A 544,576-nucleotide genomic window follows, 5' to 3' on the forward strand; every position below is an offset into this window, starting at 1 on the left:
GCCCTGTCTGCAGGCTTAGTGCAGTCAAAAGGACACAGCACGAAAGGAAAAAAGGATGTGGAAGGGAGAAAAGCAAATCCAGGGCCCAACTTAAATTCTTTTTGCCGGTGATATTCTGGCGTTTGCTTTAGTCTGCAATCCTGTGCCCACCTACCCAAGAGTAAGTCCCAATCATTTGAAGTACCGTATTTTTCGCTCTATAAGACGCACCAGACCACAAGACACACCTAGTTTTTGGAGGAGGAAAACAAGAAAAAAAATATTCTGAATCTCAGAAGCCAGAACAGCAAGAGGGATCACTGCGCAGTGAAAGCAGCAATCCCTCTTGCTGTTCTGGCTGCTGTGATAGCTGCACAGCCTGCATTCGCTCCATAAGACGCACACACATTTCCCCTTACTTTTTAGGAGGGAAAAAGTGAGTCTTATAGAGCAAAAAATACGGTAATTTGTGAGTAGACGTGTAGAAGCGTATCTTTATTTTATTATTTATTTATTTATTACATTTCTATAGTGCCCTTCATCCGAAGATCACAGGGCGGTTTACAATATAAAAACACAAAAATACATACTGTAACAACAAATGAAAACAATAACGCCTCCTATATAATTACTATTTATTACATTTTTCTTGTTTATGATTCCATCCTTTAATGAATTCTTTAAAGAAATGCATAACAGCAGAAACTACTATTAAAAGTACTCCAGTAGATCAATGTCTGCCCTGTTATTTTTATGACAGCCATTCTATAGGATTCCCTATGTAAGTCTCACTGCAGTTACAAGGGAACAATTTGGTCACTTGTGTCAATAGTACCGCCTGGTACAGCAATGCCATGCATGTATTGCTGTGTGCGAGAGCTCAGTTCCTGGTGGATTGCACTCTGCCCCCGCCCAAGTGTTCTGTGATTTTTAATGGCACTACAGTTGCTAGAAGTGGGAGGAATTGCCTTCTATGGGTGGATAAAAGGTAGTCTATCTTTATCTTACAGTGTAAAATGCTCTGATGGGGTAGTATCATGTCAAACTGGAGTCTGAGCTGAACTGCTCATTGCATGTGTTGGACAAGTAATATTTCTTGGGAGAAGATGAGGAAAAATTGAGAGAGGAAAATAGCAAACATTTTGGCTTCCAGGATTTATTTGTTTTATTTTTAACAACCTAGATGGCTGGGCTGTCTGACAGGCTGCTCAGTAGAGAGGAAAAATCGAGAGGTAGATGAATTGCATGGCAAAGGTTCGTAAGGCGGCAAATGTGCTTGATAAATCAATTTATAGTACAGATTTGTAGTTTGTCAAATATGTTTGCTATGGCAGTGGTGCATCAGTGTGTGCTTATTTGCCGTGTGCATTCATTGTACACTTAGGCCATCTCGTAACAGTCCACTTTTATGGCAAGATCGCTAGAGAGCATCACTTTGTATCTCTGCCTTTTAAAAGAAAATAGATGTGCCTGTACCAATGCAAAAGGGAAATTCCATATTTAACCATGCCGGATTGGACCTACAGGATGGGGGCGGGGGGCATGCATTTAAACAGCTTTTGCTTCTACTAAAGCCTGTGAGATCAATATCTTGTTCCTTACTTTTGTGCTCCAGGCCTTTAAAACTGCTGCTTTTAACTGTTCTTATGGTTCTATTTTCTTTTATACTGTCCAATAAGAAACAAACATTTGTGTTGTCATCTGCTTGAAATATAATGTATTGTGGTGTTGTATGGGGTGTTAGAGGAGGGGTGGTACCTCTGGTGGGGGACATACTGTGCTCCTGGGGTAGTTTGTCCACCTTTGTCCACCCTCCACTCAGCTCTCACCTGTGGCTCCTAGAAGCTGTACACGTGCGACAGTGGCCACACCCCAGGAAACAGCTTTGACTTGCCAGCTAAACCAGGTGAGGGTAGCCAATGAATCTTCAAACCCTTGATGACTTAGGGGCTTCCATACAGCAGAAATCTCATTTTTCCAATAATTAACCCAAGGCAGACTCATTGTTTAACTCATTGTTAAAATGCCCCCTTTCCCATTTGTGACGGAAATATATTTTGTTTGGATTGTGAATACATTGTGGAATGTAGTTGCACAAGTATCAGGTCACTGGTTGGCTAATGCCTGCTCTGTCACTAGTGATGAACTATGCAACTCTTCCTGTCTCCGTCTAATGGCATTTTGTGAGTTATATAGTCTATTTCCTATGTTTTCCTGTTAAATTTTAGAGGATGACTGCTGTACCATTGCCTAAACCAGAGAAGCCACCCTTCAGTACACCATGATTTCCCCGTGCTTAGTTTTATAGGCCTTTTCCTCCTCCCCTTTTCTAGCATTTCAACACACTCTGCTTCTTGCTCCCTACATTGCACCTCACCCTGTAATATAGGATTGCTGGACTGTCCATAAAGGCCATAAAGATGCCACAGAAGTATGTTTTAAATGAGTCATCTGGTTAAGCCCTAATAATTTAAAACAAAAATAAATGGAGATGAACCAAAATGGCAGCCTTCTGACTGAGTAACAATACTAATTTAACTATTTTGTTGTTTGAAGTTCACAGAAACCTTGGGCTTCTGTCTTCCATACAGGTGTGCTTCACCGCCTGCACGTAATTAGACCCAGTGACTTAAGAGGGATTGTTCACATAAATTAATTGTATGCAAATAATGAGACAGAAGGACAAAACCTGTCCTGTTCCCACTTCTTGTAAAAGTACTCCCATTAAGCTTCAGATGTGTGGCAGCTTGAACATATATGAAAGCTGCATTGGACTGTCTAGTCCAGTATTATATGTGTGCTTTGAGACAGGTGTTTTCCCCAGCCCTGGTACTCCAACCAGAGTTGCCGGGGATTGAAACGGAAACCGTCTGCATGTGCAGCATGTGCTTCCCTACTGAAGAGTGACTAGTGGGGTGCCACAGGGTTCTGTCTTGGGCCCGGTCTTATTCAACATCTTTATCAACGACTTGGATGATGGACTCAAGGGCATCCTGATCAAATTTGCAGATGACACCAAACTGGGAGGGGTGGCTAACACCCCAGAGGACAGGATCACAGTTCAAAACGACCTTGACAGATTAGAGAACTGGGCCAAAACAAACAAGATGAACTTTAACAGGGAGAAATGTAAAGTATTGCACTTGGGCAAAAAAAAAATGAGAGGCACAAATACAAGATGGGGGACACCTGGCTTGAGAGCAGTACACGTGAAAAGGATCTAGGAGTCTTGGTTGACCACAAACTTGACATGAGCCAACAGTGTGACGCGGCAGCTAAAAAAGCCAATGCAATTCTGGGCTGCATCAATAGGAGTATAGCATCTAGATCAAGGGAAGTAATAGTCCCACTGTATTCTGCTCTGGTCAGACCTCACCTGGAGTACTGTGTCCAGTTCTGGGCACCACAGTTCAAGAAGGACACTGACAAACTGGAACGTGTCCAGAGGAGGGCAACCAAAATGGTCAAAGGCCTGGAAACGATGCCTTATGAGGAACGGCTAAGGGAGCTGGGCATGTTTAGCCTGGAGAAGAGGAGGTTAAGGGGTGATATGATAGCCATGTTCAAATATATAAAAGGATGTCACATAGAGGAGGGAGAAAGGTTGTTTTCTGCTGCTCCAGAGAAGCGGACACGGAGCAATGGATCCAAACTACAAGAAAGAAGATTCCACCTAAACATTAGGAAGAACTTCCTGACAGTAAGAGCTGTTCGACAGTGGAATTTGCTGCCAAGGAGTGTGGTGGAGTCTCCGTCTTTGGAGGTCTTTAAGCAGAGGCTTGACAACCATATGTCAGGAGTGCTCTGATGGTGTTTCCTGCTTGGCAGGGGGTTGGACTCGATGGCCCTTGTGGTCTCTTCCAACTCTATGATTCTATGATTCTATGAGCTGTGGATGATTGGAAGCCTGTCTCCGATCCCCAATTTCCCCATGAGCCACACTGTACAGGACTACAGTCTCAAAGAGGCTTACAAGAAAAAAATACAGGGCATAGAAAATTTGCAACATACGGTAGCTCAAAATATCAGGAAATAAAAATATTAAACCATTCATAGTGCCAAAGCCTCCTGAAATAAAATTGTTTTAACCACGCACGAAAAACCGTAGTGCCTGCCTGATTTCTAATGGGAGACAGTCCCATAGAGTTGGACCCACTATAATGAAGGCATGATTCCTCATTGACATGAGTTGTGCTTCTGGTCCGTGGGAGAACCACTAATAGGGAGTCCCTATATATGATCTCAGTAATCAGTCTGGGACTTACGGGGTCTTTGTGAATGAAACTTGCCAAGTCCCACCAAACAACGCTGTGGCAAGAAGAAGAAGAAAGAAGAGCTGTTCCCATGGCACAAGACTTTTTACGCACGAGACTTCAACATTTACGCACGAGACTTCAACATTTTTTTGCCTAAATCAGTTTGTAATCTGAATGTAAAACATACATGGAAAAGAATGCACATGTAAGTTATAAATGTCTCTTCTGCTCTTCATTCCATGTTAACATAAAAGCTGCACATAAGTAGTGAAAGAGAGGCCCCAAAGTGGCCATTAAAGTCTTACGGGCAAAAATGCTTCTAATTCTGCTTTACCCTCTCTTCAGTGGAAGGCTCTACCCATCTGTTCTGAGTTATCTAATACAGTACAGGGATGGAGATAAACCTTATTTTTCAGCAGGCAATAAACCTGAAGATGCGAAAAGTGCAAAATAATGTATTCTGTTCCTTCCTGCTACATTTTTAATTGGATCCATTTCTTTACATGCCATCTACTTTTTATCACATTGGCTTTAACAGGAATGGGATCAGGAGATGTATGGAGTAAATAATAGAAAAGAAGGCCTATTTCATGCCTTTATATATGCTAGTTTTCTCCCAGGCAAATCTTATTGGCTGTATGCTTATGTTCCTGGCCTGGTTCCAGATAATTCCCAAAGCTACTAAAATGTCCTTTCAAGAAATATGGCCTCTCATTGAAATCTTCTCATTACTTAGCTTTGAACCTTCCTCTGCCAAATGCCTCCCACGTATATTCTGGTTACTTGGCCCTAATTACTTCACTTTACAGCGGCATGCAGGTTGTGTACTACTAGATAAAAGATGTGACACCTTATATTTAACATTTAATTGTAGCTGTGTTTGTCTTTAGTGTATGTGTCCCTTGCCAGTCTCTCCTGTGTAATTTTAGTCCCTAAATAGCCTGCCTCATGATATATTCTTAGTTAAATTCCCTAGTGGTGCTTTTCTTTTCCTCCTTGTAGCAATTTCCGTCACAAACTCTTGCTATAAAACTTTTGATACCCAGTTCTTCAAATGCAAAATCCTCATTTGCTGCCTTTTCACTTTAACAGCTAGCTCCCTGCTCCACTTCAAATGCACCAATAAACAGTTTCCATGCTAAAAACAACTAGTGCAATATGCCAAATAAAAGCGAGCTTTGAGAAGGAAAGTGAATAGTGATTAGGATGAGATGCAAATCTCTGAAAAACGGTGAGGTTCATACCTTTGGTCTCATGCTTTGGCAGTAACCCAAAAGTTTATGGTCAGATGTTTGGTTGTGGTTAAGAACATAAGAGCCCTGCTTTTTCTGAGTATCACAGTATTGCTCTTGAGGTCTTGTGATATCATCTCTTTGAAGCTGGAGAATTACTAAGAATTCCAAATAGAAGCATATTTCACCAGAGGCATTTGAACATTGTTGTCATCATTTATATATATATATAATAATGGTTTGTCATGTGGTTGACAACAAACACTTTTTAAAAACTGTTATTACCCTCCAGTACCAATAATAATTATTCTTCCCACGGACTGTGAATGCAATCAACAACCTCAGTGTGTAGCTCCTTTTTTCTTTGTATGTTTAATTGTCATTTCATTTCATTTCAAAAATGTTATTTTTAAAAATACCGGTATTTATTTTCTTTATTCCCTTTTAATTTTGAAAGAAAAGCATGTGCATATGATAAATATATAGAGAGTGACCCAAACAATTGTCATAATAAATACTTCCAATACATCTGATAACAACAGGGGTATCCACTGAGCTAACAGGCAAGGATAAGAAGGACGGGCAAAAGGGGCCAGATAAACTCATACTTTGATGGAATGAAAATCCAAAATGGTTGTTTGTTCATGTGTGGAAACACCAAATTGTTCCAAAATCCTCTGGGGGTGCCTGGCCTCTGAGAGTCTTTAAATGATGGGTTAGCGTTTCCAAAATGGCAATAACCATGCCTTTGAATACCCTGTATTCAAAGTAACTTATGAGGAATCTTTCCAGCTCTGTGAAATGACCAATTGAGCTGCAACAGTTAAATTACTAGCTCTTTCTTCACAATATACATTCTTCCTCTCAAACACCAACAACAAACATTACTTGGGGACCAATATCAAGTTTCCCCCGATTTCTTTCACCACCTGTTTCCCAAAGGGTCTAGACAAGTCCATCAGAGTTGCCAATAAGTCCCCGTCTCATTTAAGCTCTGCCAACGCACAGCATTGCTTGACCCCTTCAAGCAACAACAGAGTATTGTTACCTGCTACCCCCAGTCTCCAAGTGGTTTGAGATTCCAGGGAGTTCATAGTGCGCCTTACCAACCAGGGTCTGCTTCCTTTGGAAAATGAGGCACAGCGAAGACTGTGGTGCCTTTATGATATATGGTTTATTCACACATAAGCAACCTGAGCCTATAATGATGGGGTCCACAGCATTCATACCCCAAGAGGTTCTGCTTTCTCCCATAACCACAGCAGCCTTGAACCTAAACAGACCCCACCCACTGCCCTCAAACATTAATCTCGCCTCCTGCAAGTGAGACAGACTCACAAGTAAGACAGACCACTTTGTGCATTATGAAATTCGAAGTGCACTTGTCAGACACTTAAAATGATGGATAAAAAGGGAGAGAGATGACAGGAGAAAGAAAGGATGTTATAGTTTCTTGTGCCAAACTTGGAACAACAAAGGAAAAGGTTTGTCATTTTCTTCCATGTGAGGTGAGGTGGATGGGAGGAAATGAACTGCCCATGAAGGAGCTATTAGTTGACCCACTGCTGCCAACCCTATACACGTTTAATTTAACCTTGAGAGACCATAAAAAGAATCTGCCCTGCTTGAAAGGCATCAACATGTAGTTGTAAAAAGAGGGACACCCATCCCACAGACTGAGATTTAGTGTCAAGAAGTTCTCGTGATTATTTGGGGGAAGCCTGTATAATTTTGCATCATGTTTCCCCACAGCTGCCAACCACAAGACCCAGCTCCCCAAAATCAGATGTCAGAATGTTCAGTTTAGCCACCAAAGAATTGCAGAAAGCCTGAGGAGTTTTTGGCTGTTTAGCTCCCTTTTATTTTGCATGTCAATGATGAAAGAATGCATCACTAGTGCAATTTTGTACATTTTGTTTATACTAATTAAGAGGGGTGGGAAATTGATAGCTCACTCTGCAATGTGGGAGCTGCCAGTATAATGGCAAAGCTTAAACCTAGGTTATACAGACTAATTATGTTAATATACAACCAACCCTATGTCAGGAATGTAAAATACACATAGCTATTATATGGCTTTGCTTCTATGTTCCCTTGTTCTAGTATACTGAGAGATTTAAAAATGTGTGTCTTGGGAACCAAAGGTGCCAGTATTTTCCTCATGATACTCACTTTGCTCCCTTTCCCTACATTTTCAATTTTATTGCACAAGCTGAAAACTAAGTGCATTGGAAGTCTGTTGCCTGGTTGGTCCTAGGGAAACTCCATTTTATTACCGTCTGGCAGGTGTTTGCGGGTCTAATTTTTGGATCAGGCATGCAATTACCAATAAGTGGAGACATTACTGAGTCTTAGTTGGTATTCCTATTACAGCATGAAGCCTTTGATCTGCTAAATGGTCAACAGAGACTGAAGTGCTTAGCTATGTCCAAAAGTGAAAAGATGCTTATATATTAAACTGGTTGTATGGCAGCTGCCTCTTAAGAAGATTTTCCATATGCAAGAGCTGAACAGTCAGCACATTTACAGCAGTATTTAGTGAAGTTTCACAGCTGTTTACACAATAGCCTGCAGTGTTTTTAAAAGCAAATCCCTCAATGAAACGAGAGAACTTGTATATAATCATTAATAGATGAAATTGTGCTTTAACATCCCATTCCAAATGTGTCTTCAGCTATGTCCAAAGCAAGAGGGAGAACAAACGAGCAGTAGGTGCTCTGTAAGGAGAAGTTGGGGAAATGGTATTGGGTGACACAGAGAAGGCGGAACTACTCAACACCTACTTTGCCTCTGCCTTCACCCAAAAGGAAAGTGATGCTCAACCTGGTGATAACAGAATAAATGATGTAAGGAGGGAGCTGCAGCCCAAGATAGGAAAAGAGGTCTTAAGGGAACACCTAGCTACTTTAAATGAATTTAAATCTCCAGGGCCTGATGAGCTGCATCCAAGGGTACTAAAGGAGCTTGTGGATGTAATCTCAGAGCCCTTATCTTTGAGCAAAGGTAGGCAACCTAAGGCCTGGGGGCTGGATGTGGCCCAATCACCTTCAAAATCTGGTCTGCGGACAGTCCAGGAATCAGTGTGTTTTTACATGAGTAGAATGTGTCCTTTTATAGTCTTCTATCCTTCATTCAGGCAAGTAAGAGGCATAAAAACATCCCAGCCAGACAACAGCCCTCCAGGAGGATGTGCAGGAGGTGTGGCCTGGGGAGGGAGCATAGCTAGAGTCCCTAAGGCAGATAGAGTGGTTTGGAGGGTCATATTCAGTCCTCACCAAGTCTGAGGTTCCACCACCCCAGCTCAAGACTCCTAGGTCTAATCTAAACAAAAAGGGGAGGGGATATAGTTATGTGGCAAGACAGCTAGAGGCTGACAAGTTCTTAACTGAAGGAAGAAAAAGTGTCAGATGTTTTTCTACCTGTCTTGCTGCTCAGCCTCTGGCAGAAAAAGCAAACTGCTGATTTGGAAAATTGCTCTAGTTGAGTCACACGGTATTCACATGACCTCTCTCTTTCTGTCTATGACCCAGGAAAACCAGGCTTTTCATCCCTTTCTTCACCTCCTGTTCCTATGCAAAGGGGTGAGTTGTGGATCCGACTGGGGAGTCCTCTACAAGGGAACAAGAAAGAACAAAAAAGGCTTTCAAGCCAAATGTTTTTTGGAGGTTCTTAAATTGGAGATAGTAACCACAGGGAATAAGTCTGAATGTATGTGGTCTTTTGCTTGTTCTTCTAGCGTTTTCAGTATAGGTAATTAAGGTAGGATCTTTTTTTCCTCTAGGCATCACTGTTACTTTATGGTGCTAATAAATAAATTCACGTTTGTTTTTCATTTATTTCACAAAGTCTTCATTCTTTCCCTCATGGCAGTGTTTCAGTTGTTGTTAACCTGTGAGATATATCAGCTGTTGGCATTTCGGAATGTTTCCTAACATGCCTGGGGCTAATAAGATTTGTAATCCAAAACATCTGGAGGGCACCTAGTTGGAGAAGGGCACTATACAGTTTAGAAATGCTGGCAGGGATCCCATGTGTGCTATACATTTAGAGCAGTATCACACAACTTTAAATAATAATGGCCTCCTCCAAAGAATCCTGGGAACGGTAGTTTGTTAAGAGGGCTGAAAGTTGTTATGTAAAGGTAAAGGGACCCCTGACCATTAGGTCCAGTCGTGACCGACTCTGGGGTTGCAGCGCTCATCTCGCTTTATTGGCCGAGAGAGCTGGCCTACAGCTTCCGGGTCATGCGGCCAGCATGACTAAGCCGCTTCTGGCGAACCAGAGCAGTGCACGGAAACACCGTTTACCTTCCCGCCAGAGCGGTACCTATTTATCTACTTGTAATTCCATCAACATGACGTGCTTTCGAACTGCTAGGTTGGCAGGAGCAGGGACCAAGCAACGGGAGCTCACCCGTCATGGGGATTTGAATCGCCGACCTTCTGATCAGCAAGTCCTAGGTTCTGTGGTTTAACCCGCGTCCCTGAAAGTTGTTAGGGGACTCCTCTTCCCCTCCCAGATTTACAACTTCCTGAGCGGTTTAACAGTCAATCTCTCTGAGAATTGTTGCTCCATGAGCTGAAGAGGAGTTTCCTAACAACTCTTGGCACTCTTAAACTACAGTTCCAGGAATTATTTGAGGGACGCTGTGAGTCTTTAATGTGGTATGATACTGCTTTAAATGTATAGTACAGATGGTGCCATTGTCCCTTAGAGGCAAAGCAGTTATTTTACTTTTGTAGATTATAGCTGCTAGTTATGTCTCAACCCTGTAGGGCTTGATGTTGATGGAATTATTATAGTAGAGATGTCTGATTTCCTCCTCCTCTTCCCCAATCTCCATAGCAATTAAAGTTCACTATCTTATACCTGGAAAATCCCATTCTTCACCCATATAATGCATTCATGGCCATTTTAATTGCTGTAATCAATTAAATTTAAATTAATTTGCCCCGATTTATCAGAAAGCTCAATATGGGTACTCTTCTATGATACTGAATGAAGGATGAGGTTGATTTATAATTTAGTAAGGGAAAGATAGGGACGCGGGTGGCGCTGTGGGTAAAAGCCTCAGCGCCTAGGGCTTGCTGATCGAAAGGTCGGCAGTTCGAATCCCCGCGGCGGGGTGCGCTCCCGTTGCTCGGTCCCAGCGCCTGCCAACCTAGCAGTTCGAAAGCACCTCCAGGTGCAAGTAGATAAATAGGGACCGCTTACTGGCGGGAAGGTAAACAGCGTTTCCGTGTGCTGCACTGGCTCGCCAGATGCAGCTTTGTCACGCTGGCCATGTGACCCGGAAGTGTCTCCGGACAGCGCTGGCCCCTGGCCTCTTAAGTGAGATGGGCGCACAACCCCAAAGTCTGTCAAGATTGGCCCGTACGGGCAGGGGTACCTTTACCTTTAAGGGAAAGCTACCACTCACTGACAGAGGAAATGCACATTAATTAATATTTCCTTTCTCGTTTTCTATTGCTCTAACTTCCCAGAAGCAAAATAACATGAACTCTCAGCAACACTGATTAAAGTCTGCTCCTCTAATCAACTGGATACAGCATATCTTTAACTGTACAATCCCAACACCGTACATATTCTACATCAGGAACAAGGTGGTGGTGGTGGGGATAAAGATAAACACCTTGCCCCCTGGGTGGCCTGGCCCTGCTGGACCAGTGTTTCATGCAGTGTTCAAGCTCAGGAAGTCATGTGGCATGCCTTGCCCTCTTCTCCTAAGCTCTTTATTTGTTGGGGAACTAAATAGGCCACATGGCTTTTATTTGACCTCAATCGGAATTGCTTACAGAGCAAATTACATTTGTGCAACAGGCAAATTGGAACAAATGGCACCAGTACCTGAATGAGTCAGCATTTTATTAAGGAATAAACTGCAGAACAAATATAGCATGATGATTATACTAGGAATGTGTCACACATAGTAGTACACAGTGGTGTTTTTCTTTCTTTCATAATCAGTGGATGCTATTTCAGCAATCCAGAGCATAAGGCTTTTGCTTGTTTTGTTTAAACATGCTAGCCGCATTGTATGCATGTGGAGGGAGTAGCATTTATAGGATTGAAATGTGCTATTGAAGCTCTCCAGTAGAAAAACACACACGTTTTAATCTGGTTTTTAGTTTATTGTGGATTTAAATTATGTTTTGAATACTTTATTGTTTTTAAACTTTCTGTTGATAATTTTATTGTTTAGTGGTTTTCATTGTAAGCAACTTTGAGATTTCATTGCCATCAAGTGGTACATAAATTTTGTGAAATAAATAAATGTCAGCTAGCCTCCCTGAAAACCAATCACAACGAATGCTCAATAAACAAGTTGTCTGGCAGCTTCTATTAAAAGAACTTACACCCATTCAGGTTTGGAGACTCCACCCAAAAGGTACACACAACCTCCTCTTGCACTCTCCACTCATTGCCTGCAGAGGGAAATTCCACCACTGTCATCTACATTCCTTTCACTTTTAGTTTGTACGAGGAAAAGCCTCACCCTAAAAACAGGCCATTGTCAAATAAAAGATAAGGAAAAAAACCTCCTGCCACTCCACCAGCTTGTCAGTCATTCTGAGAACAACTCTCTGTTGCATGTGTGTGCCTGGAATGGAAACACCATTCTTGCCTCAAACTCTCCATTGGGTTTCCTTCCACGCCTGTGTCTCTCTTCAGCCTCCACAAGTTAGTTTTCCTAGCAGACCTGTTTGCATGTTCAGACCCAGAGACCTCCCCCCTAAATAAAAACACATTTAACTCAAATTTTAGTTTTGGTTTTTTGGAGAATTTAGGCCACAACTTTATTGATTACAGAATAGTGAGTGGTTGCATAGGCTCTGGTTCGACTAGCTCCCTACACAGTTGCAGGTAGCGCTGACCCAGGGCACCAGCATAGGTCAGGCAAGGGTGAACACCTGAGGTAGGTGGAAAGCCCGGGAACAGACTCTGTCCACTCCCCCAGATGCTCCCCTGGACTCAGGCACAGGCACAACCCCCTCTCGGGGTTGACCAAACCAAGCTGAGTCCCTGGATTTCTTTAACGGAATACCCCCCACATAGGGATGGTGGGACCGTTCTCCCATCACTATCACCTGAACCAGTGCCTATCCGCAACCTTACAAGTTGTGACGATTTGCTACGCGGCAGGCGAAACCCAAATGGCAACAGCCAATCAGCCAAGTGGGGAAAATTCCTGCCGTGCCCCTGTCCCAACGACAGACGACACACGATGACATAGCAAGGTCAATTGCAAAATACCCTAAATATAGGGAGAGGTGGGCGGGTGTTCTGTTTGCACGAGCCAAAAGAGAATCTCTGGGTCACGTGCAAGGGATTAAATAGGTCCCTTGAATCGTTTAGGCTGCACCCCATTGGTCAGATTACACCCAGCAACGAGGGACCTACCAATTCGGGTGTTGTGGCTATCCAATAGACCCACCCACAACCAGGAGGTTGGTCTCCAGGTCTCACCGCAACACGTGCCCTCTTTTAGGGAGGACACACTTTGGCGTTGCAGTTGGTACCTGCATCTTGATTCACTGCTCCATTGTCTGAGCTGAGCTAGTGACTAAACAACATTTTTTTATTTTGTATGAAGCCTATAAGCCTGCACCACGCATCAAATAGCAACCAACCTCTGCAGCCTGGCCATGTGCCATATATTTAACAGAAAAATGCATACCTTACATTTGCCCTCTTCCTTCAACTCCTTGGCAGCCTAAGGTCATCCTGTGGAACAACCCTTCTCTCCATCTGAAAAGCTGCCTTGTTAGCTGTTTCATTGCTGTTTCGTTGTATTTTTCTCAATAAAAGACAATTTTTTCTAGGAAAGCCCTGATCTCATATACTTCCCATCTGTTATTTGTTCCTGCCTGGTCTGCCAAGGCACAGGCTTCCTCTATGATTTTGACTCTTTCATTGCCAGTCTAGCTTCACATGTGTTTTGTTTACATATTCATATAATAAACCATGTATTTGAGGACTCTATATTCCGATTTGTTGACCTGGTTTACACAAGATACTGAGCCAAATTGTGCAAATACGAAGGCTTCTGGAGAAGATCCACTTTGATCTTCCCTGATGCTTTGTGCTACACTGCACAGGACTAACCAAAGATTTTGATTGGCATGTTGTCTAGGGCTGTCATACAATACTGGGATTTCAAAGGTGGAACTGATGTCTGGGAGGGGGGGGGGGGATTTTCAGAATGTGGCAGTTTGTCCTGGATCTTTTTTCATAAAAATAAGCTCAACAATTTTGGGGTGTCCTGGTTTTTACTTTTTGAAATATGGCAACCCTAAGTCTGAACAATAACTTAAAAAAAAAAATATCCCACAAACAAATAGGTACATATAGTGTGTGTGTGTGTGTGTGTGTGTGTGTGTGTGTGTGTGTGTGTGTGTAGAGGAAGAGGAAGAGGAAGAGGGGAAAACACAAAAGAACAATCAATGACTACCTTGTCTGGAAAACAATATGCATTTGTGGTTATGCTCTGTCCTTACTAACCATGAGCTGTAACCAAACCAAAAGCTTTGACTTGGCATGCCATCCAAACTCTAGGCGACTTTCCTGTTGTTAATCCTCCCTCCAGGAAATACCACTTCTTGCTGTGGCGTACCATGACCTAAGCTAACAATGCAAATTGTGTTCCTTAGGTATACATGTGGAACAACTAGGCATTTATTTTCTGAATCACTTCCCATGAAACATCCCAAAGCAAATTATCAACAAAAGCATCAGCAACAGAATAGGTTGCCACAGGCCCCATACACTAAACTTTCTTTAAAAAATAAAAATAAACAAATCATCTAGCCCACCTTAAAAAAAGTTATTAAGCAAAATGTGCAGGTACCTTTCTTAGCAACTTTTATGAAATGAGGCAGTCACTATGCATCCCTGTGTGACCACTGCACTCCAAATGGTTTTAAAACATATGAGTGCTCATTTTAGGTGTTCAGGATTGGTCTGCATGTGGTTTTGCTGCATGTGGTTGATGGCATAACCATAACAGGGAAATAGAGAACACTTGCTGAGCATGAGTTAATATAGTTCTTGTCAGTTGACACACCTGAAGTGTTTGACCCATATTGAGATTATGGCTCATCACCTGGAGTAGTGTGGCATCTTTTGGCCCTTGTCTACATGTCCTTTGGAACACCCTCTCACTGCATATCAGATGGGTGCAATCTCTATTATCTTCTCAGCACCTGTTGGAGAACTTGCTCTTCCAACAAGCAGATATTCCTTCGGCCTCGGTCTTTATTTACATTGGACTAGGGGTGTGTGTGTGTGTGTGTGTGTTTCTCAAGAGCCACTAGCCCTTTTGGACAAGTGGCTACATTTCAAATGTTGAGAGAGTGAAATCAAGACAACTTTCCCACCACAGTATTTACACAGTATTATACCGAATCTTCTTCATCTGCAAATCATTAATTTGCCTGTGTAACATCCCTGCAAGGAAGGTACCGTAATTGAGTATCATTATCCCACTTTTTTTTAACAGATGGGGAATGTACAAGGCACAACTGAATAATTCTTTGAACACACCCACTTCCCCATATGCACTCACAATTAAATGAATACTATATAATCAACAATAGAAATGCAGGAACATATATAAAATCAGTTTATGCTACAAAATGCTTTTGCACAATGCTCAAGTGCCTACTTCCTAGGCCAGCAGTTACTTGCTTTCATCAGATTAATTCCCTCCGCCTCTTTTTTCCTAGTTCAAGTAGAAAGTGTTTACTTCTTGTCCCATAAGAGCCAATGAAGCCTTCTATCTTGTGAATTCAATGGTTTATCTAAACAGAAAGCAGCCATAGCTGACAACTTGTTTTTTGTGGCCTAACATCAGAAGTGATAGTGAAACGTTCATAGTCAGCATTAGAACATTGTTGTAACAATGCTTTTAGAATAATGAAAACTATGCAGATTCCAGATGATAGGCTCCGGCTATAATTCTGCTCATGCTATGTTCAAGACTTTGATGCGTAAGCATTGGAGGGTTTAACTGACTGATCAGCAGGAGAGATAGCTGCTGCACCCAACCCAAAAGGGTATCAGCAACAAGACTTTCTGGTTGAACTAGTTTGGAGCACAATCAGAAAATCTTAATGAGCATTTGTTAATTCCCTCTCCCACCCCCAAACAAGCAACCTTTTGGGCAAACTGAATTTGGAGGGTACGGAGATGCAGAAGCTATACATTTTAGATTCTGAGTGCAATCATATTTTATGTAATGAAAGGACTTCGATTGATTTTCTGTTTTAAATAGCATGCAAGCTTTAACTGGGTTGATCCAGGGGTCCAGCCCTGTAGCCAGCCTTCTTTGTTATGTAGACCAATCACATGTGGGGCAGCCACATTTCTAGGTGGGGTATTTTGCAGGTGGAGGGGAGGCACATAGCACCGGCCAATCCCCCTCCCCTGTTCATTGGTGGAGAGAATGCGTAGGCCAGGGGAAGGGGAAGGCAGGGATCTTCCTTCTCCATGCAGAGAGAGTGTTACCTAAAGAAGTGTCTGAAGAAGTGTGCATGCACACGAAAGCTCATACCAATAACAAACTTAGTTGGTCTCTAAGGTGCTACTGGAAGGATTTTTTAAAATTTTGTTTGGACTACGGCAGACCAACATGGCTACCTACCTGCAACTAGAATAATGGGCTATGTGAAGGTCAAGTTAGCTGAAAAATAATATGAACACATTACTTCCCCCCAAAGAATTATGGGAAGTGTAGCTTACCCCTCCTATGGAGCTACATTTCCCAGCTACAATTCCTTTAACAAACTAAGGTTCACAGGATTCTTTGGGAGATATCATGTGCTTTTGAAGTATGGTGTACATGAAGCCAGTAGGGCCTCTGCTGCTGGATGCACTGCTTGGACAGTTGGGAGAGAGGCACTCTTGCAGGTAGGACTAGACCTCTTCTGGTCAGACCAGGACAAGACCTCACCCCATAGCACAGACAGATGACACTGGAATCAAGGGTGAGGTTTTTTTTTTTTAGTGCCATTAGTGTCACCTCATTTTAAACCAAGACCACAGAAGCTAATTGTGTTAGATTGTTCTCACTTAACTCTTCCTTTGTCTTCCCCACTTTTTATGCCTCCTCCTCTTCATGCAAGGTTCCTTCCACCTCCTTTTCTTACTAAAAATAATTGATGACATTTACTGCTAAAAATAATTAATGATTATTCTAATTTTGTGCTACTTTTGCTACTGCTTAGTTAAATGCTATAATTGTTACATAAGATATGTGATATATGGATAAATGTCTTTGTAAACAACTGTGCGAAAGACGCCTTTCTAAAAGATGAAACAGGCCACAGGTTCAGTGGACATTCTAGCAGAACCCCAAGCCACCTGGTGCTAATGCCCCCCCCAAACATTATCCCCATAATGTCCAGGGCCATGGCTACAGGCTGGTGAGGTGGGCCCCCGTCAGGGGTGCAGGCAATAGGGGTGGTGCAAAATCAGCTAAAAATATGTCCATAAATATCAATATCAATTATTGCCTCATTAGAAATGGTTATAGAGGGTGAATTGAATGGGTGCAGGGGGTTGGGGGGTTGGAGGAGAGGTGGAAAGAAGCGCTAATTTGTTCATAGCTAGGGTGTGCAATCTGGATGGTTCTGCCAGGGACGCAAGATCACCTAGCTACGGCTCTGATAACATCTCTCCCACAGCACCATATACCCTCATTTCCTGATGGTTCCTTCTAAATTCTGCTAACTGCATGATCATGGGATTAGTTCAAACTAATTCCAGCTTGCCAGTATCCAATCATCAGGATGTATAGGTCACTGATATTCAGTTTATTATCTTTACTGCAACAGTAAGCATAATATTTCACACAGATTCGGCAGAATAATGGCTTCACACATATATGCACACAGAGCATAGCAATTGTCAAACTGTGGAGCAGCACCCTCCTGCTTTGTGGCATGCAAGCAGGGCACAAGAAGGTGTGGGGGGAGTTTAAGGGAAGGGTAAGATCCTCAGCTGGACCATAAAGAAGGCTGATCGCCGAAGAATTGATGCTTTTGAATTATGGTGCTGGAGGAGACTCTTGAGAGTCCCATGGACTGCAAGAAGATCAAACCTATCCATTCTTAAGGAAATGAGCCCTGAGTGCTCACTGGAAGGACAGATCCTGAAACTGAGGCTCCAATACTTTGGCCACCTCATGAGAAGAGAAGACTCCCTGGAAAAGACCCTGATGTTGGGAAAGACAGAGGGCACAAGGAGAAGGGTATGACAGAGGACGAGATGGTTGGACAGTGTTCTCGAAACTACCAACATGAATTTGACGAAACTGCGGGTGGCAGTGGAAAACAGGAGTGCCTGGTGTGCTCTGGTCCATGGGGTCACGAAGAGTCGGACACGACTGAACGACTAAACAACAACAAAGATCCTCAGACAGATGGTGTCAACCTCCCTCCAACAACTAGGCCTTAAACACTGGATCTGTAGTACCTCAATTCACAAATCCTTGCATATGGCAGGTCTGTCTGTGTACAGCTGCTCATGAGAATCTTCTCAAAATCATCCATTGGTCTTGGGTTCGAAGGAAGCAACAGGTAGAATAAATTCAGAAGAGTTTGCTCAGTGTTTAAAAAACACTGGTATATCTGGATCAGATCTCCTGTTCCTTCCACTTCTTTTGTCTCATACTGGCAAAATTCCACCTTTCTCTTAGATGGGCAGCATAGAAGGTTTACTAGGCAGAGAGTTGTCATGACTTGTCTTCTGCAATACTTTATGCGTCTTTTCTAGTACATTCTTTGTCAGATTTGTGGCTTTGATTTCTCACTAATACATACAATGTGCTTTGAACATTTCCTTTGCACTGGGTTCATCATGAGTTATTGCTTCACTTGTCTATTTCCCACAGACTAGTAGCTGACAGCTACATATACAGCCCTTTCCGGTTGTCAGTTCTATTTCTGTAAATGGCATCTTTCATGTTTCATGCAAATTAACCCACTTCACAAAAAATGTCACATTAAAGACTCCTCTGAAAGCGAAAGTAGCTGGCAGTGCTCTGCCACTCTGACAAATATTGTATAACATGGTGATACCCTACCTGTTTCCTTTTGCAAAAATCTGGGGGGGCCACAGGTGAAACACAGAACATCTGTGCAAAATGAATTATAGGTGGAAGGATTCAAGCAATACAGAGCAAACACACAGCTTCTGGCACAACAAATGTGTATTTGTAATAAATAATCAAGCACGCTATTGAGTGCTGGTTCCAAGTTGGATTGGGGGGGGGGGGGCTTGGTTAAGATGGCCACCACCTTCTCTGAGTGAGAGCTCCTCACCAACACTGTTGCCGTTGCCCTTTCACTTAATTCTTCCTCTGGGGCAAAACTGCAAAACTGCACCAGTTTCCAGACAGATAGGACAAGTTATGTTACAGTTACTGCTCCTTCTGTAAATTTCTCTCATGGTTCAATTACTCAGAGCAAGTAAGCAAGGAAGCAAGGAGGAACGGGAAGGGCTCAGAGGTTCTTTCATAGAGGTGGGGGGAGAACTGCTGGCCTATAGGACAGATGAGGCGCATGGAGGGATTCCCATGTGGCACACAAGATCCTCTCACTAACCCAGATGTTCCTCCTTAGCCTCAGCCCCAAGTGAGCAGGTGTGTGTATGAGGAGGGTGGGGTAGCAGAACAAGAAAGGGTCTGGCTGTAAGAGAAAGATGTGCAACCATCCATGTTTAGCTCCAACCCTGCCCACCATAATCTCTGCCCCCCTGAGCTAATGAGGTCCTTCAGATTGAAAAGCTCCCAGAACGAAGAGACAACTGGCATGCCCTAGGCCCCATCTGTACTACACGTTTAAAGCAGCACTATCCCATTCTAAACAGTCATGACTTCCCCCAAAGAATCTTGGGAACTGTGGTTTGTTAAGGGTGCTGAGAGTTGTTAGGGGACCTCTATTCCCCTCACAGAGCTTCCATTCTCAGAGTTCTTTACAACCACTCCCTCTCCCCAGGGAACTGGAGCTCCGTAAAGGGTTATGGCGGCCTTCTAATAACCCCCGTCACCAGGATTCTTTGGGAGAAGTCATAACTATTTAAAGTGGTATGATACTGCTTTAAATATATAGTGCGCACAGGGCCCAAGTTTGTGGCATGGGAGCCAACCCTAGGAGCTGAGGTCCCCTCACCGCCCCCATAAAGTATCTGAGGGGGCCTGCTGCTCCCCAAAGTTGATGGGCATTACCATTCAACTGGTGTATGTGTGCACTGTGTCCTGTAATTGTTTATACGGGACAGGACATACCTACCTCCAGTGCTTTTTTTCTGGGGGGTATGCAGGGGTACGCATACCCCTAAACATTTTGTGAATCTTTGTACTTTTGTCCATTTACTGTATTTATTTCCCCCCATTTGAACTATAAAATGGTGATTTTCTTGAGTCAAAATGAGAGAATCCCTAAACATTTTTTTTTAGAAAAAAGCAAAAGCACTACCTTCCCCTCCCCCAATATTTTATATTTAAGTTGGCATTCCTGCATTGTGGCTCTGTAGCTGCGCAAGCAAGCTGCAGAAGGACTCCATTTCCCCACTGTGCCTGACTGTGAGAGAAGTATTACTCTACTGGAAGCACACAATAGCGTTGGAGTCTCCTTTAACATTAAAGCTTTCATTTAATTCCTTTTTATTAACCACAGGGACCCTGTAAATGAAAGTATGGATTTCTATCATTCCAAGGGCAAAAAGGTAGTCTCAAGAACAACCCAGCTGAGAGCAATACTTAACAACCTGTGCTTTAACCAAACCTTCACTTACTATTAAAAGAATTAGCACTTTCTTACTAGCTTTTGTCATCTTGTTCCTGTGAGGAAAATTCCCTTTCATTCCCATGTACTCCCTCAGCTCTTATATGTTGTGTGTCACTGGTCTTCAATTGGTGGGTTGTGACTCACTAGTGAGTCTGGCCTGAGCCAAGGTGGGTTGCAACCATGTAAATATATAGTAAAAGATGGAGAAATAGGTCCCGAAATGCATGTTTGGGTTTAAAGTGGGTCTTCAGTCTCGTGGATAATGAGGTTGAAGATATCTACTTTATATAACTCACATACTGTCATTGCTGTTGGAGAAAAGTTCTCTAAACAAAACATTTCTTTCCTGTTTGCTGCTGAAGGGTAAGCCACATTACAAATCTGACCATAGCAGTATGTATTTAAGCTTTAGTTGTGAGTGCTGGGTGTGGGGTGGGAAGCACCTGATTTTACTTCTGTTTGCTTAGACTGACAATGGGTATGTCAATTTCATTAGGAACTGGCATGGTTTTGCTAGCTGATTTTTTAATTTCAAATGAAATAATAGCTTAACACTTAATTATTACTTCCTGAAGTGAATGATATGATTGGGTGAACACAATTAGCTAAATTTCAGCTAAGATGCACAATTACTGTACTTCAGGTTTTAGGATTTTTAAACTTCTTTTTTTATTGTACTTATGACAACCCCAGTTGCCCTTTGGTTGTATATTTGCCTCTTTGTTTCAATACTGCTAAATAACCATCTTTATTCAAAGTAATAGAAACTCAATATATTTTTAATGAGTATAACTTTATACATTCTCAGGATTACGGAGTAGCCCCTTCTGGAGCACTCCAACAGATAGAAATAATATAGCACTAAAATCTTTTTTAACAGCAAGTACATAGTTTGTCTTCACAAAAAAAGGCAGGGCATTGGATGTTGGGATGTAGTTGGATTATTGTCACCTAAGTAGGATTGCCATGTGTCCTCTTTTTCCAGGACACACCCTCTTTTTCAGGGGTAAAATTCAAGACAAACTGCATTTATTTGCTTTGAATGGCTGTCATAGCGTCCTCTTTTTTGCTCCTCAAAATACGGCAACCCCACCTAACAGGCAACAGCTAAAGACAATTGCCTTGCTTGTACATCATGCTAACCCAAACAGCCATGGGCATGAGTCCTCCCAGAAAAAAAAAACACCTTTGTAAGAACTCATGATTAGTCTGGAGAGAACTAAACTACAAACATGGATTTGGATAAGATTCAAAACCAAGCTGTGGTTTAGCTCAGCATAGCAGTAGAACGACTGGGGAAGAGCAAAGCAACCACAATATCATGTCCCATAGCCCTCATGCTTGCACCATACCATGGTTTGGCTTAGCATGACAAATGAACCAAGAGAAGCCCTAATGGATCAAGCCACCACCATTTGGTAGAAAACCGATACATGTTTGCCATATGGAATGGCCCTATGTCTTTATGTGGCTCCACATGGTTATTGAGACTAGACACACACAATGATGGTGGTATATCAAATGGCCTTAAACCAAATGGCCACAATGCAAATTGCTCTACAGAAATGGGGCTCCTGCTGCTGACTGCTGCAGAAGAGCTCTGTGAAGAAGAGCTTTTTTTGGTTCTCTAGCTAGTACTAGGGTTGCCCAAGCCCAATCCAAATTAAACACAAAACAGCAACAGCAAATCACAAGTCCACTCCAAGACAACAGAATTGCAGTGTTTTCAGATGATGAATTGCTGAACAAAATAAGCATGCATATACACCTTTGCAACAGTCTGAAAGGGCAACCAAACTAGAGAACAATAATGCAAAAATTTCTTACTTGGGAATTCTATAATCTTACAATAAAGGGGAATCAGGGTATGTAAATACATTCCCAGAACAAAACAAAAACAGGAGTTGCACTGCATTTCCCCCCACTGGGCATGCTTTTTCCTGAGTTTGAAATGCAAATGACGGGTCTACTGATCTGTGAACTGAACACCGATTCATTCTTTTGCCTGGCCTCTCCCTGTGTTTCAGGTGAGCAGTCTGAAGTTAAAAAATTAAATAAAATTCAAGCACTGTATGTACACTTATAAAGTTAAACATACCTTCATCCACTTTTTAAAAATTAAAAGCAAACAATAAATTATAAAATAGTTGAAAAGCTGTTCGAAGGAGGATACAATCAGAGTTGTTTCCATATGAAACACATGACTGCCTGGTCTCTGAACTCAAGATGGTGACATAAAAAGCTCAAATTATGTACATCTATAAGCTCAAATTATGTACATCTGTATGCATTCTGCATACAGAATGCAGACAGAACTGTACCCAATTGACATGAAGTTTCATAGTTCAGCTGTGGCAGTCAAACAGCTATGAAGTTGGGATGGCGCACAGGGTACTTGAGGTGAAACCAAAACTTTCTCTGAAGAATTGCTTAAGAAATAGCCACTGAAAGAAAGATGCATGTTAACTTAGATCTGTGAAATGAGACACAGTTCATAGGAAGTTAAGTGAGCTCTTTTAGACAACCTAAGGCTCTTGCTACCATTAAGAGTAAAAATGAAAAGAGCATAAGCTCTTTTAATATTGAGTGCTGAATAGTTGGTGCTAGGATTGCGCATGAAAGGTATTGATAAGATGGTGCATTCTCATTAAAACAGAGACAGTCACAAACCATGTAAATTTACCAGGACATTGGCCCTACATAGTTGGCAGGAAAGAGACCCAATTTTCCATGTAAAGAGCCTCTCCACCAGAATGCATCAGAGTTGTCCAGGACTTCAATGACATCTCCAGCGTAGAAACCTAGCTCATCTTGCTCCACTGCCTCAAAGTCATACAAGGCACGGACCCATTGTGTTCGCTAATAACAGAGGAAGACAAAAGAAAGTGTCAGCTGTAGAATAACATGCCCCACCAAGCCACTGATGGCCTTTCTAACTAGCTATATTTGCACAATAAGTATGGGAGTGGTTGAGTCTCATTTGTTGAACAGAGTGCACATCTTCCTTCAAGGTTGCACATCTGTTGCATAGACATACCCAGCAAATGAAATATTTTGTTTTGGGGAAAATAAGACACTTGTCCTAGATAGCCATCAGTTCCCCGATACCTTTGTATTTCTTATGGTTTCCCCCTTTTTTCTTGGTTGACCATGGACTCAGGCTGTCTTTTTACAAAATAATAATAATAATAATAATAATAATAATAATAATAAATGTAAGGAACTTTGTACAGCGTAAACTATTTAAAATGTCACAGCTATATCTAAAAATAAAGTGATGTTACTACTCCTTTCCCATCAAGGATCTAACAAGAGAACCAAGTTCCTGAACTTGCATAAAAGTTTAGCATAACTTTTATTTCGAAGTGGCATATGCAGAATAATACATGTAGTGTTGCTCTTTGAATAGAAATGTGCCTCACATTCCCCTAGATCTAGACTCTGCCTCTCAAGAAAGACAGGTACCTGCCATACCTGTGGTTGCTGTGCTGGATCGGTGTGTCTCCGGAACACAGATGGCCCACTCCCTTCTCCATGGTGTCTTTGGCTCTGAGACGTATCTTTAATGTCCAGACTCCTGCCGCGTCGGTCCTAGAATGTGAAGAGAATAAGATAATGATGAATCTGTTCTATTGGGGATCTGATACTTTCATAGTTACCTGCTGAACAGGAAACACTTTGGCTATGTACACACTGGTGGCTTAAAACACAGCGAGATTGTTTCCTCCTGCTGTTTTGCAAGTCATATTAGCACTTTTTTGCACACACCAGAGAGAGGGAAAGGAAGTCCTCAGCCAATGTGCATTACCTGTTTGGTTTCCCTGCATCTGCAACTGCCTGCCCCCACCATGTACTCCTTTTGTGAAGCTGTCATCTGCACATGTGCTATGGCTGTCTCAAATGTACACACCTCAGCTTAATTTCAAAGTGAATGTGTCTTGTGTTTTCAGATTGGATGGAAGCAGGAGAATTTCTCAAGAGACTGTAGTGTACGTATGAATTGTGGCCAATGTCATGCGCACTGTCATGCGTAATGTCATGCATACTCAGCTTCAAACACCAGCAGTGGGAGGGCACTGGAGTAACCAGTGATGTGTACAAGGCATTTATTACAATTTCTGTCACATAATGGAATATATATGTAGTGACTGGCATTGAGTTTTTGTGCCTGGTTATTTTATTTTTAAACTGGACAACTGGAAATCCTGTTCCTATTTTTCTTTGAGGCTGCAAACACTTCCACCTCTGTGCAAAATGCTTGTCTACACTGCAGTTGACTGCAATTTGCTTTTGCCTTAGGCAGAAAAATGTCATGGGCCAGCACTGAGCAGTGTCTTACATCAGCTTTATCAAATGCCACTTATTAGATGCCTGTACTATTGCACTGTGTGGGAGGCAATCAGAGGTGTGGCACAATCCATTACTGTGTCAAATGTATTGGCCAATTTGGAGTAAAGCTTTTGTCAGGAAGGTTTGTTGTTTACACCTATCCACTGAAACAGCTTTTACCAACCCAGCACCTTCCACATGTTTTTGACTATAACTCCCATCAGCCCTAGCCAGCACAACTATGCTGGGCTGTGGCTGATGGGAGTTGTAGCCCAAAACAACTGGGGGGCTCCAGGCTGATGAAAGCTGTACTGAAGGCAGGCATGCATGCAGGCAGGCAAGCTCTATTGTCCATAAAATAACTACTGCCCTTTAGAACTGCTAAGATTATTGTTTGTAGCACTGGAAGTATTTTCCAATTTCCTCTTACTAAATGTAACATTTCAAACTGCCCCTGAAGGTGTCTTACCTGCCTTTCAGCCAGCACAAAAGGTCAGTGCGACTCAGTGCAGATATGTATGTCAATTGTTCCCCACTAGAGATGTTAAGAGTGAGTCAAAATCAGTTTGACTTTAAACCAGGTGTGTGTGTAGTTCACGTTTCTGCTTGATGTCAGACATATGACTCATATATAGTTAGCATGGTTGTTTTTGATGAGATATAGCCTCCATCCTTTAATAGAGGCCACTCTTGTCTTGTGTACACATAGCATAGTTTAGGGCATGTTTACTCTGTTATAAGAACACCCTTTCCTTGGAACATTCTAAGTTGCAGTATTTCCAGCTTTCTCCAGTACGTGACTTTCCTCCCCTCCCCGCAGGTCAGATAGGATTCTCAGATATTTCTTTTACATGCATCCTTCTAATTGCTGCCACATGGACAACCTGGAGAAGAGCCAGGGGGAAAACACACTATTTAATATATTTTATATGTTCTGAGCTGCACAGTTATGCCTAAAAGATTGGCTAGGTGTATCAATTCCCACCACACCTCAGCACGACCGAGTGTAATCTCAAGATCATGCAGGAAGACATGCAATAAAATAAGAAGAATCCTGTTGGATCAGACCAAAGGTCCAGCTTAGTCTAGCATCTTGTTTTCAGGCTATGTAAACACTATAGCTTTAAAGCACTTAAGAAGCGCATTTCCCCTCCAAAAAAGAATAATGGGAGCTGTCATTTGTTAAAGGGTGCTGGGAGTTGTAGTTCTGTGATGGGTAAACTGCAGTTCCCAGGTTAGTTTGTGAAGTGGGGATATGTTTTGAATGTTTGAAAGTTACGGTGCATGTGCAGCCTTGGAGTACCTAGCCAGATGTCTATGGGAAGTCTGCAAGCAGGACAGAGCAACTCAGGTCCATCTCTTTCTGTTACCTGCTTATGCTGCCAAGATGCTGATTGATCCACATCTTTGTTATGCCCTGATGCTCCTGCTTCTTTGCCATGTCCTCCATTCAGGTGGAGCACTTCCTGTGTCTTTTTGGCCAGGTTCCATACAGCGGCTTCCTGGAAAGAAAGAGGTTTATCCTGTTACGTTTTGTTCATCCTTCTAGGTATTCTTTCCCAGAGTGCTTCCAGACAAGGCTTCATATCACAAAGGGATAACTCAGAACCATTCCCATCCCCTTTGCGCATGATTGGCACCTTATCTTCCACACATTCCATTTTCTTAAGGCATGGATATTCATCACTATCCTGACAGTTACTATTGACACCACTGGGCAGAACTCAAAGGAATGTATTCATTCTGCTGCTGTTGTTTTTGTCCCTTGCCTCATTTATAGTCATGTCTAGAGCATGAGATAGTGTCCAAAAACATTCATAGCTGCAGCTTATCTGAGACCTTGTGCTGAGAAATCTGACATGTTCAGACCCTTTACTGCCCCCTTGATACTAGAAACAATAGGTAATACTGCTTTACTAAAGCTAAGGAGGTGGAGACCTGATCAGCAACTTGGATGGAGATCCCCAATAATCTACACACATACAATGAACATATATGTATGTGTATGTTTATGTGTGTGTATATATAAAACTTAATATTTTACATGGCAGGCAGTTTATGTAATAAACATGTGCGAAGGAGACTCATTTCTCTAAAGGCATGGCACAGATTCGCCACAAAGCCATGGTCAATTGTTAGATTTAATTTTTTAATAATAGTTTTTGCGCTCAACTTTTTTTTGCAAGTTGTGGCATATTTAACTCTTTGGAAAACTCCGGCATTTTTCATAGGGTTTAATCACACACAGAGAGCTTCAGGAATGTCTAATCTTAATCATTAGTGATTTGACTGTGTTTTAAAATTAAGCTTTTTAGGCTTAATTTGTCTTTGCAACTGGATCTGCCAATATTTCTACAGCTCCTGCAATCCTAACAAGCATATACAACAGTGGAGTCAGAAAGAAAGACCCCTATCCTTTAATTTATGTATATGTTGGTTGTGCCAGCTGTCAGCTTTGCTTCCTGGTGTTTTCACACTTGAGGTTTAAATCACCTTTGAGCCTCTCTTGCTCTGCTTATGCTAGCCAGGGATCCTTGCCAATGCAGAAGAGATAGCGGATAAAGATGCTTTTGTAATGCAAATTGGCAGTTCAGATTCACATAGGCTTTTTATTTGCAATACAAAATGAAGGAAGCAAAAATGGTTTAAGGCAAATGCAGAGGAGGGGTTGCCAGGTACTAAAAGGAGGCACAGAGATGTCTGTTCTAATGTGGATAGCAAGCTTCCTGTGTTGTCCGTATGACATTCTCTCCCAAATCACTGTCTTCCTACAATTTCCCCTCCCTCAATCAAGATTTTTTCATACCCTTTCCATTTTAGAGTATTCTTGGTATGAAAAAATCCCTCAGCCCCAACACTGTCTCTTACTGGCTATATGTAGAGCTGGGTAAGCAAGGGCCATATTCCTTTCTGGCCAACCTTCTGAGGGCCACATGCCAGTGCTGGGAAAAGCAATGAATGTTAGTTTTACCTTTAAAAACAAACAAACAAACAAACAAACAAACAACAACAATTTATTTATACACTGCTCATCTGGCTGGATTTGCCCAGGCACTCTGGGCTGCTCCCAACATTATATTAAAAACACAATAAAACATCAAACATTAAAAAATTATCTAAACAGGATTGCCTTCAAATGTCTTTTAAACGTCAGATAGTTGTTTATTTCCTTGAAATCTGATGGGAGGGTGTTCCACAGGGCAGGCACTACCAAGAAGGCCCTCGTTTCCTGTAACCTCACTTCTTGCAGTGAGGGAACCGCCAGAAGACCCTCAGAGCTGGACCTCAGTGTCCGGGCCGAATGATGGGGGTGGAGACACTCCCTCAGGTATACTGAGCTGAGGCCGTTTAGGGCTTTAAAGGTCAGCACCAACACTTTGAATTGTGCTCAGAAACGTACTGGGAGCCAATGTAGGTCTTTCAGAATTGGTGTTATATGGTCTTGGTGGCCATTCCCAGTCACCAGTCTAGCTGCCGCATTCTGGATTACTTGTAGTTTCTGAGTCACCTTCAAAGGTAGCCCCACGTAGAGCGTGTTGCAGTAGTCCAAGCGGGAGTTAAGCAGAGCATGCACCACTTTGGCGAGATAGTCTGCGGGCAGGTAGGGTCACAGCCAGTGTACCAGATGGAGCTGGTAGACAGCTGCCCTGGACAAAGAATCGACCTGCGCCTCCATGGACAGCTGTGAGTCCAAAATGACTCCCAGACTGTGCACCTAGTCATTCAGGGGCACAGTTACCCCATTCAGGACCAGGGAGTCCTCCACACCTGCCCGCCCCCTGTCCTGCAAAAACAGTACTTCTGTCTTGTCAGGATTCAACCTCACTCTGTTTGCCGCCATCCATCCTCCAACTGCCTCCATACACTTACACAGGACATTCACTGCCTTCACTGGTTCTGATTTAAAAGAGGTAGAGCTAGGATTGTACACCAGGATTGTTTCCGCTCACACACCCCTTGCTGTCCTCCATCCTGGCAAATAAGAAGCATTCTCAAAGTTCAAGGATGTATTCTAGCCAAGCAAAGACACTTGAGGAGACTCAGGGCAGGTGCAGCGTGTGGTCTGGGATGAGTCCCGACATTCAAACTCAGGACGCAAGGGAGAAACGTGCTAAGAGGAAGGCACGCTTGGCAAATCCACACCGTGATCAACTCCCGCCCAGAAACCAATGTCCCCACTGTGGAAGGACGTGTGGTTCCAGAATTGGCCTCCACAGTCACTTACAGACTCATTGTTAAAACCGTGTTTATGGAAGACAATCTTACTCAGTGACGAGTGATCGCCAAAGAAGATCCTTGACTTAGACAGTCGGATGCTTTCATGCTTCTTTTCTAATTGAATAATCCCTGATGCAAATACTTGAAGCCATTTACCCGTCCTTTCACACAAACACACTTCTTTACTTTCCAAGACAGTGTTTTAAAAATGGATATAACTGGCTGGAAAGAGGTCGGCAACATGATCCTCTCTGCCAGGTGTGTCATTGCTTCTCTTTGAAGCGGATAAGGAAGTGCTCCTCCCTGCACAATGCGGGTTACAAAACTTCCTTGCTATTATGGGCACAATCTATTTTCTGCTTTGCCTCAGCATTCACATCCTGGTAATTTAATATCAGAGTCCACATCCTGGTTAAGCAGGGCTCTCTGGTTACTGTAGTTACCGTACCTCCTCCTTCTCAGTACTGCACTGTGAGTAATGGTTTACAACCTGCGACCTGTCGTTTCTTTGTTCTTCTGGCACAGACTGAAACAAGCTGCCAGCAACGTGGGATCTACCTACAACCCAGGGTTACCTTTTGTGCTCTGGTCACACCCACACCATACATTTTAAGCACCCTTAGCAAACTAGTTTCTAGGATTCTCCTTGATTATTAAGGTGGTATAAGTGTGATTCAATGTGTGGTGTGGATGTGACATTTCTCTCTCCTTTCAGTGCTCCATTCATTCTGGGTTTGTTTTTTTTATCACTATGCTTAAACCATGCCTCTTGTCTCCGACCTCAATGCCTCCTTTGCATTCTGTGTAGATTGCTGTTAGGAGTAAAATAAATCAAAACAAAAGACGGCAGTGAAATGAGATTTTCAGCTTCAACAAAAAGTGTATCCTTTCAATGAACCAGCATGAATGTTCTTCCCATAGTTCCACCATAGTCCCCACCTTCTATTCCATTGAAGACCTTTATTTTTAGGCAAGCCGTCCCAGAGGGGCAATTCCCAGTCATGCTCATCGTCAAATTTCATGAATTTTACTACATTGCTTGGTCTGGAAAGTTCACTTCCTGGTTCACTTATAAATGTCTCCAGGAAAATCAATTGATTTTTATAACATTAAAGCTAACAAAAAAAGAAAATGAAAAGAAAAGGTGGGATTGGGCACAAGTTTGTCTCATGGAAAAAGTCCATTAGGATGCCTAATTACATGCTTCTGCTTCATATATACTTATTCACCCTGGCTTGGTAAAAACAGAGCTCCTTGAGATTTACCTGCTGTTCTTTCTGGGTCTCATCCCGCAGGAAGATCTGCGCATGTCTGGAGATGGAAGAAGTCTTGTAGAATTCCACAAGTTTATTTAGTGACAGGAACTTTTCGCTCCACAAAAAGTAGTTGCCCTTTGGGTCCCTCATCACTTTAAAGTGTTGTACGTTCTCTTCATGTCTGGGTACCAAAGGGAGAAAACAAAACATTTGACAACAGTCTGGGATTCCCACTCATTTAATTTTTGAATGGTTTTGTTTTGCTTTGTATCCTACGTTAATGACATTCAGAAAGGAAACATTTGGGATGAAAAGCAGTCTTTGGAGCAGTTGTGAAAATGCTTCGAACGCTGGCAGAAACCAGAATGGGATAGAGCACTAAAGCTATGCTTAAAATCCTTAGCATTTAGAGACCTGTGAAAGGCCTTTATGAAGAGCAATGGTGCTGTATTAATGAAAATGGTCAGTCAGGCCCTCTTACTAAATATTTAATCACACAAATCATCAAGGCAATTTTGAATTAACATCCATCACCAGAGGAGACATGATGGAGCAGTAACTTCCTAGGCATCTGTTGTTCTAATATAGCTAAACCAATGTAATACAAGTCAATTTAAACCAATGGCCAATATGAAGCCCACTAACACAAGCATCAGTGCTCCCATGAATAGCTTGTATGATACCTGGCCCAACAGAGAAGGATGAAGGATAAACCACAGCCTTTTTGTGTAAGGGTACTCACTAAACAGGGATGAGGAACTTCAGGCCCAGTGGATAATGCAGCCTTGCACCCTATTTGTTTGGCCCTTAGGACTCTCCCCCCAGGCCACGCTCCTCTCTACAGGCCTCTACTTCCCCTCACTGGCCCCTACTTCATACCCTCCTTGAGTGCTTTTGCCTGCCTGGAATGTCTCCTTGAACTCTGATAATGCCTCTTGCTTGTTGGGAAGGAGGATAGAGATGGGTGTGTGCATGTAGAAACTAGCCAACTGTACAAAGCTAAACTTTCCATTTGCTGCTTCAACCACTCATGCTTCTGGTGCTCCTCCTCATTGGCATGTGGCCCTCAGAAGGTTGTCCAGAAGCGAATGCGGCCTTGAGGTGGGAGGAGCTTCCCCACCCCTGTTATAAAGGGTCAGGGCAGAAGGAAACTATCTTCATGGTTTCTGCATTGCCAAATACAGGAAGGAAAGTCCCTGCTCTTACTTCGGTTAGGTTATATTTGAGAATAAGGTAGGTCACTTGGAGGAACCATAGCTCAGTGGCAGAGCACATGCAGGTTAGGCCAAACCCAGCTTGAAAGCGCCTGGGGCAGGAACACCCACTGGCTACCCATACTTTGCTCTTAGTGGGACGCCACTCTGGGCTCCTCCCTGTTTTAAGCTTCTCTCAATGCCTGTTGCTAAAGCAGCTGAAGGAGTATCGCCTAAGAGCGAGTGGAGCAACTGAACTGCTCCCTATCATTTGAATTGCTGCCAGTTTTGTCTTGTGCTTGTTTACCTGCCTCCAGCAACTCAGCAGGCAAAGTCAGGTTCCCACCCACATCGCTTTCTTCTTGTTTTAAGTTGCTGCCTGACAGTATCTGAGCCAGTATGGTTAAGAGTGCTGGACTAGGATCTGGGAGACCAGGGTTTAAATCTCCTCTAAGCCATGAAGCTTTGTGGGTGACCTTGGGTCAGCCACTATCTCTCAACCTAATCATGGAAATATCATAGAAGGGATCCTGAGGACCATCTAGTCCAACCCCCTGCAATACAGGAATATGCAGCTGTCCCATCCAGGGATCAAACCTGCAACCTTGGCGTTATCAGCACCACGCTCTAACCAACTGAGCTATCCAGGCTCTACAGGCTGCTGTGGAGATCTTATGGAGGAGTATGATGCCTCAAGCTCCTTGAACAAATGAATAAATGTAGTAAATCAATAACGAAAATAATTTGTCTCGTGTCTTTATTTATCCTGGTGGGGGGCGGGAACTCGCCACGCAACTAAAATAATTTGTCCAAAGGCAATGGCTATGGGAGTCTTCTTGTTTAGGGTGATCATTTGATACTGTGAACAGTATTTCTCAAAAATCTACAGATGGCTTGGGCCTAGTGTCACATGCCTCAGCTAGCTTCACACACTGGCAGTGGGAGCCCACTGGAGCCAAAATAAATGGTAATGTGTACAAACCCCAACAATGTCTGGAGGGACTCAAGGTTCCCACCTCTGATTTAATGGGGTGGTTCTGCTCCATGTCCCAGCTTGTTATATATTTGTATGTTGTACAGGCTGAAATAACATTACGTTTATTTCAACCTGTATGTCTTTAGCTTGATTGATTGGCTGTTATTTCAAAGAGGGCTTCGTGCTGCTACTGTAAAGATGGTTGCTATTTACCTGTTATTGTTTTATGTTTCATTTCGTTTTGGTTTTATTGTTGGAAGTCATGTTGTGTGCTTTGGCAAAGAGGCAACTCATAAACATTTGAAAAGATGGAATAATGGTCTACCTGGGAAAGAGGAAGCATCACACAGCCACTTTTGAGAGATGCTGTGCTCTGTTTTCAATTACAAAAGGATGGCTGTGGTGGAGTGGGGAAGGAGGGAGGGAGGCTGAGAGAAAAAAAACATTTCAGCATGCAAGCCAGGACTATAAGGTCCATACTGGGCAAGAAGGCTGCTGATCTTTTTTGATTTATCATTTATTTATATATTGCTTTGCAGGCGAATCTCGCAAAGCAGTTTATGTAGAACAGGTAAAACAGTAAGCACCACTCAAAGCTATATAAACAGCCAAGGCAAGGTGTCTTGGGGAGCTGCGGTGAGGTGGGGGGGCTCTTTTTTTTTGAAAAACAACAACACAAAATCTCTCTTTCTCCCAGGGCAAGATAGTTCCTTGGGCAGCTTTGTGGTGATCCTGTGGGAGGGAGAGGCCACCTCAGGTAAACTACTGAGAGCCAGAGGGTGGAGAGCTCTCCACGCTGTTGTAGTTTCTCTCCCTCTCAGGGCAAGATGGCCTTGCAGTGGTGGTTTGTTTGTTTTTTGCTTTATTGTGTATTCTGTGCTCTCGTTTTGTATTTTTATTTTGCGAACTGCCCTGTGATCTTCAGGTGAAGAGTAGTAGACAAGTTTACTAAACAATAGTAAAATAGTAAAAATAAGGAAAGTTTACCCCTCACTGAGCAATTAATACCATCCTACAGATGCCTTGCAGCCCGCATGAGAGCCGCCTCCTCCAACTAATTTTTCTCTGAAATATAAGATACTTCCCCATCAAGTCGTAATATTGCAAATGGTTCATTTCCGCAAACATTAGCAGCAGGCTTTTAATTTACTGGATTTCCCCTGCAAAGCGTAAATCTGTATTAAAGGGGGTGGGGAATACAACCCACTGTTTTGATGTCGATGCCATTGTGTGAACATAAAAGTAAGAACAGCTACAAAAATAGGAGGGGAAATAAGGTGTGGGTCTGGTATAGGTTGAGCTCTGCTTGAGCACTAGAGCTACAGTGGGCAGCTGCATGTCGGGGTTCAGTTCTTCTCAGGTCTGGAAACAGGGCTACCTTGGAGGAAGAGGAGGAGAAGAAGCAGGACCCCCTACAGAGGACCATACTGCCAGTGACCCCGATACACCTTCGGACCTAGACATTTCAGTCACAGGACTGGAGGTCTCCAGACCAGTCGCCTGACTCCCTGGTTGGCTCTCTGAATATGTAATACATACTGAAGTATAGGATTGCATCGTTTATATATTTTATTGGCTGATGTTTTTATATTGTAAGCTATTCTGTCAGGCCTCGTTGGAAGCAGATAGCAGGATAACAGATTCGTAATTAAACAAATCTTCATACAGAGAAACAGAAAGCAGGCCTGTTTAAAAATGTCAGCTGGAGGGAGAACTCCTCTGTCCCAAACACCAGTCTTTCCTAAAAGGTAGGTAAGAAGGCTACAAAGCACAAATACCTGACAGAGATGGAGAAGTCGCCTGGACGGTTCTGAGTACCTCGGACGATGAAGGAGCCCACTTTGTTGCCCCTGAGCATATTCTCTGCCTTATGGCGGGATACGTCTTCATGGAACCAGCTGAAAAGTACAACAGATTGCATTCATAGGTGTAGGTGGTGAAAAAGAGAGACAGAGAAAGAAAGAAGTAAAGAAAGAAGTGATAAAGGGGGGGGGGGAATGGAGAGAAAATTTACAGTGAGCCAGGTAAAGAAAATAGAACAAGCCAGCTACTTGCTAATGGAAAAACTGAGTAAAAATAAGTAAATGCACCCCTATTTTGGAAACCCCAAACTCCAGCATGTGCTGCTTTCACAAAGATCAAGAAAGCCTCTTTCAAGTGGTGATGACACCAGGGCAGGACATGGGGGCAGAAGTCCAGGGCCCCACTCACCAGAATGAGCAGGTGGGCCCCTGCATGTTGTGGGGCTGGCATATGCTATACACATGACCATCCAAAGAGGGGGAAGAGGGGGGCATTAATTAAAGGGTTTCAACATTCACAGTGTTTCAAAGCTCAGAAAATGGAAGTATGCCATTCCTATTGTTAAATGTCATGACTATATGTAGGATGTCCCTCTATATCAGATCCTTAGATTCATGTTCAGAAGGCTCATAGAACTGAGCTTATATCACCCTAACGTACAACCCAAGGCACAGGTACTTGCAAGAGAAAAATGGATGAATTTTGTCTTAAAATGAAATAAAATATAGGCCTGCATTTTGTTTTTTGAGTTCTCACCCTTCAGCTGCCAGCAGATGAAACTGCTCTATACAAAAAGCTCCTTTTGGTTCCATCCAGCAGGGGCCAGTGGTGCAACACATACAAGCCAACGGCAATCCCCCAGAGGCTACAAACACTGTTCCTCGCACACCTGCTCCAGGTTAATAATATGCCAATAATTATTTAGAAGTCTGCACTGCCACGCATGTAGTCTACTGAAGTCAAGCCACCAGGTGTACTCTCTGCTACAACACAGTACTTTAGGGGGGGAAAGCTTTTTTTATATAAAAAGGATGCAAAGTAGTTTGATTGTCGCTGTTGTCTTTAAATCTGCAGAGAAGGATAATAAACTTGCATATGGTACCACAGCATATGAGCACAAGAGGCTGAGAAGTTTATGCCTGGGCACTGTGAACGTGGTTTAATTAGCAGCTTTGGTGCAAACCATAATTTACTTAAGGGCTGCTAAAGCAGGATCCTGCACTTAACAAATGACTGAGATGTCCCTCTCTGCCTCATGCACACAATAAATCCTCTTTTTACAATGGAGCAGGTGCACAGGGCTGAAGATCAAAATAAACATCGCTTTAATTGCGTGTCTAGCAGGAGATTACAAAATGTTAATTCTAGGAACACCCTCACCCCTGACTTTCATCAGGACCGCAGTGTACAAGGACATGCTCAAGTTAAACACCTAGAAGAGTTGACATACTTACCTGGGACTGTGAAAATCTATGAAATTCTTTGGGACATATCCTTCATAACCATTCAGCTCAGCCTTGTACCACTCTTCCTTAGAGCTTAAAATCTGTGCACCAAAAGGAGAGTCAGTATTAGTTTAAAGGATATATAGGTCTTATTCTACTCAGGTTTTAAATGTCCCATGACCCCTTTCTGGCACACTCCCCACTGTTAGACATTTGTCAACTTGTCTGCAAGGTTCTGAACCAAGCTTCAGCAGTTCTTTGGGGAAAACCTCAATTTTTTCTCCTTAGAGCAGGTGTGGGAAAACTGGCCCTCCAGGTGTCGCTGAACTACAACTCCTACCATCCATGGCTATGCTTGCTGAGGCTGATGGAAGTTGTAGCTCAGCAGCACCCAAGCACCAAAAGGTTCCCCATACCTGCCTTATAGAAATGATATGGCAAAGCCACTGTGCCTAACTGAGAGCCCAATTCATGCAGTTTGCATGCGAAGGGTGGTCTACCCAGTCAAGGGACAGTGGAGATGCACTATTGTCCCTGCTGCATGACATCTCCCATCCTCAGTGTTTACACATTCGGTGAGAATGTCTGCAGGCGGAAAGCCCATGCACTTGGATCTCTACATGCCTGGCCTTCCCTAGGAGATGGAACCCTGACTGCACAGGATTCCGGCTCCTGTGGGAACCTACCCATCTAGAGGTATAAATGCTCAGGCTCTGCTCCTGCAGATGTTCATGGATGGTGGTGGCGGCAATGGTGTAACCATGCTGCCCCTTGTATAACACAGTAAAATGTATGACGGGTGCTGAAGTGTTCACAAGATACAAGGATGCAACTCCAGTAAAAGAAGCAAGGTTCCCAAAATAAAGGCAGAGTGGGGGTGTTGAGGACATGTCCTCAAAACATGTCCTAGCTGGAACCTATTCAAATTAGGAAGCAGGCTGTGAAACCTTTCCCAAACACTGATTGGTTAATTGCTGAAAAAATGGTTCAAGGGGCGATAACCCCTCTCCTTAAAGTGGTATGTACAGGGTCTTAGACTTGTAGAACTTTCAGTTTATGCTTCTTTTGATGCCTTAACAATGCTTTGCCTTGGGAGAATACAGACATCTTCAGGAGTCAAACACACAAACACATACAGATACTTGGCCAGTGTGGAAGACTTCTGCAAGACTCATCAGCTGCACTGGACTTTGCTATCTCAGTAAATTGGTTTCCTTGTTTAACAGTTGCTGCTGTTTGTTAGTGACTAATTACAGTGCTACTTCAGTCCTGCCTGATAACACAGCTTTTTCAGCCTGCACACAGATATGGTCACTCAGCTACAGAGACAAGCGACCCTCCTCTGTTCTGAAGTGGTAATTTCACACTACAGTACAGCAGACAGAATTTTCTGATCCACAAGTGGTGCAGGCCCAGGGATTTTAAGGCTGCCATGAGGGTGGACGGGCGTGGACAGCTACTCCCTAGTCACTGCCTGCTGCCTACAGGGAAGCATGAGAGAGAGAGAGAGAGAGAGAGAGAGAGAGAGCGAGAGCGCAGCAAAGGTTCATTTCTCACACTGCAAAATCACTTTGCAAAGGTGCCCACTTGGCAAGTAGTATCCTGCTCTGCAATGTAGTTAGCATAATAATTAATCCATCCCTGTAGCAAATGAACCAGACTTCAAAGGTAGGCAATGCAGTCGCAAGAAAAAAGGAAACAAAGCAAGTAATTTGAAAGGACAATCACAGACCGGATAAGTATCAAGGGCTCTTGCAGAAAAGCAGCCACTGTGGGAGCAAAACATGCATTTGGAAGAAGTAAAACTAGGAGGAGGACACAGAGGTATTAGAGGAAGTGCTCGTTAGTTTTGCCCAAATTCCTGCAGACTTGTTCAGATGGTGGAGGGATCTGGATATGTATTTCTAATATGTCTGTGATGAAAGAGTTCTGCTTTGAAGATCTTACAGGGGGCTTAAGGAGCTGTGTGAGAGTTTTTTTAATGGGTTGCTTTGCTTTTAGTGGTCTGCACCAGGAAAATACCAATCCTTCCATTTAACTAACAGGGTGGAGAGTGGCCAAAAAATGCCCCCTGATTCATACAGCAATGCCTGTATTAGATCCTATAGATGTTTACGTGGAAGGACGTCCCACAGACTTAAATGGGACTTACTCCCCAAGTTAAGTGTGTGCAAGATTGCAGCTTTACTTGTGCTGACCTTGCACTAAAGCAGCTGAGGCATGGAAGCAAAAAAGCCCCAAAGGGCAAAGAATTGTAAACTTCTGCCCACTATAGGCAATAGAAACATGTCCTTAATGTTTTCCACTGACCACGGATTTACCAAAACCCACCAAGCTCAAGTCAATGTAGAGAAATGCACTTAAGTCCATTGATTTCAATGTCTAGATGTCTGCATTGAATTGTGGCCATTGTGTTTTGGCTCTACCTCTTCATGCATCAATCCTTTTCTGAATTTTTTGAAAATGAATATATCTGCATTCATCGTAGAAAATCTCGCTTTATTTTTTCTCTTCACAGAAATAACCACAACGTAGTCATCTGGTGAACCTTAGTGATGGCACCTCATGCCAAACTACCAAAAATATGTGTGGCTAGGAACCAGCTAGATTAGCTATGCCTGTGGCAGAACTAAATATCACTTAAAATAATTGCAGCTGTTTATCTTCCCATGGTCCAATGCTCAAACGGTAAAAATACTAAAGGCGACCTCTGTCTAATGCTTACTTTCCTGGAAAGAGGTACCTGGAGCAATCAATTTCTCTGGTGCATGGAGGGCTGGCTTCTGATCATTTTTCTAAACAAGGGGTGGCAGTGTGAGGAGATAGGTTTCCTCCTGTCAGTGGGCCTCACACTTCCTGCTTCTTTCATCTTTTCCACATCAGGGCTGCGTCCCATTTCACTTTTCAAAAACAGCCTGATACTTAGTATGTACATGTTGTGTGAAATAGAGATATTTCACAGTTAGGTTACTGTTCCAGAGGACAGCCTTCCCACAACCTGGTTGGATTATATATCCCATTAGCCCCAGCCAGCATTGGCAAGGGTCAGAGGAGATGGGAGTTGTAGTACAAAACATTTGGAGGGCATCAGGTTGGGGGAGGCAGTCATAGGATTTGAAGAACATTGGTAAACAAGACACACACCCCGTACCCACATTGTCCCAAATGATTTCCTTGTGCATAACTTCCTTTTTTTAAAAAATTGATTTTAATTCGTTTTGCTACATCAAACATTAAAACAAACGAAAGAAACATACATAACACATACACACAAAAAAGAAATATATAAAAAAGAGAAATAATAATAAAGAAAACAAAAGAAAAAACATCTCCTAATATAAGATACCAACAAATTAGGTTACATATACTAAATAACACACAACACTAATTGACTTCCCTTCATCTCGGTTTCAGAATATATTATATGATTTTTTATCTGCAGTTTCTTTTCCTCAAAAAACTCTTTACATCACAAGTGTTATGTCACACCTACTGTGATTTTTAGATTTTTTACCTCTGTTTCCATGTATGTCATAAATTTATTCCATTCTTTGTTAAACTTTGTCTTTTTGATTTCTTATTTTCTGTGTCATTTTTGCTAATTCTAAATAATCAAATAGTTTGGATTGCCACTCGTTTATAGTTGGGATTTTTGATGACTTCCAATTCTGCGCTATTAGAGTTCTAGCAGCCACTGTCGCGTACTGAAATCCTTGTGCATAACTCTTCCATTGTTTGTGATTGCTTAATGACCTTGTAGAAGGTGCTACTTTGAGTCTTTGTTCTTCTTGTTCATCTTTGAAATGCAGATTAAAATTTTGGACTAAGAAGGATTCGCTTTTTACTATGCAACCTGGGAATTATCAGTGAACCACTAATCTACCGGTGCCAGTTGTGGGTTTGCTGGCTTATGGGATGGATGGTTAATACAAGCACATAAGCATTGAGCAGAACTTACAGTGTTAAAAGAGAAAATACTTGGGTGAAACCTTGGTTTGCACTTACCTTCAGAACATCCCCAGCCCGGAAACTCAGTTCATCCTCTCCTGTTGCATTGAAGTCAAATTTTGCAGTAGCTTCCATACTGTCTCCTGTGAAGGGATTGATGTTAAAGCTTAGTATAGTATTAATATCTGTTTTGCGGAACTGTACTGAACACAGGAAAGCTTATTATGGCCCTTTTACTCAGGGGATCTTTGGACGAGCTTGTTCTATAAGTATTTCCCCACTTGGACAGGTCTCACTAGACTATTATGCCACTACGGACACCAGCATAATCGAGTCACAATCCTAAATTCAACTCAACCTGTAACAGGGTCAATAGTACAATTGGCCAAAGTCAGAAAAGCTAAGCATCGTCACACTGAAATACATTCCCACAGCCTTCCCCATCATCAAATCAATCATTATCTTGGGCAACATCATCATCCCTGCAGGAAAGGCACTATCAGTCAACGTGCACCAATGGCCAGATAATTCCATTTACGTCTTCCAGCCTAGTATACAAATACACACACCCTCTGCAAAATGCACAAACAAGTGGCCAGAAAGAGACACCAGTGCTTCCTTATGTACATAGTGTTGCATATGGAGAAACCATATGCTTCTCAAAAGGAGGGTTTCAGGCTTGCTGAAGGAGCAGTGCCTCCACATGAGAATTTCCATAAGAATGCGCAGGATGCAGTTTACAAATGGCCTTCAAGGGCAGCAACTTTCTGAACCGTGCATTACAATAGGTTAGTTGTGAAGTTGCCTATGCATGCTTAAAACACATGTCTCCAAGAGAAGGATCAGCTGGGGTTTCAGCTGAACCAGAAAGAGGCAGCCCAGACCACAGTGTGAAAATGGCTTCGATATCCTCTGGGATTAAAAAAATTGTTGAGAAATATAAATAAAGACAAGGGGCAGGTTATCAATTCTCACAAATGTCAGAATCAGAGATGGAAAAGCCTACGACCCTGCAGATGATGTTGTACTACAACTCCCACCCTCCACAGCCAGCATGGCCAATGGTCAGGAATGAGGTTCAATCACGTCTGGAGAATCACAGGTTTCCCATCCCAGCTGCAATGATGTCAAAATACCAACAGGTGCACATGAGCTCTACAAGAACTCCATTTTGGCACCAAATAGAGATATTTACATAGTGCAACGGTGTTGAACCTGTGGACCTCCAGATGTTGCTGGACTCCAGCTCCCATCAGCTCTGATCATTGACAATGCTGGCTGGGAAAGATGGAAATTGGAGTCTAACAATATCTGGCTGGTCAGAAGTTCCCCAGAGTTTCCACTGTGGAAGAAGACACCATTATGAATACAGTGGTACCTTGGTTCTCAAACTTAATCCGTTCTGTAAGTCTGTTCCAAAACCAAAGCGTTCCAAAACCAAGGTGTGCTTTCCCATAGAAAGTAATGCAAAATGGATTAATCCATTCCAGACTTTTAAAAACAACCCCTTAATCAGCAATCTAACATGAATTTTACTACCTAACAAGATCATAAAATGAAAGCAATAAACAATGTACTGCAGTTACACAATCAATCCATCAGTAGCTGAATTGGGTTCCACACAGTCACAAAAAAAGAGCCTCAAAAACAAAAATGCTAAATAAATAGCAAAAACAGACAGACCTCAGCGTAACACTCAAAACGGAAGCATGACACTCCAATCGTCAGCTTAGCACTCAAATCGTCAGCGTAACACTCAAAATGGAGCACGTTCTGCTTCCAAAAAAAGTTTGCAAACTGGAACACTAACTTCCGGGTTTGCAGTGTTTGGGTTCCAAGTTGTTTGAGTACCAAGGCATTTAACAACCAAGGTATCACGGTACACTATTGTGTTTCTGTCTTCTAATAATGCCTTCAGATGGATCAAATATACAGAACTTGAACATACCTCAGATGAATGCACTGGGGTCTGATTGTGCTGCAGACAAAAAGGCTTGTTTTTACGTTTGCAAGTGATGATGCTAGGATAAAGGACAGGAAAGCTCCTCTTACCATTTCCTGCTAGCAGGGTTGTGATATGATCTGAAAGGACTATCGATGTAACAGTCCCTTTACCTCAATCTGCTGCTCTTCCCTGCTCAAGCTGCCAAGAGCAAGGCAGGAAGTGGCTCACTTTATAGTGCATGCAAGAGGCTGTACCATGAACAGCAGCTGAGAAATAGGTAACACAGCCCTTGCAAAAATCTACAGAATATGCTTCATTACCCATAATTCTTTGTTATTGCATTGTGTTCATACTTTTTCTTTTTTTAAAATAGAACTTCATGAAACAAACACATAAAAACTAAAACAAACCAAGCCAAGGTTGGCGTGGTATGTTACATTCACAAGAAGAAATAATAAAGGTGGTTTTCCAGATATTTATGATGCTACAGATATACGAGTACCGTCAGAAGAAATGAAAGAACACATGACTGGCGCATTGTGTTCATTCTCCAAATGTTGGATTACAACTCTGAACAGCCTGAGTCAGAATGGCCAATATAAATTTTCCAAAAACCATATTCCAAAAATACAGCGTTTCCATAAAGTTAGAATATTCCAAAAATATTGTAAATTGCTTTGGGATGCCTCTTGCAAAGCAATTAATAAATAAAATAATTAGAAGAACAGGAACAAATGTTAGCCATCCCTGCTCTAAAACAGTCTTATCAAATGCATAAAATTGTAACTGATATGCCACAAACTTGACAATTTTACACCCAACTTCCAGTCCTGTACATCATCTACAGAAGGAGAATAATTAGAGTCTGGAAATCATTCATGGATTCATTTGTTCATTTTCTGCCATCTGACTCCTCTGTGCAACCCCCCTTGTGCAGGTTCTAAACATGATAGAGCATGGGAAATTTACATACAGATGAACCAGCTTGCCTTAGGATACATGACTCATACCTAAATATGGGAACACTGGAAGGGGTCGACAGCCATTTATAATGGGCTGTAAATTATACGAACCAACATGCACGAGACAAAACACCATAGCAGGCTTGTGAGGTGAGGCGCATGTGTGATGAGGCATGACAATTTTGAAGGAGTTTGGTGCCCATTTTTGTGATTCATAATAGAAGAATGGAAAATACAGGGCCTCCAAGACATCCATTCTGGAGAGATTTACTAGAATTAAAACAGAACACTCACCTAGGATGAGAGCACCATACAGGAACCTCACTATTTGTTCTGTTGTAGGTTGATGAATATTTATTATGCAATTTACTGGAAACTTCAATAAAATGACATTTGCAAAAACAAAAACACCTTTAAGGCTGCAGTCCTATATAGGCTTACCTGGAGTGAGTCCCATTGAACTCAATGGGTCTTACTTCTGAGTACACATGGTGAAAACTGCATTAGGATTAGCTGCTGTTTTTATCTTTCTGTCTTCGGCTTACATTGTTTTATCTTCCTGCTCTGCTCCCATCTTGCTGGTTGTTTGCTTTTTACTTATTTCATCGTATAAGTTGCCTTGAAGTTTTGTTTTTACAGTAAAGAAACCTCAAGGAGCGCCCCCCCTCCAACTGCTGCTAAATTACATGAACACCATAAACCCAACTCACGAGATCTATCTGCGGAGAAGAAAGGGTGTCAGTGGGTGGGACTCGTAGACCTCAAAGCATATTGAAGTTGCTTTGTGTGCATTTGTGTGTGTGCACTGACACATCCCCATGCATGAGTCAGAGGCATACTCCTGTGCTCTACCACATGTAGAAGCTACATGTCAAAGCCATTTATGAACCAGCCCAAAGTCCCTTAGCAAGAAGTGAGGGCGTAGCCAGGGGGTCAGCTGCACCCCCCCTAAGTAAATAAATAAAAAGACTTAACTAAAAGTAGAAACAATCAGAATATTTGAAACAGAAAGGCTTGCTGAGGTCACTTGGATGATGTTGTGGCGCATTCTAGTGACACAACCCAACTGAGTGACAGGCATGGCTTCCGCAAACTGACCTATCACGTCGCAGGTTCTGGAACAGGACAGGTAGGTGTCCTGCCCCCCCCCCCATAAATGCTGGCTACTCCCATGGCAACAAGTTCCTCTCACAGCAGAAGTAAAATATGCTAGTGAGGAAGGCACAAGTGTTATGTGAAGGGGGTGGGTGACCTCATCACTTTTAAGGTAATGGTCCACTGGAGACGCATCACTGAGAGTTATCACCTGTCATTCCTAAATAGAATGACACACACTTCCTCCTGGGTGTCTTTCGGCACTTTCTGTTTCCTTGTTGCTTATTTTAGATGAATTTGAATTCATGTGACTGAACACGAGACAGGCAGAATGGAGGCCAGGCGTCTGGCAGCCGACACCCAGATTAGCTGGCACAATGTGACCTTGTTGTCCAGCATTCTGTTTAGGCTGCAGTTCCTGGGAAGTACATGCCGTGTTACTGTACAGCCTTACAGCTTGGTCTGCCTTGAGTGGCAGTAGCTCCTGCAGCCTCTTAAGAATTTGCCAGTAAGGCAGATCCAGAGAGTTGGGAGGCCATTTAGCTCAATCCAGTGCTTCATCTGTCACTGCCAGTTTCCTCGCTACCTCCCCGATTAGCCCATGAAATCCAACGCTGCCAGCAAAGAGTGCAGACTGGAGAGAGCCTTCGAAAGCTAAGAGCTATGCAGAATAAAGTAGTTACAGATGTTGATTTACGATCAGTCAAATAAAAGAAGTACTGTACACAGAAGCGGCGACAAACTTGGAGGGTTGGGAGTCTTAAAACTTTATACCTGCAAAATGGAGATTTATTAAATTCTGTCAATGATTAGAATCATACCACACATAGGACCTGTTTTTATATCATTCTAGAAACTTTTATATCATCATGGATGCCAGTATACTTACTCATTTTGAAGAGAAAATGTAAACATAGCTTACAATTGGCAATGATGTATCTTACCACAATCCACCATTAAGAGTTTTCTCCATTAAATAACAATATCCAGAAGAGTAGCTGTGTTAATCTGGTGTGGCAAAAATGCCTTGCAGCACCATGAAAACAGTGGATACAGAGTACACATGTTCTACAGGGCCTCTTTTAAAAGACTCACCCTGTATATAGCTGCATAGTTGAACTTCCTGATAAATTATAATCCCGCAATTTCATGTTGGACACTCAGGGCTTTCTTTACCCGGGGGTGGCAAGGGCAGTGGTGCACCTGGGCGCCAAATTCTGGGGGACGCCAAATGTATACCTACTGTAAACTGGTCCCTCTTGATCGGCGGCAGTGAAAAGCAATGGAGTGAAAGTCCCTACCCCCCTCTTCTGTCATTCTGTTACTCTGTAGCGTCAAATATTCCCGCCGAGTCAGGAAACAAAAGCAGTTATTTCCGCTGCGTCGTTGTTACAGGTGAGCAATTCTCCTCCCCCAAATGTCAACAACTTTGAGTTTGCCTCCCCTAAAAAATCTGGGGGCGGCAAAACTAAATTTGGAGGCACTGAGCTGATCTTTGCACCCTGGCAGTGCATATGCTAAAGGCGGCCCTGTGGACACTACAGTATTAATGGAGCAATTCAACCTGCTTTTGCATCCTTCACCCAGCCCCTTCTAGCCTAAGACCCTGCTGGTCTCCCTCAGAGGGGTGCAGCTTCACTCCATTGGTACAGAGTTCCCTTCTGCCCACCACACGTACATCAGGCAGAAGTCTGAGCTGGCCTGGGATACACTGGACCCCAAGCTACCCCTGATGTGATCACATGACAGCATCAGGAACAATCCAAGCTCAATCATTGTGCCAGCTCCAGTTTGGCATCGATTTGCCCGCCCCCCTAATCTTCCACCCCAGCCACTGTGCCCAGCAGGCCCACAGATGTGGTGGTGGCCCTGCCTGCTCTGTGAAGCCCCATTGGGCTATGGGGGGTTGGTAAAGGTAAATGTAAAGGGGCCCCTGACGGTTAAGTCCAGTCGCGGACGACTCTGGGGCTGCGCCACTCATCTCACTTTACTGGCCGAGGGAGATGGTGTTTGGCCGCAGACAGCTTCCTGGTCGTGTGGCCAGCATGACTAAGCTGCTTCTGGCGAACCAGAGCAGTGCACGGAAACAGCGGCGTAGCGTGGGTTGTCAGCACCCAGGGCAAGGCAAGTGATTTGCGCCCCCTAACCCATGGATTTGCGCCCCCTAACCTGTGGATTTGCGCCCCCTAACCCATGGATTTGCGCCCCCTAACCTGTGGATTTGCGCCCCCTAACCCATGGATTTGCCCTAACCCCAGATGTTGCGCCCGGTGCGCCCGGCCCCCCCTGCACCCCCCACGCTACGCCACTGCACGGAAACGGTGTTTACCTTCCTGCCGGAGTGGTATCTATTTATCTACTTGCATTTTGATGTGCTTTTGAACTGCTAGGTTGGCAGGAGCACGGACCGAGCAACGGGAGCTCAACCCGTTGTGGGGATTCGAACCGCCGACCTTCTGATTGGCAATCCCTAGGCTCTGTGGTTTAGACCACAGTGCCACCCTCGTCCCCCTTGGGAGCTGGATGGCTCCCTAGATAGCTAACTGTCCTTATGCTGCATCTCTTATAGGTATGGGCTATCCTGGTTTCTGATAGCCCCAAAATCCTGGTCTTAAATTAAATTCCCTGCTGGGGTGAATAAATAAATTGCTAGAGAATCTTCACATAAGCTCGTAACATTCCTAATGAGAGAGAAAGCATATTGGAAATTTACAGCTTTATGAGAAATCTCTTTGCATGGATGTATCTTAAATGAAACAAATAATGTATGAATATAAATCTACATCCCACCCCCCCTTCTTGCTACAACTGCACTTTTTGTGTACAATACTTATTTTCTGTGCCAAATTATAAACCAGTAGCTCATGTGCTTGTATATATGGTTATGTTATTGGTCCCTGCAAACTGCACTGCAGACAAGTTTATCCCTGCACAGTTACAGCCTCTGCCCACCTATTTGCATACCCTCCAACATTTCTCAGATGAAAATAAGGACATCCTAAGGAAAAGCGGGACATTCCAGGATCAAATCAGAAACCGGGATGGCTTGTCTAAATCAGGGACGTCCCAGGAAAATAGGGACACTTGGAGATTCTGTACCGCAGGTACAGGAGATGGTGGGGGCATGTATGGGTCACAGACCGATATGCTTGAAGAAGCAACACCCTTGTCTGGCTTTCCCATGTCGCATCAATCATCATCTATCAAGAAGCTAATATAGCAAGATAGCCTTCCCTATCCTGGGGGCCTCCCATTGCATTGGACTGCAACACCTGATGGGGGTTATAGTCCAAATCATCTGGAGGGCACCTGGTGGAGGAAAGTTGTGCTAAAGCATCAAAACAGGCACATGGGAAATTCCCATGAAGATGTGTGTCAGTAATAATTCTCTGGTAATTTATCCTTCCTCTTCATCTCTTGCCTGTAAAACGGTGCAACGGCTTATAGTTTAAGACAATTACACAGTCAGAAAGAAAGGATTTTTATTACATCTTGAGGAGCTGGCTATATATTCAAAAACCCTTTGCAGGCTAAAAGAGCTATCATAAACTTGTTGAAAAGGCAGTTCTCAGGATAGGCGTGTGTTGGCTTGCTGGCTGATGAATGAGTCAAGAACACCATTGTCTAGTGCAGGCATAGGCAAATTCTGGCCTTCCAGATGTTTGGGACTACAATTCTCATCATCCCTGACCACCAATCCTGTTAGCTAGGGATAATGGGAATTGTAGTCATTGTGGCAGAGACAGTAACTTGCAAAAGTACTGATGACTGGCTTTAACTAAAACTATGTATGCATGAACAATCCTTCCCGTTCCAGTGTGTGCTCCCACCAAGTTGGTTGAAGCCCTGCTCACATGATATTAGCCAATGGATCTTTCTTCAAAGCAATTTCCATTTGATTTGAAAATATATGCCGCTATTAAGCTGAGGTGTGTACATTTGAGATAGCCATTGCACATGCACAGATGACAGCTTCATGAATACGGGTTTGCGGGGGGAGGGGGAGGGGGCTTGCAGGTGCAGAGAAACCAAACAGATAATGTGCATTGGGTGAAGACATCCCCACCCACTCTCTGGTGTGTACAGAACTGCGGATGAGACTTGAAACAGTGGGGAAGAACAGTCATCGTCCTGCATTTTAAGCCATTACATGCAACATTAGCCACAATCCGCATCTTTCCTGCAATTTCTTACAAAATAATGTGTTTTTATGTGCTTTCTTCCAAACCAGCTTCAACCGGTATTGAGAACAAGAATGACCTAGCTGTCATTAACGTGAACAGCATGAGACTCTTAATCTCAGGGCCATGGGTCACAGCCCCACTTTGGGTGAAATAGTCCTGCATTGCAGGGGGTTGGACTAGATGACCCTTGTTGGTCCCTTCCAGCTCCACAATTCTACGAAAACACAGCCTTAGCATAAGCAGAATCTTTTATTTCTGGAGCCTAGTGGCAATAACTAACCCTTCTTGAATAAAAATAAGTTTGAAAAATAACTCCCCATAGGGATTACAGGTTTTAGAAATGCATTTTGGAAAGAAAGGGGAGTGAGAGATGGTTTAAAATTCCAATCTCCAAAAAGATGATATTTATAGTTGAGGCAGGATCCCTTAAAAGGAGCACCATTTAGGAAGCGTAAAAGGAAGACTCTTGCTTGTTTTTATTTTCACCGATTCCAACTTCAGTGAGAGACTGAGACAAGAGCCCTCTTGAAACAACCGAACAGATGGATTAAATGTGGTTGCTGTTATTTTTTATTGCCAGGGGCTGGATTTACAAGTGGCTGAAATATCATATATGCTATTCAGCTTGGCCTGAAAAATGGTGCTAATACCAGCACCTAAAGCTCTTCTTCAGCTTACTTCACTGCTCCTGACTAGTAATTTTGCCTTTGAAACCTGCTTAACACTTTTCATCAAATGAACTTAAAGCAACCCCTAAATATTTCCTTGTGGATCTCAAAGAGCAGTACTGGATTCTTTTTGATCCCCCCTCCCCCATTAATGGTTTGTTCTTCTCTATGCATAGGCAACAGAGTTCCACCCTGACATTTGTGAGATTTCCTTTCCTCTTGCTTTCGTCTTATGTTCCTCAAGGACCTTTTATGCAAGGTGATATTCTAAGGCCCTTTCACACTGTGAATGAAATCCTGCCTTTTCCTATGCTGAGTCTCACATACATTTCTGCAACCTATCAAAGTTAACCGTTTAATTCTATGCAATATATAGCTCTGTAAAGGAAGCTGTTATTATTATACACACCCAGCCATAATTTACAATAGTCAATTACCTATCTCCCTGCTGAGTACTGTGGGGAAAACCTTTGCCTGTGTAGTTCTCAACAGATTACACTCACTCGCTGACAGTGTATCCCGAGTCACAATGAGGCTTTAGAGCTCAGAGATCAACAGTTGACATTATTTTCTCACTGTGTCAGCTGCAGGAGAAATGCTGATATGCCCCTTGTACATTCCCTTCACAGACCTGACAAAGGCCTTTGACCTTGTCAGCCAAAAAGGATTATTCTCAATAAAATAGGATGCCCACCTCAGCTCCACAAGATAGTGTCCTTCCATGAGGACATGCCTAGTGCTGTCCAGTGTGACAGGTCATCCTTGGATGGCTTCCCTATAAAGAGTGGTGTGAAACAGGGCTATGTTCTCACCCCAATTCCCCTTGGCATAGTCTCCTCCCTGTTGCTCTTCTATGCCTTCAGCTCAACTGAAGAGAGTGTCTTCCAAGAAGTGATGGGGGTCTGTTCAATCTAGCCATCTCCATGCCTGTACAAAAGCGTGGTGGGTCCTTATCTGAGAGATGTTGTTTGCAGATGATGCAGCCTTGGCACCACATTCCAAGGAGTTGGTTCTTACCATCAGCCTGATGAAGACCAACATCCTTGGTCAGGACATCACCAGTACTCCATACATTGGTGACCCACACTCCTGAGGTAGTAGGCAATTTTGTCTACCTGGGCTCCACCATAACCAGCAAACCTCTCCATCAACACTGAGCTGGACAAGCGTATTGGCAAGGCAGCTATGGCATAAAGGTATGGGAGGATGTGATACTAATGTCCAATATCAAGGTAAAGGTCTACTGATGAAGCAATTGTTGCCCCCCCTCCCACAAAGCAGTAGCTTTACACCAGCTGAGGGAGCAACCATGTTTTGCATGGCTGAGTCCAACCTTTCCCAAAATTCTATATGTTGCAACCAAACAAATTCCAAGTTTTATTAAAAGGAGCAGAGTCTTAAAGGTCAATTGAGAGATAGCACCACCAAATACTTGCATATCTGGTTAACCGACATCCATGCCAGCCAGTCTATTGCACAGAGCAAAAGGCCATGTCAGGGGCTGTTCTATGCATCATTAAAAGCACCAGCGTTTTGCCAGGTCAGTTTGATACATGTTCTCAATGTATTATCAGTCTGACGCTACATTAATTTTCATGACCTGGGAATTATCTGGAATAGAGCACCTCCTACCAGACCCAAACGAGCTCTTTACTGTATGGTTCCAGTGATTGGATCTATTGCCTACTGAGCATTCCAATGAGAGAGGTACTATGAACTGCCCATTAGCCCAGCCATCTGGCAATGTAATAAGCTGGATAATTTCCTATACAGCTGCAAGCACCATCTCATGACAAAGCCCCCTTTATTCAATCCATGAAGCAAAATTGATTTCTGTTTCATATATACAAATGGAAACAACCAGTAATGCATTGTGGGCAAACCCCCACTATTTTTAAAATTATTTTTAAGTTCACCTTTCATATAGGTTTGTGCAGTTGTAAGAAATTAGTTTTATACCACACCTGCAACTATATTACAGGCTCGCTACACTTTATGGTGGCACAATGTGTCAGTATCTAGGTTGTGTTGAAATTCTATAACCTAAGGGTGGGAAGGTTTGAAAGCAAATATGCAACAGGCACCCATACTTTTCCTCCCAAACTACCTCCCCCCAAGTCTACTTTCTCTTAGATTACTAGTCTCAGAAACCCACTGGAGAAAAAACATATGGGGGAGAGATTTCAAAGGGAAAGTGAGGGCAGAGAAAGAATTCTGTACCCTCTTTCTTCCAGCATTAAGTATTAACACCTTTCTAATTTTATAGAAATTCACCAGCAACCTACCTCCTAATACAGGATCTGCCACCATCACATCCAATTAGTGCTTGAGCTACTTTCGTTTAACAAGGGGAGCAAATTTACACTTATGCGACTGAGAACAAGGGATGGCCATACACTTTTGAATTTAAGAGTGGCTTACTCAGATTAATTTCAACAAACAAAATTAAACAATTAAACCAGTAGACATGTATGAGTATTTACAAGGCCTTTCATTTCGTGATTATACTTTAAAAAACAAACAGACCCAAAGATGTTTGGAGATGAGATCCAGACTTGAGTCTGATAAAGATGACTTGCACAGATGATTGTTACCAATACAGCAAAATGCTGGCTCAGATCCCCAGAAATCAGAACTCCAACACACACACACACACACACATCCTGAACCACAGGGTACCTGGCAGCAAGTCCCGCTGGAGTGCACAATTCTATAGCAGATGGTAGCACACAGTCCAACAGACAAACAGGTCCAAAGCCCCAGCAGGCAAATTCCCATCTCTACAACTATGATCCAAGGGTTAGGCACCTGGATGTCAGTCCTGCACACACACAGCTCCAAACAGCTCTCTGGAACATCCAAGCCATGGTCCAATCAACCTGGGCAGTTGAGCAAGCACAGCCCCTCAGCTGGGCTTCCCTTTTGTACTTTGCCTGCTGATTGCAACACCTGGGCTTGACGAGGTATGTGACCCTCACCTGTTCCGAGCCTACTTCAGCTGAGGAATCACATGCCTCCACCCAAAGCTAACAAGCCCCACCTGGCTAGCTAGGGAATTGGGCATTAGGCCCTTGCCTGCCTCAAGAACGCCCCTCCTGGTGCTCTCTATGCCTCAGAACCCATCATGTTTGTGGAGACAGGGGCCCCTCTGGCTCTGGGTCCTGCTGCTCTGGTGCATTGACCCCCATCCCCTCACCACCCTCTGTCACCCTATGAGCACTTCCTACACCAATCTCTCCCCCCCCCATCCCCAGCTTGCCCCAGTTGTCCCAGTCCCAGCTACACCCTTTAGCAGGATTTCTCTTCCTCCTTCCTGCCATCCTGTCAGTTCATCACACACACACACACACACACACACACACACACACACACACACGTCATTTTGAAATGGTTGAGACTCCCGTTACACAACTGGGTTTCTTTTTTTAAGAAAATAATATTATATACAAAACAGGAATAGAAATATCTCACTAAGGCAGCACTTTCTCAGTAACGATTCTACCGTCTTTGATTTCTTGACAAATTCTTTGTGTCAGGAGGTAAAGTCATTTGTTTGTTTGTGTATCTTTTTAACCCTTTTGGTTTTCTGTCTTGAAATGTAAAATAGCTATAAAAAATTAAAGTTAATTTTGAGAGGAACAAGAGTGTAAGTTTCCCCAGCTCAGGTTGCTTTAGTTAACATTTGAGGTTAATTGGAATTTGGCCCTCAGGCTCTCTTTTTAACATCTAAACTGGCCCAGCCATTTCTTAATTAGTTTGGCTCAGGAAAGTAATACTGTCAAGAAGTGAGGAGGCAAAGCCTGAGAAGGTGCGATCTTGGAACTGGGAGGATTTTCAGTTGTCATGTTTTGTAGCGAGCAACAATTCATCAGCCAACGGATAAAAGAGTGTTGGACTGCAAATTCACAACTAGTGGAGGGTTATGAATGGGAGCTGTCCAGCTTTTCTTCATCTTCCATCTATTCCTGTCCCACACTGAGATATGTCCCACATACAGCAATTCATCCTCTTCCTTGTAGCATCTCTGACTAAGGACAGCTGGTTTAGGACGTGTGTAATGGCAAGTCATTAATGGGCAGTTATTGCTTCAGAGAAGGATCAAGTACACAGGGCAGGCATGTGTGTCTGTGCAGAGCGTTACCAATATATCTTTGTCAAGGCCGGCCTGCTTTCTGGATTCTGCCCTCAAATCTCGGAATGTGATGCTTCGGCTGCCCTACTCACATCTGGTCTAATGGATTCATTTGTGTCAGTCACTTCATTGCAAACCTGTAAGCAGATTCCACCATGGGCTGCTTCTTATTAGCCCTAGCCCACCCCACTCCAAATACAGACTGCTAATTTAATTGCTGGCTCATGTGCTTCAATTTCTCCTCTGTAAAATTCAAAGAATAATGACCTTAACCCCATAGAAATATTGGAATCATTTAGGGAGGTGGTGGGGGAGTCCTCTCGTATATAAATAATGGAATTATTATTATTATTATTATTATTATTATTATTATTATTATTATTCCTGTATAAGGAAGTTTTTAATGTTTGATGTTGTGTTTTTATATTTTGCTGGAAGCCGCCCAGAGTGGCTGAGGCAACCTAGTCAGATGGGCAGCATATAAATAATAAAATTGTTGTTGCTGCTTCTGCTGCTACAGATCATAGGTGATTGTTACTCAAGAGGAACACCTAGCTTTCTCCCTGAGTGACTATGTATTAAAATCATTAAATGGGATTAAAGGTAAAGGTAAAGGGACCCCTGACCATTAGGTCCAGTTGCGGATGACTCTGGAGTTGCAGCGCTCATCCCACTTTACTGGCTGAGGGAGCCGGTGTACAGCTTCTGGGTCATGTGGCCAGCATGACTAAGCTGCTTCTGGTGAACCAGAGCAGTGCATGGAAACGCCATTTACCTTCCTGCTGGAGCGGTACCTATTTATCTACTTGCACTGTGTGCTTTCTGCGTTGATAATATTGCTATGGTTATTATGGGGTTTAGAAAGTCATCAGTCCAAGTCTTTATTAAGGGTTTATTTAGAACTATGGTCTGTATGCTGGTTTTCATGTACTTCAGGGAAGCCCACAGGCAGGGCATGAAGACAAAGGCCTTTTCTTCCATTTTCCCACCCCTGCACCCCAGCAACTGGTAAGAACATAAATACATAAGAAGCATCTTCTGGATCAAGCCAGTGGCCCCTTTAGTCTGTTTCCCCTGTGGGAAACCCTCAAGCAGAACCTGAGCACAAGAATATTCTCTCCTCCTGTGGTTTCCAGAAACTGGTATTCTGAAGCACTACTGCCTCCCGCTGTGGAGTCAAAGCACAGCCATCATGGCTAGTAGCCATCTCCATGAATTCATCTCATCCAAGTTGGTGGCCATCACTAGTGGTAATAAGAGTTATATTGCTTCTGAGCATGGAGGTATCATTTAACTATTGTGGCTTATAGCTGTTGACAGAATGATCTTTCATGAATTTATATATGGATTGTATGATGACTTTAGTAAGGATTGCACATAAAATTCCAAATTCCAGTAGTGGATGGATGGTAGAGAAGGAATGTAACACAACTGGCCACCCATCAGTCACGCATCACTGTCTTTGCAGGACAGGGTGGAGGAAAATGTTCACAAACAGGAAAATCTTAGATTCAGCTGCAAGATGAGGGAGAAATCAATGCTTGCAGATGAAAATAATTGTGATATTCCTATCACTGGCCATAGACCTGAGCAACAATGATAATGGTTGATCCTGCCTTCTCAGTATTCCCTAATAACAGTTTGAGCTGTTGTTAAACTGAGCAGGGGTAGCATAGTCACCAGAACAAAATTAAAATGTGCTGCATGGGTGGCTGATTTTCTTTTCTGCTAGTCGGCAGGAGAGAGAGGGAAAGAGAGAGACTTTTCACTACTGCTCTGCAATTCTAGCCTGATTCACTCAACCAAACATTCATTTCCAGAATGTAAATTATCCCTCTGATGAGTGGTCTGTGACTGTGGTGTCTGCTAAGCCTTCATCTTTGCACCAGAAAAGGATGATATTCCTTTTCCCTCCCCACCTGCTGATCTCTGTCTCTCATGTGGCTTTAATCATGATAAATCTATTCTAATGTTCTTCATAAGACAAACAATACACCAGTAATCTACCATGATCTGGGTCCTGGCATCACTGAGATTAACCTTTTATCTATTATGTGGAGTGCAGAGTTAATATGCTTCCTCCCATTAACTATTTGTTATGTAGTGGACCCCATTCTGCTTCACACTTGCTACTTAAAAGTCAGCAATGCATCATTTGAAATAAGAAATGTGTCTTTCTTCCTCTAAACTACCCCTCAACTGCCTTGATTCTGCCAGGACAGTCCCTGAATTGATAAAGCCACCACAGTTGCTGATCTGAAAGTGGGGTGTTCTGATTTTGAGGTTTTGTCTCCGCCCCCCAGCGCCACCTTGGCTGTGCATCCTGCCTCTCTGCCTTGTGCAACATGGTGGCCAACTCCAAACTTGGTGGCACAGCTTGATGATGTCATTTGCCAGGGCACTCCTTGGAGTCAGAAGCAGAGGGGGTGTGCATAGGCTTAAAAGGGCAGCGGTGCAGATTACAGCTGGCAGTGGCATTGGGTGAGCCTTGAGCGGCTAGCAGGATGGGGGAGTGGGTGGGGGGAAAGGGAAGTAGGGCTGGTAGCTGTTTCAGTTACCATAGAAAGCCTACAACTTGACCCTCTTTGGGGACTTTTTCTTTTCCTAAATGAACTCTAGTGCCAAAACAAATTAAACTAGCTTAGTGAAAGTAGCTTCTGGGCAGAGGAGATGCACTGAGATTTAATATCTGCCGACTAAGCAATTTTATCAATATTAAATTAATTGTTTCTGGAGCAAGAGTAATGGTTTCTGGGCCTTAAATCCAGATGAGCAAAGCAGGGAAGTAAGTATAGGAACTGCAAAAGCTATCCAGTGATACAGGACGAAAACAGGCTTTGCAGGAGTTTAGCTCCATTGTTTGGTTTCATCTCATGAAGTCTTGTTGCTATGCTCTTAGATTGCAACTGACTCTGTTCAGAAATACATCCAGTCATCTGGTTTGCTACTTCTGTTTCTTATGCCTGCCATTGAGAGGATCTTCTTTCCTTTTCCTTTAACTGCACCACGGCTTTTAATCTATAGCTAGGTAATGGACCAGTGGTATGAACAGCAGTGGGCTCCTCTCCAGGTCACCCACTAGTAGGGTTGCCTTGTTTCAAAAAGTAAAAATGAGGACACCCTGAAAACTGTTGAGCTTTTTTAAAAGAAGACCCCAATAATGCCAAAAACCCCTGGATTTTTTGGTGTAACTGGTGCCTAAAAGCCTGTAATTCTGCATGATAATCCCAGTTAGGTTTCTCAGAGCAGCTTCTAGTCGCAGAAAGGTGAATGAGAGCAAAAGTGCAGTGCAATTTTTTGGTTTACTTGCTGAAGATCCAGGGCAAACTCCTGCCTTCCAGAAATTCCCCTTTCTGCCTTTGAAATCCCAGTAATGTCCGGGAAATCCGGATGTATGGCAGCCCCACCCACTAGCTTATGACAGGTTGTGGCCATAACCACAAAATCAATGAATTACCCAGTTTCTTGTTAGCCAGGAAGATAAGCATAGATGCCCTTTTCTTAGTATTCATGGCATGTTTTTCATTCCCATGACAACAGTGAAGACAATGATGTTGCAGCCTGTTCACCAGCTTAGGTTAGCTGCAGCCTCACTGTGCAGCCGAGGCACACGTTGCAAAAGTAATCAGCAATCTACCACTTCTCTGCGATCTTATCTGACGAGGATCTGCAGCAGGGAACCACAAGGTCTTCAAGCCTCTTTGTTAGAACGTGTGTGGCAAAAATTGGAACTTTGTGCAAAGTGCATGATGAGTCATCTGACATTTTCAGCTTGACTGGAGACAGTGGTTACCTTTAATTCTAATCTCAATGCACTATCCACGCTTATACCTTCAGCCGGTAGGAAGAAATTATTCTGCCTGCTGCATAGATGCAAAAATTCAAGGAGATGCTAGTGAAAGTATGATGCTATGCACACGTGGGAGCAAGTGCTTGCAAGCATAAAGGACAAGCTCTAGACCTTGAACTGGTCTGGATGAGGATTTGTCTCTACATATCTTCCCTCCCTTCCCTCCCCTGTGACTCTGTGCCCCTCCTATTGTCTCACCATCCCACCTTGGACCAGCTGCTGCTGCCACTACTGCTGCCACTTCAGCCCCAGGACCAAAGAAGGGGAGGAATAAGTAGCAACCCTCCTCCTGAAATGTTACTAGTTACATAGATGTTAGAAGAAGTAGTATTAGTAGTAGCACAAAGGTATAAGAAGCAGAATTTTACGCAGCTAGCTTTCAAGTGCCTCTGAAGAGTTATAATAGATTGCTAAGAAGCATGTGAAGGACAACCAAAAGCGTCCCCTCCATGGCTGATACCAAGGACAGATGCTCAGTTTGTTCAATGTGTGGGCCAGCCCTGCATGCATGTATTTTGAGTGAGGGTGAGCATATAGATACTTGGCCCTATTCATTCATTTATTTCACTTTTCATTCATCCCACTTTTCCTCCAAGGAATCAAGGTAGTGCCCATGGCTCTCCTGCTCTCCCTATTATCCACACAACAACAACCCTGTGAGGTATGTTAGGCTGAGAGGCAGTGCCTTAGCTTCATGGCTGAGCAGGGATTTGAACCCTGGAGTAGGATTTGACTCCAGCACCCTAACCACTATGCCACACTGGTTTCATGTTGCCTATGACAACCTTTGCCAACCTGGAGCCTTCCAGATGTTTTGGACTACAACTCCCATCATCTCCAGCCAGCATGAGTTTGGATTACAACTCCCATAAACCCCAGTCAGCATAGCTGTGCTGCTGGGAATGCTGGGAGATGTAACTCGAAGCTTATGAGGGCACCAGGTTGCAAACCTAGTATATGAACAGTTAATTGCCTGCCATTTTTGTAATTTGTGGGCGTGCACACAAATGCAGTACGGGGTAGGTGTGCCTAAAGCATTCACAATGGTTACCAGACACATTCACAATGCAAGCCTATCCACGTCTACTTAGTTCAACTGGGCTTACTCTCAGATAAGTGTGCATAGCATTGCAGTGTCAGTTTGCATAAGGATTTCCTTGCGCTTCTGTATCCCACATAGGATGGCAGAACATCTTTAGATGGCCCTAATTGTTTTGGCTGAGAATAGACAGATCCCACTTTTACAGATTTCATATGGAACACCTGACACGTGCCCTTGCTGAACTTGCTAGAACATATAAGAGACTAACTACCATGCATTGGCTGGATTATTAGGGGTTTGCACATGAGAAGCCAGGCTTCAGATTCTATCACAGCTATGAAGGCCACTAGGTGTCTATGGTCAGATTACTGTCTCTCAGTCTGCCTTAATATGGTGGTTGGGAGGTCCTTGGAGAAAAAGAAGTAAAATAAGATCATGAATGGTGTCATGAAAGTGAACACACACCAGGGAACCATCCTGACATATAAAAAGATAAGAACAAGGCGTAGGCTTGAAGAATTATATATATATTTGCACACACTATGGATGACACCTGGACATTGTTCCCAAATTAAACTATTCATGTGGAAATCTGAATGGCAAAATCCTAAGTTAAAATGTTGAATTCTGAATTGTATTACAAATATGTGTACATGGTGGATGGATGCATTAGCACTGTGATTTTTTGTTGTTGTAATATTTTCCAGCCAACTTTGTAGTACTCCCTAATACTGTTCATTCCCTGCTCTTATTTCATTAATGTCGCTGTGCACTGAGCTGACATTTTCAGTGAACAATTTATAATGAGGCCTACAGTTTCTTGCTTGATGGTAACAGCAAACTGAGGACTCAGCATTTTATAGGTATAGTTACTTTTTCCTAATGTAAATTACTTTACACTCATCAACACTGAATTTCATCATTTTATTGCCCACTCACCTAGTTTTGCAAAACCCTCTAGTAATTCATGATACTCTTGCTTCTGACTTGATTCTTTCATTAATTTTGCAAACCCTACAAGTGTTACTGGCTTGCAGTTCACCTTCCTGCTCACATTGCTCATCAATGCATTAAATAATGGCAGTCCCAATACAGAATCTTGGAGAACACTCACCCACTCACACCCCTAGTTACATTTTCTGCTTTGCTACATAGGTAAAGGTAAAGGTACCCCTGCCCGTACGGGCCAGTCTTGACAGACTCTAGGGTTGTGCGCCCATCTCACTCAAGAGGCCGGGGGCCAGCGCTGTCCGGAGACACTTCCGGGTCACGTGGCCAGCGTGACAAAGCTGCATCTGGCGAGCCAGCGCAGCACACGGAACGCCGTTTACCTTCCCGCCAGTAAGCGGTCCCTATTTATCTACTTGCACCCGGGGGTGCTTTCGAACTGCTAGGTTGGCAGGCGCTGGGACCGAGCAACGGGAGCGCACCCCGCTGCGGGGATTCGAACCGCCGACCTTTCGATCGGCAAGCCCTAGGCGCTGAGGCTTTTACCCACAGCGCCACCCGCGTCCCTGCTTTGCTACATAGGTAGTACTAATTAGAAAGGATCCGGCTGTGTGGCTTACCATGAAAATTACTTTTATTAATGCAATAGGAAATGCTTTGGAATAATAGGTAAAAGCTTAACTACATCAAAATCATTTTAAAACATACGACTATTTACTATTTTCAGATGCAGCATAATGTAGAACAGCTTCTTGGTCAGCAGTAATAAGATATGAAAGCAGGACTCTTTAAGGAAATGGTGGTGGGTGGGTGTGCATGATTTGTCCCTGTATTTACACCAGGGGGGAACAATGAAACAACTGAGATCAGTATAAAGTAAGTACCTTTGCCCTCAGCGCTTCTTATGTCTGCGCCCAGGAGCCAGGAGCTGCAGGGGACATCAGTCCTGGCGAGGAAGCCCTGCCCACTGAAGGACTAACAGAGTCATTGGCAACCTGGCACCCTCCAGATGTTTTGGGCTTCAACTCCCATCAGCCCCAGTCAGCACAGTTGTCTAAAATATCTGGAAGGAGCCAAACTGGCAAAGGCTGGGCTAACATCTGACTTGGTCTGGCAGCCATTTCCAGGCTGAGATAATTTATTGTGAGACCAACAGTGGCCCATATTCAGCAGCAGCAGAGGGCCAATTATTTTTTAAAACCACAAGGACAGTATCTTACAACAGGTAGGTACAACATCCTACAAACACTTTCTGTCCAGGAAAGTCTCATTAGCACCTTGCCAGTCAACACTGTAAGGCTAGTGCTGCGACTGCACGTCATCTAGATTTTCTGCTAAAACTGAGGGGGGCGGGAAGGAATGCCAATTCCAGAATAAACTGCTGGAGTGGAACCAAGCTTTCCACCAGCACTTTTCATTCTTTGCCTGGAAGACAACAATTTCCTTTCTGTATGTTGGCATTCCCAGTCATTGGGTGAATGGAATCAAGGGTGATCTGGTTTTCTGAAAGGGTCCAATACATCAGTGTTTCCCAAATGTTTTTGGGCAACGGCACACCTGTTTACTAAAAAAAAATCTCGCGGCACACCACCATTAAAGCCCCGCCCCGTGACGTCAGCGCGCAGCGTCACGCCGGGAGGGACGCACAAAAGTGAAAGTTTTTTCCCTCCCCCTTGCTGGGGAACCTCCAAGCTTTGGGGGTGGGAGGAGGCAGCAGAGCGAGGGACTGAGGGACGGCGGCAACTGAGGCGGCGGCGGCTGAGGCAGAGCTGGGAAGGGGGTTTCCAGGGGACACGGCAGCTCCTCGAAAGGCTTCTCTCAGCTGCGCTCAATCCGCCTCGGAGAGTTTGGGGCATCGCTCCGGCTGCTCCCTCTCCCGCCGCGCAGGAGCGATGCCTCTCTCTGGCTTTCCCTCCGCGCAGGCTGAGGGAGGGAGGGAGGGGCGCGTGTGACCCGTCTCTGCTGGGAGACCAAACCCAGCGAGGCAGAGTCGCGCGGAGGCGCCCAGGCAGCGCTTCCGGCTGCGAGGAGGAGCGCCAGGCAACAGCAGGAGGCGCGGCCTCTCCTCGCCGCCGCCGCCCCGCCTCTCGCCGCCAGACTCGCCCGCCTCCCTCCAGGCATCTCGCGGCACACGAGGCAACGTCTCACGGCACACTCGTGTGCCGCGGAACACCGGTTGGGAAACACTGCAATACATAACCCCCGTGCACTGAATGAAGAAGCTAGATAGGTGTGTGCAATAAAAGCTTATGAGGAATGTGCTGCCTTATGCAATACAAAAGGCTATAATGTCAGCCCGGGCTTCTATTCTGCAGAATAATTATGCTTCCTGGAAAAGTATAGTCCTTAATAGGACACAGAGAGAATAATGATACAGAAGATTAGGCACTGAACTTGGACAAGGTTCAGATTCAGTTTCCATCTGATGGCATCTCTTTCTTCAGGCTTTTCATATCAGAAAATGGAAAAATTGGGGGACTTCTGCTGTCCTTCCTTTTGGCTGACTTGGAACTCCAATATCTAAAATGCAAGTCATTTTCCACATCCAATTAGGGAGCGACTTGCCCTCTCAGGAACTAATAACCTGGATGAACTTTGCCTTCTCCTCAACATTCTGAAATATTTTATATTATTACCTACAAGCTTCATCTAATAAGGTGTAGCTGCTTCATTGGTCTCCTAGCTATTCTCAACCCACTGTCATTTTTTCGAGCCTTTATCATTCTGTTTCTCTTGTACTTTGGGGAAGAGATGAATCCCTTCTGACTTTCTTTGTCAGCTGAGATATTTTTGGGAAGGCAGCCTTTTTATGATACAAAAGTGGGCCAAGCTTTCAAAAGGACCACCACACCCGACACACACGCACACACACCACAGTAACTTTCTAAGTTGTAATCAAAACAAGCGCTAATTTCTAAGGTAATTTATGCATTAGCCATATTTGACAGAGGAACGTGAAAGCTGCAGGTGCTGCTGCAAAACATTAAACAACATGCTCTTCATCCGGGCCAATAAATTAATGAATCCCTAAAATTACTTGATGTAATGATGTCAACAATATATAAAACCTCCATGCTCACATAATGTGCAACCATAATAAGGTATAGAAAGTGCCTGGGTATGAATTCTATACCTGAATTCATTATGAAAAGGTGTGTGTGTGCGGGGGGGGGGGTAGTAGAAAAATCTCACTAGACTAAAGAAAAGACAGCAAATATAAAATGAAACTGGACAACATTGCAAAATAAACACTTTGTAAGTATCCAATCAGCCCTTCATGCCAAACAGCAGTATAATAAACAGCAGAACCATTGCAACCTCAGATCAATGCTGCTGCTGCTGCTCCTTCTGCCATGCTTGGCCACGCTCTGCAGAAATCCCTACTCTGCCTGCTGAAAGTGCAATGGTGGGGCACACTACTGGTGCTAATGAACAATTATAAGACCCCAAAATGAGGTGTCACAAGGGAAGAGGGGGGTTGATGATGCAGACTTTGAATCCAAAGCTGGCTCCTTTCCCAGAAAGGGGCCCAATGTGAAACCCTGAACTGCACAAGCCTGAAGGTGGTGCAGAGAATATTGGTGGGAATACTGTTCTCTCCTGAGCTTCAGCAGCTGGCAGGGCTGCAGCTGTGGGGGAGAATCCACCACTCCCCCCGTGCCCCCCCGTTATTCAGTCTTGAGGAAAAGTTAAACAACTACAACGCTTGAAGTTTTGCATGGGCATATTGAATCCTTTGAAAGATGAACACATTCAATAGTGCTCCAAATGGTGCTTTGCAATGTGATGGAGTGCTAGGTACCCTCCACCACACAGTGGCATTCAGCTGGGGATGCTGGCAACCCTCCAGAGAACTGCCTCACAAGCCATTGGCTGGTTACCTGTAAAGCGATGATAAGTTACAAAGGTATCGGAGCTGACATAGAGATACCTTGCCACACCCTTCCCTACCTTGGCACATGATTCCTCCGCAGTACGGTCAGCACACAGTGTTTTGTGTGTTGGCCAAGCTATGCAGAACTTTAGGCTCAAGCTCTTAAAAATACATGGCTGGATGTGGTTTTGTGTAAAGACCAACCTGGTGGTCTCCCTCCTCCATTGCTAAGTACTCGTGGCTTACCTGGTAACATTGGCAGGAAGTGCTAGGAAGGAAAGGCAGTGCAAATCAGCCGAGTCTAGCCACCAGGGCATTTAGGGAAATCAAAATAGTGGGCGGGAGCTGGAAATGTTGTTTTAAAGGTGATCTCAGGGAAAGTATTAGCGCTAGACTGTGCCATAGACCTGGGGCCTGGCAGCTGTGCTAGAATGCCAAGTGTTCATGCTGGCCTTAATAAAAATGCAACAAATAACACCACAAGAGCAGCAGCACCAAAGTACGAGGGAAACCCCAAACACAGAAGTTCAAGCGCAAAGCACACATTTGTTAATATCAAGGGTAGTTACCACGGTAGGAGTAAGTAGCATAGTGGCACTTTTTGTGGCAAGTAATTTAAGATACTACTACCAATACTACTACTAATTGTAATAATAATTCTATATACTGCTTAATACCAAGATAGACACCTAAGCTGTTTACAGATATAATTTTGAGTAGCTAGAGGGTATTTGTGAGTTTTGTTTTGACATTTAGCTTTTCTTTTCTTTTCTTGAAGCCTAATACCAGTTGATAGTTCCACAGGAAAACAATTGCATACTGATTTTTCTGGAAATGTCTCTCTGTTTAGTATATTCATCACGGTGGTCTGGAGGAAATGTAGATGAGTAAAAATCATGCTAATGGCCTCAGTTTGAAGGATTGATAGTGGAAGACACCATGCACATGCTTCCAAGGAAAAATGTGTTTACAAGTATAAAACCACTGGATTCCCCCGATGAGCAGTTTGCTCAAAGTATGTTAGGATTTATACAGGCAGCATTAACAAATTTGACTCCTGCTGCACTTGTTAAACTTCTGCTTTTTCTGTTTGACAATTACGGGAAGAACACTTTGCTACAATGGTAATGAATTCAAAGTATATTTGAAAACAAAGACAAGTTGCTTGTGTCTTATTTTAAATGAAGCTGTGGCGGTAAATACATTTAGACAACTGTGAAACAAGAGCAGGAAAAGTGGGGAAATAGGTGGCACCCAGCTATTAGTCTTACTATTAGGTGTTAGCACTTCTGCAATGTTAAAGGTTAAAGGTTATTTGCAAATAATGTGTGCTTGCCACCAAGAGAATAAATGGTGTTTCCCTGTTCACACCACCAATGCTAGCTTTGGAATCGAGGCAGGCTGCTAACATTCTCTCTGTTTTCTTATTTCTGCATAGCTGACCTGTGATCTCAGAGGCGTAATAATGTATATTTCTCAACAAGCCTCTGAAGTTAATCTCTTCAGCTGCTATATTTAAATGGTTCTGAAAAGGCCTGCCTAATCTGATGATAACAATTACATTTTCAAAGAGGGCTCAAATGCAAAGGCAATCGCTTCCTTAGAGATTTGACTTTTTTTTTTTGCAGGAGAACAGTATTCCACTCACTCTAGCTTTGATGATAATGATCATTTTCCCATGACAAGGACAAAACCATGGCTGCTTTAATTAGCAGGCTCCATGTAGCTCATCTAGCCAGAAGTCAATGCTGGAAGCATTTGAATAAGGCCACACAGTCACTATAACATCCGTTCTTATACTGCAGGGATAATATCCTGAAGGCTGAAAGCCATTAACCACTGCAACTATTTTGTTATCTAGTTTCAGCCAGTGTTGTACTGTACTTCACTGTACAGTTTGGGGAAGGGATGTAGCTCAGAGGTAGAGCAGCTGTCTTGCATGCAGAAGATCCCAGATCAAATCTGCTGCATCTCCAGGAAGGATGAGGAATCCCTTGCCTGAAGCCCTGGTGAGCCACTGCATGTCAACATGGATGATACTGAGCTATATGGACTAGTGGCCAGACTCAGTATAAGAGTGTTCCCTATGTTTGTATGCTTTTATTTCAAACTAGCAAGAGTCCCATCAGATCTGATGGGTGTGGAGGGGCAAAACACCTTGTTATCAGAGGACCCAGTCATGGCTACGGTGTGGAAGATGGGAGAGCAGATTAAAAGGGCAGGGCATGCAAAGATTCAGGTAGGTAGCCGTGTTTGTCTGACGCAGTCGAAATAAATAAATTAAATTAAATTAAAAAATTAAAAAATTGTCCAGTAGCACCTTAGGGACCAACTAAGTTAGTTCTGGGTATAAGATTTCGTGATGAAGTGTGCAGGCACACAAAAGCTTATACCCAGAACAAACTTAGTTGGTCTCTAAGGTGCCACTGGACATTTTTTAAATTTATTTTGAGGGCATGCAAAGTGAGAGCAGGATCCCAGGGGGAAGAAGCCACAAACGAGGCTGGGAGCAGAATGCAAGTCTCCTGGGCAGCACCACTCCCCCAATGACCTCATTCAAGAGGCCAAAGTTCCCCCATCCCTCGTCAAGTCAGAAGCTCATATAATATCAAATTGGTTTTGAAAGATGCCAGCATATGTAGCACATGTATAAACAGCGGCAGCGGCACTATCTGGCAGATTGAAATCGACTGGAATTTATGCTCAAGCCTTTTTGCTGAACGACAGTGGTTCTCAAAGGGTGTGGCAGGAAAGGATGACAAGTGTGACAGGAAGATTCAAGGACAACCAAATAAATATTTAAACATTTCACTGTAGTCTAGTCTAGTCTAGTCTAGTATTTTTTTATTTTATTTGCAGATTTTGGAATGATATCTGATCTTCATCAACCAATGGCCACAACAGCTAGAAGTCAATTGCAGCCCAGTTTAAGCCTCTAGTGCAGGCTTCCTCAGCCTCAGCCCTCCAGATGTTTTGAGACTACAATTCCCAGCATCCCTGACCACTGGTCCTGCTAGCTAGCGATCATGGGAGTTGTAGGCCAAAAACATCTGGAGGGCCAAGGTTGAGGAAACCTGCTCTAGTGACTAAACTCATTTTGGATATACAAGCAGAAACAGTATCCATGCCTCTTTTCAAGAGTACTGGCTACTTCTGCAGTTCTTAATGACATATTGTTGTGAACAGGGATTTTCAAGATCAGAAAAGAGAAAGGCTTCTTTGTGTTATTGAGGAGATGAATTTTTCTCAAATTAGACCTAATATAAATGAGATTACCCAGCAAAGCAAGCTCACACCTCTCACTGAGTTTGTATAATACTTAAAGCACATATAGTGTGTAAAAGGCTTGTTTATAATTATATTTTGGAAATGATTCATGTACTTATGTAGCTGAATTGTTTTATACTTTCTGGCTGTCCCCTGATCATATTATAAAGTAGCTGTGTTCTATGTTATAAATCAAGCATTGCTAGGAGTTGTTTCTTTTTGTTTTTCAATGCATTTATCAATAAAAAATTGGGTGTTGAGGGAGCAAATTTTTATTTTGGAAGTGTGGCTCAGAGAAAAATGTTTGAGAACCACTGCTGTACGACTCTGTCATATCACTTCTTAATAATGCCTCAACATGCGCATCTGAAGAATAACAACATTCATCTTATTTATTCATTCTAATCTACCCAGGCTAATGGATCATGATAATGAGAATGCAAGTTTACAGGACTCATGGGCAATTAAAGCAGAAGTAATAAAGGCTTCCTTCTTCCCTTTGCTGGAATTATGTGAACTATTGCTAGGGAAGAGAAGACCAAGCCAGGGTGCTTCTGAAAAATACACCAAATCACAAGGAATGTTTTAAAAATTCTTCCTTTATTGTTTTGATTTTTTATCATTTTTAAAAGTAATTTAAATTCTAAATGGCTTTGAAAAAATGCTAAATAAAAGTGTGCGTGTTGTTGAGTGACTGGAAGAGGCAAGCGTTTAAGGTTGGGGTCCCCAATGTGGCACCTGTGTGCATTATTTATTTTGTGGTTTTATATTTTGATTTTGTGGTGTGAACCTTCAGGTAGAGGGCAGTATATAAATTCAAACAACAACAACAGTGCCCTTAAGCACCCCCCCCACACACTTAGCACCTGCCCATCCCGTTTTTAAAATTAAATAGGTTTTTTTGTTATTTGATGGGTGTGCCTTTTGGGGGGGGGTGCTGTCTGCTTTTGTCTGTGTTTTAATTGTTGGGGCCAATAGCTGTTTTGTCTGTTTCTTTGGCTGTGTGTGGGTGTTCTGAGTATTGCTTGATTTTCTTCTGCAAAAAAGGTACAGTGGTACCTCGGGTTAAGTACTTAATTCGTTCCGGAGGTCCGTTCTTAACCTGAAACTGTTCTTAACCTGAAGCACCACTTTAGCTAATGGGGCCTCCTACTGCTGCCGCGCTGCTAGAGCACGATTTCTGTTCTCATCCTGAAGCAAAGTTCTTAACCCGAGGTACTATTTCTGCGCTAGCGGAGTCTATAACCTGAAGCGTATGTAACCAGAGGTACCACTGTATTTCACAATTCCCTCAACCAATTTCCAAATGTGCCTGGGGACTCCTGACTTAAAGCCATCTGTGAGCTCATTTGTTGGCATCTAGTCAGGTGACTTGACAGACAATGACCTGCATTGACAGTCAAAGTTGGGTTACTACAAGGAGGGTGGCATTTTAAACTGCAAGAAAGCCCAGAAGGGGGAAGGTGAGAAGTAGCAATAATCACAACAGGTGTAACAACTTAGTACCCTGCAGATTTGATGGGAGCTAATAATAGTGAACAGCCAAAGCTCTTGGCATTACCGAGGCCATCTTTCAGCAATTACCTACACCGGAGATTGCATTCTTGAAAGTAGTAAGAGAAAATTAATGCCTGAATGGGAATCTCATGCAGTTGACACTGTGTCAGACCTTTTTGTTCCAGGTGGATCATGGGGCTTTGGCTACAGCTTCCTGTGTTTGGTGGCACTCTGCTGCCTCTTAAGTCAGCTAGCTAATTTCTGGGATGGCCCCATTGCCACAAGGAGAAAATGGTCTGAATTGGGAGAGGATTAAATTTACTCTGTCAAAAAATAGCAATAACCCAGAACTGTAAATTGAACCAATTGAAGATAATGGAGATGGGGGGGGGGGGGGGAGATGGAACAAAAGTAACAGAGTGATCCACCCAGTGATTCAAGAACTTAAATTAGAAGAGCAGCAAAAATAAAAACACACAGGAAAATAAAATCACACTCACCCAATATTTTTTTCTTTTTAAAAAAAAATAAATAGTGAAGAGAATGTAGGCAGGAAGGTGGGCCATTTGAAGGAGCTCTAATCCAACACAAACTGTTATTTCCACTCCAGTAATGCATAATATTGGGAATATCACACTAGTGTAAAAATGACATTGTGTGTGCGGCATCTTTCATCTCACTTAGAATCATAGAACAGGAAGGTGCCCCAAGGGGAATCTAGTCCAACCCCCATGCAATGCAGGAATCATTCCAGACAATTCAACAAGTTGAAAAAAGCCGTTCAAAGTACAACAACAAGAAGGGATGAACTATAAACATGACAGTGATCCCCTCATCTGCTTTGAACAGCTCTCCCATTGAAAGAGCAACAGTTTGTTGTACAAGGGGAGATAAAAAAAGAACCAAACCAACTTCTCATACTGTGCAAAACCAGCAGAATACAGCAGGGTGGCGAGGGGGGTGGGGTTAGAATGAAGTTTCTGCACGGCAGATACTCTGCTACAGCAGTGGCTAACCTGTGCCTTCCAGATATTGCTGAACTACACCACACACCCTGTCACCCCTGACCATTGTCTATGTTGGCTGGATCTGATGGGAGCTGGGGTTCAACAACACCTTGACCTACTTTCACACCATGCCACATCCTGGTGCAGTTGCCTCCCTTAGGTATAATGTGCTTTGAAATTTGAGAAGACTCATAAGAATGACTTTCAAAGAACTGATTATGTTTGTTTGGGGACCAAGTCTCAACAGCCCATTTCTCTTCCCTTTGCCCTAACTGCAAATACAAAGTCATTTGGTCAATTTATGACCCAGACCAAACTACCCCCACATGTACAGCTGAAAAGCTTTGCAGGGCTAAGGTTACTTGGTGCTGGTTTGAACCAGTGGCTTGCCCTTGTGCTCTTGTCTCACTTTATTTTATTTAACAAAACAGCAGCACAAGGGCAAGCTGCTGGCTTAGCTTTTAGGTTCAGCTGGCAGTAGTGGTGGGTGTCAGATTGAGACTGTGCGGGGAGTGAGGTTTTAACCCTTGCGCCGCCATAGTCTCACTCTGAATCAGGAGCCATTGCACCTGTCGTCTGCAACAAGTGGAAGCTCTCATTTGCAGCATAGCAGTTGCTGGGGGTGGGGGGAGGATTCTGATTAGGACTGTGGAAGCGGCAAAGAGTTACACCCCCCCCCCCATCTCTCAACTCATAGTCCTGGTCTGGGTCATGGTGCACACACAAACACACACACACCTCACCCTGCCCTAATACCAGCTATTTGTTAAATAAAAGCTAACTTTGCAGCAGTAAGCTATGTGACAAGTATCACATCTGCTTCAACCCTAACAGTGTGCTCAGATGTGGAATTATGACAGGAATGTAGCCAAAATGGACACAATAGACAGTGGGGGGTAGGAATTGTTTGGAAATGTAAACCCAGGAGGACCCCCTCCCCCCAAAAAAAAACATCCCAGTGAGGACTGAGCATGTTCAGCACCCAGGGAATGCAGGGGGTGGGGGAGAAAGAAATAGAAAACTTTGGTGGGAGAGGCAGAATGGAATGGAATATCCTGAAATAAAACATGGCTGGCTAGTAGAGATGGACAAATCTGTCAATTTCAATATCTAGCGGTTTCTCATTTGTCCAATCTTAAGTTCAATTCTCCACATTTCCACATCAGTCTGTATTTTTTTTTTAGGACTGCATGAAAATTCACCAGCATTTTAACATGAATGTAGCTTAACTTACGCATTTGTATGCAATTTTCCCTAGTATATGCATTTTGTACCTGTTGCTTGACTGGAGAACAGCAGTGCAAAATTCAGAAAAGTGCAAATTTTTAAGGATGTTTTGGTCCACATATTATTTTGGAAAGTGTGAATTATATAGGTTATGCTAACTATTTCGAATCTCTCCCCCATTCCCACTGGCTAGAGCACTCGGCAGGATCACGGTGTATTGCAGCCCTTTATTGCAGGTCTTACCCATTCTGCCTAATGTTCATTAATCATAATCAAGCATTAACCACATACCTCTGGTAGCAGATTGGGCTGGAAAAGAGAGGTGACTTGCTCCTCTTTACTAGATCTCGTCCTTGCAGAATTTATGAAGTAAAACTATGATGGAGTTCCATGACACATGACCAGCCTCACTCTCTCCTTCAGACTAGACCCTTGCAAAGTATTTTTCAAAGCCATTCACTGTCACACTAGGCTTTCACCACTTACGACACCCCCCTCCTTTACCCACTTGCAAGGAGGTTCAGCCAATCACAAAATTAAGAAGGAAACCACAATCACAAGCCATGGAGGAACTCAGATGTGACAACTCGGAAAGCTGGGTGTTGGCTAAGAGCTAGTTAACTGCTGTGGTTCTCATTATTTTTTTCTCACTGTCAAGTGATGTATGGTTTTGCAGTTCCGTGAAGCTCAGAAATTTCCCTGTGCATGGGATTGCCACATCTCTGGTATATTTGGATTTCCTCTTATTTTACAACGTCACAGAGCATGGGAAATAATCAGTGGCATAACGGGGAAATTTGGGCAGGGGGGTGGAAACAGAGGGGCAAAGTATCTTTCTAGGTGGGTGAAGAAGAACAGCATATATTCATGACAAGAGTTCAGAAATGGGGGGGGGGGACAAGTGGTGGGTGAGCTCCTTGCTTGTGGGGGGGGGAACCCCTAATATTAAGAAACACATTGCCTTTGAACACAGAAGTTCCATTTAGCTATCATGGCTAAAAGCTCTTGAAAAAATCTATCTGACATGAATATATATGATCTCTGTCTAAGCCAGGGACCCACCAGCTGTTGTCACACCACAATTCCCATTAGCCCCAGCCAGCATTCCAACGGTCAGGGTCATGGGAACAGTAGTCCAATACCATTTGGAAGGCCATTTGTTCCAAATCGAAGCGACTGGTTGTTACTGCTAGCAATCACCAGTGTTGGGAAACTATTTGTGCATCTCCTGTGTAATATCTAGTTTGTTCTATAGGGACTGAAGAATGCTATTTGCTACACTGAATTGGCAATAGCATTGCATTTCCCTACAATGAATAATAGCCACTTCACTGGAAAGGATGGGATGAGGGATGATCTTCATTGGGATTTAAACATGTGAGGAAAGGGTTAGGCCTCCCAAAGGGTCAAAACCTAGACACATTAATCACATTAATGCAATATAGTGTAATGTTTAATTTGGCAACCCACACTAAAATGATAGAATTTGCTACCATGAATTTGAGTAATGGCCACCAACTTTGTTTAGGAATGTAAGTGAGGAGAGTTCTGTAGCGCTCACACCCTACTTATGAGCTTCCCATGGGCCACTGTGCACAGAATATTATACTAGATGGGCCCTCAGTTTGATCCACCAGGGATCTTCTTATATTAATAACAACAACAACAACAACAACAACAACAACAACAACAACAACAACAACAACAACAACAATTTTGTTATTTATACTCCACCCATCTGGCTGGGTTTCCCCAGCCACTCTGCGCGGCTTACAACATATCTAAAAACATGAAATCAAAGTGTTTGTGAACCCAAATTTCTGCTGAATTGTGGCCTCTAGATTTATTTTCTGAGCTATATACTGGATGCCTAAAATTAAGGCTGCATCCACACACACTGGTAATTTGACAGATTTGATTATCATAACGTTGCCTTAAAAAATCACCATAGCTTTCATACTTTTGAAAGAATATCTCTGTTTACATGTTTGTCAATGTGATGTGTGTTTCATAGCAAACAATCCCACCTTCTGGTGGGAGCATGGTAGGAAAGTCAACCTAAATGTAGAAAAGCAGATAGTATGAGATGGAGCTGTCAGAATCACGAAACCTCTCTAGGTTGTGATTTGACGTTCTGATTAATAAATCACAGTACTGCTGGGAAAGTTGTGTACACATATTTATCAGTGCAAACAATGGACAATGTCAAGGCAGGTGCATGATTGCATCTGGTTGCTAGTTATGCAGCTTCTCAGCTACTCCTCACATTTCTTTATTTTAAATCTGTCTTTCAACTAAGATCAAAGTTATATATATCATATAACAACACACTAAAATTACTTAAAAAACACTCTACAAAGGCTAATCAGCAGCAGCATTAATCCTGGTAGAGTCAATCATATCAGCATAATCTTTGTAGCATCAATATTAATCATTTCAGAAGCAACAAGGTGAAGCTAATCAGGAGATTTCCATCACAGGGCTGACTTGGACTAGTAGCTAAAAGCCTACAAGGAATCCTAGATAGGGCGTTTCACATACTGTACTAGATATGCATATTCCCAAGTTTCTAGTAACTGACATGTGGTTAGATTCATATTTGTTATGTCATGTACAGATCTAACATCTGGCCCAAACTTTTCCAGCTGTGACCATCCAGGTGGAGAAAGGCAAACAGCACCACAGTTTCAATTCCCAAATGATAGAATCAAAACCCAATCTTTACCCAGTACTGCAGATATCAATTTCCCACCCTAAAAATTTAGATGCAGTTTAATCTTTGTTAGTAGGAAACACTCATGCAAATACATTTGTCAGTTCACACCAAATCTCAAACCAGAGGAGTGAACTAGACACCTAGTTCTGGCCTAGGTCTTTCAAACAATATTTCATTTTTAAAATCAGCACAGTACACTTGTTATCAAGGCTAGGCCAGTGATTAGCAGGCTGCACAATTGTGCACACAAGTTGTTCCTTATTTTCTGCCTGGGAAGGAAACTGCTCAGTTCTTGCCAAACTGGGTGACTGTTTGCTGCTGGAATTGCTAGCTGTCAGCTATTGGGAATTGTAGAAGGTAGGGCCTAGGACAAGTGACAGAAGCTGTGGACCAACCAATCTCTAAATGGCAAACAAGGAAATGGGAGGGGCTTTAGAATCAGCATTCTGATTGGAAGGTGAGTAGGAGTGGGTGGGCTCTGCAAATGACTGATGGCAGTTTCAAATACATGGGGGAAATGTCTTAACTGTCACAGCTGAGTTGTTTTGCCAGGTAGGACAAAATTTGTGGAGGAAAAATACTCTGTATGGGGCTGTGATGGGTAGTTTGGAGAAAGCTCAGCAGAGGGTGGAATAGTTCCCTTTTGGAACCCAATTTGTACTCTCTCTTTTTTTGGTGTGTCTCTATATACTGTGTGGTTTACTAAAAACGAACTGTCCTATTTATGTTGGATTTATAGCATTTTTACTCCACCCAGCTGAAACAAAAATCGGCAATAAGACTAATATAATATCTAATATAAGTAGCATAAGATAACCCATGTGATAATATAACAAATATGTTTTTATATACTGAGGATTGAAACTATAAAACCGTTCTGCGTGTACTAGGTTTTATTTTTTGTCATGTGAAAAAATATACCCAGGAGTGTGGGATGTTAAAAGGATTGCCATCTCCTATTTTCTAATATGTTGACGCCTTGAGTAGTGTGTCTCAGAGCATGCACAGAGGGCCTTTCTACAAAGTGAACCAGTTTATGAAGCTTTGTTTCTAGAGAGGTTAGGCAAACTTACTTGATTTTGGTTTTCATGAGCTCAGTTAAGATTATGTGCTGGCAAGTATTTGGGGGAAAGGTAAAATTTCCCCCAGATAATTTCTTGTGGATTTGCAACTGTTATTTATGCTTCTTTTTATTTTTAATTTATTTTATTGTAGTGTATTGGTTGAATTTTACTGCCTCCTGGAATGCTGTTGCCAAACAACTGTGTTACAATATTATGCTATATATTGACTTGCGTTTGTTGGTCAGGAGAGCACTGTAAAAACAAATTATAGAAGTAGTCTCATAAAAATCAAAACAGGCTGGGATTGACTCACAAAAAAGCAGCAGGGTCAACTGTTCCTTTGTAGCAAGTTATGATTCCAACAGAGTTATCTTTGGCTTGTGAAAAAACAGATCAATATTTGCTGCTGGATAACCAATGTCACAGTGCATCTCTGCCTGAAAGGATAGAGTGACACATACAAACCAAAGAACAAATCCTTTGATTGAATTTTTTAATAGATTCGTTGAAACACATTATAAAATGAAAATTTTCTCTGCATGAGCAATGCAGATAAAATCGGCTACATTTGAAGTGCAAACAAGGAGAAATGGCAAGTGGTAGAATGTATAGTACCCATCTAATAAAGATTCCTTTCTCTCCTGTGTCTTAGCATCTTTGTTTTTTGTTTCCAACAAATCTTAATTAAAACACTACATTTTCCATCTAGCTTACTTGAGGTTGTGTATTCTGTGATCAAAAGGATAATTATCATCGTGTATTTTTTGGAAAATTAATAAAGTAACATTTTTACTTCAAAATCCTACTTAGCCTTGGATTTAAAACACACTTAATTGAAACTTATAATAGTGGTCAGAAAGGACAATGCTGGTAGGATACACTAGTATGCAAGATGAAAAACAAACAACACATTTGTCATGAATTTTAATATTTTGCCATTTGCGCATGTAAAATGTGATTATAGATTGTATCTCTGGCTGAGGCTGGGCGCATGTCAGAGCTTGAAATCAATTTGATACATGTTTGTGACAATATTTTCTGGTGACTCAGTCAGGAATTGCACAGAGACCTACCCACCCTGATGCCAACTAATGAAAAGAAGGGAAGGGAGATGGAGGAACATTTCATAAAAGCTGTGAACTAGCAATTCACAAGGATTTATACTCTTTGGAGGCTGCATACTCTTTTTATGCCCTCACTGCAGCAACCTAAATGCACTCCTAGTTGCTAGTGCCAGCTGTGAAACCCAACAGAGTCAAGCTAATCAGTACACAGAAACACTGTTCCACAGTTTAGCAAAGGCAATGGGCTTTGGCTTTCCTTTTTTCATTTCCTCTTAATTTTAGAGCCACTCAGGACGTTGGATGACAAGAAATGATTAGTTCATTTTCTGCAGATGCATAAAAAGCTCCTACATTTCTGCTTTGGTGATGTGAGATCAGGATCAACAGAACGCCTAGCAGGCATGGCCAAACTTGGCCCTCCAGATGTTTTTGGGACTACAATTCCCATCATCCCTGATCACTGGTCCTGTTAGCTAGTGTTGATGGGAGTTGTAGTCCCAAAAACATCTGGAAGGCCAAGTTTGGCCATGCCCTAGATCTTAAATGCGCTCTCTCTCTCTCGCTTACATGGAGCCAGAGCAGCCCCCATGAATTATTCTGATGCAGCAGAACCTACTGTGCAGATTAATAATTTGCCTAACATAGAGCAGAGTTGTTTGCACTCTCTTGTTTTATTTCAGACATGATTATTCTGATCTGCCAGACCATTGAGAATGTGCTGCAAAGTTGCATGCTCCCTCCCTCCCACAAAACAAAATACTTTAACTGTCAAAGTCCAGGGTAAAGAGATCTGTCTTTAGTATATGATGAAAGCTGCACAATGAATATGCTCAATGTACCTTTTCTGTTTTCCTTTGGTGTCAGAATCCTCATCTGTGGGTGAGTGTTAATCATGAATTGTCTCCAAAACCATGATTTGAAATAGGTTTGCAAACCAGTATTTGGAGCCGATCCTGACTAGTGCTAACCCATATTTTGGTTGTTGCGGCAAAGTCTGGTTGCACAAACTGGGAAAAGGAGGAGCAAGTCTATGAGAAAGAGGGGAGGAAGGAGCATGTCCATAATCCTGTGGTTTGTAGGATCAGGAAAAGCAAAGTTTTAATGGAGCCTTTCTGTTTTGGGTGCTCTCTTATCCAAACTAAATAATACAAGCTGTAATAACATTTTAAATTTGCACAACTTTAGTTCACACAGTTCTTTGCTCAGAAGGTAAGCATTTATTATTAACATACAGATGGGAACAATAAGCAACATAAAGGTTTTGTTCTGATAGGCCAAGATTATTAAATTAGTGTCAAGGAATCCTAGTTGGAACTAGAATTAGCATCATCCCAGCCAGATGGGCAAGGTATAAATAATAAATTATTATTATATCATTCCAGTAGTGCCTTTCCCTTTTACAGATTACTAAAGATATTCATTATTGTTTCCCTCAAGTTTTCAAATATAATCACAGTATTGGTAATTTCTGATTACTGAGAAATGATATAATTATTTTGTATTATCTAGTCTATCAACCTCATCTACAGCAAGTAGCCTATTCTGTATTAGCACTTTTTTCTTGAGAGATGCTGTTTGTCTTTTACTGCTGCACAGTAGACAAAATAATCCACAGGCTGCTTTCTCTACCTGTATATTTGTCTGTCTTTCAGGTCCCAGGATTAGCCCTACTGTAAGGGAGGCTGAAGCAGCTGCCTCAGATCACTGATTTAGAATGTCACAAAAGAGCAAAAAATGGTTAGTTATTTACTTTACTGTTGTTGTATTTTTAGTGTTAGGGTGGGAGAAAGGCACTTGTGGGATTTTCTGCCTTGGGTGGCAACATAACTTGACCAGCCTTGGGGATTATGCACCACAACTGGGAGCACAGCCTGAGTGTCATTTGCTGCTACACCTCAATCCAGATGAGACTGAGGCGCTGTTAGTGGGTGGTTCCCTAGACTGGATGGGTGGGTGATTGCCTGCTGTTGATGGGGTTACACTTCCCCTGAAGGAGCAGGTTCATAGCTTGGGGGTTCTCTTGGATCCTTTGCTCTCGCTCGAGGCTCAAGTGGCCTCAGTGGCCCTGAGTGCCTTCCATCAGCTTCGGCTGGTGGTCCAACTACGTCCCTATCTGGATGGGGACAGCCTAACTACTGTTGTCTATGCTCTGGTAACCTCAAGGTTAGATTACTGCAATGCGTTATACATAGGGCTGCCTCTGAAGACAGTTCAGAAACTTCAGCTAGTGCAGAATTCAGTGGCAAGGCTGCTCACCGGAGCAAGGTGGTTTGAGCGTATTGCACTGATCCTAGTGCGACTGCACTGGTTACCAATTCTGGACCCTATTCAAAGTGCTGGTTTTGACCTATAAAGCCTTAAACAGTTCAGGACCGCAATACCTCAAGGACTGCCTCTTTCCATATGAACCTACCTGGACCCTGAGATCATCTTCTGGGCAGCGGCAGAGCTAGCCACTCAGGCACCTGGCATGGCACACATGCTGTGCACCCGGGAGCATGGCAATCCACCCAGGGGGGTGATCGGCGTGGTGGCAATCCGCCCGGGGAGATTTTGTCATCCCCCTCTTGGATGATACCTGGGGCTAACTGTCCCCCTTCCTACACCCCTGCTTCTGGGGCCCTTTTTCATGTGCCTCCTCCTGGAGAGGTCTGGAGGGTGACAACATGAGAACGGGCCTTCTCTGCAGTGGCTCCCTGTCTGTGGAATGGTCTCCCCAGGGAAGTTCACCTGGCACCTTCATTATATACCTTTAGGCACTAGGCAAAAACGTTCCTTTTTAACCAGGCCTTTGGTTGATTTGATTGACATCCTATGCCCTTTTAAAATGTTTTTGTTTGTTTGTGTGTGTGTGTGGGGGGTTATCGGGTTGTTGTTTTTATTTTGATTATGTATTTTGTACTTTTATATTTTGATTTTATTCTGTGAACCACCTCCGGGTATAGGGTGCTATATAAATTCAAATAATAATAATAATAATCAAGCAGCAAAATATTCTGGGTCAGCTCTGGCAGAGCGCCTCTTTAAGGAAGTGGCAGCTCTTGAATTCTTCTTTCTCTCAAAACACTTGCATGTTCATACAATCTCCTTCCTGCTCTTCTGTTTTTTTCAGAATCTTAGTAGTTTACTCCATAGGAGAATGGAGAAAGAGAGTGACATCACAGGAAAAAACTCCCAGCATTTCTCATCCTTTTTATAAACCAAGGAACCATTTGCTGCATTCATGGCACTCAGGAGGCATGTAAAGAACTTTGTGAAGAATTATTCTGAAGCCGAGGTAAAAGTCAGAGAAGCAACATCTAATGACCCCTGGGGCCCCTCCAGTTCTCTGATGTTAGAGATAAGTGACTTGACTTTTAATGCCGTCTCTCTTTCTGAGATTATGAGCATGATATGGCATAGGTTGAACGACCATGGAAAGAACTGGAGGCATGTGTACAAGTCTCTCACACTTTTGGATTATCTCCTCAAGAATGGATCAAAGAAAGTCATTCAGAATTGTCAAGAGGCCTTCTTTAATATCCAGGTGTTGAAGGACTTCCATCATTTAGATGAAGCAGGAAAGGATCAAGGTAAAACTACCCAAGTACTTTCAGAATTCCCTTAAAATAAAGTTGTGGTGTGTGTGTGTGTGTGTGTGTGTGTGTGTGTGTTTGTTTGTGTGTGTGTTTGTGTGTGTTGGCGGTTAGGAACATAGAAGGTACTATTATGTTTTATTATGACCTTATGTGTTGTCTTGTATTTGAAGGTCTCCAAGTGATTTACATATTCATCAAATTGCTGAGGGATTAAAAAGCTATGACGCTTTAGACATGGGCAGAGGCCATAGCTCAGTACCAGCACACACTGCTGATTCACATTCACTCATCTCCATTTGAAGCACAGGGTAAAAAGAGATCGGAAATGACACTGCGTATTACGCAGTAAAACCTGCTTGAACATTACCAAAAGTTGCAATAGGGGATGAAAACGGACTCATGGAGGAGCAAGTGGCTGAATATCCCATACCCTGCAAAGAGCTGAGATCCTAGATAATATGAGTCAAATAAGGATTATGAGGCCCTTTGTACAAAATGTGATATAAGGATAAATATTATTAAAGCATCCATTGCTTGAAAAAGAATATAGATGCTAACATATTTTTTTTTTGCCAGGCATCAAGCAGGATGGATTAAATAGGTGACATGTTGGATTAAAAGAAAATTATGTAAATTCATATATGAATCCAGTAATGCTAGAAAAACTGTTAGTGCCATGAATAATTAACGTATTGCACTAGTAAATGTATTAAATTATTAACAGCACTTGCTGAGAATATCAGCAGCTGGTAGATGAAGCAAACAGTCCATCAACTCTGAGTCTTTCTATGAATATCTGCTGTCAGATGAATTACAACCCTATATGATGCATGTAAACAAATTCCAACTGTGACAAACCTAATTTGTGCTTTAATGATTTAGATGTGCCAAGTATTTTTATTTATGTGTTCTCCAGGATGAGAAAATCGTATATTGAAGGAGAATTGCAGCATGGCTTTTGAAATACTGAAGCAAAGTTATTGTATTGTTTCATCACCTATTTACATGAGTGACAGAGCGACTTGATAATAAATAATTTCATTATTTTGCAAGACACAATGGCTGTTTAGCTTCAGATTGATAACACTTGGAACTGATACATAAATCACGATGTCAGTGATACCTAGTGTATAGCTATTTCAACTGAAAAACAGTCTTTCTTTGCAGCAGTTTAAATTATATAAATCTATGCAGTAGGTAAAGTCTCAAACTATGGTAAAGTGTATCCACAAATTGGCTAAAATATAATTTGCAATATTTGGACAGCCATATACAATAGATGCAATATATAGGCTATCATGTGTCAAGTTTGCATCCCCTCTGGACTGCAAGGACCATGCCAAGTCAGCGGAAGCAGGTCTGCTTGAGCTGTAATGGCATCTGTCGCGAGCCCTGGAGCAGTCAAGATTGGGCTTGGATTGCCAGACACAGACTCGGGAAGAGGAATAAAGGGTGGGTGGGGGGCTGAATATTGGGAAGCTGCGTTCAAGGAAGGGGAATTTCCCCTCTCCACTCTGCATTGGGTGGTGGAGCTGGGATGCGGAGGGCTTGGAGGTGGAATTAGAGGCAGCGCTAACTGAACAGGAAGGTGCAGTCTTGTTGTCTAGAACCAGGCACTACCTTTGCAAACGGGAGCACACCCAACCTGAAGGAGCATGTATTTATAATCCAGACATTACTGCAAGAAAAGCAAGTCTTGTGAACAAGCATGTTACACCTCATCTTTAAAAGCTTGGGCAAGGCGTGAAAACTTGTTGGGACATATTTGTTGCTTCCATCTAATTCTGAACTTCTTGCCCTGTTCTTGAACTCCTGAACAATGACTTCTGGGTCTTACGTTTGCTGATGAGCCTGTACCATTATTTGCCTGAATAAATAACTCTTTCTTACAAGTAATGTCCTCCGCTTGCCTATTTTCAGATGGGAGCCAGGATAGCATCAAACTTTTTCTCCCACATGGGGAACTGAAGATGCAAACAAAGGGTAGTATTCAACTATATTTTACTCAGAATAGACAGTCATGCTCATTCATTTCAATGGACCTACTCTGAGAACAACTTAGTTGGATACCACCCCTATATCCACTTGCATGGGACTAAATTCCATTCAACAAAGTGGGATGTCCTTATGAGTAGATGTACCCAGGGTTGTACTGTAAAGTGACTTTGCATATGTGTTTTGGTATTTATTTCCACATGCATGGCCAATTTAAAATAATAGATGGTTAAAAATAAATAAACAGATATTAAAACATTTGTTTCATTGTATATATATATATATATATATGCAGGTTTTGGTGTCCTCGGGTATCTTCCCGTGTAAAAGTTGGGGTGTCTAGGCGACGTTTCGACGAGGTCTCACTCGTCATCTTCAGGCTGGTGCTTTCGGCTTCTTGTTACTGGAACAGAGCAGGATCTCAGTGTTTGAGTTCCTATAAATACTGTTGAGGAGGTTCTGGGCAGAGAGGAAGTTCCCAGGCTAGTGTGCCTTTTCTTCTTTTGTTCCTTAATTGCTTGAGGGATATCTTGAGTGATTTCTTGAGTGATATCCTGAGTACCACTTAGGTGGGTCATTAGGTGTGGATTAGTTGCTAAAGCCTTTGTGTCTTGACCTCTTGAACTTTGTGAAGAGTTTTTCTGAGAAGATGGGTGTACTACATTTAGTTGTGCTCTGGCTTGGCTTCGTGTATAGGGGCGAGCTGTGGTTTTGTGGCCTGTGCCAGCCAGATCTGTGTAGGGATTGCAGGGGGGTGCAGCATCCGGAGGTGCCACCATGGTTTGGCTACTGGATGGTGTCTGTAATTTATCTGTGGAGAGGGTCTGGGTTTGGGTCTGGTGTGGTTGATTGGTGATGGCGTTCTGTGTGCCTCTGGATCTGGTGTCAGTTTTTGTGGGGAGGGCTAATTTCCAGATGTCTGGCAAGCGGGATGTGTCGTCACGCTTGTTCATGTTGTGAGGGTGTTTCTCTATCTCGATGGCTTCCATGATTATTCTCTTGTGGTGATGTTCCATGTTAGAGAGCAATTTGGAATCTGCAAAATTAATTTCGTGTCCTGTTTCTTTCATGTGTTGGAAGAGAGAGGAAGTTTTTTCTTCTTTTTTGACGGCATTCTTGTGTTCTGCGATACGTGCATTTATTCGTCTGTTTGTTTGTCCAATGTACGTGGCTGGGCAGACTTTGCAGGGTATTTCATAGACCCCTTGGTTTTCCAACTGGATTTTATCCTTGGGGTTTCTGAGGATATTGGCTATTTTTTGGTTGGCGCAAAAGGCTGTTTTGATATTGTGTTTATGGAGGATTTTGCTAATTTTATCTGTAGTGCCCTTGATATAAGGAAGGAGGGCCATGCCATTGTTTTCTTCTGTGTCTTGGTTTTTGGGGGGTGTTTCTTTTTGGATTAGCTTCGTAACCCTGTTTTGCTGGTATCCATTGGCAATTAACACATTTGAGAGATTCTGTAACTCAGTTGTCAAGTGGTCTTTGTCAGCCAGGCGTTTGGTTCTGGAGATGAGAGTCTTGGCTACGGAGTTTATTTGTGCAGGGTGGTGGTGTGATTGTGCATGTAAGTAGCGGTTGGTGTGTGTTTTTTCCGGTAGATAGTGTGTCCTAGGGAGCCATCAGGTTTTTTGTAGATTAGGACGTCAAGAAAGGGAAGTTGGTTGTTGGCTTCTATTTCCATAGTGAATTGTATTTTGGGGTGTAGGCTGTTGAGATGTGTGAGGAAGCTGTCCAGTTTTTCCTTCCCGTGTGGCCAAATTACAAAGGTGTCGTCAACATATCTGAGCCAAAGTTTGGGTTTGTGTTCTGACTTGTCTAAAGCATTGGTTTCAAAGTGTTCCATGTACAGGTTTGCGATGACCGGTGAGAGGGGTGATCCCATAGGTGCTCCTTCTATCTGTTTGTATCTTTGTCCATTGTGGATGAAGTACGTGTTGGTTAGGCAGTGGTTGGTCAGGTCCAAGATGTATTCGGGGGGATTGTATTTGTTTTGAATGGCTGTCAAGGCTTCATTAATGGGCACTTGTGTGAAGAGAGATACAACATCGAAGCTCACAAGTAGGTCATTGGGATGTAGGTTTTGCTTCTTTATTGTTTCTATGAACTGGAAGGAGTTTGGAACGTGTGAAGAGATGGATTCTGCATAGGGCTGGAGTTGCTTGGCGAGAAATTTAGCGAGATTTTGTAGAGGTGAGCCTATGGAGCTGACTATTGGTCTGAGTGGTGTTCCTTCTTTGTGTATCTTGGGGAGGCCGTAGAGTTTGGGGCATCTGGATGATTTTTCTCTGGGGATGATTCTTAGCTGGATTTCTTCACTGATAGGAGAGGCTTTTATTTTGGATTTGGTGGTTTTTTCCAGGTAGGTGGTGGGATCTGTTTTTATAAGTTGGTAGGTAGGGTCTTGGAGTAGATTTGATAGTTTTGCTTGGTAGTCCGATGTGTTCATCACAACAGTGGCATTACCTTTGTCTGCTGGGAGAATGATTATGTTGTTGTCTTTCCTCAGGTTGGTGAGTGCTTTCTGTTCTTCTTTGTGTAAATTGCTTCTGGGTGGTTTGCTGGAGCAGAGGATGTTGGTGACTTCAAGTCTGATTTTATTGGCTTCATCTGGGTTGATTTTGGTTAGGCTAGCTTCGACTCCGCATATGATGTTTTCCGTGGGGATGCGTCTCGGGGCGACTGCAAAGTTGAAACCTTTGGAGAGTACTTTGGTTTCAGTTGAGGTGAGGATCCTGTCTGATATGTTATGTACTGTTTGTTTCATGGGTTGTTGTGGAGGGTGGCTGGGCTTCTGGCGTTTCTCTAGTTTGTGGAGTTTGTTGGTATGTGTGTCTGTCTTATGTGAGGTCTCCGTTTCAGCTCTCCAGACGGCTAGTTGTTTGCATTTGTCCCAGAGTGCAGGGTGGATTTTGTTACAGAGTTTGAGGTGAAGAGTGAGCAGATCTTTGTTGGTTTGGTTTAGTAGGTATCTTTTCTTGTGTAGTTCGTTTCTGATTAGGGATAGTTCAGTTCGTTTCAGGATCCTTTCGGTAGCTGGGGTTTTAGAGTGGAATTTAAGTTGGAAGCTTGTGGGAATTAAGTTGTTGTCTCGGCAGTTGCGTAGGAACAAGAGATCACATAAGATGGTGGCTCTTCGGATTTCTAGTTTCTCGTAGGTTCTTGTCAGCTGGAAGGTTTCCTCCCCGTAGAGGTGAGATATTTGCTTTCGTAGATTTTCACGGGTACAGGAATGCAGGTTTTGGTGTCCTCGGGTATCTTCCCGTGTAACAGTTGGGGTGTCTAGGCGACGTTTCGACGAGGTCTCACTCGTCATCTTCAGGCTGGTGCTTTCGGCTTCTTGTTACTGGAACAGAGCAGGATCTCAGTGTTTGAGTTCCTATAAATACTGTTGAGGAGGTTCTGGGCAGAGAGGAAGTTCCCAGGCTAGTGTGCTAAATGTAGTACACCCATCTTCTCAGAAAAACTCTTCACAAAGTTCAAGAGGTCAAGACACAAAGGCTTTAGCAACTAATCCACACCTAATGACCCACCTAAGTGGTACTCAGGATATCACTCAAGAAATCACTCAAGATATCCCTCAAGCAATTAAGGAACAAAAGAAGAAAAGGCACACTAGCCTGGGAACTTCCTCTCTGCCCAGAACCTCCTCAACAGTATTTATAGGAACTCAAACACTGAGATCCTGCTCTGTTCCAGTAACAAGAAGCCGAAAGCACCAGCCTGAAGATGACGAGTGAGACCTCGTCGAAACGTCGCCTAGACACCCCAACTTTTACACGGGAAGATACCCGAGGACACCAAAACCTGCATTCCTGTACCCGTGAAAATCTACGAAAGCATATATATATATATATATATATATATATATATATATATATATATTCTGAATGAGGACAAGGGCTCTGATATGATTATGAAGAATGTCTTAGTTTAAACAATACTTACAATATATAGACATATGTACCAATGTATACCAACTGTTGAATATTTGTCCAGCTCATTATCCTAGGTATCAATAGCTTCATGTCATCATTACAAATTTCAGCATCTTCTGTATCTATGGAGTTCTACAACAGAGCTAGTCAGCATTACACTAAACTGTACATTAAAAATAATAATCATTTCTTTAATCTTTTTGAACAGGTTATCATGTGAGGGAGAAGGCTAAGCAAGTCCTTGTTTTATTAAAAGATGATCAACTGTTGTACAATGAACGTGAAATCGCACGTCGGACTAGGCGGCGCACTTCCTATGCAATGCTTTCCCCCACAACGGTTACTGAAAAAGCTTACTTTCCATCAATGCCTATCTCAGATCCTGTGTCAGAATTCCCTCCTTCAGAGAACATCCAACGTAAGCAGCACTACTTTAAATTGCAAAGCAAGTATTTGCATTTCAGAGCTTTAGTGACTGAAATTCCAGCATGACCTCAGAGCCACTTGGTATTCTTGGTTAAATCCGTGTCTCCTAGCCTCAGTTAGCATCTTTCACAAACCAACCAGCAACTGGGTGATTTAGCAAGGAGGCATCTGCTTGGCATGGGAAACAGAATGCTGTGGTAGCTGGATCTTTGGTTTGATCCCACGGGGCTCTTTTATATTCTTAATTTATTGTGTCTCCTGATAAGGATTATTATTATTATTATTATTATTATTATTATTATTACCACCACATTCAGCAAAATGCTGCACAAAGCCAATAATAGCCCTTTCCATGCTAGAACTCTTTAGCACTGCAGAAACATTGCTCTTCTACAATCAGCTGGAAATGCAATTATAATTATGATTCTACACGGCACTTAATATCCCCCTATATGCTCATTAACATCCCACAGTACCTGTCCCTATACCATGGTAATACTAACCTAGGATTGTAGTCTCACTGCAGAGATGCTGCGACCAGAGATGCCTCAATTATTCTGCACAAAGATGCGCAGAAGCACTTGCTGGATGAGGTGACGATTGCCACAGATCTAGAGCAAGGGGAGTTCCTGTGGTGCCCAAATGATGGGAGGCTTCTTGCTGCTTCCATCAAATTCCAGTCATTTTTGTGGCTTATGAAGCACAGGCAGGCACAGTCCAGAGGAGCCTTAGAGCAGACGTGTAGCTGGTTTGGAAGCTGAGGGCACTGCAGAGGGAACCTGCTAAGCGATTGCTAAGCCACCCAGCACATAGCTCCCCATCTTCACTGTGAGCCCCCTGATTCCTATAAACTCCTTCACCATCCAAGTTGACATTACGTCTCCCCTTGCAACTCAGCCCATCAAACCTGACCTCTCTGACCTGCCAGAGTCTCTTTCTGCCCTCTTTGCAGCCAGAGCAGTTGCACATTATTTATAATTCGTAGGGTTCCCCCCAACCACAATTGCAGAACTAAAATTGTGCTAATAAAAAATAAAATAAAAATAATGAGCAGTTTCTGGTTCAAAGTGGAAAGTGGGAATTAAACTCCCTAGCAAAGAACCAGGAGCTGTCTAATGATGGATGAGTTCAGGTATGTCTTGACCCACGAGGAAACAGGAAGCAATTAATTAAAGAAAAACCACCAGACAGTTTTAATTAAAGGGGCAATATCTCTTAAAAAGCTTTAGTGGTGTTTTGCTAGTTCACACTAGACAGGAAATGTAATTACACTATGGCCAAGAATTAAAAATCACCATGAACCAGGTCTAAAAAAAATATGGGAATACAACCCAGAAAATACTGAAATGCAGCAATCTGACAACATCATCAGGATTCTGTGTAAAAATGGAGTGAACAAAAAATGGCAACTCTGCCTAAAACATACGGCATGGAAGGAGCTGATTCTTTACTGTGAGAGTCAATGCTGTTTGCATATTGTCATTAATGAATGTACAGATGAAGCCAGTCAGCCAAACACCATAACTGATCCTGAGAAGGGAGCTTCTCTATGTTGCTGAGCCAGGTTTGAAGACATCTTTTTACTTACTGCTGCTTCATGTTACTTTCTAACAATGTGCACATACATATGAGTCACATCTTTGTACAAAGATGGAAGCAAAACAGAGCAATGCAAGAATAACAGTAGCTATGTCTGTCTCTGAGGTAGATGTGAGCTGAGCTGTAACATGTAAATGGCCTTCTGTAGTACTGTAATTTCTAGGGACCTGCAGCATTAGGCAAGCAGATAAATGTATCATATTAAACAATTCTTTGTTAACCATTAAAAGATATAGAGTACAAGAGAACTCTTAAACGTGAAACAGCAGTTAATGCAGAAACTGCAGCATCAATTCATTTATTGCTATCCATTTTCATTTGTTTCCACGTAAAATATCCCTGCTGTAGGACTGCAGCCTTTAAACTTTTCCATTATCTTTCAAATGGTCTCTAAATCCCTTTCTAGCTTCTCATAATGTGAAACACATGCTTGCCATGCTGCAGTAATAATGCTCCTTTTAAATACTAATTGGAATATTTGGTGGGAGAAAGGGATGATACTGGCCCTAATTTTCTAGTTTCTTCCATATAATTTTCACATAAACAACCAGAACAGTTTGTTCTTTATGTTAATTTGTCCCTCTTGAAAAAAAATGAGACTTGTTTCACGCACTGAGGATATAAGCAGAGTTAGCAGGTAAACAGGATTCTGTCTGGGTTTGTTGCTTATCGGGGAAAATTATAAAAGCTTTTAGCATTCCGATCCAAGCACTGGAAGGCAGCGTTGTAGCTAATGGACTGAACAAGATTTGAGAGGCTTTTTTTTTTTTTTGCCCAATTAACTCTGGGAAATTTAACATCTGTCTTTTTTTTTCTTTTTACCAAAATATGTTTTAAAACAGTACTTTTCTTTGACAGATGTTCCCCCTAAGGCATCTGCAGGAGCACTATGCCAGGCAGTTCAGGCATCAGGCAAAGCAGAGATAGTCCAAGATACAGCAGCACTTAATGCTGTTGCCAAGGTATTTTCAGAGGTAAATCATGCACTGCATTTGAAGGGAAGGCATAGTTGAATATGGCATTTAATCAAATGTGCCTATGATGTATTTCATTCCTGTTGCAATTCACAAAGCAATCCTATGCATGTTAACTAAGAGCCAAGTCCAATTCCAACATTCAGTTGGGCTTACTCCTGTGTGCACAGAATTGCAACATTAGGTGGTAATTCTATATAATGTAACTTGGGAGGGAAGTCAGCAACCCCAGGGTCCATTAGTCCATCCATATAGACTAAGTTCCTATATCAACCCCCCCACCTCCACTGTTCTGTGCAATCCCAGATCAATTAACACTTGCAACAAGCCACTCGTGTACTTCTAATGAACATTACTGTTTAAATATAAGATTTATGAATTGTGGTCCTGTTAAAAAAGAACATATTGTAGTGACATATGAACATTACAAACATATAATCTAAAACAACAGTTTGTTGTTGTTGGCATCCATCTGTCTCGGGAGACAATGGAGGAATGTGCCTTTGGGGATAAAGTCAAACTGTTGGAAGGTTTCAGCGCATGCTGTGGCTGACATGGAGAGAGACATGTGTTGTTGCAGCTGGGGCAGATGAAGATGTCCGGTTGTGCTGCTGCAGATGTACCATGAAGTTTTTTCCCCTTGCGTTCCTCCCAGTAGTCCTCTGATCACTGACCTGACTGTCTGTCTCCAGGCCCACTGTGGTCATCTGCAAAGGGTTCCCACATGGCGGAGTTGATGTTGGCAGCCTTCTTGTCATGTTTGCAGACATCTTTGTAATGCAGAGCTTATCTGCCAATGGGCCTGAAGCCAATAGGCCTTACTGCCAGGTAAATGAGGTTCAGATTGAAGTCAAAAGCAGTCATTTAACTGGAATTTCATTACCTGCTGCTGGTGGTAATGTTGACTGTGGCCACGATTGTGAGAATTATAGTATATTGCTCAGGAATTTGTGCCTGTGTGCCAGGCCTGCATAAAGAAAAAATGGGGATTGGGGAGTGCTGGGGCATCTTTCCATGGTAGATTTTCCTAGACACAGGTTATTACTTGTGAATTTCATTACCTAAATTTAGATAAAGTGCACTGGCACTGAGCAGTTCTAAATTTACAGATATAATTTAGAAATCATAGCACAATCTAGATCAACATGTGGCCTTGAACTACTGAATTGGGAGTCAATCAAACCAGTGTAGGAAATGAGTATTAAAGCTTTGGGTAGCGTGAAGTTAATAGTTAATAGTCATATATGAACAAACTAGAATGGGCAGCCAAGCCATTCAGTTTCGATTCAGAAACAGGACAGGATAGGAAAATGTGAAGTCCTTAATTACAGATGGATAATGAAGTGGCTATAGACTTTCTCTCATATGCAAAAGTATTTCAGGTCAGTGCCGAACTGTTCTTTAGTTTACTATGGCTCAAAATCCTAATAAGAAAGTCCAATAAATATTATTTAATTCCTAACTTCTGTTTATAGTACATAAGCAATCTGTGGATTTGCATCTGTGTGAAAAAGTATGGCGTTTTCCTAAGCATAGGTAGTTGTAGCCTAGCTGAAATAGCAAGAGTTTTGTTTAATAATATTATTCCTTCATTAATTTTATTACAAAATAAGTTTAAAGAATGCAAATTACAATATCACAAGTTCCAGCATTTTGGGATCCTGATTGTAGTTGGTAATTGCCAAGCTCCTTAGTAATTATTCCAGAATCTAATTACCTTTGCCTGCTTCTTGTTTAAATTATTAATATCTACAGCTCAGTCTCTTGAATGGCTAATATTTAGTTAGTTGGTTGGCTGATTGATTGAAATTATAGACTGCCTCATAACTGAAGCTCTTGAAGTTACTATCATAATAGTATTTATTATTTCTTCAGTGCTTAAAAACACCTGCAAAGCTCTGTACCATATAAAAGTACCGGTAATTAAAAGGCAACAAATCCCTGCATGCAGCCTTACAGTCTGTGTATGATTACTTAATGCAGGGGGGACGGACCTGTGGCCCTCCATATTTTGTTGGACTCCAACCCCCATGAGCCTCAGTCAGAGTGTTTAATGGTCAGAGGTGATAGAGTCAAACAGCATCTAGAGGACCACAGGTCAATGGGTTGATTTACTGCATTCTATGAAGCAACCTGTGGCTCTTTTCTCAACATAGACCCACAGCAAGTTTTTCTTATGGTTTAAAACATTGTGATTGCTATGAAGAGAGTGAGAAGTCCATCCCGTCTGTCGTCCCCCCCCCCCATGTCATAATGAAACAACTCAGGATCAGCCAATAAAATTGGAAATCATTCAGAACAGTCAAAAGGTAGTACTTGTATACACAGAGAAAAATTAACATGAAATATGCTGCCATGGGATGTTTGGAAGGCCAGCGGCACAGATGGCTTTAAATGAGGGGTTAGGAAATGCTGTGGAGGGAAAGGTTTGTTAGTGGCAGTTAGCCATGGTAGCTAACTTCAGTTGGTGCAGAATTCGGTGGCAAGGCTGCTCACCAGGGCAAGACTGAGCACATTACACCGATCCTGGTCCAACTGTACTGGTTGCCAGTTAGTTTCCAGGCCAATTCAAAGTGCTGGCTTTGACCTATACAGCCTTAAACAGCTCAGGGCTGCAATACCTCAAGGACCGCCTCTACCTATATGAACCAACCTGAACAATGCAACTTCCCCATCTCTCTTCTGCAACTGCCTGCGCACCCGCAAAATCTGCTCCTGAGAGTTGGGGAACTTTCTAGAGCAGAGAAGACTTTGGGAGCACACAGGGAAAGGAATGGTGCATGTGTTGTGTTGCATGCAACTCTGTCTTCCAACCACCAAATGATTTATTTGCAATATTAATATACTACTGAAAGTTGGAGTGTATGAGGTGTTAGAGAAGGGGTAGTACCTCTGGTGGTGGACATACCATGCCATGCTCCTTCAGGGGTAGTCTGTCTGCCTTTGGTCTCCACCCTGCATTCAGCTCTTCCCTGTGGCTCCTATAAGCTGTCACTATATGACAGCAGCCAAATTCCAGAAAATGGCTTCAACTGGCTGGCTAAACCAAGTAAAGGTAGCCAGTAGGTCTCAGACCCATGGTGGGTTAGGTACTTGCCCTGCATGCAAAGGCAGGCTCTGGTGGCTTGAGCAGACGAAACGGTTAATAAGGCAGGTCCTGTACATGCTTTCGAGGGAAGTGAGGGGCAGATGGGGCTCCTCAGCCTGTGAAAACTCTGATCCTAGACCTCCGCTGCCTTGTGGGACATCTTCAGGAGAATAAAAGGCTAAGGAGTAAACCCTACACAAATTTGGAGTGGAGTCCCTACGATGCTTGGATGGCACCTGGTACACTTTGCTCCAGGGAGGTCAGTTCTGTGCTGCTAACACAGCGGTTTGATTTCACCCCCAGAGGGGCACTCCATTGTCTCTTGAGACAGACAGATGCCAACACCCCAGTGTGAAAATAGGCTTTTAAGTGGTTTACAAAGTATAAAAAGTTACACAAATATAAAAATATAAAACATCCATAATAAAACAATCCCATTAAAGCATTAGTACACATGGCTGCTGTATAATACTTTCTCATCTTACACTTTTTATTGTAAATGGCGACTGCTTTGGAAAGAGACTTGGATATGTGACAATAGGTTCCTTTGAAAGGCATCCTATTGTACTAGCTTTCCCTCTTTCCGCTGTGCAGCTTTTCCTTTTTATTAATATCAGTAGTACTTGTCACAGTCTGTTCAGAAGGAGCTCCATAAGATACGACTTAATGCTACCATGCCTGCTGCCTTGGTCTGGTGTGAGATCTTCAGCAAAGAAAATAATAGCGCCCCACTGGGGAGTTGAAAAGATATCATCTCTATGTTGCAAAAATTGGCATAGGTAAAGCCTGCCAATATTATAATTTGAAAAACTAGAGATAAACAAATTGAATTTGTTTTGTTTTCCATGCACATAATAGAGATTTCATTTCTGAGCAGTATGCTCTTTCCTCCCTTTTCAATGTTCATAATTAATCATACTTCTTACTTGTATGAAGTGCCTCACAGTTTCAAGTCACTGCTGCTGACTAATTAAGGATCACTTCAATCACCATTTATGTCAATATTGACCCAGATATTGTACTGTGTCATGATGCTTGAGAAAATGCATTTATTTCCTGTTTTAAAAATAAGGAATTAACACAGTGGTTTGGTCTGGACGTTATGAAAAAATGGGTTACTGCTACATGCACAAGCCTTGGACTACTGTACTGCTTTAGCTGTCCTCCTCTTGTGTGGTTTCCAGTTTCAATTAACCACAATCTAATGCTGCATCCAAAATTTTGGTTAATCTTAACTACATTAGTAGAAACAAGCACTGGAAAATCTACTGAACATTCTTACATCAGTCTTATCCAGCTTCAGTCATCATCCCTGGCGGCAGAGAGAACAAAGAAAGACCTAATTTGGATTTAAAAAAGGAGAGCTGGGACAGATCTCTATCTGCCTAACTGCACGCACTTGCTTCATAGATGTCTGCCTTGGTGTGTTGCAGCGTAAAAATGGTCACAAACAGTTTTCATTGAGTGTAAAAAAATTTCCCCTTGATAAAGAGCCTCCTCAAAACATGTTGGTAACCAAATCCAGTTGGGTAGCTAGCTATCTTTTCTGTCTTTGATTCCTCTCTGCATGGGTGTAATTGATTCTCTTTGTTTTGTGGGAACAGTTCAAACCCTAATAGAAGCTTCAGTCAGAAAATTAGGAAATCATATATTGTGAAGGAATTTATCCTTCTATTAGAGGTCATTGGCAGTGCAATCCTGCACATGTCTACTCAAAACGAAGTCCCATTGAGCTCAGTTGGGCCTGCTCTCAGGTAAGTGGATGTAGCACTGCAGCCTTAATTTCTTTCCTATATGCAAAAGTATATTTTATTGAGGAATTATTCAGTAATAGGTTTTGGGAATAATTTCTGGCATCATGATGCATAAATAACAAAGTCATGCTGGTGGGAAGAAAATTGCTTTTCTTATTCCATCTGCTGTGAAACACCAAACATACTTCTCTCAGTCTAGTGAATCTATCACTGTTAATCCTTGTTTTCCCTTAAATCTAATAAGTTGGTCCTCCAAAAACTCTAGCCCTCTAGTCAAATTTCACAGTGTTGATCTTCCAATCTCCATACTAATACCTGGAAACTTTAATATTCTGTCAAAAAATGAATTTCTCCTTGTAAATATATTCCTACTACTTCTAACCTAATGAGAAAGTAACTATACTTATTATTCTCAACTTTTATTGTATTTTGTTCAAGTGTAAAATGTGTTATTGCTAGTGTTAACTCTGATTCGTTTCTTAACCTTTCGTTCCAATCACTACTAATCTAGGACTACTTGTATTTTAAAGGCGCTGTTCAAATGTAATGGGAAATCTTAGTTTTACACCCTGTGACTGAGCCCTAGCAAGCCTTGGGCTCATATGCGCTCCCTCCTCTCTCCTTCTCTTTTGTGCTTGCATGGAGGCAAACCAAGGCTTTCCTTTCCAAATTTAAACAAACCATAGTTCCCTGTGATTTCTAAACTTGGGGAACTCTGGTTGGTTTGTTCAAAAGGTGGTTTCACAACAAGGCAGGCTTTGTTACCATCGTTTGATCCTGACTTGCTCTCACTAACCATAGTTTAAACCATGGATTGGCATTATGGCACCCGTGGGCATACATGCACTTCCAGAAGGCTTCATGAGCACTTACAGGGCCAAGGGTGGCTCATCCCGTGTTGCCACCTAAGGCAAAAGGGGAACGTGTCCCCTGCCCCCCTTTCTCCAAACTTGGCGAGGGGAGGAGTGTTCCACAAGGCAGCAAAAGTGGTGGGGCTTCCACCACCTGAGGCGGGTTCTTCACCCCACCTTATTGGTGGGTCAGCTCTGCACAGGGTCCAGTCTCCTCATATTCCTCCTCCCTTCAAATTAAGCTTGAAATAAGCCTTCTATTGTAGCCAGTAGAAAGCTGTTTTCAAGCTTAACTGGGGCGTAGGGTTATGGAGTGGGTTTACAAACTGGGAGGAAAGAATCAACCTCCCTTTACTCAACTTTGATTCCCTCCTGTGACACAATTAGGCTTCCAAGAATCCCTCCATTGGCTATAGTAGGTTTCTTTCCAGTCCATTTTTTTGGGGGGGGGGGAAGGGAGTGATTTTGAGGGAGGATTACCCCTTTCTTCCCCAGCTGTGGCCTCTCTCCCAAATATGCTACAGTTGGGCTTCAGTAGATGTCTTATTTCAAGCCTTTTTTTTTTTTTTTTAGCAGGGGAGGGGGGCGGCTTCCTGGAGACTGCAGATGGGAAAGGAAGGTTAACTGTTGCCTCCCCAGCTGCACTCAGTCTTCAGGAAGATTCCCTCTCATCCCAAAATAATTAGGTTAGGGTGTGTGTGCATGTGGTTGCGATGTTTGTGAGGTTCTGGTTGTCATACCCATATGTGTGCATGGTTGTGTTGTGCATATGCTACCCCAAACAGTTTTTCCGCTTTGCAAATGCCCTCACAGGCCCAAAAGGCTCTGTGACCTAAGCAAACCATGCTTCTCCAAGTTCAGGCAGTGTAGAAAACTCTGTTAGTTCAAAAGTGGAAGAAGATGTTTCCAATCCTCTCCCCTCGGGTAATTGAAAAGAAGCGGAGTGGAGAGATGGAAGCCTAAGAGTGTGAGGCTCACCAGGGCTCATTTATGTATCAGGAAGCCCTGGTTTCCCATCATTTTGAATGGGGACAGAAGAATTTGTTGTAGAGACTGATAGACTGAAGTGAAAAGTGACTTATAAGCTGGGAGTTCACAAACATACAACAAGGAAGATATATAATTGTTCCAAATCTCTGTATCTATCTATATTTTCTTCATGCTAGAAGAAGAGGAGAAAAATTCTAAAAGATAAGAAAGTCAAAGCAGGAGACTAATGTAGTGGTATAAAACAGAAAGGAACACATCTTGCACAATAACAACTCAGCACTACTCTCTATTAGAACACTTACTACTTTCCCCTAGTCATTTCACAAGGCTTCCACGGGACTGTTTAAAAGAAAGCTGATATCACTGTAAGATACATTTTATAAACTTTAGTCTCCTTTTTATTGCTCCTTATACTGTATTTCCTGTCAATATTATACCTACTCTGCGGCAGTATTCACATTTGATAAAAAGAAGCTATTGAAGTTATGGTTGCATTAAATTTTAATGCTGCATGAATCTAAGCAAGGCTCCATGGAATAAAATTCCAGAACAGGCAGTACAAGTGTAACTTAGAACTATATAATTATGCAAGCAAGACTTCTTGGCAAGTGAGGCCCCAATTCAATTGCTGTTCAAAGGAAACTTAATTTATCAGCTCATTTGGAAATGGTTAGTTTCCTTATTGATGACACCATAATATAATTTACCTTCCATGTTTGTTAAAGCTAGTCATCATCATATTGGCTAATTAATTTTTCTTAGGCTGGTTTGAGCTGATTCTGCTGAAAAGTTTTAACACTTGGTTCTGGTGCCCGGCTTTGTCATGAGTCAATGGTGGTCAGTCCTCACTGCCCTCTGTGGTCAGCGAGGAGGTTCAGGCAGGGGAAAGCCAGGATTCATGAGGCAAAAATCCTGGCCATGTTCCCCAGTGGGGTCTGGGGAGCTCACTGCATCCCGCTGTGCCGCTCAAGCCCATGTCTGCTAACTTGAAAGGGAGTGTGTCCCTGCCATGGATGAGTCTCCATCTCTGGCATGATTTGGTTCCTCCATAATTTGGACAATTGGTATTAATCAAGAGGCGCCCCGGACCAACATATGCTAAAGGGCTGCAATCAGCCAGCTGCCAAAAGGACTGGGCTTGGCTCTTTGAAGGTACTTGAAGCTTTTTTGAAGCTTGAGAATCCTTACACAGCCGGGGAAGGAAGGGGGAGGCCAAGGTGCTTTGTGCTTTCATATAGTTTTCAAATGGTCTCCTTTCTTCTTGTCCACCCCTGCAAAATGAAAGAGATGTGTGTAGCTACTGTTATGTTATCCTGTTTGTTACCTTGAAAAAGAGGGGGGAGGCTTTTGGTTTATGCTCAGCAAGGAATTTATCAAGGTTTTACTATGCCCTCCCACCTCGACCGAGGTTGAATGGACTTTATTTAAAATTATTCCTGGACTCGACTAGGAGTGCTGTTGGTGCAGTGATAAAAGAATGAAAGGCTGCTGAACAGATCTGGCAAAGAGGCTGAAATTGAGAAAATATCTAGTTTTCAACTGTGTGCCAACGGAGGATTACAGAGCGGAATTTTAGTGACGGGAGACTAGGTATGTGCTCAGCGAGTTATTTATGGCCGCAGCTTGTGCGCTAGTCGGTAAACAGCGGAAGGAATGGAATGTGACCTTTTACCATCCAGATAAACACTGCAAAGAACTGAACAATGGAAGATAATAATTAACTCTCCCAGCACACCGGGTGTGGAATAGCAATGTATATGAAGGACTCCACACGTGGAACGGATTACTCATTTATAAGATGTATCGGAGGTGCTGGAAGAATGTTTGACGGCAAGTGAAGGATGTCAACTGTGGCAATGTGAGGCAATGATGATGCTCATATGTTCAGAACTGGAGCGGGAAACCTGATTTTAAGAAATTGTATTAAATTAATTTAATTTGGCTTGATTTGTAATAATTTGGAAAATTAATAAAAATAATTTTAAAAATAACAAAACACGTTCTGTCACAATCATAGCAGAGTTGCACGGTTTGATATAAAATAATGGGTGTACCTTTTGGTAAAGGTTGGAACTTAATACATATGTGAATGCTGTATGATGGGTATAATAAAATATGTCAGCATATCCTAAGAAGAGCTTTGAAATGTTCCTCTAAGAGGAGTTAGTTACATGCATGTTTTTGGGTTCTATGGCTTTCAGCCCTTAACTTCCATTTGCTTTCTCTTGTGAAATGCTGTCCTACTTCCTTGTGTCCAAATTAATCATCTTCAAACACGCCCTGGAAGATAATATACTTGTATTTCATTTTGACTCAATAGCGACATCAACATGTCAAATCAAAATTATACCTGCATCAAAAGTGATGCCAATCTCCTGTGCATTATTTTACACAACAAAAGTAGGACTACTTTAAAAATGCAAGCTACAGTTTAAGTGACAATACTTGAATTAAATACCTTTAAAAAACACACCATTGGCAACAGGTTGATTTAACTGCAACAAAAACAAGCAATGCTTAGGATTGCTTCAAAAGCTGTGGTTTAAACAGTGCTGAATACAGTTAGCTACACCTGTGGTTACAGTGTTTTTTGTACCAGTTTTAGCACTTTACTTGACACCTGCTTAGTTGTTTTTCTATTGTAGAAAAGGTTGGGTTCGCTTCCAGCACTATGTTAATTAACCTTCCATGGTTTTAAAGCTTTCCTACCAATACAGTGGTGCCTCGCAAGACGAAATTAATTCGTTCCGCGAATTTTTTCGTCTAGCGAATTTTTCGTCTTGCGAAGCACGGTTTCCCATAGGAATGCATTGAAAATCAATTAATGCGTTCCTATGGTCAAAAAAAGTCCAAGCAAAGCCAAATTTGGTACAACAAGAGTTTATTAAGTGCTCTTTAAAGTCACACATACTGTAAAGAGCATTTCAAAATTCAAACCCAGAATTTTTTTTAAAAAAACAGCAGAGTGGCCCAATGGTCACAGAAAATCATAAAAATGCAGAAAAAAACCACACAAGCTTCCAGATTCTTGCAAACCCCTCCCCAACTGTTCTCCCAGCCACCCACCACACAGAAATTCAAACCCAGATTTTTTTTTGTCTTGCGAAGCAAGCCCATAGGGAAATTCGTCTTGCGAAGCAGCTCGAAAAGTGGAAAACCCTTCCGTCTAGCGAGTTTTTCGTCTTGCGAGGCATTTGTCTTGCGGGGCACCACTGTATTAGAAAGTATCTCAGATAAGGCCAGCTCCAAATAAAAATAAAAAGATAAATAAAATAAATAATAAAAAAATAAATCATCTCTAAATTTTATCACTTGTGTGTGAGAGACCTCATCAGAAACACAGCAAATATTGTAATACGACACAGTTTATGATGAAGAGAGATGGCTTTTTAAAGCCAGAATTTTAATTCAACCACGTGATTACCAATGCATAGACAGCTGTATTCGAGCTATCCTGATCCAGGAATAGCCATATCTGTCTTACCAACCAAAGCTGGTATGGATGAGCCTATGGCCAGTGGCAAAGCTGCATGCTCTGCTACCGGGGGTGGAGAGCAGGAGGGGATGTGGATGGCACCCCCCCGGGAGTGTGACGCGCCACCCGGGGGCGTGGTATGCCACCCACAAGGGTTTGGCACGCCACCCGCAGGGGCATGGCACGTGTTCTGGGGGCGTGATGCGCCACTTGTGGGGGCGTGGTGCCCGGTGCGTGCGGGGGTGCGTGGCGTGTGTCCGGGGAGGGGGCGTTGCAATGGCACCCTACCGGAATAGTGGTGCCGGGGGCGGTCCGCTCCCTCCGCACTCCTGTTCCTCCACTAGCGCCTATGGCCATAATATAATTGGTCACAGATACCTTCAAGTAATGTAAATAAATTAAATTATTGACAGCCTTGGGATGTATAGTCTCCTCACATTTACTTCCAGCAGCCAAACTGCTGAGAGAATTGGAGGCAGCAAAATTAAGATCAAACTAGATGCAGATGGTATAATGATTAGCTGTCAAAACCCTGTGAAATCGTTGGGGGAACTGTCTGAGGTTATTCAGCAAATTGGTGCAGTATCTGGATATAAAATTAATAGAAACAAATTAGAATTAATTGGTCTGCACTTTGGTGGAATAGCCAAGCTGGATTTATTTATTTTTAAGCTAAACATAGGTTAAAATGTTCTGAAAAGCAGTTAAGTGTCTCATAATATATTTATCAGAGGACCTGAAGTTATTGTTTGTGAATAATTGTGAACTGGTTATAAAGAATACATAAAGGAGGCTACAGATAATTGGAAACTATTCAAATGATCATGGTTTGGCATGATTGTCTCAATTAAAGTGAACCTAATTCCATAATGGTTATTTTTATTTAAAATAATTCTTTTTTTAAAAAATGTAATCTTTCAGTAGTTGATATATAATTATAAATGTTTTTATTTCAGAGGAGAGAAAATTACAACAAAAACATAAATGTCAATAATATATAAAACCATAAAAATCAAATCCTATATAAATACAAAAACTCACTGAACCCCCCAAGTTAAACCACTGGTTTAAAAACTGCGAAGTCTAGACCACACGAGTTAGGTAAAAGGCCTGGGTGATTAGAAAATCTCTTTGAAGCTGGGGGAGGCATGCAGTGGTGGAGCTTCATGCTTTGGCACTGGGGGGCAGAGAGCAGGAGGGGCTGGCACGCGTCCTGGGGGCATGGCATGCCGCCTGCAGGGTCGTGGTGCCCAGCGCGGGCAGGGGAGCAGCCGCAATGGCACCCCACCAGGATTGTGCTGCTGGAACAGGGCAGTGCGCTCCCCCCGCACTCCTCTTCCTATGCCAGTGGAGGGACGATGGTGGATCGATCGCCTGTCATTGGCTGCCTGCGATGTTAAATGCCACACAATATTTTTCTTAATGTAGCTTATAATTAACTGTTTCTGCTTGATTGCTTCATGTTTTTCTTGTGTGTCAGGACTTGATAATCTTTAGTGACGACGAGTCCTCAGCTACTGATGTGCAACCAACATTTCCAACTAAGGTCCCTGTAGAGGAATTGGCAACAGATACAAAGATAACGGCTGGGAACTCCTGGAATGCGAGTAAGTAGGAAACAATAAGTAGAAGGCAAGTAGGTTAAAAGCAAAGGCAGAATTTGCATTCAATTGCACCTTCAGAAGGAAGCAGCAACTGGGAGGAAAGGCAGTTTTCATCAGGAAGATGGTGTAGGAATGGAAAGGGATTAAAAAAACCAAAACCTTCCAATCCAGATTGGGGGGCCCTGCAGTTGCTTCTTCTAAAGAAAGAGATGTGACCAGTTTACAATGTGTTATTTTTAAAAGAGTCTCAATTCTAGTCACAAAATTTCTTAAACCATTGTAGACTTCTTTCCAGGCCTGGCCCAATACATTCTGGCACCTGAGACAAACCACAAAATGGTGTCTCCACCCCTTCCCACCAGCGAAGAAGGAGTGAGAGAAGATCTACATTGGGAACAAAGGGGCGAATCAAATCAACCTTACCCAATGGTTGAAGTGGGAATCAAAGGCTGGTGTGTGGGGGGCAGGGGGGAGGCACCTAATCTGATTCATGCTAGGTGGATGCAGAGCCCAGGAGATCCCAGAGGGTGGCCCTCACTATTTCCTCCCTGGGGTAGAAGACCAGCAGCACCTCCTATTCACCAAAAGGCCACTGTAGGGGTGCTACCTAGTAGGTGGCAGATTTGGGCTCCAAGCATGGGCGTAGCCAAGGGGGGGCAGCTGCCCCACCCAATCACGTAAAACAATAGAAATACTTAACTAACAAATCACGTCGGTTCTGCCACCCCAACAAAAGTCCTCTCCCCCCACAAAGTCTTGGCTACACCCATGGCTCCAAGGAGCACATTGCTACAACTATGGCAGCAGCAACTGTGTTCTTGGGAGCTGAGATCTGCTGCCCCTGTGGATTCTGCTGCCTGAGGCTGTCACATCCCTTTGCCTCACGGCCCAGTACTAGAACTTCAGATGAACTAAGTACATGGGTTGGCGGCTGGTTCATGACTGGCAAAATAAAGTATTTTACAGAACATAAATTAACAATAGAATTTACTGCCATGACATGTTGTGACTAACACAGTTTAGCGCATTCTCTATAACCTCACCAACTGTTGCCATAGAGACAAACAATGTCATACAAGAACACAGAAAGGGTCTCAGGTGCTAGATATTATTGATAGAAAAGTAAGCAGTGGGAGCTGGTGGACTCAAGAAACCAGGATTCTATTTTCATGCTGGGCCTTGTCTCCTTGGTGGGGTGCGGACTGTGCTGTGGAAGATCTCACAGATTAGAAGCTGAAATGATTTTCATTATTGTGTTCCATAACATACCTATTTCTGCTTTTAAAACTATGTAGGTGGGGGAATGCACACAACCACACACACACACACACACACAGACACACACACTGTGTCAAAGTATCCTACAGTAACAATGAAGTGTCTTAAGTGCTTCTTTTTCTGTATTTTGCCAGAAAATAATAATCCCTTGCCATCTTGTAGACTGAAATAAAGTTGGGATATTTGGAGGAATAGAGCCACTCAAAATTAAGTTAATTTCAATTTAAGAATTAATTATTAAAATAATAATAATAGTGAAATACAGTGGTACCTTGGTTTGCAACCGTTTTGGATTACAACCGTTTTGGATTACAACCACATCAAACTTGGAAGTGTGTGTCCCTTTGTTTTGGATCACAACCCATTTTTTTTATTACAACCCTTTTTTTTTTGGAGGCCCCATTGTCGAAAGCGCGCCTAGGGTTACAACCTGTTTTGGTTTACAACCAAAGGTACCACTGTATTCCATTCTCACCAAAGCTAACTTAGGGGTTGGGATTCACTTTGAAGAATAGACTTCCTAAAGACAAATTTCAGCATAACCCCTAATGATAACAAATTGAACATGGGTTACATCCAAATCTGTCAAATCTCAATTAATTTGTTTTGCTGAGAACGTACTCTTGCCTTCTCTTAATGCTAGTGGTACAGTTTTATGTTATTAAAATGCCTTGGATTTAATCTAAAGTACTTCCCTGGCTTTCATTCCTTACGTGGCTTCTTTCCACAAATAATGTGCGCAATTCAGATAATACTAATAGTTTATGACATTTGATTTTTCCAAAGAGGGTCATCAGCTTTCTCTCTAGAGACTTTCAGATTCATTATGTTTCAAACTGTGAAAACATCCTTGATTTTGTCAGCAGGAATATCTTTTTGAAAGGTTAAGCAGACTGACAAAGATAGTAGAACAGAGGGATAAAGAGTAGAGTAAGTGCAGATTGTAGTAAGCACAAACCACTATCCATCTGCTGATTTTTTTAAACAATGAAATGAACAACATTTTGTTCTCATGCCAGTCTGAAGCCCTTGCAACTAGTAATTTCTGTGAAGTTGCATATTTATTGCAAGAGTACAAATAAGGTGGGATGTATGGGAATTGTAGTCTAACAACATCTGGGGAGTTAAGGTTGAGTAACTTGTTTTATTTTTAGAAATAAAAGACTCAGACTGCACGGTTTACACAAGCCCAATTTTGTGTTTCTATACAAATAATTTAGAAACATTTCCTACTTTGGAATATAAGTTTTATTGTCTGTGTTTTCTTACTGCTATATGGAAAAGCACATGAATTTTACCTCTGAAGAATTTGTAAGTAAAACATGTGGTTTCTCTTTTTATGCTAAGGGAAGAGGAAAACTTGGCAGCAACTTGGAAGGGAATGCTTTCAAGCCTATATTTCCACATTTTACTTTGCTGCATATTTTGTGATTTTAAATCTTTGCTAGGGTTCTCTCACCAAAGAGTACTTGCCACATAGGAAAATAGGGATGCACATAATTCTATAAAATAATCAACAGCTAATCTGTGCAGGAAAGTGGGATGGATTAGGACAGCAGAGAATTCCAGCAAGTTACACAGAAACAATAATTCTTGACTGGTTCTCCTTCTCTCCCCCACTCAGAAAATTAGCTTTCCATTTTGCACACATGAAATTAGCATAGTGTCTTTACTTTCACCTGGGAGTCTTCAGGAAAGTCAGAGGAGCTGATGAGTGTGGATTTCAGTACCGAACACTGAGAAAGGGGAAAGCTTTACAAGCTCTGCAAACTCCCCACTGCTTGTCATGTTGAGGCAGAATGCCTCAGTGAAGACTGAATATGAGGTTTTCGCTGAAAGGTATAGAAGCCAACTCCTAGGGCCCCCATAAAATATATGAGGGGGCCAGGCTCCCCCCAAAGTTGATGGGCATTGCATTTTTCTCCTTATCTCAGAGTCAGGAATCTGGTGGGGAATGACCAGGTTTCCTTTTGATGCAAGTCTTTTACTGGCTCCCTTGTTTGCCTCCCATATGAAACGCTTGGCTTGAAGCATTCTCCTGAACTTGATGTTCAGGTGGGAGGTCAGGTTTATGGATCTTTAATGTCAGGCACTTCCAGCGCTTGGTCCTCCCCTCCCTGCTGTGCTTGCATATAGCCTAGTTCCTTATCACTCTTGATCATTCATTTGCCTTACTGAAATTTGTACAGTATAATAGGCAATTGAATAAAATTGGTATGGAGATTCCTAGGAAGAAAACTACTTCTAGATGATTAGCATTTAAATAGGACACATAGCCATTAAGGGCTGTATTATAGTCACTAAATCAGCATTCAGCTTGAGCAAGACAAATTTGAATACAATATTATTATAGCTCATAATTACAGATATTTAAGTGCAGTAACATAGATTAGCTACATGAAACCAGGCTTGAAATAACAAGGTTTCATCAGGTCATATTCAAGTCATAGTATAGTTTTATGGCTGATATTTGAAAGAGGGATGGACATTTCCTTATTTGAATTCCCTATTTCAAATAAGGAAATCTCCATCCCTCTTTCAAACATTTGAAATAGGGATGGACATTTCCAGAGGGTGATGCTTAGGGAGTGTTCTTTGGCCCCGTGGAGCCTTCAGTGTGGGATTCCTTAGGCTTCAGTTGTATCCCCTATGCTATTTAACATCTACATGAAACCACTGATTCAGATTATCCAGAGGTTTGGAGTACTGGTATGTTGTCAGCAATATGCTGATGACACACAGCTCTACTTCTCCTTTACATCTGGAGGTGTGGCAGTGTATGTGCTGTTATGTATTTTGTGGGTTTTTTAAAAAAAAACTTGATATTTTAATGTTGTGAAGTGTTGAGATCTATGGATGGAGGGTGTTATACAAATTTAATAAATAATAATAAAGAAAAATTAATAGCACACTATCTAGGCATTATACTTCCCCCCTTACATTCCCTCTATATATTTAATGTACTTGCCCTATTAGGAGTTTTAACAGTACTGGATACCCTGCTGTTTTATTGATGTTTTATCTGGATTTTATCTGCTGGTCTTACAGCTTTTATCTGCTGCTTGTATGATCTTTTATACTGTAGTTTTCTGTTGTTATATTTCTGCTTTTTAGCTGTATTCACCTTGAAGCCACTTGGCAATAATGTAAGATATAATATACTAATGAAACTATATACTTCCATTCAAAAAATAATGTTATTTTTTGTGACATAACTTTTGTTACCTTGCAGGTACTTATTTGAATCCCTCAGAAAGAAATCCTTTAACTTTTCCAAAATGGGATTCAGGCAGGAAATCAAAGAGTTCTATTATTTCCAAAGCTATGCTTAAATCTCCTCCGAAGACACAGTCCAGTGTATACAGCCACAAAGTTGCAGAAACTTTGCTTGATCTTTGGTCATTGGGCCCAGAAGAGTTTATCACTACCAACAGACAAAACACCAAACCAGATTTTGTTTGCTGTCAGACTGAAGCCTCTGTTGAAACCCTCTACCAATCTCCAACTTTTCAAACATTTGATTCTTTGGGAAACAGCATAACAAAAACCACAACTCCAGCTTCTTCTCAGCAACTATTTGAACCTAGTGAATCTAGCCTGAAAAATTTCTGCTTCTTCAGGGCAAGCACAGTACAGCCAGCCAGCTTAGGCAGCCAACCAACCCCAAGGCCAGGTGAGCTTGTGGCTTCCATGTCCATCATAGAAACATGCCTGTTGCTTCACCATCCAAATTCTTTTTCTATAGCTTTTGCAAAACTGTACTACTTTTGTGAATAATAAATACCCAGGGGGTTGGGTTCCATTGATTCTAGATGTTAAGACACTGTTAGTGAATGTCTATAATGCTAGTAATTGCTTTTATAGCATTCTCTTTACACAGCAGATAAAACTCTTATTATATTTAAAAGGGGCATCAAGTGGACATTATTTTGAAGTGGTCATGGCTGCATACATATTACTGTCTAATCCGGGCCCAGTGCACTACCACGAAGGCCAGCCTAATACATTTTGGCACCTGAGGTGCACCACAAAATTGTGCTCTCTAACCCCCCCCCCCCCAGGAAGAAGGGATGAGTGAAGATTTACATCAAGAACAACAGGGGGATAAAGATCTAGATTGGGAGCAAGAGGAGGTGGGGAATCAAACCAACCTTACCTGATGGTTGAAGTGGGAATCAAAGGCTGTCACAATAGAAGGGGTTTCCTCCCTAGGGCTGGGAGGAGACCAGCAAGTCCTCCTGTTTGCCAAGAGGCCACTGTAGAGGTGTGCTCTGGTCTCCAAAGATTGCACCACAGGATTCCACTTCTTGGAGGTGAGATCTGCTGCCCCTGTGGATCCTGTCTCACTTTGCCCCGTGGGTGAGCCAACCCTGACTACCACCAGTGGTGTCTGAAGCTGAATACACATGCTATTAGCCACAATCTATATGTAGGCTTTGGTTTCTTGAGAAATTCGGCTGTTTGATGCCTTTGGTTGAGTACAACAGCACCCCCTCTTTGCTGTGTACAGCATTGTAAAAATGAGACTTGAAATGCAGTGGAGAAAACGACCTTGCTGCATTTTAAGCTGCTAATGTGTACAAAGCCTTAGTGGCACCTTTTTGAAGCTTCATAGTAAATATTAAATAACAGAAGCCAAGGTGAAACTTAATGAGTTTAGTGCTGTTGTAAGAACTTGTATAACTAGTCCATTCCCGCATACTGAATTCAAACAGGTCAAGGATAGCTGGCTTGCAAGACGATGGACAAATTTTGGGCCAATGCATGAAATGTGCATATGCATTTAACATGTCTTTTTTTTTACTTTGAAAACAGCAGTTGCAGGGTACCCTATCAAGAATGGGAATGCAGCAAAGAGGGAACAGGGCAACATTTTCCACTTGCACTGCTATTTGGGTGAAAATCACCCCTCTAAAACTACCATATTGTCTGATCTGGCCCAACAACTTTCACAGTGATCATGATATGGGGGAAGGGTTTAACATCCCTCCCTCTCTATGGGGTCATGATTTCTCCCTTCCATTATTTTTATATAAAAACAAGGCATGTTAACTGCATGCACAATTATGCCCAAACTATTATTTATTTGAATACCATATCAATTTCCCCAGTCTTTTAACATGCAGACCTTTATACCATACAATTTTTAAAATTGTGACACATGAACAGATTGTATCCATTTATTTTCTTTGCACGTGAGTAAAATTCTATACAGAAAATGCTACATGTCAGTAATAGTCTGTTCAGATATGTGACAGTTACTGAATATCCCAAAATGAAGAGTCAGAACTAAGGAATTCAAGTTTTCCAGCATTTCCCCGCCACCCTCACTCACTGAAACATTTGGGAGTTCCAGGTGTCAAGCCATGAAAAAAGCTGAATTGTTATGCACAAAGCATTTTGTGTTCATGGGCAGAGCTGGCTCTACCGTTGGGAAGACTGGGGGGGGGGCGCCTTAGGTGGTAATTTGTGTGTGGGGGGGGGAGTAGCAGAGGCAAGGTATTGGATGACAGAATTGTGTGTGCCACATGACCTACTCTGTTGCCCTCAGATACAGTGGAGTACACTGTCCCATCATCACCAGTGGCTGCATACACACCATACATTTCAAGTATTCCCCATGAATCCTGGGAATTGTAGTTCACCTCTCATAGAGCTACAGTTCCTGACATTCTTACAAACTACAGTTTTCAGGATTCTTGGGGTGGGTGGAGGGAATGTGCTATTAAAGTACAGGGTATGCAGTCAGTGTTGAAGCAAGTTTCACCTTCTACCCCTCTTAGCTTCTTTATATGGAACAGGAAGGGGAGGCATTTTGTCCTTCACCTCAGGCAGCAATTTGTATTGGACCAGCCCTGTTCATGAGTCTTGAAAATAAAACACAAAATTACTTCTTTAGTGTGAGGGAAAGGACATGAAAGGGATATGAGGAGGAAAGGAATGCTGAGGTTATGGGGAGAAATGAAAAGGGATTTGGGAGAGAGAGGGGCAGGGGAACACAGGAGGCGGCCAGAGCATACCCAATGCCGTCGCAACAGACCTCTCTACAAACTTCACTGCATTACTGAATCTAGTCTTTCTCTTGCAAATGATCTGGCTTCCCACATCAGTCACATGGAACACCTCTTGTGTCAGTTGCCATAAGTTCCACACTATTGAGCAGACCCTCGCACTGGACACAGTACAAATGCAGTCTGGCTGTGTGGAGTGTTGCCATTCAGGAGCTGTAATATTGCCTGAGGCGAAAGAATAAATGCCCTTCTCTCATTCCATGTATTGATTAGCTGGGGATAAAAGGCCTGATCACTTTAAGGCATATCCATTGCCAGCATTCTGCTGTTTCAGGGGAAGTTCCTAAGACCTGTTCCTTGAACTTGCATATCCAATAATGTAAATGGACAAGCCCCATCTGGATGAACAGCTGATCCAGGTAATAAATAAATAAATAAATCTCACTATCTTAAGCTCCAGATTCCATTGTGTATTGAATGCCATGTTTTGCTTTCAATTTGTTTGTTGTTTCTTTAAAAATGGCACATTGTAAGTTAAGATACTTCCATTTATTTTCAGTAAGATGCTAGCACGGTCCAGGGGGTCTTAAAAATGAATATCTACCTTTGGCAAATAATGTATAACATTACGTACTTTTCTTTCATGTACATTTCAGACTCTGCCGGCTCAATGGGAACAACATCCTCCTTTTCCACTTTCTCAATGTCATCCCCTGAGTCAGCCGTTCCAAACAACACCCCACAGCCTCATTGTTTTCCTTCCCGTGGACCTTCTTATTTGCTCACACCACCACCTGGACTGCCTTCTCTTTTCTTTAACGATCTCAAAGAAAGGATTGCAAATTCCTTTTCACCCTGCCAAGTGCCTGATGTATTTGAAAATGCTAACATCTTAAGTCTTCTTCCAGATAATTCAAAATGCCCGGTCAAAAACATTGATAGTTGTAGGCGTAGAACTTGCCGCGCTTATTCTGAGAATTGGGAAGACAATGTGGTGCATGATACACCTCATGCGGCTGCCGCAATTGAGTCTCCTGCTGCTGATCTGCCTGGTACACACTTCCTTTGTACGAACACTGAACAAAAAGCCATGACCCTTTTGGAAGAGATTAAAAACGCCGTTTGTGGACTTAGAGGGGACTTCTGCAGTATGGCAAAGGAGCTGCATACTATCAGTAGTGAGTTGACAAATATGGTGGCTTCCATGCAAAATATGAGCAAAATCTTGGCAGCTCCCCCAGACTGCTGAAGCTGACCCTGGCACTCACAATGGCAACTTAATTAAGGAACCTTGGATCTGTTATGTATCTTGCCTTACTCATCAGCTTTACATAATTCGCTAGATCTCATAGTTTAGAGCTGAAGTAATGTTTTAATTTAAAGAGATGTTTTTATATATGTGCACACACAAATGTGTACCTGTTATTCTTGTTATGAAAAATAAATTGTTGTTTACATCTTTGTATTTTAAATGTGGTTAATATTTTCATTATTTAAAATTGCAGCTTGATTTATTGAATATTTGAAACCAAGGCATCTGAGTTAAGCACTGAAAGCAAAGCATTAGCCCCAGAAATAAAGAGCAGTTAGGTAACTATCTGAAAATGCTGACCATATTTCCTTTTATTCCTCAATGCCTCTGCATACCTAAAATTCCATGCCACCCATGAAACAACATGAAAATGGAGGTCACCAATATTTGCAATAAGTACTCAATAGATCAGTGCACACAGGACCCCTTTGGGCCAAACACAAGTTCATTAAAACTACCTGGCGGCTCTTAAGGCCACAGGATGAAAATACACAAAATGTAACCAATGTTCATTGATTTGAAAGTTCCTGCAATGGGAAACAGTAATGGAAATGCCAATAAGAAAGCCAAACCATCTGATTACAATGAATAGTGTATATGCCATCTGATGAATACCTTATGGGACAATAAGAGACTAGTGACATTTTCCCAGAAGAGATCATTTGGTGTCATAAAGTGAACATGATACTGTTGTGAGGGGTTTGGGGCGGGGTGGTAGGCACTAATGTTTGAGTCCCTTCCAATTCCTGGATCCAGCAGTGATTCACATTGCTGGAACAGCCAGGCAAGTTTCTTGATAATGGCCTCTGAAGTATGGACTATTAAGGTAACAAAGGAAGTGGCTTTGTGTTTGTTAGTTAGAAAGACAAAGGCCAGAGTTAGAAATTGTGTATGTGTGTGAGCTAGGAATGAGCAACAGATGGAGCAGCTTGAGTAAATGATCCAGCAGCAACTCCATCAAAAGAAGCAGGCAGCAACTGGCTGATTTCTGCTGGGGTCCAAGGCTGTGGCTATGGGAGAAGCAAGACACACTTGAGGTGTTAATGCTGTGAGCACCTCCATCATAGGCTCAGATTGTATATATGTGGAAATAAACCATTCAGACACCACTCAGAGATTGGGATGATGTGCAACAATGCCTTTGACCCTTCAGATATTGCTGAACTACAACTCCCATCAGCCCCAGAAAACATGACCAATAACGAGGAATGATTGGAGTTGTAGTTCAGCAACATCTGGCGGGCCAAGGTTCCCCATGCCTGCCCTACTAGAAAACACAGGCAGGGCTAATCACAGCCTGTCGACTGGAGAGAGGTTGGAGAGAAGACCAGGAACAGGGTGTTCTCTGTGGTAGCCACATTGCAATTTGAATTACACTGCGCACCCCCCCCCCCATATATGTTGTTCTCTCTGTTGGCTTTCCAGTTGACATTTCCTTGATTTTTATTGTGCTGCGTTTTAATAGTTATTTCAACTGCTGCCTCTATTTTTAATGGTGCTTTACTGTTATTTTAATCACTTGATTTTTTTAAAGCATATTTATTATGTTGTAAATTATTGGGGTGGGCAGATCCCCTGAAAGGTAGGTAACCCCTCCCCCCATTCAATTATTTCGCCTAGCGCCATTCAAAAACTTCTGCTGAGAATCTGAAACCCTGCCAGAGAACAGCATTTAAAAACTTTTCATTTAGCATTTTTCCGATGGTAACGCTATTGCTATTATTATTTACGACAATGTTAGAACTGTTTTGTTGCCTATTAAATGTCAAGATGCTAGCCTGAGCTCCCAACTCTTGGATTTATATTCTATAGCACAGATTTAAAATTGCAGAAGCACCAAAACATGTTTTTACAAGAAAGCTGCTCCAACATTAAACATGGTATAAAAGCATGCCATTTTTCATTGAGACTTGAAAGCCCAACTCCATTGACAAAATGCTCTCCAAGAAGCAATGCCACATCAGACCCCACCCCACCTGATCATCAATGGAGGATGGTGCTGCTCCACCAAGCCTGGTCTGACAGGCACCTTACAACCAGACCAATGGCTCTCTTGTTTTCTCTTTCCTCATCTCTATGTTGCCCTTAGAGAACAACTCAGCAGGACTATAGGTTTTCCCCGTGTGGAATCAGAAAGACCAATGCATTGATTGTGATGTATGCTTTTGCAGGCAAGAGCCAACTTGATAAGTTAAAAGAAATAACTTTCATCCTTAAGTTAAAATAAATTGTGTATCTGTGTGTCTGTTTCTCCCAAGAGCTTAAGAAAACAGGTCAGGGCTATAATAATTCCTGAGCACTTGTAGATAGATATATACTGCATATGGGAACAAATTGTGCACTTACTGTACTAAAAAAAACAAAAAACCTGTAAAGTTTTGAATGCAACTTTAGGTTTGAAAAAGGATATCCTAAGAAAGAGAACTCGAGTCAGCAGATCTGCCTCCAGCGTGTACAACATGGCTTCTCATTAATGTTTTAGAGGCAGTACAAAGTGTGTAATGAATTGTACTAGTAACTGGAGGATATTTGACAATTGCTTGCATGTGTGGTTAATTTACTGACAGAAAGTGAGAAAATCCACAGCTACCCTCTCCCCACATGCTCTAAAGTGTTTATTTGGTGATCTACTTTTGGACTAAGGAGAAAGCACACAAAGTGGAGCTTTTCCTGGTGTCACAGGGATAATAGAATCCTAGAGTTGGAAGAGACCCCAAGGGTCATCTAGTTCAACTCTGTGCAATGCAGGAATCTCAACTAAAGCATCCATGACAGATGGCCATCCAACTTCTGTTTAAAAAGAGAGCTCCTTTGGTACCCTTGGATACAGCTCATCAGACCCTGGAGATCTGAATTCATTTAAAGTAGCTAGGTGTTCCCTTAAGACCTCTTTTCCTATCTTGGGCTGCAGCTCCCTCCTTACATCATTTATTCTGTTATCACCAGGTTGGGCATTGCTTTCCTTTTGGGTGAAGGCAGAGGCAAAATAGGTGTTGAGTAAGGTAAAGGTAAAGGGACCCCTGAGCACTAGGTCCAGTCGTGACCAACTCTGGGGTTGCGGCACTCATCTCGCTTTATTGGCTGAGGGAGCCTGTGTACAGCTTCCGGGTCATGTGGCCAGCATGACTAAGCTGCTTCTGGCGAACCAGAGCAGCGCACGGAAACGCCGTTTACCTTCCCATCGGAGCAGTACCTATTTATCTACTTGCACTTTGATGTGCTTTCAAACTGCTAGGTTGGCAGGAGCAGGGACCGAGCAACGGGAGCTCACCCCGTCACGGGAATTTGAACTGTCAACCTTCTGATCGGCAAGTCCTAGGCTCTGTGGTTTAACCCACAGCGCCACCCGTGTCCCAGGTGTTGAATAGTTCCACCTTTTCTCTGTCATCCAATAGCATTTCTCCATGTTCCCCATGCAGAGGACCTACCACTTGCTTGTTCTTCCTCTTACTGCGGACATGAAAGGGAGAAGATTATTATGTCTGTCTATCTATCTCTCTACCTATCTTGAACTCACTTGAGCATGCATGTCAAACAACTACCACTTACGTCTTGAGGCAAACAGCTAGACTAATTGAGCTTTGAAAACAGCTCCCTAATGGTGGTTGCCAGAAGCGACCCTGGAAGTGGGGAGAATCCATCAAGAATGCTCAGCAATTTCCCTATAAAGGTAAAGCCATTATAGAAGGGGACATGTGCAGACTGTGTTATGAAGCAGAATTGTTTGCTCTACTCAATGCAGAGAAAGTAGGCTAAAGGGACAAGAGAGACCACATCCATTTCTACTTCAAAACGGCATTAGTAAACATCTCCCTTTTCTAGAAGCAAGTTGCAGGAATTATCTCTGTAAATTTATTTCAGATATTCCTTAAATACAGAGTGGCTTATAAATTCTCAAGTTGAATAAATAAAAATTGTCAAGGTTATTAGCATTCAGTGCTCACATCCGCAGACATGTTTTGCATTGCATAATCTAGTGCAAGATTTGGCTTCCTGGGAACCTGATCTTAACCTCATCCACACTGCAAGCTGGTAGACACCCAAAGGTCTAAGGAAATGTTCCAAAAGATGTTCAGGATTAATTTACATTATCACAGTGCAGTGGCCATGTGTGTTGCTGAGGAAGTAGCAAGTGCTGTACATCACATGTAAAGTGGTAATTTGATTGTTCCTCCGCACACCCTGATTGCTACTCCTCACATTGCTGCACATCTCCCAAAACCACATGGTTGCTTGGTGCATCATCATCTTGTCATCAGGTTAAGATGGGGCAGATAATCACCAATTCACGAAGATCCAACACTCAACACTAGCCCACTTGTTCCCAGCCAGAAAATAAGTTCACTTCCATTTACACCCCAGAGGACAGGATCATACTTCAAAATGACCTTGACAGATTAGAGAACTGGGCCAAAACAAACAAGATGAACTTTAACAGGGAGAAATGTAAAGTATTGCACTTGGGCAAAAAAAATGAGAGGCACAAATACAAGATGGGTGACACCTGGCTTGAGAGCAGTACATGTGAAAAGGATCTAGGAGTCTTGGTTGACCACAAACTTGACATGAGCCAACAGTGTGACGCGGCAGCTAAAAAAGCCAATGCAATTCTGGGCTGCATCAATAGGAGTATAGCATCTAGATCAAGGGAAGTAATAGTGCCACTGTATTCTGCTCTGGTCAGACCTCACCTGGAGTACTGTGTCCAGTTCTGGGCACCACAGTTCAAGAAGGAAACTGACAAACTGGAACGTGTCCAGAGGAGGGCAACCAAAATGGTCAAAGGCCTGGAAACGATGCCTTATGAGGAACGGCTAAGGGAGCTGGGCATGTTTAGCCTGGAGAAGAGGAGGTTAAGGGGTGATATGATAGCCATGTTCAAATATATAAAAGGATGTCATATAGAGGAGGGAGAAAGGTTGTTTTCTGCTGCTCCAGAGAAGCGGACACGGAGCAATGGATCCAAACTACAAGAAAGAAGATTCCACCTAAACATTAGGAAGAACTTCCTGACAGTAAGAGCTGTTCGACAGTGGAATTTGCTGCCAAGGAGTGTGGTGGAGTCTCCGTCTTTGGAGGTCTTTAAGCAGAGGCTTGATGGCCATATGTCAGGAGTGCTCTGATGGTGTTTCCTGCTTGGCAGGGGGTTGGACTCGATGGCCCTTGTGGTCTATTCCAACTCTATGATTCTATGATTTAGTGAACTGAACCAAAGCAAATATGAATTCTTCTTGCCATGACTCTGGTTGGTCACCGACAGACTCAGATAATTAATCAGCATTGCTTGTCTGTATGAGAATCAGCCAGGCAACACGGTTTAATTCTGACCCCAAAATGATGACAAGAGCCTTGGACACATCTAGGAATCAGCCTTCACTGCTTTCTTCAACACCTTGAAAATACTGTGTTGACAACAAATGATTTATTCCTCCACAACCACAACTTACTCTTTTAAAAAGTTTGATAAACATGCCAAACAGCTGGCTTTGGCATGGGCTGGGTTGTGGGTCATTTCTGCTTCAAAACCTTTCCCCTCATGTTTCATCTTTAGACTGTGGAGATAAAATGGCAGTCAGAAGCACCCAGGTTGATGACCAAAGTCATCTTGTAATCTTATAACTGATCTGGTCATTGACAGAGTATATTCTCAGGGTTTTGAAATGTAATTTGTGAGTATCTGGCAGCAGGTGGTCAAAGAGAATGGCTCAAACATTGTGCTGCCCAGACATGGCCCAAGCACAACACACCCATCCTTAGAGAGGGAAATATGAGGAATTCTATGGCCCTTGGGGCACTCTGTTAAGAAGCATAGAACTGCAGCTTTAACTACCTTTTTGTTGGAACCTCTAAATTTAAAAAAGTGAAAAATCCTCCCCACGAAGCCATCAAGTATGTTTCTGATTTTGAGTCTGAGTCTCTGAAGTGCTGTGAAGTATATTCAAAATGTTTCTTTGAAAATGAAAAAGTGCTTCACTTTTAAATCACACAAACATGCATCTGCAAAGCCCTTGAGTCATGTCAACAGTAAAGAGTGCGATGGAACGTGGCCAAATGTTTTGTTGGGTTTTTGTTGAGTTACAAATTCAGTTCTTTGACCTTTAGCTTAATATGTTTCCTTGCCTCTGGCATCTGAGATGTGCAACATTCCAAAAGGGAGAAATAAAATATAAAATGCAATTAACACGGAAAAGCCAAACTTTTTGAATCTGTGCTCTAAATGCCTGATTCAAGCAGGTGTTGAGACATAAAGTCACCAGGCTGCTGTTAAATAGCATTTGAAAATGATCAGGAATTCACTGAGGGGAAAATAATACTTTCTGCGACAACTGCCCTATGTTTCTAGAGGACATTTAATCCACGGCATGTGAAAACAGACAATTGAAATAATTACTCATATGCTAGAGACAAGCTTGCTCGAAGATAACCTATTTTCAAAATAATCTTAAAGCTGTGCACTTTTTGATGAAATTTATGTACCACGTGGGCATAATTTTGAATGTCACTGCTCCCCAACCACTCACACAATAATGAACCCTGGTTGAGATGACACACCTTTCCTGCTGCTGCTGCTGCTGCTGCTATCATCAGCAACAACATCGTTAAGCTAGTAATTAATTAATTAATTATCTTCCACGCATGTCTCAAGGCAATGTACAAAATGCAATAATAACAGCTAAAAACAGTTTAACACAATACAGAAAGAAGCAGCAGATGAAAAACAATATAATGTAGACGCCTGCAGCACAATGACCACATGAGCTGGTTTTCAAACACTATTGTCTCTCCACGGCTGAGGAAGGATGAGGGCTGTGGGGACAAAGAGGGTGTCAAGGTCCACACCCCCCCCCATGCCTATGCTGCCACTGCCTCTATGAGTGCCCCCAAAATATGTGTCTTTGGAGGCTACGATCTTGCCCCCACCCACAAAATGGGCATCTTTTGGGGCTGTGATCTTGCAGAAGCCAAAACAGGACATCTCAGGATCCAATCAGAAGCCAAGATGGCTTCTGTAATTTCACGATGTCCCAGTCAAATCAGGACAGTTGAGGTGTATATAGGGACTAAGCCAGGCCAGTAAGAGGTGTAGCCTGGGGACAATTCTGAGGGCCAGACAGGGAGAGGCCTGGAGAGCCTCATTGGGCCACAGGGACTAAGTTTCCCCATCATTAGGCTTAGGGTTTCATTATGTTACTTTCATGGCTCAGTTAAGCCTATAAAGAGCCTGGGGCCCAAGTACCTGAAAGGGCAGCTTCCCCAGTAACAACCATTTTTGGACCCTATTGTGGCAGGTGAGGTCTTATTTGTCGTGCCAACTCTGGGGGTTCCCTGGATGGCACTGAGCCAGGATAGGGCCTTTTCAGTGGTAGCTGTCTAGTTGTGAAATGCCCTAGTACATCTGTCTCCATTATTACTAACTTTCAGGAGGGCTTTGAAAACATCTGTGTTTACCCAGGAATTTAATGGCTGTTCATAGGAACCTCAAGATCAATAGATGGAATGTTTTTAGCTGTAACCACTTTTAGAATGCTTTTAGCTGTTGTTGTTTGTAGACCACTGTATTGCATTGGTTTTGTTTAAAACAAAAACGCCCTGGGCTTCTTTGTTTGGGAGGAAGAGTGAGAGATAAATTTAATAAGTAATAAAATAATAATGTTATTGGTCTTTTGCAGCATTTTTGTTTATTACTTTTTTGTATACTTTGTAATTTTAATTATGATAGGGGTTTTAATTTATTTTTAGTAGCCTTTTCCCCACTGCCATATATATATATATATATATATATATATATATATATATATATATATATATATATATGGCATCTTATAAAGCTATAAAATACATTATACAGCCACACCCCTACTGCCACTCACACACATTATTTCTCATTTTGTGTTTTTGCACCTGCTTTTTGCTTTCTTAAATATAGTATTTCCACATTTGCTATGATTTAACCCAGGGCAGATAATGTTGGCTTGAATTCACTTTTACAGAATAAATAAGGTAAGTTAAAAGCTGTTAGAATCAAAGCAACTGGGATCAAAGACTATAAATCCCCAGTCATTGCTTTGCGGAGCTGATCTAGAGATAATAGGTCCTTGCCAATTACAGGAAGGGAAAAGGTATTAAGCAGGTACTAGGAGCCCTTTCTATCTCAGATGATCTGAACAAAAGGCTTTGCTTTTTTACAAGGAAAAAAGAAAAATAAGAAAAATGGTGGAGTCATTGCAGCCTGTTTACCAAGGTTTAGTCTAGTCTCTCCTGCTGCTGAAAAATCAGAGGACGACACAGCTGGAGGATGCATCACAGATCACACTAGACTGACTCTTGTACTTCTGACTCAGTCCTGTAAAGCAAACAGGCAAGCTCACATTGCTATGAGGACTGTACAGGTTACAGTGGTGCCCCGCAAGATGAATGCCTCGCAAGACGAAAAACTCGCTAGACGAAAGGGTTTTCCGTTTTTTGAGTCGTTCCGCAAGACGAATTTCCCTATGGGCTTGCTTCGCAAGACGAAACGTATTGCGAGTTCTTGCGAGTTTGTTTCCTTTTTCTTAAAGCCGCTAAGCCGTTAAGCCGCTAATAGCCGTGCTTCGCAAGACAAAAAAAAAAACAACGCAAGACGAAGAGACTCGCGGAACGGATTAATTTCGTCTTGCGAGGCACCACTGTATATGGGTCTGTAAAGAGTTCCACACACAGTATGGGAATGGCTACCAAAAAGAGGAAACGCATCACCGAAAGAGAACACAGATTTGTGCACATGCAAATTCGGAAATAATCACTAAAATTTGAATAGAAATACATCTCACCATAGTGAGAAAGACTGGGAGCAGGAGACCTGATGAAGAACCTGTAGCTTACAAGGTTTCAGCATTTTGAATGACTGGTGTATCGTTTCATACATGTTATGCTTCTCCTATAAACCAAACTTGATCCAGTGGGCCTAGAGATGCACAAGCAATTAATGGATCTATCTCTGTTGTTTTCTGGGTATCCTGTGGAGCATACTAGTAGCTTGCACCATTGCACTTAGGATTCGCAGAGGAAGCACCCAAAGAACTAGCGGTTAGCAAGCCCTGCCGCCTCAGAGATTAAAAACAACAACAGCAACCCCCCCACCCCATGGCCTCTACCCCCCGCTGTTTTCTATGTTTCCAGTACTCAGAACAGGGGAGCAGACAAATGAGCAAACAGGAGTTCCCAGTTTGAACATGACAGGCCCTGTTTATCCTGTCAGCAGCTTATTCTTCTGGAACAGGAAAGTCTTAAATTGTGCCCTGGATCAATCGACCTTCCGTTTCACTTAATCTTCCCATGGATGTGACTGACAATGTTAGATAGGAAAGGAGGAAAACAGCAAGGAGCATGTAAACAGCAAAATATGGCTTTGAATTTGGAAAACAAAGCCGAGGGAAGAGGTCATGTGAGGTATCAGCTGAGCATCCCTCACTCTGTGGCTGAAGCTGCGATTCTACAGGGTTTGATCATCAGGCAGTCAGAACGTTAGTTTCCACAACATGTGTCTTAGAGCAGTGGGTCCTTCCATCCCATAGTACCATGGAATTAAAGGTGTGGATTACTTGATTTCAGAATATTCTGTGGCTGGTAAAGGGAACTGGTAGCAAATGTACTGCAATGTACCATTAAAGGGTTGGGCTAGGCTATGGGAGACTGCGATTCAAATCCTCTACTCAACCATGATGGTGACTAGGTGACCTAGAGCTATTCATGATCTCTTAATTTGATCAAACAGGGAGGAAGAAAAGCATGTGAGCTATCTTGGAGAAAATACAGGATATAAATATAATGAAATAAAAAGAAAATGCTGGCAGAGTCTGTCTTGTATAATTCCATGAGGCTTTGCTACAGAAATCCCTCCGTAGCATTTGTTTCCAGATTATACCATGTGTGGAAATGTGTGGAAACACATTTGTTTCCAGATTATACCATGCCCACCTTCATAGGCACTCTCCCTCCAGCAAAATCCGAGTGTATTAACAGAGGCAGTAGCACATAACAAATAAAAATAACAAGCAATTTAAGGGACTGTTCTTTCACTGCTCTAGCTCCTAGTCCTACAACCTTCCTCATCTCTCCTTCTCCCTCATAGTGATTTCCAGGACTGGTTGAGAGCATGCTGGCTTGTCCCTCTTGTCTTGCGCACCATCACAGATCCATAGAGATTGAAGGGGAGCAGTAGGATATCTGTTCTTGTCTTAGTTTCCTAAGACAAGAAGACCTCAAGGCCCCAGGAAAGATGTCTGTCCTTTTTCTGGTTCGAAACCTCCAAGGCAGATGATTCCGTGACTCCTGTTGGCGTACAGCCATATGAGGGTCAAAGAAGAGATGCATTCAAAGTAAATAGCAGCCCCCGCTGCAATCTGGATGAGGACTTGCTCTTGACTAAACCACGCTGAGTATTTCTAAACACCTTTTTTTGAAATTCATGATTAAAAAGAGCAGTGCTATATACTTATGTGCCTGTAGCTACGCTACTGTAAATGCATTAACCTGCTGTTAAAATGAGGCAAGTCCACATGCAGCTCCTTGGAGGAAAGGCAGGATACAAACGAGATGATAGACAGCAAGGGCAAACATCCCTTTCCAAAATATGGGCAAACAACACATACATACAGTAGCACTTTTGCTGCTGCATAGCTTCTGCCGTACGCTGAAGACAGGATTATTGAACCTGGCCGTGGACAGCAAAGGTATTTGCGTGGGAGGCAGCCACTTCAGTTTTGTTTAACCTACAGTGTACTGTGCTGCATTTGTCTGGAATTGCTTTACTTGTTTCTAGCATCGAATTAACATATTGTTGCAATCTGCCCTGGGACCTTATGGCAAGGGGCGGGTAAGAAGTGTCACAAATAAAATCCATGATTCCCATTGCTTACTATTAAACATTATAAGATTCACTGGACTCTGGGCCTGGAGAGGGCCCAACTGCAGGGTCTACCGCTAAGAAACTGGGAAACTGGGGGTGGGTTGGGAAAATGCCCTCCTGTGTTTGGAAGAGAGAAGAGTGGGTCTCTGAGAAATAGGGCTGATTCCGCTGTAGCTTGTGGGGTTGCTATACTCTTGATCTGAAGTATAACAATGGCATGAGCCATTAGCCCTCTCCCTGCCACTGAGCATTATTATGTCTCATTTAGACTGAGTTGCTGTAAGCTCCTTCCCATGCATGCTCCAGTTTCCATAAGACAATGGGATGGAATGTGACTTAAGATTGTCCCCAACTCTGAATTAACCAACCAGGTGTACCTGAGGGCTCACATGCATTCAAATGATCTGTTGATCTCAAACATAGGCTGATAAGGCTTAGCTTGTCCCCACACACATCACAAAATCTAATTGGCAGCCAGAGTCAGGGCAGGCATATTCCCACTGCAGACTTGCTGTTTTAAGTTGCCCATTAGGGGTCACTAGAACCCAATCACAGAAGAAGCAGAACTTTTCCTGGAAATAGATCATAATTTCCTTTCTTCCTTTTGCAGCGGAAGATTTTATTTAGAAATGAAAACTTTCTCCCAAACGTTTAAACATGAGTAGAGGTTATTCTTTATCCTGACCCTGCTTTCAAGTGTGAAAAAAGAGAGTATGAAAGGCACAGAACACTTGGCAATAAAACATTAGTTCCTCACGTTGTTGACATGGTAGGAATGCAGGTCTCCCCAGTGTTGTAGTTGTACAATATTTGGTGTGAGCACAGTGAGCATTCTGGGGAAAGAAGGTGCATGTACACACATACACATGTACACACACACACACACACACACACACACACACAGTTTGATAGATGAAAGCAGTATTTCATATAGCCAAGCAATGTTCAACCATAAAATCCTCATCAGCTGAACACATTGTAAATCTCAAATGCCAGTTCAACTGACCACCAGTCACTATTTAGAAATTAAATGAAAGCAGCACACAGAAAGACCAGTCATACTGCAGTGGGCTACATCCTCTTTGCTTTTCATTAGCATTGCAACTGGGGCTTGCCGCTTCCATTAGTGCAGCATCACCCACAGACCTAAAGATCTGAGGCACATTGTGACCCAGTCATAAACTGACTCTGGATAATGCCTATGAGCAAGTGACAATCCCTGCATATGCACTTCTTCAAAGGCCACTCTCAATTTTGGGAGCTGGGGCAGGGGTGGACTTTGGTAATAGAGCACCCTGACCGGTGACAAAATGTGGTGTCCCCCCAAATATTTCTTATTTTCACAATAATTCCTTTTGGTACAGTTGCTCTTTTATGGATCTTATCAGCAGGTACTCACACAAATATAGGTTGTTGGTGATGGTGTTATTTTGTGCCCCCTCAGCACAGCACCCTGTGTGGTGGAACTGCCCTAAATCCAGTGCTCTGTCATGAACTGGCAGGAAGGAGGAAGAGGACCCCAGCGAGGGGTTTAGCCAGGACTGAGACACACTGGGGCAAGCAGGGGATGGGGAAGGAAGTACTCACAGGTTGACGGAGGGTGGCAGGAGGATGAAGGTCAGTGCACAGGAACCACCAGAGCAGCAGGACCCATCACCAGAGAAGCCCCTCTCTTCATGAAAATGGAGGGCTCTGAGGTGTAGGGAGCAGCAGGCTGGGCGCTCCAGAAGGCTGAGGCAAGCAAGAGCCCACAGCCCAGCTCCCTAGCTGGCCAGGTGGGTCTTGCTAGCTCTGGGAAGAGCTGGAGGAGGCTTGGAGCAGGTGAGGGTCATATGCCTCGTCAAGCCCAGGTGCTGCAATCGGCAGGCAAAGCACAAAAGGGCAGCAGAGCAGAGGGGCTGTGTTTGTTGAACTGCTCATGTTGGTGGAGTGTGGCTTGGATGTTCCTGGACCTCTATGGGACTGTGCTTTGGTTTTGACTCTGGACTGGGTTTCCTGGAGTTTGGATGTGTGGATTGACTCCTGGTCTTTGAACTTTGGACTTGACATTCTGACTTGCGGCAAGGTAGGCCAGGGGACATGTTGGCTGGGTCACTGTGTGTCATCCATGCTCCCTAGCCCTGGTGTGTGGGGTGTCCCAGCACATGTTTATTATCCATTGATTTAACTTGGGAGTATTGCAAATGTTACACCATGCAAGACTGGCAGTAAGGGGGTAGGGAGGGTGGATGACAATACTTACAGGACCCCTTTAAAAAAAGGGAGAAATTGCTGGCTGTACATGCCTTCTGTAATTATTATTATTATTATTCATTTATTTCTATGCCACTTTATATTCTTAAGAAAAAATCTCAAAGCAGTTTACAGCAAATAAAACAATCCAGAATAAAACATTGCTGGAGAAAGCAACAGAAAACTAAACAAAACAGGAAACTAAAATATTATCTTAAAGATTTTGGAATGAAACATTACAAATGAGGTCAACAACAGAATGCACATTTAAAGCAGGAAAGTTAATAATAATAATAATAATAAATAAATAATATTTTTTTATTTATTCCCTGCCCGTCTGGCTGGGTTGCAAAAAACTTAAACATGTAAAATGAAAATGTTACTAAAGGCAGTCAAATATAAAAGGCACATTTAGAACAGCATGATTAACAAGAGAATAAGCAATTATCATAATGCCAACTTTTTCACTTGGTGTGCATTGGATTTGTAGGTAGTAGCAGAGTATATCCTGGAATCAAGGCTGGCTGAATATATTGTACTGTCAGCTTGGTTATTTTGTTAACAGCTTAGGTAGCAATGCTAGAAAGAAACAAAACCAAATAAACCAAACATTCAAGCATGAATTCCTGTGGCATTGTGCAGCACCAGTAGGATTGCACACCATTGTATAATTGATGTACCTAAAAATATTGGTCTTTCAGCTAACCTCTTATTCTCTGTCCAATTGGACCAGCTCTGCCTCAAACCACTTGGCTTGTAGAATAACAACTTTCTTGCCTTGGTACCAGATCTAGCAAGTTTTGTAGGACTTTGAAGGCTGAGTAACCTAGCATTGTAGATTTAAATTTTCTTTGGTACTAAAAAATATACAGCTTTGTCCAATCAAGTTGTGGTACAGAAATGTGCTTCTTCAGAATTTAAGACTGGCACAACATGATTTATTATTAGTATTGCATAATTAAGTCTGAGTCATTGAGATTATGGGAAACGTGGGCTCATACTTTCTATTTTATTGTTCTTGAAGGGGAAACATGGTTCTTCAGTGTGTGTGTTTTTTTAATTGGTTAGCTACATTTGTGCAGTGTTCATTTACCACTTCATGCAGAAGGTATGTATACTTTGAGTTGCTGTAAACCTCTTTGTTCACATAAGATCATTACACTTCTAGCCACTTAAGGTAAACATAAATTTAAAAAGATAGAGCCGCCCCCAGTTCAATAAAAGTGTAAGTTTCAGCCACCAGAAGAGACTGCTTTATCCAACAAATTTCAAAGGACCTATATACCACAGAGCCTAGGACTTGCCGATCAGAAGGTCGGCGGTTCGAATCTCCACGACGGGGTGAGCTCCCGTTGCTCGGTCCCTTCTCCTGCCCACCTAGCAGTTCAAAAGCAGTTCAAACTGTAAGTAGATAAATAGGTACCGCTCCGGCGGGAAGGTAAATGGCTTTTCTGTGCGCTGCTCTGGTTCACCAGAAGCGGCTTAGTCATGCTGGCCACATGACCCGGAAGCTGTACACATGACTCCCTCGGCCAGTAAAGCGAGATGAGCTCCGCAACCCCAGAGTCAGCCATGACTGGACCTAATGGTCAGGGGTCCCTTTACCATTTTATATTCATTTCAGTCTGGCGTTTTTTCAATGCACTACGCCAGGCTGTGTCAACCTGGTGTTCTCCAGCTGTTTTGGGTTTCAACTCCCCTTAGCCTCAGTCAGCAGAGCTGGAGGGCACCAGGTTGGTGGTGACAGTCTTATTCCTTTACACAGCTGCCTGGTTTGTTTTCAATTACGATCATAGTAACGCATCCCTGCGGTGCTGCCCCAATGCTCCTGTGCTCACCCAGCACTATTTAAAGAGCGGCTCATCTAGCCCTGGTTCAAATGGCAGCAAAACTGCATACACAGGATTTCAAGCCGGGTTCTCTCCCAGCTTGACCTAGAGTCTTTGGGGACTGAACACGGGACATTCTGCATGCATAGCAGATTCTGTCCTGCTGAGATACAAGCCTTTCCCAAAAGATAGCACACTGGTGCTGGATTAGTTAGGGCACATTTACTACTAAGGACTGAATCAGATCAAATATATGGAAAGACCTTTGGGATTAATGTTAGCATGAGCAGGCCAAGCTGATAGCAGAAGGAAGAGTGGTATAATTGCACACATAAAACACAAATGAAAATGACAGACCTGAATTAATAGTCTGGGCACCAGCATGGCCTTCTGCTTAGCTGCTTCTAGTACAAACAAAAAAATCCAGATACCACGTTCCTTTCTCACTGCATATTTCTTGTTGAAGATTCCCCCCGTGGCAACTTGTATCCTTTCATTGCGAAGGGAAGGAACAAATTGGGTTTCCAAAACAAATTGCCCTTTCCTTGGCCGTTTGTCTCCGCAGCTGCAGTCGGGAGGGCCGAAGAAAGCACAGTTCACTTGGGAAACCTGAACTCTTGCTATTGCTCCTGTGATAAAGGATGAGCATAGCCAAGGGCATTTTTTCCTCACAATTCAGCAAGAAATCTTCTGCAAGAAGATGTCAATTGTGATAACACAATTTTGAGACTCCCTCTTTCCCGAGACAGCCAGGGCCAAACTAGGCAGGATAGGAGGAGCAGCACTGGTGGTTCAAGTTGATATATAGTGTGGGCTGTGAGGGGGTTAATTTTACAGAAAAAGGTACCTATGGACAAGGGGAAAGGAATCCTCCTGTCTCCAAAGGTGCCAACCTGAATAAAATATTGGGGGGAGGGGGCAGGCAGAGGTCAGGGCAGCCCTGTGGATAAAGAAAAGGGGGAGCAGAGTGGAGCGCAAGGAATATTTATTTTGTCTTTTTGTTTGTTTATAAAAAGGTTTGTGCATCCATGTCCAATCTTGCCCCATTTTAAAATGTATTAATTGGTGTGTGTTTTTCTTTTTGTAACTCTACCAAAGAATGAAATAAAATGAAATCAGGATTAAGGGGTTTTCTCAGGACAGCGGAGGCCATGTATGCTGTGTCCCATTGATGTGGTAGTGGCGACACTCGCCTTTCTTCTGATAGGAATTGCTCTGTGAGAGGGGGACACCAAAAATGGGGGGTTGAGGAGGGTCAGTTTTGAGGGGAGTGAGCAAAGTCTCTATTTTCATCTGAAGAATGTTGAAGGGTATGAGTTACACGAGCCGGAACAGCTGGAGAGCTTCTCCTTGTGTCAGTGGTGGCAGCTAAATTGCTCTTTCCTCAGTAAGGGAAGGAACAGGAGATGAGGAGGCATTCAGTAAGGCTGAGGGCAGCAAACAGCCTGCGGCCTACCTCTGTTATGGATCCTTTGGGATAGAGCCCAGACAGTAATGATTCAGATGACATTCTTGCCTAGTCTCTCTCTCTCTCTCTCTCTCTCTCTCTCTCTCTCTCTCTCTCTCTCTCTCTCTCTCTCTTAAAAAACCAGGGTTAAACAATTGTCAAATATTCATTCCTCACCTGAGCCAAAAGGATTTAAACCTTTGTGGCAGTGTGGAAAAAAACACCTCCTGAAATAAAAAGCACGGTTTGTTTAGAAATCTAAACAAACCAATGAAAAACCTCAAGGGGAAGCATCCTTTTGGGCATAATGGGCATGAAGGAGGTGTGGGCAAAATTAATCAAAGAGAAAATGTGGCTGGAGATAGATCAGGAAGCATTTGCTAATGTGACAGAATAGTCCTCAAGGGGAATTAGGGCAATCCACAGAGCTCAGGCTCCGTAGGCTGTTCAAAGTGCTGGAGAATATAATTGGGGAAAGGGCTCTGCAGGAACCGGAGGGCTGGGGGTGGGTGGGAGGATCAAACTGGGCTGCTTTCTGTCTCACCCTTCTATTATATTCATGATCTATAAAGGAAAGACGGAATAGTTAGTGGATGAGCAGGTGAGGCAGGCAGTTTGATAGCCAGGCACGAGCTTCTGGCCTTAACAGGGAATTATCTACCAGGATTTGCTTTCTTCAATTAGCTGGTGGCAGCGATTCTGTGAGTGCCGTTCCAGAAAGCATATAGCCTTTTTGTGTAATCCATCTGTTCTGCCACTTTAATGCAATTTCACAACTGGCTTTAACCCCCAGCCCAGCCCATTACGCTACTGTACCTACCACCAGTTTGTTAGTTCTTCTGGATCAAAAACCATGTAGAGAGCATCCATCTATGACTCATAGAACTGTCCCATTTTGAGGGTCAATTTTTTGTTTATGGGTGGTTTTCTCAGAAAGAAATGCCAATAGAACTGCAGGAAGCTGGCATTTAACTGGGCCAGCTCAGTCATTTGTTCTCTCCATCCCTCCCTCCCTCTCTTTTACACACACACACACACACACACACACACACACACACACATTTCCTGACCAGTTTTATCTGAATAGTTTCTCTATTGGTGCATGATGAAGACGAAAACAAATCCCAGAGAATTGTATATACAGGACAGCAGGGAGATGATGGAAATAATCACACTCGCACACATAGGTGCCAGCTCATAGGCTGCAGGCTCCAAGGGGGCAGTCCAGCATGGAAAATGTTTGGAGTCTTCAAATCCTCCTCCCACCAGTTGGTTTTGGCCCCAATGAGCGGAACGACAAATAATTTGTTCTGTGAATAAATCAACGGTGGAAGGACCACGTCAGACTTTGCAAGAAATGTATGTGCAGGAACAAGCATGAAGCCCATCTCTAGCTAATCAAATGTGACTCTGTCTCTCGCTTTCTCTCCTGCGAAATAGACAGGTGTGTGATCATGTTCAATGTGACGCCGGGCATTTTCAGTTTTTACACTGCTCCTCTGTAGAAGTGCTTTGTGGAGTAGTACCTTGTTTTCTGGTGGTGTCGGTTTGGCACCTTTCGCCAGTGTTGTTACATTCCCATACAGAAGCAGGTTGTGAGTATGGATTCTTTCAGTCCTGGAAAGTGGAGGTTCGTATTGTTTGCTAACAGGCAGAGGAGAGAGGACTGCACCAGGGGATCATGATAGGCAGCCAGCACCCACCCACTCCCTTTGATCCACATGCATGCTCATACTTACCTTTAGCTTCTTTCTCCTTAACAGTCCTATTGCCATAGCAACAGAAATCTTAGGTCATGAGTCGTTATATATATAAAAAACCCCACAACAAATATGCCATCACTGATTATAGCAAGGGCAATGGAATCTAATTTTTGTCAGAGACATAACAGTGGTTTTGCATAATTGTATATTAATACTCAACATGGCAATATTTGGTTAAAATTCATGAATTCTGTTCTAAAAGGAGGGATAACGACCGGAGGCTTATTTCTTCTCCTTTTAAAAACATGTTTAAGGCTTGAATTCATATTTGAGCAGACTCCTTTTAATAATCTTATTATTAATGAGAAGAGGGTGCAAAACACACACGCAATGTGAGATTTTTAACTCCACACAAAAAAAGAAAGGCTAGATCATATTTATTAAATGTAAGCAACAGTAAAGTACAAATTACTTGAGCTGAGTAGGTAGGAAAGTCCTGATTTTCGTCAAGAGTAAAGTTGGAGGATATGGAAGCTGAATTTTGAAAGACAGAAGGAAGCAGGCCTCTATACCAGGTGCTGAGGGGGGAGGAAGCTGTTGCACTCAGTTACGGCTTGTAGGCTTCCCCTAAGCATCTGGTGGGCTGCTGAGAGAACAGGATGCTGGACTAGATAGGCCTGATGCTTATGTTCTTCTTTACAAAGTGCGTAGGTAGTTAGTAAAGCTATAGAATTCACTACTAGAAGGTGTGATGACTGCCACCAACGTAGATGGCCTTAAGAGAGGGATGGAAGAACAGGCTACCAGTGACCAGGTCTGATGACTATGTTCTACCTCCAGCTTCTGGAGTACAACAGCAGGAGCAGGGACAGACTTTGGTAACAAGAGAAAATGGAGGTGGGGGGCAAATTTTCTCAAATATTTCTTGTTTTCAAAATAATTGCTTTGGGTATGGTTGATTTTGTGTGTGCACCATCAGCAGCAGGAGCAATCCTGCTGACTCTGCCTCCTCCTCCTCCTCCTCCTAGTCCCCTCCCTTTGCCAGGTGAAGCTGGCCAGGTGGGGAAGCCAAGCCTCGCCTCTCTCACCTCAGCAAAGCTTCTTCCCCGCCCCTGGCTCCACAGCGCCCCTCGCATCCCGCTGTCCCCTGCCGCTGCTAGGAGCAGCCGTAGATGTGCCTCCTTTGGTGTTGCATGAGCTGGGGGGATGTGCCGGGCACCATGGCACAAAGGCGACTAGAAATGGTGTTCCAGCGCCCCACAACCCAGGTTCCAGGCACTACATAGCACCTTGCTTTTCTTTTCCCGGTTTCCAAACACTGGCTGGTGGGAGGTGACTATTGTGCTCATGTTCGTCCTGTTTGTGGGCTTCCCAGAGGCATCTGGTTGGCCACTGTAGAGAACAGGATGGTGGACTAAATAGGCCTCTGGCCTGAACTGGAGGGGCTATTCTTATGCCTGGTGTCTTGTTACCTGCATTTTCACATGCCGTGCCTGATGGTTTATCTTCCAGATGATGAGAATGAGACCTAGAAGGGTTTGCAGACTTCTACAATGTGTAGGACGATTCCAGGGCTATGTAAGGTTAATTTAGGCAGGGGTTTTAGAGTGCCTCAATTTAGATATCCTGTTCTTGATTACTGTTTGCGGGAGCTGTTTGGGGTATTTTGTGGGTTGTGCTTCTAGTGCTCTAGCTAGTTCATTAACTGACTTTAAGTCGGAAAGAGAAAGGTGGGATAACTCCTCCTTTTATAAATGATGCTGTTGTAGATGGATGGGTCAGACATAGATATAACTACGCTAGGCTTGGCTACTGATGTGAGAGAGTAATGGACACTAATAGGCATTTAAATGCCTGTGCATGTTTCTGCACCCTTGGTATTTATCTAAATGATTTTTTACCTCTCCGCAGCCCCCAAAGGCTCCCAGATCAGTATGCAAATATCAGTAAGTTGATATAATAATAATTACCGGTAATAACTGAGGTGCTCAGTATGAACACTTGTCAATAAACATTGTTATATAGGCACAAACCCTCAAAACCATGGTGAGATAGGGAGGACATTAACTCTTTCCCTGCCCACTTCCCACCAAAAATGCCTTCTCTTAAGCTTCCATTTGCATTTCATGGAAAGCCTCCATTTTGTGGGAGCGAATTCCAGAGTTCAACTACATAATTATTGGCACCCGCTTTTTGGGATTTCAGACGGGGTCTCTCCCAGGCGTACCTGGAGATGCCAGTGTTTGAACCTGCATGCAAAGCCACAGCCCTTCCAAATTCAGTGAAATCTCCCTCACCTGCACCAATTTCTCTGCCTACAAACAGAGTGTAGAATTTGGAGAGGCCATTTGTGTGCTTCTCTGATTGTTGGTGTTTAAAAAGGTTGTGTGACTATATAAAGCTGTGACTATGCTCATCAGTTCTGAAAGGCTCAGAAAGAAGACGATATCCCAAGGAGATGATGTTTAATAACCACACAAATGCAAGGCAAAGTTAAGCCTGTAATAATAATTTTTAGAAATGCATTTGACAAGCACCTTGATTCCATGAGATAAAAGGACAGAGAAGGCCTACTAGAGAGAAGTTAAAAACAAATCCCAGTGAAGAGTAATGAATGAAGCTGGTGAATCAATTGCCTTTGGTTCCTAAACTGTTGTGAACAACAACAAAAACCCCTGCCTCAACACCCATTGCATGTCAAGTGTGTCTCCTGCTTCTGGCCCGTAAGTTCTGCAACAGGAGAGGGAGGGAGAAGGGAAGGAAGGACTGTTGCTCCTCCCCTCTATATCCACTCCGTGCCCCATCGTTTTTTGCTTCAGGGAGGCATGTTTGATGAGTCTTGGCTGCCATCGCAGTGGAGCATCATTGTCAGCCCTAGAGTCCCTCAAGGGAGTGCGTGACAGGCAGGGAGAGTTATAACTGTTGGGAGCGAGAGAAGAGAATGCTCCAAGCAGGCTCTTCCATGCAAATCGAGGCCTTAAATTGCACAGAGATAAATCACAGCAGTGAGGATTTGAGTGACTCCTATTTAGGAGGGGCATTTAAGCCTGCTGGATATTCACAAAGGATCAGGCACTGTATCATGCAGAGCAAGCAGATGTGCCATTTAGGAATCGGACGTGTAACTGGCTTTGGTCATGCATAGGATTGGACTGTATCCTGAGCCCTCCCACATAGATAATCCTAGCACGTTGGACTACTCCTGCATATAGGCCCACAGAAGCAGAGAGACAGGGGTGTAAGTGTGCCCCTGCCAGACCTCCTATGAGTCTCTCACACTACCCATGTAGTTACTATCATCTTGCTAAATGGTTACTCCCTGCCCAGTGTATGTATAAGGGCAGCCCTTTAGAAGTGGTGGTCAAACTGGTCTGGTTGCAGAACATGAGATTCCGCACGGGAACAAAGTATAGGTGGGTATCCCAGTTTACTGCTTTCCTTGTGAAGAATGTCTGCATATTTCTTAATATGTCCTCCGGTGCCTGCGTTTATTTTCACATAATCATTGCCCATCACTGCTGAGACTGATTGGCGAACACACATTTTACACGCACAAAGGCTGATACATGTCACAGATGCACGTGCTCTGATGCAGACCCTTTAATGCCGAAGACTAGTCCTTTAACTGCTGAGATGAGTGTTATAAATGAAAGAGACTCTGAAGTCAGCAAACCATAAAATTAGCATTAGTGTGAAAATGACACCATTGCATCATGTTGAATGCAAAACACACACAAAGCAAGAGGCAGCCACATCCAGTTCCCTCTCTCTCCCTGCCTGTGCTCTCTCAAATATGTGAGCTGTAATGATTTACAACAGCCCGCAAGGTACAGTAAGAATTTGCGATAATCCCCAAATCCAGACTGCTTCCAGTTTAGCAGTGTCCTTCCATTGGTGTGCTTAGGAATCCTGTGATGGATTGGACATACGGAGCCCATCAAATCCTAATGGAAAATCCATTTCATAAAATGTTCAGGAAAGGTCTATTAGCAGCAGCCTGCAGAAATGTCACACCCTGTACATAGATTTTGTTTTCCCCTTGCTTGCAAAATGCAACATAATTTTCTATCCTGACATCACATAATCCAGGTGTGATTCTGTACTTCAAACATTCCAATGCTGCTTAACTTTTAAAAATGCGAAGTAACAGGCCTCGGAATTGGAGAGGCAGGGAGTCTGAAATGAAAGCTCTGCACAAGGCATTTTGGCATGAGGGATGAAAGTACTCTCCATTTCTCATTTTTTCCAGTCTTAAATTCAGTTCTCCACATTTCACAGCAAATATATATACCTAATGATAATTCATCAGCATTAGAGTGTGAATTTCTCCCAGTTAAGCGCATTGTTATATGCAGTTTCGGCTAATGTTTTTGAAAGCAATTTCCTCTAATATAATGCATCTTGTATGTTATTTTCCCCAATATATTCACTTTGTGGTCACTTTCTCCTAATACATTTGTATTTTTGTAAACATTTGGTTGCTGAACAGAATAGCAAAATTCAGCTGAGTGCAAATTTCAAAGGATAGCTGTGTTTCAGTGCACATATTGTTTCAGAAAGTGCAAATTTGATACGATTTGGCTTCAAATGAGTCCTGAATCAAATTTCTCTCCCATCTCTAGTGGGGTCTGACTGTGATGACTTCAAGGAAGGAAGGGCATTTTTATTTTTTGCATCCCCAGCATCACTCCCCCCTCCAATCACCCCACAATAATGGAAAATGTTTTAGTTAATGACAGGTATATGCTCTAACACGTTACCTTTTTTTCTTTCTTTCTACACCTGGACCAACTATAACAGTAGATACAAATCACTGGTGACATAATCAAGTAATACAGATTGTGCATTTAAAAGGAGGTCCATTGTTAAAAGTGTTTGTGTGCTGTTGGGTCAATGTGTGGCGAGAGAATTTTTTTTTCCTCCAGACAGTGGTCCAGGAGTCACACATGCATTTTGCTATACAACCTGATGTTCTTGTGAGTAGTCAGGCTCTGCAATAAGACAGCACCACCACAGTTAATAAAGCCTTTGTGCTTCAGCGGGTCTATCAAATTGCAGACAAAGCTGAACAAGAGGTGTAACAAAGAGCAAAAATCTCATTGCTTCCATACCACTTTTGCAAACAAGTTTTGCTTTCTCCAGTGCAGAACGACAGGTAAAATATTTAAATATAATAAACATCTGGTTGAATCAGATCAACACCTCTGTATTCTGTTCTCACAGTGGCCAACCAGACGCCTGAGGACAATGGCCTTCAACCACCTCACCCTTGAAGGCTAAATAAAAATGGGTTCCGAGTTTGAATTTGGCTTTGCTGTAACAAATGTGATCAGAATGACCATGTGCTTGAGAAGTTCTGCTTGGCCCAGTGATATCTGGGGGATAGAAACTGCTGTCTTCCCAGAGATATTAGCTGCTTTTCCAGATTTTCCGTAAGCTGGAGATTCTTGTTGTGGGGAATCCAAGAGTCCGAAGTATATGCAGTTCAAATTCTGGCTTCTGGCAGAATCAGGTGGAGTCTTATGTTCCGCTCCCTTTCACAATGGCAAACAGAGTTTCGTAATCCTCATCAGAATCCAATTTTTAACACCCACCCCACCTCAACGAGGGAGGAAACAAAGCTGCCTGTCAGACTGGAAGTGAAGTGAAGCAAATGGGACAAGCTTACTGCATCTGGCAACTGGGCTTAAAACAGGCAGTTGATTGACTCTAAAATGACACCTGCTTATTCTGCAGTCTGCTTTCTGGGTGTAATGAGATGAAGCTGCTGACATATATGAAAAATAATATAATGATGGATTTGCATTCCTCACATCATGGCCCTCAGCCAGCTTTTAAAAGTAGCTGGTTGTACAAAATCTGGTGTACAAGGCCTAATGAAAGCTTTGAATGAATTTGTGTCATATGAGGGACAAACACCATAGCGCTCCTGCATCAGCACAGCCAGGTGCCTTCATTTACCCCAGCCACACAAAACATGTCTCTCCTATATTAGTTTCTACAGCCACAGCAGGTGCTGTGACTCTCCAACAGCTTGACTTCACTTCCAAAGGCTCACTCTTCTATTATTGTGTCATTATCGCCATGTTCGATGAATGAATCCTCCAGGAACTGAGGCAGAGCAAGATTTAAGTAAATAGGTCTGACGCTGCTATGTTTAGTTTGGCCCCTACAGTGCAACTCTTTGCATATTTACTCAGAAGAAAGTTCCACTTTGTTTAATACTCCATATTACGTATGTTTCAGATTACCGATTTTAAGGCTGGTCTTTCCCCTCTTCTTGGATCCCTTTCTACTATCCTGCTGAGGCCGTCCAGATTCCTGAGGTGAGTCTCAATAGGATTATAAGACGTAATTGTTGGGGAGTAACTTCCCTATCTTCTTGCTGACCTTGTAAGGAAGTATTTTCATAGTAGAACCACACATGGTATTCTAATATGGAAATAAAGCCACATTTGTGGCTTAATCAGCAGATGCTTCAAATGCCTGCTGTATTTCAAACTGCATTAGCACGTTGTTGTAAACACCAGAGAAGAGGTGGGGATGTCTTCACCTGAAATGTATTGCCTCTTGGTTTCCCCACACCTCCTTTTCCCTGAATTCCTATTCAGGAGGCTGTTATCTGCACATGCATTATCATCAAATGTACACACCAAGAAAATACTGGATACATATTAATTTTGGCTAACATCATGTTTACATGGCTTCTAACACCATTGGTGGGAGTGCACTGGAGCCAGAAGTGGCATTCTGTGCTTGTTTTACATAAGGGCAACAGACCAATAGGGAGTGCCTTTCATTCCCTAGAAAGAGATCCATATTGGTTCAGAGAAATACTCTCAAGTCAGCATAACGCATGTGTGCTGAGCTTTCCCATCTTATGCTGATCTTTGGAGCACAAAAGATAGGTGGGTCATTCTATTTCTGGTCCATGTAAATTTCACATGTGCTTATTCTTAATACCATTTTGTCCTGTTTTCACATCCATTGCAATTTTACACCCACACATACACACACAAATGTAATTTAAATAAATAAATAAATAAATATTGTATTACAAAATATGTATTTAAATATTATTTTATCCCAATGTATGCGTTTATATGTATATTCTCTTTCAAAATACACATTTTAACTTGTTTTGGTAATACTTTTTTTTAGCTAAGAAGTTAATTGCAAATTCTGAAAAATGCAAAATCTGAAGGATAATTACATTTCAATCTATGGGAAATGTGAATTAAGTTAGTTTGTTTAAAAATGCAGACCAAATAAATTTTTCCTTTCCTTCACAAATGTGGTTAGTGCAAGCACTAGCGTGTTTGCAAAATGAAACATTTAGTTTGAATAACGCTTTAAAGTTCCCAATTTGAAGGCATGGATGTGAGCTTGTGCCTAAAAGCCTTTTCGTGGGTGAGAACTGAAGATATCTGTGCAAGGTGCTAAGTATTTCTTCCCACTGTGCAGAACATCTTCAATACTCATTGACCTGAATAGAATGTAAAGAGATATAGCACCTCAAAACAGTTTGAATATTCAAACTGCTAGTTTATGCAGGGTCCCAATAAAACTGCCTGTCCCCAATTTCTACCTCTGAAGCAGTCTGTCTTTGAGTGTGTGCACTTCTGTTCCCCCATGATTCAAAAATGCAGCCCACATTTTTGTGACTTTGTCTGGTGGGGAAACCATGAAAAACTCAACACTCAGCCATACTTCTGTTTGGTCCACATTTTATTCTGCTTGTCCCGTGTTTTCAAGGCTCATATCTGAGAGGTTTTTTATATGTTCTGCTGCTTTCCCTGGGAAAACCTGCTGTTTAAAGCTGAATTGAAACAAATGTAAATCTACAGAAAAGTCGATTGAAGTTTGTTACGATTCAGAGGGAAACAGTGGGTTTTCTTGGGGAAAGTGGCAGGGCAAACAAAAAACCTCTTGGACTTGTGCCTAGAAATCATTGGAGAAGCTGAAGTGTGGACAAGCCCTTGCAATGTAAAACTCCCACAATATTTCTGGATTATTTTTTTTTCTGGAGACATTACGCTTCTCCTAGATTCCATGAGATTTCCAGAAGTGGATTTTACGTTGTCTGAAAGATCACATAAAATGCAGAAACTGACATTGGGAAGATGGAATAATGTGGGTGCAGCCTAGGTAACTTTTATAATCGGTTTCAAGTCTTGATAATAGGGACGCGGGTGGCGCTGTGGGTAAAAGCCTCAGCACCTAGGGCTTGCCGATCAAAAGGTCGGCGGTTCGAATCCCCGCGGCGGGGTGCGCTCCCGTTGCTCGGTCCCAGCGCCTGCCAACCTAGCAGTTCGAAAGCACCCCAGGGTGCAAGTAGATAAATAGGGACCGCTTACTAGTGGGAAGGTAAACGGCGTTCCGTGTGCTGCGCTGGCTCACCAGATGCAGCTTTGTCACGCTGGCCACGTGACCCGGAAGTGTCTCCGGACAGCGCTGGCCCCCGGCCTCTTGAGTGAGATGGGCGCACAACCCCAGAGTCTGGCAAGACTGGCCCGTACGGGCAGGGGTACCTTTACCTTTACCTTAGTCTTGATAATCAGCTGAAAAGGGTGGGCAACCCCCTCCTTTCACTCCACTTGGCAGTGAAGTGGAGCAGTTGTTTTAAAAAACATTTATTCTTGCTACCACACTGCAGAAACAACCTCTTGTGGGGAGAGCAAGAGAAATAACACCACACCACAGTCGTTCTTGTCAAAAGGCAATACTTTAATGTTCAAAACTTTCTACACAAAGTGCATTTGTCTCCTGTGTTTTGTTTTGTTTCCTTCACTGGGGAGACTTTCCAATGAGACTTCCTTTCCTCCCTGTGCAGTTTCTGAGATAGACAAAATTCCTGCAGGCACAAGGGACCTGTGTCTTCCTGTGACTCCCCACTAAAGGGACTGGACAAGAGAGCCCCAGTGGAAAGGAGACCAACCAGGCATAAACAGACCTTCTCACATAATAGAGCAGAACCTTCACTCTAAGCCAGCATACAGAAATAACCTATTTTGTTGCATTTTATAACAACCCACTCCCTGGGAAGAATAGATGTGTCTTCTTCTTTTTCAAAACCATTAGTAAATAATTAAAAGGGAGAGGCAAAATATTCTCTAAAGATAACCTAGTCCTTGGTTGCCATGGTAACACATTTCCTAGGCCAAAAGCCTTTTCCTTTACTTGTAGAGAGAAATGAAAATGCGAGCGAGGAATCTGTTTTTGGGAAGGAAGGATGGGATTTTGTTGATAAGGTGTAGATGTCTGTGCTGTTATAAATTCAAGTTAAACATCAGAGCGTTACATAACAGAAGCTGGCTGGGATTTCTATAGACACAAATTGGTGGCAGCACCTTCAGATAAATGAGGCATTGAATATTTCATAAAATGAAGGCCAGCCGAGATTGTGGATTCATAGCTGGGATAACAGATTATAGTTTTTCCAACAGCATAGATTTTGTCTGTACCCAAACAATTCATCCAGATTAGTTGCCAGGTACACATACTAAATGGCTGAGTGTGCATTCTTTAGGGTGACTGTCATTTGAAGGGATATCAGAGAACACTGCTCTATTTGTCCTCTGAAGGACTGTGTAATCAAGGTCTACTTTAAAGATAAAGAACTATGAGAAAGAGCAGGGCTTTTGAAGTTGCCTATCAGTAGTTAACACCAGAGGAGCAGACCAAAGAGGCACACAGGTCACCTGCCTCCAGATTTGTATCTAAACATATAAATTGCCATATGCAAATTTTATGCAACTTTTTTTGGTGATGCATTAGGGGCCACCTGAGGACACTTATTTAGGAGGAAGGGACAACTGCTTTTATCATCAAATTAAACCTTCTAAGAAGATGGGTCACCTTAGAAGGTTTGGGAAAGCACCTTCTCTGGGTCCTACGCTTCCCTCAGAATTTCCAGGCCAAGCCAGAAGCCCCCCAACAAAGACCCTCCTATCGTAAGTTTATGAAAAATGTGCAAACAAAAACAAGCCCCTGAAATGTAAGGGCTTACAAGACAAACGGTTATCAAAATAACTGAAATGTATGAAGCAGAAAACCTGCTTGTGAACATGAGATGGTGCTTTCTCAAACATGGCAACCGGAGACCCAGCTTAGCACCACTGGAGAGTGGGAATTACTTCTAATTAAACATGCATAGAATCAGGCTCTAAGCAATGCAGGTTTGAACCCTGCTCTACTCTTTGATGGCGACCATTCTCAGGGCAGAACAACACTTCACAGTACAAACACAAGCGGGCCCAACACTAACACAGAGATAAACGGGTGGGCAAAGGAAGGGTTAAGCACCTCTTCTGAATTCCTCAGACTTTGCAGCCACTCTCAATACAAGGAAATTAAATTCCTAGCTGCTTTTCATGACCACCTCTCCACTATTTAAGGCTACATTTGAAATAACTGCAGACAACATTATACACTGCATATTTTGTCTTTGCGTGTGAGTGGGCTTTCTCTCTCCACATTTCAAGCATATCTAGGTACAATTTCACATATTCAGTTCACACCATGACATTTTGGAATGATATTGTGAGCGTGCAGATGTGCATTGGGGCTCCCCATTGAGTTTTGCAAGGATTTTCATAGGCAACATCCAATAGGAATGTAAAATCCCTACCTACTATTTTGGCAGGCAGTGTGAGGTCTACTGTGCCTCTGTTGGTGTTTGGTACGGGAGCTGATGTTGTCGTCTGACAGCTGTCCAAAAGCAAAAATGGCTGGAGATTCCCTGATGAACAGAATGAACTGGCCCCTGCACGATTTCGGCATGGGATGGGGATGATGAAGTTGATCAATTTCAGTCTCAGTCTCATTAAAAAGTTTTGGTAGGGACTGCTTCCTTGTCCCTTGCAGGGGAGTGTGTGTGATTTAAAGAGGGGCTGCCTATTCTCTCCCCATGACAGTTTTATGCTTGAGAAAGAAAATAGGTGGGAAACATGCCACAAAATTCAGCACAAAATAAACATTTAAAATCAACACTGCTGTTATTGCTTTATTAACGCAGACCAGTGGCTTATCTGAAGAGGTGGGGATTTCAGATCTCTTAGGGAATCCCAGAGCATTAGACACACTGCTCAGTTCAGCTTCTGCACTCGCTAAGGAACATGTATTACTTTCCGAGATGTGATGTCACTGTAATTCCATCTCCTGTGCATCAACACATTTGGTATTTACTGCCTCATCAAATATAAAGAACAAAACAACTGTTTTGACATACAGACCAGCAGTGCCCTTGCTTCTTACGTTACAGGGGGCTACAATCATGGCTCTTTAAAGGGCCTTGACCCTTGGCGCAAGCCCCAAAATTGCAGAAGGGGTCCACAGAGGTAGGTGTGGTCCACTCTATGCAACAGAAGAAAGGAGTGCCCTGCTCTGAAAGCAAGCTCTCCTCCCTATGCACCTCTCCCCCTCCACCCCGATGGCATGTGCCTTTCAGCGAAGAGAAATGTGTTAGCAGGAAAGGGGATCATTTCCTACTCTTGTTTTCCCAAAGCCCTTTAAGTTGGCTGCCAACTTTTCCACCAGCACCTGTAGATGTGCCATGAAACAGTGCTTCGATCTGCAGCAATAAGCAAGGGAGAGATTTCATCTCCATGATGGGAAAAGCTTCACCTGCTGATTTCTGTGGATCATGCTTCTGCCAAAGCCAAAGGAGCCTGCCAGGTTGCTCCCACCCCTGGGTCAGTTGGCAACACTAAGTTGCATCGCTGAATGTCCTACCCCTGCCCTAAAACTGAAAAATAATAATAATACATGCTTTCCAGAAATCAGTTTTTCTAGCAGAGGGCTTGGCTAGTGGTAGAAAAAGCAAGACTGGATACAAAGGCACCCTGAAAGGGGGATTGAATCACTGGGAATGAGTTACATGATAGAGAAAGAAATGGACCTCTCTGTTTTTTTGAGAACGATCCCTATGACTGAGCAGATTTCGTCTAACCAGCCACTATATCTAACCAGCAACGGGCCACCACCCTGGTGATCAATCCACCCTGTTTGCAAAGCACAGAAAAGGCGAGCAACAATCCTTTCAAACATTCACTGGTGAATAAATAACCCACTGTATTGCATATACACAAACATTTACACACATGTACACACACACACACACACACTCAAGGCCAAACTACATGTGACATTATACATGCAGTTTGGTGTTGCGTGTAACTTTTAAAGACCATAAATAGCTGATGTGGGGCCAAATCATGATGACTGACACTGCAGCACCTGGGGAAGTAGTTTAACTCTTTCCTCCTGCTCCCCTCAAGTTGCTATTTGGCATCAGAGGGAAGTGCTCATTGGAGCCAGTGGGGGGCTTCCTTCCTGTGTCAAAAAGCAGCTTGAGGAGGGCTGTCAGGGTTATGAAACAAGGGGAAAGGGTTAAAGCCGCCCTGCATGCATCGTGGTCCCAATCCATCCTGCTTCCTGCCTTTCAGCAGCAGCAGCAGCAGCTATTTAAAGTTTTTAAAAGATACATGCAATGCCAACCACAGCTGCAGTTTGGCCCTCTCCATCAACTTCTGCTGTCGGGTCCCAAAAAGGTGCAGACTGTTTTGAATTCTTATCTCATCTGACACAATCCAAGAGCCACCACACTGAATTAGCATAGAAGGCCATAAAAAAGCATTAGGGAGGAACATGGCTCACCCATCTTCCCTAAGATTATTCAGCGATAAATCCCCGTGTGTCAAAGTTATGAGCCCCAAACTGGAGACAGAGAGCTAATGGCGCTTTACGCTTGAGGTTCGGCCTGCTCCTCTTGCTCATTCTCTCGCGTTTCATTTTTATTCTTTCAACATATTTGTAAAAAATAACATACCTTTCTCTAGAGATGGTTTTTGCACCTTTGGGCTTCTAAAATAGACTCTTCAAAAGTACTGAATGATAAAGAAAATAAACTCTACACCCCAAACCCCTTAACAGTACAGAGTAGTTCCCCCCAAGCAGCTTTCGTTTTTTTTTTTTTGCAAAAAGAAAAAAAGATCAGTGAGAATCGGAGCATCCAGTAGTTGCCCTGTGACTTCTCGTTGTGACACGCACCCCTTTAAAAAAAGCAAACCTGAATAGCTGCCAGTGCTCCATGGCCCAACAGTGGGAGCCGCAAGACCCTCAGAGTTCACATTTAAGAAATGGAGCCTTCATTGTCCTTGCCTGAGGAGCTCAACTACACTGAGAGGACACAACCCTAGCTGAAGATTTAATGGTGCTCACCCTAAGTATTTCCATGGAGCATTTTCACATAGTGAGCTGTCCTTTGCTGCCCTTCTCCCCCAAACAGCTGGACAATAGCTTTTGCACTATTACTATTTCCCGAATAGAAACATAGAGCAATATGATTTTCCTCAAAAGAGATTCCCAAACCCTTAAAACACAGCTTGGTTGCTGATTTCAGTCTGAAATAATCCCCCCCCCCAAGACCCTGCCCTTTTCACGCTTAGCACTTTTCTGGAAGTCCTAAGCTCTCTGTAAAAAAAATAAATAAATCATTCTCTATATCTGTACATATATATTTGTCTATGTAGAGGAGTAAACGGCTGCCCCCCAGGCTACTCCTTGGGCCAGAGGCTCTTCAGCCTCATCACCCAGAATTCTCTGGATCCCTATGCCCCCCTCTCATCTTTGCAGAGGTGGTGGTCCCGTGCAAGGGTAGGTGGGTGGGTGGGGGGTTCCACATATTGCTTTCGCTCTCTCGTGTCTCTGAGGTATGGTACAAAAGTCTTTGTTTTCCACACATACACACGCACACGCACGCACACACACACATATTTATATTTTGCGTGTCTGCTTTTTCCTTCTCCACAGCTCCTGCGTTTGGAACTGTTTTGGAAATGGCAGCCAGCACACGCTCCCTTGTTCACACGACGTTCTTCCTCCCCGTCTTAGGGAGCTGCCTCATCTATTCCTCTTGCTGACTCCGCTCCCCATCTGCAACTCGGAAGGAATCGGGGAGCTGTGGCCTGCAGTCTCAATCCTGTCCGAGCCCTCTGGTACGTTGCCCTCCCGCGGAGAGGGGCTGTTCTTGCAGAAGTCCGTCACCCACGAGGGCATGGATAAAAAACCCCTAGGGTCAACAGAGTAGAACTGCTTGCTGTCGGTTGCTGCGGAGCCCCGGGAGGAAGGGTTGGCATGGAGACTGCTGGTGCTGTTGCACTTCTTCACAAGCGCCAGACCTTGGGGCGGAGGGGGCGGCGAGAAGAGGGAGGTCAGAGAGAGACTGCTGAGGGTCTCTGACTGCTCGCTGTTGTTGCCTCCGCCTCTCAGGCTGCTCCCTGCGCCCTCCTCGTCCGAAGGGTCCATGGAGTCATGGTAAGTGCAGCCGGGGCTCGTGCTCCCGCCACTGCTGTGGCTCCGCTGGTGCCGGCTGATGTTCCGGAGAGTGAAGATCCCACGGCCCCTCAAGCTCTGCCTGCGGGAGGCAGGGGAAAGAGGCGCCACCAAGGCTTTTTTGGTGGCTGTGGCTGGCACTGGGCACAGTGCAACTGGGAGGTCCAGGGTGCACTGGGGCGAGTCACTGAGGTTTAAGCTGTCCTCCAGTGTGGTCTGCAAGCTGCCTTCCGAACTGTTGCTCCTGCAGTCTTCCAGGGAGGTGTCGCTCTCTGTGGTCTGCAGGGTCAAGAATCAACAACAGAAACAAAGTGGTTGATTAGCAGTGATGCCTGCATTGCAGGGAGTTGGACTGGTGAACCCTCTGGGTTCCTTCCAATTCTACTGTCCTATGATTTCTCACTAGTCATGCTGTTGGTTGAGGGAGGGACTGGGACATCAGCTGCAACTGGGGCATCAGTGGGAAGGTTAACATTAAAGCAGTTCAATGCTGTCTGCCCCCAATTCACGTCTCACCACCCTGAGGAAGGCACACTGGACACTGTTCCAGTTCTTAGCTCCCAATCAGCAGTATCTCCTGAAAACAGCAATGTGCAGCACCATCACAAGGTCCACTGTTGGCCAAACATTACTTTGCCATTAAAAAAATATAAATAGATGGCACTGATGGACCAAATGCCATTAATGTCAGCACCCTAATTAAGCTATGTTTAATTAGAGCAGACCCACTGAAATTAATGAACGTGAACAAGTTAGATCCATTAATTACAATGGGTCTCCTCTGAGTAGAATGTAGTTGAGTGCTACCCACTGTCTCTAGCAGTGGACATCTACACGACAGGTGTTTTCTTGCTTATTTCCAGAACCTGAGAGAGGGACACTGCTTCTGAACATGGATGTCTATGTCTTTTCAGTCCTGCCTAGAAGACATTTGATGAATCTGTCTCTAGTTAATTAGCCTTCATTTGAAAAAGCTATCAGAGATGTTGGCCAGCATCACAAGTTGTGGTAATGAATGGTATTAATTTTGCGCTTTGTGAAGAGATATTTCATTTTGACTCTAGTGCCAATCAATATCATTAGATGCCCTGCAGTTCTATTATTATATAAGAGAGACTTTTTTTCTTTCCATGCTCTCTCTCAATTCTCCCCACACTGCTTTTAATTTTACACATCTCTTTCAGGCCATCCCCTTTTAATTATTGTTTAGCTGGTCTGCCAACATGTCAATGCTATGTAAAACGGGACTCTGGAGTGCTCTTGGCACATGTGTCCTTCATGTGCTCAAGACCAAAATTGTACATCCTCCAGCAATTGATTTCCATCTTAGAATGTGGTCTGCAACCAAGCAGCTGTAAAATAGCAGGACGTGGAAGAGAGGAGCCATGTCTGGGAGCAGGTCTCTCTTCCCCTCTTCACACAACCCGTCATTCCATAGCATATGAAGGGACTCCAATGTACATTAATTGTCCACAGCATTAGAATCAGGACAACAACAAGGCAGGTATGGGGTTAGTAGCAAAGTAAGGGAAGCACACATAATCTTGGGGAATTATTTATGTCACTCAAGCACCCAGATAACCGGGGTCCATGCGAGGCATGGAAGTGATGCCAAGTGGGCACATCAATGTGCCCAATTGCTGCTGATCAAGAAAGACTCTTCCAGACTAAAAAGAAAGGTACCCTGCCTATCTCCAGGCCTCTTGCACATAGGGAATTTATACTCTCTGTGGGAGTAGCTTACATCTGAGAGCCTGGAGGGGAATAGGCCCTGATTAAAACTATGTGAGATGTGGAAATGTCCTCCCTTGATTGGTGATGGACACACACCCTGATGTTTTCCCAACAGTACCTATAGTAAGGAAGGAGGAGGACTCAGAAGATCCTGTATGGATAGTCCTGCACCTTCTTTGCAAGGTGTGCATGTGAGGTGGTTGGATCTTGGCATAAATATAGAGGGAAATAGGGAAGAGCATAGATGCTGCTGGATCCAGCCTAGTTCTCACAGTGGCCAACCATATGCTCATGGGAAGCTCACAAGCAGAACCTGAGTGCAAGGGCACTCTCCCCACCTGTGATTCCCAGCAACTTGCACTCAGAGCCTCTTATAGTGGTGGCTGAAAATTGCTATCATAGCTAGTAGCTGTTGATAGCCTGATCCTTCACGAAATTGCAAAATGGAAATTTTGCTGAAAAGTAAGGTTGGAATTCCACATTTCACTTCTGTGTCTTCAAAGTCAGGGCCAAGAGTCCAGTTTGCAGTGTTAAAGCTTTGGGCCTTGAGAACAGCCTGGAAAGGCACAATCTTGGTCAAAAGGCAAGGTATAAATTAAGTAAACAAAAAAAATCTCTTTTCCTTATCCAGCTTTCCACTGCTCATCTTTCCCCCAGACTTGTTCTTCTTTCACAGGTGTGTGCCATTGGAAGTTAGAGAGAAAAACACCTGAAACGAGGTGTGGCCAAGCTAGGGAAAAGCATTTATACTAGGTTTATCTAAATACTAGAATATTTATCTAATATTCAACCCCAGTAATGTATATCTAGTTCTGAGGATCTCATCATTGCGTGGATACCTAGTTTTATTAACCACCCCCCAAGATAAAGACAATTCACAATACAGTGTGGAATTGTGACTATACCAACAAAGCACAGTCCTTGCGTCTGTGATGGAGCTGACACTAACTTCAAACATGAGCTCATTTTCCTTGAAGCTTTGCTGTGTGTCACTGATGAAATGCTAAAACAAGCAAATGGAAGAAGCCTGTCTTCCAGCAAATTCCTACAGAAAGAAATTGTTTGTGTGGAACATCCCCCCCCCCCACTTCCAGGTCAGAGTGCAAAATCTAAATGTGGCAGTCACCTCTTTCCCCACACAACATCTAATCCCCTCTACTTTAAGTCTATGAGAGGCTAAAATGTCTGGCAATGGACAGATGGAGGAATGGTGGCTGTAGGAGTCCTTACCTGGTGGATAAGTGAGCAATGGACACCTGGAGATTGCAGAGACGCCCAGGAAGCTTGCAAAGAGATTTTTGGGAGGCTCTCTGGGCAGGAAGCTTTCTCCTGACCTGGTGGATTGGCAGAAACAGCTGGGACGAAAAACTCTGCTCGCAATGGTAACAGGGGATTGGATGCATCTGGAGAGAAGGGGGTGGGAGGACCTGACAGAGTCAAGGAGGAAAAAAATCAGCACTGTTCAAATCCGTTTCTACCCATGTCAGAAATCTGCAGGGTACATCCACATGTCACTTCTTTAATGAGGAAACACAGGCAATCAAACTTGATTTTTCTTGTAATGCTTTCTCCCTCCTTGCCATCTATTCGCTCTTTCTTCCCGGGTAGCCAGTACTGGAAGTACTCAGCCTGCACTTCACCCTCAGCCAGTACTTCCAGCAAGAACAGTAGCTAGCAGTCCTTACGGACGGGTGAATATGTCACTTTCATTTTGTCTCATTTTTCCAATCTTTTCCAAAGTTCAGTTCTCTACATTTCTACATCAATTTGAGATTTTCTTTTAAAAAGTCCTCATGAAAATTCACGAGCTTCTTGTGTGAACTTCTAATACACACGCTTTTATGTACAATCTTGCCAAATACACACACTTTTGCAAGGCAATTCCCCCTAATATACTGCATTTTTCTATGTTATTTTTTTTAACTAATATATGCATTTATATGAACACTTTACCCTAGTGTATACATTTTTTGCACACATTACTTGCTTGGAGGACTGTACTGCAGAATTTGGAGGAGCACAAATTTTGAAGGCTTGAGTTTCAGCTCATGCATGGTTTCCGAAAAGTGTGAATTCGATATGTTCACTTTTAAATGAAAACTGAATTGAATTTATTCTCTACTTCTAGCGGTACCTCTCTTCCAGCCATGTTTCTTCTCCCATTGCCCAATCTTCCCTGAGTAATCAATCAAGGGCAGATCAGCCAACACCAAGAAAGAACAGAGCTGGTGATGTGAACAAGGCCTAATTCAGTACCCACTGGTGTGTCAGCATGAGAGACTGTGGCAATGGTCCAGGACTGATCTTTACTTACAGCTTGGGCTTTACTTTGAAATCTTTTTGGCTTTAAAGGAGAGAGAAAGCCAGAGGCAATTCTAGGATGACTAATCTCTGCTTTGCCATGAAGCTCACTGAGTGACCTTGGAAGAGTCAGTCTCTCTCACCCTAAACTACTGCATAGATCTGTTGGGAAATACATACTACGTATGGTGCCCTGAGGTCATTGGAGAAAGAGTGGAACATAGAAATGAAACAATGAATTAAAAAACAAATAGTATTGCCAAGGCCAGGAGGCTGAATTTGCAAACTGAAGTTAAAAGATGTGCAGCTCACAGATGATGTAGGGAAGAAACAGTTTATACACTTAGATTTATGTAGCCAATCTTGCGATATATTTTGTCCTTGGCAACTGATGAAGTGGATTACATTGGCATTTCCCTCCTTGGGAATGGATGGAATGGGAAAGAGGATTGGGAAAATCAGTTAATTTATTCCCAAGTATGCAATTTGGAATTGATGAAACCGTGCATGCATTTGTAGTCAGCTTTCTGTAGCTGAGTACAATATGTATCTTAAAAAGTGGCCCTCGGAAGAACAAGGTATCTCTGCGTGGCATCATGGGATTGTCCACTAGGGTATTGCCCACCTGGGTTGCTCTCGTTCTTCAGCCAAGACTGGACTGGACTGAAAGAGATTTTCTCCACTTCACACAAGTAGCTTTCTGGAGTTGGAGAAGCTTCCATGTTTGTTAAAGGGAAGAGACATTCCTCCAAGTTAGGACTGTCTTCACCATCCTAAATAAAAGAAAGACGTTTGCCTTATAAAATTTCAAATTTATCCAAAAAATAGAAGAATAAATCCATTGTCAAATCCATTATTTGATTAATAAGAACATTTACAGCTGTGTTCAAATACCTGCAGAATATCCCTGGGACACTAGAGCCCAGTTGCAAGAGGCATTTGCCACTGAGTTTGTGGGTAGCAAAAGGGATAATAATGTCCTACTTTCATCAAACAGTTCATCTCCCTATGCTACCCTGTCCTTGGGAATTTGCCTCCCCTTAACATCTCTAGTGTGTTGACACTTATCCTACAATGATCACTAACTGGTAATCAATCAATCAATCAATCAATCAATCAATCACATCCATATCCTATTATGATATGCATCATCTGCATCCAGATAAGTTATAGCTAGCAGAAAAGGAAATGTATGAACATTTGCAATATCTTTTCTATACCTATTTCCTCTTAGAAACCCACACCACTTGTCCTAGTCACACAAGCACAGCTTACTAGCTTCATTTTCTGTCACACATATACCACTCCCTTCTATTGCTCTAGGTGCTCGTATGCAAGACCCCAGAAAGACACTTCAGTTTAAGGAAGGGTTGTATATGAGAAGGTGGAGGGAGTGGAGGTCTCCCATCCAACTATGTTTGTTGGCCATCACAGCCTCCTGCAAGTTTCCTAGTTTAATTACGTGTTGTATGAAGAAGTACTTTCTCTTATCTGGCCTGAAGCCCAGTGATTGTTGCAATGGGGAATATATATCCACATAAACTCTTGGAAAGTTTTACCTTGGCCACCTCCTCCTTAGGGCTTGGCTGATCGACACTGTTGTTGTCTCCATCGTCCCCAAGCAGGATGGAAGACTTATCAGAGTTGAGTGATAAGCCTTCCATTTCGGCCAGCTGAACCTGCAGTCAGAGGGGGTGGGGGAAAGCTATCACACATCACAGATAGATTCTATCGCTCAACCAGTCACATTGCTTTAAGAAATGGCTCGATGACAAGGAGGAAGACCACACATGAGGTTTATGGAGTCCTAACCCAATTCTGCATACAATGAAATAAATTGTTTCTGGAGAGAAAAGAACAGAAAAAGAGAGAACAAAGCAGTCACTGGCATTTCTCATGGACCATTTTAGCTGCAGTACATTCACTATCAACATCTTCTTGGGTTGGAATGCAGAGAGAAGGTGTTTTGTTCAGCCCTAACGATTTTGGCTCCGTGATTCTGGATGCAACTGATTCCATACCAGTGGAGGAAAGACAGGGGGATTCTCCAGACAGAGCCTATCCCAGAGACCAGTTGAGGAAAGGACACCCTTGTTTGAGGATAGAAGAACCTGTTCCAGTCAAACAGGATGATAATAGGGACGCCTTCATTCCAGCAACAGTAACCATGCTTCATGCAATCCATATCAATATCATGCAGCTGAGCAACTCCTCCAGCTATTTCCTTCTGGATTCCCTGCTTATTTTTCTTCTTTTCCTTTTTCTAATTCCAGTATACTAAGATGGAACTAAGAAAATCATCCTACACTCTTTTCTCATTCTACCCCCTCTCCTGTTTTCCCAGTTGTTGCTTTTATTTAACTTTATAAGAGAATCTTCCTTGTTTTCAAGTCTTTGCTCCTATGTCTTTAGCTCTTGTTTCTTTCCACCATAACTTTCCACCTTGACATCTTCTCCCCATCTTCTCCCATTTCATTCATTGGACTAGTTTTTCCTCGTTATTTTCCCTCTGATTCAGCCTACATAGCTCTATCTTCAATTTCAAAAGGCAGCACTGGCCTCTAGAGAACTTCTACTAATCTAGTATGGCATTTGATCTTTTCTGGTTGCGTATCATCTTCGTGATCTTGACCTAGTTTGCAGGGCTCCTCGGGCAAGGTCTTTGCTTTCCTGTGTTTGTGTAGAACTGTGTGTGCATGTTGTGTTTGTAAATAGTGACGAAATATGATATGGAGAGCTGATGGCTTTGGACAGGAAGTATAGCAGAATCAGTGGCAGTGCCATGTTAGGACTCCTTCAGACCAATACCTCATTGGGAATGAATGGAAGATATGCCTGAAGTAGATTTCCAAAAAGGTAATCCACCATCATGATGTGATCCAGCAAACGGACACAATGACGGCAATCTTCGTAGCACTAACACAACGGTACTTCCATGGAAGCTATCCACTGAACTACTCAGGTTAGAGCATTGTGGGCACAATCCAGTGCATCATCTTGTGTGCTTAAATCCTGCGGTGTCAATGGGATTTATGCATTGCATGCTGGATTGTGCCCAATGCTATGCAAAATGTAGTATAACCACCACCAATGATCCAAACATTGAGAAAAGAAAGGAAAGGAAAGGAAAACCACAATTACACCACGTCAACACACAACACAACTATCTACACACAATATCTACACACAAAAAGGAAACACAGCCTTTGTTTGAACTGTTCATCTAATGAGTTTCATCAACTATCACACACTAACTGACGTTCATATCAAAACACCCTCAACTCTGCACCTCTGGGAACATTGATATATTACATCTGCAAGAGACTGTAAAAGTAACCCTTCCTGATTTGTGGCTTTCAAAAATACCCTGGGATTACAAATGCTAGAACAGTTAATATTTGCTGTACTGCTGCTTTGCAAGAAGTGACAATCTTTTCCACTGAAATCCAGCACAAAAAGAAGCACCTAACAAATTCATAAAGAGAAAAAACATTCTGCTCAGAGCTTCAATTCTCCATTATGTGTTGACAGATCATGTGATGCCAATTAAATACTCAATGAGTCTATGATTCTATGTGCCACCAGTACAAATTGCTAGATATATGCAAACCTCATAGAGACAGATAATGAAATTAGACTAATGTCATGAAAAGAGCAATGATGTTAGTATGGTGAGAAAATGTCTTACATTTTAAAATTCTAGCCTAGACTACAGAATACTTACACATTATTTTAAAAAGAAAAGAGTTACTGCAACATCCCCATATGTTTTTCTATCTGTTTTTTTTAATGGTGTGGGAATAAAAATATTGTTTCTATTTATTTACAATGTGAGTTTCTGAAATACTTAATTTCAACACTGCAATTTATACACATTACAGTTGTTGGGAGGGATCTATTTAAAACTAGAATTAGGATTTTCATGCTATACTCTCAAATGTTTATATGTTTTGAACAATAAAAATTTCTTAGTGCTTTGAGAATTAAAATATCAGTTTGATTTGAAGGTGGAGAAATCCTGCAATAATTTCTGTTATGTCTCTCTCTGTGTATTATCTTTTATCGTCTTAAAAATGTATTGGACTAAAATGCAACATAATCTTGAGTATGATTCTATGAAAAGGAAACATCATAATTAAAATAATCTACTGTAAACAGGGCTTCTTAAAATAATAAAAACTAGGGTTTCATGCATCAATCCTACAAGATGCCCAGCCTTTTGACCACAGCAAATGAAAAATGCAATGGCCACCATCATCCATGTAGCTCATTTAGCTGGCAAAGTCTAGTGGTTTATGGAACATAAAGGGGAGATTTGGGCACAATCCATTCAGCCAGTCACTCTGAAACAAATGGAAGTGACACAAGAGTGCTACTTTGCTCTTATGGAGTCATTTCAAATTTGTGTCTTGCCCAGGAGAGCTTCCCAGTCTATTTTGCCCTTGATCAGGATCCCATTCAACTTTGCTTAGACTAGAGCCATTCCTAACATCACACTTGTATAATGTTTTGAAAATGCTTGCAGGGGAATGGCTGGAACGATATGCATCTCTAATGTGGAAGTGGTCAGACGCAGGTTTAAAATGTATGAATGGCCAAGCAGGTCCCAGGAATATTGCCAGGTATTTCTCAGATTTACATCTGTTTCTGAGCATAAAACATCACTTTCCTGGTAATTTTCAGGCCGCTTTCCTTTATGCATAGTTGAAATACATGTAAGGAATGGGTTGTGCATTCGTGGAAGCAATCCACAGACTTCCCTAGTTCAGTTACTTGTTTTCAGATGGTGCCCCAGAGCAACAGAAATTCTAATCCACGGTTTCTGGGACTACGTCAAGCTCCTTACTAGGGTCAAATAACCTAATGGATGTGGTTCATTAATTGTAAGCTTCTGGGTCATTCTGAAGCATCCACTGGACTAAAACATTGTAGTTGAGAGTTAAAGGGATACTTATGAACTTTGCTGGGTCAGCATGACTACTTATAGCACAATCCTAAACATGTCTAGGACAAGGCATGCCTTACAAGTCCTATCAAAATTCAATTTGGCTTACAGATACCTGGATGTTTCAGGAGGCTTCTGGGTTCTCAGATGGGTTCTCACCATTTAAAAAATATTACTACCCCAGGCAACTGCTGATTGTTTTGTGCAACTCAGGCCAGCACTTGATTTCAAATGACTGGAAATATATGGGAATAAGCCAAATAATGTTAGGCATAGTTAAGGGATGCCCCTTATGCTTCACTTTTCTTACATGAAGATGATCTCCTTGGAGGAAATATGGGTCTGAAATGTGGTGCACATTATCATTACTATTGGCCACAAGTACAATGATTTGGTGCCTGTGCATTTGCTTCTTTTCTCTATGAAAAACATGTAAAACTTTTCAGTGCACACACATTTCCCTACATAGAGATTAGCAAGAAACAAATAATGTTAAAAAAAGAGAACACTGAGTTATACAGAAATCAAACTAAATGCACAGTTAATCATTTTATTATATGGGACTTGAGAGTGCAGAGTTTTCTCTGGCTTGTGTGCTATTCTGTAGTTATTATCAATGTCTTGAATAGGCACATTAAAGTTTGTATATATGTCTATGATTTCCCCTCTCCCCTTTTTACTCCAGCAGCAGTGCACTAACAAATTGAAGGGGATGGATTACTGGAGCTAAAATTAAAGGATGCATATTTTTTGTTTACAGTCTCAGGGACTCACTCAATCCAGACCTATGATACTGAGTTCTATGATTCTCTGTAAACTTGATTATTCATTTTATGGCGTTTTTACAGCTTTTGAAACTCTTGTTGTAATGTACTTATTAATACAAAACAAAAGCTTTGGCCGCTAATGATCAAGAAGATACAAATGCAGTGCGTTGTTAAAATATATATAAAATCTAGTATGTATATCTAGTATATGGAGCCAATCTGACTTCTTAGATATGATAGTAAACTACTACTGATAATCTTCGTTCACAGGTCAAAGACTTCTCCAACTCTTTGAAATCAATGTAACTAAGACATTTAAATTAAATGGAGAGAAATGACAGTGAATGGTTATGGTACCTGTAAGAATGACATGAGTTTCTTGACATCTCCCTGACCCTTTCTGTAGCAGCTACCTACAACAGTTGCTAACACCTAGCGTCAAAATCTTATTTCTCCCATAGTAGCCTCTTTCTATGTCTTCCAGTAGCAATTTTAATCATACACCAAAGGGTCCACAAGAAGCCATTTGCCAACAAGATGAACAGACAAAGTGAGGATTAACCAATATCTTCATCTTTTAAAAATGGATTTTACTTATGAACTACACTTTCATTAGAAATTTTGCTCTGCAGAAACCAGAAAATATTTAATACTGAACAACATGCCTAAGTCTCATCAGCTGAAATGGAAAACTGAAGAGTAGAACTGGGCTTAAAACTGATCAGGCAATGCCTTGTTGAACTGATAGCTGAACCTTGAAAACAGTGAGACAATACAGCATCTTTCTCCCACAAACCTATTTTCTCCTAGTGAAAAATTGAACTCTGCCTCCATGATTTCTCCTTGCTCTGTCTATCTACCTATCCTTTTCTGCCAGTCTCATTGGTCCAGCTGTCTGTTCATTCAGCCTTCTGCTGATACAAATATGCATTTCCTCCAGACAAGGACATCACTTCAAGAACGCACTTCAGTAACAAAACTCAAAGCTTCAAGTCTAAGTCACCTATCACCAGGAGACCATCCCAGGGAGATCTCAAAGGCCTCAGGGTGTGCGGGTGTGTTCTCGCACGTGTGGGGGGGTCCCCCTCCCATATCCTCGCACGCAGGTTACCTCTTGCTTGTCATGGTTACACTTCTCGCACATGGCCGGCGAGGAGTAATGATGGAAGACGGAGCCCGATAGGTTATCGATGATCATTAACTCCCCGTCGAAGGAGTCCTTAATAATTAAAGAGACACTGTCCAGCCATAAGTTCTCCTAGGGGACAAGAAAGGGGGAGGATGGGAGAAATAATTTTAAGAATTCCAAGTTTTTGTTTGTTTCAGTGTTCTTCTGCGTGAGTATATCCAGAAGGCTAAAAGAGGTTGTATGGTCTTACAAAATGCAAGTAAAGTAGGCAGAATGTGGCCCTGCTTGATGATGTGAAAGGGAGGGGCTCATATGACTAACTGACCATGTGTAGAGATGCACCACAGAAGCTTCGTGTCCAAGATTGCAAGTGTTCCTCAACCTTGCCCTGCAGTACCCTTTGTGCTTTGCTAACACACCTCCACACACGCACTTAAATCCCTTCTCGTTCCACTTTTGAACTCCTCAAAGAACACTGGTCTCAGTTCTACAGAGCACCCTTTGCTGTTCCAAGTTCTGGCTCCATGTGACTGCCAATTCGTCCAAACACCCATCCTAGAACTGAATGCCAGCCGGCCATATAGTTATAGACACACCTTTTTCCACCATCAGGTTCTGCAACCACCTAAGCTGCCCTTCTCCTACCCACATCAATGTGCCAAAGTCTTGCAATTAAGCAACACAACAACAACCAAACACCGCCACCTACCTGTGCAGGAGAGTAACATGCCATGCACAGCTGTCCTCCAGGATCCAATCTCCCACCTCCTCCATCGTGTCCAGCACTCGGTGAACCACAGTTACGGGAGCAGAGCCCGTGGGCCATCTCCAGCTCAATCTCAGCATCCATTTCTGCATCCTCTTGTGCTTCCTTGTTGCTGTCGTCCAGGTGTTTCATAAGCACAGCTACTACTACATTGATGAGGACAAACTGGGCGGTGAGCACGAAGCTGACAAAGTAGAGTGGCGAGATGAACTGCAGGTTGCTGAGACAGCTCCGGTCGTCATGAGTGCATTCACGCAGTGTGTCCTTGAGGAACACGTTAGGCCACAAATGAGGAAGAAAAAACCCTCAAAGAAAACCAAACAGAAACCCCACAACACATACACATACAGAGAGAAAGAAGAGAGAAAAGGCTGAAGTAATGAATGCAAATGTGGTTGCTCTCTCAGACAAAGTATACAAACAAAGATGGCAAGATGGCACCTTCTGGACACAGAACTCTTTTCTCTTCTCTAATTCCAAAGTTTCCTGGAATCACAGGAAATCGGTCGAGTTGGCTGGCCTTTTCTAGCATGCCAATGAAATGTCAGTTCCAGTTTACTCCTAATGGGCTGTCCATCTGTCTATCTACTTACATGATTTCTATGCCACCCAATGACACAGTTTTCTAGACTGCTTACGATAAAACATTAAATGGCAATGGCATCCATCAGTCATCAATAAAACAACAAAAAAAGTCAGCGGTAGCGAGTAAAACACCAGAAGGTGTAAAGCATCACTAAAGGCAGATCTAAGATTCAGTGGATTAAAAGTACAAAGATCTAAAAAACCCAGGGAGATAAGAATGTCTTCACCTGGCACTGAAAAGAATATAAGCAAGGCACAAGGCGAGCATCTGTGGAGTGGCCATTCCATAACAAGGGTGCCACCACTGAAAAGGCCATTTCCACAGTAGTCAACAACTGCAGCTCACTTGGTGAGGGCAGCTGGAGAAGGGCTTATTTATTTCAGTACATATAAACAGGAACACTGCTGTCAGGCCCATGCAGAGGGTTGGGGGCAGCCAGGTACACTTGCCCCGGGGGGCCCTGCCAGGGACCTGCTGCCTTTTTGTTTGAGTTTATAACTTTATTCCAACAAGACTCTCGCCCCAGGCCTCAGGCAAGCTCTGCACAAGCCTAACTGGTGTTAATATGTTTGCTCTTGCAAAATAAATTTTATAGAGTTAGGGATTTGACATCGAATGTTATTTGTTTAAGTGACTAGAAACTATGTGCAGGGTTACGAAGGTAAGGAGGATTCTTGCCCTGCCTGCTCTGGAGAGTTCACTCATGGGCCTTACTGCCGCAGTTCTGGTTTATCTCTTGTCAAGGCAGAAGGACATGGGTCAAACCTAGGGCAGGCATATGGTGGAGTGTCTTTCATAGGGCCTTATCGGATTTCATATTCATACATTACTCTAAAACCAGCTTTTTATATTTTTTAGCTTTTACGTCTTAATGAAAGAACCCCATTCCACACAGGGAGCGGTTGCATTGCTACAGACAGTTTTTTATAAAATACTGGAGAATGGCAGTTTGTGTAATATGGTGAGAAGGACTTGTTCCAATTTCTCAATTCTCTTTCGTTTCTTCTTGTCAGCTTCTGGTTCAGAAACTCAGATTCTACACAAGCTCTGATAATACTATGAAAATTCACCACCTGTCCTGACGTGAACTCTATGTGCCAAGCTGGGATCTGTTCAGGTTCCTTCCTCCCGTGAAGCACCAACACTTCTACACCCAGGCACAGATTAGATGTCTGCAACATTATTCAATCCTACTCTTTTCTCTATCCTCACACACACAACTTCTAATAAGTGCCGGTCTGTTTCCATTTCAAGATGTAATTCATTGGGACCAAAGACATATTTCCAACAAAGGCCCAAGTTACCTTCATGATTCCATTCCAGTTATCACCAGTGGAGACCTGGAAAAGTGTGAGGAAGGCCATCCCAAAGTTCTCAAAGGTGGCATGACGGCTCATACCCTCACAGGGGTTCTCGTCGTTGCAAACTGGAAAGAAGTGATTTATAGGAGGAAAAGTGAACCATTGGCTATATTCCAGTGAAAGGCAAGAGATGAAAAAGCAGTTTTTTGTAATATTAATTGTAACTTTATATCCAAGTCCACATAAAAATAGCTTTTGCATACTGTTACTGGCCAACAAGCTGGAATGGCCAAAATGACAAAAATCTGATGAGTTCCCATATTTATCAGGATGCACACATGCATACACACACAAATCTTGTTCTTGCAATATTTTATGTCAAGCTACTTTCCAAATGTCTGCCTTCCATTATTACATTTGGAAGATCCAAACTATATTCCTACATTACTTCTGGATGCTACTGTGCAAAAATGCTGTGTTTGCATTGCTCATTAAAACTGATGGCCTATTAGGATGTATAAGCTTCAGTCATCAAATGTATTGGAGCCAGATGTTAGAGCCAGTGAGAGTGACAAAGTAAATGACTGAATTTCTAATTCACTTAGTGATAACAGCTACAACTTCATCTAATGGTTGTTCAAGTGTTACATCCTCAAGACCTTAAATTTTGAGGAACTCCATGCTTCGGCCCAATAATTCCAAAAGGACTGGTCACAGTATATGGCAAGTGGGTAAATATATAAATAATATCTATCAATCCATCATTTTGGGATCAGAAGCCATGTCTCCAAGATTCCTGTGTGTACAGGAATCATCTATAATTTCTTCTTAAATAACAGAATAACGTATACAAGTTCATTTTCTGTATATGAAAGTAGGGCTGTGCCCTGGAATCATCCAAAGCCCAAATCCTAAAACAGATTGGGTCAATTTGGGCACAGCTGGGCTTCAGTCGAGTTGGGCTGAGATAGTCCTTGATCGCCCCAAGTGGGCATACCCAGAGGTACTTTTTTTAAAAACAATTCACTGGGGTAACTGTACGGAAAGCAACGGCCACCAATCTTTGAAACAGACTAACTGCAGGGAACAAACCATGCAAGAGAAATTCCCTGTCATGATAGATTCTTGGAGATACTCAGAAATTCTGTTAATTGCTGGTTAATGTGGAAAAAATAACCCTAATGCATGATGGGAATCTTCCATGCATCTTGTAACCCACATCTGTGCTAGAAACTTACTGAGTTTCCCAAAGAGCTCCACTCCTAGAGCAGCATAGATGAAAAAAAGGAGCATGAAGAGCAGTCCAAGATTCCCCACCTAAGAAAAAAATCAAACATACAAACTGAAGTCAAGTCAAACTAATGAGTATGATACAAGCGTCACCAAGCTGAGACCTATGGGAATACAGAGCTCCCTAAATGTGGGGCTTGACAGTTCAGCAAGTGCAAAAGTTGCCATTTTGGGTGATCACCACTCAATCCCCATTAGAGTAGCATGGGAGAAAACATACACATACACACACCTCTGCCATTTGTGCTTCTTACAAATGATTCAGATAATCTATTCAATTTGTTGGAGGGATGATGGCAGCCCCAAGTAGAGTGTGTTACAGTAGTCTAACTGGGATGTAACTAAGACATGTATTATTATGGCCAGATCTGACATCTCATAGTAGAACCCCAAAGGTGGCTTAACAAATATGCAGCAACAAATTAGAGAGTCTGAAAAATGCTACCAGATTCAACATGAGAAAAGGAGGCGGCAATTTCAATTGTGGTATATACTAAAAACACTTTGGAAATGAACAGTCTGAACCAGAGGTAGACAGTCTGAACTGGAAGTTGAAATGTCAACAGAGAGCATCAAGAAAGCACACTCATCTTCAACTTGTTCTCCCTAAACTGAACTTAACTCAGAAGATGTGACTGAAGGGTAGGATTCCTGGGTTCCTCCAAACAAGGTATGATGCAGGGAGCAGAGAGCAGCACAATTGCATACCCAGGCGCATGTCAGTGGCCTAGTGAGGGGCCAACCATCGAATAACAAACAGGTCATTGATACTGGGTTGAAATAGGCTGCAACTTTTATTGATGACTGATGCAAGTATGCTTATGCCAAGGCATTGGGTATGTATCTGGTATCAAGCAGCCAGCCTGCTGGTTGTTAAGTGTGTGTGTGTGTGTGTGTGTGTGTGTCGACCCTAACTAGGGGGTCATCCCCTGACATGCACCAGGTGTTACAATCCTGCCATGGCCACTACTAGGAAGGGTGTTATGGTCCATTAGCCCCCATGTGGACTCTTGGACAAAAACACCCCTTCCCGGACCCCTTTAATGGAGTACCTGAACAGCTAAGGATCCAACCTGGTGAGGTGCTGAGCATTTCCCCATGGCCACACAGGAGGGGGGTGGGTGGGAATGAGATTACGCCGTCGCCAGGCTGGGCAGCAAATGCCCAATCAGTGGAGACTCCCTATCTGCCCACCCCTTCCCCAGCCAAAATCAGGCACTTCAATTCCACACTTCTGTAGTACACCTGGCTCACAGCATGGAAGGTTGACTACTACATGGTTTGCTAAGATTGTGTCTGAAAAACAAGAGGAAAAAGGAAAGACATAAAGCAAAAGGTTATCAGGATGGAAAGGATTTAATTTTGAAGTACTTGTTCTGCCAGAGTTCATAGATCTTTGAGAATAATAATGTTATGGATAATTTGGTTGTCCCCTGAAGAGTCAATGTGCAGAATATGGAAACTCAACCCAATCACTTAAGTGCTGAAAATTTTATTACTGCCTCGAGTGAAACCCCCCCATGCACTATGGCTTAAACTATGGCTTAATCTTTGCAGCCTCCACCATGCAACATTATTAAATGAAGCTGCCTTCTAAAGAAATAATGAAGTATTGTGCTTTCTAGGCTTTGCCGGTGCTTGAAGAACAAGGATAACCTGAAGACACTGTTTTGCAATGATTCTCATCCTGCCTGAGAAGGCAGGTGCAGAGGGCAGCCTTGGGTGGATGCTACTCCTTCGGCCTGGAATGCTGTAAGGTGCCACCTTGTCCCCAATGCTTTTAAACATCTATATGCAGCCACAGGCAGAGAACATTAACCATTCTGGAGTGCAGTGTCACTGGAGTGCTGATGCCCCCTGGCTAACACCAAACCTAATGCCAGCAGTCAAGAGTCCTAACTTGGGTGCAGTTATTATCTGGATGCAGATGAACAAACTGAAGTTGAATCCTGAAAAGATAGGGCGATGATGGCAGGCGGTCCAAGGGACCCAAACACAGGGAGTATGTGTGCCTGTTCTGGATAGTGTTGCACTCACCTGGAAAAAGTAAATGTACTGCCTGGTGCTGCTGATGGGTGCCCAAGTGGTGGCAGTGGTTAGGAATGCCTTTAACTGATTAAGCTGGTTGCATCCCCTCCTTGATGACAGAGACTTGGCCACACTCATCTATGTCCTAATAATTTCAATGATAGATTACTGCAAAATGTTATATATAGTAAAAAATAAATATATCTGATTTTGAACCTCACGATGTGGTAACTTCAGTATTTTTATGAAGAGCAATAGTTTCACACAAGTGGGGTTTAAAACACCACTGATGAGCCCTTTCCTCCTGAAGGCTGTACTCTTGGGGGAGGGGAGAATCTGTCAGCAGCAGTGTGATGCTGCCCTCTGAACATCTAAAAAACATAGCCTCTGTAGCACAACTCCCTCATTTGTAAATGATAAAAAGTGGGTATGTGTTCTCAGTGTAAGAAAACAAGGGATTCTTGTTTGCGCAGACAGAGCAGCAAACAGAAGGCAAGAATTCCACAGAATTGTAGAGTTATAATCCGGAGTACAATTAAAAAAGTGCTACAAGTTGCATCAGATAGCAGTGCACTGGAGGCAAGAATGTGATATCACGCACAAGTCTCATGTGTAACAATTCGAGATAAAGTTTCAGGCTCACCTCATTCACACAAAGAGATAATCAAATAACCAACCAACAGACAAACACATGTTCATATTTTTTTATAGACGAGATAGAAGCTAGCTGCTTCAGTAAGCCCTCTTGGATGCCATTATTCATTCTTTGGCAATTATCTCCTAAGAACCAAAGTGTATGTGTAATCCCCGTTTCCCAAGCCACTTATCCATCAAGTGGAATTCTGTCAGTTTGCTCCTGGCTTGATACCCATGGGAATCGAGTGGTGGGCAGTGGAAACATCAATACTGAGTATTTCTCTTGAGCAGCTGCCTTTTGCAAGTCATGCAAATCCCCCTATCCAGCTGCTGCCTTTCAGGTGACATTTCACTACATGCAAAGATGGAGGAGGCATTATTTCTCATGGGACAGGAGACTTGATAAATGATCAGGCATTCGACAGGAGAATGGAAAATGGAGAAGGAAGAGTGAGAGCCAGAGTTAGGCCCATTTTTAGTCTTTTAAAAAAACAACAACCCCAAGCACATTATTTTTATTTGATGCTCTCACTTTACAGTTACACGAAAAAAAGAGAAATAAGAAAGGAATTATTTGTGTATTAAAAAACGGAACCACTGCTCATAGTGTCTAAACATTCTTAACATCCTCTGGCACTTGAGTTCAAAGAGGAGAGGAGGTTTTGTGCTTTTTGTAAATTAAGAGCATGAGAATGTAAGAAGAGCCTGCTGGATCAGGCCAATGGCCCGTCTAGTCCAACATCCTGTTCTTGAAGTGGCCAACCAGATGCCTGTGGAAAACCCCTAAGCAGGACCTGAGGACAACAGCACTTGGCCTTCCTGTGGTTTCTTGCAACAGGTATTCATTGCTGCCTCTAACCATGGAGGCAGAGCATAGCCATCATGGCAAGTAGCCATCAACAACCTTCTCTCTCTCATGCATTTAAGTTGGTGGCAGATACTGCCTCCTATAGGAGCAAGGTCTAGCCATGTGAGATGCATAGTTGGCAATCTGGGGAACCATTCTAGCTCCCCAGCAGCTTCCTAGCTGGCCTTCAAAACAGTCACAGATCCCATCCACCCTTGATGACTATTTATTTATTACATGTTATGTCTTGCCTTTCCCCATCATGAAACTCAAGGCAGGGTACATGAGGTTCCAAACTGGCCTCCCGTACAGGGACCACTGACCAGACCTAGACCTTCTCACTCCATACATGAGCTAAAGGAAATGGAAGTAAAGGAATGAAGTGTCCCTTGCCGCCAATCTGAGAGTGTGTTATGCCACACTTAAACTCCCATGGAGGAGATGAGAAGGAAGCAGCCTGAAGCATCTTTCTGAGGTAGGAAAAGGGCTAAGACCTCCTTGCCTTGCCAGTTCTCTCAATATTGTTTGTCTCTCTGACTATTGGACATGACCTTCCCTATTTTAATTGGGACGTCCAGGTGATATAACACGAAGGGTCTATTTTGGCCCCAGTAATATCATTTTTCAAAATCTGGTTTTCAGCCCTTATGGTTGGAGAGCAATGTCTGACAATGTGGTGGTAGATATTGCCAAAGGTCCTGAAAACAAAAATGGCCATAGGCAGTGTCTTTTGACACACCGGTCACTGCCAAAATATTTCCAGTTCTGAGAATAGTGAAATCAGAATGAATGGTGCCAAATTAAATACGATTCTGCATTTTTGCATTATTTACTTTGAGCACCAAAAGCATGCATTGTTAATACAGAGTACATCCAGCCAAGGGCATAGTGAGATAAACAAAACAAACAAAAAAAAAGAAAGAAAGAAAGAAAGAAAGAAAGAAAGAAAGAAAGAAAGAAAGAAAAGGAAAATAGGAGTAAGATCATTTAACACAGTGTAAAAGCACTGTGTTCAATGAGGCTAAAAGGGATAAAAGTATCTAAGGGGATAAAGAGCTAATTACCTGAATATTGTTTCTTTTCCTGAAGTGTGAAATGAAAGTCAGTGGAGCTAATGGACGGAAGCATAGCTGAGCAATTGTAGTGTTTTGGCAAGTGGCAAGCCTACTGAATCAGTGTGATTGAAACTTACAATCTGCACAGTGCTGAAGCAGATCGTTGCTGATCCAAGGGTTCTCTGCTGTCACGGGTATTTGGAGTTACCATCATTATTTTTACACAATTGTTGCTGTCTCCTTCCTGCCTCATGTAGTGATTCAGTGAGAGTGCCTGGACTAATGGTAATGATCACAGCTGACCAATGGGTGTGAGAGTTGCAGGCATGTCAGTCTCCCACAAAAGCACTATGATTTGCCAGACAAAGCTGACAGGTGGAAGTGTATATAAGATACAAAATGGAGAATATAATATCAGACCCCATTTGCTGATAAAGAGCTCTTAGAAAGTTTGCAAACTTACTGTTTCAGATATTTAATTAGTGAACTTGAATCTTAAGTCTTATTATTTTTGGTTAGTAAACTTACAAATTCATATACAAGTTGGCCAGTAGAAAATATCACTTCATCCGTCTTGGGCTTCTAAACTTCCTTTTTCAAATAAGTATCAGATATCTTACAGTGGTGCCTCGCAAGACGAAATTAATCCGTTCCGCGAGTCTCTTCGTCTTGCGGTTTTTTCGTCTTGTGAAGCATGGCTATTAGCGGCTTAGTGGCTTAGCGGCTATTAGCGGCTTAGCGGCTATTAACGGCTTAGCGGCTTTAAGAAAAAGGAAACAAACTTGCAAGAACTCGCAAGACGTTTCGTCTTGCGAAGCAAGCCCATAGGGAAATTCGTCTTGCGGAACGACTCAAAAAATGGAAAACCCTTTCGTCTAGCGAGTTTTTCATCTTGCGAGGCATTTGTCTTGCGGGGCACCACTGTATTTGTAGAAAAGAATGTGGGAGCGGCGATACCAACCGCTCATCCAAAAGGCAGAAGATAAAATAACTGTGCTTTCAGTATTTCAGAATTTCTAACATGTACAATGCAGTCACAGGAAGGCTTACTCAGAAGGAAGTCCCACTGTGCATAGTGGAGCTTACTCCTCAATAAGTATGTTTGGGAGTTCAGCCTTGGGCTGTACAATTCTACACTCCCATACTTGGGAGCAAGTCCTCTTGAATGCAGTGGAATTTACTTCTGAATAAATAAGCTTGGGTTGGGCTGTCAGGACTGTTGGCAGCTAAGGCCTACTTTCTTTCCCCCTCAGGAATGGCAGCCTCAGCCCATCTCCTAATTAAACATTTTGCACTCTTAAATAAATAAAAAAAACTAGTGCAAAATCCTCTGTAAAAAGAAATGGCTTCATTTACCTGCGGCAGTGCTTGCACAACTGTGTCCAGTAATGCTCGCATCCCAGTCGCCATCTTCAGGAGCTTCAAAACTGTCATGGGGGAAAAAGCAAAGTGGGTGGCTTTTCACACAGGATCAGCACACCAAGCAATGGTCCTGTTGCTGGTTTTTCGCCCCAATGTGTCTGATTAGAGAACACTCCTGCCAACATCTCATCTTCTTCTCCCCACCACCCAGTCTCTTTTTCTCAGCCACTCGCCTCCTCTCCATTTAACCCCTTCTGTTTCTGAAATGATAGTTCCCAGTAATTATGGTGCCCTCGCCACTATACAGATGAGCATACTCTCTTGGGTACCAGAATTCAGAGGATTCTTACTAAGGACCAAAATTGCAACACCAGTGCCCTTGGCATTCTCAGTGGTCCTGTGCAGCCTAACAAAGGTTGCAGCAGCCCAGCCGTACTTCTCATTGATTTGGGTGTCACCAGGTAAATGTCAGAGGAAATAGGTCCCCACAATAATTACTATAGGGGCCTGGGTTCTGGAGATGTTTGGCTCAAGTCGTAATTAGCCCATACATGGCTAACTGGGGAAGTTCATGCTCTAAACACCTCCGGTTCTACCTCTGGCAGCATCACTTGTACAGGTACATGTGAATGTCTGGCAGTATGTCTGGCAAAGTCCCAGTTAGTTGAGTGTTACTCAGTTGTCACCACGTGAGAAAGCAGCTCTACTCAAGTTCATAGTTCTGTGGAAAATTCAGAGCACTGGAAACCTGCATGGTGTTAAGTAGAGCCCTGCTACGCATGCTGAAGAGTCACATTGGATAAGCATGGTAGGAGAAAGATGCCAGAATGACTGCATCTGTGTGGCTCTTGCACACACACAGAAGATGACAAATTTCACAAGCATCAAGGGCGTGTGAGGCCCAACATGTGATTTAGCACAGAGACTCCAAGTTGCTTAGTCTTCCCCAATCTACTCTCCTACTAATACATTAGGAACAGGAATATAGGAAGACCATTGGTACATCTAGCTCAATACTGTCTACTGACTGGACATGGCTCTCCAGGGTTTCAGGCAAGGAGTCCTTCTCAACCTTGTTGGGGGGTGCCAAGGATAGAAATTGGGGCCTTCGGCATGCAAAGCATATGCTCTACCACTGAGCCACAGCCCTTCCTCATCCTTCTTCAAACACGCCTATTGGTCAGTCTGTGCTCTGTAGCTCCCTCTGTAGCTCACCTCGGGCAATACGCAGCACTCTCATGATACGGATGATGGTGGGGTTGATGGGAAGGGCAGCATTTATTTCAATCTCCTCAAGTGTGATGCCCATTACTGAGAGCAGAACAATGGCCAGGTCCAGTTGGTTCCACCTTTAAGAGATGGGAATCAATTTATTCCATAAATGACACACTTTCAAAATAGGCACAGCTTATCAACAAGTTATTTGTAATGCTGTACTTATCAAAGGTTCCATTTTTTTAAAAAAATGGAACAAAACATGCAAATCTGTGTTTGCTAATTAAATAAATGAGCATGCCAATTAAGCAAACGGACATCCTTTATTTTGGCTGTTCTGTTTGCTTGGAGGAGAATTTATATTTGCATGGCATTTGATTATTATTTGGCAGGTGGGGAGGCACATTTTTTAAATATGATACATCAAAATGCTTTATACTGATTCAATATTGTTCACTTTGATTGGCAGCAGCATTCCCCACCCCAATATCTTAGATTCTTTAACTGGACTGAATTTGGGACATGGTAAGTGTGTCCCTGAGCCATGGTGACTAGGGAAGAAGCTAAGAGATAAATAGAAGACAAACACTTTATAAAGGCAAAGTGGTGGCCAAGCTGGTGGGAAATGACTGGAGAGTTCCACTGAGTGAAGGAATGCCTTGATATCCATGTTATCTGTATTTCCTTCTAAGGAAAGAGGCTTCCTTCTAAGCCAACTTACTCCAACCTGGCACCCTCCAGCTGTTTTAGACTACTGCTCCCATCAGCCCCAACCAACATGACCAATGGTCATAGATGATGGGAGGCAGAAACTAAAACTCCCAGAGGGTACTGAGTGAGGAAGGGTGTCCTAAGCATTACTTTGTAAAAATGTCCGTGGTCAGAGTCCCCTCTCCCCAAATTCATGCTAATTCAAATACAGTAGTTCAGGTAGTGAATGGTATTCCAAACACAGAATGTGTCACCTCTGATCTTCTGTGTGCCACAGGGTATGACTCACGTTCTTTCTGGCTCACCTGTCTTTGAAGAAGCGTCTCAGCCCAAAGGCTACAAGCTTCAAAACCGCTTCCAGGACAAACACAGTGGTGAACATGTAGTTGCAGTACTTGAGGGCAGTCTCCAGAGACTAAGAATTGAAAGAAAAGGGAACATTAATGTCATCAAATTCCCTGATTGGTCTGTAAGAATCAAAAGGAGGAAGGTGTGGAAGCACACTTACTGGTTTTGAGCACATGCACAATCTCCTCTCCTAGACTGAGTTCAGGAAAGCTGTTTGCAGCAAACCCACCAGTTTGTAGCAAATGCTAATGCGTACAAGCACTAACAGACTAGTCCTTGTGTCAGTGATAACTCCCCTTTCCTCAGAGCAATTTTTCAAAAGTAACCTCTCCCACTTTAAACAAAATGCTGAACAAATGACTACCCCAAGATACACTGGAAATCACATTTGGGGTAGAAAACTACCCCATAAAAAGGGCTCAACGGACACCGTCTGCCCTCTGAGAAAGAAAAAGAGAGTCATGGAGGCAGGGAAAGACAACATCTGGCTGGAGAACCATAATAATTATAATTATAACATCAGGGCTTGCTGAGTCCTCCACTGCAGTGCTGATTTTACATTTATATAATTTGATTGCTTTAATATTTTAAAATTGTAAACCGTCTTGGGTGCCTTGGCAGAAAGGCGGTATATAAATGCAACAAACAAACAAATAAACAATCCAATAACATAAAATTCATTTAAAATAGGAAGCATCCAATAACTTAACATGCATTTAAAACATGTTCCTCACCCCAAAGATTCCTGAGAACTGGAGTTTAAGGATGCTGAGAATTGTAGCTCTGTGAGGGGTAAACTACAGTTTCCAGGATTCTTGGGGGGGGGGGGGAGTCATGTGTTTTAAGTGTATTGTGTGTGTGCAGGCAAAGTGGACATCCCACCTGGTTCATGGGGTGACAAGGAAAACACAGCCAAAATTTAATTTGGGAGCTGAACATATGTGAGGTCTAGTGAAGGCAGGAGAAAGCAGTGTTCCTTGTAGGAGAAAAACCCACCTCTGCTACTCTTTACATTTAGTTCCTTGCTGAGATTTGCCTGTTTCAACCTTGTTTATAGTTCATACACGATTCATTCTTCCATGATGACTGGCTGGTCTTTTATTGTTTCTGTAGCAGCTTTCCATGGCTTAAAAAACCCCAAACAACAAATGCCAAATTTTGCACAGCCATGTAAATGCTTCTTACCTACATTGCTGCTATGTGAACCCCCCCCTTCTTTTGTGTGAGAGGGGAATCTTTGAGGACATGTCTTTTGAATGGACTGCAAAACAAATGGTCTCTACACTATCTCCCCAGATCTGAAGAGGAAGCCCTAGCAACTACCCTGGCTCCTGATGTGGTGACCTAGGAAAGAGTCCTTGTTGGCCTTCTTGGTTATAAAGTTCCCTCCCTGTGGAAATGCTGTGGTCCTCTTAATGGATGACTTTTGCCAACATCTCTCTTTGGGCAGGCATTCAGAAGAGTGTTAAAGCTCACTTAATGCACCTGGATTCTGTTGGGATTTTTATCCACCAAGCTGTCCAGCAAGTAACACTATGTTGTTTATATCAAATGAGTGTCTGAGAGCGTGAGACTGGAAGTCTCAGTACTGTTCTAGTACTGTTGGAAGTTAGTTTCACTTCTCTGTGTTAGGCTGTTCTGTACTGATGCTGAGAGAGCGCAGATGTGCTGATGGATTCTTTGTATATAGACTGTAAATAAAGTAGTTTTAGAGCTACTAATTGACTCTTTCTTCTGTTATGAGATGCCAAAAGATGAGCGTGCTCCTCTCAGGAAGGAAGGGTCGCTTATCACCAGTCTCTGTGGACTGAGGAAGATTTACAGCCAGAGGGTGACCACCAGAGAGACGACCCGGTGTCTTGGGAAGGTGGTGGCCTTCCCAGGCGTTTTTCCAACAGATTCCCCCAAAGAATCCTGGAGACACTAATTTACACCTCACCGTGCTACATTTCCTAGCACACTTAACAAACTACAGTTCCCTGGATTTTCTGATGGAAGCCATGTGCTTTAAATGTATGGTGTGGATGAAATGTTAAGAGAGTTGATTTGCTATACATGTACTTGGTTTAATGCTTTTGCTTATTGGTTCGATGTATTTCTGATGTGTTTATTTCATTGTTGTCTACTGCTCTGTGATCCTGCAGGGTGAAAGCTGAGTTAGAAGTATTAATGATGATGATGATGATTATTTCAAGGGGAAAACAGTAGTACTGAAAACAACACTGGAGAAGGGGGCTCAGAGGCACTGGAGAGAAGAAACAGGTTGGCCAGGGCAGTGGCTGTAGCTCTAAGGGCTTGCTCTAAGGGATGCTGTGGTAAGACTGCACCCTTGTTTCTGAAGTATTAATCTCATCACAAATATGTTGTAGTAGAGTTTAAACCAGGACAGGACTTGGTATTAGATGCAGGCTTATGAGTCATACTGCATTCCATGGAAATGAGTCACGTTGCATTCTGTGCCACAGGGCTATCAAGCTATGCTTCTGCTCTGAACAATCTCTGTTCATCTGAATGATTGTATCGTTGGAAGGTGGGTGGTATGAAAGGGATCCAAACATCATTACATGCCACTTCTGGCATCAGTACAGTGGGACAACTTTCACAAATTAACTGATCAGTAAATAAATGAGGGGTCTGCAAAGAGAACAATCTATGGGCTACAGCTCTTCATCTTTTTTGAGGAAGCGGGAAACTGAGTTTTCTGAAGAAGTTAGCAGAGTTTTTCAAAATTGTATGAAGCTCCTGCAACTCACTAGAAAGGGTTCGGATAATTATGTCTGGCATATCTGGAGTTCCATATGCTTGAGCCACCTTAAAGCATTTTATAGGCATTCCATTATGCCAGCATAATTAACAGGTGGGGAAAGTGACATACAAGGAGGCGAAGAGAGATGTCTCCTACTTGAAGATTTGACGGGTGTAACAAGGAGGGAGGGAGGAGATAGGATGATGAGCTTAGAAGCAAAACCCAAAAGAAACTGGGATGCAGGAGGAGATACAAGGTATAAACCATAGGAATCCTGACAAAAATTGTTCTTGAAGTCTAACAGAAAGAGAAGGTGAGTTAATGACTGCAGTTCTGGCCACTTCAGATCTTAGAAATTAAAGACCCTGCCTCTTGAAGACAGCAGGCTCTGGAGGCAGAGGTTTCCTGGCATGCATGAATACAGAACTGAGCAGGATGTACTTACCCAGAGGGAAAAGACCTTTTAATCTTATATCATATATATTTGATTCTGAGAGCCAAGAATTCATTTCTTCAACTAAGCCACACTAATATTGTGTGTGTTTTGGTAACAGCATCATTCTGGTTTAGGAGAAATGGACAGGAAGGATTCTCTCTCCAGGATCATGCCATCCCCCACCCCACCAGATGACAAACTCCTTTGGACATGAAGCGAAATGGGAAACAAGGAGTAGCAAACAGGTTGGATTAAGAAATATACATCTTATCTGGCAAACTGCACTTTGAAAGAGGAAAAAACAAGGGTTGCATGCCACCCCAATCTCCATGAGTAGTGCAAAGTCCTGGGGTTGCAGACATGCTTAGCAGGGTCTGTGTTCCCTTTTGAGACACAACAGAGACTGTGGTTGCACCCAGAAAAGAAGGGGTCCCACTCCCCCTTGCCTGGCAGTCTTGCCCTCTGATGGTTTCCTGGATGGGCCATTACTGGCCTTTGACCTCTGCTAACGGCCCATCCAGCGAGCGCTGCAAAGCTGGCTTGGCTCATTAGCATAATTAAATTCAGGGGTTTTCCATGTTTGGCGAAGTTTAATCGAACATTAATTAATTCTAACTTTTACTGACTCCAGAAATTATGGGGAGTATCTGGCATACAGGAATTTAGGGGAATCTGTCCCCCACAAACCTATAATATCAGACATGAGCCCCCCGCCATTAGTTTGTACTATTTGCTGTAATTATCCTGTTAGTTCTGGCTCAATTTATGGACAATTTTGCACAGTGATATTCATCATGGAACTTTTCAACTGGCAAGGTGGATGATCATATAGCATGTGGCTCTAGTGAAACTATATAGTGACCAGACATCTGCCCTAATGAAGCAAGTTTTGTAATAAAGGGGACCTGCTGTTCTTTGCTTTGTGAGTGCAGTGGTACCTCTGTTTAAGAACTTAATTCGTTCCGGAGGTCCGTTCTTAACCTGAAACTGTTCTTAACCTGAGGTACCACTTTAGCTAACGGGGCCTCCCGCTGCCGCTGCACAATTTCTGTTCTCATCCTGAAGCAGAGTTCTTAACCTGAGGTACTATTTCTAGGTTAGCAGAGTCTGTAACCTGAAGCGTCTGTAACCCAAGGTACCACTGTGGTTCTCTCTGTAGCCTGTTCCCAACTCATCTTCTAATGCCTGCCACGTTTTACTCCTAATTGCTAGACATCTATTTTCTACTTTATGTAAAAAGCAGCTCTTTGTGAAAAGGGGAGGAGAACAAGGAAGGAGGAGGAAGGCATAAAGGTGGGATTTAGTCCCTTGAACTCACTCACCATTGGCTGGTTGTAGTGCTCCAGGGACATAGTGACAACGTTGAGGCAAATTATGAAAGTGATGAAGATGTCCAAGTAGTGGCTGGTGCAGACCGAATGGATGAGGAGGCGGACAGAGCAGTAGGTGGCATAATACGGCAAGCGCTGTGCTTCTGCCATGGGAGTGGCAAGGGGAGCAACCCAGGGAGGGAGGGAGGGAAGAGGAAGAACAGAGAAGAGGAAAGGAAAGGAAAGAATGGAAACAGAGGAAGGGGAGCGAGGTGAAAGGAAAGGAAAAAAGAATGTAATAAAAGGGAACCAGAAGACGGGGAAGAAAACAGAAATGCAAGTGAGTAAGTGAAAGGGAAGAGGGGAGGAGAGGGGAGAGGAGAGGAGAGGGAAGGGAAGGGAAGGGACAGAAAGAATCTGTTAGTCCTGTGTTTGTAGAAATGATACTAAACCAGCATTTCATGCTCCAACAAATTGAGTTTTCAAATGAGCAGAGGAAGCAAGCATCTCCAGAAAGGGAAAATCTGAAGTAAGGAGAAGTTACAGGGACTTCCATAGTTCTGGGACAGAGGTGCATTCAAAGGGGTTTAAGGAGCAAATAAGGGGAGAGGAAAGGCTGGACTAATTTACATCTAGGTACATTTGGGGTATGTGTGTTTTTCTCATTAAATCATGTACACACAAAACTACACGCACAAATAAGAGGCACATTGAAACGGGATTCTCTTGGTTCCAAGGCTGTCTTAGAATATGATGACTGAAAGAGACAGAGATAGCCATGGGCCCCATCTACCCAAAGAACAGGTGATGTTAACAGAGTTTTTTGGGCAGATGCTCAATGACATTTGACCAAGCAGCAAACAGCTCTCACAGTTTTGCCACCCACATACACATTAAGAACATAAGCACCTGCTGGGTCAGGCCAATGGCCTTTCTAGTCTGGCACCCTGTTCTCACAGCGGCCTGTGAGAAGCCCAAGAGCAACAGCTCTCTCTCCCTTTTCCCATGGTTTCCAGCAACTGGTATTCAGAAGCATTATTGCCTCTGACTGTGGAGGTAAAATGCAGTCACCTGGGTTAGCGATGTTGTATTCGTTGTTGTTTTCTCGTTAATAAAAAATGATAAGTTTTTTCTCAGAAAACTTCAGCCTACGAACCAACAAAACACTTAGGTTGTTCCTTACTCCTACGCTTCTTCTCCAGGCGCCTCAGGCGCTTCTCTTCCCGCCGCCGGGCCTCTTCTGCCTCTTGGTGTTGCCGACATTTGTGGAAGTTCTCCACCACCACCCCTACAAACATGTTGAGGACGAAGAAGCTGACGATGAGCAAGAAAGAAATGAAGTAAAGGAGCATCCAAGGGTTGTTGTTGGTCACTGGCTGGAATTAAAAAGACGGACAGACAGAGAGAGAGAGGCTGTAGTTAGCACTTTATGAGAGGAAAGACCAAGAAATGATTTTGTTGAAGGAAATCGAAGATTTCTGGAAAGCAAGGAAGACGGCAAGAATTTATTATTTTTATGACCAATGGGAGACCCAAACTTCATGGAAATATGGCGCAGGACACATCCTCCCTCCCCTCAAGCACTGGAGAGTTATATTTGTGCTTTATTGAGGAGAGTTTATAGGGAATCCTTCCTTGACTGCCTGTTCTTTTCTTTCCTGCTACTGGGGAAGGCATGGTGCATATATATGTATGAACAAAGCTACTGCCATCACAGTGACATTCATCCATTCTGTCCATCATGAGGATGGTTTTAATTAATAGGGCAGCAATAAAAAAACTAGAGCAGTGTCATGTTGAAGAGAATGAATATTGAGCTGGGAAGTTCCTGCTTCACTGAGCGTTCAGGTCAAGTCACTGTATTTCATCCTCAGTCCTACCCTTGTGCTCTACAATAAAGGTATAATAATAGTGGCACATCTTGCAGGTTTGTTGCATGGAATATTCATAATTTATATGAAGTACAGAGGAAAAGCAAAACAATCAGTCCAACTAATTTTTAACCTCTCCCACTCAATTAAAAAGTGCTTTAAATTATTTTTTTTAAGCTGTCAGATTTATCGGGCTATTGCACATGATGATCTTGATCAAATTCCAAAACAGTATCATTTTTTCCTGCACTCTAAACTTTTTTTTGGGGGGGAAACAAACCAGGAGTGCAGTGTTAAGAGCTTATTGAAACAGTGTCCCAAAAGGATTTGACATGTGTGTCTTTCTGTGTGGGGGTGGCATTAGTATTTAGATTAATAATATTGGTAGCTGGAATACAAGAATAATAATTAGAGTATCAGAGAAGAAGACTAGGATAATTACAATAATTCTCTGAAGAACTCATTTAGCAATGTATACACAAATTATGAATGTTCGATCACTATTATCAAGCCATTAAATATCAGAAATTAGTACAGGCACAACAGCATTTTTCAGAGAAGTAATTTTGCAGCCTTGCGTGTATATTTGCCGCCTGAGATGCCAAAGAGAACTTCCAGATGGGTAATGAAGCTTAGCTAGAGAAATGGAACGGTCAAATCCTATGCATGTCTACTCTGAGTAAGTAAGACCCAAGTTTCAGGTAAGTGGGTCGAGGTCCACAGTCTAAGGATTTTCCAGATTATTTTAAAAACAAAGCCCTGATTTTTTTTTGATTTTTTTAAAGTGTTTTACTCATTTTAGAACAAATCCAGCATGGAATTTAATTTTATGTACTGGAAAGGGGGAGAAACCTTGTTTGTGGTGGGAGTCATTCTGCATATGTAACAGGAGAGTGAAGAACTCTCACAATAATTAATAAGGAGAAGACGGTGTCATTGGTAAGTAATTTATGTCACAGACACTGTCCAATAAGAGAAATCCACACTAAAATGCTGGTGAATTTTTATATGGATCCTTAAAAGAAAGCTCACGAATGGCTGCACATGTGTGGAGAACTGAAATTTGGAAAAATGCAAAACTGAGAGAACAAAAATTGACAGATTCATCTGTCCTTATTCCCATGTAGGTAAAAATCGTTTTGTACGCATATTTTGGCTGCTCTAGAACTGTTGTGAGGTTGTGCTAGAAATGGTTCTCTCCAAACAAGACCAGCTGAAAACCATTCTGCTATACAGAGAAAACAAGTTGCGTTCACAGTGTGGGTGTAATATATCATCGTCACTGTTTAGGTCCTGTGCAACTGCCATCTGCATTAGGGAAGTGATCTTGCATTATTAAAGTGAACAGGAACAGCAGCAGATTTTAGCTGCCAGCCGTGAAAAGCCCTGCCTAGGGTGGGAATTGCCGCAAGTGATCATCAATCCAAAGAGTCTACCATCATGCCCCAAAGGACACATGATACTACTGCAAAGCCATTAAGAGATAAAGAAGACGACAGTGATTGGCAGAAGTTTATGCAAAAAGAATAAACGTGGGAGCATTAAAACAATTTTCTCCATGCTAGTTACCTGAAAGATATGCCATGTCTGCACACACAGAAAACAAAAGCTACACCCACTACAAATTAGATGAGGACAAACTGCAATAAAAATGGAATGGCCCAGCATGAAAATAGTACCAATCAATCTGACAAATACAGTTAAATAAGGGTGCCTCCAGACTGTGGCAATTTTGTGGAAGGGATTCGAGCATATACTTGAACTGTTGGTTTGTGCAATCAAAGTGGATTAAAGCACTCTGTTGCCCTAGAGCAGGGGTCAGCAACCCACGGCTCCGGAGCCGCTTGTGGCTCTTTTACACCTTTGCTGCGGCTCCGGGGCGGATACTAGCGAGGGGAGGAGGCGCATTGTGTGCCCCGACACTCCCCACTGTTTTAAATGTCGCAATGGTTTTGCGGCTCCCAGTGTTTTTTTCCTTCGGTCCAAGTGGCTCTTTTTGTCTTAAAGGTTGCAGACCCCTGCCCCAGAGCAACAAATCTGCTTTTAAAAATACAAATGAATGGTTAACAGAAAGATGCGCAAACATCTCACAAGCAACTCAGGATGAATACTCACTGTTGCATTAAAAAGTCAGAATAAATGCTCAATGAAGACTGGAATTAGTCTAACCCGTCTAAGTTCTGTGTGAGCAAATCAGTATGAATTCTCAATGAAGAGTTTGTTTGGAGGGGGCCAAAAACGGGAGAGAAACAGCAGTGAGAGGGAGTGATAGAGAAGAGAAGGAGAGAGGACTGTGGGTAAATGTCTTGACGTGCATTTAAAGCCTACCGGTATTTACACTTGGGAAGAGTATAGACTAAAGGCCATGGGGGGGAAATGCAAGTTTTGAGGAGAGAATAGAGAACTGAAGAGAGAGAGAGAGAGAGAGAGAGAGAGAGAGAGAGAGAGATAGATTTGGCATTGCACAGGTATTAAGAAAGGCAGTTCAATGCATACAGCAAGAGGACATATTAGAAGGGTCGCTTGAGAAATCTGTTATTCCCAAATTCTGCTACAAACTGACCTGATCTCTAATACTAAAATGCAGGTCAGAAATGGGTAATCTTTTGGAGTTTGCACTTCTAATTTTGCAATGCAGCTCCCGCACTCAAAAAAAAGTACTAAAATGCATCTAGAAATGCAAGTAAATTGAAAGGTCTTTTTTTTAACGCAGAAACAGGGAGGATTGGCTTTATGAATGAACACATGCAAAACAGACATTGACCAGAAAAAGAGTGATCTGTTTATGCTCACTCAATGTCTTTTGTCAATAGAGAAATAATGAAAAATGGCCTGCTGCACTATGTTATCCAGAAGAAACTTAACCACGCCCCCTATAACTTCCTAGTACTTGGGGAGGTACATAGCAAACCAATTAAGAGTCATCAAAGATGGATCATCCAGCCTATTTAACAACCCAGCTGAAAGCAACATGAATGATCATTTTGTAAAGCAAGTTCCATACCTGCTGATCAACAGCCACAGCATCCAGTCCATTGTACATAATGTTGACCCAGCCATCTTTGGAAGCCAGTACAAAGAGTGACATCAAAGCCTGCAACACATGAAAGTGAGTCAGCTTCAGGGGTTGACTATTTGATGCACACAAATGAATAGCAAAAAAACCAGAGAGGTTCTTTCCTTCCTTCTTCCTCCACCACCCTCCCAAAGTTCTCCAGGAAAAGTTGATGGGAGAGGGAAAAGAATTTGCCTGTGAAAAGGGGGAAGAGAGAGAAGGAAGTGCTGCCAGACAGCTGTCCTCCGAGAAGTTCGTCCCTAGAGAAACACCAGATCAGCTCAGTCACACTGTTGGTTTAGAAAACAACTCATCACGATACACTCCATTCCTTGCTAAAATGTCACAAATCTATCAAATCCAAGGGGTTGCAAACAAGGGAACATGAAAAGTATCAGGAAGGACTGTGATGCATCTGATTATTATTTTTTAAGAACCCAATTATCTCCCTTTATAACTGGCTCTGAACTCTTCCCTGCCACGTCTCACTCCCCCATGGAAAATTCGCACTCCGTGCAAAAGTTGACCCTTCAAAAAAGATTCCAAGACACTTCAGGAGGCCTCCCTCCACCAACCCTGGGAGAAGATTATGGGAGGAGTATGGAGCATCCATTAAGAAAACATACAGATTAGACAGTGAATTTCAACTGGATGCAAACAGGGAAAGAAGCTAGAATATTTTAATCAGAAATGTAAAGCATCCTCCATAAACACTTGCTCTGTTTGCTCCCTTAAGAGCCTCCAGAGGCCGAGACTCGACAGTTTCCCTAGGCAACCATTTTCATTTCCCCAACAGTTCTTTTTGCAAGGAGATCTTTTCTAATGTCCGGTCTGAACGTGCTTTACTGGAATCTAAACACACTATTCGTAGTCCTTCTTTCTTTGTCCCTCGTAAACACCGCCCCCCGATTGATTTCTTTGCATTTAAAACTTGCCACCAGGTCTCTTAAGGTAGCATACAACGTAAACCCATGAAAAGGATATCCCTGTTCATGCAACTAAACAGAGCATGCTGAACATGTGCTGCTGCAAGGCAGGATTGTGGTGGCAGGCCCCATCGCCACCCTCCATGCAGTCACTGGCTCTTCTGCGCGGGGTGTGTAGACTCTGTTCAGAAGAGTTGGTGAATGAATAGAGTCAAAAGTAGGATCCAGCTTTCCTGTCCTACATGCCCAGTAAATCCTGATTAGCACCATCGACAGCATTGGAATTAGAGTTAAAATTCTGGCTTTTGAAAATATATTTGAAAATATTTTCAATTAATTATTACAGTTTAATCCCTCATAATGCATGGCTCTTTATCCTTTCCACATAAATCATGTGCACATGTCATATGGTGGGAAGGGCCACAGCTCAACAGTAGGGGGTCTGCTTTGCATCTAGAAGGTTCAATTCCTGTCATGTCCAGGTGGTAGGGCTGGAAGGGAAGCCCGGAGAGCCACTTCCAGTCAGTGCAGACAATGCTGAGCTAGATGAACTGATGGTCTTGTGTTACCATCAAACTTCTGACACCATGTGTTGCCTTCAGCTGTTTATCTAGAAACTCACTACAAGCCAAGTTAATGAACTTTATTTCTGAAAAGGTCTGGGAGCCTACATAAAGTAGTAACAAACTTCTTCAGTCAGGCTACTTCTCTGAGTCAGCTCTGCAGCAGCTGGCCTCCTGGGCTAGGCCTGTTTCTCTTAAAGGGGCCATGTGCCAGTTACTTAACTACACAATTCATACAGGTGTGACTCAATAGAAGGTAGCTTTCTATGTTCCTATGTGTTCTAGAACCTCAACATGCTATTTCTCGTTCTTTTTTCTTTTAGGTCTCAGAGGTCTTCAGCTTTCTCTTACCTCTGAGACCACTTGAAAGATTCCTGGATACCGTAATTGAGATATGCTGCTTTTATTGAATTTTTTAAAGCAGCTTCTGAATTGCTGCTTTGCATTAATCATTTATTGTACAGTACGCCAACTTGATATTATTCCAATGAGATGAGGTATATCAGTATTTTAAACCAACCAACCAAACCAAACCAAACCAGACCTTGAGGCATTATCTGAACCAAAGTTAAGCACTGAAATTAGTAATGGAGTAAAGGCTACAGTTCTTCAACCCACTTACCTGGGAGCCAACCCCATTAAACAATGGTATTTACTTCTCAATAGACATGTAAGTGCATGCTTAACTGAAGCTTTAATTGCAGTTTTTATTAAAACGTGATTGGTTTAGTTTAGTTTCAATGTGCTGATTTTACTGCTGAAACCAAGGAGACTTAGAAGCACTTAATGTTGGATGGACTATGCCATTTGCAATTCTGATTCTTAAGATATATCTATCTTACAATGTGGTAATGAAAAACTGGATACGCTTCTGAAGATGAAGGCTCTCAACAGCAGTACTACAACCTCCCATCCTTCAATGTGAGGATCCATGTCTGAGGTCACAGTCCTTCCTTTTGGGCTGAAGACACCAGGGAGACTAAAGTGAGTCTAAGGAAACTTGGAGGGTTCTACATTTACCTGGCCCAGATTGTCGAAGTTGTATTTGTGATGGACCCACTTGTAATTGGCAGCCATGCAGTCAGACCTATTGGTGATATTTCGGGTGTCCACGCCCAGACAGTGGTAGAACTTCCCCTTGAACAGCTGCAAGAAGAAACCACTTTGTCAGAGACTTTGCTGTTAGGAATGGAGGGTGGTGCTCCTGAGTTTGGTTACGAGTCAAGGCAACTTGCGCCTCTCGGTCACTGACTGCCACCTGGTTTAAGACCCATTGTGAACTGAGAGTCATTAACCCCCTGACACCCATTTGGAAGTAGGTAAATGAGAAAGTAGCTGAATGGGGACTAGCAGAAGCAAAATGCCCCCAATTCTATTCCCCAGGCCAGTCTAAATTGTTACTGGGTTTGCTGAATGCGAGCATATTGCTCCCATGAATTAAATACTCAGAAAATATCCCCTACTTCTCAGACACTTCAACATAAATTTACTTGGTGGTGACTTAAAAAAAATCTGTTGCCCCAGTTCCCTTTCCCATATGGCAGGGATTGGATTGTGCATTTGGAAAATCTCAGGGTGACTTCACACGTTACAGGAAGCTCATCTGCTTTCTAGCACTTCCCGTACATTATGAAACTGCCATCCCTACATACAGATTAAGTATAGCACATTCTTCCAAATGATAGAAGCACTACCCACTCCAGCAGTAGGAGCCTAAAATAAAACAGAACGTCACTACTTTCTTCTTCAAATAGTCGTGGGTGGATCCAGTGCTTGGAATGTGGGGGAAAGTCAGGAATTAACGGAAACCACTTTTTTGTAATAAAACAGCAGGTAGATAGATATCTGCGCTCTCAAGCATTTCAGTTTGGACCAGCAGCCAACCTGCCATTTCAGCATTGGGTCCTGAGGTCCAGCTGAATCTGACTGTAGCCCGGAACACCAGCCTTGCACTCTTATTATTTTGAAATGCATCCCTTCCAGCTATCACATTAGAACTGAACCAAAGAGGGACTGTGAAACAGTGACTATGACCCCTCCTCTAATTTTTTATTAAATCTCCAAAAATATTGCAAAATATTTATCATCATAAACAAAGTTTTCCCCTAACATAAATTCCTTCTTGTCTTCCCACTCCTCCTTTCCTGATGTTTGTTTTTCACTTCTTTTTATTAGTGAATAAGACATCTCAAGCTCATCCAAATAGGTCCTTGCTTTCTCTGTGCCTGCATTCTCAGGGATGAGCTTGGAGCCTGCCTAACATTCCTCTTCTTCCAGACCTTTGGATAATTAAACAATCTATGGCCTTTTAAACTGTGTAGGATATTATTTTTTGTTTGTTATTATGGCATGCATTTTTGTGTTTTTAGATTGTAAACTGCCCTGTGGTCTTTCAGATGAAGGACGGTATAGGAATTTAATAGATAAGAATTAGAATCGATGCATTCCTAGGCAGATGCCATGGGGACAGCACTTTGTTTGCCATCATTTCTGAAGTCTGCTTGCAAGTGGTTTGCATTCGAACTGCTTGCAAATGGACTTTGAAGTGATGTCTCTCAGTGTCCATCAGCTGGATCAGTGCTGGATCAGGTGACTGACAAATAGGCAGTTCCACTTGCTTGTCAAAGTTGGCTTGCAGTGGGGGGGGGGGGAGGGAAGGAAGGATCCAGCCCCCCAACCAGATCCAGTGCCCTACCCTGCCTCATCAGGAGACAAAAAGCCACACATCTCTTGACAAATTTCCTATCCACCTCTTTACCATGGTCTATATTATAATGGGAAAGCAGGCCTTTAAGTAAGCAGAAGTAAATTCTCAACTGCTTTCACATTAGGAGAAAAAGATGCAGCAGATGAGACACAAAGACACAGGAACCAGAGTGGTGTAGTAGTTGCAGTGTTGGACTAGGACCTAGGCGACGCGGGTTCAAATCCCTCCTCAACCATAAAACTCAGTTGGGTGACCGTGGGCCAGTTACAGTCTCTCAGCCTGGCCTACCTCACAGGGTTGCTGTGAGGGTAAAATGGGGAGGAAGAGAACCATGTACACCACCATGAGCCCCTTGGAGGAAAGGTATAAATGCAATAAAAATTGTAAAAATTAAAAATAATACATTTTCTCATAGACATATTAACAACAGTACCTGCACCCCAAGAATGCCGAAGATGATGAAGAAAGCACAGCAAATGAGGACGATGTTTCCAATGGGCTTGAGTGATGAAATGAGTGTCTCGACCACAAGCTTCAGGCCCGGTGCACGACTTATAACCCTGAAAAAGAAGCACTGTGAGGAGCAACAATAAGGGAGACGTAGAACAGAGATGCTTTTCTCAATGTTTTACGAAGAGCTGCTCTAAAAAGTATCACGACACAGCTGCTTGCCCCGTAAAGCAACACGGCAAATTTCCAGCAAGGGCATCATTTCATTCCCATATATGTATTTTTGTACACATTACATGGCTGGACAACTGCATTACAAAATTAAGAGCAATGCCAATTTTGAAGAACAGCTGTGCTTTGGTTTGCATATTGCTTTTGAAAGTGCAAATTAGGTACCTAAATGCAAACTCAGTCTAAATTCTCCCTCATCACTACTGTCAAAACATACAAACCCACTCCCTGCTTGTTCTTTCCTATTTCGATTGGCCTTGTCACCACAGACTGTATCTCAGTGCCCTGACCTCTTGACCCTTCTTATTGCCCTTTCCAAAACCTTTATCGCGGCAAAACATCTGGGAGTCCACACAAGCTTTCTCTGGGTGTTCAGAAGCAGGGTCCTTACAAAAGAGAGGAGGAGGGAGACTAGGCTTTTGGATCTCACCTAAGAGGGCGTAAAGTACGCAGCAGCCGGAGGACTCGCAGCACCCCCAGAATTTTGGCTCCACCAGCAGAGGCTACCGAAACCACAATATCAATGATGGACACGAACACCAAGAAGCCATCCAGGATATTCCAGCTACTGCGGAGATAGGCCTGCTCCCCAAAATATAGGCCAAGGGAGACTACCTAGGGGAGATGAGAGAATGCATGAGGGTGGAGAATGTGATAGTCAAGCAGTAATGCTGAGCTACACTCCTAGAACTACTACACAATGCAGATACTTGAGGGTTTCACCTGGGTACAGAATTCTTGATGGGAACGGGCAAGGGGTCAATGGAAAGCTGATCACTGACACTGATATAATGCTTCACTCTCTTCTAATAAAAACAACAACAACAACCAAAACTCTGGGGAATAAAAAATGGACAGGAGGACCTGATTTCACCTCCAACAAATATATATTTTTAAAAGCTAATAGCCACCAAGGCCCTGATGATCTCCTTGCTGCTGCTGCTTATACTATATACAAATCCCTTCATCATCACAGAGATAATTTCAAGTTTTGGAGTTCTGAGATTTGGAAATGAAAGGGTTTTAATCGGTGCTTTTTTCTGGGGGGACGCAGGGGTATGCATACCCCTAAACATTTTGTGAAACTTCCTACTTTTGTCCATTTACTGTATTTGTTTTTCCAATTGAACTATAAAATGGTGATTTTCTTGAGTCAAAATGAGAGTACCCATAAACATTTTTTTAAGAAAAAAAAAAGCACTGGTTTTAATTCTCAGTACTCCCTATTATGCCAGCCTGTGGGAAGCAATTGTACAAATATAACCAGCAAGAAATATGGCCACACTGAATATTTACTCATTTGGGGTGTGTGTGTGTAAATGTACTGGATCCTTTCTTTGGAGGAAGGAAGAAATGTTTATTTAGGAAAAAAACACAACCCCTGAAATCACTTTCAAAGTGCTGCCATTATTTGCCCCACCGTCTGTCTCTTGGGTGCTATTCTCATTGCTCCCCACCCAGGGGTCTTTCTTTTCTAAAGTTACCCTAGCCAGCCAGGGGTCATGCAGTGACCTTGATGCTGAAATGCTTCACAGCTCATCAGATTCAGCTAAGTGCTGATATCATCATAGGCAAACAAAGCCTATTCGGGTGGTGCTCTGAATAGACAAAGAATTGCTGCCCTATTTGCAGCAATATATGTACATTCACCAAAAGGGCGTCTGCCCTCTTTCAACTCTGACAAATATATTTGTGCAAATGGCACCCCTTTGTACCTTACCCATCGCCCCCCCCCCCCAAATGGTATGTTTGCCTCCCTGACAGACTTGGAAGGGGCTAGTTGGGTCAGTGAAATGGGGACGGCTTGGTAGCTGTCAATGAGTGACTTACTTTCAGTGTCATCTCAGCAACGAAGATCGCTGTGAAGATGTAATTGGATACCGTAAGGAAGATTCTCTCCTGGAATAATCAAAGGCAGCCTCAGAATATATCTAGCAAGAGCTCTGCAGTTTGAGACATTGCAACAAGCTTGGCAAATCCTACTTGGTTGCTAAGAGCCAGGTGGATCTAAAAGTCTAGGGTACTTTAAGGTCAGCTGCCAAAAGCATCACCCTATCCAGCATCTCAAGTACATTATAATATGCTGTCGTCCTTCCTAGTCTACCGTTGTGGCCCAATCAGTTCCTAGTGGATGTGGTAGAAATAAAAAATGAATGTGAACAGGCCAGCGACTGAGGTTTTCTTTTCATTTACATTCACAAATACCTAAAGAAAAGATACAAACACAACAAAGGACATGGTCACATTGCCAGTTACACTGCATCCAGTGCATTCCCACTGCTAGTTTTAGAAGTCACATTCCCACAACACGAGCCACAATCCATGCTGACCCTGTACTTGGTCAACAAATACTGCTATTTGATGCGTTTCCTCCTCAAAGCAGCTTCAATTTGACTAGAAAACCAGATGCAGAGTTAGCAGTCATGTGACCGTGCCCTAATAAACCATTGTGCATGCACAGATGACAGCTTCATAAATGGGAGTTTTGGGGGAGCGGGGTTTGCAGGGGTGAGGAAACAAAACAGGTAATGCCCCATCCCGTCTCTGATGTGAAATGTGAAATGCAGCTTAAAACGCAGCAGGGGGGAAATGAACCTGCTGCATTCTGAGCCACAGTTGTGAACATGCCCCCCAGTTGTGAACTGTTACACCATTGAATAGAATCCTCAGGTAGATGGTGCTCATAGCAATCACGTCAAGTATGTGGCTCTTCTGTGGTTGAGGCAAACTGTTCACAGAACATAGGAAACTGCCTTATAACAGCAACATATATAGATGTTTATTTGGCCCAGCAGCAGCTCTCCCAGGTCTCAAGCAGAGGACCTTCTCATTACTTGCCAGGTGAGCCTTTTAACTAGAGATGTCAGGGATTGAATTTGGAGCCTTCTGCATTCAAAGTCTGTCCTCTGTCACTAAGCTATGGTTCCTCCCACTACCAGGCACAACACTGGACTGTTATCTTGTCACTGCAAACCCACCTAGACCCACATGTGCAGAAGGGAGGCTTGTTCACACAGTTTGCCATGAGCTGGAAAGTGCTGCCTGCTATGTGCCCAAGGTTCATATGTGGAATTTCGCCAGCCTCGTCTCAGGAATGTGAAAACAGTCTTCAGTGTGTATGTTCTCCTGATTATACATTTAAAAGCTAATCCCCAAAGCACACAGATAAACCATCTTATCTAACTTTCATCTTCAGTGTTGTCGTGTACACAATGAGTTTCCCGCTTATTGGCAGGTGTATAGATTTCCAATACATGAGAAAGATACATGTTTTCCTCATTTTTCACTATCATTGGCTGCTTTTCTAGTAATGTAAGGAAGTACCATTCTGAAGTTTTAGATAGGAAGCGTTTTCTTCACATAGAATATATTGTCAAGGATTTCATCTGAATGGCTAAAGTATTTTACAAACGTGTGCTCTTTTATGTCACACACATTTATCTAAAATAAATATTTTGACACTAACACAGATGAGAAATATCATCGTTCTAACTCAGGACAGGGGGCCCTTTTCAGGCAGAGTGCCAAATTACCCTGGTAAAAAGGTGTTTAGGGCTGCATACTAGTAGTGGCAGGCCCAAGCTCACACAGAGACTCACACAGAGACACATACATGCAATCACACATACACAAAGCTGCTTCCAATGGAAACAGAGGCATACATTTAATTCTTAGTAAAACTACTCACGTTTCATTTTCCATTTTCTCCATAGACTTGTTTTACCAAGTTTGGGGGGGGGGGGGGAAAGCTCTCCAACATCCTTTCTATGTCCTAATTGTGCAAAAGGTAAAAAGAACTCTGCTCCCCTAAGATTCTATGGTCCATCTGAACAGGTTATAGTACTCACTGTGCTTCTCTGTTCAATCTGTGGTCTCTCCAGGGCAATAGTGATGCAGTTCAGGAAAATGAAGGCCAGGACAATGTAATCAAACAGCTTATGGGCGATGATAGTTTGACAGAGGATACGAAATCTGAAAGACAGTTCACTTGTTTGTGAAGTGCATATGTTTCTAAGGGATGATAGGGGTAGTGAGAAGGTTTGGGGGGAGTAGAAGATGATAAAATTACTCCCTGAAACTTTAGCTGTTAAACCTCCTGTTCAAAATTCTTTTGGTTCCACTTGAAGATTGTGCAACTGATTTAATTAGTATTGCCTCATGGCAAACTTTATAATCTCCCATTTTATTAATAATAAACAGTAGTAAATTTGAGAGCTGGAATAATTTCCTCTGCTGCTATAAGCTTTGCAAAATAATGCAGAACGTATTGCGAAAAGAAGATACAGCAGTGCAACATTGCTAAAAAATACATCATGGTCTATGTCTGATAATGTAATGCAGGGGTCAGCAAACTTTTTCAGCAGGGGGCCGGTCCGCTGTCCCTCAGATCTTGTGGGGGGGGGGCGGACTATATTTTTTTGGGGGGGGGGGATGAACGAATTCCTATGCCTCACAAATAACCCAGAGAGGCATTTTAAACAAAAGCACACATTCTACTCATGTAAAAACACGCTGATTCCCAGACCATCCGTGGGCCGGATTTAGAAGGCGATTGGGCCAGATCCGGCCCACAGGCCTTAGCTTGCCTACCCATGATGTAATGCATAAACCAACCATGTGCTCTAAAAGATGTGCTGGTGTGATTGAAGGTAAATGCAAAAAATTCAAGGCAGCGTGGTAGTATCCCACCCCAATTTGCCCATCCCCCACAAACATAAGCAAAAGTAAAGGACACATACTTGTTTTGTGGTGAGAAAAGGTAGATGGCCCAGTCTTCACGCAACTCACACCAGTCTGGCTTGTAGGCCTCTATCATCTTTTTGATACGGAAACACAGGCTCTGTGAAAAGCGAGGCAGAACATCAGAAGTTGCCGCCTTCTTCACTTTCCCCACATGAGCAAGACTCCTTTAACGCCTTGCATACCAAAAACTGGGAAACCTCCCAATTACAGGTTCTTCATCTATATGGATCATTGATGACCCACCATGCCCCATGCAGGGTAAGAAAATGACTTGAAATCACAGCTGTGGGAGACGATGATGACATGGAAGAAGTTTCTCTCTGATCTGACATAAAACTGAAGGGCTGAAAAGAGAACTTCAAGGTCATCAGAGCCAACTGCAAGCACCATGGCAGGATTAATGAACTAATTTACCTCCTAGAAAGTAGAGAATCAGCACTGCCGTTCTGACTTAGACTGAAAGCTTTGCTGATTGGGCAACACTTAAAATTACTAACAGCCACGGGCTACTGAAACAGCTCAGAGCATTGCCTTCTACAGAGAAAACCCCCAAATGTCCCTTACTGAAACTGACATTTCACACCTGGTGAAATCCAGCGAGTCCCTTAGAGAGAGAATTTTATGTAGCCGAGACTGAATCCTGAGCACCCTCACTTGGGTGTTGGGAGTAAGTCTCAGGGAATCAGACTCAATTTGAAGTAACATTGCATAAAGTTCACAGTAATTTTTCAAATGTTGGCTACATCAGAGGTTTGTGCATTCTTACTAATATTGCCTATTCCATAAGTAATAGAGAGACACAGTTAGAGGCATGCAGGTATCCATGGGGATGTTCCTAATGCCAAAATAAAATAGGAGAGTCTGAGATATAGTATAAGAGGAAATATTCTACTAACACATCTGGAATTTCAGACAAGACTCAGGCTAAGGACAGGGCTTCAGAGAGATACACGTAAAGTCTAATCACTGCTGATCTTTAAAAAACAAGAAAACCTATGAAGTTTGATAGGATTCTGCTGTACTTGTGGGTGGGATTTTTAGCTGTTCTTGGTGTATGACAGAGATTGAATTTTCATGTCTTGTAAGCTGCCTTGCGTGCGCAGTGTGCCCTGAAAGGTGGTAGAAGCACTCTGAAACTAATTAAATAATGCCAGAAGAGTCTATGGCTTGGGAAATCTGGGGAACCATAGAGTTCTATAGAGTTCTTCAAAAGCTGATCACTCTTCAATGAGAAGATCAGAATTGGCAAATCTTCCTGGAAGATAGCTCACTCACCACTAGGGAAGGACAAATATCTCAATTTTTGTCTCTCTCAGTTTCTATTTTTTTTTTCTGTTGTCAAGTTCAGTGCTCCACATTTCTGTATCAGTTTGTGATTTTTTGTAAATACATATATATATATAATGAAAACTGATCAGCATTCTAATGCAAATTTCTCCTAACATACATGTGTTGGTATAAAATTTTGCCTGATATACACATTCCAATAGGCAATTTTCCTGAGTAGAATGCGTTTTCATATGGTATTTTCACTAATATATGCATTCTTATGCACATTTTTACCTACTATTTCCTTCCTTGGTAGAAGAAGAAGAAGAAGAAGAAGAGTAGTAGTAGTAGTAGTAGTAGTAGTAGTAGTAGTAGTTTGGATTTGATATCCCGCTTTATCACTACCCTAAGGAGACTCAAAGCGGCTAACATTCTCCTTTCCCTTCCTCCCCCACAACAAACACTCTGTGAGGTGAGCGGGGCTGAGAGACTTCAAAGAAGTGTGACTGGCCCAAGGTCACCCAGCAGCTGCATGTGGAGGAGCGGAGACGCGAACCCGGTTCCCCAGATTACGTGTCCACAGCTCTTAGCCACTACACCACACTGGCTCTCTGGTATGCATTATTTAATTGAAGAACTGCAACACAAAGTCACAGAACACAATGTTCTTTTCAGAGAACATGACATGAAAAGCATTTCATGGGAGAAGTTTTGGAAAGGGTTCTGTTAGAGCTTCACTGTGATCTCTCTTTGCACAGTACAGTCAGGAAGTTCTGGGCTGGCCCAGCTCATCCTCTTAACCGCTATGATGGTTCTCTTCAACATGACAAAGTCCTAATGCCCCTTTAGCGGAGGAAGCAACTACTTACATAGTCTATCTCCTCCTCGTCTTCTCCATGGTCTTTGCGGTTGTTCATTTCTGGGAACATATCCTTAGCAATGTTGGGCATTTTGCCATTGCAGTTCTGGTGCTCACTGGGCCCTGTGGTCACACCCATTTTCCGCAAAGGCCTGTGATTGGATAGGACCGTGGGTGCCAACTCCACCAGTTCAGAGGAGCCTTTGGTGTCCAAGGAGAGGGTTCGCCGATGGTGGTGAACTCTTACTAGCCCTTCCTGTTCACCCTCTGATGCCCTGTGTCGTTCCCCGGATAAGAGGGACTCGTGCTCAGCTGAAGGAGGCTTGTGCTTGAGGCTGTGTCCCCGGGCAAGGCTGTTCCAGCTGGAGCGGCGGCTCCCCCAGCCCCCAGTCCGGCTCCAGGCACCGTAATGAGAACTACGAGAGCTAGACTGCAATAAATCCAAGAGAGGGTTCAGCACCCCCACCCAAACAGGAAAGCAGCACAAGTCAACAACCTCAGCCATTTATTTATTCAGAATGTTTTTAGACCATCTTTCATTAGGAAAATCACATGAGGCAGTTCAGAATCAACACAGATCATTAAAATTACAATGGAACAACAACTTACTTCAGACTAGTTGCTTTTACTTCAAGCCATTTTTAACTGTAAATTAGAGGTATGTGGTTTTGGCTTGGTCATCATAATAACTAAATCACAGCATACATTGGCTGTCACCCACCAGGAGCACTGCTTTCCTTCATCAACACCCAACCACCCAGCACAACTCTTATCCATTTCCATAGGGCTGGAAGGGAAATTGATCTTGCACATTCTAACAGTGGGGACAACGAGTTCTGGAAAACCATGGGGGATGTGGAGCAGAAATTCATGGAAGAGACAGCTTTCCATGGCTACTAGTCAGGATGACTATAGATTATCTACAGGACCAGATGCAACATGTCTCTGGATGCCAGTCACTAGGGAACAGCAGGAGAATAGGGCTATCACTCCTTCAATCTGCTTATGGGCTTCTCAAAGACACCTGACTGGCCTCTGAAGGTAACTGGATGTTTTGGTCTGATCCACCAGTGCTCTTCTTACATTTGAACTGAAGCTGGAGTTTGGATTAAGGTTTGGATTAAGAGAGATGTTGCTTAAGCTATAGTACATATGAGTTGAGGAGTGTTGGAAAATGTAGCCAATGGCAAGCTTGAGAGGAAGCAATAGCCCAGTACCAGAGAACATGCTCTGAATGTAGAAGAACTTATTCTCTGGTACCATAAAGTAAATGCTTATTCTCAGGTGTTAGGACTGGAAATCATTGTAGTATGTTGGCTTTAGGCAACATGTGCTACAGCTAGATTTAAATTCACCCACCAGAGACATCACACTGCTTTTCCTGGATTCGAGGGCCATGAGGACTTGGTCTGGCTGCAGAGTATTGCGGGAGGGGTTGGGAATTCCAGCAGCTGCTCCAGGCTGGTTGAGACACGGAAGGCTGGGGTCAAGATGTCCATTTGGGGTCATGGGAATTGCACAGAGCTTTGGATCTGAGCAGAAAAATGCAAAGGAAAGAGAGCAAAGGACATTCCTTTTTCCACCCAGAGAACCCTTCGATAAATGCATTCACATGCTTTCAGATATATAGTGAACTCGAAGGAACTGTGCTCATACATAAATTCCACATACATAGATTCAGACTTTGGCACTATCTCCTTAGCAATGCCTCTAGGAAATAGGGAGAACAATATGGGAGAACAAAAAGTATCCTTCTCTTCCATCACCCAACAGCTTCTGCTTTGACAGTGCTTCATACTTCTCCCATTAAATCTGGGAAGCGTTCTCCTTGGGAGAAAGTAAAGCTTATTCTTTATTGCCCAAATGCTTAGCAAAGAAGATTCTTGCAGTAGGCACTCCACTACAGCAGCAGGAGAACTGAAGAAGAAGAAGAAGAGTTTGGATTTGATATCCCGCCTTTCACTCCCTTTAAGGAGTCTCAAAGCGGCTAACATTCTCCTTTCCCTTCCTCCCCCACAACAAACACTCTGTGAGGTGAGTGGGGCTGAGAGACTTCAGAGAAGTGTGACTGGCCCAAGGTCACCCAGCAGCTGCATGTGGAGGAGCGGAGACGCGAACCCGGTTCCCCAGATTAGGAGTCTACCGCTCTTAACCACTACACCACACTGGCTCTCCTGACAAAAGGTTGATGCAGTAGCAATAGCTATCCTTAGTGTGAGCAGCTTCATATTCACATACATGGAAAGAAGCAAAACTGCAATGACTGCTTTCAAATCGAAGGCAGCTGTAGCTTTGTTCCTGCAGCAGGCACACATTACAAAAGGAGAATATAGTAAAAACGAGAGAAACCGATGAAGACATTAACCAATCCGTGACAAGCTGTTTTGTATCCTATGTTTGAGAGCCCCCTCTGTGTCTCCAGACCAACACCAGCAAGTCTCTTTTCATTTGTATCTGGGAATCTATCTACTACCAGACATGTCCTGACTTCCCTGGAAGCAGAGCGCCTATTGAGCCATTTGGCATTGGAAACCCATTAGCAGTATTAGGGGCTTTGAGGTTCTGAAGCAAGCAGACAACCAGTGAAGTCCCCTCCAGGTTGGGCACCCTGCAAACCAGCAGCAAATAAAAACTGAAGTCCAGAAGGAGAGGCAGAGATGTATCTTTAGAATGGTACACACTGTTGGGTGCTGCCATGTGGTAAAGAGAAAAGATCATTGCTCCCAACACAAAGGTAAAATGCAATTTCTCTCTTCAAGTACCACTCCAATGTAGTAAGGGTGCCTGACTGGCATGCATTTCCACTGTAAGTTGCCCCCATCACTTTCTTTAAACCCCAAACTCCCAGCGAACTCCCCCCTCTTCACTGTGGTCCTTAATAAGAATATGCAGGCTTGTGACTGGCATTTACAGCTGTTTGTGTTAAGGGCAATTTGCAGTATTCTCAAAGAAGTGCAGAGGGTATTGCTTTGGCTATCACACAAACAAAATTCTGCCGTCCTGTCTTTTGGCTGATTTTACTGATGTTTGAATCCAACCTTTTGTCAAGTCAAATCAGTAGCCACGGGGTATTCTACACAGATTTTTTATTTCCGTCTGATGTGCTTTGTGTGATTTGAACACTAGGGGTTTGATTGAAACTCAGTGTGGGAGCCCTGTTCCATCAGCAGCTTGAACATCTTCATCATTGTTATCCTAGTTCCTATGAGGTCGAGTAGGAAAGCCAAGTATCCTGATTTCGCCAAGCCTGTCTAGGACATCACTGTTGCCTTTCAAAGAGAAGTGACAGGATCTGGGCCACAGCGTGTCCAAAAGGCACCAAAATCCTTTAGTAAAACATTGCAATAGCTTTGCCTTTTACTATTAGAAATGCAAATGCATTTGAAGTGTCCATTGCTGTGGACTCAGAGCACATTTGGGGAAGAGGAAGATGAAAAGGGAAAGCTGTAGCTCAGTGGTAGAGAAACTGCTTTGCATGCAGAAGGCCCTAGTTTGATCCCCAGTGTCTCCAGATATGGCTAAGACAGAGAATCCTGCCTGCAACTCTGGAGAGCCACTGTCAATCAGTGTAGACATTACTGAAATAAATGGACCAATGGTCTCACTCAGTATAGACATTACTGAACTAAATGGACCAATGGTCTCACTCAGTATAAGGCAGCTTCTTATGTTCCTAAGGAGGGAACTTTCCAAGATGTTATGTTTTCACATATAAAAGCAGAGACCAACACAACTGTAAGTAGGATCCAAGATTATTCCGCTCTTACATGGCAATCAAAAGTAAGACCTACTGAGATCAATGGGGATTACTCCCAGGTAAGTCATTACGATTGCAGCCTAATTCAAAGTTGCAAGGTAGTTATGCTAATAAGCCAGAATTGCAGCCAATCTTGAGAAATAGGGAAAATGGGCAATATTAAGTAATAGACTTTATTTTGCTACTCTCATGAAAACCAATATATTCACAAATTAGATTTCATGCAGCGGTTCTCACTGCAGTTATAGTCATGCAGAATTCCTATACCACCTTCTCTTACCCGAGCCATCTTGGAATTTGTCAAACTCCTCATTGTTTGATGAACTCTGATCGTCATCTGAATATGACCGGTTAGCATCACCCTGCATTGGGAAAATAAAATCAAAGACCTGGGAATTGTGAGCATCCTGAGAGCAAAGGAGGTGCTTCCCTGTGATTCCAGCATTTTGTGGCTTCCGCTTGGTAGGGAATTTCCAAGGCAAGGCAAACTACTTTATGGAAATCATTAGCTGACATGCCACTGAACAGAAGAGACGATACCTTAGTGTCCAGGCCATGTAATGGCACATGTCCTTGCTTTTCTTGCAGTTGCTTTGAAAACCACCCTCCACAAACATGTTCCTTGGAAGATCACTGGACATGGGATGCCTTGCCACCCTTTCTAAACCCTTCAGGCTATATCCCCAACCAGCTATAGATGTGTGCCGCACCCTCCCTGAAAGCAGCTACTGTAGCAACTCACCTCGGCCTGGAATCCCTCCACCAAGATGGCCACCAGCAGATTGAACAGAACATAATTGCCAAATGTCATGAGAGCCACAAAGTAAAGAGATGCCCATGGTGAAGTTGAGGCCATGCCATTGTAGAGCACAACATTCCAGTCCTCCTGAGTCAAGATCTGTAACACAGAACCCAAGCTTGCAAAGTCAAATCAAGAACAAAAAATGCAGGCTGGAAAATCCATTAACTCACAGGTAAAAAGTATCTAATTAGTTTTATCCTTTTCAGCCCGCTCATATACATGAACTTTTTTCTGTTTTGGTCATGATATTTTTCCCCCCTGAGGAGATACATTGTCTGTGTTGTGCTGTTCCAATGCCACAAGCACTCTCTGAAATGCAGTGGGTTGTCGTTTACAGTTCACTGTAGAGTAGCAGAAACACTGTGGCTCCCTTACCAGTGGGCCAAGCTGAGCTCACAATCATTAGTGGGTTGCAACTGATGGCGTGGTGTTAAGCATAGCAGCAGGCCCACAAGCCTGATGGTTCAAATCCTATCCTTTCCTTTAATCACTCCTTGTTTCTAGGAAGACATGCCTCCTTCTCACCCCCTTATTCCCCTTTCCTATTTCTTGGTCTTACCTGGAACACTGTGACAATAGCCCAAAGTAGGGAGTCAAAATTCTTCCGGTCAGGGACTGTGTCTCCTGTGTCAGTCCTGAGGCTGAATTTACACCCAAAGATGTGCATTCCCAGGATGCTGTTGGAAAGAACAGTTTTTTATTTTTAAATCAACACATTTCTGCTGTAATTTTCATTATTGAAATGTTCTTATTTATTTACCACATATGTATCCTATCCTTCTACTAAAGAAACTGGGGCAATACATACATGGCTTGTCACAGGACCCAGAGCTCTGCCTCCTCATCCCCTGAAGAAAAGGTCATGGATATAGGGAACGTCTTGGACTGAGAGGAGGATTTGCCCTCAGAACCAGCCTTTGATGTCCCTACCTCATTGGGAATTCTAGCACCAGGAGAACCTGTCATGCCAGTGCCTCTCTGGCTGGAAGAGGCTGCCTTGCCTTCCTCAGACTCCAGTTTGGAGGCTGTAGCAGAACTCCAGACTCCACCATATTGCTGGGTCATGGGTCACTCATTTGCAACTTAGATACCTAGTTCTAATCCCATTTACCCCAGGCTCGTTCACCATAAATTTGTTTTCCTTATTATTCAGGGGGGAAATGCTCTGTCTGTTGTTAACCCTGGGTAACTGTCAGCAAAACCCATACTTAAAGGGTTTGAATGTCTGTTCCTCTACCTGCACATTTCTGTTAGCGCAGCAGTTCAGGGTTTCCTGACTAGCTACTTTGCATTTATCTTGATTTTGTGAACTGTCATTTTAATTGGTGATGTCCTGAATTGTTCAGATCCTGCCATTATTGCACACTGTTTTCCATTAAGGGCACAGAAACAGTGTTTAATTGCACATGACTCCCAAACGGAAGGCACAGAGAGCAGAGAGAGTTCACAACAATTTTCTCCCTTTAAATATAGCCTGGACTTGGTGCTTTTGGTTGTGAGGTTGGTTGCCAAGGGTGCTTTTTATCAGTTTAGGTTAGTTTGGCAGCTGTGGCCCTAGCTAGAGAAACCTGACCTAGCCACAGCGATGCATGGCTTTCTTACAACCAGGTTATATTACTGTAATGAACTGTGTGGGGCTGCCCTTAAAGACTGTTTGGAAAATGCTGCTGGCACAGAATGTGGCTGCTAAGACATCCAGATCATATTACACCTATGCTGCAGTTACAGTGGCTACTTTTTCATTTCCAGGCCCAATTCAAGGTGCTGGTTTTAGCCTATACTGTAAAACCCTAACTAGTTTGGGACTATGTTATCTGAAAGATAGTTAATACCTGCATGAGCCTAGTCCAACATCAACATCAGCACCTGAGACCTTGCTCACTAGCCCACCAGTGAGACCCATTAGGCTGGTGGTGATGGGCAGGGGCTTTGTTAGTGGTGACCCCACACTTTTGGAATTCCCTTCCCATGGCATTATCACTGCTGATCAAAACAAAACTCTGAAGACAGAAGTCTGCATTTAGCTGATTTGCACTGCTGGGGTGTGTGTGTGTGTGTGTGTGTGTGTGTGTGTGTTGTAATAATATTTTCCTGTGTTTTGAGTTTTGCAAAGCTGCCTTGTTAGGGTAGTGTGCCTTGAAAAGTGTTTTCCCCCTTAATACATCAAGTTTTAACAAACATCCTTTCTTGTGACAAGTAAAATGGATCTCATTCTGGATAGTGTTCCTGCACCCTGGAATCCCTCTTTTCACCTGAATATAAAGATAAACAGCATGAGGAGCATGCAGAAGGTAGCGACATTGTCCATGGTCTTCATGAGCACCACCAGCTGACGCCGCAAGGCAGGCATGAACCTCACCAGCTTCAACACCCTCAGTAGCCGGAATGTCCTCAACACGGACAGGCCACCATCAGCCTGGCCTATGATCTCCCAGATGCTACAAAACAGGGACAAAAGCAACAAAAGACAAGGGAGGGGGAGGGAGGAACAGAGTAAGACCTTGAGAAAGGTAATAGAAAGGAATCCCAAAGGATGATAAATGAGAGTGTGAAGATTATAAATAGAAGCAAGTTTTATTTGAGTTATCTTTAACTGAGATTCAGGTAGACTGCGTTTGCCAGAGAGCGGGAAGGAGGGAGATAATTTCTGTTGTCAATTGCACTGGTGTCTATAAACCAAGTATCCCTATGTGTAAGAAATACAAAGTTTGTCTGAATTAGTTTTGTGTGAACAAAATACACTTGCTTATAACTCCTGAGTTATTCTTTGTTCTTTGGAGTTAATGTTCCCCTTATATCCTTCCCTTAGTCAATTTCAACAGGTTCCTTCCAGGTTCCTTCAGGATCTCTCCTGAAAGCATTATTATACAAAGATGTTATGATGCTCCACAGAAGTGAAAGCTTGTTTCCAGCCTCAAGAACCAGAAGGGAAGAAACAAAGGGTGAAAACTGGAGCTGAGCCAAAACGGCAGCCCCAGTTCACTGCCCCCCCCCCCATGTTTGCAGGTGGCAACTGTTTTGGTAACCTTCAAAGGAGCCATAATTCAAAAAATATACACACACATCGTAAATGGTTTTGGGGGTGCTTTGCTCAAGGGTGAAAGCAGGGGCTCTTTCCTTTCCTTTTCTTAGTCCTGTTCATAAATTTCAGCAGGTCTACACTGAGTAAAACCTAGTTGAATAATATCTTCTGGCTACCACTACCAAGCTCCCCTCTTCTCAGGTGCACTGCACCCTGGCAAGTAGGGAGGTCCTGGGGGTCAATCTCTCTCCCTGCTGCCAAAACCTCTTGCAGAGCTAGCAGCTTTTAGAGCACTGCCTTGCCGTGGCGAAGGGGCTTGAATAACTCAGAGAAGCTATGAACTATGCCGTGCAGGGCCACCCAAGATGGACAGGTCATAGTGGAGAGTTTTGACCAAACGTGATCCACCTGGAGCAGGAACCGGCAAGCCACTCCAGTATCCCTGCCAAGAAAACTCCATGGACAAAGACAACAGGCATATAAAAGTTATGACGCTGGAAGATGAGCCCCTCAGACTGAAGTAGGAAGCTGCAGCTGCCCACCTGCATGATGAAGGGCTTGTTTTGACCCCAGAGTCCAGCAGTGAGGGAGCCAGAGCAGATTCCTGGGTCTGAGTCTGAAGCTGGTGATCAGGGAACCACCAAACTGGAAACTGGCAGGGAGGAGCTGACTGAAGCAGATGCCACAGCACCAGGGTTCTTAAAACTAGAGCCAGGAATCTCCTGGATAATTTCCTCTAGATGTGAGGAAGCAAATCCTTGCGCCCCTGTAGAGTTGCCACAAGTCAGAGTAGATTCATCTGAGCTAAATGAACCTGATAGAAGGCAGCTTCCTCTGTTCCTGTATAAATGGTACTCTGAACAGGGTGTGTGTTTAGAAACTGATGGACAGTTGCAGTGAATGGCGAATCTAGGCATAAGGTTCTCCTACAGTTATAAGGATGCATGTGGAGCTATAAGATTGGACAGTGGGTGGTATTCAACACCAGTCCTACTCAGGGAATGTCCATTGAAGTTAATGGACCTGAATAACTTTGGTTCATTAGTTTCAGTGGGTCTCTTATGAATAGGACACAGTTGAATACTACCCCCCCCCCCACCATGTTTAACAGATTTATGCAAGCAGAACCACAATACTCTTGGTTTTATATATAGCAAAATGGATCACAGTTACAAAGTTAATAGGAATTGTCCTGAATCCAAAGGAAAGCTGGTGGAAAGGCCGAGAATAGAATCCAGAATGGCAAGTTCCTTGGTCCTGTGCACTACCTTTCCAAGTGGCTCTCACATTTTATTGATTGAAATGTTTAATGTAAAGTAGTGGTGTCACCAAAGTCTAGAATGGCTTGAGATGTGCTGTCCCAACACAACATTGCTCAGAACACTGCTTGGAATGAGTTTCATTTATTTCTTGGGCGGCCCCAAAACTGACCCTCACCCATCTTTCTTATACTACTTCTCATACATTGATGCATGGCTTTGATTATCATTACCTGATGATGACGATGATGCTGTCATAGATGTTGTAAGGATTGCGAAGATAATCAAAGAGGCCAAAGGCAGCAAGTTTCAAGATCATCTCTAGGGCAAACATGCTGGTAAACACAACATTGCAGATTTCCAAAATATTAGTCAGCTCTTCTGGCTGCAGGAGAAGTAAATAAAATAAAATAAAATCAGAAGCCATTTAGGAAACTTTCTATCACATACTGTTCTGCTTAGTGTACAATAAATGGGGCCTCTGGGTAGAGAAGAGACTCTTGCAACTTTTCCATTTATTTTTTTAAATTGCATGTTAAATGTCTGTCTGTAAAACCACCATCTCCCAGTGATGTCCCAATATTTCATGATGTTTCACTTGTTATCCCCGAGTTTTTACCTTAACTCCTTTATGTTCTGTTTTGGTTCTGTCTCCAGGAGTGAAGGCTGTTGCTGTTTTTTAAATTGTAGCTGTTTTAGGGTGAATAACAGCTTCACCCTATGAAATGAAGAAATGAGGTTGCAGGAAGCTTAATGTGCAAATTTGGTGTTATAAGAAGACTGAGGATTACTGTGATGTTCCATAGAAATTTACAATATACCATGTATATTGTACTGAATGCTGGTTCCTTATGAATAAGGATACGTGATACAGATTATGGACCAGCATACCAACTGGGAACTTGAAATTGTTTTGAAGATCTTTAGGGCATTTGCACTGAGGCCGTTATATGCATGTTGAAAAACCTTATCTGTAAAATTTGCATCTCAGTACTGAGAATGGTGGAAGTTATTTCTGCAAGTTTCATGTTCTCATTTAATGTATGTATATTTAGGACTTAACAGTACTAGTGCCCTCTTCTGCCTCCTATAGAATTACATTACTATGTTACTAATGTTGATCTTAGACTATAAAAATTTAAAGTGAATTCACTGCTGGATTGCCAAACATAGCTCTATTATGGACTTGGTTGTATTCAAACAACAGAAGCACACAATTTCATTTTTGTGGTCTTTCACTGACTATTTCTACAAATAATTTTGTTTTGCATCAAACTTTGTTGTTCTTTATGATCATTGGATATGTATTTTTTCATCTGCTTAATTGGAACAAACTATTTCAATCCCTTGCTTTTCTTTTTTTCTTCTTATTTTTTTAAAACCATCAAGAAGGTATGCTTATCACTTTCACCATCCATGGCATGTGTTGGAGCACTAGCACCAGACTATGATAGTATACTAGAGCTGATTTCTAAAATGAATTAGCACATTTCTTTTAAAAATTGTTTTGTATTAAACCCTAAACGGCCTCGGTCCAGTATACCTGAAGGAGCGTCTCCACCCCCATCATTCTGCCCGGACACTGAGGTCCAGCGCCGAGGGCCTTCTGGCGGTTCATAGAATCATAGAGTTGGAATAGACCACAAGGGCCATCGAGTCCAACCCCCTGCCAAGCAGGAAACACCATCAGAGCACTCCTGACATATGGTTGTCAAGCCTCTGCTTAAAGACCTCCAAAGAAGGAGACTCCACCACACTCCTTGGCAGCAAATTCCACTGTCGAACAGCTCTTACTGTCAGGAAGTTCTTCCTAATGTTTAGGTGGAATCTTCTTTCTTGTAGTTTGGATCCATTGCTCCGTGTCCGCTTCTCTGGAGCAGCAGAAAACAACCTTTATCCCTATGACATCCTTTTATATATATGAACATGGCTATCATATCACTCCTTAACCTCCTCTTCTCCAGGCTAAACATGCCCAGCTCCCTTAGCTGTTCCTCATAAGGCATCGTTTCCAGGCCTTTGACCATTTTGGTTGCCCTCCTCTGGACACGTTCCAGTTTGTCAGTGTCCTTCTTGAACTGTGGTGCCCAGAACTGGACACAGTACTCCAGGTGAGGTCTGACCAGAGCAGAATACAGTGGCACTATTACTTCCCTTGATCTAGATGCTATACTCCTATTGATGCAGCCCAGAATTGCATTGGCTTTTTTAGCTGCCGCGTCACACTGTTGGCTCATGTCAAGTTTGTGGTCAACCAAGACTCCTAGATCCTTTTCACATGTACTGCTCTCAAGCCAGGTGTCACCCATCTTGTATTTGTGCCTCTCATTTTTTTTTGCCCATGTGCAATACTTTACATTTCTCCCTGTTAAAGTTCATCTTGCTTGTTTTGGCCCAGTTCTCTAATCTGTCAAGGTCGTTTTGAAGTGTGATCCTGTCGTCTGGGGTGTTAGCCACCCCTCCCAGTTTGGTGTCATCTGCAAATTTGATCAGGATGCCCTTGAGTCCATCATCCAAGTCGTTGATAAAGATGTTGAATAACGATGTTGATAAAGATGTTCCCTCCCTGCGAGAAGCAAAGTTACAGGGAACCAGGCAGAGGGCCTTCTTGGTGGTGGTGCCTGCCCTGTGGAACGCCCTCCCATCAGATGTCAAAGGAAAAAACAACTACCAGACTTTTAGAAGACATCTGAAGGCAGCCCTGTTTAGGGAAGCTTTTAATATCTGAAGGACTATTGTATTTTAATATTTTGTTGGAAGCCGCCCAGAGTGGCTGGGGAAACCCAGCCAAATGGGCAGGGTATAAATATATTATTACTATTACTATTACTATTATTAACATTTCCCTTAATGCAAAAGTCAATCAATCAATTTTTGGAAACAAAAAATAACACTCACCCCAGTTATTTTGTGACTTCCTCTCCGTTTGCAATAATGCATATTTTCGAACAAAACTTTCCTCTATCCTTCCTTTCTTCTTTTCTCAGCGTTTTCAGCTTCCCACCCCCAGTCCCTTTTTATACCCCTATACTTCTAGTAGCAGCTTGCTAGGCCTTGTTCTGCTAATCTTCTCTCATAACTCTCTCCCCCTCTCTCTCTTGGCTGCTGTTTCATTAATTACCCAATGGAATATGTAGAAATCTTGGAATGTATTTTATCGAAGAGGAGCTTGTTATGCTTTGCGCTCAAGCACACACTTAGGCTATAACACAATTCCATAAATAGAGTACGCAGCCAATCATGTCACTTCTACCTTGTATATGTTGCATACAGAACAAGCGTGTCAAGAAAACTGGTGGCATGATGCTATTACCCCCTGGGATGTTTGTGGTGAGAAAAAGGCTTGAATCAAATGATTCAGCCTTGAATGCATGCGGTATCAGGTCCTTTGTGGTCTTCTTGGAACTTGCAAATAACATCCACTCACTAAGCCAGAAAAATACAGTTCTGCTTCGTTCATATGTGTGTGCGTGTGTGCGCCACAAATAAGTGATTGAATGAATAGACTTCAACCACCTGCCCTCCGATGCTTTCTCCTGAGTTCCCATTCCAGTTCCTGAGCGCTTTGTCCCACATAATCATCTGTTCACTCGCACCAAGTGGTTTTGACAACTGCTGTCCAAAAAAATCCCCTCCCTCCTGTATTCTGAAAAAGCAAAACCCTTCTCTCTCCACAGCCTACTAATTCATCCCCACACTTTCTCGGGATCAGTGGCTAATTTCAACACAATGAGAAGGGGGGAACAACAACAACTGCACACCTTTCCCATGCCAGATGATTCTTTATTAAAGCTGCCAGTTTCCCTAAGTGAAAAAGTAAAGACAGAATGGGAGAAACAAGGGCTCTATTTCCACCCATAATTATGTTTGACTAATAACGCAAGTTATTAGTCAAAAGATGGAATGTAAAAACTAAGTGTGATCTTGTGCATCTTCACACAGAAGGAAGAGTAAGTGTTTGTAGGATAAGACTATGCACACTGTAGTAAGCCCCAGGGAAGCAGAATTTACTTTGGAGTCCATCTGCATAGGATTAACTTCTAAGGGTCTTCCCTCATAACTTAAAAACCTGTATTGTAGGGTGAAGAATATACAGACGGTAATTTCAGAAAGAAGTGGAAATCCCTCCCCTTATTTATCTCTACCATATAACACCGGTCCTGAGATCTGCATTGGTTCCCAGTACGTTTCCAAGCACAATTCAAAGTGTTGGTGCTGACCTTTAAAGCCCTAAACGGCTGCAGTCCTGTATACCTGAAGGAGCATCTCCACCCCGATTGTTCAGCCCGGACGCTGAGAGGGCCTTCTGGCGGTTCCCTCACTGCGAGAAGTGAGGTAACAGGGAACCAGGTAGAGGGCCTTCTCGGTAGTGGAGCCTGTGCTGTGGAACGCCTTCCCATCAGATGTCAAGAGAAATTAGCAACTATCCTCCTTTTAAAAGGCATCTGAAGGCAGCCCTGTTTAGGGAAGTTTTTAATGTTTAATGCTGTATTGTTTTTAATATTCGATTGGGAGCCACCCAGAGTGGCTGGGAAAACTTTTGCCAGATGGGCGGGGTATAAATAAATCATCATCATCATCATCATCATCATCATCATCATCTACTTTTCATTTCCTGAGCTGAAGAATCAGGCAGAACAAGAACATTTTGGATCATTCAATAAGCCTCTGTGTAAAACTCCTGCAAGCTGGTGTGGAGGATAGCAGCTTTTTGTAAAAGAAAATACGAGTGAGGATTGAGCAGGACAGAAACTTGTTTTGTAAAAATAGACATAACCTGCCTCACTGTGAACACTTTAATTTCTAAATCGCATTGTGGTGTGTTTTACATTTTTCCTTGCCTTTCTGAGAAGAGGTCAATGGGGCTTGCATTTTCCTCCCCCTTCATCTGAAATAGATGAGAGATGTGAAACCTGAGGCACAGAATTGTGCCCTGAATATGACTAGCATATTTCATTCTGATCTCAATGTTCAAATGGAGTATCTCACAAACAAATAAAATGCTGAATGAGTGGAAGTGTGAAACTAAAGACCTCACCTTGTTTCACAAAAAGTAGTGGTTTTTGACATGGCAGGGCAGTGGTGGAGAGAGGTGGGGAGCAGCTTTCCTAATATCCATCCACTTCATTTATTCCTGCACATGGTACTAGAGTTGCACATGGTGGAATTCCTGCATACAGTCACTTAATAAACACACCCCAGTGTTCAAGCAATGACACTAAAAATGTCAAAGATATCACACGGAACCACTCCGACAAGTCTCCCAAATAGAAATTGCAATGGAGGTGCTGTATGGGGAACTTATTGCAAGCACAAAATATAGCACACAAACCAAGTGTGGGAAATGCAGTCTCCACCCCACAGAAGGGGTATCGAGGGGAGACGTGTGGCTTGCATAAGACAAATATGTAACATTAACAAGTGCATATTTACTTTGCTGAAAATGTATTCTGCAGAAAGGTTATAGGGGGAAACTTCTATTTGTAGTCTAATGCTCATTTCCATGAAGCTCCCCACCACAGAGACGAGCGCACATCCAAGTGGATTAAAGATACGCCTATTTTTGGCAAGGCGTTTTGAGATACCAGGCCTGTCCTATTTAGATGTGCGCTTGTCTGTATGGGGGCAAGCACAACCGGGATGAAAATAAGCTCAGAACTGCACAAGCAAATCTGCCCAAAGAGTCTTTGGCAGAAACTAGAAAAAGCAAAAATACCAATTCCAGCCCAAACTGAACAGATTATGTCAGTGATAATGAGAAATGTAATGTAGCATCATGATATAATGGTGAATTGTCTTCCTTGCTCCTGCTGACGTGTTCTCTCTCTCACGCCTTCTGTGCCTTCGTGAGGAACTGATGTTTTAAAAGTCATCCTTGTCTGTCTCTTACCGAAAAGGTCACCTGTTCCCGCTCACTCTCCTTTCCTCCCTGACATCTGTTTCCCTAGTCAAGTGCACATCTGCTAATCTTTTTCTAATGGGCCATCACTCACCCCAGGGAATGGTTCTACCTAGGGAGTTGGGTAAGAAAAGAAGAGCATAGGAGAGGGAGACAGGAGAGGAACGGCTGGGGAAAGGCAAAACTTCTAACAATTCCACATCCCAGAGTGGAAGGGAAAATACAAAACAGAACACAGAGAGCCAGAGACACAATGAAAAAGCAAAGCAAAGAGGAAGCCAGAAGCAAATTATTAGGATGGGAAAATAATGAAGGGAAGGGAGGCTGCAGACATGCAATACAACTAAAGCACATGACTTCCCTCAAAGAACCCTGGCATACAAAACAAACAACGATGAGGATGATATATGAAGCCCAAACTAGATGCCTTGTTGGGGGTGTTTAACAAAGTTGCAGGAGTGGGAGGAATGATGGTCAGCACAAACTTGGCTGTTTCACACCAGCTGTTGGACCAACCTATCACAAGGTTTCTGTGAGGGAAGGGAATGGGCGGTGGTGAGGAAGATTCAGTTTTCCCTCTCAACCACAGACCTCACTTACAGTGCAATCAGGGGCTAGCTCAACTGAATTCAGTGGAATTGACTCACTTTGGATCTTGAGCCAGCTCTCAGCCTAACCAATCCCACAAGGTTGCTGTGAGATTAGAAACGGGCAGGAGGCGAACCATGTACAGTGGCAGGCATAAAATGTAAGCAATATTCAGAGGCATACTTAGCTGTTATGAAGATAATTCATTGATAGACCTATGCTCCATAAATTTGTCCTAAAGAAAGTGGCCATCACTATTCCCAGTGACAAGGAGGTTGACAAACCTATTATGTGTTGTATAAAGAAGTACTTTCTTTTGGCTGTTGTGATGGGGCAGGTTGATCTAAGACAGGCGTGGGGAACCTGCGGTTCTGCAGACGTTGTTAGACTCTGACTCCCATCAACCAATGGTCAGGGATGATGGGAGTTGGAGTCCAGCAACATATGGAAGGCCACAAGTTCCTCACATCTGACTTAAAAAGAGAGTAAAGTCATATCTACACTACGCTAGCTCATCTTTATTATTACTTCATACTATCCAGGGCCGAGTCATGGCACTGATTTTTAAAATGTTCTGAAGTTAAGCTGTGGCAATACTGGCTCAAATTAAACTCTTCCCAGAGGTCTTAGCACATACTGTTGTTCTGTTCTGATGGTTATTCTATAAATAGTCCTAAACAGTACATTAACTCAAGCTTATGTAAAATTTAAATGAAGTAACTCACGCCAAAATCTCCCTTTAGCTACATGGCTCTTGGATAACCTCTCCATCATATAAGTCATGTGTTTATAATATTTGAATACTAGTAGATGATTATACTGATTGTTCTTTGCCCTTAGTCGTTGCCAATCAAAGTGATAACTACTCAGCTTCTTTAATTTTTCTTTTATGTCAGATCTTTCTTTTTAAAAAATGATTTATGTTTTTATACAGGCCTCCTCTGAGCTGGGCATCATTATTTTTAAGAATGAGGTGGCTACATTAGTGCTTATTATACAAAGCAGAGGTTCTAATCAACCAGGGCCCTCTTAAAAGGCTATGCCCACACTGTCTGATTCACAGCCAATTCTGTGCTATGAATATTCCATAAACAGAAAGCAAGACTGTGGGCAGGTTAGTCAGCAAATGTGGGTTATCATCATACATATTGCAAAAAAAAGGGGGGGGGGAGGAAAATGGTATTTTCCACACTCAACTGCTATCCCGTCCAGCTTTCACAGAAAAGGAATGAAACTAAGGATGGTTGGGATTGCCCTTTGATTATTGTTGCGTATAGTTTTGTTTTGTTTTTAAAACTAAAAAGAAAAAAGAAACTAAGAATGGAGGAGAAATTTGATTCACATCGCATTTAAGGGTCAAACTACCTAATTCGCAATTTCTGAAACAATATGTGAACCAAATCACATCCTTTGAAATTTGCATTCCTCTGAATTTTGCAATGCAGTTCTTCAGCTAAGTAATTTGTACAAATATGCATATACTAGGGTAAATTAATGATAAAGTGTGTATAACATAACATAGTGAAAATAATACACCAAAAATCCATTACCAAAACTTTGCAAATCTGTGTTTCTGTGTATTCAAGCATTTGTATACAATCCACTTACACAGGGGTTATGTTCTAGGCCCCTGCACGCATAACTGAAATCACGTAAACTGGGGAGCACCATCTAAAAAAACCTCCAAACACCCATTCCCCCCCCCTGCTCTCCAGCTCTCTCTCCCCAATCCAGACCAAAATATCTGTAGTTGAAGCTATGGGGCCGCCTGAAGAATGTGCAAGAAAGTTGCTGCTGCTGCTTTGCTACCCTGCATGTGAGCTGTTAGGTGGGGAGGCTGAGCAGTCAAAACAAAGCCTCACTGCCCCTCAGGTCTCTTTGGGTCTTCCTCCTCCCTCACTGATGTCCTCTTTGGGCTCTGGGGAGGGTCTCCTTGCGAGCTACGAGGACTCTCCAGCTCTCTCCCACCATTTCTGGATTTGAAATTTTTTTATTTATTTTCCTGACGTCACACATATATGTGGTTGCACACGAGTCAATCATGTGTAAGTGGGAGAGTGCCTGTATTTGGAGAAATGTCCTGATGAATTATCAGAAGGACTGTTTTGGCGGGGGGAGGGGGCGGAATCTGCAAACTGATGCAGAAATGTGAGACTTGAATTCAAGATTGGAAAAACGAGAAACTGAGAGAAACCAATAACGACAGATTCATCTATTGTTAAGAAGAAGCTAGGGGGCTCTTTTTAGCTGTGTGGATGTACGGAAAGATGTTGTATGCATGACCTGGTAGCAGTCTTTCTTATTCTGGATTTAACTTGGCCCCCACTAAGCAGTAGGTGCCAAGTCCCCCGACAGGCCTTGGTAAGAGGAAACAGACCCGTGTCATGTTTGTTTCCTGCTGCTCACATCAGGTTGCTTCACTTGTCAAACATGGAGATGGCAACTTCCTCCTCACCTTTGACGTCACCCTCATTTTACACCCACTCAGGTAGTATTCCATCTGCCCACATGCGCTACCTTCTGCTCTCTCTTTCACTGTCCACAGAACTGCTCACAGCAAAGCTCCAGCTTCATTGAGGCAGATCACAGGATCTCCAAAGGACTATCAGTCTGCAACTACATTGCCAGTTCCTCCCTCTTCTGACTACACTGAAACACATATTTCACAAGCACTTCAGATCAACCAACATTCCAGAGAGTATGTTACATGGCAATCCTAACTACATCTACACAGAAGTCCCACTGAATTCGGTGGGGTTTACCTATGTCAGGAATGCCGAGTTCGGTGAAAAACTGTTTTTATGCAGAAGAGGCCACGTTGTGCGAAGGCGACCATGCCTTCTGATGAGCAACTGGACATTCATAATGCAGATTCTTTGCAGTTGTAAACACAGAAAAATAATTATTTTCTACAAAGCTATAATGTATAATGTTGATTTAAAATGCCACATTATTAACTTTCTACAGACATCAGGGTGCGGCTACTGAGGGAATATTTCATGCAGAGGAACAAAACTAATTTGCATGAATTAATTGCCTGCAATTAACATAAGTTGCAAATTGTTTTCATGAACTTAGCTGAGGCCAAAACTACAATGTGTTCTCTATGTGATGTGAAACTGCGGCATCAGCCCTTGGGGGAAAATGGAAGAAAAATCCTGAGAGATTAAAAATAACACCAATAGATTAGGAAATTGTTTTACTGGCTTCACAGTTCAGAGTGTAAGCCTGTGGGTAGCATTTGTTCTTTTAATTCAATTGTTGTGCTGCACCGAGTGCTGAAGCACTTTCCAAATAAGAACAGCTACAGCAATCACTACTCTAATAATTCCTGTACTTTGCAACCCTTCTTTGGAAACCCCTTAGGTTTTCAATTTTTGAAACAAAATCTTTACAACATTAAGGCCTGAAAATGTCCTGTTACAAGCAGAATGACCACTGGAATGGTCACAATTCTAACACAAATATCTGAGTTTCCTTGTATGCGCCTTGAAAGCTGGATCCTCTGCCGTTCCTACTGCATACATCAATATCAGCAGGTGGGAGGGGGTACCATTGTACACCTGGCCTCCCATCAGCTGCTTACTGGAAGGGACAAGGTTGGATTGGCTTTGGTGATGCAACTGACCTCCTCGCTGCCTCACCCTCCTTCCCCAAACCTTAAAGCAGAAGCAGATCCACTCAAAGAAAGCTGGTGTTGCAGCTCCACCCAACAGAGTGAATCACTTTGGCTATACAAGACGCTATACAAAAGACAAGACTGCCACTTGACAGCAGCGGTACATGCAGGCTTTGAGCGGCAGGTTGTCAGTACAAACATCTGAGGTCTGGCACAGCTGCCTTTTAGGTTATAACCCTGCTCAATATTATGTGTAGCTGATTCCTCTGTGACAGTTCAGAGAGCCTCATTTGTGTCCAGACATTTGCCTTTTCTATTTTGATCTATTCTTTAGCACAGTTTCAGATTAAAAGGAGAGTTCCTGCCCCTGCTGGCCCTTGAGAGGGTTCCTTGAGCTCCATCCGCACAGGGCTCACCGGATTCCCTTGTACCTCTGTAGAAACGGGCTGTGCTTGTGTGTCTCTTAATTAAGCTGGAAAGACTGGCAAACGGATGGATTTGATTTGAGCGGTGGGTGAAGTGCCTGCGCTGTCCCCAGAGGCTGTATTAAACTAAACCAAATAGACTAAGGATTCAGTTAGCTAATGAGGAGAGAAATGAGACCGAAAGAGAGGAAGATAGTGGGAGCGGAGAGTTGGCAAAAACAGAAACACGCACACAGAGAGAGATCAGCTGAATGGAGCATAAATGGAGGAGGACAAGGAAAGGGACAGAAATAAAAGGGAGAAAAAGGTAGGAAGCTGTGTTGGTTCGTCTAGATCAGTATTGTTACTAGCAGCGCTTCTCCACATTTTCAGATAGGGAATCTGTCCTGGCCCTACAAGGAGATGCCAGGAATTGAACTTGGAACTTTCCGCATGCAAAGCAGTTGCTCTACCACTGAGCTACAGCCCTTCCCCAAAAGAGAGAGCAGGAACTGAAAGGGAGATATAGAACAAGGACGCAAAAGGAGGCGGAATGCACTTCAGATGGTTACTTCACCTATTAATCCCCCTCCCCATTCATTCATTTAGTGAACACAGACACTTGTTGCCCGGTGGGCTTACCAGCTATTTCTGCCCCAAAACCACAGTGAGGTAACACCTTTATTAGGAACCAACCCAAATGTCACAGAGTTGTTTCCAGGACTGAGAACAAATCGATTAACTGCTTTATTTCATTTTTGTTTAAATGGGGGTATGTCTATTATTTCTTCTTGATCCCAGCTGCTCTTGGTACAACCTGTAATCTGCAAAACACTTACCAGAGGCTAATATGCAATTACTCCATCTTAAAAGACTGTTACAAACTGCAGACTCTGGGGCTTTAGCATCATGAACTTTTTTTTTTTACTACACTCACCCAACAAATAATTTTCTAAATATCCAGTCTGAAGATGTTTGGAGGAACTCAAAAGCTTTGTGACATATTGGTTTGGCCTAACAAATGTAGTATTCTAGCATGGCTTTAGCATCTCCCCTGCCCTGCAACGAGCCAACAGAGCTACTTATGTTTTTTATAGGCTACATCTTCCTCAGTCAACCTAGAGCAAATGTATCCCATTCCATTTGCATAGGTGCCAGATTTGTTTGGTCTTCAGACCCTGGCCTCAGATCACAGGACCACTATTGCTACTGCAAAGCCTCCAATTGGGTTTTCCTTCCATAATTTATTGTGGGGTGGGGAAGATGTGCAAGCCTAGTATAGAGCTGTGCACAAGATATAATCATAGAAGCTCTAAGGGAACATGGCAGATACAGGTGCCTTGTCCAGGTGCTGCTTGATTATATACGTAGGTCCTTAAATACATGAACTACCTACCAGCTCCTAGAGCCCCCCAAATTCCCTACAGAAAAAGTAAACTCATTTGAACATCGTTGTGTTGATGCCCCAACAACCACAACATGCTAGATAACAGCCATACTTTTCAAGGTACACAGTATCACCTCAGACTGCTAAGTTAATTTATTGTTCACTGCCCACCAGTCTAGCTACCTGTTCATGGTGCTCAATGCCCATGCTGATGGTGTTCACAAGGATGGCGATCATGATCCCACGGTTGAAGTATTTGCTCTCCACAATTCCCCTCAGTTTAACCCTGACTTCTTGCCACACGTCACTCCAGAGAGCCAGCTGTCCACCTTCCTCTCCATCCTCCTCCTCTTTCTCCAGGTCTGTAGTCCCGGTGCTTTCTTTTCTTCCATCTCCCTCCTCTTCACTGGGTCCTCTTCCCTCTTCCTGATCGGAATCGGCACTCTCAAGCACGGAGAGTCTACGGGCTGCTTCCCGCTGGGCCTTGTGACATCTTGGGCAGTTGCTGGGGTCAGATGTCAGAGTCATGGCAATCGGTTGGCCAAGGCCTTGTGGGACATAATCAACACAGTTGTGCTTTCGGCAACGTCCTGGGGAATAATAAATACAGGGATCAAATTTAAGGGGAAAGCAGTGCTACATTTCCGCATCTGTTAGGCAAAACAGGTCCTAAACTGTATTGCTAGCCATTTTAAGCGTGAAGGAAATTAAGCCCTGGAACCGTCTGCCAAGGGAAGTGTTAGGCTCATCATCACCCAGAGACTTTAATGGAGATTGTTTGTCTCTCAGAGACATGCTCTACTTCAGCTACAATAGATTAGACTCAATTGTGTTCAGCTCTGTAGTAGGGGTAGGATAATTCTCCAGACTGCAGGAATCACTAAATAAGAGGCCATGGCGTGTATTATCTCAAGAGGTGAAAAAAAGAAAAAATATCAAAGCTTCTTCTGTCCCTAAAAATCTATGACCCCCTAGTTATCACTTAAATAAATTGTTTCACTTGCAGAACATATTGCTGAAAAGGTCCTTGCCTGTGTTCATCAGAACTGCTGAGTTTTTACTTAATGTCAGCGTTACCTGTTATATCTGTAGAAAGAACAACAACATGAAGAGAAAGTATAAAACAGTCCATTGTTGCAAACTTGCTCAAAAAGTTATGCTGATTTCAAGCTAGAAGCACAGACTTGTTTGCCCCTCTGTTCCTCACCACATGAAAATTTAGCAGAAACAGGCAAGAATGCACAACTTCATGCTCCTACAGGTCATGCCACACTTTTTTTAAAAGATGTAAAGCTAAGATACTTTATACCTGAATATGCAAAGTGTGAAGGCAACCAGTTCATCAGAAGCACAAGTAAGGAAACTAGGCTTGACTGCAACTCCCTGCTGAGTGTGCAGGTTCACCCTGGCAAAATGGAGCAAAACTGGACAGGCTGATCTGATTTGACAAGCTGAGGAAACCTCTTTAGCTTGCATTGGCAGTTGGGCTATTCTTATAACCAAAGTAATCTTGTGGGATCCAGAGAGTGGTCAAAGTTGAGTGGCAGAGCACGTGCTTTGCATGTAAACATCGCCCGGCACCTCTCAATACTGAGCTAGATGGATCAATGGCATGACTCAGGGCCAAACTAGATGAGACATAAAATGCATTTGTTCAAAATACAGTTTGCTTCTTTGAAGCTGCTGTATGCTTTGATACTGGCAACAACATGGGATTTTCTCCCAATACATATATCAGCTTCAGAGGTGGGTTTGCTTTTTGTTTTTTTAAACTCAGGACCACAGTAGGGGAGGAAAGAATTAAATTTCCCCTTCCTGTGTTCTGCAATCCCCAAAATATCAGCTGCTATTAAAAATACACGTACAGTATATTACTGTAGATAATTATTTAACATTGCATCCAATTTGGCCCTCAGTATAAGGTAGCTTCATATGATCAGGCAGTAACTTAGAGACCCGCCTCCCATTTATTTATCAAATCCAACAGTCTTTAGATATTCAGCTATAGGGAGTGGGGTTGAAAGACAGCTGCAGTTATCTGAGAAATGTGCCTTTAGTTTCCAGTAGTGATTGGTGAGCTCCTTATAGCTTGATTTGGGAAAGGTTTGGGGTAAAACATTCTCCTCATTTCAGAAAAATCCTTTCCCCCCCCACTCCAAGCCCATTCCAAAGTTTCGGCTGAATCACACAGATGATGAGGTCATCAGAAACATAATTGGGTTTGAAGGCCTCAACCTCCGAATAACCCCCCCCATGTCCCCTTCTTTTCTCCACAAACTTATGAACGAGTCTCAAGATGGCACAACTCCATTGCTTCCTCAGTTGGCACCATGGAATTTGGGTTGGAAAGGGAAGTGGGCAGCTGTGGTGGTTTGTGGAGAGGGCTGGTACCAGGATGAGCTCATTAAAACCAGGCCCAAACTTTGGTTAGGGTTTGATGTTTGAGTTTGATTCACAAAGGGCTTAGGAAGCCAAAGCCAGAGTTTGCTATTCCGAACTCACTCCCTTATGAATCTCAGCACTATTATTATTCCTAACATACCGCCGTAAAAGTGTGCAAGTTTTCTTTTAGAATGAGGACAGAACATCAGAGCAGGAGTGGTCATGCAGAAAGAAATCATCACCTCTAGGTGATAAAATGCTCTCTCATCATTAGAAAGCCAGAGATTGCAGGTCTGGAAGAAAAAGCGATTTCTTTGCTTTATCCTTTTCCCTGCTAAATTCACCTTGATGGAAAGTTAAGCACTAAAATGTAGCTTTGAATGTTGCTGTTCTCAGGCTAGAAATGCATGTTCAAGTACAGCATTTACCTACAGCCTGAGTTCCTTTACTGTTAGGTGCTCCTGGCTTACTGCTGTGGCAGAGGCATTCCTTTTGCAATGTCATTTTGGAATGAATCCTTCAGGAAGCACAGAGGTGTGATGCCATAGACAAGAAAGGATCAGGAGGCCAACAGGAAAGGGAGCCCAGCAATGGCAGGAGAGATGGGTATATAAGAATCCCAGTAAAGGGTGGTTCATTAGTTGGCATGGTTGGAGAGCTGTATTTCTGGAGCCAGATAAGGTCCAGGATAGCCCAAGAATTCAAGTAACATCTGACTGATCTGGCATCATTTTAAAATATTAAATTACGTTTTAAAATCTCTGAGACTCAACTGTGCTGAAGCCACTGAAGCTATCAGTAGAAAGAACTGTTGGTTACTGCAAACCTTTGGATGCCCTCCAGGATAATTTTACAGGACCATGGCTTGCTTTCCATGCCACAAATGATTGAAAATGTATTTTTTATATTCAACAAATAAGCCGTTCAAAATGTCCTCCTGCGTAGATTTTGCCACTGAGCTTTACTGCAAGCCTGTCCTCCTTAAAAATGCTAGATTACCTCGGTTTTAATGGTCAGTGAAGTCTAATCCTCTTTATTGTAAAATCAGTTTCTGCAAATGTGTTTCCATTTGCCTGCCTCATATTATAGTATGGCAATTTTTCTGACCTACAAAAGGGGCTATTTTTCTCAACCTGAAGATCTGATGCATCCTAAATTAAATCAATGAACAAATCTCTCACCAACAGATTCTACTCAGAGTTTGTCCAGTGTACTGCCTTCTCCTCTATGGTCACTACATAAGAGTTTTCCATTAGCATTGCCATCTCTGTACCTACCACACAGTGTTTTCTATTAGCATAGAGGGTCATGTGTTTTAAGTACTCTGATTCATACGTATGGTCTTATCGATCACTTATTTCCTCTCTCTTCCCCTACCACCATCATTCTGCTGGCTTGGCCTCGCAAATCTTACTGTATTGCCTCTGGTCTTTCCCATTCATGCTCCTCTTGGCAGCGCTCGGCTCCGTTCGGCCCAGGCGCCGATCCTGCAGGCTGTTGTAGAAGCCAAGGGTGCGGCGCTTGGCCTTGCGTACAATATGGCAGACGTATTGGAAGATTTCTTCATAGCAGTCTCCTGGTTCCATGTAGCTGGCCACGGTGCTGGAGGACAGGTACCGTGCTCGCTGCTCCTGCATCAGTTGGTGCTCTCGCTGCTTGGTCTCCGAAAACTGTGTAGCAATGACCACCAGGCATAGATTGATCATGAAGAATGAGCCCACCTAGGAACCAGAGGAGAAGAGAGGCATAAAGCATGAATTTAGAAGGAGGCGGGGAAACAAAAATCTGGAAGGGGGAAAAGGTACAGATACAGTTGAAATGTTGCCTCCTGGAGAAGTATATTTATTATTTACCTTTATGGAAATCTTACATCCTGCTTTTCTACTTGACAAAAGACCTCCAAAGCGGTTGAAAATAAGTTTGCAAGTCTGTCATCAAGATGCATTAGGTTGGCAGGCAACAAAAGCATGCCTTTTTGGGTTGTGGTCCCATATCATGGAACTTGCTCCCAATTTTTAAATAGGCCTCGAAGACATTCCTATTTCAAGCTGGTTTTAACTAATATTCAGAAACCTCTTGATTGTTCTCAACTATTGCTGTTCTAATGTTCCATTTTAAGCTGCTTTTAATTAACATATGTACTGCTGCAGTTCAATTGCTTCTACGCTGGTGTTTCTAATATTTTAGCACTGATAGTGATTTAAATGTTAGGTTATGATCGTACAAGGAATAGGAATTTTATAGGATTATTTAGTTTTTTAGTATGATTTGAGCTGCCTTGGGATGGTTAGCCCTGTAAGGCAGCCTACAAATGATGAAATAAATAAATAAATAGATAAATGCATTTTAAAGGCAGTGGAAACTCTAGGAGGATGGAAGGAAAAGAGAATGATGATTGGAAATGTCCATGCCTAAGATGCCACTGCTGCTGCTGCTATGGCTGTAGGAACAACCTTAATTTGGGACAGGTCCTCAGTGAGAAGATTTCCAGCTGCATTCCATGATGGGAAAATACTGGGTTTACTATTTTTGACTTCACCATTATGCAGCCTTGGGTAAAGGGCTTTGGCAGGGGGCGTGACTGGAGGGGATGTGATGTCCAGTTTGGTTTTGTTCCCTTGATTGCTCTTTACTTGGACTTCCAGTCTCTCCTGTGCATAGTTAAACTATGGAACTTGCTCCAGCAGAAGGCAGTGATGGCCAGCAACTTGGATGGCTTTAGAAGATGACTGGACAAATTTGTGGAAGATAAGATTATCAATGGCTACTAGCCATGATGGCTATGCTCTGCCTCCATAGTTGGAGGCAGCAAAGCTTCTGAACACCAGTTGCTGGGAAATACAGGAGGGGAGGAGGCTCTTGGGCTTGGGTCCTGCTTGCAGCTTTCTCACAGGCATCTGGTTGGCCACTGTGAGAACAGGATGCTGGACTAGGTGGGCCATTGGCTGATACAGCAGGCTCATCTTATGTTATTAAGTTCTTAAAGAAGAATCCTAAAAGATATCTGTTTCCACATGTCTTTCTCAACTAATTGAGGTGTTTTAATTCAGTGTATCTCATCTTTCATCTGTCCTTTCCCTTGTGTGTCTATTCGTTTAGGGTGTAAGTCTGCAAAAATGACTCTGCCTTGCCTTTTGTGCTTAAAAACACTATTCTAATTTTAACAGCTCAGGAAAACCAATTTCATTGGCAGCTCTGATATTGGGCCTAATCCTGAATATTAATTTAAATGGTGAGATATTTCTTACAAGGATGGCTCTCAAAAATGCTGGTTTGGTTATTGGCATGTCTATAAAACTATTTCAGTCAAGGTGCAATTCTGCCTTCATTATAATTAACACCCTTTCATTGACTTTGCCTTCTCAGTTCCTACTACAAAAACCCTTCTTCTTCTTTGGCGATCACACATAGCCGAGTAAGATTGTCGTCCATGAACACTGTCTTAACAGTGAGTCTGTAAGTGACTGTGGAGGCCAGTTCTGGATCCACACGTCCTTCTACAGTGGGGACATTGGTTTCCGGGTGGGAGTTGATCACGGTGTGGATCTGCCAAGCGTGCCTTCCTCTTAGCACACTTCTCCCTTGCGTCCTGAGTTCGAGTGTCTTCAAAGCTCATGACACCTTTGGTAAAGGCTGTTCTTCAATTGGAGCACTCACAGGCCAGTGTTTCCCAATTGTTAGTGTTTATACTACATTTTTAAAGATTTGCCTTGAGACAGTCTTTAAACCTCTTTTGTTGACCACCAGCATTACGCTTTCCATTTTTAAGTTCAGAATAGAGTAGATGCTTTGGAAGACGGTAATCAGGCATCCGCACAACATGACCAGTCCATTGAAGTTGATGTTGAAGAATAATTGCTACAAAAACTCATTTCACAACTCATACATTATAAACCAATACAAAAGGGTTATTTACCATCACACACAAGCTAACCCAGGATAACACATGAAAATAAGGGGAAACATTTTTCCAAATGCACTCTGAAGGTCATCTGCCTCACAATCTGTTGGGTAAGGCATAACACACCAAAGAGAACTGACCCAAGAATAAGCATAAAGAGCCAATTCTATCACCTACTTAAGTCATAAGAAGGGGGTAGGGAGTGATTGTTTCTCCACCTAGCCGTGTTCAAACATAATTCCCCACGTGATGCCTCTGCACTCCTGGCACTCAGCTCACACAGGCAAAGGTGCCCAAAGGCTCCATCAGAATATTCAATCCAGGAGCTCTTTCAGCATTTCAAAGGGGGCACAATACTGCTAGCACTTGAAAAAGCTTTGAAGAACTGAAACGTTCCTGGCCAGCTTCAGTGTTAGGACAATAAGCTGTTTCAAAATAATATAGAGAGGATTTTTATTTATTGAAAAAATGGCCTTCAAAGCTGTTCTAAAGTTGTTTTGCCTTTAACCATCTGGTCCTCCTCCACTTCAGCTTGTCCACTCTTTAGAATACTGAACACGGTGTTGGAAGGAAAAAGAAAAGAGGGAGAAAGCACTGTTTGGTTTAAAATAATCCCCTCTGACCTGTAAAGATTTTGCAAAATGCTCTCTGCTTTTCTTGTTTGAAATTGCGACGGTTGTGAGTCCTCTCCTCTTCTAAATGCATTCCCTCACACATTCCTATTCTCACCTTTTTGACTGAACAGAAATGGCAAGTATTTCATGAGTCTTCTGAGAGTAGAGCCTTCCCCAACCTGGTGCCTTTCAGATGTTTGGGACTCCAACTCCCATCAGCCCCAGTCCACACATTGGGGAAAAGCTGTATAGGACTGTACACCAGGACTGGGGAAGCTGTAGCCTGCTAGATCCTGCTGGACTCCAAGTCTCATTGTTTCTATTTATTGTTCATGCTGGCTGGGGCTGATGGGAGTTGGAGTCCAACAACATCTGCAGAGTTACAGCTTCTCCAGTCCCAGTGTAGAATTCCATACCCCCTGGCTGCAAGCTGGGTGAATGGAAAGAGAAGATGGAATCCAACCTTTAGAATAGTTCAGCCTCACAAACTGCAGCAAGACCAGAATGCGACCTCATTCATAAAGAGGGAGAAAATGAAATGTTATATGGGCATTTAGTTTAGCTGGTGTATCCCCCAAAGGGGGATACAGGAAAAAGGGGACACGAGTTTTGCAAGAGACTAGAATCTTCCATTCTCTACAGAAAATGTATAGAGGCATCCAGCACCCTTAGCCATAGTAAAAAGGGCAACAACAGAACTGAAGCTGATATGGGTAGGAAGAAAGGGGGGGGGGGAAATATATATATTCAGGTTATACTTGCTCTGGACTACAGAAAAAGAGGTTAAAAGTCACACTCTTAACAAGAATTAATGGCTGTGCTCCTTATTATACCACTATTGGTGATGGAAGACATGTGTTGGAGTATATAAAGATTTTGCTGGCAGAAAAAGTAAAGTAAAGTAAATGTAGTTCTTGTAGGGAAGGGGTGAGAGAAAATTGGTTCAATTTATATTTTAAAACAAATCTATCTAGTGATTCCTGAGACAATATGCAAACAGAAACACAGTTATCCTTTGAAAGACACACCTACACAATTTGCCAACAAAAAATGTGTACAAAAATGCATATATCAGGGGAAAGGATGCATAATAATGCATTTATGTAAACTAAAACATTAAGAATTTTTTTTGGAAGGACTTCTTAATTTTTTTAACAACTGATGTGTCAATTTGGAGAACTGAATTTAGGATTGATAAAAAGGGGAAACTGAGAGAAACCAAAACTGATGTGAGAATTGTTTCTAAAAACATGTCCTTGAATAATTTTTTTAAAATGTATATTTTTAGTACATGGGGGTATTTTGATTCTTTCCTTTTTGCCAGAGCTGTTGTCCAAGTTTTGTGGATGTGGGAAAATTCTGACAAAAAGGGAAACAGGAGCAGAAATTGCTGATATTTGTTTATTTGTCCCTTGTCCAAATGGAGATCAATCCATTGTGAATGATTAGTATTCTCTGTCATTGTTGCTTTCAGTCAGCACAAATATGTAATTCATTATGTAACTCACACCCCCCGTCATTTTGCATTGAGAGTTCTTTGCATTGAAATGAATGGGGTGGAATAAATGAGAACACAATTACATAAGTTATGTAAGATTTGTAATTTTACCACAGTGGACAATGAGACAAATAATATAGTTTTTTATGGAAGATGAACTGCAGCAGAATAGAAGCAGTGCTGCAAGCAATTACAGGGTGGAATGGAAAACAGTGCCTTCTTCCATCCCAACTTCCTATAAGCAGGCAAGTTAACAGCTGTTACAGGGGTTCTGGAGACCCCATCCAACTGGCTCCTCCAATGATGTGCCCAGGCCTTCGTGTTCTATTTATCAATTCCACGAAGCCAGCATGGACTGTGATGCCTCTTGGAGCCAGTTCAGAGGAAATGCCATGTGGTGAAAAACCCTGCTTCAGGCTAGCCATTGGGTGAACTTTCAGACAGTATGGACTTCTCCAGGAGTCACAAAGGTCTGGGTTTTTGGATTGGTTTTCTTTAAAAATGAGGTATAGAGAACAAAGAAGGTGCTTTCATTCTCAATAAGAAAAACAAGCAGCTCAGGAAAAGGAAACTTGTTTCAGCTGTCACCCTTAATGAAGCTTTTCAATCCCAATTTAAAATACTCTCTGCTTTCCTTTTTTCATTAGCTTTTATTGCTTCTTTTTAATCACCTACTTAACTCATGCCTGTGGACAGTAGCTTGGAAACATTGAACGTCTAAGTGACTACAACTCCTTTAGATGAATGTGACAGAAGAAAGAAAGAAAGAAAGAAAGAAAGAAAGAAAGAAAGAAAGACTGCAACATAGGTTCAGATCATCAGCATCTTATTTGCTCGTTTTATTTCAAATTAATTGAACCAAAAAGAAGGCAACCCTCTGAAAAAAACTCCAAATCTATCTTATTTCTCTTACCATCACTACTGCTTTTTTCTTCTGTCATTCACTGTGATCCATGTTTCTAAGTTACGCCTTAGGCCAGCCTTGGGCAGCCTAGAGCCCTTCAGATATTTTGAACTACAACTCCCATCAGCTCCAGCTAGCAGGACCAAAGGCTGCCTAAGGCTGGCAATGGTTGCTACAGACTATAAATTCACTGGACCATGGAGTGTAAGTACTTAGAAATTATAAATTACCATTTAAGTGAGGAGAACAGGAGAACAAAATGTCAGAAATGTCTCGAGTGAACTCTAGCCTCTCATTCTAAAAAGGCAATGCTAAATTTGATCCTTGAATTTCCTTGAATGATTTTGCTACTTGGAAAAAGAAAAAAGCCAGAACTGGAATACTTTGCATTTTGGAATGCATACAATTAACACATTTTGCTTTCTACAGCTACTTTTGCTACAATGTGTGTTCCAGGCTCCTAGATTAATTGGGACATTGACAGGATCCTATCAGCTCTGGTGAAAGGACAATTGTACTTACAATGATCAGCAAGATGAAGTAGATGAAGTTGTAGAATGAATGAGCGTCCATCACGTAGTACATAATCTCCACCCACCCTTCCAGTGTAATCACCTATTGAAAAAGAAAACAAGAACAAAAAAATGTAAATAACTACAGAAAGACAGTAATATAAAGCAGTCAAATCCATTCCAATGGGTTGACTGCTCCAATCCACACATTTTGTGTTATTTTGCTAGACTTTCAGTGTTAGGAACCCTCCACTTGCTGCAAAAAAAGCAGAACCCACAAATCCTATAAATCTTTCCAGTCCACTAAAGTAGCACTAATTTGATCTGGGCCAGCAATACAGTATCTTTTCACTATGACATGAATGGAGGGATGGGAGTCTTGCTTCTGTGGGCTCTCTGAATCCAGTTGGGCTCTCTGAATCTGACACATTTAGCTGAATGAGAGCCAACCAAAGTTAAGTGAGTGCTGTTGATTTCAATAACATTTAAGTGTGTCCTTAACTTCCCCAATGCAATCAATTGGCAGCATATTCAATGTTAGTCTAATCATATTCTCAGATGGCTTAAGATTTAGGTGCATTCCCATGTTAGTCTCACCATGTAGTGAAGGCCTACAGGCTAGGTTTGATCTAGACATGTAGACCAAGTAAATATGTAAACAAAAGTAGTTCTCTCTAGCACATTTCAAATGCTTTAATACCAGTTATGCAGTCTTTTAATCATCAAAAGACAATGGGAAAGTCAGGAGTTATACACTAATATCCTTATATTTGGAAACAATTAGTGAGTTCACGGTTTAAGTGGTAGTTGAGCAGATGAAACATATGGACGATAATCATGATGGTTTGTATTCCCTGACAGGCTTATTGCAACCCACTGCTGCACTGAGTAAATACTCAAGGAGCTAAGACACAACAATTCATGACAACTGATTGTCATCCACATTATCAAGCTATTGCTGCGGGTGAATGGAATTTTAAGTTCACACTATTCCAAAGGCCTACTGAGTAAGAGGAACAGTAATATCTTACAACAAGAAAGATATTAAGTTTGATATCCTCATTGGCTTTTCCTTATGGAACAAAGCTTTTTAATCATCATCATCATCATCATCATCATCATCATCATCATACCTTGCTGTGCTACCAAATGGTGGTATGTTGATGTAAAGGCACTGGAGGACTTCAACCAAGGACTATTGCCACAGCATACAGGTGAATTATTCCCTGCCCCACCAGGACAGCTCTTAAAGAACTGAGGGAATTTCCAGCCTAATCTTTGTTATGTTGCAGCTCTACATGCTAGAGTACAATCTGCTGTTGCTCTGTCCAGCCATGGCCCTGAGACCTGCCTGGCACTATATGACTTCCCAGTTCAAGTTGAGCTCCTCTGTCTGAATAACTCATAAGATGGAGGAACAGCACAGAGCGCTACTCTACATCTGGTACCTACCTAACTTATATGTGTGTTCCTGACTCTGGCCATTTGGTTCGTTTCTGCCCAACCCTGTGTCCCACCACCAGCCCATCTTTTGACTACATCTCTGGTTCTCATCCTTGTTCCTTGTTTGTCTGAACCAGTGGCTGACCTCTAGCCTGAACCTGACCACACCCTTCTGCCTCTAGCCCAGGGATAGGGAAGCTGTGGCTCTTCTGATGTTTTTGGACTCCAACTCCCATAACCCTGACTATTGGCCATAATGGCTGGAGCTAATGGGAACTGGAGTCCAAGAACATCTGGAGGACTACAAGTTCCTCATCTTTGATCCAACCCATATACAGTCATACCTTGGGTTACAGCTGCTTCAGGTTGTGTTTTTTCGGGTTACGAACCGCCGAAACCCGGAAGTACTGGAACGGGTTACTTCCGGGTTTCGGCAGTCGCGCATGCGCAGAAGCGCCAAATCGCAACCTGCACGTGCGCAGGTGCAGGTTGTGAACACTGCGGGTTGCAAACGTGCACCCTGCACAGATCGCGTTCGCAACCCAAGCGTCCACTGTAATATTTCCATCACAAAAGTAGCCTGACAACTATGCTATCACCACATGAATAATTCAACATATGCTGAGACCCACACTACTGTTTCAGTAAAGGACTGTAAATCACTAATGAGAAGAAGTGTAGGTCACATTTATAGACTTCAGACTGGTTCCTGGACATCTCTGTTCAGATTACCTGAAATATAACAATCCATGCATAGCCAATATTATCAAAGTTGATAGCCCCTTTGTGTGGGTTGGTATTGCCCGTGCGACACTCATTGTAATACTGGTTCCAGTTGACACACATGCCGCTGACGTTGAACTCCTGTCTGACAGAGGTGTAGTAGTAATAGTCATCCTTGTCCAAACAGCAAACGTGGCCTCGCTCCTTCAGTGGGGGAATCTCGTGACAGCCCATGATTCCATTATCTCCTGACAGTGAACAGATGAAGGGCTTTTCATCGTCCTCCTCAGGTTGATAATAGAGAGGAAGGGTGATGTTACCTTGTCTGAGGGGACACAAAAGGCACACTAATTATATTGTTATTGCAAATACTAGAGTTAATAATATTCCTGGCAATGGGCAGTACCATGATCACAATAACCTTCCAACCAGCTATTACAGGGATGTAGCTTATTAAGGATCATGTAGTGTCACAGAAAATGAGCTGCTGGTTTCCCATTTAACACTAGCCACAGTTTGCTGTGATGTCTGACTTAGCAAACTATGGCTAGCACTCATCCCTCCAAACCGGAATGATAAAACAGGAAGTTTCTAATTCTAGGGAAACAGAAATTACACAGGGAAAGGAAACAGTGAGAGACACCAGGAAGGGTGGAGAATGAATGTGTCTGTGGCTCCTTCAGGATGACCCAAACAGTGGTCTAGAGAATCAGCTGAATTGAGCTACAGCCCCTAGCAAAAATCAATTTTTACACATTGGGGAGGGCGGGGGGAAGGTTTTAAGAAAGGCCACAGTTAGAGTGCAAGTTTTTATTCATTTTTCTTCCTTAAGTGGCACACTTTCCACATAGTTAGAACTAAAATAGATAGCAGATGTATGCCTCATGCAGCAAATGGGTAATCTGGGGCTGTGCCAGTGTATGGAAGTATTTAACATACTTATTTCCTAACATCTGACAGCAATACTTCCCATAATATTGAATCCAAACTTAAAACTGTAGAATCCCACAGAATTCGAGATTTGTAGAAAATTAAAAAGACCATGAATAATCTTAAAATATTACGGCAGAGTCTGGAATGGCAGGATCAGCTGCTGTAGCTATGGGCTGCTTCGCCCATTATTTTTCGGAGGTATGCCAAAGGTGTTTTAAGCACAGACCTGATAATGTAACGTGAATGCACCAGACATGTTGCTTTAAAAAAATGTATCATAAAGGTGCAGACATTAGGGAGTCAGGATTGGCTGCATCTCCTGCTGTGGAACGTGAGAGATGGCCTGGAGGCTGAGCTACAACTTCCAAATGACACATCTCTAGCATTACAAATACACAGGGCCTGAGCACTTGGGTCAGGGCCAACAGCCAGGTGATCTAGGCAGCCAACCAGAGATCGTGACCCTGCCTTCCCTGGGTTATCAGCCAGGTTGTCAGGACACCTTTGCTAAACAGCAGTGGGGCAACTTAGGGAAGCATGTGCGAGGTTGCTAAGCAATATCTGAAACTGAATATGGTAGAGGAGAAAGCATAGGGGCCTAATAGGCATTTACTGGGTAATTCCAATCAAATGGCCATTTTGTTAGTGATTATCATTCAGATTAAAAATAGAAGGTTCTGCATGAATCATATGAATCATGCTGACAGGTTTTTTGTTTAAAGACTGTTTTGGAGATAAAAACACATTCTAGCATCTCTTAGCCAATGGCAACCAAGCCTTTCTCAAATGTAAATATATTGGGAGTCATGAGGGGCAGAGAGGAGTTGTGGGTGGCCTAGGAAGGGCAGGACTAGGGATGGGAAGGAATTTGATTCTGTTTGCATTTAAAGCCAGATTTTTCAAATTTAAACTTTCTGGAACACAGCCATCCTTCAAAATTTGCACATAACTGAATTTTGTGATGGAGTTTTCAAACCAAACAATGTGTACAAAAATGGATATATTGGGGGGACGTGCATAAAAATGAATAAACTAGTGAAAGAACATGCAAAAGTGCACAGAATTAGGAAAAATTGCTTGCAAAAATGTGTATGTGAGTTAAAATGGCATACAAATATGTGTTAATTGGGGGAAATGCACTAAAATGCTGAATAATTTTCATGAGGATTTATTGCAAATTTCTGCAGATATTTAATTTCCAAATTTAAGATTGGAAAAATAAAAAACCTAAAGTACTAAAACCAACAAATTATTTGATTCCTAGGCAGGACCACGAAGTTTGCTCAGTAGGGGACCCCAGATTCTGGCTATAGGTCAGTCTTTTTGTGGACTGGCAGTCTCTACTTGATAGGACTACTTCCTTTATCATTTGTGCAATATACAATATATAAAGCTGTATATAAAGCTGGCAGGACACGGGATGAAGTTGGCTGTTGTTAGCAGCAGCCAAATATCACAGCCATTTTGCCTTTGATAGGAACAGAGCACATTGTGTCATTCTTTAAGCCTGTAATGAAGACATAATGCAAATGCAGCCTTGAAAATATTCATAAAGCGACATGAATTAGCTACATATATGAAAAATATATTGTTGATCTGGTTCAAGGGACTTGGCAGGGCTTTGGCAGAGCCAGTGTGGTGTAGTGGTTAAGAGCGGTAGTCACGTAATCTGGGGAACCGGGTTCGCGTCTCCGCTCCTCCACATGCAGCTGCTGGGTGACCTTGGGCCAGTCATACTTCTCTGAAGTCTCTCAGCCCCACTCACCTCACAGAGTGTTTGTTGTGGGGGAGGAAGGGAAAGGAGAATGTGAGCCGCTTTGAGACTCCTGAAGGGGAGTGAAAGGCGGGATATCAAATCCAAACTCCTCCTCCTCCTCCTCCTCCTCCTCCTCCTCCTCTTCTTCTTCTTCTTCTTCTTCTTCTTCTTCTTCTTCTTCTTCAATAACGGCTTGCTAGGGCTGCTGCTTGAGGGTTTTTTTTTTTAATAAAAAAAACAACCTCTGATTTGGCTATAAGGATGCTTTAAATTGCTGGTTTGTATGTCATAACTATTTATCTGTGTCCATGTTGTTTTAGTGGGCTGGAGTTTGGCATTCTTTGTTAGCTTCTTAGTGTATTTTTAAGTGGAAAAGTGAAAAAGAAATCAAAATAAAATAAAATGCATGCTCAGCTTAGGCCCAGGCTATGTGAAGGACCATATTCTCCCATATGAGCCTGCCTGGGCTCTGAGATCTTTGGGGGAAACCCTTTTCTTGGTTCTGCCACCCTAACAGGCACGCTTGGTGGGGACACAAGAGCGAGCCTTCTCAGTGGCTGCTCCCAGACTTTGCATCTTTTTAGTAAAAGGAAGACTGTGAAGCTGCCTGCCATGCTGTCTGATGTGGTTATTCCCTTCTGCCCCCCCCCAAAGACATGCACCCCTATATATATTCTGCATTCCCCCCCCACCACCAAAAAAACAACAACCCTGGACCTGATTTGGGAAGGGTGCAAGGGTGCACAAGTGGAAATCATTTGCTGTAGTGGATATGTTTAGTTTGATCGTTCCCCAAGGTTGTGAACTAGCTCAGCAACAAAGGAAGTTAAGAAGGGGTAAAGATAAGAGAGGCTTGCTTCACAGACAGTTCCATCTCCCCATCACTCACATTGTCAAGTTCTCTTCCATGAAACAGCGGTTTCTCAGCAGACCAGCCCATAGCTGCACCCCAATGATGCCAAAGATGAAGAAGACGAAGAAGCAGAGAAGCAGAACGTTCCCCAGCATAGGCAAGGTGTCCAAAAGCAAATTCACCAGGATTCGCATGCCTGCAAGAGGGACCAGGGCCAGGAAAGGAGAGAGGGATAGATCACGGCATAGGAGGGAGGAAGGTAATTGAGAAAAAGAAAGGGAAAGGAGATATAAAACAGAATGGGGAAAGAAAGAAGACGACGTTATGTGGGGGAAATCCTGGATCAAAACAAGGTGGAGGCAGCTAGAGAACTCTATAAAGGAGGTGTGGGGAACTTTGGGCTTTGTAGACGTTGCTGAACTACAACTCCCATCATCACCCCTGGCTATTGGCCTTGCTTGTTTGGGTTCCTGGGAGTTGTAGTTCAGCAACATCTGCAAGGCCAAAAGTTCCCCATTCCTGTGCAGCAGTTTTGCAGCTCTGAATTAAGTACAGTAGCATGTTTAGCCAAATGGTGAATCCAGGCCTATCTATGCATGTTATATCTGTTCTTATTTGAACATATTACTTATGCATTGTCTCCAAATATATGAGGATCAGGATACAAGGGACTCAGCCTCTGGGGCTGCTGACATGATACATGTCTTACAAAGTCAGAATACAAAGATGCAAAAAAAAGGAAGAAAAGGTAATGTGTGAAACTTCAACTTGTTGACAAACCCTACCATGTTTTGAGCTAAAATGCATCCTTCATCAGGGAATATTTACTTCAAAGAAAGCTTCTGTTCAGAGAGCCAATAAGAAGGAGCTCCTCAATCATATCCAAGAATGGCTTTCTTTGAACTAAGTATCACTTAATGAAGAGAGCGTTTTAGTTCACAATGCAGTGGCTTTTGCCATGCACTTTTTCTTCTTCATTTCCTTTGGATCTTGATTAATTGGACGCCACCCTATTCTCGTGCGTAGAATCTGTAACGCCTTCAGACTACAAGAGCTGAATAAACTTTGGGCTTGTTTCTCTCCTTGATCCCTTTACTCTGCTAAGATAATGGACTAGCCCCTTGGATAGGATAGATTGCACCCGTTTACTAAATTAATTACATTCTCTGTGTTCCCTGTGGTCACTTGAGTTCTGCAAATCCTTCCAAGCATCAATCACATTCCTAATCCCCCCACCTGCTTCCCTCCCCACAGCTGAGACTCCCTACTGCAGGGGTCCAGGGAATTTCACATTACAAGATGCTGCATGTAGGCCAGCATATAATTAACTAATTAGCTATTTATAACTAGTTCATTACTTCAAATGGCTGGGGAAGGGAGAGGGAAAGATAAGATTAGGATTCAGCGACAATCCCTAGAGGCACCAGTTAATCCCCTTTTTATGCCCACTGTCAAGTAATTAGCCACATCAAGTTGCGCTTTACACTTTGTCTCATTTTCCTGCTTTATTCTGTTCCTGCGCCTGGGAATAAGGGACTCTGAGCTCAAGGAGAGCACCTGGAATTGGGTACAATGAAGGCTTGGGGCATTCATAGATACAGGTGCTATTTGCACAGGTACAGATATTAATTCCCATTTTAAAAAATCCTGAGGTTTTCAATGAACAATTTGTGTCCCGAAACCTCTTTTCTTTAAGATCTGTGAAATCCAAGTGAGAGAAGAAATGAACAGATGTCCAAAACTGTTCACGTAACACCAGTGGCAAGTGAACAGCACTTACATACAGAATTGCCACTGGTATTAACATTTAACTCCAGGGGCTTTGATTTTAATCAATGGGGCGACATCGTTTTATAGCCATCTTACCACTGCATGTCTTATGGAGTTAAAAGTACCCAGATTGACATCGTTTCCAGCAAAATCACGAATAACAATGAAATATACTGTCCGTGTTTCCTCTCATTAGCATGGGATTAGACAAATGCATGGACGATAAGGCTATGCATCATGGCTGTATTTCTACCTCAAGAATGAGAGGCGCAATGCCTCTAAATGGCAGTCATTAGGATTCAACAGCAGAGAGGGCTGTTGACCTCATGCCTTTCTTGAGGGCTTCTCAGAAGCATCTGGTGTGGGAAACTGAATGCTGGACCAGACAGGCCTTTGGTCTGATCCAGCAGGGCTCTTCTCACGACCATATTTGACCATATATATCCAGCATCTAAAAAGGGCAGAAGGGGGTGGGGTGCTGCGTCACTTCAAGTAGCATAAATGACTGAGGAGAGAAGTGTGGATGTTGAGTCCCAGTTGTGGAAGAGGCCTCTGGCAAGAGTGAGTGGGAAAGGATGAGTATATCTAATGAACCTGCAAGAAGTTTCACATGGGACAAATTTGCAGGGCAATTTAGACTTAGTGAAACTGCACTGTTGTAAACCCTCTAGGACAACTCCTTATATAATGTTTCATGCCTAGTGTCATGTCTTTGAGAAGTTATTTCATGAACAAATTTTCAGGGGAAAGCGACACCAAAATAGTCCACCTACCGAATGTTTCTCAGTTAAAAATCTCACCCAAAAAATCTAGAGTATTGCTCATGAAATCACTTCCAATAAAGGTCCCCATAGTTAACACATTTCAAAATAAATTTTCCACTTGTAAATAACCTGGGAACATTTCAGGTCCTCACTGCCTGAACACCATACATCATGCCATAACTGTCCTTCAAAAGAACATCGGAAAGGACTGCTGGATCAGGCCAGGGGCCCATCTAGTCTAGCTTCCTGTTCTCATGGGGGCCACCCAGAGGCCTACTGAAAACCCACAAGCAGGACCTGGGTGCAACACATCTCTTCCCTCCTGCAGTTACCAGCAGCTGACTTTTAGAAGCATTCAGCCTCTAACGGTGGAGGTATTAATCATATTTAAATATCACAATAATAATGTGGTGGAAGAGAACCAGGGACAGCAAAATGAACATGGGTAAAAGCAGGGTTCAGCAAACTTTTTCAGCAGGGGGCCAGTCCACTGTCCCTCAGACCTTGGGGGGCAGCGGACTATAGTCTGAGGGGGGGAAATGAACGAATTCCTATGCCCCACAAATAACCCAGAGATGCATTTAAAATAAAAGCACATTCTACTCATGTAAAAACATGCTGATTCCCGGACCATCCACAGGCCGGATTTAGAAGGCGATTGGGCCAGATCCGGCCTCCGGCCCTTAGTCTGCCTACCCATGGGTAAAAGCATTTAGGACCTGCCTTTGTAATCAGTATGGTCTTCACATGACTGGTTTTAACCCATGATGTTTCTCTTTCTTTCTGCACTGACTTAGGTTGTAATAAACAAGCCATATACCCAATATGGCAAAGCTCCATTAAAAAAAGAAAAGAAAAAGATTTACATGTGTTCATACTGGGAACATTTTCAATTTTCAGTATTAGCAGAAATCCAAAGGCAAATGTTTTAAAAAGAGGTATGATCAAATAAATAGTCATCCCAACACCTGGGGTTGGTTCAAAACTTTAGCCTCCGAACACCAGCAGTTGCCCTGTTTCTGGGGCACCAAATTATACAGTATTAGTGAGAGTGTAAATGTGAATGTGCTCAGGGGAGAATTGATCAGATAGGCACTTAAACACAACATATAGAGTCAGTTCAAAGCCTCCATCCCCTGACTATCAGGATGTAGTATCAGGAACCAGTTGCTTGGCTTCTGGAGCATCAATTATTCACCCGAAGAGAGTCTGAACATCTTGCCTGGGGAATATTGCACATACCATTACCGGCTCCTAAGTTTCCGATATGTGCCAATAAAAAGAACAATGGTTAAGGGGGACTCTGCTAGCTTCTCAGATCTCCTCCTCCTCTTCTTGAACAAGCACAGCTGAGGCACAGCATCCCACCTCACACATTTGTCAAATGGAAAGAGGGACGCTTTTTACCTGATGCGAAAAGTCAGCTCCTCACAGTGAGGCAGAGAGAAGCAGCAGCAGGAGCACACATGGGCTCCGAGAGTTGACAAGCCCTGCTAAGTAAGTGTGGTGAAAATAACTCCACATCATGCATTTTCCACTTTCACATAGTCAACACCATATCCCTATCATTTTCTTCATTCCACCATGAAAATCCATATCCCATAATGTCAGAGTTGCTTCAAGATCCTAGCTCACAGAGGATCACGCTAGCCAACGGTCATTAAGTAAAAGTCTTTATTGAGTTACAGTTTCCATTCTCAAGCTGCTGCGTGCAACTCTACGTCTAGTAGCTAGATCGGCGAAGCTCCGTCTGAATCTCCGCCCCTTGTACACCAACTTAATATCCTAGCCCTGCTCCACCTTTTCCGCCTGACTGTTCTTCTCTGGGTCCCTCTGCCCCCCTGGGTCTCTTCCTTCCGGGATTCTTCTGACGCTGACCCCCCGGACCCTCCTGTCTCCTTGCGCCGGGCTTTAGGACCCGGCTCCCTTTCCGGGCTGCCTACTGCGCCGCCTTCCTGTGCATTTGAACTTGGCGCGCGCGCCCAACCTTCCACCTTCCGTCTAACCGTCTCTTCGCTCCCAGATGGAGGTGTGGCCACCCCTGACTCGTGCCCTCCCTCCTGTTGTGAGCTGCCAGCGCTTGCCCCCTGGCTCCCTTCCTCTTCCCTGTTCTCTGGCGGTGACGCTGGTCCCGATCTCCAACTGCTCTCCTCTGAGTCCCCTCTGGCTCTATCTTCCTGGGGTGCCCCCCTAAACTCCCCCTTGCCTTGGCCACTGGTGCTCCTTTCTGTGAATCCTCCGATTCACTGGAAAGACTCGGAGATCTCGGGTCGTCGTCATCACTCATCTTTTCTTCTGCCTCCTCCCCTTCACTCTCTGTTTCCTCCCTTGCCCTTGCCTCTGCTCCTGAACCCCTGACATCCATCCCCCCCTCGAAGCCCCCCACTCCCCCTTCCCCTCCTTCCGGTGCTGGAGCTGGGTGCTGCTGTGTCAAGGGGACGAATGTCGGGTACCGTTCGCTTCCCGTAGCGGGCCTCCATCCGAAGTCTTCCGGTTCTTCCTCCCTGCTCTCGTCGACGACGGTCACCTCTGCTTCCATCTCTGTGCCGCCGTGCTCGAAACCTGGGTCGTCCCCGAAAACGTCCATGTCCGTCTCTCCCTCACTTCCTCCTGGCGGCGTTGCTCGTCCTGGACCTTCTTGCCACTTCCTGCGTGCCCTGTTCTGTCTCTGACCGGACTCGGCGCCGTTCCGGGTTCCTGAAACCTGTGCGGTGCCTTGTAGGGAGTGAGCACCGATCTGTGGAACACCGGATGCATTCTGGAACCCTCCGGAAGCGCCAGCCTGAAGGCCACCGGGTTGACCTGCTCTTCGACTTGATAGGGCCCCAGTTGCTTATGCCCTAGTTTCTTCTTGGCCAACGACCTGGCCGGCACTGCGTGGGCTGCTAACCAGACCCAGTCTCCCACGTGGAGCTCTTCGCCAACCCTTCTGCGTTTGTCCGCTTGTACCTTGTATGCGTGCTTGGCCAGCTCCAGGTGGCGCCTCAGCTGATCGTGGACTTCCTGCAGCTCCGACGCGAACGCATCTGCCGTCTGCGGCTCCCCCTCCCCCAGCCTTTCCAGTCCCGGGAAGGTTCTGGGGTGCCTCCCGTTGTTGGCGAAGAACGGCGTGACCCCCGTGGACACGTGCTTCGTGTTGTTGTAGGCGAACTCGGCGAGCGGCAGGTAATCCACCCACGTCGCAGGCTGTTGATTTGCATAACACCTCAAGTACTGCTGCATGATGGCATTGACCCGCTCCGCTTGCCCGTTGGTCTGCGGGTGTCTCGCCGACGCCAGGTTGATCTTGACGTTCAGGAAGCCCATCAGCCTCTGCCAGAAATTCGAGATGAACTGCCGCCCCCGGTCGGACAGAATAGACCGTGGCAGACCGTGAACCTTGAACACGTGGTCTATGAACAGTTTGGCGGTCTGCTCCGCCGTGGCCACCTTCGCACACGGAATGAAATGTGCCATCTTGGAGAACAAGTCCACCACCACCAGCACTGCCGTCTTGCCCCTCGAGCTGGGCAGATCCGTGACAAAGTCCAGGGCCACTCTCTCCCAAGGTTCGACCGGAGTTTGCAGCGGTTCCAACAGTCCGGCCGGCGGTCTAAGCACTGGCTTCGCCCTCTGGCAGGTGTCACACCTCGCCACGTAGTCCGCGACCTCCCCTCTCATTCCAGGCCACCAGAAATCCCTGGCGACTAATTCCACCGTCTTCTCCTTGCCGAAGTGCCCTGCAGTGGGCGCGTCGTGCAGCTGCTGCAGCACCTTGGCGCGAAGTTCGTCTCCCGGCACGTAGATGGCCCCTTTACGGATGAGCAATCCATCTCTTAGCTGGAAACCGTCGGCCGCTGCCTTGCCCCTTTGCACCTCTGCCATCTTTGCTTGCGCGAAGGAGTCCCCCTGCAACGCTCGTCGCACCGCCTCCAGATCCACGGTTGCCGCGGCGCACGCCCACACTGTTGGTGCGAAGATGTGCATGGCGGCCGCTGGCGTTGCGTCCTCCAGATACTGTGGCTTGCGAGAGAGAGCGTCCGCCATGATGTTGGTGTCCCCCGGGACATACTCTATTCGGAAGTCGAAGTTCGCAAAGAACTCAGCCCAACGTATCTGCCTTTGGTTCAGGAACTGTGCCGTGCGCCAGTGCTCTAGGTTCTTGTGGTCCGTGCAAACCTGCACCGTGTGCTTGGCGCCGATCAGAAAGTGCCTCCACGCCTTGAACGCTGCATGAATGGCCAGCAACTCCCTGTCCCATATGGTGTAGTTCTGCTCGGACTTGCTGAGCTTCCTGGAGTAAAACGCTCCCGGTCGCCACACCCCCTGCGGGTCTTTCTGCAGCAGGACCGCCCCCACGGCTCTGTCCGAGGCGTCTGTCTCGACCCTCATCGGCTTGCTGGGGTTGACATGAAGCAGCTGCTCTTCCGACGCGAAGAGACGCTTGAGTGCCTGAAAGGACTGTTCCGCCTGCTCTGTCCAAATGAACTTCTTTTTCTTGGAGCTAAGCGTGTCAGTGATGGCCGCCGTCTGCATAGCGAAGCCCTTGATAAACTTGCGATAGAAGTTCGCAAAGCCGACAAACCGTTGGACCTCCTTCCGGTTGCGCGGGCTCTTCCAATCCAACACCGCTCGAACCTTGGCGCTGTCCATGGCGAGCCCCTTGTCAGACAGCTTGTAGCCCAGAAAATCCACCTCCGTCACGTCAAATTGGCACTTCTCCAGCTTGGCGTAGAGCCTATGTTGCTTTAGCCTGTTCAGCACTTCCTTGACGTGTTTGTCATGCTCCTGTTGCGACTCCGAAAAGATCAGGATGTCATCTAAGAAACAGACGCACGTCTTGTAGAGAAGTCCCGCCAACACGTGATGCATGAATGCTTGAAAAACGTGGGAGCCATTTTGCAATCCAAAAGGCATAACTCTATATTCGTAGGTCCCCAGTGGCGTGAACATGGCTGTTTTCCACTCATCTCCCTCCCGCATGCGAATGAGGTTGTACGCCCCTCGCAGGTCCAACTTGGTGAACACTCTGCCCTTCCGCACCTTTGCGAGGAGGTCGTCAATTCGGGGCATGGGGAAGTCCGACGGCTTAGTCACACTGTTCAAGATCCTGTAATCCACTACGAGTCTTTTTTGGGGCGTATCCCGCTTCTTAACGAAGAACACCGGGCTGCCTCCCGCCGCCTCGGACTCTCGGATGAAACCGCGCTCCAAATTATGATCTATGAACTCTTTGAGTTCTTGCAGTTCGTCCTCTGACATGGAATACAGTCTCCCCTTAGGCAGCGCCGCCCCTGGCAGCAGGTCAATCTTGCAGTCATATGGCCTGTGAGGGGGTAGCCTGTCTGCCTCCTTCTCGCAGAAAACTTCCAAAAATTCTGCGTACTTGTGGGGAATCGCTTGCAGCGTGCCTAGCAGCAGCTGTGACTCTTCTTCCTCTCCTTCCTGCCTGGGCACGATGCAGTGTTCAGCACAAAAGGAAGAGCCGAAGGTCAGCTGCCTCTGGTACCAAGCCAGCGTTGGGCTGTGCTTGTCCAGCCAACTCATGCCCAACACAATGGGCGTGTCCGACAATTGAGTGACGTTGAAGCTGATGACTTCTTTGTGATTCCCAAGTCGCATCACCATTGGTGGCGTCTGCTGCACCACTTGCCCCCCTAGCAGCTCCCTGCCATCCACCGTGACAACCTGCAGGGGCAGTGTGGCCGGCAGCAACTGTATAGCATGCTTGTTGACAAAGTCCTGCCCTATAAAGTCCGCATTGCTGCCTGAGTCAATGGTGATTGGCACGTCCATGGTGATGCCATTGGGCAGCTGGAGCGATGCGGTGAGCCTCACCACTGGTTTGGGCGGGAGGGGGTTCACGGGCTGTAAAATCTCTGGGGACTGCATCATTAATACGTCTGGCTGGGCCCCAGTGCCTCTTCCTCCAGCCAGACTGCGTCGTTTCCCTGCTGTGGTTCTCCTTGCTGCGTTGCTGCAGTCGCCATTGCTGAGGCTGCAGTGAGCTTGCGGAGCCTCTGGGGACACTCTTTCGCCATATGCCCTGGCTCCTCACAGACGTAACACTTCCTGTTCCCTCTAGGAGGCTTCGCTTTCACTGCTGCTGGTGCTAGGGCTCTGGTTGCTGACTGAGCCCTGGCACCTCCAACCTCCATCGGTTCAGCTCCTCCTCCTGGCGGAGGCGTGGATTGCGTACGTGCTGCTTCTCTGGGAAAGAAGGAGGAGCCCCTGGCTGGTTCGCGCCCTCCACGCCCTTCGTCCCTGCTCCACGGACGTCCTTCCAGCCGTACCCCTACTGCCAGCGTCCTCTGCACGACCTCCTGGGTGGTCCGGGGTCTCTCCCCCCTCGCAATTTCATCTTTCACAGAGCTGTTTAATCCCTCCCAGAACAGGTCTCTTACAGGAGTCACATCTCTGTCCCATTCTAGGGCACTGGCCAAGGCGAAAAAGCGGGCATGGTACTGCCGTACGCTGGCCCTTCCCTGCTTCAGTCCATGAATCTGTTGCCGAGCAAGATCCACGTCAATGCTTGATAAAAAACACCCATCCATCGCTTTAATAAAGGCATTCGCATTTTGGAGCGCCGGATCGTTATCCCTCCACAAATTGCGCAGCCATGCCCTGGCATCCCCATGCAAATAGGACATGATGAATCCCACTTTCTCCTGCTCATCTCTAAAATCTTTATTCAGCAGTTGCAGTGCACACAGCACGTCTGCTCTAAAATTGGGATACTGTTGCAGGTTCCCATCGAAGTGAGAGACCAGACCGCCTGTGCGTCTCCCCAAACCAATCCCCTCTGGTTTGGGTGTCTGTTGCCCTTGCTTCGTAAGCACTTCCAACCTGACCTGGAGATCCCTGTAGGCGGCAGCTGCGTCCTCCTCTCTCTTCCTGGATGCGAGAGCCTCGGCATTCAGCTGTGACACTGCTTCTCTGAGTTCCGCTATCTGCTGTTCAGCCGTCATGTCGGCTGCCGTTCGTAAGCTCGCTAGTAGGCACCTGCTTCTCTCCTCTCCTCGAGGCTGTATATGCCCACAATTCTTAGAGACGGAGCTTACTGTCAGAGTTGCTTCAAGATCCTAGCTCACAGAGGATCACGCTAGCCAACGGTCATTAAGTAAAAGTCTTTATTGAGTTACAGTTTCCATTCTCAAGCTGCTGCGTGCAACTCTACGTCTAGTAGCTAGATCGGCGAAGCTCCGTCTGAATCTCCGCCCCTTGTACACCAACTTAATATCCTAGCCCTGCTCCACCTTTTCCGCCTGACTGTTCTTCTCTGGGTCCCTCTGCCCCCCTGGGTCTCTTCCTTCCGGGATTCTTCTGACGCTGACCCCCCGGACCCTCCTGTCTCCTTGCGCCGGGCTTTAGGACCCGGCTCCCTTTCCGGGCTGCCTACTGCGCCGCCTTCCTGTGCATTTGAACTTGGCGCGCGCGCCCAACCTTCCACCTTCCGTCTAACCGTCTCTTCGCTCCCAGATGGAGGTGTGGCCACCCCTGACTCGTGCCCTCCCTCCTGTTGTGAGCTGCCAGCGCTTGCCCCCTGGCTCCCTTCCTCTTCCCTGTTCTCTGGCGGTGACGCTGGTCCCGATCTCCAACTGCTCTCCTCTGAGTCCCCTCTGGCTCTATCTTCCTGGGGTGCCCCCCTAAACTCCCCCCTTGCCTTGGCCACTGGTGCTCCTTTCTGTGAATCCTCCGATTCACTGGAAAGACTCGGAGATCTCGGGTCGTCGTCATCACTCATCTTTTCTTCTGCCTCCTCCCCTTCGCTCTCTGTTTCCTCCCTTGCCCTTGCCTCTGCTCCTGAACCCCTGACACATAATATTGAGGATGTCAGAATTCATTATATTCTAGGAAAACCTGCAATACCTGGCACCATAGACAAGATGGATGCTATTCTGTCAGTCAAAGGAGTCCATTAGGACGATAGGCCTCATCATTCACATTATTATTAATAGTAGTAATTTATTATGTATGCATAAAGTCCCAGCAATGAGAGATAAGCATAGTGAGAAAGCAGGCATTGTGCCCCTATTTAACAGGTACAGCTGGGGAATCTGCGTATGTAACTACCAACATTTGTACTGCCTCAAGTAGTGGCTTTGCTTGCCTGAAGATTACTTGCCACCCAGCAGGTGCTTTCATGAAATCTGGAGAATTTGTATCAAAATTCTGAAAATCTTAGCTTGCATTTTTAGGCTCTCACTGTTAGTCTTAAAAGTGTGTCTTAAATCATTCGAAAAGTACAATGTGCATAGTAGCGCCTCCATCAATGTGACAAAACCAAAACCACATCATTTTCTCACCCTGGTAGGCTGGAAAATCCTGTTGCCACAGGGTGACGTGTGAATGGGAGAAACAAACTCTGAGAATACTAATAACTATTCCCCGAAACTGTCTTCGGCTTTTGGCAGTGCATATATTTGTAAAATAATATTCCCATTGCTAAATCTAAAATGTAAACTGAGATCATAATTAACTGATAGTTATCTCCCCAAATACCCCTTCGCTATTAGCTCAACAGCTGGATTACTCTAATGCAGCATTTGCCAACCTGGTGCCTTCCAGATGTTTTGGAGCACAACTCCCATTGTACGAAGTGTGTGAAGGCTGTGCTACGTGTACTTTTCGTTTTACAGTGGACATCGCTGGTGGAACCTGCCTGATGTATAGACAAATCTGGGTCAAGATGGGAAGCGGCAAAGCACAGAAAGTGCAGCATCTTCACAGCAGACCTACCTATGGTTTGCTGGCCTCCACTTTATTTACATAGATTCCAAGCAATCTATATTTGCTATGTCCCTGGGGACTACATTCACACTGAAACAATCTGGAGGAGACATCTAGACTGGCACTGTCATCTTCAATCCCGAAGCAGACCTTCTCATAAGCATGGCCCTCCAATGACAGCAACTATGCCTGAGGACTTTAATTGTAATAGCTGCAAGTGGTCATCCGGTTAACCTTCAGAAAGCCAGGTATGAATGCCCTGAGTGACAGGAAAAGTTAAATTCCTCCTTGCTTCTCTCCACTCTGCCGGGCCAAAACAAATCCACCCACCCGCAGCAGCAGCAAATGTGGAACAATTTGTGAAACGGCTATAGAACAAGGACATGAACCTATCGCACAGGGCGTCAGCAGCATGCACAGAGGACCACTGGGAATACCCAAGCATTCTGTAATTACTCCACTGGTAATTCAGGAGGCGATTTTGATTAACACTGTTAGAGTGCAGCACTGTGCACATAGCAGTGTCATTTATAGAGACACAGAACCAAGGTCCTGACTCCTGATCAGTCGGTGCTCATTAAAAAGAGCCGGTGGAACAATCTAAACATCACAGGTAGCCTAAGGTCTCAGCCAAATGTCAAGGCTGCATCATTAATTTTGCCTGCTGTACCTCCGAAAACTCTGTAATTTGTTTCGGTACGTCATTTTCTTCATTTCCTTTCTTGCCGAAGTATATTGCTGTGCAACAAGTGGCAAGCTGTGCAGCAAGCAAAGGAAAACGTGGCTCCCGCGTCTTAAATCTGCACAGTCAGTTAATAAAAGTCGCTATGTGCTTTGGGGTTCATATGGACAAATGGTGTAGTACAAACACAAGATCAGTTTAAATATAAGTCAATGCCAAGCCCTTTTGGCCAAGGTGATGCTGCTGCTGGCAGTCTAGATAAGTATGCCTGAGATCAGAGCAGCATTTGAAGGCAGCTGTGGTGCAGCAGTGGAGCACAGAGTGCACTCTTCGCATGCAGATGGGGTTCTGAGTTTAATGCCTGGTGTACTGAGTCCCCTCTGTGACACTCCAGTGAGCCCCTGCCAAGCAATTTCAGGAAGCGATACTGAGCTGGATTGACAAATGGCCTGACTCAGGTTCTAATGCTCCTGTTTGCCCTTAAGAACGTTTGGGCAGGAGGAACATGCGTAACACTTCCCATGCTGGCTGCCATTTCCCCCATGTAGCCCCACCTACCAACTACTTTATAAGAACAGAAAAAGAGCCTCCTGGATCAGGCCAATGGCCTGTCTAATCCAACATCCTGTTCTTACAGTGGCCAATCAGATGCCTGTGGGAAACCCAAAGCAGGATTCGAACACAAGGCCACTCTCTTCTCTTGTGGTTTCCAGCAATTGGTATTAAGAAGCATTGCTGCCTCCAGCCATGAAGGCACAGCACAGCCATCATGGCTAGCTGCCATCACTAGCCCTCTCCTCCATGAATTTGTCCAATCCTCTTTTAAAGTCAATGTCTTTGTCTAGTCCTCTTCCTGCCCAGTCCAGATCCATGTTTGCAATGCAATATGGATATATAACTGGGGCTGGGCAAAAGCCCCAGATGTCAGGAGGGTAGTGCCATTAGGATTCTCGGAGGAGCAATGTGCAGCTGTGATACTGAACTGCTCCCAGACCCCCATGGCATACATACATGTGCACACTAGTTTAGGGGAGAATCAGTGTTGCTGGACCACAACTCCCATAATCCCTGACCATGGGTTATGTTGTCCAGGACTGATGGGAATTGGAGTCCAACAACACCTGCAGGGCACCACATTGGCTGGTTTAGGAGGAAAGATTGCTCACTAATTTATGCACTTCTAGTGAATGCTACAATAACATTGGTGCCACTCCCTTCCTTTCATATGATTGAAAGTCCTTGGGGGGGGGGGGGTCAGTGTTACAACACCCTCCTTCTGTGGGCTCCTTGCTCTCTCCCAGATGCCTCAGAGCAGATGCACATGCTACTCTTATAATAAGGCAATTCTCGCATTTGCCTCCTATATCAATTCTAGTCTGGAGTGTGAGAGAAACTCTGTGAGATTCAGAAGCGAACTAGTTAGCCTGAAGCCCAACAGGTGCCTTTGCAACAATGGTTTCTGAAATGTCTTAGGAAACTTTTTATTTGCTGTCTTCTTCTCCCACTGCTTTCATTTCGTGTGTGTGTGTGTGTGTGTGTGTGTGTGTGTTTTCCCTGTCAGCCTCTCTCTCTATTTTCTTTTTTCATTCTTAACATCCTCTCAGTGTGCCTTTTTCTCTTGCTGTTCTCCTCAGACTCTCCGTCCTTATAAGCTGTTGTCTGGAGGGCTCTGTCCTCCCCTCCTCCCTGTTTATCCTTTTCTATTGCCAGAGCAGAAGCCACACTGGCTCACAGCGAGGAGCAGCCAATATGAAAGGGACAATGACCTTTTCTCAGGCAGTCTGGGGTTGGGGATTGGGGAAGCAGCCATTCCACAAGAAAAGAAGAGGAGGGCCTGGACTATCGAAAGGGAAGGGAGGAAAGCACCGATGAAACAATATTTGGCAAGCAAAGCAGGCCTTCTAGGGCCTCAGCTATGAAAAGATTTGATCTTTGCAGCGAAATGCGCAAAGAATGAAATATGCATGAACACCAGGTGTGTGTTCTGGAGAAAGTTGCAGCCTCCTCACCGTCCTTGTGGGCAGATTTGCAGGGATGAGGCTGTGTCTGTCAAGGAGACCCAGTGGAGGAAGTTTCTAACTGGCAAATTTCCCCCAGAAGGCAAAGCTTGTGAAATATACTTTTAAATGTACCACTCTGTCGCAGCCGGTGTGGGTGTGTAGGGAGAAGATGGCTGGTTCAGGGAAGGGCCCTGTTCTCTAGTGTCACACTAAGACCAAGGAGATGAGTTGGTGCAAATGTCTTGCTCTCACACACAGCCCCACACAAGGCATCCCATGTCATGAGCAGTGGACAGGGAGGTTAAGAGAAGCAACTCTTCAAATACCACCCAAAATAAATGATACAGTGGGGATTTTTGGGGGGGAGGGGGGTCTCCCTTTTGGAGCTGGACAGAGTGAATCGACTGCCTGACTCTGGAGGTGCCTCAGGGCCCTTGCTGACAAGCTTCTGTCGACTTCATAGAGTCCATGACTCCCTCCAGACAGTGGCTGTCAACCCCTATTAGCTTGGCTGCCACAGCTGAAGCCATCTTGAGTGAAGCAACCAGCATGTGCCAACCCTTGGAAAGGGGAAGCGTAGCAAGCAATTTAGAAAGAGGAGAGCGGAGGGTGGGAGCTGCATGTAATATGTACAGGCAGGTCTTGCAATTATATCCCTACTATTTAAAAATGCTTTCTTCTTTGCTTCTTTTCCAAAGCAGGCAGCCTTCCTGTGGCTATTGATTTCCACTGCACAGATGGTCCCAAAGACAAATGGCATATTGGACTTGTGGGGAGTAGCCTACTCCTAGTCAATAATCACCCTTGTAGCGCCCAAGAGTCTTGATGTAAAATATTAAGAAATGCAGCAGCATAATAAAAGTAGACATGAAGGTCTATTATTACTGTTTTTCACTCCCACTTTACATAAGCATGACTCCTAAGGCATGACTAGGTACACAAAGGGAGGGAGGCTGAACATATGGACACAACTGTGGAGATTCCTGTGAATGTAGTAGGTGAGGAAAAATGCTGCAGTGATCATAGAAATCTTTACCAAACACCTCCATGCCCAGCTTGGACCACACTTTGGTCTTCCCACAAGCTGCTGTGAGTACTGTATACACAGCTGAGGAGGGCTCAGGAGCTACTTATACATTGAGAAACTATGAATCAAAGTTTTCAGGGCTCATTGTCACCATCCAAGTGTGATGAAAGAGAATGCATTGCACCAGACAAGAGCAATTACACCTTGGGTTGAAACCGAACTACAGGTATCTGTTTTTGCTGAGGGCAAATCAAACATCTTCCTGTCTCCACTTGCAACTCTGTTCTACAAGGGAAGGGGGGGGGGGTGTCTCAATTTCCCTTTCCCCCTCCTTTGTTCCTACAAGTACATAATGTTTTCAAGTGTCTCCCATAGTCTGAATTTGTCTCAAGCAGTTCCTCTTCCTTTCCATAGCGTACCTTGCAAAGTAAGGTAAAGGTAAAGGTACCCCTGCCCATACGGGCCAGTCTTGACAGACTCTGGGGTTGTGCGCCCATCTCACTTAAGAGGCCAGGGGCCAGCGCTGTCCGGAGACACTTCCGGGTCACGTGGCCAGCGTGACAAAGCTGCATCTGGCGAGCCAGCGCAGCACACGGAAACGCCGTTTACCTTCCCGCTAGTAAGCAGTCCCTATTTATCTACTTGCACCCGGGAGTGCTTTCGAACTGCTAGGTTGGCAGGCGCTGGGACTGAACAACGGGAGCGCACCCCGCCGCGGGGATTCGAACCGCCGACCTTTCGATCGACAAGCCCTAGGCGCTGAGGCTTTTACCCACAGCGCCACCCGCGTCCCTTACCTTGCAAAGTACAAACACATAATTGAGCAGGACAGCCTTAGGAATCCAAGATCATGCAGAAACACAGATACAATATTGTACAATAAGAGAAAATGACTTACACCTTACGCACTGTTCTCTGTTTGAAATGCTCTCCATTGCTTTGAAGCAATGCCCAGGCAGGTTGTTCTCTCTCACTTCATGCCTTTTTGCAGAACTCCTTTCATGGAGTATCGCTGTTCCAATTCTTCCCCTCTCGGGCCCAATTTTAAAAGCTCAACATATTTTTTAAAGTTGAATATATAACAATCAGGCATGAGATGATGCTACACTGCTGAATTTCTGGTATGCAGTTGCCTTCTCTTGCCATGTTAAATTTAAATGAAGTTCTGATCTTGCAAAGAGTTTCTCATGCCAGAAGCTCAGCTTCAGTGGGACTATTTGCGCATGTAAAGATAAATAATGTACCACATGTCATTCCAAACCTTAGCAAAAGGCTGTTGAAGCCTTTCAAGTGATTTCAGTGTAATTTGGATCAAGCTAAATGTTTGAAAGTGTTCCCTTGTCCAAAAATTTGCAACTGAAAATGATTGTTTTTCCTGGTTTATTTTAAACAATTGATAGAGCATTTTCTCACAAACGCTGTGGAGATGAGTGGTAGAAAATTCTTATCTCTCTCATAGTACTAGAATTTGTGGTCATCTAGTGATGTTTTTGGGCTGATATATCAGGACAGACAAAAATTAAACAAACAAGAGCTTCTTCACACAAACCATTAAACAACTTAGGAAATTCACTAACCCAAGTTACAGCGAAAAGAACTAGACAAATTAATGAAGGCTAAGTCTATTTCCCATGATACTGAGTATAACCCCTATGCTATACTGGGCAACTCATGGTCTGGGGGCCATATCTAGCACCCCAGAAGCTATTCTGTGGCCTCTGAAGATGCCCCCTCCATTTTGTCAGTAGTGGTGATAGCTGCATTGCTTGGGTGCTCTGTGTGTGTTTTGGAGTTCTGCCCCCTAAAACTTGTTGCAGGCTTTTTCTTGGTAATGGGCATTATGCAGCACCCAATACTTCATCTCAGGCACTTCCTGTAGCTTCACATCAATGCCTGTCAAAGAGATAACAATCTTTAATGATCGTTCTCAAGAGCAGCTGAAGTGCGAAGCCACAGATTGTATCTATTCGTCAAGAGATCGTATCCCTTCATAAGGCATCAGCATGAAGCTATGGGTGTCGACCACAGCAAACTATGGCAAGTTCTTAAAGAAATGGGAGTGCCTGATCACCTCTTCTGTCTCCTGAGAAATCTCTATGTGGGACAAGAAGCTACAGTTAGAACTGGATATGGAACAACTGATTGGTTCAAAATTGGGAAAGGAGTACGACAAGGCTGTATATTGTCTCCTTGCTTAGTTAACTTATATGTAGCTCATGCGAAAGGCTGGGCTGGATGAATCCCTAGCCGGAATTAAGATTGCCGGAAGAAATATCAACAACCTCAGATATGCAGATGACACAACCTTGATGGCAGAAAGTGAGGAGGAATTAAAGAACCTTAATAGGGTGAAAGAGGAGAGCACAAAATATGGTCTGAAGCTCAACATCAAAAAAATGAAGGTCATGGCCACTGGTCCCATCACCTCCTGGCAAATAAAAGGGGAAGAAATGGAGGCAGTGAGAGATTTTACTTTCTTGGGTTCCATGATCACTGCAGATGGTGACAGCAGCCACGAAATTAAAAGACGCCTGCTTCTTGGGAGAAAAGCAATGACAAATCTAGACAGCATCTTAAAAAGTAGAGACATCACCTTGCCGACAAAGGTCCGTATAGTAAAAGCTATGATTTTCCCAGTTGTGATGTATGGAAGTGAAAGCTGGACCATAAAGAAGGCGGATCGCCGAAGAATTGATGCTTTTGAATTATGGTGCTGGAGGAGACTCTTGAGAGTCCCATGGACTGCAAGAAGATCAAACCTCTCCATTCTTAAGGAAATCAGCCCTGAGTGCTCACTAGAAGGACAGATCGTGGAGCTGAGGCTCCAATACTTTGGCCACCTCATGAGAAGAGAAGACTCCCTGGAAACGACCCTGATGCTGGGAAAGATGGAGGGCACAAGGAGAAGGGGACGACAGAGGATGAGATGGTTGGATAGTGTTCTCGAAGCTACCAGCATGAGTTTGACCAAACTGCGGGAGGCAGTGGAAGACAGAAGTGCCTGGCGTGCTCTGGTCCATGGGGTCACGAAGAGTCGGACACGACTAAACAACAACATAGTTGTCAAAGGTATCCATTGAAAATGAACCACCAAGCAGATTTCCTTCCATCTAACTGTTCAGCCCCCATCACAGCACAGATTCTTGCTACGAATGCTTTTTGGCTTAGTTTGTGCCAATTATTTTTAATGTGCAAATTATGTCTAAATAGATTCATACATTGTTTTGTAATGTACTCTGTGTACATATTCACTGATATATAATTGCTGCTGTCCTGACAGGTTCCTCGTTGCTTTTCTTTTTTCTGAATTGTAGTTTGCTGACTTGGTGTTAGTTAATTGTTGTTACAATCAGCCTATATGCATGAAGACAAATAATATTTTATCAGACGTAAGCCCCACTAGATTCAATGTGGCTTATGCCTAGGATATTAACCTTAAGCCTCTGCCTACTGTGAATTTTAAAGTTTTTTTTGTTAGCTGTAGACTCCTCTATACACTCCTCAGTTAAGATCCAAACTGCTTTGTCCAAGTGGGGAGAACCAGCTGGATTTGACTGCTTAGGTTTGACCATCAATTCACCCCCTAAATTGTTGTATTAAAATATTTGTTTTCAAAGTGTCCTTGTCTCACTTTTAGCCCAATCCCAAATGCTTTGCTGTCCCCAGAAGTTTTATTGGTATATAACTTGTTTCCCCCTCAGTCCTGTTTGTGCTGTGAATTTAAAAACCAATGGAACACATAATGTTAAAGCTGTCAAACACAACAGCATATTTACTACAAGCATTTCAAAGATTAATTGGCTTGACAGGTATGTTTCAGCAGACACACACACACACATTTTCTGATTAAAATCCACATTAATGAAATAAAATGTTGCAACAAAAATGACTTACCGGTATATGTGGTTAATTCGCATTACAATGACTGAAGGAGCCATTCATACAAAAAACCAACAGGGAGCTAAATTGACCTTCACTAGTGTCAGAATGAGGAAAGCAAGATGAGATGACAAGTTTACTGTGAAATCAAGCTAGTGAGATAAACTGTAATCCTATTCCCATTTACCTGGAAGTAAGACCCATTGAATTCACTTTTGATTGTACAGTTACTTCTGATGGTTAGAATTACAGTCATAGATTAGCCACTTCATTAACTTTTATTTAAGGTACCACAAAACTCTTTGGTCTTTTTGCTGCAAAAGACTAACAGGCTTACTCCTCTGGGAGGTCATTAACTTTGAAAGGGAACACGCAGAGAAGGCACCTGTTTTGTGAATATCTGTACATGGCTGAAATATGCATGGCTATTGAACACTACAAACTGCGGGAGGTAGTGGAGGACAGAGGTGCCTGGCGTGCTCTGGTCCATGGGGTCACGAAGAGTCGGACACGACTAAACGACTAAACAACAACATTGAACACTACAACATAAAAACATACACACTTATATTTCAGCAGCAGCAGACGACAAAATGGAATAAAGGGCTGTGCAAAATAAACCAATTGCAGTTGAGTGGAAAATATCAGTTCCAAGTATGAATGAATTGACTATCCTTAAATGAAGGTACTTTTGACTGAGGTACTTCTGACTATGCTTACATGAAAATACCAGAGATGCATGAGACAAAGGTAGACATCACTGGCAGGCACTGGAACCAGCAACAGATAAGAGGAGGAAAAGCAGAAGAGAGAGTATAATAGGGTGAAACTAACTAGGAATGGCAAGCAAACATCGGTGAAGCCTGATTTGGACAATGAGAAAGGGGAATGGTGGAGAATTGCAGCTGATGTCTCTGCTTATCCTCAAGTCATTGAATTTTACAGACAATATGACCTTAATAGATTTTATCTATTTCAGTATCCACAGGATGAAGGTGGGCTATGTTGTTCAATTTATGTGATCTTCTTCTATCAATAGCTCCACCATGTAGTCTACAAGCTGGGATTCGGCAGTGGGGAGGAGACAAAAAAATAGCAAAATATTGATTTCACAACTTAAAAATTATGTAGAGGGAAAAAAATATATTTTTATAGGCCAGAAAAAGATCTTAGAAACTCCATTTTCTTTTCACGTTTGCCTCTCCTCTCATAATCTCTATTGACACCTTTGAACAAATTACTTGAAAAGTATTGCTCCACACCGGTGGTGACTGGTGGCTACTGGAACTGGTAGGATGGAAGGTAAGGAGACCAACAGTGGGTGGAGCCAGAGCCAATGTCAGTCAGAGCCAAGTAATTCTAGTTTTGACCACTTCCTCCACACAGCTGTATTCCATGAGGCACAAGTCTGAGTCTAAAAAGGAGGAAGCTGACAGGCACTGGTTGTAAGAAGGCAAGAAGGCTGACTGAAGGCAGACTGAGGTTGCTGGTGCAGTGACCCATTTGCTGCAATGAACAAGTCTCTGCTGCTCCCCACCTCTTCTCTATCGGGGCTTTTGGAAAGTCCACTGCAGCAGGATGAGGCCATACAAGCATCAGTTTTGTCGAAAAACTTCTACTGCTTTGATCACTTCCTTAAAAGTGTTGGATTCCATAGCCAAATTCATCTGTCCATCAGAATTTTATATTCACTCTCTAGCATGATGCAGCTCTCAAAAGCCATGAGAAAATTCACCTGCTTCCTTCTGCATTGGACATTCACTTTCAAGGGATTTTTTTGTTGGCATCAAGCAATGTACTCTATGCAGGAGTAGAATACAGATCGAAGATTGGCAAGTAAAATGCTGAATATCGCTTTTGCTCATGACTAACCTGCAGTCTGGCTGTTTTACAGCAGTTTCATTGTATTACTTCAGTTTAGTGAGTCGACGACAGGGCTGTGCATCAGGAGAGAGTGATTCTATTTCTGATGCTGTGACTCACTGGATTTTGGTCACACACACACACACACACACACACCCCTAGAACACAAGACTAATAATAGTAAGACATACCTTTCTGGAGTTTGCAGACATTTGCAGGTGAATCTTAGCATGGCTGACGGATTTTATGGATGAGTTACAATTATAACATTAATCAACAATAATGTAGCATGCTCATATTTATAATATTGGCTACACTTGGAACACCGCAAGATCCAGCAGGGCTGCTCTTACAATAAAAAAAAAAGCCCAAGTTGTTACATTTACTTTATCTATACATATTTTTTTCGTCTACATATGTTTTCACTCAATGGTACCAAGTTGCAGATATCTGCTAAAGGCCCAGGCCCAGTGAAGGTTTTCTGCACTGTATACTAGTATACCTTTCGCTCTCCTGACCCTCAGTTCAATGGCTGCTAGCATGTATTCATTACTGAGAAGCCGCCCCACAAGCACGCAGGCTTGGTGCATGCTGAGCAGCATTATTATTTTGAGAGGCACCTCCGAGTCATAGGATACCAGCTCCTACGATGCTCTGCCCTCTAACAACTTATTCTTGCCACATTTCAGCAAGACTAGTGTTACCCCTCCCCTCCCCTCCCTATCCCCATCCATGGTATAGTTCCCTACACTGCGGGTGGAGCAGGTGCCCTGAGCAGTAGTTTCTGTCACAACAGCCAGAATTGGGAGTTTCCAGTTGACTGCTCAATCCAATCTCAGCCAGCATGGGCCAGCGTGTGCCTTGCATACTAAAGGTTCCAGGTTCAGTCCCTGCTAGCATCTTCAGGGAGGAAACTCTAGTCCGGAACCCTAGAGAGCTTCTTCTTCTTCTTCTTCTTCTTCTTCTTCTTCTTCTTCTTCTTCTTCTTCTTCTTCTTCTTCTTCATACCCCACCCATCTGGTTGGGTTTATCCAGCCACTCTGGGCGGCTTCCAACAAAATATTAAAATACAATAGTCCATCAAACATTAAAAGCTTCCCTAAACAGGGCTGCCTTCAGATGTCTTCTAAAAGTCTGGTAGTTGTTTTTCTCTTTGACATCTGGTGGGAGGGTGTTCCACAGGGCGAGTGCCACTACTGAGAAGGCCCTCTGCCTGGTTCCCTGTAACTTGGCTTCTCGCAGTGAGGGAACCGCTAGAAGGCCCTCAGCGCTGGACCTCATCAATGTACTGAGCAGGGCTGAGGAGTTGGATCCAGACAGTGGGTTGGATCCTTAAATCTCTTCCCCTACTTCCAACAGGCCAACTTCATTATAACATCAGGTGACAAGTTCTAAGTGTCTTGATACAATGGCTGATTACCTGCTCGGTGGTTACAATAATCCCCTTAGAAGTACAGGTGTGTAGGGATTGAAATCAAGCTTGCAAATGGACCAAGCACCCAAAGGGGACCTCCCTAGTCCAGCCAATCCCAGTGGGGCTGTCAGTGAGCCCTGCATGTAGAGGAACCACCAAGAACTCGCTTCTAAGCTTCTGATTGTTTCTTTGGTGCTCCACACTTGATGTAGGGCAGGTGGGCATGGTTTGGAGGAAATGCTGCCTTCTTCCCTATGGACCCTCTTGGGTGCTAAGATTGACAGAAGGTTGTTCCACCATCCTTCTGCTACTGCAGGAGAGGGCATTATTTGTGGTAGCCCCTAAGTTGTGGAATTCCCTCCCCACAGACATGCATCTGGCATCTTCATTATAGAACTTTCAGCAAATGCTCCTTACCCTTTTGATACCTGAGATGTGTATATTTTTAGGAGCCTCCTTATTTCTGTGATCATTACATTGCTTTTGGCTGTTTTTAATACCATGTTTTAATAATTGTAACCTGCTGGTAAAGGGTGGTTAAATAACAACCACCACAACTACCACCACCACCACAGCAGTGGCTAGATAGCACTGTAAATTCTTGGCAATCAATTCTTCAGCAAATCCTTACCATCACAGGATTTGCCTTGTAACTTAGCAGACAGAACTTTAGCCAAGTCAGTTGCTGTAAAGTACTAGTTGTAAGCAACACACATCCAAACACAGTACAAAATGAGACAGAATTGACAGTCACAGCTAACACGGTGGCAGCAACAGCAGCGAGAAGAGGCATTTTCTTCCACCTGTGTCAAATCATGACGGTATGAGAGGAAGATATGATTAAAGACTTGCCACTCAAGAGGGATGAAGTGAGATTGTGCACAACTTCAGAAAGAAGCGAGAGGTGGCACAGAGGCAGAAAGGTGCCACTGGAGAGGCCATAATAAGAACTGGCTGGGGTGACATGCAGCCAAGCTTTTCTAGAGAGACCTGGGGCTGCTTCTGACAAAGACCTAAGGGGATCTCTCTCTGTCTCCCTCTCTCTCTTGAGCTGTGTTCAAGGTGCAACCCATGATGCTTCAGTTAAGAAGAATATGAGAAAGGGTGAATGTTAATAAAAGGATGCAGATGGAGAGGGAGAAAGAGTATATATGGGCCACACAGAGAACTGATTAGCTGGTTATAAATTTTAAAATTGCAAAAACAGACCTTCTATCATTTAGAAAAGTGAAGTCTAAGAGCTAAGAGCCCCCAAGAGTTATCGAGTCTCACTCCTGCAACAACAGGGGTTTTGTGAGTGTGTGTTTTTGCAAGAGCCATTCTACCCATCGTACAGAAGGAGATGTTAGAATTCTGGACTACGGCTACATCTATACCAGCACTATGATACTATTTTAATAGTCATGGCTCCCCTGAAGCATCATGGGAGCTGTAGTTTGTTAAGGGTGAGCTGTAGTTTGTTAGGGGCCCCCTATTCCATTCACAGAGCTGCAATTGCCAGAGTGGTTTAACAACCAATCCCTGTTTCAAATGAACTCAGGGTGCCTGGCCACCCTGGGCACTGACAACTGCCATTATGCTGCTGCTCATAAGCATTTGAGTGCCTTTATCACAGCAAAATTGCTCTAGTTAATCTCTTTTAAAAATTGTGGCCAACAGGAGACTCTACACCCTGGTCACATGATAATGCTTCTGGACAACCCATTCCATTCTGAATTAAGGACCTTAAAATAGGAATCAATAAAACATTTTGACAATATTTCATCCCTTGAACATTTTGTCCACTATCTCAGCCTATGTATGCCTTCAATTTACTTATCTTAAAGTACTTATATTCCACTGTTTCTGAACAACCAAATAATTCAAAAATCTTTGATGTATTTACATTTACATAGGTGGAGCCTTTTCTGACCAGTCCATGTTCGTTTCTGTCTACTTTCCCCTCGCTCCTTTTACATCCCTTTATATTATTCTTTCCCCTTTGCTAATATCCACGACTCTTCCAATTTTAGCATCATCTATGAATGTCATTAACAAGTATGACTCCTCCATGAAGATTATTAATGAAGATATTAAATAAGGTTTGTGGGAAGGACCCAAATGTTCTGTCACTAATCTGTGCCATGTCTCGCTAGACACCTGCTACCAACTCAGACCATTTCCAATTTTTCATTATTTTTTCAAACACAATCCTCTTGCCATTTTTCGGTTATTGCTGCTTAGCACTTATAAAGCATTTTCTGAGTGCTGCATTAAAAGATAAGACAGTCCCTGCTTACAGACTCAGAATCTAATAAACATGATACAAAAGGAAAAGGGAATGAGGAGGGGAGAGGAAAGCAAGCACTGGAGCACTTGATGTGACAACGTTTCTATGCAAATGAAGAAACCAGAAGTTTCCCCCCTCATATTACTAACAAAAGTGCCTCTTTGATCAGAAGTACTGAAGATGTGGCTGGAAATCCCTGCATTTATAATAACTGGAAAAAGAAACACATTAAAGTAAAATTAATCCCAGAACAGTGCTGGTGCTACAGAGATACTGATGTGGCAAAGAGGACAGAATATTAAAAAAATGAATGCTTCATTTATATTTCTGATTTTTATTCGTGCTTTAACAGGTTATAGTTTGGTGTAACAGTAGGGAACTGGTAAATGTTAAGACGATTTAGAAACAATAATAAAATATGCATACAACAACTAATAATGAGATACTGGGAAAATGGGGCTTTGAGTTTGGCTCCCTTATGTCCTGCACCCACTGGACTGAAAAAGATTGCTCAGGAACCAGCATCAACATTTCCATGCCAGCTCCTGTGCAGACCTGAAAATAATTTTCAGGTAATATAAAATAATTTTTCCTGAAAATAATTTTCAGGTAATATAAAATAATAAAATAATTTTTCAGGTTTGCCGATGCCACCGGTATCAAATTATTAGGTGCCTGAATTTGTCAAGGCCTGAATGCCTATTTCAAGAATGAGGATGCACAAGCTCCACAAAATGTGTCTGGAAGCTGGCCCAACATGTCTAAAAGTTTTCCCCCAGACACATTTATTACCTTTCCAATATTACATTTTCTCACATCTTTAGGCATGGACTCCCAAGACTGCACTTCTGTGTTTAAAATAACGTGAAAGGCAACCCCGAGGAAGCAAACCCTACCATAAATCTTTACGTATTGTCAGAAAGAGCGGTGATGAATGGCTGAAAGTGTCTCACAAAACCTTACGTGGAAATTGCTTCTGTGTATCTGAAACAGGTAAGCAATCCCACAGAAGCTCCACAAATTGTTCTTAGCGCAATGTAGCAATTCTCTATCTACAGAAACCTGTTCCAAACACAAACACTTTTGAGCGTCACTGGAAGGAAATCGAACCCAGCACATGGATACACAGATGAATAGGTGAGTCTATGCAGATAGCATTTGGTTTTCAGCTCTCAATATTTCACGTGTAGTAAATATTGCTTAGCCTCCTTCTCCCTAAAACTCCTCCTAACTCTTTTTACCCCTAAGGAATGTGAGACCTGCATGTTAAAAACTGGAATAAAAGGGTGTGGTGGGAGAGGGAGTTTCAGGTTAAAAGTGACTAGCAGGCAAAGGTTTTGACTCTCCCTCTGTCCCTGACCTTTCCAGGTGCAAAGGATCCCCTCTCTATCCTAGAGAACCCACCCAACTGCTGAGGTCACAGAGGCGCCAACTTGAGCAGAAGATTGGGAAGGCGATGACATGCACATGACATGCGCGTAACACAGGGAGGAGCCGGGGTGGAGCCAAATGTGGCGGCAGCACAGCTGCTACAGCTGATGGCTCCTCCTCTCTAGTGCTCCGCCTCTTCCTCCTCCTACCACTGTCATTGGCTGGGGGCTGCTTCCCCCCTCCTTCAGGAGAAGGAGTCACAAGCCACTGAAGCCACGCAGTGCTGCTCTTGGCTCCGCAACTGAGTGGTCTCAACATTGGGGTTGTCCTGACACCCCCAAAAAATATTTTATTGGGGCGACTGAAGAGACCTGGGCCCCCTAAAGTTGATGCCTACGTAAGGTCAACATGGGAGGCCCCAATCGCTCTGTGGCTCACTCTTTTAGGAGGTGAGAATGAGAGAAAGATACCTTTCAGTAGTCTGCACTTATAAGTAAACCACTCAAATCCAAACCTTCCAGGCTAATTGCACAGAGAAGAACATATACCGTATTTTCCCATCTATAAGACACCCCCATGTATAAGACACCCCCTATTTTTGGGGACACCGATTTAAGAAAATGGAGAAGATGGTCCCGTGTATAAGACGCCCCCTAATTTTTGACATTATTTTTTAGGGGGGAAAAACTAGTCTTATACACACAAAATTACGGTACTTTGAATTTTGCACTTATCTGAGCTTTGCGATACTGTTCTCAGCTCAAAAGCATAACAAAAATGCATGAAATCATATGTTTTAGGATAAAAATATTTAGAAAAGGCATACATTGAGCTAAAATAATCTATTTAAATATATATTTTGTGGTACATAGAGCGATGTATCAAATACTCAAACTCTCTACAATGATATAACCAAAGTAAAAACAAACAAGTCCATGTATGTGCCATAGTAAGACTGGTGATATTTTAATTGTCCATCCTAGATAATGAACTTCTCAAGCTAAAGTGAAAAACAGGAATGAAGAAAAAGCACATGGCAGGGACTGGGGCCTACTAAGAGCTTCTCTCTTTTTTTGCAGGGGTGGGTAGAGGCAAACTTTGTACAAGGCCAGAGCCACAATCCTCTGTACTCACTTGGGAGAACGGATGGAAAGATTTGTTAATTTCACTTCTCTTGGTTTCTCATTTCCCCAATAACAAATTCAGTTCAATTTTGCAGCAATTTGTGATTCTTTTCTTTTTATAAAAGCCCTCATGAAAATTCTTCAGCATTTTAGTGTGAATTTGCTCCTCACAAACACATTTTGTATGCAGCACTGACCAATGTACACAGTTCTGCAATCAATTTACCCTAATATAATGCATCTTTGTTACGTTATTTTAACCAATATGTCCATTTTTTATGTGCACTCTCTCCTAATGTAAACCATCTTTGGCTGGAGAACTGAATCCCAAAATTTGGGCCAAGAGTAAATTTTAAAGGATGGCTATATTCCAGTTCTCATATTGCTTTGGAATGTGTGGATTTGATAAGTTCAGCTTTTCAAATGCAAACTGAATCTTATTTTTCTGCCATCCCAACTCAGTTGCAGTTCAGGAAACAGGCACAGGAATGAAAAGAACACTGTATGAGCCATTGTGTTAGATGGCCTACTATCTAGGGTCCTGGAGTGTGGTGTGAAGCAGGAGTCACCCTAATGCTTCAGCAGAAAGGCAGGATAAAAATATAAAACAAGGAAAACATATAAATAAATACATAAAGATTTAATCTATTGAACAAAGCAATGAAAGGGGGTTCCTTATACAGTGTGATCTGCAAATCCTCACTTTACCCTTCATCAGGCAAAGGAACCCTGTCTTTTTTTGGTGACCCTGCACAGAAATAGTTATTAATAATTACTAATTCATTACCAGCCGCTGTGTGATGCCTAGTTGGGCAAACACTGCTGGCATTATTTGATCGGAGTTAATAAACACAGTGGAATACCAGCCGTGCTGCAGCCTTGGCTCCGCATTGCCCTCAGGAGGGAGGTTATATTTTAAAGCAGCAAGAAGAACACAATCCCTGCTTCTATTCTATTGTGCTCTCGCACTTTCCCTCCCTAGTAACTATTCTACTGAAACGCGTCTGTTTCTCTGGCCTGAAACCTGACATGTTGGGGAGGGGGCTCCATTAAACTATACTGTGTGTGTATACAGAGAAACTGCATCCCGGTTCACACCGTCGCCTAGCAGATTCTGATGGTTCAGCTCCCAGTGGAGCCTGACTCATATTTATATATCATGCACACAGAGCTGCAGAGGAGGAAGCGGGGACAAAAGTAGAAGCAAGACGAACTTGGGGGAGGGGAAGGTGCCCATTATCTCACTTCCCTCCATGTAGCATAGGTCTTAGAGTATTTTTAGATTTCAAGGGGAGTCATGCAGGAGACAGCAAATGCCGCGCTCCTCGTTCCTAACATGCAGAGCAATGGCACAGTTTTAGGACTGCTTTACAACAGGTTGCTTCCTTGCATAGATATCACTCCCAAGTTGGGAAAAGGAGGCACACCATGCACACATCACCGTATGATTGGTTACATCAAGAATGACGAGCCCTTGTCAGCTCGAGAGCTGCGTTCCCTTCTGGGTAACTTTCCAGAGGCGGGCAGTAAAAGCAGGCAGAGCAATGAATGCAAATTTTGCATTTGCACAGTAGACACGTCCCTCTCTGTTCTTCATCCAGGGAAGCAAGAGGCATATCAGAGTTCAAGGACACCTTCCAGGCGGTCAAGAACACTCAAAGACAGTGTGAAGCAGGGCCAGTGAGGGATGTGGCTTCGGGAGAGTCCTGAGGCCCAGATAAGGAGACTTGGATGGCCCTGTTTGGCTCTGGGCCTGAGGTTCCCAACCCTTGGTTAAATGTTGGAACAGGTATTCATTCATCAGACATAGCTAAGGCTCCATCTGCACCATACATTTAAATCAGCAGCAAACCTCTTTAAACAGTGATGGCTTCACCCAAAGAATATTTCGAACTACAGTTTGTTAATGAGGGTGCCGAGAGTTTTTAGGAGACACCTATTCCCCTCACACTGCTGCAATTCCCAGTGCGTGGCTTAACAATTCTATTTCCTGGGGGGACACAGAGAACTGCAGAAGAAGAAAGGAGATTCCTACTAAACATTAGGAAGAATTTTCTGATGGTAAGAGCTGTTCTGCAGTGTAACTAACTTCCTTGAAAGGCGGTGGACTCTTCTTCACTAGAGGTTTTTAAACAGAAGTTGGATGGTTATCTGTCAGGGGTTCTTTAGCTGTGATTCCTGCTTTGCGGGGGGTTGGACTAGATGACCCTTGGGGTCCTTCCAACTCTACAAGTCTGTGATTCTAAGTATCCAGGGAAGAAAGGTCACTTAATAATCTACTGAGCAAGGCTTCCTAAATCAAAGCACATTTATAACAGGGAATCAAACCAATAAAATGTCTGTAGCTTCTCCAAATGCTACCAGCACAGTCCAAGAAAACAGGGTAAGGGCTGGAAATTCTCCCTTCTTTGCTTAAGGCTCTAATTTGCTGCTGCAAAGCCATTATCCATACACATACCAAATGCTTGTAAATTAGACTTCCAGTGAGAATGTTTACATTTGGCATTTAATTCATCTGACTACGCCTGAGGCTTTGCTACAGGCTCCTCCATAGGCTCCTGATGTTACCTGGACTAGTTGAAGGAATATAAATCATATTATTCTGTGCTTTAAAAAGCTCTTTTCAAAAAGTACTGGAGTACTGAAAGTAGCTTAATACAGAGACCACGATTTCAAAGCAGGCCTGTGACATGGGGCCCTAGTAGCAAAACCTTAGGGATTGGGGGAGAAAGGGGAGTGTAGGGGACATTGCCAAGTTAAAAAAAACCACACCTAACATCTTAGCTTCAAGGAAAATGGAAAAATAATTACACACTTCCCGCATGACCAATAAACACTAGCGCCCCAAGGGGCAACCTTCTGGTGAAATCCCAAAACTAGTTCCAGAAATGGTCCCTAGAGTTCTTTGAGCATCACACTTATACAAGATACAATCCGTGGTCCTTGTTGCTTTGCCACCTATATTAGGAACACAGGAAGCTGCCACTGCTCCACTTAGCTCAATACTGTCTATGATGATTAGCAGTGGTTCTCTCGGTTTTAGTCTTTTCTAGTCTTAACTGGAGATGCCAGGGATTTAAATGCAGACCTTCTGCTTGCAAAGCATGTCCTCTGAGCTGCACCCACCAACCCCCCCCCCCATGATGCGTATGCTTTCCTTATCTCTGCTTCTCTTGGCTAGGCTGCTACAAACAAAGGAAACTGCCATATACTGAATCAGAAGATTGGCCCATCGAGCTCCATGTTGTCTATATTGATTGGCAATGTGTCTCTAGGATTTCAGGTGGGATCACTCACAACTCCACCTGAAGATGTTAGAAGCTGAACCCAAGACAGTGGACCCTCCGGATACGAACTTAATTCATCCCGGGGGTCTGTCCTTCCCCCGAAAAGTCCGTATCCAGAGGCGCCACTTTTGTGCACACGCACAGCGCGATGGAGCGCTTCTGCGCATGCGGTGAAACCCGGAAGTATACACTTCCGGGTTTGCCGCGTTCGCAACCCAAAATTACGTCACCCAAAGGTAATGTAACCCAAGGTACCACTGTACCTTTTGCATGCAAGGCAAAGGCTCTGCCCCGTAGTCACGGGTCTGGGGCTTAGCATAGCCACAGCAAGTATTGCAATGGTGTGAGAAAGATGTGGAAGAGTAGAGGGAGCAGCAACAAAAGCAGCCCTCTGTGTCCCAACTCTTCTTAATGCTGCCCTAGCCCATGGGTCTAATAACAAGTCCCTTACACAGAAGTTATCAATAAATGTAGAACAAGCCCAGGGGGAGCACAGTAAACCTAACTTCCTTCTCTACAGCAGGCAGATCTCCCAAAGACTCCAGTTTCATAAAAGGAAGAGCAGTACAGGTTTGAAGCATCCATAATCAAAGCTGTTTACTCCTGTCTCTCAAATTCCCCCTGTCGCTGACACAACCATTTGGCGAACACCCCCCCCCCCCACTCTCTAAGAGGACCACAAATATGAGAGACTTTTTCTCTAAAATTCTCAGCACTTACACCATGACCCACAACAGGGTAATGTCCTAGCCTGAAGTGGGTCAACTGTTGGCACCATAACCTTTCCTAAATGAAGCATTCTGAATAAACAGACGACCTGATTTGTTTGCACAAAGCTTGTGCCATGGTTAGACTATGTCTGGTCTTTATTGAGCATTTATTCCAATCTGTTTACAGGATAGTCGTGCGACAATGATAATTCATTCTGATTCACTTGTGTGGGGTTCACACGTTCTCTGATTAATTCTTCACTCATTCCACACCTTTCAGTGCATTTCACCATCACTTTCCTAACAGCAAAATGTTCTTTGACAGGGCCGGTTAGGGGAATCCCGCCCGTATCATCTACCAGATTCCCCTTTACCCATCTGCCTGATGGTGCTTCCAACGAACCCCAAAATGCTGGTGTAAGGCAGAACTTCCTTTTGCAGAAGCCTTGCTAAGTATTTCTTAGTACAGTGGTACCTCGCAAGACGAATGCCTCGCAAGACAAAAAACTCGCTAGACGAAAGGTTTTTCCGTTTTCGAGTTGCCTCGCAAGACGAATTTCCCTATGGGCTTGCTTCGCAAGACGAAAACGTCTCACGACTTTGTTTCCTTTGTCTAAATAATAATTCGCAAGATGAAAAATTCGCTAGACGACAAAACTTGCGGAACGAATTAATTTCGTCTTGCGGGGCACCACTGTAAGGCCTGTTCTAAAGTCCCTTTAATCCCAGTTTAGTGTTTTAGCTCAGAATTTCTGTTGTGAATGTTGCCCTTTCTCCTAAAAGGATTTTGCTCATGAATTCCCCAGACAAAAGTTCAGGGGGGGAGGCGGGGGAGAGAAATCAGCATAGTCTGGGTTCAGGTACCGAGTAGCTGGAAGGGACTGGATGTGCTGGATAAGCTGATTTGCTCCCCTTGCACAGACAGCAGTGCAAATGGGTGCGAGAGACGCAGGTGCCATGTGGCTAGTAAGTTCTGAATGTGCTAAGAAAAGAGGAGAGAGAGAGAGAGAGAGAGAGAGAGAGAGAGAGAGAGAGACTGAAAGAAGAAAGGCAGATAGACTTACTAGGCACACGGTTGATGGCTTTGAGGGGCCTCAGGACGCGCACAGTGCGGATTGCAGACAGGTTGATATTCTGGAGATCCAGAGAATACTCCACCATCCTGCAAAAAACGGAGAGAGGAAAGATAATGGAAAGTGAGAGACATGCTTGAAACTAGCAGGGGAGATGAGCAAGGCAGGAGCTGAAGCTGTTCACACAGGCAGGATGGCACAAAATCCCTTCAGTGTGTCATTTCTTCCTCATCAGACTATCCTGAGACTTTGCCGGTAAAGAAGTATTAGAAATGAAGCACTGCTCCATGCATGCTAATCATCTGTGAGTGTGCCTCCTGCCCACTCGCCAAGGCTGGAGTTACCAAGCAAAGGACTGACATTCAGGGCGGCATATCTCACGCTGCATGTCAACGAAGGGGTGTTGGTGAGACGATTGAGACAATGATCAGAGCATGGATCCCCTCTGGGAGACCCTTAGAACTGAGCATGAGCACCTGGTGCTTCACAGAAGCAGGCGCCAAAATCCCACGGTGGAAAATCGAGCTGCCACAATCCATGCCCTTTGGAAGAGAGAAGAGCTGAAAGAGCAGCTCTGATAAGCTGTCAGGAACTCCTAGCCCAGAGACTCCGCTGAGCCCTCTTCCTGGCATTTACCTGCTTTGTTTGTTGCAAGGGATAAGGGGCTTTGCTGTGGTTATAGAACATGCATCCCCCCCCCATTGCCCTGGAGGCGGGAAAGAAAAGATCAACAAAGGGGCCACCAAGCCAAAGTGAGCTCTTGAACCACAGAGGCTTGATGGGGGAGGGAGAAAGGTTAGCCTTACACTGAGCACAGTGGCATCAAACAGATTTCCTGACCCAGATGGTGGCACTTGTGTATGCAATACATATTTTCTAGGAGTTTCCTTGGATATAAGAAAGCAGATACTGCTGTTTAGAGATGAGAAACTGGTGGTGGGAGAGATGACGATGACAAAATCTGACTCCCAAAGACCTCCCTCCTCGCATCCGGTCCTCTGAACCCATAGGCCTCTCCCTTTCTGTATCACGCAACTGCCTTTCAAAAGCCTTTGGAAACTTCACGTTTCTCTGGAAAGAGACACTCATATCACTTCCACTCTCCAGCACTATTCCAGCTTCACTGGTGGTTACCAATTTGTTTCCAAGCCAAATTCAAAGTGCTGGCTGTAACCCATAAGCAGAGGTGGAGCTAGCTGCTTTGGCACCCAGAGTGGGCACATGCTGTGCACTTGGGTGCGGGGTAGCCGCCAGTGGGGGTGAGGCTAGCGTCCCAGAGGGGGCTCCACCCGCGGCAAGCATCCTGGGGGGGCACCACCCATGGTGAGCATCCTAGGGGGTGGGGCGGTGATGTCACCCTCCTTGAAGGATGACACCTGGCGCGGGCCGCACCCACCACACACCCCTTCCTCCACCAGTGCGCTTAAGACCTTCGGAGGTCTGGGAATAGGAGATCTGAAAGACCTCTCCCCTCCCCATGAACATACCTGTGTGCTCCCCTGTTGATTGTCCCCTTGACATTCAAAGCATGGTGGATATGAATCCCCCCCATCCATATATATATATTTTACTATGGTGATGAGAGCCTGCCACTGCACTTCACTGCTGACCTTCTGACAAGCAGCAAAAGCTGGGTTTTTAAAGAAGATCTTTGGGGCTTAAGAAGTAATTATTTGGTGCTCTTCCAGATTTTTTTGGGGTGTGCATGTCTCTGGTTTTGTACTCATGTTGGCTGTGTTTTATGTATCATTGTTTTAAACTGCTTTGTTACAATAGTTTTATTAATGAGGTGTCATGAGCTGCCCTGGTGGGCTGGTCTGATAGAAAGGCAGGGTAGAAAGGTCAACTAAATAAGCAAGTAAATACACAGAGCTGTCCCAAGCATGGTGTAAAAGTGATGCTGAGTGTGTTTAACCCCCTGTTCCCAATTTCCCATGCCTATGATTCATTGAACTGGCTTTATGTATAAATAAAATTGCCTTACTAGTCCAATCAGCATTAGCAAGTCAGGGACCCATGGCCTAGGTTTTGGAGATGTAGCTTGCACGAACCTCATTTTATAGAATCATAGAACTGTAGAATTGGAAGGGACCCAAAGCATCATCTTGTCCTACGCCTTGCAAAGCAGGAATCACAGCTAAAGAACCCCTGGCAGATGGCCACCAAGTCTCTGTTTAAAAACCTCCAATGAAGTAGAGTCCAGTGTTTAATGGAAAGAGCTGTATTTGAATAGGTAATTTTTTATGGCGCACATGGCATTATGCTTCAATCAGGCCTCACACCTGATTGCTGAGATGCTGACGAATTATTTTTAAAACAATTTCCTTCTTGCTGTGAACAGCAGCAGGAGTTTTGGCAGTGTCCTGTTTTCCATAACAACCTGTCTTAACCTTGACTGACCCTGAGTGGCACAGAGAGGAAGGAACACAGCCGAGACTGAAAGACCAGCAGCGTAAAGCTGCATTGATACTGAACCCAGACAGGGTCCAACACTGAGCCTGAATTAAAGCCTATCAGCCAAGAGCGCTGTGAACCAGAACTTTCAATTCGGGACCGCCAAGAGAGCACTCCAGAGTCAGATTCCTGTGAGGAACCTTTCCCCTTTACAATAGAAACCTCATCCTCCTCACCCCCATGGCTGTTTGGCAACAAGGGAAAGAAACACCCAAGGTGGAAGATGTCTGGTAAGTAATTGAGTGGCAAGCTCTGGGCCAGAAGAATGTTCCTTTAATATTCTGCTGGTCAGGAAGGGAGCAGAGCCTTGGAGGGGTGATCTAGCCCAGGGAAGATAAAGGATCTCAGTTGAGGTCCAGAGCTCATACAGAGCAAGATGTTCACTTGCAGCTATCCAAGGTCCTGAAATTCCAGCCTGCCACTACAATCTCCCTAACTATGTGACTTGACAATTGACCAGGTGAGCCACCGTCAGACAACTTTCACGAGCCCTGTGGGCTCATGGTCAGAACAGAACAGAACAGGGGGAAAATCTGAACTCTTTAGTTCTGTTTTCTGTTGTCTTGGATCATGCACAGAACTGAACAGCTAATGAACAAAAGGCGAGGTGGAGAATCTGTTGCTGTTCCCTCTGGGAGGGGTGGCCGATGGAGCACTTCACCTGCATCTTAGCTTCCTAATAGTGCTGACTCTTCAGCCCTTGCTTAAATGGAGCTATGCCCCCTGCTAAAAACTGGCTTACCAGAACAACTGCCAGAATAATACACTCACATGACGTTTCAGCCCACTGTAAAATAATGCTGTCATCCTTGTTCATATCCCACCCCTACCTTCTGTGATGGTTCTTTCCTGCTCACTCATTCCACACATATCCAAATTCCAACTTCTTTCTTTGCTAAGGGCATACACGGCACCCTGAACTGCTTGGGGGAGATAAACTGCAGTGGGTTCTTTCCACCCTGCTGCCTTTCATCTTTGAGAAGGCACATTTGTCCTATTCCTAGTGGGCTGGACTGACTGGCATTAGGAGCCTAAACCATCTCCACCTAGCATCAAGCAAAGCTGAGCAAGTCCTCTGCTCTGAATGAACCATGCACATAGGATGATATATCCTTACTTCAACCAGTTTGGCTCCAATAACGTTCTAGGAAGGACTGGTATGCCAGAAGGCAAATAACGGAGGGACATGAGGGGAATAGAAACTGAATGCATGTAGGCAGTAGTGTCTGGATCTGCCTCTCAGGGCTTATTAAAAGTTGATTTTCTCACCATCAGGCCATTCCCAAGGAAGACTAAGCAGACTTCTCTCAGCTGACTATGCTGGAGGAAATAAGTGCAGGAAGGAAATGTGAGCTGGGATGAGGGATTCAAGAGGAGACCTCCGATGGTCACCTTGAAACCTTCAAGGAAAACTAATTGAAACACCAGAAGCAAGGGAGTATAAGGCCTGAAGAAGGAGACATTTCCCACAGAGCCTTCATAAGTCAGCATTAACTTTTTAAAAAGTCTTAAGTGTTTTCATTTATTGCTAGCCCCCTTGAAAGGTGGGATCCTAATATCTTAGGTAGGGGGAGTGGGGAGGATAGAGAATCAAGCCAGAGGAACCCAAGTCAGAGAGAGGGGTTTGGTTTGGAGCTGAGGTGGTTGCCAAGCACAGAGCTTTCCAGTATTGCATAAGGAAAGGGTATAGCAGGAGCTGAGGAGTCTTATGTGGAAAGAGAAACATGTGGTTATACAGGTCTAATCCTGAGTGGAACAGAGGCTCATGAAGCCTGACTGGCCCATGGTCTCATTCCATCTTAGTCACAGGGAGACAGAGATTGGCTTATAGAGTATTTTTGGACATGTAACTTAAGTGGTCTTTGAGAGCTCCTTGTATGCTGTTTATGAGCATGTCTGGTCCTTGTTAAGGCAGAAGGGAGAGTGGAAGAGAGACATTTATGTAATGCAAATGTGCATTCTGATAAACGACTGGATGCGGAGGGAGGGTGGGCATTCACAGCACAAACTGAAAGAGGGGAAAGAGTCACTTTAAGCACCCTGTGTGAAAATGCCCCAGCAGGCCAATCGTATGTGCTCAGATATAAGTCTGTGAGCTCAAGCAAATGTGTGCATAGGATTGCAGCCTTAGAGTGACTTTGGATTTTATGAATCTTCCCTGGAGGAGATTTGTGCCAAGTGCCCTCGCTGGAAGTCAATAACAAAATCTCTGCTGGCTTCGATGAGGTGAAAGTCTTGTTTCAGGTATGGCTGCATCTCTATTGCAGGCTTGACCTGCTGCACCCCAATTAAGGGAAACACAGACAAACAGAGTATCTGGGCTTTCACAAAACCTTGCAGCCTACGCAGCAGGATTTTTCCCTGAATAACCTTTAAAGCAGAGCAGTTTCAAGAAGCAGCAGGGTGCGCACTGCTGACTGTGGTGTGGGGGAGGCTGAGGGCCGGCTCAGGCAGTGACAATGACCTAGCAAAGACCCCTCAACCTGAGAGCTGTTAAAAAGGAAATATTTTGTTTCTTTTCTTTTTTAAAAATTCATTAAGGGGTGAAGAGGAGTGACTCTTCCATTCTTCGGGGCACTATCACTTCAAAATGCTCCCATTTAGATGTACTATTCCATTGCAATAAAGGTCACTTAATACAAAGCCAATGCATTTTAAGACCAGAATGGAGAAACCATTTTTTAAATCTGAAATGAGGGTGTGGAGGGAAAGCCTCAAAGTCAACCTGAAATGGAAACAACCTATTTACAACTAGATGAACGTGCCACTTAAAATTAATAATGAACCATTTTAATTTAAAACAAATTAAGCTCCTGGGTGCCTGTCAGTCATTACAATGGCTTATACTAATTGGCCTGACTGCTATAAGGAGGGGGGGGGGGGAGTGGCATGTTTGCCTCTTACAGGGCAATGACTTAGAACATGGCTTCTTTTACTTTAGTTTGCATCTATAAAGAAAGAACCTGTAAAAATGTTTGGAGGCTGTATGTCATGGAATGTCAGGTGCTCAGGGCTGGCTTCAGACATTTTGCTGCCTGGGATGAATGACAAGATGGTTCTGCCCCCGCTTCCTTGGGGAAGGGCTATAGCTCAGCTGTAGATCACCTACTTCATAGCATTTCCAGGAAAAGCTGAGTGTGATCCCTATTCTAAAATCCTGGAGAGCTGATGCTAGTTCCCCACCAACATCTGGTTGGCCACCATGAGAAAAGGATGCTGGATTAGATGGGCCATTGGCCTGATCCAGCAGGCCGTTCTTACGTTAATCAGCGAAGACAATATTGAGGTAGATGGGCCAATGGTTTGACATAGTATAAGGCAACTTCCTCTATTCCTACGTGCAGAAGCTGATAGGACTGGCAGCTGAATCTTGCTCCAGCAACAGGACAGCGCACCTGAGGGCAGAAGGCTACCTTAGGGGATGCTGGGTAGACAGACAGTACAGCATATGCAGATCTCTCCTCCAAGACCTCAATGCTGCTTCCTGCTACTCAGGATCTGCAGCCCAAGGTGGCTGCTTCCTCCCTCTGTCTAATGGTGGGTCTGAACCGGAAAGCGCTGTGGGGAGGGCTGGCTGATGGCTTCCTTGGCCTACTTGTGAGCTGCTTTGGAAGCATCTAGTTTGCCACTGTGGGGAACCGAATGAACATCTGGTCTATTCCAGCAGGCCTCTCCATATGTTCTTAAACCCCTCTTTATGGCAGGCACGTCAGCTATCGCCAGCGCCTCTTTAGGGAAGCAAGGAATGAGGCTGAGTGTCACAGGAAAGGGGATCAAAAGGAGAACCCAAATCTCTGAAGCCTTGCTCCTGAACATTCAGATCAAAAGGGATTAGAGCTGATAGAATTAATTGGTATAATTAATCAATTAATTCATGAATCATGTTAAAATTCAGTGCGGTCCCCTGTGGAAGAATTTGCAGGGCTGATGGCACTGTCATAAACAATTTATGTTCTTTTTCCCAAACAGGTGATGCACTTTCCAAACAATAAATGGTTTGTCTGTGAGAGTTTGACAACAAAGCCTTTTCTCCTTCATTAAATTGCATCAAAATGCCACATGCACTGAAATACTGTCATAGGTATTTTAACCAGTTAATGAACTGGCTCCACTGAAATATGGTTTTGTCCTGCTCTTTCATGGTGAACGCAGGAGTCTGCTTACACAAAGCCCTTTTTCCTTGGCACGCTGTAAGAAACAGTTCATCTGTAATACTTCACCGATGAATATTTGTGTGCCCGTTCATTGAGTGGTGGGGAAATATTTGGTCTTGCCTGGGCCCTTGAGGAAGAGTGACAGGGCATTCCACAGCCCAGGGGGTGTGTGAATTAGTATCCACAAAAAGCACCTTTCAAATACCCACTAAGAGAAGAGGAATACACCTAGACCTTTCCCAAGGATGCTTCTACATTCTCAGGACAACTCTAGCAACAACTCTAATCCTGAAAGTTAGCCAGGCCAACAACAAGTGCATTAAAGTTGGCAAATGACTGACTGATGAGTTCAAGAACCAAACCCTATTTGAGAAGGGGGCCATCGCTCAGTGGTGAAGCCCATGCTTTGTGTGTAGAAAGCCTCCATTTTGCCCCCAACCACCCAGGTCTCACAACTAAAATGAGCATGTATGCCAGTGGACTCACTTCAAGCACGAGCATGTCAAGCAAGTGCTGCTATGCTCTGAGAGTGCTTTTTCTAAGTGCATCAATCTATTCAACTGGAAGACTGCAATGGATCTCCTGCCTTGCATCTTGAGAGGCCTCAGGTCTGGTTCACTCATGCATGCACATCATTTGATGTATTGTAATGCATTTTCAGCGCTGTTGTGTACAAGGCACTGGGAGAACACACAATGCCCCAGACAGAAGAACCGTCACCTCAGAATTGTCCAATCATGGATGGAAGTCAATGTTTGATGCTGCATTCATCAAGCAGTCAACGTGTATGTGCAAATCCTTCCTCTGCATTTGTGGGTATGCTTGCATACTATCGCTTGCCTCATTCCTCTCTCGCACCATCAGGGCAGAGGGCAGAATTCTCCTGACGGTTGCCATGTGTATCCACAAGGAATTAGAGAACCCACCATAGTCTCCTCATTACCCGAAGCCACTGTAATTTAAGCAAACATACTTATTCTTAAGAGGAATACGTATGTTACAAGAAAGTCTATTCACCAGTGTCCTTATTCCAAGATAACAGCACAGAGAAAATGTGGGAGATTTATGAAGCCAATCAAAACTGTGCATAATTGCCAGTAAGAAAGGCGTTAAAAACCACAGAGGAGAGTCAGATTGGTTATGACCCCTCACCTTTGGGGAGGAAGGAAAAAAGGCTTGTTTCCTGTTCCTTTCCCTCTCTTCTTCTTGAGCCATGTAAGCTGAGCACATGTCCGAGGCTGGTGCTTCAGAATCAGACCACATGTTTGAGACCAAGTTCTTTTTTTTGTTTGTGTTGTTTCTGCTGTAGCACTGAACAATGCACGAGTGAGACCTGTGATTACTACAAGTAAAGCATTTAAACTTACTAAATGTTGTTGTCTATTCACTCCGAGAGGGGTAGAGCCAGGTGAGAATTGTAAGTGCTCAATAGCGGGACATTTAAAGGTCTAACAACAGCTAGCCCCCATACTTTGCAAATGCTGCATAGATCTATGTTTTAAACTCTGCTGGTGGACTGTTTTGGCTAAAGACTAAGTTCAAAGCCCCTCCTGCTATTTTCAAATTCAGGGTCAGCCATTTTTTCTTTGCCGTTCCCCACAGATGTGGGACTTCAGGATTAACCTGTATTCCCCAGTTAAATGCTTCAGTCCTCATGCCTACTGCATTTACAGGCCAGGGGCCATTTTGAAGCAAATTCTTCTCAGCAAGGAGATCCCCCTAAGAACAATCAACTACACATCTTCTAATCTAACACAATATATGCTGTCATCTGCCAGCAGTGCCCTTTTGCTGTTTGCATAGGCTGACTAGCCAGGTCTTTACATAAAGGGATACATGGAAACGAATCAGATATTAATAAACGTTTTAAAAAAACAACAACCTCAAACAGAGTCCACCAACATGAAGCTGCCAAACTGGAATGCCTTAGCAAATTTGACACTTTGGGATTCAGCCTCAACAAACGCAGGATACGGCTAGCTCATTACAAGAAGAAATTGTCTTGGCTCGTGTTATTGATCATTCTGTGCCTAGTCATCAGACTGGATTCTGTATTAATGTGTGCTCTGAATACAACTATAACATACCCATAGCTATCTCTTGTATTGACCTTTCCCTCTCACTTTGTAAAAAGAAAAAGGGGAAAACCAGATTTTTTTTCTTTCCTCCTCCTCCTCGTGTGTGTGTGTGTGTGTGTGTGTGTATAAATAAAATATTGCATATATATATATATATATATATATATATATATATATATATATATATGCATCTAACAAAGCAGGCTCAGGCCCACAAATGCTTACAATGCAAGAAATGTGCCAGCTGATTCTATGTTGGCTTTATTGCAATTGACCAACATAGCTAATTTTTCTGGCATTTGTTACAAAAGGAGGGGAACATAAATGGGGCAACAGAACATTTCTGCATTCTAGTGTGTCTGATTCTAAGAAACATAGGTTCAAATCCCAGCTTCAGACAGCCCGGCATTCACTGAGTCTGATTCTAAGAAACATAAGCTCCTCTCTCAGCTTCAGCTTCCCGTCTGTAAAATGGGTGAACTATTTCATGGGGTTACGGCAAAGATGAAGCTTATCAAACACTCTGCAGATCAGAAGTGCTACATGAATGCTTAATTATAATGTGCTCCGACTCTTTTCCAAAAATAAGACATTTTGTAAGTTCAACAGTACATAATTACATAGCGAAGGCTCCAAGCTTGAGAGCTGTCAGCACCTAATTCACTTCATGCATTATTAACTATCAAAGTTTGCTCCGGTTGCTGAATCAGCTCTTCTTGCTCAGCGCTAGGCCCTAGCCTTGTCCTTCCATGCATCTAACCCAAAGGCTGCCTGCTCCCTGTGATCCGTCACTCAGCGCTGCTCCCAGTCCAAAAGATAAAGAGAGCATGTGTCAAAACCTTTCACAAAGGGACCTGTCGGAGGGACAAATGTTCCAAAGCAATCAGGTCAACCTGTTGATGTGTTGTGATTGTTTTCTCCTTCCCTCTCCACACTCCCTTTCCATCTCTTGCCCCCCTCCAGCCTCTGCAACCACATCTATCCCTTTTCTTGTTTGCTCACATTTGGAGTAATAGAGTGAAATGAGTCGTTTCCTGAAATGCAGTGGCATAGATGCAGCCCCCCCTGGAGCTCACAGAGAGAGGCAGATGGGATTTTGCGCAGCCAATAAAAAATATTCGAGCTCCTGTTAAACAAAAATAACTCAGAGAGACATGGAAGGCTCATTAAAAGGAAGAGAAAACCTGAGCAGAGGCTGATCATGTAAACAGAAATGGGGGTGGGGGAATATAGAGGATTGTAGCCAACTATTTTTTACTTAGAGTAGACCCACTGAAATTAATGAAACTTAGTTAATTAAATCCATTCATTTAAGTGTGTCTCTTCTGAGTGTGATCAATGCTGGCTGGATAAATAACTGCACATTCACCCATTCACCCACCCACACCCACCAAGCATATACGGGAGACTCAATTCACATGTAAAAGCATAGATTCATATACAAACAAAAATAGGGAAAAGAACTGACTGCTCAATAAAACCGCCAACTTAGAGCAGCAGATTTTTCAAATCAGTTACACTGTTCCAGCTAAAATTGATGTCCCTTAAAAATATCTTTTAGTTAAGTTATTGACATGTAAATGAAGACAAACGTGCATATTTTTCAGTGACAGCTCTGGAGATCTTTTACTGAGATCCATCATGCAAAATTTGGTTGCAATACCGTAGGAAGTGCCCAAATGCAAAATGAACAGATGAACAAACAACTTTCCAAAATATATAGTAACAAAGTGTAGCAGCTAAACACATCCTTTCCTAAATACTGACTATATTTTAAGGTGTTTTTAGCAGTACGATATGAAGCACATGTATTTTAAAATTTACTAGAATATATCTGTAGCTTTAAATGCACAAGCCAGAATCACAGAGAAATAATCAGAGGGAGTTGGATCTTGTAGGACGGACAAGCTATGCAGCCTGTCACACTTTTAAAATATAGCTTCTACCTCCTTCGTTCAGCTTGACAGTAGGAGATACCGGCCCACCGTATTTTAAATGTGAGGTATAATTCTGCTTGTGACCTCAAGGAATGCCTTCATTTATAGTCAGACACATTACATTTACTGAACATGAGAAACAAACTTTTTTGTGCTTGCACTGAACAACTGTCCCCAGGGAGTTAAGGGCATCGAAGCTGGGATGAATCCAAAACTTATTACTCTCTCATCCCATTGTCCTTATCTGCATCAGGAAGCCAGCATCATCTCTCCGTATGCAGAAGGCAGCTCGCTGGCGGTTAATAAACCATTTAAGCAAATATATACACGAACGGATTAGGAAGCTTAACCACTTTTAAAGTGGAGGGGAAAGTCCCCTGCTAAAGGATCTGAGCACAGAGCCTGTAAGGTAATTTAACGCATGCAGCATTCCTCTGCCACTTTCCTTTTGGATCATGGCACCAATCTCTTTCGGAAGATAATACCCTTGGCGCAATCCTGACTCTTCCATGGGGATGAGGCTTTGCTTTGAACCTGACAAATTATCTCCAAAACAAAATTGTTCAAAAAGCAATCTGGCAATTTCCTTCACTACATTCTGCTAGTCTCAAGTAATTATGTGCTTGCACCCAAAAAGCTCATTCAGCAGCAGGCTTGGGAACTGAGGTCCCCATCAAATAACTGCAAAGAGGGAGGATAAGGTGTGTCATTTGTAGTGGGCAGGAGAGGGATCCAGACCTGAGCCTGCTCTTATCATTTATCTAGTTTCTGACTTGGAATCCAATTGGCAGGTTGACTTCCAATCTATTACTGGGCCAAGTTCAAGGTGTTGGTGCTAACATAAAAGTCCCTAGACAGCTCAGGACCTGGTTACTTGAGAGACCACCTGTATCCCTCATACAGTTTGGAGATTGCTGCAGTCTGTGGGAGGGTTTCTTCTGCAAGTTCCAAAGATCTCAGAAGCCTGCTCCACAGAACTCAGAGTAGGGCTTTTAATGTGGCTTTCCCCAATCTGTGGAATAGCATTCCCGTCAAAATATGACCAGCGTCCACTATCTGCGCTTTCTAGAAACATCTGAATATATTTTTGTTCCAACGTATTTTCCCAGCTGGATAAATGGGTCTTTACCACGAGTGTCCATTTGTTAGGGTTTTGTTTTTGTTTTCAATGTATTTGTGTTTTTAACTGTTTTAAATTAGAAGGCCATTAATAAATCAATAATAATAAGCATTTAAACTAGTTAAATTGCTGATGCTTTTATTGCAAAGAACGCAGGATTTGGAGCATGTGGGGAAGTCCAGTTGGATTGTTAAAAACATTATGGAAAGTTGGATTGTTATATATTTTTCTTTCTCTTTGTTCTTTTTCTTTTTTCTCTACACTTTATATTTCTGACTGTAAGAAAAGAAACTTAATAAAATATTTATAAAAAAATAAATAAACTAGTTAACTAGTTCAATTAACTAGTCTTTAATCAGGAGAAAAAAATCAGTCATGCTGGTCACATGACCCGGAAGCTGTACGCCGGCTCCTTCAGCCAATAAAGCGAGTCGGCCACGACTGGACCTAATGGTCAGGGATACCTTTACCTTTACCTTAATCAGGAGAAATCCTGGTTTTTTAAAACCCTGATTTTGCTGAAAAACATAAGGAGCAAGAAGTGTACTTTTTTCCAGTAGGAATAGACATTTCACAGAATGGAGTTGCTGCAGGAATAAGGAATGATGGCAAGAAGTGAGAAATGAAAGCGATTGATGGTAATTAATGATGAAATACTGGGAAGTGCGGGGAAGTCAGCCTCTTTGGAAGCCAGACTTGGACTTGAAAGTCCGGCTCTCAAATCCCAAGTATTTGAGGTGAGCAGGTTCTATCAGCAGTGGAAACAAGTCCTGCAGTACTTTAAAGACTAACGCAATTGTGATGGCACAAGCTTTCATGGACTAGATTCCACTTCATCAGATGAACAGGATGCTAGTCCACAAAAGCTATGCAATCAAAAATTTAGGATGCTACAGTCTCTGGATTCCCCACCCTGTAATAGGCTAAAATGCAACCCCTCTGGAAGTTTTTTTACTCAGCTTTCTTGAATATGCACTATGTTGGTGTCCAGAAGCACCTTTGTTTTTTTACTTCTATACATTTCCATATATAATTTGCAGCTGTGTCCTGGAGATCTGCAGCTGCAACAGAGTTCCTTATTGTAGATGGAGTAAGACTGAAAATCCCATAGGAAGAAGTCTCTTTGCCCTCTTTCCCACCCCATTTGCTGAGGTCAGCTTTTAGCTTGCAACCCACAGAACAGTTGACACAACTTGTCAGGCACGCAGCATTAATCATTGGGGCCTTGGCACAGCATGTGAAGAATCCACAGTGACATCTCTCAGGCAGGGCCAGAGGCTCTCGTCAAAGAAAGTTACTTCAGTTTTGCCTGTGCTCTAAAGAACAGGCTGGTTAGTCATTTTGAGACGCACAAAAGGGGCAATGAAGAGTGAAAAATGGGAGGAACGAAGAGGTGGGGAACACAGTTTGCCAGGCTTGTTTGGTATTTTTTACCATATGCGTTGTCAACTGTCAAAATCAATAAAGCATTTGCTCCAGAAAATTCTGACATTAACATTCATCCCCAGTTTCTGACATTATCTTCTTCTCAGTTTCCAGAGGGGTTACATCTGATGAAGTGAACTGTAGTCCACAGATGTTTAGGCAATTTGCTATTCTATATAAGTGCCACAAAACTCTTTGTTGTTTTATCTCCCCCTGCATGCTCTGTATTCAAATCCTACCTTATATCGAATTTCTTTTCACATTTCCATCCTCATCACTGTCTGGCCTTTAAAATGGTTTTAAAAGTCTGCCCTTTCCTGAAAGCTTTATAAACACACAAGCATGGATCCTGAGTCAGTAGCACAATACCCTGTCCCTATGGATGGGAAAGAGTTGGGGAGAGAGCTCTTTTCTGCTCCCTGCTTAGAACAAAGAGGAAAATTGTGTGCTCCACTACTGGAGATGAGGATTTACAACTTTAAAACAAACATATTTTATCAAAAGAAGAGGTCCGCAAAATTGCAGGACGTTGCTGGTGTGGGTGGGTGGGTGGGGAGAGCTGCTGGCCAGTCGTTGCTGACAATACTACGCTAGATGGTATGAACCGTCATAAGCATCTTTCCCTGTGAAAAAGGGACACTTGCACCAAACATATGCATCTGGAAAGACCCATAGGTAGAATAATAAAATTGCAAAGAGGGAAAGGTCCCAAGGGGTCACCTGCTCCAGCCCCCTGCAATGCAGGAATTGGAGCCAGGAACGTACAACTGCAAAACAGCCTTCAATTGCTGGGTTCAATTCCTCCTATCTCCTCTTGAGAACAAACAAAAACCCTCACGTAACAGGAGTCCCCTTCATGGATCACTGCCTTGCCGTGGCAAAGGGGCTTGAATAACTCAGAGAAGCTATGAACTATGCCGTGCAGGGCCACCCAAGATGGACAGGTCATAGTGGAGAGTTTTGACCAAACGTGATCCACCTGGAGCAGGAACTGGCAAGCCACTCCAATATCCCTGCCAAGAAAACTCCATGGACAAAGACAATAGGCATATAAAAATTAAGATGCTTGAAGATGAGCCCCTCAGGTTGGAAGGCGCCCAACATGCTACCGAGGAAGAGCGGAAGAACGTACAACTGCAAAACAGCCTTCAATTGATGGGTTCAATTCCTCCTATCTCCTCTTGAGAACAAACAAAAACCCTCACGTAACAGGAGTGGAATTAAAACAAACCCTCTGGCTGAACCCTTGGAGGGCTGCTGCCAATCAGGATACTGTGGTAGATAGCTTCATGTGCCTTTTTCATTGCAAGCCCAAGGATTGCTCTATGGGTCCTCACTTGGCACTAGCGTGACTATAAGCGCAGCTGCTATGTCTGCTGACCTTGGGCATCACCCTGCTCCCTCTCCTTTCCTGCTGTGCTCCTTTTTGTTTTCTAGCATATGCTTCACCTGCCCTCTAGCAGCTAAGGACATTAAAAAAACAACAGCCATATGTATCTGCAATTTTAGCAACTATTCTTCTTCTTCATTCTCATCGCTCACGGAAATCTTTACCCGAGGAAAGAAAACAACCATCCTAGGCCCAAGCCCTGCAAACTAATCTGATGGCCGCTTCAATAACAAAAGGGTGGGTGGGGGAGGAACGTAGAAGCAGCTTAAACTTCCCAGCCTGCCATCCCCTTAAGAGTCCATTACTGTCTGGTTAGTGTGCCCCATTAGTGCTAATGGCAATGACACGGCGGAGCAAGAGAAGGGCGGGCAAGAGAGCAAACAAGCGGCTAAATTGCTTAAGTGGGTGGTGAGTGTCACACAAGACACACGCCATCAGACCTCGTTATGAAAAGTGTGCACCACGGCTCATCTGCAAAGCAAAAGAGGCAAAGAGCCCTGGAAGTAACAACCAGAGACTGGTCCAGATTGGGAACAACATCTACTCAAACCGTGCCTAAGCTTGACACCACAAATGCAGCAGAACACAGCTCCCCTGCCTCTCAAATAGATAAGGCTCTCACATGATTGCCTGTTCCAGTTACAGATAGGTAGCCGTGTTGGTCTGCCATAGTCAAAACAAAAAAAATTCCTTCCAGTAGCACCTTAAAGACCAACTAAGTTAGTTCTTGGTATGAGCTTTCGTGTGCATGCACACTTCTTCAGATACACAGATATCTGAAGAAGTGTGCATGCACACGAAAGCTCATACCAAGAACTAACTTAGTTGGTCTTTAAGGTGCTACTGGAAGGAATTTTTTTTTGTTATGATTGCCTGTGTTAATCATGTTGGCCATTTCACAGTGTTAATCATGTTGACCTCTCACAGGCAGGGAAAGGAATGTGGCTGATCTGTGCTAGCATGCCCACTGGCTGTTGTTCTTTTTCTGAGCATGATTTAAAGCGCAACTTATCCTATATATTTTGGAAAGTTTTCTGTTTCCTACGTATTTGGACATCTCTTAAAATAGAACCAACTTTTGTGTGACGGTTCCTGAAACCAAGCAGCAGATTTCCGTCTACGTTTGGACACAATTTTGAATCAAGATGGCAGACTAAACATTTCAAAGCTGCACTGATTTAACCACTGATTTCAAACTGATTTGGGGGTTTCATGTCAGGCATGAGATGGCTAGTGACTTATAAATTGGCTTGGGCTTCTACTTGGAGAGATCACAGCTGGCATATGTGATCTTCAGTCCTTCCTAAATTTATCCTCCACTGACTTGATCATGCCTATCTTGGCCTTACCAACACATTTCTGTTGCACTCAACTCTCCCCCTCTCCCCCAGTCCATTTCTTCTCCCAATTCAGCTACACCACCTGTCTAGCTCTGCTTTCATTACCTCTCTTCTGCAGCCAAGGAGTTGCAGAAGCACCCTTGGTGGAGTGCTCTAATCACAGGGCTGGCAGCAGCCCTCATTAAGGTCCCTGCCTACCCTCATTCCCAAGCTGCTGCTCTGAATATAGCTTTCTGAAGACATCAGAGCCAGGAGACAGGGTGTAATTTCGGCCCTTCCAGCTTTCTTTCTTACCAATAGAGGGTGTTCTCCCCCCCCCCCTTCTTTCTTTACTCTGTTTCTTCTCCTAGCACTGAATAAGACATATCTTCTGGGAGTGAAAAATTAATTACTAATTACACAGTTACTTTAGTGTTCAGTCCTGAAGCTGAGAAGCTCAACACCCCAAGTAGTGAATAGCTTAATTGAGTAAGTAGGTTTTTTTTTATTTAATCAGGGATTTGTTTATTTCTCGACACCCATCCCTCGATGCCCAGAACTTGGTTATTTCACACCCCTGTTCTGTTCAGATTTCTCCCAAAACATAGAAGGGAAATGCCAGACTCCATTAAGAGTGGCAGCGATGCTTTGAAGCTAATGTGCGGAGGCATAAGCAGTCACTCCAAGTGGCGACTGACTTAGTGTGGATTGCACAGCTCTCAGGGGTGGAGTGGGGTGGCCGCTTCGGTGTTTGAGCTGAGACAGATTTCTAAAAGGGGAAAAACACACACCAAAAACAAAAGAACTCTGGCAACCCAGACAGTTCTTTGAAAGATAAAAGAAGTCAGGTGCCTAAATGCTGCCTTGGTTTCCGAAAATTGATCCTGGCATCCTGCAAAGCCCAGTTTTAAAAATAACAGGTTGCAATCCTTATTGAACACTTATTTGAGAGTAAGACCTGCTGAACTCAGGTCTGTGGTTCAGTGGTAGTCTGTTTTGCCCAAAGGTCCCGGGTTCCATCTTTGGCATCTCCAGGTAGGGCTGGGAATTTGCCCTGTCTGAAATCCTGGAAAGCTACTGCTGGTCAGTACTGACCAGGTATCTTCAAGTTTTTCAAATTCAGGATCTGCTTTCAAACGCCATGCATTTGAGGACCCACTTCTCAATCTTTTACCATATATTTGCATGATGGCTATTCTCCTGTCGCAAGCCACCTTGAATCAGGCAGCAGCCCACTAGAGCAGCCTTTCTCAACCTGTGGGTCCCCAGATGTTGTTGAACTACAACTCCCATCCCCCCTAGCTAGCAAGGCCAGAGCTCAGGGATGATGGGAGTTGTAGTCCAACAACATCTGGGGACCCACAGGTTGAGAACCGCTGCACTAGAGGGTCCTGACCCCCCAACTGAAGACCAGAGCTGTAGACAATAAATACCCAGGGAGCTGGACCAGTGGCTTGACTCATATAAGGCAGCTTCCTCTGTTCCTAACTTACTTCCAACGGAACATGCACAGAATTCAGATGAGAGTCAACCTATAGGAAACTCCCAAGCAGGATTTCAGCACAAGAGCACTCTCCCCTCCCACAGCTTCCAGCAACTCGTGTTCAAATATTCCAAGTGGCGTTAAGTGACTGGCAGAGTGCAATCCAACACTTAATCTCAGGTCAGAGGGTATAGCATGGCAGCCTGCAAGTGTGAGGCTGAAAGCGTTGGGCGCATTTGGTGCCTGGTTTGTGACCCTCTTAAGCATCTGAGCACTCCATGCCAATGTGTGACTTCTAATTTATTGTTGGGAAAATATACTTAAGTGTTCCGTGCTGAAAAACATGACATCAATGATTCTTTCTAACTGTCAAGCTTTGACTATCCCCTATTGCTCTATTCTTGCAAACCTCTGTCAAAGAAATGATACCGTGGGCATTTTCCAAACAGACTTCTTTTAGATTGTGGGTGTATGTCTTTTACATTTCATTAATTAAGGATAATGAGACAAATTACATTAAATGTATGCTTCACATTAACAGAAGGGTGAGTTTTGTTTTGTCAGTAATTAATTTAACAAACATGTCAAATTCTTAGGAAATTTGGCCTTCCTTCTTTCACTCCAGTGTTTTGACATCACAGCATTGGCCGTATAATTTCCTTTCCCAATGACAGAATAGGCAATTCTCTTCTGTGCTTTGCAGAACATGCTCTTGCAGCGATAACCATATATTAAATTAATCCATGCAGAGTTATTCGTATGTCATGTTTGTATGTTAACAAAAAATATTAAGGGGTCAAGACACAATTGTCTGAGATATTCTTGGTATACTGATTCTATTCTAGAATTCCACAGCTAACAAGCCCAACATATTGGGAAGCTATTCTTATGTATCTTATGAATTAAAATAAACAAAATTAGTGCAATATACCAATGTGATGTTAATCTGGAACAATTTTTCCTTAAACTACAGAATGGCGGATAGATAACAACAACAACAACAATAACAATAATTTATTATTTATACCCTGCCCATCTGGCTGGGTTTCCCCAGCCACTCTGGGCAGCTTCCAACAAAATATTTAAACACTGTTTAACATTAAAAGCTTCCCTAAACAGGGCTGCCTTCAGATGTCTTCTAAAAGTCTGATAGTTGTTTTTCTCTTTGACATCTGATGGGAGGGCATTCCACAGGGCGGGCGCCACTACTGGGAAGGACCTCTGCCTGGTTCCCTTTAACTTGGCTTATTGCAGCAAGGGAACTACCAGAAGGCCCTCGGTGCTGGACCTCAGTGTCCAGGCAGAACAATGGGGGCGGGGGGGAGACGCTCCTTCAGGTATACAGGACCGAGGCTGTTTAGGGCTTTAAAGGTCAGCACCAACACTTTGAATTGTGCTCAGAAATGTACTGGGAGCCAATGTAGGTCTTTCAAGACTGGTGTTATGTGGTCTCGGTGGCAGCTCCCAGTCACCAGTCTAGCTGGTGGAAGAACCCTGAGTGAAAGGCTAGGAACTGATCTCCCAGGATGAGAGACTTGGAGAGGAAAGGAAATCTCGTAGGGCAGAGCATGGGCAGGGGTCCTGTCAGTTTTCTGGGGGGGGGGGGATTAAAAGCTACTTTTGGCTAGGGAGACTATTCTGTATTTGTGCACTATTTTTGTACTTTAGATATGCTGCTGTCAAAAATGCCAAAAGGCCAGACAGGAAAATGCTCACATCCCAGTCTAGCCCACTGCGTGGATTACTTTGTTCATCACTCAGAGGTCTTGTTATTTAGGGCTGATAAACTGAATGAATGAATGGCATCCGAGCACGAGTACACTGGCACTCCAATCGTAACGCCATTGACCCTGGTGATCCACATGGGGACAGCATATCAAAATACAATATACATGCTGATAACCTTTTTTGTACAGCAACTAATAAATACTGTAAGATGAAATATAATATGCATAGGTCAAAACTTCATGACTGATCTCCGGGGGGGGGGGGGGGAGGGAGGCAGGATTAGAAAGTCACCACATAATTTTGGCCTGAGTGCATTGGATCTCAAATACAGGATGCATTTGAACATGCTATCCCTTACAGGGAGTGCTGAGGTGGAGAGGGCAGGCATGCTCATGCTCCCATCCATGCAATATGCTGGATCAGTGGGGAATTTTTTTATCCAATCTGGCCCCAAATGGAACCGACAGGTTTAGCAAGATCTTGCCCACTGTTTGTCATGTCTTCTCCTGATTCATTATAGAATGAAGGCTCAAAAGCATGTTGTAGATTAGACAATTTTTTTAGTTAATCAGATTTCCCCCCTGAAAACACTTAATTGCTGCCCTTGATCTAATAATTTCTTAATATACAAATTTAGTTGTAAAAGAAATCAAACCATAGATGTGAATTATTGTTCGGTTGAAATTAAATCAGGCTAGATTTAAGTACTTTTAAGAACGAGGACTTGCAGGGCTTAATTTTGGCTAGATCATTCCCTATATTAGTATTGTTTTATTGTACTTGCTCTCATCTTCATCTTCCTATTGTACCTTTAATTAACATATTTTAAAGTTTTAAATAACACAGATCACTGATAAAAGCTTGCAATTGAAAAAGTAGACAAAGGGGAAAGCAACAAGACAAAAGGGCAGGGTTGATAAAGACTATGGTTAACACACGTATGCGGTTGGATGCAATTAAGTACAAACTTAAATAAATTACAGCCTATGATCACCAAAATTATAGTGTATCGCAAGTAGAGAGCAAGAAGGGCTAGGGCAGACCAATGTCAGAGGTGCCTGTTCACTGACAGTAAGGGGTTCAGTAACACGTACTCAGATGACTCAAGGAACTAAGGCACAACACCACAAGTTATATGAGAAACATGAGTGCTTCCTAACCCCAGTTTTAGCAAACAGGAAATGGGTTATCAAACTTATCAGTTGTAGTTCAGCAGTCCCTATGAAGCCTAACATTGGAAGGAGTTGGTATTCAGAAGGCTGCGAATATGAAATATTAATTCTCTAACAGCAGTGTTTGTCTTTGTCTTTGTGCATGGAATTTTCTTGGCAGGGATACTGGAGTGGCTTGCCGGTTCCTGCTCCAGGTGGATCACGTTTGGTCAAAACTCTCCACTATGACCTTTTAGTGATGTATGGAAGTGAGAGCTGGACCATAAAGAAGGCGGATCGCCAAAGAATTGATGCTTTTGAATTATGGTGCTGGAGGAGACTCTTGAGAGTCCCATGGACTGCAAGAAGATCAAATGCATCCATTCTTAAGGAAATCAGCACTGAGTGCTCACTGGAAGGACAGATCCTGAAGCTAAGGCTCCAATACTTTGGGCACCTCATGAGAAGAGAAGACTCCCTGGAAAAGACCCTGATGTTGGGAAAGATGGAGGGCACAAGGAAAAGGGGACGACAGAGGATGAGATGGTTGGACAGTGTTCTGGAAGCTACCAGCATGAGTCTGACCAAACTGCGGGAGGCAGTGGAAGACAGGAGTGCCTGGCGTGCTCTGGTCCAGGGGGTTACAAAGAGTCGGATGCGACTAAACGACTAAACAACAACAGCAGCAGCAGTGTTTACATTACAGTCCTGAAAAGCCAGCTTGTGGTTTACGCTATCAATGGCTACTAGTCACAATGGCTATGTTTTACCTCCACAGTGAGTTGCTGGGAATCACAGGTGAGCAAAGTGCTGCCGTGCTCATGTCCTGCTTGCAGGCTTCCCACAGGCACCTGGTTGGCCACTATGAGAGCAGGATGCTGGATTAGATGGGTCATTCACCTGATCCAGCTGGCTCTTCTTATGTTTTGCCACAGAGTGGTCCAACATGCAACCCAAGAGCCACATGTGGCCCTCGTATTTTTTGGCAGCCCTTAGCAACATTTGACGGCCCCTGCAGGACAGTGTTCTTGAAGCTACAAACATGAGTCTGACCAAACTGCGGGAGGCAGTGGAAGACAGGAGTGCCTGGCGTGCTCTGGTCCATGGGGTCACGAAGAGTCGGATATGACTAAACGACTAAACAACAAAGCAGGCCTCGAACTGCCTTCCCAAAGCTGGGTAAGGGAGACGCTGGGCTTTGGGGAGGAGGCATGAGGGCTCTGACTAGATCCTAGAGTCCTCCTTTCTCATTCCCAAAGCCTTGTTAGCACTTTCCCAGCTTTGGGAAGGAGATGGGAAGGCTCTAGAACCTGGTCAGAGCCTCATTCTTCCTTCTCAAAATCTGGCGCCTCACATAGCCAGCTTTGGTAAGGTAGCATCAGGGCTGGGTTGGGGTGTGTGTCAAATTTTGGCCTTGACCACCCAATAAGGTAGTGTGCAGCCTGCGGGTTCCATGCTGAAATACATTTGCGGCCCACTTGTTATGAAAAGCTGGGCTGCCCGATTCTGCCAGCAAGCAAGACAAAGGAAGCATAGATTAGAACTGATGGGATATAATGATGTTTCAGTCTACAGTTTAGCTGTAAAACCAGGCAAAAATAATGCAACCTGAGTGCTCTTGACTTTAGCATGCACAGAGGACTATGATTAGAATGCATGCAGACATTAAAGCACTTGCCCGCTGATCTTAGCCGCTAATGTGTGTGAAGTAGTGGGGACAATGAGTACAGGAGAGGTCCTCTAGGTCAGAAAGAAGGGTTTCCTGGATTTTCAAAAAACTGGCACATGTGACACAGACATCAGAACAGGTAACATATAATTATTCTTTCTGGTCTGGAAAATGTCTTCTTGGCAGAGATTATACGCTACCATATATAGTCAGTGGTGGCACCCCCATCGAGACAGGCAAAGTAAGCATCTTAATCCGACACATGGGTAAGTTTCACCTGAAATAAGATTAGGCACCCTGACAGTTCAGCTAGCTGGTGAGTCAGTGTGGGTAGCATGAATCATGCATTCCACATTAGCAGAGATACATTAATATCTCATACCAAATGCCAAGACAGGCATCCCAAAGGGAGAACAAATTCTTATGTTTGCAAGCAGCAAAAACCAAATGAGGCCAAATGGAGGGTAAAATGTAACCTGTACATTTGGAGATGCTCTTCCTAGGTTGGGAATCGGTCTCTCTCCTGAACTGGTGATCAGTGATGTAGTGAGGAGGGGATGCATGAAGAGTGCAGCTCCAGGACTTCTTTCTGAGCAAGGGTGATGACATCATCTGCCAAGGTGCTTTGATAACTGACAGTCCTTCCTTGCTCTGGCAAGTCAATGATGTGATAATGAAGCTTTCATGTTTGTTTGCGGCATGTTAACATAGAGGAAGTCAGACAAGGAAGAAAACAACCAAGCAGAGGCTGGGTACTTTTTTCCTTTTCTTTGATGGGGTTCCTCCTTTGTGCTAGCACTTCTTTGCAATATTGTTAGCAGTTCTAATTTATAGCTCAATGTAATTTAAAAAATTGACTGGCTGAAGGTCTTTTGTTAAAGCTCAGTGTATTCTACCTGTTGAACCTATGCCGTCAAAAGCAAGCACCACTGAATCCACTGGAAGCTATACCTAGGACTGAAATACCAATAATCCATCCAAGAGGATATCATGCCAGTGTACTGCTGTTCTTTTAGATGGGTAGGGGTGATAACTGCTGCTTGGCGTTTTGCACTCCCTTGGGGCCAGGGTGGCTAAGGAAGCTGCTGCGATGAGCTCCTGCACTTCATAATTTATCACTACATAGGGATGGGGAGGGGGATTCAATTTAGGCAAATTGATTTGAATTGATTGGTTTTGCTGATTATTTTATTGTTTGATTCTTTTTCTAAACTGCTTTGAGGGGTGTATGGTGTATGCATTTTATGAAATAAAATGAAATTATGAACATTCAGTTCACCTTTAAAGCTAAATCCAACTAATATGCAATATGTGAGCCAAAACACAGCCATCCTTCAAAATTCAAACTTATCTGAGTTTTGCAGTGTTTTCTCCCGCCAAGTAAAACGCACACACTGGGTAAAGTGTGCTTATACATGCATACATAACATTAAACAATGCATTATATTATGGATAATTGCTTTGCAAAAATGTGTATAAAGGGAGAATTTTGCACTAAAATGCTGGTGAATTTTCAAAAGGGCTTTTTTAAATTTTTAAGCAATTGATGTGGAGATGTGGAATACTGAATACTGAAAAAATGAGAAACAGAGAGAAACGTAAGCTGACAGATTTGTCCATCCCTGCCACCACAGCACTGTTGAAGATCTGCTGAAATATAGGGCTACCTTTTCAAAATTGCCATCTCATTTTGTACGCTCAGCTTTAGGTATCTTTAAGGACTTTGGTTCTCAAGAATTTGTGTGTATAAGTTCCTTTAAGATAAGGTGTTGCTGGGCATGTACCATCAATCGCAGGTCAGTCCTTGAAAAGAAAACCAGTCATTGGAAGAGATCATGTCACAAACAGGTAGAAGAGGGAACAGCCTCATGTTTGGGCAACAGCTGCCAAAGACTGGCCACGTTCACACCTGGGAACCTGCAGCTTAATCCTACCAAACAACTAGAGAGAGGCTCCAAATGCCAGACTTACCATTTCTTTCTGCAGTTGCATGTTTTATTTAACCCTACGTGTGCACACACGCACAAATGCTTTCATTTTAGGAGCTGTCTGATTTCTTAAGGGAAACAGCAAAGAAGGAAAATATTGATTTAGGGCCTTTTATTTTAAAATTCACTCCATAAGCCGGGGGGGGGGGGGAAGAGAGATAATAAAGTTCTAGTGATGTCAATTCTCTTTGCCATGGCAACTGTATATTTTTAGTGACAGCGGAGTCTTCCTCCTGAAGCTGCTAAACTGCATGGGGAGTGGGGGCGAGAAGGGCAAGGAACAGACAGTGGGATTTATTTAGGTAAAACTGTAACTCTTGAAATTTGCGGGAGGGAGAAGACGAGGAAGATAGCTGAGTAAACAAAATAGACATATCTGCTTATATGTATGTAGCCAGGAGAGTTGTTTTATATATTTTAGTTTAGATTTATAGCTTGACCTAACTTAAGAGCTTAGAGCATGTTGAAGTGGAGCAATATCCGCAAATTACTGGTTTTGTTGTTATGCCTCATTTTCATACAGGGTATGATCCCCACAGACAGAGATATTGCAGCTATCTACTGTTCTGTAGCCTCTTCTCAAAAGAGAACACACTGCCTCTCTTTTCAGTCCCACCCACCCAAAGTAAACTTGGGAATTCAAAAGTAATGACTGAAACTTTGGCGTTTGACTTTTGAAATGCCAAGGTAATTGCACACCTAACATTTCCCTTTCTGTCTCTCTTTTCTGAGAATGCTATAAAGAGAGTCATAGATTTCTAAAGGGACCACGAGGGCCATTTAGGCCAACCCCCTGCAATGCAGGAATCTTTTTGCCCAACGTGGGGCTTGAACCCACAGCTCTGAGATTAAGAGTCTCATGCTCTACTGAGATACCCTGCATGTGGGGGTGTTTTAGGCTGATTGCTTCCGAGGAGTGCTTTGCAGCATGGATCCTAAAAGTCAGGTTGTCAGCATTTCCTTCCACTCCAATACTTGTTTATCATTTGCTCCTTACGTTTACATACCACCTTTCTGACGAGGCACCAGAGGTGGCTTACATTTTTAAATGTTAATGGAAACCGTATGGCACAAAATATTATTGGGCTGACTTCAGGAGCTGATGGAACAAGATCTTGCCAATATCTTCTTATATATCTGATCCGTGGCTGTGGAAGTCATTTACTGCTGCTGTTTGCATATGACTGATGCAAACACATCAGCAGGGCCAATTGTGTGGCTCTGTCCCTCATGATCAGCACCCACCCTTTCAATCATGTAGGAAAGAGCAACATTCATGGACCCCATCAGCAACTTAGCACCCTATAGCCATGTGGGAGTGCTCCACGAGGAAATAGCTCCCACCAGTCATAGAATCATAGAATTGTAGAGTTGGAAAGGATCACAAGGGTCATCTGGTCCAACCATCCTGCAGTATAGGAATCTTTTGCCCAATGTGGGGCTCCAATGTCATTAAGAGTCTCATGCTCTACCAACTGAGCTATCCTGACTTGAACTGTAGGAGAAATCACTATCGTTCTTTGGTAGACTTCTGAAAACAGTATCTAATGGGGCACGTCACAAAAGGAACGGGCCCAGATCTCCTCTGGCCTCTTGTAAGTCAAGCACTAGCACACAGGCTATCATAGCTACATGTGAAGGAGGCCTACCTTATGAGGAATGTGGTGGAAAGGGAAATTGGTATGAGCTGATGCTAGGAAGCCTGAATAAGCCAGAATGCAGTTAAAGAGATGGAGAAAGATTAGAGCCCCAAGTGAGGGATCTTTAGGACAAGTTCACTGAGATAGTCATTCTAGATGTGGGGGTAAAGTTAGCTTGAATTTGACTACATGAGATCTAATTCTGGCTTCATGACATTAAGGTTGTGCAGCAGGTTTTAACATCTGTTTTGTGAAATACGAGCCACATTTTTTACCATTAATCTCTGGTATATCTCTATAAAGATAGCTGCATTAAAGGTTGCCTTCCACTTTGGGATTTGAAACTAAGTCACAACTAGCATGGCAGGCTCACTTGGAGCTGGTTCAAATATGGGGATCAAGTTTGAGTTAGCTTCCAGTGTTTGTATCTGTTGTAGGTTAAAGACATAGGATTGCAGCCCTACACCTACACACACACACACACACACACACCCCAATGGAAATTTATGCATAGGCTCTGTTGGGTCTGCTCATTAGTGTATCCCAAGTCAATGTGGGCTTGTGCATTCACGCTACTGCTTCACTCTGCAATTAGGAAATCTGGAACCACCTTGGCTCCCACCTCCCACCCTTCTTTACCTCTGGAGTTAATCCTGCCTTCACTGTAATTAAGGGGAACATCAGCATCAATATTAACGGCAGTTTATGCAATCCTAGGTCCAATTAATCCAGGATACATTTCCCTCCAATGTGATAAGATTCAGATTGTTCTGAGTTAACTTTTGTTTATTATAAACGGTTATCAGTTCATTGGCAGAATCACAAGCAACAGAAGATAGTTCCAAGGTACCATTCAGAAGCAATGGCTTTTGGAGTCATTTTGGTAGGTGCACACGTCATGTGGACTTCCTTCCATCTGCTCATTAGACCCCCCCATCATGGCACAGGCTCTTGCTGTGAACAATTTTTGCCTCAGTTCTCTACAGCAAAAGTGGTTTTTTTAAACAAAAAAAGGCACCCATACATATATTACTTTGCAATATATGTTATTTAAATATTAATTCATATATAATTGGTGCTGTCCCAAGAGATGCCTCATTGCTTTTCTGTTTTCTGAAGTGTTGTTTGTTGATTTTGAGCAAGTTGTTTGCTGCTAGACACTGACTAAGTGCACAAAAGCTGCAATCCTAGCCATGTTTACTCACAAGAAAGTGTCGCCGAATTCAATGAGCCTTACTCTGAGGTAAAATGGGTTAGGAATGCTTCTTACTGTGAATATTAAAAACCAATGGAATGCATCATTCATTATTGCTCTTTTCAGATGGAAATTAGCTTGGGCCATTATATTTCAGCAGACACACGAACATACGCACACATGGCTATTTTCTGAATAGAATATGTGTTTATGAAATAAAGTGCTGCAATTTTTTTTTAAAAAAGGGATTTATATGCAATTAAGTGGCAGGAGTAATTCATACAATACAGGACACAATGTGCAAATATCAGCAGGGTGCTAAACTGGCCCTGCCTGGTGCCAGAGTGAGGGAAACAAGACTGGATGCGAGTTTATACTGAAATGTGAAATTAAGTTAGTGAGATAGGCTGCAATCCTAACCCCATTTACCTGGCAATAAGCCCCACTGAATTCAATGGCACTTACTTCTAAGTAGACATGGTGAGAATTGCAGCTATAGATGACTTTGTGCTGAGCCATTAACCACTTTATTAACTTTGTCCTTATGGTGTCACAGGACTCTTAGTCGTTTTTGCTCCGGAAGACTAACAGTGCGACCCCTCTTGAAAGTCATTAATTTTGAAAGAAAACACACAGGGAAGGTAAATGAATTGTTGGTGGCTGAGCTATGCGCGTCTGTTGCATGCCACAATGTACATTAACAAATGTAAAGTTTCACATCAGTAGCCATTGAAATGGGGGAAAGTCTCTTGCAAAACAAGCAAATTGCTGTGAAATGGAGAAGACCAAATGGAAATGGAAATGAATGGTGGAACATTATTTTCCTAATGTTCACTGGATATTTTCATGTATGCACAGGAATACTAAATGCTGTGTTAACATGGACTGAGAAATAACGGAATGGATGCTGGAAGGAAGGAAGGAAGGAAGGAAGGAAGGAAGGAAGGAAGGAAGGAAGGAAGGAAGGAAGGAAGGAAGGAAAGATCTGTAGTGGAGGAAAATGGGATTTCTCCCAACACACCTGTGTGGCTTGCTTCTAGTACTTGAACATAGGAGCTTTCATAGTGGTGTAGCAATACAACTGCTAGCACATTTGCAAAGTTAAGCAGGGTCCAGTATGCTTTCAAATTGGATGGGGGACCGTGTGTTGAGATTCCTGTGTTGTGCAGGGGGTTGGACTGGGTCTCTTCCAATTCTACAATTCTTCCTCCCTACATAATCATTTTTGGTCACACATTTTTAAATATCACCATGAAATGAGTGAAATGCATTCTGAAGCTTTTGTTTTAGTCCATATGGTCGCGTCAATGCAATGTCTATCATCAGTGTTGGCTGCCGTGTCTGCTCAGGAAGTTGTGTGCCGGCCCTTGATTGTGCAGCATAACCTTTCCCAGCATATGTTCTCCTATCACTGGGATGGCATAGCAATATGCAAGCTGACCAGGGCACATGGGCACACCGAGCCCATTGTACAGTCGCAGGCTCATCTGCATAGATTTCATTCGGATGAAGTTGAGGGCCTTTGGATGTTGAACTGCTTGTTGGAACAAGGCTGTAAGATAGTGCCTGACTGAATATGTTGAGCAGGCAGGCGCTGTTGGGGAAAACGAATTCCTAACAACAGATGGTATTTATATCAAACGTCTTTCTGGAGCTGGCATAAGAGGCTGAACTGCATTTTGGGGTACAGCTAGATTTAGCTGCTCCTGGTCTTTTGGGATTCATTGACTTCTGACTGGGCCAACTGCTTGCCTTGTCCCCCCCACCCATGGATTAGGTAAAGGTAAAGGGACCCCTGACCATTAGGTCCAGTCCATTAGGTCGACTCTGGGGTTGCGGCACTCACCTCGCTTTATAGGCCGAGGGAGCCGGTGTACAGCTTCCGGGTCATGTGGCCAGCACGACTAAGCCGCTTCTGGCGAACCAAAGCAGTGCACGAAAACACCGTTTACCTTCCTGCAGGAACGGTACCTATTTATCTACTTGCACTTTGACGTGCTAGGTTGGCACGTCCAAGAAACGGGAACTCACCCCGTCGCGGGGATTCGAACCGCCGACCTTCTGATCGGCAAGTCCTAGGCTCTGTGGTTTAACCCACAGCGCCACCCGGGTCCCTCTGCGACCCAGGTCCCTCTGGATTACCTGTAGATTATTTGACAGGTATTAAGGATCCAGAAATCAATTCCGAATACCTTCAAGAGGGTATGAGTTTTAAACTGAAATATACATTTTGCGTTTTGTGTGTGAGTCTTTTTTTTCCTTTTTCCTTTTTTTTGCATTACTTGCTTCAAGAGCAAAAGATGACCATAGATACAAGCTGTGTTTCCTTATGTGGGGGTGGGGGGTCGAGAGTAGACATGGACCATAAGAGCCCTGCTGGATCAGACCAAAGGCCACCTAAGTCCAGCGTTGTCTTTCCCATAGTGGCAAATCAGAGGTATCCAGGAAGCCTGCAGGCAGGACAGAAAGGTGATGGCCCCTTCCTATTTTCATCCTCTAGCAGCTGGGACTCAGTAGCACATATCCTCTGCAGCTGCAGGCTATGTATTGCCATCATTACCAGCAGTCAGACTCCTCCTCTATGAACTCACCTAATGATCCCTTTTTAAATTCATATTTCAAAGTCCCAGACTTTCAATTGCAAGGAGGTTATAACCCAGACGTTTGCTCACTCTTGGTTCAGTATGATGGGGAATATTATCTGCTCACGTGCAGAAATGGCCGGCCTTGGGCTTAGGGCTGGTGCGTCTCTCAAAGGGGAAAACAATTTCTCATTTGCACATGCCACTTAATTTGACTGTATGACATTTGAAATTGGCCAGCGCTGAACATTGCGGCTGGACTTAAACGGCGAGGACAACAGAAGCTGCTAGACGGCAATAAAGCACCGAGGCTGATTTAAAATAAGCCAGGTGGCTGGCAATGCTGTGCTGACTCACTAGGCTGAATACAAGCAAATAAATGCTGCAACCATTCATGCAAGGGGCCTGCTGTCTGCTCAGGCTTGAACCCACTGCCAGTTCAGCCAGTGAGTTGCGGATACAGGTGATAGATGATTATTCTCAATGGTGAGGGGGGGAAAGTATTTCTATGCGTGCTTACAGGATGGAGAGGGAAGTCTGGTCCTTGGAGCAACAATGCTCTCCCCTTCATATAGCCCATTTTATAAAAGAAACTATTCTGCAAAGCTGCGCCCACCAACGCAGGCAGTGAATTCTCGCCAACCATTTGACTAGCAAATCCTTACGGGCCCCTTGCTCAGGGTGGAATGAGACACGTGAAGTGGAAACTAGCACTTTACTATAGCAACTTGGCTGTTAAAAACACTCAAATGTCAACATGTCCCTGAGGTGTGCTTAGGTGGGCCAATAGGATGCAAAGGCAGAAGCACAATGTTTTGGGTTGTTGTTTTTTATGAAGATGCACTGAATGCCAACACTGTAAAAAAAAAAAAAAACCACACCGATTTGATCAAGGAGATTCTTCTCTGTTCCCACCTGCCTTACTTCCGTGCCTTATATTTTCCAGCAAGTGCCCATAATTATGCCCAGAGGGGAGCCATATATTACAGGGATCTCCATGGGGAGTACATGTGTTTCTGTCTCCTCTGTAAGCACAGACTTATTGCATTTCCCCCCACAACACATATCCATCTTTTACAGAGAGCTGGCCATATGGTATCAGGGCAGGACAGAGTTGAATGAACCTACCACCCAGCTCCAGAGAGGCTATTCTCCTGGATGCAGCCTATTTACATAGAGCTCAAGAGGAGCAATGAGACCACAGACTGAAGTATATGAGATTCAAATCTATATCCATACTCGGCTTGGCCCTGCACTTTGTTCAAAGCACGCTGATAGATAGTGCCCAGTTCCCATATTTACAGCTTTTATCCAACGGTTCTCAGAATTTCAAAAAGAAGGCAGGAACTTACCCAGCCATAACAATGAAGAAATCCAGGCGGTTCCAAGTGTCTCCAAGGTAGCATTTCTTGCCAAAGATCCCCAAGGCCACCATTTTAAAAACCATCTCCATAGCAAAGAAAATGAAGATGAAATCGTCAAAAACCTGAAAGACCCATAAGAATAAGTGAGGTGGGTTTCAACTTGTCTCCACGGCTATTTTCCCTCTACCTTATACTTGACAACATTTTGAGCAAGTCTTAATTTCAATACTCAGAACAAACTGTCAGGTGCTGGTGAGGTTGCTCGAGAGCAAACAGGCAAGACTCCAACCTGTCTTTATTATTAGTGAAAACTTTTTACAGTGAAGAGCATCGCAAGTTCATGTCTGGCTCACTCGCTAGCAGAATCTGGGAGTGGGCGGTCCTTATACCTCCTCCAGGATAACAGTCGCATGACCCCCAACCTTCTCCTCCCTTCCCTGCGCCTAAACCTACTGTGCAGCATGGGCGCTGGCAAAGGGGTACTTCTCTCCCCTCCGGTTTGCTCAGGCTCAGTGTTGAGGCTCTCCCTAGCATCCCCTGCTCCCACCACTTCCTCTCCACTGGAGATGGGGCTTCCCTCCTCGCCAGAGGAAGAACTGCTTCGCAAGATTTTCGGAGGTTCCCTATAACACAACTGCCCTTCCACCTCCCAGCTCTGAGCTGATGGCAGTTCCCTGACATAAACATACACTGACATAACATTATTCTACACTGTATTTGGGATGTTTCATTGTTGTAAATGGTGGCAGTCGCTTCTTGTAGCAGCAATGTGGTCTAGTCTTGCATTGGAAAGCACAAAAGCAGATGTGCTGGTTCAGACAGAGAAGCCAGAAGTATTGCCAAGGCAGGCAAGGAAGAGGGTGGCTCTTTCCTCCCCTCCTTCTGTTGTAGGGGAGAAGGGAAGAAACAGCAGTGTTGCCTGTGTTAATTGTGTACAGGGCAAAGGAAGGGAGATGGTAGAAACCTACAGGAAGGTCCTGTGATAAACCAGTCTCCTGAGTTTTGAGAACAAAGGGCTCACCAATCTACTCTGAAGCAAGAGTGGCTTGGCAGTCTGAGAAACCCCAAGCGGGTGGGTTAGAGGGGGCAACATGGTAGTTCACCTACTGCCATTATGGAGAAGGAGTTACTTACCTGCAAAATTTTACATCTGTTGGAGAGGCAGTCCATATCATCACAAGGCTGGTACATCCCAAGGGTCACACAATTCAGTAGGATCACCATCATACTGACAAACTCAAACCAAGTGGGAGGAAGAAATAAAGTCAAGGAAAAACACTCAGCCACAAAGAGTGCAAGCAAGTCAAAGTTCTGGCAGAATAAAAGCATTTAAAACACACACACACAAATCCCATAGGCAACAAAAACAAATCCCTTAAACACCTCACTTCAGGCTATGCAGCGGGTACACCACCAGACCAAAGGGGCTTCATACAAATTATACATCAGGTGGTACATCTGTTCCTGAGTAAAACCACTTCAGGTTGCTGATGGAGGAAGGAGGAAAGCAAAGTCCTGTATGAATGTAAATCTGAATGCAATATTCAACATGATAAAACGCAAACATCAATTTTTAAGCATCTGATAAATCCTTTTAAAACCAGATATAATAAACATATTTTTATGACATTCTGCATGCATAGGCTGGAAAGAACACCAGAACAGTAGGTTTATATGAGGAGGATTCTTTCTTTTCCCTTTTTGTGGCATCAATTTATTTTCTTTCCATCTCGCCCATTAAGAAAACTCAATAAACAACCCTCCCCCCGCCCCACAAATGACAAAATATATTATAGCTTACAGTTACAATTCTCCTCACATTTATTATGGTTCACTTAGCATCAAATAACATCAACCAAAAGCAGTATCATTCAACGCACTTGGTACAAACATATAAACCCTCTTCATGCATTGGCAAACAAGCAGGGTTGTGTGTCAACACCCCATGCCAACCACTTCCATGGGTTGTGGCCATGTCTGCAGCTAAGGAGTCTGCCAAATGTATGTAGGTTTCAGCTCATGGGAACAGCCTATGTGAATTTGGCAGGTTGTCCTGCAGCTGACATGCCTTCAACTTGTGAGCAGCCTTGGAGAGGGTCAGGGCGAATGTGCATAGTGCTGCTCTCCTCCCTTGAGTGATCATTGCGATGAGTTTGACAGCGCCTGAAGAGGGCCAAGTTCAGAGGTTCTGCTTCCAAACAATATTATTAATTGCCTTCCACATACATACAAGGCGAAGTACAAAATATAATAAAACAGCTAAAGACCAGTTTAAAACAGCATGGAAAATAACAGCAAATTAATGTTAAAAACAACACAAAGTAGACACCCATGGCAGTGACACATTCATTCAATTGGGAAAGCTTGTTGGAAACAAATATGTCACCCGTTGTTTCTGGAAAGTGCAGATACCGGACACCTGTTGTATCTCAACAGAAATGCTATTCCACAGGAAAGGGCCAGCCACACTAAAAGCCCTGCTCTGAGTTACTGCACTGCAGTAAAACAATTGGATTTCTGCCTCCTGTGTTGACTTGTAATTTGGTGAATTAATCCATCCATTATCAATACATCCCAATGTTTTGAGCCCTGTCCCCTTCTATTGGCGTTTCCATTTTTGTGAAATCTTTTTATTTCTTAAGAACTGCTGGATCAGAGCAAAGGCTCATCTAATCAAGCATCATGTTTTCCACAGTAGCCAACCAGATATCTCTGGGAAGTCTACAAGCAGGGCTTGAGCGCAATAGCTCTCTCTCCTTCCGTTGCTCCCCAGCATACTGCTTCTGATCCTGGAGGTCATCTTGACTAGTGGCCATAGGTAGCCTTAACCTGAATTTGAATAATTCTCTTTTAAAGCTGTCCAAGTTGGCAACAACCATTACCACAAATTCCATTCTTAAGGAAATCAGCCCGGAGTGCTCACTGGAAGGACAGATCCTGAAGCTGAGGCTCCAATACTTTGGCCACCTCATGAGAAGAGAAGACTCCCTGGAAAAGACCCTGATGTTGGGAAAGATGGAGGGCACAAGGAGAAGGGGACGACAGAGGATGAGATGGCTGGATAGTGTTCTCGAAGCTACAAACATGAGCCTGACCAAACTGCGGGAGGCGGTGGAAGACAGGAGTGCCTGGTGTCCATGGGGTCACGAAGAGTCGGGCACGACTAAAAGACTAAACAACAACAACATTACCACAAACTGTGGTGGCAAGTTCCATAGTTTAACCATGTGTTGCTTAAAGAAACGCTTATTTTTTGTCTATCCTGAATCTCCCATCATTCAGCCTCACAGGATGCCCCTGGGTTTCTGTTTGATGATAATAATATTAATAATAATGAAATTTTATCTGTATCTTTCTCCATACCATGCCATCTTCATCTCCATACCACAATTACTTGCCTTTCTCCCCAAAACTCTTCCCCCATAGGGCAGTTGCTTCAGACCCTTCGGCATTTTGGTTGCCCCTTTCTGCATCCAAAATTCTGTAAATCATTTCTCAGCAGCAAATGAGGAAGAAGTGCCTGCTTGAGGTGTATGTCCACACTGAAGCAATAGATTGAAGAAATTAGAGAGGAAAGATTGGTTTGGAGGAATTGTCTATCCTACAGTGGAGGCCAATGAAAACTAGATTGCTTTCAAATGAGTCTTCTCTTCGTCTCTTTCACAAGAAATTAGGGATACTAATTTCTTCCAATTGCCACACTGGAAGGAACAGAACACTGGTTCATCTAAACCGTTATTTTGCTCCCAACAGTGACCAAAGCTGGATGTAACTTCCATAATGGGCTTAATTATGCTACACTTTAACTAGGGGAAAAATATGTTTCTTTACCCCAGCTGGTAATCAGTAAACATCCTAAAGCATGAGGATTGATAGCCCTTGTAATTGTTTTCCTAGCTGCTGCATGTTGCCCTGGCAGATGCTTATCAGACTAAATGGCAAAACATTCATTTCTGGAGGCTCATACCAAGATAATGCCTAATAATCAATAGCCAGAGACTCGGAGTCATTTTATTGTAGTTTTCTGATAGTCCCCCCACCCAAAATGACTTTGCAGATTTCACTAAATGCCACTTCTCTTTGTGTATTATGAAGCACTGGAAACACACAAAAGCCTGGATTATTATTTACACTCCTTTTTATTCTATATAATCCTGCACTGATTTTCCCCCTTCCCAGACTGAACTATCCTAAATCCAGATTTACATTTCTGCTAAAAGTTTTCTAAATTGCTGTTGCACTGGCAAGCAGCCCTAAATTCAATGAAAGTGCTTTAATGCCCTTTGTTTTGTAGCTTATACATTTAAATTTCATTTAAATGAGAATAAAGCCCCTATTATTCCTCCTTGTAAAGAGCTACCGAAACCCATGAATATTACAATCAACATCTATACAGATAAAAGGAGACCGGGTTTTACTAGAATGCACAGTTTTGAGGAAGATTTAAGATACGCTGGAGTCTGTTGCTCAGTGGGAATAGCAAATAGGCTGAGAAAGATATAAGGAGAAGCAAGTAGAGGAATGCAACTTGATAGTTCATTCCTGAATGCATTTACTTACCTGCTTCCTTCCAAATAGATGTGCTTGCAGGCTTATGTCCTAATCCTAAAGTGGTAAAGGATGCACATGCTACTGAATCTAATGGGACTGAATTTCATGTAAATGCCCTGGTTCAGTTTAAGACCATGAACGCAGGAAAGCAAACACCCTTAGCGTATCTCTGGTTGGATGTGGCATTGCACTGATCATTGGTTTGGGGAAATTGGGAAGGCTGAATCCAGACCACTTCTGCCCTTTGTCTTCTTCCCAAACACATCAATAAAGATTTTAAGTCTGGGAAAATGCATGTGCAACAGCCCAATAAAAAGGTAAAGTTAAAAGGTAAAGTACCCCTGGACAGTTAAGTCCAGGCAAAGGCGACTATGGGATGCAGCGCTCATCTCACTTCAGGCCAAGGGAGCCAGCGTTTGTCCACAGACAGCTTTCTGGGTCGTGTGGCCAGCATGACTAAACAGTGGCTGCCATTTAGCTTCCCACCACAGCAGTACCTATTTATCTACTTGCACTGGTGTGCTTTCAAACTGCAGAAGCTGGGACAGAGCAACAGGAACTCACTCCATCGCGCAGATTCAAACCGCCAACCTTCTGATCAACAAGTCCAAGAAGGTCAGTGGTTTAGACCACAGCGCCACCCGCTCCCCCACATGTATGTATAGTACTGGATTGAGTCTCCCACCCTAGTGATTTCCACAAACATACCCCATTTCTTTTGCCCATTTAAGTGATTGCTCTATTCAACACTATGGAGAAAGGAAAGGGCAGACACTTGGGGATGTTACCATGGCAGGGCAAAACCTGCCCCCTTAACTCTGGACATTGTGGGCAGGAGAGGAGTGCAGTTAAGATGCATATCTGAGAAGAAGACTCGCTGAGAGAGACTCTCCATAAGTTCTTGAAATATACAGCTCCATTTTTCCAATCTATATAAAGGGAATTGGGGACTTGCAGCTTATGTTCCAGAAAGTTCTACATTTCTCATATAAGGTCTATACATAATTTACAGTGTATCCTCTTAAGTTCTAAAATAAGCAACCGTAAAATGAGGAACTCCTTTCAACATAACTGTCCCGGCATCTTGAATTCCTACTGGCATTGCAGAACAGGAACAGTTCCAGTTTCCATCCACCAAAAGCTTGGAACAAACATATGTACGTTCCCTCAGGGAAGAGAAGCTGGTAGCGGAACCTGATCTGCCTTGGCTTCGGTTTTTGTCCAGGAATGTTTCAGCAGCCAAACTCAATGGTCCTCTGCCCTGCATTTTGCTCCGGAGAGGCAGCAATATGCTGTGTGCCAGTTCTCCTGTCTGTGTTAAATTGTTTGAAGAGTGCAAAAAAAGTATTCCAGACTATCCCTTGGCAGTCTAATAATGCAGAATGGATACTTCAGTGGTGAAATGCACATAGATGACCAGGATAACATTGCTGTATCTTTATTTTAATTTATACCAAATATATAAACCTCAGGACAGATACATAACTACAAAATGAGTAACACAGGTTGGTCAGATCAGAAGGATCTTCTCAGCAGTTACTTAAGCAGCAGACACCATCTAACTTTGACAGTCACATGGAAGCATGAAGCCTTTTCAACAGTGCAATCCTGTGCATGTCTACTCAAAAGTAAGCTCCATTGATTTCAATGAGACTTTCTTTTTAAAAAATACTGAGTAAACGGGTTGGAAACTCAAGTCGTGTGTGTAAATTTCCTTTTAAATGCTTCATCTGAGATGGAGAGAGCAGGAAGAGGCTATTCTCCTGCTTGTGGACTTCCAGGGCCACTTGGCTGGCCACTGTGAGAAACAAGATGCTAGACTAGATAGGCCAGCAAAGCTCTTTTCATATGCTAAGCCTCCATTTGCACAATACCTTGAAAGCATTATCATGCCACTTGAAACAGTCCTGGCTTCCATCAAAGAATCCTGGGAACTGTAGTTTGTTATGGGTCCTGGGAGTTGTTAGGAGATCCCTATTCCCCTCACAGAGATACAGTTCTAAGTATTTTAACAATCAATCCCTCTTCTCAAGTAACTTTGGGCATCGCTTTCTGTTCCACCCTGTGGTCGACACACACAGCTCTGTTTCCATTCTGCTGCCGTTGGGTTTCTGCCAAAAACTATGTTATTCATCTTGCTGTCTGCTGTGGTGAAATTACATAAATTAAGTAATGGATTACAGTCGTTGCATAAGTTACATTGCCGTTACATTATTCCACCCTATTCATTTCAGAGGAAACACAATGCGAATTTGGGCACAGAGACATAATCGATTATGTATCATTTTCAGACAGTGAAAACCAATTGTATTTGCTGGATCGATCTTAGTTCTGGACAATTTCCACTCCTGTTTTTGTCAGAATCCTCTGCTGTCCCTTTGGGGCAGTGGGTGACTTTCACACACACCCTTCAGTCTGTGGCACCACAGGCAAAATTTAGCATAAATTGAGTGAAAAGCCATATCAGTCATGGAGGGGCTTAAATATTTATATGACAAATTCCAGCATGTCCAAAAGGAATGACGAGAGATAAAAGAAGTCAAGTGAGAAAAATAGAACTCTGTAAATCTCTCTCCATGTCCTATCCACCTACACACACACACACACACACACACACACACACACACACACACACGGAATCAAGAGCATTCAGAAAGGGTTAATTATAACTATCTGCTTCCTTCAATGTGTCTCACCACTGTCAGCCACAGGGACTATCTCTAGTCACCACGGCAACAAACTTGAACCAGGTTTATAATCCTGCTTTTTGCTGTATCTCATTCTCCACCCCTTTCTATTTCTCTTCCCCCTCGCCACCCCCAAACCCTCTCCTGTATCTAAGCGTGTAATTAATTTCAACTTCTGACAAAGCCGGTATTCAAAATCCACATCATTCAGTCAGAAGTTTCATTACTAATTAACTTTCCTCAGTTCAAGTTTTCTAATTAGCAATGAACTTTCCTTTTCTCGCTCCCACCATCCTGGCCGTCCACGTTCCTGCTGTTAATCTTTTTCTCTGTCCTGCTAAATCCCTCCCTTCCTCCCTCCCTTCTTTTCTTCCTCCTCCTCTCATTCTTAGTTTGTATTTTGGAACCCAGAGGCATACAGAAGTCGGTAACCTTTTGAGACAGAGCTGGTCTCTATAGCTGGGCAGTATTTAAAATAAATAAATAATCAAAGCCAAGAACACAGGAATTGTCACACTGGATTAGACTGTCTGTTGGACCAATATCCTCTTTCTGGTGATGCCATGCACCAGATGGTTCACAGGAACTCGCAAGAAACCCTATTGTGAACGATTATGTAATCACACACCCTAAGGGGAAGTTTCTTCCTAAAATACCATCCGTTCACAGGTAGTTCATGTCCTTAAGGAAACAAAGGTTTATGTCTTATTTTATAATAACTTGTGACTGGAAGATGGACTACTCCAATTAAACCATAATTTACACACTCCACTTTAAACCCTTCTGCAGTTCTTCTTTCTGGATCAAACGCCTCCCCTCCTACTTTTCTCTTAGTCCTCTACTTCCTGCTGCATTGGTTCTGCTCCAGTAGCTCTGCACCTTATTCCCACATAATACAAATGAATAAATAAAATGATGGTCCGGAAAGGAAGACCATTAATTTTAATTTCTCGGCGAAAAGTCACTGCAGTTGGTTCCATCTGAAAGGACATGTATGAACCAGATTCATAATTCCCTTTCCATTTTGGTGACAATTACTGCCAATCGCCTCTTGCTTCTCCCCTCAGCTAGTGATTGGCTCGGATCCAGCTGTGACTCTTAATAAGGCCATCATTTCTATTCTGAAATATATGGGAAGAGCTTGGGACTGTCAACTGCTAAAAGCCATAACATCTGAGACACTTAAAGAGTCCCAGGAACATTACAGGTCATAAATGGGGAGTGAACATAAAACAGTGATAATGCATACGTGCATCAGCATCAAATTCTGTAACATATGCCTGAGCTAACCCCACCTCAATCTATTTTTTAAAAACCTTTTCATCCTTTCCTAGTACTTTGGTTCATGGGTGTGAACGTTGTGATCGAGTACACTGAACGCTATACTTAGACCTGGGAAAGCTGGGTTCATGTCCTCACTTAGACTCACGCCAACTTCAAACAATCCCTTTTTGTGTTAAAAAAAATTACTTAAATAATACAGACGGAATCCAGATAGAAAAGAAATCCTGATAACACTTAACTGAGGAAAACAGAGCAGAAGCAGTATATCAATTGAAGAGATTTATACTTTATTTACTTCAGACTTTGTATATAACAGAAAGACATTCAACCAACCAGACAGAGGAAAAGCTCCTCCACAACAACACATACACCTCTTGGGTAGCTAACACTCAGAACAGAACTAACCCTTAAATTACACACTGAATGTAGCCAAAAACTTCCAGCATTTTGCACTCCACTGGATCTCCCTGGCTAAAAAATCATTTGAACTTTCTATGCATGTATTTTTGTAGGTGCTTTTCTCTTTAAAATACATGCCAGTGCTGATTTGGCCCCCATATGTGTATTCAATGAGACAAACATCTACAAAAACATACACAAACAGCACAAATCATACGAGGCCCGCAGCACAATTAATTCATATCTGAGGTTTATTCACAAGTAGTAAACTTAAGAATTGTTAGGAACAGCCATCACACAAAGCGCTGGATCTCAATCCAACTTCTGCTACCTGTAATATAAAGTGACCAATGACCTCCCTGATTGGATTATTGGACCATAGATGGGGAGCAACTAGCCCACCAAGGCCTTTCTTCTAGAAAAGCTTTCATCACGGGTATAGCACAAAGCATCTACACACACAGCAAATTTATATATGTCTTAATTCACAAAACCCCACATAGTGTCTTAAGGACCATCTGATTCCTTATGCTCCACTTCAGTCATGGAGATCCTCTGATGGGGCACTGCTGAGGTTTGCTCAGCCTTTACTGAGACCAAGTTTTCCATGTGACGGGCCCTGCCCTGTGGAACTCCCTGCCAGTAGAGGCTCAGCAAGAATAATCCCTGCCTACTTTCAGACATCTCCTGAAAACTAACAAAGGCCTCTGAAACGTGGATTTCTTTTTCCCAACCAGTTTTCAAAATAAAATACAGCAAAGCATCTTTGGTAGCTTATTGGCCCTCTATTGTCTCTTCTCATATAAGAACCTAGACAAGGAACAGGATGCCTTGAGTTTACTGCAGGACAGTTAATATTTCATTTAGAGCAGAAGCAATGGCTTGTAGTGTGAATGTTAAATCATCAGACAATTCTAGGCAGTGAAGGGCTCTGCCACGTCTCCTGTGGCTGCCTTCTCACCATTTTACTGACTTTCTACTCATCCTGTTGTCCTCTCTCTTTCTCTCCCTCTCTCTCTTATCCTGGCCAGTTTTCTATACAATACAGGTGACAGCATGACAAATCCTCCACCACCAGCACAGTCTGAATCTGTCAATCTGGGTGAATAGGAATGTCTAATTTATTTTCCTTCTCAAATACCCTTCTCTTGTGGACAAAGGCTTTCTTTGCCTATGTACTTGGGGCAGTGGTTGTGAGGGGGGGAGGGGAGTAGGCTTTCAGTAGACATCAGGTCTCCTCGCTCCTCTGCAACTGGGTGGGGAGTGGAGACCAAGACAAAACATTTTTCAACCTCTGTGGTTTGAGCAAACACATTGTCAAAGTCACTTGCCTCATTTATACCTCTGGGCTGACTCTGACATGGGGCCCCTATGCACTCTACATTTAAAGTAGTGCCATACCCCTTAAACAGTCAGGGGCTGAGAGCTGCAGGGAGCCATGTTCGCTGTTTGATCCGCCCTAAGCTCGCCAGCTGCTCCAGGTCAGTGTTGAAGTAAGATGCAGCAGCTAGTCCAGTAAAAAAGGTAAAGGTACCCCTGCCCGTACGGGCCAGTCTTGACAGACTCTAGGGGTTGTGCGCCCATCTCACTCAAGAGGCCGGGGGCCAGCGCTGTCCGGAGACACTTCCGGGTCACGTGGCCAGCGTGACATCGCTGCTCTGGCGAGCCAGAGCCGCACACGGAAACGCCGTTTACCTTCCCGCTAGTAAGCGGTCCCTATTTATCTACTTGCACCCGGGGGTGCTTTCGAACTGCTAGGTTGGCAGGCGCTGGGAATGAGCAATGGGAGCGCACCCCACTGCGGGGATTCGAACCACCGACCTTTCGATCGGCAAGCCCTAGGCACTGAGGCTTTTACCCACAGCGCCACCCGCGTCCCATAGCTAGTCCAGTAGGCTTTTGTAAATGGAATGGGTAGAGAGAAAGAGACACCGCCGGAGCACGATTTCTGTTCTCATCCTGAAGCAAAGTTCTTAACCCGAGGTACTATTTCTGGGTTAGCAGAGTCTGTAACCTGAAGCGTCTGTAACCTGAAGCGTTTGTAACCCGAGGTACCACTGTAGATGGAGTTGCTCTGCACTGTTTCTGTAGGTTTCAGAAGAACATAGGATGCTGCCTTATATTTGGTCAGAGTGTTGGTTATCTAGTCCACTGCTGCCCACTCAAGCTGGCAGTATCTTCTCCAGGGTCTCAGGCATTGGTCTTGCATGCCACCTGCTACCTGATTCCTTTAACTGTAGATGCCAGCAGGGACTGAATGTGGGGTTTTCTGCATGCAAAAGTTGTGCTCTGAAAATGAGAAAGGCCCTTTTCCTACTGCCAAATGGCCCTAAAGTATTGTTGGGGGAACTCCTGTTCTACGCTTTGGGAATTGCCCTGTGGTTCTGTCTTCTTCCATATGCTTTTAAAACATTTACATTAAACCACTGTTGGAGGTTATTAGGGAATTTGGAGCTTAGTGTCATCAGTATGCTGATGACTCCTCGTAATAGTTCTCATTTTTCTCAAATACCAATGAGGCAGTGGAATCCCAAAGCTGTTGTCCAGAATTAGTAATGTGCTGGATGAGGGCCAATAAAAGAAAACTTGGCATGGATCAGGCTGAGCTGATGACAGTTAGTGGGACTTTAGATGACGGAACTGGTGAATGGTGTACTCCAGATGAGAGTTTCATACCTTCTGTCAGAGCACAGGAACTTAGGAAGCTGCCTCAATAGTCAAACTGGCTCAGCATTACCCATGCCCACCACACCCTCTCAAGATCTCTCTGGGATTGCATTATAACCAACATCTCCATCTTGTACACAAAGTGTTTCCTTTTCATACAGCACTTTCATAAGATGTAATTATGGCCACCAACGTGGATGGCTTTCAAACAGAATTAGACAAAGTTATTGGGGAATAGTGAAAGCTGGACCATAAAGAAGGCTGATCACCGAAGAATTGATGCATTTGAATTATGGTGCTGGAGGAGACTCTTGAGAGTCCCATGGACTGCAAGAAGATCAAACCTCTCCATTCTTAAGGAAATCAGCCCTGAGTGCTCACTGGAAGGACAGATCGTGAAGCTGAGGCTCCAATACTTTGGCCACCTCATGAGTAGAGAAGACTCCCTGGAAAAGACCCTGATGTTGGGAAAGATGGAGGGCACAAGGAGAAGGGGACGACAGAGGACGAGATGGCTGGACAGTGTTCTCGAAGCTACCAACATGAGTTTGACCAAACTGCGGGAGGCAGTGGAAGACAGAAGTGCCTGGCGTGCTCTGGTCCATGGGGTCACAAAGAGTCGGACACGACTAAACGACTAAACAACAACAATTGGAGGATAAGACTATCAATGGCTATCAATGCCACAATGGCTACATTTTCCCTCCACTGTTGAAGGCAGCATGCCTCTGGAAAACAGTTGCTGGGGTATCACAAGTGAAGAGAGCACTGTTGCAATCAGGCCCTACTTTTAGGCTTTCCATAGGCAACTGATTGGTTAGGGTGAGAAATGGATGCTGGATTAGATAGGCCTTTGGACAGATCTAGCAGGGTTCTTCTTGTACAGGAAGTCCTGTTCCCTTTTGCATCTGGCCACCTTAGCCAGTGTCAGTCTTCAGGATTTACAATGCATGTTTACTTGGAAGTCAAGTCCCAGTATGTTCAATGGGGCAAGCATGAATAATGATCTGCTGATCTATCCTATGGAGCAAAATGTCTGGGCTGGCCATGAATTGGCCATTGTCTAGCCCTGGCCCAGTACCAAAGCAGTTTTTCTGATAAAATTCCAAGCCGGGATTTATACAATAAGTCTGCTTTCTTTCTATCAACACCTGTGGCTGGAAAATAATCCAGTTGGCAGACCCATACAATGAGGCTGAGCCCAATTCAAATTCTGAACTTCGGTTGTTATGCATCCTTCCTTTGTGAGATCAGCACAGCAGCACAGGCAACTTTACTTGAGGGCATCACCCAGAGAAGAATAACCACTGAAATAGGTATTTCTGTACTCATTCTGTTTGGTGAGGAGAAGAACCAAGAGCTAGGAGTGTCTTAGCTTTGCTGATATATCATTATCATCTTTGACTGACTGACTGCTTTACAGCCTAACAGGTAACTTCATTTTCTATTAAAAGATTACTATTTGTCCTAATATCTTTAGCTATTTGTTCAGCAAATGCCTTTTTGAGCATCCTAAAATCCCTCAGACTATTCAGCTGGCAAAGTTAGTCTCTTCCATTAGCCACACTTCTTGAATTTTTCATGTGTAAAGGATATTTCTTTTGGCCTGGATAAATTCATGTGCATGCTCACATAATCGCTGAAGGGGATTCCCCGTGCTTTACTTGTTTTCTTCTGACAGCCTCCTTTAACAGTGATGCAACTCTGTGTTGACTCCAGCAAAGTTTGACAGAAATGGGCCTCTAATTAGATCTTCAGCTGCCTCCTTGCTGACTCTGTGCGTTTTAAAGTTCCCAGTTTTCCTCCTCCAGGCCATTCCCTGCCTCCTCATCCCTCCAAAGTTTAGCACTGGTATCTTTCTCTTCCCGTTTTCTGGGCTTCTTCCACAGTTTGCTCTTTCTCTCCCTAGTCACCCTTTCTAAAGTTGCAGGTGTGGGACTCCCAATCCATTTTATCCCTTCACTTTATTTTTAGTGCTCTTTCTTCCTCCCTCTTCAATTCATTCACATCCACAGCCAAGTCACTTAGGAACAGATGAAGTTGCCTTATGCAGGAGGGTTACCAACTTTTGTTTTTGTTGGCATTTATTTATTGCATAAGGGACGTGGGTGGCGCTGTGGGTTAAACCACAGAGCCTAGGACTTGCCGATCAGAAGGTCGGCGGTTTGAATCCCCGCGACGGGGTGAGCTCCCGTTGCTCAGTCCCTGCTCCTGCCAATCTAGCAGTTCAAAAGCACGTCAAAGTGCAAGTAGATAAATAGGTACCGCTCTGGCGGGAAGGTAAACAGTGTTTCTGTGCGCTGCTCTGGTTCACCAGAAGCGGCTTAGTCATGCTGGCCACATGACCCGGAAGCTGTACGCCGGCTCCCTCAGCCAATAAAGCAAGATGAGCGCCGCAACCCCAGAGTCGGCTACGATTAGACCTAATGGTCAGGGGTCCCTTTACCTTTACCTATTTATTGCATCTATATCCCATATTTCTTCCAAGGTGCTCAGTGGCTCCCCCCACTTTTTATCCAAATAACAACCCTTCCAGATAGGTTAGACTTAGTGATTGTTATAATAATAATAATAATAATAATAATAATAATAATAATAATAATAATAATTTATTATTTGTAACCCGCCCATCTGGCTGGGCTTCCCCAGCCACTCTGGGCGGCTTCCACAGAAACCAAAAATACACTAAAATATCACACATTAAAAACTTCCCTGAACAGGGCTGCCTTAAGATGTCTTCTGAATGTCAGGTAGTTGTTTATCGCTTTGACATCTGATGGGAGGGCGTTCCACAGGGCGGGCGCCACTACTGGGAAGGCCCTCTGCCTGGTTCCCTGTAGCTTTGCTTCTCGCAATGAGGGAACCGCCAGAAGGCCCTTGGCACTGGACCTCAGCGTCCGGGCAGAACGATGGGGGCGGAGACGCTCCTTCAGGCATACTGGGCTGAGGCCGTTTAGGGCTTTAAAGGTCAACACCAGCACTTTGAATTGTGCTCGGAAACATACTGGGAGCCAATGTAGGTCTTTCAAGACCGGTGTTATGTGGTCTCGGCGGCCGCCCCCAGTCACCAGTCTAGCTGCCGCATTCTGGATTAGTTGTAGTTTCCGGGTCACCTTCAAAGGTAGCCCCACGTAGAGCGCATTGCAGTAGTCCAAGCGGGAGTTAACTAGAGCATGCACCACTCTGGCGAGACAGGCAGGTAGGGTCTCAGCCTGCATACCAGGTGGAGTTGGTAGACAGCTGCCCTGGATACATACAGTGGTGCCCCGCAAGACGAACGCCTCGCAAGACGGAAAACCCGCTAGACGAAAGGGTTTTCCGTTTTGGAGGCGCTTCGCAAAACGAATTTCCCTATGGGCTTCCTTCGCAAGACGAAAGCCCATAGGGAAATCTTCGGGACAGCGGGGAAGCGCAGCGCGTCTTCCCCACTGACCTCGGACCTCCTCCGAAGGCTGGCGGCGGGGCGGAGAGACCTCCTCCCGCCGCCAGCCTTCGTTTCTCCGCTATCCCGGACGGCTTTTGAAGGCAGGCGGGGGGGAGCAAAGACTTTCGCCCCCCGCCGGCCTTCAGAAGAGGTCCAGGACCTCTTCTGAAGGCGGGCGGGGGGCAAAAGTCTTTGCTCCCCCTTGCCTGCATTCCCGGGGGCTTTTAAATCGCCCCGGGACAGCGGAGAAGTCCTCCGCTGTCCCGGGGTTTTTTAAAATGCTGGCGGGCGGCAGCGGAGGCTTCGCTCCCGCCTGCCAGCATTTTAAGATCGCCCTGGACAGCGGAGAAGTCCTCCGCTGTCCCGGGGTTTTTTAAAATGCTGGCGGGCGGCAGCGGAGGCTTCGCTCCCGCCCGCCAGCATTTTAAGATCGCCCCGGACAGCGGAGAAGCCCTCCGCTGTCCCGGGGTTTTTTAAAATGCTGGCGGGCGGCAGCGGAGGCTTCGCTGCCGCCCACCAGCATTTTAAGATCGCCCCAGGACAGCGGAGAAGTCTCCGCTGTCCCGGGGTTTTTTAAAATGCTGGGGGTGGGAAGAAAAGCCCTTGTCCCCCCCCCCAGACTTCAGAAGAGGTCGGGGGACAGACTGTCCCCGGACCTGGTCTGAAGTCGGTTTCCATAGGAACGCATTGATTGATTTTCAATGCATTTCTATGGGAAACCGTGCTTCGCAAGACGGAAAAATCGCAAGACGACAGAACTTGCGGAACGAATTAATATCGTCTTGCGAGGCACCACTGTAATTCATCTGCACCTCCATGGACAGCTGTGAGTCCAAAATGACTCCCAGGCTGCGCACTTGGTCCTTCAGGGGCACAGTTACCCCATTCAGGACCAGGGAGTCCTCCACACCAGCCCGCCCCGTCCCCCAAAAATAGTACTTCTGTCTTGTCAGGATTCAACCTCAATCCATTAGCCGCCATCCATCCTCCAACCGCCTCCAGGCACTCACACAGGACCTTCACCGCCTTCACTGGTTCTGATTTGAAAGAGAGGTAGAGCTGGGTATTATCTGCATATTGATGGATACTCAGTCCAAACCTCCTGATGGTCTCTCCCAGCGGCTTCATGTAGATGTTGAAAAGCATGGGGGAGAGGACGGAACCCTGAGGCACCCCACAAGTGAGGGCCCAGGAGTGTGAACACTCATCCCCCACCACCACTTTCTGAACACGGCCCAGGAGGAAGGAGCGAAACCACTGTATAACAGTGCCCCCAGCTCCCAGCCCCTCTAGAAGGTCCAGAAGGATGTTATGGTTGATTGTATCAAAGGCCGCTGAGAGATCCAGCAGAACTAGGAAACAACTCTGTTACTGATCCAAGCTCACTGTCAGGGAGGGTTTCAAGAGCAGGTCAGCAATAGCTCACAAACTGTCAGTGAAGTTAACTTTTTATTCAAAGAAACAAAACAACACAGACCTAGTGAGCACAGCAACTCATCCCAGTAGATCTTGCCCCAGTGAGTCAGTTGCAAGGACTGAAGGTCCTCACCCTCCCACAGCTGCCTAAGTCTCCTTTTCCTCTGGGTCCTTCCCAAGCAATCTGAAACTCCAACAGCTTGTCTGTCTATGCTGCATCCTCTTCATACCCCTACGGGTTCTGGGAGACCAGAGGGGAGGGGAGCTGGTTGCAGCAGGAGAGGGAGACCCCCTGGCTTCTTCAGCAACCTGCCTCATCTTAGCCTTTTAGCCCTCCTCCTTTCCAGCCTTTGCTTCTGCCTCCGATTCTGGCTGCTCTATGCCACAGACTTGTTCTGTTCACTAAACCCTATTACCTCTTCAGCTTCCAACACCTCCTCCTCCCAGTCCAACTCCTCCTCCTCCCTCTGACCACTCATCATCGTCCCACCACCAATCCACCACCAATCCCCTGGCGCTGAGCCGCCTTCTCTTGGGGTTTCTGTGGAGGTTTCCCAGCTGGTGCCTCCCACCACTTCTCTGCATCCAGCCTATCTATTACAGTCACGCAGTGAACTTCATGGCTGAATGGGGATCTGAAGCTGGGTATTCCTGATCCTAGTCTAGCACTCTTAAGCAATGCACTGCAGTGGGCCACTCCACTGCTTTTAATAGCAGCATAACCACCAAACACCAACAGGTTACAACACTCAGCTCCAGAGGCAATAGAACAGGCTAGACCATTTTTTAATAGTAGTCTGGCAACTTCTGCCTTGTATTGTTGAAAATCATGTAAAAACATTTTGTGCCGCTGGTTTTAGCTTGGGAACTGTTATAAACAAATGAATGGGAAAAGCATACTGGAGGAGAAGGAAAGCTTTCACACACTGAAAACTTGGAGGATTCCAAGGGCCAGTTACACAGTTTACAGTTTGTAAATTCAAATGCTTGTTTTCCCTGTATACTAAACAGGTTGCATTTCTGCTATTTCTTATTTTTTTACTGGATATGCTGGTTCAGAAACATTTCCTCCCTGAGAATGTGCTTGGGCAAACTTGTTCTTGCGGTGCAGTGGAAATTTGCACCCACATCTGCAGACTTCACCTTGATGTTGCTGCTGCAAAAGGAAATAACCCGGCTTCTTGAATCAGATGGCAAGGAATTCTATTCGCAGGATTAGTTACTAGCTTAATGTGATTATAGCTTTACTGTATGCAGATTTTCAGCCTGTTGACTGTTGTTAGCCATCAGCCAGCACTCCATGCATCAGCATCGGTGACCACATGCTTGAGGCAGCAGATAATTTCATCTTCCTGGGTTCTAGCATAACCAGCAACCTCCTCACTAATGCTGAGCTGGACAACTGCGGTAATAGCTCATCTCTCCAAGATGGTATGGGAGAATGCAATGCTAACGTCCAATACCAAGGTGAAGGTCTACCAGGTTTACATGTTGAGCACATTGCTTTGTGGAACTGTATTGTCAGGTGCAAAGCCTCAACACCTTCTACAAGGGTACCACATGGCAGGACAAAGTTTCAAACAAATGTGCTCCCCCAAGCCCACATTCCCAATGTCTGAACTCCTACCTCAGTGACATCTATGCTGGCTTGGTCACGTCCACAGAAGGAAAGAGGGCAGGATTTCCAAGGATGTGCTCTATGGGGAGATGGCTTCAGGTACTAAGCCCATTGGCAGACCAACTCCATGCTACAAAGATGCAAATGTGACATGAAGGCTGGCAACATCAACTCTGCCATGTGGGAATTCCTTGCAGACGATCACAGTGTCTGGAGACAGGCAGTCAGGGCATGTTTCCATAGCAGTGAGCAGGCGCTGCAACCTCCAATAGTTTGACTTCACCCCTCAAGGTGCACGCCTCTATTTTCTCCCAAGACAGACGATGTCAGCAACAACTATTGCTATATCTGTGCATCATAAAAAATGACCATGAATTTTATTTAAAATACTTACATCCTGTGATATCTTTATAGGACATTTTAGGTGATGATAAAAGCAATTAAAAGTAGACATTAAAGTTGGAAGCTTAAATTCTACACAGGATTTAATATATCTTATATTCCCCATAATAATCCCGCAATGCCCATCTCCACAGGCAAGAACATAACTACTTTTACTTAAAAGTAAGTTCCATTGTGCTCCAGAACACTTGCTTACATTGCAGCCTTCAATCAATAAAGGTTCTCCTAATTTGTGGTGTGTGAAGCGGCTCCTATTTTTTCCTGGCATCATTGAAATGGCTCTTTAATAAGTCATTTCCTGTTCCCTCCTGGGCCACAGCCATTACTGAAATTGGCCCATTAATCAATCATTTCCTGATCTCTCCTGGCAAACCAGCCCTGTAATTAATTGTTTTCTCTTTGCAGCCAAAGTGATCACACCAGTTGCTTTTTATTTTATTTTTTATTAGTGCAATTGCAATGTAGCAGGAAAAAAATGAAATAAAAATGAGATTTTTAAAAGAGTCATAATTCCACCTTTTGGAGAAGAGACTACACAGCAGGCTATATAATCAGGAAATGGAAGGCAAGCAATGTAGAAAGGTAGGTTTTCACCAGTCATGACATCAACTGCCTCATAAACCAATCTTCCCACCAGACAAGGTGGCACTGTAACAAGTTAGAAAGCCTTCCAGAAACAAAGTCCTTAATGAGAGATGAAAACACAGAAACACTGAAATAGAGCTGTTCAGCAGTGACATAATTTGCCTTTGCTATGCAGCCTTCCCCAATTAGGAGTTCTCTAGATCAGGCATCCCCAACCTTTGGCCCTCCAGAAGTTTTGGCCTACAATTCCCATGATCCTTAGCTAACAGGACCAGTAGTCAGGGATGATGGGAACTGTAGCCCAAAACATCTGGAGGCCCAAAGGTTGGGGATGCCTTCTCTCAATGCTTAGAACTCCAATTCCCATCAGCAACAGCCAGCAGGTTCAGTTGTCAAGGAAGTTGGGAATTGTAGACCGAAACATGTAGGAGGCACAAGGTTGGAGAAGGTAACAGGGTGAGCCCATGTTGTAAGTTCTACAAAAAGGTTGTGAGCTATGAAATGCAATTGAGGCCTAAACTGTTGACTGTCTTCCTATTTACAAAAGCTTCCCTGCTTAGTTGTCTCTAGGCAATTCTCACTTACCACAACTGACCAGGCAAGTGGCTGTTTGCAAGCCTGCACTAATATCAGGCATCCTGAAACTACAGCCTGATTAGAAGTTTCTAGGATCTCCTAAAGGCAGGCAAAAATGGGCCAAAGTTATATCTCAGCAGGCAGAATATATTAAAGGCATGAGACAATGACTATGAAATTATAATTGAAAATTCTCAAATGAGGACCTTATTTTCTTCACTGCTACTGAGAATCTCCCAATTTCTCTGAAAACTCTCTTTTGATTCTTAGCAAGTTAGGAAAAGGACAATCCACATTTCCTGAAGCACATCTGCTTGTAGTGGTTTAGAAAAAGGATTTCTGCAGACAACGGTTTAGTGAAGAGAATAGCTTGAAAATTGGAAACAGTTTTTTTGGACTGAGGAAACCAAGGCTTCCTACTATTCAGATGTGTTTGTTGGCCATTGTTTGTTTATGCCATTACTTAACAAGCCACAAGTTAATGACAACTTGTCCCAAAGATGATCACTTAAATCATAGCTAGTTTCTCCAAAGCTTGGTTTATTTCCCAGCTACTCTTGTCTTAGGCCTTTGTAGTCAGATGAGTGTCTGGGGTGCATGGTCAAACACAGTACGGTTAGAAAAGGGTGTTGGGTTAAAGCAAACCAAAGTTTCTCAGCCAACAAGAAACCCTTGCTTCATATTGTGGTTTGCTGGTAAACAAATCATAGTTAACTTGATAAACAGGCTTCACATACAACACTATTGGTTGTAGCCAATGCTAATCATACTCAAAGTAGTCCCGCTGACATTAAAGGCCATCAGTAATGTAGGTCCATTAATTTTAATGAGTCTGCTCTGAGTAATACTTAGTTGAATACAACCACATGCTACGATTTAAATAAAACATAGTTTAATAAACCATGGTTTAGCATTATGTGCAAACCAAGTCAGAATAAGCAACTGCCACTGGACTGCCACTCAGGCAAAGGCACTGCTTGTGAGAACTAGCTCTTCCATGTGACTGAAACAATTTGTGTATTCATAGTTGCTCAGAACAAGGGCCACCACAAATGCACAAAACATTGTGGCTAAGCAGACAGCCATAGTGCCAAGGAGCCAATTCTCACAATTAGTACATCTGCTGCAACAGTTCTGCGAGGGCAGCACCACATGTTATCATGGTCTCTCTATGTGGGGGACACCTTCAGTTTGAACTGGGGCTATGGATTCAACTTGTCTGTATAACAGGAACAACAACAAGACATAATCATGTATAGTTAATGGAGCTGTCAAATATCTTGGCAGCAGTCGGGGTCCAGCTGACCCAGATAAAAGCTTGACCTAGTGACCATAAGAAGAGGAATCAAGATGCTGCTCAGAATTGTTTGGCTTGCTGCAGATTTGAAAACAATCTAGCTCAGCCAGGGCCAAGGAGACAAACAGACTGACAACTAAAAAACTACAAACCCCATTCTTCCCCCACAATCGGGCTACAACTCAGATCAGCTGGACATGTGAAAACATTACATCTTGTTCACCTGTAACACATTTATGAAAATTGTAATTCACCCTGGGAATGTGCTACTGTTGCTCTTACTTTCAAGAAAAGGAACTGTTACATAAGAAGATTTACAGCATATAACGGGCACTCAAGCAACTCATTTGGGTAACTGAAGTCTCCTATTATTCATACGAGCAAGTACTTTAGGCTTGCTTATTTATTTCATTTTTATTTATTTATTTTCACATTCTGCACCTACCATCCTGGTCCTGATTTCAGAGTCTGTGTAATTTGCCAACTTGATTTATAAGCGTCTTATCTGAAATTTGCATTCATTGTGCACATTTTTTCTTCATTTGCAGGGGGAAGGGGCCTCGAAACTACCACCCAAATCATGTCCCTCTTTCCTTATTTTGCTTCTCCTCCTCACAACCCCCCTCTAGCCTCTGTTGCCTCCTCGGCCTTTGCCCCATTTCAAATGACCAACTAGGGATTACTATGTCTACGGGGCATGTGAAAAGTCTGATTAATGATGCAATCCTTTGCAAGTCTATGTAAGTCCTCTTTAATTGTATATAAAATATTTATAGACAGCTTTGAAGTCTAAAGCCTTCTCAAAGGTGGGACACAGAAGAAAATCAATAGAAAATAACTACAATTAATTAATAAAAGCTAGGAACAATTTAAAAGCCACAAATATTAAAAGCCTAAATCCAGCTAAATCCATCAGCCACAAAATAAAAGAAGTCATCAAGAGAAAGCCAAGGAAATAAAATGGTTATTTAGGGTTCTCCAATGGATCCCAGATGGAAGCACATTCAAAATTTGTGGGGTTACTAAGTTCAATGGGTCTTCCTCCCAGGTAAACGCAATAGGGTTGCAGGCTACGGAGAGTTCCCTAGGATATGAAATCGTATTCTCTCTCCATGAGCAGATAATGCTTTGAGATGCTCTATTCAGATTTCAACCAAGAAGGTGGGCAAAGAAAAGGTATATGGGAAGAGAGAGACTGTCATGCATTAGACAGGCACACTCATGAGATGTCCAGTATGTTGTGTGACTGCAGGCCACTGACCAGTTAAAAATTGGCAACAAGGTCCACAGGCCAGCAAAGAACTTTGGTCCCAGTTTAAGTGTAATCCCAATTACCCTTATTCCCCAATTCTGCCAACAGAGACAGAATAGGTACATAAATATTATTTAGCTTGACCTTCAAATGCATACACGTTAGCCTTTATAATTCACCATCATTAATTGGGGCTACAATTCAATATACCTCTATACTAAGTTTCTAAAAGCATATATTTCATCTCAGTGCTATGCATTTTAACCCACATCTACCGCTTATTGATCTACAACATTTTTCCAGGAAACTGGCAATCCTGGGTGTTGGGTGGGGAGAGCGGGAAGGAAAGTTCTAAACATGTAGGTAGAAAAGCCCTAATAATAATGCTAAGCAGAAATGCTTCCAGAATAATTCAGTACAGTTGTCAACTTTCTTTTAATGCAAAGTAGAATGAAGGTGTTGGGTAAAATTTTAATGTAAAGATCAATTGAATTTTGCATTTCCTGGATTTGGTAGCATTTAAATTGCAAATTCCTTCACCTCGACTCAGAGCTGGATCTAGGCAGTGGGCATAAGAATTCCTTACCTGTACTGGATTTCAACTTATTTTTTGTATGTGCTATTGTTGTTTTACACTGTTTTAATGTATGTAACTGTTGTTTAATTTTTTATATATATTCAATCGTGTAAGCTTTTTTTTATATGTGGGGTGTATGTATGTGTTATATATTGTAAATCACTTTGGGATGCCTCAGTTCACCTCACTTGGTATGTTATTCCTCTTCTGATTGCTTTTCCCAACTTTTATTGGCTTGCCAAACTGCAAAGAAATGACCTTCCCATCAACATCCTAGCATAACTGTGCCAATGTATTATGCAAATGTAGGACTGACTTTGAAAAATTACCAGAAACTTCAGCTGGTTCAAAATATGAACTAATGGGAGTTTTTATCGTTATGCAATAATATATAATAACTCCCATTAGTAACCAGACTAATTAGTAACATTGGTAATCTGACTAATTGCCTTGACTATGAAACATTTTCTCAAGGAAGAGCCACGAGGTGTTTGCTTTGCTACCTTTCAGGAACCAGGTGAAGATTGTTCTGTTTATTCCAGCTGTTTCTTAATAGGTTGTGATTCAGGAATATTTTTAATGGAGTTTGTTTGTGCTTAAGGTCGCTGCTGTTTCTACTTTGCTTTGCTTTTACTGCTGGTTAGGGATGTGGTTTAATTTTATTCACTGCTGTAACGTTTTTTTTACTGCTGTGATATATATTTATTTTCTTGAGAGCCACTTCAAAAGCCGCTTGTGGCAGAAAGGTGGCATAAAAATATTTAATATAAATAAACAGTATGGGTAATTTTATGCTTGTTAGTCACAATGAATTAGTATGATGAATTAGTATGATTACGAGGCAGGATATAAATATTTTAAATGGTTCAAATGTTAGAATGTTCCTTATGAATAGGAACTCATCTTTCAGGAATTCCTGAGGTTCCCATATTAGAAGGTGAATATGCTTTGTGAATAGGGAGTCCCTTTTCAAGAAGCCCAACAGATCCTTTTAAAATCCCTACTTCTCTTCAGCATCTTTCAGTGCATTCACTCAGTCTCTAATTCATTTTATCCAGATGGTTCAATATATAGAACTGGCAATATTTCAAAACAAAACGCTATTTTTGTTTTTAGAGGATATATCTGTAAGGCTGGCCCCAGAATAATTTAACTAGAACAGTTGCTAGCAAGTAGTAGCCACTTTCCTTAACAACAACAACAATTACCAAAGACAATTTGGAAAACAACCTGCCTTCACTTGAGGCACTTCATGAACTTGGAGCCCATTCAAGGCTCCTTTTTCACCCCCCCAAATCACTGTTGAGTTTTTAAAAAAATGGCTGTAACTTTTTTCTTTTGACAGAAGAGAATGAAATTTGCAGGCATGCTACCCCCCTACAGAGTGTATAAATCCTGTCAAATTACAGACAAATAGGTCCAGGGGGGAGGATTGTGCTGAGCACCTTTAAAGGTTTATTTTATTTTTTAAAACTTGTAAAAATTGGGGCAAAATTGGATGAAATTTGCAGTTAAGTTTACTCCTTCCGAGGACATGAATTCTGCTAAATTTCAGAAGGATAGCTGCAGGTGTTTGCCCCGAAGTCAGGCTGGTGCAACTGTAGAGAGGGTAAATAAGGAATCACTGAGGCTATCCTTGTGTTCTGTGGGCAATTGGTCTGAAAACTACAGAATGAGAGAGGTGCAAGACAGCTGCCAAATTGCAAACTATAGATTCAGGAGATTTTGTGTTATGTGCCTTTAAAGTTGGTTTTGGGTGGGAAGACCTAAAACACACTTGTTTTTCGGATGAAATTATTTTCTCTGATTACAGACTTGACCTGTTAGTGACAATGCAACTTTCCCCCTGACATTTCTCTGCTTGATGTTAACCCTCCCATTCCCTGACATTATGGTGTTGTTGTTGTAAGATAGGAGGCATAACTTTAACTTTCAGTAGGTAAGTATCTGCAGCATTTCCTCCTCACCCCCCCCCCCCATGTCTGGATCACTGAGATACTACAAAATGCTTCAAAAGCAAAATAATAATAATAATAATAATAATAATAATAATAATAATAATAATAAATTCCTCTGAGGCACCATAGTTCACCTCAAAATCCATCCAAACCCAATACTACTAAAAACACCCTCATTACTAGAGAACCAGATTACTGTTTTTCAAAAGGAGTTGGTGGAGGGAATCAAGGAAACTATAGACACTACAGCCCAACCACTGTCCAAGATAAATAATTGGGAGACCTAAAGTACTATTTATATGTATTGTGATGTGTCAGGCTTTCTTGGTTCAAGAAAGCCTTCCTCAGGTTTATTAATTTTAATGGGCCTACTCCAGGCAGGACTTAGTTGAATGAAACCTATAATTATATAATAATAATTACATTTTTCAGTCACTTTATGCAATAAAAAGTCTCAAAGCAACTTGACAAGATAAAAAGCAACACATAATAGCAATTTAAGACCCAATAAAATGTAAAACCATGGATACTACAAAAGAGATAAAATACTCGCACTGCAATGCATTAATAAGGACAAGTCCTACCTATAGAGAATGTTTTGCCTGAAAAAAATCGTGATCCTTAGGAGTTCTGAACTATGACATTCTTTTGGATCAGGCATCTCAAAATGGAGACTGGTGTTGACAAGAAAGGGTGAAGCAAAACCAGGTTATGTGCCTTGCAGAATGCTTTCCCGCAAAGTGGCTAAGGGTGGCCAGCTAATATATCTATATAATTATGGTGCAGGCAAAGATGCAGCTAATAAAACCACATCCCATAAATTGTTAGACAGAAAGTACACACACACACACACACACACACACACACACGCCCTGTTGCCAAGTCTTTTCCGGAAAGAGCAGCCCATCCTCTGAGCCACTTCAGAGTCTGAACACTGTAGGCCATCATGGAATGTGACAAATCTCCAGTCAGAGGCCCAAAGTTCCTTCTACCTCAGGAACTGATAAAAGTGTTGCCAAGGCGACCGCTGCAGGCTTGGCTGACAGCTGCAAGTCAGGCCAGTTTGCTGGGCGGTCGGTGCCAGGGGTACATTCAAAACCCAACACTGTGCAAGGCTGATAAGCCATTTCTCCTCCTCTTCTCCCTCCCTTTCCCACCTGTGTGACATCAGGTATTTCAAAATAGGTAGCCAGGGAGGGGGGTCGAAAACGTTTGCTAATTTGCATGTGTGGTTATGGTGCCTTTTCATTTTGTTTTTTAAATGATCAAAACCAAGTTCTGTTTCCTTTGTCCGATTGGTCCTGTTGACCTTTCAGACATACTTCCCAGCTTCAATTGCTGTGCAGTAATTATCACATGGACTGTGCTGTCATTTACAAAGCTCCTGTCTTCATAGGATTTAAGACCATTTTCATTTTGCCAAGGTACTTCCTCCACTGGCAGTCACACGTATCTTGAATGTGTCTTCTTTTTTTGTTACTTCCTGACTGCCGCCTTTCAGAGGTTTCTTTGAATGTGCGTAAAAATAAATGATGCACTGTATATCTGTCAGAATAGACCGAAATTTGCTGCATACGCACTTGGCTTTCAAAGAAAGAGACACATGTACCCCACCACACAGCATCAGCAATTATGCGATATATTGTACAACCAGAGGGGATTAGTGACAAATGTGACTTTGCATATATTCAGGAATGTTAGTTTCTTTTAGAAGAGCGTAAGAATTGTGATTTGGGGTCAAGAGTAACAAATGACTAAGTGAATGTTTTCTTAGCGCACATTTCTTATGTGGTAAGAAGTCTCTTCTGAGTACTGAGCCTGTCTTCAAGACACGAAAGCTATACCGTATGGCTTAAGATTCAATTCTCACAAATTAATATTCAAGGTGGAAGAAAAAATCCGCAGCTCATAGAAGTTCCAATAATCATAAGTTGCATCCCTACAAGGTTTGTTTGTTTGTTTTTTTAAAAGTTATAGCATGCCAATAAAACAAACTTATTTTAACATAGAGTGCTTTAAAAGAGCGCTGTCATGCCATGGTAGTGGCAAAAGCTTTTGATATCAAGGGACCGCAGAAAACTTTGACATCCAAATTACCATTGTCCTAGAGAATGTGTGTTGCTCTCATAGCACTCTGAGGCAGCTGGTTTCCCAAAGGTGATTTAATTTAAAATGCACCAAGATGGGGGTAAAAAACCTTTGCCTGTGCAGATGTTGTTGGACTACCACTCCCATCATTCTTGATCATTGGCTATGCTGGCTGGACCTGATGGGAGTTGGAATTCAACAAAAACTGGAGGGCCACAGGTTCGCCACCCCAGCTTTAAGGATTCACTGGTTACACTGCTTAAATTAATTTCTGTGAACACAGGAGCTATATCGATCAAACTTTGCTCTATTTGTCAGCACCTCAGCTGATTTGCGTATCCACTCTTCCACCAAACGCTTCACAGTAGCTGGTCAGAGTCAGACCCATAATGTTTTGGTGTAGCTTAGGTTGAAAGGCCTGTTTCAGATGTCACGGTCAAATACTGAGCTGTTCCTCAGGTCCATACACTTTTGCCTCCCTTCATGCACATCTATTCCCTCTTTTATTTTCTTGAACATTATAACTGTAGCTTGCTGTGACATCCCAACTGACCAAACTATGGTCACATTAGATATACTATCCCTCCAAATCAGAACTTTAGGCCACATGTGAACTAAGTTTCTATTTCTGGTTTGGAGACAAACTATGGTTTGCAGTAACCATAGTTTGCCTGATTTGGTCATCACAGAAAACAACTGTTACTGCAAACAAGGAAGTTAGGGAGGAAGTGCATGAAGGGAGGATGAGGAAGCGTGCAAGTCCAATACAGTCATACCTCGGGTTCAAGTCACTTCAGGTTCAGTGTTTTCAGGTTATGCTCCGCAGCCCGTAAGTAACAAACACGTTACTTCCGGGTTTCGCCGCTTGTGCATGCACAGTCGCTCAAAATGATGTCACACGCATGCGCAGAAGCGGTGAATCGCGACACACGCAGATGTGCAGACGCGGGTTGTGTTCGCTTCAGGATGCGAACGGGGCTCCAGAACGGATCCCATTCATATCCAGAGGTACCACTGTACATGATTATCTGATGACTGATCTGGGCTGCCATGTCATGTCCAAGGCAACCCAGGAAATGCCACTCTTGATTGCAGATATGAATTTAGCTTTCACATATCTAACTCAATGCTGCAACTAGGCACTACACCACACTGGTTCTCTTTAGCTGAATGCGTTGTAGGTATCTAATTGCCAAATCTCTGCTCCATGAATAGACCACACATACGAAAGCATACATACGTTTGCAAACCCATCTTCCAAACATCTGTGGTAGCATACCTTTTTGACTTCATTCTGTTTTCAAAATACTCTGGAGAATGTACTCCTGAAGGAAGTGATGGAATTCCCATTATATAAACCTGCGTCTCTCACAGCTGAAGTTGGCCTGCTGTTACTTTGCCTGCCTCATAATAGCAGCAATGCCTACCAATAGTTACAGAATTTACGCCACTGTATCGTTCTTTCTTTCTTTTTCTCTTTAAAGGCCTGGCAATTGTTAGTGCTAATGCTGGATAACCCTCTCTCTGCAAGTGCTTCTTTATTAACTGGCAGAGATTGCAAAAGGATCTATGAGCAGCAAGCAAGTCAGGATAATTCCTTAGTCACCTCCAGCGCTGGCCAGCCATAAAAGTGAAGCGTAAGTACCCAGAAAAAGGTAATTATCATCAGCCTTTTCAGCAGTGGCCAAAGGACAAATTGCTCTCCAAATCCATCCTTTTCCGCACTTTGCCCCAGCTTCCCATAACAGGCAGGGTTTCTTGCCTGAGCATAAAAAGCATTGGATGAAATATCAGGGGACAGCAATGGAGACAGATACACAGTCTAGAGAGCTGTCAGCTAGCACTGCCACAATAAATTTCTAATCCTTGGCTCCTACACCCCCCTGCCCCCAAAGGACTCTATATTCCCCTCGCTTCCTCAGCTGGGCCCTTCTTCAGAAGCCCTGCATTTCCACTTTATATGGGAGCCTCGCAAGAGCAGCTTCTATTCCTAGAATTCCCCTTTCACCATAAAGGAGTTCCAGAAGTCAGACTGACTTGTTTTCTTTCAAATTGGCCCTTTAAATACGATCCTGTTTATGTTAGAAAACATGCTAAGTCTGACTGAAATGGAACACAATATGTTTTCTTTTGCTCTTCAGACAGGGAGAATTCAGAGACTGCTCCTTCTGCAATGAATCTGGTTTATTTGCAACATGGAGGCACAGCCTGAGTACTCTCTGATATATGAAGCGTCCCTTGATTGTGCAAATGCTTCCTGATGGTGTCTTTTGTGTTCCTGTCACTCCTGATTTATTGGGCCTTTTCCACACAGAAAAAGAATTTGCATTTCAATTTCCATTACTAGTCTCCCTCTCCCCTGCAGTGTTCTACATCTGGAAAATATGCATGCTTTGCTTTCTCCCACAGACATTTCTCCAGTCTGGAGAGTTCTTTAGCAGCTGGCAGGGAATGGGTTTATGGGGTTTATGCCTGCTACCCATAGCTGCCTCTGCCCTGGTTTCTCCTTTGCCCCTCCTGGATTCTCTTTTCCTTGGCTTCCAGAATGGAGGGGAAGGGTCTAAGAGGCTCCTCTTCCTGCTCATCTTTGTCTCCCAGCAGCAGTGCAAAAGGCCTGAGCTCTCTTCTCCTCAACCATCCTGCCACATCTGTTGTCTGAGGGGCATGAGAGGCCTTCTCTGTGATGGCCCCCAGCTTGTGGAATAACTTCCCCTCCAAGGTGCTGTCTTGTGCCTGTTGGAATTCTGCCCGGTCAGAGGAATGTGCCATAGCGTAGGCACCGGCAGATATTCCTGTCGACCTCCCCGCGTCTCCCTCTGCTGATAAGCAGGCGAGGTCCCGGCGATTCTTCTCAGGTATGTGAGAGGAACACACCGTTCTTCCTCTCTCCCCTTTGGTGTCCCCCAGGAGGGGAAAGAAGCAGACAGAAAACTATTTACATCGTTTATTTCTGCCTCTCATATCAGTACAGAGAAACATGTCTGCACTCGACAACAGCAAGAAGAAACTCCCACCCATGTACATCTAGTACGGGTCATATGACACACACACTGAGCTAACATCCGGTGCTCAGTACAGAATGGACTGCCCCTTTGTTTCCATGGCAACAGTCACAAACATCCTGTCTGGCTTTCCAGCCACAAGCAGCTGGCTGAGCTGCTGGAGCCTTTGCTTGCTGCAGCATTGGTGCTTTATGGTAACAGTGCCATCACTGTATGCCTTTTGATGTACTTTTTACCCACATCTTTGGCTGAGAGGTTGTTTTCTCTCCTGCACTGTTGTTCATTGTGGCTATTTTGCTACCTGGCTCATTTTGTGGCTTTGTTCTACGATTTTAATGAAAATTGTACCTGTTTTAATATTGTTTTGTTCTTGTAGCCTACCCTGGGACCACTTGGTAAAGAGTGTACTATAAGATCAGTCAGTCAAATTTATAGCACTGCAACCATCACAGTCTTAGGAGAGTTCCCTGGCAATTTGAAAGATTTCCTGTAGGTGGAGTTTGAATCTCCACCACCACGGCCACAGAACTACAAGGACACCCTTTCTCACACCTGGGGCTCCAGAGCACTGTGTCGCTTCTGTGCCCATACACCTTCCCCACCATGGACATTTTCTTTCTCCCCCTGTCCAAAACAGAGGGAGGATGGGGTGGGGGAGTGGCCCTCAGATTGGCAGCACATGGGAAGAAGTAGAGGCACAATCCTGAACAAGTGGTGCCAGGATACTATAAGAAGTTCATTATATCGGCATGCCAGGTGGCCTGTCATCTTTCTTACACCAACTTACATGGATGGTGCATTTTGACCAGCTTTTTGCATGGGTACACATCCCTACTAATCATCCTGTGCCGGCAAAACATTGTGTTAGAACTGGCCTGTTACTGATGAAACTCTGTGCTTGGAGCCTGAAATGCCTTGGGAGCAAGAACATTTTATTATAAGGTTCAGGATAGACAAAAGAAACTATGAAATTCACTCCCAAAAGAGGCAGTGATGGCCTCCAACTGGGATGGCTTTAAAATAGGATTCGACAAATTCACGGAAGATATGGCTGTCTGTGGCTACTAACTATGATGGCTGTGCTCTGCCTCCATTATCAGAGGCAAGAAGCTTCTTTCTGAATACCACTTGCTAGAAATCGCAGGAGGGGAAGAGTACTGTTGCACTCAGGTCCTGCTCCCAGGCCTCCCATAGGCATCTGGTTGTCAACTGTGATGTCAGGGATGCTGGACTAGATGGGCCAGTGGCCTGATCCAGCAGGATTTTCTTATGTTCTCACCTCATACTTGCTGAAGAATCCTGTTTCTCGGGTTCTAAAGAAATGTCACCATTGCTAGAAACCAGCACTGGATGCACTGTGATATTAGCAATATTCATTATCATTGTACCCTTCCCCCTTTTGGGGAGGAGGAATATTAATACTATTACAGTGCGTGCAAAATGTAGTAAGCCATGTTGTCTTCAAATGAAAGCTCCCTGGAGGCCTCAGGCCTGGAAAGCAGCAAGTATTTCTGAGACCACGTTTCAGCCGTGCAGGGAGACACAGCGTGAGTGGTTGGGTCAGGTGGAATTGGCACTGGCTCTTACCTCTCTCTGTTTTTGGCTGCATGTTTTGCTGTCACAAGCAGTAAATTGCAATAGGCAAGTTTACAATGCTGTGTAGATAAAACCCAGGAATACAAATTGTTTTCACACAAGGCTACGTGAAAATAGAGATCAGAAAGAATTTTTCAGATTCTAGACGAGTGGTTTTCAACCAGGGTGCCATGGCACCCTGAGGTGCCTTGAATGATGGCCAGGGGTGCCGCGGGCAACACTGGGCCTCTGGGCTTCTTTCCTTCCCTCTCTCCTCTGACGCCCTCTCCTGTCTCTGCATCCCAAAGGCTTGCACAGATGCATATTGCAGCAGCCCTGGCTACAAGCTCCTAGGTGAATGGTGCTTCTCTGGGAGGCACCTCTCTTTGGCGCCGGGAGGGAGAGCAGCTCAGAGACCAGGAGCAGCGGTCGCAGCTGCCCAGAGGACTCCTAAGGAGAGGGGAGAGGAGGCAAAGGGAACTCTCTGCACGGGAGGGTTTTGAAAAAGAGTGAGAGGCTGCCAGCTCTGCAGGCAAGGTATGCTGCTGTGCAAAGTGCCAGGACAACAGCAAGAGGCACAGACCACCCTCTTTCCTGTTTACCAAGCCTTAAATTAGTTAGAAAAACAAGCCATCATATCTGTAAACAACTCAGTTAATTTCTACATCAATCTCAGGCAAGGAACTCACCTAGCTCTAATCTTCTCCCTTATGCGCTGTTTGGCTCTTGACAATATCTAAGAGAGCTAACTTTCCCCCCTGTGCTGTTTGTCTTATCTAAATTACCCCCATGAAGCTAATTGCCCTGTGAGGAGACACATGCAGGGACTATTTTGGGGTACCTGCATGTTTTACACGGTGTTAGTAACCACTTTAGGAAAAGGAACAGAAGGACAGACACAGTGGGTTAGCACAGTTTTGCCCCTCCACATAATGCCTCTGCAGGTACAAATTTCACCACTACACACTATGTGAAGCAAAATAATTAAACGCATATTGAAATTTCGGATGGACAACCATGTCAATGTTAGATTCTCTCGGTTTCTCATTTTTCCAACCTTAAATTCAGTTCTCCGCATTTCTGCATCAGTTTGCCATTTTTTACAATAAAAAAGTCTTCTTGAAAATTTGTCAGGATTTAACAGTGAAATTCTCCTAGCATACGCCTTTCTTTATGCAATAATAATAATAATAATAATAATAATAATAATAATAATAATAATAATAATAATTTTATTTATTTATACCCTGCCATCTGGCTGGGTTTCCCCAGCCACTCTGGGCAGCTTCCAACAAAATATTAAAATACAGTAGTCCATCAAACATTAAAAGCTTCCCGAAACAGGGCTGCCTTCAGATGTCTTCTAAAAGTCTGGTAGTTGGTGTTCTCTTGTCCAACACACACAGTTCTGCTGGCAATTTTGCTGAACAGGATGCATTTTTGCAGGTTATTTTCACGAATATATTAATTTCATGCATATTTTCCCTTAACGTACACATTTTTGAACAGTTCACAAAATTTGGACAATCATGAATTTTGAACGAAAGCTGTGTTTCAGTTTGCATATTGTTTCAGGAACTGTGAATTAGGCAGATGTGCATTAAAATGTGAAGCAAAGAGAATTCCCCCCCCCCCCATCTCTAGTTAAGATACTGCCTTTGTATGCACTTATATGCGCAAGGGGATTGGGAGAAGGGTGTTAGATATGATCATATTTAAAGTGAGGAAAGTTTTCTCTCGTAAAGTTTATCACTGTGTGCCTTTCTCTAACAGCTGCTTTCTTGCTTCACAGCACCCTCTTCGGTTGTTTTTGGAGACAGTGGCACTGTGTTTGTGCCAAAGCAATCCAGCTCTCTAGGGCTGAGACAACATTTCTTCCAGCAGAATAGTGTATTGGCTCATCTAGTCTTGTTTAAATGTCACTAGCAAAGGGACATCCACAGAGGCACCGTTCCAATGGTGGGGGAAGAAGGCGGGTAAAGAAATCTCAGTAGAGGAAGGAAGATGCACAAAACTATTTAAAGCTGCTGTTCTTTGCTGTGCTCAAGATTAAATCGCAAAAAGGCAGCATACATTCAGAACATTTTTATTACTATACAGTGGTACCTCGGGTTACAGACGCTTCGGGTTACAAACTCTGCTAATCAGGAAGTGGTTGCTCCAGGTTAAGAACTTTGCCCTAGGATAAGAACGGAAATTGCGCACCAGCGGTGCGGTGACAGTGAGAGGTCCAATTAGCAAGAGCATGCCTCAGGTTAAGAACCATTTCAGGTTAAGAACGGACCTCTGGAACGAATTAAGTTCTTAACCAGAGGTATCACTGTCTTTTAATGGATGATATCTAGCATTAGTCATACTCAAAGCAGACCCCTTGGAATCAGTGGACATTTTAATGGTCTCCTTTAGGTATGGCTCATCATCCTATGATTATTATAATACTATCAGGTAAGGTAAAGGTAAAGGACCCCTGGACAGTTGAGTCCAGTCAAAGGCAACTATAGGGTGCGGTGCTTATCTCACTTCTGGCCGAGGGAACTGGCGTTTGTCCACAGACAGCTTTCCGGGTCATGTGGCCAGCATGTCTAAACCACTTCTGGCACAACGGAACACCGTGATGGAAGCCAGAGCGCACGGAAATGCCGTTGACCTTCCCACCGCAGCAGTACCTATTTATCTACTTGCACTGGTGTGCTTTTGAACTGCTAGGTTGGCGGAAGCTGGGACAGAGCAATAGGAACCCACCCTGCCACACAGATTTGAACTGCTGACCTTCCGATCATCAACACATATTCAGACCAAGCAGTCATGCACACACACTATTTAACCCAAAGGAGTTAAATTTGCATAGCTTTGCACATAACACTAAATCATATTTAGAAACAAACAATGGCTTACAGTGAATTAGCAGCGTCTGTTCTTGGTTTCTGCCTGCAGTTTCTTTGCACAGAAACAAAACACAAGTGCTGGTCTGCACATAACACCAAGTGAACACTGTAGTTTGTTTCCTCCTTACTCAGCAAAGCAAGGGACAGGGCGGGCACAATCTGAACAGAGGGTAGAATCTGAGCAGCATGTACAAGCCCACCAGTCATTCACGTAAGCCATGATTTGTTTAGGGCCTTTCAACACTTACTATTTATAGCTAGGGATTAGGGATTTTTAGTATGCTGCCACACAACAACAACATCATCATCATCATTTAGCTAGTATTCAGGAATAATGTGCTCAAAAACCCCCACTTTTTCTCCTACTGTTAAAAACAACAACAAAAACCCTTATTTTAATATCCAAAATGGATCCTCAACATTTTCATTTATGCAGCATGTGTACAATCATTATCCTGGTTTCTGTGTGGAGGGGTTGGAGAGTTGGTGGGCATAGTCTGGAGACATCTGTTTTGCGCTGCTTCCCTCTGACCGGTGTGAGCTATCAGTTTGTGAGCTCAGTTCATAGGAAAAATATGGCAGATTGAGATGATGGCACTCAGTCAAAGTACTGCCCATAACAGCAATCATCAGCTGTAGACAAAATCAGAATTCCAGAATACTAGGTATCAATTTCTTTTTTAAGCCATGAAAGGGCTATTGCCATGTGCATGCTTATAACGCCAACATTTAGTACCTGGAGGAGCATGTAAGGGGTTTGACTACAACCATGGAACTTTTCTCAATTTGGGCACAACTCACTATTAGCATGAAAATGAAAACTCAGTAATAACAGCCACGTTCAACCAAAGGTGTGGACAATCAGCTACTAATTCACTCTTAAAAAACATTGGATGAATAGCAACTATGCCACTCTAAACAGTAAATGCAGAAAGGCCCTTGAGACTGCGGTTTATTGCAATGTGCAAACCAGGCCACTAGGATGAACGATAAGCGCTCCTGAGAAATAATCATGTGTCATCTGAAGCACAGGAGAAGTAGAACACAAATCGTGCCCCTGGATATAAGAAGATACTGTACCTCTTGAACTGAATGTTCACTCAGATATTTAAATTTTACTATTTTTACCTCATATCACCATCTCGATATAAAAATATGCATCTTTTAAATATTGTGTCAATCATTCCTCTTCCTCCTCAGCACTTAAGTCTTTGAAACGATGTAGGTTCTTCTTATTATATCCCTTGCACCTATTTCCTGCTTTTACACAGAAAGCCTACTCATGACGTATGCTCTGTGTTCCTCTGCACCTGTGGCACTCATCCATGCATCACCAAGGCAAGCGGGTGAAAGTGAGCAGAGCAGAGGAATCAATAAGAAAAGTCTAGTCTAGTGCCTCGGCTCACTCCTGGAATGTGTAACGTTATGCCTGCAAAAGTGTTGGTGGAAGGTAAGAAACACCCGCTGCAATCAATTGACCGCACTCTCACATCTTCTTAGTATATCCTCACAGCCACAACAGATGATGCAATTCTGGCCAACTCTACAGCAAATCATAGCATATTACAGTGGTACCTTCATACACTTCAGGTTGCATACGCTTCAGGTTACAGACTCCGCTAACCCTGAAATAGTACCTCAGGTTAAGAACTTTGCTTCAGGATGAGAACAGAAATCGTGCTCCTGCAGCGTGGCAGCAGCAAGAGGCCCCATTAGCTAAAGTGGTGCTTCAGGTTAAGTACAGTTTCAGGTTAAGTACGGACCTCCGGAATGAATTAAGTACTTAACCCACTGTACTAGGAGGATAAAGACAAAACTAAGGACCACACAGAACACATATATTAAAGGGAAGCCACATAGGGCTATATCACTTTGTCCTCACATTCATCAAACAAATTCATGGAGGAGAAAGCTATCAGTGGCTACCAACCATGATGGCTATATGTTCTACCTCCACTGTCAGAGGCAGTGTGTATCCACGTGCCCATTGCTGGGAATTACAAGTGGGGAGAGTGCTGTTGCACTCAGGTTGTCCACTAAGAGGGAAAAAATGGTAAACTTAAAAGGGCCTCAGGTCTGATGCAGCAGGGCTCTTCTTATGTTCATGTGAACTGAACACACAAGTGGGAACTTGGTGGTGGAGACACTGTCGAAAGGAAACTTTGCAAAAAACACCAAGCTGCACAACAAAGTGGTTTGTCTTCTCAGAACCCTTAGAGGTGCCCTGCCTCAAAATCCCAGACACAAATACTCATGAGGAACCCCTAACTCATTTTACCATTTTTTAAAGGAACAATATTGCACTGCAGAAAAGTAAATTAGCATTAGAGATGTAAGATGTTGTTATTTTTGCTCTAAGCAATTACCAGTATATTTGAAGGGCTGCCTGTTCACATCTGAATGTGCCTGTTCCCCGAAGATCTTCATTAGTGGTCCCACTTTGACAGTTTAGGCAGGTGACAATTGAAGGTGGGGTGCCATCACTAAGAAAGCCCTGACCGGAATATTCTCTGGTGCCCACTTTAGTAGCTTTTAGGCACCAGATGAAGAAGTTTATTCTCCCAATTTCTTAGTGGATAATATTTTAATGCAGCTTATGCTGCTAACTGAAGGTTTTGCTGTTGGTTTACTTTTATTGCAGTTAATTTTTACTGCAGTTAATCACTGCATATGTATATTGCCGTTTGTCTTCAACTTTTGTATTTACCACCCCAGGAATTAGTTTTTCAATGAAAGGCAGAGGACGGGAAAAGTAATGATGAATAAACAGCAACTTTGTAGGAGATAGAAGTTTCCAAAATATTTTTATCTATTTGCTCTATTGTTTAATTTAAAACATTTCATAGCTGCTCTTAGTCGCAAATGCAATTCCAGAATGGATTATAGCTGAAATACACGTCCATGTACACAGTGCAATCAGCTAAGCAAACAAAGCAGAGAAATGACAAACAAGCCATAAAAAATTTGCATCCACCCTGGCACTGAACTCTAACAAAGGCCTGGACAAATAGCCAAGCCTTCTGCTGGCCTTGAAAACTCAAAAGGGTTGGTGCTACTCAAATCCTAGGGAAGTGTATCTTCCAAAACTGGGGTGCCACCACCTATCCCTTATGACACCACATAGTGAGCCTCAGCTAGAGGGGGCACATCCAAAAGAACCTATTCGATGGTGACCCCTAAAATACTAAATAAAAGATAGAATCTTTATTAAGTCTGTGGCTGCATTCAGACATGATGCCAAACCATGGTTTGGTGTTATCTCTGAACCTACACTAGCTTACAAACAATGGTTCTTGAGGGGCTACCAAACCATGGTTTGAATTTAGTTTGCAAACCAATTTGTGCTGCCTGTAGTTTGCTGTTAAATTTGAGTTTACGACCACAGACAAACCATAGGGTGATTACTCCATCACAAGAGACTGCTGCACCAAAGAGAAAGGAGTGAATTTATGAGGAAGAGCCATACCTAAGTGGTTGAGTATGCACTTTACATTGCAAATGTCCCATGTTGAAATCCTAACATCACTAGCCAGCGCTGAGGGATATATTTGCTTGGCACCCTCTAGAGCAGGCATGGGCAAACTCGGCCCTCCAGATGTTTTGGGACTACAACTCCCATCATCCCTAGCTAACAGGACCAGTTGTCAGGGATGATGGGAGTTGTAGTCCCAAAACATCTGGAGAGCCAAGTTTGCCTATGCCTGCTCTAGAGTCTCTGTTGGTCAGTGTAGAGTCTACCCTAGACAGTATTGAGCTAGATGGACCAATGGTTGGATGCAGTATAAGGCAGCTGCCTATGTTCCTAATTTCTGAAGTTGAGTGCTGAGGAGATGGAAAATGAACAAAGACGAGCAGCTCTAAACCACAGCATGCCTGCTGTATATCTAGAAATACAAATAATCGTTTGAGTCCTTAATTATAGTCAGCACAAAGCATGTCTTGAAGAGGTATCTAAACTCATTCTCTATCTTCCATTTTATGGGACTACAGTCAGTAGTAAAACACAACTGATCAGATAAAATGGCCATATTTAGGATTACACAAATTAAGACTCCGATAGCACTATGATCACTAGTACAGCTGGATGGGTTGTTAAATGTGACATATAAAAACCAGACTAGGTCTTGCCATTTACAACCCGAGAGGCTGTGATCTCACTTATTTGTCTGCAGGAAAAACAGAAGCACAGGAGCAAAAGGAGGAGTTCAGACAGAAACTATTCGATTGGCATGGTTTTGTGATCACAGTGTGTGTGGTGCTCCAAAGCACAACTCCCACGGGGTACCCTGTAGACTTGGTGGATTGTGAGCACTGAAGCAGCTTGCTCCATACTGTCATGGGCAGAATTTTATGCCACAGAAGGAACAGAACAGATGTGGAAAGCCAAAAACATTCCCCATTTCCTTATTGTCCCTGTCTACAGAAACCGCCTGCAGCTCTTGCGGCCCTCCGCATTTCTTTGAGTTGGTAATTTCTTTACTTTCACTTCTGAAATTTCTGCAAGGCGAAGCAATGCAAATAAGTAAGCTGTACTGCAGTTACCAGATTTGAAAAAAGCAAGGTTTGGTGGGGTTGTTAAAGCTTGTGCTTTCATTAATTAAAGATGGATAATCACACAATGAACCTGGAATGGAAGGGGGTGGGGACAGATGATTGGGGCAAATTAAGCAGTGACACAGGATGTTTCAGAACAACAGCTTTAGCAAGCTCAATGTTCTGAGCATTTTTTAAAAAAAAGTCCAGTGCTCAGATGACGGGTGGAGGTGGGGCTTGGTCCTATCTTGTGTTTTTAGGACTTTAATCACTTTATTTCAGGGGTCCAGGTGTGAGATGATGATGGGCAAACACTAATCTATGCAGAGAAAGTCCTGATGGGACACTTTCCAAGACTGCAATGCAACATTGCACACTTAATACTATTGAACTCAGTGGGAATTGCGTCCAAGCCAGCTTGTGTAGGAGAAAAAAAGAATGAAAAGGAATTGATAATATCCCTTACAGTGGGGAGGGGGATCTGTCCCTCCAGTTGTTGCTGACCTACAACTCCCAGCATCCCTGGGGCCTTTGGCCATGCTTTCTGGGGCTGATGGGAGTAGTTCAGCAACATCTGGAGGGCCAAAGGTTCTCCCCAACCTTTACCTTACATGTTACATCTTTAGTACAGTGGTACCTCAGGTTACATACACTTCAGGTTACATACACTTCAGGTTACAGACTCTGCTAACCCAGAAATAATACCTCAGGTTAAGATCTTTGCTTCAGGATGAGAACAGAAATCGTGCTCCAGCGGCGGAAGCGGGAGGCCCCATTAGCTAAAGTGGTGCTTCAAGTTAAGAACAGTTTCAGGTTAAGAACGGACCTCTGGAACGAATTAAGTACTTAACCTGAGGTACCACTGTACTTAGAACACAAAGGGAAAGGTTCAGCCACCTGCATTTTGCTGTTACATAACAGTTTAAGACTGCATCTCCAGTGCTGATACATTGTGTGGCTAATATTTTATATATCCCGCTTCAGCTCTCTTTTAAATTCCCAATGCTTTCTTTATTAGATGCATACATTTAATATTACTGAATTTGGCTTGAAATGCCACACACTTCCAAGTGTGTGAACCAGGAAGCTGGAAAGCCCTGCCACCTTGGGAACAGCAAATCTTGTTTCCTGCTTGGCAGGGGGTTGGACTCGATGGCCCTTGTGGTCTCTTCCAACTCTATGATTCTATGATTCTATGAAATCTGGGTTTGCTGTGGAAATGGGTTTGGGTAGATTGAGGGGTGGCGCTTTTATTAATTCACTTGTTTATTTGCCATATTTATATTCTGCCCTTTACTCACAGGTCTCAAAACAGAAATACATTAAAATCAGAACAAATCTAAAACATATACAGTATAGCAAACATGAATTACATACAAATTAAACCAGCAGTAGGAATGAAAATCCAGCCCAGTGTGCCTTAAAAGGTAAAGGTACCCCTGCCCGTACGGGCCAGTCTTGACAGACTCTAGGGTTGTGCGCCCATCTCACTCTATAGGCCGGGGGCCAGCGCTGTCGGAGACACTTCCGGGTCACATGGCCGGCGTGACGAAGCTACTCTGGCGAGCCAGAGCCACACACGGAAACGCCGTTTACCTTCCCGCTGGTAAGCGGTCCCTATTTATCTACTTGCACCCGGGAGTGCTTTCGAACTGCTAGGTTGGCAGGCACTGGGACCGAGCAACGGGAGCGCACCCCGCCGCGGGGATTCGAACCGCTGACCATACGATCGGCAAGTCCTAGGCGCTGAGGTTTTACCCACAGCGCCACCCGCATCCCAGTGTACCTTAGCCATCCTCAAAAGCCTGGGCAAAGAGGTACATCTTTACCTGATACAACAGCAACAGCCATGTTGGGTTAAGATGCACCTCGGAGGGTTAGCTGTTTATATTTATTTCCCTGGGTGGTGATTAGTTTGCTGATGAAAGACCACTTCATAGATGGGTCAAAAATGACAGGGCAAAGGTACTCTGCAACAGAGAGGAGGGGGAATAGTGGCAGGGGTGGCCTTTGGTAATCTTTGGTAATATGGTGCCCTGAGTGAGCCCAAAATCCGTCGCTCCCAAATGGATCTTCTCAATTATGGATCTTCTCAAAGTTGGGCACCCTGTACAGGGGAACCCTCAGGTACAGGTGCTCCCTCAGTTTGGCACCCTGTACGGGGAACCACCAGTGCCATACTAAATCTGGCGCTGAATGTTGGGCTCACCCAGTTGTCCCACATCTGATCCTGGGCAGCTTGGGACCATTAAGAAGACTCAAGGAGACCAAGAGAAGCATCTTGCTTCACATCCACCTCCTTCGCAAACCCAGTTGCCTCCCGCCACCTCAGCCTTCATAGAGCACAATGGACTACAGGCTGGGGAAGGGATTTGGAAGAGGAATGGAAGCTCTAAGTGAGAGGAGGCAATGCTCTCCTGAGTAGTTTCAGGCAGAGCACTAAATTGGAAGCAGAACAAACAATCTCTTGAAAGCAAACCCTTCGGATTATTTATTTATTAAGCTATCTGTCATCTGAGGCTGGCAAGGGACGGTAGTTTTTGTTCTGTTTTTCCCGACAGTCAAAGCTAATTTTGGCAGAGGGTTCACTTCTCATGGGGTTTGCACTCAACTTAGTCACCTCTAGTCAATAAAGTTTTGTAGAGATTCAAAAGCCTACAAAACCTGCTTGGCCAATTGTTTGTCCATCACTGTTATGCGCTCTAAGCACATTTATTTATTTAAAAACCCTATAGTCCCCCTATAGTCAGCCGAAATGTGTGACACTTACTAGTTGTAATCCATGGCATGCTCTGGCTTTCTGCTACTACAACCTGCAGTATGAGGAAGGAGAAACAGGTGCAGGATGAAATGGCAGGGGCATGAAGACTGCAAGAAGGAAAGTGCATTTCCCCCCCAATGTCATCTCTAGATGGAATGGGAAGGAGCAGCTGCAATCCTGAACTAAAGCACTGCATGCTGCAACATTTTGCTGCAGGGTCCTCTTTGTTTAATTCTAGACTGCTGCACAAACATACCCCCAATAGTTTAAAATTCCAACTTCGCAACAGGATAAAAGCTGGCCGTGACTGACAGAAATCCTCTTTTTTTGTCCTTTCCACTATGAAGGTGCTTTCTTCTTAATACTTGTCACTGCCCCCATTATTCTTGGATTTCCCCATTACCCAATTATGTCTCTTGCAAGGCTCTCAGCGTTACATGTCATGTAATGGATTTTGCCACACATGCCTCAATGGGGGTCCTGAGAGTGCCAGATAAATCATCTGGTCTCAATACATAATTAAGAAGTTTGGGTCTATCACATAGTACAGAAGGGCTTGTCTTTGATGTTGCAAAACACTAGTCCTACTACAGGCATAACAAGCCCCCCCATTGGGCTGACACATATACTGCATAGTTTTTGCAGCTCTTGCCTCCAGGAGCTTTTCAAACAGGATTACTCTTCAATTCCTGGGAGTCGTATCAGGACACTGCAAATGCCCTATCCCTTCCATTCCTGAGCATCACGCAGATTTGTTTCATGTGCGCCGTCGCAGCTTTCCTTTATTCTTCCCCAGAAATCTGTCATTCTAGATGCTTCCCAAGTGTTGCTCATCATTACTCCCGTATAACCCAAGATTCAAATTAATTACTACTTAGTTGAGCAAGTAATGGACAGTCCCCGTTGGCTTCCCTTACAGTGTTCCTCTTACGGCAGATCGGCTATGCTACTTCCCAATCAGTTTCTCCTACAATGCATCCGTCATTATCAGAGCTGGCTCTACAATGAGCCCAACTAAGGAGGATGTTTCAGCGGATGATTTTGGGAGGGGTGGCAGATTGAGGACCTACCTCACCTCCTCCCATCCTGACTGGTACCTAACATAGCAGGCACACACTGTCAGGGAAAGAAAGTCAAAGGGTGGCGGCAGGAGGAGGCAGTGGTGGAAGGAAGTAAATGGTAGGGGAGGCTGTAAAACAGACCAGAACATCACTAGGTAGGTTCAAGCTGAAAATCCCTCTGAACTCAGCAGCGCTTGCAGCTATGTAAGCATTCATATGACTGGGCTGTAAGTCCCATTGAACTCTATAATGGCGCTGCTAAAACCAACAAGATTGATTTGACAGAAGTGGATTGGGATCAATGGATCTGCATCCTCAAAAGGGATTCTCGTCTCTCTTTTGACAGACTGGAAGTGGGATAAAGTAAATGGATATGCTTGGAAGTTCCATTCAGAAGATTTTTTTTTTATTTTATTCCATTCTCCTCTGCTGTCCCCAGAGCATCTTTCCAAAATAACAGTCTGCAACTAAACATTTTTCTATCCCTTCAAGTGTGTCCTCAAACACACAATTTCGGTAATACCCCATATCCACTCACATCCCTTATCTCTAGCCTGACTTGATGCAATTGCATTTGCTCACATTGATCGATTGGAACCCTCCCAACACCCTTCCCCCAGTGTAAAACTTATAGGGCTGGGGGTGAGGGGAGAGAGAGATGACTTTGATATCAATTGAACCATTTCAGCTCCCATTAATTTCAATGGAATAATTAAGCATGCCAATCTTTTGCTAGAAAGTTCAATACATTCCCCTGCATATGTTGACTCAGTGGTAAGCGCCATCACCCTGAATTGGACTTACTCGAATGCTAAGCATGCCTAGGATCACAGACTTGGAGGTGCTTGAGTGTCTTCTATTTCAGACTGCAATCCTATAAACTTAATCTCGCAGTTAGCTTAGTTTTGTATTTTTAATATTATCAAACCCACTGTTTCTCCCACCCCACCCCCCGGACTAAAGGTTAGGTTTGGTAGGGTGAGGTTGGAGGTGGGGTTTTTTTTTTAACCATCCACAAACAAACAAATCTATGCACATTTTCACAGGAGTAAGCACCCCAAACATAAAGGAACTTTTCCCACCCAAGTAAAAATCCTCATTATTACAAGCTCCTTAAACTGCACTGTTAAATTGCAAAGATCTGGGGCTTTTCCTCTGATTAGAATCACATTTTAGGGTTAGAACAGACTTTGGAGGTCATCGAGCCCAAGCTACTGCTCAATGTGTGCTCAACACCACAAAACAAGTACATTAAAAATGATTAAGAGCAGATGTCATAGGTGGTGGTAGTGATCACCTGGTGACTGTCAGGTGGCGTGGCAGATGTGTGTGACCTTGTGCCTGCCAGAACATCCTATAGCACCCACGGAAGGTGTCAGTAAATATTTCCTCAGAAAGCCACAGTGCATGCTTCCTTTTCCTTCTCAGTTCCGTTTGCACTGGCTAGTCATCTCCTACACTCCCGACTGCAGCCATTTTGCTTAATGCCATACTCCCACTGCAGCCATTTTGCGACAGGCACCCACTGCACTTTCTCAACATTTGAAATGTGTCCATTGGCTCAGAAAACACCACTGCAAGTCTCCACTCTTTCGATGGAAATTAGTCAAGCAAAACCAATTCTGAACTTCCTTCCACTTGGGGAAGGGAGAATAAAATTAAAAAAAGATCTAATATGTATGAGCTGAGAGTTTCCAGCTGGATCTGCTGCTCTAAAATGAAGTTCTCATAATTTAGTTGCAAATAGGTGGGTGCTGCCCAGAGAACTGTCTAGGGGCTCGGGGATATTTAGCTCATCAGAGACCATGTAGCAAATGAGAAGCAGACAAATAAAAACATAACTGGTTCTATCTGTTCTCTAATGCCCAGATAAGGCTGAGAATAAATAAATCAAATAAAAGCCATTATGTTAGCAATCCTGGATAGTAACTTGCAAAGAACATGAGGCAAAAATAATTTATCCAGTTTCAATGTTATTACCTAGAGGTCTCTGTTATTATTTTGATGTTTGTTAAACATGCACAGAATGTTAAGTCTTTTCAAAGTGCATGAGGTTCTGGCCAAAATTTAAACATATTGCATTATTATTTTTTGCCAATAATAGTTAATGAGAAGTGGCTTACAACAGACCAGAATGTTGGCTCAAGTGGCTGAGATGTTTATGAAGTCCAGACCATGACATGGTTCATCTGCTTCTACTCCTCTTAAATGGTTTAGTGAGAAGAGGGGAGTCCTTAACTGAAAAGAGCAAGTTTGGAGGAGCACCAGTGAGGAGAGGCCTGGGCAGTGTACTCTTGTCTATTGGTGCTTCTATCACAACAATGTGGGACCTAATTCACAGCTCATCAAAAGTAAGTGACTAGTAGCTCAGTGAGGAAGAACTCCAAAAGGAATGTGGAATGAGCAGACTCCTTAAATTGACTCCAGTTGTCCCAGTTTTTGGCTTTAGGGGCTGCCTTACTAGAGTTGTGAGTTGTTACTAGGCTTGTAATTTTCCCAGGTTCAGCTCAGCGTCTTTAGATGTGAAATCTCCCAGTGGAGGGTGGGTGCATCTTGGCTTTAATTCACATGCATGTAAATGGCAGATATGAACATGCTAATGAAGCTCATTTTGAGCTCTTGATAAACAGATCGCAAGATAATTGTATCTCCCCCCCCCCCACACACCTTATCTTTAATCTACCAGTGCAGGAGGTAAATGAGCACAGCATATAGCAAAGAGAATCGAGCCTTCCGTGATGTATAATGGGATACCTCAAGCAGTCATCCCTGCTCATAACAGACAGATTCCACTAGACAGGTGAAAAAGTAGATGGTACAAGCAGAGCAATCATGTGCATTGACTGTGAGTTAAAAGGAAAATGTGTGAAATGCCTGTCAGAGCTGAAAGGATGCAAAGTCTGGAAACAGGATCTTCCCACTTCTCTTCTTATCAGGGTGAAACAGTCCTTGTCTGCTGCCCGCAAAACCTGCAGTAAAGTATATTTTCGGCCCTTCAGGCACACACATATCTAGCATTGGTGTGGGAAAATTGGACAGGCCTCTCTCATAATACTAGAATCCAGCGCCATCCAATGAACCTGAATGTTGGGTAGATCCAAGGAAGACAAAATGAAGTACATCTTCACACAGGGCATAGCTAAACTATGGCATTTGCTCTCACAAGATGCAGTGGCGACCATCAACTAATGAGAATTAGACAAATAATTGGAGGATAAGGCTGCGAGTCACACTGACTGTGTTCTAACTTCATTGTCAGAGACAGTATGCCTCTGTATACTAGTTGCTAGGACTGGAATCCAAAGGAGGGAGAGTGCTGTTGAACTCAGGTCCTGCTTGCAGGCCTCCCTTAGGGATATGGTTGGCTATGGGGAAAACAAGGTGCTGGACTAGATGGGCATTCGGCTTAATTCTTATGGTCTTCCTTGCTCTCTTCATTGAAAGTCCCATCACCTCCAACATTTTACAAGCGGATATAGAGACACACTTGTAACACCTATGTGCACCATGAGCAGAACCACAAATCTTCTCCATGTGGATTAAGAGGCAGTGAGAAAAACCAAACGTTTTAGTCTACTCTTTCTTTTTGTGGGTATAATTCAATCACATATCAGCAGATTCACGTAGTGCAACCGAAGTGGGTCGGATAGTACAGAGTAACAGTTACACGAGGCAGTGCATTATAAGCTCACTGCAAACAAATCATAATTAATGCTCAATAATCAGCTGATGTTGTGTAACCTCCCCACAATTTTTTGTGGAAACAAATCAGGATGAACGCTGAATAAACAGGTCATCTGGAAGTAACCTCTTTTTCGCCATCCTTCCTTTTGGGAGCCATTTTCCTCTGTTCAATTTAAGTTAAGTTCCACAGACATTCTTATTAGGAATTCAGTGTCCCCTTTCCATGTTAGCTTTAACTTTAATCCCCAAAGTGTAATGATCTCTATGAGAAGGCACTTTTTAGTGATAATGAGTGTATAGGGGCTTAATACTGGTTGATTAAATAATATTAACTAATGTGAATTCATTAACCTGTGTGTAGATAAATCCTCCTCCAAAAAAAATTTAATTCTTCCCCTTTTGTTAGCCTTCCCATTAAATTGATTATTTGGCTCCAGCTGCGCCCACATTGAACCGGGTATATTCCAGACATATTTCAAGGCATGATATTTGCCCCCCTCCCTTCCACCCAAGAATTTCTAATCTGAGAATCATGATATTTGTCCCCCTCCCCACCTGCATTCTCCCTTTCCCTCTCCAATATCTTCCTTGTCACTCTCTCTCTTGCTATCTTTGAGTTTTTCTAGGGCAGGATAATTATAATATAGCCACAAGGTAAAGGCCAGCAGGCTTACTAAAGAACTTATTTTGCAAGAATGTGTGAAATTCAGGTTAATTTCATGTAACGAGGTTAAAAAATTAGTTAATCTTTGTGTGGGTGTCTGCGTGTGCAAGGAGTTGTGATTATGATGGACCTGGGAGAGAGAGATGGGGGAGGTGTTAGCCGTGGTCCAGGCTTATCTGCCCCAGCCTCTCCTGCGCACTAAAATATACTCAGTGTTTTTGGCAAAATGATGCGCAGTTGCTGAAAGCAAGCCAAGAAATGGCGTGAGGTTGCTCCTCTGCAGAGCAGCTTCTCTCTTGGCCCAGCAGGAAGCCATTCTTGCCAAATTCTAGAAGAGAAACGGCAATGACAGAGTGTCAATCTCGCAAATGAGAATAAGAGCATCCTATACTCAGACGGAGGCTGGGGGCCCAGGGAGGGGACGACAAGTGAGGCCTGCGTGAAGAACGGGGAGAAGAAAAATGTCCTGCAGTTGCTTTATTGATCCTCTGCAATTAAGGGATACATTTAAATTTCTGCACAGCCATGAAAGTTATTCAATTACTGAGATGCCTTTTGGTGCAAAATGCCCAGCTCCATTAGAATGGATAAAGAGGGTTAAAATGTGAAGGAAGGAAGGAAATTTGCTTCCCGGTTTGTAAGGCAAATGAGCACTGAGCTGGCTGGAAGATGTACGGAACACTTGATTGCACTCTTATCTCTACCTGGAATATAGTGCTAAGTGATTGGGGTGGGTCTGAATGATCTCTTGGGTGCTCACTAACCCAGTAGTTCTCCTTTCTTAGATTTATGGTTTGAGCCCACAACATCATTTGGCCTGGCATATACTATTATTATATGATGAGCTGTCCAGGACCCTCCTGCTGTTAAGACGATTAGCTTTATTTAACCAGGGCTAAGGAGGGACGCGGGTGGCGCTGTGGGTAAAAGCCTCAGCGCCTAGGGCTTGCCGATCGAAAGGTCGGCGGTTCGAATCCCCGCGGCGGGGTGCGCTCCCGTTGTTCGGTCCCAGTGCCTGCCAACCTAGCAGTTCGAAAGCACCCCCGGGTGCAAGTAGATAAATAGGGACCGCTTACTAGCGGGAAGGTAAACGGCGTTTCCGTGTGCGGCTCTGGCTCGCCAGATGCAGCGATGTCACACTGGCCACGTGACCCGGAAGTGTCTCCGGACAGCGCTGGCCCCCAGCCTCTTGAGTGAGATGGGCGCACAACCCTAGAGTCTGTCAAGACTGGCCCGTACGGGCAGGGGTACCTTTACCTTTTTTTAAGGAGGGATGAGCAACCTGGGGTGCTCCAGATATTGTTGGAGTCCAATGTCCATCAACCCCAGCCAGAATAGCCAATAGTCAGAGGCAATGGGAATGGGAATTGTAGGCTCAAATTTATAACTGAGTAAAGGTGGAAACTTCAGTCCTTGCAAAGGAAGTATGCATTCTTGACTACAAAAAGTTAGATGTTTTACAGCTTGAAATCGGGAAGGCTGATACTTGGGTTTTTGTGTTTGTTTGTTTTTCAGTCACAAAGTAACTAAAAGGAAATAAGTGAAGAAATTTGTTCAAGGTTCCTGAGAATTGCAAAGATGAACAAACACTATTGTTTTGTTAGTCAGGCACCAGGGGATCTAGATATATGAATAACTGTGGTCATGCTGCATAGCATGTAATCTGGCTGTTTAAAGATAATATGCAAATATTGGAGAATCACAGCTTTTGGGTAAGAAAGAGTGAGTTTCTGGCACTTATGGGGAAAGGCTAAGCAGCCTGAGAGCAACATTGCTTAAAAGACCTGAAAGGAGAAGTCCAGGGCACTTTCAGGCAGGATGGAAATTCTACCATCCATGTTGACAGTACTGAGGTAGGAGGACCAATGGTCTGGTTTCTATCAGACAGCTTCCTATGTTCCCATGCTCCCCTTTCAAACAGTTACCAAACACCACTGTCCCCTTCTGATCTGGTGCCCATAGGATCTCTTTTGCAACCACCACAGCTTTTTACAAATAAATCCTGATTCTGCTCAAATACAGCATTCATACATTTAATCAAGTAGGAAGATTAAGCAATGATAGCCACATTCTTTGCAATTCCTTCCAACAGCAGAATTTATGGTGTTTGATTTTGGAACTGAGTGTGTAAAATTCTGAAATCTAGATCCATGCTCTAAAAAAATTTATGATAGCAGGTGGCAATATTTTCTTGTTACTATATGATATGGGGGGGAAAGCAAAACAAATCTTAATGGCATATCAAGGTAAACTCATTCCTGATGAAGCACTGTTTATATTTCTTTCCCACCTATCTTCCATCGTTGAACCCACGACAATGATGTCCCTGGTAGCAACCTCGTGTGTCCATACCTTGGTTGTGATAAGGGAATGCTTATGATTAAAATTTATGGCACAGATTATCCAAGAAGTCAATGTGATTACATGGTTTTAATAGCTATAAAACGGTCCATTATAGCCAATCTGAAAGAGAAAATGCTGCAATGGGAGTGTGACATTTAGGAGCTTTCCACTTCTGTAGTTTTTAACTAGGAATTCTAACATTGTGGGGAAAACTGCTTTAAATGGGGAATGGAATTGTAAGTTTGAAATATTGGCTCTGCAAAACAGTTACGCTTGAAGTTCATGAAAATACTGTACCATCCTTGGAAGCACTATCAGGTTACACAATTTGTGACAATGTTTTTCTTAAATCCGCCCTTTCCTTGCCACCATGAGGACTGGAATCCTGGGCTTTGTATGCCCTCCAATCAGAAAGCAGGCAAGCCTGCAGAAAGCCAGCTGAGGTCGGTAGGGTGATGCCCTCATGTGCCCTCCCGAACCAGCCACCAACACAAAAGTGCTTACAATCGGTGAATATATGTGTGCAAGCCGCTTATCACTGCTGACTTAAAATATGCATAATATAGGTAAAGGTAAAGGTACCCCTGCCCGTACGGGCCAGTCTTGACAGACTCTAGGGTTGTGCGCTCATCTCACTCTAGAGGCCGGGAGCCAGCGCTGTCCGCAGACACTTCCGGGTCACGTTGCCAGTGTGACATCGCTGCTCTGGCGAGCCAGAGCAGCACACAGAACGCCGTTTACCTTCCCGCTATAAAGCGGTCCCTATTTATCTACTTGCACCCGGGGGTGCTTTCGAACTGCTAGGTTGGCAGGCGCTGGGACCGAACGACGGGAGCGCACCCCGCCGCGGGGATTCGAACCGCCGACCATACGATCGGCAAGTCCTAGGCACTGAGGTTTTACCCACAGCGCCACCCGCGTCCCGTTTCCACCCGCGTCCCATAATATAGCACCAAGCAAATCATTTCATATGCGGTAACTTATCTAAAATGCTCAGTTCACACTAATATTTGTGTGAGATTCCTGTCATTTCAAACTTCCAAAACATCACAAAACCATGGTTAATATTGGGTGACCACCCACATTCCTTCCTATACTCAATAAAGGGTGTCTAGTTTATTGCACATGTATCTTGTTGCTGTCTTCTTTCTTTAAATCTTGCAGTTTGGTTCACATGACAAGCTAAGCCAAACCCTGACTTAGTGAGCTGATGTGAGCATACAGACTCCTAGGGAGGAGCTCATGGCTGCTCTGCTCCCTGCTTGTCCTTTTTGCTGCTATTCTGTGCTGGCTAAGCCAAAGATTTGTTTAGTGTATTGTCCAGACCAAGGCTCATAGGCAAATTCTATCCACACTAACCATCAGCTGTAACCAAGAACAAAAGAAATAAAAAAGGACTGCTGACATCCTGCACCTCTTTCAAGTAATTTTGCCACTAATGGAAAGTCTTTACTGTTCTATTGTGTTATGTAAATGTATGAACCCACTCACAATATGGAGGAGGAGGAGGCAGGACCAACGCAAAAAGATACCAAAGAACAATGAAATGGAAATAAATCTACTTGAGTAGCAAAGAGTATGGGACAATTTTATTTCTGGAGAGAATATTTTTGAAGTCAGGATCCCAGCCCTTTCACCCCCACTGCACACCCAACACTGCTCTATTCTGGATTTTAATTATAGAGTTTACACAGAAGGAGGAAAGAAGCAGTAGCTAACCTATTGTGGAACACATTTCTCTTCATTCTTCTCCTTGTTTCCTTGTGCAAGGTTTTGGCTTATGGCGTTTTGTGTGGGTTTTTTTAAAGCAATTCCTTTGTTTATTGTAAGAACAAAAAAAAGATGAAGCCCTGCTTTATTTCTTAACCTTATTTTGCTCATTGCCTCACTATCAACTGCCAACCCTGCCAATTTGGAAACAGCAGGTATCTCAGGTTACAATCCTATACACACACGTACGGCGGGGGGGGGGGGATTGATTAATTTCACTTTTAAAGGCAAACTTTCCCCATTCACACTTTCCAAAATACCACCCCAAACACAGACTTCCTTTAAATTTCGCATTTCTCTGAATTTGGCAATGCAGTTCTGCAGCCAAGTAAAGTGTGGGTAAAGGTAAAGGGACCCCTGACCATTAGGTCCAGTCACGGATGACTCTGGGGTTGCGGCGCTCATCTCGCTTTATTGGCCAAGGGAGCTGGTGTACAGCTCGGATCCGGGCCATGTGGCCAGCATGACTAAGCCGCTTCTGGCGAACGGAAACGTTGTTTACCTTCCCGCCGGAGCGATACCTATTTATCTACTTGCACTTTGATGTGCTTTCAAACTGCTAGGTTGGCAGGAGCAGGGACCGAGCAACAGGTTTGATGTGCTTTCGACACTTTGATATGCTTTCGAACTGCTAGGTTGGCAGGAGCAGGGACCGAGCAACAGGACCTCACCTCATCACGGGGATTCAAACCACCGACCTTCTGATTGGCAAGTCCTAGGCTCTGTGGTTTAACCCACAGCGCCACATGCGTCCCATAAAGTGTGGGTATAAATGCATATATTAGTGAAAATAACATACAGGCATGCATTATATTGTGGGGGGTTTATTTGCAAAAATGTGTGTACTGTATTAGGCAGTAGTGAATACAAATGCTTTATCTCCAACAGCTTGTCCAGTTTTAGCCTCCCTACAGTGTTCTGTAGACCATGAACATTTTTTGTTGTTTAGACTAGAGAGAAAGCAATTTCTTTGTAACAATGAAATGTTGGGATACAGAAAAGTCTGGTTCTGTCCTCAATGTTGAATTTTTAACATGCCCAGATTAGAGGCATGCCTGCTCTTCATTGTTTTCCTATTCTTTCCATCTATTGAGATAATAACAATTATTCCTTCCTGTGAATGGATATTTGATGCCTAATAGCTTCAGTCAGCCCACCAACTCAACTCTATGATTGGATCATGGTATTTCTGTGCTGCCAGAGGCGGAGCAACTTGCTCCAGTACCCGGAGTGGCACTCGCCCTAGGTGCACATCCCAGGGGGCGTGGTGCTCCATCTGCGAGGGGTGTGGCACACATCCCCACCTTGGAACACCCCTGTGTGCTGCTTGACACTACTGTATCCATTCAAAGAAATCTAGAATGAACTGTTGTAAAGGTGGGGTCTGTATATCATTAGCTAGAAGTCACGGTAGGGCAGAGACTGTTGAGAGCTGAAATAAATTAAAATGGGAGCTTTTCTTCTAATGCAGCTTCAGAGGAATAGTATCATCAGGACTGCAGGTGGGCAAGAAAGGGTCAAATTATCCCTGCCTGCTGAGATGCTGCCTGTGAGCTGCTGCCCTGGGAGGCAGCATTAAAAATAATGAACCAATCAATCAAACAAACAAATAATGTACATGTTTGAATGCAAAGACAGATCCTACATCTAGTTTGGTCCTTGGGCGTTATAGATTTCTGGTAATCAAGGATTTCTCTCTACTGGAGGATAGAAGCCAGAGTAGGCAGCTAGATTGGTCAGTGATCTGACTAAGTATCAGGCAAAGTCATAGATTGAAGCAAAGAATGGCCTGGAAGGAAGTCGGAGGACTGTGTGAAACAAATGGGGGGGGTATATATTTGATGTGCAATCAGCTGATCTCACAGAGACTGCCTGCAGGCTTAGGGGTCTTTCGCAGGTAGAAAGTGTTTTTTACATGGCAGGAAGAAAAAGATAAAGAGGATTAGAGAGAGATTGCAGATAAATTTTGAAAGCAACATGCAACCTCAAGGAAAGGAGAAAAGGAACTAAGGAGAGACATTTGTTTGTTATATATAGTGAAGGGGAACAAAAAAACCAAACACAACCCTGAAAACCCCAGCAGATATATGTGTCTGACTTTAATGCTTAAGAACATAGAATTTCAAATCTGTTAAATAAAAGATTAATTGTAAATGGAAGCAAAATGATTGAGCAAGTCAGACTACCATGGGAAGGTGATATAACCTTTACCTGAGCTATGAATGTCTATTTTTCCTTTGGAATGCAGCAGTGGCGTAGTGTGGGGGGTGCAGGGGGGGCCGGCCGCACCAGGCGCAACATCTGGGGGTTAGGGTTAGGGTGCGCAAATCCACGGGTTAGGGGGCGCAAATCCACGGGTTAGGGGGCGCAAATTACTTGCCTTGCCCCGGGTGCTGACAACCCACGCTACGCCACTGGAATGCAGACATGGGCACTAAGTGACCTGATGCTGCATGCTCAGAGTGTGATTTTATTTTATTTTAATTCTCCAAAGAGGCAACATCAGATACAAGTGAAACTGGAACAACAATAAAATCAGCAATAAAATCTCCATCTGACAAGCATCTGATCCAACTCCCAGCAAAGTCGATGGATAAATGCTCCCAATGGAAGCTAGACAGAGCTTCAAATCACTAGACAGAGTTGAGAACATGATCCAAAAATAATCCCTGTGTGGTGTTTAATCAATTATGCCATAAATGCAAAAGAATAAGGAAATATGTCCAAATTGTGCTGTGCTTAAAGTGCTCTCCCATCACTAAGAAAACAGCAACAATATGCATATCTTTAGTGGCACAGAGATATACTCACAACTGCTGCCTTTGCCAAAAATTTCAAGCTATTTCAGTCAAGCTATCTTTTTAAAAAGTCGTTCCATTCTTTTCTTTACATTCATATTTTGCCTTTCCTCCAAAAAACAACAACACCAAAAACAACCTCACAGCTTTCTATATAGTTCTTCCTCCACCTCTTTTATTTTCACAACAAGTAAGAACACAAAAGGAGTCGTGCTGGATCAGGCCACTGAGCCCATCTAGTAAAGCATCCTGTAATCACAGTGGCCACCCAGATGTCTATGGGAAACACACAAGCAGGACCTGAGTGCCACATCTCTCTCCTCTCCTGTACTTTCCAGCAACTGGTATTCAGAAATGCACTGCCTCTGACCAAGGAGCCAAGCGTAGCCATCATGGGCAGCAGCAACCGATAGCCTTTATTCTCCACAAATTTGTCCAATCCTCTTTTAAAGTAATCCCAGTTGGTGGCCACCACTGCCTCCTGTAGGAGCAAGGACCACAGTTTAACTATGCGCTGCATGAAGATGTGTTCTCCAACATTCAGCTTCATTGCATGTCCACAAGTCCATAAAAGAGGGAGGAAAAAAATTCTCCATGCACTGTCTCCATGCCTTGCGTAATTTTCTACATTTCTATCATGTCACCTCTTACTCACCTTTTCTATGAACTAAAAAGCCCAATAAAAAGTAGACTAGGCTGAAGGGTAATGATTGGCCCAGGATTTGACCCTGGATCTTCCTAATGCTACTCCAATGCTCTAACTACATGGGCTCTCAGCAAAGCATAAAATAAAGTTTCTATCTCCTCCTCCCACCCACTCTCAATGACAGAGAACTGCAAAAGTCGGGTCAGGAGGAATGATTACATGATTGTACACTGAATCCATGATGAATCCATGATGGGGCTGGGAAAAAGTAGGTCATTACCACATCTGAAGTCCTACTCCAAGGGATTATAGAAAACACACACCCTCAATATCCTATAGTTATGCTGCAAAGCTATAATATACAAGCTCCTCCTGACAACAGGATAAAATGTAGTTTCAGGGTCAGGGTGCCCAGAGCCAAAATGGAGGGAGGAAGTGTAGGGAGTAGGATGAGCAGAAGGTACTTGAGGGAAGGACGCCTGGAGGAGCAGGAGCCTGAGACGGCAAGAAGAGAACTGTGAAAAGGAAGGTCCAGGGAGAACGAGGAATGTCAGAGCCTAGGAACAGAAGGCCCTGCTTTTGGGGGTTTCCATGGGCATCTGGTTGGCCCCTGTGAGAACCAAGTGCTGGACTAGATGGGCCTTTGGCCTGATCCAGCAGGGCTCTTGTTATGTTCTTTCCTGTTGACAGAGAAGCCCGGGGTAAGCTTTGGTGCCAGGACTGGGAAAATGGGAAGCTGCTTTATCGTGAGTCAGACCACTGGTCCGCTTTGCTCTATATTGCCTACAACAACTGGCAGTGGCACTCCCAGCCCTACATGGAGATGCTGGGGACTGAACCTAGGACATTCAGAGTGCAAAACGAGATGCTCTGCCCATGCTGCAGCACTTTCCCATAGCATAACTTACCAAAGAGAGGAGAGATGCTTTTAAAATATGAATCTGAATGGAAATAAGAAGCAAAATATTCAGTTACATGTCTCTAGATAGTTATGCTGAAGTATATAAATAACATGGATAAGCTTTTGTCTCCTTTTTATTGTGCTAAATAGACCAGGTTATTTTTTTGTTCTTGTTTTAAAATGTTGTTAAGATGTGTTTTGCCTGGTCAAAGACCAGACGTAGACTTCCCTCGGCTCCATAATAGCCTCATATAATTGTTACAACTGGAAGCGGCTCAAAGATCAACCCAAATACTTTTAATAATTTAGCTACATCAAAGATATCATAGTGCGGAGCAAGCACATACCAGGGAGCAACACGAGTGCTGTCTGGAAGGTACGGCATCTGCTTGCTAATCCAAACAATCTGATATGCTACAAAAGGGCACACATCATGCAGCTTAATCAGGGGGCTGAAGTTTGCAGTGGCCAAGCAGGCCTTACCCACAGCATCCCTAGGTGACTGCCCAAGGCGAGTGCATTTTGGTTACACTGGTAAAAGAAATCAGTCCAACAATAAGGGGACCAGTCAGAATATGAATCAATATGGCTAACCTGACCCAACAACTTACACCCCCCCCACAAACTAGTCACACTGCAACCAACCAACTGAATGCAACCAACCAAGCTCTGGACCCCCTAACCTTTCACAGTGTCTGGCACAACCCCTACACTAACCCTAGCCAACCGAATGATAGCACAACACACACCATCTCTCACCCTCTCTCCCCTCTCTTGCCCACCCAGTTGTACTTTTCTCCACTTATTTGTCTGTTTTGTAACACAAGAAAATCTTTAATAAAAACTATTTTTTAATGAAGAAGAAAGGGACCAATGTGCTTTTGTTACTTCAGAACAGTCGCAGGTGAGGGAAGGGCACAGATGCTAGAGGGTGCCAAGGAAGAGGGCCTGACACCAGAGAAGGCAAGAGCATGTCAGGACGGAACAAGGCACAAGGAAACAACTGCATGGGCAGGGTGTGAAATCTGGGACCCATGTCAGTGAGCGATCTAGTTAGGAGCTCATATTATTAGATGCATTGTTTTTTTGTTTTTTGTGTTCTTGTATTTTTAAGTGTTATACCTAATTATGAATTAGTGGTGGATTGTTTAATTTTATTGTATATTTGTTAATATGATTATTTATTAGATTGTTTTCCTATTTAAATTTTGTTGTTCGTGAATCATAGAATTGTAGAGTTGGAAGGGACCCTGAGGATCATCTAGGCCAACCCCCTGCAATGCAGGAATATGCAGCTGCCCTGTACAGGAATCGAACTTGCAACCCTGGCATTATCAGCAACACGCTGTAACCAACTGAGCTATCCAGGTTAACAATGTTATGTTAAGACTTTCTGATGTTGTGAGCCATCTTCAGCATAGTTTACGATAGAAAGGTGGCATACAAACAAACAATGGCTGTGTACACACAGTAAATTCAAAGCAAATTATTGTCCTCAAATAATTCTATGCACTGTAGTTTACCTATCACAGTTATAATTCTCACCAGCCCTTAAGAGAGCCAGTTTGGTGTAGTGGTTAAGAGCGGTAGACTCGTAATCTGGGGAACCGGGTTCGCGTCTCCGCTCCTCCGCATGCAGCTGCTGGGTGACCTTGGGCCAGTCACACTTCTTTGAAGTCTCTCAGCCCCACTCACCTCACAGAGTGTTTGTTGTGGGGGAGGAAGGGAAAGGAGAATGTTAGCCGCTTTGAGACTCCTGAAGGGTAGTGAAAGGCGGGATATCAAATCCAAACTCCTCTTCTTCTTAACAAACTAGTTCCCAGAATTCCTTGAGTAAAAGAGTATGCTTCAAATGTGATTTAAAGGTATAGTGTGTACACAACCAATGACAATGATATATGACATCTAAGCTACAGACTTCCTTGCGGGTAGCCAACAAAGTTCCAGGAATGAACAGCGCACTACAAACAAAAAGGGTGAGAAGCACTGAGAGATGGGCAGGTGATTTATAATCTCACTCTTAAGGTTTCTAATACCCCAAGGCAACTCCTGCCTTAACATTAAGGCTAAGGAGCATTCACCATTTGCTTCCAAGAGATGAAACAGAACATTGTAACACTGAAAAAAGATACAAGGGTTTTTTATTTTGTTTTTAAGCAGAATAGCAAATTACAATTCTGGGGTTATAAACTGACAGGTCAAAAAACCATGAATGTGCCTTGCCCCACCAAAGTAGCATGAAATTAATTAATTATGACCATGAACTAATGAAATCTGTGAAACAGCTAAATTCTCAGTTGGCTTGTTCCCTCTCCCACCCTGAATAATAGCATTTTAATCCCAGGGCTAGCATGCACGTAGCGACTTTGCTCCTGTAGCCTACAGGCTACAATTATTGCTGTTTCCCTTTCCATACTACCTCTCCATTTCTCCAAAGTTCATGCTCGAAATGTCCTTCCCCCCTATTTATGTTTATAGTCTGCTCCAGTGGTGGCTTCTGCCTTAAAGAAGAAGCAGGCGTCCAATCCAACCTGATGCTTCCAAGGCATCTAGAAGATGGAGTGCAGAAGGCTGGACAAACAAAAAGTAGACACATCCTTGCAGATTTTAGTTTTGTTTCATGAACTCATTCAGATTCTTTCTGAAGGAGCCGTTGAATGTACCACATTAGGTGCTTTGGGTCAAACACTTATTCTGATCTGTTTGTTTTTATAGTTCTGCTCTGCTTCAGGTTCACCAGACTTTCAGAGGATGTTTGAGGTTCTGTTCCATTCAGTTCAGGAAAAACTAGAGCTGTCCCAGTTTTTGGTTCAGGCAAAGATTTGGTTCAATTCAACCAAACGGAACATAAAATCCTGTTTTTCTCTTTATACTTTGATTAGTATATAGATGCATGCTTGTGACCCAAAAAAATTGAATCAACCACATTTGTGTGTATATATGTAAGTGGATCAGTCAACACCTCTTACTTTATCATAATTATTCCCTCTTGGTATGCCAGTAGCAATGGCTATGACTCATCAGTGTGCTTCTCTGAGACCTCAGAGCACTAATGGAGCTTCATTTCAGTGCTGTTATTTGGTTGTCAGTGTGAGTCTTTTCAGTGTGATCCTTGGCAATTTACTCAAAAGTATGTTATTCTGAGTTCAATGAGAGTTCTATTACCTCCTAGTAAGTGTGATTCAATTGTAATGCTATACATACTTACTAATAAAGACTAAGCCCCATTGGAGACAATAGAACTTCCTTCTAAAGAAAGATACATAGAATAAAGGTTCATGGGATGCAGGTGGCGCTGTGGTCTAAGCCACAGAGCCTCTTGGGTTTGCCGATCAGAAGGTTGGTGGTTCGAATCCCCACGATGGGGTGAGCTCCCATTCCTCTGTCTCAGCTCCTGCCAACCTAGCAGTTCAATAGCACACCAGTGCAAGTAGATAAATAGGTACCGTTGTGGCTGGAAGGTAAATGGCATTTCCGTGCGCTCTGGCTTCCGTCACAGTGTTCCGTTGCGCCAGGAGCGGTTTAGCCATGCTGACCACACGACCCGGAAAGCTGTCTGTGGACAGACGCCAGCTCCCTCGGCCTGAAAGCGAGATGAGTGCCGCATCCCAGTCGCCTTGGACTGGACTTAATCGCCCAGGGATCCTTTACCTCTTTACATAGGATCTAGCTCAGGGCAGCCCAACTTTTTATACCAAGTGGGCCACAGGAGTACTTCAACACAGAACTCATGGGCCGCACACTGCCTTGCCAAAATCTGACACACGCACACACACACCCCTGTCTTTCGGCTGCCTTGCCAAAGCTGGGTAAGCAAGGCTCCAGGCTTTGGGAAGGAGGCGTGAGGCTCTGGCAGGGTCCTAGAGCCCTCCCACCTCCTTCCCAAACCTGGGAAAGCACTAACTAGGCTTTGTGAAGGAGGAAAGAGGACTCTTAGACCCTCACACCGCCTTCCCAAAGTCCAGCGTCTTGCTTACCTGGCTTTGGGAAAACAGCAGATGTGTGTGTGTCAAATGTTGCCGAGAGCCACACAAAAAAGATCCGGGCTGCACACTAGGCCACCCAGATCTAGATGTTAGTTTGTTTGTCCTACAAGCCATTGGAATCTTTTACTTTTTTTGCAATAAATTAACATTCATAACACTTCCACGGGCAGCACTCAACACTTAAACAGCTACATATAGAATCTGGCGTGCCTTTTGCAAATCAATCCAGCACATATTACTGTTGTTATTAATCTCATAGGCACTTTTCAAAATCTTTTTCAGAAAATTGCATACAATCTGTCATTCTGGTTAGATGCATCGCTAAGTGGCAGGGCATATTTAAAATCCATAGCACATTTGACAATAAGCCTATCTATTTCCTTATGTAAATAAAAGTGACTGAATGACTAGCCATATTTATCAACATAACCAACCATATATATTGGTTAAAAATGAAAATAAATCACCTCCTAGAGTGCATTTATGTGCATATATCTAGATTAAAATACCTGTATCATATAACTGTCACCAAAAGCAACAAAAATCACAGCTGCACCTTAAGCAATATCTGCTTATGAAGCCATGGTTTTTTTTTCTTCATTCTTCCAGAAGATAGACTTTAACAATATACACCAGCCTTGCAAGCAAGTGTACTAGCCCACATTTCCCATATGCGTGTACACACTCCTGTAAGCATCCAGCCATCTCACTGAGCAATGTTTTCACAATTCAAAAAACTGCTTTCTCCTCTGAATCACACAAAAACTATTTTTTTCATTTCTCTTACCAGTTTCATATCCAATTTCACACACTCAGTAACAAACTAACCTGGAGCAGACTTAACAGTTGCTTGTTAAGTATACTACTACACAGTAGTGTCCACATCATAACCCCACACTGTGCCTATGTTACCTTGATATTCTATGATGTATTACTTGGTTATTCTAAATTGCAGAGGGCCAAAGCAGATGTGACCTGGGAAATATTGCAGAAGAGGGTATTTAAACCTTTCCCCTGCACCATTTCCAAGATGAAGTATATCATCCAATGCTAAAACTAGCCACACTGCAAAGAGGTGGGCATTCCATAGAAGGACAAGGTTGTGGTGACAAGCAAGGACCTTTCCCAAACCACCACATAATGGACATTCCCTAATGAGGGGGTACAGAGGAGGGCCAGATAAGAAATTAGATTCAGCTCTCATTTCAATGCAGTGCTACCTAATTCGCACTTCCTAGAACAATATGTGGACAGAAATGCAGCTATCCTCCAAAATTCACACTTCTCTGAACATTGTAATGCAGTTCTCTATCCCCCCCCCAAATGTGTATATCAGGGGAAGATATCCATAAAATGCATACGTAAGTGAAACATTGTATTACGGGAATTTGCTTGCAAAAATGTGTATATTAGGCAAAATTGCACGCAAAACTGTGCGTATCAGGAGACATGCACACTAAAATGTGGATTTTTATGCAGACTTTTAGAAAGAAAAATTCTCAAACTGATGCAAAAATATGGCAAAGTGAAGTTAAGGCTTGAAATCTGAGAAACTGAGAGATACCGAAATAGTCAGATTCATCCACCCCTACTCTTAGCCACTATGCTCCATCAACTCTCCCAGTATATGGTATTGGGTCAATTTCTGGGCTTGCATTTCATGCAGCTGCAGCATATCAGCCAACCTGCCCCATAACCAGAGTATTCTAGGAGGTGCCCAGAACATCTCCTAGTTCCATGAAGTGAAGTGTGGGGTAGCCAGGGTGTTACTGGCTATTATAGATGAGGCACTTGGTGAGTGACTGGAAAAATTATGAGAAATGGATCCAGGTAGACCATGCTTAGTGAAGCAATCGTGTAACTGTTTCAGGTTACACAATCTCGTCACTGTGTGACAAACGCTACAGAAATCAACTCCATCCACATTCTCTCAACAGTCATGTAATAATGTGAATCAGCACACCCTACGAGTACCCCAAATGAATTAAGTGGTTGAAGCATTACAGCCTAGCTTTTTATTAACAGAAAATGGACAAAGTGGAAATTCAAATAATTACAACATTTATTGCTTAAAGAAAAAGGAAGCATTAACTGCAAGAGCTGGTTCTCTTACTACCTTTTAAAGGAAAAATGTTTCACAGGGGTTATATGCTATGCTCCTGAACCAGATTTCCCATCTTTTGAAGCTGCTAGTTACATAACAAAAATCAAACACAATAAACGCATTCATGCATTTAACATCTCACCTAGCTTGGCTGTGAGAAACAGCTCTGACAATACAAAATGAGTGGAGCTGGCAACTCTACACAAAACTCCCTTCAAGGATTTTAAATGAAGATCCCTTCCAAGGTGAGTTTCCATGGGCGACTATTTTCCCCAGGAACTCCTTAACATTCCCTAGTGCCATTCAGTTGGCACAGCCTGTGATAGTTTCAGGAGAAAATTGGTGCATTTAAAGGAGCAAAAGCGTTCAAAATATGAATAAGAGCAAGCCATATGAGCCTGCCATTGTCTTGTATAAGGCTGGGACTTGAAAGGAAGAATCTTAGAAAAATATCGCCTTTGGTCCAGTTAACTGGGTAGTTCAAAGCTACAGTTTTGATAAAACATGATAGGTAAGACAGCAAGCACAATCAAAATTTTCAGGACCAGGGACATGGTACTAATCAGAGTTAGCTCATCACCATAAAGCCTTAGATGTTGCTCCTGCAAGGTCAGCTGTTTAGGTTAGGTTAGAGGACCTGAGAAAGCAAGTACAGGGTTCTGTACCTCTTGTTTGTCTTGTACAGCTAACGCAGTGGAGGTAACCATATGCAAGGGAGACGCCAAGGGCTAAATGGAGGAGCTTACCCTTCACTCACTTGCTGGTTCTACCTTGCTATCCAGGGCTCTTTTAACCCTTTTTCTTCTGTCAGGCTCTGACACCAGAAGTAAGCTTGATTAAGTAGGAAACGGAGGAGGATTGACAGGCACAGGAAGAGTTCTACAGAGGTTCTCCTGTAGAAAGGCCCCTTCTCCTGAGTTCCTATTATCTCAGCAAACACAGATCTGGGAATATGGATTTACCAAGGTGACGTATAGTTCTGCACTTTGGTCCCAAAGTCTGTAATGAGAAGTTTCCACAGGTCACATTTTCTTCCTCAGCATAGACTGTGGCAGCCACCTCTAGGAATTCTGAACGATTAACTCCAAAATATGTATTCCCCCTGCAACTCTGGATGTATATATTTCATTTATATAGCCCATTTCTACTAGCACGGCACATCTTATTCCCAAAATGTTCAGAATTTCAAACATTCAACACAAATTAATAAGGCTGTTCTCAAAATAAGCAAGACCTTGTTGTACCAGCCAATATACAGTGGGTACACAGTTGGCAGACCTACTCCAGTATAATTCTGTACATACCTCCAACCTGTTAACTTAATGAGAAAATAGGTACTACTCCCCTAAAACCAGGTACATGGTGCATTTTAGTTATGAGAAGCTCTGGTTTCATTTTCACAAGAAAGGATTAAATTTATCCTCTCTAGACTTCCACCAGTCTACCCTGTGCTTCTTTGGGTAGACAAGGTCTTAAGTTGAGAAGTAAAAAGATGTTTAATTAATGATCAGTGTAAAAGAGAAGAACAATGAAATGAAAGAGATAGCTGAAATATCAGAGCCGCAGTTCAGAACAGATCTACCAAGATTTGTGAGGATGATAAATTACTCTGAGAAATTCATTCCAAATTTATCTATGGTTAATAAGCCCTTAAGGAAACTGCAGGAGAATGACTCTGCCTTCATGTTGGTAAGAGAGACATCAAGAGGCGCACGAGCAGTTAAAACATGCTGATCAACAGTCCATCCGTTTTAAAAGTATAATTTCCCCCAAGCCAGTTGCACCGTCAGCAGATGTATATTCCAAAAGATGTACAGAAGGAGCTTTTTGCTAATGCAAGATAAGCAGCCAGATGCATTTGCAATGAGATCCTGCTACAAAGCCAAAAGAAACAGGAGGGGAAGATGGCAGAAAATATTGGCATCTGTGTATTAGCTGTGTTACATTCCAGCAGTGCATTCAGGGGAGAGAGAAACAGATTTAGTCAAGTACAAGGTACTTAAAATGATTGGGGAGGGGACCCAAATCTCTGCCTTCAGGTTTATTAACATTTCGCTTCCAGTATAGATCAGCAATAAGCAGACGTTGAATGCTACAGTAATAAAATATAAGCCAAATATAAGAATGCCAGTTCATACACAGTGCAGTGTTTGCCACCAACTGAGCTAAAAGAATGAGTAACATTTTAGGCAATGCCAGGAGGAATTCTGCTTCACAGGTTTTGCCTCGAACAATTTACATTTGCACATTATTAACTCTGGATATCCCGGATTCACATCTGCTTTGCAGACACGCAATGGTTGATATAACAGGTGTTACTTTTCACCAAAAAATCAGCCCTATGCTTATTTGCATATGGGAGGGTATATTATTTGCATATCTGGGGATCAGGCAAAATATAAAGCAGAGATCCAGAGCACATCTCCCTTTGCCATTACCACTTTTGGAGCACCAATGGCTAGGTGACAAAAGGCTGCAGAAGTTTCTGCACCTGCAGCTGGGGAAGCTTGTACAGTCAGGCCTCCTCTGCCCAGTCTTTCTCCTCTGCAGATGGAATGGGAGCTTCACTCTATCCTATGGCTCCTAGGAGGCCATTTTAAGGAACCATAGGATTCCCTATGAAGAAGAATCATGAAGAGGGAGAAGAGCAATTTATTCTTATCATTACTCACCTTTATATAAGTCCACCCTTCCTCTAAGGAGCTCAGGAGAGCATGCTAGTGTTACCCTGTTCAATCCTCACAACACCCCTGTAATGTTGCCTCAGAGGCACCAGTGAAGACAGATACCCAGATACCAGATTTCTTCCATATAATGTTGTTTGATTTATTTTACAACCAGAGGGTAGTTTTAATATTAATTATGGTCCTGTTCTGTGCTAACTGTACCTCACACACAGCTGCCACTCGCAGACTGCCTCTGGCTCAGCCGTCACCCTGCTGCGCAAACCTCCCAGAGGGCTTCCCTCCAAAACGTAACAAACCGGTTAAAAGGGTATCACCGCAGTGCCTACAAAAATAGGTTAGGCTGCAATATTATACAGCACTCTGGAATCTTTTGATGAAGAGTAGTTGAGAAACATTTAGAATAAATAAATATTACAATTATGACTGACCCAATATCAGCCTTTTCCATACCCATGGTTATTGCATTAACTACGACACTGGCTCCCCAGTTTATATGATAAGGCAGCAGAAGTGGAATCTATGCAAATATATGCCAATAGACTTGATTGCTGTTACACACTTTATGTGGGGCTGCCCTTGTATGTGATCCAGAAGCTGTGGCTAGAGCAGAATGCAGCAACCAAAATGCTCACAGGACCAGGTAACTGGCACCACATTACCCTCTGCTGAGGGAGCTGCACCAGTTGCCAATTAGCTACTAGACTGGATTAAATTTTCTTGTTTCAATTCACAAAACCCCTGTGTCAATTTATTGTGTCAATTCACAAAACAACTTGCATTTGTTAAGCAACTCCTGATTCCTTATTTTCCACCTGCATCACTGAGATCTTCTGATGGGGCATTTATTGTGGTTCCCATGATCCTGGGGTCCAGTTGGCCTTTACTAGGGACCAAGCTTTTAGCGTGGTGGCCCTGTCCTGTGGAACTCCCCAGGGGCAGAGGAAGTGTGTGTGTGGTGGGGGTGGGCCACCCTGGGTGTCACCACTGGGGGGGTGACAAAATGCCAGGCGGCACTCACCACGGGGCCCCAAACAGTCTGCCCGCTGCCTCCCCCTGTACAGCGGCTGAGTGGGAGTAGGCAGGTAGACTCCTCAGAGGCCCTGTGGAGCATCCTGCCCCAGCTCACCCCGCCCCTGGGTGTAGGGCATGTGTGCCTCCCCAGGCACCCAACTGGCTTGCTCCACCACTGGAACTCCCTGCCATTGGAGGTTCAGCAGGATTCATCCCTGCCCATCTATCGAAAATGGTGATTCAGACAGCTCTTTGACACATGATTTCCTCCCTTCTCCCAACCAGATTTTATTAATGCTTTCTTATGCTTTGACGGTTCTCATCAATGTTACTGCAATTTTTATGAAAAGTATAATTTTTAAATAAGCAAAATAATGAGTAAACAACCAGACAGTCTAGTATAACCCTTCAAGATTTCTTAAATGAAAAACAAATGGAGCAACAACCTGGAATTTTACAGTGACGATGGAGGCATTCTGGCCAATGCATTCCACATCAAGCATAATTCCATATCTAATAAACCACATGTCTGTATGTATGCTCCAGAGAAAGACACCGTTTCCCCCAGGAATATGCAGAGGGGGAGAATATTCACTAAAATACGCAGCAGTCATCAAGTTGCTAGGAAATAGAGATAAAGAGGGCGATATATTTTGTTCTTGCCGTGGAGGGAGCACACTGATAACAGACATGATAGCTCACTGCAGAAAGTCTGATTGCTGACAAGGGAGTCCAATTCTCAGTTACGGATTTTAAGACCCGACTAATGTGAGCATTTTATTTCATCACTAAGATACTCAAAGTTAGCAGGATGTCTATAAAAATCTACCAGGTCTATGGGGGTGCAACTCCCCCCCCCCCCCGGAAAAGCTATGCTTTCAGTACCAGTCCATATCTACCATTACTAAAGGAACAGAAGCAGAAGCATTAATTTCCCCAAGCACAGATGATAACAAACAGGCAAACACAGACTTTTCTTCCCACAAGACACCAGTTATCAAAACCCAAGTAAATACCAAGCTTACAAGTACAGCTGGAAGACAGACAAAATAAACTACCTTTTTTTTTGGTACTATGGCAAATACAGACCCATCGTTCCAAATGACAGTCGGGCAACACGCATGCCAAGGAACAAACAATAACAGCTGGAGGCCGAAAAGAGTTGTTAGCCCCTAAACACCACTACAATCATATAACAGGGAGGCAAGTGTTTGGGGCGATGAGAAAAATCATCAATATTTTTTCTCAGCTGCTGACAACGTCTGAGGAACCTGTTCCTACAAAAGAATGAGGCAAGGCTGGCCTCCTAAGGGAACATGGAAGAGAATAAAAGAAACTACCTCCGTGCCAGTAGAGTCATTACAGGAATCAGCATTGGCCAAGATATAAATTACTTGAGGCCCAGCTGCGGCCTGGTTTCCACATGCAGCTGAATGAAGTGAGAATGAAGGAGCAGAGGCTGGAGGTGGTAGAAGTGGACTGTATCAATTCAGACTGAGGTGGAGAACCCTGCTTTGGGGCACTCCCCGAACATGGGGTGGAGAGGAACTCCCTGCATGTAGAAAATGAGCATAGTTGCTGAAAATGGCGCAGTCCTCTCTGACACCTCTGGATTCTATCACTTCATTCTACTTGTATGTCCTGCCAGTCTTGAACTGAAGACAAATTCCTCTGCCTTCTTACGAAGTGCCCTGATGGATCACTCCAGCAGTTCCCCTGGCCTGGCCACTTTGGGGAATAAAAGTTTGGCTTAGTGAGTTGTCTGAACTGGGGACTCAGCTACATTTGTAAAGAAAACACGCTTTATATGCGTCATAACACTGCGACATCAGATGGTGCTGCAGAGTCCCGTTTTTTCACCAACAGGATTTCTCTGCATTAAGTTTACAATGCATTTAACCGAATTACTTATTTGATGTCTCTAGATCAAGCCTGGGGCTCGTGGTTAATCTCCACCCTCTGCCAAGGATAAACCAAGAGCAGACTTTGGCTACAGCAGAGATAGCTTGCCAAGCCCCAGTTCAGATGGCATACTAAGTCAAATCTTGGCTCAGCTTAGCATGAGGTAGCAGTAAAAGGGACCAGGGAGTAGCAAAGTTATCTGTAGCAGTCCACACAGTTTGCACAGTCCCACTAAGCCATAGACAATCTTACTCAGCTAAGGTTGCAATCTTACTCAGAGTTGTTGCAAAAAAAGAAGAAAGTTTAAACGACAACGTATTATCCCTTCGATAAGCAAGAAGTCCTCAGATACACTTGTTTACATTTTGTTTTCATTCTCTCTATATATACAATAGTGTGTGCATGTCTGTGTGAGAGAAAGAAAGACACCTAGTATATGATCAAATACAAAAAAATCATTTTCTTTCTTTTTTCCCTTAAACTTTTTACAGCACCTTTGAGTGTGATTCCTTCTGATGGTGGCATTTTTAAAAGCTTTCACCACATGCTGAAGAGACAATCCACCTTCATGTGCTGAAGCTTTCCAATTCAATTGTTAGCATTGGGATTTTAAAATGTTGTGCCTCTTTCGCTGCTCAGGGTAGCTACGGTGTAAACCTCACAGAGCCCTCTGGTTTTGTGCATGGGTCTCTTCCATAGTTTGGCAGGATCGCAGTCACAGAGGGCAAATGCAACCGCTGAGTTTTCATTGGGAGGCCTTTGGAGCTTGATTGCTGTGAAGGAATAAAATGTAGCATTCCACAAAGACAGTGGTTCCAAAACCAACAAAATACTGTGCTAGACTAGTCTGACTGTAAGCAGAGCTTCACAGCCCCACCTAGATCGTGGGTGTGAGGTGTCCTCTTTCAGTGTGCCATAAACAAAAAAGTGCTACTGTTACTGCATGAAGCCACCATTTGGACGCACCCCAAAAAGAAGCTATGAAATTATCACATATAATTTGTGACAAAATCAACCCTGTCAATTCTGCTTCGTTGGGTGAGAGACTACCGCTATTGAGTGGTATTACAGTGAACCCGCAGGACAGCTAGTTCCTGGAGCTAAATAAAAACATATGAAGAGGAAGGTGCCATTGTGTTTGTTGGGGGCGGGGAGCAACCACTATGCTTGGATAAGAAACAGAGTTTTAATATAACAGGATCCAATGAATATAGCATCCTCAGTTGCAAGAGGAAATCGTGACGAAAACATTGAAGTGTTTCCAATTTCCCTCACAGTTTTCCTTGGCACATCTAAAGACAGAAAGGAATGAAAGGGAAAGGACGACAGAAGGAATTAAGCCTTCTTCTCACACCCATGTCTAAAGATGATGGCAAACACAATTCCACACACCTTCCACTCCCATTCTCTTCTCTGAGAAGAGACCTGAGTAATCGAAGTAGCTAGATGCACCTTTTATGAGTTGTGGCTGGTGCAACAGCTATGGCCATCCCTGAGCCGAGAGAACCTGACCACAGTAGTTCAGGCTTTGGTGACTTTCATATTGGATTACTGCAATCCATTCTGCATGAGGCATTCCTTGCACTTGATCTGGAAGCTGCAGTAAGTGTAGGACGCTGTAAAACAGTTGCTGACAGGAATGTCAGTATATAAAACTTCTGTTCAGAGATCTGCAGTGGTTGCCCATTTGCTACTGAGTCAAGCTCTAGGCAGTACTGTTAGTATATAAAGCCCTTAACAGTTTGGAGGCAGTTTACTTGTGTGATCACCTTCCCCCACATATATCCACTTGACAGCTTTGATCTTTAGAAATGGCACTGTTACAGGTGTGACATAACACTCATTCCACACTCATTAGAAATCAATCTTTTAGTTGGCAGCACCTACACACTGGAACCCACAGCCTATTGACAACAGGCAGAAGACACCTTCGCTGTACTCTTTTTGGTGACTGCCTAAAACATTTTTGTTTAGGCAAGTCAAAACAGACATGCATAAGTTTTATGTGTTTTATTTCTTTTTAGCAATTGTTGATTTTAATCATATTCTAACTATTTTCAATCGAGGGCTACTGAATATCAGAATTGAATCCAGACAAATGGTTCTTTGCCTTAGAAGTAACAAGAAATGCAGCCTCAATGTGTATTGCTGCATTCTTCAGCATTGTTTATGTTTCACAAAGCATTTTGCCCAAACAATTTGTGTGTGTGTGTGTGCATGCGCGCACACACAGATATGAACTAATAAATTTACTCAGAGGTGGACAGCAGCATGCACCTCTATTCTTTCTGTATCACTACAACCTGTAGCCCAGTTTTCTCAAGGCACAGGCCCTGTAATATATGCACAAGCTGCAGTCTAAAAATATTCCTTTCAGTATCAAGTAACTGATTAGGCAAGATGGGTGTCCATAACGAACAAAAAGCAACACATATCTGTGCCCTCACACTGCAGCATGAGTTAATCATCTCCCTAACAAACCCAATTCCCATCAAGAACTGTGAGAGAGCTATTTGCATGATCATTTGATGACAGGTATCTCTAACACTTGCTTTATTGCATACTGCCATTAATTCCATGGTAGCCAATCAACAAGCATCCTGTGGTTTTCCTCCTTGACAGAGAAGATGAGGATCTTAGCAGGTCATAGAGAAACTTTTTACTGTATAAACTTCTTGGATGTCATTAAAAATCATCCCTTTCCCACTTAAGGAGCTAGGGCAGGGGTCAGCAACCTTTTTCAGCCGTGGGCCAGTCCGCCGTCCCTCAGACCATGTGGTGGGCAGGACTATATTTTTCTGGGGAGGGGGATGAACGAATTCCTATGCACCCCCCCAGATAACCCAGAGATGCATTTTAAATAAAAGGACACATTGTACTCATATAAAAGCACGCTGATTCCTAGACTGTCTATGGGCCAGATTGGGAAGGCAATTGGGCCGCATCCGGCCCCCAGGTCTTAGGTTGCCTACCCCTGAGCTAGGGAGTAGAGGCTGCAGCCATACTTTCAGCTACTACCTTCCTCTTCTGTAGACTACTCTTTGGATACAACCCAAACTCTTATGTATGGAGAAGCAGTATAGTTTAGTAGTAAAAGCGATGAGCTAGGACCCGAGAGGCCAGGGTTCAAATCCCTACTCTGCCAGAAAGCTGCCTCTCAGCCTAAGCTATCTCACAGAGTTGTTGTGGCAATGCAAATGTGAGGGAGGAACCATGGACACCCCCTTGAGCTCCTTGGGGGAAACGTGAGATATAAATTAGATAGACAGATAGAAAAATAAATAAACAAACTGTACACAACTCTCAAAACTTCAACAACGCGGTTGTCATTGCTCCACATTTTCCTAGTGAAAAGAATATTCAAGTATTTTGGCAAAATGTGATTTCTGTGTCCCCTCCCCCAATACAGATGCTCTTTCTGGAACAAAATAATAATCTACACGAGCCATTACTAAGGAACTGTGTGTCTTAAATCCCAGGGAGGCAGTGGTTTAAAGCATGCAAACCACAGACACCATGCAGAGAAGTGATTGTGCTAAGTTGTGGAGTGAATTCCGAGTGTCCGTTGGTTTATACTACCAGCTGTAGTTTAGACCACGAAGCTGGTTGTGTACTGGAACATAGAAGATACTACAGTGGTACCTCTGTGTCCGTTGGTTTATACTACCAGCTGTAGTTTAGACCACGAAGCTGGTTGTGTACTGGAACATAGAAGATACTACAGTGGTACCTCTGTGTCCGTTGGTTTATACTACCAGCTGTAGTTTAGACCACGAAGCTGGTTGTGTACTGGAACATAGAAGATACTACAGTGGTACCTCGGGTTACATACGCTTCAGGTTACAGACTCCGCTAACCCAGAAATAGTGCTTCAGGTTAAGAACTTTGCTTCAGGATAAGAACAGAAATCGTGCTCCGGCGGCGCGGCAGCAGCAGGAGGCCCCATTAGCTAAAGTGGTGCTTCACGTTAAGAACAGTTTCAGGCTAAGTACGGACCTCCGGAACGAATTAAGTACTTAACCCGAGGTACCACTGTACAGAGTTATGTGAAAAAGCACTGCTTCCCAAAGCACCTCCTTCCTTGCTTTCGTTTCCCCCTTGATAATAATTTACTTTAAAATGGTGAAAAACAGTTGACATGTTTGATGATCAAATCAGTGAGAATGTAATTATTTTGATAATATTTAAAACATAGCCTTTTTAGTTTTGATGATATTTTCAAATGCCTAACAATAGAGACTATGAACATATTTATTGTAGTCTAATTATGAAAAACATGGAAAACACACACAGACTCAGAGACACAACAATTAAGAATGTTGGTAACAGTTGCTACCATCCATTGTTGTCAGGCTTTGACATGCTCAGTCACTGGGTGATGGGGAAGGAGGGAGAGGTGAACAAGAACGCTATAAAATGCAAGCACTCCGTGGGGTGAAATCTTGTGTTTATGTATAATTTCTTCACGTTTAATTACACGACGAATCCAAGCTAAGTCAGTAACATTCTGCCCATATTAGGGTCAAGCAGGGAAGGAGGCAGAAACACCTAAAGAAATGTGGAACTTGTGATTCTCCAGATGTTCCTAGACTCTGACTGCCACCATCCTTGACCATTGGCCATGCTGGCTGGTGCTGATGGGACTTGTGTGGGACATTTATTGCAGTTGAACCAACAATTCATGTTTTGCTAGATAGGCACATGCAGGTGCTAAGGCTCACAGAGCTTTCCTGTAAACTTGCTAGAGATAACTCTGAGATCATTTCCCTTTGATGCCTTGACAGGAAGAGGTGAAACTATGGTTGGGCACATTCTCCTACAGTGGTACCTCGGGTTAAGTACTTAATTCGTTCTGGAGGTCCGTTCTTCACCTGAAACTGTTCTTAACCTGAAGCACCACTTTAGCTAATGGGGCCTCCTGCTGCCGCCGCACCGCCAGAGCCCAATTTCTGTACTTATCCTGAAGCAAAGTTATTAACTTGAAACACTATTTCTGGGTTAGCAGAGTGTGTAACCTGAAGCGTATGTAACCTGAAGCATATGTAACCCAAGGTACCACTGTATTTCCAGTATGTCTCTAATGTGAGAGCATCTGTAAGTCCTAGCTCCAGTTCAGATTCCATTTTTAAGCTAGATTTTAGTATTGGTTAGTAACTTAGCTAGCATTTTAAGCCTGCCTACATCTGCTGTATCTGTTATTCTTGAAGACGTAGACTGACTGAGTAAATGCTATTTTTACCTTTTCTCAAAAAGTCTGTGTGATTATTATTTTGAGGGGGAGAAAAGCAGGTAATACCAGGAAAATCCAGTCTGCTTTAAAGCACCCTGGATTACTAATACTAAAAGGCTAAAACTAGCCTATCCAAGCTTTCCTTTAAGCTGCAAAGGGACGGCACTCTGCTGAGGAAAGAAGGATAATATCTAATAAATATATCCTCTCCTAGCATCTAATCAATCCAACAAGTTGGAGTCTGGCAGCATCTGGAAGGCTGCAAATTTTTCAACCCTGCTGAAAGTCATCAAAAGATTTGAGCTCAACCCAGATTTGAACAAATGGACTTTCAGCTCATTTTGCTTCATCCTTCTATAGAACAAGCAGTTTGACGATGTGTTGCCATACATAGGATCACCAGAGGCTAGGTGGAATCCTTAGAGGGGACAGATATGACCTAAACACTTTAGGTTGTCTGTCTAGGCCTTGTCCTATTTTACAGTCAGGCCTAAGTGAACCCAACAGTTTTCACGATCTGCAAGAGAAATGTTTTTTCTCCTGTATCTAGAGAAGCATTCCCCACCCCCAACAGAAGAAACAATGTTATATACTTTTTTTTGGTAAAACTTTATATTGTATTGCTAAGCAATTTACTTTTCCTTGTCATATAATTTGGATATTTTAATTCATCTGAAGAGGTCTGGTATAAACACGCAAATATTAATAATATCTATTATTATTACTATTATGGGTTTGTTCAGCCCTTATGCTACTCTCAACTCTAGCACTAGGTACTGATTCCAAAAAAGGAAGGAAAGAACACAAGCCATGCCCCTTTGATATATGGATGATATAAAATTATTTGCTGAATCCAAGTACACTTAACAACCTCATAGCCACACAAAAAATCAGCAAAGGTATAAAAGTGTCATTTGGTCTTGAAAAATGTGCAACTCTCCGCACGATTAAATGAAAATGTGAAGATCTTCTGTTAAGTCGTGGGTTGACATAGCAGCCGGCACAGCGATCTCTTCAAGTAGCTCTTTATTATGGTAAGCTGGAATAGAACTGACTGTGAACAGCTCAGCCGGCCTGTATTTATAGGCAGCCGGCTGTCAACATTGTAACCACAACAGCCCAGAGTTCCCGCCTAAAATAACTGCCGCGGACCTGAGTGAAAACTATCTACAGACCTGAGTGAAAACTATATACAGTATCCCCCTGTTGGCCCAGGGTGAAACTACACTACATAACACCCCTCCCCACCGAGATAAGGCGTTAGTTACAATCGTAATGGTTTCCTTATATACAGCACTACGCGTAATGGTTCAATTAGGCACAAAAGCATATCGGTTACATTTCCCATACTTAGACCAACAGTGATACCTGTCCAACAACATAGTCCTTTAAATGAGTTGGGCGCTTGGAAACTCTGCCAGACCGCCGGGGACTGGTAGCCAAGTCCGGAGGGCCACACAGTTCTCGCTGAGGCTGTGGTGCGACCCTAGGTGGCGTTGGAACCAACTCCCCTGGATCCGCTGCTGTGAGTGGAGCCTCCGCAAGTGGAGTGGTCTGAGTCTGTTCTGAGACGGCTTGGTTCGGCTCCACGCTGGCAGTTTGCGAGGGAGGTGTAGGTGTGGCCTCGCCATCTGTACGTGTCTCTTCTGGAGCCGCAAGCGCAGTTGGGGGCACCTCGGTAGTGTCCAAGTCCCCAACCCTGCGCCTAAGTTGGTCTATGTGCCGTCGCCACAAGCGCCCGTCTTCGAGTGCCACCTGGTACGAGCGAGGTCCAGTGACTCCCACTACTGTGGCTGGCACCCAAGGGATGTCCCCCACATAGTTCCGGGCAAAGACCTGGTTTCCTGGGACAAATGACCGTGGTGCATTGGCACAGCCTGGGGGTTCAGCCACGGCAAAGTCTGGGTGTAGCCGGTCGAGCGGTGACCTGAGGCGGCGGCCCATAAGCAGTTCCGCAGGACTCCTCCCTGTGGCCGCATGAGGGGTGATGTGTTGCGCGAACAAGTATTCGGCGACCCGCTCATGCCAGTCTCCCCGGTCCAGGCGCGCCAGTGCCTCTTTTGTCGAGCGCACCATTCTTTCCGCTTGCCCGTTGCTGGATGGATGAAAGGGTGCCGTTAGGGCATGGCGGATGCCCAGTCCCAAAAGATACCGCTCAAACGTGCCTGACGTGAACTGCGGTCCGTTGTCAGAGACAAGGACATCAGGACACCCATGCGTTGCAAACAGGCCTCGCAGCACCCGGATGACAGCTTCGGTAGTGGTGGAGGGCATCAGGGCGACCTCCAGCCATTTGGAATAGGCGTCCACCACTACCATAAAGGTCCGGCCGTGAAAGGGGCCAGCCAGATCGATGTGCACCCTCGACCAGGGTGTCTTTGGCGTCTCCCAGGTGTATCCCTTAGCTGCCGGTGGTGCAGGCCTCGACTCCTGGCACGCTTGACAGGCGGACACCCAGGCAGTGATGGCATCGTCCATATTAGGCCACCAGACGTAACACCGAGCCAACGCCTTCATTTTGACAATTCCCGGGTGGCCAACGTGCAGAGCCTCCAGGACGCGCTGACGGAGTCCCTGGGGAATCACGACGCGGTCTCCCCACAGCAGACAGCCGCGATGAGCTGAGAGTTCATGTTGTCTGGTTGCGAAGGGCTGGAACTCCGATGCAAAGGGCCCTTGTGGCCACCCCCTCCACACCCAGTTGAGCACCCGGCTGATGGTGCGATCCTGGGCAGATGCGGAGGCCACAGTGGCAGCCGACACAGGCGCTGCCGGAAGATCCTCAATCAGAAAGAGCGATGAAGCTGGAGCCGGGTCTTCCACAAATGCTGGAAGAGGGCAACGGCTGAGGCCGTCGGCATGGCCCATCGATTTCCCCGGGCGGTGGATGAGCCGGTAGTGGTAGGCAGCCAGGAAAACAGTCCATCGTAGCATGCGTGGTGAGAGGACCGGTGGAGTTGGACGATCACCGGCGAGGAGGCCCAGGAGTGGCTTGTGGTCAGTGATGAGGTCAAAAGTCCTGCCATAGAGGTATTCATGAAACCTCTTCACTCCAGCCACAAGTGCCAATGCCTCCTTGTCGAGCTGGCTGTAATTCCGTTCCGTCGGAGATAGTGTCCTGGAAAAGTAGGCGAGCGGTGCTTCTCTTCCATCTGGAAAACGGTGACTAAGGACAGCCCCGATGCCAAAAGGTGAGGCGTCGCAGGCAAGGACCAGCGGCCTGGATTCACTGTACTGTACCAGCACACTGTCCGAAGAAAGGAGAGCCTTGACCGCGTTGAAGGCCGCCGTCTCCCGATGACCCCAGGCCCAAGGCGTCTTAGTGCTAAGGAGTCGGTGAAGAGGCTCAGCCACTGTGGCTTTGTGGGGCAGGAACATGTTATAAAAGTTCAGCAGCCCCAGGAACGCCTGCAACTCCGTTTTGTTCTTTGGAGTGGGGGCCTGCTGGATAGCGCGGATCTTGGATGTGGTTGGATGAAGACCGGAGGCATCGATAAGATAGCCCAGGAACTCTACCTGTGGAACGGCGATCTGGCACTTCTCCCTTTTTACCTTGAGCCCGGCCTCCTGGAACCTGGTCAGCACGGCACGGAGGCGCTCGAACAGCTGCTGGTGTGAGTCTGCAGACACCAAGACGTCATCAAAATATGGTACCACGCCCGGAAGCCCTTGCAGGAGACGCTCCATAAGGCTTTGGAAGATGCCAGGAGCCACACTCACCCCGAACTGCAACCGGCGGCAACGGAATGCCCCCCGGTGGGTGACGATCGTCTGGGCTTCAGCAGTGGCATCATCGACTGGCAGTTGTTGATAGGCTTGGGCAAGGTCCAGCTTAGCGAAGACCTTACCCTCACCCAGGGAATGCAGCAGGTGTTGGACAACAGGAACCGGATAAGCGTGCTGCTGAAGTGCCTTGTTGATCGTGCACTTGTAGTCAGCGCAGATTCTCACCGACCCATCTGGCTTGACAGGCGTGACGATGGGGGTTTCCCACTTTGCGTGGTCAACCGGCTCCAAAACTCCTTGGGCGATCAGTTTGTCCAGTTGTTCGTCCACCTTAGCCTTGAGAGCAAAGGGAACCCGGCGTGGCTTTAGCTTGATGGGGGCGACTTGTGGATCCAGGCTAAAGGAGATGGGCGTACCTGTATATTGGCCCAAGGTGCCGTCAAAAACCTCGGCAAAGTCTTTGACCAGACCCTCAGTCTCTGCGTTAGAGATGCAGTTGATGCCGGCGACTTCCAGGCCGAGGGCATCAAACCAGTCTAGCCCTAGGAGGCTTGGCCGCTGACCTTCGACCACCACCAACCGGAGCAGGCCTGAAAAATCCTTGAAGGCGATCCGGAACCGGCCAACGCCTACCACGGGAATGTCGTTTCCCTGGTAGTCTCTCAGGTGTACGCGGTGAGAGTCGAGTTGCCTTTTGGACACTCTGGGTACCAGTCTTTTGATGGTGCTCCATGACACGATGGACAGGGCAGACCCGGTGTCGATCTCTATGTCACATGGAGCTCCTTCAATGAGCACCGTGACGTTCAGCTTGCGTCGCGTAGGCGAGTCGGTTTGGCCAATCGTGGTTCCAGACGGGCAGCGGCAGTTGGTGAGAGCGAAACAACTTTCCTTGGCAGACTGGAGTGAAGACTTGGACTTGCGAGTCGATGACGGGGGGGTGTCAGACGGAGCCGATCGGCAGACCTTAGCGATGTGGCCCCTTCTGGAACACCTCCTACAGATGGCGTCTCTGAATCGACACTTGGCACGGGAATGGTTGCCTCCGCAGCCAGCACATTCCGGTTGGCCCTTGGACTTCTGTTGGAACTTCCTGCGCTCCCGCTTTGTCTGGTGCACGTCATCGTCTTCACTGGAGGATGCCTCATCACTGCTGGCCTCTTCATGATGCACCGGAACTGGCTCCCTAGCAAGACGCGGGCTGCTGGACTTGCGGATCTCCTGGGCGGAGCGTTCAGCAGCTTCTGAGGCCACAGCCTCCTCAATGGCTTTCTGTAGCGTGAGGTCTGGCTTGGCTAGGAGGCGCCGTTGCAGATGGATGTCCCGGACCCCGCAGACGATTCGATCCATCAGGGCATCGTCTAAGTCTCGGAACTCACAGTGCATTGCAGCCCGTCGCAGGGCGGTGGTGTAGTTGTTGATTGACTCCCCCTCTGCCTGGTTCCGGTGATAGAACGCATGGCGGGCAGCAATCTTGGACGGCTTTGGTGCGTAGTGGTTGCGGAGCTTCTCTTGGATCGTGTCCCATGGTGATGCCTGGACTGCTTCAGGCGCAACCAACGCTCGGGCCGTCTCAAACACCTCAGGCCCACAGAGGCTGAGGAATAGGCCCCGCTTCCGATCCTGTGATACTGCTGTCAGCTCGTTGGCTTGGAGGTAGCAGTCGAACCGAGCGAGGTAGGAGTCCCATGATTCAGAGGCTGGCGCAAACGGCGGTAGAGGCACAAGTGAAGCCATGATTCCGATGCCGGCGTGAAGGGCGATGGATGGAACACAGTGCTCTAGCCAGAACAGTCAGCTCTGAACTGGTTCTGCCCAGTGATTTCGCTCAGTGATTTCGCTCTGTGATTCAGCTCAGTGATTCAGCTCAGTTCAGAGGCTGGCCGCATCTGGCTGTGCTCTGATGTCCATCCATCCCACCCTCGTCGCCAGTGTTAAGTCGTGGGTTGACATAGCAGCCGGCACAGCGATCTCTTCAAGTAGCTCTTTATTATGGTAAGCTGGAATAGAACTGACTGTGAACAGCTCAGCCGGCCTGTATTTATAGGCAGCCGGCTGTCAACATTGTAACCACAACAGCCCAGAGTTCCCGCCTAAAATAACTGCCGCGGACCTGAGTGAAAACTATCTACAGACCTGAGTGAAAACTATATACAGTATCCCCCTGTTGGCCCAGGGTGAAACTACACTACATAACATCTTCCATAACAAGAACACCAGGTAAACACTTACATACAGCCTGCACTTGGTAATAATTCCTTCATAGTAATTCTTGCAAGGACCTGAGGATCATTCAGAACAACCAGAGATCTCATTCAAGTTTAAAATCCTCCTCCTGGCTTCTCTATAGACAGAGGGTCCTTAAAATACAGAAAAGTGAACTTTACAGCTGAGAATAAAATAAACGCAAATAATACCAGGACAGTTTTATGTGGGTATAATGAAGTAGTCTGGTATGGATTTGAAGAGTAATCCTAGCCTCAGGTTCTTCCTGTTAGACAGTATAGACTTGCTTCTAAACATCTTTACACCAGTGAAGCACACCATTCAAGGCTTGTCCCCGTTAGCAAAGTCACGTAAACAATGCAGATAGGAGACCAGAGAGAAAAGAAACCAGATAACCCGTTACTTAGGAAACTAGGAAACAAAGCAGTGTATAATTTGAGAAGTAAAGGAGAGATGTTCTGCCTTTCTTCCTTCAGGTCTTGAACATAGCAAGGAGATATTCAACCAAAGATATGAGGGGATACTTGCTCAGAGCTATACAGTCAATCAGTGCATGTGTTGCCTCAGTGAAGATCGTGCCACTTTGCTTGGATGCTAAGCAACATCTCCACCCTTTCCCCTCTTGGCTTGTTCACTTTTACAGTAACAGAATTAACTCTTACGTGACAAATGGAATGATCCCTGCTGCTGCACTTCCAACAGTCCCTGCCTTCTGCAATGATGCAATGTTACGCCTGCAGAAGAAATGGTGAAAATGAAGGTGCTCCCATTTAAGTCAACAGGCAGTCCCCAACAACTGCCTACTACCTTCCTTTCTGCCTCCTTCTCTGCTCCTACTGTTACAACAGAAGATACAATGGTGATTAACTCTGCAAAACATATAAGACCCAGCCAGGGAATGCAGATAGCACTGATCAAGGCACACCGCATGAAGCTACATTACTGTCATCGTGAGCTTAACACCTGGAGTACAGCAGTGAGAACTTGGTGACAAGGACAGTGGCGAAAGTGCAACTTGCATAAATAACAGCCAGCCGAACAGTACTCCACCCTAGGACTCCAACCAACATCGGTCAAGAATCCTATCTCCACAACTGTAACTGGATCTGCAGGGACAATAAACCCCACCCAAGTAAAGCAAGGGAGGGGATTCCATACCATAGTATGAGACTCCCAAGCACCTCAAGTCACAGAGGGAGGCCCACTTCCCTGATGCAATGTGGGAACAACCAGCCAGCACAGGAGATATTTTGAGTTGTAGAAAGAGGAGTCCTTCTGGTGTCAAACCCCCCAAAATAGGTAAGATCCCATCATGCACCAGTAACGGCAAGGGGAAGTGCTGCCATCTTTGGTGGGAAACACTAGACACGGCATTCCTACTGTTGCCACTTCAACTGTCAGTACGTCATCTGAACAATGCAAGCCCATTGAGGGTTTTCTTTGCAATCAAGCGGTATATAAATGTTACGAAATAAAAGTTCGTTGTTACTGCAGGTCCTTGTCTTAAGCGGCTGTTACTTCCACATCTTACCCTTGTAGGTGTGCTAAAGGAGTGCCAGTCACCCCAGATCTCCTTTATGCCATCACTCCCGCTGATAGGGAGACTCTCCTCTCTGGGGGCAGGGGGAGAAGGCGTTGCATCTGCCAGCGAGAAAATGCAGGGTCAAAGGGAGGAGGGAGGCACAAAATAAAAGACAGAGAGAAAGATGTAGAGGGGGACAGTGGAGCAGAAAACATCCTTCAAGAGGGAAGAGAAAGATTGCAGCGATAAAAGAGATAGGCTTAATGGCCCGAGATATCCAGACAGCATAAAATATAGATAAGAATGAAGGGGAAGGTGCCTAGGGAGATAAAATGTATGGAAAGATTGCTTTTGAAGGATAACAAACCACCAGAGATCTAGAGAAAAACTGCCACACAGCCCCATGACCTTTCTCGCTGGGGTGCTGCACTCCCTTTTTAAAACAACAAGGACCCCTCTCAATCAGTAAATCAAAGCACTGGCAAATCAGATTTTGCTGTCACTGTGGGAAACCTGTTGCTTTACTAATAGATGCTGTGGTGTTTTAAGGAGGATAGATTTGTGCACTTTGCACAAGGCTGTTTATATACTTTTCTTAATGAGTAACAAACAAACCATTCTCATTCTACCTCATTCATACTGAAGCACCAGCCATGCCTATCCATGGATGCAATGTGACTCTAGCCTGTCTCAATATTACTCCTGGTGCCCCCAGAGTACTCATCCCAAAATGGCACGTGGTCTCGGCCTACCGGCAGGACTCTAAAAAACTGATTCAAAGTCATTCTAGTTATGGCCAGTTTTGTTCCTCAAAATTTGAACGTTTTTATTTCAACTCACCTAGTTCTCTTCTAATCCAGTTTATCATCAGCTCCTCACCCTCACACACCTGACTGCAGTAGTCGGGACCACATTAGACCCAGCAAGGGTGCTAATCTGGCCCTTAAGAATGTTTCTCCAAACCACACTCACATCCTATGTGGCATCAGGTGTGGGGAAGACAATATCACAGCTGCAAAGGAACTATCAGGAGCCTTAAAGAGACCTCCTAGTTGTACCTTGGCAACTGAGGCTTGCTGACAGTGCTGATTGGTGCTGACAGCAAGCCTTGCAAGGATTGGCTGTGCTATCTACTTCCTGATCAGGCACTCCCTAGGGCAGCTGATTCCTGCTTTCAGCAGGGTTTTCCTTAGTGTGTGCTAAGCCTGACATCAGATGATTGATGGGTGGGCAGACTTGCCCATCTGTCAAAATGTTTTGCAGAGGTGCTCAGAATCTGGCCAAACCACTGAATCTGTTCCCCACCCCTTCCCTAATAAGACCAGTGCCTTTCCTCTCCCCACACTCCAACCGTAGTTCATTAATTCTTGCATGCTTGATGAAAAGCTGGGGGAGAGCAATTGCCCCTGCACTGTCTTTGGAAGCTGTATCTGCACATTGTGAATAAGTATATGGTGGCCAATGACTTTATTTTACTAGTAGATAATCTATTATCACTAGTAGGTATATAATGACAATAAAACTGGCAGACTGTGACATGGAATGTAGAAGGTTTCTACTATATCCCTCAATGAACTATTTCACCCCCAACATTTAATTACCAGTAGTTTATTTAGAAATTCTAGACCCTATTTCAGGACCTCCCCAGGCAATGCACCACTCTAAAATTAAGCGTAACAACATATAAAATCATCCATTTTAAAACACATATACTACTTAAAATGAACAGCACAAGTTAATTCAAAACACAGCAGTTAACAAAATGCAGACTGAAATAAAACCCAATTTTGATATCAGAATTAAGCTTTTGCTCAGGCAATTTCCCTGCAGTCCTTCTAGGATCAATCTTGTCTCTACCTCCTCCTTCTCTAATAAGTACAGCCTGAAGGGTGCCACCATGCTCTCTCACCAGAGAGCATTTAAGCAAGCTTGAGGTAATTCTAGTTTTGTAATCTTCCCTTGAATCAATCTAGCCTGTCCTATTCATTATTTTGATTCCCCTCCTGTCAATTCTTTCCAATGATAGTTGCATTGTCCTACAATGCACTTGGCATGCACAGTGTGACTCCTATTGTGATTTCACAAACAGACCTTTCTGTCATTTATTTTGTATCATTTCCCCCCTGTATAGGGAAGTTATTAAATATTTGATGTTTTACTATTTTTGATGTTTTAATTTGTTGGAAGCTGTCCAGAGTGGCTGGAGCAACACAGTCAGATGGGCAGCATATACATAATGAATTATTATTATTATTATTATTATTATTATTATTATTATTATTATTATTATTATTATTATTATTATTGAAACTCTTAAGCTAGCTAGCTACTTTTCTCATTTTGGTATTTGTATACAAGAGTGACAGATAGTTTTGGTTAGATGTGTCAAGATACTTCCCACACTGGTGGCAGTCTATTTCTCCCAATTCCCACCTGGTTTGTGCTAGTCTCCCCCAACCCCACAGCCCAACAGCTCTTTTCATGCATGTCCGCAACACCAGGCCATGGAAACCTATGCACAGTATATAGTGAAGTCTTAGTTCATCTCAGTCATGTCTTTGTAACTTGCTCTTCCAATGCAGGCACAAATCTCCAGGGCATTGCAAACCTCCAAACACAACTTCAGTGTTATCAAAGCATCTCAAGTATAAAATGACATTTAGACTTAGATCTGGAAAATAACTTTCAGCATTGTGTGAATTTCACCATGCAATTTCCTCTCTTTCTCTCTCTCTCAAAATTGTGAAAACAATTTGGAACTGACAATACGAACCCTAGGATGACTCAAAGATAAAATATATTCTTTACCGTCTTAGCTTAGTTGTAATTAACCATGCGATTCTGTTTCCTGCTGAGCAGAGATAGGAGCACTTCTGAGTCCATGAGTTAGTGGAGGTCAAAGACAAGCCAGTGTAAGGAACGTCCCCTGGCACCAGTGGTACCACCAATCATCAGAATCCTTATGCTGGTGGAACAGTACCAGTGCAAGGGGGAAATGGGGCAGAATTTGAAGGGTGGGTGGGAGGGAGATGCGTGGAATTTCGTAAGAATTTCAAACTGTAGCCTTGTGGAAACCAATTCAGGGGAAGCCTTCTTCCCAAGCCCACATGCAAAGTCTTGGAGGACACCCTCATTCCTGCACCATTGAATTTTATTAACATATAGAAGAAATGTGGCGCGTTTGGAATCAGAGACTCCCTGCAAGTTTGAGCTGCTTCAACTCCAGGGGCCAAATTACATTATAACAGCTTTCTCTGGAACCAGACTCCAGTAAACCTGGTTTTGTTTTTTCCATGAATGATGCAAGCTAGTAATTTCCTATTATTATGTGTTTGCTATTACTGTACTACACATTGACAACAGAGTAATTAATCTTTGTAGTTTGACAGTGATTTGCACTTCGCTTCCTTGCTGTTACCATCTGCTCTCTTCGTGGCAGGGCAACAAATAGGAAAAAAGAACCTGCTAGTGAACACTCGTCACAGAAGAGCGCAGGAAGGGGGATCCTGCAACCTTGTAGACGTTGTTGGACGCCAACTTCCACCAGCCCCAACCAGCATGGCCCAAGATGAGGAATGATGGGAGCTGTGATTCAGTAACATATGGAGGGCTACAGGTTCCCTAAGCTGCTGCATTTGTCCAGAGAAACAACAATGCATTCAGGCAGCACTTTGTTCCATTTTCCTGACATTTCCTTGCCTGATAATTTCTACATTTTATGTTCTCATTCACATGACGTAAAAACCATTTCAGGAAGGCTAGTGCTCATTTCTGTGTTGGTTCCATTAAAAAATATGTTTGCAACCTTATTAACTTTGGAAAAAATGAGTTTTGTACTGTAATTTCACAATACAAAATTTGGTGCAGTATCCTGTCATACAATTCTTTTCCACCACTTAAAGTTTAGCATGACATGGGGGTAGATTGATCACAAGGCCACAGTTCCATCATGCAACAGGCACTGCAGTGTAAAAGGAACATAAGAAATTGGGACAAAAGCACTAGGATTTTAACAGTGGTAGACTTTGGGCTCTCAGATTTCAGCGGCAACCTGTGTGGCACTAAAATTTGGCACCTGCTTGTCCCTCGCATTCTGTTCTACAGCATTCTTGTGGCGCTCCCTGCAGTGCGGCTGAACCAGCCATGCTACGCTAAAGACGCTTATGATTATAACCAGTAAATCTAACAACAAACCCCACATCTGAACACAGCCAAAGTGTGTTATGGAAGTTAGACAGACTAGGGACATTTCCAAATAATGATTGTTTATAGTTCAACAAATACATGTGAGGCAAAAGAATAAAAACCAGCACAAGGCCTCAAAAGGGACTATGGATTCATCTTAAATTATAAAACCTAGTCCCCCACCAAGACCCCATTATGTGTGGACTGGATATTATAGTATTACCTTTAATCCAGTTGCTGGCTAAAATGTGACAGGGCACACTTCGAACTGATCACTTCGAAAAAGTCTGTGGGGGCGGGATATACAAAAGGAAGTAAATATAATTTAACAGTGTCCAAGAAGAAAGACTAGATAAGTATAAATGCATCTGCTAGACTATCAGGGATCAGCAGGGGCAATCAAGATAGATAAGAAGACTGCAGACAAACTAATAGATTTATTAAAGTAACTTTAACTATGGAGAATAAAAAACCTTTAACATCCTTTGATAGCGGTTCATTTGACAGGTTTTGAATTCTTACATTATTACTGCATAAGAAAAAAGAAAGGTCGCAGTCACCATAACCTCCAAGTGAAATTCTGTATTACTGAAAAACATGGCCAAGTGCACCAATTTGCCTTAATGGTCTCAGATGCCAGCTAGGAAACGTGTAGGAGAAAAGTTCCCAAATCCCACTGGGAGCTCAGCTGTGCATAAATCTCTTAGGCCTCTTTGGACATTCCAGCCTAAATTATGACAACTACCTACCACCCCAGGGGAAAACATTCAGTTCCTTATTTCTTTACACAGTTAACATTTGCCATCCTGTCTTACTCATGGGAGTAGTCAGGATTCTTGTTAGGGGGGGCAGAACCTCAGATTTGTATTGATTTTTACTGATTGGGGGGCAGCTGCCCCCTGTCCCCCCCCCCCCCGGCTATGCCCATGGTCTTACTCCCTTTGCCTAGAATTTTCCTCCCGATCTCATTTAGAGCAATACTTCCACCCTCCCGCCCGCAAGTGTATGGTGTGTTTCAATCTTCATTCATGCTTGTAGCTGGGATGACTGAGATATGATAAAGATAAAGGGACCCCTGACCATTAGGTCCAGTCGTGACTGACTCTGGGGTTGCGGCGCTCATCTCGCTTTATTGGCCGAGGGAGCCGGCGTACAGCTTCCGGGTCATGTGGCCAGCATGACTAAGCTGCTTCTAGCGAACCAGAGCAGCACACGGAAATGCTGTTTACCTTCCCGCCGGAGCGGTACCTATTTATCTACATGCACTTTGACGTGCTTTCAAACTGCTAGGTTGGTAGGAGCAGGGACTGAGCAACAGGAGCTCACCCCGTTGCGGGGATTTGAACCGCCGACCTTCTGATCAGCAAGTCCTAGGCTCTGTGGTTTAACTCACAGCACCACCCACGTCCCCTAAGATATGATAAAAGGTAAAGGTACCCCTGCCCGAACGGGCCAGTCTTGACAGACTCTAGGGTTGTGCGCCCATCTCACTCAAGAGGCCGGGGGCCAGCGCTGTCCGGAGACGCTTCCGGGTCACGTGGCCAGCGTGACAAGCTGCTCTGGCGAGCCAGAGCTGCACACGGAAACGCCGTTTACCTTCCCGCTAGTAAGCGGTCCCTATTTATCTACTTGCACCCGGGGGTGCTTTCGAACTGCTAGGTTGGCAGGCGCTGGGACCGAACAACGGGAGCGCACCCCGCCGCGGGGATTCGAACCGCCCACCTTTCGATCGGCAAGCCCTAGGCGCTGAGGCTTTTACCCACAGCGCCACCCGCGTCCTTTGAGATATGATAGTCACCTTCAAATATCTCAAGGGCTGTCACATGGAAGAAGGAGCAAACTCTGGAGGGTAGGACTCAAAGCAATGGATTCAAGTTACAAGAAAGGAGATTCTGACCAAACATCAGGGAAAACTTTCTGACCACTGGAGATGTTCGACAGTGGAATGGACTCTCTCAGAAGGTGGTGGACTCTCCTTCATTGGAAGTTTTTAAGCAGAGGTTAGATGGCCATCTGTAATGGATGCTTTAGTTGAGATTCTTGCATTGCAGGGAGTAGGACTAGATGACCCCTCCGGTCCCTTCCAACTCTACAATTCTATGAACTTGGTAGCCATGCCTCAGTTTCCCCATCATGCCAATGCATAAAATGATTAAGTACTGGTGGAGTTTCCAAATAGCCCTGTTAATCATTTCTGTTGTTTCACCCTATGAATCTTCCTTTCCCCACCAGAACATGGCACTGGTGTACCAGTACAAAATCTTCCTAGGCTTATGCCACATTCACACCATACATTGAAAGCATTGTGATACCTCTTCAAACAGTTTGGTTTCTCCCAAAGAATTCTGGAAGCTGTAGTTTGTGGAGGGTGCTGAGAGTTGTTAGGAGGCCCCTATTCCCCTCCCAGAGCTACAATTCCCAGTGTTCTCCGTGAAGAGGGATTGGTTGTTAAACTGCTGTGGTGACCCTGCTGAACCCTTCTCAGCAGCATCTAGCCGTGAGCTGAAGTCCAAGGTCAAGTTCAGAAGAGCGGGGCTATTGCTGACAGCCCAAGGAGGAAGGGTACAAGGAGGCAAAACCAAAATGGAGTGAGTACAGTGGTCAGTGGATGGGAAGACTAATGTAATTCATAGGAAAGAAAGCAGAAAGTAGAGAACATCACAAGACTGAGAGGATAGGTGTTTCGGCAAAGCAGCGTTTAGACAGGTGGTGGTGGGACATCAAACCATAAGCACTAACTACGGGAGCTTCCATTTGGATCCAAGGAAAATTGAAACATGGGGAGGCTGCCATCCAAATAGCTGGCCAAAGAAAGCTCTCCCTTGCATTTGGCATAATTGGATTATTCCCCAAATGTGCCTTCCCTGCCAGCAGCACAAGCAAAGTGGTAGGAAGCAAACAAAAGACAAGAAAATAAAGAGAAGGAAAGAGGAAGCTGGGGATTAGAGCCCCGTGTGTGTGTGTGTTTTTTGTAACCTTCCCATTAGATGTCAAAATATTGTTTCTCTTTTTCCTTTTCATCCTGCTTCTCGCTGCTGCTGTTGTGAGATAGGGCTTTTTGTTTTTATTTTATGGAACAATGTAAATGCTTTACATAGCCTATTGCCTACTTCTGCCCCCTTACTCTTTCCCTCCTGCAGCTCTTCTGCTTTCCTTCCCAACACTGCCTGTGGGCCCTTGGTCCTTTCCTGAGGAAAGCACTGTGCCCCCCCCCCCCCGGGCCTGCTAGACACACACACAAGGCAAGACAAAGCCATTTCCCCTGCTTCACTCACCAGGTTGGGGTATACACACATCAAGAGTACAGAGAAACTGCCAGCAGATTTCCAGTTCTGGAAAGAAACGGTGCATTGTAAGGGTGTTCAGCGTGCAAAGGACACAAAAGGGCTAGAGGCTGATGTGGGGTTGGAGTTTATGGCCTAAAAACAACAACAGGCACACACACACCATGTTCCTCCCATGTGGGAATGGCAGCGCATCCTACTTTCCACATGTAACGGCATATGTGAATGACACCACTTAGAGCTCTGCAAGGCTGTTGACAGCTTGCAATACGTATGAAGGTTTTTGCTGACAGAAAGGTGGGGAGACCCTGTTAATACTGCACTGGGCAGGAATCCATCTGGGCTGGTTTCTCGTCAGTGTCTTTTGACTGAAATGCCTCCCCCTCAACTCTGTGCAACCGTGCCCTCCTTTATTTTATCTTGTTATCTCTTGTGTGTGGTTTTCTGATTCCCCCCGTGAAGTCTCCCTCTCCCTTTCTTCAGGTCACAGCACAGCCTGTGCAAAGCAGAAGCAATGCAGCAGCAGGAGCAGAAAAACGATTTCTCTCTTTCCTTCTCTCAATGCTCTGTTGGTCCTTTATCCTTTATCCTGCCCTCGGCCTGAGACTCACCTATTACCTTCTCTTCCCCTTCTCCCCACACCCAGAACTTTGCTCCTTCCTCTCTTATCTACCTCCCCACTCTCTTCGTAATACACATTTGTTGATCCTTTCCCCCTTTTTCCTTTGTTAAAAGGAAATGGATTTTTATGTCTGGATTAATGTTCCTCAAGGGTGTGTCTAAACCACTGAGCCTCTTGGGCTTGCCGATCAGAAGGTCTTGGTTGAGATCCCCGCAGCGGGGTGAGCTCCCGTTGCTCAGTCCCAGCTCCTGCCAACCTAGCAGTTCGAAAGCACGCCCAAAAAAGTGCAAGTAGATAAATAGGTACTGCTCCGGTGGGAAGGTAAACATCATTTCCGTGCACTGCTCTGTTTTTGGTGTTCTGTTGTGCCAGATGCAGCTTAGTCATGCTGTCTACATGACCCAGAAAAATTGTCTGCGGACAAACGCTGGCTTCCTTGGCCTGTAAAGCGAGATGAGCGCCACAACCCCAGATTCATCTGTGACTGAACCAAACTGTCAGGGGTCCTTTACCTTTAATGTTCCTCAGTTTTGTCACCTGATGGAACTGAGGATGGGTACATACCACCAGCTGAAAACAGAGCTAGGTCGTTCTTTTTCTCTATTCAGATTGAAGCTGTCTGCAGGGAAAACACATCAAGATGCAGTGTTCCATAGCAACAGGGTAGATACAAGGTAGATGTGGACTGGGGCTAATGCTGTTGTGTGGACGCCGCTTCCCAAACCAGCTGAGGGGGTGCATTGGATGCAGAGCAGAAGGGAGTGTATTCACAGCCTCTTTGGGGGCTAGCAGCGGTGTCCAAACTTTTTCCAAAGAGAGCCAGATTTCATGAAGTGAAGGGCCATGAGGGCCGACCAAAGTTGACCTTTTTTTTAGGATTGAAGTTGTTGAGCTTTTTCATGATTTTAGGGATTAAGCCGACCAAATTAGGCTCCCGAAATGGACTTTGGACATGCCTGGTACAGTGAAAGGAAAGGAAGTTAGGGAGGAAAGGAAGGCGAGCAAATAGTTCCAGTGGCCTGGGAGATATGAGTAGGAAGTAATGGCAGATTTATATAGGATTGTTAGGAGGGGTTTTGAGGCCAAGGCAGAAAGGCACTTGCAGAGCGCACACAGAGTCAAAGGACAGGTGAAGGTCACACAATATTTCCAGTTACAGATGGGTAGCCGTGTTGGTCTGCCATAGTCAAAACAAAAAAAAATTCCTTGCAGTAGCACCTTAAAGACCAACTAAGTTAGTTCTTGGTATGAGCTTTCGTGTGCATGCACACTTCTTCAGATACACTGAAACAGAAGTTGCCAGATCCTTCTATATAGTGAGAAGGTGGGGAGGGGTATTACTCAGAGGGGGGTGGGAATGGGTGATTGGCAGATAGCTGTGATGAGCCTGTTGACGACTCTTAACGACTGCAGTAGGTCTTACAGGAAAAAGCAAGGGGTGAGAAGGTGAAAAATGGCTTTGTCATGTATAGTGAGATAAGAATCCAATGTCTTTATTCAGTCCAGGTGTCTCCATGGTTTTAAGTTTGGTAATGATTTGCAATTCAGCAGCTTCTCTTTCCAGTCTATTTCTGAAATTCCTTTGTAGTAAAACAGCTACTTTGAGATCTTGTATAGAATGTCCTGGGAGATTGAAGTGTTCTCCTACTGGTTTCTCTGTCTTGTGATTCTTGATGTCAGATTTATGTCCGTTTATTCTTTGGCGTAAGGTTTGGCCTGTTTGTCCAATATAGAGAGCTGAAGGACACTGTTGGCATTTGATGGCATACACAATGTTAGACGATGAGCAATTAAATAGTCCAGAGATGGTGTGTGTGATGTTGTTGGGGCCAGTAATGGTGTTGTCCGGGTGTATGTGGCAGCAAAGTTGGCATCTGGGTTTATTGCAGGCTCTGGTGCCAGTGTCCGTGTTAAGTCTGGTTGTAGTATTATTGTGGGTTAGGAGTTGTTTAAGATTGGGTGGCTGTCTGTAGGCAATGAAAGGTCTTCCTCCCAGAGCTTGAGAAAGAGAACTGTCATTGTCCAGGAGAGGTTGTAGATCTCTGATGATGCGTTGTACTGTTTTAACTTGGGAGCTGTATGTGATGACTAGAGGTGTTCTGTTATTTTCTTTTTTGGGTCTGTCTTGCAGCAAGTTCTCTCTGGGTATAAGTCTGGCTCTGTTGATCTGTTGTCTAACTTCATCTGCTGGGTATTTTAGTTCTAAAAAGGTTTGCTGTAGATCTCTTAGGTGAGAGTCTCTGTCTGTAGAATTGGAACAGATACGGCTGTAACGTAGTGCCTGGCTATAAACAATGGACTGTTTGGTATGTTTGGGATGGTGGCTAGAGGCATGTAGATATGTTTGTCGGTCAGTTGGTTTACGGTATAAGGTGGTGTCTATGCGCCCATCCTGTATTTTTATAGTAGTGTCCAAAAAATGTATTTCTTGCATAGATTGATTCATTGTTAGGTTGATTGTGGGGTGAAAATCATTGAATTTCTGGTGGAAGGTGTTCAGGGTCTGTTGACCATGTGTCCAGATGATAAAAATATCATCAATGTATCGCAGGTACAAGAGAGGTTTGAGTGGGTAGGAGTTTAGGAAACGTTGTTCTAAATCTGCCATGAAGATGTTGGCATACTGTGGGGCCATGCGGGTGCCCATTGCTGTGCCGCTGATCTGAAGGAACAGGTCATCACCGAATTTGAAGTTGTTGTGGGTAAGGACAAATTGGCAGAGTTTGGTGGCAAAGTCCGCTGTGGTTTTATCTGAAATGGTGTTCCTTATAGCTTGTAAACCATCGTTGTGTGGGATGTTGGTATACAGAGATTCCACATCCATAGTAGCTAGTATAGTATTGTTGGGAAGATTATTTAAAGACTGTATTTTCCTCAGGAAATCTGTGGTGTCACGTACATAGCTGGGAGCACTGATGGCATATGGTTTCAGAACAGTGTCCATATAACCGGAGACACCCACTGTGATAGTGCCAATACCTGAAATGATGGGGCGTCCTGGATTTCCTGGTTTGTGTATTTTAGGTAGAAGATAGAAAGTTCCTGGTCGAGGTTCTGTTGGTGTGTTGGTGAGGATCTGTTCTTGGATGTGTGGGGGTAGCTCCTTAACAATCTTGTTCAGTTCTTTTTTGTATTCTTGTGTGGGGTCTGAGTCCAATTTTATGTAAAAGGCGGTATTGGAAAGTTGTCTGTGAGCCTCCTGAATGTAGTCAGTTTTGTTCATGATGACAACAGCTCCACCTTTGTCTGCTTCTTTAATTATAATGTCTGGGTTGTTTCTGAGATTATCTACGGCTCTCCTTTCAGCATGGTTTAGATTTTGTTGTAAGCGGTGGTGTTTTCTGGTCACATCTGTTTGTATTCTGTGGCGGAAGCAGTCAATGTACAAGTCCAGTGTGGTATTGCGTCCATCAGGAGGGGTCCATGTGGAGTCTCTTTTTGTGTAACACTTTTTCGGTGGTAGTTGGTGGTTAGTGTTCTGTTGGGAGGATGGTGGTTGTTCTCCAGTGGGTTGAGAGGTGTTGTGTTGTGAAGTTGTTGCTTGTTCTGCTTTGTCTTGTTGTTGTGTGTGTTGAAAATACTCCTTCAGGCGTAAACGGCGGAAAAATGCTTCCAAGTCCCCATAGAACTGAATCATGTGTGGGGATTTGGCAGGGCAGAATGACAGTCCACGTGAAAGGACTGATTCCTCAGCTGGGCTGAGTGCTTGCTGTGAGAGATTGACAATATTGTTGATCTTGTTTTGATTGGTGGCCTGTAGGTTGGAAAGGTTAGAGAGTTTCTTGTTTTTCTGTTTTTTCAGTAGCTCCAGTTGAGAGTGGTAAATGTTATGTTTTTCCTTTTGGAACTCTTGCCAAGCTTGGTGGTTCCTGATAGAGTTGTCCAATACAAGGAGTTCCTCCTTTATTAGCTTCTGTTTAGAGTAGAGAACGCTGATCAGATGTTTGAGCAGCTTCATAGAGAAAGTGTTGCATAGTTTTTTTGCATATTCAGTGGGATATGTGGATTGTAGAGGGTTCTTAATTCTAAGACCTGATGGACGCAATACCACACTGGACTTGTACATTGACTGCTTCCGCCACAGAATACAAACAGATGTGACCAGAAAACACCACCGCTTACAACAAAATCTAAACCATGCTGAAAGGAGAGCCGTAGATAATCTCAGAAACAACCCAGACATTATAATTAAAGAAGCAGACAAAGGTGGAGCTGTTGTCATCATGAACAAAACTGACTACATTCAGGAGGCTCACAGACAACTTTCCAATACCGCCTTTTACATAAAATTGGACTCAGACCCCACACAAGAATACAAAAAAGAACTGAACAAGATTGTTAAGGAGCTACCCCCACACATCCAAGAACAGATCCTCACCAACACACCAACAGAACCTCGACCAGGAACTTTCTATCTTCTACCTAAAATACACAAACCAGGAAATCCAGGACGCCCCATCATTTCAGGTATTGGCACTATCACAGTGGGTGTCTCCGGTTATATGGACACTGTTCTGAAACCATATGCCATCAGTGCTCCCAGCTATGTACGTGACACCACAGATTTCCTGAGGAAAATACAGTCTTTAAATAATCTTCCCAACAATACTATACTAGCTACTATGGATGTGGAATCTCTGTATACCAACATCCCACACAACGATGGTTTACAAGCTATAAGGAACACCATTTCAGATAAAACCACAGCGGACTTTGCCACCAAACTCTGCCAATTTGTCCTTACCCACAACAACTTCAAATTCGGTGATGACCTGTTCCTTCAGATCAGCGGCACAGCAATGGGCACCCGCATGGCCCCACAGTATGCCAACATCTTCATGGCAGATTTAGAACAACGTTTCCTAAACTCCTACCCACTCAAACCTCTCTTGTACCTGCGATACATTGATGATATTTTTATCATCTGGACACATGGTCAACAGACCCTGAACACCTTCCACCAGAAATTCAATGATTTTCACCCCACAATCAACCTAACAATGAATCAATCTATGCAAGAAATACATTTTTTGGACACTACTATAAAAATACAGGATGGGCGCATAGACACCACCTTATACCGTAAACCAACTGACCGACAAACATATCTACATGCCTCTAGCCACCATCCCAAACATACCAAACAGTCCATTGTTTATAGCCAGGCACTACGTTACAGCCGTATCTGTTCCAATTCTACAGACAGAGACTCTCACCTAAGAGATCTACAGCAAACCTTTTTAGAACTAAAATACCCAGCAGATGAAGTTAGACAACAGATCAACAGAGCCAGACTTATACCCAGAGAGAACTTGCTGCAAGACAGACCCAAAAAAGAAAATAACAGAACACCTCTAGTCATCACATACAGCTCCCAAGTTAAAACAGTACAACGCATCATCAGAGATCTACAACCTCTCCTGGACAATGACAGTTCTCTTTCTCAAGCTCTGGGAGGAAGACCTTTCATTGCCTACAGACAGCCACCCAATCTTAAACAACTCCTAACCCACAATAATACTACAACCAGACTTAACACGGACACTGGCACCAGAGCCTGCAATAAACCCAGATGCCAACTTTGCTGCCACATACACCCGGACAACACCATTACTGGCCCCAACAACATCACACACACCATCTCTGGACTATTTAATTGCTCATCGTCTAACATTGTGTATGCCATCAAATGCCAACAGTGTCCTTCAGCTCTCTATATTGGACAAACAGGCCAAACCTTACGCCAAAGAATAAACGGACATAAATCTGACATCAAGAATCACAAGACAGAGAAACCAGTAGGAGAACACTTCAATCTCCCAGGACATTCTATACAAGATCTCAAAGTAGCTGTTTTACTACAAAGGAATTTCAGAAATAGACTGGAAAGAGAAGCTGCTGAATTGCAAATCATTACCAAACTTAAAACCATGGAGACACCTGGACTGAATAAAGACATTGGATTCTTATCTCACTATACATGACAAAGCCATTTTTCACCTTCTCACCCCTTGCTTTTTCCTGTAAGACCTACTGCAGTCGTTAAGAGTCGTCAACAGGCTCATCACAGCTATCTGCCAATCACCCATTCCCACCCCCCTCTGAGTAATACCCCTCCCCACCTTCTCACTATATAGAAGGATCTGGCAACTTCTGTTTCAGTGTATCTGAAGAAGTGTGCATGCACACGAAAGCTCATACCAAGAACTAACTTAGTTGGTCTTTAAGGTGCTACTGCAAGGAATTTTTTTTTGTCACACAATATGCAATTGCTGAAACCTCCCAGTAGAAAAACAAGTGGATTCATTTACATAATCCCTCCGCTAGAGGTGAATTAGAGGTTACTCTATTTCCTTTGGTTAATCCCCCTATTCAAATCACTGGTGGTTTTTCCACCGAGCACATTAGAAGCTGAACTAATACCTTGGACAAAGGACCATGTTTGTGTTTGTGTGTATGATTTTCGTTGCAATGAAAAAGTTTTTTAAATCAGATGGAGATCAGCTGCTCATTGTAGTGCAGCAAGCGGGACAAAGCTGGTCTGGTCTAATTTTCATTCTCGCAATATGTTTAAAGCACTTTTTAAAAAAAGGTAAAGGACCCCTGGCAGTTAAGTCCAGTCACGAACGACTCTGGGGTTGCAGCGCTCATCTCGCTTTAGGCCAGGGAGCCTACATTTGTCCACAGACAGTTTTTCCGGGTCATGTGGCCAGCATGACTAAGCCGCTTCTGGTGAAACCAGAGCAGCGCACGGAAACACCATTTACCTTCCCGCCAGAGCGATACCTATTTATCTACTTGCACTTTTTGGTGTGCTTTTGAACTGCTAGGTTGGCAGGAGCAGGGACTGAGCAATGGGAGCTCACCCCGTTGTGGGGATTCGAACTGCCGACCTTCCGATTGGCAAGCCCTAGGATCAGTGGTTTAGACCACAGCGCCACTTGGCTTCTCCCAAAGAATCCTGGGAACCATAGTTTGTTAAGAGTGCTGAGAATTGTAGCTCTGTGAAGGGCAAACAACAATTCCAAGGATTCCTTGGAGGAAGCCCTGTACTTTGCATATGCTTTGGATGTATGGCATGAAGGTGACATTGTGGTGTCCACAGAGTATAGTGAATTGGTGACACAACAGGAGCCACTTCAGAATCAGACACTTAAGGCAGTGAAGATGGCAAAATGGAGAGGGAAAATGGGGTGTGAAATTCTTTTTCTTTATTTAAACAGCGCCATCAAAGTACATACCACCTCACATAATAACATAAGCAAAGAAGGCCAGTCTTTATAAGGAAGGGTTTACTGCTGAATTTTTGGCAATGGGAGTGGAAAGCTGTGCAAATGCAGTTGAATGCACTTAGGCTTCATTTCAATTAAGGATTGTATCCAGAGGGTTCACAGAAGAGGTGGCGCTTGACAAAAAGCCATGGTTGGTGAGAAAGAAAGATATGAGAAAGATTACAATTGAGTTGAATTCCATCTCACAATTCTATGCTTTGCATGGCCTCGTGCAAACTTCCATTTTACGGTTTTTAACCTCTAGTTAATGAATCAAAATATTAAATAATTCCAGGCTTCAACTACAGTGCTGCTCTGAGCCAGATCATAGTGCCAATTTGGCTCATTCAAAACCACATGAGAAGAATCAGCCGCATTTTCTCTTCAAAGAAGCATCCCTTCTCCTTTGCACCTTCATTTGCTACAGAAAAATTCCGGAGAGGAGAGCTGCTGAGTTAATCTTCTTTCTACCAAAAAGCAAATTATTGGTCTAACTACCCAATTTGGTGGTTGGACAGTGTTCTCGAAGCTACAAACATGAGTCTGACCAAACTGCGGGAGGCAGTGGAGGACAGGAGTGCCTGGCGTGGTCTGGTCCATGGGGTCATGAAGAGTCGGACACGACTAAACGACTAAACAACAACAACACCCAATTTGGTAGTGGCGTTCCAGGCTAGGAACATAGGAACCTGCCTTATACTAAGGCTGACCATTGGTCCACCTGGCTCAGTATTGTCTACACTGCCTGACAGTGATTCTTCAGAGAGAGTTCTCTTCCAGCCCTACTTGGAGATGCCAGGAATTGAACTTGGGACATTCTGCATGCAAATCAAGATGCTCTCCTGTTGAGCTACACCCTTTCCCTAAAGGTCTTTCAGGCAAAGGTCTCTCCCAGCCCTACAACCAGAAAGCCTTGTTAATGGGAGATGATAGGAACAGAACCTGGGTCCTTTCACATGTAAAGGAACCTGCAGCTATGCAGATGCTGCTGAACCTCATAACTCCTGTCCCCCTGACTATTGACCATACTGGATGGCATTGATGGGAGCTGTAATGCAGCAACATGTGGAGGTTCACAGGGCTACCCCCCACCCACTCCTGCTCAGGCCATGTTCTCTGAACACCCACACATTGGGGATGCAGACGAGAAAGACATTACTGCTGCCCAGCTTGCAGAGGCTGAAGGAATGAGTCACGCACAGCATTTTTGCTCTCACAGAAGGGGTGGGAGTGCTGGCTGGGTAGTGAGAGAAAGTCATGTGGGAAACAGAGAAGCTTCATTTAATGTTTTCATCTCCCCTCCAACTCCATTTCCTGAGCAGCATTAGAGGCAGGTGTGTGTTTTTCCAGCAGGAACTTGCCGGAACTCTGTTCCAGCACCTCTCAGGTAGGTACCATTGCCATTCTAAGAGAACGAGGGAGGTGTTCATGGTGAGCTACAGCACCTCTTTTTCTAGAAAAATAGCACTGATTAGAGATACAGTGCAAGGAGCTCACTGCCCAACACACTCAATGGCAACACGCCAGATTTTAAAAGTCAAACCAACTCAGAGACATGTGAATGGCCTGTCTCCTTTTATTTCCAGTCCTCTTCTCCCTTCATTTTCACACACACCCCTCCAGGCACCACCGTCTCCTCTAGCAAACGAGCCTTAATAACACATGATTCTACTGTCGATAGAGGGTGCGTATACATGTTCAATTTATGTTAGGGTCTGCCACATCCACCTGCCATCTTCAGCAGCGTGAGCATGCAACAACTACCGCTCTGCCTACCCAAGCAAAACATTGAGTTCGGTATTACTGTTACTCTTATCATCTAACACGTGTTTTCACACCAACCATCTGCAAAGAGTCGTGCTCCTCTCCGCAGCCAGATGGCCCTTTTCTGCTCATTTTTTGGAGGTTTGTACAACAGTGCGCTGTGCTCAACTGCAATCGGCGCACACAGTGGAGGTCTCATATGTGGGGAAAACGTGGCTACAACATAATGCAAGCTGAAAAGAATAAGCAACCCCAATCAAGAGGAAAAAATAGGGTGTTGGATGCACAGCAGAAGAATGCCAGTTTTGAACTTCACTGCAGGGAGTATCGAGGTGCTTCTCGTCACTATTCTTTGACTAAAACTAGAACTCAGCATCATATATTTGGTGCCCTCAACAGTGATTCTGATGCAAAGGAGACCTGTCTAGGCATGGGTCAGCAGGACTCTACCCCAGGGGAATCTGAAGAGTACTCTGTGGGTTACCCAGAGATACAGGATTTGATACCTGATTTGTAGCTTTACATCTGAGACACTGGGATTCACATCTCCATTTATTCAAGGTGTCCCCCCCGCCAATGTAAGACGGTATGGCTGGAAACCACCCAGTAACACCAGAATGCTGCCCATTTACATCTTTGCTAATACTGCATCTAGGAGTAGGACTTGGATTATTGATATGGGCTCCCAAGGTGCTTAGATACCTTTGTCAAAGCATATCTTGGGCAGATTAGTCTTTCTCACTGACAGTTGAGACTGCAGGCTTTGCATGTCAAAGATCTTGTATTCAATCTCTGGCATCTCCAGTTAATAAGCCCTCAGGTAGCCAAGCTAGAAATTACCTGAGATCTTGACTGAACAGAAAAGAGGAATTGCATATGACGCACTGCATGGCAATGGCACTGGAAAACAGCACCCCCATATTAAGTCCTTCTCCTCAACCCCGTATTGGGACATTATCGTTTCCCACCACTAATGGCTTCTTATTTGTTTCCAGGCCCAAGTCCAAATGCTGGCTTTAACCTATGAAGCCCTACCATGGCCTGGGCCCCTGGTACCAAATGGTACCTCTCTTCCAACAAATATATTTCCCTGCCCTAAGATCATCTGTGGAGGCCCTCCTCTGGACGCCCCCTAATTCTAAGGCACAGAGGCCAGTAATGAGAGAGGCCTTTTTGGAGGTGTTTCCCCCACTTAATCTGTAGAACATTCTCCCAAAAGAGGTTCACCTGGTGTCTTCCATAACGGCCTTTCAGTGCCAGGCAAAGACTTTTCCTTTTCCTTTGGCTTTTAAATGTCTAACACTTTAAAAGCATTGGACTGCAACTAGTTTTTGCTTGCATGGGTTGAGCTTTTTGGAAGTTATTTGTTTTTGTATGGTTGTTACATGACTGACTTACATGACTAACTAACTTACCCAATGGACGCCAGCTAATTGTAGTAAGATTCTGTGGAATGTCCTTTGGGAATAGTGGTTCTTCTGTCAGATTTGTAGGCTATCATTAAATTTCTGCACTGGGCAATATTCTCTTTCCTGTTTAAATGGTTAAATTAGGTTAGCCTGTTTGTACTGTTTTATTATACAGGTTGGTTTTTTGTATTTACTTATATTTTGCTTATTTTTATTGTTAATATGTTTCTGAATTGTTATATTATTGTTCATTTGATACGTTATGAGCCACTTTGAGCAGAATTTAGTGGGAAAGTGGCATTCAGATAAACAGATGATCTGATATTCGTTTCCTGTTGCAGTTGGCTTGTTTTAAGATGAACTGTTTATATTTTGCTATGCTTTAAATTGTTTTAATTTTTATTGCATGTTGTCTAGAGGCTTTCCCCAATGCAACTGGCATCATCATCATTACCACACGTGTTTCCCATGCCACCCTCTATACAAACAGTTGCTGAACTGCAATTCCCATCAGCCCAAGTAAACATGGCCAATAGCCAGAAATGATGGGAACAGGAGTTTAGCAGCATGTTGAGGGCCAAAGCTTCCCCAGATCTGCTCTACACCATTGGCTGGTGCAACAGAATGTGATGGCATGATACAGAACAAGTGATCCTACAACTTAACATGGTAATGCTCTCTTTGGCAGCTATCTAAAACTGCATACGCCCCATACATCCAAAGCACATGCCCGAAACAAAAGAATCCTGTGAACTGGCTGGGAGTTGTAGCTTTGTGATAAGTAAACTACAGTTCCCATGATTCTGGGTGTGTGTGTGATTTAAATGTATGGTGTGTACACAGCCTGAGTTGTTTTCAGTCCAAACCTGGGTCTCCGCATGTGTCAGGTGTGACTGAGGCATGACAGCCCTGTTGCTACAATTCCTTTGGACCCCATTGCAGTTTCCAAATATAAGGCAGAATCTGTGTATCTTTCAAGGCACGCCAATGCAGCACAACAGCAATGCAGGCAAGTAGCAGAAACCCCTATAAATAAAATAAGCACACCAGAGCTGCTGTTTGGTCTTCAGATTTGTCGAGCTGCCCGAGTTGCGCCTTTTCTATGACTTTAGAACTGCACCAGCCACAAACACAACCTCTATAACTTCGAGGCTTTGCTTGACTTCTGCTTAATTATATTTGTGTATTTTCATCCTTGCTCTCCGTTATCTCCAAGCATCCCAATTCATGAGCATTGTGACTGTATCATCCTTATCTAGCACTGAAATAATAGAGACTCTCTGCCATAAATTACCGTGCAGCCCTAAAGACATCTAAATTCTATGACACTAATCTGCTTAATCCTACTTGAGAGCCATCCAAATGGATTTTAAGCATCCAGGGGAAATCTGCGAGGTGCATCCCCAGCTCAATTAAAGGCTACCACACAGTAGTCAACTTCAAGGACTACAAAAAAAAGCCCCCGCAACTGGTTACACATGGCTGACCTTGTTTGTCTGAAATGCCCCTTCCTGCTTAATAATAAATTGCATTTGAAGGTGGATCCTCTTATCCACCCACTTTCTCCAGAATACCAATTTCACAGAAGACACACCTTACATGTCTTGGCCTTTATTGCCACTCAGAAAACAGTACAATCAGGAGGTTTGTTAATCGAGAAACAACACAGCCCTCTCTCACTGTGATCACAGTTGCTGATGATAACACAACTTCTCAAGCAATTTGAGCATATAGATAATATCCCTAGCACCACAATTAAGAGAGACAGGCTGGGGAACCCTATGTCTCCATCAGCCAAGAAAAGCTGAAACACATATTGCGCATCCACATATTGGATGGGACTATATCTCAGCCAAGCTTGCAGGTGCTCATTTACCCCTCGTATATCCTAAGGGTTTCATGTGGCTGTTCTGGCATAAGACAGAGATGGGGAACCTGCAGTCTTCCCAGCATTGTAGGACTACAGCTCCCTTCATCCCAGGCCATGCTGGCTGGGACTGATGGGAGTTGTAGTTCAAAACCTCTAGAGAGCACCAAGGTGGGGGAAACTGAACCAGAGTATTTTAGAATTACCAACATTTGGGTTTGGAAGTTAACACTGGAGCAGCACACAGCTGCTCATACTGTCTATGGAAAATACTAAAAGTTACTGTGGTAGCCATTCAACTGGTAAAAATAACCTCATAAGGCATGGATGGGGACCCTGTGGCCTTGCATATACTGCTGTACTGGAACTCTCATTGTCCCTGAGCACAGACCATACTGGCTGGAACTGATGGGGGTTGGAGTCCAACACTTCAGGGGCTATAGGTTCCCCATCCCTTTGTCAGGAAGTTTATTGGTTAGACCCTTATTTCAGCAATTTAAGGGGATGCTTCCTGCTAGGTTAAAACTGATTCCGTGACCTCCTCCTCACCCCTGCTTTGTGTTTCTAAGATCCACCACAAGCCCTTTGGGCAGAGACTTCTGTCTATGGTTTATTACTATCCATTTTATCTGGCAGCAGAAGGGTCACATTGCACAATGCCAACTGCTTTGACTCTTTTTCCATCACAGTTATAGGAAATTGAAAGTGGTCTCTGACCATTTTAAAGGTGCCGTCTTTTACTTCTCCATGGCTGGCAAATTCAATTAGAAAGTGTCTCGGCACTTATATTTCACATTTATTGTCTACATGCATGTACTCCTCTTAGTTTCTGGACAGAGATTTTAGCCTCCAATTTTCAGCCACTGGTTTGTGATCACCAATTGCATCTGGTGACAATCTGTCCTAGTTTAAGAATAAGACAGTCTGCTATTGACAAATGCCCTGCTAATGAAAGAGCTCAGTGCATTAGCCTAGCATGCAATTTTCAGATCTGCTCCTATGTTTTAATTCTTCCCCCTAGGGAACCATATATTTTGAGGAGAAAGTGGGTGGAGTGTGTGCCTGGAGTAGACCCAACACAGCTACTTAATTAGGGACAGTGCTGGCTTTTTTCTTTTTCTTTTTGTTTCTTTTCTTTACAAACACACATGCTTCACACTATCTAGGTATAATTATGACTAGTAGTAAGAAAAGATTAGTTTTTCCAAGAAGAATAAGTTTCATTATCTAATTCATGCTTCTTGATAAAGGTTTTCCAGTGAGGACTGAAGGAAGTGAGCTTATGCCAGACAGAATGAACTCCAATGTCTTGTCACCAGGGACTTGGGTTGATTTTAAAATACTAATACAGTGGTACCTCAGGTTAAGAACTTAATTCGTTCTGGAGGTCCGTACTTAACCTGAAACTGTTCTTAACCTGAGGTACCACTTTAGCTAATGGGGCCTCCAGCTGCTGCCGCCGCGTGATTTCTGTTCTCATCCTGAAGCAAAGTTCTTAACCCGAGGTACTATTTCTGCGTTAGCGGAGTCTGTAACCTGAAGCATCTGTAACCTGAAGCGTCTGTAACCCGAGGTATCACTGTATCAAATAGCTACAAGTTTCCAGTACTGAATTTCGGCTATCAAGTGGCAAATATATATGATAAATAGCAAGTTGTATTTTATATAGAGTACAGCTAGAGGACTCTATGGGGATGTGAGTCCTCCATAGCTGCCCTTCTCCCCAGGCCACCCTCTTTACTGGCCCTCTCTCTCTGCCCTCCTTGGGAGCTTTTGCTTAAGTGGAGGCGTCTATGAATTGTGACAGGGCCTCTTGCTTGCCTGAGGGGTTGATGAAGAGGTGTGTGTACACACAAATTAATTTTTGACTTTGCAAAGCTGGAATGTAACCAAAATGCTACTTAGGATATACATTAGAAATCAAATAGAGCATTGCCTCTCAAATCCTGCTGCAGCTTAATCTAGAGAAGTAGGGGGGAAGATGAACAGGAAAGAGATGGACTTTGGTTCATCCTACTTTGGGTGGGATAGCACTTCCCATGAAAAGTCAGATTTGCAATCTGGGGATGTTCCTGGATCTGGCAGGTTCTGGATACCCAGATAGCAGCTGTCACCAGAGGTGCCTTTGCCCATCTCACGCTGCTGAGCCAGCTGCTCCCATCCTTGAGAAAATTAAATGGCAGTAACTCAGCTTCATTACTATAAGGCAGTGTTCCCCAACCTTGGGCCTCCAGCTGTTTTTGGACTACAATTCCCATCATCCTTGACCACTGGTCTTGCTAGCGAGGGATGATGGGAGTTGTAGTCCAAAAACAGCTGGAGGCCCAAGGTTGGGGAAGCAGGCATTAACCCTCATTTTATGCTATATTTTTGTGCACAGCAGTTTTCGTGCTGCTGTTTTATTTCTGTTAAGGGATTGTTTTGGGTTTCAGACCCCCAAGCCAACTTGAACACTGCAGAGGTATCGGAAGTATATATGGGATATTTGTTTCATTGATTGAATGCATTTATATGCCACCTTTGTCTCCAAAGGGCTCAGTCTGGCATACATGGTTCTCCCCTGTGAGGTGAATTAGGCTGAGAGGCAGTGACTTGCTCAATGAGCTTCATGGCCAAGTGAGGATTTGAACCCCGGTTTCCCAGGTCCTAGTCCAAGACTCTTAACCACTGCACCAATCAAATAAGCAAATAAATATATTGAATGTCTGCCAAGTATTTAAGCTCAGAATGGGATGAGACTGCAGAACAGACTCTTGAGCTGAGGTATTCATTGAGGAGTTTTTTTTGGGGGGGGCAGTTGTTGCTGTTGGTTGTTGGTATCTTTATTATAGATCTCATTGTGATTTATGTTGAAATTGTTCAGCTTGGTTGTGTCTTTTTTTAATGGTTTATTTATGGTTTATGACTACATTTGTTATGTTGTAGTTATGCATTTTTTCATGTCATAAGCCACTTTGAGCAGGGTTTGAACTGTAGAAATGCGGCAGACAAATAAAATTATGCATACATACATTTATGTATTTTTGTACCTGTGAAAATAAACCGCTCCCTGGGTGCTCCCCAGGGCAGAAAGAAATCGCAATAAACTAATAATTCTCCTTTTGCTTCCCTTTAATTATGTCCAAAATCTGCCACATCACCATACCTAATAACAGGGCCGTGCCTGGAAAAATAATCATAATCCTGCGTTGATGCGCTCTTTGAGTTTGTATTAAGTAATTGGAACACTCTTACCAACAGTTTTGTAGACTGCACACGCATTTTAAAAAATGGAAGAAAAATGAACCCTTTTACCAGGCTTTTAACCACAGTGTAGTAGGAACAACAGAATGTTTAAAGTCTGTTAAAGATTAATTAATCCATTTTAAGTGCTGCTCTTGAGAATGTCTGCCAGTGCAACCTCGTGAATCCTAAAAGCTTATTGTTTGCTTTTAATTACCATGACATACTGAAAGAGTGGTATACACACATTCACTGCCATACTTCCGGGGGGGGGGCGGGGCGGCCATAATAAACTAGCCTTTAATTTGGAGCCTGGAAGGACATGTGTACAGCAGTACAAAATCATTTACTATGTTAACAATGGTAGGTGGGAAGAATATTCAACAAAATAATGGTCCATCGAATCCAGCATCCTTTTCTCACAGTGGCCAGCCAGATGCCCTTGGGAAGCCTGCAAGCAGGACTTGAGCACAAGAGCACTCTGCCCTCCTGCAGAGAGAGCCAGTGTGGTGTTGTGGTTAAGAGCAGTGGACTCGTAATCTGGTGAACTGGGTTCACTTCCCTGCTCCTCCACATGCAGCTGCTGGGTGACCTTGGGCCAGTCACGCTTCTTTGAAGCCTCTCAGTCCCACTCACCTCACAGAGTGTTTGTTGTGGGGGAGGAAGGGAAAGGAGAATGTTAGCCGCTTTGAGACTCCTTCGGGTAGTGATAAAGCGGGATATCAAATCCAAACTCCTCTTCTTCTTCCCAACAACTGGTATTCAAAGGCAGCATGCCTCCAATAGCAGAGGTAGAACAGAGCCATTGTGGGTAGTAGCCGTTTACAGCCTCGTCCTCTACGAATTTCTCTAATCTTCTTTTTATAGTCATCCATGCTGGTGGGTCATTAATGACTCCTGTGGGAACCAGTTCCATAGTTCAACTATGTGCTGTGTGAAAAAGTATTTTCCTTTATCTGCCCTGAACCTTCAAACATTCAGCTTCATTGAATGTCCAAGAGATCTAGTGTTAGAGAAAAGCTTCTCTCATCTCAACTGTCTCCATGCCATGCGTACTTTTATAAACTTCTGTCATGTCACCTCTTGTTCACCTTTTCTCTAAAGAGTCCCAAATGCTGCAACTGTTCCTCATAGGGGAATTGGTCCATCCCCTCAATCGTTCTAGTTGCCCTTTTCTAAACCTTTCCAACTCTACAATATCCTTTCGGAGGCAAGATGATCAGAACCGTACACAGCATTTCCAATGTGGTTGCACCTTCAGACCCAGCCAGCATTGCCAATGGTCACGGATTACTGTTATTAATTTGATTTATTACCTACCCTTCATTCATGGCTGGGTCTCAACCATTTGGATGGAGTGGGTCGCAAAAATATGCACCTCAATTGTCAAAGGCTGGGGTAAAGAGATGCATATTCAGCATTTGCTGGAAACTGTATAGTGAAGGTGCCAGATGCTCTCTATGCACAAGGAATTCCACAATTTAGGAGCTTCCACAAAGAATGACCTCTGCTAGGCCACTCCTGAGCTTCTGGGGGATAGTGGAGCTACCAAGGAGAGCCCTCTGCCGAACTTAAAACTCAAGGGGATCTGTAGGAAAGGAGGCTGTCTTTCAGATATTTGAGGCCCAAGTCACTTAGGGCATAATAAAATAATAATAATAATAATAATAATAATAATAATAATAATAATAATAATAATAATTTTTATTTATACCCTGCCCTCCCCAGCCAAGGCCGGGCTCAGGGCGGCTAACAAGCAATAATAAAAACAAGTTGAATGAATACAACTTAAAAACAAAATTAAAATACAACATTAAAATATTGAAACATTAAAATATTAAAATACTAATAATACTATAATGCTAATGTGAGCTCCTTGAATCGGATCCAAAACAAACTGACAACCAATGCAGCTGTTTTAAAGCATAGACCCATGTTCTAAAAGCTCTAAAAGTTCTTTTAAAAGTACTAAAAGCAACTCCAGTTCTAAATATTCTAAAAGGAACCTCAGCCAGTAATCTGGCTGCTGCATTTTGCTCTGGTTGAAGCTTTCAAGACACCTTCAAGGAGAGCTTCCAGTCTGGAACTGATCAGGAGCATGGAGTACAGCAGCCAAGTCATTTCCATCCAAAAGCGGCTGTAGCTGGTGAACCAGCCATAGGTGGGAAAGGGCACTCAGAGCCCCTGAGTCCCTGGGAACAGTGTTGGATCCACAAGCACCCCAAGCTACAGACCTGCTCCTGCAACTCTGTCCAGGACAGGCCATCTCCCCCACCCCACATTTATCGGCCCACATCCAGCCCATCATCGTGTCCAAAAACTGACCTAATTGGTAGGAGTTGTAATCCAACAACATCTAGAGGGCACCAGATTGTGGGAGGCTGACAAAGATCATGAGCTGTGTTTCACTTGGTGGGTCAGACCTACTCCAAATCAAAGGGCTTCTTTGCTTAATTAAGAAGTAGATTTTCCTAACAAGCCACAGTTCAGCTAGCTGCTGAAGTGCTGTCTCCATGGACACTTGCAACAGATGCCTAGCTGAGGAAGAAAGAGGTTGCTTTCTACAGCTGCAATTCCAGAAACTACTTGGCAGGACTTACTTTACACTGAATGCTTATAGGAACAGTGTGAAAAATATTTTATATAATCTGGACATCTGCAAACATTGAAAACGGAACCCTGCTTATTAAATATTGTAATCTAAGTCATGCCATTATCTATTTCATATATGTGACTACATTGCTGTTCTATTGCCCTTAGGAGATTTCATGGGGGCCAGCTCTATCATTAGACAGAGTGAAGCAAATGCCTCAGGCAGTTGATTTTGGGTTTCATGAAAATGCAGCAAATGGTTACTTTTTTATTTCTTAGTGTTATATTTTTTATGCCAAGCAATAGGCACTTGTGGGAATTTCTCTCTCCATGATCAAAATAAGCAGTAGTTCCGTGCTCAAAAGGGCTCCTCTCTGATGCTGGAATCATACCTAAGCCCACTTAGTTGCTGGCCTTGGTCCTGAATTCCAAATCCACACTATTCCAAGCCCAGAAACTGAACTTTAGCACCAAATTTCAGAGCGCTTGATAATGCACACTACATCTCTCCACCAAAAGCTACCTGACAAGCAAGGAGACCTGAAAAGAGAAATATCACTAGAAGAAAATTATCCCCTCAATAGCATTAACAGCAATTTGCTGTGTAGACAACTGCAATCAATGTAATTGCCAGGAGGTAAAATAAGATCTTTCATTATGAAATATTGGCAATATACTCAGCTTCAAGCAGTTTATGATATCACCACAACTCCTATTTGTAAATCCAGTACATATACATATGCATATATATATACATGCATATGTCGGTACATTTTGCTGTTCTTTCCCAAAAATGCCTACAGTGCTTATAAATGCTGCTGTTAGAGCTGTAGAGCTTCTTCATCTAAATCCCAGCCACGAAACTTGAATGGAAATGTGGCTAAGCTTTCAAAAGTCCTTGCAAGGCAATTACCACAGCATAAGAGTACAAGAGAGTCTAGGTAGTACAAGGGAACAAATTCTTCCACCATCAAACACCTCCGAAACATTACAGTACATCCATGTAATCTTACTTTTCCCTGCAAAGAGATACCCAGCATTAATGTGCCGTTGTAAGGTAGGCAGTGACTGTGAAAAACCTTAACTACAATTCTTGTAAGCTCACAACCTTGCTTCCTCTCATGTTGCTATGCAATCTCTCTCTCCTCTCCCCATCCCCCACAGATTCATTTTGCAAATTAGTAGCAAGTGAACAAAGACAATAACATTAAAAAGTGGGGCTTGTGCACCAACAGATGTACTTTGTTCATTTATTTAACATGCACATTTTGGCTTCAATTATTGATGCCAATGCTCCCTCGCTTCAGTATTCCCTTGCAAAAATAATGAAATCATTCTCAGATGAAACATCACCATGCCATTCAGGTATAGATTCTTGAGAAGAGGGCAAATTATGAGTTGCGGGGGTTAAATTTTTTTTCTTGCAAAGTACAAGTTAACTGATTTTCAAGTGCATTTGCAAAAAATTAAAGGTAATGTGGGAGCTCTGACCCATCAGATACACAAGTATCTTATGTTGTGTGTGTTTTTTTAAAAGAACAATTTCTTCCCGCTTTGGCATACTGAACCCCCTTGCCTCTTCCAAATCCAGCCAGTGAACAGCTGCTGTTTGTTATGAGCTACCAGCCTGTTTAAATAAGGAGGTTAATATTTTACAGGGCGGCGGGGGGGGGGGGTTAGTGTGCTCTGCTTACTTTCCCCCTCTGCTACACTACATAGCTACACTAAATTCAGTAGGCTTAGATCAGCAACTTCTTGCTCTTATGCCCAGGACTTCTAGAAATTTCTCCTGGACTGATGTATTTCTTGCATTTGACTATTGCGTCGACTTATACTTCTGAGTGCAACCAGGAAGACTATGGGCTACGAAAACTCAGCTGTCCTAAAATGACTCTAGTGAGGTTCACATTTTGGCTCTATAGGGGACAGGAGGTTTGCGGAGATTCATAGAATCATTTAAACCCTCTTCCCAAGTGCACTTCACTAACTTTCTAGTAATCCTTATTGCATTATTAACACACACACACTCGATCCCATGTGAGGGAGAGCAGGAATGTGTTCCCAGCTTACCAGGAGTGATCTTTGTATGCTACAAGAGCAGCAAGAATTTTAATAGCACAAAATTGGAAGACCGGAGAAGTACCATCAAAAGAACAATGGTAAGAAAAACTGATGAATTATGCAGAGTTAGCAAAGTTAACGGACAAACTGCGTGAAAAGGACAATAGTGATTTTGAAAAAGAATGGGAACCTTTCACAATATATCTGCAGAAACAAAACAAAAAAATGGACTCACTGGCAAGATTTGAATAAACACTTGCAATTTTATTTACAGAAAACAAGAAGTATAACAATGTGATAACATAGTATTATATACAAACTGCAGAATATATTATTTTATGTAATAAACCAGAAATGGAAGATGAGGGAAGTCAACAGGGAGGGTGGAAAATGTTTAGTAATGATATTGGATATTTGTTATGAGAAAAGAAAATCAATAATAAATTATTATTTTTTAAAGGCGTGATCTTTGTAGCCTAACCCAGCTGGTGGGGGTGGGAGAACACCCAACTTTGGCTTCCTTCAGCATGGCTTTCAGTGCTTCACATGCACTCCTTAAGGGATCTTGGAGGTTGCTGCTTTTTATCCAGAAGCCCAGTTGGAGGTTGATGGGACATTCCAACCCAGCACACAACTGTAGCGTATTGAAACAATCATGAAAACAGGCCCTTACTCAGTTCTGATATGGCAACTGTGGGTCAAGTTCCCAGTTGGGAGAGTGGCACGCAGAAGTAGCCATGTGAAGAAAGTACATGTTCCATCCAACCCAGTCCTTGCAGCCTCTCAGAGCGTAGGTTGTATTGGGACTCCAGTACAACAACGCAAAACATGGCTGCATGATTCTGTTGCATGGATGTTGTAACCAGCCTCTAAATCCTGCAAAATTATCTCCCTCCCCAAAATCCAAGATGTATGAAGAATTCAATATGCTACATCAGCTATGTGCAAAGAAGTCAACTGGAAGAGTGCAGAAGGGCTTCCATGAAAAAACACCAGGATAAGGAAAGGAGGACAAGAGTGCCAAAGTTTGTTAAACTGAGGGTGTAACATAACTACAAGTCCCTGTCTAATCTTGCTTTGAAACTGCTTTGGGCCTCCTTTTCTCACTTCAAAGACCACTAGCTGTAAATGCTGTAAATAGTCTAAAAATTATTTGAGATTGTGAGTTGTTTTAAACCAGGCTTCCTCAATCTCGGCCCTCCAGATGTTTTTGAGACTATAATTCCCAGCATCCCTGACCACTGGTCCTGCTAGCTAGGGATCATGGGAGTTGTAGGCCAAAAACATCTGGAGGGCCGAGGTTGAGGAAGCCTGTTTTAAACTGTTTTTTTAATGTTATGTTGTAAATGGTTTTAACACACCCTGAAACTTTAGCGTGAAGGATGGGTAATATATTAAAACAACAACCACAACCTTGCTTCTTGACTACCTCCTACAAAGGTAAATTCTCTGGAATAACTGCATTTGGCACAAAACATTATTGCATTTCCCCCCACCCCCACCCTCAGTTTCTGGCTCCATTAGTCAATGATGGCAACATATAAGGTCAAGGGTGCATGCTGATTCTTTTTAGATCTATTTGCTGCCTCTGATAACATCAATCAAAAGGATTTGTTGACATGGCTGGGGACTCTCAGCATGGATTTACAATCAGCTCTGTTCTTTTTCACAGCCAGAAGGAAACTCTACAAAAAATCTTTTCTTGATTCTCTGTAACTTAAAGCATCCTCCTCAAACATCATCTTTTTATCTCCAATCTATATAATCACCCACCTTTCATCCACAGCATTTGGGGACAACTTGGCCCTCTCATTAAACTCCTTTGTCTTTCCCTCTTCTTCTCTACTTCTCCATTTTCCACCTACCAATTCCCTCTCTGCTATTCCTACCTCCCCCTCAAGTGACCCATCCTATTTCCTGACCAAGTGATTCCTCAATGATAAGCAGAAATTCAGTGGATTTCAACAGTTGTCACATGTGATCACTGCATGTTGGAGATGCTGTGTAATACACAAGTGTGTATAAAGATGGATCTGCAAGTGTGTCTACAACAAAACCAAAAATGTGGTTCCCCACTAAAGCAGAAGCACTATTCTAGTCAATAGTCTGTCTTCCCACTGTGAGGAACATTCAGTTGGCACTTAATGTATATGCTAGGGGAAGCATTGTAAATTGAATGGTTAATGTACTAGGGGAAGCAATGTAAATTGAATGGTTAATGTGCACAACACCTGGCCTTTGTGCACATTCACCAGGCCTTATGGAGAATGTGTTCATTATCCGTCCATGATGACGGATGTGTCCATAATCTGTCCTGATCAATATGCATAATCTCCATCATGCCAGAGAATGTACAATTTGTACAAAATTCAATTTATGTGTATTCTTCAAGACCCATAATATATCTAGTAGATGATGCTATTTATGTCTTTCCAGTTCACAAGAGGGAATTGGGCCCCTGTTGGGAGCAACTGGGAGATCCTATTGATTTTTAGGAATAATCAGACCACTAAGCACTTCCTGATTTCTCACAAATCTGAGGAGGTTCCAACACAACTCTCAGTAGATACACAATAATTCCCGTAACAGCCTCTCTCCATTTTAAGCCCTGCACTTGAAGAGCAAACAGAAATTGCTATTTGAAAACATTATGTGCTGCTCTGTACTTGTTCTGCCTTTGAGTAATCTCCTGGCTGTTACTGAAAGGGTAGGCTTTGACCTAGAAGGAGTTGAATTTGTGAAGGTCATGAAGGTCAGTCCCTTCAGGAAACCATCAAGTCTAATCAAGTCAAGTTTATTTGTATCAGCCATAGGCCACCACAAAAAGAAGGAATGAAAGTATCACCTCTCTACATCCCAGAATCACAGTCCTGCAGTCAGTTTCATACATGAGTGGGGGCGGGGGAATAAATCTACCTCATGTTATTAAATGTTAAAACTAAAAAGAAACCAATAAAATCACACCAATAAAGGAAGCAAAACATATTCCCTAAACTGGTGACCTTCAGATGTTGTGGACTAAGTACCCATCAGCCCCACCCAACACAGGCTTTGGGTGATGGGGTCTGTAATCCAAGATATCTGGAAGGTACCAGGTTGGAGAAGGCTGCTCTACTCTCAGTAATTAATATTTTTGGTTACAAATAATAATTAGTATTACAGCAGCAGCAACTGTATAGTGCCATCACAGGGCATGGTTCTTTACAGAATATAAGACCAGTCCTTTCCCAAGAGGCTTCCAATTTAATACAGAGGAGACAAGCAAAGACTAGGAGAGAGGGAGGCAGAGGTGAACAGAGAAACAGAATCATAGAATTGTAGAGCTGGAAGGGACCCTGAGGACCATCTAGTCCAACCCCCTGCAATGCAGGATTATGCAGCTATCCCATACAGGGATCAAACCTGCAACCTTGGCATTATCAGCACCACACACTAACCAACTGAGCTATCTAGTTATGCACACTTAAGCACCATTAGAGTATGACATAGAGATCATCCTTATACCAGATTCTTTTTATTATTATTACATTTATATCCTGCCCTTCCTTCCAAAGGTAAAGGGACCCCTGAGCACTAGGTCCAGTCGTGACTGACTCTGGGGTTGCGGCGCTCATCTCACTTTATTGGCCGAGGGAGCCGGCGTACAGCTTCCAGGTCATGTGGCCAGCATGACTAAGCCGCTTCTGGCGAACCAGAGCAGTGCACGGAAACGCCGCTTACCTTCCCGCCGGAGCGGTTCCTATTTATTTACTTGCACCTTGACGTGCTTTCGAACTGCTAGGTTGGCAGGAGCAGGGACCAAGCAACGGGAGCTCACCCTGTTGCGGGGATTCAAACTGCCGACCTTCTGATCGGCAAGTCCTAGGCTCTGTGGTTTAACCCACAGCGCCACCGGCGTCCCACCCTTCCTTCCAAAGGAGCCCTTTAATTATAAAAGGTTACATAAATATATCAGACCACATTTGGAAGAATGGGGTGTATGGTGTGTTAGGAGAGGGGGCCAGGGAATATGGACTTCAGCATATGAACTCTGTCCAGGCTCGGACGAGGCTGCTCTCAGCTGAAGCAGTGGGCACAAGCTGGGCTCCTGTGAGGAGCGGTGGAACCTCATTTGAAAAGTGAACAACTTGTGAAGTCACTGCAGCACAGTGCCAGCTGCAAAGATGAATTGCCAGGAGAGGAAAAGTTAAGCTGGAGCCTCGTGGGAAGCTGCACTGGCAACCTGCTCTTGGCTCACACAGCGGACAGGACTGCAGCCTTAAGTCACCAACAAGTCTCTGGAGCACGATTCCTTCTGGATCTTCAAATATCAAAATCACAGCGGAGCTGTGCAAGCCATTTTATTCACAGCCCCCTGCTGTGCAGGCTGCTATTAAAAAAAATCAGAAATGTTAAAGGAACTGGGTGGTTGGCACAGGGTGATAAATATAGATGAAACCTCAAGAAATTTTGAAGCAAATAGAATTATCATTTGCAACCTGTAAGGAAATAGCATTTCACAGAACAATGTGGATTGTGCAGTACCCTATAATGTTTATAGCACTTTAAAACTGTATTTCATTTGAATCTGTACACACTGGATTCCAACAGCATAAGGAAAATCTTGAAAAGACAAAGGAAAGGGGTTTATTTTTCTCTAGAGAGAGTATTTTTCACAGACACTCTCATATCTCGTGATGGCTGTCCCAGTGTTGCTCTCATCATAGCTTTCTGTTGGAGCTATAATCACTACAGGTGTTCACATAAATAGCCCCTAATAATGCAGAAGGTCTCAGAAGGGGTGTCAGAATATTTTCAGTGAAGTGCCAACAGAGCCCGCATTTTTGACAGAATGAACATTCATCACCGTGGACACATTTAGAAAAACATGGCAGAAAAAAGTCTGCTTTTTGGAACCCTTTAATAAGAGACTTTGCAAATTGGATTGACATGCTGTTTAATTCACATTCTTCCTATTGTTCTTGTGCCTTCCATTTGGAAAAATCAAATCAGTTTATTTTAAATCTTAAAAATAGCTCAGCTATCTTTAGATGCCCCTGGGAGTTCTCTTGCCTCACTTGAACACAACTTATCCTCATATAAGGCTTTCCTTGAGCCACAAGATCAGACCCCGTTTTATGCATTTGATTCTCCTAAATTCTTGTTTTAATGTGCTTTTATGCTGCTACTTTACTGGTTTTGGGTAGCATTTCTTTTTAACAATGCTACTTCTTTTTATATTGTATACAGCTTAGAGACCTGCAAAATATTTTCAACAGTTTATCAATACTTTTAAATAAATGAATAAACAAATATTTGCAAAGAGGTTAAGAAAATGATGTGTCTTTTTATACACACACATATATAACCTGCCTGATGCACATCAAATGTCTTTCTTCTCTTCTAGCAAAATTATGTTCCAGTGAGTGCTCACAATATGCTCCAGATGGGGTTTTAGTGTTCATTTTGTGACAAGAGTTTAATCTTTTAATGGATAGGGAGGGGATCCTACTTCTAAACCATCACTACCCTTCCAGACAGGAAGAAGTCAGTCGTCTTCTTCTTACCCCTGGGGGACTTTACTATACATTTCCTCCATCCATCCACAAAAAATCACCTTTACATTTGTTCTTTGAACTGACATTACCACCAATCTATCCACTGGCTTATACTGCACAGTATATGACACAGAACAGACTCTGTTCTCCACAGATGGCCTGAAGCACTGAGCCTATGCTCAGTGCAAGACTTAGTAAGCAGGCAATTCTACTGAATTCAACAAAGCTAATGCTAATTTGCTCCAGTTGAGACATTTGACATTCACCCTCCCCTTTTATCCCTCCCAAGACCAATCACAGATACTCCAAGACCTGAATATATATCTTTTTTCCAGTTTAGGATGAAAAACATGATTGTTGCTGGCTCTGTCTTCCAGTAGGCCAGGAGCCCTGCATAAAAACTCTCCCATTCAGGCCCCAATTTCCTTGTACTGATCTGGCTACCCCATCTTCCCCCTTTCAGTTTTGTGCCCTGAGAAGAAGGGGTCTGAAGACCCAGAGGTCTTGGCAAAGACTTGGGTGCAGAAACTATTCCCAGAAATAGTCCCATCAGCACTAGGGGAACTTGGTAGTCAGAGATGCCTTAAGCCACAAGGCCTGAGGTAGTTGCCATGGTCCCTTCTCCATGGACTCCTCTCCAGAACCCTCATCTGTGCAGGGTGGGGTACCTCTTGCTTACCGTATCGTCTTCAGGAGCAGAATGGTATGGGAGCATACTGCTAGATCCAGCCTTCATTGAATAGAGTGCAGCTCCTTTAAACTCCAATTTCCTCAAAGCTAGAATAGCTCAGTCTGTAGAGCATTAGACTCTTAATCTCAGGGCTCTGGGTTTGAGCCCCGTGTTGGGCAAAAGATTCCTGCATTTCAGGAGGTTGAACTAGATGACCCGCCATGGTCCCTTCCAACTCTGTGATTCTGTAGAAGCATAAACCTGACAGAGGAACTATTTTTAAAGACCTCATTTGGCTTCAGATCTGGAGCAGCTCTACACAGTTCCACAGGTAGCTGACCAAGGTCCTGAACTGAGCTTCACTCCAATGCTCCCTCTTCTGCTCCTTGTCCTTATGCAGTAAGACATCAACAGAAGGATGGCACTGCCAAAAGCCAGGCTTTTCCCTGGTGGTGCTAGTGATTACACAGCAAATGTGATCTAGTCTCACAACTGCAGGCCAAGCATTCCCAATGCCAGGCTATGGAAGAAAAATGAAATTGCTTCCTATATCCAAGGAGCCCCATTTGCCCCAGTTAGCAATTCAAGTTCTGTCTTCACACAAGCCTCTGCATTATGGCAAACTCCTGGACTGCCAAACTCCCAAGAACCAGAGGACCTTTGGAAAACACGGGTGCCATTTCCCATCGCAAAGAGTACAGACCGAAACCTGCCCCCCCTCCCAAGTTTAGTAACTTTTTAAAAATATACAGTACTGAATTATGCTAGGTCCTTAAGTTAATATATAAAATGTATTGTAAAAAATTATAGACACAAAAGTAAAATCAAGTAAGGTATCACATACAGGCAACCAATGAGCTCACATAGGATTACATGTAACTACAGCCAAGTTACAGGGAACCAGGCAGAGGGCCTTCTCGGTAGTGGCGCCCGCCCTGTGGAATGCCCTCCCATCAGATGTCAAAGAGAAAAACAACTACCAGACTTTTAGAAGACATCTGAAGGCAGGCCTGTTTAGGGAAGCTTTTAATGTTTGACAGACTATTGTATTTTAATATTTTGTTGGAAGCCGCCCAGATGGGCGGTGTAATAATAATAATAATAATAATAATAATAATAATAATAATAATAATATTTATTAAAATAAGTCAAAGAGGGTAAAGGGCATAGGATAATGGAGCAGGTGCCAACCGGATTTCCTATTGATGGCAAATGTGTAGTGAAATTCTCCACATCCCTTAGTGAGATATAACATAGCTGCTGCAGAAAAGGTATATTTAAAAAAAGGCTTCAATTATATATTAGCCCCATACACACCATACATTTGAAGCACATGACTTTCCCCAAAGGATACCAGGAACTACATTTTGTTAATGGTACTAGGAATTGTAGTTCTGTGGAAGGTAAACTATGGTTCCCAGAATTCTTTAGGGGAAGCCATGTGCTTTAAATTCACAATGTGGGTGGGAAGTCCCTGCTGCTTACATGTCTGTAGTATGAGTTAAAATAGTTGCTTATCCTCTGCGTACTTTGCATGTTCCTTGTCCCAGTGAGGCAGATGAGCTACCACAACATGAAAAAAATATATAGATCAGCAAAATGGCAAAAATGAACAAATAAGAGACACGTCTGAAACCTTACAGGAACCTGCTGCTCTGGATCACAGTAAAGGCAGAATCTCTAAGTAGCCACCACTGTCTTCCCATTAGAACAGACCCATTGTCATCCATCAGGAGAGCAAAGAAATTTAATTCACTCAAGTCACTGCTGTGCCTGGAGAGCTTATTGGCACCAAGGCAAACAATTTGCTTCTTCCACTCCAGCTTCAACATCAAAAGTTGAGGTTCTTGCAGGGTGGGGATCAGTGTTTACCATTTGTTTCCACAGCAACAATCTGCAAATTCTAAAACTATGTTACCGGTGAGCTCACAAAATAGCAAGCTGAAGATCTGAAAGCAAGATGGTATAATCACCATGCTTCAGAATCCCTTCCCTGGGAATACAGCAACACTAATATGTCTAGCTTCTCACACAGATATATATATACACACTCCACATAAAATATCTTGCAGCGAACAAGCATGATAACTCCCTTCAAATATGTGGGGCCTCACTCTCTTGTGTGCTATCACAGGATTTCAGCTTGCCCTCTTAGTTGCAGACATTTTGTCAAAATCTCCTGCTGTAAACTGTCCTGTACATGAACTCAAACACAAAAATGCAACATTCATTTTCCTCTCCGGAGTCACTCAGACCACATCCTGTGAGCACTGCAGGATGTGCTTTCATGTAATGCTTGTGTCTATGCCTTTCAATAGAACAAAATGGCTGCAAAATCCACATTTTAGCATATTCCAAAGTGCAGCAGAAATATCTCCAGCTTCCGTGTATCAAAAAAAATACTATTTTGTATTGCCAAAATGTCTTCTCTTGTAGGGCATTTAACAGGCTTTCTACAAAGACAACTTTCTTCCCCCCATATAAGGCTTCTTAGTTAAGACTGTGTGACCCTTCTGGTTCCCCTATAGCAAGTGTAAACCAAGGGGTTCAGTTTCTAAAATATACTGTTAGAGAAACAGCTTTATTTGCATTGCAGATGATTTGCAGTTACCACCTCTGGTAAAGACTATTGCTGTGATAGAGTCTAAACAAAAATAATAAAAATAAAAAAATCATTTATGCCCCAACGTATGGGCTGGGATTTCACTGAAAACTCTGGTGGGAATTTTATGCAGACAGAAGAAGGGAACTGAAAGTGAATTTTTACCAGGCAATTGGAATAACCACCTGTTCCAAGGAGAAATGTCACCATTAATTCTTAATGTTCACAGACTGGAGACACTCTTTTGCAGGCTGGTGCACTGGAAGACTTGTCCAGAGCTTACACCAGCACAGCAACTATATATTTACAGGTGATGCAACAAGATGCAGGTTGGTTGTGTGTGTGTGTGTGTGTGTGTGTGTGTGTGTGTGTGTAGTCATTTCATTCAAGGCCCCTTTGGACTGCTGCCCTGTCATTTTCTGCAGGTGTGTTCTGTAACATGCAATTGACATGATATTAGTGCATTAGTGTTGGACTGCGACTGGACCGTCCACACTTCATTTCACTTTGTTACTTTTCCTGTGAAGCTTCCCCAATGTTATCACATTACTGCCATCTGGAGGGGCACTCTTGTGCTAGTGTACAATAAAAGTAGGCTAGAAGCAGCAGCAACAACAACAACCCCAGAACATTTGCGGTATAAAAAAAATTACAGGACTTCAGCAGGAAATTACAGGATATACGCTGACAGAAAATGAAGCCGAATGGCCTCTCCAATTTTTTTGCAGGTGCAAGCTGTATTGAAAACAGGCTATCACATATAATCACCCCAATACAGTCATGAGCACAAATCACCAGGAATGCACAATCAAAGTACATCAGGAGGGGCACTCAGTTATGACTCGGAAAGCCGCCTTTTCAACAAGATAGAACTTTTTTGTTGAAAACATGGGCAACTTATGCAAATACACACACACACACACACACACACACACACTAGCTTTCGAGACTGTTTTATGGAAACCAGAGTGTTAAAACTCCCAGGCAAACTCCAAGGAAACACACTCAGAAACAATCATTTGACTTTGTACCTAAGCCTTCAAAAATTAAAATAAACCATTTCAAGAGGTATGTCAAACATTGGCAAAAAAGAGAGAGCTTATGTTCACCCGATGCAAAGCTGAAATTGTGTGACTGGTTACAGCCCAGCTCTTTATTTCAAGTATGTAACATGCTATTTTGCTTTCCTGGACCATGAATGCTGTGTTCAAGACTCATGGAATTAAACGGCAATTTATCAGTGACAACAGCTGCAGAAGGAGCAGCCATCTCTTCTATGAGCAAAGAAGGATGCGTCCAGGATGCAACAAAAGCCAAGCAACTGAGCCAGTGAACTGCATAATATGCCTTGTTATTTCCCTGTTTCTTATATTGATCTTTTTTAATGGCATGCTCATTCTTGCTTTCATGCTCCCATCTAAAATATTGACCTCCCATTGGGGAAGGAGGGAGAATGCGGGTTTATAGGCCTGTTAAAGAGATTCCATTTGCACAGAACTTTAAAATGGCAAAGTAAAGATGTAACTCAAAAAATCCACCATTATTTCTGGTCCTAATTTCCATGGGTACAATGGGGTGGCACTGGGGTTGTACAAGGCAATTGGCCATGGCATCTCCACAAAGTAATGGTGATTATATGAAAGTAGACTGTGCCATTCTGATTGGGAATTTAAACTAGAGTTTATAAAGGGCACCAAGATCCTTGTGGGTAATCTATGTAACAATACAAAACCACTCAGCAAGTATGCATGCAACTAGAAAGCCTGTAGCACATTGCCTTAGATCAGAGAAAACCAACCTGGTGCCGCCTCCAGATGTTGCCTGGCTCCAACTCCCATCAGCCCCAGCCAACATGGCCAACTTGGCCAATGACCTCTGCTCTTGATGAAGTAGTTTAGAACAGAGGGGGCTAATTTATACCTGCTTAGACAATTGGCCTATCTAGCCCAGTATTGTCTATACTGACAAGTAGCTGGTGCCCAGGGCCTTAGGCAAAAAGATTTCTCAACTCACCATGTCTTTATAACTGGAGAGGTGCCCAAAACTGAACCTGGGACTTCTGTGTACAAAGCATTGGCTTCATCACTGAACTATGTTGCTAATTGGCTTCCAATTTTAGATTGCAAAATTTGCAAAAGCCACCATCTCCCCCAAGCAGTTTGCAGATGTGGGCTTGCATCTAGACCAGCAAGTCAACAGAGGCCCGCTGTGACCTCACAGCAGATCAGCCAATGGTTATCAAGTGAAGTGGAGCAGCAGCAACAACAGCAAGAAAATGAAGATTCTCAGAAGGGAGATTCCATTGACAGTTACAGGCAGTTACATCACATTCCCCTTTAATAGAGAAACAATTTACTACCTCAACCTCTTTATCTCTTTCCAAAGGGGCAGGTGTGATCATCTGTTGTAGCATAATCAAGGAAGAGTCTTGCAGCACTTTAAAGACTAACACATTTTCTTTATCTCTCTAAGCTTTGATAAAACTGTAAAGAAATGCTTTTCATTTTCTCATTTCCAATCTAAATTTTGATCTTTCACAAATAATCTGGGCTCTGAAAAACACAATGCCTTCAGAACTGAAATTTCAGGATTGTTTTTAAAAACGATCTAACAGAGACAGACATCTGCTAATAATTTTTTCTGCTAATAAATATCCGCACAGTAACTGTGATTCAGCCCTTTCAAACTTGCATTACTAAATGCAAATGAAAAATTGAGAAAACCATAGTGACGCTAGCTTGTCTAGATCCTTTGTTAAAATTCTGAGCAGTGAAAGTAGACTAAAAAACAAACGCTTTCCCTCTCCTTAATGCTAATGACGCCCAGCAATATTTCTCATCATTATCTGAGTCAGATAAGGTGATTCTTGGAAACAGGAATGGACTGGATGAAGGCCACTACAGTGAGGCTGAATCCTGACAAACTGAAGTCTTGAGAGTGGGTGGTTCTCAAGTCAGAATTTGGTAAAATTGTTGGGTCATATGTCATTACATTGCTTGTATAATGAATAGGTAGTGCATTGCAATCCATTAGTGCAAAGAGTTCCAAGGCAACAAATGAACTAGTTTATCTATACCAGATTTGCATGAGAGATTCCATACCCAAAGGACTACATCTACACATGGCCAGTAGGGAGACATGTGAATCCTGAATTTCATACCACTGTTACGGCCTTCAGCGTTAAATAATGGAAGCTAGGAAACAGCAGTGGGATTGTTTGAATTGGTTCTGTTTTGGAATTTATAAAATAAATACAGTTAGACTGAAAACCCCCATAAAGAAACAGGACCCTTTCAAATACTAGCAAAGTTACCCATCCTTTCTCACATGGCCAACCAGTTCATGCTGCTCTCAGAGGCTGAGGACATCAGCAACAAGACCAAGAAAGCTGTCAGTCTCCCCACACCCTCTTGGCTCCACCTACCACTGCTGTACAGTCCATTATCTGTCTTGGACAATAGTACACTCAACCACAAAGCATTCTACTAGGGTGAGAAACAGATGAGTAAATCTGTGTACATTAATGCAGACTCTCCTCACTCTATAGTTTCAGTGTCTTTACCACTGGTACCTGGTACCCAGTGTCCATTGGGACTGGTGGGGCAGAAAGCAGGAAGCCAAAGTCAATGACAGGCAGAGCCACCTCCTTATTGGTTGTAAGTAAGATGGCGGTCAGGTAGGGGTTGTCATGGTGCCCCATTTTCCCTAATGGTCCTCCGCTGGTCCCTAAATTCAAACAAGCATACAAAACACAATGCTAAACCTTCCTGAGCTTCCCTCTTAAACTGTTGCAATCTATAATGTACCTTTTCCTGTGAGAATCTGTGTCAGAGCCCAAATATTGACTGTGAACTCAATCTTAAAACCTGGCTCCCTATTCCCCACCACCAGAACTACATTCAATTTTTGGTTTGTACTGAAACCAAGCCTTGCAAATAAGCCCACCGAAGACAGTAGTCCATATTGGGGTCCATGACCCACCAGTCATTTGTCTGTTGAAAACTTTGTCTGGTGGTCCATCCATGAGTGGGTGATGCATAAGGATGGATTGTGCCCTAAGACTACTGGCTTGAATTGGTAGATTTAGAGTTCAAGTTTATTGTGTACTGATTTTAACCAATGAAAATCAATTTGAATTAGTGGGCAGGTGTATTAAAGGCACACTTCTTCATATTTGTAGGCCATTTTGATGGTACTGGCATGTTAACACAGTAAGAAACGAAATATGTATTACTGAGTTGGATGCAATCTAACATTAGTGCTAGAAGCAGGAGAGTTTGAGGTGTTGCTCAAGTTGCAGCAGAAGCAGTGTAACAGTACAACGCAGCATACAAGACTTGCAACTCTTCTGCCAACCCAAGCTGGCAATTGTACTACCCTAAGAACGGGGCTCCCACTAGCAGAATGGCTGCTGTGCTAGTGAAGTTGCCACAGATGGAGCAATACACCCCTTTACTTCTTACAATGAGTGGCCTTTGGGGTTTCTTAAATAAGTTCTCTTACTTTATTTCAAGCAGTCATTTTTAGGGAGGTTATGGTAACACACAAGTCTTCTGAAGACTGGTTCAAAAGACAGAAGCTTCATCAAAATCCTTTAATCCTAATGCAAACACTTTGTAAATAAGCCCAGTGTCACTGACTTGTAATCAGTGTTCAGATTATCCCCCGACAAATACCTTTGCCTCTCAGAAGAAGATGAAGTGGGGTTCCCCTCCCATCCAGTCAGCTGTTGCAAGCGAGCTCATGCTGAAAAGTCAGGGAGAGGCCACGACTCCTATAGAGTTTTCAGCTCTCCGGAGACTTCTGGCTGGCACAAGTGCGACACCCATTAAATGTGGCTGCAAAGAGGACATGTGGAAGATGGATGCTTTCTTGTTATATGCTATGTCTACAAAAAGAGCCAAGGGAAATGAACTGCTCCTCCACAACATAGCCTTCTCGGGGAGTTCAAGTAAGTTAGCTGCAGGCAGCTGTCGATGCTGCAATCAGCTGATAGTCTCTGATCACTGCACCCCAGGAATCATTTCAATAACTACAAAATCCCACCACCTTAGATGCCAACAGGATAATAGTGAGACACATGACAGGCAGACCACAAGTCCATGGAAGCACTGTTTAGATTTACAGGTATAGGGAGAATGGAATGAATTTGGGAGTCTCCAAAAGATGTTATTGTTATAGTCAGGAGACAAAGACTGAGGCTGAATAGACTTGCAGCAGCTTCAGAGCTAATCTCTATGATTCAGTAGGGAAATGCATGATAAAAGGGGCAGCTGATCATGGTCACAATCCATAAGGTGTTGCTGCAAAACAAAAGGCTCTTCGTGGGAGCAATACTTGGTGGATTGTGATGAATTATCCACACTACTATTCTTGCCCAAAGCCCTGCCTCCAGGATGTGTTTAGCCCAGGATTTTAAAAAGTTGGAGTGGTTTCCCAGGGGCAAGCATATAATGTGTTTTGAGGGAGGACGTGGATCGAATACTTCTAGGGCAATAAACTAAGTAGTTAGTGAATTCAGTAAATATACAAAGGCAAGAATTTCTGTAGTACCTCAGACAGACTCATCAGGCCAACTCTACCATTAGGCAAAGTGAAGCAGCTGCTTCAGGTGGCAGTTCTGGGGCGAGCAGCGGGAAGGGAAGGCAACAGATGTAAGGAGTTGGACAGAACTGTGTGTGTGCCCCATACAGCCTGCTCTGTACCCACTAATCTGGCCTGTTGTCCTCAGATGCAGGAGAATAAACTGTTTTGTCAGTTGTATTAAATTAAGATTAAACTGCCCATCCTGGAAAGAGGAACAGGTGCATCTTGGCTATTGTTGAAGGCAGAAAATTGTATTGGGCTGGCCCTCAGGCTCCTGTTTCACCCAATCCAGTATCTTCTTGCTGGCACGTGGAATAATGTGGCCAGACAAGATCCTCTCCATAAACCCCATTTCAGTTAATGATCAGTGTTAGCCCTAAAATTTCTGGGCCATCCATAATAATTCCAGCTGTCAAGCAGTTATGGACTACAACTGCAACCTGTTGCAAAATTTAATAATCAATCAATCCTATTACCAGGGCTAGCCCTACCATTAGGTTAAGCAAGGTGGTTGCCTGAGGAAGCCGATGATGACGGGTGGAGAACAGGCAGGGTTGTGTGTGCTACACAGGTTACCTTGAGCCTTCTAAGCTGCCCTGCTGCCCTCCAGATGCAGTGAAGGACGCTGTCCCTTCACCAGTGCTGAAAAAAGATCAGACTGCTAGATCCCTTGCAAGTGTTTGTGCAGAGAATGGGGAGGGGATCTTGCCCTTTTCCTCAGGACATCAATAAGCCTTGGGGTGGCCATGTTTATAGCTACCAGATAGCTTACTGTATATCAGAGAAGACTACAAAATAAATGCATGCCACCACATCAAGTTCTCCTAGAAACACGCTAGCACTGCTATAACCTATGCTCTGAAGCTTTCAAAGAGTCATACCGTGACGCCTTTGGCAGCGCAGGAAAAGCAAAGAGATGAAGGGGGGGAAATACGTTTTAAAATGTTTGTCCCCTCTCTTCTCCCTGCCCCTCATCTCTGTTCTTCTGATTCTAACTGACAGTCGCTCCCTCTGAAGTCTCCCATTTCGCAAGCAGCTCCTTTTTGCTTGCATATTGCAGCAGCCAAGGCACTGTTTAAATGCAAGCAGGGAACAAAGTGACGCATTAAATATGTAAGAAATGCCGTCTCTTACCTGTCAGGTGCTCTGCAAGGGCAGGAGAACAAAATGAGGGCAGAGAGGAAGGAGAAAGGCTAGAAAGGGCAGCTTGTGGTTTTGAAAGGATATGGATTGCACACCATCTTGATGCACCAACTGCGAGGGCTGGTGGTCTGTTTCAGGCAGAAGAAAACCACGGGGGCCAAATCAGGATAGGGCACATCTGGGTCCAGCGGAGGCTCCATGTCACCATCATCATCTTCGTCACCCAGGTCTGGGGATGGTGGTGGTTGCTCCAGCAGGGTTGGTTGCTCACTCATTCCCGGATCCACATGTTCCAGAGAGCACAGAGTGGGATTGCGAGTGGGTGGGTTCCCCGACTGCCGGGTAGAGGAGGGGTGGGAGCCATGTTCGGCCATGTTGGCATGAAATGAGAATCCCTGGAAAGAGACAGAAGTGACACAGTTGACGAACAGTCCACCACCAAATGCACAGCGCAACTGTCCTTTGCTTTGATAGAACCAATCCAAAATGTTAGATGAACTTGCTTGCTTACTTACTTACTTACTTACTTACTAATGTCCTTCTCATTCCAGGCCATACTGAAGAGTTTTCATAACTCCTCCTCACTCTGGCTCAATAAACACATTCATGATGAAAAGGCAATAATATTTTAGCCCTCGGTACAGATCCCACTGGCAGAAGCAGCGCAATCTGTCAGTGTGTGTGTGTGTTACACACTGCTGACGAGGCCAGGAAACTTCATGGTAGACCTCCATCTACGGCTAATTATACCCAACAAAACTTGGCATATTGAGGATGTGGGTTGACAGGATCCGTGCCAAATTTGGTTGGCAACTCAGCCCACATGTAACAGGCCCCTGCAAAGTTGCCTATAGTTGGTCGAGTATTGGAACAATTAACGTGAATCGTGCCATGATCTATGCGGGCAGTGATGCAATCACCCAACTGTTTCACCACATGCTGCCTGGACACTGTATGGAAAATCCACTCAGCTCGCATATTCAACGTCCCACTTTGGTTGCGTCCTTTAAAAATGAGAGTCTCACCCCATCTATTCCCTCTTCATCCACTAAAATCCATTTAGAAACTTGTTGCCAAAGTCATCTTTCCTGCTACTTAATCAAACCACATCACTCTCTAATCCATTATACAGTGTGAGCCACTTGACTGGTCCTACATATTCCATGAACACAACACTGCATACAAACCATTTTCTGTCTTTTCAAGGCCCTTCAGGGTTCTAGCTTGAATCCTGCATCAACATTCAACATGATGCCTTGAAACTCAGAGAGTACATTTAGAAAAAGTATTAAACTTGTATGGTTTTCATTATCATATAACATCTCACTCTCAAATACTATTTTCCCCTGGGACTTAAAATTCAGCTGAAAATTTCCTTCCCCCTTTTGAAGGAATGAATGAATTCATAGTCCTGGACTGCTTGTGTATATGATGTACTTGTATGTCTTCATGGCAAAGGGATACATAGCTTTGTTGTCTATGGGGAGTATCGGGTTAACTTTGAGCCTTGACAAATCTGCCAGGTCTCCAATAGCTCAGAGCATGAGATTCTTGTTCTCAGAGTTGTGGGTTTGAGCCCCACAATGGGTGAAAGATTCCCGCATTGTAGGGGGTTGGACTAGATGACCCTCATGCTCCTTTCCAACTCTCCAATTCTACAATTCTATGATTCATTAAACAACAGGGTTGAGGCATCTGCCATTGCCGATGTGCAGGATAGCACATCCCTCATCTGAGGGCAGGAAATGTGAAAGCTCTAAATTTCCTTGAGCAAATGTCCCAAGTGGAGGAGCATATGATTGACAGGCAATGCCATGAATACAGATAGACAGACAGACAAGAGACAAGCAGATTAAGGGGATCTAAGTTTGGGAAGAAGGAACAAGGAACAAAAAGCCTATGTGAGACCAAAGAAACCTGGTAAGTTAGGGATGGATCACACTAGGGCTAAAGGATCATATTTATCCAATTTTGTTTTGAAGAGAATATTTTTGCTTTCAACAGGTTTGGGACATTGCATTTATATGTAATGTTTACATGGGGATACCTCAAATGGGGGAAGAGTGGCAGAAGCAAAGGGATACACTCTGTTGTGGCCAGATAGCCAGGTGGTTGGGACATGGCCATCAAACCTGCCTTTCCCCATAAGGTCCCTAGGCAGATTACAACAATACAATCATACCTCGGGTTAAAGTAGCTTCGGGTTGAGCGTTTTTGGGTTGCGTTCTGCAGCGACCCGGAAGTAACGGAACATGTTACTTCCAGGTTTCGCTGCTCGCACAGATGCTCAAAATGACATCATGCGCAGACACAGACGTGACAAATCGCCACATACGCAGACGCGGGTTGTGTTCGCTTCAGGATGCGAACGGGGCTCCGGAATGGATCCCGTTCACATCCAGAGGTACCACTGTATAATGTACCATTTTAAATGGAACACAACAGTGTAAATTCAATGAAAGAGATGGGCCCCAGTGAAAGGTGTACAATATGCCAGAAGCCCATTTGTTGGGCAGGAGTTCCACAATTTAGGGGAAGCCACAAAGAGAGCCCTCTCCTGGGTCACAATTCCCTGTACAGTGGTGCTTCAGGTTACATACGCTTCAGGTTACAGACTCCGCTAACCCAGAAATAGTGCTTCAGGTTAAGAACTTGGCTTCAGGATGAGAACAGAAATCAGGCTCCAGCGGCGTGGCAGCTGCAGGAGGCCCCATTAGCTAAAGTGGTGCTTCAGGTTAAGAACAGTTTCAGGTTAAGAACGGACCTCCGGAACGAATTAAGTACTTAACCCGAGGTACCACTGTACTTCTGAACTCCCGAGGGTGCCCCCAGAAGGTCAGCAGGGATAGAGGCAGTCTTTCAGATAAGATATCTGGCACTAGTAAGATATCTGGCACTATCTCAGCACTAGTGTGAACACCTTTAACTGGGCCCAGAAATGAAATAGGAAACAGCTGAATCTGAAAGGTAAGCTCTGGTACCAGGTACACAGCAGCGCACTCTGGAAACAAACAAAAAATAATCAGAAAAAAATTAATGTGGCAGCTATTAAATAGGTGCAGGTGGGAGGGGGTGGTGTTGCGCAGCTCCAGTTCTCACTTGAAGCAAGGCTCTGCTCCGCAAAGTGAACAGCTATGGAATACTGTGGCTTTTTAGGAAGATTAATCAAAAGGTGAGAAAAGGTTACTGAGAAGCATAGGACATAAGGCTTCACCGCAGCAGCCCTGAAGCACTGCTGGTTCTGGCACAGTGCCCTACCAAACAGCTGCTTAAGTCATTCAGAAACACATAATGACTTCTGGCTGAATTAGAAAAGCAGGCACATGTACTTCATGTAACAGAACACAAAAAAAGGAGGGAAGGTCAGCATTTCAACTGGGTTTACTTGAGGAGAACTTCTAGGCTCCCAGGGGAGGCACAATTACGCAAAAGCTCATGGATGTGAGAGCAGGCTGGTGCCCATGAAGTCCATACTCTCCAAGATGTTGAGTCCCAAAACTGGGACATGCGTCTTCCCATCTGTTCTCATGCGGGTCACATGACTCATGTGGAGTATTACAGAGTCCAAAATATGCGCTTGGGCGAAGCGTGCTCTCACGGTGCCCCAAAATGTGCTTTTGGGGGCACCATGTGAGATCACCCTGCATTTTTTTCAAGGAGAGATATCAGCACACAATCATGCAAGATCATGGCCTCTCAGATGGCTGCTATGCTGTTGCAGGGGGAAACAGGATGTCCCAGTTTTTCTGGGATAATTGAGGGGTATAGAAGTCCTCAGTTGCAACTGCCTGCAAAAACCCTTAGTGCAGTCACTGCCTCTCAGCCTAGGCTACCTCACAGGACTGTTGTTGGGATTAAATGAGGGGAGGGAGAAGCATATATGCCACCTTGAGCTCCTTGGAGAAAAAGGTGAGATATAAATGTGAAAAGTAAGTCCCAGACCAACTTTAATTATACAACATGAACTGTCTGGTATGTGATGGAATCTCCCCTCTCAAAAAAAAAGAATAGTTACAGACTGGAAGCACCCTGACACCCATTCTGAAAACCACCTGCGCTTCTTCGTGGAGATCCAGTGTTGGCTTCCATCTAGTGTTTATTTGGTTTGAAAAAGGTTTTTTTCTATTAAAAAAATGTAGATTTAAATGCACTATCTTCTATGTAAAGTGCCTGAGCACCAATTGCAGAGGGGGCACTTCATAAACATTTATGTTGTCCCCCCCCCCCCTTCGTTTGAAGAGCCCTAGCAGGGAACAGCACTTGCTTTTCCCCCTGAAACACATAAAAACAGCTTAGATGCCAGAGCGCAAGGAGGAAGTGCAATTATTGACAGAAGACTGCATTGTGCCCCCTCCTGGCACCTTATGCGATGGCGTTCTGGTCTGCTGTGTGATGGAATGCGTCTCCCCTCATTCTGTTATTACAAAGAGGGCAGCACAGAACAGCGTGTCACACTGGGGTGGCTTATGTAGCAATGCGAAAGCATTTAAAAACATCAATTTCCAGTAAAATCCAATTGCCAACAGTAGAGGATTTATCAGTGACAAAGATCCAAAACACAGAGCTTATCTGCTCATAATCCTGTCTCCACTCTAAAAGCGGAACATTATCTTCCCCGTGTTTCCCAGGTCTTTCTGCCCATGAGCTTGCCTTTGTTGTGCTGTTGCTATACAGCCCGTGTTCAATCAATGTTGCTTGGTCTAGACGTGCAGCACCTCCTGCTGTTTATCTGCAGACCCTTGTTCTCCGTGCAGATCTGCTTCTAGGCATTCCAGTCACGCCTGGACACAGTGGGGCCAACACCTTGCTCTCTAATCTGTGGGCAGTCTTTATACCTGCTTCTAGTTTGTTTTAATAAATTATATCTCAACTTCCTTCCATCAAGGCGAGTTTACCCCTGAGCACTGGGGATGCATCTACAAATGCACAGTATATTTAGAAGTGCAGCAAGAACACAGGGAAACGAGTACATCATGTTGGAAATGTGCAAATGCAAATATTTTATGCCCAAGAAAAGTAAGGAAATCTTCCCAAATGAAATGGCAGCTTGCATATTAACAGAACGGTCTATTATAGAGGGGGAGGAATCTGCGACTCTTCAGATAGATGTCAGGAGTAGGAGTCTCTGACCACTGGTCACACTCGTTGCGGCTGATAGAAGTGGGAGGATCACAGGTGAGGCTACCCTGAGTCTATTATTATTTCCTTGTATATTTCAGGATGGCATGATGGGGATAGCAGATTTGGGAAGTGTGAGATCTGGTAATAGTGTCTAGATCAAAAACTTATGTTTGAGTTACAGAATGCTTACTCTGAAAGAGCATTTGAAGCTAGCTAAAAATTATTAGAATCGATTTTAAGAGAAATATTAGTACAAATAAATTCTCCTTATAACAAAGTAAAACAATTATAAGGAAAAATCTCTTCAAATTCTCACGACCCTGTGGATAATACATTAAGATCTGAAATTGTTTGCATAAATTACATTTTAAATTAAAATGTTAGCATGCGTTGCCAGTATTCTGTAATATTTTACTGATACTCTGCAGCTGCAGATCTATGCCACTTACCTGACAGTAATTCCCACTGAATGCAGTGGGACTTACTTCAGAGTAAACTTGCATAACATTGTGATATATGTACTATGCACACGGGAGCAGATGAAACTGAACTCGGTGGGACTTGCTGAGATACAAAGGTGTGTTCTCTTCTGGGAGGGGCACATGCTTGTTTTATCTGCTTATAGTTCACCCAAAGTCCTGTTCAGAAGGCATTGGGTTGCATCCATCACAACAGCTCTACTCGCACAACAAACTTGCATGCTTCCAATGGAACTTCTTCCTCTCCTGTCCCCCAAGGCCCCATGTGCCCTCAAAATCAGCTCTGGGGGGTTGTTGGACCTTCTGGAAAAGATTGGGGGGTGGAGGAAACAGAAGTCCCATTGCAAGAGCAAAGCTCTGCTCACGCAGTGGTGGATACAAGCTGTTGTTATTTTAGTGTGAGGATGGATTAGGAAACACATGGGCAAATATCCCAAATGGACACTGACGGGTTCACTAAATGGCTACACTATCTATCTATCTATCTATCTATCTATCTATCTATCTATCTATTTTATAAACTGTTTGATCCAAAAAAATCATAGATAAAGCATGGTTAAAATACACAAACCAATTATTAAACAAATAAACATCAATCCAACAGCATTAAAAGCAAAGAAAAAGCTTTTTAAAAAAATATATATGCAATTAGACCTTATGTGTCTGGTTCCCAAAATGATTACACACATGGCCACAGAATTTGCATTATACCACAGGTTTGGCCCCAGCACCATCATGACAGATACAGGTCGGTGGAGCAATCCAGTGTCTTGGTGGCACCATCAAAAATGCTGGCCATTGTGACCATACCAGCAAAAGCCCTTTTTGAGCCCATTCATTCATTCTCATTTTCCAGCCATTAAAAAACACAGATCTGCCTCCAGTCAATCAAAGCACAAGGATGTTCTTACAGCACACCACAAAGATCCCAAAATACCCAACTCCTTTTTCTCAAAACTATTTGCTTTTTGCACCTTTGGTGATACGTTTGTTCCAGATAACCGGGCAGTGACTTCTGAGACACATCACACATAGAAGCAGATCCCTTCTCCCTTTCACAACTTGAGCAGGATTTTCCCTACAGCCTCCCAGCATGCTGTTGTTGAGTCCACCTTCTGTTCCGTCAAGGCCACAGAGGTGAAAGGTTAGCTGAAGACTGCTGGGAGAAAAGGCTTGCTTGTTGTGAAGCTCCAAAAGACTAGAAGGCTGGCAATTCCAAGCTATGCTTTACACGGCTTCATAATTAACAATACAATGCAACAAAGCTATGGAAAGCAACCTCATTAGCATTTCCCAGTTTCCGCTCACAGTTTTATTTTCAGGATTTCGTTTGCACTCCCACTGCTAGGCATCCGCCATAGTGAAGAGCACAACTCTCTGCCTCTGGCATTGAAAGACACAGTTTATGCCTTAGAGCACTCACTGGTGGGGTAGCAACTGGTCTGGCAGTTCACCAGGGATACCTTTTTTTGTGAAGGAAGGAAGGAAGGAAGGAAGGAAGGAAGGAAGGAAGGAAGGAAGGAAGGAATTGCTGCATCCAACAGATTATCTACTCCAATTTGCCGCAATTCATTACAGGCTGCATGAATGCAGAAGCAGATTAACCAGTATGGGCACTGTGAAGCTAAGAGCACCCTCTTGACAGAGAGTAGCCCCCACCCCATCCAGCTCAAATAAAATCCTTCAATCAATCCAGCTCAGATGCTAGCAGGATCGTGCTTAGTTGCTTCCTAAAGAGGCAGCGTACTGTAATTCGGGGAGCAGGGTGGGAGCGGATATGGACCCTTTGGCCCTTAGGGCTGATTCATGCCATTTCCCCTGTTTGGAGATCACCCTCATGGGGAAGGGCCATAGCTCATTGGTAGAGCATCTGCTTTGAATGCAGAAGGTCCCAAGTACAATCCCCAGCATCTCCAGGCAGGGTTGGGAGAGACGCCTTCCTGAAATTCTGGAGACCAGTACCAACCAGTGTAGCCTATATATACTGAGCTAAATGAATGAATGGTCTGATGGTATAAGCTTCCTATGTTCCCTTGTAGGACACAGTGTGAAAGGACCATAGCTAGGACCATGCAGAAAGTCCCAGGTTCAATCCCTGGCACCTCCATTCAACAGAGGATAAGGCAGCAGATGATGGGAACCTGAAGAACAAGTGCCAATCAGAGTAGTCAGCAAGAAGTAGTTGGATCTGGTATAAGGCAGATTCATTAGCTCCTGATATTTCTTTTGGGTTAATAACCCAGCAGCACGGAACATTTCCACCACCCCACATCCCAGGGCAGTGGTGAACAATGGAGATATCATGTGTAATTTATTCATTATTAGTATATTTTCAGCTGAATAACCTCTCAAATCAACTTGTTTAAAAAAATGCATGCATTATAATTATGTTAATTAATGTAAATTAACAATGATATCTGCAGTAGCCTTGGGCAGAATGGCTGGCTCTTACACTCAGCTCTTTCTCCACTCCTCCTGACTGCTTCTTACAAAAAGAAAAAACACCACCTAAGAACTGAGAGATCCAATCAAGGGGCTCCAGCATCTCATCCAGTTCGGTCCAGTGGTTAAGGCATCAGTTGAAAGTGTCCTTTTCCTGTCTCCCAGCTCACTAGGAGAGATTCAGTGAGCTGAGCCAGTGAGCTGAGCCAGTGTTGATGCCCTTCGGCTGTTGCTTATCAATCAAAATATGGCTCTGTAAAAAAATAGTTGCAGACTAGCAACATATCTGGGGTGTGTGTTGCATTTAAATGTATGCAAAGTAAGGAGCTTGTTGATTTTCTTGGTTGTCACTAATTAGCAGATAAATTATTATGATTTCTCAATGCAAATAATAGCCCAGGATAAAATAATTTCTCTAACAAAATGTACACCACTTAATCAACCCAAATTTGTCATCTGAATTGAGAAGGGTACCTCAGCTGACATTAAGGAACTTGAAAAGAAATATTGGGACTTTGACTGGCACTCCTGTCCACCTCCAGTTCCTCTTGCTCTGCTGAGGCTGCAATCCCAACCCTACTTGCCTGAAAGTAAACCCCACTTCTCAGTAGATATGGGGTGCGTACAGACCTTTTCAGTTTTCAGGTGGGATTCCGTCACATTATCAGCAAATTTTAGGTTGGACCTTTTGCAATAAGGAAAGTAACAGGAAAAATGCATTGGGAAGTGTGGGATAGCATTGAATTGATGGAACACCACATCTAACCTCCCTGCAAACAAATCACAATGAATGCTCAGTAAATACTAGCCGAGGTCACCTAACCTCCCTGTGAATTTTGTGCAAACTATCACAATGAATGCTCAATACACAGTTAGCCTGGAAACAACCATGGGTAGGATTGCACTGTCAGGTTACATCTATGTTGCACATTTAAAGCACTCTTATCCCATTTTAAGAAGCATGGCTTCACCCAAGGAATCCAGGGAGCTAAAGTTTGTTAAGGTTCTCCTAACAACTTTCAGCACCCTTTTCAAACTACAGTTACCATGATTCTTTGGGGAAAGCCATAAATGTTAGAAGTTCCATAAGAGTGCTTTCAATGCATAGTGTGGATGTGACCTAAGTTGCTAAGCAGCTAGGCTACTTCGGTTGCATGGCTCTTTCTTCCCAGGAAAGGCTGGATACTGCAGCACTATCCCTTCCCTGGTTACCAAGATGCATGTGTATGCAGCTACCATCTTGCTGGAATCCAGTTTTCTTTACTAGAAATAGAAGCAGAGAGCCAAACTTTCCCTGCTCTGTGCCCTTACTTTGAAAAGCCAAGATGCAGTAACACAGCATCAAAATGAGAAAGTGGGAGCCCTGAAACTGGTGGCTGTGGACCCCTAGGAGAGGCAGGATCACAGGAAAAATAACCTGCCTCTTCCATGCCCACTGCTGACATCACTGACATCATAGAGACCCACCAATATCTAATGAAATAGTCCACAGCAATTAAATATGCAGCAATTTCAGCCCTGATGTGTCTTAAAAATAATCACTCATTAAAAACCCACTGTCAGTCTGGAGAATTTCAACTAACAGCACAAGCTTAACCATGTATGCAGGGAAAACCTACCAGATTAAATGGGGTTGGCTCTCAGGTAAATGAGATTAGAATTGCTGCCAACGTGTCACAAAATAAACTGAGCCAATCTCGAAGCAGCTAAATTGAAACCTTGTGCATGAGAGTTGCTGGCACTTTTTTTTGGCTAATGCGTGATTACATCATACAAAAGGAGCCACATTTCAGTGACTGAGAAGGACAATTAGCCATCCATATGCCAAGGCTGCAACGGACACCTAGAGAGCAGCCTTTCCTAATCTGGTGTTCTCAAATGTTTTGAACTACAACTCGCATCAATACCAACCAAAGACAACCAACCACAACCTAAGCCACACCCCAATCTATCTCACCACCAAGGAAATACAACAAGTGAATAGTAAGAGAACCCATACAAGTGATGCTGACACAAAACCCCACACATACCCTAAGTAGAAGAATAGAAGCATTGCCAGCCGACCCCATCCCACTCACAATTTCCCCTCTCCCTCTCCCCCCATTTTCTTCCTAACCTAACATTTTATGCAGCACTAATGTCTCACAACAAATGGAACTGATCTGTAGAAAAAAAATAACTTGAAAAGAGAGACAATGCATGCATTTTTGTAAACTTAGAAATCTATAACAGGCACCCCCAAGCTCAGCCCTCCAGATGTTTTTAGGACTACAATTCCCATCATCCCTGACCACTGGTCCTGTTAGCTAGGGGTGATGGGAGTTGTAGTCCCAAAACATCTGGAGGGCTGAGTTTGGGGTCTAAAATATCTGTAGGGCACCAAGAAGAAGAGTTTGGATTTGGATTTGATATCCCACTTTGTCACTACCCGAAGGAGTCTCAAAGTGGTTAACATTCTCCTTTCCCTGTCTCCCCCACAACAAACACTCTGTTAGGTGAGTGGGGCTGAGAGAAGTGTGACTAGCCCACGGTCGCCCAGCAGCTGCATGTGGAGGAGCGGAGACACGAATCCTGTTCCCCAGATTACAAGTCTACCTCTCTTAATCACTACACCACACTGGCTCTCAACCAAGTTGAGAAAGTCTTGTTCAGAGGCAGAAGAATAAGTCAGTGAGATAAAAGAGTATTCAATGAACACAACTATTTACCTCTATCTTAGTCCAACAGCTGTTATGCTAGAAGAGAGCATTCTGAATGGAGAGGGGGGAATCAGGAAAAAAACCTGAATGCTTTTAGCAAAATGTTCTAATCAGGGAGGGTCAAAATCTTTCAAGGGTGGTTGAGAAGTGATGGTTTTTCTGCACACATCCCAAGCACCCTAAAGTTTAAATGCAGATATGCAAACATAATGTGGGTGTAGGTAGCAGAAACTTCCATTATCTCAATGTCCAGGAAAAGTTCCATAATTGCAAAGGATGGGTGCACCCACACCACAGACTTAAACCTTGGGGATTGGAGCCTGTAAAGCTCTCTCTACAGACCTAATGATGCCCAAGTTTCTTTAAGTGAAAGCCCAAACATCTGAAGTTGTTTACAAGTGGTTTAAGTCTGTGATGTGGATGCAACTGATGTAGTTGACCAACATCTGCAATGACCCGGCATCACATGTTATGTTTGAAATGGCAAGGGCCCATTCAGTGATGGTTGGGACAATTCACATGGGCAAAAAATGTAACATCTGAACCTCCATCAGACTGCAGAACCTGTTGATGTTGCTGCTCTCTATCTCCTAACATTTCCTTACCCAAACGGCCTCAGGGTACATAGCCCCTCTCTTATCCTTGCACACTGTTCCAGGAGATCTTACGACCCCCACCCAGAACTGAATTGGGGGAGTAGGGGAGGAGAGGGGAAGATATGACTGCACTAGCAGGACTTTCTGCCCTGGCTCCCTCTCACACAGCTAGTTGAATCAAGCCCATTATGAACACCTGAACAGGTCACTGTGGGCACCTGCAGTAAAGAACACCATGAGTCATGAAGACAATCTGCTGCCCTAGAATAGAAGAGCAGCAATTATCTTATTTTTGAAGTCAGTATTTCCCACTTCTGCTTCCCCTTGGAAACTGGCACAGGTAGATCAAGTGATGCGGCAGGGGGGAGAGGGGGATCATGTATGCCTTTTGTAAAAAGCCAATTTCAGGTAAAATTTACGTGGAGAGATGCCATGATTTCTGACAAAAGAAATAGGACACGTTTGCACAATCCATAAGGGTCAAGAGTCACCCTGTTACAAATGTGTATTTTCAATTGATTTAAACAGGGGAGTGCATCCCCATCTTGGGCTGCTGGTTTTAAATATGCCCAGCTGAAACTTTCAATAGATGCTGCAGTCATGCAGCTTGCCCAGCTAACTATTACCTAGTGATGAAACAGGTCACACACTCACAGGAGAAATGAGGAGGAGCCCACTGAATCACCGCCCATGCTCATCACTTATCTCTGGCAGGGAGGGATAACTTTATCCCTATCTATGGAACGAGGGTGTGCTGCTTTCGTAGTGAAAAGGAAGACATCCCAAGTGGAAACCAGAACAGATTAATTGTGTGATAAGAGCTTCACTGAGAAAAGAATACTCCAAGATGTATTCAAGGTAAATTTCCATCACGTGGATTTGGACAGAAAATGATCAAAGAACTGTGTAGGTTATAGAAAAGGGAAGTCAATTCATGTGGGTCTTTGTGCAAATCTAGCCTTATTTAATAAGGAAAAAATGCAATATTCAGGAGCAGCAATGCTAACAAATGTGCCCTTTCTCAAGAAAAATTAAAAGCTGCCTGAGAAAGAGCCTCAGGGAACATGACAATCCAACAAAATTTCTCTCCCTTTCTTTCTTCTTCCTTGCATCTACCCAAAATGTTGCTGGCATCTGAGGTCTCAGAAATGGACATTCTCTGCTCCATCCTCCCTTAAAAACCACTATACCTGTAGTTATTTCACATCCGTGCCCTGAAAATTGCTCCCTAGTTTCATGAATCTTGCATCTCCCTCTGTCTTGCACATGTACTAATATGAAGAAAGCTTGCTCATTTGGCCATCACAGGTAGTTAATGGCCTTTAGCTTGCCCCTTTCTGGCTTCAGAAGTAGCTGGTTTTTGCAGCCAGAAGGTTGGAGGGTGTATTTTGATTCTTCTGGAAGCAGCTGGTCTCAAATTCTGAGCTTCCTAATGAGGAGAAAAAGGTATCTGGTGTTGAAGGCACAAGAGAGGCGCTTCAGAGAGTGGTAGGCAAAGGGCCACCTCTGTCACAACAGTTTGTACCAACTTAAAATATGCCTGGTTCTGCAGTCTCCAGTGAAGCATTTTATCATCCAGAATTGTGTGACAACTGACAAGAGGGTAGGGGTAAGAGCTCAGATTTGAAAGAAGCAAGTGATTGCATCTCTCTCTGTGTGTACTGAAAACAGAATTGTTATTTAACATTTCTATGCCACTCTTTGAACAAGATTTAGCAATATATTTCTATCCCAGAGTATGAATTTATGTGGATAAATACACTGGGTGATATGACCAGGTGCACTTCATGTGATCAAAATGGTTCTTTCTTTGAGCCAGCCAACATGATCACAAGAATCACACACAGAGGTTCCTCCATATGGTCACTATTTTGCAAGAGGCATTCAAGCACACATTGAAACATTAAGTTGTACAAGTGAATTGGATTAAAGCAGGCTGCCACCCTAGTGCAACAAATCTACATTTTTAAAGGACTTATTGTAGTTAGGAAAGTGATAGGGAAGTGAACAAATGAAGGTGTGTAAACACCTCACAAGCAACTCAGGATGGATCCTGATTGTTGTATAACTGCCACACACAAAAACCCCTGAATGAATGCTTACTGGAGATTAGATATCATCTAACCACTGTATAAACTGTGTGCAAGAAAATTAGGATGAATGCTGAATCAACAGGTTGTTTAAGAGGACTCAAAGTTTGTCTTCACAGATATGTGCCTGAGAACAATCAAGACAGTTCATGTAAACAGAACATGTCCTGCACGAACCACTCATCGGAACTAAAGTGCTTTACATTATCATCCTCATCTCTGCTCTGTTCTATTAGGAGAAACTGATGCCTAATGACTCAAGTGAAAATTAGAGCCAGGGAAGACCCAGGTTCAATTCTTTGCTCTCCAACATGCAATCTATGAAGCTGTGGTTTAATTACTGGCTCAAACTTAATGTTAGTGGCTTGCTGACTCACACAAGGGTTTTGGCACAAAGGGGGGGGACAGGAAAGAGTGCACATGGTGAACAGTTGCCAACGTGCTTCACCCACAAAACACAGATGCATGACTCAGTTATCACATTTAGTGGCATCCCATAACCACAACATTACACAATGATTTTTCATACGAGAAGCCTTTCCCTTGTCATTCTCTGTAACAGAGAAGATGGATGTGGAAGGTGAAAGCTCTAGCCTGCCTATTCTCCAGCTACATCAGCAATGACCCTCTTCCCTTTTCTGTCTTTCCAATGTTTCAGCAGCAGCAACAACATCTGCAACCTGAGGTGAGTGCTTCACTCTGTCTAATGTTGGGGCTGGCCCCATCCATAGGTCAGACTGGTCTCTGCTCCTTCTTAATGGCTACCAAAACCTGCCACCTGGCCTTTCCTCATGGTAAGGCCACTGATGGAAGGGAAGCAGAACCCTGCCAAAAATCCCATAAAATCCTCATGCTCTGACTCTTGTTTGCTTTAGAGGATGAAGCTTGGACCTTAGTAATGGTTGTGGACCACTCTAAGTTAGAGCTATGATAGGCCTCACTAACACTTTTCAGGCACAGCACCTGCTAAACATTTGATACTGTGGTTTGAAATAGGTTCAGCTTGGCAAGCGGATGATGAAAAAAGGAACATGATGGAAATTACCATGGAAGTTTGCACCGTGCCTTGTCTCCATCCACAGGATTTATAGTTGCTGCATATTTGTAGATTCCTATCATGTCCTTTCACTTTACCAACCTATACATATTTAATTCTTAATCCTTCCTGATAAATTAATCTTCCAAGCCCCCTGGTCAACTGTGTCCTCCTTCATTAAATCCCTCTAATTTTCCAGCATCTTACAGGCAGTAAAATGCCACCAATTAAGAACTGTATTCAGAGAGGTCACAGGCAGAAACAGAAAATGGGTGCATTCGTGTTGAGGTGGCACCTCAAATGACCATGCTGATTTCCTCCCCGGCCTTTACCCCCTCCTTTCAAGGGGCAAGTTCATACCCAGATTATTTGCTGATTTCTCTCATACCTTAAACTTCAGCATAGGTAAAGGTAAGTCAGTTATGTCCAGTCGTGAACGACTCTGGGGTTGCGGCGCTCATCTCACTTTACTGGCCGAGGGACCCGACGTTTGTCCACAGACAGTTTTTCCAGGTCATGTGGCCAGCATGACTAAGCCGCTTCTGGTGAAACCAGAGCAGCACATGGAAACGCTGTTTACCTTCCCGCCAGAGTGGTACCTATATATCTACTTGCACTTTGACATGCTTTCGAACTGCTAGGCTGGCAGGAGCTGGGACCGAGCAAGGGGAGCTCACCCCATCGTGAGGATTCAAATCGCCGACCTTCTGATCGGCAAGCCCTAGGCTCAGTGCTTTAGACCACAGCGCCACCTGCGTCCCTAAACTTCAGCATGTCTACTCTGATATTGTAACTTTTGAGCACCACCTGCTTAAGATTTACAATTACTTTCTGCCCCCCACCCTCCCGCATCCCAGAGACATGAGTTGTGCTGAAGCTCATTGGTAGAGCATCGACTTTGCACGCAGAAAGATCTCAATCTCTGGCATCTCCAGAGAGGGTTGGGAAAAGACCCCTTGCCTGAAACCCTGGAGAGATGCTGCCAGTCAGTGTAGATAGTACTAAGTTAGATGGCCCAACAGTCTGAGTCTGTAGAAGGCAGCTTCCAATGTTCCTTTGGCTTCTTTGTTTCTTAAAGCCGAATCTCATTATCTCTTTTTTTTCCCGATCCACACTTCTAATCTCTCTGGTTCTCATTGTATCATTTCTATATCCTCGGTGGTATTAAAAAAAAAGAAGACCTTCTAATTTATTATCATCTGTAAATTTCATTAACATGCTATTTACTCCTTCCAGATAGCTAATGAAGATGTTAAGGACGATGGGACCTGAGAAGGAGGTGGAGAAGAGCCTGGAAGCTCCCAGGAGAAAAGGGATTGGAGCTGTCCTGACTGCTAGATGCCTCAGGCCAGGATGTTTAGCGTTGGCGGCAGGAGAGTGGAAGCTGAATAAAAAGCTCTTTGCCTCTCGCCTAATATTCCTTATCTTCTAACTACCTGTTCAGTGTATGAGGAGGTCTTTGTTTCTCCAGGGTATTTGATTAAGGTCAGAATATTTATCGGCATAACAAACACACACACAACCCTCATTTTCTTACAGAGTTCCAGCCTCCAGCTGTACTGTAGTCACTGAAAGGAAAGTCTTTTGCGCATTTGTTAAACTACAGGACCTCACAGGAGGCAGTGATGGCCACCAACAAATTCATGGAGAGTAAAGTTATCAATTGCTACGACCCATGATGGGCTATGCTCTGCCTCCATGGGTCAGAGGCAGTAATGGTTCTGAATAACAGTTGCTTGAAACTGCAGGCAGGGAGAGAGCTCTTGTGCTCAGGTTCTGCTTGCAGCTTTCTCACAGGCATCTGGTTGGCCACTGTGAGAACAGGATGCTGGACTAGATGGGCCATTGGCCTGATCCAACAGCCTCATCTTACTTTCTTATTGTCTATACAGTGGTACCTCGGGTTACAGACGCTTCAGGTTACAGACTCTGCTAACCCAGAAATAGTACAGTGGTACCTCGCAAGACGAATGCCTCGCAAGATGAAAAACTCGGAAGACGAAAGAGTTTTCATTTTTTGAGTTGCTTCGCAAGACAAATTTCCCTATGGGCTTGCTTCGCAAGACGAAAGGATACAATGTGACGATTTTCAATGCATTCCTTTGGGAAACCGTGCTTCGCAAGACAAAAAATTCGCAAGACGAAAAAACTCGCAGAACGAATTAATTTTGTCTTGCGAGGCACCACTGTACCTCGAGTTAAGAACTTTGCTTCAGGATGAGAACAGAAATCACGCGGCGGCAGTGGGAGGCCCCATTAGCTAAAGTGGTACCTCAGGTTAAGAACAGTTTCAGGTTAAGAACGGACCTCCAGAACGAATTAAGTTCTTAACCCGAGGTACCACTGTCCTGGAGAATGTGCTTGTACAAAGGCCTGCTTGCACTTTCTGGGGATTCAGGTCTCTCAAGCTGAGGACTAGACTAACCTTAATGCAGAGTACAGAATAGGGTCTTGGGCATGAAACTGTTACCCAAGAGCGAAAAGGAGGGTTTTTGTGCTAGATTTCTTTTGAACTCCTCAGCATTTCCACTACGATGGCTGATCCGTCATTGCTAGACATGGGAAACAGCGGTCATGCTCCCAACTGGAGGAAAGTTTGAAATACACATAAGCTGGTCAGTGAGGTGTGCAGAATACCAAATTTCCTGCCGGGATAATTTCAAGGATAGAACAGCGTGTGAGTGAAGGAAGCTGTATATGCGTGCAAGAGAGAAAATATGCGCTGGTGTACCTTCCAAGGGGGAAAAAACAGCCTAGAAATATGCCTCACTACGTTTCAGCCAGGTCTAGAAATATGAACCACTCCAAGACCCATCCAGCCTTCACTGATCACAATATACCTTACATCTGACCTGCTTCTGTCTCAACAATATATGGAAATCACAAAAGAGTCAGATCACAAAGCAGAGGCTGCACCACTGGAAGGAGCATGAATGTACATTGTTGCTTCCGGCAACATCACCCTTACTCAAGCCACAATGATTTCCTGTGCTCCTGATTTATTTCCAAAAGGTTTGTAGAGGTGAGGGGTGCCAACTTGAATAAAATATCGGGGGGCAGGTAAGCCCTGCCCCACATAATCGATCACAAAATACAGCATATGCACATCATTTGAATTGCAATGTCCATCAACTTTGGGGGCTTCTGCTCCCTCAAATATTATATTGGGGGCAGCCTGAAGATGTGCTGTGCTCTGGACAAACCAGACACCTTCACCAAGTGAGGGAATGGGATGCACACAGTATAGTATACTATGTTTAATACTTAGGCCAACCCTCTGTTTGTTGTGGCTCCACTACAACCAATCCAAATAGCTAGCAGATTGGAAACACACCTACAGGGGAAAAATAAAAATCAGGGAGATTCCCAATAAACAAATGTTATTTGCTATGAGTTAGAGGTGGCTCTTCTATGGCTCTCCAGATGTTTCCAGATGACAACTCCCATCATCCCTGCTCACTGGCCATGGTAGGTGAGGCTAATGGGACCTGGGACTTCAACAATATCTGGAGGGACACAGAGTTAGCCTCTCCTGGGTTAAAAGCTGCTTCCTGGTGACCTATTTCATGAACACTCGGCCAGATTTGTTTGTTGTCTGGGTAGATGATGTTGTATTTACCAAGCATCATCCCACACTTTCCTTATCGGGAAAAGGTCTGACCTTTAGGGGAAGTGGGTTTGTTTTGCAAGAGCTTCAAACTGGCTTCAATAATGCAGTCATAATTTGTAGAGATGTGACTGAATCCCACCAGATAATAGTAACAGCCTGGAAGTATGGAAGTACACAGAATCACACCAATGGAGACCTCAGCAAGACCATCAATAAAAGTCAAAGGTGCAGACAGTAAAATCACCCTCACATCTACATGCCAGATTTGTTCATCTTAACCATTATTAACCCAAATACCAAACATACAAAACCATTAACTACTGCTACAAATACATTTGTATTCAGATAAATTTACAGCAAATGATGCTTCAACCTACAATGGTTAAAGTGGGAGGCATTTTCCAGTCTTCCAAAACACACAAACCATTCCACTTTAGGGATTGTGTGAGTACACTTCAGGTTAATGAATCCTGGATAGAAGATATGGGTGTATTCAAGGTTGTGAGGACGTTTTCCTAAATAGTCACTGAAACAGTAGCAGAGCCTGACTCTTTACCAGCCTGATTGTGTGAAGAAAGGGATACTGACTTCATAAACCAATCCTGAGAATGCTTGCAAAAGAGAGATTCTAATCTAATAGAGTGATTAAAATGCCAGAACCAGAGAGTGGAGCATATCCCACATCAGCTCATTTGAGCTAAAAAAACAACCACCTGTACTGTAGTTATACAAACATCATGGACAGGATGGATGTGGGGGGGAAATACACAAACCTTGCTATGATCACAACTGAGACACACCTTAAGAAATGAAGTAAAGTTATCATTCCCTCAGGTACAACTCCTGAGAGCCACATAGCAGCAGTGAGTGGCGTCAGAGGAAAACAGCCTTTGTACAATAGGCTACCTTCCAATTAAGGCAAAACCGTGACTTCGGACCTATGCCTCTCCATCCTCTATCCAGCCAAGAAGAGGCATCATCACATTCAAGATAATGGGCCATCAAAGCAAAAGTGCTTTACTGGGGTGCAGAGCAAGGCCAGTCAGGACAGGTGTGGCCTAGGAAAAGAGGAAATAGTTCCAAGGCCGGATAAGAGAGGCCTAGAGGGCCATGTATGCATCTGAGGTTTCCCACTCCTGCTCTAAGGTTCCTAGTTCAAGGATCCCTGAAACTGTGCCTCACCATTCTTACTTTTTGCGCTACCTTGAAAACCCTCCTCCCCACTGTCTTCTGTTGCTAAAACACAGCAGACATGGCTTTAGTGGTGTGTGGCTACTGGAAAACAAGGTTGCAACGTTATGGTCCACATGTGGATCTACCACAAGGCCACTTAAAATTAAGTGCAGAGAGCACTACTGATTTATTACATGATGCTTCATCTGCAGTGTGTGCAGTTCAAGACAGATCCAGAGGTGTTGCTCTCAATGAAGAAAAATTTGGGTGGTTGTTGGCCTACCTATCTGAAAGGTCAGTTTTCATCCACAGATCCCAAGCAATTCTCAATGCTTAAATGGAAATAATGTTTTCCAAAAGTAGTTTAGGCTTTGGCCTCTTTTACTATTTCAAAAGAGCCCGAAGTGTTCTTCTAAAAGTTATTATTAATATGCTTTTACTGTACATAGCAAATGTTCTCTCATTTGTCCTCAAAACAGTTCTGACGTAAGCTACTATTCTCCTTTTACAGATGGAGGATGAAGGCTAAGAAAGTGATGTTCCTAAGGTACAGGAAGAGTGGTCATGTTGAACTCAAGGCTCATGGATCCAAACCTACAACACTATCCATAGGTCAACGTGGCTTTTGGTAAACAATGCATGGCTCATTACTCTGCCCACAAGCATATATCAACAACTCTAAACTAGGTCAAGCACTACATTTAGAACTGGACTGGTTCACTTTCTGCAAGAGGGATGAGAATTCCAAGAGACCACCAGTGTGATCCCATGAGTAACTTGTGGAATATGAAGAGCTGGGTTTGTGTCCTAGCTTAGCAATGAACTCACTGGCTAGCTTTGAGGAAGTCCCACACTATCAGTCACCATCTGTGCATCTGCACAGGCAAGATTCAAACCAGGAGCCTTATGGCTCAGGCACCAGCTCTCAAAGCACTGGGAGGTGAGAATGGGCAGGGCAAGCCAGCTAGGAGTTTGCTATAGCAGCCCATATTCCTCAGGGCTTGGGGAAACCCAGTGGTGCTTGGAGAGCATAGGAAGCTGCCAGTGATTGATGCTCAACCTCTCAGTTATGGCCCTTCTGATGCTACTACAGGATATCAAGACCTGCGAGCCTCATTGTGGATAACTTGTCCCTAGAGGAGGCCACTGTGTCCTCCCACGGCACGTTCTGACTTCTTGTACCCAACCTGCTTTCTTCCACATTATCTGTCACTGACCTGTCCTCTGCCACCTCCATTCAGTCTGCCTGCCCAAAAACTCAGTGCATGCGCACTCTCTTTTCCTGCCTCTGTTCCAAAGTTGCACAATGGTTATGGGAGTCATGACAAATTGATGTGGGGAAGGGGGTACAGACAGACGACGGAGCTGATAATTGAAAGACACACTTTACAAAACAGTCTCTTCAGATAATGAACAACATGGGGCCCGTTCAAGTGCAATCGAGTACAGTATGTCCATAGTGGCTTTCTCTAACTGTACAATACCAAATAACAAACGTACACCAAAATGAAAGGCATACTACATCCAAAGCCCTCAAAGCACCTTGCCTATAGAAGCCAAGAGCCATTACGGTCATTTTTTGGACGGGGAAGTGATGACAAGTTTGCACATGCACATTCATAATGCAACAAGTGCAACATCAAAGGGAGACCAGCATGTGTGGAACAGCCATCTGATAAACAGTTAAATTATCACAGACAGAGCTTTGAAGTCACTGCAGACGCAATGCTTTTCAACGCAGGTGATTCACATGTTCAGCTGTGAGACTTCAAGCAACAAATCACTTGGTGAGGAGGCAGCTAGAATGCCCACGATTCTGTCAGTTGGTTTTAAAGCAGAGAGACCCTGTGGCCTTAATCCTAAAATACAACGGGTCAGCTCATGCAAAGGTCCATTGATTTAAACATAGCCCACCGGCAGGTATAAAGACTCAGAAGCAGGCCCTAGGCTGCTGGACCAGTTTTTACAAATATACAGCTTCCAGCAAATCAGAGCCTGGTTATTTTAATGAATTCTGCTGCATCCACATAGTTATGAGTCCAATGGGATTGGATTTGTTTGTTTTTTAATTGTTGTTTCTCTTTTGCAACAAGAAATAAACAGGAATAAAACCCACCCCACATTTCTGCATTTCAAATCAAAGCAAATGCATCAAATGACTTATGTGTGTCATTATGTGCAGTGGCTGAGATTCTAGTCTTTCCCTTCCCCATCCACAAGTGATACAAGTTTATCCTCCCACTCTGAAGATCTGCAATATTTGGGCATTTCTTTATTGAAGCACAAGGCTGCTGTAATAAAGTGAGTTGCACCAGGCAGAGCTTTATGGAGTTTCCCAATCTGGATTCACTTGGGAGATGCTGCAACCCTCGCGACTGAAATGCAGAAGTGGACCTGGGGCTGGAAGAAGCAAGGAGGCCAGGAATGTCAGAGCAAGCAGAAAGGACAGTCAGGTATGGAAGTTCATTGAGTGAACCAGAAGGAGCTGAGCTGGAGAACAGCAAAGGTTTGCACAGCAACACACACATACTGACAGATTGATACACAGCCTTACAGACTTTTCACATCTCAAAATTTCCCTTTCTCCCCACAACTCCTTATCCTTCTCACTATATGAAGTACACCTAGCTATTTTGCAAACCACAGAAACTACTCACTTTGTTACACAAGTGCTTTGGGGCTGTGTGTCCGGATTGCGGATTGCTGCCTGCTTCTCCAGATGCACAATTTCACACTCAGCAGAAGTGTGGAAAGATGTGCTGGAGAAAAGAATCATAGGACTGCCTGAGATTTTAAGGAACGCAGTTCCTTTGGGCTGTGTCACCTGGGTTGACTCTGCAAATCATCACACTATGCCCTTTGAACTAAAGGCAAAGAGACTGACACAGGCCTCCATGGCTGCAAGCATGCCCAACAGCTGATAAATCTTTCAAATGGAAGCACCCCAGCCTTTCTGCACACAGCTGCTGTACCGATAATATTTACCTCTCGCTCTCAGTGGTTCTGAGCCAATGTTGGCAGGGGCACTTGCTGGACTTGACTGCTTCACCTGGCTTTTGGGGAGCATGGTCAAACCAGCAGAAAGTGGAGTCCTCAGCATTTGCCATTCATTTATCCTGTTTTATATGTATCTATGTCACATATATTTGTGGTGGTAAATCATTGTTATGCACCTGAAGCAATGAAACAGTATAGGAAAGAACTCTCAAGGAATGAAATATATAGAAATAATTCGGCAGTGGTGAGAAATCCCCTACTAGGGGATAAACAGTATGTATCATGGAGATGGAGGACCTGCGGCCTTCAGATGTTGCTTGAATACAATTCCCACCATGCATTGCTCATTGTTGACACTAACTGGGGCAGATGGGAGGTGGGGAGTCCAGCAACAACTGGAGGACTACAGGTCCCCTATCCCTGCATGGGGTACATGGTGGCAAGTGCGGCAATGTTCAGAGTGCTGAACTAAGGAGACCCAAGTTCAGATCCCAGACTAATCTGCTTAAAAAACAGGATAACCTCCATGTATTTCACCCAGAGTTCCTTGAAGAAAGTGTAGGGATGAAAGAAAGCTGTGGCAGCACTGGAGTGGATTTCTACATGCATGAGCCTTTCCTTTTTACATCTTGGCTGGATTGAGTAGAAAACATAAAATGTTTCTGCCCCAGTTCAGTCTCCTGTATCCATCAACTCAGACAACATAATATGGGGAGATCCAGCAACTCCCCCAGGATAAACATGGATGCATGGGACCAAGTCAGACCACTGGACCATCTAGCTCAGGGTTCCCACACAGACTGGCATTGACTCTCCAGGATTTCTCATCTCTACCTGGAGATGCTGAGGAATGAACACGGGGCCTTCTGCATGTTCTGACACTGAGCTCTGGCCCTTTCCCACAAACCCATAGCATATGCAGCATCCTCTAGTGCTCTTGCCACCGTCACCACAGTGAAGTTGCAACTAAAGTTGCAAAGCTTGAAATAAAAATTATATAGAAAAGCAAGGGAGGCCACTCCTAAGCACTTCCAGACATACAGTATTCACCTTTCACCCACAGAATTAGCCATCAACGCCCCTTCCCACTGTTGCACATAGAGGTTGTGCTTCTGAACCATACGGAGAGGCAGGTGCCAGGTCTGCTCTGCATGTTGAGCTTGCAAGTGCCCAGGCACATGCTTTCTAGTGAGATGCTTGGGAAACCTGCTTTCCCCATTCTTTCCAGAAACAACAGGACACACTCACAAATGCCAGCCGCAGCTGGATAACTACTGCCCCCTTTGTAAAGCGGGGTAATGTGACATTTCTTCCAAAGCTAGTCAGGCGCACAAGGATGCGTGTCCATGTGTCACTGGTATGAGGGTGCACCTGCACCCTCCCCTGCAAGAAGATGGTGACCTTCTAGAAGGCTTGTCTAGACTGAAAGGGAATATCTCCCTTGCAGCCCACCCACCCCATTTCAGCCAACAGAGAATGATATGCCATTAATACTGTGATATTTTGCAGCTTCACAACCCACTTTAGCTTGTTGGAATGTGTGCAGAGAATCTATCAAGGCAGAGATCCATCCAAGATCCCACACACATATGAAATGACCTATAAGGCTTCTCCCACCAGCTCCACCACCTCAAGGGTAAGTAATTTTGAAAAAGTTGCTTTGGGAGAATTGAAAGCATCGCATCCAAAACAAGATGAGAGGGGAGGAAGTCAAGAGTTTGTTGAGCCCTCCCTTCTCAATTGCTAATAAGAAAACAAACCATTAATTACCATCCTGGTTTTTGAAGAGATCAGCAAGCTTGCTATATGAAACAGGGGAACTAATACCAACTATCACTGGAGAGTGGCTGGAGAGAGAAAACCAAAGCCCTAAACAGAACCAGACAACACCTCTCTCATCAATCTTATTCCGCCTGGAAGGAAAACCAGTGTGAGCTGGGGGTTCCTTTTTGTTGTTTTTCATTTTCTAGGCAATGACTGTTATTGAAATCAACCCCCTTCCCTGCCATCCCCCAAACCTCCAGCTACTTCTCATCCGACTGTTGCCTGTGTCCATGAAACAAACTGAATCCACTTGAGTGTTGCAAAACGATACAAAAGCAAGGATGTGGGGGGAGAGGAGAGGAGAGAGAGGTGGGAGGAAGAGACTGCTAAACATTTGCCAGTATACATAATTTCCCCCCCCCTTTTTTTTTTGTAAGCTCTCCCTCTTGGAAACAGCTTTCCCACATGCTCCAAATAATGAGAATAATTAATCATTTGTTGCATTATAAAGTGTTTTCCAACTGCTATCCTCTCCAGAGCACTTTGGGCTACTGCACAGACAATTGCCAGGAAATAACAACCACTGTAGGATTACTCCCCAAAAAAACCAATTAAACAACAACATTGTGAAGAGATCCCAAGGCTTTTAAACACAGAGTCAAATTAAGGGGTAGGAGCAGCAGCAGAGCCAAACATCTTTTGCTATGAGATGGTTTAGCCAAAAGTTAAATAGAAAGAAGAAAGCCTGGTCCAGGAAGGGGGAATTTCTGAGCCCTCCCCATTCCTTTCCACCCCCACAGAACAATAAGGAACCCATGTCAGATATCATATGTCCTTCATACCTGCTATGCCATATTTAGAGACATACAAGAACACACATAAAGGGAACATGTTATTGGTCCTACGCACACAGATCTTTTCCTGGAACAATTTTGCAGATATATCACTAGTTACATGCCCTGCAGACTGGATCACCACCCCACCTTCCCCACAGAAATGATGGTCACTTATGGGATAAACAGAAGCAGCGGGAGCCCCACAGAGAGGCTTGGTCTGTTTTTTAAAGGTTATTATTTCTACTGTTCGAGGAGGAAACAGGTGCGGAAGTGAAACGCTTATGGGGAGAGGATTCCAAAGGGTCGCCTCCAACATTAGTCAGGCTAGACCCTCTGAAATGAACGGGCATGCCTAACTTGGGTCCCTTCATTGCATTTCGATGGGTCTACTCTAAGTGCAACTTAGTTGGCCACAGCCCCCAAGTTCCCCGTTTTTGTTTAATTAAAAAGAAAAGAGCAAACAAACAAACAAACAAACAAAAGCCAGCCAGGCAATAGGTTAGCCAGGTGTGTTCTGGTCACCTACCTTTGCATGGAAGAGAAATATCCGAGGAGGAAGGGGTGGGGGGAGACCAGGTCCAGAGAAGTTTGAAAAAGAAGGTAGTTTGACAAAATTCCCAGCCGGGGGGAGGAAAGAAAAAAGACACCCCACACGCGCGCGCACATCTACAACGGGGCTCCCCCCCAAAAAAAGAAGACGATGAGGATCAGCTGAGCGCCGGGGAGTGGAGAGTATGCAGTTGCGTTAGATCCATAGCTGGAAGCGGCGGCGAGGGCTGGGAGGCAGGAGAAGGTTTAAAGGGGAAATACATGGTTAAAAAAACGTGCCTCCGATTCAGGCTGGAGTCCGAAGGTTGGGAGCCTGAGCTGGAACTCTTGGCGCGCGCGCCCTTGCGCGTCGGGGTGGGAAAGGGGGCTGGATGGAGAGGGGGGAAGGAGAGCGAGCGAGCGAGCTTCCCAGGAAAGAGCCAGGTGAGCGAGAGGAGGAGGGAGGGAGGGAGGGAAGGAGGAGAGGTGGAAGATGGCAGGGGAGAAGTTTGGTAGGGAAACCTGGAAGAGGAAGAGGAGAGGGTCGTCTGCCGTTGCTTTCTCTTTCTCCCGCGCTGTGCCTTATGCTAGGCTCGGCTCAGGCTTCGCAGAGTGGATGCACCGGGAAAGCAACCGAATCGCTGAACAGACAGAGAAAAATGCTGTCCTTACAGTGACACCAAATGTCTTTAGGGGAAACCTACAATTACTGGAAGGCAATTTTAGGGGAGAAAGGAAGGGGTGAAGCTCGCTCGCTCTCCCCATCCCCAACACACACACACAATTCTGCCCCAGCTCTCCGCTGTTGGGCTCAAGATGACTGGTTAACAGGCACACACACACTATGCGTCTTCATTTCCAGTTTTTCATCTGAGAAGGACTTCAGGTTTCTCCCTACAGGTTGGGAGGAGATTGTGAATTTACCCCCTTTTCAGAGAGATGGAAGGTACTTCCAGAGGGGAACTTGGTGCTATAAATGCGTGGGCTGCCAAATGGGTCACTGATTGGCAACAGGTTTTTGTTGTTGTTAATTGGATTTTCCCTGGATATAATCTGGATTAAATTTGGGGGAAATGTGGGCTGGTGTTTGGACGATAATGACGTATGGATGCTGCAAAACAAACAAACAAAAACCACTTGTATACATGTGGAGCACCGATCCCACAATAAACACATGTCTGGAGGCGCCGAGAACAAAACTGCTGCTTCCTGGATTGCCAACAAGTCATTTCCAAGCAAGGATCAGACTGAAAACGATTCACCAAAAATATGTTGTCATGTGGGTGTGGAGGGCAGGCAACATTTTTGGTTACAGGGAGTTTGGGACTACAGTGGTACCTCGGGTTACATACGCTTCAAGTTACAGATTCTGCTATTCTGCTAACCCCGAAATAGTACCTCGGGTTAAGAACTCTGCTTCAGGATGGGAACAGAAATCATGCTCTGGTGGCGCGGCGGCAGCAGGAGGCCCCATTAGCTAAAGTGGTGCTTCAGGTGAAGAACAGTTTCAGGTTAAGAACGGACCTCCGGAACGAATTAAGTACTTAACCCGAGGTACCACTGTACACTCCTAAATTAGGATTATGGCACATTACAGATGGGCAAATATGCCAATTTTTGTTTTCCTCAGTTTCTCAATTTCCAAACGTAAATTCACTTTTCCACAGTTCCACATCAGTTTGCAATTTTTTAAAAAAACACATGAAAATTAATCAGCATTTTTGTATGACTTTCTAACATACACACATTTGCATGCGACTCTGTCTAACATATGCACTTTTGCAAAACAACTTTCCCTAACAGAGTGCATTTAATAAGAAAATTTGCTTTAAAATAGTAATTTTATATATATATAAAGTGGGGAGCTGCAGGCATGCCAGCCCCACCACCAACATCCCTGTATGCACTTCGGACTGGTTCACGTTCAGCGGGAAGATCTGAAGGGGGATTCTAAGCACATTTAGGCGAACTTTGGGCACATCCAGGTGTGAGTTTATTGTAGAATTGGTGTTGTAGTGTTTATTATATTTATTTACAGCATTTTGATACCACTTAATATATAAAAACTATATCAAAGCGGTGTAATAACAGACAGCTTAAATAACAAACATTACAAAAATACACACTTAACACTCTTCATACCCTTTTCCAGGCACAATAGGTTTGGTGAGTTTCCCAGGAGGCCCCAAAGATGGAAAAAAGGACACCCCTCTACTCATAGTTTTTTCCCTAGTCTCTTCCTCTTCTTCTCCAGCTGCTTCCCTGTTCTATGCCTGTATTATAATGTAGCAACTATTATCAGTCAAACCACTTTATTGTAGAATGGGCATCCATACCACACTATCAAAATGAAAGTCCACACTCTTTATGCATGTAATCAGGACTTAACATGGACCACACAAAAATTATTCATTGCTAGTGTAGAAGTTCCTTAGCACATTTGGGTGGTGGTTTCTTCAATCACATCCCCTGCTTCTGTTTGCTTTTCACCTGAACACAGTCTAGCTACATAGAAAGATGCATAGTTTTCCCAATTAGGCTGCACCACAGTTTTGGATAAAGGCATCTTTCCTAATAATCCCTAGTCTTGGGCTGGATACCCATCATTCTCTGTCCACTCACGCAAAGTCTCTTGCACTAAAGGATGGGTGAGTTTTAATGTTGTGCAAAAAAGGAATCCAAAGCAACAGTTGTGCTAGTGGAAACTCATTGCGCAACAGATCACACAATTTTATCTCTGACAAAGAAGGTACTTTTGGCAGGCAACGGAAGATTTTCTGTTTCCATGTGTACCATGTGGCATGATTCATTTTCTTGAGTCTTGCTTAGCTTATCTGCAACCAAGTTGGCATGTTGAGAATGTGGATTGAGTGGATCCATGCAGAGCTTGGCACGGTGGTGGTGGTGCTTCGCTGTGCTCTCAGTTTGCAGCTCAATCCAGATTTGTCGCATCACCATTGACCTACTTTTTGCTAGGTTTGCAGCATGGAGCATGTGACATAACTCACTTTTTTGAGCTTTACTACTCTTAGCAACCAATTTGGCATGTTGGGAATGTGGGTTGAGAGGATCCATGCAGGGCTTGGCACATCATACAGTGGTTCGACTTCATTGTGCTCCCGGTTTGCAGCTTATTCCGCATTTACCCGCACCTCTGTTGACCTACATTCAATAGATTTGTGCTAACGCACTATTCTTGTAAGTTTAGATGAGAATATAAATGAAGCAGATTCTCGGTATGCCAAACGTGGGTATGTGAAGGGGCTCTTATTCCTTCACCTGAAAGCATCTCTAGCATGCTGCATCTTTCATGCTCTCGTTTTCTGTTTATATATGAATGATGTAGGCTGTGTACACACTAAGCTTTTTGTGGCACAAAAATGGAGCCTTCTCGGTCTGGAGTTGTTTGTGCTCATCCTCAGCATGCTGATTGCAACTAGATTGAGTCTAGATCCTGTCATCCACAAGGGTGAGCATGGAAACTTGATACATGGTTAAAAACCCTCCCCTTGATGAGGTTATCCATGCCTTTTCCTCTCTGCACATGCCCCAAGTGAAGAAGGAAGTGGTTTTTGAAACACTGGTATATGTCTGCCCACAAAATCATTGGGCAGGTGTGGACACACCCACTCATTGCCAGGACTACCCACATCTGTTTTCATCTGTTTTCCAAGTGGACAAACTGCAGGGTAATGTAGAATCGCTTTGCAACGAGCTTTTATTTTTCAAATGAAACTGGTTTCTCAAGAAGCACTTTTCAGGAGCAAAAAGTATGCAATAGATTGTAATTGTGTGTGGACTACATGGGGGGGTGGGGGGTGGAAAATATTCGAGTCTCTATTGATTCTAAAACAAAACATTTTGTGGATGCAGTCACAGTCTGTTGAGGTGTGTGTACCCAGTCCAGTAAAGACCAGACTAAGCAGCCTTCACTTTCCTCCCAGCTCTGCAGCAAGTCTAATGGGAGTTCTACTGTCCCTCCATCAAAATCATAGGGCCAATGACTTCCTACTAGGTTCAAATCATTGCTACTCTATTAAAGTAAATTGACCAGAACCACAACTAGTCAAAAATCATTTTAGCTCTAATGCAGTCAACATGCCCTTGAGAACTACAGGGTCAATTATCTCTACCAAAAAGCAAGCAGTCTTGCCCCCCTTTCAAACCAGATGTTCAGAACAGTGCAGGAGGAAATCAATGCCTTTTATGTTTCTTTTCTGCCATAAAAGATCTTTCTATATAGAGTTATTTCAGGCTTCCTCAGCCTCAGCCCTCCAGAAGTTTTGAGACCACAATTCCCATCATCCCTGACCACTGGTCCTGCTAGCTAGGGATCATGAGAGTTGTAGACCAAAAACATCTGGAGGGCCGAGGTTGAGGAAGCCCGAGTTATTTTCTTCCTTCAAAGATTTTGTGGAGGCAGATAGATTAGGCAATGTGTAACATGGAACGGCATTAACTATTTTTCATTCAAGCACACACTAAATTGGGTCTGACTTTAAGCTTCTCCACTGTCAGGCATCTTTTTGGTGGCCACAGATATGAGGACCATCAGTTAGAATGATGCATGCAGATGAAGCCCTTTCTCTCCTTCCCTGCCAGTTATCTTTCCCTAGTGATTTAGAACAGTGTGGAGATCGAGAGACAGACACCCAGTTGCAAGGTAACCCCAGCTCTCTGGTTTTCCATAACAGTTTGCAATACCTCAGGGGGCATATTAAGTCCATAATATTTTCCCTGTGATCCAGTTTGTCCTTGCAACTGTTTCTGCTTCCACCTCACATCAGGTTCCCAGTGGTGCATCCTGTGATGTTGATCAAGGGTAGGTGTAGTAGCCTCTGAAATGCATTTTAAACAATGCTTTAAAATATGAGATTTGAGCATGGCAGTGCAAGAGAGAATAAAGATCAATGATCTCAATCAATTGTAGAACTGGGCAGTTCATGCAAGGAGAAATGTAAAATATGAAATGTATAAAATGTAAAGTATTACACACAGAAAAGAAGTGTCAAATATAGTGTAAGATTGAGAGTACTTAGTTAACAAGTTAGTAGCATCAGTTGCAGTAAAATATTCTGGGATTGTAATAGATAATAGGCTAAGCACTTGCCTTTGTAGTGGAGTGACACAATGTGGAGTTAGATGTGATCAGTGAGGTGGCCAAGTGCACTGATATAACCAAACTGACCTGGGTGAGAAGAATAAAATGGGATTGTGAGGAGCTCCAAAAGGATCTCTCCAAACTGAGTGAGTGGGCATTAAAATGCACAAATGTGACTCAATGGTTTGGTTTGCACAAAACAAACTATAGCTTGCAGTCGGATGTCTCCCTACATCAAACCCTTTCCACCCTCATTTAAGCATATCAATTGTTGTTTTATAAAAAAAATATTGCTGTATTTTGTCTGCTCAAAGCAGCGTACAAGAATATAAACAACAAATTAGTTTTTAAAACTTAAAAATATTTATCAAATCCAAAAACAGATTACTACCCCACATGAAACTTTGAGATGGGAGAGTCTCCACAGGAGGACTTGATGCATATTTGAACTGATTTTTCTTGTTCCTCTTTACTGAGTTTGTATGCCTCTCTCAATATCCTCCCCTCTCGCCAGTGAACTCTTGATCTGGAGTGCAAGGTTCATAGTGAAAGGCTTGCAGTTGATCATCTCCCTAAAGGAAACACTAAAGAAGAGCCTATTGGATCAGACCAGTGGCCCATCTAGTCCAGAATCCTCTTCTCACAGTGGCCAACCAGATGTCTACGGGAAGTCCAAGAGCAGGACCTGAGTGCAACAGCATCTCCTCACTTGTAATTCCCAGCAACTGGTATATAGAGGTGCTTCTGAAAATGGTGGTAGAACATAGCAATCATGGTTGGCATCCATTGATATCCTTATCCTCCATGAATTTGTCTATTCCTCTTTTAAAGTCATCCAAGTTGGCGGACCTCACTACCTCTTGTGGGAGCAAATGCCATAGTTTAAGTATGTGTGAGGAAGTATGTCCTTTGGTCTGTCCTTGAAGCATCCAACATTCATGTTCCTTAATAAACCCTGGTTCTGGTATTATGAGAGAAACTTCTTCCAATCCACTTTCTCCACACAACACACAATTTTATACACCTGTATCATGTCCTGCTTTGCTCACCCCCCCCCCAAAAAAAACCCCTCAAGGTGGTAAGGTCCCTCTGAAAAGACTGTATCACCACATCCGAACTGGTCCTCTGTGTTCCTTGTTACCAAGCTGCACAGCTCTATCCCCCCCACACACACACTCTTGCTGTCTTTTTCCCCCCTCAGAGAGGACAGGCTGAGAAAGAAGGATTTCAATGCTATTGCACAAATGATAAATCAGAGCATTATGATTTCACATGTCTACAGTACACCAACAAGCCTTTTTGGGGTGGGGGGGGAGAGAAACGCAATTGAATTTATTCATGCATGAATATCAATGCGAGAAGGAGAAAGAGGGCAGTGAAGAGACTGAGATGTTGGGGACGGAAAGAGAGGAAAAGGAAGAGAGAGGGGGAAAGTGGCGGGGAAAGAAAACAGGAGAGCTGAGAGAAGGAATGTTAATAATAAAATGCTACGAGTAGAAAGAGGAACAAAAGGGTCCAACTGCATCTTCAAGGCATCTTCTATTGATCCAGACTGCCTGGCATTATTTTGAACTTAGACTCACAAACTCTTCATACCAATACAGGGAGAAATCTATGAGCGAGGGCTGCGGAGAACAGCCCAGCAGGCGAGAGAGAGAGAATGTCTCGATTCATTTTTCATACAGATGCTCATTTGTGAAATGTATTAAAAAAAGTGGAACTCTTCTGAACTTGCTCAGATGGAAACTTGGTGTATAAGCCATATGGATTTCAGAAAGATTAGATAGATAGATATCCACACCATACATTTAAAGCAAATGCCTTCCCTCAAAGAATCCTGAGAACTATAGTTTGCTCATGTGCATTAAATGCACTTTAAATGTATGAGGTGGGTGTGAACAGAGAGAGAGTCTAAAAACACTCACTATTTAACTATTCACACTGATACAAAACACTTTGCTGTCTGAGGTAAAAAGAAGATGGCCTCCATCAGTGGCCATCCCACCCCAATTCCCTATAGTGAAGGAAACCAGACTGGCAGCTGAACCTTATCCCATTGTTCTAGGCATGTTTTGTAACAGGGAATTTCACAAACGTGAGCAGTTTCTGAGCTCTGGGCACAGTACTGCACCGAAAATTTCAGATTAAAATTGCCACTGTTAATCAGAAGTAAATCCCAACCAAGTTCAATGGGGCTTCCTCCCAAGTAAAGCATGCATGGATTGGGGGCCTGAAAACTTTTTAACCCAACATGTTTTGTTTACGTTGCCTTGTTTAATGTACTTTAATGTATGATGTGCTTTTAATCTGAAATATATTAGCCACTTCGTTATCATGGTTTAAGGAGTGCATGTTAAAGTGTTATCTACCTCAGACTCTCACAGTGATGCTTAAAATCAAAACAAATTTTGGAGTGGGATCATTGAAGGACCCTTAAGTCTTATGTTTGTGAACTGTATGAGGTGGGTGTCTCTGCCATCAGTTGTATAGGCCTTTAATATGTGTTGATTGTGGTGCCAAAAAGATATATTTATTTGAAGGAAAGGGGTATAGGAAGAATCCAGGGCTTGTGTGCAGAGTGGAAGGAAAGGAGGACCTTTTTCTGCCTTCCCACTTCCAGCCACTCTCTGAAGCCTGGAGAAGCAACCCTCATAAGAATATTAGGGGGGCCAGCAGGGGAAGTATGGCTTTGTTTTTTGCAGTCTTCAGAGGAGGACAAGACCATGTGAAAAATGAACATAACATTTCAGCTACAGTTCATTCATTTTCAGCTTTGTATTCTTGTTATAAAAATGTACACCTGGACATTCTGTTGTTGCACCCATAACCTAGGTTTAAGGTGCCATTTAGCTTCTAGCTTTCATATCTCAGTTTCTAACATTGACCTTTTTTCAACACTGGCGACAGGAAAATATTCCCCACGACCCCTGAGGGCATCAAGCTACCTCTGAGGACACAGAGCAGGCTGGGGATGTGCACTTTGCCACCACTCCACACCCACAAGTGTCTGCCGCCTGAAGCAGTCCCACTCACTTTGCCTCACATCAGCCGTCCCCAGTTGGGTGCCCTCCCTGTGTTGTTCAGCTACACCTCCCATCATCCCTGACCATTGGCCATGCTGGCTGGGGCTGATGGATGTTGGAGCCCACAGCACCAAGAGGTTGGGGAAGGGGCTGCTCTATGGCTTCTGAAAGAAATAAAGAAAGTGCCTTCCTTTTCATCGCCTGAATCGATGATGCTCAGTGGCAAAGAAGGGAAAGCGGTACATTTTCAGTTCTAAAGAGCATTGGAGCCCTCCAGAAAAAGGACTTCAATGAGAGCGATTGGTTTTATTTAGAGGGGGCGAACTACTATCCATTGTGACTTGCCTGCAAACAGCTTCAGAGAAAGGGGATGCCAGTAGGGGACAGGGAGAGAAAGAAGATTCTCACAGACAAGAAGCAGCTTTGGGTCAATGGCTGTCCCCAGGGCAAGTGGATGGGCAGGCAGGATGACGTCCTCTCTTCTTCTCCCACGCCTCTGCCCAATCTGCTTTGCAGCATTTAAAATGCATGAGCACCCACATCCCAAGGGGAAAGGCAGGCTTCCTGGTTTCCAGCTGTTCGGCCACAGCCAATGTTTGAATTTAAAGGGTCCGTCTTACAAAAACTTGACCTGTTCACACCTCGCCTTCATCCCTATAGCCGTACCACAACCAGTGATTACCAAGGATGACTCCACTTTGATGCTATTGGTATGCATCGTGACAAACACCAACAAGTATTTTGGCACGTTTTCCTCTGCTGTTGTGGCCAAAGGCAGTGAACTTATACAAGCCTCCCAACAGATGTTTTTGCTCAGCTCTTCCTTGAAAACTACTATCATCATAATCAATAATAACATTTATATACTGCTTAATATGAAAAATTCCTAAGTGGTTTACATAAAGCACAGTAAGATATTTTTTTTTAAAGTAAGAAAGAAAAATGTATTTAGAAAATTGAAACCCAAAAAGACAAAGGAATGCATCAGCAAAAAGAGCAATGAGGAATTCTGATACATAAATCAGTCTTTATGCAGCTAGACATACAACTATAAAGGCATGAGCATGTAAGCAATACTGTTCCTTTCCACAAACACTTGATCCAGCATCAGCCACTACTTGTGGCTTGTTTATATAATCAGCTGACTGGAGAGGACATGTTCAACCTGGTCTGATCTTATGCCATCAGAACCAATATATGTTTCTTAATATTCATGAAAATTTTAAACTATGGCAAAATTCATATAGTTAAGAAAACAAACAATAAAGCATGTCTTTTATCAAGGTCTCTTATTTGCTTGCTTCCACTGCCTGGGGAATTTACTCTCCGCCTCAAACCTTTTCCCCAAGCTCAGACCTTCTGCTTGCAGTTGGGTTAAGGACAGAAGGAGTTTCTCATTTAAGGATGAACCTGTCAAATTCAGAATTTTTGAAACAATATGCAAACCAAAATTCGCACTTATCTGAATTTTGCAATGTAGTTCTCCAACCGGTACTTGCAAAAATGAATACATCAATGGAAAGTGTGCATAAGAATCAAGGGAAAGTGTGAATATATTAATGGAAATAGCATACAAAAATGCATATTAGGGGAAATTGCATATAAAAACATGATTATTAGAAGATGTTCACACTAAAACGCTAATGAATTTTCCTGGGGATCTATTTTTGTTGTTGTTAAAAAAACCCCCCTGCAATTTGCTGCAGTAATGTGAAGAACTGAATTTAAGGTTAGAAAAACAAGAAACAGAGAGAACCAACATTGACAGATCCTTCCATCCCTAGGTTGGGCTCTACATGTTCTCTAACCAAATCCTCTCTCAGCTCCTTATATGCTTTACCATGAGAAGATGTCCCATCCACAAATTATCCTCTGCAGCGGGATGGGCTGGGGAGGATGATAAGGGGCAAGAGGACCAAATGTCATCACCACCACAAGTCCTACCACATGGCTGGTGCTTCAGTACCACCTGCAGGACAACAGCTGGCAAATCACTTGGGCTGAGAGCTCCTGCCAGTCTTGGAAGGGTGGGGGGAGTCCTTGCATTTCACAGAGCTTTGTGTTGAACGTGGATGTGTAATAGCAGGACTGAAGCATAAGCGCCACAAATCCTCTGCCTGCTTGCTCTCTAAACAGAGGGAGCCAATGAGAGCCGGCATGTGTTTCTCAGCTTCCCACTACAAAAAGGGCATTAGGAAAGGCAGAGCTGGGGGGGGGGGAGAGAGAGAGTGCATGAAGAGAGAGTGGGATCCAACGCAGATGGAAGTTGCCACAGCAGAAGAGGAGAAGAACTTCTCAATCTGTATATTTAGCTCAGTGAGATATATATACAGAAATCTACAGCCAACTCAGCCACTTCAGCCCCCTCCCCGGCGGAGTGAGTCATCAGCTCTGAGATCTAAAGTTAGGCTCATGTCACAGCTTTATATTTTCGTGTTCTCTCTTCTCTCTTTTATTCTCTTGCTATTTTCAAGGGTGTGGGGCCTCGAGCCTGGATTTCTGGGATGAAATAAATAAATAAAGAGCGCACTGCCAGTCGTGAGTGGGTGGTAGTGGCTGCATCACCTTCTTCCTCCTCTTGCTGGGTTTTGCACACAAGACAGGCTCCTCACATATCAAGGCAGGATACACCCTGACCTTCAACAGCTCCTCATCCGATGTTCATGCCAGCCGTGGCATGCACAATAGCGGTGACTCATAGGAGCTCGTGCTGGCGTGCGTAACTATGGCATTTATCGGAGGCCCGGATGGCTTCATCAGCGGGACTGATGAGACACAGCAGGTATCAAATCACCTGTTTGGGTTTCATGACAGCTCCCGTACAAGATGCAGGGCTAAAAAGTATCATTTCTGCCGCCCCCACCCCTGCTGCCACTGTACCCATGGGAGAACCAACATAAGCCTATTGTTTAGAGTGGCACAGGGAGGCAGTGGCATGGCAAGGAGCTGAGGTTCAGCTTAAAGGGGATGTCATTACGGGGGAAGATAGTTCTGGCACCTGGCACAGTGCCCATTTGGAAAGTGTGTGTCCTGCTCTGGGTGGTGTAGCGATGGTCATACATCTGAGAGAATTCAGAGGAGGCTTTTGAGAAGCTGAAGCTCATTTTGCAGGGAGATGGATGCACATTCATGTCCAACCTTTGTTCACCGGGATTGCCTCCAATTAAGCTTCCTGCCTTAGCTGTACCTGTATTGACTGCATCCCACACCATCCTGCCTGGTCCTGTCACTCTGTACTGCAAGCGTTAGCCATTGTGGAACCAGTGCAGCCAAGCCCAAGGGCATAGCCAGGATTTGGGAAGGGCAGGCCTTTTCTTGGGGAGGGGGGAGAGCATGAGTTAGCTATGAATTTTTATTGATCTTGATGTGGGGGGGGGGCAGATGCCCTTCCCTGCCCCCCCTTTGGCTATGCCCATGGCCACGCCATCTCCAGAACAGGAGTTACAGAAGAAGTATTCCAAAAATAAAGTACATGCAACCCCCTTTTCCCCACACAGAAACAGAAAAGCTACTTTGCAAACTGCAGAGCTACATTTTGCTTCCTTCATTTCTGGTGTACAGCTCATCCCAAACCAAGATGTCTGTGATTTGGATGTGCTCTTGGAATGAAAAGATCAAGCAAAGCAGAGATGTTGTTGGACTACAGTTTCCATCATCCCTGGCCATTCTCCATGCTGGCTGGGGCTAATGGGAGTTGGTGTTTGGCAACTATCGGAGGGTCACAGGTTACCCAGCCCTGAGCTAGGAGATGGAAGCAGAGGAAAGAGTATCTGAGGCGCTGGGCAGTCCCACTGAGAAATACAGAAGGTGTGCACAAGTGAGATCTCTGGAACCGTGTTACCATCACCGGCACATGGAAATGGGAGGGGCTTCAAGGCACGCCAGGCTGCCCTCTGATCATTGGCTGCTCATCTGCTCCTTGGACATTAGATGGGAGACAGCAGGGGGACCAGAATCTGGAAGAGTGGTGAGCCTTTCGGGCAGTGGTGATGAGCTTGTGGCCCTCCGGATATTATAAGACCACCACTCCCATAAGTGAAGTCTTCTCTTCTTGTTCAGATGGAAACTCAGTGTGTAACCCACATGTCTTTGGGAAGGGGTGAGTGGGCGGAAGGGAGATATCCACACATTTGAAGCACATTACTTCTTCCAAAGAATCGTGAGAGCTGTAGTTTCCTAAGGGCACTGGAAAGTTTCCTAAGGGCACATGGAACTGTAGCTCCATAAGGGGTAAACTACAGTTCCCAAGATTCTTTGCCGCCACTCCACATATATCAGCGGCTGCCACCTGAAGCAGCTGCAGTCACACTGCCTAATGGTAGGTAATGTACCAGCCCTCCCCTATTCAATGCCCTCAGCTATACCTCCCATAATACCTGCTTGGTGGCCATATTGCTGGGGCTCATGAAAGCTGAAAGCCCCAAACAACTGGAGGGTCACAATTGCTCTAGGAAAATCTCCAGATGCACCTGTGCCTCTCTGTGTGTGTCAGATTCCAAATGATTAAGAGTTGAAGCTAACTAACCTTCTTGGGAAAGAAAGAAAGAAAGAAAGAAAGAAAGAAAGAAAGAAAGAAAGAAAGAAAGAAAGAAAGAAAGAAAGAAAGAAAGAAAGCGCCCCCTCACCCAGCTTGTCCAGAGTTTTGGGCTGGGCTGCCATCAGTATGCTGATGACACCCAACTCTATCTGTTGATGGATGGCCATCCTGACTCGGCCCCAGACACACTGATCACATGTTTGGAAGCTGTGGCTGGATGGTTACGTGGGAGCCGGTTGAAGTTAAATCCTTCGAAGACAGAGGTCCTTTGGCTGGGACGGGATGATATGGGATGGGGGGGCAACTCCCATCTCTTGCGGGGGCGCAATTAGTGCCAGCACCGTCCGTTAAGAGTTTGGGTGTAATTTTCGACACCTCCCTTTCCATGGAGGCGCAGAGTGTAGCTATAACCAAGGCGGCATTTTTTCATCTCCGCCAAGCTAAGCAGTTGGCTCCTTACCTCTCTCGCCCTGACCTAACCACTGTGATCCACGCGACGGTCACCTCCAGACTGGATTATTGTAACTCGCTCTACGTGGGGCTGCCCTTGAGACTGACCCAGAAACTCCAGCGGGTGCAAAATGCCGCGGCAAGACTCCTTACAGGGTCCTCGCTGCGAGATCATATTCACCCAGTGCTATACCAACTGCACTGGCTCCCGGTGGGGTACAGGATCAGGTTTAAGGTGATGGTTTTAACCTTTAAAGCCCTATACGGCCTACGACCCTCGTACCTATGGGACCGCCTCTCCTGGTATGCCCCACAGAGGAATTTATGGTCTTCAAACAAAAACATCTTGAAGGTCCCTGCCACAGAGAGGTTAAGCTGGCCTCAACTAGAGCCAGGGCTTTTTCGGCTGTGGCTCTGATCTGGTGGAACGCTCTGTCACAAGAGACTAGGGCCCTGCGGGACTTGAAATCTTTCCGCAGGGCCTGCAAGACAGAGCTGTTCCACCAGGCCTTTGGCCAGGGCACAGCCTGACTCCCTCCTTTGGCAATCTTCACAGAACTCTAGCCCAATGGTTGCCATCAATTTGATTTGAATTAATTTTATAATGAAATGATTTTAGAATGTTGTGTTATTTTATTGTTGTTAATCGCCCTGAGCCCGGCTTCGGTTGGGGAGGGGGGGATATTAATTATTATTAATTATTATTATTATTATTATTATTATTATTATTAAAAGAAAGACAGGCTTGGCAAGGGAGGCCATGAAGGAAGCAAGAGACACAGAGATACATAGCTCCCATGTGAAGAGATAAAAACTATTTACAGAAATATAAGCCTTAGAAGACAGAAACAACAAACAAAGCATGAAGCGGAGAAGGGAAGAGTAATGAGTGTGATAGTGTTCCAGTGGTAGGAATCATCCAAGAGTGGAATTCAATTTAGTTCCTCAGTTCACTCTGCCAAGGCAGGCAGGCATGGAGGTGAGGAAAACGGCACTCCAGATTTCAAAAGTTTATCTAAAAATGGGGTCAAGATGAGTTACTAGAACACACTGGTACAGTTGACTTTCAAAGTGAGCCTGTGATGCAATGCTGGAGTGGGAGCATGATTGTTTGTCTCACAGTTCAGCAGTCTCAAAGCTATTGCATCTCCTTTCCGATTCCTCAAATGACTATTTCAAGGAAGCAAAACCCCAGCCACTGAGTCTCTGCTTCCTTGGCAACTTGGCCAAGGTCCTTGATTACCACCGTCCTCCTTGACCATACTCTATCATGCTCCACCAGGGCTATCCTGGGGGTTGGGAACCAAAACTGGGGTGACCACTCTGGACGCTAAGCTTTTGGGAGACATTCCTGACACTGGTGGCCACAGCTGACAGCCCTTCAGCCCTACCCAACCCTCTGCCCCACACTCTCTACAATACTTGCAGCAGTGTTTCAAAATTAAAAGCAGTAAGGAGAAACAACTACAAAGATGGAAAAGAAACTACACACACACACACACACACACACACACACAGCTCTACTTCAATCTGGTATTCACTCCCAGATAGTTTATGAAGAAGACTCTCCCTTAGTCACATGGAACGATTCCTGCTCCAGGAGAAAGGACAAGCTATAACAAGATGTCAGAACATATTGACCAGAAGGATGGGTGTTTGGAGAAGCTTCTCTGGTTACTGCAGCCAAATCAAGGAATTGTATTTGACTCTTAACACCTCGGCCAAACTTATCGTGCCAGGGATTTGATTCAATTTCAGGCTAACAAGTTCACTGTTATCGAAAAGGTTGCACTCAAAAACTCTAGAGCGATGTGGATTCTGTCCAAGTGCAGCTTTTGAGAACAAAGAATCCACGACTCTGCCGGCTGCTAACTGGAACATCCTTCAGTGTATTTAATTTATTCAACTTCTGAAGAGTCTTCTATTGCGAGAAATATTCTTTTCTATTTTTCATTCATATAGGTAGATCTTTCTAAAGTGCAAACTGCAATTAGATATCTCGCTTTCAGTGAGTGATGCGGCTCGAGAGCCTTTCGAAACATATTCAGTCATGGCCAGATCACAGAAAGAAAGAAAAAAATAGCCTCTATCCTTGTACTTCTTAAGTAGGATAGTTGGAGGCTCTGTTCACCCTTTGAACAGAAATATCTAGGCCTGTGCTTCCGTTCCCTCCTTAGAGATTATTTATTTGCTCATGATAGGCCCACAATGGCACCCTTGGAAGTGATGGTTTTTTGCAAGTGTATTCCACAATACATATAGAATAATAGTGGTGGATTTACAGTGAACCATCCACACATCATTCTGCTTTATTAGTTATTCTGCATGCTTCCCCACTATTATCATATCATTGTCATCAGAACAATTCTGGTATGGAAAGTTACAGGATTTCTGCAGGAAACAAAGCAATATATCCACCCTGAAACTTTTGCAAGCACAAACAGTATTGAAAGTGGGATCACATCCACCTAAATAGCTCCGATGCATAGTGTGTGGTGCTAGTAATGCCAAGGTTGCAGGTTTGATCCCCGTATGGGACAGTTGCATGTTCCCACATCACAGACTAGATGATCCTCTAGGTACCTTCCAACTCTACAATTCTATAACTGCTGTGATACCATTAGGAGTACAAATCCTCATGAATGCATAACAGAAAAAAGGATGTCAGGAGGACAGGTGTCACAGGTGTGGGTGTGTACACAGACTGGGGAAAGGCCCCAGCAGCAACAGCTTCTATTGCCGATTCTTACTCCAGCTTGATACAAGAAGCTTCTAAAGCAGAAGAAGCTGGACATCACAGCTATTGAATGAATGGGGAGCAAGGCTAAGTTCAGAGAACCAGACCAGCCTGGAACAAACTACGAATTGCACTAAATGCATAATTGCATTTAATGTATCTGGGTGTTTCTTTTCAAAAATCAGTCAGCTGCAGACAGGAGCAAAGAGGGTTGTAGCTGTGGGGCAAAAGGAGGGGAATTAACCCTTTCCCTCTGTACTCATTTCAATCCAGGTGAAAATCATTCCCTGGTAGCCATTATTTCCGCTGGGAGGGAGGCTGCTATTTGCACCAATAACAAGCTTCCCAACCAGGAATTAGCAGCAGGGGAGAGGAGGGTTGCTAATTTTCACTGGAAACACAGCACAGTTGAAACGGATTATCTCCCCAAACCACAGTCTCCATTCAGAATTGTCTCCACCCTGTGACCGCTATTTAAAAGCAGACATTCCATTTGCCCAGCAGCAAAAGTCATGGAAGAGGTTTGCATTCCATCATTGGCCACATTCGGTCCACAACACCACTCCAAGCAGAAAACAGCTGGGAGGGAGGGAAGGTGGCCTCACTAGCTATTGTCAAAGCAGCCCAATGTATTTTGCCCAATGGTTGTTTAAAATGTCATCTTCAAGGGTTAAATTGGAAAAGCAGCCTGCAGAGATCTCTGTTACATATGTCTCCTATTCACAGTAATCAAAGTCCTGAGACACATTCACTTTTTGGTTTGGGGTTCATTTAGGATGCTCTCCAGTTTCTGCATTTATTGTTCACTAACTATTGTGCAGCTTAGTGGAAAGGGCAATGCCATGTAAACATTTCTCAAGTTGTTTCGTGTCAATGTTCATTGTAGCCCTCTTCTTCTTGGCCACCCCTTTCTTTTTCATCCATCTCTTGAATCTCTTCTTCCTCCTACCCCCACTTCTTTTTTGCAAACCTGATTTAGTGCCAAAGTAGTAGAGATGCTGTCGTCTGCATATCTTATTGCTGGCAGAGCTACAAGTTTAGTACACCATAAAATATGGTCTTCTAGTGATGTTCTCAGTAAACACAGCGTAGGGTCTGTTATGAAGCCCTCAGGCCAGAACTTCAGAACTTCCTCAATTCAATTCAAACTAACAACAAGTTTAGGAGAAAATTGGGCAAGGATAGCCTAGCTTCTGTCATCTATACTCTGGTTACCTCTAAGTTAGATTACTGCAATACGTTATACATGCCTCTGAAGAGAGTTTAGAAACTTCAACCAGTGCAGAATTCAGTAGCCAGGTTGCTCACCAGGGCAAGACAGTATGAGCATATAATGCCAATCTTGGCCTGACTGCCAATTAGTTTCTGGGCCTAGTTTAATGCTTTTTTTTTTTGACCTAGAATGCCTTAAACAGCTCGTGACTGCAATACCTCAAGGACCACCTCTCCCCATTTGAACCAACCTGTGATCATCATCCGAGGCCCTTCTTCACGAAGTCCGGAGGACAGCAACACGAGAATGGGCCTTTTCTACAGTGGCTCCCCTAGGGAACACTCTCCTCAGGGAGGCTCTCCTGGCACTTCCGTTATATATTTTTAGGCAAAACCATTCCTTTCCTCACAGGCTTTGGGCTAATTAAACAATCTATGGCCTTTCAAACTGTGACTGGGGAATTGTTTTTGTTTGTTATTATGGTATATATTTTTGTGTTTTTATGTTGTAAACTGTGCTGTGGTCATTAGATGATGGGTGGTATAAAAATTTAAATAATAATAAATATCACCATCTGTGTGAATAAGCCTTGAAGCTGGTTTGTCTGAACAGGTTCAACAGGCTATCATAGAATCTGTGCTCCTTAAAGCAAGGGTGGTAAACCCATGCACATCCACATGTTGCTGGACTACAGCTCCCATGACCTCTGACCCTGGTCTGGGGCTGATGGGAGCTGGAATCCAACACATCTGGAGAGCAAGGAGTTCTCCACCTCTGCCTTAAATCAACATAGTTTTGTTTAATTCCTTTCACTTGATCACCATGAAAGCCATTGGTCATAACTAGGAAAAGGTGACTGTGTGAACATATGGCAAAAACAATCCCATTTATCTAGTAAGATTCTTTCACTGTCATAATATCCACACAACCCTTTCCTTTGGCTGGAAGTAACCAGCCTAATTATGCACTGTAAAAACCCATCCAATACCACATTTCAGGGTGTAACATGGTCCCTGTGTGAACCACCTCTAGCAATGCACTATTAGATGGCTGAAATGTGTTGTGTGTGTTTTTTTGTTATTTTATTTTATTCCTCTTCTCTGCCAGGGGAGAAGATTCTGGGCTGGCTTGACTGATCCAGTTTGGCAGCCCCTTTGTTTCTAAATCCTCTTGTGTCCCACAATCCCCTTGGGTGGGCTTTCCACATAAGAAGAGAAAGGAGAAGAGACAGGAAGATATAAATATCTGAGACAATGCTTGAGTTCCAGCAGCCTAAGGGAGAATTTTAAAACCACAGTTTATAAAAACACAAGGTTAAATAAAGGAGACTCTTTTTTATTATTAAAGGGCATTTTGCATTCCACTCCCTCTCAATGAAAGTAATATTTTCAGAACTGGAACTTGTTTCCCTTCACTCCACCTCTCCAATTTCTCCTCCTCTTCCTTCCCCATCACTCAATTCTTTCTGCTCTGTCACTCCATGTCAGTCTACAGATTTGATGCAAAATGTCTCTGCCTCATGCCAGTTTGCACTGATACCCCAGACAACCTTGACAAGTAAACACTGACCACCACCTCTTAGATGAGATTAGCCCAGTGTGGATCCTGAACACACCACGTTTGCTCACACGGAGGACCATATCCAATTGAGGAGGGTGCGAGAGAACAAGAAAATAGAAACTTCTCACCAGATCAACAGAAGCAAAAAAGGGAGGGGATACAATCTCTGCTCAGTCAAATGAAGGAAGAATGAAAGGAAAACATTGTTTATCACTTCAGCTACTCCTGGTTTACTCTTTCAAACAGTAATGGAGTTGGAACTGGAGGAGTTGCCTAAGTGCAAACACTGCTGCATTTCCATTGTTGTTTTTCCATGGCTCCTGAATGGCTTGAAATTCACATTCCAAACCATCTCTCTTGGAAAGGACAAATGAATTGCAATTGAATCAACAAAGCCTCTCCAAATCACCTCCTCACAGCATCCAGGTTATTTATTTAGCAAAGGCAGTCTGGTTATGGCAAGCCACAGCATCCCTCATCTGCAGTGCTCAACACTCAAAATACACCGTTTGAGTGTGTATATAGCAAAGGGGCAGTCATCAACAAGATGCCACTATCATTAACTCAGAGATGATGAAATTAAAAAAGGAAAATCACCTGCTTGTCATCTGTCAACAGGAGACTTGTGTGGGCATTCGCTGTACAAGGCATTTTATAAACCTGCTCCAAGAGTCCTGATTGCATTTTATTATTTTGCAGTTGTATAATACAGATCTAAGTATTTGTGCTGAACAGCAAGTCCCACTGATTTCAGTGAAATTTACACCCTAGTAAGATGCATCAGATTTCAATATGTCTGATTCTGGAGAGTGCTGTTGAGCTCAGGTCCTATTTGCAGGCTTCCTATAAGCACCTGGTTCACCGCTGTTACGAAAATAGAGTGTTGTGTTGGGCTAGACAGGACTTTGGTCTGATTGAGCAGGGCTCTTATGTTCTTAGATCCAACCCACTTTGAGTTTCCTGTCCTTGTGTGCAGTGAAGTCACTGTCCCATTGTTGGTGTCAAAGTAAGATTCACCTGCCTAGCCAGCTGGCTTCTGTATGTGGGTTAGACTCTTGTGGGACAGTTAAGCCAAGGGGCCTGGTTACCTCTGGGAATGCCATACTTTGTATGCTCCTGGCCCAGTTGCTTTGATCCTAAGGAGAGACACTCTTAGTTGCCCTGCTGGGTTTGCCTTATGCCCACTAACTGCAGGGCCTTCAGTGTACTGGCATCTTTGGAATGTGCTCCCAACTAGTGTCAGGCAGCCACCTGCAGCATTGACATTTAGGCACTTACTTAAAATTCACCTGTTCACCCAAACTTTCCCTGAGGGGAGACCCGGTTATATTGATGTTAAGCTACTCTATTAATTCGTAATGTATTTTCTACTTGTTTTATGAATGTAACTTCATTGTTGACTTTATGCAATTCACTACCAGGGTATTTCTTCTTAAATGTTAGCATGACCAAAAAAAAAAATTGCAGTGGGGGGAAGGGGAGTCCTTTTGCCTCAGGCAGCAAAACATATTTGGGCCAGCACTAAGAACTGCTAATGGTCAAAAGCCTCTCAGAAATGGCAACAACAAAAATCCATTTTGACCGTGTGTCCTTCCATAATCCAAAAACCTACAACAGCTGAGCAGAATCCAGAATGTACATGTCACTTCAAATGCAAAAGCAAGCATCAAGAAGGCAGCTGCCTCCGCTGAGGATCCTTTGTGCCTCGCAAAGCACAGTCAGCCTCTACAGCGAGTCTTGCTAAGAGCTATGTAAACTCAATGGCATTCCAGAGGCAAAATTAACAGTGTGCCTTGCCCTCTGATTAAAACCCTGCACCCACTAATGAAAAATGGTATGCAAATGAAGCACAGCCCTCAGGCTTGCCACAGGAGTCTGGAGTGCCTCAAAGGTGACTCTGCAGTGGAGCGTTGCGGTCACAGTGCTTGAGAAGACACCAAGATAGTAATTTTTGGAGAGGTGGGAAATGGCGGAAGGTATTTTTCCACAATCAGTAACATGCCACTCGAGGCAATGTCAATAATAATAGTAATGGAAGGAGAGCGGGGGGGGGGGGCAGGGAAGTGTAAAGTGCTGCTGCTGACTGAAATCTGAAATATGTACAGTCATTTCTATGAAACAAAGAACTGCTGGAGGGTTGGGGCGAAAGATTCCAGGTCATCAGGTGCCACAGAACACTTGGTACAATGTACTATGCATCTTGAATAACTTTCTTGAGTCACTGAACTGGTTGAGATTTTTGGACGTGAAAGAGAGAAAGGAGCAGGAAAGCAATGAAGGTCCCAGAAGGAAGAGGGAGAGGCAGTGATGTCTCAAAGCTGAAGGAATACAGAAACAAAACATTCTAGCCCCGCTTCAGCACTGGCAGCCTGATCATTTGACAAATGTCATGGAGGTGGGGGACAGGAGTGAGAGTGAGAAGCCTCACAATGGATGAAAAACAGAAATGGCCTCTATTTTCATAGTTACTAACTGAAGCTGCTTCCTCTGGCTCCATATCAGGGTAACTCATTGTGTAATTTTGCTTAACTGTAGTTTTCACTGAGTTTGGCAGCAAGTTGTTTGGACTTACTAAGGAAAAGTGGAGCAAACAAGTAAATTAAATTAAAATAAATAAATGAGCAAGCCGATGGAGTGCTGAAATTGATTAGACCAGATTGAAAACCACTTCGGACTAATCAATTGCACTTCTAAGGGAAACCTTAAAAACACAAAAAAACTATTCTGCACTATTGAGCAGGAGAACTAGCCTTGCACTGTTGTGCTTATAAATTTTCCTGTAAAAGGAATCCGTTAGAATCTATCCAATACAATTGATAAGCACTCGACCATTACCTTCTAAGTACAGAAATACGAGACAAAATTAGAAGAATTTTTTTTTAAAAGTATGTGGGGCAGAGACAGTTTTTACACATGATCAGTGATCTTATGTGCACAATACAATAGGTGTTTGAAACAATAATGCATGCACCCAGTCGCAGAAATACTGATAGCACCAGCAGCGTAGAAAATTGGATTTAGCCATCAACCATAGTTTGCAGCTTGACTGCTAACAAACACAGTATTTCCAGTGACAGAGGTTCAGCTTAGGGGGGAAAGTGTCTGTATCTATCCTCAGAGACCAAAGCGTTAAGGAGGCATGCTGATTTGTTTCAGAAAGCATGACATTTTCACACAGCTTCTGACTTGCTGCAACTTCCTTCTGCAGATTGGCTCCCCCTAATATATACTGCCAACCCCTTTCAGTCAAGTGTGCATTCATGCACACATAGAACAATGGGTACTAGCCAATGGATACTAGTTCTCCCTTCACCATCAGAGGCAGTATGCCTCGGAATACCGGTTGCTGGGAAAGACAGGTGGGCAGCATGCTGCTCCGCTCATGTCCTGCTCACAGGCTTCCCACAGGCATTTGGTCTGCCACTGTGAGAATAGGATGCTGAGCCAGACAAGCCACTGGACTCATTCAGCAGGCTGTTCTGTTCTTAACACTTTATATGCAACTGTGAGGTGCAGTTGCTGGATCACAAACAAGCACAGAGATCTAACCTACATATTACGGAGATCCCAATGAATAGATTCAGGGTACTTGTCACCAGATCCTTTCCTTATTTGGGGTCACCTTGCCTTTTAAAACAAGCAGGGAGACCTAGCCAACCTACTCACTGATTAATCCCCTCTCCCTACTTCACTCCCAAATCTATTCAAAAACTCATTGAAAACTAATCAGGCTTGTACAATTGTTTTGGCACACTTCAGCTTCAGCGCGGTTTATTCAGTTGCCTTCACATATGGCTCCATCCAAAAAGTGCCTGGGGAGACCTGTCACAACAAAATAGAGGGTAGGATTACCTGCTAGAAAATAACTAGCTGGTAACTCTTGATAGATATAGAATTTTTAAAAAGGGGGGTTCAAGATTCACAAGAGCAAAATTCCCCCAGATGTAGAGAGAGACAAAGTGCTTTGGAAAGTGGCAGAGGGACATTATGAAGTTTGTCTGGCAGGGCAAAAAGCCCCGAATAAAATTTAAAATACTAACAGATGCGAAGGAAAGAGGGGGATTTGCCCTGCCGGACTTAAGGTTGTACTATGAAGCTGCATCCTTCTGCTGGATGAAAGATTGGTTTTTGTTAGAAAACACTGATGTCCTAGATCTGGAAGGGTTTAACAATGCTTTTGGGTGGCATGCATATTTGTGGTACGACAAGGTAAAGTCTCATAAGTTATTTAAAAACCATATTGTCAGGAAATCTTTGTTTACTGTCTGGATTAAATACAAGGACTTACTCGAAAACAAGACTCCGAGGTGGCTGTCACCGATGGAGGCTAAGGCCACAAAAATACTTAATATGGGGGGTGGCTGGGCAAAATACTGTGAAATAATAGAAAAAGTGGGTGACACTTGGAGGTTGCAGAGTTTTGAAAAATTGAAAGGAAAGGTGCGAGACTGGTTTCATTATGCCCAAATTTTAGAGATCTTTAAAAAGGACAAAAAAATTGGTTTCCAGGTGGAAAAATCAAAATTAGAGTCAGAACTACTTGAACCTAAGACGAAAGTGCTTTCAAGAATGTATAACTTGTTGCTTAAATGGAATACTCAAGACGAGACAGTTAAATCAGCCATGATAAAATGGGCACAAGATATTGGGTACAACATTATGTTTGAAGACTGGGAAAGGTTATGGACCACCGGTATGAAATTCACGGCATGTAGTGCCTTAAAAGAAAACATTATGAAAATGATGTACAGGTGGTACATGACCCCAGTCAAACTTGCAAAGATATATCACTTGTCTGACAATAAATGTTGGAAATGTAAGGAGGCTGAAGGAACATTCTTTCACCTTTGGTGGACATGCCCAAGGGTGAAGGCTTTTTGGGAAATGATTTATAACGAGTTGAAAAAGGTATTTAAGTATACCTTTCATAAGAAACCAGAGGCCTTCCTCCTGGGCATTGTAGGCCAGAGAGTGTCAAAGAAAGATAGAACTTTCTTTTTATATGCAACTACAGCAGCAAGAATTCTTATAGCCAAATACTGGAAGGCACAGGAGCTACCCACACTGGAAGAGTGGCACACGCAACTGATGGACTACATGGAACTGGCTGAAATGACTGGCAGAATCCGAGACCTGGGAGAAGAGGTAGTGGAAGAGGACTGGAAAAAATTTAAGGACTATTTACAAAAACATTATAAGTTATATGAATGTTGAGAATTTGCTAAGGTTTTTGAGAAAAAGATGCTTCAGTATTGAGATTCGGAAATGATTGAAATTAAGTTACGACTGAGAAAAGTTTAATTTTTAGAGTAAATAATTAGATGAAAACACAAAAACACATGAAACAAGGTATTAATTTGCTGTTTATTTTTATTGTAAAGAATGCAGGGATGGAGGATGTGGGGAAGTCCAGTTGACGATGAAAAAAGATTTGGAAAAATGAATTTACTTTTGTTTAACTCTTTCTTTCTTTTTGTAAAATAGCTTTTGTTGTGTTATTGATGCTGTATTGATGGTGTACTTTGACCTTGGAAAACAAAGCAATAAAAAAAAATATTATAAAAAAAAAGAGAGAGAGAGAGACAAATAAGACATCTCACATAAAATTTGCTGGGCCTTGAAAATCTTCCCCAGAATACAGAGGCCTTGAATCACCAGGTAAGACTAAATGTCCTTATTGGTTGCTACCATGCTAGGGCCCTTTAGTGTTGCTAAGACACTGCATTTTAATAATCAACTTAGCTCTATATCCTCCAACAATGCCCTTCCCCATAGCTAAGTTCCTTTAGCAATGTTTTACTCAGAAGTCTCATTCAGCAAATATCTGCTGCAACTTGAAGCATTTTCTCCCTTTAGTTGCAAAGTAGTACAGTTTCAGGATGAGTGGGGAAACAACCTCTCAGAGGAACAGAAATGGACAAATTAAAAAGCATTTCATCACTAACATGCCCTGCTGTACAGGAAGCAAACAGAAGCAGAAGCTGCAAAGATGAAGCTTCTAATTAAAGGTGCAGTAGCCCTGAATATCCTCAATAGAGCTTTGTCAGTTAACAATGGATAAACTAGTGGGGCAACTGCATTTTAAGGGTTTGTGGGAGGAATAACCATAACAGTCTGAAAAGCAATGGTGTGAGAAGAGATGAAACACTGGAATGCAATGGATTGAAAATGACATTGTCTGGATTTTCTGTCAAAAGTGAATGAAGGATGACAGTTCCACACTAAATGGATACTTGACCCTTTCCCATAGGTGTGTGTGCTTTGCAGCCTTTTAGTTTTGATTCACTTTTCTTATAGCACATCTACCTTATGCCATCTATACCTGGGATGGCCTGTATAAAGTGGGAGGGCACAATTAACCAAGTTCCCCTACGCACAACCTTTAAAAACAAGTCTCACTGAAGAGACTTTACCATTGGATTAGGAGCCAAATGATTAGCAAATAAATACATACATAAGTAAATAAATATGTTCCTTTCTCCATGTCAACAATGCCAAGTTCTGTGGACTATCATTTCGCTACATAAGTAGGATATGAAGCTGTCTAGAGCCAGAAAGTGACAGCGTCCTTGCCTAAAGATTTTACATAATTACCAAGACAGGAATCAGAAAGATGTTAAAGACTGGCAGAGAGGAGTCAAGACATTGACCGTGGAGCCACTAAGTGGTTCAGGAAAGGGTTTGTCAGAGAAGCAGTTCTGGAGGACTACCTTAAGAGAGAGTGAGGTTGTTATAGGCACTGAGAGCAGGCTGGCTGAAGTGGGGGAAGGAAACAAAGTCAGTCTTATATATATTTCAGGGATTTGCTGTACCACAAGTTATTAGAATAGGTACAGGTGCTGATTTCTTTTTTAATGGGCTAGCTAGTGAATTGGACTTATTTACACGGCAGACAGTCTAAGAACATCAATTCCCAAATGTTTGAAGCAGAGCTCAGATGCGTGTGAAAAAAGCCTCTGTTCAGCCACAATGAGCATGGACCAGGCCCTGCATTCAGCACGCTGCAACACACCTGGGCAAATGCCTGGCCTCCTGGTGAGTGAGCAGAAGAGACAGCTGAAAGTAAACTGCCAATTCTCATGAGTCCAGTACTAATCAGGCTGGCAAGGCTGTGCAGAGTGCGAAATCGGGCGGCAGGAAGACTCAGGCAGGGAGCCAGCAGTAATTACCATGATACTGTAACCAGAACACACACACACACACAGGGCCAAACTATTTACCATACTAATTACTATTTATCCCTGTTTATGGCTCTGGACGGCTGTGGGATGGACTGATTGACTGACTTTCAGAGTAAACTCTTTAAGGGGCTGACTGCGGGAAGAAAGGACTCTGCTGCGGCTGCAAAAGTTCTCTTGCACAGGGTTGAGTTAATATACACAAACAAGGCTGTCAGTCCCTGGGGAAAGATTGAAGAAGCTCACGACATAAATCCCAGGAGACTGCTAAAAAAGAAATATACAAGGATTTCCTGTTAGAGACACAGTTCACTGACTGTTTTCATAACCATCAGAGCCTTATCTGTATTCAGCGAGTTACTAAACCATCATTCTTCACCCTATAGGAACAATGAAGAAACAATTTAAGGTATTTCTTCCTAGGGAGGCAGTTAATAGTATTTTATAAAGGCTACGTTTGGCCTTTGCTGAGCTGAGTTGTTTTTGTATTAAATATTTTAATACAGTTTAATTAATATATTTATGGTTGTGAAATATTTTATGATATTTTATTGATTTGATATATTGATTGTTATGGCAGATAACTTAGAGTGTTGCAGAAAGTGAGATAGAATTTTATACATAGATTTTTTAAAAATGTGCGCTATTATTTTTTCCTCCCTCCTAAGCAGCATCTATTACCGTTAACTGCCTTCCATTAAGCAGTTTACATTTTTCAAAGCTGTTTGCAAATATTAATACAGAGCTTGCTTGGAAAGAAAGAACAAATGACCCGCATTACAGAGGAGGAAACAGGCACCACCTGGTGAAGCTGATCTAGCTTAAGTCATTAAAAAGCGGGGCTGACCCTGGGACTACTTCATGCATTACTATGTTTCACTGTAACCAAATAATGGGGGGCATTCAGTGCTAGTCCTACTCAGAGTAGCCTCACTGTTTTTATCCTCCTAGTGGTGGAGCATTAAAACTGCTAGCATATTTACAAAGCTAAGCAGGGTCCGGTATGGTTTCAAATTGGGATCATGTGTTGAGATTCCTGCATTGCAGTGGGTTGGACTAATGACCCTCAGGGTCCCTTCCAACTGTGTGATTTTATGAAGTTAATGAGCATGACTAACACTGCTTCCTTATTATAAATGAGTCTACTCTGGGTAGGACTAGCCTTGAATGCCATCCAGCAGATTTACGAGAGGCGGTGGTTTCCCAGCATGTTCATTTATGGTGCGCATACAATTTTTAAAAATGATATGCATCCACCAGAAATATAGATTTAGTGGGTCCCAAAGAAGGGTCCATGTACCTGCTAAAAATATATCTACACTAGCTAGTTTTCTGTTGATTCATGCTAATAGACAGTGCTGTGTACAACAAGTGTAGATTTGCATACCTTAGTGTGGCATCTCATAGGGCCAGTTTACCAGACGTTATGAATATCTCAGCCCTATATGGGGACTGTAGTGTGTGCATGAGAGCGCAAGCTCTGACCTTCATCTCTATCGCTCTCCATGTTTTCAAGGAGAGTGTTAAAGGAAGGAGGCCTCTTGTATGTACTCATTAAGACAATGCTTCTTGTTTTCCTATAACTAATCCTGTGGAGAAAATGAACATTGTTCTGCAACTCCTTTCCTACCTGAAGCAGGGTTTTTAGTCTGACATACCCACCTAATCACTAAACTTTGCCCTCTGTTTTTCCCTTGGCATTGTACATGCCTGCATATCATGCGGCCTTTTTACAGAAATGTATTTTCTGAGTCCATTGTGCCTGCCCCCCACCACCACACAGAGACATTTTGCTCATCCTAACAAACAAATCAATGCATGAAAAGGACCCATTCCACAAATGAAAAAAAAAAGCAGCCCAGTTAAATATATTGGAAACGAGGAATAACATGAGACCCTTCACACAAATGATAGTGCTTGGTCATCACAATGAAATGTGTTACGGGATGGCAAAGGAGAGCTCCAGCATGGACACAGGCTTGCTAGCCTCTCATCCTCAAAGGTCCCTCCTAAAGTCCATGAGCCATCAGATGGTCAGAGAATATTACTTTTGTTCCTCATTGAGCAGTCAGCTCACACAGCATTAGCTGTTCCTATTTCCCGATGCTAAACTTCATTAAGACAACATTTTTTTATGCAAGGGATTCCCTCAGATAAGCAAAGGTTGGAGCGAGGGGAAGCCTCTAATATTTCTACCGATGAGAAACTGACTTCAGGCATTCCCTGTATTATTAAAGTACCAATCCTCGTGGCAAGAAAAAGGAGGGAAAAAACATTGCTTTCTCAGCCACTATTCCTCTCAAAGATGTCTCCACAGGAGCCTGTGGGGCTCTGTTATCTCTCTCTCGCTATCTGACCTAAATTGGCTCACTGTTTAACTTCTTTCATAATATTGTAGATAATCTGGGTTAACCATGCATGTAATCTGCCCTTTCCATTTCCACCCGGTTTGGATGAAATTTTTATTTGCCTGCAGCATCACAACCCCAGCAGTGTCAATCTTTTCATTCTACCTGTCCTTCAAAAACCTTGACTGTCACTAAGTAACCCATAATCTACAAACTACAAGGTACATAGATTAGGGGCAAACCAAGGAAAATTATGAGAAATGGGAACAGAAACAGACAGAGGAGGCTAGCCTGCTCTGGCAAACCCACCCCTTGAGCCAAGCCTCTACATAGGAAGCTGCCTTCTGCTTATTCAGACCATTGTTCCATCTAGTTCAGTAATGCCTGCACGGGCTGGCAGCAGCTCTCCAGGACTTCAGACAGGGTTCTCTCCCAGCCCTACCAGAAGATGGCAGGGACTGAACCTGGGACCCTCCACATGCAAAACAGATGCTCTACCACTGAACAATGGCTCTTCCTCTTGATAAAGGATGTATTTGAACCTCTACCATGGGGGGATCAACCAATGGGAAAATGGTACATATCTATGCAGAAAGTACAGTTAAACAGACTAGGCATATCATCTCTACATTTCTAGATAAATATATCTAATAAAAGGAAAAAATATCTCTCATTTGATTGGTAGGTTTTACACACAACTGTGCTGTTGAAAATGGAATAGTTCGTCATCTAAGGTTTGTTTTTTGTTTTTTTAAGAAATAGAAAAGAGATTTGGGGTACAGTATAAGGAACCAGTTATAGAACAGGAATGGGCAGGGTAAAATAACTTCTAAATAAATCTCTGATCATTTGAAAAGCGGTATCTGACACAACACAAATTAAGTTGTGTTTGTATTTTGCTGTAGGTCACAGGTTGCTGTTGTGAGGCAGAGTGAGGCAGAGCTTGCAAGATTAAAACATACATTTTGGATATGTTCCTTTACACATAGTTTTGAGAGGGTAATTGCTTAATGAGATGCTAGAGGATTTGATAGTCTATGATCCCAAGTCTTATTATGTTTTCTCAAAGAAATTGTTGACAGCATTGTTATAGAGTTAGAAATAAGTCTACGCACAGATGCTAAAATGTGTATGGCAGCTCATTGTGGAAGAAAGCAAGAGATACCATCTGTATCAAAGTGCTATGTGGTTCACAACTCTCATATCAAAATAAACTTACAATTGGATGAACCATACGGAATTGCAAAATAATGAATTCATTGAAAAGTGGATAGTGCTTATTATGCTCTGGAACAATAGGCTCCAAGATAAAATTCATCCTCATGCATTTTTTTCTGTTCAGTAAAATTGTCTTCCCCTTGTGTGCCTGTGTAGATGTTGTTTTCTCTTTGTTAATAATAATAATAATAATAATAATAATAATTACTATTTTTTGTTGTTTATGAAATTTCTGTCCTGGAGTGGCAAACATTAAAAAACTAAAACCACACAATTTAAAATAAAAACATTTAAAACCATCCAAAAATAGTTAGAGCAGGATGGTCCAATGCAGCGCCTGAGGGCCAAATGCAGCCCTCAATGCCTTATTTGATAGTCCTGAGCAACATTTGACACACACCCTCCAGCCCTTGCACTGTCTTCCCAATGCCAGGGAAAGGAGGGCTCTGACAGGGTCCCAGAGTCCTCCCACCTCCTTTCTAAAACCTAGTTAGCACTTTCCCAGCTTTGGGAAGGAGACAAGAGGGTTCTAGGACCCTGCCAGAGCATTGCCCCTCCTTCCCAAAGCCTGGAGCCTTGCCATGAGGGCAGTGTGAGGGCAGGGGGGCATCACATTTTTGCCTCGCTCCCCTGCACCACGCAACAAAGCAGTGTGCGACCTGCAGGTTCTATACCAAAGTACTCTTGCAGCCCACTTGGTATAAAAAGTTGGGCTGCCTTGATTTAGAGCATCTAAGAAACATTTTAAAACAATCACATACCCTCATGGTTGCTCATTCCAAGATTGCCATGGGCAGCATCTTTCAGCCATCAATTGCCTGGGTAAACAGTGTTATGTATTAGGTGTTATTGAGACACCTACAAAAAAGTAAATTTTCTCTGCTACTCACTTTCAGCTGATCAGCATCCCTATCCAGACTCTCACTTCTCTGTTGGATGCTCCCATTACATGAGTGTCAGGCTTGTGGCTTGGGATGCCTAATGAATTCCCAATATAATTTCTGGGCATAATCCCTCCTCCAAAATTCAGCACTGTAGTGGTTTAATGACTACTGCAGATCTGGCCTTAGTGTTGAAGCAACCTAAGTAACAAACTGAGGCCTGGGCCACCCAGTTGCTAAGCAACCTTTTCTGAATTAGCCACATAAAATGCACACCACCAGATCGCCAGTTAGAGTTTGGGATTTTTAACCAAGCAAGTAGGCAAGGAGAGTAAAGAGGAGGTTTTTATGTCGCCTGCTAATGTCACAAAGCACTGAAGATTCACACTCACAAAACCTTGTATTTTTCTCTCCTGGAAATCCCAGGGTTGATGGGCCCTTTCCTCTAAGTCAGGCATAGGCAAACTCAGCCCTCCAGATGTTTTGGGACTACAACTCCCATCATCCCTGACCACTGGTCCTGTTAAGCTAGGGATGATGGGAGTTGTAGTCCCAAAACATCTGGAAGGACGAGTTTTCCTATGCCTGCTCTAAGTGAACTATTAACAAGTTTCCAGATTCATCCCGTTTCTCTGACTTTTTCCAATAGCACATCTCCTATTTGCTCTACAGTCTTTTGCTACTCAGTATCGGCAGGGGGTTGGACTCGATGGCCCTTGTGGTCTCTTCCAACTCTATGATTCTATGATCTTCCACTACTATCCAAGGGACACACATCCACCACCTTGCCCACTGAAAGCTCCATGCCATCACTGTTTTAGGGTCAAGTCACCCATATCGAGAATGTGGTATGTTATGAAGTTTTATGGGGAGCTGGAATCTATCCACCCTGTAGGGAGGAAGAGGAAATCCTATTCAGTCACTCCATCACAACTGTCAGAAAAAGTATTTTAATTGTGGGTTTTTTGCCTTCTATCTTCAGTTATTAATGAGGACAATTAGCGTCCTCCAAGAGACAAAGAGCAACTCCCAAAGTCAAAGGAGTCACACTCCTTTGAGAGAACCAAACTGTTGAGCAATTTCACCTCTGGGTGGAACCAACTAAGTCCTCAGTTTGGCTGACCAGATGGCACAGATCTCCCCACCCACCCTGTTGTGCTGTTGCCTTGTTGTGCTGTTGTGACAGACTAAAAATAACCAAACATTAATAGTCAATCAGGGAGAGTGACAGACAAGCAAAGTGCACCCCCTTCTTTGGATGCATCCTGCATACATAAACCAGCTCACTTGGACACAAAGGAAAGAAAGCATGCATGACAAATAGGAGCAAAGATGGAGCACAACAAATGCAATGCAAATCAGCACTGTGCCAGGTTGAAGGAAGGCAAGCCTTAATTCTTTTGTTGCTCAGACCAGAGGGGAAGCCCAACTCAGGTTTTACAAGGACCAGGAGTTGCCGCATATCTAGCTAGTCATCTTGCAGTTACTTCTTTTGCTTGGAGTATCAAAATGGACTGTTTTTGGCTTGTTTGTTTATTTAAAATATTTTTATACTACCCTTCATCATATATTTCAGCACAGGGAACAAAAATAAAAATAGGCTTGATCAGTTGTGCAGCCTGTCATTCTCTATCTACCCTGTCACTCTGTTGTGGATGTCGCTACAGCTGCCTGGGCTAGGCACTCAAGTTTCATGAATTCTCCTCTCCCAGCTTATGGCCATCACAACAACTCACTGTGTACACTGGCCTCATTTCTGTTTTCCATCATTTGGCCTAGTGTTGAGACAGGTTCACTTCCACAATTAGAAAGTGCAGGTTGCAAAGTGTATTACAGAAGGAGCGTGTCACACCAAACTCCAGGGCAGTCTTCAATAGTATCTGTGGATCTGTCCATGTCCTTGGTGCTGAAACAGAAGCAGACCAGAGTCCTTGCCTGCAGCGTGATATGCAAAGCATCTTTTCCCTTTCCTTTTGTATAAGGCAATAGCATATGCTTGACATTTCACCAGCTGTTGGCAATCACCCAGCGCTGGCCTTAGACATTTCAGCACCCAAAGCAAAAATGTAAAATGGTGACCCTCACCTCTGTATCTAGCCATGTTTTTGTAATGATACAAAAAGATGAAGGAGAAAATGTGCCCCTCCCCTGGCAAGGCTGGCTCTCCGGTCACCAAAATCCATGCTTAGCAATTTTCAACGCGCAGGATTCTCTTAAAAATATATGTAATAGATTTACCGCTTCTTAAACGTTGATTTGCTTACTTCACTTCTGTTACAGAATTTGGAGTTTCTGGTAAGCACAAAAGGGAGGGAGGCAGAAATCGAATAGCACACCACCCTCCCAAAGGAGAAACTTGTTCTCAAAAGCACTGGCAAAGAGGATTTATTTCAGCACAACACATTTCAAACCAAAGTTCCTTCGTCAGGAGTGATCCTAAATATTCAAATTCTATACACTTGCCGTTGCAGTTTGTTGGAGCACTGTTGCCTAGCTGGCAACTTATCCTCTTACTTGACACCTTCAAGAACAAGGTTCTCCTTTTTGCATTCTTTCAGGTTTTTAGTGAACCATGCATCTGCCACTGAAGGACAATCACACTTCAAATATTTAGCCTGGGAAGGGCAATGACCCAATCTGTGCTATACATTTAAAGCAGTATCATACCACTTTAAAGAGTCGTGGCTTTCCCCAAGGAATCCTAGAAGATGTGACTTGTGAAGGGTGCTGGGAGTTGTTAGGCGGTCCCTATTGCCATTTAATAGTCAATATTCCTTCCCAGTGAACTCTGGGAACTGTAGCTCTGCAAAGGGATTGGGATCCCTTAATAAACTACAGTGCTCAGGACTCTTTGGAGGAAGTCATTTAACGTGATATGATTCTGCTTTAAATGTATAATGCAAGTGGGGATAGCCCCCTGCTATTATACTCCAGACTGCATGAGCAGAATGCAGCCTCCCCCTTCATTTGTGACCTCAAGAAACATGGCCACCCTCTCCTGCATCAGGACGAAGCAACCTACTTTAGTAGGCACCCTCATGGGAAGAATAGACTAAGGTGAGAATTGACTGTCTGCTTGGTGTAGCAACATTTTTGTCAAGCATTTGGACACGGATGGAATTTGGGTTCCACTCTAGGCAGCAAAATGGATCTGCACTGCCAGAAAGTATATATGCGGGGAGGTACAATTTATACCTAGCCAGTCAAAATTTCGGCTTAAAAGAACCTAAGAAGAGCCTAATGCATCAGGCCAAAGGCCCATCTAGTCTAGCACTCTGTTCTCAAAGTGGCCAAACAGATGCAAGCAAAACCTGAGAACAGCAGCACTTTCCCCAATCTCCAGTTCCCACCAACTGCTATGCAGAGGCCTACTGCTTCCGACAGTAGAGCTGGAACATAGCCATCATGGGAGAGCCCTGCTGGATCAGGGCAATGGCTCAGCTAGCCCAGCATCCTGTCCTCCCAGTGGCTAGTTGGATGCCTATGGGAAGCACAGAAGCAGGAGCTGAGCCACAGCGCTCCATTCACTTGCCATTCCCAGCAACTGGCTTTCAGAGGCACACTGCCTCCCACAGTGAAGGAAGAAGGTAGCCAATGTGTTGCCCCAACAAATGAACCACTATAGTTTATTCACGTCTCCCAAGCTCCAGCTCCAGGGCAGCTTGAAAAGAATTCCTTGCCTGCTGGCGATGCAGCAAATTAAAGGAGAGAGAAAGGAAGGAAGGGGGAAATGAATATATACGCACGGAAGGAACATAAAATTGCCAGGCAGTGCGGTATCTGAATTGCCTGTGACAATTTAGAGGCAGGCTTATTCTCCCTAGCTTCCTACAGAGACAATGAGTCCTGACTGCCTGTCAGAATCTGCCCAAAATATGTCACTGGCAGAGAGCGGGGCCTCAGGTGTTTGAGCCCCGTGCAGCTGACACAGGTATGATGGCTGAGGTCAGGGGTGGCATTTCCCAGAGACAGGCACTGAGGCACTGTTATAAAAGCCAAGCGACTAAGTTGCCAGGATTGCTATTGTTTAATGGAACACAAAGATGGATTATTTGCCTGGATGGCTGAGGTTTGCTAGTTTGAGGGGAAAGCGAGGAACAGGTGTCTGGGTCTTTTATACCGTCTGGCTGACACACATGTTTTCTGTTAAGACTTTAGACATCAGCAAAATAGCTTGCCTGTTTGGATAGTTTTCTCCCCATTTTTGTTCTCCCATAATAATGTGGGCATGCACTGACAACACTCAGCAATAAGCTGCAGCCCAGGTAGGTGGTTTCTTTTTACAATTCTCCTACAATCCCAGATGTGCTAGGGTTGTGTGTTGAGTTCTGCATGCAATTATAAATAGTCCTGCAATAGATGCAGCTTAACACTGAATCAGCTTAAAACCCTGACCATAGTACCCCTTGGTCCTCTTTCAGCATCTGTGTCACGGGTATCAAATGTGCCAACATGCTTCCCTCCAGATGTTGTTGGACTACAATCAGCCCCATCCAAGGCAGTTCATGCTGCACCAAAGCAACCACAGAACTATTTTAACATGTGACAAATTCTGCACAGAGCCGCTCCACCCACAGTAAACTGGAGGGTGGTTTCCTGCCACAGGCTCTACTCGAACACCCAAATAACATCTGTAAATGCCATGGCATTACTGGATCCTCTCCTCCTCTTTGCACACCTTCCAAGGAAGGGCAGGTGCCAATCACATCATGTTATTTTCAATCTCAAGGAACTGTCTATCCAAGCATCAGAGCTTATTAGAAGTGGAAGGGGTCTTGGGGGTCATCTAGTCCAACCCTCTGCTTCAGCACAAGATCTGCCATGCAGGATGCAACTACAGCACCCTGGCACAGATGGCCGTTCAGCCTCTGTTTAAGCACATCCAGTGAAGGAGAGGCGGTCACCAACCTGGCTTGAATATTACAGAAACATGGATAGCCCAGTTGGTAGAGACTCTTAGTCTCAGGGTCATGGATCGGGCAAAAATATTCCTGAATGGCATGGGTTGGACTAGATGACCCTTGTGGTCCCTTCCATCTCTATGATTCTATGATTCCCTGCCTGCATCTAGACAGCAGAGGTCAGCCAGCACTAAACTAGCTCACAGAACGTTTCCCACGGACTTGTGTAGCTGTACACACATAAAATAATTGCTGCCAATTAAGCAGCGCTGATTTGAAAAATAATTGAAATTTCATTTATACTTATTGCTTTGCACGGAAGGCTCTGCATGATGACAAGCCGGCATCAATCAAGCGTCAGATTTTTTTTAAAAAAGCTCCAAATGATGCATGGGAGAGACTGTGGCAGCTTAACTCCTTTCCAAAGGTTAGGCGGGACAATCTTCATAACGTCCTCAGCACAGAGCCCTAAGCCAAGAGCAGCCAACACGGTGTCCTCTATATGTTTTTGAACTACAATTCCAATCAGCCTCAGACAAGATGGACAATAGTCAGGGATGGTGGGAGTTGTAGTCCAACAATGTCAAAAGGTCACCATGTTGGCTATCACTGTTTTAGCCCCATTTCCCCATTACCTGTCCCCCTCCAGGGTGATGCCTCCATTCAACTCCACAAAGGAAATACCATATTTTTCACCCTATAGGGCGCACTGGCCCATAGGGCGCACCTAGTTTTTTGGGGGGAAATAAAGGGGGGGAATACTTTTCCCCCAGCCACGGGGCTGGGGCGGGGGAAGCCCGAACTTCCCCCGACCCCAGCCCCCAGAACAGGCTGCTGCCCGCAAGCCTTGGGAGCCCGGTGGGAACTCCCGCCGGGCTCCCAAGGCTTGTGGATAGCTTCCTGAAGCCTGGAGAGTGAGAGGGGTCGGTGCGCACTGACCCCTCTCGCTCTCCAGGCTTCAGCGAAAGCCTGCATTCGCCCCATAGGACGCACACACTTTTCCCCTTCATTTTTGGAGGGGGAAAAGTGCGTCCTATAGGGTGAAAAATACGGTATACGAGCAAGTCATTAACTCTCAGGAGCTGGGCCTACAAAGACTCTGGACATTTTCAACCAGGGCACGGAGTCACTAGGGACCAGCAACTAGGTGGAAGGGCTGGAGCTCAGCAGCAGAGCATCACCTTTGTATACAGAAGGACCTGAGCTCCATCCCTGGAGTGACCTGGAGAGTCATTGTGCCAATCAGTGTAGGGAGTACTGAGTGAATAATAATATTAATTAATATTAATAATAAATTTTATTTATACCTTGCCCCCCCCGGCCAGAGACAGGCTCAGGGCGGCTAACACCAATAAATTCACAGTAAAAACATAATGGGAAATACAGGTTAAAATGCAATTTAAAATGCAGCCTCATTTTAAAAGTAGCCAATAGATCAAGACCATAAGGGGAGCGCAACATAAGGGTCAGACTGAGTCCAAACCAAAGGCCAGGCAGAACAGCTCTGTCTTGCAGGCCCTGTGGAAAGATGTCAAGTCCTTTAGGGCTTCAAATAAAAACATCTTGAAGGTCCCAGGCCTCAGAGAGGTTAGGCTGGCCTCAACTAGAGCCAGGGCTTTTTCGGCTGTGGCTCCGACCTGGTGGAACACTCTGTCACAAGAGACTAGGGCCCTGCGGGACTTGACATCTTTCCACAGGGCCTGCAAGACAGAGCTGTTCCACCAGGCCTTTGGCCAGGGCACAGCCTGACTCCCTCCTTCGGCAATCTTCGCAGAGCTCTGGCCCAATCGTTGCCAGTGGTTTGATTTGAATTAATTTTATAATGAATGATTTTAAGGTGTTGTGTTGTGTTGTGTTGTGTTGTGTTGTGTTGTGTTGTGTTGTGTTGTGTTGTGTTGTGTTGTACTGTTGTACTGTTTTATTGTTGTTAGCCGCCCTAAGCTCGGCTTCGGCTGGGGAGGGCAGGATATAAATAAAATTTATTATTATTATTATTATTATTATTATTAGTCTCTTGTGATAGAGCATTCCACCAAATCGGGGCCAGTATTGAAAAGGGCCTGGCCCTAGTTGAGACCAATCTAACCACCTTGCGACCTGGGACCTCCAAAATGTTGTCATCTGTGGACCTTAAGGTCCTCTGTGGGGCATACCAGGAGAGGCTGTCTCATAGGTACGTGGGTCCTAGGCCGCATAGGGCTTTAAAGGTCAAAACCAGCACCTTAAACCTGACCCTGTACTCCACCGGGAGCCAGTGCAGTTGGTAAAGCACTGGATGAATGTGATCCCACGGCAAGGACCCTGTAAGGAGCCTCGCCGCGGCATTCTGCACCTGCTGGAGTTTCTGGGTCAGCTTCAAGGGCAGCCCCATGTAGAGCGAGTTACAATAACCAAGCCTGGAGGTGACCATCGCATGGATCACTGTGGCCAGATCAGGGCAAGAAAGGTAAGGGACCAACTGCTTAATACGGCAGAGATGGAAAAATGCCACCTTTGCTGTGGCTGCAACCTGCGCTTCCATGGAAAGGGAGATGGACCAATGGTCTGACTCAGTTAAAGGAAGCTTCTTATGGTCATAAGGCGGGAAAGGAGTCACCAGGGATGGGCAAGAACTTGTGCAAAGCACAAACACACCAGCTTGTCAAGGAGGGCAAAGAGGCAACACTATTGAGGACTTGGTGCATCTTCTCACTCTGTAGACTGTGCAAAGGATACAGTCCCTTCCCCTGCTCCAGCTTATTATAGGAATTAAAGGCACTTTTTATTCAGGCAATTTATATACCACCCATCAACTCTGGCCTTCTGGGCAGTTCACAAAAGTTTAAAAAATTAACAAAAACACAAGGCACAATTAAAAGGCTAAAAGCAATCAATGGAATAACAATCCCATCACAAAGATCAGCATAAAAACATCACACTGTGGCATAAAATCAATATGAAATGCAGCAGATAAGACAGAGAACGAGTAAAAGAACAAAAACAAAATAAAACTTAAATTTAAAGGCAATGATATGAGACCTGTGCAGACATGCCTTTGAGCAGCAATGACCAAACTTAAGCTGTGAGCCCCTTGGAGACAGAAGTGTTCACATTTGGAAAAAAACTGCTAACAAGTTCCATGGGACACAATGGAATATATATCTAATCAACCAACTTTGGCTTTGTGAGCTAGACCCTCCGTGTCCAGTCCTGCCATAATAGCATGAAAAGAACCCTGCTGGGTCAGGCCAAAGGCCCATCTGATGCAGCATTCTTTGAGCATAAGGCTCACAGAGGAAGTGGCCAGTCTGAGTCAAGTCCAAGCAGAGGGAAGGCAAGAACATGACCTTAGACCGCTCCAAAGAGGACCTACTGACAACTTACTCCTGAAACAATTGAAAATGTGTCTCAGCAAGGAGATAAAGCCCATTGAAGACCTGGAGTGTGGTAGGCCCTGCCTCTCTGGCTAGCTGGTTAAAGTGTCCTTGCCTTGCTTTGTAGTGACTGTGTAGTATGACTTCTGCAAGGCTTGAGAGAAAGGGGGTCTGCAGAGGGATCATATTCTGAGTCAGAGGGTGATGGGAGGACTGCCTTCTGCCTGGGAGGGCCCTGGATAAGATAGTGATGGTTGCCCATGCTCCCAACAAAAGAAGGCCTGAACCTTGTTCCCATCCCATCCCATTGTGGGTTAGGACACTCCCCAGCCACCAACCCCAGGAGAAGAACCTCTCTGGCAGTAATGCTGCTCCAGTTCCCATACTACTTGCAACATGGCTATAAGTGAGGGCATAAGCCAAAAGCAATCGGAAGATGCCACCCACAGACTTCCAATTAGCCTTCGCTGACTTCCTATACCTCCCCTGAAGGCACACATCAAGCATGTGTCAAAATTTCTGGTCTTTGTAAACCACTCAAGAAGACTTTTCCAGCAGAGGAGCAGGGTAAAAATCTTTAGATGAATTAATTAATGTTCATATAGTTACTATTTATCTTTCTTTCTACACATTTTCTTTGCAAAATGCTTTGTAATTTGAATTGCATCTACAACAATCTTAAAAGGGAAAGGAAGCTTGTTAGAGACAGGTGACTTGCTCAAAGCCGTAAGAGTCCATGTCAGAAACTGATCCCAGGCTTTCTGGATCCAAGTCAAACACAGCTGACTAGACAACACTGGTTCTTAGCAAATCAATGCCGTATTCTCCATGCTCCCAAACCAATGCTAAAAGAACACTGAAGGTGCCACTAATGCCGCTCATTCTTGGTTAATTTGACAAAGCTGCTTGAGCAAGGGAACAATTGCATCACTTTGTGTTAACAAGGGGAAATTTTAGGTGAACAGAGCAGCGATGTACTGGGAATGGGTTTGACTTACTGCACACAGAACAAATAGCTGGGGAATGAATAGTACATCTCACTCTAAGCCCTACAATATCCTCCTCTGCTCCAGCATATAGCTAAGAGGCACCAGGTCTAAGATGCCTCTAAATGGAGGCGAACAATTACAATAAAGTTTACTCCTTAGATTGCAAAGCCTTATTTGGCAGACAGGCAGTTAAAATAAAACTCCTTCTCTCCCTGAAACTCTGAGCCAGCTAAGAAATGGAATCCCTGCAACTCCCTGGTGTGATGCAGAGAAAATAATATGTCACAAATGATATCACTTAAAGAGTGGGATGGAGAGCCAACGCACACCAGGAATCATGAGCAATAATGCCAGGCAGAGGCTCTGTGCTGGAGCAGAGACACCTAACTCATCACTAAGGGAAATGGATGTCACTGGAGTAATGCATGAGAAATTAAGAAATCTCCCCTCGCTGACCAGGGTCTTCAGTGGGGCTAGAGAAGGTTACACAAACAATGTGTTTCTTTCCTTTCTCCTCTATATCCTCTACCAACTTCTGTTTCACTGTTGAACCGTATATTGCTTTCAGCCAAAGCCTAAACCTTTATTTTGTTTCCTGATGCAGCATCACATTCTTGATTGCCTCTCAGACTTATAGCTACTGCTTCTGCCTCTTCCCTCCATGACCCAAGTAAGCTTTTTTAAAGAAGTATTCTGGACATTTCAAAATGGGCTGTTCCCTTTTAATGTCTTTAAACTGAACATGACAGTCACTGAGAAATAATAACATTAGAGCCAGTAGTGGATGGTAATGGGGCCTCCCCTATGGCCTTGGAAGGCCATTAAAATCTGAGGAAGAGGAGGTGTTTGCAGAAAAACAGCTTGCATAGGGGCCTTAGCAGAACACTGGGCGCTCTCCTTGGTCCTGCAGGTGCGCTGGGTTTCTCAGAGTCCTTAGCCTATTGCTTCAGACTATGGAAGGGAATTTGCTGAGCTTTCCCCTGTGAGCCTGGAGCAATCACAAAACACAGTGCTCCCTCCCACCTTGAGAACTCCAGCAACAGCCAGAAACTCCTGAAGACCCTGTATGTGCAGTGAGACCTTGAACTCCTCATTCTGCCTCCAGCCATCTCTTTCAAACATTATGGCACTTGTCTGTCTTCTCTCTACTAATCTTATTCCAGTTCCTTTCCCTCCCACTCCTCCTTCCTTCCCTTCTCGTATTCCCATTGGAACTATCACTCCCTTGCCCTCCCTGGTCCGTAACCCCTTATCAGAAGAAAGCCAATGTATGTGCAACTGAAATAACAGTCTTCCCCTGCCTACTGCTGACTCCCTCCCCCTTTATTTACTTATTTCCCAGTGTTTAGAGTAGAGACCTGTTTTTCACAGAGCTGGACAAAAGTCAGGTGTGTGTGCATGCTTGGTACAATGAACTCCTGACTGTCAGGGGGCAAATCTGTTCCCTTCAGGCCTTGCTGGCTGGCCTAGAGAAGCGGAGAAAGGCTGAAAGATTTGTAGGCAAGTCCTTCAGTACCTGATTGCAACATCTCACTCTCAGAGCAACAGCTCCTCTGTTGCCCCAGAGAGCAAGGGTCCCGGGGGTGGAAGGCATCACTCTGAAGTTCAATGAAAAGAAAACCAAGAGATAGACTGGAAATAAAACTACCAATTTTGTAATGCCTTTATGCCAAGAGTGGGGAACCTTTTTCAGACTGAGGGCCACATTCCCTCATATGCAGCCTTCTGGGAACTGCATCCCAGTAGTGGGTGTAACAGTGGACATGGTTCTTCCACTCTAGTCACTCAAAAGTCAAACACATCTCTCCATTCTGACAAGCAATAAGCATTATCACAGTTCAAGGGCCCAGTCCAAGCCAAGCAAAAATATTCAAATGGGGGGGGGGTAAAGGTGCACAGCAGGAACTATGCAAGGTATTGCCTAGGGAGAGTGCATTGTATGGAAGAACCCCAAGAACCTGATGGAGAGATATGGAGGACCACATTTAGCCTGAGGTTCCTCATACCTGCTATATATGAACCTATGGGCCAACCATACTTGGAATGGAATACAGTTTTGGTTGCTCCGCCTCAAATTAGGATACTATAGAACTGGAAAAGGTGCAGACAGGGGCAATCAAAATGACTGGAAGACTTTCCAAAAAGAAAATATTACAATGTTTTGGAGCTTTCTAGTTCAGTAAAAAGTGAGAATAAGAGAGGTTTCCTCTCTCTCATAATGCCAAAACCAGGGGTCGTTGTTCTGACAAGGGGCAGGTGTTCTGTTTGGATTCCCAACACAATGAACACACAAATGGGGTGAAGGCTAAAAAATTCATTTTACAGTGAAAAGAGCTACAGAACATAGCAATTAACTTACATCCTTTCTCTGTTTGGTTGCTGGGAACCCCATCAGCAACCAATGTAACTCCTGAAGCTGGAGTGGTGGTCAGTACACATCATGTTCCGGACATGGCTTGCATTGCAGTTCTGATTAACAAAGCTGTTCTCTGGACTTATATACTCTTGGTGTTCCATAAGTCACATCTGGTATTTGTGTGCTAGATCAGTAGCCCTGACAATGCTTATGCATTCTTGCCTGAGTGAAGGACCACTTAGTATATGTCAAGCAGCCAACACAGATAGCTCTAAAACTAGTGAATCCCCCGTACCAGCTGCCCCCTCATGGGATCCTGTTAAGGGCTTACCTAGAGATTAAACTTCCCACGCAGTGCCATCTCAGCATATAACTAACTCGGAGAAGCTAACATTTCACAAAATAACAAGAGGGAAAGAGAATTAACCACTTAAAGCCCCAAGTCTCAAAGGTTCTCCAGGAAGGAAAGGAGCCAATTGTTGTATTTCACCAAAATGCCTCAAAAAGAACAATGGTCTTTCTTAATATTCCACTAGTCACCAAAGGAAGCTGAATGGTGAGAAATGTAGGGCACACAAAAGGAATTTCTTCACACAGCGCACAGTTAATTTTCAGAATGTGCCTTCTCAAGACGGGTGATGGCCACCAACTTAAGGCAGCTTTAAAGAGGGATGCAACAAATTCATGGACAACAGGACAACCAGTGGCAATTAGTAATGGTAGTTATATGCTACCTCCAGGATGGATTTGGCATAACAGCTGCTGGGGAACAACAGTGGCAGGATACTAGGCCCTACATCTGCACCAGCTGGAGGTTTCTAGTTGGCCTTTGTAAGAAACAGGAAACTGAACTAAGTTGGGCCTTTGGTTTCATCTAGCAGGACTCTTGGTGTTATATTCTTTAAAAGATGACGTTCCAACACTACACCTAGGTAGTCCAATAATAAATGTCTCATTTGTTCATCATGTCCTGTGGTATATGATCTTCATTTCACCTCTATATAAAAAGTCCCCCATAATATTATTGTGAGGAAGCTGGTAAAATGTGGGCTGGATGAGGTAACTACTGTTCTTTTTAATAAATATTTTTATTGCTTTTCCAATATCATTCTAATAACAGCCTCATTATAACAATGCCAATTTTATCCAATTAACACAATTATTAAAACCAATGATTAATTTACCAAATTATACAATTTAGCTAAAGTGGCCTCCTCACGTCCTAGATTTGATGACTCCCTCTTTGTTTCATTTTCTGCATGCCAAAATCTTAATAATTTCAATTACATTCCCTTCAAGTTAATAATCCCTTATGCAACGGCTACAATCTTATGGTTTCAATTTGTGTTAATACTGTATATTAAGTAATTTATAAAGTTTCAGGTGGGGTACTCACAATGAGGTAACTTAGGTGGATTTGTGGCATGTTGACTGACCGAAGAGCGCTCACTAATGGTACCCCATCATCCTGGGGGGAAACTGCCAGGTGGAATGCCACAGGGTTCTGTCCTGTGCTTGTTGTTCAACATAAATGACTTAGATGAAGGAATTGAGGGGATGTTCATCAAATTTGCAGTTACACCAAACTGGAAGGGGCAGCCAATACCACTGAAGACAGAATCAGGATTTACTATGACCTTAACAGATTGGAGAACTGGGCCCAAACTAACAAAAGGAATTTCAATAGGGACAAATGTAAGGTTCTACATTTAAGCAGGAAGAACCAGCTGCACAAATTTAAGATGGGGGACACCTGGATTGCCAGTTGTACACGTGAAAAGGATCTAGGGGTCTTAGTAGACTACGAGCTTAACTTGAGTCAACAGTGTGATACAGCAGCAAATAAAGCTAATGCTGTTCTAGACTGCATCAACAAAAGTATAGTGTACGGCTCAAGGGAAGTAACAGTACCATTCTATTTTGCCTTGAACAGGTACTGTGTCCAGTTTTGGGTGCCACAATTTAAGGATATTCACAAGCTGGAATGTGTGCAGAGGAGGGCAATCAAGATGATAAAGGGTCTGGAAACCAAGCCTTATGAGGAACAGTTGAGGGACTTGGGTATGTTTAGCCTGGAAAAGAGGAGATATGATAGCCATTTTCTAAAGGGTTGTCACATGTAAGATGGAGCCAGATTGTTTCCTCCTATTCCAGAGGGAGGACCTGTACCAATGGATTCAAGTTACAAGGTGATTCCAACAAAACACCAAGAAGAACTTTCTGACAGTAAGAGCTGTTCACCAGTGGAATGGACTCCCTCGGAAGGTGGTGGACTCTCCTTCCTTGGAGGTTTTAAAGCAGAGGTCAGATGATCTGTCATGGATGCTTTAGTTCAGATTCCAGCATTGCAGGGGGTGGGACTAGATGGCCCTTGGGGTCCCTTCCAACTCTACAATTCTATGATAACGTTGAGGGTTGTTGGGTTTTTTCATTCCACAATGTCTGGTCTTTCTTTTTTTAAGGTTAGCAATTCAGCACAAGGTTGTGCATCTTTTTTTCCTTCCAATATCAAGCATTTTTGTGCTGAAACAATTTTCCACACTTTCTACCTAAACCCTTTATCATCGCTGTTGCACACCACTGGATTCTCTTTTTTCTTGGTATTGCCTTACTAACCCTTGAGATTATACTGAGGCCTAATCAGCAGCCAACAGAACAGTTTCATTACCTTGTACATACAATGACTTTCCTAACTTACAAGAAGTCTGATTTGCTTCATATGATGGCCACAAGCGAATAATTTACTCAAGCATGCAATCCCCGTGGACAGTCTCTCATTTAATTGCACGTACAGCATGAGCCAGCCCATGCAAGTGTAACATTAGCACACTGGTGATCTGCAACCTCAGAGGAAAAGCTGTTGGTGCACCAACCCTACACACCTTTGAAATGCAGCATATAGTAAGCACAACTGAGATGGGTGTCATGGTCCGGTTCACAGGCGATCAAAGTCCTGGCTGGGGACGTCGGGACCAGGGGCAAGATGGCAGGGTGGGAGCAGGAACGGGAGTCCAGAAGCCAGGAATCAGAAAGCCAAGAGTCCAAGGGTCAGAGAGCCAGGAGTCACGAAGTCAAGGGTCTGAGGATCAAGAATCAAGGAGTCACAAAGTCAGGGGTCCGAGGATCAAGAAGCAAAGAGTAAAGGAGTCAAACACAGCAAGACAGGGCACGTGATGCTGTGGCAAAGAGCCGAAGGGAAAATGCTGACCTTATATCCCTTCCTGGCTCTTGCCACCAGGTGCTGTGAGTTACCAATCAGCCTCACCTGTGCGGCCGCGCCTTGCCTCTTCAGAACAAACTTAGGAAGGCCCCAGTCCTGCAGAGACCTATTGGTCACAGGACCTGGCTCCTGCACGCACACCTGACAATGGGGGCCACTACAAAAACTCTCCCAGGATCCACACCACATCAAAAACATGAGAAAAACCTAAGTCGTGTGCTCCGGCATAAGACTGAGAATGTTCTGCAGGTTGTGAGTTTGTAGAGAACACTGCATAGCTTTTAAAACTGAAACTAGCAATCAACAATAAGGGTCATTTCTCTGCCTATAGGAGGGATGGATAATCTTTGCCCCCCCAAATGTTGCTGGACTACAAGTCCCATCATCCCTGACCATTGGCCATGCCAGCTGGGGCTGATGGGAGCTTGAGTCTGGAGGGCCACAGGGTCTTCCTTCCTTGCCTAGAGGGCAACAACCTCTTTTCCCTGCCCACATTATGAAATATTAAATAGTACTATTATTAAAATAAAGGCACCACTGGCATACAATGGGGCTAGTATAGTGCTTAGAATACAGCTTCTTTTCCCTCCCCTGTCAAACTGAGAAGCCCCAGGACTCAGGAACTCATTCCTACTCATTTTAACATACCACAGATATCTGGAGCAAAATGAGCACACAAAGGCTTTTAACTCCAGCAAACCTCACTTTTTGACCTAAATCAAAGGTCTCCCCATGCTAAGCCACAAAGCCTTGGGGGGATTTCACTACCACCACTCCATAAATTCAACGGGCAATAAGCGCCGACCTCATTACAGCCAATGAAACTAGAAACTTTGTTCCTGCACTCATTGCATACACACAAGCAAACATTTTAGGTACCACCAGCAGAAAGTTATTTTATCCTGATATGAGCTAGTGGGAAAGACTTCTGAGTTTTTTGAGAAGTGAGAGAAAAGGAGAGCTGTTGGGAAAGACACAGTATCAGTGGCTACAGCAGCAAAGATGATGTGCAAATCTTTTTGCTTTATTGTGCAGCACAGTTATTAGATTTTCAGTCAACAATCAAACTAGAGACGTGCAATTTCTCCTTGAAAGTGAAATAATTTACTCCAATCTCATTTCTCTCCACACTCCTTTCTCCACTGCTCAGTGAGATCCCTCAGCAAACAAAAACTATATTAGGAATGTTCCTAAACTGACCGGGGGCGGGGGAGAATGGTGGAAACATTCCCATTGCTCCCACCATCTGACCCTATTGCAGCCTGCAAGACTCCTGCAGCATCATGGCTTGTGGTAATAGACTAGGACCCCCTTTGAAGCGATTTGTGCTGCTTACCTGTGGGACTCTGCAGCAGGAGATCACTGAGTGGAGAATCTAGTGGCAAGCACACAGGTGTAACAGACCATTCAACAATTGCTAGCCATCTTTTCTGTTTCCCTCTCTGGCAGACATGCTGAAAGATTCAGGGTATTCACTAGCAGTGGCTGACCTGTGACCCTCCAGATGTTGTTGGACTACAGCCTCCATCAGGGTCAACCAGCATGGCCAATGATTAGGTGCCCTGAACCCCTGTGCCACCTGACAGCAAGTCAGCAGGCCAAGTCCAAAGTTCAGAGTCCGAGGGCCAATCTACACAAGCAAAGTCCAAAGGTTGGGAAACACATTCCAGGGTCAATCCAAGTAGTCAAGCCTGAGGTTCAGCAGTCAGGATACAGTCCAGAGTCAAACCCAAAGCACAGTCTCATAGAATTCTAGGAGCATCCAAGTCAAGACCCACCAACATGGGCAGTTGAGCAGACACAGCCCCTCAGCTCTGCTTCCCTTTTGTACTTTGCATGCTGATTGCAGCATCTGGGCTTGACGATGTATGTGACCCTCACCTGTTCTGAGCCTCCTCCAGCTGAGGAATCACACACCTCTTCCCAGAGCTAGCAAGTCCCACCTGGTTGCTGGGTTGTGGGCCCTTGCCTGCCTCAGCCTCCTACAGCACACCCTGCTCCCTACACCTCAGAGCCTGCTGTGTTCATGGAGACAGGGGCCCCTCTGGCTCTAGTGATGGGTCCTGCTGCTCTGGTTCCTGTGCACTGACCCCCATCTCCTTGCTATCCTCTGTCACCCTGTGAGTACTTCCTTCTCCATCCCTTGCTTGCCCTGGTGTGTCCCAGTCCCAGCTGCACCTGTCACAGGGATCCTCTTCTTATTATACCTTTTCCTCTTCCCCATTGCCCTGTCAGTTCATGACATCAGGTCAATAGTGGGAGCTGTAGTCCAGCAACATCTGGAGGTCTGCAGGTGTTGTGAGTCCTTAAGAGACATCAAGGAGTGGCTGTTCCGATCAGGACAGTGGGAGTCAGAGGAGCCACTTGTTGATGACCCTGGGAATGGACTGTTTCAAGGACCTTGAGAAGGGGAAGGAGTTACAGGTAAGGATTCAGATCCCAGGGAGAGTCTCAGCAGCACAGCCTCCCAGTGCTCCACTTCACCCTCTCCTACATCATCCAGGCATGCTGCACCCACTGCAGCCTCAGCTTCTGGGCCCATTTGGCCTCCCATCCTGGCACCACATCCAGCAGCACAGAAGCCCATTCCCAGCCCAACCTCTCAGGAGCAGTCAGGTGCTCAGTCTGGTTTGGAGCAGCAGCTGTCACCTCCTCCATCGCCTAGGTCACAGAGACACCAATGCAAGTAAAAACAGACAACTCGGGTCCAGCCCATCAAAAGTTCATAGAATCACAGAATTGTACAGTTGGAAGAAATCCCAAGGGCCATCTAGTCCAATCCGCTGCAACACAGGAATCACACCTAAAGAATCCCTGGCATCCAACCTCTGTTTAAAAATCTCCAATGAAGAAGAGTCGACCACCTTCCATGTCCATTCCACTGATGAACAGCTCTTGCCATCGGAACATTCCTCCTAATGTTGAGCTGGAATCTCCTTAATTTTAATTTACAAGCTTACTCCATCTTCCTTGTGAAAGCCCTTCAGATATCCTATCACCTCTCAGTCTCCAGGCTAATCATTTCCAACTCCCTCAACCATTTCTCATCAGACCCTGTTGTTTGCCCATTTCCCGTGCTGAAGTTTTGCCCACCCCATTCCCATATAGCGGGACTCAAGAGGGTGTGTTGCTTCTCGGATCAGCATCTTAGCTTGCTTAGCCATGTACAGCACCTCCTGTGCCTTTGACCTGTACGCTGCCCAGGCATTGCACTCATCTGAACATTAAAGATCTTGGCAGAAACTGTACTTAGAGTTCAATGTCTTCATCCAGTTAGAGCCAGGACAACAGGTTAGCCACCACAGATATAAATTGGCTATATTTAAAGATCTCATACCAACATTCAGTTTCATAGAATAGCTAGTGGGAATGAAATGATGGGCTTCCTCCTGAAGAATCCACTGCTAGTTCTTGATGGCTGTAGCCAACAGAACAAGATCAGTCAAAGGACTGTCCTGCAACAGCACAGGGAGTAACCCTCTGCTTCCTAGCAAGTAGTGATTTGGGCTGGGCCTCCTGTACTTTATTTCATTTTATTTCAAAGTACTGGGGATTTCAAGGAGTTGCTCTGCAGAGATTCTGTGAAAAGATGCACCAGGCCCACCTCTTCCAATTCCCCACCCTCAAACCCCTGTTGCCATGGCAACGTTACTGACGATTTCAAGCCATAAACCAAAATTTGCATTTTAATGGGACACAATTAGAATGTTGAGACAAATGCTTCCTCCTCTCTAAGAGGTAATAAACACACATGCACGCCCCGTGGCACGTAACACAATGGTGCCGTGCAACATAGTACAGACAGAGGGAGGGAGAAAGTTATACTATAGGAAGGGTCTGTGTGGGCTTACAACAGAATTTCAAGCAAAAGACACAGCCTTTGCTACTTGTCCCAGCTTGGTCTCTGTGTGCAGCTCCATCAGTAAGCAAGGGAAGCATCGGCTCTGTCAGGGCGTGTCCGATATATGACTCATGGGGAATGGATGCACGAAATCAGTGAGGTCCAAACTGTGCACCAGAGAACCATTGGGTTTGGGGTGTTTTTTTCTGGGGTTTCTTGCTGCCAAGAACAGTACACTGGTACCTCAGGTTACATATGCTTCAGGTTACAGACTCCGCTAACCCAGAAATAGTACCTCGGGTTAAGAACTTTGCTTCAGGATGAGAACAGAAATCGTGCTCTGGCAGCGTGGCAGCAGCAGGAGGCCCCATTAGCTAAAGTGGTGCTTCAGGTTCAGAACAGTTTCAGGTTAAGTACGGACCTCCGGAATGAATTAAGTACTTAACCAGAGGTACCACTGTAATAGCAGAAAAGCATCCCTAAAAGACAGCTTGTACATGGGGCACATCCAGACAACTGGTTTACTGATTCATTCGCAGGCAAATCAGACAATATTGGCTATTTAATGAGCGTTTATTCTGATCTGTTTGCGGGGAGATTGGAAAATAAGAGCATAAGAAGAGCACTGCTGGATCAGGCCACTGGCCCATCTGTTCTCAGAGTGGCTAACCAGACATTGTGGGAAACCCCTAAGCAGAACCTAAGCACAAGAGCAATATCCGCCACCCCCCACCCCCTGGTGGTTTCCAGCAACTAGTATTCAGAAGTGCTACTGCCTCTGGCTGTGGTGGCAGAGTACAGCCATTGTGGCTAGTAGCCTTTTTTTAAAGCCATCCAAGTTGGGGGCCATCACTGTCTCCTGTGGGAGTGCTTTCCATAGCTTCACACAACAGCTTGTGAAGAAGTACTTCCTTTTATCTGTCCTGAATCTTCCAACAGATTAGATGGTGCTAGGTCCAGCTCTGAGGGCCTTCTGGGGGTTCCCTCACTGTGAGAAGTGAAGTTACAGGGAACCAGGCAGAGGGGATTCTTGGGAGTGGCTCCCTCCCTGTGGAACGCCCTCCCATCAGATGTCAAGGAGATAAACAACTATACAACTTTTAGAAGACATCTAAGGCAGCCCTGTATTGGAAAGCCTTTAATGTCTCAAGTTTTATTATGCTTTTATATACAGTGGTACCTCAGGTTAAGTACTTAATTCAAGCGTATGTAACCTGAGGTACCACTGTATACTGTTAACCACCATCTGGGGCAATCCAGCCAGCTGGGTGGGGTATAAGTAATAAAAGAAGTATTATTATTATTATTATTATTATTATTATTATTATTATTATTATTATTAGTTATCCCACACTTTCCAATGCATTTTTCTATCACTTTCCTCATCAAAAAAAACCCTGAGCTTTTGGAGAAGTGGTTTGTTGTGCAAGACCTCCCAGTCAGCTATAATTCTGCAACCTTTGACTGAATCCCACCCAAAGGAAGCACTTAGTGATCTGTTTTCATAGTTCATGCTGAGCAACAGGGAAGCCCTACAGATCTGGCTGCCATCCTTGTGTGGACAGCACAAATAATCCTACCCTGACAATTTTGAGCTGGTGAAGCTCACACATTTCCTAAATAAATAAATAAATAAATAACCCATTGGGAACTTTTAGCTCCATTGAAAGCCAGTGTGGTGCAGCAGTTAGAGTGTTGGACTAGGGCCTGGGAGACCAGGGTTCAAATCTCCACTGGGCCAGGAAGCCCACTGGGCCATTCGCTGCCCACCTTACCTCACAGAGTTGCTGTGAGGATAAAATGAGGAGGGGAGAACTTTAGAGGCCACCTTGAGCTCCCTGAAGAAAAATCTGAGATATAAATGCAATAAATAAATAAACACATCCTATTATCTGTTGCAAATGGAGAGGGTTCTTCAGCAAGCAAATTCATGCAGGGTAGCTTCCCTGGAATTGAACATCCTGAAAACCTCTGTGCTATAGCAATGCTTCAGAGCAACCAAGGGTGGGAAACAACATGTCCCATGGACCTCGACCAAGTGTACTCTGAATGAAATATTCACAAAGGAGATGTGTGTTGGGCACCTCTGACAGTGGTGCCATTTGGGGCAGGAATATGGGGCAGATGTCAGGGGCTCCACCTGGCCAACTGAGCAGTGGGGTTCCCAAAGGCAGCAGGGATCGTAATACACATTGTAATCCAAAATGGGACCTCCTATAAAACCATTTGAAGTCAGTGAAGTAACACAGATTATGACCTAAATGAGGAGTGCACCCATTAGACCATCAAGTCCCGAGTCTAAAATTACTGTACGACACTACTGATCTCTGGTAATTAAGTATAAACTTCCAGAGAATTCTCCTGTCTCCCCTCCCCTTCCTAGGCATTATCTAATATCTAATTCACAGCAAATGGGTAATTATTTCCCCTTCAGTTTCTTAGATCAGAGAGACATGTTGTTGAATAACTGTCACACATTTTCAGCAGATGGGCAGATATTTAGAAAGGGCAAAAGAGGTAACATTTAAAAAAAAAACTTCTAAGACATCTTCATTTGATCCTGCATCTATTCCACCACCGCCACCCCTCAAATCCACTCTGTATTAAAAAAGATATATTTTTTTTGAAAGGCAGAAAATGACTTTCTCCTGCCCTCGGTGCAAACCAAATTCAAAGCAGGCAGCTGCTAAGAGTGAATAGGAAGAGAGAGGGTGTGGAGGGAGAGAGAAATAAATTAAAAATAAAAAGGGGGGGAAGCAAACAAGTGAATCATAAAAGCTGCAAACCGCCTGGAAATTCCATTTGGCTTTTCAATTTGAAAGTGACATGACGCCTGGGCAGGAAAGCAGGAGGGGGAGAGGGAGAAAGAGACCAAGAAGGAGGGGGGAGCTTCCAAGCTAAAGGGGGAATTGCCCAAAAAGTCATGTTGGTTGGTGCCCATCCAAGGCTTTGACTGGGCTAAAATGCAGCCCAGCATGAAACCTCCCCATCTTGCGAGTAAGGGGTCCCAAGAAGCAAAAGAGAGGGGTGGTTCCTGAATGTAGGGGGTTGGCTGCACCTTGCTGGGAAGCCTGTGAAAAGCCCACATTAATAGGGAAGTGATAATGAACTGCTTAACCGTTCCCTTGAGAGGTAAGAACCAGAGGCTGGCAGTGTTTGAAAAGAAGCAGGCAGTGTTTAATGGGCACATGGAAACAGCAGATTAGGAGCCAGGGAAAGGGGGAGGGAAGGATTTAAAGGGGAAAGTACATGGTAGCCCATTGTCAGATAATCTGGTAGCTTCTCTCACTGTCGGAACACAGTCGTGCAGAATAAGGGAGCAGTGACCATAGTGCTATTCAGTGCTTTTTTCTGGGGGGACGCATGTGTACGCATACCCCTAAACATTTTGGGAATCTTTGTACTTTTGTCCATTTACTGTATTTATTTTCCCCGATTTGAACTATAAAATGGTGATTTCCTTGAGTCAAAATGAGAGTACCCCTAAATGTGTGTTTGTTTTTTAGAAAAAAGCACTGGTGCTATTAAATTAAATGTGCAATGTGCAGGTAAATGGCCAGTTTCCAAGAAAATCCAACATGGTCGCATTGGACTTTGGAAGAAGAAACTTCATTAATAAATCAATATTATATAACGAAAAAGGAAACTTCCCCACCCCCAAAAATAAGGGGTTTTTGTTAAAAATGAAGTTGAGAGCCCAAGTCAGGAGGGTCAAATCACTCCAAATGCATGGGAGTTGTTTAAAAGCAGAATATAGTATATAACTCAGATCAGGAAAGGCATCAGCAGGGCCAAGAGATGGCCAGCGTGGTTAACTAGAGGAGTCAAAGAAGCTACTACCAGCAAGAAGGCGTCCTTCAAAACACGAGTCCCGTCCAAATGAGGAGAACGAAAAGGGATACAAATATTGGCAAGAGAAATGCCAATGGGCAATAAGGGATGCTAAAAAAGAATTTGAGGAGCATATTGCTAAAAACAACATTATTTAAATACATTAGTAACAGGAGACAGGCAGGGCTAGTGCCAAGGCTGCAGACCTCTGAGGGGCACAGGACGGTCTTCTGGGGGACATAGTTTTATACAGATTAGTTTTGGTTATATCTTAAATTTCTCACAATATTTTATTTTTATATTTTGAAGTATTTTATCATTTTTGAAAAGGGACGCGGGTGGCGCTGTGGGTAAAAGCATCAGCGCCTAGGGCTTGCCGATCGAAAGGTCGGCGGTTCGAATCCCCGCGGCGGGGTGCGCTCCCGTTGCTCGGTCCCAGCACCTGCCAACCTAGCAGTTCGAAAGCACCCCCGGGTGCAAGTAGATAAATAGGGACCGCTTACTGGCGGGAAGGTAAACAGCGTTTCCGTGTGCTGCGCTGGCTTGCCAGATGCAGCTTTGTCACGCTGGCCACGTGACCTGGAAGTGTCTCCGGACAGCGCTGGCCCCCGGCCTCTAGAGTCTGGCAAGACTGGCCCGTACGGGCAGGGGTACCTTTACCTTTTACCTATCATTTTTGAAGTAATTCATACATTAGAATTGTTTTTAATGTATATATGAAATGGGCATAAAGTAGAGTTGTAGGTTATGCATATATCACTCAATTTTAAATCTTACCTTCACATCTTATGTATTCATTTTTCTAGTGAGCTATAACTGATTAAAAAAAAGACCATCGGTAGCTCAGTACCACAAACGAAAAGGAGAAAAAGCTAAGGAGCAAGCAAAGCAAAGAGAAGTTTCTCCTGAAATACCTTTGTACACAGAAAGCAATTGGAGAACAAGAATATGACTATGACTATACTCTTGTTGAAACCAGCACTAAGGGAGCTGAATGTGGTGTTTCTACTACAAATGATATAAAGTCCAAGACAGAGGTTTCACAAATTGGAGATATTTTTGGAAAACACACAGCGGAAAAATAGGATGTCAAGAAAAGTGAGAGTGCTGCAAAGTCTGCAAGGAGATGGCATTGTGCCGAACTTCAATTACAGTGATCCTGCTAATTGGCCTAAATATTGCCATGATAATTTGAGACAACTTATATATGACATGCAGGTTGTATCACATTATTTTCCCAAAGAGAAAAAACTGAAAATTTTCTCCTATACACTGCAAGAGGAGGGCAAATGATGAAGATGTGTCCCATCCTTGGTTGATATATTCAATCTCAAAAGTTGTGATTTTTTGTTTTTGCTGCCACAAATCAAACTCTTCATACTACAACAAAAATGCCTGGATAAAGTGCCTAATGTTTCTGTTGCTCTAAGGATCCTTCTGATACCTCCTGTATCAGTGGCAAGTGGTGAATGTGGTTTCTCAAAGCTCAAACTGATAAAAAAAACTTTCATAAACTGAACCATGTTGCAGAAGAGACTAGTTGGCTCGGGAACTATACAGTGGTACCTCGGGTTAAGAACTTAATACGTTCTGGAGGTCCGTTCTTAACCTGAAACTGTTCTTAACCTGAGGTACCACTTTAGCTAATGGGGCCTCCCACCACTGCTGCACGATTTCTGTTCTCATCCTGAAGCAAAGTTCTTAACCCAAGGTACTATTTCTGGGTTAGCAGAGTCTGTAACCTGAAGTGTCTGTAACCCGAGGTACCACTGTATTAATTGAACATGAGCAAGTATCAGCACTTGACCTGAAGGTACTGGTGACAAAAATTTACATAGAAAAAGGCATGCAAAGTGTGATTTTCATGTGCCCGAAACTGAAACTTTTAAGAGACTTAAATTTCAACATCACAATTCACAAGATTATTCAAAATAATTTATACGTTAAAACATCTTCTTTGGCATTTGAGGAAGGTAGTCAAAGATTGTTGTATCCAGTTGGTTAGAGCGTGATGCTGATAATGCCAAGGTTGCAGGTTCGATCCCTGGGAGCTGCATTGCAGGGGGTTAGAGTAGATGACCCTCGGAGTCCCTTCCAACTCCTATGATTCTATGATGCTATTACTTATTTGTGCGATTTTAAATGAATTTAACAGTTTCTATTTTTGTGCTTTTCATTTTTTCAACAAGACATCAGTTTTTTAAAATTGAAGTTAGCAATTTTTTGGGCGGGGGGCGGGGCGTAGTTAGCCTTGCATAGGGTGCAAAATAGCCTGGCACTGGCACTGAAGACAGGCTGGATTGTATGGGGAAATTCTGCAGGTACATAATTCTGCATGCTTGTATTTATAGTCTGTATTAAGCTGAAGGCCTAGGTTTCAGCAGAAGGCAGGGATCTGGGGGCAAAGGCTGTAAGGGTGCACACTGCCTAATGAAAGCTCTTTCAGCATAGAGTGTGGCAAAAAGCATTAATCAGCAGATCAGGGTTTGCATGCAGAGGAGCATCTGCTGATGTGATGAGAAAGGGTGGGGGGTGGAAATCACTTAACCATGGATGACATTAGCAAGAACATGATCAGGAAGGGAAGGCCTGAAAAGAACCATCTATGAGGAAGTGGAGCAAGGACTCAGCTAGACTGCTGCAAATATAACATTTAATTTATTTGCATTATACAACTGTGACCCTAGATGACGATGGTGAGCTTATGGCAAATTCAACATATTTTTCAAAACTTTTTTAAAAAAAGCATTTTCACAGCATTTTTTATATGTGTTTAGATTCCACCCAATGTATTACTAACAGGTGGGGTAGAAAGGCCTTAAGATATTACTTAAGTCCTAAATATAGTCATAGTCACAGAACATATATTAAATAGGATCCATACATTGTTCTTCTGAACTTGGTATATTAGTTTGTTGATGTCAGTAGGGCAGGTTAGCACAGGAATTAACTTGCATCTCTGCATACTGGCTTTGCTGGAAATGGCACAAAAGCAAGCAGAGGGACACCCCTAAGTCAGAAATTACAAAATTAGCTTCACCTGCATTGACTAAGACTGGAGTGGGGTTTAGGAACATTTTACTGCATGTGTTTTCTGACAGGTGTATGGAAAAGCACATGAACTTGACCTTTGAAGAGTTTGTAAGTAAACCAATTTTTAACTTACCAAATGTGTGGCCTTTTTCTATGCTAGGGGAAGAGGGGAACTTTGGAAGGAAGTTAGAAGGCCATGTTTTAAAGGTCTAACAACCTATATTTCCATGCTCTGCTGCACATTTTGTGTTTTTAAATCTCTGCTGGGATTCTCCCACCATCGACTACTTGCCCCAAACCTTGATCTTGGCATCCAGGAATTCTCCTTTCCATATACCTTTTCCCCCTGCCAACCAACATAGGGAACCTGTGGCTCTCAGATGCCGCTGGACTACAACTCCCACCAAACAGATACAGAACCCAAATACCTGAATATGGAACCAAGTGGGAACTAAGAGGTGCTCAATTTTAGGAAAGAAGCTTCCAGTTGGGAGATCAACAACATCTGGAGGGCCACAGGCTCCCCCCCAATAATAATAATAATATTGAGATTAGATCAGACTTCTACCTCTGCATATGGAATTTGAGCTCTCTCTCTCAGGGGGCAACAAGGAACGGCTTGCATTTGTATGCTGAACAGATCCACAATCTCAACAGATGGGTGATTTGCTTCCATCTGGATCTGCACCATCCCCATCTCCCCCCTTCTGCCTCTATAAATTATTCCAAGAAGCTTTTCAGCTGTGGTTCTGCTAGTAGCAGCTTGTTGCTGTCAGTGTCTCCCCACCACGCTCCAGCTTCTTGCTAAGTAGCAGCACTGCTCTGGCCCTCCCATCCATACTGCTGGATCAGTGGTGCCTGAGTATACAAAGTAAAGACTTCACTTATATTCTCATATTTTAGCTGTGGTGTTGCAGTTCTCAGACATGGGGTCCTCGCAGGCATATTCACCCATACAATCAGGAGTGGCTACATAGCCACCTTGTATGGAGATTTCATCTCCATTTGTTTGCACAAATGATGGGGGAGATTAGATGATGTTGGCTATTTATTGAGCATCCATTCTGATTTGCTTGTGGGGAGCTTATACGATGTTAAAGTAAAGGTAAAGGGACCCTTGACCATTAGGTCCAATCGTGACCGACTCTGGGGTTGCGGCACTCATCTCGCTTAATTGGCCAAGGGAGCTGGCGTACAGCTTCGGGGTCATGTGGCCAGCATGAGTAAGCCATTTCTGGCGAGCCAGAGCAGCACACAAACGCCGTTTACCTTCCCGCCGGAGTGGTACCTATTTATCTACTTGCACTTTGACATGCTTTCAAACTGCTAGGTTGGCAGGAGCAGGGACCGAGCAACAGGAGCTCACCCCGTCGCGGAGATGCAAACCACCGACCTTCCAATCAGCAAGTCCTAGGCTCTGTGGTTTAACCCACAGTGCCACCTGCATCCCAATATGATGTTACTCAACTGTTATAGCCCACACATCCCAATGCATTTGACTATAACTTTTCTTATTGCAAAAAAGTATGATTTTGAGGGGGGGAGGGAGGGAGAAGTGGTATGTTACACAATGACACCACACAACTCCACCACAATGTTCAGTTACATATCTGACTGTCATGGCTCCTTGGGGAATTCCTTCATCATTTCCCATTCAGGGAAAGCAGCATTAGAGTGGAAACCCTGTCTCACAACATACCTTCTTTCTTCAAGGTTTTCTTCCTCCATTTCTGATTTCTCAAGGAAGTATCCAGGAATAACCATGAGAAACTCATCTGCAAGCATCCCTTCCCATTCATTCCATTTAGGGCAATTGCAACAATCTTGCTTATGGTGGAATTCAGGGAAGATCAGGATAAGGGGACTTCTCAGTGGTGGCTCCAGATTGTGGAACATTACTGAAAGAGGCCACTAAAGCAAAGCCAATGGATTTTTAGGAAGAAATGCATATCTGACTCATGGCTGCATTGCACAAAGCTGCAATGTTCAAAAAGGCGGCATCTGCTAAAAATGCACAATTGTTTTAAGGGTCAGAAAGTATGATGGTTGTTATTATTTATTAAATTTGTATACCACCTGTCAGGGAACTGCCATCGGAAAGACAGGAGGTGGAGAGGCTCCCGGAGTTTGAGACAGACATAGCAGCTGAAGAGGGAACCAGCAGAGGGAGAGGAGGGGCTCCAGGGGAAAGTGATTCGGAGGGATGGCTCAGAGACACTTCCAGCGAAAACAGTGGGGAGGTGTCAAGACCTCCTATAGGGACACCCACTCCTCGCCGGAAACTGTCACGCCGAGAGTCCAGAAGACGTGTTTCCGTTAAGGAGCTTTTATGCTGGAAGAGATTCCGTAAGAGACCACTTTCGGATTCTGCTAGCGACTGACAGAGCCATGTCTGAGGGGCTCCGTCGCAGGCAGGGGTTTGCGCACTTGGCCAAACTCTGAGGGACTAGGATTTTACGCACAAGCAGCTCATCATCCCATCACACCACCCTACACCCATAGATTTCAGGACATTTCTCTGCATAATTTCTTTTCCCTATTCACAGTATCCTTTCCTCATGTTGGTGCCACAATCACCCACATTGCCCATTCATTCCCATCTACTGGAGAGCAACACTTAACACGGGGAGGAATTGAAAATCTCAGAATAATATGGGCAAATCATTTGAAACTAGCAGAGCTTGTTCTGATGCTGTAATGTGGCATTGCAAAATATGGATTGTAAAAAACAAGAAAGTCCTTTGTGCTGTTATAGTAACTTAGCCCCACGGGTGCCCAGTCCCCACTACACTTCCATCAGTAACAGAATCATGTAGACCGTTTAGGGCCGTTTCCATAGCAGCACTGATTATTTAGAGGGGGAGAGCTTTAGGTAGCTGGAAGTTCCCTTTTGGTTAAGTGTTTGCGCTCCCAATTGGGCCTCCCCGGGAAAGAACCCCTTCCTCCATTCCATGCAGCTGACCCCATTTAACTCCTCTGCCCTCCTTCATTTGCCAGCATCAAATATTAATTGCACAGCCCTGTGATGGAGGGGAGGTTAATGCACCTTGGCATTTTATCAAATGCAGTCATAGCCAGACCCTTCCCCCACCCACCCACCGCCCCCTTTCCCTGGCAAAGCAGAAATGATAGCCACAGTCCTGGAACGTGGAGAGAGCAGATGTCTTTGAGGACACCTTCCCCTTTTGGAATGGGTGGCAGTTGCAGAAGCTTATGCCTGAGAAAGCCCCATGTTAGAGTCCCCAGAGAAGGCTGAGTTGCCTTCCATCTGTCAGTTCTGCCTTCCTGTCTACTGTTCATACAGTCTGAGATGGGGCTCAGCCAAAGAGTGAAATATCAGTGTATTTTTGATGTAGCCATTTGTATTATAAAAGCCCTTGATAGAGGTCCCCTTTCCCCCCTATATAAGAAACGAGGAGAGAAATCTGCCTTTCCTGGGATGTCGGGAAACAGCAAGAGTGGGGAAGGTTGACTGATATCCAGCACTAATGGGAGTTGTAGTCTCCCATTGCCAAATACCGTAGGTTTCGCAGGCTAACCAGGATTTTTGATGGGGACTTTAAAGGAGGCAATAGGGCTGGTGTGGATGACAGATAAGGAGAGACTATTCTAGACAATAGCATTGCACATGCCTACAGGCAAAAGCCCAAAGAGAAACTAATGTTTCACCAGACCTACTTTTCTGTGAATCAAGGTTTGGAAAACTGTAATCTTTACCACTTCCCCACCCCGCCCTTTATGTAGAAAGCCTCTGAGGCTGGGCTTCCGTATGATCACATATATCCAAGTGACCTAGGAAATTTCCAGTCCCCTAGCAAAATTAAAACACAGAGCCCTTTGCACTTTGTTGCACAGACTTGGAGCTACATCAGGAGGGACAACAGACCTATAGAACAGATACCACAGAGTTCACCCAGTGGAGGTTGTACTGGCAGACTGCACATTCACAAAGGCTTGCCCACACAAGTTGTGCGAGTTTCCTGAGTTTTGCTGCCTTTGCTTTGGGTCCGAGTGAGGCAGGGAGAGATGCTGCCGAGCTGCCGACTGTGAGAGAAAAAGCAGTTCTGTAGGAGTGAGACATATATTGTCTGCCCCCACACAGCTGGACCCATAACTGGCATTTTTGTCCATTTAATTGGACAGCTGCCCTTCTGTGCTTGTGTGAGAGATGGAATACAAATGGGTGCATGGGCCTGTGTGCTTGATCCCTCTAATCGCACACTGTTTGTTTGCTAATAGAGACAGAGCGTGTCACGCTTACTGCTTGGCTCTCGTTTCAGCAATGCAGCAGGGCAGCCACAGGCAACATGGAGCACACTGCCAAGCACAAGCACAGCAACCTGGGAGGCACTGTGCTCCTCCTTCACACACACCCCAACACCCCCCCCCCCAAGTTAGAGCAGAAACCACAACAGAGAGGAATCAGGGCCTTCTTGAGTCCTGGAGCTGCTCACGTTCTCCTGATCCGTCTGACAACAGCACCTGCGCTTCCCCTCTGCGGTGCGGCACAATTTGTTTTCCTAGACTCCTGATCAGATGAGACATATCTGATTTTCCAGCATTACAAGGTTGCCCCACTTGTACGACTGCCAAAGTAAAGCTTTCTCGTGCTGCTCTGTGGATTCTGACAGAGCTAATGGCACTGCCCACTATTTGTTATTCGTGGTTGTACAGGGCCTGAGGCCATACCTGGTGCCACTGTAAGCATCAGCATCAGGTTAAGAGAGAACTATTTTGGATGCAGGGAAGGTAAAAGTTGTGCTTGCGGCCAGGAGAGCAAACCAGCGCCTGGGACTGCAGAGTGCGGTTGTGGGGGTGCACAGCAGTTTGTGCACATCATGGCACAACTCCAGATGAAATACCTCCCTCAAAGAAAGATCAGATTCGTATTTTGCATAGGTGAGAAAATTTGAATAATTTTCTTCTTTTTTAAAATACGAGTGCCCTGATTCCCCCCGCCTCTGGCTTTTTAAAAAAATAAAAATGGCTTGCTACCACTTGAAGGTGATGCAGGCATGTCCCTCAGACAGACTCCCCCTGGGAACGACGCTGCATCATGAGACAGCCAGCTTCAATCCCAGGAGCCCCCTGCCCCAGAAAGGCAGGCAGATCAGGAGAGCCACTGCTTCAAGTAGCGGCAAGACTGGTAATTTTAAAGGAGAGACAGAAATCCCTTCGCCGTCTTGTATATAAGCTAAGCCCAACATACTTCAAATCCCCCCCTCCCCGAAAATCATGAAACAGCCCCCCCATCTGGCAAAGGTGGGGCGGAATATTCAGCCCAGCACTAAAATGATCAGTTGTTTGAAATAAACACATGGTCCCTGCAAACATAATGGGTTTTTAAAAAACAACAACAACACATCCCCCCCCCCCCCGTTCTTCATAGTCATAGAATTGTAGAGCTGGAAGGGACTCTGAAGATCATCGAGTCCAACCCCCTGAAATGCAAGAATATGCAGCTGTCCCATACGGGGATTGAACCTGCAACCTTGGCATTATCAGCACCAAAAAGAGTTCTCAGAATAGCTTTAAAATGTTCATAGCCCCTGCCCTTGGTCTTACATTCTAAAAGACACAACACAACAGAAAAGGGTATTAGGAAAGGGGGGGGAGCAAGCTTAGGCACTATTTTTTACTTTGAGAGAATTCTTGCAATGGCCAACTGTGACTGAAGGAGTTCAGGGAGAGGAAGTCCCCCAAAGCTGTTGGACTTTCAGCAGAGTAGATGGAGAGGCCTTGCAGTCCCATCACTCTCCCTTGCCTATGGCCTGGTGGAACCGGGGGTTGCACCCACACCATACATTTAAAGCACATGGTTCTTCCAAAGAATCCTGGAGATCTTGTTATGGGTGCTGGGAATTGTAGCTCTGCAAGTGCTCTGCAACTACTGTTCCCAGGAGTCTTTGGGGGAAGCAAATATGCTTATCTATGGTGTGGACGTGCTGCAATATTGAGTGCTCCTCTTCAGCATTCCAGCTAGCCAGCCATCCTCCTTTCAAGATTCACCATTCCAGTCCTCTCATATTGACTTCTGGACTCCACCCCAGAAACTCACCACTCTGTAGCCACTAAGCATGATCAATCCCTATTGGGCTGTTTTTTTGGGGGGGCAGAAACGGGGTGGAATCATCCTTACAGGTTTCTCCCATCATCTTCTGTACTTCTGCAAACCTCCCACTTCTGTGTGTGGATCCTGCCATCTTGGATATGAACCAATACTTGGAAAGCATGTTTGCTGTGAGTGTACAGGCTTAATGAATGTGCAGAAGCAAATAAGGTAAAATAAAACATTATCAGTGAAGTCAGCCTTATTTCATTTATGAATGGGGTTCATTCATAGTTGAAATAGGAGGGTGAGAGGGATCATGTTAGCAGAGGTGCCCATGTAGCAAGATGAAGAACACAATTGCATATGGTGGGATTTCAGACTCTACATCTCAACCAACAACCTGCAAGGCTCCCTACCTATACAAAGAAGAAGAAGAAGAAGAAATGTGGCCTTCCTGAGGCACACGCCATCTCAAGAATTCAGACGATATTATACTTTTATGACATGGACATTTCAACAAAGACTTTCTGCATTTGAATGTGGTTGGGGGTAGGGTTCTTTTGTAGTTTGTTTTTGTTTGTAAAATATAAAAAGTGATAATATTCATTTTGCAAAACCCATTTTAAAAAAAAAAGACCATTACTGGAGGGGGAAAGTATCACAAGAGCTCATTCAATTGATCATGCAGAAAAGCCCTTAGACGGCAGCTGAAATGGCGAAAAAGCATGCGAGCGCATCATGTCGGGCTGAGCAATATATCAAGAAGGGGAAGGAGTGCAATCTGCAAGCAACACCTAATGACTCTGCTAGGACTGACATAATGGTCATTACAGAAGGATCACTGCTTTGAAAAAGTCTGTGCAAGATGCCTTACAAACTGGGACAAAGGTTGGTTTGGAGGAACATGAGAGGCTCCCACTCAGTGTTCTGTGGCATTTACAGAAGCGTTATTGATCAAAAACACAGTTTGATAAAGTGCAAAGGAGAAGACAGCTTCTTTACTTTGAGACTTGTGTGCAAGAATAAATTTCAGCAGGTGTACTTCTCACTCATGCGTAACAACTTGCACACTTTGAAATCCCCACCCCCACCCCCGTGCAAGTCTTAAAAGGTACAAGGGGCAAGTCTTCAATTGAGCTTAGTTTATTTGTAATATTCAGTTGTGGTTTTCTTATTCTTATCCAGTTTTTAAGGTGATTTTATTGAACGTTGTTTGAATTTTTTTATTTTGTTAAAAATACATTGTTAGTGCGGAGTTAGAAACTGAGATATGAAAGCTAGGAGCTGAATGACCTTAAACCTAGGTTATGGATGCCGCAATGGAGAGTCTAGGCACACTTTTTTATAACAAGAATACAAAGCTGAAAATCTTCAATCTTATGTTCATTTTTCACATGGTCTTGTCCTCCTCTGAAGACTGCAAAAAACAAAGCCATGCTTCCCCTGCCCACCCCCCTAATATTCTCATGAGAGTCCCTTCTCCAGCCTTCAGAGAGTGGCTGGAAGTGGGGAGGCAGAAAAAGGTCCTCCTTTTCTTTCAGCAGTGGCAGTTTTAATCTGAAATTATAGGTGCAGTACTGTGCCCAGAAACTGTTTGCATTAATGAAATTCCCTGTCGCAAAATGCGCCTAGAACAATAGGAGTTTTGAACACTGTGTTAAGTGTATTTTAAACCGCTTAAGAGATCTTTATCATATTAAGCAGTATACATTTTTATGAATGAATGAATGTATTTACAGTGGTACCTCGCAAGACGAATGCCTCGCAAGACGGAAAACTCGCAAGACGAAAGGGTTTTTGGTTTTTCGAGTTGCTTCGCAAGATGAATTTCCCTATGGTCTTGCTTCGCAAGACGGAAACGTCTTGCAAGTTTGTTTCCTTTTTCTTAAAACTGTTAATACAGTTGCGACTTGACTTCGAGGAGCAACTCATGTGGTAGCCTTTTTTGAAGTTTTTGAAGACTTTGGTGATTTTTGAAGCTTTTCCAAAACTTTTCCGAAACCGTGCTTCGCAAGACGAAAAAATCGCAAGACGAAAAAACTCGCGGAACGAATTAATTTCGTCTTGCGAGGCACCACTGTAATTCTAGTCACCCTAACAACAAGCAGGAAGAGCTATTCTGGATATAACATTGGGTCAACAAGATCTGGGCCAACCATCACTTGTACTTTTGGTTGTAGACACTTCACACACTCCCAGCCACAGTTATCTATTTGTAATAGGGGAACATTAGTGATTAGTGACCAACCTTACAATGCTATTGTGTGTCTATATATATATATATATATATATGCAGGTTTTGGTGTCCTCGGGTGTCTTCCCGTGTAAAAGTTGGGGTGTCTAGGCGACGTTTCGACGAGGTCTCACTCGTCATCTTCAGGCTGGTGCTTTCGGCTTCTTGTTACTGGAACAGAGCAGGATCTCAGTGTTTGAGTTCCTATAAATACTGTTGAGGAGGTGTTCCCAGGCTAGTGTGCCTTTTCTTCTTTTGTTCCTTAATTACTTGAGGGATATCTTGAGTGATTTCTTGAGTGATATCCTGAGTACCACTTAGGTGGGTCATTAGGTGTGGATTAGTTGCTAAGGCCTTTGTGTCTTGACCTCTTGAACTTTGTGAAGAGTTTTTCTGAGAAGATGGCTGTACTGAAATTAGTTGTGTTCTGGCTTGGCTTCGTGTATAGGGGCGAGCTGTGGTTTTGTGGCCTGTGCCAGCCAGATCTGTGTAGGGATTGCAGGGGGGTGCAGCATCCGGAGGTGCCACCATGGTTTGGCTACTGGATGGTGTCTGTAATTTATCTGTGGAGACACCCCAACTTTTACACGGGAAGACACCCGAGGACACCAAAACCTGCATTCCTGTACCCGTGAAAATCTACGAAAGCATATATATATATATATATATATATATATATATATACACACACACAGTGGTACCTTGGGTTAAGTACTTAATTCGTTCCGGAGGTCTGTTCTGAACCTGAAACTGTTCTTAACCTGAAGCACTATTTAGCTAATGGGGCCTCCTGCTGCTGCCGTGCCGCCAGAGCACGATTTCTGTTCTCATCCTGAAGCAAAGTTCTTAACCTGAAGCACTATTTCTGGGTTAGCGGAGTCTGTAATCTGAAGCGTATGTAACCTGAAGCGTATGTAACCTGAGGTACCACTGTATATATATACAGTACACATATACACCTTTGCATATGTGTTATGCTATTATACTAACTGTATTCAGCATGGTTTATTGTAGGAACATTTTTTCCTTTTTTATTATTTAAATGCATCTCACATGTTGTTAAAAGAAATAGGTCACTGTCCTCATCAACAAGCCAGAGAAAGGTATTACCCCCAACAGACACTCTGGCGCGCACACACACACACACACACACACACACACACACACACACACACTGCGGGTCACAGCAATCCTCCTTCAGCAGCTTCCTCCGTTACCTTGCAAGAGGCTAACTGCAAAACATTCCGTCTGTCATGGAATGGCGACACCTTGTGATAAAAGGAAGCAATTGCAACAAGGACCAAAGTAATTTTGTGCATCCTCTGATGGGCCCTGCACCACCTGACATTAAGCACACTTCTGAAAAGGCCACTTTGCTGTCACTGGTGAGGAGAAGTGAACAAACAGAAAACTCCCTTCTCCTGTGCTGCAGAAGATGATGGAAAAGAGCAGGGAAGGAGGGACACTGCCCCCAGCCAGGAAGCTCCTCTAACCTCCCTGCCACATCCTTTGACATCATCCCCCTGTGAGCAGCGCTGTTTGAGCCACAGTGTGTGTGTGAAATAAGTGCAAGCAAAAGAAGTCAGCAGCTGGTTTCCCACCAATTGCCATTCAGCTTTAAAAGAGCAGGTTTTCACAAGGAAAGCTCGGGGGGGCGGACCTGTGCTTGGACACGGAGCTTTTAAGCCCAGACAGTGCCTGGGAAGCACGAAGGAAAGGCAAGTGTGCACAAGCCTTTTGATGTGCGCTCTTTTACCGTTCTTATAATGAACTGTGGAATTGCAGAGTTGGAAGGGACACCAAGAGTCATCTAGTCCAACCCCCTGAAAGGCAGGAATCTTTTGCCCAACATGAAGCTCAGACCCACGAACCTGAAATTAAGAGTCTCACACTCTACCAACTGAGCTATCCCATAAATCATTGTTCTCATATTAAAACCAAAGTATGTGGGGGGAGCAGTATATTTTATGCACCATAAACTTAACAGCGGGAGAATTTCATCGCAGCTGATAGGCTTCCAAAAATTCCCTTCCACTCCTCCTGCATTCTGTTCCACCAGACAGTCTCTCTGGCTGCTGTGATGGCTTTCTAAGGCTGCATACACACTTTCCCTTTAAAGGACATTTGAAGTGCATTACTTATCTCAAGAAATTCTAGCCATCTAAAGTAACTCTAGCCACAATTCAAGTCCACTAGGGCTAAGGGGACACTGCCCAACCAACCTCAGTCTACCCGTAGCCAGTCCCCTACCTGCCTACCTTCTCACAACCAGTCAATAGGGATGGCACAGCTTGACAGCCACCTCATCCCCTGTCCCAGGCTATTGATTCCACGGGCACAATGAATGTTGAAAACACCCTGTATTTTATCATTTATATTATGACCGGGACAGGGAATTTCTAGCCTGAGGGTCAAAAATGGGTCTCTTTTCTGGCCATGCCAGAACAGTTCTTACTGTCAGAAAGTTCTTCCTAATGTTTAGCCTGTCAGGGTTAATGGTGCTTCTAAGACCAATTTGAATCAATTAGTTCAGCTCCTGCCCTCCTGAGCAGCGGAAAACAAGCTTGCTCCATCTTCCATGCCCTTCAGATATTTGAAGTTGCCTACCCTGACACCTAGGGACGCGGGTGGCGCTGTGGGTAAAACCTCAGCGCCCAGGACTTGCCAATCGTCAGGTCGGTGGTTCGAATCCTCACGGCGGGGTGCGCTCCCGTTGCTCGGTCCCAGCGCCTGCCAACCTAGCAGTTCGAAAGCACCCCCGGGTGCAAGTAGATAAATAGGGACCGCTTTATAGCGGGAAGGTAAATGGCGTTTCCATGTGCTGCGCTGGCTCGCCAGATGCAGCTTGTCACGCTGGCCACATGACCTGGAAGTGTCTTCGGACAGCGCTGGCCCCCGGCCTCTTAAGCGAGATGGGCGCGCAACCCCAGAGTCGGACATGACTGGCCCGTACAGGCAGGGGTACCTTTACCTTTACCTTTACCCTGACACCTATCAGTCTAAACATACCCAACTCTCTCAATAGTTCCTCCTGCATGCAGGTTTTCGCAGCACCCACGCAATCTTGTTCTCATCAAAATGCCACCCCACATTTCTCTCTACCCCTCCCCATTTAATCTGAACTGGTCGTTTCTTTCTTTGTTGTTGTTTTTACTTATTAGTGGAAAAGGCAAATCTGGATTAAAGCAAGGAGGGATATGGGATGGTATTTTGATAAGGATGCCGTTGTGTGGAGACTGTGCAAAACTTGCATGCATGAGCAGCAACCGAGTCCAAAATAAACTGCTTAGTGGAAGCGCCCAGAGTTAAGATTCCCCCACTACCATTTTAATCCATTAAAAATGTCCTCATTAGCAAGGTTTTAAAAACTAATTTGCATTTACCTTTTTAAAGTACAAATTGAACTAATTAGTTCCTTAGTTCCTCTCACAGAGGTCCTACGTAGCCTGAATACAAAATGTGATTTACTGTTGAATCTGTACTGTTCCATTAGTTACAGTATTATACATTTCCACTGGAATAGCACTGCATTATGTGTCAACATCCAGCTCCATCGTTCTTCATATTTATCTGTATTTGCCAACCCGAGGCAATTTACTCGGCAGTCGCTTTACCTACAAAGAGATATGGATCACTGGCTGGCTGTTCTGCAGGCGTGTGGTGTAAACACTTTTGGCTTTTAACTGGTGACATCACTTTGAAAAATGATGTTTTCCTCCCTTGCCTTTATGGCTGACTGAATGCAAGCAAATGGAAGGCAGTTCCTTGAATTTCGGTCTTGAATTCATTGAGCATGTAGTTATTTCTGACTGTCAAGGTGGGGGAAGAACCCAAACCCTGACTGCTCTTATTTCCAATATTTGGTTCATCTCCCCCTTGTAAATTTTTTATCTCTCCTCCTCTTGGTTTATAAATAATGAATACCCCATCAAGACATACAGTAAGATGATAAACAGGCGAACAACCTGGATCTCTAATCCAGCTCTTAGAGGTCATTCTCGGGAGGTAATAGCAACTTTAAGGCTGTGTACAAACTCCTGTACAAACTTTAAGGCCTGTGCACAAATACAGTGTGCTCCTCCAGTGCGCTTCCACCACTGGCTTGGGAAGCAGTGTGCACACAATGTTAGCCACAATCCACCTTGATCCTGTACCTATCATGTCACTTCTTAGGAAATGCTGCATTTTGATGCATTCCCCCGCAAACCAGCTTTAATCAAAATTGAGAAAAAGAACGACGTCGCTGTGTTTTAAGCTGGTAATGTGTACACAGCCTTGGCCTCAGTCCTGTTCTCCTCTTTCAGTTCTGTGAACAAAACTTAATCCACAATAAACTGCTGTGCAAAAGGTGCTCTTCTATTCTACAAATGCCATATCATGTCTGTCCCGCATTTGCAAGGGATCGATCCTTCAGTGTGGCAGCACCCACTACTCTTTGGAAATCTCTGCCTATTATTATTAGACAAGCTCATTCGCTTGACTGCATTGTTTTTGGCATGTGCCATTTTGTTTAGGCACACCTACCCAAATGTACAGTTTTAAAACACAATTTTAGCATATAGTTTTATTATGTGACTGTTTTATACCTGCTGGTTTTGTTTATGTTTTGATAAATTTAATGCCAAGATGTTTTTGATGTTTGATTTTACTGCATCTTTGACATTGTTTTAAGTAAACCAATTGTGGGGAGGGGAGTTGTCAATTAAGCTGTATACACATTTGTCAGATTAAATGGCAATAAATTGGGCACAGAAGTTCAAAGGGAAAGGAATGGATCTATTGAAGCAAAGTTCTCAAAGAGCTTCCAGAGCCTACAATGTAAAAGGAAAATAAAACAGAAATGCCAGCACTGTGTGTGTGCCCAGACACACAGTGTGTGTGAAAGCACACTGGATATGGAGTATGCCCAGCCCAGCCTATGTACAGAACTTCATCAGAGAGAACTGCACAGCACTTCTGGGATATTATGGGGTCCTCTTGGAAACCCCCATAGGTAAAGGTAAAGGTACCCCTGCCCATACGGGCCAGTCTTGACAGACTCTAGGGTTGTGTGCCCATCTCACTCAAGAGGCCGGGGGCCAGCGCTGTCCGGAGACACTTCCGGGTCATGTGGCCAGCGTGACATCGCTGCTCTGGCAAGCCAGAGCCGCACACGGAAACGCCGTTTACCTTCCCGCTAGTAAGCGGTCCCTATTTATCTACTTGCACCCAGGGGTGCTTTCGAACTGCTAGGTTGGCAGGCGCTGGGACCGAACAACGGGAGCGCACCCCGCCACGGGGATTCGAACCGGCCGACCTTTCGATCGGCAAGCCCTAGGCGCTGAGGCTTTTACCCACAGCGCCACCCGCGTCCCTGGAAACCCCCATAAAGCTCTGCAAATGTTTGCAGTTGCTTCCACCTATAGCCCCACTGCCTTTCAGCGCCACTTCATTGGCCGAAGTCAAGCTCCCACTCGCAAGCCTGCAATCCAGAATCACACAAAATGTTATTTGCCCCTCATCTTTCAAGCCTTCCTCAAAATCTGGTGCTTTACCATCCTTATCTCACTCATCCTCAAAAACAATCCTGTCTGCAGTCTGTCTCAGGTATTCTTTACTGTCTCAGAACCAAGCAATAGGCAACAATTGTCACATAGGCTGGGATGGGCACACTCCATATCCAGTGTGCTTTCGCCGCTGGCATTTGAAGCTGAGTATGTGTGACGTTAGCCACAGTCCCTTACCTATCCTGTAGTTTCTTGAGAAATGCTGGTGTCTGATGGGTTTTCCCACAAACCAAATTCCATCTGATTTGAAAATGTAAACTACAGTTGAGCTGAGGCATCTGTTGAGCATGCACAGATGGCAGCAGCACATGTACAGGTGACAGCTTCATTCAATAGGATTTGGGGGTCTTGCAGGCACAGGGAAACAAATCAGGTAATGTGCATCAGGTGAAGACATCCCCACCTCCTCTCCAGTGTGCGCAGCAACATAAAAATGTGACCTGAAAAGCAGTGGGAAGTTGACTTACTGCATTTTAAGCTGCTAATGAGCACTTAAGCATCATTTCCTCTGACTTCTTTTCTTTTCTAATAGCCAGCATGGCAAAGCAGGGGGCAGGGAAAAGAAGCAAGTTGAATAGGGAGCATGTCAAAAAAATCAAGCATGCCAAGGGGGAAAACACACCAAGTATGCCAGCAAAAGTGACCTATAGTTCAGCCCTTAGAAAGGCCATCCAGCACATGGAATTTGAATCAAGGTGTTCTGGGTACAAGGCTAACAGCTTTCTGGTCTAAACTGGACTTCCCTCGCTTTCTGGCCAAAATGCCAGTGCGAACATCAGCCTGGCAAGGAAGGTATCTTGTTACTCTTCACTATTCCTTTATTGATCTCTATCCTCTCTTTCAGTATTCATCTTTGCCATCTAAGGTAGACTGGCTTTAGATTAATTAATTAGCTGCATTTATATCCCACATTTTTCTCCAATTTCAATTCATCCATTTATTTATTTAATTTATGAATTGCTTCCCATGAAACATCCAAAGCAATTCACAGTAAAATCAGGAATCAGAATTGGAAGGCTCTCAGTGAACTGGGTAATTCAACTCCCTGTGAAATACATCAGAACAAAAAAAAAATGATGCCAGAAAGTTTTGTACTGTTCCTAAATCAGCTTCAAGGGCCTAATGGACAGATAGGCACTGTATACATTTTTGAAACAGACATCACACAGAGGTGGTCAAGACTCTCATGTTTAACAGCTCACCTGGCCGCCATTGGTGACAAGGAATCCTATGCGGGTTATTGAGCAAGATGGGAGATCTGCCCTCTGCCAGCCCACTTGGTTTCTGACTTGGCTGCAGGGGAAGGGGCTTCCTCTCATCTGCAGCCAGCATGCAAGTTGTTAAATACAAACCTGTGCATGATGATTTACTTAAAACACTGAGGACTGGGATAGCTCAGTCGGTAGAGCACAAGACTCTTAACCTCAAGGTGGTGGGTTCAAGCTCCATGTGGGCAAAAGGATTCCTGTATTGCAGAGGACTGGACTAGATGACCCTGGTGGCCCCTTCCAATTCTATGATTTTATTATTTATATCCCACCTTTCCATACAGTGGGGTAGAAGTGGACTAGGTTTGGACATCTCATCATGTGATTGATTCACTATGTGCACAAATCATAATTTTTCCACAACAGGTGGCACCTTGAAAAGTCACTACGAAAGCCTCTAAGATCGGTACTGGCACATCAGGAAGTCAGCTTACTCTGAAAAAAATGTTATCTCCATCACATAAAGAGATCCCATGGCAGTTTCATTGCACACCCAACTCCAAACATATCACACTTCAGTTCAGCACATATCAATCCTCCTTTCAGGGTCAAGTGAATCAATCCTTATTGTACACTTCATTTAAGGGTAATAAATCTTGAATGGAGAGATTTAAGAGAATATAATGAAGCCTCGAACCATTTGCACAGAACACAGGAGGAAGACTTTAAAGCGAAAAAGCAGAGAGGAGCCTTTCCAAGAGCTCAGCTACTGAAACTAATTTGAGCAGTGGTATTTTCTTAAACTGCTGATTCAGGTAAAACAACACAACAGCTGAAAAGCACACTGCTCAGTATAAAATACATCCTCGCTAGTATTTAAAGGAATAATAAAATATCTAGCAAGATTAATTCAAAGCCTTTGGTCAATAAACCCTTTAAAGAACTGGCACAAAATGATATTGTCTGGCACGGGCAAGGCCGAGATAAATTTGATTCCTTGAGGAACAGAAAATGTAATGAGAAAATCTCTTAATAGTGCCAGCATTAGCATTACAAGGACAAGGGCTACCAAAGTCACCAATTTGTTGCAAGTGCTACGCTGCGCTGCACATGCCAAGTAGGCTGTGAGATCAGAATAGAAAAAGAGGAGCAGGAACAGAAAGGAGGCGGTGTCAGCAATCCTTGTCCAAGAAATGCTGCCCAGTTGCAACTTGGATGCAATAAATTATCATTGATCCCTGCCTGGTAAGTTATTTCCAGCAAAGTTCTGTTGTGCTTTTCCAGGATTGATTTTTTTTTTAAGTCTATGAAAAAGTGAAGATCAAGAGCTGCGCTGATACAGTAATAATACATGCCTGTTTCTCATTTATAGATTTTCAAAGCATATTTCATGTGGCCAAATATGCAAGAGAAGTAGCACGTGCACACTTATATATGCATACTATAAATCCCAGTCATGAACACACACACAAGAAATGAAGTGGGGGAGAAATTGTGACTAGCATCATATAAGAGGCACTAGCACACTGTTAAGTTATGGGTGAACATATCAGACGACACAGCGATTCTTCAAACAGCTCTTGTTTATTCACAGGCCAGAACAGAACTGAACTGAAGGGTTCAGTCAGCCTGCTTATATAGAGCTCCAGAACAATGTAACTGTAACAATTTTCTAAAACTATCCAATCACTGAACGTCACTTTCGATCCCTTATTTGCATAACTATCTACAGTATCTCCCTGCTGGCCCAGGGTGAGAACTTCAGTACATGACACACACCATTTTTAGTCATCTCCTTTCTAGACCAAATCACAGACTACTACTCACTTTTTTCCACTGTTGCAGAGGGAGAAGGAAAAAACCTCAGAAGCCTCTACCAGCAAAATTAGCCCCCTGGGAGGCTGCATAAAAACCATACATTTAGAGCAGGGGTAGGCAACCTAAGGCCCGGGGGCCGGATGCGGCCCAATCACCTTCTCAATTCAGCCTGCGAACGGTCCGGGAATCAGCGTGTTTTTACATGAGTAGAATGTGTCCTTTTATTTAAAATGCATCTCTGGGTTATTTGTGGGGCATAGGAATTCGTTCATTTCCCCCCCCCCCAAAAAAAAAATATATATATAGTCCAGCCCACCACATAGTCTGAGGGACAGTGGACCCGCGCCCTGCTGAAAAAGTTTGCTGACCCCTAATTTAGAGCACATTCCCACTCCCAAGAATCCTGAGAACTGTACTTTGCCCCTCACAGCGCTACAATTCCCAGAATCCTCAACAAAATATAGTTCCCATGATTCTTAGGAAGGCAGAAACATGCTTTAAATGTATGGCACATTTCCAGTTCAACCTGTTTCCATCCACATTCTTTAGACTGCTCAGCAAACTGAATACAGTAATACAAATTCACATTCAGTAAAGGGAGGGCAGTGAGAGGAAGAGTTGAGAGACAATTAACCAACTGTAGACTGCTACAGCATGTGTTCCCTTCTCCCAGGCTTACCTGTGTGGGCTGCTCTGTCCAGGCATCCCCAGCTGATGGAGTGGAGTTTGGTATTTGTGTCTGGAATCCCAAGGCCTGTTAGGGTACTAAGCAAATAAACATTGGTAATGTTATCAAGTTACTTGAGGAGGGACGCGGGTGGCGCTGTGGGTAAAAGCCTCAGCGCCTAGGGCTTGCCGATCGAAAGGTTGGCGGTTCGAATCCCCGCAGCGGGGTGCGCTCCCGTTGCTCGGTCCCAGCGCCTGCCAACCTAGCAGTTCGAAAGCACCCCCGGGTGCAAGTAGATAAATAGGGACCGCTTTCTAGCGGGAAGGTAAACGGCGTTTCCGTGTGCAGCTCTGGCTCACCAGATGCAGCTTGTCACGCTGGCCACGTGACCCGGAAGTGTCTGCGGACAGCGCTGGCCCCCGGCCTATAGAGTGAGATGGGCGCACAACCCTAGAGTCTGTCAAGACTGGCCAGTACGGGCAGGGGTACCTTTACCTTTACCTTTAATGTTATCAAGTTACTTGAGGAGAAACAGGAATGTGCCTCTCCCTGTACCCCAGTCCCCCCATCCCGCCTTTCTGCTGCATCCCAGAACCACCACCACCCAGCTGACCTCAGCAAGCAGGGGAGCGTTCCACAAGGCTTTGACAATCATCTTCTCCACCCCAGGGGTAGGGAAGATGAGTGGCAATGCCATGCGCCAGAATGCTCTTGCACTTCCACCACCTGAGGCAGCCGCTTCCCTGTCTCATGGATGGGCTGGCTCTGTTCTCAGGTTCTCTGTACCATAAGACTAAGTTGTTCTGTACAATGTGCTTCCTTTTTATGTAAAACATTCTTCCTCCCTGTAAGCTTGCATACACTATACCTTTAAAACACATTCAAACCACTTTATTTACCCTCAAAGAATTCTGAGCACCATCGTTTACACCTCACAGTTTGTTCCCCCTTGTGCATGCAGTGCTCTCCTCCAACTACTGCAGTTCCACAGGCTTCCCTCCCTAAATCCAGAGATTCTCTGTACTTTCAAAATCCAGTTAGGAGAATTACATTGATTGCATAGGGAATCTCCAGGTGTAGGGAGGAGAAAGCGTGTGACAATGGTAGGTGGAAGACAATGCTGTATGGATGAGGGGGAATTAAAGGGGCTCATAATCCATACTAAGATGAGTTATGGATGGGGCCCAAATCTTCAGTAGAAGATTGGGCCCTAAAACCCATTTGATTAATCACAGATCTCTGAAAAACCATACAGCAGAAGCTGACAGACACCACTTTTGCAGGACCTACTTTGCTGTTTTTGTTGTTGTTGTTGTTGTTTTTACTAAAATACTACAGCCAAGGCCTGGGGTAAAATAATGACTTGAGTTGGCAGGAATGGTGGTGGAATACTTTTAGAATTAAAGCACAGAGAGCGCCTTCCTATGCTCAAGCTAGGAATTTGTTTTAATCAGAAATGAGCTCACAGTTCTGTCACACCTACATGCCATTCCTGGTTTTCCCTGAAGTCTCTTTAGCTCAGCAGCATATTTTAGAAAGGGATAGGAGAGAGCCATTTGCTGTTGCAACAGCTGGGAGTTGTTGATCCACTGCAAATTACCCTGAGATCTAGAACAGATCCCAATCCACCTTCTTCTGCACACGCCTGCCCCAGAGCATTGTTTCTTATAGGGTTTTGAGTTGAGATGAAACTTTGGAACAGCAGCATGGATGCAAATTTGTCCTCTCAACAGCATGGAGGGATCCTGCCTTCTCAGAATAGCCATTGGGAAATCCTAAATTCCACATGGTGTTTCCTATTAGGATCTCTTTGTTATTTCATATAATTTTTCATTTCACAAAATTTATATACCACTTGATTGTAAAAACAACAACAACAACCTCAAAGCATTTGTCACTTAAAAATAATTTCTGAAAATAAGTAGATTTGAGATCAGTTATTCATGCAGAACTCCACTGATTTAAGGGCCATCCATAAAGCATATCACACTTGTTAAAGCCTTTTTATAATGAAATATGACAGGCACCCACTATCTGTGCTTTCCAGAATACATGCTTGGTTTGACAAGCTTTCTGAGATGGAGAATGTCTCTGCTATGGTTGTCTACTTTGACGTTTTTAAATTTATCTGTTGTTATTTTGTATTGCTTTTAGTTGTGTTTGTTGTATTTTGTACATCACCCTGAGACATAAGTGGAGTGCAATAAAGAAATGAAATAAATGCTGTTCCACCCAGTTATAACACTTTGTCCCATTTTAACCAATAGTAAATCCCTCCTTTTTAAGCTTTATGCAATCTCCTCCTACCCAATACACAACATACTTTATGGATAATCCCTTAGCCCGGTGCTTCTCAAATTGTAGATCCATTATGTTTTTGAATGGGACTCACAATGGTGGACTCTTTTTTTCTCATTACCAGGGGTACTTTTTGTACTTCTTTTCATTGGGCCAACAATGTCACGCTTAAGTTCTAGGCAACACAATGACAATGTACAATAAACAATCTTTTATAGAATTCCTTCAAACCATAACAAGTCCAAAATGAAAACTTTAGTCTCAAGATTTCATTTTGGACTTGTTATGCTTTGAAGGAATTCTATAAAAGATTGTTTATTGCATATGTACATAGTCATCGTGTTGCCTAGACATTGCTGACGTTCTCTTTGCAACTCAGGGGTTTGTTTGGTTACTTTCGCTTAAGTTCTAAGCAAACATATAATGCCTACATATAACTATGTTAACATTATGAAGAAAATCTAAATTTCTTCAGTGTTGACTAGGAATGTGAAATTCTTTCATTTTCTATCGTAGAGCAGGAAAATAGGCTCCAGTAGGTGGGGTTAGGTTTAGACAGGTTGAGTAACTTTACAAATGAGCACTGCCTTAGCCCATCCCTCAGATATCTAGGAAACTTGAGTAGGCTCGCCATACATCAGGGAAATTATTGAAATGTCAGGGGATATGCAGATATACGGGAACGTGATGGGGAAAAACAGTGAAAACAGCTCAAAAAGCCTTAAATCAATTTGGGTTTGTTCCCAAAAAGCTCAACAATATCGGTGGTTTCCTTTTAAAAGCTCAACAATTTTGGGGTCTTCCCAAAAACGCTCAACAACTTTGCGGGTGTCAGGAATTTTTGTTTTTAATATGGCAACCCTGAAACTGAGTAGACAAAACATTTTTATTTTAGAAGCTCCGATTTTTGGTTTTACATATTGTAAATCTCACGACGACGTTTACTTGGTTTTGTAAAGTGGGTTTTTTGTGTTTTTTTACTGTTGTTACCTGTCTGGAGCGCTCTAAAATTAGACGGGGCAGAAGTTGCTATATAAATAAAAATAAGAAGGATAAACAGCCAACTTCAGCCCCTGGAGGCTCACAAGATGTCGCCCTAGAAATGGGGAATACTTCAGCCACTCAGGGTTCAATACTTTACTGACATATCTGGGAGTAAGCCCACTGAACTCAATAGGACTTAGTTCCGAGCAGACACGTAAAGGACTGCACGGCCACCCTCAGCGTTCCCGCCTAAAAATTAAAGTGGCCATTCCTTCCCTCACCCGCTTTCTAAGTACAGTACTGTATTTCATTGCCCCGCGCAACCGCCAGCAAAAACCTAAACAGGTGCGACAAAGAACTACCGGAAGTGTGGCAGAAACCAGCACGGCACACCAGGAAGTGTGGCGGGAAGAAACACGGAAGTGCGTTCATCATAGACCATAGAGGTGAGACAGAAAGAAGGGCATTTCACGTGGGAGAAGCGAGGCAACATGGCAGCCTCCTTGCTGAGAAAGGGTCTGGAGTTGCTGGAGACGACGGGAGGTAGTGTAAGGCAGCGGGGGACTAAGGGAAAGGGACGAAATCCGTTCGTTCTTTACTCTAATAGGCTTTCTCTCTCTTCCTCTGGACAGCGTCCGCTCCCCGGCCCAAGAGGGCAGCCGCCACCAGCCCACCCAACAAGCAGTCGCTGGCGAGGGCGAGGAAAAAGAAGTTCTCTCGGCCCCAAAAGGAGAAAGCGACAGTCAAGGGCAAAGTCATCAAGTCCGCGTTAGGTGAGCGCCGAGGAGCCATTATCTTCGAATCCACCCATAAGTTTTTTAGCAATCAAAGCAAAACCCTTCAGGCAAGCTTTCTCTGAATCCCGGGAGGATGCAGTTAATCACCGAAACCTTATATTTATTGCGATGACGAACAGCAGAGATGCTAAAGTTTTAAAGAGAACCGCTTTGACTCCCGCCTTCTTCAGCTGTTCTTATGTGTATCAGACGCTGCAGCCGAGGTGGCAGTTTCAGAACACGAGGGAGTATTTGGAAGTGTGGCTGTTGTCGAGTGATGCCTGTTATTACCCTCCAGGATGAGGCTTTTTAGTTTAGAGAGAAGGGGAATAATGAGAGATATGCATCCAGGTGCATTAAACTATGCTTGGTGTGGGGAAGGTGGATAGAAAAAATGTTTTTCTCCCTCATAATACTAGAACTTGGGTGCAATCCAACCAAGTTGAATGTTGGAAAATTCAGGAGAAGCAAAAGAATGTATAAACGACAAAATTCATTCCTACAAAAGTAGTGATGTCTACCAATTTGAGTGGTGCTAAAAGAAGAATAGACAAATTCATGGAGCATAAGGCTATCAGTAGCTACTAGCCATGATGGTTATGTTTCCCTCCTCTGTGGGAGGCGGTATGCTTCTGAATACCAGTTGCTAGGAATCACAGGTGGGGAGAGTGTTATTCTGCTCATATCCTGTTTACTAACTTCATGTAAGCATCTGGTTAGCAACTGTGAGAACAGGATGCTGGACTAGACAGGCCATTGGCATGTTCTCTGTGTTTCTTCAATGAGGCCCTGTATCAAGTATATAAATATATCTCCAAGTATATATATCCAGGCATTTTGAGTTTTTTCTAGAGCAAATGACATTTCTGTTGTAATTATGGATCAACCAGAGAGGCCTTAATTATCTGAATATTACCTCACCTACAGTACCCTCTGTTCACACCAAAGGAACTAAGGAATATGGAAACCAAAATGTTTTGCTTAAATATATCTGTTTTGTAAATCACTGGTGATGAGTGCAGGGTCTATGTCAGTTCATATGGGGAAAGGCAGTCTTTGAGGTCCTCTGAGGGTTTGCAGATAAGGAATTCTAAAAGGAAGCTGAAAAGACAAACTGACTTTTGCCCCAGCTGGAGCTGCTTAAAAAACTCTGTGCATGTGGGCAATTGTGAATGATATGCAGGAACATTCTGCAAGACTGTAATAATACATGCACAGGCATCTGTCCTTGTTTTGTATCCATTAGTTACATTAGTTGCTTAATGATCGGAATTGTGTATTTGTATAGACATGAATCTCTCTACTACCATCACTTCTCCACTTCCTTGGGCTTCTCAATGTACTATATTATAATTAAGATCTGGAAGGTTTTGTGATTGGTCTATTATCTACCTGAAGTGACTGTAGTATTCACTTTAGTAAATAATTTTGTTCTCCACATTGGGAATTAACACATGCCCCATGCATGGTCCTAGTTGATCCAATGAAAGACCACCTTACCGGTTTTATCTGTAGTTTTAGATCTATAACCTGTGCTATACTGTATGATGGGCAATTTAAAAATAATAATAAATCTGGGCCACAGTGGCAATGTCCATGCCATACATGAAAGAAAGTATCAGTCATAGCAGCATGTTATATCTCGCCGTATCTGTTGAACAATCTTACTAAAAATTATTTTCTTAACTTTCCCAGAGGAGTATACGAAACGTCAAGCTGTTGACCATTTTCAGGAAAATGTGAAGTACATGACGAGTAGCCATTTCATGACAGACAGCACCATCACTCAGAAGGTGAGCCTTCTACTCTGTTCATTAGATCCCATAGCTTACCTGGAGGCAGGGGTGAGGAATGTGCTGTCGTTGCAAATTTGTTTTTCCTGCCTTGTGCCTTGTCACACCCCCTAACAATAATGTTTCTTTAATAGAAATTGAGTTGATAAAGTTTGCCTGAAATATGGGTTCTATGTGCCATATGTTGTGTAAGAAAAACTAACAAATTTCTATACCTGTAAAGTATCAGTTGAAATGATGTCTCAAAAGGAAGAGCTTTAGCTCAGTTGCAGAGCAGAGCATCTGTTTTGCATGCAAAAAGTCCCAGATTCAGTCTCCAGATGGGACTGGGGATATTCGTGGCCAGAAACTACCAGTCAGTGTGGACAGTATTGAGCTACATGGAACAATGTGTAAGCCAGCTTTCTGTGTTCCTAAGGTCAGGGCATCTTGAGAAAGAACTTGCATTTTTCCACTTACCTTCTAATTCCTATTGCTTCTTGCTCTGCCATTCTTACCAAATAGTAAATATTTATCTTAATACATTAAAAATATATTTTTAAACAGTCTGGGGAATTCCTAAAATGATTTCTACTAGACTGTAAATCAGACTTTTTGACTCAAGTATTTTTTTTTTAATTCTCACCTTGCATGGGTCCTTTTCTTTCCAAAAGGAAGAGGCAGTTGCTTTTGAAATTGGACCATGATTGAATTTTAGTATTGGTATGCAGCAATGCAGAGTGTAGCCTTGTTGGACTGAATTTTCTTAAATTATTTTGAACAGAGTCTAGACTTGGCTCTATTGAACAGTGTGTCAGCAGTCTGTGCTCAGATGATTGTTTGAGCTGGAAGATAAATGGAGATTTGGGAACTGTAAGTAGTTGTGCAATAATAGAAAGCTGTAACTTCTCGTTTCCCTTTGTTTTGTGTCTGAAGGTTTTGGCCCAAAATAGAGGCAGGAAAGCCAGAGACCGCCGTCAAGAGGAGGAGAAAAAGAAGCCCGAAGGCACAGTTTTCACCGAGGAAGACTTCCAGAAATTTGAGAGAGAATATTTTGGGGGAACTGGAACAGTCTGACAAAAACGGCACTGTCTCCTGGTTATAGAGAAAACATCAGATACTTCCTTTTCATAAGCAATTGGGAGCAGAACTTTACAATAGGGACCTGAAGCACCTCTACATCTAACTTGTTCAGTCCTCTCATGCAAGATGTCTGCTCTTTCTTACCAAGAAAACATTGTTCCTAGGAATTACCTACTTTGGGACTTGGGGTTCTACCTCTCTAATCCTTTTTGCAGCAGTATGAGAAAATGTTGGCTTCAACCAATCATCCCCCACCCCCAAATAGTTAAGAGGCCTGAGAGACAAATTGAATGCCAATGTTAGGGCAAGGGGAATTCCCCCAAAGTGTGGGAATTAAATGCACTTCCTTTTGCAGGAATACCGCTAGGAAAACTCCATAAATGTGTATTTTATTGTTACACTTGCATTCATTTTCGTCCTTCTTCCAAAGAAATTACAGCAGCTTATATACAGTTGTGCTTCGTACCCCAAGTGATCATCTCTCTAAAGCATCTTAGGTTTCTGGATTCAGTGTGAGGCTGTAGTAACACTGCTTCTGTTAGTAAGTGAAAAGGGTCTCTAGTTGACAGTTTCTGAAAATGATTCTTGAGGCTTACAAGGTAGGTATTTATGGTATAGCATAACTTGTGCTCTTACAGTAGCTTGGGGGCACTTCTGGATCCTTTGCTGTCGCTTGAGGCCCAAGTGGTCTCAGTGGAGCGAAGTGCCTTCCATCAGCTTCAACAGGTGACCCAGCCACGCCCCTATCTGGATAGAGATAGCCTAACTTCTGCCACCTGTGCTCTGGTAACCTCTAGGGTCGTACTAGTAGTAGTAGTAGTAGTAGTAGTAGTAGTAGTAACATTTCTTATACACAGCTCATCAGACTGGGTTGCCCCAATCTGGGCGATTACTGCAGTGTTATACATAGGGCTGCCTTTGTAGACAGTTAAGAAACTCCAGCTGGTGCAGAATTCAGTGGCCAGGTTGCTAACCAGGACAAGAGGGTTTGAGCATATTACACCAATCCTGAATTGCCTGTCGGTGAGTTTCCAGCCCCTATTCACAGTGGGGGGTTTTACCTATTAAGCTTTGAACTGCTGAGGACTGCCTGTCACCATATGAACCGACCCAGACCCTATGATCGTCATCTGAGGACCACCTTTGTGTGCCTCAAGAGGTCTGGGTGGCAGCAACACAAGAGTGGGCCATTTCTGCAGTGGCTCCGTTTGTGGAATGCTCTCCTCGGGGACGTTTGGCTAGCACCTTTATTACATACCTTTGGACCCCTGGCAGAAATGATCCTCTTTAACCAGGCCTGACTGATTTAACATCCTATATACCCTTTTAAATGTGTCTATGGGAGTGGGGTTATTGGTTTGTTTTGCTTTTGTATGTAATTTATTTTTTTTGTATTTTTGTTGTGAGACACTGATCGTCGGGGGAAGGACAGTATACAAATTTAATAAATAATAATACAATTGTCATTTAAAGCAAGTGCTCACTATATTTGGACCAAGTTGGGCTGGGAACTGAGTGTTGGAGGGTAGCTGATGGTGTAAATGTTCAGCAGCCTGTGAACTATTTAAATTATTTAATTTTGCAGTTACTGCAAAACCCTCCCATGTTCCTGTCTCCCCAAAATGAGTTGGGAAAGCCACTGCTCTCCAGCTGCTGTTTGAAATTTCCATAATCCCAGAGCATTTGCCATGCTGCCTATGGCTGGTGTAAGGACCACAGCTCTCCATGAGCCAATTGTTCAGTTATTGTGCAAATTCATTTTGAGTTGCCATCTGCACCTACCAGCCTTGGGCAGCTGCCAAGCCCCCATTCTGACCCATTAAAAAAAAATTGACATCTGTATTAAACTTTTCGCTGTGCATCACTCCAAATGCAGCAAAATTGAAATGGCAAGACTTTGCCAGTGCAATTTCTAAGACTGCTGAACTCATGCCAGGTAAGCCAAAGACCTAGTCAAAGATTTCTTACTAGTGGAAATACCCCTCTGCCCCAATTACGTGAAAAATTTTGAATATTTTCTTCACCTCATCTTAATAAATTTGGGTTTAAATTACTTTGCAAAATCTGCTGGATGGTGCAGCAACTTTACCAAAATATGGCAAAAGCACTCTGCCAGTAAATCTGTGGTTGTCAAAAGCTATGGGTGCATAGCTTTTGCTACTGATTGCTGAATTGTTAGGCTGTTGAAAGCTGCTTCAGAGTATTAAGGGAAAAAGCACCACCACCAATATAGGAGGCAGATGAAGCTGTCTTGCTGCAAGTGCTCTTCAGTGTGGATATTCTTAGTTAACTTCCTTTTCATTCTCCCCCCCCCCCTTCAGCCCAAGGCTGTAGTCACACTGAACAGAAATGCTATCATTTCAAGTCCCTTTATGCACTTTTGTTGCAATATGGTGTTTCAAAACTTTGTCTGCAAACAGACTAAGTCTGACAAATTACCGTAACCAATTTTTTTTAAAAAACTCATAGAACTAGCTCTTGCTCCCTTCATGCACTTTTGTCAACTGTATCTAACCAAATGATACTAAGTACATAGCAGAGTAAAACTGCAATTAAGGTTGCTTTTGAGAATAAAGGCCTTTGGATCATTAAACGTAGAACTATTTATTGGTTGTACCAATAATATGTATATGAAAATATCCACACACATAACTAGCTTAGAGATGAATACTGCCAAAAGTGCCATATCCCATTTTTTAAGCCTTATCAAATGGGAGTTGCCAGGTCCCCCCCCCCCCCAAGAATAATCCAGACCTCTCTATTTTTATTCCTTTTGAATTTTATTAAAATATGCAGACCAAGCCTGCTGTAAGTAAAACCTCCATTTTCAAGACGCAAGACAAATGTGTACTAGAAAATAATTTATTAAGCAACAATACACAGCTCATTGTACTAAGCTCTTATATACATGCATGTAACATATACCCTTGACTACCCTATTCTGGGGCTTTAACTTTTTTACCCTTGGCCTTCCGGACCTCTTCAATTAGATCTTTCAAATACTGAATTTCTTTGCTCAGGGAATCTGCCTTTTCCCTCAGTGTTTCGTTTTTCTGCTCTAGTTCTCTACATTCCCCTGATAAGGCCTCCTGCTCTAACCTTTTCTTCTGTCGATAGCGTGTAGCTGCAGTCTTGTTTTGCTCCATCTTCTTCAGTTTCTTATCTACTCTCTTTTCTCCTTTCATCTTCACTGACACTACCTTATCTGCAGGATGGTCATAAGGTTTGGACCTCACAGGGCTATCATGCAGGACTGTGACTGATTGGCAGTCACTGAGGGAATGAACAGAAGTGGTGGGGCTTTGCTGGGGAGACCCCAGGTAAGATTCTGGACTCATGCATATTCCACTATCATTGTCTGAGTGAGCTTCATCCTCTTTTTCACACTTTGGAATCACCACTACTAAGATATGGGCTTCAGCTTTCTTGTCTCCTTCAAGAACATCTACTTCACTGCCTAATTCTAAACTGAAAGAATGGTCTGTAGTGGAAATCACTGACTCTGGAGTGAGGGGAAATGGAAACAAGGGGGCCAGTGGGGCCACCTGGTCTGCCCCAGAGGGAGACTTAGGAGAATGAGTAATTAATTCTGTTATCAGTGGAGTTTCTTTGTTGGGAATTTCTTGGACAGGAGGGTCAAATAGATCACACGTGTCCTCCAACGTGGCCATGAGCTCATCTGGGGAGACGGTGGCTTCCAGATCATCGATACCCAACAGTGCATCGAAGTCAAATTCCTTCAAATCCATCTTCTCCACCATCCAATCCATGCCAGAGAAGGCATCCTCTGTTAAAGAAATGACAATTTTTTATAAAACAAAAAACCATGAACTTAAGAAATGAGGGTTTTTAAAAAGTGTTTTTTCTCTCTCCTTTCCTGTGCTCATTTAATATATTTAGATGATGTTGCTAGCACTCATATCAGCTCAGTGCTTTAAACTTATTAAGAATGTCACACATTTACTACATGGAACTATAATTCAGCAAGGCCGCCCAATGTTTTCTGAATACGTTTCAGTCTGTGTCTTACCCTGGCTGTTGTCTGTGGCATTGTTCGAACTATCCACAGCCAGCCATTCGGAAGAGCCCACTTTAGCCTTGTCGCTGGAGAACCCATGCGAACTGAGGTTCTTGGCCACCTCCAGGTAGTCATCTAGGAGGCCCAGGCCCTCCTCAGCCACCAAACACGGCTGGTTGAAGGGGGACAGAAAATCCCCCAACAACATCTCTGTGTTTGAGAAGCTCATTTTGGTCAGATTTTAGTACTTTGTCGTCAAAAAGCGTGGACAAATAGATGGTGTCTTTGTCGAATACAGCAAAGCTGCTGTCTGATGGCTTGAAAAACCTGAAAGACACAAGCAATTTTTGTTGTCATTATAAAGATGTCCATTGATGTTGAATTCAGGTTATCCCTTGAGGGGGAAAAGACGAAAAAAAGTACATTACTGCAACAACAGCACCCCATGATTCCAGTTTAGGACACTGTATCTGGATCCTATCCAAGAGAGTTCTAATGAATACCAACAAGGCACTATTGTACAATAGCGCCAACTAGGATTTGTGGAAAATGTTCTCACTTCTGCAAGGCAGCCTGCTTGGGTTTCCTCCCAACCATATATGGTCACAGCCACGGTTTCAGCTCCACCCACCACTTTTCCTGGTCTGATTCATGCATTCACAAGCGTCAAAGGCAACAGCTGCAGCCATTTCATGATCTGCCTGCTGTGCATGTCCCCACCCTATAAATAGGGAGCCATTTTGTGTCCTGCCACGTTCCATGAAGGTTCGATTACTCCTGGTATCGTCATTTTTCTAATCAAGACTGAGCAGCAGCAATATAAGGGGGTGCCAAATAGTTTGAATTCACATTCAGTGATCAAAAAAGGGTAACACTTTCCACAAATAGATATACACAAAACTTATTTCAAGGTGACAGGGAGCCATCTGAAATCCCCACCCTTTCTTGGAAAGCTCCATATGGCACCAATCCAAAACAGTCAGATCTGAACCTAGGGAAAGCCACCGCTTTTCTCCTTTTAAGTGTCTTGCAAAATTAAACAAAAATTAGAGCTGCTCCTTTTGCCTGTCGCTGTATGCTGAGAAAAGGTTTACCAGTTGTCTGGCAAGTAGGTACTAATAAACCACAGCTGTTTGGCTCATGAAAGCCCCAGCAAATTTACCTTAAATGCCATCTTTGGTCTATATAGGACGGGAAGACACAGCACAGATCTGTCAATAGTTCAGATCTCATGAGCATTTGCTTAGCTATGAAGGGAAATCACTTTAATTACCCTGGGAAGCCCAGAGGCTCATTAACTCATCCTCCACTTTGGACAAATAGACCTCTCCCATCCTTTTTCTCTCCAAGGGAAGCCTCGCCCCACCCTCCGATCTCCTTTCCACTTCCAAGGTAGATCTTTTTTTGGGGAGGACGAACCATTTCCAGAATGTCACATTATCCCCACTTCGTGCCCCGGCCACTAAAGCAGATGTCAAAGCGCGACCCTTTCCAGTGGGGGAAGCGGAGCATAAAGCGCTGCTAATTACACCCCGGGGCTTTTAATCCCGTGAGATGAGTCTATGAGCTCCCCCGTCGCCCACTACTGGCTTATGTTTAAAGATGGTTCTCGTCGCCCCCTCCTTCGGAAGCATGAGGCGATCCTCCCGTTTTGTCCCTCCTCGATACTCACGCCATGGTTGCAGATGCCTGGAGATGCCGAGGCCGCGGCCGATGCTGCTGCGCCTCTGCAATGGCCGATGCCGCCGCTTGCACTGCCGCACCTACCATGCCATGGCGGCGGCTGCGGTAGCAGAAATCACCCCCTCGCTTCGACGCCGCGTTTGAGCTGCGCCCCGGACAGCGACACGCAACAGCAGACACTATTCTTAATTCTACAGGCAGACAATGAGGCTGCGCCGCCCGCGCTTTCCGTATTTATACGCAACAAGATCCGGCAGGGCGCGCCCCTCGAAGAGCAATCACTCCAACAGGATCCTTCCACCAACCGTTTCCAGAGTTAAAATAACTTCGTTCAAAGAACTGGATTTTCTCCGAGGGCACTCTGCACGACTCTAGGGGCCAAACGTACAGTTTGCGGGGCTTGGCGACTGGATCTGCCTGACCCTCCTCAAAAGTCAGCGGAAGGTTTTCAGGTACTACACTGTGCTATTTTACTCTAATGCCGCTCTCCAGGCTTTCAATTAAGGTCAGACCGCGTGACGCAGAAACGGCTGGCTGGCTTCCTATTGGCTTCCTTGGAGCAGTGGGAAGGCGACTGGCTGGAGCAGATGGTGTCCCGAACTCGAGATAGCACGTGAACATAGAAACACCCGATTGGCTGACAGCGCCTGTCCACGTGTACTGTAAACCGTCATTGGCTTAGAGCGGGAAGGGCGTCAATGGGTTCCGAAAGGCAGTTGAGGGGTGGGAGGGAGGCAGAATTCTGTGTCGCTCGCGCGCATTAAAAATTCAACCGCCTCAGGTTGGAGGACGGCGCAAACGTCCTTTCGTTGTCCCCGTCCTGCGTGTTTCTTAATGCACTGCTGCTTGCCTCTCCCTTCTTTTGGAATGTGAATATAGGAAAGGAACCTTGTTCCATCTTCTTTGCCATGCTTTTCCTTCCCCCTTTTCCAGAGCGGCTGCCATGTTTGGTCGGTGTGGCAAGAGACTAAACATGGCTGCTCCCCTGGAACTGGCCTGACATTTGTGGAGCTCCGTCCGCAGGAGCCCTATAGGGCGCAGTAACCGCCTCTTCCTTTCCCTCCCTTGGCTGTGCTGGGGTGCAGATGGCGCCTGGCGAGCCTAATCGCTCCCCACCCTAATGCACTATGAAAGAGATAAGAATTGAGTGCAACGCAGCTGCTTTTCCCTCAAGATGGCCAAGCTGCCCACAGAGAAGGCGCAAATGGACATAAAGCCTTCTGGGGAGCGGGGGAGATGAGCCTTCAGGCAGCAGCAACCGCCCCTGCTGAGTCCTGGCACTTGCCTGCCTGCCTGTTTCTCAGGGCCGCATAGCGAGGAGTGTATGGTGCGCTGGACTGGATCCGCGCCTCTGAGCTCTCGGGAGGGTAAAAGGATGAGATCGCTATGCCTTGGTCGCTGCTCGCACGTTTTTCTAGGCAGCACCGTAGGCCCAGTCCTCTTCTCTGCACCCAGGGACGATAAGCGAGAGAGGGGAAGGTGTGAGGAGCTGCTCTTTGCCCTTTCCATGCACATTTCTGCCCTCCCCACAACGGGAGAGCGTAGAAGAGATGGTGCCGCTGGGGTGTATGTGTTCTGGGGCGCTTTCTAAGTTGGGGGACACCCCCCATCCTTTCTAGCATCTGGTGCAGATGGCACAATTTGTTTGGTCACCTTTTCCTTCCCTCTTCCATTCGGCTTCTTTTCCTGCAGAACAACTGCCTCAGTGCTCAGCATAGGGTATGGTTTTTAAAAATAACATAACATGTAGCTTGACCCCCTTCGTGTTGGGTAATCCACTTCCTTTCTTCTGCCAGTATCTCTGGGTGATTCACAACTTTTTCTTCCTCCTTCCCTCATGACGGGAATCAACATGAAAGTTCATGTTGTGTGGTCTGGTAGCCCTGAATCAATAAAAGCACAAATGTTTGTAACGACAAATGAAAAGCGAGGGAAAGGGAAGTCTTTGGGATTTTCTTTTTTGCGAAATGAAAAAACTACACTTATCTGTGTACTAAGGCATTCACAATAGAAGGATTCATCATGATTTGCAGCATAAAGTGCACAGTTCTGTGACCTCTGCTGCATTTTCTTATTGATCTCATTTGTATTCTGTCTTTTCTCTCTCGAAGAGACTGAAGGCAACATACGTGGAGTCATCCCATTTTATCTGCACAACGTCCCTGTGAGGCAGGCTAGCTTCAAGGTCATATAACGAGTGTCATAATTCTGCGGATTAAGTTTTGGTCCAACAAATCTTGATCTCAATTCCATTGTGGCATCCATTTTTTCCTCAAAAATAAAGCAATGCTGCAGCTACCAAGCAAGCAATGGACTCAGCTGCGCAGCAATAATGGTTAGCTAAAGAAAGACATTGTCACAAAATACTTGCAGTAGTTGCTGATTTCTGCTAAATATGATGCTGTATTTACTGTCATTTTCAACAAGAGACTAACAAAGTATGTATGAATGGAAAACTCTTTACTTGAACTGGCTGTTGTTACTGTTGCAATTCCATCCATATTAATTTACAGATAGCTGGTACATTACTTATGTTGGGTGCAGTGCTTTGAAGGCCAGGTAATTTTGGTAATTTTGTTGTACTGTTAATACTATACACAACTTGTCTCAAAGCAATGTAGCACCTAAAAACTTTAGTGTTTCAAAATTAACAAGTTCACAAATGAAGAGTGTTCACAATTGGACTTTTTAGCCTGTCCAGTGCTACTTAAACCTGTGTGTTGCTTGGGAATATGAAGCCCATGAGGTTATGTTGCTAGTTAAAAATAAACCAGTTCTAACACATACACCTTATTGTCTCCTTCTTTAAGATAAGCCTTGTTCAGCTTCTGTTTCCTCTTTTCAAAATAAAATCTTCAACAGGATATAGTAAAAGGAACTTCATTTCCCAAGACTGATGAGGGGGAAAATAATCACTAGGTGGACACGTCAGCACCAGTGTTTTCCATTGGCAGAGTAGCAGTTCTCCTGTTTGCTTAAAAGGTCATACAAGATTTTATTGACTGATGCAGGTCAATCTGTTACTGTGTTTAAAAAAGCAACAACCATGCCCCTCAGGGTCACAAGTGATTAAGTTTTTTTAAAAAATGATTTAGCACTGCATTGCACCAAATATGTGCATTTGGCAAATACATTAGATTACCTCCTTTCTTTTTTTCTTTCTTTTTTACAAATTTAGTTTGGTTAGTTGAAGATAGATTACATGAAGGCTAATTTTACGTATGTGCAAAAATAGATTTCACTAGGCCAAAACACTCCTTTTTACAACCAGCCCCCAGTCACATTGATTTTGATGGTGCAAGTGTATCTGTGTTTGTTCAGCCCCATGGCCTTAACTAGATTTGTGTGTGTGCAGCTGTTCTGTGAAAGGGGTGGGGAATGCGAACTTAGCTGAAGAATCCACTGGTGCACATTAGCAATACTTGGCTTATTTACTTCTGCTGGTTTTGAAAATGACAGCAACAGAACCTATTAGGCTTTAACAGCAATTAAAGTAAATATGTATAGTTCTTCAGATAGGAAAATATTTTAACATTCAGGATGCTAAAACCACAAAATCCTACTTTAGTTTTGTCATTTGCTCTCTGCCAAAGAAGAATCCCCAAAAGCACTTCAGTACTGCGGAAATCTAGGAAACTCTGCTTTCAGTTCATAAAGGGGGATGCAGCTGCTGCATGTCTGATTGGCTGGGCAAATGGGTGGACATCATCACAGGGTGCTGACTGGCTGCGGTAAACGATCTCATATCATTCCCCTCCCTACTTTAGTGAATGCCTTTTTAAGTGAAAATGAAAAGGTCATTCTAATCATAGTTAAATCAATGGAAATTAAATGTAAACCTTAACCTCTACCCCCCCAGAGATAATAAATCTCAATGAAAGAGCTCATTGTGGAGCTGAACAAAAGACACAAGTTAAATAAAAAGAACTGGCTTGCCCTAGCATTACAAGGGAAATAAATCCTTAGCATTTGTGGCAATGAAATATTCCAGAAAGAAATTTCCGGTCCCTGGGCCAAAAATAAATTAATTAAAAACTTCTTGTTTTGATACAGTACTTTAGAATCGTCTTCTATTTAGGCATGAAATGTCATTACTTTCAGAATTCTGCAGAGAAACTAATGTCCCTAACCTGGGTGAGTAACAACATTTTTCCAGCCTTACAGCAACTTTATAGGATTATTATAATAAGTCTTACTGACAAAGACTTGTCCCTGGCAATTGGAGGGAATTGAACACAGCATGCCAAAATCTATACCCAGCATTACAAACAAATTAACAATTTCTTTCTCTCTAATGTAAGATACAGAAAAATGGAATGTCATGGTGACACGTCAACACGTCTCACCATTTCACAGCAAGCAAACAAACCACCAGCTCTAGTTGCTGGAAATTTCCCCCAGAGCATTCAAGAATCCATTGAATTTCCTATATCCCCAGGGGTATATAATCCTAGTGGATTCCCCTCCCCCTGGCATGGGGCGTTTTGCCACTTACCAGGAAATTATTTAACAATGACAACAGGTTTATGATCACTCCTGTTTCCAGACCTTCCTTCCCACAGAATACCAAACTGAGGGCATGCCCTGCTCCATGTGCTGAGCTGACAATAAACTGAAATAGCCCCATGGTTACCATGGAGGCCATGAAGTCCCACACTAGCTCACTAAGAGAATAATAATCCTGGAGTTCTCCAATACCATGCTCCAGACCACCTTTACCAGCTCAGTCAATGAGACTGTTGGGCAGCAGGAATCAGTATAATTTGGTTCAGGGATGGGAAACCTCTGGTCCAGGGGCTGGACTCTCCCCAGGCCACATCACTCCCTGGCCTTGCTTCATAACCTAAGCATTTTCCCAGGATGGGATCTGCTCTTGAACTCTGATGGTGCCTCTTGCTTGCCTGGATGGAGGCTAGAGAAGGATGTGTGAGTGTGTGTGTAGAAGCTAGCCTACTGTAAAAAGGCAAAACTCACTTTCATTGCTCCATGTCCTTTGGACTCTGGCCCCACCCACCACTGGTATGTGGCCTCCGGATAGTTGCCCAAAACATAATGTGGCCCTTGGCCTGGAAAAGGTTCCCCAGCACTGGTGTATTTGTTCCCTCCATCTGCAGTTTATAGCAATCTAGAGTTGGAATATAAGAGAAGTTTGCAGATATACTTGAATTAGCCTTACAAGGTGGAAGACCAAGGCCGCATTCACAACATGCATTTAAAGCACTATGATGCCACTATGATTTTTACTACGATTGTAGTTAAGGGTGCTACAGTTTACTGGAAATTGTAGTTAAGGGTGCTGAGAATTGTTAGCAGTCTCCTATTCCCCTCACAAAGCTCTAGTTCCAGAGTGGTTTAACAACCAATCCCCATTCACAGGGAACTCTAGGAATTGTACCTTTGTGAGGGGGTGTCAGATACTTGTCTCTACATTTATTAGAAACCGAGGAAGCTGCCTTATATCAAGTCAGACCATTGCTCCATCTAGCTCAGTATTGGCTACACTGACTCAGACAAAGATCCAGGGATCTTCTGCATGCACAGCAGATGTTCCCCTACTGTCAGGAACCAGACTGATGGGTATTGCTCTGAGGAAGAATGTGAGAGCCCCCCTCTCCCTCTGCTCAAGGGCCTGATCCTGATGTTCCTCTGGAGCAGGAGGATAGTATCGACCTAGAGCAATGGTTTGTGGAAGGACACAGTTCGAGAACTGACAGTTGGGCTGAGCTGGGAGAAGAGCAACCAAGGGGAGAGGATGAGGAAGAGAGGCAGCTTGTTGGATCTCCCTCACTAGAAAGTGTGCAGCCCATGAGCCCTAGAGCCAAGCGTCTGGATAGGGTAGCCTCTCAGAAGGCTCAGTGGTGGAGGGATCACATGGTGAGGAGATGGAAGTAACTAGAGGGAAGTGGGAGGAACTCAATTGGGAGCACCTACACGGTGAGAATGGACGCTGAATGTTTGTGCTGTGTTCAATAAACCTCTGTTGCTGCAAAAGACTGCTTTTGCTTCGTGCTGTTATCTACAAAGAGGGGGAAGGTAAGCCTTGCCTGGCAGCATGACACCTACTGAACTACAGTCATTTTCCAGTTCAATAAATTGAATTTAGACACCTGTAGACATTACTGCTTGTCATAGTTCATACCAAATGGCAGCTGCCTGGGTTGGAACCTGTAACATTATGTAAAGCAGATGTTCAGTCACTGAACTATGGCCCTTCCCTCCACTTGGGTAGGGGCAGCAGGACAGAGTTGTGTAAGACTCTGATGACCATCTACTCCATTGCTACAGTCCACATTTGGCCATTGGGCAGGAATGGAGTATTGCTACATTCAAGGAAATGCAAGAAGTGCTCAGAATTGTTCCCCTTAATCTACAGAGGGGGAAATCCTATGGAAAGCCCAGTTATAGCCGGTGAACACAAATAACATGCTCCTGTTTTGCATCTCGTTCTTTAGAAGCTGATATGCTTCATGAAGCATAACCAGTAATACAGCAAAAGGTCAAAACTGCAAATGAGTATTGGAATGTAAAGGGCAGACAGAGTTACAATTTTGTTACTTAAAACACAATAAGGGATCAGGTGAGGATGCAATTGTTGTCGTACTGGGTTGCAATGGGATCCTTTGGCTAGTTTACTCCACCCACAGACACATAGTTGAGTACATTTCTACACTAGTTCAGAGCAACCATATTGTCACGCGATTCTTGGAATTACACAACGTTCCTTCCCCCCTTTCATGTTTAATTTTTCTTCACTGAATCACCATGAAAATATTATAATTACAACTGTAAGCAGAGTCTTGTGCTGCAGTGAGCTCACTGGGCCCAAAGGCACCAATACTTTGCTATTACTCCACTGCTATACGGTTAACACAGCAGCCCACATACAGCATAGAAAAATGTTTATTATTTAATTTAATGCCCTTATTTATTTTAATCCACCTTTCTCCAAATGCAGGACCCAAGGCATAATAAATTATAACAAATACAACTAAAAACACACAAGAAATATAAATATCAAAGCAAAACAAATTAGAAAGTAACTGTGTTTTTTAAAAGCACTGTTTTCCTTTATTTATTATGGAGATTTTAGGGTGGTGGAAGGAAGCAGTTTGTCCCAGTTGCCACTCAACAAATTTAGTTGTTACCCAAATTATGGCAAAAGGAACCTCAATGTAGATGGTGATACTTGGGGAAAGGGGGTGGGGTTAAAAGCTGAACACACAGACACAGATGTTTGATAGTGATACAGTAACTTAAGGGATGTCAAAAAATGAAAGATAAACCATGCATTCAAAACATATATTGCATACCTGGTGGCCAGTCTTTCCCTCACTAGGCCAGGTAACTTGATTAGCTTATAGACCAGGCGTAAGGAATCCTTTTTTTCCTGTTGAGGGCTGCTTTCCAAAGGGGTGGATATAAAATGGTAAAGGTAAAGGACCCCTGACAGTTAAGTCCAGCCACAGTCGACTCTGGGCTTGCGGCGCTCACCTCGCTTTATTGGCAGAGGGAGCTGGCGTTTGTCCACAGACAGTTTTTCAGGGACATGTGGCCAGCATGACTAAGCCGCTTCTGGAAACCAGAGCAGTGCACGGAAACACCATTTCCCTCCCGCCAGAGCGGTACCTATTTATCTACTTGCACTTTTGGTGTGCTTTCGAACTGCTAGGTTGCCAGGAGCTGGGACCGAGCAACTGGCGCTCACTCCGTCGTGTGGATTCGAACCGCCATCCTTCTGATTGGCAAGCCCTAGGCTCAGTGGTTTAAACCACAACGCCACCCACGTCCCCTTTGGGGTGGATGAGTACGGGCTTATTTGAAGAGGAGCCTTTCAGACCATAATTGAATAATACAGCTTATTTTGAAGTTTTCAGCGCCTACATACTGTATATGCCTGCTATTTGGGTCCCTAACATACCATGCAACATTGGGGATGTGATTATGAAGGCTAGAGTCTTCCTTGGCTCTTCTGCTTTTTCCCAATCAAATAACCTTAGGAACAATAGTTCTAGCAGGTTCCCAACTTGTGTTGCCTTACGGGGAAGCAAGGTATTATATAGGAATGGTGACTGCCTGGTAAGGCAGCAGCATTCCTCTCTCTGCTTTCCACAGTGACAGGAAAGATTACTAAATTGCTTACAAGCCTCCAACAAACTGCTTCTCCATGTGCTCACATTCGCCCCAACCATAAGAGCTGCAAACCTGCTTAAGGCTGCAAATCAATGCACACTTACCTGCAAGGAGGTCCCATTGAACTAAATGAGTCTTGCTTCCAAAAAACATAGGATGAGACAGTTAAAAATGAAACCTGAGGTTTTCAGGGAGTTTAACTGCATGACGTACAATGCAGTCAGTGGCAGAGTAACAGAACTCACCTCACAAATGTTTATCATAAATTCAGGTCATGATGTATAGCAGCAGTGTACAGTTCAAATCACAGAGAGCCATTTTCTTATTCCTCCAACGAAAGAGTTCCATATCACTATCTTAAGTGGGGAGAGATGGGGAAAATCTTCCATGCCAACTGCGTTCTCTTTTTTAAACATTTCCCAATAACCCAATTTCTCAATAGTAATGCTAACTCAGAAGGGACACAGCATTCTAATGGCTGAATTCCATAGCCAAAGAACTCCAAGTTACATGTCAAGAAATCACCGATTCTATATTCAGAATTAGTAATGTGTATCATTATTATCATCATATGGTTATCAGACGTCTCTGTTTCCTGGGGATGGTCCCCAGATCTACAAATCTGTCCCCGGACAAAATCTGTCCCCAGAATGCCCCCAGATTTCATTTAATGTCCCCGGATTTATATTTTAAGTGTTGTAGATTTATTAGTAGGGAATGAATGTTGCGTGATTGGTTCAATGGCACAAGACACATCATATGGGGACTTCTGACGAGGCAAAATGGTGGGCGCCACTGCCGAGGAGGAACCAGGGATGCCCGGCGCGTCAACTGGGGGAACCACTGACCCCTCCTGCAACCCAAATTGAGTCGGGGGTGAGAGCACCAGGCCGACTGCCCAGTGGCGCTCCGGGGCCATGAAAACACCGTAGCCAACGCAGGGAGGAGAGGAGGAAGAGAAAGGAGAAAAGAGGGGAGCCCCGACCTTGCCACACCGCCGCTGCTGAGGAGAAGTAGGACATGTGACAGAGCCCAGGCCCAACCTGAGCCTACTCCACAGCAGCTAGCGCTCCAAGAGACCAGGCTGGGGCGCAGCCTTCCAGAGGAGATCCCAGAAGATATCAGTTCTTAATCTTTTTTTTAAAAAAAAACAACAACTATTTTTCTTTTCTCTCTTTTTTAAAAAAGTGTCCCTGGATTCTTTGAAAAAATTCTGGTAACCTTATATTATCATATTTGGTGGGTAAAGCCAAAACAGGAAGAGGGCACAGAAGATAGAAGCAGGAGGTGGTAAACCCTAGGCTCCTTTGAGAGGAAGGGTGGGATAGAAATTTAATAAATAAAAAGCATGGATCTTAAGGACAGGAGGACGAGCATCCATGCTAGGCATAAAAGCCGAGACCTCCAAGTTCTCTGCTCAACTCCTCCTTACAAACACACACCTTGACTTCTAATTTGCTGAGGAATTGCGCCTTTAAAAAACAAAATTGAACACTGAGTTGTGTGAGAAGCCAACTCTTGCAACCTCTGCACCAAGGTAATGTGACAGCTATCCTTTGTGGCATTTCCAAGTGACTTCCACAAGGCATATGGTGAAAGGTTGATGTAAAGCTACAGCACAATCTTGTTTGAATTTTTTAAATCACACAAGGCAGCATGTTCTGCAGAAAAGTCTATTAATTTTTTGCTCACTCCTTGCCAAGTTTTGCTCACAAACCGGCAAGTGCTATTTGAAAGCTGTATGCAGTTGTAGATGGATTATTGTATGGCTTAAGTACATTTCTCCCTGTGGGCAGTACAAGCTGATAGTTTCAAGATTTTATCAATCTAACTAGAACACAAGGAATTTTCCTGTCCCCCAGCATACAGAATGTGAAAAAGGCTATGCATCTTATGTTGTAGAGACATTCAAAAACAGCCACACAATTGTGGAAAAGTTGTTTTATTTCATAATTTCCACACAGTCACAGACCATGCACTAGACCTTGTTCTTCCAACTCCCTTACACAGCATTAGGACTTGAGAGAGGCTGAAGTATCTAATTCCTTTCTCTTCAATATCTTGGACACACAGACACTAGAAGAAGTCTACAATTTACATAATTAAGTTGTCGTATTAAGAATTTTAACAGGTTTGGAAGATCAGTAGTGGAGTTTGACAACAATGAAAGACTTCAAGTTGAGATAGATGGTTCCCACCCTGCAGTTTAGAGGCAAATCACATTAGCTGGTGTGACCTAAACATCAAGATAGTACGTCGATGCTTTCCCAGGGTTCAAGAATGCAGCAGCAGACTTCGACTCCTGGGCCTATGACAATCATTCATTTTATACCAAGGCCTCCCCATTCCCCATGATATGAGAAAGCAGCTAGACACTACTGGCATCTACAATTTGTTCTGACATTTCACATAAGGAGTCCACAAGTGCTTAAGACCAAACCCTCCTAGATATACACATGCATTTTTACTGAATACTGGTGGCGGTGTAAACATTCTTCAGAATGAATCATCTAGTCACATAGCAGAATTGGTGCAATATTGTTATAGCTGTCCCGCATAGCCTGTCCTGCATCCCCTGCCACAGAAATAAGGAATAGCCCAGACATGCTTCTCCCAACCATTACCACTTTAAACTTTGTGTTGACTGTCAATAGCATGGTCTCTTATTTCCTACTCATGGAATTATGTGCACCTACCATACTAAGAAATAGGCTCAAATCCCTCGTCCTCTTTTAGGTGCCTCAAAGAAAGAATTCATTACTTTGAGAAAGGAACAGCTAAAGCAATTAAAGTGAATAATACAAGTGTGTCTTGCTGGCCTAAGCCTACATTCAATACGCATTTAGCTTCATGGCAACATGTCTTGGTCAAGGCTTCTATTAATTATGTTCCTAGTCAGTAATAAAGCATTCATTTTCTTAACTGAGCATGTAATGATATGCATTTGAGAAGCAGAAAAGCAGGAGAAACTAGATCCCTCCTACTTTCCTTGCAGGATCTCCCTGCTCCCATGCTGCAACTTTGAAACAAGCAACAGAATGGTGGCAAAGAGGAAACTGGATGAACACAGAAGAGGTCAATGTGGGGTTTCGTACGACTCTTAAAATATCTATTCATGTTCAAATAGCAAGGTCTCCATCCCCCTAAAATCCCCATGCATCCATGTCAGCATGTGTGGCAGGAAGACTCGTATTGGAAGGACGGCTGAGAGATGAGTGAAAAACCTGGTGTTTTTCCAGGCTATGTATTACCAGACACCCACACACAACCTTTCAAGTCTTTGGCTGTAAATCTGGTGAGGCTTAAATAACCGCAACACTGTTTCTCTGCTGTGCAACAAATACCATCTAGCAGACAAAATTGAAAGGACAGACTGTTGGGGGGGGGTACCCAGGTTAAGTTGGTATATAGATTAAAGCCTCCACTCTGGAACCACACCAAAGGCTTAACTTATTAACATAAGCACCACCTTAAAAAAAAAAAAAGAACAGGAAAGGGCACTTGTTCCTTATACCTACAAATTAACTCATTATTTATGGTGCCTTTTCAGCAGCAAAGGTGAGCATTTCAAATGTGAAAACAGGGGAGCCATGCCTGCAAAATTACATACAACCATAGCAATGCTTGTCACACAGGCTCGACACACAAGAATCTCGCCACTTAGGGTACCCCCTGTTACTTTTCTTTCTTTTTTGGTGATGGCAGCAGTAACAGAACCAAACATTCCTGAGATAAGACATTCACAGTCAATGCCCATTTCATGTCTGCAGAGCAGGAGACATAGCTAGAGTGAGCGGCCACTCCCTGAGCTGTGCCATTATCTCAAGGAGCAGCCAGAGATGCAGAGCAGCGTTGCATAAATTAAAGCTGATGACTCCTTAAAAGCAGTAAGGGCAAGGTGATTAAGCGTGAAATGTGCCACCCTCTTTAAAAGCGTATTAAAAGCACAATTTTACTTTTTATTCAAGCTTTCTTTTGCCTTCCTGTAGAACCTTCGTCTCTTGTTTCTAGTGACTAGTCATTTTATGGACCTAAAGTTTGGCAGGTACAAGGTAGTGACCATTAATTCTAGCAATTGGGTGATGAAGGTCTGAACCTCAACTACTCCTCATAGCACACTCCAGCCGCAGTGCTTTCAGCAAGAATTTGAATGTTCAAAACGGAAATATTTGAAAATATAGTGCTTTGCTTCCAGAGCTACTTGTTCCATGTCACAATAAAAACTAAATAATGTGTTTTCCCTAGCAGTTTGCATTTAGTTACCACTTGTAGTGGGAAGTGTTCTTGATAGCCACATACAGGAAACTGCTCTCCCTACATTCTTCTAGACACATTAAGGGTCTAGCGACAGTTTTGCAAACATGCATGCAATAAAAGAACCAAATTTGTGTACATTGAAGGGCATCAGATTGGCTGGGGAGTTTATCCCCCGTTTCCCAAAAATGGGGATACATTGGTGAGAACCTATGCAAATGTTCAAACTCTCTCTGGACACCCCCCCCGGCACGGCAAATATAAATACAATCAATGCACAGAGCTCACACAAATACATTCTCCACTATAAATATTTCTATTGAAACTTTTCATCCAGACTGCCATGCACTTTGGGGTGTGAGAGGAACAAAAACAAACTCCCACACTCAAACCAACAATAGGGGACTGAATCCCTTGGGGGAAGAGGGCACAGAATCACCATATTTAGATGTTTCCAAAAATTGGCAGTAGGTTACTGGCCCAATCCCACACTTTCCTAGGTGGGAGTGAGAGTTTTCAGTGCAGCAAGTCATAGCATATTACCGGGGTGGCGGGTTGCACAGGGTTGGGACAGGCAGTTGGGACCACAGCAAGGACTTTCTAATAGACTGAGCAGCTAATCCACATAACTTCTTGCCCCATGAAACAATGAGTATGCGGGTAATGGAACTGGACTAATAGCACCAAGAAATCTAATGGACCTCCCCGCTCTCACGGTATGATAAAAACGGAAAGAAAAACAGGACGAACTTGTGAAAAGAATGGGGCAGGTTATGCATATCTCACTCAGGATGTGTCAGAGAGAACCTGTTGTGGGCAGGAAGCTCCAACACTGTTCTCACGTATAAGGCAGCTATTCTGTTTGCAGGAGGACCTCTGGTTCCGAAAGGGAACAGTACAGAGTGTAACCCAACTCATCCACCTCTTCAGGAGTAAGCTCTGAAAACAAGTTCACCTTGGGATTCAAAGCGCTGGGAAGGACCCCTGCTTCCAAATAGCCGATGAGCCCTTTCAAGGCCTGCAGAAAACGGTCAGCGAGCATGTCTTGTGACCAGTCAGTCTCCTCCAGGTGCAGTATGACGTTGGTAAGCTGGCTGGCAGAAAGGTGACTCAACGCCGGGTTCAGCTTGCATATGGCCTTGAGGATCTTGAGGCACAAGGAACGGCAGCCAGAATCAGCCTGGTCTAAGGCCCGCAGGCGAGCTGTCTCTGCCGGCCGAAGACTGAGCCGCCACAGATTATCATATTGGGCCAGTCGGTGTGGTTTGGCTACCAAGACAGTGTCACCTAGCGTCACAGATGGCAAGAAGTCTATGAAAAGGCGCCGATCTCTTTCATACTGGACCTCCAATGTCAGAGATTCCAAGGGTGCTGCTGGACGGATCACATAGTCTAGGAGGGTCCCAATAGCTGGCCAGTTGATGGAGCCTGCCACAACTTTCTCAAAGGTGCTGGACACTGCCCTGGGTGAAAGGTAGCCCCCCACCACACAGCGGTCCCAGTAACTGCTACCACGAGGGAAGTATTCTGGGTTTTCCCGACGTACCAGGCAGAAGCCAGGGATGTTCATAATGGTGTCTTCACCTGGAATGCAAGACCACAGGTTCTGTTCCAACACCAGAGGAACCATGAGCTGGATGTGATCAGCAGTCACAACCTGCCGGGGGGAGAAAAAGAAGAGGTTTTCTAAGGCCCTTAAAAGGCCACACTATTTGGCTAAGGGGAAGGCTGGAATGCAAAGGAACGTTGAGCTGGGATCTCTATGATGCTCAGTGCCATGCTAGAACATGCTGATGTATCAGCGGCAGCATTAGAAATAGTTCCTCATAAATTAAACAGTAAGAAGGAAATAAAAGCAGAGTTTATGCTTCAAAGAAACTACCACCTTATTGAGATGCCATTCACATGCTCAGTGATGATTTGCAGATAGGCATTCCCTGGATACAGATCAGAGAGACAGACGGGGGAGTTGCCCGAGTTTTAGTGAATAGGAGTAAGTCTGCATGTAGGTGAAACTTACCTGATGTTTTTAATTCTGTAGAGGTTGTGCGATTTTTTTCTTGAGATGTTTTGAATATTTAGTCATATATAGATTTAAATGTGTTGCAACCTGTCCTAAGCCCCTCAAATGGAGTGCATTTACATTAACTAAAGCCTGAGAAGAATGCTAAGAATATAAGAAACGAAGAAATGAAATTGCTTCCTCAAAATAAAACGTAATTGTTCACATTTATGGTGAATGCAATAAAAGAGCCAAGGGCATATAATACAAAACAGGGAGCCATTCACTGAATCAGACCATTGTTCTATCTAGCTCACAATTGTTTATTCATCAACTGGCAACAAATATCCAGGGTTTTTCCACACAGGAGTCTTTCTCAGACCTACCGGGAGTGGCAGGGACTGAACCTGGGACATTGCTGCTTCTAAGTTTTTATTGTCTAAAGCCAATAGACAACTATTTAAAAACTGAGTTTGACGAAGCATGATACGTTTCTCCAAGGAAATCACCATCACCATTAGGTGCAAATTTAAGTTTTATCTAATACAAAATACTACACATAGAAGTCTTGATGTAGTGTTGAATCAAGTACGTCCATTCAGAATTGCTCACTTAAAGGCTATATGTTCATCAGGGTAGCATGAAGGAATGGCTCCCATGCCCATTATATATTGAAAAGAACAGAAGAGACTAAATAATGTAGAAGGACCATGCACAGTCAGGAACAGATGTGGGAGAAATGATAGAGAAAGATTTGACTCTTGCTCAGTCGGAAAGACAGGACATTAAACTTGCAAAAAGGAGGGAAAGTGCTTTGCAGTATTGGGGAGAACAAATTATTTCCTATGCAAGATCAAATCACAAAAAAGCCAAGAAACATGACCACAGACAATTCTAGGCACAAGAACATGATGTTGAGAGAAACACCGGCAACAATGAAGTTTGCATGTTCTCTGTCTCAATCACACCTATTGACGAATATGTAAACCTTCCCACCCATCCAAATTACCTGCAAATCATCATAGAGGCTACCACTCAGGTACATTTCACGGAGAGGCATGTCTGGCAGCTTGGCACGGAGGAAACCACGCAGTTCTGCACATATATCTACAGCAGCCTGCTTGGCTTTCGCCTGCTCTTCTGTAGGGATGGCCACCTTCCTCCGGTAATACGCGAACAGCTTCTCTTGCAAGGACATTCGGAGGCGGGACTTCTTCAGCTCCACCTGGCTTTTCTTGATGGATGATTTCTGCTTTGTGGGTTTGATCAAATCTGCCAGGATAGGTTGGAGAGAAAACAGGAGGCCTCAATATTGCACCACACAGGACTCATTAGGTACAAATTGCCTGTACTGAATTGGACCTGCATTGAATCTGAAAACACTGGAGATTAAACTATGTGAGACAAAAAAACAATGACCACACTTTTAACCTCTCTTTAAAAGTAATGGCAATGTGCATCTTGATACAGACTGCAACAACACCCTTTAATTCATGTCATTTTCCTGACAAAAACAGTACAACCTCCTAGCTTTAATCTTCCTTATGAGGACAAACTGAAAAGTACCCATGTGCTTGTTGAAAGTACAGTGTAAAATAAACTGAATTGAAAAAGATGCTCTTGTTCCCTGGAGATTTTCACATAAGGCACTAGAACCGTACTTGTCAGGAATGCATTAGGTCAGCAGTATTCTTCCTCAGAAGAATGTGCTGGACTTACTGATCAGTAGGCTCTCTTCCAAAACTAAGATCCTTTCTTAACTAACTGTTTTTAGACACCAGAAGATGTAAAGGTGAAAGGTTTACCTGTTTGGCAACCAACTTATGTAAGAAGTTGCGTAAGAGTTACAGGATGTCCCTCACCTATATCAAAATCTGAAGAATCAGTGGGAAGAGTCTGCAGAGAGCGGCTAATATTAGTCTTCATATCTTGGTTCAATAACCGAGATGATGATCCAAGCCAACTTGGTTCCTCCCAGCTTCTCTTTCCTGACTGACTCATGCGAGTGGGGCTGGCTGGAGCACTGATTGCCCGGTCATACATCTGAAGCAGTAAAGTGGGGAGACAAGAAATTAAGTGTATGATCCATTCAAAAGCCTTCACTTCCACAGCCTCCCTGTCTAGAACCCAATGGTGAAACCGTCCTGGAAGGCCTGTAAACTCCATCTTGGTAGTCAAGCAAACATGGGACTAATCAATGTGAGCTGTAAAATGAGCTTATCTGCTTGCTTTGAAGCCTTGGCTGCTGGCTTGGCTAGTTGGGAAAAGGGAAGCTTCTACCTGTCAGCTACCCACTTATCTGAGAGATGGATGTGAGTGGGGAACAGGCCCCTAAGACAGTGTGATTAATTGGATTATTTCTGCCAGTTTATATAGCTTGTTTTCTGTACAAGTAACACACAACCTATTAGCCCCTCAAAGACGAAGCATGGTGGTGCTTATAGCTTCAGCGTCCATCCTGAGGTGTGATGGCAAGGAATTCTATGTTGCCTTATATGTCTCTTATATATATCCTTATAATAAAACACTAGAACTGATTACTCTGGTGTTTTGTGCATCTTTCTTTGGAATCCCTGCAACTGGGTCCTTCAAAGCACCAGTCAATCCTTCACTTTGGTCTGTATTTGGACCCACAGGACAGAAAACTCCCATTGCATCTTTATCATTCCCCAAATCTAGGCACCCTTTCACTCACAATGTTCACTCTTACCCGCTTAACAGCCAAGGTGGCAATCCCCAGCATGGCAGCACCTCCCACACCCAGGACCAGTCGAGCATTGGACAATACAAAATCAATGGCTGTGCCAATGCCATTGTCATCCTTCTTTCCTTTGCGCTCTCCAGCGCCTGCCATTGCTCCTTTATGGGAAGAGAAAAAACAAACACAACTGTTAACATATTTCATTTTGCCCATTTGTCATTCTGTGCTTCCTGATTAAAGCTAGAATCTCACTCCGTCCCACTGGTGGTTAAAAAGAACCTAATTATCCATTCTACCAAACTTATAATGGGATAACATGCTTCACAATCCTAAAGTCATTTGTGCACACAACTCTGGCACAGCTTAGGCTGAGATTTCCCCAGGTCCTTTCAGTGAACTTCATGGCTGAATAAGGAATTGAATGCAGCTCAACAACCAAACCCAAGTCTCTATCTTTTACTGCTAAATAAAACTAAGTTCCTAAGGCAAATGAGAATATATGAAAAATGGTATGCTCTTTAAAAATTAACTCAAGACAAAATTATCTCAAGTTTTTATAAACTGATTTCCAGATCATAAAAATAGTTGTAATAAGAGCTTACAATATTGTACAGAAATAGATCTTTCCACTATGAAAAACCATCAAAAGCTAGATGGGAGTTTCCCCAACCTCTGCAGTTAGGCATTTCTCTTGTTCTTACCACCAACTGTATAGGTCACTCCTTGCAGTGTGATCTGCAAGCTTCCTGGAACTACTCTGGCTCCCATATGTCCTAGTCATGTTACATTTAGTCATTCAAAGTAGTGCTTTAGGACAGATCTACAATCATTTATAAAGATTCTGAAGAAGTAAGAGAGCACTTTCTGCCTGGAAAACAACCTACCTGGGGTTTACTGCATCTGTGAAGAATGGGGAATACTCCCAGGCAGGACACTTTTCGGATTCCTTTTTCAAATTTGTACCACACAGCCAGTATTGACCATCCAGCCCAGATGGTCAAAAGGGTTGATGAAAAGGAAAGTGGTGAGAAAACAGGGGGGGGGGGCGGGAAGGGAAGTCTCTAAACCAACCCCCCGAGTTTGGAGTGCAAGAAAGCCTGGCCCTTCTCCAGCTGTCTCTCCTTATCTTTGAGCTGCTCAAGATGTTGATTCTTGCGGAATTCACGCCGGATTGTGTCGAAGTAGAAATCACGGTCAGTATAGCGCAGGCCACGTCCCTGACGCAGCAGAGCACGATAGAGGTTCAGCACTGCTTCACGGGTCCACGCTGCCATGAAGGATGACTGGAGGGCGGGCAAACTGAAGGCACACAGAATAAACAGAGACAATGAAACAATCCAGTATTTTTGCAAATTATAATATTTAGCCAAGTCGTCAATTGTGTTTTATCCAAGAGGACATGAGTAATAATATCAACAAATAAAAGAAATACATCTATTTAAAGCTCTATCCATTACAACCTCCTGCAAAGTTATCCTTTATTTATTTTCTAAGCAAAAGACAGAGAAGACTCCATGAGGCATATTAAAAGAAACGCCAAAAAAAGTTCCAAAAGGTGAGGAAAAGCCTTTAAAAAAAATACAACCTACATTCGCATCCCACAAAACTAGGTATGAAATCTCAAAGGGAGATGCAATCAAGCACCCTGTGGCAGCGTTGCCTCTATCTAGGCCCCACAACTTAATTGGAAAGTTGGGTTATGGGGAAACATCATATATGTATTTTAAATGAAATTATTGTGAAGTCAGATTTATTAAAAATTATTGTGACGACGTCAATCTCTTGGCAGACTTAGAATGAATCTTGAAATATAGAGAAAGTATATAGCAAAATGTTATTGACAATAAATGGGAAAGCAAAACAATAACGAAATGTGTACAGACTAACAAAATGTAAAATAGCACAATGAGAAGAATCGGAAGTTAGTGTTTATGGTGTGTGTATGTTGTAGTGTGTGTACTGTGTGTGGTATATACTGTATGTACTAAGTTAATTCTTATAAGTTATATGTAAATTGATGTTAATTGCTGTACAATAAAGGTTGTTTAAAAGAAGAAAACAGTAAGCAGCATCGGAATCCAGTGGATTTCGGAGATGGCGGTGACGGCGACTGGCAGATTTCCCCTCTCCCTCCAGCCTACCACAATACGAATTATATACATATAATTATTAATATATATATATTGAGTGCACGATGAGGGAAATGAAAGGCCCTCAGAGGAAACTGGAACTCAAGGGATCAAGGAAGTCTTTCTCCCCTCCCCTCCGAGCCGAGGGTCCGAAGGAAGAGCCCCGCCGGTCCCACCGAGGTTGGGGCTGCCCTATGGCTCCGGGCGTCTCCCCCGGAGGGAAGCGGGGGGTTGGGGCTAAGGGCGGGCACTTGCTCTCGGTACCTTCGCGGAGGAGAGGAGACCGTCGCGTTTCAGGGGCTGCTCGGAGCCCACCTCTTCCCGCTCCCGGCACAGCTCCCGGGGTCACTCGGCAAGATGGCGGCTTCTCTTCCGGGGCACGACCTCCTTCGCCATGGAAACGCCAAGAAGGAAAAAAATCCACAAAAGGCCCCGGCTTCCCGTTCGGCCCCGAGGCGGAGGGGCATCGATGGAAGAGGATTTAAATGAAGCAGAACAGGGCTAAAAACAAAACCGACCGACCCCCTTCCTGCGCTCGGAAATAATAATACCCTGCACTCTAAAAATATTATATTTTGCTCATTGAGGGAGGCTGCGCCCCTGCTGGGCTGTTTGCATATAGAGCCTCTGCGTCTTGGATGCTTTTATTAAAGGCTCTGTTTTTTTAAAGTGATGTGCGAAGCAAAGAGCTGAGCAACGGAGTTAAATTTAGGCATTAGACGTGTGTAAGTTGCATTATAAATAAGGAGTTCTCTATAGCAAGGCTGGGGTGCAGATTTATGCTTAGAGTAGACCTATTGAAATACACGCTTCAGGTAGTAGTAACTTGGAAGTCTCATTTTTTTTTTTTTCAGTTGGTCGATTCTTAGGCATGACTAAAAAGAGGCTGCAGTACTAGCCGTGTCCACCCAGCAGGAATAATTCCCAAGGAATTCAGTGGGATTTCCTCCTAGGAAAATGGGTTTCAGTCTTGCTCATTCCTAAGAGTAGAGCTGTTGGAACTGGTCCTCCTGCCCAGAACTGGTGACCTGTGTGCTAAGGTTACCAGATTTTTTTCAATGAATCCGGGAACACTTTTCAACTTCAGTTGTAATGGATGGATTTTGTCAGGGGACTGATTTGTAAATCCGGGGATGTCTGGTAACCTTACTGTGTGGTATAGTGGTTAGTGTCAGACTAGGACCTGGGAAACCAGGGTTCAAATGCCCATTTGGCTATGTAGCTCAGTGGGTGACCTTGGGCCAGCCACTTCCTCTCAGTTTAAACTTACCTCACCGGATTCTTGAGATGAACGTCGCAACCCCTATAGTCGCCTTTGACGGGACTTAACCATCCAGGGGTCCATTACCTTTTACCTTACCTATTGTGGAGATTAGTAGAGGATGAGGAGAACCATGTACATTATGTTGCCTTGAGCTCCTTGGAGAACACGCTGGGCTTTGAATGCAATAAATAAATAGCTATTCTACCCTTTATAGTGACATCCTTTGCTCCTGTTTCAGAAGACTATGGAGGATGCATTTACTCTTCCAAGCCTTCCCTTCCCAGATCTCCCCATCATGTCTTTGGCTATGTGCCTGATTGAGGATAAAAGCAGCTGGCCTTTTGGTTTACATTGCTTTGTTAACTTGGGCATTGCAGTTGTAGCCTCTTGGCTGCTCCTGTTTGTCAGTGTTTTTAACCAATGGATGAAGTCAGAGCTATGATTTATAAGTGAGTTGGTTTGGATAGACATTTCTGAGGTCCTAAAGAGCTGCTGGTTTACCCTCCTGTTTACTGATTCTGCTTATTTCCTATTCCCTGGAATCTGTATTTTACTTCCTTTCCCCAGCAACCAGGATGCAACTTTCTTGGGCTGGGTTCACCTGACATTGCATAGTCCCTAGAAGTTTCTTTCTGCAAATCATAGTACACAATAAGTTTGGATGAATGTTAAAGAATCCCTCTTCTTCCAAAAGGCAAATGTGAAAACTTTGCAAAGGGGCTTAGACACATCTCCTGTTTTGCAGGAACTAAAGACCAGGCACTCATTAAGAATTCACTGCATAGTTAACAATGGTATATACTGTATTTCTACCCAGAAGTACCGGTATCTTTGTGTTTAATGGGGGTTACTCCCAGGTAAGTGGGTACAGGATGGCAATTGAGGCTTTGGTTTAGGGTTGACATTTGGGAGGGAAGGGTTCTAGTGTATTTAACAGCTGTAGGGCAGGGAGAAATTCAACAGGTTAAAGCTTTTTCCTGTGTGGAAAATACAATTATGTGGAAAGCTTCACCATGACTATTCTCTCTGAATTTGTGTTATGTCATGCATGCCGCCATGATAGTATTACCGTATATTTGATAAAAAATGAACTGATGTTTTAAACCTTTTCTAGTTGTATGGCTTGGGAAAAATAAGTTTTCAGTCCTAGGCCTTACTTCTCAGTAGGCATGGTTAGAATTGTGCTGTTCATTTTCTCCCCAGCTGCCCAAGAACAAATTGGTGGGCCTCTGCTGTGCATATGTGCTATAAAACACACTGAAGTAAAAAAGTAATTACTTCCACTTTCATTCCCAAACAGTAGCTGTATTGATCCTTCAAACTAAACACAAATCCTCTGTATATTCTTATCTGTGTGTAACCCCATCAAACTCAGTGTGGGTTACATCTAAGTAGAACTGCATAAGTTTGGGAATTCTAATATGAAGTAGTTAGGATGAAAATTGAAGCAGGTTTTTATTTTTATTTTTATTTATTCACACATACACACACACAGCGCTTTGTTGTGGTCCATAGACCCCCCCAAAAACATATTTATTATTGTCTATACTTATAGCCCACCCTTCACCAGATAGTCCCTGGGTGGGTTATAAAATTGCCACAATTAAACAAGTACAATTGACATTTAAATAAATAAATAAAATCCACAAAACAGCCAATGACATAGCAACAAAATAATAGCAGGGCATCAACTATGACTTGATCCACTGCCTGCAGTCCCTATCAAATTACTACTCACCTTTAAAAAAGGAGTGTCCGCCCCTGCCTTAAAACATAACTAACAGGTAGAATTGCAATGGGAGAAGCTTTCCCCCCCAGAAGTGCATCTCTGCTATTGAATTGGTGCTTGCTGTGAGGCATTTAAATGTACACCAGCATTGCAGAGTGGGGGGTGGGGTGCAATATGAAGCACTGCCTGGGGGAGGGGGAAGGTAATCCTTGTTTATTTATTTTGTGTGTTTGTTTTTGATAGAGGGTACAATTTCAAAGCAGCAGCAAAACGGAGACCCTAATCCAGCCTACTACTTTAATTCCGTTGTTACATTAATCCCTGTGCATTTCCGTCAGTTTTGCCCCACATACAGAGGGTTCTGCCAACAGCAATCACAGTCTGCAAGTAGTGCTCAAGAAGCACTGTTGCTTTGTAAATGATCGTGATATTCTAGAGAAGGACTTGAGACCACAGATATAGGAAAGAATAGCATGGAAGGCTCCCGTTATGCGCAAGAGCTGACTGTCCTTCTCCTCCCACCCCTCATGCTCAGCTCAGCTCAATGGTGCCGCCTTCTGGTTGTTTTCCTGTAAACTCATTGCTGACACACTATTCTTGAGAATAGCATTTCTGATTGGAAATTGTGGGAAGGTCAGCAGCACGATAAGTGCTACAAATAAATTCCTTCCACTTCTGTGAGAAGAGCAAAGCATTGTGGACTTGGTTGCAGGTCCATGATCCCGGATGGAAGAAGAGGTTGCTGAGACATTTATGGCTCAGGGTGATTAAAAAGAACAAAAGGGGGGATAGTAAATCCTCCTGCTCTTTTTCAATGTATGTTTTCCTATGGAACAGGAATTACGACCTGCACTGGTGACTGCATTGCTTCAAATTTGGAGGGTGGCGATATGGTTTACTTTCTGCCCTTAGTTTGTTTAAAAGGCTTTATGCACATGCAAACAGTTCTGTATAATGAACTGTAAACTTGGATATTCTCACCAGGGTTAAATTGCAGAGTCCATGGGATTTATGGATCACTCTCTTTTAAGAAGAATGTGTATCCTACCCTGCTCCTGAATTTATTTATTTTTGTTAACAGAGAAGGGCCCATGCCATTACTTTCCAGGTTGTCTCTGTCTAAACTAGAGAGATGGCTTGCTTCCTTTCTAGAGAGCAGGCCTATGAAAAATCTGGTATAGTCTTGCATAACTATTTTGAGCATAATATCTTTGTGGGGGGAAACAGGGGAATGTGTAGTTGTACATAAGGAGTAAGTGGACACTGCAGAAGGCATCCTTCCCACAGAAATATCCAGTATTCATGAGAACATACATATTCCTCATAATTGGATGCTTGGAAGTAATTTTCACTGAGGTCCTTAATTCCAATCAATGCATATAAGACTGAGGAACCATACAATCATTATGATTTCTAGGGCTTTTTTTCAGCCAGAACTCTGTTCCGACACCTCTCAGGTGGGCACCATTGCCATTCTAAGAGAACAAGGGAGACCTCGTTCATGGTGAGTTCCAGCATCTCTCTTTCTAGAAAAATGGCACCAAAAGTCTCCATTTTGCCCATTGTGAATCAATATCACAGGCTGGAAATGTTTGTTCTTATATTCTTCCTGGGAACTTTTTCTTTCGTATATGAAAAAGTGTGTATGCACAAATAAAAAAATAGTACATCCTCAGAACAAAACAAAACAAAAGTACTTTAGTGAAAGGTGGGGAGGAGTGATTTGAGTGGGACAAAACAGCAACCCCACAACTCAAATTATTCACTTACATACACCTATTCTGTGATCATTTTGAAAACAAGAAGCCCAGTTTAAAATATTATTAAAGCAAGTTTTAGGCAGTTGTCATAGTTTTGGAAGTTAAGCTCTTCATCATTCACAAACATGACACAGCAGCCAAATTATGGCCCAGGGTAATTTTACCAGACCTACATAAACAGAGCATTTGGTTATCTCAATACCAAATCATATATTCAACAACAATATCACTTTTCCTTCTCCTGGGTTCCTGTGAGTCCTAGATATTTTTTTAGAATTTGGTATGGTATTTTTGTACCATTCCTTTATTTGGGACCGAGTTGTCTGCTCTACTGGTGTGGCTGTGGCAAGAGTACTAAAGCCTGGGTGTGATGCTATGCAGGGACCGGTTCACATCTGGATTTACAGGCCAGTAGTGTGAGTTAGTGCCAGTGGAGGGTTTTGACTGAAGCAGCTCCTCTACCACATTGCAGCTAAGGGAGTGCTTGCTACTTTGGTTGGGATGGAACCAGAAGTTGAATGTTCTCTTCTGGTATGTTGATTAGGAGGCAAAAATGCACTAACTGTTTTTGAACTTGTGCTGAATGGGATTTCAATGTGCTAGTAACATTTGTTGGCAGCACTGGCAGCTTAAGGTTTCCGCTGGAGATTTGTTATGCGTTGTATGTAGCTTGTCTGGGTTTTCATTTTTTTTAATTGCTTAAAAACAACTATCCTACAAATGGTAAGGTGTCATGTTTAGTAGCTGCCATTGATCTGCCTCCATTAAAAACAGTTTGCAAAGAATGAAAATATTTTTTTCTATTTCTGATTGCATTGCACTGGTTTAGAGCTGAGAATCTTGCTTGCTTGAATACGGTGGGAAGATGCACAGCAGTTGTTAAGGCAGACTTGGTTTCTTAGTGTTCCTCAGATGCACTGCTAAGAAGTGGCTCAGGGGGGCCAGATCTTCTGCACCAAGCCCCTATTTCCTTCCCCTTTCACCTTCTTTTTAAAAACTTATTTTTCTTTCCTTACAAAGTGGCTGAGCACATGGCAAAGCACAGTGTTGATGAGACCCCCAACCACCCATCAACTTGATTTTCCCAGAAGCATCTATACATATAAATTTGTGTGTGCAATTATTTTATTAGCAAATTTGTGTCATGGGTCTATGTCCCAGGTCTGTTACGCTCTTCTTATGCTCTTAAGTAGGAGTGGCCAAGTTTATTAGCTTTTGAGCCACATAATTGAAGTATTTGCAGAATGAACAGAAGCACGGCCTTCTTTGCCTTCCATCCCTCAACAAGTCCTGCAGCTACTGTTCTTCCCTCTAGTCTGGCCCACAATCTTTGCCCTGAGCTCCAGAATCTCCCTCCACCAATCAGACAACAGATCACAGTCCCTTTCCTTCTTTGCTAACCACTTCTCTTCTCAATGTGCAGTGTAGCTGGGAGAGGAGATGAGGAAGATTGAAGAGCTCGGCCTTATGGCACTAATGTATATGCACACTTAAACACATCATACACAGCCCATTCCTAAGCATGCTTACTCTCTGAGGTCCTATGGGACTTTCTTCCTACTAAGTATGCACATAGAAATGCACTGCAGCAGTGATTGCATTTCTGTTTGTTGTCTGAAACCATCTGGGATCTGTGCTTGGAACTGCTTAAGAACAACAACCTGTCACTGCTGAGCTGTGGCTTGCTTCTCAGAGTGAAGTGCCTGGATGAAAGCACCATGATTAGGTAAAATAAACCGTTAGGACTATTGCTGAAAACATTTTATTATCTGGAACTGAAGCTGTAGCCATTAGCAGAAGAGCAGGGGAGATGGGAGGAAGTTACTGAAAATAATTTCTTTACTCAGAATTTTACTAAGCAGAGTGCATGGAAATCCCATAAACTTGGAGGGCTTTGCTTTATTGACACAATCTTTCCAGCTCTTTAGTATAAAGTTATATTTAGTTCTTCAGATCATAATGTTCCCAACAGTGTACAACCCAAATTCAGCAAAGCATTTGGGCATGTGCTTAACTTCAGGCCCTTAAGTAATCCCATTGCTGGGCTGCAAAATACTTAAGCATGCCAGTGCGTGGGCTTCTTCTCATTTTGCACTTTATTGACTGGCTCAGAGGTAAGCCCTAATACAGTTTTATGTATGCCACAGAGATTCTCTTTAGGCAGAGAGAGCTGTGGCATATACATTTTTAAGCAATGGACTTAGCTATTTTTAGAGGATTTGTTTCCATTTTCTGAATGCATCCGATCAATAGATGTTTTGTACAACTCCAGAAATACAACATATGCCTATTTATTTCATTTTTATTTGAAGAATGTGTGCAGTGCTGTCTAGCAAGAAGGAGAGCCCCTAATGAGCAACTATATATAAGACAGTTTCCGTCTGATTCTTTGGAATCCAGAAGGAACAAACAAGCTTCCTCCCACTGGCTCTAAGATTTCTTTTTGTACATGGTGTTGGAAACTTGTGCATGCAGTAATGGCACTACCAGATGGGAGGTTTTATGCATGAAACCAGACCTTTTGAATAAACATTTGCTGAAATTGTTCCTTTGTGATAAACAGAGGTCCAGGGTGGAAGAAGCACTGGTCTGGCACCAGATGTCTTAACAGAGCAGTATGAGCACTTTCAGACAGTTGCTGGTGAGGCTCAGGTGTGTCAAATCACCCACAGCCCACAAAAGGACAATGCCCATCCCTGCAGTAGGTTCAGTAAAATCAGTAGGGTCAGAGTAGGTCACACAACAATCACCACTCCAAAACAGCCATAGTAGCTATAAACACACAGGTTACTTGTTACCTTTGAACAACAAACCAACAACACCAGAACTGGCTTATGAATATAAAGAACATTTTTACTGGAATAAGTATATACCCTCATAAACCAACTAGACAATGAGCAAACTAAAGTGCAATGTGCATAACCAAGTCTGGAGATACTCATAAATATAGAATGTACCAGTGTCTCTCTTGTTGCTGTACTGGTTATGTATGCGATAAATATGTCATAACACAGCTGTGCTTGTGGGATTTTATATGTTGGCAGTACTACCCATGCAATCGGGACTAGAATTTCTGAGCATAGCATAGCGTGGGTGGTGCTGTGGGTTAAACCACAGAGCCTAGGACTTGCCAATCAGAAGGTCGGCAGTTCGAATCCCCGCGACGGGGTGAGCTCCCATTGCTCGGTCCCTGCTCCTGTCAACCTAGCAGTTCGAAAGCACGTCACAGTGCAAGTAGCTAAATAGGTACTGCTCCGGCGGGAAGGTAAACGGCGTTTCCGTGCGCTGTTCTGCTTCGCCAGAAGCGGCTTAGTCATGCTGGCCACATGACCCGGAAGCTGTGTGCCGGTTCCCTCGGCCAGTAAAGCGAGATGAGCGCCG

At 43.7% G+C, this 544,576-nt stretch overlaps 7 protein-coding genes and 2 long non-coding RNA genes across 13 annotated transcripts; 4 read left to right on the top strand and 5 right to left on the bottom strand.

Annotated features, from left to right (window-relative positions):
* Window positions 1-21,019: 21,019 nt before the first annotated feature.
* On the bottom strand, window positions 21,020-69,573 carry GRAP2 (GRB2 related adaptor protein 2). The gene is made up of 8 exons (XM_077934952.1): window positions 69,414-69,573; window positions 39,482-39,567; window positions 35,486-35,577; window positions 34,007-34,126; window positions 30,069-30,240; window positions 25,956-26,087; window positions 23,731-23,847; window positions 21,020-23,115 (listed from the first exon to the last, which is right to left on the bottom strand). The coding sequence occupies exons 2-8, from the start codon at window positions 39,557-39,559 to the stop codon at window positions 22,936-22,938; spliced, it is 891 nt and encodes a 296-aa protein (XP_077791078.1). The 5' UTR covers window positions 39,560-39,567; window positions 69,414-69,573; the 3' UTR covers window positions 21,020-22,935.
* Window positions 69,574-72,311: 2,738 nt separating this feature from the next.
* ENTHD1 (ENTH domain containing 1) lies at window positions 72,312-106,984 on the top strand. 3 transcript variants are annotated; one of them, XM_028747281.2, is made up of 8 exons: window positions 72,312-72,390; window positions 75,619-75,703; window positions 77,079-77,538; window positions 83,686-83,895; window positions 86,361-86,476; window positions 98,115-98,241; window positions 102,749-103,189; window positions 106,184-106,984. In XM_028747281.2, exons 3-8 carry the CDS (start codon window positions 77,190-77,192, stop codon window positions 106,774-106,776), a joined length of 1,836 nt encoding a protein of 611 aa, XP_028603114.1. In that variant the 5' UTR covers window positions 72,312-72,390; window positions 75,619-75,703; window positions 77,079-77,189; the 3' UTR covers window positions 106,777-106,984. The 3 variants fall into 3 exon arrangements, with proteins under 3 accessions (XP_028603114.1, XP_028603117.1, XP_028603116.1); XM_028747284.2 differs by having other exon boundaries at window positions 86,361-86,464; XM_028747283.2 differs by lacking the exon at window positions 72,312-72,390 and adding an exon at window positions 72,416-72,513.
* Window positions 106,985-131,140: 24,156 nt separating this feature from the next.
* On the top strand, window positions 131,141-140,302 carry LOC144328988 (uncharacterized). The gene is made up of 3 exons (XR_013394379.1): window positions 131,141-131,264; window positions 138,751-138,935; window positions 140,136-140,302. It is a non-coding gene; the product is annotated as an uncharacterized LOC144328988 (long non-coding RNA).
* On the bottom strand, window positions 138,841-432,089 carry CACNA1I (calcium voltage-gated channel subunit alpha1 I). Of its 2 annotated transcripts, XM_028745913.2 has the most exons (37): window positions 431,317-432,089; window positions 406,032-406,342; window positions 283,469-283,580; window positions 282,323-282,456; window positions 251,649-251,746; window positions 219,752-219,911; window positions 216,183-216,498; window positions 214,018-214,110; window positions 207,993-208,299; window positions 204,380-204,786; window positions 192,533-192,684; window positions 190,271-190,456; window positions 188,578-188,695; window positions 187,959-188,114; window positions 187,497-187,578; window positions 184,819-184,991; window positions 183,470-183,889; window positions 181,328-181,428; window positions 180,437-180,560; window positions 178,419-178,487; window positions 177,019-177,203; window positions 176,341-176,467; window positions 174,221-174,346; window positions 171,661-171,750; window positions 167,969-168,161; window positions 166,798-166,949; window positions 162,251-162,360; window positions 161,235-161,368; window positions 160,014-160,084; window positions 154,040-154,118; window positions 152,805-152,926; window positions 150,858-151,178; window positions 150,131-150,277; window positions 144,867-144,986; window positions 143,933-144,080; window positions 142,237-142,433; window positions 138,841-139,551 (listed from the first exon to the last, which is right to left on the bottom strand). In XM_028745913.2, the coding sequence occupies exons 2-37, from the start codon at window positions 406,319-406,321 to the stop codon at window positions 138,841-138,843; spliced, it is 6,531 nt and encodes a 2,176-aa protein (XP_028601746.2). In that variant the 5' UTR covers window positions 406,322-406,342; window positions 431,317-432,089. The 2 variants fall into 2 exon arrangements, with proteins under 2 accessions (XP_028601746.2, XP_077791079.1); XM_077934953.1 differs by lacking the exon at window positions 150,131-150,277.
* A 76,245-nt stretch (window positions 432,090-508,334) lies between these two features.
* Window positions 508,335-512,997, top strand: RPS19BP1 (ribosomal protein S19 binding protein 1). The gene is made up of 4 exons (XM_028746075.2): window positions 508,335-508,437; window positions 508,527-508,667; window positions 510,366-510,463; window positions 511,379-512,997. The coding sequence occupies exons 1-4, from the start codon at window positions 508,386-508,388 to the stop codon at window positions 511,517-511,519; spliced, it is 432 nt and encodes a 143-aa protein (XP_028601908.2). The 5' UTR covers window positions 508,335-508,385; the 3' UTR covers window positions 511,520-512,997.
* Window positions 512,998-514,373: 1,376 nt separating this feature from the next.
* Window positions 514,374-517,417, bottom strand: ATF4 (activating transcription factor 4). Its single transcript, XM_028746074.2, has 3 exons — window positions 517,216-517,417; window positions 515,556-515,870; window positions 514,374-515,312 (listed from the first exon to the last, which is right to left on the bottom strand). The coding sequence occupies exons 2-3, from the start codon at window positions 515,770-515,772 to the stop codon at window positions 514,462-514,464; spliced, it is 1,068 nt and encodes a 355-aa protein (XP_028601907.2). The 5' UTR covers window positions 515,773-515,870; window positions 517,216-517,417; the 3' UTR covers window positions 514,374-514,461.
* A 172-nt stretch (window positions 517,418-517,589) lies between these two features.
* Window positions 517,590-520,012, top strand: LOC114605165 (uncharacterized). 2 transcript variants are annotated; one of them, XR_013394380.1, is made up of 2 exons: window positions 517,590-518,095; window positions 519,338-520,012. It is a non-coding gene; the product is annotated as an uncharacterized LOC114605165 (long non-coding RNA). The 2 variants fall into 2 exon arrangements; XR_013394381.1 differs by having other exon boundaries at window positions 517,590-518,007.
* Window positions 520,013-527,282: 7,270 nt separating this feature from the next.
* On the bottom strand, window positions 527,283-535,336 carry MIEF1 (mitochondrial elongation factor 1). Its single transcript, XM_028746033.2, has 5 exons — window positions 535,198-535,336; window positions 534,323-534,471; window positions 533,475-533,655; window positions 532,622-532,884; window positions 527,283-531,267 (listed from the first exon to the last, which is right to left on the bottom strand). Exons 2-5 carry the CDS (start codon window positions 534,464-534,466, stop codon window positions 530,464-530,466), a joined length of 1,392 nt encoding a protein of 463 aa, XP_028601866.2. The 5' UTR covers window positions 534,467-534,471; window positions 535,198-535,336; the 3' UTR covers window positions 527,283-530,463.
* Window positions 535,337-535,372: 36 nt separating this feature from the next.
* MIURF (mitochondrial elongation factor 1 upstream open reading frame) lies at window positions 535,373-537,006 on the bottom strand. The gene is made up of 2 exons (XM_077934954.1): window positions 536,707-537,006; window positions 535,373-535,612 (listed from the first exon to the last, which is right to left on the bottom strand). Exon 2 carries the CDS (start codon window positions 535,585-535,587, stop codon window positions 535,375-535,377), a length of 213 nt encoding a protein of 70 aa, XP_077791080.1. The 5' UTR covers window positions 535,588-535,612; window positions 536,707-537,006; the 3' UTR covers window positions 535,373-535,374.
* Between the last annotated feature and the right edge of the window lie 7,570 nt (window positions 537,007-544,576).

The sequence above is a fragment of the Podarcis muralis genome, chromosome 10 (genome assembly GCF_964188315.1).
Source record: "Podarcis muralis chromosome 10, rPodMur119.hap1.1, whole genome shotgun sequence".
In the NCBI taxonomy this organism is placed as follows: Eukaryota; Metazoa; Chordata; class Lepidosauria; order Squamata; family Lacertidae; genus Podarcis; species Podarcis muralis.

Bases quoted from the DNA above. Each gene is read 5' to 3' on its own strand.
- ATF4 (XM_028746074.2), bottom strand. From the start codon at position 515,772: ATGAGCTTCTCAAACACAGAGATGTTGTTGGGGGATTTTCTGTCCCCC. The intron at 515,313-515,555 runs GTAAGACACAGA...TTTCTTTAACAG, and splicing joins TGCCACAGACAACAGCCAGG to AGGATGCCTTCTCTGGCATG.
- ENTHD1 (XM_028747281.2), top strand. From the start codon at position 77,190: ATGGCACTCAGGAGGCATGTAAAGAACTTTGTGAAGAATTATTCTGAA. The intron at 77,539-83,685 runs GTAAAACTACCC...CTTTTTGAACAG, and splicing joins TGAAGCAGGAAAGGATCAAG to GTTATCATGTGAGGGAGAAG. The intron at 83,896-86,360 runs GTAAGCAGCACT...TTTCTTTGACAG, and splicing joins TCCTTCAGAGAACATCCAAC to ATGTTCCCCCTAAGGCATCT.
- MIEF1 (XM_028746033.2), bottom strand. From the start codon at position 534,466: ATGGCAGGCGCTGGAGAGCGCAAAGGAAAGAAGGATGACAATGGCATT. The intron at 532,885-533,474 runs GTGAGGGACATC...CTATCCTGGCAG, and splicing joins TTCTTCAGATTTTGATATAG to ATTTGATCAAACCCACAAAG. The intron at 531,268-532,621 runs GTAATTTGGATG...TCCCCCCGGCAG, and splicing joins GCCTCTATGATGATTTGCAG to GTTGTGACTGCTGATCACAT.
- RPS19BP1 (XM_028746075.2), top strand. From the start codon at position 508,386: ATGGCAGCCTCCTTGCTGAGAAAGGGTCTGGAGTTGCTGGAGACGACG. The intron at 508,438-508,526 runs GTAGTGTAAGGC...TCCTCTGGACAG, and splicing joins GTTGCTGGAGACGACGGGAG to CGTCCGCTCCCCGGCCCAAG. The intron at 508,668-510,365 runs GTGAGCGCCGAG...TAACTTTCCCAG, and splicing joins AGTCATCAAGTCCGCGTTAG to AGGAGTATACGAAACGTCAA.
- GRAP2 (XM_077934952.1), bottom strand. From the start codon at position 39,559: ATGGAAGCTACTGCAAAATTTGACTTCAATGCAACAGGAGAGGATGAA. The intron at 26,088-30,068 runs GTAAATCTCAAG...CTTTCTTTCCAG, and splicing joins AGACCCAGAAAGAACAGCAG to GAAGCCGCTGTATGGAACCT. The intron at 23,116-23,730 runs GTATGGCAGGTA...CTCTGTTATTAG, and splicing joins ATCCAGCACAGCAACCACAG to CGAACACAATGGGTCCGTGC.
- MIURF (XM_077934954.1), bottom strand. From the start codon at position 535,587: ATGGCAGCGTGGACCCGTGAAGCAGTGCTGAACCTCTATCGTGCTCTG.
- CACNA1I (XM_028745913.2), bottom strand. From the start codon at position 406,321: ATGGCCGAACATGGCTCCCACCCCTCCTCTACCCGGCAGTCGGGGAAC. The intron at 190,457-192,532 runs GTAATGATAATC...CCTGTTTTGTAG, and splicing joins AGCATCATCGTCATCATCAG to CATCTGGGAGATCATAGGCC. The intron at 176,468-177,018 runs GTGAGATCCAAA...CTTCTTTTTCAG, and splicing joins CGTACTTTACGCCCTCTTAG to GGTTATAAGTCGTGCACCGG.